The sequence below is a fragment of the Scyliorhinus torazame genome, chromosome 27, assembly GCF_047496885.1.
Source record: "Scyliorhinus torazame isolate Kashiwa2021f chromosome 27, sScyTor2.1, whole genome shotgun sequence".
In the NCBI taxonomy this organism is placed as follows: domain Eukaryota; kingdom Metazoa; phylum Chordata; class Chondrichthyes; order Carcharhiniformes; family Scyliorhinidae; genus Scyliorhinus; species Scyliorhinus torazame.
In genome coordinates this window covers 12,454,517-12,915,118 of record NC_092733.1, presented here as the reverse complement: position 1 = coordinate 12,915,118, position 460,602 = coordinate 12,454,517, and the positions used below count along the sequence as shown (strand labels likewise).

At 49.1% G+C, this 460,602-nt stretch overlaps 2 protein-coding genes across 2 annotated transcripts; both read left to right on the top strand.

Annotated features, from left to right (window-relative positions):
• Nucleotides 1-165,983: 165,983 nt before the first annotated feature.
• Nucleotides 165,984-460,387, top strand: LOC140403206 (complement C3-like). Its single transcript, XM_072490959.1, has 41 exons — nucleotides 165,984-166,157; nucleotides 171,861-172,050; nucleotides 194,970-195,132; nucleotides 201,813-201,883; nucleotides 226,786-226,880; nucleotides 235,169-235,251; nucleotides 246,777-246,864; nucleotides 246,941-247,043; nucleotides 247,442-247,562; nucleotides 249,412-249,527; nucleotides 249,626-249,772; nucleotides 257,674-257,886; nucleotides 265,687-265,890; nucleotides 271,499-271,663; nucleotides 285,077-285,206; nucleotides 285,691-285,762; nucleotides 289,979-290,176; nucleotides 307,155-307,263; nucleotides 333,165-333,250; nucleotides 342,812-342,951; nucleotides 347,127-347,339; nucleotides 355,895-355,946; nucleotides 364,517-364,603; nucleotides 373,645-373,848; nucleotides 380,130-380,205; nucleotides 387,944-388,103; nucleotides 390,292-390,387; nucleotides 391,821-391,968; nucleotides 393,730-393,911; nucleotides 401,170-401,328; nucleotides 406,271-406,330; nucleotides 422,126-422,216; nucleotides 427,385-427,436; nucleotides 432,601-432,688; nucleotides 437,287-437,376; nucleotides 438,898-439,003; nucleotides 439,525-439,614; nucleotides 441,247-441,333; nucleotides 443,412-443,495; nucleotides 454,979-455,114; nucleotides 459,925-460,387. The coding sequence occupies exons 1-41, from the start codon at nucleotides 166,087-166,089 to the stop codon at nucleotides 460,064-460,066; spliced, it is 4,968 nt and encodes a 1,655-aa protein (XP_072347060.1). The 5' UTR covers nucleotides 165,984-166,086; the 3' UTR covers nucleotides 460,067-460,387.
• LOC140403207 (ATP-dependent RNA helicase DDX19A-like) lies at nucleotides 223,156-224,318 on the top strand. The gene is made up of 2 exons (XM_072490960.1): nucleotides 223,156-223,663; nucleotides 223,754-224,318. Exons 1-2 carry the CDS (start codon nucleotides 223,156-223,158, stop codon nucleotides 224,230-224,232), a joined length of 987 nt encoding a protein of 328 aa, XP_072347061.1. The 3' UTR covers nucleotides 224,233-224,318.
• Nucleotides 460,388-460,602: the final 215 nt, after the last annotated feature.

The window sequence follows — 460,602 nt, the reverse complement described above, 5'->3', positions numbered from 1 at the left end:
TCGTCTCGTTTCGCCCTCTTTTACCCTCCTTTGTCTCGTTTTGCTCTCTTTCCCCCTCCTTCGTCTCGTTTTGCCCTCTTTCACCCACCTTCGTCTCGTTTCGCTCTCTTTCAACCTCCTTTGTCCCGTTTCGCTCTCTTTCACATACTTCGTCTCGTTTCGCTCTCTTTCACCCTCCGTAGCCTCATTTCGCACTCTTTCACCGTACTTCGCGTCTCGTTTCGCTCTCTTTCACCCTCCTTCGCCTCGTTTCGCTCTCTTTCACCCTCCTTCGTCTCGTTTCGCTCTCTTTCACCCTCCTTCGCCTCGTTTCGCTCTCTTTCACCCTCCTTTGTCTCGTTTTGCCCTCTTTCACCCTCCATCGTCTGGTTTCGCTCTCTTTAACCCTCCTTCGACTCGTTTCGCTCTCTTTCACCCTCCTTCGTCTCGTTTCGCTCTCTTTCACCCTCCTTTGCCTCGTTTCGCTCTCTTTCACCCTCCTTCCTCTTGTTTCGCTCTCTTTCACCTAACTTCGTCTCGTTTCGCTCTTTCACCCTCGTTCGTCTCGTTTCACTCTCTTTCACCCGCCTTCATCTCGTTCCACTCTCTTTAATCCTCCTTCGTCTCGTTTCGCTCTCTTTCACCCTCCTTCGCCTCGTTTCGCTCTCTTTCACCCTCCTTTGTCTCGTTTTGCCCTCTTTTACCCTCCTTCGTCTGGTTTCGCTCTCTTTCACCCTCTTTCGTCTCGTTTCGCCCTCTTTTACCCTCCTTTGCATCGTTTCGCTCTCTTTCACCCTCCTTCATCTCGTTTCGCTCTCTTTCACCCTCGTTCGTCTCGTTTCGCCCTCTTTCACCCTCCTTCGACTCGTTTCGCCCTCTTTCACCCTCCTTCGTCTAGTTTTGCGCTCTTTCTACCTCCTTCGTCTTGTTTCGCTCTCTTTCACCTAACTTCGTCTCGTTTCGCTCTTTCACCCTCGTTCGTCTCGTTTCACTCTCCTTCACCCGCCTTCATCTCGTTCCACTCTCTTTAATCCTCCTTCGTCTCGTTTCGCTCTCTTTCACTCTCCTTCGCCTCGTTTCGCTGTCTTTCACCCTCCTTTGTCTCGTTTTTGCCCTCTTTTACCCTCCTTCGTCTGGTTTCGCTCTCTTTCACCCTCTTTCGTCTCGTTTCGCCCTCTTTTACCCTCCTTTGCCTCGTTTCGCTCTTTTTAACCCTCCTTCGTCTCGTTTCGCCCTCTTTCACCCACCTTCGCCTCGTTTCACTCTTTTTCACCCTGCTTCGTCTCGTTTCGCTCTCTTTCACCCTCCTTCATCTCGTTTCGCTCTCTTTCACCATCCTTCGACTCGTTTCGCTCTCTTTCACCCTCCTTCGTTTCGTTTCGCTCTCTTTCACCCTCCTTCGCCTCGTTTCGCTCTCTTTCACCCTCCTTTGTCTCGTTTTGCCCTCTTTCACCCTCCTTCGTCTGGTTTCGCTCTCTTTCACCCTCCTTTGCCTCATTTCGCCCTCTTTTACCCTCCTTTGCCCCGTTTCACGCTCTTTCTCCCTGCTTCGTCTTGTTTCGCTCGCTTTCACCTAACTTAGTCCCGTTTCGCTCTCTTTCACCCTCGTTCGTATCGTTTCACTCTCTTTTACCGTCCTTCGTCTCGGTTCACTCTCTTTCACCCTCCTTCATCTCGTTTCACTCTCTTTAACCCTCCTTCGTCTCGGTTCACTCTCTTTAACCCTCCTTCGTCTTGTTTCACTCTCTTTTCCCCTCCTTCGTCTCGTTTCACTCTCTTTAACCCTCATTCACATCGTTTCACTCTCTTTAACCCGCCTTTGTCTCGTTCCACTCTCTTTAACCCTCCTTCGCCTCCTTTCACTCTCTGTAACCCTACTTCCTCTCGTTTCACTCTCTTTCACCCTCCTTCAACTCGTTTCGCTCTCTTTCACCCTCCTTCATCTTGTTTTGCTCTCTTTCACCCTCCTTCGACTCGTTTCGCTCTCTTTCACCCTCCTTCGTCTCGTTTCGCTCTCTTTCACCCTCCTTCGCCTCGTTTCGCTCTCTTTCACCCTCCTTCGTCTCGTTTCGCTCTCTTTCACCCTCCGTAGCCTCATTTCACACTCTTTCACCCTACTTCGTCTCGTTTCGCTCTCTTTCACCCTCCTTCGTCTCGCTTCGCTCTCTTTCACCTTCCTTCGTCTCGTTTCGCACTCTTTCACACTCCTTCGTCTCGTTTCGCTCTCTTTCACCCCCCCTTCATCTCGTTTCGCTCTCTTTCACCCTCCTTCGTCTCGTTTTGCTCTCACCCTCCTTCGACTCGTTTCGCTCTCTTTCACCCTCCTTCGTCTCGTTTCGCTCTCTTTCACCCTCCTTCGTCTCGTTTCGCTCTCTTTCACCCTCCTTTGTCTCGTTTTGCCCTCTTTCACCCTCCTTCGTCTGGTTTCGCTCTCTTTCACCCTCTTTCGTCTCGTTTCGCCCTCTTTTACCCTCCTTTGCCTCGTTTCGTTCTCTTTCACCCTCCTTCGTCTCGTTTTGCCCTCTTTCACCCTCCTTCGTCTGGTTTCGCTCTCTTTCACCCTCCTTCGTCTTGTTTCCCTCTCTGTAGCCCTCACTCGTCTCGTTTCCCTCTCTTTCGCCTCACTCATCTCGTTTCCCTCTCTTTCGCCCTCTCTCGTCTCGTTTCCCTCTCTGTAGCCCTCACTCGTCTCGTTTCCCTCTCTTTCGCCCTCCGTAGCCTCATTTCGCACTCTTTCACCCTACTTCGTCTCGTTTCGCTCTCTTTCACCCTCCGTAGCCTCATTTCGCACTCTTTCACCCTACTTCGTCTCGTTTCGCTCTCTTTCACCCTCCTTCGTCTCGTTTTGCCCTCTTTCACCCTCCTTCGTCTGGTTTCGCTCTCTTTCACCCTCCTTCGTCTTGTTTCCCTCTCTGTAGCCCTCACTCGTCTCGTTTCCCTCTCTTTCGCCTCACTCATCTCGTTTCCCTCTCTTTCGCCCTCTCTCGTCTCGTTTCCCTCTCTGTAGCCCCCACTCGTCTCGTTTCCCTCTCTTTCGCCCTCCGTAGCCTCATTTCGCACTCTTTCACCCTACTTCGTCTCGTTTCGCTCTCTTTCACCCTCCGTAGCCTCATTTCGCACTCTTTCACCCTACTTCGTCTCGTTTCGCTCTCTTTCACCCTCCTTCGTCTCGCTTCGCTCTCTTTCACCTTCCTACGTCTCGTTTCGCTCTCTTTCACCCTCCTTCGCCTCGTTTCGCTCTCTTTCACCCTCCTTTGTCTCGTTTTGCCCTCTTTCACCTCCTTCGTCTCGTTTCCCTCTCTTTCGCCCTCACTCATCTCGTTTCACTCTCTTTCACCCGCCTTCATCTCGTTCCACTCTCTTTAATCCTCCTTCGTCTCGTTTCGCTCTCTTTCACCCTCCTTCGCCTCGTTTCGCTCTCTTTCACCCTCCTTTGTCTCGTTTTGCCCTCTTTTACCCTCCTTCGTCTGGTTTCGCTCTCTTTCACCCTCTTTCGTCTCGTTTCGCCCTCTTTTACCCTCCTTTGCCTCGTTTCGCTCTCTTTAACCCTCCTTCGTCTCGTTTCGCCCTCTTTCACCCACCTTCGTCTCGTTTCACTCTTTTTCACCCTGCTTCGTCTCGTTTCGCTCTCTTTCACCCTCCTTCATCTCGTTTCGCTCTCTTTCACCCTCCTTCGTCTCGTTTCGCTCTCTTTCACCCTCCGTAGCCTCATTTCACACTCTTTCACCCTACTTCGTCTCGTTTCGCTCTCTTTCACCCTCCTTCGTCTCGCTTCGCTCTCTTTCACCTTCCTTCGTCTCGTTTCGCACTCTTTCACACTCCTTCGTCTCGTTTCGCTCTCTTTCACCCCCCCTTCATCTCGTTTCGCTCTCTTTCACCCTCCTTCGTCTCGTTTTGCTCTCACCCTCCTTCGACTCGTTTCGCTCTCTTTCACCCTCCTTCGTCTCGTTTCGCTCTCTTTCACCCTCCTTCGTCTCGTTTCGCTCTCTTTCACCCTCCTTTGTCTCGTTTTGCCCTCTTTCACCCTCCTTCGTCTGGTTTCGCTCTCTTTCACCCTCTTTCGTCTCGTTTCGCCCTCTTTTACCCTCCTTTGCCTCGTTTCGTTCTCTTTCACCCTCCTTCGTCTCGTTTTGCCCTCTTTCACCCTCCTTCGTCTGGTTTCGCTCTCTTTCACCCTCCTTCGTCTTGTTTCCCTCTCTGTAGCCCTCACTCGTCTCGTTTCCCTCTCTTTCGCCTCACTCATCTCGTTTCCCTCTCTTTCGCCCTCTCTCGTCTCGTTTCCCTCTCTGTAGCCCTCACTCGTCTCGTTTCCCTCTCTTTCGCCCTCCGTAGCCTCATTTCGCACTCTTTCACCCTACTTCGTCTCGTTTCGCTCTCTTTCACCCTCCGTAGCCTCATTTCGCACTCTTTCACCCTACTTCGTCTCGTTTCGCTCTCTTTCACCCTCCTTCGTCTCGCTTCGCTCTCTTTCACCTTCCTACGTCTCGTTTCGCACTCTTTCACACTCCTTCGTCTCGTTTCGCTCTCTTTCACCCCCCCTTCATCTCGTTTCGCTCACTTTCACCCTCCTTCGCCTCGTTTTGCTCTCACCCTCCTTCGACTCGTTTCGCTCTCTTTCACCCTCCATCGTCTCGTTTCACTCTCTTTAACCCTCCTTCGTCTCGTTTCACTCTCTTTCACCCTCCTTCATCTCGTTTCGCTCTCTTTCACCCTCCATCATCTCGTTTTGCTCTCTATCACCCTCCTTCGACTCGTTTCGCTCTCTTTCACCCTCCTTCGTCTCGTTTCGCTATCTTTCACCCTCCTTCGTCTCGTTTCGCTATCTTTCACCCTCCTTTGTCTCGTTTCGCTCTTTGTAGCCCTCACTCGTCTCGTTTCCCTCTCTTTCGCCCTCACTCATCTCGTTTCCCTCTCTTTCGCCCTCTCTCGTCTCGTTTCCCTCTCTGTAGCCCTCACTCGTCTCGTTTCCCTCTCTTTCGCCCTCCTTCGCCTCGTTTCGCTCTCTTTCACCCTCCTTTGTCTCGTTTCGTCCTCTTTCACCCTCCTTCGTCTGGTTTCGCTCTCTTTCACCCTCTTTCGTCTCGTTTCGCCCTCTTTTACCCTCCTTTGCCTCGTTTCGCTCTCTTTCACCCTCCTTCGTCTCGTTTCACTCTCTTTAACCCTCCTTCGTCTGGTTTCGCTCTCTTTCACCCTCTTTCGTCTCGTTTCGCCCTCTTTTACCCTCCTTTGCCTCGTTTCGCTCTCTTTAACCCTCCTTCGTCTCGTTTCGCCCTCTTTCACCCACCTTCGTCTCGTTTCACTCTTTTTCACCCTGCTTCGTCTCGTTTCGCTCTCTTTCACCCTCCTTCATCTCGTTTCGCTCTCTTTCACCCTCCTTCGTCTCGTTTCGCTCTCTTTCACCCTCCGTAGCCTCATTTCACACTCTTTCACCCTACTTCGTCTCGTTTCGCTCTCTTTCACCCTCCTTCGTCTCGCTTCGCTCTCTTTCACCTTCCTTCGTCTCGTTTCGCACTCTTTCACACTCCTTCGTCTCGTTTCGCTCTCTTTCACCCCCCCTTCATCTCGTTTCGCTCTCTTTCACCCTCCTTCGTCTCGTTTTGCTCTCACCCTCCTTCGACTCGTTTCGCTCTCTTTCACCCTCCTTCGTCTCGTTTCGCTCTCTTTCACCCTCCTTCGTCTCGTTTCGCTCTCTTTCACCCTCCTTTGTCTCGTTTTGCCCTCTTTCACCCTCCTTCGTCTGGTTTCGCTCTCTTTCACCCTCTTTCGTCTCGTTTCGCCCTCTTTTACCCTCCTTTGCCTCGTTTCGTTCTCTTTCACCCTCCTTCGTCTCGTTTTGCCCTCTTTCACCCTCCTTCGTCTGGTTTCGCTCTCTTTCACCCTCCTTCGTCTTGTTTCCCTCTCTGTAGCCCTCACTCGTCTCGTTTCCCTCTCTTTCGCCTCACTCATCTCGTTTCCCTCTCTTTCGCCCTCTCTCGTCTCGTTTCCCTCTCTGTAGCCCTCACTCGTCTCGTTTCCCTCTCTTTCGCCCTCCGTAGCCTCATTTCGCACTCTTTCACCCTACTTCGTCTCGTTTCGCTCTCTTTCACCCTCCGTAGCCTCATTTCGCACTCTTTCACCCTACTTCGTCTCGTTTCGCTCTCTTTCACCCTCCTTCGTCTCGCTTCGCCCTCTTTCACCTTCCTACGTCTCGTTTCGCACTCTTTCACACTCCTTCGTCTCGTTTCGCTCTCTTTCACCCCCCCTTCATCTCGTTTCGCTCACTTTCACCCTCCTTCGCCTCGTTTTGCTCTCACCCTCCTTCGACTCGTTTCGCTCTCTTTCACCCTCCTTCGTCTCGTTTCGCTATCTTTCACCCTCCTTCGTCTCGTTTCGCTATCTTTCACCCTCCTTTGTCTCGTTTCGCTCTTTGTAGCCCTCACTCGTCTCGTTTCCCTCTCTTTCGCCCTCACTCATCTCGTTTCCCTCTCTTTCGCCCTCTCTCGTCTCGTTTCCCTCTCTGTAGCCCTCACTCGTCTCGTTTCCCTCTCTTTCGCCCTCCTTCGCCTCGTTTCGCTCTCTTTCACCCTCCTTTGTCTCGTTTCGTCCTCTTTCACCCTCCTTCGTCTGGTTTCGCTCTCTTTCACCCTCTTTCGTCTCGTTTCGCCCTCTTTTACCCTCCTTTGCCTCATTTCGCTCTCTTTCACCCTCCTTCGTCTCGTTTCACTCTCTTTAACTCTCCTTCGTCTCGTTTCACTCTCTTTCACCCTCCTTCATCTCGTTTCGCTCTCTTTCACCCTCCATCATCTCGTTTTGCTCTCTATCACCCTCCTTCGACTCGTTTCGCTCTCTTTCACCCTCCTTCGTCTCGTTTCGCTATCTTTCACCCTCCTTCGTCTCGTTTCGCTATCTTTCACCCTCCTTTGTCTCGTTTTGCCCTCTTTCACCCTCCTTCGTCTGGTTTCGCTCACTTTCACCCTCTTTCGTCTCGTTTCGCCCTCTTTTACCCTCCTTTGCCTCGTTTTGCTCTCTTTCACCCTCCTTCATCTCGTTTCGCTCTCTTTCACCCTGCATCATCTCGTTTTGCTCTCTATCACCCTCCTTCGACTCGTTTCGCTCTCTTTCACCCTCCTTCGTCTTGTTTCGCTATCTTTCACCCTCCTTCGTCTCGTTTCGCTATCTTTCACCCTCCTTTGTCTCGTTTTGCCCTCTTTCACCCTCCTTCGTCTGGTTTCGCTCACTTTCACCCTCTTTCGTCTCGTTTCGCCCTCTTTTACCCTCCTTTGCCTCGTTTTGCTCTCTTTCACCCTCCTTCGTCTCATTTTGCCCTCTTTCACCCACCTTCGTCTCGTTTCGCTCTCTTTCAACCTCCTTTGTCCCGTTTCGCTCTCTTTCACCTACTTCGTCTCGTTTCGCTCTCTTTCACCCTCCGTAGCCTCATTTCGCACTCTTTCACCGTACTTCGCGTCTCGTTTCGCTCTCTTTCACCCTCCTTCGCCTCATTTCGCTCTCTTTCACCCTCCTTCGTCTCGTTTCGCTCTCTTTCACCCTCCTTCGCCTCATTTCGCTCTCTTTCACCCTCCTTTGTCTCGTTTTGCCCTCTTTCACCCTCCATCGTCTGGTTTCGCTCTCTTTCACCCTACTTCATCTCGTTTCACTCTCTTTAACCCTCCTTCGACTCGTTTCGCTCTCTTTCACCCTCCTTCGTCTCGTTTCGCTCTCTTTCACCCTCCTTTGCCTCGTTTCGCTCTCTTTCACCCTCCTTCGTCTCGTTTCGCTCTCTTTCACCCTCCTTTGTCTCGTTTTGCCCTCTTTCACCTCCTTCGTCTCGTTTCCCTCTCTTTCGCCCTCACTCATCTCGTTTCACTCTCTTTCACCCGCCTTCATCTCGTTCCACTCTCTTTAATCCTCCTTCGTCTCGTTTCGCTCTCTTTCACCCTCCTTCGCCTCGTTTCGCTCTCTTTCACCCTCCTTTGTCTCGTTTTGCCCTCTTTTACCCTCCTTCGTCTGGTTTCGCTCTCTTTCACCCTCTTTCGTCTCGTTTCGCCCTCTTTTACCCTCCTTTGCCTCGTTTCGCTCTCTTTAACCCTCCTTCGTCTCGTTTCGCCCTCTTTCACCCACCTTCGTCTCGTTTCACTCTTTTTCACCCTGCTTCGTCTCGTTTCGCTCTCTTTCACCCTCCTTCATCTCGTTTCGCTCTCTTTCACCATCCTTCAACTCTTTTCGCTCTCTTTCACCCTCCTTCGTTTCGTTTCGCTCTCTTTCACCCTCCTTCGCCTCGTTTCGCCCTCTTTTACCCTCCTTTGCCTCGTTTCGCATTCTTTCACCCTCCTTCATCTCGTTTTGCTCTCTTTCACCATCCTTCGACTCGTTTCGCTTTCTTTCACCCTCCTTCGTCTCGTTTCGTTCTCTTTCACCCTCCTTCGCCTCGTTTCGCTCTCTTTCACCCTCCTTCATCTCGTTTTGCTCTCTTTCACCCTCGTTCGTCTCGTTTCACTCTCTTTCACCGTCCTTCATCTCGTTTCACTCTCTTTCACCCTCCTTCATCTCGTTTCACTCTCTTTAACCCTCCTTCATCTCGGTTCACTCTCTTTAACCCTCCTTTGTCTTGTTTCACTCTCTTTTCCCCTCCTTCGTCTCGTTTCACTCTCTTTAACCCTCATTCACATCGTTTCACACCCTTTAACCCGCCTTCGTCTCGTTTCGCTCTCTTTCAACCTCCTTTGTCTCGTTTCGCTCTCTTTCACCCTCCGTAGCCTCATTTCGCACTCTTTCACCGTACTTCGCGTCTCGTTTCGCTCTCTTTCACCCTCCTTCGCCTCGTTTCGCTCTCTTTCACCCTCCTTCGTCTCGTTTCGCTCTCTTTCACCCTCCTTCGCCTCGTTTCGCTCTCTTTCACCCTCCTTTGTCTCGTTTTGCCCTCTTTCACCCTCCATCGTCTGGTTTCGCTCTCTTTCACCCTACTTCATCTCGTTTCACTCTCTTTAACCCTCCTTCGACTCGTTTCGCTCTCTTTCACCCTCCTTCGTCTCGTTTCGCTCTCTTTCACCCTCCTTTGCCTCGTTTCACTCTCTTTCACCCTCCTTCGTCTCGTTTCGCTCTCTTTCACCCTCCTTCGCCTCGTTTCGCTCTCTTTCACCCTCCTTTGTCTCGTTTTGCCCTCTTTCACCTCCTTCGTCTCGTTTCCCTCTCTTTCGCCCTCACTCATCTCGTTTCCCTCTCTTTCGCCCTCTCTCGTCTCGTTTCCCTCTCTGTAGCCCTCACTCGTCTCGTTTCCCTCTCTTTCGCCCTCACTCGTTTTGGTTCCCTCTCTGTAGCCCTCATTCGTCTCGTTTCCCTCTCTGTGGCCCTCGTTCGTCTCGTTTCGCCCTCTTTTACCCTCCTTCTCCTCGTTTCGCCCTCTTTCACGCTCCTTCGACTCGGTTCGCCCTCTTTCACCCTCCTTCGTCTCGCTTCGCTCTCTTTCACCACCCTTCGTCTTGTTTCGCTCTCTTTCACCCTCCTTCGTCTCGTTTTGCTCTCTTTCACCCTCCGTCGTCTCGTTTCGCTCTCTTTGAACCTCCTTTGTCCCGTTTCACTCTCTTTCACCTACTTGGTCTCGTTTCGCTCTATATCACCCTCCTTCGTTTCGTTTCGCCCTCTTTCACCCTCCTTTGTCTTGTTTTGCCCTCTTTCACCCTCCTTCGTCTCGTTTCGCTCTCTTTCACCCTCCTTCGCCTCGTTTCGCTCTCTTTCACCCTCCTTTGTCTCGTTTCGTCCTCTTTCACCCTCCTTCGTCTGGTTTCGCTCTCTTTCACCCTCTTTCATCTCGTTTCGCCCTCTTTTACACTCCTTTGCCTCGTTTCGCTCTCTTTCACCCTCCTTCGTCTCGTTTCACTCTCTTTCTCCCTCCTTCGTCTTGTTTCGCTCTCTTTCACCCTCTTTCGTCTCGTTTCGCCCTCTTTTACCCTCCTTTGCCTCGTTTTGCTCTCTTTCACCCTCCTTCGTCTCATTTTGCCCTCTTTCACCCACCTTCGTCTCGTTTCGCTCTCTTTCAACCTCCTTTGTCCCGTTTCGCTCTCTTTCACCTACTTCGTCTCGTTTCGCTCTCTTTCACCCTCCGTAGCCTCATTTCGCACTCTTTCACCGTACTTCGCGTCTCGTTTCACTCTCTTTCACCCTCCTTCGCCTCATTTCGCTCTCTTTCACCCTCCTTCGTCTCGTTTCGCTCTCTTTCACCCTCAGTCGTCTCATTTCGCTCTCTTTCACCCTCCTTTGTCTCGTTTTGCCCTCTTTCACCCTCCATCGTCTGGTTTCGCTCTCTTTCACCCTACTTCATCTCGTTTCACTCTCTTTAACCCTCCTTCGACTCGTTTCGCTCTCTTTCACCCTCCTTTGCCTCGTTTCGCATTCTTTCACCCTCCTTCATCTCGTTTTGCTCTCTTTCACCATCCTTCGACTCGTTTCGCTTTCTTTCACCCTCCTTCGTCTCGTTTTGCCCTCTTTCACCCTCCTTCGCCTCGTTTCGCCATCTTTTACCCTCCTTTGCCTCGTTTCGCATTCTTTCACCCTCCTTCATCTCGTTTTGCTCTCTTTCACCATCCTTCGACTCGTTTCGCTTTCTTTCACCCTCCTTCGTCTCGTTTCGTTCTCTTTCACCCTCCTTCGCCTCGTTTCGCTCTCTTTCACCCTCCTTCATCTCGTTTTGCTCTCTTTCACCCTCGTTCGTCTCGTTTCACTCTCTTTCACCGTCCTTCGTCTCGTTTCACTCTCTTTCACCCTCCTTCATCTCGTTTCACTCTCTTTAACCCTCCTTCATCTCGGTTCACTCTCTTTAACCCTCCTTTGTCTTGTTTCACTCTCTTTTCCCCTCCTTCGTCTCGTTTCACTCTCTTTAACCCTCATTCACATCGTTTCACACTCTTTAACCCGCCTTCGTCTCGTTTCGCTCTCTTTCAACCTCCTTTGTCTCGTTTCGCTCTCTTTCACCCTCCGTAGCCTCATTTCGCACTCTTTCACCGTACTTCGCGTCTCGTTTCGCTCTCTTTCACGCTCCTTCGCCTCGTTTCGCTCTCTTTCACCCTCCTTCGTCTCGTTTCGCTCTCTTTCACCCTCCTTCGCCTCGTTTCGCTCTCTTTCACCCTCCTTTGTCTCGTTTTGCCCTCTTTCACCCTCCATCGTCTGGTTTCGCTCTCTTTCACCCTACTTCATCTCGTTTCACTCTCTTTAACCCTCCTTCGACTCGTTTCGCTCTCTTTCACCCTCCTTCGTCTCGTTTCGCTCTCTTTCACCCTCCTTTGCCTCGTTTCACTCTCTTTCACCCTCCTTCGTCTCGTTTCGCTCTCTTTCACCCTCCTTCGCCTCGTTTCGCTCTCTTTCACCCTCCTTTGTCTCGTTTTGCCCTCTTTCACCTCCTTCGTCTCGTTTCCCTCTCTTTCGCCCTCACTCATCTCGTTTCCCTCTCTTTCGCCCTCTCTCGTCTCGTTTCCCTCTCTGAAGCCCTCACTCGTCTCGTTTCCCTCTCTTTCGCCCTCACTCGTTTTGGTTCCCTCTCTGTAGCCCTCATTCGTCTCGTTTCCCTCTCTGTGGCCCTCGTTCGTCTCGTTTCGCCCTCTTTTACCCTCCTTCGCCTCGTTTCGCCCTCTTTCACGCTCCTTCGACTCGGTTCGCTCTCTTTCACCCTCCTTCGTCTCGCTTCGCTCTCTTTCACCATCCTTCGTCTTGTTTCGCTCTCTTTCACCCTCCTTCGTCTCGTTTTGCTCTCTTTCACCCTCCGTCGTCTCGTTTCGCTCTCTTTGAACCTCCTTTGTCCCGTTTCACTCTCTTTCACCTACTTGGTCTCGTTTCGCTCTATATCACCCTCCTTCGTTTCGTTTCGCCCTCTTTCACCCTCCTTTGTCTTGTTTTGCCCTCTTTCACCCTCCTTCGTCTCGTTTCGCTCTCTTTCACCCTCCTTCGCCTCGTTTCGCTCTCTTTCACCCTCCTTTGTCTCGTTTCGTCCTCTTTCACCCTCCTTCGTCTGGTTTCGCTCTCTTTCACCCTCTTTCATCTCGTTTCGCCCTCTTTTACACTCCTTTGCCTCGTTTCGCTCTCTTTCACCCTCCTTCGTCTCGTTTCACTCTCTTTCTCCCTCCTTCGTCTTGTTTCGCTCTCTTTCACCCTCTTTCGTCTCGTTTCGCCCTCTTTTACCCTCCTTTGCCTCGTTTTGCTCTCTTTCACCCTCTTTCGTCTCGTTTTGCCCTCTTTCACCCACCTTCGTCTCGTTTCGCTCTCTTTCAACCTCCTTTGTCCCGTTTCGCTCTCTTTCACCTACTTCGTCTCGTTTCGCTCTCTTTCACCCTCCGTAGCCTCATTTCGCACTCTTTCACCGTACTTCGCGTCTCGTTTCGCTCTCTTTCACCCTCCTTCGCCTCATTTCGCTCTCTTTCACCCTCCTTCGTCTCGTTTCGCTCTCTTTCACCCTCATTCGTCTCATTTCGCTCTCTTTCACCCTCCTTTGTCTCGTTTTGCCCTCTTTCACCCTCCTTCGTCTGGTTTCGCTCTCTTTCACCCTCTTTCATCTCGTTTCGCCCTCTTTTACACTCCTTTGCCTCGTTTCGCTCTCTTTCACCCTCCTTCGTCTCGTTTCACTCTCTTTCTCCCTCCTTCGTCTTGTTTCGCTCTCTTTCACCCTCGTTCGTCTCGTTTCGCCCTCTTTTACCCTCCTTTGCCTCGTTTTGCTCTCTTTCACCCTCCTTCGTCTCATTTTGCCCTCTTTCACCCACCTTCGTCTCGTTTCGCTCTCTTTCAACCTCCTTTGTCCCGTTTCGCTCTCTTTCACCTACTTCGTCTCGTTTCGCTCTCTTTCACCCTCCGTAGCCTCATTTCGCACTCTTTCACCGTACTTCGCGTCTCGTTTCGCTCTCTTTCACCCTCCTTCGCCTCATTTCGCTCTCTTTCACCCTCCTTCGTCTCGTTTCGCTCTCTTTCACCCTCATTCGTCTCATTTCGCTCTCTTTCACCCTCCTTTGTCTCGTTTTGCCCTCTTTCACCCTCCATCGTCTGGTTTCGCTCTCTTTCACCCTACTTCATCTCGTTTCACTCTCTTTAACCCTCCTTCGACTCGTTTCGCTCTCTTTCACCCTCCTTCATCTCGTTTCGCTCTCTTTCACCCTCCTTTGCCTCGTTTCGCTCTCTTTCACCCTCCTTCGTCTCGTTTCGCTCTCTTTCACCCTCCTTCGCCTCGTTTCGCTCTCTTTCACCCTCCTTTGTCTCGTTTTGCCCTCTTTCACCTCCTTCGTCTCGTTTCCCTCTCTTTCGCCCTCACTCATCTCGTTTCACTCTCTTTCACCCGCCTTCATCTCGTTCCACTCTCTTTAATCCTCCTTCGTCTCGTTTCGCTCTCTTTCACCCTCCTTCGCCTCGTTTCGCTCTCTTTCACCCTCCTTTGTCTCGTTTTGCCCTCTTTTACCCTCCTTCGTCTGGTTTCGCTCTCTTTCACCCTCTTTCGTCTCGTTTCGCCCTCTTTTACCCTCCTTTGCCTCGTTTCGCTCTCTTTAACCCTCCTTCGTCTCGTTTCGCCCTCTTTCACCCACCTTCGTCTCGTTTCACTCTTTTTCACCCTGCTTCGTCTCGTTTCGCTCTCTTTCACCCTCCTTCATCTCGTTTCGCTCTCTTTCACCATCCTTCAACTCTTTTCGCTCTCTTTCACCCTCCTTCGTTTCGTTTCGCTCTCTTTCACCCTCCTTGGCCTCGTTTCGCCCTCTTTTACCCTCCTTTGCCTCGTTTCGCATTCTTTCACCCTCCTTCATCTCGTTTTGCTCTCTTTCACCATCCTTCGACTCGTTTCGCTTTCTTTCACCCTCCTTCGTCTCGTTTCGTTCTCTTTCACCCTCCTTCGCCTCGTTTCGCTCTCTTTCACCCTCCTTCATCTCGTTTTGCTCTCTTTCACCCTCGTTCGTCTCGTTTCACTCTCTTTCACCGTCCTTCGTCTCGTTTCACTCTCTTTCACCCTCCTTCATCTCGTTTCACTCTCTTTAACCCTCCTTCATCTCGGTTCACTCTCTTTAACCCTCCTTTGTCTTGTTTCACTCTCTTTTCCCCTCCTTCGTCTCGTTTCACTCTCTTTAACCCTCATTCACATCGTTTCACACTCTTTAACCCGCCTTCGTCTCGTTTCGCTCTCTTTCAACCTCCTTTGTCTCGTTTCGCTCTCTTTCACCCTCCGTAGCCTCATTTCGCACTCTTTCACCGTACTTCGCGTCTCGTTTCGCTCTCTTTCACCCTCCTTCGCCTCGTTTCGCTCTCTTTCACCCTCCTTCGTCTCGTTTCGCTCTCTTTCACCCTCCTTCGCCCCGTTTCGCTCTCTTTCACCCTCCTTTGTCTCGTTTTGCCCTCTTTCACCCTCCATCGTCTGGTTTCGCTCTCTTTCACCCTACTTCATCTCGTTTCACTCTCTTTAACCCTCCTTCGACTCGTTTCGCTCTCTTTCACCCTCCTTCGTCTCATTTCGCTCTCTTTCACCCTCCTTTGCCTCGTTTCGCTCTCTTTCACCCTCCTTCGTCTCGTTTCGCTCTCTTTCACCCTCCTTCGCCTCGTTTCGCTCTCTTTCACCCTCCTTCATCTCGTTTCGCTCTCTTTCACCATCCTTCAACTCTTTTCGCTCTCTTTCACCCTCCTTCGTTTCGTTTCGCTCTCTTTCACCCTCCTTGGCCTCGTTTCGCCCTCTTTTACCCTCCTTTGCCTCGTTTCGCATTCTTTCACCCTCCTTCATCTCGTTTTGCTCTCTTTCACCATCCTTCGACTCGTTTCGCTTTCTTTCACCCTCCTTCGTCTCGTTTCGTTCTCTTTCACCCTCCTTCGCCTCGTTTCGCTCTCTTTCACCCTCCTTCATCTCGTTTTGCTCTCTTTCACCCTCGTTCGTCTCGTTTCACTCTCTTTCACCGTCCTTCGTCTCGTTTCACTCTCTTTCACCCTCCTTCATCTCGTTTCACTCTCTTTAACCCTCCTTCATCTCGGTTCACTCTCTTTAACCCTCCTTTGTCTTGTTTCACTCTCTTTTCCCCTCCTTCGTCTCGTTTCACTCTCTTTAACCCTCATTCACATCGTTTCACACTCTTTAACCCGCCTTCGTCTCGTTTCGCTCTCTTTCAACCTCCTTTGTCTCGTTTCGCTCTCTTTCACCCTCCGTAGCCTCATTTCGCACTCTTTCACCGTACTTCGCGTCTCGTTTCGCTCTCTTTCACCCTCCTTCGCCTCGTTTCGCTCTCTTTCACCCTCCTTCGTCTCGTTTCGCTCTCTTTCACCCTCCTTCGCCCCGTTTCGCTCTCTTTCACCCTCCTTTGTCTCGTTTTGCCCTCTTTCACCCTCCATCGTCTGGTTTCGCTCTCTTTCACCCTACTTCATCTCGTTTCACTCTCTTTAACCCTCCTTCGACTCGTTTCGCTCTCTTTCACCCTCCTTCGTCTCATTTCGCTCTCTTTCACCCTCCTTTGCCTCGTTTCGCTCTCTTTCACCCTCCTTCGTCTCGTTTCGCTCTCTTTCACCCTCCTTCGCCTCGTTTCGCTCTCTTTCACCCTCCTTTGTCTCGTTTTGCCCTCTTTCACCTCCTTCGTCTCGTTTCCCTCTCTTTCGCCCTCTCTCGTCTTGTTTCCCTCTCTGTAGCCCTCACTCGTCTCGTTTCCCTCTCTTTCGCCCTCACTCGTCTTGGTTCCCTCTCTGTAGCCCTCATTCGTCTCGTTTCCCTCTCTGTGGCCCTCGTTCGTCTCGTTTCGCCCTCTTTTACCCTCCTTCGCCTCGTTTCGCCCTCTTTCACCCTCCTTCGACTCGGTTCGCTCTCTTTCACCCTCCTTCGTCTCGCTTCGCTCTCTTTCACCATCCTTGGTCTTGTTTCGCTCTCTTTCACCCTCCTTCGTCTCGTTTTGCTCTCTTTCACCCTCCGTCGTCTCGTTTCGCTCTCTTTGAACCTCCTTTGTCCCGTTTCACTCTCTTTCACCTACTTGGTCTCGTTTCGCTCTATATCACCCTCCTTCGTTTCGTTTCGCCCTCTTTCACCCTCCTTTGTCTTGTTTTGCCCTCTTTCACCCTCCTTCGTCTCGTTTCGCTCTCTTTCACCCTCCTTCGCCTCGTTTCGCTCTCTTTCACCCTCCTTTGTCTCGTTTCGTCCTCTTTCACCCTCCTTCGTCTGGTTTCGCTCTCTTTCACCCTCTTTCATCTCGTTTCGCCCTCTTTTACACTCCTTTGCCTCGTTTCGCTCTCTTTCACCCTCCTTCGTCTCGTTTCACTCTCTTTCTCCCTCCTTCGTCTTGTTTCGCTCTCTTTCACCCTCTTTCGTCTCGTTTCGCCCTCTTTTACCCTCCTTTGCCTCGTTTTGCTCTCTTTCACCCTCCTTCGTCTCATTTTGCCCTCTTTCACCCACCTTCGTCTCGTTTCGCTCTCTTTCAACCTCCTTTGTCCCGTTTCGCTCTCTTTCACCTACTTCGTCTCGTTTCGCTCTCTTTCACCCTCCGTAGCCTGATTTCGCACTCTTTCACCGTACTTCGCGTCTCGTTTCGCTCTCTTTCACCCTCCTTCGCCTCATTTCGCTCTCTTTCACCCTCCTTCGTCTCGTTTCGCTCTCTTTCACCCTCCTTCGCCTCATTTCGCTCTCTTTCACCCTCCTTTGTCTCGTTTTGCCCTCTTTCATCCTCCATCATCTGGTTTAGCTCTCTTTCACCCTACTTCATCTCGTTTCACTCTCTTTAACCCTCCTTCGACTCGTTTCGCTCTCTTTCACCCTCCTTCGTCTCGTTTCGCTCTCTTTCACCCTCCTTTGCCTCGTTTCGCTCTCTTTCACCCTCCTTCGTCTCGTTTCGCTCTCTTTCACCCTCCTTCGCCTCGTTTCGCTCTCTTTCACCCTCCTTTGTCTCGTTTTGCCCTCTTTCACCTCCTTCGTCTCGTTTCCCTCTCTTTCGCCCTCACTCATCTCGTTTCACTCTCTTTCACCCGCCTTCATCTCGTTCCACTCTCTTTAATCCTCCTTCGTCTCGTTTCGCTCTCTTTCACCCTCCTTCGCCTCGTTTCGCTCTCTTTCACCCTCCTTTGTCTCGTTTTGCCCTCTTTTACCCTCCTTCGTCTGGTTTCGCTCTCTTTCACCCTCTTTCGTCTCGTTTCGCCCTCTTTTACCCTCCTTTGCCTCGTTTCGCTCTTTTTAACCCTCCTTCGTCTCGTTTCGCCCTCTTTCACCCACCTTCGTCTCGTTTCACTCTTTTTCACCCTGCTTCGTCTCGTTTCGCTCTCTTTCACCCTCCTTCATCTCGTTTCGCTCTCTTTCACCATCCTTCAACTCTTTTCGCTCTCTTTCACCCTCCTTCGTTTCGTTTCGCTCTCTTTCACCCTCCTTCGCCTCGTTTCGCTCTCTTTCACCCTCCTTTGTCTCGTTTTGCACTCTTTCACCCTCCTTCGTCTGGTTTCGCTCTCTTACACCCTCCTTTGCCTCGTTTCGCCCACTTTTACCCTCCTTTGCCTCGTTTCACGCTCTTTCTCCCTGCTTCGTCTTGTTTCGCTCTCTTTCACCTAACTTGGTCCCGTTTCGCTCTCTTTCACCCTCGTTCGTCTCGTTTCACTGTCTTTTACCGTCCTTCGTCTCGTTTCACTCTCTTTCACCCTCCTTCATCTCGTTTCACTCTCTTTAACCCTCCTTCGTCTCGGTTCACTCTCTTTAACCCTCCTTCGTCTTGTTTCACTCTCTTTTCCCCTCCTTCATCTCGTTTCACTCTCTTTAACCCTCATTCACATCGTTTCACTCTCTTTAACCCGCCTTCGTCTCGTTCCACTCTCTTTAACCCTCCTTCGCCTCCTTTCACTCTCTTTAACCCTACTTCCTCTCGTTTAACTCTCTTTCACCCTCCTTCATCTCGTTTCGCTCTCTTTCACCCTCCTTCATCTTGTTTTGCTCTCTTTCACCCTCCTTCGACTCGTTTCGCTCTCTTTCACCCTCCTTCGTCTCGTTTCGCTCTCTTTCACCCTCCTTCGCCTCGTTTCGCTCTCTTTCACCCTCCTTCGTCTCGTTTCACTCTCTTTCACCCTCCGTAGCCTCATTTCGCTCTCTTTCACCCTACTTCGTCTCGTTTCGCTCTCTTTCACCCTCCTTCGTCTCGCTTCGCTCTCTTTCACCCTCCTTCGTCTCGCTTCGCTCTCTTTCACCTTCCTTCGTCTCGTTTCGCACTCTTTCACACTCCTTTGTCTTGTTTTGCCCTCTTTCACCCTCCTTCGTCTCGTTTCGCTCTCTTTCACCCTCCTTCGCCTCGTTTCGCTCTCTTTCACCCTCCTTTGTCTCGTTTCGTCCTCTTTCACCCTCCTTCGTCTGGTTTCGCTCTCTTTCACCCTCTTTCATCTCGTTTCGCCCTCTTTTACACTCCTTTGCCTCGTTTCGCTCTCTTTCACCCTCCTTCGTCTCGTTTCACTCTCTTTCTCCCTCCTTCGTCTTGTTTCGCTCTCTTTCACCCTCTTTCGTCTCGTTTCGCCCTCTTTTACCCTCCTTTGCCTCGTTTTGCTCTCTTTCACCCTCCTTCGTCTCATTTTGCCCTCTTTCACCCACCTTCGTCTCGTTTCGCTCTCTTTCAACCTCCTTTGTCCCGTTTCGCTCTCTTTCACCTACTTCGTCTCGTTTCGCTCTCTTTCACCCTCCGTAGCCTCATTTCGCACTCTTTCACCGTACTTCGCGTCTCGTTTCGCTCTCTTTCACCCTCCTTCGCCTCATTTCGCTCTCTTTCACCCTCCTTCGTCTCGTTTCGCTCTCTTTCACCCTCATTCGTCTCATTTCGCTCTCTTTCACCCTCCTTTGTCTCGTTTTGCCCTCTTTCACCCTCCATCGTCTGGTTTCGCTCTCTTTCACCCTACTTCATCTCGTTTCACTCTCTTTAACCCTCCTTCGACTCGTTTCGCTCTCTTTCACCCTCCTTCGCCTCGTTTCGCTCTCTTTCACCCTCCTTTGTCTCGTTTTGCCCTCTTTTACCCTCCTTCGTCTGGTTTCGCTCTCTTTCACCCTCTTTCGTCTCGTTTCGCCCTCTTTTACCCTCCTTTGCCTCGTTTCGCTCTCTTTAACCCTCCTTCGTCTCGTTTCGCCCTCTTTCACCCACCTTCGTCTCGTTTCACTCTTTTTCACCCTGCTTCGTCTCGTTTCGCTCTCTTTCACCCTCCTTCATCTCGTTTCGCTCTCTTTCACCATCCTTCAACTCTTTTCGCTCTCTTTCACCCTCCTTCGTTTCGTTTCGCTCTCTTTCACCCTCCTTCGCCTCGTTTCGCCCTCTTTTACCCTCCTTTGCCTCGTTTCGCATTCTTTCACCCTCCTTCATCTCGTTTTGCTCTCTTTCACCATCCTTCGACTCGTTTCGCTTTCTTTCACCCTCCTTCGTCTCGTTTCGTTCTCTTTCACCCTCCTTCGCCTCGTTTCGCTCTCTTTCACCCTCCTTCATCTCGTTTTGCTCTCTTTCACCCTCGTTCGTCTCGTTTCACTCTCTTTCACCGTCCTTCGTCTCGTTTCACTCTCTTTCACCCTCCTTCGTCTCGTTTCGCTCTCTTTCACCCTCCGTAGCCTCATTTCGCTCTCTTTCACCCTACTTCGTCTCGTTTCGCTCTCTTTCACCCTCCTTCGTCTCGCTTCGCTCTCTTTCACCCTCCTTCGTCTCATTTTGCCCTCTTTCACCCACCTTCGTCTCGTTTCGCTCTCTTTCAACCTCCTTTGTCCCGTTTCGCTCTCTTTCACCGACTTCGTCTCGTTTCGCTCTCTTTCACCCTCCGTAGCCTCATTTCGCACTCTTTCACCGTACTTCGCGTCTCGTTTCGCTCTCTTTCACCCTCCTTCGCCTCATTTCGCTCTCTTTCACCCTCCTTCGTCTCGTTTCGCTCTCTTTCACCCTCCTTCGCCTCATTTCGCTCTCTTTCACCCTCCTTTGTCTCGTTTTGCCCTCTTTCATCCTCCATCGTCTGGTTTAGCTCTCTTTCACCCTACTTCATCTCGTTTCACTCTCTTTAACCCTCCTTCGACTCGTTTCGCTCTCTTTCACCCTCCTTCGTCTCGTTTCGCTCTCTTTCACCCTCCTTCGTCTCGTTTCGCTCTCTTTCACCCTCCTTCGCCTCGTTTCGCTCTCTTTCACCCTCCTTTGTCTCGTTTTGCCCTCTTTTACCCTCCTTCGTCTGGTTTCGCTCTCTTTCACCCTCTTTCATCTCGTTTCGCCCTCTTTTACCCTCCTTTGCCTCGTTTCGCTCTCTTTAACCCTCCTTCGTCTCGTTTCGCCCTCTTTCACCCACCTTCGTCTCGTTTCACTCTTTTTCACCCTGCTTCGTCTCGTTTCGCTCTCTTTCACCCTCCTTCATCTCGTTTCGCTCTCTTTCACCATCCTTCAACTCTTTTCGCTCTCTTTCACCCTCCTTCGTTTCGTTTCGCTCTCTTTCACCCTCCTTCGCCTCGTTTCGCCCTCTTTTACCCTCCTTTGCCTCGTTTCGCATTCTTTCACCCTCCTTCATCTCGTTTTGCTCTCTTTCACCATCCTTCGACTCGTTTCGCTTTCTTTCACCCTCCTTCGTCTCGTTTCGTTCTCTTTCACCCTCCTTCGCCTCGTTTCGCTCTCTTTCACCCTCCTTCATCTCGTTTTGCTCTCTTTCACCCTCGTTCGTCTCGTTTCACTCTCTTTCACCGTCCTTCGTCTCGTTTCACTCTCTTTCACCCTCCTTCATCTCGTTTCACTCTCTTTAACCCTCCTTCATCTCGGTTCACTCTCTTTAACCCTCCTTTGTCTTGTTTCACTCTCTTTTCCCCTCCTTCGTCTCGTTTCACTCTCTTTAACCCTCATTCACATCGTTTCACACTCTTTAACCCGCCTTCGTCTCGTTTCGCTCTCTTTCAACCTCCTTTGTCTCGTTTCGCTCTCTTTCACCCTCCGTAGCCTCATTTCGCACTCTTTCACCGTACTTCGCGTCTCGTTTCGCTCTCTTTCACCCTCCTTCGCCTCGTTTCGCTCTCTTTCACCCTCCTTCGTCTCGTTTCGCTCTCTTTCACCCTCCTTCGCCTCGTTTCGCTCTCTTTCACCCTCCTTTGTCTCGTTTTGCCCTCTTTCACCCTCCATCGTCTCGTTTCCCTCTCTTTCGCCCTCACTCATCTCGTTTCCCTCTCTTTCGCCCTCTCTCGTCTCGTTTCCCTCTCTGTAGCCCTCACTCGTCTCGTTTCCCTCTCTTTCGCCCTCACTCGTCTTGGTTCCCTCTCTGTAGCCCTCATTCGTCTCGTTTCCCTCTCTGTGGCCCTCGTTCGTCTCGTTTCGCCCTCTTTTACCCTCCTTCGCCTCGTTTCGCCCTCTTTCACGCTCCTTCGACTCGGTTCGCTCTCTTTCACCCTCCTTCGTCTCGCTTCGCTCTCTTTCACCATCCTTCGTCTTGTTTCGCTCTCTTTCACCCTCCTTCGTCTCGTTTTGCTCTCTTTCACCCTCCGTCGTCTCGTTTCGCTCTCTTTGAACCTCCTTTGTCCCGTTTCACTCTCTTTCACCTACTTGGTCTCGTTTCGCTCTCAATCACCCTCCTTCGTTTCGTTTCGCCCTCTTTCACCCTCCTTTGTCTTGTTTTGCCCTCTTTCACCCTCCTTCGCCTCGTTTCGCTCTCTTTCACCCTCCTTTGTCTCGTTTCGTCCTCTTTCACCCTCCTTCGTCTGGTTTCGCTCTCTTTCACCCTCTTTCATCTCGTTTCGCCCTCTTTTACACTCCTTTGCCTCGTTTCGCTCTCTTTCACCCTCCTTCGTCTCGTTTCACTCTCTTTCTCCCTCCTTCGTCTTGTTTCGCTCTCTTTCACCCTCTTTCGTCTCGTTTCGCCCTCTTTTACCCTCCTTTGCCTCGTTTTGCTCTCTTTCACCCTCCTTCGTCTCATTTTGCCCTCTTTCACCCACCTTCGTCTCGTTTCGCTCTCTTTGAACCTCCTTTGTCCCGTTTCGCTCTCTTTCACCTACTTCGTCTCGTTTCGCTCTCTTTCACCCTCTCTCGTCTCGTTTCCCTCTCTGTAGCCCTCACTCGTCTCGTTTCCCTCTCTTTCGCCCTCACTCGTCTTGGTTCCCTCTCTGTAGCCCTCATTCGTCTCGTTTCCCTCTCTGTGGCCCTCGTTCGTCTCGTTTCGCCCTCTTTTACCCTCCTTCGCCTCGTTTCGTCCTCTTTCACCCTCCTTCGACTCGTTTCGCTCTCTTTCACCCTCCTTCGTCTCGCTTCGCTCTCTTTCACCATCCTTCGTCTTGTTTCGCTCTCTTTCACCCTCCTTCGTCTCGTTTTGCTCTCTTTCACCCTCCGTCGTCTCGTTTCGCTCTCTTTGAACCTCCTTTGTCCCGTTTCACTCTCTTTCACCTACTTGGTCTCGTTTCGAACTCACTCACCCTCCTTCTTTCGTTTCGCCCTCTTTCACCCTCCTTTGTCTTGTTTTGCCCTCTTTCACCCTCCTTCGTCTGGTTTCGCTCTCTTTCACCCTCTTTCGTCTCGTTTCGCCCTCTTTTACCCTCCTTTGCATCGTTTCGCTCTCTTTAACCCTCCTTCATCTCGTTTCGCTCTCTTTCACCCTCCTTCGTCTCGTTTCGCCCTCTTTCACCCTCCTTCGACTCGTTTCGCCCTCTTTCACCCTCCTTCGTCTCGTTTTGCGCTCTTTCTACCTCCTTCGTCTTGTTTCGCTCTCTTTCACCTAACTTCGTCTCGTTTCGCTCTTTCACCCTCGTTCGTCTCGTTTCACTCTCTTTCACCCGCCTTCATCTCGTTCCACTCTCTTTAATCCTCCTTCGTCTCGTTTCGCTCTCTTTCACCCTCCTTCGCCTCGTTTCGCTCTCTTTCACCCTCCTTTGTCTCGTTTTGCCCTCTTTTACCCTCCTTCGTCTGGTTTCGCTCTCTTTCACCCTCTTTCGTCTCGTTTCGCCCTCTTTTACCCTGCTTTGCCTCGTTTCGCTCTCTTTAACCCTCCTTCGTCTCGTTTCGCCCTCTTTCACCCACCTTCGTCTCGTTTCACTCTCTTTCACCCTGCTTCGTCTCGTTTCGCTCTCTTTCACCCTCCTTCATCTCGTTTCGCTCTCTTTCACCATCCTTCGACTCGTTTCGCTCTCTTTCACCCTCCTTCATCTCGTTTTGCTCTCTTTCACCCTCGTTCGTCTCGTTTCACTCTCTTTCACCGTCCTTCGTCTCGTTTCACTCTCTTTCACCCTCCTTCATCTCGTTTCACTCTCTTTAACCCTCCTTCATCTCGGTTCACTCTCTTTAACCCTCCTTTGTCTTGTTTCACTCTCTTTTCCCCTCCTTCGTCTCGTTTCACTCTCTTTAACCCTCATTCACATCGTTTCACACTCTTTAACCCGCCTTCGTCTCGTTTTGCTCTCTTTCACCCTCCTTCGACTCGTTTTGCTCTCTTTCACCCTCCTTTGTCTCGTTTCGCTCTCTTTCACCCTCCTTCGCCTCGTTTCGCTCTCTTTCACCCTCCTTTGTCTCGTTTCGTCCTCTTTCACCCTCCTTCGTCTGGTTTCGCTCTCTTTCACCCTCTTTCATCTCGTTTCGCCCTCTTTTACACTCCTTTGCCTCGTTTCGCTCTCTTTCACCCTCCTTCTTCTCGTTTCACTCTCTTTCTCCCTCCTTCGTCTTGTTTCGCTCTCTTTCACCCTCTTTCATCTCGTTTCGCCCTCTTTTACCCTCCTTTGTCTCGTTTTGCTCTCTTTCACCCTCCTTCGTCTCGTTTTGCCCTCTTTCACCCACCTTCGTCTCGTTTCGCTCTCTTTCAACCTCCTTTGTCCCGTTTCGCTCTCTTTCACCTACTTCGTCTCGTTTCGCTCTCTTTCACGCTCCGTAGCCTCATTTCGCAATCTTTCACCGTACTTCGCGTCTCGTTTCGCTCTCTTTCACCCTCCTTCGCCTCGTTTCGCTCTCTTTCACCCTCCTTCGTCTCGTTTCGCTCTCTTTCACCCTCCTTCGCCTCGTTTCGCTCTCTTTCACCCTCCTTTGTCTCGTTTTGCCCTCTTTCACCCTCCATCGTCTGGTTTCGCTCTCTTTCACCCTACTTCATCTCGTTTCACTCTCTTTAACCCTCCTTCGACTCGTTTCGCTCTCTTTCACCCTCCTTCGTCTCGTTTCGCTCTCTTTCACCCTCCTTTGCCTCGTTTCGCACTCTTTCACCCTCCTTCGTCTCGTTTCGCTCTCTTTCACCCTCCTTCGCCTCGTTTCGCTCTCTTTCACCCTCCTTTGTCTCGTTTTGCCCTCTTTCACCTCCTTCGTCTCGTTTTCCTCTCTTTCGCCCTCTCTCGTCTCGTTTCCCTCTCTGTAGCCCTCACTCGTCTCGTTTCCCTCTCTTTCGCCCTCACTCGTCTTGGTTCCCTCTCTGTAGCCCTCATTCGTCTCGTTTCCCTCTCTGTGGCCCTCGTTCGTCTCGTTTCGCCCTCTTTTACCCTCCTTCGCCTCGTTTCGTCCTCTTTCACCCTCCTTCGACTCGTTTCGCTCTCTTTCACCCTCCTTCGTCTCACTTCGCTCTCTTTCACCATCCTTCGTCTTGTTTCGCTCTCTTTCACCCTCCTTCGTCTCGTTTTGCTCTCTTTCACCCTCCGTCGTCTCGTTTCGCTCTCTTTGAACCTCCTTTGTCCCGTTTCACTCTCTTTCACCTACTTGGTCTCGTTTCGCTCTCAATCACCCTCCTTCTTTCGTTTCGCCCTCTTTCACCCTCCTTTGTCTTGTTTTGCCCTCTTTCACCCTCCTTCGTCTGGTTTCGCTCTCTTTCACCCTCTTTCGTCTCGTTTCGCCCTCTTTTACCCTCCTTTGCATCGTTTCGCTCTCTTTCACCCTCCTTCATCTCGTTTCGCTCTCTTTCACCCTCCTTCGTCTCGTTTCGCCCTCTTTCACCCTCCTTCGACTCGTTTCGCCCTCTTTCACCCTCCTTCGTCTCGTTTTGCGCTCTTTCTACCTCCTTCGTCTTGTTTCGCTCTCTTTCATCTAACTTCGTCTCGTTTCGCTCTTTCACCCTCGTTCGTCTCGTTTCACTCTCTTTCACCCGCCTTCATCTCGTTCCACTCTCTTTAATCCTCCTTCGTCTCGTTTCGCTCTCTTTCACCCTCCTTCGCCTCGTTTCGCTCTCTTTCACCCTCCTTTGTCTCGTTTTGCCCTCTTTTACCCTCCTTCGTCTGGTTTCGCTCTCTTTCACCCTCTTTCGTCTCGTTTCGCCCTCTTTTACCCTGCTTTGCCTCGTTTCGCTCTCTTTAACCCTCCTTCGTCTCGTTTCGCCCTCTTTCACCCACCTTCGTCTCGTTTTACTCTCTTTCACCCTGCTTCGTCTCGTTTCGCTCTCTTTCACCCTCCTTCGCCTCGTTTCGCTCTCTTTCACCCTCCTTTGTCTCGTTTTGCCCTCTTTCACCTCCTTCGTCTCGTTTTCCTCTCTTTCGCCCTCTCTCGTCTCGTTTCCCTCTCTGTAGCCCTCACTCGTCTCGTTTCCCTCTCTTTCGCCCTCACTTGTCTTGGTTCCCTCTCTGTAGCCCTCATTCGTCTCGTTTCCCTCTCTGTGGCCCTCGTTCGTCTCGTTTCGCCCTCTTTTACCCTCCTTCGCCTCGTTTCGTCCTCTTTCACCCTCCTTCGACTCGTTTCGCTCTCTTTCACCCTCCTTCGTCTCGCTTCGCTCTCTTTCACCATCCTTCGTCTTGTTTCGCTCTCTTTCACCCTCCTTCGTCTCGTTTTGCTCTCTTTCACCCTCCGTCGTCTCGTTTCGCTCTCTTTGAACCTCCTTTGTCCCGTTTCACTCTCTTTCACCTACTTGGTCTCGTTTCGCTCTCAATCACCCTCCTTCTTTCGTTTCGCCCTCTTTCACCCTCCTTTGTCTTGTTTTGCCCTCTTTCACCCTCCTTCGTCTGGTTTCGCTCTCTTTCACCCTCTTTCGTCTCGTTTCGCCCTCTTTTACCCTCCTTTGCATCGTTTCGCTCTCTTTCACCCTCCTTCATCTCGTTTCGCTCTCTTTCACCCTCCTTCGTCTCGTTTCGCCCTCTTTCACCCTCCTTCGACTCGTTTCGCCCTCTTTCACCCTCCTTCGTCTCGTTTTGCGCTCTTTCTACCTCCTTCGTCTTGTTTCGCTCTCTTTCATCTAACTTCGTCTCGTTTCGCTCTTTCACCCTCGTTCGTCTCGTTTCACTCTCTTTCACCCGCCTTCATCTCGTTCCACTCTCTTTAATCCTCCTTCGTCTCGTTTCGCTCTCTTTCACCCTCCTTCGCCTCGTTTCGCTCTCTTTCACCCTCCTTTGTCTCGTTTTGCCCTCTTTTACCCTCCTTCGTCTGGTTTCGCTCTCTTTCACCCTCTTTCGTCTCGTTTCGCCCTCTTTTACCCTGCTTTGCCTCGTTTCGCTCTCTTTAACCCTCCTTCGTCTCGTTTCGCCCTCTTTCACCCACCTTCGTCTCGTTTTAATCTCTTTCACCCTGCTTCGTCTCGTTTCGCTCTCTTTCACCCTCCTTCATCTCGTTTCGCTCTCTTTCACCATCCTTCGACTCGTTTTGCTCTCTTTCACCCTCCTTCGTTTCGTTTCGCGCTCTTTCACCCTCCTTCGCCTCGTTTCGCTCTCTTTCACCCTCCTTTGTCTCGTTTTGCCCTCTTTCACCCTCCTTCGTCTGGTTTCGCTCGCTTTCACCCTCCTTTGCCTCGTTTCGCCCTCTTTTACCCTCCTTTGCCTCGTTTCACGCTCTTTCTCCCTGCTTCGTCTTGTTTCGCTCTCTTTCACCTAACTTCGTCCCGTTTCGCTCTCTTTCACCCTCGTTCGTCTCGTTTCACTCTCTTTTACCGTCCTTCGTCTCGTTTCACTCTCTTTCACCCTCCTTCATCTCGTTTCACTCTCTTTAACCCTCCTTCGTCTCGGTTCACTCTCTTTAACCCTCCTTCGTCTTGTTTCACTCTCTTTACCCCTCCTTCGTCTCGTTTCACTCTCTTTCACCCTCCTTCATCTCGTTTCGCTCTCTTTAACCCTACTTCCTCTCGTTTCACTCTCTTTCACCCTCCTTCGTCTCGTTTCGCTCTCTTTCACCCTCCTTCGCCTCGTTTCGCTCTCTTTCACCCTCCTGCGTCTTGTTTCGCTCTCTTTCACCCTCCGTAGCCTCATTTCGCACTCTTTCACCCTACTTCGTCTCGTTTCGCTCTCTTTCACCCTTCTTCGTCTCGCTTCGCTCTCTTTCACCTTCCTTCGTCTCGTTTCGCACTCTTTCACACTCCTTCGTCTCGTTTCGCTCTCTTTCACCCCCCCTTCATCTCGTTTTGCTCTCTTTCACCCTCCTTCGTCTCGTTTTGCTCTCACCCTCCTTCGACTCGTTTCGCTCTCTTTCACCCTCCTTCGTCTCGTTTCGCTCTCTTTCACCCTCCTTCGCCTCGTTTCGCTCTGTTTCACCCTCCTTTGTCTCGTTTTGCCCTCTTTCACCCTCCTTCGTCTGGTTTCGCTCTCTTTCACCCTCTTTCGTCTCGTTTCGCCCTCTTTTACCCTCCTTTGCCTCGTTTCGTTCTCTTTCACCCTCCTTCGTCTCGTTTTGCCCTCTTTCACCCTCCTTCGTCTGGTTTTGCTCTCTTTCACCCTCCTTCGTCTCGTTTCGCTCTCTGTAGCCCTCACTCGTCTCGTTTCCCTCTCTTTCGCCCTCACTCATCTCGTTTCCCTCTCTTTCGCCCTCTCTCGTCTCGTTTCCCTCTCTGTAGCCCTCACTCGTCTCGTTTCCCTCTCTTTCGCCCTCCTTCGCCTCGTTTCGCTCTCTTTCACCCTCCTTTGTCTCGTTTCGTCCTCTTTCACCCTCCTTCGTCTGGTTTCGCTCTCTTTCACCCTCTTTCGTCTCGTTTCGCCCTCTTTTACCCTCCTTTGCCTCGTTTCGCTCTCTTTCACCCTCCTTCGTCTCGTTTCACTCTCTTTAACCCTCCTTCGTCTCGTTTCACTCTCTTTCACCCTCCTTCATCTCGTTTCGCTCTCTTTCACCCTCCATCATCTCGTTTTGCTCTCTTTCACCCTCCATCATCTCGTTTCGCCCTCTTTTACCCTCCTTTGCCTCGTTTTGCTCTCTTTCACCCTCCTTCGTCTCGTTTTGCCCTCTTTCACCCACCTTCGTCTCGTTTCGCTCTCTTTCAACCTCCTTTGTCCCGTTTCGCTCTCTTTCACCTACTTCGTCTCGTTTCGCTCTCAATCACCCTCCTTCGTCTCATTTCGCTCTCTTTCACCCTCCGTAGCCTCATTTCGCACTCTTTCACCGTACTTCGCGTCTCGTTTCACTCTCTTTCACCCTCCTTTGCCTCGTTTCGCTCTCTTTCACCCTCCTTCGTCTCGTTTCGCTCTCTTTCACCCTCCTTCGCCTCGTTTTGCTCTCTTTCACCCTCCTTTGTCTCGTTTTGCCCTCTTTCACCCTCCATCGTCTGGTTTCGCTCTCTTTCACCCTCCTTCATCTCGTTTCACTCTCTTTAACCCTCCTTCGACTCGTTTCGCTCTCTTTCACACTCCTTCGTCTCGTTTCGCTCTCTTTCACCCTCCTGCGCCTCGTTTCGCTCTCTTTCACCCTCCTTCGTCTCGTTTCGCTCTCTTTCACCCTCCTTCGCCTCGTTTCACTCTCTTTCACCCTCCTTTGTCTCGTTTTGCCCTCTTTCACCCTCTTTCGTCTCGTTTCACCCTCTTTTACCCTCCTTTGCCTCGTTTCGCATTCTTCCACCCTCCTTCATCTCGTTTCGCTCTCTTTCACCATCCTTCGACTCGTTTCGCTTTCTTTCACCCTCCTTCGTCTCGTTTCGTTCTCTTTCACCCTCCTTCGCCTCGTTTCGCTCTCTTTCACCCTCCTTCATCTCGTTTTGCTCTCTTTCACCCTCGTTCGTCTCGTTTCACTCTCTTTAACCCTCCTTTGTCTTGTTTCGCTCTCTTTTCCCCTCCTTCGTCTCGTTTCACTCTCTTTAACCCTCATTCACATCGTTTCACACTCTTTAACCCGCCTTCGTCTCGTTTTTCTCTCTTTCACCCTCCTTCGACTCGTTTTGCTCTCTTTCACCATCCTTTGTCTCGTTTCGCTCTCTTTCATCCTCCTTCGCCTCGTTCCGCTCTCTTTCACCCTCCTTTGTCTCGTTTCGTCCTCTTTCACCCTCCTTCGTCTGGTTTCGCTCTCTTTCACCCTCTTTCATCTCGTTTCGCCCTCTTTTACACTCCTTTGCCTCGTTTCGCTCTCTTTCACCCTCCTTCGTCTCGTTTCACTCTCTTTCTCCCTCCTTCGTCTTGTTTCGCTCTCTTTCACCCTCTTTCGTCTCGTTTCGCCCTCTTTAACCCTCCTTTGCCTCGTTTTGCTCTCTTTCACCCTCCTTCGTCTCGTTTTGCCCTCTTTCACCCACCTTCGTCTCGTTTCGCACTCTTTCAACCTCCTTTGTCCCGTTTCGCTCTCTTTCACCTACTTCGTCTCGTTTCGCTCTCTTTCACCCTCCGTAGCCTGATTTCGCACTCTTTCACCGTACTTCGCGTCTCGTTTCGCTCTCTTTCACCCTCCTTCGCCTCGTTTCGCTCTCTTTCACCCTCCTTCGTCTCGTTTCGCTCACTTTCACCCTCCTTCGCCTCGTTTCGCTCTCTTTCACCCTCCTTTGTCTCGTTTTGCCCTCTTTCACCCTCCATCGTCTGGTTTCGCTCTCTTTCACCCCACTTCATCTCGTTTCACTCTCTTTAACCCTCCTTCGACTCGTTTCGCTCTCTTTCACCCTCCTTCGTCTCGTTTCGCTCTCTTTCACCCTCCTTTGCCTCGTTTCGCTCTCTTTCACCCTCCTTCGTCTCGTTTCGCTCTCTTTCACCCTCCTTCGCCTCGTTTCGCTCTCTTTCACCCTCCTTTGTCTCGTTTTGTCCTCTTTCACCCTCTTTCGTCTCGTTTCGCCCTCTTTTACCCTCCTTTGCCTCGTTTCGCATTCTTTGACCCTCCTTCATCTCGTTTCGCTCTCTTTCACCATCCTTCGACTCGTTTCGCTTTCTTTCACCCTCCTTCGTCTCGTTTCGTTCTCTTTCACCCTCCTTCGCCTCGTTTCGCTCTCTTTCACCCTCCTTCATCTCGTTTTGCTCTCTTTCACCCTCCTTCATCTCGTTTTGCTCTCTTTCACCCTCGTTCGTCTCGTTTCACTCTCTTTCACCGTCCTTCGTCTCGTTTCACTCTCTTTCACCCTCCTTCATCTCGTTTCACTCTCTTTCACCCTCCTTCATCTGGGTTCACTCTCTTTAACCCTCCTTTGTCTTGTTTCACTCTCTTTTCCCCTACTTCGTCTCGTTTCACTCTCTTTAACCCTCATTCACATCGTTTCACACTCTTTAACCCGCCTTCGTCTCGTTTTGCTCTCTTTCGCCCTCCTTCGACTCGTTTTTCTCTCTTTCACCCTCCTTCGTCTCGTTTCGCTCTCTTGCACCCTCCTTCGCCTCGTTTCGCTCTCTATCACCCTCCTTTGTCTCGTTTCGTCCTCTTTCACCCTCCTTCGTCTGGTTTTGCTCTCTTTCACCCTCGTTCGTCTCGTTTCGCCCTCTTTTACCCTCCTTTGCCGCGTTTCGCTCTCTTTCACCCTCCTTCGTCTCGTTTCACTCTCTTTAACCCTCTTTCGTCTCGTTTCGCTCTCTTTCACCCTCCTTCATCTCGTTTCGCTCTCTTTCACCCTCCTTCATCTCGTTTTGCTCTCTTTCACCCTCCTTCGACTCGTTTCGCTCTCTTTCACCCTCCTTCATCTCGTTTCGCTATCTTTCACCCTCCTTTGTCTCGTTTTGCCCTCTTTCACCCTCCTTCGTCTGGTTTCGCTCACTTTCACCCTCTTTCGTCTCGTTTCGCCCTCTTTTACCCTCCTTTGCCTCGTTTCGCTCTCTTTCACCCTCCTTCGTCTCGTTTTGCCCTCTTTCACCCACCTTCGTCTCGTTTCGCTCTCTTTCAACCTCCTTTGTCCCGTTTCGCTCTCTTTCACCTACTTCGTCTCGTTTCGCTCTCAATCACCCTCCTTCGACTCATTTCGCTCTCTTTCACCCTCCGTAGCCTCATTTCGCACTCTTTCACCGTACTTCGAGTCTCGTTTCGCTCTCTTTCACCCTCCTTCGCCTCGTTTCGCTCTCTTTCACCCTCCTTCGTCTCGTTTCGCTCTCTTTCACCCTCCTTCGCCTCGTTTCGCTCTCTTTCACCCTCCTTTGTCTCGTTTTGCCCTCTTTCACCCTCCATCGTCTGGTTTCGCTCTCTTTCACTCTCTTTCGTCTCGTTTCGCCCTCTTTTACCCTCCTTTGCCTCGTTTTGCGCTCTTTCTCCCTCCTTCGTCTTGTTTTGCTCTCTTTCACCCTCCTTCGACTCGTTTCGCTCTCTTTCACCCTCCTTCGTCTCGTTTCGCTCTCTTTCACCCTCCTTCGCCTCGTTTCGCTCTCTTTCACCCTCCTTCGTCTCGTTTTGCTCTCTTTCACCCTCCGTAGCCTAATTTCGCACTCTTTCACCCTACTTCGTCTCGTTTCGCTCTCTTTCACCCTCCTTCGTCTTGCTTCGCTCTCTTTCACCTTCCTTCGTCTCGTTTCGCACTCTTTCACACTCCTTCGTCTCGTTTCGCTCTCTTTCACCCCCCCTTCATCTCGTTTTGCTCTCTTTCACCCTCCTTAGTCTCGTTTTGCTCTCACCCTCCTTCGACTCGTTTCGCTCTCTTTCACCCTCCTTCGTCTCATTTCGCTCTCTTTCACCCTCCTTCGCCTCGTTTCGCTCTGTTTCACCCTCCTTTGTCTCGTTTTGCCCTCTTTCACCCTCCTTCGTCTGGTTTCGCTCTCTTTCACCCTCTTTCGTCTCGTTTCGCCCTCTTTTACCCTCCTTTGCCTCGTTTCGTTCTCTTTCACCCTCCTTCGTCTCGTTTTGCCCTCTTTCACCCTCCTTCGTCTGGTTTTGCTCTCTTTCACCCTCCTTCGTCTCGTTTCGCTCTCTGTAGCCCTCACTCGTCTCGTTTCCCCCTCTTTCGCCCTCACTCATCTCGTTTCCCTCTCTTTCGCCCTCTCTCGTCTCGTTTCCCTCTCTGTAGCCCTCACTCGTCTCGTTTCCCTCTCTTTCGCCCTCCCTCGCCTCGTTTCGCTCTCTTTCACCTTCCTTTGTCTCGTTTTGTCCTCTTTCACCCTCCTTCGTCTGGTTTCGCTCTCTTTCACCCTCTTTCGTCTCGTTTCGCCCTCTTTTACCCTCCTTTGCCTCGTTTCGCTCTCTTTCACCCTCCTTCGTCTCGTTTCACTCTCTTTAACCCTCCTTCGTCTCGTTTCACTCTCTTTCACCCTCCTTCATCTCGTTTCGCTCTCTTTCACCCTCCATCATCTCGTTTTGCTCTCTTTCACCCTCCTTCGACTCGTTTCGCTCTCTTTCACCCTCCTTCGTCTCGTTTCGCTATCTTTCACCCTCCTTCGTCTCGTTTCGCTATCTTTCACCCTCCTTTGTCTCGTTTTGCCCTCTTTCACCCTCCTTCGTCTGGTTTCGCTCACTTTCACCCTCTTTCGTCTCGCTTCGCCCTCTTTTACCCTCCTTTGCCTCGTTTTGCTCTCTTTCACCCTCCTTCGTCTCGTTTTGCCCTCTTTCGCCCACCTTCGTCTCGTTTCGCTCTCTTTCAACCTCCTTTGTCCCGTTTCGCTCTCTTTCACCTACTTCGTCTCGTTTCGCTCTCAATCACCCTCCTTCGACTCATTTCGCTCTCTTTCACCCTCCGTAGCCTGATTTCGCACTCTTTCACCGTACTTCGCGTCTCGTTTCGCTCTCTTACACCCTCCTTCGCCTCGTTTCGCTCTCTTTCACCCTCCTTCGTCTCGTTTCGCTCTCTTTCACCCTCCTTCGCCTCGTTTCACTCTCTTTCACCCTCCTTTGTCTCGTTTTGCCCTCTTTCACCCTCCATCGTCTGGTTTCGCTCTCTTTCACTCTCTTTCGTCTCGTTTCGCCCTCTTTTACCCTCCTTTGCCTCGTTTCGCGCTCTTTCTCCCTCCTTCGTCTTGTTTTGCTCTCTTTCACCCTCCTTCGACTCGTTTCGCTCTCTTTCACCCTCCTTCGTCTCGTTTCGCTCCCTTTCACCCTCCTTCGCCTCGTTTCGCTCTCTTTCACCCTCCTTCGTCTCGTTTCGCTCTCTTTCACCCTCCGTAGCCTCATTTCGCACTCTTTCACCCTACTTCGTCTCGTTTCGCTCTCTTTCACCCTCCTTCGTCTCGCTTCGCTCTCTTTCACCCTCCTTCGTCTCGCTTCGCTCTCTTTCACCTTCCTTCGTCTCGTTTCGCACTCTTTCACACTCCTTCGTCTTGTTTCGCTCTCTTTCACCCCCCCTTCATCTCGTTTCGCTCTCTTTCACCCTCCTTCGTCTCGTTTTGCTCTCACCCTCCTTCGACTCGTTTCGCTCTCTTTCACCCTCCTTCGTCTCGTTTCGCTCTCTTTCGCCCTCTCTCGTCTCGTTTCCCTCTCTGTAGCCCTCACTCGTCTCGTTTCCCTCTCTTTCGCCCTCCTTCGCCTCGTTTCGCTCTCTTTCACCCTCCTTTGTCTCGTTTCGTCCTCTTTCACCCTCCTTTGTCTGGTTTCGCTCTCTTTCACCCTCATTCGTCTCGTTTCGCCCTCTTTTACCCTCCTTTGCCTCGTTTCGCTCTCTTTTACCCTCCTTCGTCTCGTTTCACTCTCTTTAACCCTCCTTCGTCTCGTTTCACTCTCTTTCACCCTCCTTCATCTCGTTTCGCTCTCTTTCACCCTCCATCATCTCGTTTTGCTCTCTTTCACCCTTCTTCGACTCGTTTCGCTCTCTTTCACCCTCCTTCGTCTCGTTTCGCTATCTTTCACCCTCCTTCGTCTCGTTTCGCTATCTTTCACCCTCCTTTGTCTCGTTTTGCCCTCTTTCACCCTCCTTCGTCTGGTTTCGCTCACTTTCACCCTCTTTCGTCTCGTTTCGCCCTCTTTTACCCTCCTTTGCCTCGTTTTGCTCTCTTTCACCCTCCTTCGTCTCGTTTTGCCCTCTTTCACCCACCTTCGTCTCGTTTCGCTCTCTTTCAACCTCCTTTGTCCCGTTTCGCTCTCTTTCACCTACTTCGTCTCGTTTCGCTCTCAATCACCCTCCTTCGTCTCATTTCGCTCTCTTTCACCCTCCGTAGCCTCATTTCGCACTCTTTCACCGTACTTCGCGTCTCGTTTCACTCTCTTTCACCCTCCTTTGCCTCGTTTCGCTGTCTTTCACCCTCCTTCGTCTCGTTTCGCTCTCTTTCACCCTCCTTCGTCTCGTTTTGCTCTCTTTCACCCTCCTTTGTCTCGTTTTGCCCTCTTTCACCCTCCATCGTCTGGTTTCGCTCTCTTTCACCCTCCTTCATCTCGTTTCACTCTCTTTAACCCTCCTTCGACTCGTTTCGCTCTCTTTCACACTCCTTCGTTTCGTTTCGCTCTCTTTCACCCTCCTGCGCCTCGTTTCGCTCTCTTTCACCCTCCTTCGTCTCGTTTCGCTCTCTTTCACCCTCCTTCGCCTCGTTTCGCTCTCTTTCACCCTCCTTTGTCTCGTTTTGCCCTCTTTCACCCTCTTTAGTCTCGTTTCGCCCTCTTTTACCCTCCTTTGCCTCGTTTCGCATTTTTTCACCCTCCTTCATCTCGTGTCGCTCTCTTTCACCATCCTTCGACTCGTTTCGCTTTCTTTCACCCTCCTTAGTCTCGTTTCGTTCTCTTTCACCCTCCTTCGCCTCGTTTCGCTCTCTTTCACCCTCCTTCATCTCGTTTCACTCTCTTTAACCCTCCTTCATCTCGGTTCACTCTCTTTAACCCTCCTTTGTCTTGTTTCACTCTCTTTTCCCCTCCTTCGTCTCGTTTCACTCTCTTTAACCCTCATTCACATCGTTTCACACTCTTTAACCCGCCTTCGTCTCGTTTTGCTCTCTTTCACCCTCCTTCGACTCGTTTTGCTCTCTTTCACCCTCCTTCATCTCGTTTCGCTCTCTTTCACCCTCCTTCGCCTCGTTTCGCTCTCTTTCACCCTCCTTTGTCTCGTTTCGTCCTCTTTCACCCTCCTTCGTCTGGTTTCGCTCTCTTTCACCCTCTTTCATCTCGTTTCGCCCTCTTTTGCACTCCTTTGCCTCGTTTCGCTCTCTTTCACCCTCCTTCGTCTCGTTTCACTCTCTTTCCCCCTCCTTCGTCTTGTTTCGCTCTCTTTCACCCTCTTTAGTCTCGTTTCGCCCTCTTTTACCCTCCTTTGCCTCGTTTTGCTCTCTTTCACCCTCCTTCGTCTCGTTTTGCCCTCTTTCACCCACCTTCGTCTCGTTTCGCTCTCTTTCAACCTCCTTTGTCCCGTTTCGCTCTCTTTCACCTACTTCGTCTCGTTTCGCTCTCTTTCACCCTCCGTAGCCTCATTTCGCACTCTTTCACCGTACTTCGCGTCTCGTTTCGCTCTCTTTCACCCTCCTTCGCCTCGTTTCGCTCTCTTTCACCCTCCTTCGTCTCGTTTCGCACTCTTTCACCCTCCTTCGCCTCGTTTCGCTCTCTTTCACCCTCCTTTGTCTCGTTTTGCCCTCTTTCACCCTCCATCGTCTGGTTTCGCTCTCTTTCACCCTACTTCATCTCGTTTCACTCTCTTTAACCCTCCTTCGACTCGTTTCGCTCTCTTTCACCCTCCTTCGTCTCGTTTCGCTCTCTTTCACCCTCCTTTGCCTCGTTTCGCTCACTTTCACCCTCCTTCGTCTCGTTTCGCTCTCTTTCAACCTCCTTCGACTCGTTTCGCTCTCTTTCACCCTCCTTTGTCTCGTTTTGCCCTCTTTCACCTCCTTCGTCTCGTTTTCCTCTCTTTCGCCCTCTCTCGTCTCGTTTCCCTCTCTGTAGCCCTCACTCGTCTCGTTTCCCTCCCTTTCGCCCTCACTCGTCTTGGTTCCCTCTCTGTAGCCCTCATTCGTCTCGTTTCCCTCTCTGTGGCCCTCGTTCGTCTCGTTTCGCCCTCTTTTACCCTCCTTCGCCTCGTTTCGTCCTCTTTCACCCTCCTTCGACTTGTTTCGCTCTCTTTCACCCTCCTTCGTCTCGCTTCGCTCTCTTTCACCATCCTTCGTCTTGTTTCGCTCTCTTTCACCCTCCTTCGTCTCGTTTTGCTCTCTTTCACCCTCCGTCGTCTCGTTTCGCTCTCTTTGAACCTCCTTTGTCCCGTTTCACTCTCTTTCACCTACTTGGTCTCGTTTCGCTCTCAATCACCCTCCTTCTTTCGTTTTGCCCTCTTTCACCCTCCTTTGTCTTGTTTTGCCCTCTTTCACCCTCCTTCGTCTGGTTTCGCTCTCTTTCACCCTCTTCCGTCTCGTTTCGCCCTCTTTTACCCTCCTTTGCATCGTTTCGCTCTCTTTCACCCTCCTTCATCTCGTTTCGCTCTCTTTCACCCTCCTTCGTCTCGTTTCGCCCTCTTTCACCCTCCTTCGACTCGTTTCGCCCTCTTTCACCCTCCTTCGTCTCGTTTTGCGCTCTTTCTACCTCCTTCGTCTTGTTTCGCTCTCTTTCACCTAACTTCGTCTCGTTTCGCTCTTTCACCCTCGTTCGTCTCGTTTCACTCTCTTTCACCCGCCTTCATCTCGTTCCACTCTCTTTAATCCTCCTTCGTCTCGTTTCGCTCTCTTTCACCCTCCTTCGCCTCGTTTCGCTCTCTTTCACCCTCCTTTGTCTCGTTTTGCCCTCTTTTACCCTCCTTCGTCTGGTTTCGCTCTCTTTCACCCTCTTTCGTCTCGTTTCGCCCTCTTTTACCCTGCTTTGCCTCGTTTCGCTCTCTTTAACCCTCCTTCGTCTCGTTTCGCCCTCTTTCACCCACCTTCGTCTCGTTTCACTCTCTTTCACCCTGCTTCGTCTCGTTTCGCTCTCTTTCACCCTCCTTCATCTCGTTTCGCTCTCTTTCACCATCCTTCGACTCGTTTCGCTCTCTTTCACCCTCCTTCATCTCGTTTTGCTCTCTTTCACCCTCGTTCGTCTCGTTTCACTCTCTTTCACCGTCCTTCGTCTCGTTTCACTCTCTTTCACCCTCCTTCATCTCGTTTCACTCTCTTTAACCCTCCTTCATCTCGGTTCACTCTCTTTAACCCTCCTTTGTCTTGTTTCACTCTCTTTTCCCCTCCTTCGTCTCGTTTCACTCTCTTTAACCCTCATTCACATCGTTTCACACTCTTTAACCCGCCTTCGTCTCGTTTTGCTCTCTTTCACCCTCCTTCGACTCGTTTTGCTCTCTTTCACCCTCCTTCGTCTCGTTTCGCTCTCTTTCACCCTCCTTCGCCTCGTTTCGCTCTCTTTCACCCTCCTTTGTCTCGTTTCGTCCTCTTTCACCCTCCTTCTTCTGGTTTCGCTCTCTTTCACCCTCTTTCATCTCGTTTCGCCCTCTTTTACACTCCTTTGCCTCGTTTCGCTCTCTTTCACCCTCCTTCGTCTCGTTTCACTCTCTTTCTCCCTCCTTCGTCTTGTTTCGCTCTCTTTCACCCTCTTTCATCTCGTTTCGCCCTCTTTTACCCTCCTTTGTCTCGTTTTGCTCTCTTTCACCCTCCTTCGTCTCGTTTTCCCCTCTTTCACCCACCTTCGTCTCGTTTCGCTCTTTTCAACCTCCTTTGTCCCGTTTCGCTCTCTTTCACCTACTTCGTCTCGTTTCGCTCTCTTTCACGCTCCGTAGCCTCATTTCGCACTCTTTCACCGTACTTCGCGTCTCGTTTCGCTCTCTTTCACCCTCCTTCGCCTCGTTTCGCTCTCTTTCACCCTCCTTCGTCTCGTTTCGCTCTCTTTCACCCTCCTTCGCCTCGTTTCGCTCTCTTTCACCCTCCTTTGTCTCGTTTTGCCCTCTTTCACCCTCCATCGTCTGGTTTCGCTCTCTTTCACCCTACTTCATCTCGTTTCACTCTCTTTAACCCTCCTTCAACTCGTTTCGCTCTCTTTCACCCTCCTTCGTCTCGTTTCGCTCTCTTTCACCCTCCTTTGCCTCGTTTCGCACTCTTTCACCCTCCTTCGTCTCGTTTCGCTCTTTCACCCTCCTTCGCCTCGTTTCGCTCTCTTTCACCCTCCTTTGTCTCGTTTTGCCCTCTTTCACCTCCTTCGTCTCGTTTTCCTCTCTTTCGCCCTCTCTCGTCTCGTTTCCCTCTCTGTAGCCCTCACTCGTCTCGTTTCCCTCTCTTTCGCCCTCACTCGTCTTGGTTCCCTCTCTGTAGCCCTCATTCGTCTCGTTTCCCTCTCTGTGGCCCTCGTTCGTCTCGTTTCGCCCTCTTTTACCCTCCTTCGCCTCGTTTCGTCCTCTTTCACCCTCCTTCGACTCGTTTCGCTCTCTTTCACCCTCCTTCGTCTCGCTTCGCTCTCTTTCACCATCCTTCGTCTTGTTTCGCTCTCTTTCACCCTCCTTCGTCTCGTTTTGCTCTCTTTCACCCTCCGTCGTCTCGCTTCGCTCTCTTTGAACCTCCTTTGTCCCGTTTCACTCTCTTTCACCTACTTGGTCTCGTTTCGCTCTCAATCACCCTCCTTCTTTCGTTTCGCCCTCTTTCACCCTCCTTTGTCTTGTTTTGCCCTCTTTCACCCTCCTTCGTCTGGTTTCGCTCTCTTTCACCCTCTTTCGTCTCGTTTCGCCCTCTTTTACCCTCCTTTGCATCGTTTCGCTCTCTTTCACCCTCCTTCATCTCGTTTCGCTCTCTTTCACCCTCCTTCGTCTCGTTTCGCCCTCTTTCACCCTCCTTCGACTCGTTTCGCCCTCTTTCACCCTCCTTCGTCTCGTTTTGCGCTCTTTCTACCTCCTTCGTCTTGTTTCGCTCTCTTTCATCTAACTTCGTCTCGTTTCGCTCTTTCACCCTCGTTCGTCTCGTTTCACTCTCTATCACCCGCCTTCATCTCGTTCCACTCTCTTTAATCCTCCTTCGTCTCGTTTCGCTCTCTTTCACCCTCCTTCGCCTCGTTTCGCTCTCTTTCACCCTCCTTTGTCTCGTTTTGCCCTCTTTTACCCTCCTTCGTCTGGTTTCGCTCTCTTTCACCCTCTTTCGTCTCGTTTCGCCCTCTTTTACCCTGCTTTGCCTCGTTTCGCTCTCTTTAACCCTCCTTCGTCTCGTTTCGCCCTCTTTCACCCACCTTCGTCTCGTTTTACTCTCTTTCACCCTGCTTCGTCTCGTTTCGCTCTCTTTCACCCTCCTTCATCTCGTTTCGCTCTCTTTCACCATCCTTCGACTCGTTTTGCTCTCTTTCACCCTCCTTCGTCCCGTTTCGCTCTCTTTCACCCTCGTTCGTCTCGTTTCACTCTCTTTTACCGTCCTTCGTCTCGTTTCACTCTCTTTCACCCTCCTTCATCTCGTTTCACTCTCTTTAACCCTCCTTCGTCTCGGTTCACTCTCTTTAACCCTCCTTCGTCTTGTTTCACTCTCTTTTCCCCTCCTTCGTCTCGTTTCACTCTCTTTAACCCTCATTCACATCGTTTCACTCTCTTTAACCCGCCTTCGTCTCGTTCCACTCTCTTTAACCCTCCTTCGCCTCCTTTCACTCTCTTTAACCCTACTTCCTCTCGTTTCACTCTCTTTCACCCTCCTTCATCTCGTTTCGCTCTCTTTAACCCTACTTCCTCTCGTTTCACTCTCTTTCACCCTCCTTCGTCTCGTTTCGCTCTCTTTCACCCTCCTTCGCCTCGTTTCGCTCTCTTTCACCCTCCTTCGTCTTGTTTCGCTCTCTTTCACCCTCCGTAGCCCCATTTCGCACTCTTTCACCCTCCTTCGTCTCGTTTCGCTCTCTTTCACCCTCCTTTGCCTCGTTTCGCACTCTTTCACCCTCCTTCGTCTCGTTTCGCTCTTTCACCCTCCTTCGCCTCGTTTCGCTCTCTTTCACCCTCCTTTGTCTCGTTTTGCCCTCTTTCACCTCCTTCGTCTCGTTTTCCTCTCTTTCGCCCTCTCTCGTCTCGTTTCCCTCTCTGTAGCCCTCACTCGTCTCGTTTCCCTCTCTTTCGCCCTCACTCGTCTTGGTTCCCTCTCTGTAGCCCTCATTCGTCTCGTTTCCCTCTCTGTGGCCCTCGTTCGTCTCGTTTCGCCCTCTTTTACCCTCCTTCGCCTCGTTTCGTCCTCTTTCACCCTCCTTCGACTCGTTTCGCTCTCTTTCACCCTCCTTCGTCTCGCTTCGCTCTCTTTCACCATCCTTCGTCTTGTTTCGCTCTCTTTCACCCTCCTTCGTCTCGTTTTGCTCTCTTTCACCCTCCGTCGTCTCGCTTCGCTCTCTTTGAACCTCCTTTGTCCCGTTTCACTCTCTTTCACCTACTTGGTCTCGTTTCGCTCTCAATCACCCTCCTTCTTTCGTTTCGCCCTCTTTCACCCTCCTTTGTCTTGTTTTGCCCTCTTTCACCCTCCTTCGTCTGGTTTCGCTCTCTTTCACCCTCTTTCGTCTCGTTTCGCCCTCTTTTACCCTCCTTTGCATCGTTTCGCTCTCTTTCACCCTCCTTCATCTCGTTTCGCTCTCTTTCACCCTCCTTCGTCTCGTTTCGCCCTCTTTCACCCTCCTTCGACTCGTTTCGCCCTCTTTCACCCTCCTTCGTCTCGTTTTGCGCTCTTTCTACCTCCTTCGTCTTGTTTCGCTCTCTTTCATCTAACTTCGTCTCGTTTCGCTCTTTCACCCTCGTTCGTCTCGTTTCACTCTCTTTCACCCGCCTTCATCTCGTTCCACTCTGTTTAATCCTCCTTCGTCTCGTTTCGCTCTCTTTCACCCTCCTTCGCCTCGTTTCGCTCTCTTTCACCCTCCTTTGTCTCGTTTTGCCCTCTTTTACCCTCCTTCGTCTGGTTTCGCTCTCTTTCACCCTCTTTCGTCTCGTTTCGCCCTCTTTTACCCTGCTTTGCCTCGTTTCGCTCTCTTTAACCCTCCTTCGTCTCGTTTCGCCCTCTTTCACCCACCTTCGTCTCGTTTTACTCTCTTTCACCCTGCTTCGTCTCGTTTCGCTCTCTTTCACCCTCCTTCATCTCGTTTCGCTCTCTTTCACCATCCTTCGACTCGTTTTGCTCTCTTTCACCCTCCTTCGTCCCGTTTCGCTCTCTTTCACCCTCGTTCGTCTCGTTTCACTCTCTTTTACCGTCCTTCGTCTCGTTTCACTCTCTTTCACCCTCCTTCATCTCGTTTCACTCTCTTTAACCCTCCTTCGTCTCGGTTCACTCTCTTTAACCCTCCTTCGTCTTGTTTCACTCTCTTTTCCCCTCCTTCGTCTCGTTTCACTCTCTTTAACCCTCATTCACATCGTTTCACTCTCTTTAACCCGCCTTCGTCTCGTTCCACTCTCTTTAACCCTCCTTCGCCTCCTTTCACTCTCTTTAACCCTACTTCCTCTCGTTTCACTCTCTTTCACCCTCCTTCATCTCGTTTCGCTCTCTTTAACCCTACTTCCTCTCGTTTCACTCTCTTTCATCCTCCTTCGTCTCGTTTCGCTCTCTTTCACCCTCCTTCGCCTCGTTTCGCTCTCTTTCACCCTCCTTCGTCTTGTTTCGCTCTCTTTCACCCTCCGTAGCCCCATTTCGCACTCTTTCTCCTACTTCGTCTCGTTTCGCTCTCTTTCACCCTTCTTCGTCTCGCTTCGCTCTCTTTCACCTTCCTTCGTCTCGTTTCGCACTCTTTCACACTCCTTCGTCTCGTTTCGCTCTCTTTCACCCCCCCTTCATCTCGTTTTGCTCTCTTTCACCCTCCTTCGTCTCGTTTTGCTCTCACCCTCCTTCGACTCGTTTCGCTCTCTTTCACCCTCCTTCGTCTCGTTTCGCTCTCTTTCACCCTCCTTCGCCTCGTTTCGCTCTGTTTCACCCTCCTTTGTCTCGTTTTGCCCTCTTTCACCCTCCTTCGTCTGGTTTCGCTCTCTTTCACCCTCTTTCGTCTCGTTTCGCCCTCTTTTACCCTCCTTTGCCTCGTTTCGTTCTCTTTCACCCTCCTTCGTCTCGTTTTGCCCTCTTTCACCCTCCTTCGTCTGGTTTTGCTCTCTTTCACCCTCCTTCGTCTTGTTTCGCTCTCTGTAGCCCTCACTCGTCTTGTTTCCCTCTCTTTCGCCCTCACTCATCTCGTTTCCCTCTCTTTCGCCCTCTCTCGTCTCGTTTCCCTCTCTGTAGCCCTCACTCGTCTCGTTTCCCTCTCTTTCGCCCTCCTTCGCCTCGTTTCGCTCTCTTTCACCCTCCTTTGTCTCGTTTCGTCCTCTTTCACCCTCCTTCGTCTGGTTTCGCTCTCTTTCACCCTCTTTCGTCTCGTTTCGCCCTCTTTTACCCTCCTTTGCCTCGTTTCGCTCTCTTTCACCCTCCTTCGTCTCGTTTCACTCTCTTTAACCTACCTTCGTCTCGTTTCACTCTCTTTCACCCTCCTTCATCTCGTTTCGCTCTCTTTCACCCTCCATCATCTCGTTTTGCTCTCTTTCACCCTCCTTCGACTCGTTTCGCTCTCTTTCACCCTCCTTCGTCTCGTTTCGCTATCTTTCACCCTCCTTCGTCTCGTTTCGCTATCTTTCACCCTCCTTTGTCTCGTTTTGCCCTCTTTCACCCTCCTTCGTCTGGTTTCGCTCACTTTCACCCTCTTTCGTCTCGTTTCGCCCTCTTTTACCCTCCTTTGCCTCGTTTTGCTCTCTTTCACCCTCCTTCGTCTCGTTTTGCCCTCTTTCACCCACCTTCGTCTCGTTTCGCTCTCTTTCAACCTCCTTTGTCCCGTTTCGCTCTCTTTCACCTACTTCGTCTCGTTTCGCTCTCAATCACCCTCCTTCGTCTCATTTCGCTCTCTTTCACCCTCCGTAGCCTCATTTCGCACTCTTTTACCGTACTTCGCGTCTCGTTTCACTCTCTTTCACCCTCCTTTGCCTCGTTTCGCTCTCTTTCACCCTCCTTCGTCTCGTTTCGCTCTCTTTCACCCTCCTTCGCCTCGTTTTGCTCTCTTTCACCCTCCTTTGTCTCGTTTTGCCCTCTTTCACCCTCCATCGTCTGGTTTCGCTCTCTTTCACCCTCCTTCATCTCGTTTCACTCTCTTTAACCCTCCTTCGACTCGTTTCGCTCTCTTTCACACTCCTTCGTCTCGTTTCGCTCTCTTTCACCCTCCTGCGCCTCGTTTCGCTCTCTTTCACCCTCCTTCGTCTCGTTTCGCTCTCTTTCACCCTCCTTCGCCTCGTTTCGCTCTCTTTCACCCTCCTTTGTCTCGTTTTGCCCTCTTTCACCCTCTTTCGTCTCGTTTCGCCCTCTTTTACCCTCCTTTGCCTCGTTTCGCATTCTTCCACCCTCCTTCATCTCGTTTCGCTCTCTTTCACCATCCTTCGACTCGTTTCGCTTTCTTTCACCCTCCTTCGTCTCGTTTCGTTCTCTTTCACACTCCTTCGCCTCGTTTCGCTCTCTTTCACCCTCCTTCATCTCGTTTTGCTCTCTTTCACCCTCGTTCGTCTCGTTTCACTCTCTTTCACCGTCCTTCGTCTCGTTTCACTCTCTTTCACCCTCCTTCATCTCGTTTCACTCTCTTTAACCCTCCTTCCTCTCGGTTCACTCTCTTTAACCCTCCTTTGTCTTGTTTCGCTCTCTTTTCCCCTCCTTCGTCTCGTTTCACTCTCTTTAACCCTCATTCACATCGTTTCACACTCTTTAACCCGCCTTCGTCTCGTTTTGCTCTCTTTCACCCTCCTTCGACTCGTTTTGCTCTCTTTCACCATCCTTTGTCTCGTTTCGCTCTCTTTCATCCTCCTTCGCCTCGTTCCGCTCTCTTTCACCCTCCTTTGTCTCGTTTCGTCCTCTTTCACCCTCCTTCGTCTGGTTTCGCTCTCTTTCACCCTCTTTCATCTCGTTTCGCCCTCTTTTACACTCTTTTGCCTCGTTTCGCTCTCTTTCACCCTCCTTCGTCTCGTTTCACTCTCTTTCTCCCTCCTTCGTCTTGTTTCGCTCTCTTTCACCCTCTTTCGTCTCGTTTCGCCCTCTTTAACCCTCCTTTGCCTCGTTTTGCTCTCTTTCACCCTCCTTCGTCTCGTTTTGCCCTCTTTCACCCACCTTCGTCTCGTTTCGCTCTCTTTCAACCTCCTTTGTCCCGTTTCGCTCTCTTTCACCTACTTCGTCTCGTTTCGCTCTCTTTCACCCTCCGTAGCCTCATTTCGCACTCTTTCACCGTACTTCGCGTCTCGTTTCGCTCTCTTTCACCCTCCTTCGCCTCGTTTCGCTCTCTTTCACCCTCCTTCGTCTCGTTTCGCTCACTTTCACCCTCCTTCGCCTCGTTTCGCTCTCTTTCACCCTCCTTTGTCTCGTTTTGCCCTCTTTCACCCTCCATCGTCTGGTTTCGCTCTCTTTCACCCCACTTCATCTCGTTTCACTCTCTTTAACCCTCCTTCGACTCGTTTCGCTCTCTTTCACCCTCCTTCGTCTCGTTTCGCTCTCTTTCGCCCTCCTTTGCCTCGTTTCGCTCTCTTTCACCCTCCTTCGTCTCGTTTCGCTCTCTTTCACCCTCCTTCGCCTCGTTTCGCTCTCTTTCACCCTCCTTTGTCTCGTTTTGCCCTCTTTCACCCTCTTTCGTCTCGTTTCGCCCTCTTTTACCCTCCTTTGCCTCGTTTCGCATTCTTTGACCCTCCTTCATCTCGTTTCGCTCTCTTTCACCATCCTTCGACTCGTTTCGCTTTCTTTCACCCTCCTTCGTCTCGTTTCGTTCTCTTTCACCCTCCTTCGCCTCGTTTCGCTCTCTTTCACCCTCCTTCATCTCGTTTTGCCCTCTTTCACCCTCCTTCATCTCGTTTTGCTCTCTTTCACCCTCGTTCGTCTCGTTTCACTCTCTTTCACCGTCCTTCGTCTCGTTTCACTCTCTTTCACCCTCCTTCATCTCGTTTCACTCTCTTTCACCCTCCTTCATCTGGGTTCACTCTCTTTAACCCTCCTTTGTCTTGTTTCACTCTCTTTTCCCCTCCTTCGTCTCGTTTCACTCTCTTTAACCCTCATTCACATCGTTTCACACTCTTTAACCCGCCTTCGTCTCGTTTTGCTCTCTTTCGCCCTCCTTCGACTCGTTTTTCTCTCTTTCACCCTCCTTCGTCTCGTTTCGCTCTCTTTCACCCTCCTTCGCCTCGTTTCGCTCTCTTTCACCCTCCTTTGTCTCGTTTCGTCCTCTTTCACCCTCCTTCGTCTGGTTTTGCTCTCTTTCACCCTCGTTCGTCTCGTTTCGCCCTCTTTTACCCTCCTTTGCCGCGTTTCGCTCTCTTTCACCCTCCTTCGTCTCGTTTCACTCTCTTTAACCCTCTTTCATCTCGTTTCACTCTCTTTCACCCTCCTTCATCTCGTTTCGCTCTCTTTCACCCTCCTTCATCTCGTTTTGCTCTCTTTCACCCTCCTTCGACTCGTTTCGCTCTCTTTCACCCTCCTTCATCTCGTTTAGCTATCTTTCACCCTCCTTTGTCTCGTTTTGCCCTCTTTCACCCTCCTTCGTCTGGTTTCGCTCACTTTCACCCTCTTTCGTCTCGTTTCGCCCTCTTTTACCCTCCTTTGCCTCGTTTCGCTCTCTTTCACCCTCCTTCGTCTCGTTTTGCCCTCTTTCACCCACCTTCGTCTCGTTTCGCTCTCTTTCAACCTCCTTTGTCCCGTTTCGCTCTCTTTCACCTACTTCGTCTCGTTTCGCTCTCAATCACCCTCCTTCGACTCATTTCGCTCTCTTTCACCCTCCGTAGCCTCATTTCGCACTCTTTCACCGTACTTCGCGTCTCGTTTCGCTCTCTTTCACCCTCCTTCGCCTCGTTTCGCTCTCTTTCACCCTCCTTCGTCTCGTTTCGCTCTCTTTCACCCTCCTTCGCCTCGTTTCGCTCTCTTTCACCCTCCTTTGTCTCGTTTTGCCCTCTTTCACCCTCCATCGTCTGGTTTCGCTCTCTTTCACTCTCTTTCGTCTCGTTTCGCCCTCTTTTACCCTCCTTTGCCTCGTTTCGCGCTCTTTCTCCCTCCTTCGTCTTGTTTTGCTCTCTTTCACCCTCCTTCGACTCGTTTCGCTCTCTTTCACCCTCCTTCGTCTCGTTTCGCTCTCTTTCACCCTCCTTCGCCTCGTTTCGCTCTCTTTCACCCTCCTTCGTCTCGTTTTGCTCTCTTTCACCCTCCGTAGCCTAATTTCGCACTCTTTCACCCTACTTCGTCTCGTTTCGCTCTCTTTCACCCTCCTTCGTCTCGCTTCGCTCTCTTTCACCTTCCTTCGCCTCGTTTCGCACTCTTTCACACTCCTTCGTCTCGTTTCGCTCTCTTTCACCCCCCCTTCATCTCGTTTTGCTCTCTTTCACCCTCCTTCGTCTCGTTTTGCTCTCACCCTCCTTCGACTCGTTTCGCTCTCTTTCACCCTCCTTCGTCTCATTTCGCTCTCTTTCACCCTCTTTCGTCTCGTTTCGCCCTCTTTTACCCTCCTTTGCCTCGTTTCGTTCTCTTTCACCCTCCTTCGTCTCGTTTTGCCCTCTTTCACCCTCCTTCGTCTGGTTTTGCTCTCTTTCACCCTCCTTCGTCTTGTTTCGCTCTCTGTAGCCCTCACTCGTCTCGTTTCCCTCTCTTTCGCCCTCACTCATCTCGTTTCCCTCTCTTTCGCCCTCTCTCGTCTCGTTTCCCTCTCTGTAGCCCTCACTCGTCTCGTTTCCCTCTCTTTCGCCCTCCTTCGCCTCGTTTCGCTCTCTTTCACCTTCCTTTGTCTCGTTTTTTCCTCTTTCACCCTCCTTCGTCTGGTTTCGCTCTCTTTCACCCTCTTTCGTCTCGTTTCGCCCTCTTTTACCCTCCTTTGCCTCGTTTCGCTCTCTTTCACCCTCCTTCGTCTCGTTTCACTCTCTTTAACCCTCCTTCGTCTCGTTTCACTCTCTTTCACCCTCCTTCATCTCGTTTCGCTCTCTTTCACCCTCCATCATCTCGTTTTGCTCTCTTTCACCCTCCTTCGACTCGTTTCGCTCTCTTTCACCCTCCTTCGTCTCGTTTCGCTATCTTTCACCCTCCTTCGTCTCGTTTCGCTATCTTTCACCCTCCTTTGTCTCGTTTTGCCCTCTTTCACCCTCCTTCGTCTGGTTTCGCTCACTTTCACCCTCTTTTGTCTCGTTTCGCCCTCTTTTACCCTCCTTTGCCTCGTTTTGCTCTCTTTCACCCTCCTTCGTCTCGTTTTGCCCTCTTTCGCCCACCTTCGTCTCGTTTCGCTCTCTTTCAACCTCCTTTGTCCCGTTTCACTCTCTTTCACCTACTTCGTCTCGTTTCGCTCTCAATCACCCTCCTTCGTCTCATTTCGCTCTCTTTCACCCTCCGTAGCCTCATTTTGCACTCTTTCACCGTACTTCGCGTCTCGTTTCACTCTCTTTCACCCTCCTTTGCCTCGTTTCGCTCTCTTTCACCCTCCTTCGTCTCGTTTCGCTCTCTTTCACCCTCCTTCGCCTCGTTTTGCTCTCTTTCACCCTCCTTTGTCTCGTTTTGCCCTCTTTCACCCTCCATCGTCTGGTTTCGCTCTCTTTCACCCTCCTTCATCTCGTTTCACTCTCTTTAACCCTCCTTCGACTCGTTTCGCTCTCTTTCACACTCCTTCGTCTCGTTTCGCTCTCTTTCACCCTCCTGCGCCTCGTTTCGCTCTCTTTCACCCTCCTTCGTCTCGTTTCGATCTCTTTCACCCTCCTTCGCCTCGTTTCGCTCTCTTTCACCCTCCTTTGTCTCGTTTTGCCCTCTTTCACCCTCTTTCGTCTCGTTTCGCCCTCTTTTACCCTCCTTTGCCTCGTTTCGCATTCTTCCACCCTCCTTCATCTCGTTTCGCTCTCTTTCACCATCCTTCGACTCGTTTCGCTTTCTTTCACCCTCCTTCGTCTCGTTTCGCCCTCTTTTACCCTCCTTTGCCTCGTTTCGCTCTCTTTCACCCTCCTTCGTCTCGTTTCACTCTCTTTAACCCTCCTTCGTCTCGTTTCACTCTCTTTCACCCTCCTTCATCTCGTTTCGCTCTCTTTCACCCTCCATCATCTCGTTTTGCTCTCTTTCACCCTCCTTCGACTCGTTTCGCTCTCTTTCACCCTCCTTCGTCTCGTTTCGCTATCTTTCACCCTCCTTCGTCTCGTTTCGCTATCTTTCACCCTCCTTTGTCTCGTTTTACCCTCTTTCACCCTCCTTCGTCTGGTTTCGCTCACTTTCACCCTCTTTCGTCTCGTTTCGCCCTCTTTTACCCTCCTTTGCCTCGTTTTGCCCTCTTTCACCCTCCTTCGTCTCGTTTTGCCCTCTTTCGCCCACCTTCGTCTCGTTTCGCTCTCTTTCACCCTCCTTCGTCTCGTTTCGCTCTCTTTCACCCTCCTTCGCCTCGTTTTGCTCTCTTTCACCCTCCTTTGTCTCGTTTTGCCCTCTTTCACCCTCCATCGTCTGGTTTCGCTCTCTTTCACCCTCCTTCATCTCGTTTCACTCTCTTTAACCCTCCTTCGACTCGTTTCGCTCTCTTTCACACTCCTTCGTCTCGTTTCGCTCTCTTTCACCCTCCTGCGCCTCGTTTCGCTCTCTTTCACCCTCCTTCGTCTCGTTTCGCTCTCTTTCACCCTCCTTCGCCTCGTTTCGCTCTCTTTCACCCTCCTTCGTCTCGTTTTGCCCTCTTTCACCTTCTTTCGTCTCGTTTCGCCCTCTTTTACCCTCCTTTGCCTCGTTTCGCATTCTTCCACCCTCCTTCATCTTGTTTCGCTCTCTTTCACCATCCTTCGACTCGTTTCGCTTTCTTTCACCCTCCTTCGTCTCGTTTCGTTCTCTTTCACCCTCCTTCGCCTCGTTTCGCTCTCTTTCACCCTCCTTCATCTCGTTTTGCTCTCTTTCACCCTCGTTCGTCTCGTTTCACTCTCTTTCACCGTCCTTCGTCTCGTTTCACTCTCTTTCACCCTCCTTCATCTCGTTTCACTCTCTTTAACCCTCCTTCATCTCGGTTCACTCTCTTTAACCCTCCTTTGTCTTGTTTCGCTCTCTTTTCCCCTCCTTCGTCTCGTTTCACTCTCTTTAACCCTCATTCACATCGTTTCACACTCTTTAACCCGCCTTCGTCTCGTTTCGCACTCTTTCACACTCCTTCGTCTCGTTTCGCTCTCTTTCACCCCCCCTTCATCTCGTTTTGCTCTCTTTCACCCTCCTTCGTCTCGTTTTGCTCTCACCCTCCTTCGACTCGTTTCGCTCTCTTTCACCCTCCTTCGTCTCGTTTCGCTCTCTTTCACCCTCCTTCGCCTCGTTTCGCTCTGTTTCACCCTCCTTTGTCTCGTTTTGCCCTCTTTCACCCTCCTTCGTCTGGTTTCGCTCTCTTTCACCCTCTTTCGTCTCGTTTCGCCCTCTTTTACCCTCCTTTGCCTCGTTTCGTTCTCTTTCACCCTCCTTCGTCTCGTTTTGCCCTCTTTCACCCTCCTTCGTCTGGTTTTGCTCTCTTTCACCCTCCTTCGTCTTGTTTCGCTCTCTGTAGCCCTCACTCGTCTCGTTTCCCTCTCTTTCGCCCTCACTCGTCTCGTTTCCCTCTCTTTCGCCCTCCTTCGCCTCGTTTCGCTCTCTTTCACCCTCCTTCGTCTCGTTTCACTCTCTTTAACCCTCCTTCGTCTCGTTTCACTCTCTTTCACCCTCCTTCGTCTCGTTTCGTCCTCTTTCACCCTCCTTCGTCTGGTTTCGCTCTCTTTCACCCTCGTTCGTCTCGTTTCGCCCTCTTTTACCCTCCTTTGCCGCGTTTCGCTCTCTTTCACCCTCCTTCGTCTCGTTTCACTCTCTTTAACCCTCCTTCGTCTCGTTTCACTCTCTTTCACCCTCCTTCATCTCGTTTCGCTCTCTTTCACCCTCCTTCATCTCGTTTTGCTCTCTTTCACCCTCCTTCGACTCGTTTCGCTCTCTTTCACCCTCCTTCGTCTCGTTTCGCTATCTTTCACCCTCCTTTGTCTCGTTTTGCCCTCTTTCACCCTCCTTCGTCTGGTTTCGCTCACTTTCACCCTCTTTCGTCTCGTTTCGCCCTCTTTTACCCTCCTTTGCCTCGTTTCGCTCTCTTTCACCCTCCTTCGTCTCGTTTTGCCCTCTTTCACCCACCTTCGTCTCGTTTCGCTCTCTTTCAACCTCCTTTGTCCCGTTTCGCTCTCTTTCACCTACTTCGTCTCGTTTCGCTCTCAATCACCCTCCTTCGTCTCATTTCGCTCTCTTTCACCCTCCGTAGCCTCATTTCGCACTCTTTCACCGTACTTCGCGTCTCGTTTCGCTCTCTTTCACCCTCCTTCGACTCGTTTCGCTCTCTTTCACCCTCCTTCATCTCGTTTCGCTATCTTTCACCCTCCTTCATCTCGTTTCGCTATCTTTCACCCTCCTTTGTCTCGTTTTGCCCTCTTTCACCCTCCTTCGTCTGGTTTCGCTCACTTTCACCCTCTTTCGTCTCGTTTCGCCCTCTTTTACCCTCCTTTGCCTCGTTTTGCTCTCTTTCACCCTCCTTCGTCTCGTTTTGCCCTCTTTCGCCCACCTTCGTCTCGTTTCGCTCTCTTTCAACCTCCTTTGTCCCGTTTCGCTCTCTTTCACCTACTTCGTCTCGTTTCGCTCTCAATCACCCTCCTTCGTCTCATTTCGCTCTCTTTCACCCTCCGTAGCCTCATTTCGCACTCTTTCACCCTCCTTCGCCTCGTTTTGCTCTCTTTCACCCTCCTTTGTCTCGTTTTGCCCTCTTTCACCCTCCATCGTCTGGTTTCGCTCTCTTTCACCCTCCTTCATCTCGTTTCACTCTCTTTAACCCTCCTTCGACTCGTTTCGCTCTCTTTCACACTCCTTCGTCTCGTTTCGCTCTCTTTCACCCTCCTGCGCCTCGTTTCGCTCTCTTTCACCCTCCTTCGTCTCGTTTCGCTCTCTTTCACCCTCCTTCGCCTCGTTTCGCTCTCTTTCACCCTCCTTCGTCTCGTTTTGCCCTCTTTCACCTTCTTTCGTCTCGTTTCGCCCTCTTTTACCCTCCTTTGCCTCGTTTCGCATTCTTCCACCCTCCTTCATCTCGTTTCGCTCTCTTTCACCATCCTTCGACTCGTTTCGCTTTCTTTCACCCTCCTTCGTCTCGTTTCGTTCTCTTTCACCCTCCTTCGCCTCGTTTCGCTCTCTTTCACCCTCCTTCATCTCGTTTTGCTCTCTTTCACCCTCGTTCGTCTCGTTTCACTCTCTTTCACCCTCCTTTGCCTCGTTTCGCTCTCTTTCACCCTCCTTCGTCTCGTTTCGCTCTCTTTCACCCTCCTTCGCCTCGTTTTGCTCTCTTTCACCCTCCTTTGTCTCGTTTTGCCCTCTTTCACCCTCCATCGTCTGGTTTCGCTCTCTTTCACCCTCCTTCATCTCGTTTCACTCTCTTTAACCCTCCTTCGACTCGTTTCGCTCTCTTTCACACTCCTTCGTCTCGTTTCGCTCTCTTTCACCCTCCTGCGCCTCGTTTCGCTCTCTTTCACCCTCCTTCGTCTCGTTTCGATCTCTTTCACCCTCCTTCGCCTCGTTTCGCTCTCTTTCACCCTCCTTTGTCTCGTTTTGCCCTCTTTCACCCTCTTTCGTCTCGTTTCGCCCTCTTTTACCCTCCTTTGCCTCGTTTCGCATTCTTCCACCCTCCTTCATCTCGTTTCGCTCTCTTTCACCATCCTTCGACTCGTTTCGCTTTCTTTCACCCTCCTTCGTCTCGTTTCGCCCTCTTTTACCCTCATTTGCCTCGTTTCGCTCTCTTTCACCCTCCTTCGTCTCGTTTCACTCTCTTTAACCCTCCTTCGTCTCGTTTCACTCTCTTTCACCCTCCTTCATCTCGTTTCGCTCTCTTTCACCCTCCATCATCTCGTTTTGCTCTCTTTCACCCTCCTTCGACTCGTTTCGCTCTCTTTCACCCTCCTTCGTCTCGTTTCGCTATCTTTCACCCTCCTTCGTCTCGTTTCGCTATCTTTCACCCTCCTTTGTCTCGTTTTACCCTCTTTCACCCTCCTTCGTCTGGTTTCGCTCACTTTCACCCTCTTTCGTCTCGTTTCGCCCTCTTTTACCCTCCTTTGCCTCGTTTTGCCCTCTTTCACCCTCCTTCGTCTCGTTTTGCCCTCTTTCGCCCACCTTCGTCTCGTTTCGCTCTCTTTCACCCTCCTTCGTCTCGTTTCGCTCTCTTTCACCCTCCTTCGCCTCGTTTTGCTCTCTTTCACCCTCCTTTGTCTCGTTTTGCCCTCTTTCACCCTCCATCGTCTGGTTTCGCTCTCTTTCACCCTCCTTCATCTCGTTTCACTCTCTTTAACCCTCCTTCGACTCGTTTCGCTCTCTTTCACACTCCTTCGTCTCGTTTCGCTCTCTTTCACCCTCCTGCGCCTCGTTTCGCTCTCTTTCACCCTCCTTCGTCTCGTTTCGCTCTCTTTCACCCTCCTTCGCCTCGTTTCGCTCTCTTTCACCCTCCTTCGTCTCGTTTTGCCCTCTTTCACCTTCTTTCGTCTCGTTTCGCCCTCTTTTACCCTCCTTTGCCTCGTTTCGCATTCTTCCACCCTCCTTCATCTCGTTTCGCTCTCTTTCACCATCCTTCGACTCGTTTCGCTTTCTTTCACCCTCCTTCGTCTCGTTTCGTTCTCTTTCACCCTCCTTCGCCTCGTTTCGCTCTCTTTCACCCTCCTTCATCTCGTTTTGCTCTCTTTCACCCTCGTTCGTCTCGTTTCACTCTCTTTCACCGTCCTTCGTCTCGTTTCACTCTCTTTCACCCTCCTTCATCTCGTTTCACTCTCTTTAACCCTCCTTCATCTCGGTTCACTCTCTTTAACCCTCCTTTGTCTTGTTTCGCTCTCTTTTCCCCTCCTTCGTCTCGTTTCACTCTCTTTAACCCTCATTCACATCGTTTCACACTCTTTAACCCGCCTTCGTCTCGTTTCGCACTCTTTCACACTCCTTCGTCTCGTTTCGCTCTCTTTCACCCCCCCTTCATCTCGTTTTGCTCTCTTTCACCCTCCTTCGTCTCGTTTTGCTCTCACCCTCCTTCGACTCGTTTCGCTCTCTTTCACCCTCCTTCGTCTCGTTTCGCTCTCTTTCACCCTCCTTCGCCTCGTTTCGCTCTGTTTCACCCTCCTTTGTCTCGTTTTGCCCTCTTTCACCCTCCTTCGTCTGGTTTCGCTCTCTTTCACCCTCTTTCGTCTCGTTTCGCCCTCTTTTACCCTCCTTTGCCTCGTTTCGTTCTCTTTCACCCTCCTTCGTCTCGTTTTGCCCTCTTTCACCCTCCTTCGTCTGGTTTTGCTCTCTTTCACCCTCCTTCGTCTTGTTTCGCTCTCTGTAACCCTCACTCGTCTCGTTTCCCTCTCTTTCGCCCTCACTCGTCTCGTTTCCCTCTCTTTCGCCCTCCTTCGCCTCGTTTCGCTCTCTTTCACCCTCCTTCGTCTCGTTTCACTCTCTTTAACCCTCCTTCGTCTCGTTTCACTCTCTTTCACCCTCCTTCGTCTCGTTTCGTCCTCTTTCACCCTCCTTCGTCTGGTTTCGCTCTCTTTCACCCTCGTTCGTCTCGTTTCGCCCTCTTTTACCCTCCTTTGCCGCGTTTCGCTCTCTTTCACCCTCCTTCGTCTCGTTTCACTCTCTTTAACCCTCCTTCGTCTCGTTTCACTCTCTTTCACCCTCCTTCATCTCGTTTCGCTCTCTTTCACCCTCCTTCATCTCGTTTTGCTCTCTTTCACCCTCCTTCGACTCGTTTCGCTCTCTTTCACCCTCCTTCGTCTCGTTTCGCTATCTTTCACCCTCCTTTGTCTCGTTTTGCCCTCTTTCACCCTCCTTCGTCTGGTTTCGCTCACTTTCACCCTCTTTCGTCTCGTTTCGCCCTCTTTTACCCTCCTTTGCCTCGTTTCGCTCTCTTTCACCCTCCTTCGTCTCGTTTTGCCCTCTTTCACCCACCTTCGTCTCGTTTCGCTCTCTTTCAACCTCCTTTGTCCCGTTTCGCTCTCTTTCACCTACTTCGTCTCGTTTCGCTCTCAATCACCCTCCTTCGTCTCATTTCGCTCTCTTTCACCCTCCGTAGCCTCATTTCGCACTCTTTCACCGTACTTCGCGTCTCGTTTCGCTCTCTTTCACCCTCCTTCGACTCGTTTCGCTCTCTTTCACCCTCCTTCGTCTCGTTTCGCTATCTTTCACCCTCCTTCGTCTCGTTTCGCTATCTTTCACCCTCCTTTGTCTCGTTTTGCCCTCTTTCACCCTCCTTCGTCTAGTTTCGCTCACTTTCACCCTCTTTCGTCTCGTTTCGCCCTCTTTTACCCTCCTTTGCCTCGTTTTGCTCTCTTTCACCCTCCTTCGTCTCGTTTTGCCCTCTTTCGCCCACCTTCGTCTCGTTTCGCTCTCTTTCAACCTCCTTTGTCCCGTTTCGCTCTCTTTCACCTACTTCGTCTCGTTTCGCTCTCAATCACCCTCCTTCGTCTCATTTCGCTCTCTTTCACCCTCCGTAGCCTCATTTCGCACTCTTTCACCCTCCTTCGCCTCGTTTTGCTCTCTTTCACCCTCCTTTGTCTCGTTTTGCCCTCTTTCACCCTCCATCGTCTGGTTTCGCTCTCTTTCACCCTCCTTCATCTCGTTTCACTCTCTTTAACCCTCCTTCGACTCGTTTCGCTCTCTTTCACACTCCTTCGTCTCGTTTCGCTCTCTTTCACCCTCCTGCGCCTCGTTTCGCTCTCTTTCACCCTCCTTCGCCTCGTTTCGCTCTCTTTCACCCTCCTTCGCCTCGTTTCGCTCTCTTTCACCCTCCTTCGTCTCGTTTTGCCCTCTTTCACCTTCTTTCGTCTCGTTTCGCCCTCTTTTACCCTCCTTTGCCTCGTTTCGCATTCTTCCACCCTCCTTCATCTCGTTTCGCTCTCTTTCACCATCCTTCGACTCGTTTCGCTTTCTTTCACCCTCCTTCGTCTCGTTTCGTTCTCTTTCACCCTCCTTCGCCTCGTTTCGCTCTCTTTCACCCTCCTTCATCTCGTTTTGCTCTCTTTCACCCTCGTTCGTCTCGTTTCACTCTCTTTCACCGTCCTTCGTCTCGTTTCACTCTCTTTCACCCTCCTTCATCTCGTTTCACTCTCTTTAACCCTCCTTCATCTCGGTTCACTCTCTTTAACCCTCCTTTGTCTTGTTTCGCTCTCTTTTCCCCTCCTTCGTCTCGTTTCACTCTCTTTAACCCTCATTCACATCGTTTCACACTCTTTAACCCGCCTTCGTCTCGTTTCGCACTCTTTCACACTCCTTCGTCTCGTTTCGCTCTCTTTCACCCCCCCTTCATCTCGTTTTGCTCTCTTTCACCCTCCTTCGTCTCGTTTTGCTCTCACCCTCCTTCGACTCGTTTCGCTCTCTTTCACCCTCCTTCGTCTCGTTTCGCTCTCTTTCACCCTCCTTCGCCTCGTTTCGCTCTGTTTCACCCTCCTTTGTCTCGTTTTGCCCTCTTTCACCCTCCTTCGTCTGGTTTCGCTCTCTTTCACCCTCTTTCGTCTCGTTTCGCCCTCTTTTACCCTCCTTTGCCTCGTTTCGTTCTCTTTCACCCTCCTTCGTCTCGTTTTGCCCTCTTTCACCCTCCTTCGTCTGGTTTTGCTCTCTTTCACCCTCCTTCGTCTTGTTTCGCTCTCTGTAGCCCTCACTCGTCTCGTTTCCCTCTCTTTCGCCCTCACTCGTCTCGTTTCCCTCTCTTTCGCCCTCCTTCGCCTCGTTTCGCTCTCTTTCACCCTCCTTCGTCTCGTTTCACTCTCTTTAACCCTCCTTCGTCTCGTTTCACTCTCTTTCACCCTCCTTCGTCTCGTTTCATCCTCTTTCACCCTCCTTCGTCTGGTTTCGCTCTCTTTCACCCTCGTTCGTCTCGTTTCGCCCTCTTTTACCCTCCTTTGCCGCGTTTCGCTCTCTTTCACCCTCTTTCGTCTCGTTTCACTCTCTTTAACCCTCCTTCGTCTCGTTTCACTCTCTTTCACCCTCCTTCATCTCGTTTCGCTCTCTTTCACCCTCCTTCATCTCGTTTTGCTCTCTTTCACCCTCCTTCGACTCGTTTCGCTCTCTTTCACCCTCCTTCGTCTCGTTTCGCTATCTTTCACCCTCCTTTGTCTCGTTTTGCCCTCTTTCACCCTCCTTCGTCTGGTTTCGCTCACTTTCACCCTCTTTCGTCTCGTTTCGCCCTCTTTTACCCTCCTTTGCCTCGTTTCGCTCTCTTTCACCCTCCTTCGTCTCGTTTTGCCCTCTTTCACCCACCTTCGTCTCGTTTCGCTCTCTTTCAACCTCCTTTGTCCCGTTTCGCTCTCTTTCACCTACTTCGTCTCGTTTCGCTCTCAATCACCCTCCTTCGTCTCATTTCGCTCTCTTTCACCCTCCGTAGCCTCATTTCGCACTCTTTCACCGTACTTCGCGTCTCGTTTCGCTCTCTTTCACCCTCCTTCGACTCGTTTCGCTCTCTTTCACCCTCCTTCGTCTCGTTTCGCTATCTTTCACCCTCCTTTGTCTCGTTTTGCCCTCTTTCACCCTCCTTCGTCTCGTTTCGCTCACTTTCACCCTCTTTCGTCTCGTTTCGCCCTCTTTTACCCTCCTTTGCCTCGTTTTGCTCTCTTTCACCCTCCTTCGTCTCGTTTTGCCCTCTTTCGCCCACCTTCGTCTCGTTTCGCTCTCTTTCAACCTCCTTTGTCCCGTTTCGCTCTCTTTCACCTACTTTGTCTCGTTTCGCTCTCAATCACCCTCCTTCGTCTCATTTCGCTCTCTTTCACCCTCCGTAGCCTCATTTCGCACTCTTTCACCGTACTTCGCGTCTCGTTTCACTCTCTTTCACCCTCCTTTGCCTCGTTTCGCTCTCTTTCACCCTCCTTCGTCTCGTTTCGCTCTCTTTCACCCTCCTTCGCCTCGTTTTGCTCTCTTTCACCCTCCTTTGTCTCGTTTTGCCCTCTTTCACCCTCCATCGTCTGGTTTCGCTCTCTTTCACCCTCCTTCATCTCGTTTCACTCTCTTTAACCCTCCTTCGACTCGTTTCGCTCTCTTTCACACTCCTTCATCTCGTTTCGCTCTCTTTCACCCTCCTGCGCCTCGTTTCGCTCTCTTTCACCCTCCTTCGTCATGTTTCGATCTCTTTCACCCTCCTTCGCCTCGTTTCGCTCTCTTTCACCCTCCTTTGTCTCGTTTTGCCCTCTTTCACCCTCTTTCGTCTCGTTTCGCCCTCTTTTACCCTCCTTTGCCTCGTTTCGCATTCTTCCACCCTCCTTCATCTCGTTTCGCTCTCTTTCACCATCCTTCGACTCGTTTCGCTTTCTTTCACCCTCCTTCGTCTCGTTTCGCCCTCTTTTACCCTCCTTTGCCTCGTTTCGCTCTCTTTCACCCTCCTTCGTCTCGTTTCACTCTCTTTAACCCTCCTTCGTCTCGTTTCACTCTCTTTCACCCTCCTTCATCTCGTTTCGCTCTCTTTCACCCTCCATCATCTCGTTTTGCTCTCTTTCACCCTCCTTCGACTCGTTTCGCTCTCTTTCACCCTCCTTCGTCTCGTTTCGCTATCTTTCACCCTCCTTCGTCTCGTTTCGCTATCTTTCACCCTCCTTTGTCTCGTTTTACCCTCTTTCACCCTCCTTCGTCTGGTTTCGCTCACTTTCACCCTCTTTCGTCTCGTTTCGCCCTCTTTTACCCTCCTTTGCCTCGTTTTGCCCTCTTTCACCCTCCTTCGTCTCGTTTTGCCCTCTTTCGCCCACCTTCGTCTCGTTTCGCTCTCTTTCACCCTCCTTCGTCTCGTTTCGCTCTCTTTCACCCTCCTTCGCCTCGTTTTGCTCTCTTTCACCCTCCTTTGTCTCGTTTTGCCCTCTTTCACCCTCCATCGTCTGGTTTCGCTCTCTTTCACCCTCCTTCATCTCGTTTCACTCTCTTTAACCCTCCTTCGACTCGTTTCGCTCTCTTTCACACTCCTTCGTCTCGTTTCACTCTCTTTCACCCTCCTGCGCCTCGTTTCGCTCTCTTTCACCCTCCTTCGTCTCGTTTCGCTCTCTTTCACCCTCCTTCGTCTCGTTTCGCTCTCTTTCACCCTCCTTCGCCTCGTTTCGCTCTCTTTCACCCTCCTTCGTCTCGTTTTGCCCTCTTTCACCTTCTTTCGTCTCGTTTCGCCCTCTTTTACCCTCCTTTGCCTCGTTTCGCATTCTTCCACCCTCCTTCATCTCGTTTCGCTCTCTTTCACCATCCTTCGACTCGTTTCGCTTTCTTTCACCCTCCTTCGTCTCGTTTCGTTCTCTTTCACCCTCCTTCGCCTCGTTTCGCTCTCTTTCACCCTCCTTCATCTCGTTTTGCTCTCTTTCACCCTCGTTCGTCTCGTTTCACTCTCTTTCACCGTCCTTCGTCTCGTTTCACTCTCTTTCACCCTCCTTCATCTCGTTTCACTCTCTTTAACCCTCCTTCATCTCGGTTCACTCTCTTTAACCCTCCTTTGTCTTGTTTCGCTCTCTTTTCCCCTCCTTCGTCTCGTTTCACTCTCTTTAACCCTCATTCACATCGTTTCACACTCTTTAACCCGCCTTCGTCTCGTTTCGCACTCTTTCACACTCCTTCGTCTCGTTTCGCTCTCTTTCACCCCCCCTTCATCTCGTTTTGCTCTCTTTCACCCTCCTTCGTCTTGTTTTGCTCTCACCCTCCTTCGACTCGTTTCGCTCTCTTTCACCCTCCTTCGTCTCGTTTCGCTCTCTTTCACCCTCCTTCGCCTCGTTTCGCTCTGTTTCACCCTCCTTTGTCTCGTTTTGCCCTCTTTCACCCTCCTTCGTCTGGTTTCGCTCTCTTTCACCCTCCTTTGTCTCGTTTTGCCCTCTTTCACCCTCCTTCGTCTGGTTTCGCTCTCTTTCACCCTCTTTCGTCTCGTTTCGCCCTCTTTTACCCTCCTTTGCCTCGTTTCGTTCTCTTTCACCCTCCTTCGTCTCGTTTTGCCCTCTTTCACCCTCCTTCGTCTGGTTTTGCTCTCTTTCACCCTCCTTCGTCTTGTTTCGCTCTCTGTAGCCCTCACTCGTCTCGTTTCCCTCTCTTTCGCCCTCACTCGTCTCGTTTCCCTCTCTTTCGCCCTCCTTCGCCTCGTTTCGCTCTCTTTCACCCTCCTTCGTCTCGTTTCACTCTCTTTAACCCTCATTCGTCTCGTTTCACTCTCTTTCACCCTCCTTCATCTCGTTTCGCTCTCTTTCACCCTCCATCATCTCGTTTTGCTCTCTTTCACCCTCCTTCGACTCGTTTCGCTCTCTTTCACCCTCCTTCGTCTCGTTTCGCTCTCTTTCACCCTCCTTCGCCTCGTTTCGCTCTCTTTCACCCTCCTTTGTCTCGTTTCGTCCTCTTTCACCCTCCTTCGTCTGGTTTCGCTCTCTTTCACCCTCGTTCGTCTCGTTTCGCCCTCTTTTACCCTCCTTTGCCGCGTTTCGCTCTCTTTCACCCTCCTTCGTCTCGTTTCACTCTCTTTAACCCTCCTTCGTCTCGTTTCACTCTCTTTCACCCTCCTTCATCTCGTTTCGCTCTCTTTCACCCTCCTTCATCTCGTTTTGCTCTCTTTCACCCTCCTTCGACTCGTTTCGCTCACTTTCACCCTCCTTCGTCTCGTTTCGCTATCTTTCACCCTCCTTTGTCTCGTTTTGCCCTCTTTCACCCTCCTTCGTCTGGTTTCGCTCACTTTCACCCTCTTTCGTCTCGTTTCGCCCTCTTTTACCCTCCTTTGCCTCGTTTCGCTCTCTTTCACCCTCCTTCGTCTCGTTTTGCCCTCTTTCACCCACCTTCGTCTCGTTTCGCTCTCTTTCAACCTCCTTTGTCCCGTTTCGCTCTCTTTCACCTACTTCGTCTCGTTTCGCTCTCAATCACCCTCCTTCGTCTCATTTCGCTCTCTTTCACCCTCCGTAGCCTCATTTCGCACTCTTTCACCGTACTTCGCGTCTCGTTTCGCTCTCTTTCACCCTCCTTCGCCTCGTTTCGCTCTCTTTCACCCTCCTTCGTCTCGTTTCGCTCTCTTTCACCCTCCTTCGCCTCGTTTCATCTCTTTCACCCTCCTTTGTCTCGTTTTGCCCTCTTTCACCCTCCATCGTCTGGTTTCGCTCTCTTTCACCCTCTTTCGTCTCGTTTCGCCCTCTTTTACCCTCCTTTGCCTCGTTTCGCGCTCTTTCTCCCTCCTTCGTCTTGTTTCGCTCTCTTTCACCTAACTTCGTCTCGTTTCGCTCTCTTTCACCCTCGTCCGTCTCATTTAACTCTCTTCCACCGTCCTTCGTCTCGTTTCACTCTCTTTCACCCTCCTTCATCTCGTTTCACTCTCTTTAACCCTCCTTCGTCTCAGTTCTCTCTCTTTAACCCTCCTTCGTCTTGTTTCACTCTCTTTTCCCCTCCTTCGTCTCGTTTCACTCTCTTTAACCCTCATTCACATCGTTTCACTCTCTTTAACCCGCCTTCATCTCGTTCCACTCTCTTTAACCCTCCTTCGTCTCGTTTCACTCTCTTTAACCCTCCTTTGTCTCGTTTCACTCTCTTTCACCCTCCTTCATCTCGTTGCGCTCTCTTTCACCCTCCTTCGTCTCGTTTTGCTCTCTTTCACCCTCCATCGTCTGGTTTCGCTCTCTTTCACCCTCTTTCGTCTCGTTTCGCCCTCTTTTACCCTCCTTTGCCTCGTTTCGCATTCTTTCACCGTCCTTCATCTCGTTTCGCTCTCTTTCACCATCCTTCGACTCGTTCCGCTTTCTTTCACCCTCCTTCGTCTCGTTTCGTTCTCTTTCACCCTCCTTCGCCTCGTTTCGCTCTCTTTCACCCTCCTTCATCTCATTTTGCTGTCTTTCACCCTCGTTCGTCTCGTTTCACTCTCTTTCACCGTCCTTCGTCTCGTTTCACTCTCTTTCACCCTCCTTCATCTCGTTTCACTCTCTTTAACCCTCCTTCATCTCGGTTCACTCTCTTTAACCCTCCTTTGTCTTGTTTCACTCTCTTTTCCCCTCCTTCGTCTCGTTTCACTCTCTTTAACCCTCATTCACATAGTTTCACACTCTTTAACCCGCCTTCGTCCCGTTTCGCTCTCTTTCACCCTCCTTCGCCTCGTTTCGCTCTCTTTCACCCTCCTTTGTCTCGTTTCGTCCTCTTTCACCCTCCTTCATCTGGTTTCGCTCTCTTTCACCCTCTTTCGTCTCGTTTCGCCCTCTTTTACCCTCCTTTGCCTCGTTTCGCTCTCTTTCACCCTCATTCGTCTCGTTTCACTCTCTTTAACCCTCCTTCGTCTCGTTTCACTCTCTTTCACCCTCCTTCATCTCGTTTCGCTCTCTTTCACCCTCCATCATCTCGTTTTGCTCTCTTTCACCCTCCTTCGACTCGTTTCGCTCTCACCCTCCTTCGTCTCGTTTCGCTATCTTTCACCCTCCTTCGTCTCGTTTCGCTATCTTTCACCCTCCTTTGTCTCGTTTTGCCCTCTTTCACCCTCCTTCGTCTGGTTTCGCTCACTTTCACCCTCTTTCGTCTCGTTTCGCCCTCTTTTACCCTCCTTTGCCTCGTTTTGCTCTCTTACACCCTCCTTCGTCTCGTTTTGCCCTCTTTCGCCCACCTTCGTCTCGTTTCGCTCTCTTTCAACCTCCTTTGTCCCGTTTCGCTCTCTTTCACCTACTTCGTCTCGTTTCGCTCTCAATCACCCTCCTTCGTCTCATTTCGCTCTCTTTCACCCTCCGTAGCCTCATTTCGCACTCTTTCACCCTACTTCGCGTCTCGTTTCGCTCTCTTTCACCCTCCTTCGCCTCGTTTCGCTCTCTTTCACCCTCCTTCGTCTCGTTTCGCTCTCTTTCACCCTCCTTCGCCTCGTTTCATCTCTTTCACCCTCCTTTGTCTCGTTTTGCCCTCTTTCACCCTCCATCGTCTGGTTTCGCTCTCTTTCACCCTCTTTCGTCTCGTTTCGCCCTCTTTTACCCTCCTTTGCCTCGTTTCGCGCTCTTTCTCCCTCCTTCGTCTTGTTTCGCTCTCTTTCACCTAACTTCGTCTCGTTTCGCTCTCTTTCACCCTCGTCCGTCTCATTTAACTCTCTTCCACCGTCCTTCGTCTCGTTTCACTCTCTTTCACCCTCCTTCATCTCGTTTCACTCTCTTTAAGCCTCCTTCGTCTCGGTTCTCTCTCTTTAACCCTCCTTCGTCTTGTTTCACTCTCTTTTCCCCTCCTTCGTCTCGTTTCACTCTCTTTAACCCTCATTCACATCGTTTCACTCTCTTTAACCCGCCTTCATCTCGTTCCACTCTCTTTAACCCTCCTTCGTCTCGTTTCACTCTCTTTAACCCTCCTTTGTCTCGTTTCACTCTCTTTCACCCTCCTTCATCTCGTTGCGCTCTCTTTCACCCTCCTTCGTCTCGTTTTGCTCTCTTTCACCCTCCATCGTCTGGTTTCACTCTCTTTCACCCTCCTTCATCTCGTTTCGTTCTCTTTCACCCTCCTTCGCCTCGTTTCGCTCTCTTTCACCCTCCTTCGCCTCGTTTCGCTCTCTTTCACCCTCCTTCATCTCATTTTGCTGTCTTTCACCCTCGTTCGTCTCGTTTCACTCTCTTTCACCGTCCTTCGTCTCGTTTCACTCTCTTTCACCCTCCTTCATCTCGTTTCACTCTCTTTAACCCTCCTTCATCTCGGTTCACTCTCTTTAACCCTCCTTTGTCTTGTTTCACTCTCTTTTCCCCTCCTTCGTCTCGTTTCACTCTCTTTAACCCTCATTCACATCGTTTCACACTCTTTAACCCGCCTTCGTCCCATTTCGCTCTCTTTCACCCTCCTTCGCCTCGTTTCGCTCTCTTTCACCCTCCTTTGTCTCGTTTCGTCCTCTTTCACCCTCCTTCGTCTGGTTTCGCTCTCTTTCACCCTCTTTCGTCTCGTTTCGCCCTCTTTTACCCTCCTTTGCCTCGTTTCGCTCTCTTTCACCCTCCTTCGTCTCGTTTCACTCTCTTTAACCCTCCTTCGTCTCGTTTCACTCTCTTTCACCCTCCTTCATCTCGTTTCGCTCTCTTTCACCCTCCATCATCTCGTTTTGCTCTCTTTCACCCTCCTTCGACTCGTTTCGCTCTCTTTCACCCTCCTTCGTCTCGTTTCGCTATCTTTCACCCTTCTTCGTCTCGTTTCGCTATCTTTCACCCTCCTTTGTCTCGTTTTGCCCTCTTTCACCCTCCTTCGTCTGGTTTTGCTCACTTTCACCCTCTTTCGTCTCGTTTCGCCCTCTTTTACCCTCCTTTGCCTCGTTTTGCTCTCTTTCACCCTCCTTCGTCTCGTTTTGCCCTCTTTCGCCCACCTTCGTCTCGTTTCGCTCTCTTTCAACCTCCTTTGTCCCGTTTCGCTCTCTTTCACCTACTTCGTCTCGTTTCGCTCTCAATCACCCTCCTTCGTCTCATTTCGCTCTCTTTCACCCTCCGTAGCCTCATTTCGCACTCTTTCACCGTACTTCGCGTCTCGTTTCACTCTCTTTCACCCTCCTTTGCCTCGTTTCGCTCTCTTTCACCCTCCTTCGTCTCGTTTCGCTCTCTTTCACCCTCCTTCGCCTCGTTTTGCTCTCTTTCACCCTCCTTTGCCTCGTTTCGCTCTCTTTCACCCTCCTTCATCTCGTTTCACTCTCTTTAACCCTCCTTCGACTCGTTTCGCTCTCTTTCACACTCCTTCGTCTCGTTTCGCTCTCTTTCACCCTCCTGCGCCTCGTTTCGCTCTCTTTCACCCTCCTTCGTCTCGTTTCGCTCTCTTTCACCCTCCTTCGCCTCGTTTCGCTCTCTTTCACCCTCCTTCGTCTCGTTTTGCCCTCTTTCACCCTCTTTCGTCTCGTTTCGCCCTCTTTTACCCTCCTTTGCCTCGTTTCGCATTCTTCCACCCTCCTTCGTCTCGTTTCGTTCTCTTTCACCCTCCTTCGCCTCGTTTCGCTCTCTTTCACCCTCCTTCATCTCGTTTTGCTCTCTTTCACCCTCGTTCGTCTCGTTTCACTCTCTTTAACCCTCATTCACATCGTTTCACACTCTTTAACCCGCCTTCGTCTCGTTTCGCACTCTTTCACACTCCTTCGTCTCGTTTCGCTCTCTTTCACCCCCCCTTCATCTCGTTTTGCTCTCTTTCACCCTCCTTCGTCTCGTTTTGCTCTCACCCTCCTTCGACTCGTTTCGCTCTCTTTCACCCTCCTTCGTCTCGTTTCGCTCTCTTTCACCCTCCTTCGCCTCGTTTCGCTCTGTTTCACCCTCCTTTGTCTCGTTTTGCCCTCTTTCACCCTCCTTCGTCTGGTTTCGCTCTCTTTCACCCTCTTTCGTCTCGTTTCGCCCTCTTTTACCCTCCTTTGCCTCGTTTCGTTCTCTTTCACCCTCCTTCGTCTCGTTTTGCCCTCTTTCACCCACCTTCGTCTGGTTTTGCTCTCTTTCACCCTCCTTCGTCTTGTTTCGCTCTCTGTAGCCCTCACTCGTCTCGTTTCCCTCTCTTTCGCCCTCACTCGTCTCGTTTCCCTCTCTTTCGCCCTCCTTCGCCTCGTTTCGCTCTCTTTCACCCTCCTTCGTCTCGTTTCACTCTCTTTAACCCTCCTTCGTCTCGTTTCACTCTCTTTCACCCTCCTTCGTCTCGTTTCATCCTCTTTCACCCTCCTTCGTCTGGTTTCGCTCTCTTTCACCCTCGTTCGTCTCGTTTTGCCCTCTTTTACCCTCCTTTGCCGCGTTTCGCTCTCTTTCACCCTCTTTCGTCTCGTTTCACTCTCTTTAACCCTCCTTCGTCTCGTTTCACTCTCTTTCACCCTCCTTCATCTCGTTTCGCTCTCTTTCACCCTCCTTCATCTCGTTTTGCTCTCTTTCACCCTCCTTCGACTCGTTTCGCTCTCTTTCACCCTCCTTCGTCTCGTTTCGCTATCTTTCACCCTCCTTTGTCTCGTTTTGCCCTCTTTCACCCTCCTTCGTCTGGTTTCGCTCACTTTCACCCTCTTTCGTCTCGTTTCGCCCTCTTTTACCCTCCTTTGCCTCGTTTCGCTCTCTTTCACCCTCCTTCGTCTCGTTTTGCCCTCTTTCACCCACCTTCGTCTCGTTTCGCTCTCTTTCAACCTCCTTTGTCCCGTTTCGCTCTCTTTCACCTCCTTCGTCTCGTTTCGCTCTCAATCACCCTCCTTCGTCTCATTTCGCTCTCTTTCACCCTCCGTAGCCTCATTTCGCACTCTTTCACCGTACTTCGCGTCTCGTTTCGCTCTCTTTCACCCTCCTTCGACTCGTTTCGCTCTCTTTCACCCTCCTTCGTCTCGTTTCGCTATCTTTCACCCTCCTTTGTCTCGTTTTGCCCTCTTTCACCCTCCTTCGTCTCGTTTCGCTCACTTTCACCCTCTTTCGTCTCGTTTCGCCCTCTTTTACCCTCCTTTGCCTCGTTTTGCTCTCTTTCACCCTCCTTCGTCTCGTTTTGCCCTCTTTCGCCCACCTTCGTCTCGTTTCGCTCTCTTTCAACCTCCTTTGTCCCGTTTCGCTCTCTTTCACCTACTTTGTCTCGTTTCGCTCTCAATCACCCTCCTTCGTCTCATTTCGCTCTCTTTCACCCTCCGTAGCCTCATTTCGCACTCTTTCACCGTACTTCGCGTCTCGTTTCACTCTCTTTCACCCTCCTTTGCCTCGTTTCGCTCTCTTTCACCCTCCTTCGTCTCGTTTCGCTCTCTTTCACCCTCCTTCGCCTCGTTTTGCTCTCTTTCACCCTCCTTTGTCTCGTTTTGCCCTCTTTCACCCTCCATCGTCTGGTTTCGCTCTCTTTCACCCTCCTTCATCTCGTTTCACTCTCTTTAACCCTCCTTCGACTCGTTTCGCTCTCTTTCACACTCCTTCGTCTCGTTTCGCTCTCTTTCACCCTCCTGCGCCTCGTTTCGCTCTCTTTCACCCTCCTTCGTCATGTTTCGATCTCTTTCACCCTCCTTCGCCTCGTTTCGCTCTCTTTCACCCTCCTTTGTCTCGTTTTGCCCTCTTTCACCCTCTTTCGTCTCGTTTCGCCCTCTTTTACCCTCCTTTGCCTCGTTTCGCATTCTTCCACCCTCCTTCATCTCGTTTCGCTCTCTTTCACCATCCTTCGACTCGTTTCGCTTTCTTTCACCCTCCTTCGTCTCGTTTCGCCCTCTTTTACCCTCCTTTGCCTCGTTTCGCTCTCTTTCACCCTCCTTCGTCTCGTTTCACTCTCTTTAACCCTCCTTCGTCTCGTTTCACTCTCTTTCACCCTCCTTCATCTCGTTTCGCTCTCTTTCACCCTCCATCATCTCGTTTTGCTCTCTTTCACCCTCCTTCGACTCGTTTCGCTCTCTTTCACCCTCCTTCGTCTCGTTTCGCTATCTTTCACCCTCCTTCGTCTCGTTTCGCTATCTTTCACCCTCCTTTGTCTCGTTTTACCCTCTTTCACCCTCCTCCGTCTGGTTTCGCTCACTTTCACCCTCTTTCGTCTCGTTTCGCCCTCTTTTACCCTCCTTTGCCTCGTTTTGCCCTCTTTCACCCTCCTTCGTCTCGTTTTGCCCTCTTTCGCCCACCTTCGTCTCGTTTCGCTCTCTTTCACCCTCCTTCGTCTCGTTTCGCTCTCTTTCACCCTCCTTCGCCTCGTTTTGCTCTCTTTCACCCTCCTTTGTCTCGTTTTGCCCTCTTTCACCCTCCATCGTCTGGTTTCGCTCTCTTTCACCCTCCTTCATCTCGTTTCACTCTCTTTAACCCTCCTTCGACTCGTTTCGCTCTCTTTCACACTCCTTCGTCTCGTTTCACTCTCTTTCACCCTCCTGCGCCTCGTTTCGCTCTCTTTCACCCTCCTTCGTCTCGTTTCGCTCTCTTTCACCCTCCTTCGTCTCGTTTCGCTCTCTTTCACCCTCCTTCGCCTCGTTTCGCTCTCTTTCACCCTCCTTCGTCTCGTTTTGCCCTCTTTCACCTTCTTTCGTCTCGTTTCGCCCTCTTTTACCCTCCTTTGCCTCGTTTCGCATTCTTCCACCCTCCTTCATCTCGTTTCGCTCTCTTTCACCATCCTTCGACTCGTTTCGCTTTCTTTCACCCTCCTTCGTCTCGTTTCGTTCTCTTTCACCCTCCTTCGCCTCGTTTCGCTCTCTTTCACCCTCCTTCATCTCGTTTTGCTCTCTTTCACCCTCGTTCGTCTCGTTTCACTCTCTTTCACCGTCCTTCGTCTCGTTTCGCTCTCTTTCACCCTCCTGCGCCTCGTTTCGCTCTCTTTCACCCTCCTTCGTCATGTTTCGATCTCTTTCACCCTCCTTCGCCTCGTTTCGCTCTCTTTCACCCTCCTTTGTCTCGTTTTGCCCTCTTTCACCCTCTTTCGTCTCGTTTCGCCCTCTTTTACCCTCCTTTGCCTCGTTTCGCATTCTTCCACCCTCCTTCATCTCGTTTCGCTCTCTTTCACCATCCTTCGACTCGTTTCGCTTTCTTTCACCCTCCTTCGTCTCGTTTCGCCCTCTTTTACCCTCCTTTGCCTCGTTTCGCTCTCTTTCACCCTCCTTCGTCTCGTTTCACTCTCTTTAACCCTCCTTCGTCTCGTTTCACTCTCTTTCACCCTCCTTCATCTCGTTTCGCTCTCTTTCACCCTCCATCATCTCGTTTTGCTCTCTTTCACCCTCCTTCGACTCGTTTCGCTCTCTTTCACCCTCCTTCGTCTCGTTTCGCTATCTTTCACCCTCCTTCGTCTCGTTTCGCTATCTTTCACCCTCCTTTGTCTCGTTTTACCCTCTTTCACCCTCCTCCGTCTGGTTTCGCTCACTTTCACCCTCTTTCGTCTCGTTTCGCCCTCTTTTACCCTCCTTTGCCTCGTTTTGCCCTCTTTCACCCTCCTTCGTCTCGTTTTGCCCTCTTTCGCCCACCTTCGTCTCGTTTCGCTCTCTTTCACCCTCCTTCGTCTCGTTTCGCTCTCTTTCACCCTCCTTCGCCTCGTTTTGCTCTCTTTCACCCTCCTTTGTCTCGTTTTGCCCTCTTTCACCCTCCATCGTCTGGTTTCGCTCTCTTTCACCCTCCTTCATCTCGTTTCACTCTCTTTAACCCTCCTTCGACTCGTTTCGCTCTCTTTCACACTCCTTCGTCTCGTTTCACTCTCTTTCACCCTCCTGCGCCTCGTTTCGCTCTCTTTCACCCTCCTTCGTCTCGTTTCGCTCTCTTTCACCCTCCTTCGTCTCGTTTCGCTCTCTTTCACCCTCCTTCGCCTCGTTTCGCTCTCTTTCACCCTCCTTCGTCTCGTTTTGCCCTCTTTCACCTTCTTTCGTCTCGTTTCGCCCTCTTTTACCCTCCTTTGCCTCGTTTCGCATTCTTCCACCCTCCTTCATCTCGTTTCGCTCTCTTTCACCATCCTTCGACTCGTTTCGCTTTCTTTCACCCTCCTTCGTCTCGTTTCGTTCTCTTTCACCCTCCTTCGCCTCGTTTCGCTCTCTTTCACCCTCCTTCATCTCGTTTTGCTCTCTTTCACCCTCGTTCGTCTCGTTTCACTCTCTTTCACCGTCCTTCGTCTCGTTTCACTCTCTTTCACCCTCCTTCATCTCGTTTCACTCTCTTTAACCCTCCTTCATCTCGGTTCACTCTCTTTAACCCTCCTTTGTCTTGTTTCGCTCTCTTTTCCCCTCCTTCGTCTCGTTTCACTCTCTTTAACCCTCATTCACATCGTTTCACACTCTTTAACCCGCCTTCGTCTCGTTTCGCACTCTTTCACACTCCTTCGTCTCGTTTCGCTCTCTTTCACCCCCCCTTCATCTCGTTTTGCTCTCTTTCACCCTCCTTCGTCTTGTTTTGCTCTCACCCTCCTTCGACTCGTTTCGCTCTCTTTCACCCTCCTTCGTCTCGTTTCGCTCTCTTTCACCCTCCTTCGCCTCGTTTCGCTCTGTTTCACCCTCCTTTGTCTCGTTTTGCCCTCTTTCACCCTCCTTCGTCTGGTTTCGCTCTCTTTCACCCTCCTTTGTCTCGTTTTGCCCTCTTTCACCCTCCTTCGTCTGGTTTCGCTCTCTTTCACCCTCTTTCGTCTCGTTTCGCCCTCTTTTACCCTCCTTTGCCTCGTTTCGTTCTCTTTCACCCTCCTTCGTCTCGTTTTGCCCTCTTTCACCCTCCTTCGTCTGGTTTTGCTCTCTTTCACCCTCCTTCGTCTTGTTTCGCTCTCTGTAGCCCTCACTCGTCTCGTTTCCCTCTCTTTCGCCCTCACTCGTCTCGTTTCCCTCTCTTTCGCCCTCCTTCGCCTCGTTTCGCTCTCTTTCACCCTCCTTCGTCTCGTTTCACTCTCTTTAACCCTCATTCGTCTCGTTTCACTCTCTTTCACCCTCCTTCATCTCGTTTCGCTCTCTTTCACCCTCCATCATCTCGTTTTGCTCTCTTTCACCCTCCTTCGACTCGTTTCGCTCTCTTTCACCCTCCTTCGTCTCGTTTCGCTCTCTTTCACCCTCCTTCGCCTCGTTTCGCTCTCTTTCACCCTCCTTTGTCTCGTTTCGTCCTCTTTCACCCTCCTTCGTCTGGTTTCGCTCTCTTTCACCCTCGTTCGTCTCGTTTCGCCCTCTTTTACCCTCCTTTGCCGCGTTTCGCTCTCTTTCACCCTCCTTCGTCTCGTTTCACTCTCTTTAACCCTCCTTCGTCTCGTTTCACTCTCTTTCACCCTCCTTCATCTCGTTTCGCTCTCTTTCACCCTCCTTCATCTCGTTTTGCTCTCTTTCACCCTCCTTCGACTCGTTTCGCTCACTTTCACCCTCCTTCGTCTCGTTTCGCTATCTTTCACCCTCCTTTGTCTCGTTTTGCCCTCTTTCACCCTCCTTCGTCTGGTTTCGCTCACTTTCACCCTCTTTCGTCTCGTTTCGCCCTCTTTTACCCTCCTTTGCCTCGTTTCGCTCTCTTTCACCCTCCTTCGTCTCGTTTTGCCCTCTTTCACCCACCTTCGTCTCGTTTCGCTCTCTTTCAACCTCCTTTGTCCCGTTTCGCTCTCTTTCACCTACTTCGTCTCGTTTCGCTCTCAATCACCCTCCTTCGTCTCATTTCGCTCTCTTTCACCCTCCGTAGCCTCATTTCGCACTCTTTCACCGTACTTCGCGTCTCGTTTCGCTCTCTTTCACCCTCCTTCGCCTCGTTTCGCTCTCTTTCACCCTCCTTCGTCTCGTTTCGCTCTCTTTCACCCTCCTTCGCCTCGTTTCATCTCTTTCACCCTCCTTTGTCTCGTTTTGCCCTCTTTCACCCTCTTTCGTCTCGTTTCGCCCTCTTTTACCCTCCTTTGCCTCGTTTCGCGCTCTTTCTCCCTCCTTCGTCTTGTTTCGCTCTCTTTCACCTAACTTCGTCTCGTTTCGCTCTCTTTCACCCTCGTCCGTCTCATTTAACTCTCTTCCACCGTCCTTCGTCTCGTTTCACTCTCTTTCACCCTCCTTCATCTCGTTTCACTCTCTTTAACCCTCCTTCGTCTCAGTTCTCTCTCTTTAACCCTCCTTCGTCTTGTTTCACTCTCTTTTCCCCTCCTTCGTCTCGTTTCACTCTCTTTAACCCTCATTCACATCGTTTCACTCTCTTTAACCCGCCTTCATCTCGTTCCACTCTCTTTAACCCTCCTTCGTCTCGTTTCACTCTCTTTAACCCTCCTTTGTCTCGTTTCACTCTCTTTCACCCTCCTTCATCTCGTTGCGCTCTCTTTCACCCTCCTTCGTCTCGTTTTGCTCTCTTTCACCCTCCATCGTCTGGTTTCGCTCTCTTTCACCCTCTTTCGTCTCGTTTCGCCCTCTTTTACCCTCCTTTGCCTCGTTTCGCATTCTTTCACCGTCCTTCATCTCGTTTCGCTCTCTTTCACCATCCTTCGACTCGTTCCGCTTTCTTTCACCCTCCTTCGTCTCGTTTCGTTCTCTTTCACCCTCCTTCGCCTCGTTTCGCTCTCTTTCACCCTCCTTCATCTCATTTTGCTGTCTTTCACCCTCGTTCATCTCGTTTCACTCTCTTTCACCGTCCTTCGTCTCGTTTCACTCTCTTTCACCCTCCTTCATCTCGTTTCACTCTCTTTAACCCTCCTTCATCTCGGTTCACTCTCTTTAACCCTCCTTTGTCTTGTTTCACTCTCTTTTCCCCTCCTTCGTCTCGTTTCACTCTCTTTAACCCTCATTCACATAGTTTCACACTCTTTAACCCGCCTTCGTCCCGTTTCGCTCTCTTTCACCCTCCTTCGCCTCGTTTCGCTCTCTTTCACCCTCCTTTGTCTCGTTTCGTCCTCTTTCACCCTCCTTCATCTGGTTTCGCTCTCTTTCACCCTCTTTCGTCTCGTTTCGCCCTCTTTTACCCTCCTTTGCCTCGTTTCGCTCTCTTTCACCCTCATTCGTCTCGTTTCACTCTCTTTAACCCTCCTTCGTCTCGTTTCACTCTCTTTCACCCTCCTTCATCTCGTTTCGCTCTCTTTCACCCTCCATCATCTCGTTTTGCTCTCTTTCACCCTCCTTCGACTCGTTTCGCTCTCACCCTCCTTCGTCTCGTTTCGCTATCTTTCACCCTCCTTCGTCTCGTTTCGCTATCTTTCACCCTCCTTTGTCTCGTTTTGCCCTCTTTCACCCTCCTTCGTCTGGTTTCGCTCACTTTCACCCTCTTTCGTCTCGTTTCGCCCTCTTTTACCCTCCTTTGCCTCGTTTTGCTCTCTTACACCCTCCATCGTCTCGTTTTGCCCTCTTTCGCCCACCTTCGTCTCGTTTCGCTCTCTTTCAACCTCCTTTGTCCCGTTTCGCTCTCTTTCACCTACTTCGTCTCGTTTCGCTCTCAATCACCCTCCTTCGTCTCATTTCGCTCTCTTTCACCCTCCGTAGCCTCATTTCGCACTCTTTCACCGTACTTCGCGTCTCGTTTCGCTCTCTTTCACCCTCCTTCGCCTCGTTTCGCTCTCTTTCACCCTCCTTCGTCTCGTTTCGCTCTCTTTCACCCTCCTTCGCCTCGTTTCATCTCTTTCACCCTCCTTTGTCTCGTTTTGCCCTCTTTCACCCTCCATCGTCTGGTTTCGCTCTCTTTCACCCTCTTTCGTCTCGTTTCGCCCTCTTTTACCCTCCTTTGCCTCGTTTCGCGCTCTTTCTCCCTCCTTCGTCTTGTTTCGCTCTCTTTCACCTAACTTCGTCTCGTTTCGCTCTCTTTCACCCTCGTCCGTCTCATTTAACTCTCTTCCACCGTCCTTCGTCTCGTTTCACTCTCTTTCACCCTCCTTCATCTCGTTTCACTCTCTTTAAGCCTCCTTCGTCTCGGTTCTCTCTCTTTAACCCTCCTTCGTCTTGTTTCACTCTCTTTTCCCCTCCTTCGTCTCGTTTCACTCTCTTTAACCCTCATTCACATCGTTTCACTCTCTTTAACCCGCCTTCATCTCGTTCCACTCTCTTTAACCCTCCTTCGTCTCGTTTCACTCTCTTTAACCCTCCTTTGTCTCGTTTCACTCTCTTTCACCCTCCTTCATCTCGTTGCGCTCTCTTTCACCCTCCTTCGTCTCGTTTTGCTCTCTTTCACCCTCCATCGTCTGGTTTCACTCTCTTTCACCCTCCTTCATCTCGTTTCGTTCTCTTTCACCCTCCTTCGCCTCGTTTCGCTCTCTTTCACCCTCCTTCGCCTCGTTTCGCTCTCTTTCACCCTCCTTCATCTCATTTTGCTGTCTTTCACCCTCGTTCGTCTCGTTTCACTCTCTTTCACCGTCCTTCGTCTCGTTTCACTCTCTTTCACCCTCCTTCATCTCGTTTCACTCTCTTTAACCCTCCTTCATCTCGGTTCACTCTCTTTAACCCTCCTTTGTCTTGTTTCACTCTCTTTTCCCCTCCTTCGTCTCGTTTCACTCTCTTTAACCCTCATTCACATCGTTTCACACTCTTTAACCCGCCTTCGTCCCATTTCGCTCTCTTTCACCCTCCTTCGCCTCGTTTCGCTCTCTTTCACCCTCCTTTGTCTCGTTTCGTCCTCTTTCACCCTCCTTCGTCTGGTTTCGCTCTCTTTCACCCTCTTTCGTCTCGTTTCGCCCTCTTTTACCCTCCTTTGCCTCGTTTCGCTCTCTTTCACCCTCCTTCGTCTCGTTTCACTCTCTTTAACCCTCCTTCGTCTCGTTTCACTCTCTTTCACCCTCCTTCATCTCGTTTCGCTCTCTTTCACCCTCCATCATCTCGTTTTGCTCTCTTTCACCCTCCTTCGACTCGTTTCGCTCTCTTTCACCCTCCTTCGTCTCGTTTCGCTATCTTTCACCCTTCTTCGTCTCGTTTCGCTATCTTTCACCCTCCTTTGTCTCGTTTTGCCCTCTTTCACCCTCCTTCGTCTGGTTTTGCTCACTTTCACCCTCTTTCGTCTCGTTTCGCCCTCTTTTACCCTCCTTTGCCTCGTTTTGCTCTCTTTCACCCTCCTTCGTCTCGTTTTGCCCTCTTTCGCCCACCTTCGTCTCGTTTCGCTCTCTTTCAACCTCCTTTGTCCCGTTTCGCTCTCTTTCACCTACTTCGTCTCGTTTCGCTCTCAATCACCCTCCTTCGTCTCATTTCGCTCTCTTTCACCCTCCGTAGCCTCATTTCGCACTCTTTCACCGTACTTCGCGTCTCGTTTCACTCTCTTTCACCCTCCTTTGCCTCGTTTCGCTCTCTTTCACCCTCCTTCGTCTCGTTTCGCTCTCTTTCACCCTCCTTCGCCTCGTTTTGCTCTCTTTCACCCTCCTTTGCCTCGTTTCGCTCTCTTTCACCCTCCTTCATCTCGTTTCACTCTCTTTAACCCTCCTTCGACTCGTTTCGCTCTCTTTCACACTCCTTCGTCTCGTTTCGCTCTCTTTCACCCTCCTGCGCCTCGTTTCGCTCTCTTTCACCCTCCTTCGTCTCGTTTCGCTCTCTTTCACCCTCCTTCGCCTCGTTTCGCTCTCTTTCACCCTCCTTCGTCTCGTTTTGCTCTCTTTCACCCTCGTTCGTCTCGTTTCACTCTCTTTCACCGTCCTTCGTCTCGTTTCACTCTCTTTCACCCTCCTTCATCTCGTTTCACTCTCTTTAACCCTCCTTCATCTCGGTTCACTCTCTTTAACCCTCCTTTGTCTTGTTTCGCTCTCTTTTCCCCTCCTTCGTCTCGTTTCACTCTCTTTAACCCTCATTCACATCGTTTCACACTCTTTAACCCGCCTTCGTCTCGTTTCGAACTCTTTCACACTCCTTCGTCTCGTTTCGCTCTCTTTCACCCCCCCTTCATCTCGTTTTGCTCTCTTTCACCCTCCTTCGTCTCGTTTTGCTCTCACCCTCCTTCGACTCGTTTCGCTCTCTTTCACCCTCCTTCGTCTCGTTTCGCTCTCTTTCACCCTCCTTCGCCTCGTTTCGCTCTGTTTCACCCTCCTTTGTCTCGTTTTGCCCTCTTTCACCCTCCTTCGTCTGGTTTCGCTCTCTTTCACCCTCTTTCGTCTCGTTTCGCCCTCTTTTACCCCCCTTTGCCTCGTTTCGTTCTCTTTCACCCTACTTCGTCTCGTTTTGCCCTCTTTCACCCTCCTTCGTCTGGTTTTGCTCTCTTTCACCCTCCTTCGTCTTGTTTCGCTCTCTGTAGCCCTCACTCGTCTCGTTTCCCTCTCTTTCGCCCTCACTCGTCTCGTTTCCCTCTCTTTCGCCCTCCTTCGCCTCGTTTCGCTCTCTTTCACCCTCCTTTGTCTCGTTTCTTCCTCTTTCACCCTCCTTCGTCTGGTTTCGCTCTCTTTCACCCTCTTTCGTCTCGTTTCGCCCTCTTTTACCCTCCTTTGCCTCGTTTCGCTCTCTTTCACCCTCCTTCATCTCGTTTCACTCTCTTTAACCCTCCTTCGTCTCGTTTCACTCTCTTTCACCCTCCTTCATCTCGTTTCGCTCTCTTTCACCCTCCATCATCTCGTTTTGCTCTCTTTCACCCTCCTTCGACTCGTTTCGCTCTCTTTCACCCTCCTTCGTCTCGTTTCGCTCTCTTTCACCCTCCTTCACCTCGTTTCGCTCTCTTTCACCCTCCTTTGTCTCGTTTCGTCCTCTTTCACCCTCCTTCGTCTGGTTTCGCTCTCTTTCACCCTCGTTCGTCTCGTTTCGCCCTCTTTTACCCTCCTTTGCCGCGTTTCGCTCTCTTTCACCCTCCTTCGTCTCGTTTCACTCTCTTTAACCCTCCTTCGTCTCGTTTCACTCTCTTTCACCCTCCTTCATCTCGTTTCGCTCTCTTTCACCCTCCTTCATCTCGTTTTGCTCTCTTTCACCCTCCTTCGACTCGTTTCGCTCTCTTTCACCCTCCTTCGTCTAGTTTCGCTATCTTTCACCCTCCTTTGTCTCGTTTTGCCCTCTTTCACCCTCCTTCGTCTGGTTTCGCTCACTTTCACCCTCTTTCGTCTCGTTTCGCCCTCTTTTACCCTCCTTTGCCTCGTTTCGCTCTCTTTCACCCTCCTTCGTCTCGTTTTGCCCTCTTTCACCCACCTTCGTCTCGTTTCGCTCTCTTTCAACCTCCTTTGTCCCGTTTCGCTCTCTTTCACCTACTTCGTCTCGTTTCGCTCTCAATCACCCTCCTTCGTCTCATTTCGCTCTCTTTCACCCTCCGTAGCCTCATTTCACACTCTTTCACCATCCTTCGCGTCTCGTTTTGCTCTCTTTCACCCTCCTTCGCCTCGTTTCGCTCTCTTTCACCCTCCTTCGTCTCGTTTCGCTCTCTTTCACCCTCCTTCGCCTCGTTTCATCTCTTTCACCCTCCTTTGTCTCGTTTTGCCCTCTTTCACCCTCCATCGTCTGGTTTCGCTCTCTTTCACCCTCTTTCGTCTCGTTTCGCCCTCTTTTACCCTCCTTTGCCTCGTTTCGCGCTCTTTCTCCCTCCTTCGTCTTGTTTCGCTCTCTTTCACCTAACTTCGTCTCATTTCGCTCTCTTTCACCCTCGTCCGTCTCATTTAACTCTCTTCCACCGTCCATCGTCTCGTTTCACTCTCTTTCACCCTCCTTCATCTCGTTTCACTCTCTTTAACCCTCCTTCGTCTCGGTTCTCTCTCTTTAACCCTCCTTCGTCTTGTTTCACTCTCTTTTCCCCTCCTTCGTCTCGTTTCACTCTCTTTAACCCTCATTCACATTGTTTCACTCTCTTTAACCCGCCTTCATCTCGTTCCACTCTCTTTAACCCTCCTTCGTCTCGTTTCACTCTCTTTAACCCTCCTTTGTCTCGTTTCACTCTCTTTCACCCTCCTTCATCTCGTTGCGCTCTCTTTCACCCTCCTTCGTCTCGTTTTGCTCTCTTTCACCCTCCATCGTCTGGTTTCGCTCTCTTTCACCCTCTTTCGTCTCGTTTCGCCCTCTTTTACCCTCCTTTGCCTCGTTTCGCATTCTTTCACCCTCCTTCATCTCGTTTCGCTCTCTTTCACCATCCTTCGACTCGTTTCGCTTTCTTTCACCCTCCTTCGTCTCGTTTCGTTCTCTTTCACCCTCCTTCGCCTCGTTTCGCTCTCTTTCACCCTCCTTCATCTCATTTTGCTGTCTTTCACCCTCGTTCGTCTCGTTTCACTCTCTTTCACCGTCCTTCGTGTCGTTTCACTCTCTTTCACCCTCCTTCATCTCGTTTCACTCTCTTTAACCCTCCTTCATCTCGGTTCACTCTCTTTAACCCTCCTTTGTCTTGTTTCACTCTCTTTTCCCCTCCTTCGTCTCGTTTCACTCTCTTTAACCCTCATTCACATCGTTTCACACTCTTTAACCAGCCTTCGTCTTGTTTTGCTCTCTTTCACCCTCCTTCGACTCGTTTTGCTCTCTTTCACCCTCCTTCGTCCCGTTTCGCTCTCTTTCACCCTCCTTCGCCTCGTTTCGCTCTCTTTCACCCTCCTTTGTCTCGTTTCGTCCTCTTTCACCCTCCTTCGTCTGGTTTCGCTCTCTTTCACCCTCTTTCGTCTCGTTTCGCCCTCTTTTACCCTCCTTTGCCTCGTTTCACTCTCTTTAACCCTCCTTCGTCTCATTTCACTCTCTTTCACCCTCCTTCATCTCGTTTCGCTCTCTTTCACCCTCCTTCATCTCGTTTTGCTCTCTTTCACTCTCCTTCGACTCGTTTCGCTCTCTTTCACCCTCCTTCGTCTCGTTTCGCTATCTTTCACCCTCCTTTGTCTCGTTTTGCCCTCTTTCACCCTCCTTCGTCTGGTTTCGCTCACTTTCACCCTCTTTCGTCTCGTTTCGCCCTCTTTTACCCTCCTTTGCCTCGTTTCGCTCTCTTTCACCCTCCTTCGTCTCGTTTCGCTCTCTTTCACCCTCCTTTGTCTCGTTTTGCCCTCTTTCACCCTCCATCGTCTGCTTTCGCTCTCTTTCACCCTCCTTCGTCTCGTTTCGCTCTCTTTCACCCTCCTGCGCCTCGTTTCGCTCTCTTTCACCCTCCTTCGTCTCGTTTCGCTCTCTTTCACCCTCCTTCGCCACGTTTCGCTCTCTTTCACCCTCCTTTGTCTCGTTTTGCCCTCTTTCACCCTCTTTCATCTCGTTTCGCCCTCTTTTACCCTCATTTGCCTCGTTTCGCATTCTTTCACCCTCCTTCATCTCGTTTCGCTCTCTTTCACCATCCTTCGACTCGTTTCGCTTTCTTTCACCTTCCTTCGTCTCGTTTCGTTCTCTTTCACCCTCCTTCGCCTCGTTTCGCTCTCTATCACCCTCCTTCATCTCGTTTTGCTCTCTTTCACCCTCCTTCGTCTCGTTTCACTCTCTTTCACCGTCCTTCGTCTCGTTTCACTCTCTTTCACCCTCCTTCATCTCGTTTCACACTCTTTAACCCGCCTTCGTCTCGTTTTGCTCTCTTTCACCCTCCTTCGACTCGTTTTGCTCTCTTTCACCCTCCTTCGTCTCGTTTCGCTCTCTTTCACCCTCCTTCACCTCGTTTCGCTCTCTTTCACCCTCCTTTGTCTCGTTTCGTCCTCTTTCACCCTCCTTCGTCTGGTTTCGCTCTCTTTCACCCTCTTTCGTCTCGTTTCGCCCTCTTTTACCCTCCTTTGCCTCGTTTCGCTCTCTTTCACCCTCCTTCGTCTCGTTTCACTCTCTTTCTCCCTCCTTCGTCTTGTTTCGCTCTCTTTCATCCTCTTTCGTCTCGTTTCGCCCTCTTTTACCCTCCTTTGCCTCGTTTTGCCCTCTTTCACCCACCTTCGTCTCGTTTCGCTCTCTTTCACCCTCCTTCATCTCGTTTCTCTCTCTTTCACCCTCCTTCGACTCGTTTACCTCTCTTTCACCCTCCTTCATCTCGTTTCTCTCTCTTTCACCCTCCTTCGACTCGTTTACCTCTCTTTCACCCTCCTTCATCTCGTTTCTCTCTCTTTCACCCTCCTTCGACTCGTTTCACTCTCTTTAACCCTCATTCACATCGTTTCACTCTCTTTAACCCGCCTTCATCTCGTTCCACTCTCTTTAAACCTCCTTCGTCTCGTTTCACTCTCTTTAACCCTCCTTCGACTCGTTTACCTCTCTTTCACCCTCCTTCATCTCGTTTCGCTCTCTTTCACCATTCTTCGTCTCGTTTCGCTCTCTTTCACCCTCCTTCGTCTCGTTTCGCGCTCTTTCTCCCTCCTTCGTCTCGATTTGCTCTCTTTACACCTAACTTCGTCTCGTTTCGCTCTCTTTACACCTAACTTCGTCTCGTTTCGCTCTCTTTCATCCTCGTTCATCTCAGTTCGCTCTCTTTCACCATCCTTTGTCTCGTTTCACTCTCTTTCATCCTCTTTCGTCTCGTTTTGCTCTCTTTCACCCTCCTTCGTCTCGTTTCACTCTCTTTCACCCTCCTTCGTCTCGTTCCACTCTCTTTAAGCCTCCTTCGTCTCTTTTCACTCTCTTTAACCCTCCTTCGTCTCGTTTCACTCACTTTAACCCTACTTAGTCTTGTTTCACTCTCTTTAACCCTCCTTCATCTCATTTCACTCTCTTTAACCCTCCTTCGTCTCGTTTCACTCTCTTTCATCCTCTTTCGTCTCGTTTTGCTCTCTTTCACCCTCCTTCGACTCGTTTAGCTCTCTTTCACCCTCCTTCGTCTCGTTTCGCTCTCTTTCACCCACCGTCGTCTCATTACGCTCTTTTTCACCCTCCGTCGCCTTGTTTTGCTCTCTTTAACGTACCTTTGTCTCGTTTCGCTCTCTTTCACACTCCTTCGTCTCGTTTCGCTCTCTTTCACCCTCCTCCATCTCGTTTCGCTCTCTTTCACCCTCCTTCGTCTCGTTTTGCTCTCTTTCACCCTCCTTCGTCTCGTTCCACTCTCTTTAAGCCTCCTTCGTCTCGTTTCACTCTCTTTAACCCTCCTTCATCTCGTTTCACTCTCTTTAACCGTCCTTCGTCTCGGTTCACTCTCTTTTACCCTCCTTCATCTCATTTCACTCTCTTTAACCCTCCTTCGTCTCGTTTCACTCTCTTTCACCCTCATTCGTCTCGTTTCTCTCTCTTTCACCCTCCTTCGACTCGTTTACCTCTCTTTCACCCTCCTTGATCTCGTTTCGCTCTCTTTCACCATTCTTCGTCTCGTTTCGCTCTCTTTCACCCTCCTTCGTCTCGTTTCGCGCTCTTTCTCCCTCCTTCGTCTCGATTTGCTCTCTTTACACCTAACTTCGTCTCGTTTCGCTCTCTTTACACCTAACTTCGTCTCGTTTCGTTCTCTTTCACCCTCGTTCATCTCAGTTCGCTCTCTTTCACCATCCTTTGTCTCGTTTCACTTTCATTCACTCTCCTTCATCTCGTTTCACTCTCTTTCACCCTCCTTCATCTTGTTTCACTCTCTTTCACCCTCCTTCGTCGTGTTTCACTCTCTTTCTCCCTCCTTCACCTTCATCTCGTTTCACACTCCTTAACCCTCCTTCGCCTCGTTTCACTCTCTTTAACCCCCCCCTTCGACTCGGATCATCGTCCTTAACCCTCCTTCGTCTCGTTTCGCTCTCTTTAACCCTCCTTCGTCTTGTTTCACTCTCTTTAACCCTCCTTCATCTCGTTTCACTCTCTTTAACCCTCATTCACCTCGTTTCACTCTCTTTAACCCGCCTTCATCTCATTTCACTCTCTTTAACCCGCCTTCATCTCATTTCACTCTCTTTCACCCTCCTTCGTCTTGTTTCATTCTCATTCTCCCTCCTTCGTCTCGTTTCACACTCTTTAACCCTCCTTCGCCTCGTTTCACTCTCTTTAACCCCCCCTTCGACTCGGTTCATCCTCTTTACCCCTCCTTCGTCTCGGTTTACTCTCTTTAACCCTCCTTCGTGTTGGTTCACTCTTTTCCCCTCCTTCGTCTCCTTTCACTCTCTTTAACCCTCCTTCGTCTCGTTTCACTCTCTTTAACCCGCCTTCGTCTCGTTCCACTCTCTTTAACCCTCCTTCGTCTCGTTTCACTCTCTTTAACCCTCCTTCGTCTCGTTTCACTCTCTTTAACCCTCCTTGGTCTCGGTTCACTCTCTTTAACCCTCCTTCGTCTCATTTCACTCTCTTTAACCCTTCTTCATCTCGTTTCACTCTCTTTCACCCTCATTCGTCTCGTTTTGCTCTCTTTCACCCTCCTTCGACTCGTTTAGCTCTCTTTCACCCTCCTTCATCTCGTTTCGCTCTCTTTCACCATTCTTCGTCTCGTTTCGCTCTATTTCACCCTCCTTCGTCTCGTTTCGCGCTATTTCTCCCTCCTTCGTCTCGATTCGCTCTCTTTCACCTAACTTCGTCTCGTTTCGCACTCTTTCACCCTCGTTCGTCTTGGTTCGCTCTCTTTCACCGTCCTTCGTCTCGTTTCACTTTCATTCACCCTCCTTCATCTCGTTTCACTCTCTTTCACCCTCCTTCATCTCGTTTCACTCTCTTTAACCCTCATTCACCTCGTTTCACTCTCTTTCACCCGCCTTCGTCTTGTTCCACTCTCTTTAACCCTCCTTCATCTCGTTTCACTCTCTTTAACCCTCCTTCGTCTCGTTTCACTCTCTTTAACCCTCCTTCGTCTCGTTTCACCCTCTTTAACCCTCCTTCGTCTCGTTTCACACTCTTTAACCCTCCTTCGTCTCGGTTCACTCTCTTTAACCCACCTTCGTATTGTTTCTCTCTCTTTAACCCACCTTCGTATAGTTTCACTCTCTTTAACCCTCCTTCGTCTCGTTTCATTCTCTTTGATCCTCATTCACCTCGCTTCGCTCTCTTGCACCCTCCTTCGTCTCGTTTCGCTCTCTTTCACCCTTCATCTAGTTTCGCTCTCTTTCACCCTCCTTTGTCTCGTTTCGCTCTCTTTCACCTACTTCGTCTCGTTTCGCTTTCAATCACCCTCCTTCGTCTCGTTTCGCTCTCTTTCACCCACCGTCATCTCGTTTCGCTCTCTTTCACCCTCCTTCGTTTCGCTTCGCTCTCTTTCACCCTCCATCGTCTTGTTTCGCTCTCTTACACACTCCTTTATCTCGTTTCGCTCTCTTTCACACTCTTTTCTCTCGTTTCACTCTCTTTCACATTCCTTCGTCTCGTTTCGCTCTCTTTCACCCACCTTCTTCTCGTTTCTCTCTCTTTCACCCTCCTTCGCCCCGTTACGCCCTATTTCACCCTCCTTCGCCTCGTTTCGCTCTCTTTCACCCTCCTTCGTCTCGTTTCGCTCTCTTTCACCCTCCTTCGTCTCGTTCCACTCTCTTTAAGCCGCCTTCGTCTCGTTTCACTCTCTTTAACCTTCCTTCGTCTCGTTTCACTCTCTTTAACCCTCCTTCGTCTCGTTTCACTCTCTTTAACCCTCCTTCATCTTGTTTCACTCTCTTGCACCCTTCTTCGTCTCGTTTCGCTCTCTTTCACCCTCTTTTGTCTCGTTTCGCTCTCTTTCACCGTCCTTCATCTCGTTACACTCTCATTCACCCTCCTTCATCTCGTTTCACTCTCTTTCACCCTCCTTCATCTTGTTTCACTCTCTTGCACCCTCCTTCGTCTCGTTTCGCTCTCTTTCACTAACTTTGTCTCGTTTCGCTCTCTTTCACCCTCCTTCGTCTCGTTTCGCTCTCTTTAACCCTCCTTCGTCTCGTTTCACTCTCTTTAACCCTCCTTGGTCTCGGTTCACTCTCTTTAACCCTCCTTCGTCTCATTTCACTCTCTTTAACCCTCCTTCATCTCGTTTCACTCTCTTTCACCCTCATTCGTCTCGTTTTGCTCTCTTTCACCCTCCTTCGACTCGTTTAGCTCTCTTTCACCCTCCTTCATCTCGTTTCGCTCTCTTTCACCATTCTTCGTCTCGTTTCGCTCTATTTCACCCTCCTTCGTCTCGTTTCGCGCTATTTCTCCCTCCTTCGTCTCGATTCGCTCTCTTTCACCTAACTTCGTCTCGTTTCGCTCTCTTTCACCCTCATTCGTCTCGTTTCACTTTCATTCACCCTCCTTCATCTCGTTTCACTCTCTTTCACCCTCCTTCATCTCGTTTCACTCTCTTTAACCCTCATTCACCTCGTTTCACTCTCTTTCACCCGCCTTCGTCTTGTTCCACTCTCTTTAACCCTCCTTCATCTCGTTTCACTCTCTTTAACCCTCCTTCGTCTCGTTTCACTCTCTTTAACCCTCCTTCGTCTCGTTTCACCCTCTTTAACCCTCCTTCGTCTCGTTTCACTCTCTTTAACCCTCCTTCGTCTCGGTTCACTCTCTTTAACCCACCTTCGCATTGTTTCTCTCTCTTTAACCCACCTTCGTATAGTTTCACTCTCTTTAACCCTCCTTCGTCTCGTTTCATTCTCTTTGACCCTCATTCACCTCGCTTCGCTCTCTTGCACCCTCCTTCGTCTCGTTTCGCTCTCTTTCACCCTTCATCTAGTTTCGCTCTCTTTCACCCTCCTTTGTCTCGTTTCGCTCTCTTTCACCTACTTCGTCTCGTTTCGCTTTCAATCACCCTCCTTCATCTCGTTTTGCTCTCTTTCACCCACCGTCGTCTCGTTTCGCTCTCTTTCACCCTCCTTCGTTTCGCTTCGCTCTCTTTCACCCTCCATCGTCTTGTTTCGCTCTCTTACACACTCCTTTATCTCGTTTCGCTCTCTTTCACACTCTTTTCTCTCGTTTCACTCTCTTTCACATTCCTTCGTCTCGTTTCGCTCTCTTTCACCCACCTTCTTCTCGTTTCTCTCTCTTTCACCCTCCTTCGCCCCGTTACGCCCTCTTTCACCCTCCTTCGCCTCGTTTCGCTCTCTTTCACCCTCCTTCGTCTCGTTTTGCTCTCTTTCACCCTCCTTCGTCTCGTTCCACTCTCTTTAAGCCGCCTTCGTCTCGTTTCACTCTCTTTAACCTTCCTTCGTCTCGTTTCACTCTCTTTAACCCTCCTTCGTCTCGTTTCACTCTCTTTAACCCTCCTTCATCTTGTTTCACTCTCTTGCACCCTTCTTCGTCTCGTTTCGCTCTCTTTCACCCTCTTTTGTCTCGTTTCGCTCTCTTTCACCGTCCTTCATCTCGTTACACTCTCATTCACCCTCCTTCATCTCGTTTCACTCTCTTTCACCCTCCTTCATCTTGTTTCACTCTCTTGCACCCTCCTTCGTCTCGTTTCGCTGTCTTTCACTAACTTTGTCTCGTTTCGCTCTCTTTCACCCTCGTTTGTCTCGTTTCGCTCTCTTTCACCGTCCTTCATCTCGTTACACTCTCATTCACCCTCCTTCATCTCGTTTCACTCTCTTTCACCCTCCTTCATCTTGTTTCACTCTCTTGCACCCTCCTTCGTCTCGTTTCGCTCTCTTTCACTAACTTTGTCTCGTTTCGCTCTCTTTCACCCTCCTTCGTCTCGTTTCGCTCTCTTTCACCTACTTCGTCTCGTTTCGCTCTCAATCACCCTCCTTCGTCTTGTTTCACTCTCTTTAACCCTCCTTCATCTCGTTTCACTCTCTTTAACCCTCATTCACCTTGTTTCACTCTCTTTAACCTGCCTTCGTCTCGTTCCACTCTCTTTAACCCTCCTTCATCACGTTTCTCTCTCTTTAACCCTCCTTCGTCTCGTTTCACTCTCTTTAACCCTCCTTCGTCTCGTTTCACTCTCTTCAACCCTCCTTCGTCTCATTTCACTCTCTTTAACCCTCCTTCGTCTCGTTTCAGTCTCTTTCACCCTCTTTCGTCTCGTTTTGCTCTCTTTCACGCTACTTCGCCTCGTTTAGCTCTCTTTCACCCTCCTTCATCTCGTTTCGCTCTCTTTCACCATTCTTCGTCTCGTTTCGCTCTCTTTCACCCTCCTTCGTCTCGTCTCGCTCTCTTTCACCCTCCTTCGTCTCGTTTCGCGCTCTTTCTCCCTCCTTTGTCTCGTTTCGCTCTCTTTCACCGTCCTTCATCTCGTTACACTCTCATTCACCCTCCTTCATCTCGTTTCACTCTCTTTCACCCTCCTTCATCTTGTTTCACTCTCTTTCACCCTCCTTCGTCGTGTTTCACTCTCTTTCTCCCTCCTTCGTCTCGTTTCACACTCTTTAACCCTCCTTCGCCTCGTTTCACTCTCTTTAACCCCCCCTTCGACTCGGTTCATCCTCTTTAGCCCTCCTTCGTCTCGGTTCACTCTCTTTAACCATCATTCACCTCGTTTCACTCTCTTTAACCCGCCTTCGTCTCGTTCCACTCTCTTTAACCCTCCTTCATCTCGTTTCACTCTCTTTAACCCTCCTTCGTCTCGTTTCAGTCTCTTTAACCCTCCTTCGTCTCGTTTCACTCTCTTTAACCCTCCTTCGTCTCGTTTCACTCTCTTTAACCCTCCTTCGTCTTGGGTCACTCTCTTTAACCCACCTTCGTATTGTTGCACTCTCTTTAACACACCTTCGTATAGTTTCACTCTCTTTAACCCTCCTTCGTCTCGTTTCACTCTCTTTAACCCTCATTCACCTCGTTTCGCTCTCTTGCACCCTCCTTCATCTCGTTTCGATCTCTTTCACCCTCCATATAGTTTCGCTCTCTTTCACCCTACTTTGTCTCGTTTCGCTCTCTTTAACCCTCCTTCATCTCGTTTCACTCTCTTTAACCCCCCCTTCGACTCGGTTCATCCTCTTTAACCCACCTTCGTCTCGGTTCACTCTCTTTAACCCTCATTCACCTCGTTTCACTCTCTTTAACCCGCCTTCGTCTCGTTCCACTCTCTTTAACCCTCGTTCATCTCGTTTCACTCTCTTTAACCCTCCTTCGTCTCGTTTCACTCTCTTTAACCCTCCTTCGTCTCGTTTCACTCTCTTTAACCCTCCTTCGTCTCGTTTCACTCTCTTTAAACCTCCTTCGTATTGTTTCACTCTCTTTAACACACCTTCGTATAGTTTCACTCTCTTTAACCCTCCTTCGTCTCGTTTCACTCTCTTTAACCCTCATTCGCCTCGTTTCGCTCTCTTGCACCCTCCTTCGTCTCGTTTCGATCTCTTTCACCCTCCATATAGTTTTGCTCTCTTTCACCCCCCTTCGTCTCGTTTCGCTCTCTTTCAACCACCTTCGTCTCATTACGCCCTCTTTTACCCTCCTTTGCCTCGTTTCGCCCTCTTTCACCCTCCTTCGTCTCGTTTCGCCCTCTTTAACCCTCCTTCGTCTCGTTTCGATCTCTTTCACCCTCCTTCATCTCGTTTCGCCCTCTTTCACCCTCCTTCGTCTCGTTTCGCCCTCTTTCACCCGCCTTCGTCTCGTTACACTCTCATTCACCCTCCTTCATCTCGTTTCACTCTCTTTCACCCTCCTTCATCTTGTTTCACTCTCTTTCACCCTCCTTCGTCGTGTTTCACTCTGTTTCTCCCTCCTTCGTCTCGTTTCACACTCTTTAACCCTCCTTCGCCTCGTTTCACTCTCTTTAACCCCCCCTTCGACTCGGTTCATCCTCTTTAGCCCTCCTTCGTCTCGGTTCACTCTCTTTAACCATCATTCACCTCGTTTCACTCTCTTTAACCCGCCTTCGTCTCGTTTCACACTCTTTAACCCTCCTTCGTCTCGTTTCAGTCTCTTTAACCCTCCTTCGTCTCGTTTCACTCTCTTTAACCCTCCTTCGTCTTGGGTCACTCTCTTTAACCCACCTTCGTATTGTTTCACTCTCTTTAACACACCTTCGTATAGTTTCACTCTCTTTAACCCTCCTTCGTCTCGTTTCACTCTCTTTAACCCTCATTCACCTCGTTTCGCTCTCTTGCCCCCTCCTTCGTCTCGTTTCGATCTCTTTCACCCTCCATATAGTTTCGCTCTCTTTAACCCTACTTTGTCTCGTTTCGCTCTCTTTAACCCTCATTCACCTCGTTTCACTCTCTTTAACCTGCCTTCGTCTCGTTCCACTCTCTTTAACCCTCGTTCATCTCGTTTCACTATCTTTAACCCACCTTCGTCTCGTTTCACTCTCTTTCACCCTCCTTCGTCTCGTTTCACCCTCTTTAACCCTCCTTCGTCTCGTTTCACTCTCTTTAACCCTCCTTCGTCTCGGTTCACTCTCTTTAACCCACCTTCGTATTGTTTCTCTCTCTTTAACCCACCTTCGTATAGTTTCACTCTCTTTAACCCTCCTTCGCCTCGTTTCACTCTCTTTAACCCCCCCTTCGACTCGGTTCATCCCCTTTACCCGTCCTTCGTCTCGGTTTACTCTCTTTAACCCTCCTTCGTGTTGGTTCACTCTTTTCCCCTCCTTCGTCTCGTTTCACCCTCTTTAACCCTCCTTCGTCTCGTTTCGCCCTCTTTCACCCGCCTTCGTCTCGTTTCACTCTCTTTCACCCTCCTTCGTCTCGTTTCGCTCTCTTTAACCCTCCTTCGTCTTGGGTCACTCTCTTTAACCCACCTTCGTATTGTTTCACTCTCTTTAACACACCTTCGTATAGTTTCACTCTCTTTAACCCTCCTTCGTCTCGTTTCACTCTCTTTAACCCTCATTCACCTCGTTTCACTCTCTTTAACCCTCCTTCGTCTCGTTTCGATCTCTTTAACCCTCCTTCATCTCGTTTCACTCTCTTTAACCCTCATTCACCTCGTTTCGCTCTCTTGCACCCTCCTTCGTCTCGTTTCGATCTCTTTCACCCTCCATATAGTTTCGCTCTCTTTAACCCTACTTTGTCTCGTTTCGCTCTCTTTAACCCTCCTTCATCTCGTTTCACTCTCTTTAACCCCCGCTTCGACTCGGTTCATCCTCTTTAACCCTCCTTCGTCTCGGTTCACTCTCTTTAACCCTCATTCACCTCGTTTCACTCTCTTTAACCTGCCTTCGTCTCGTTCCACTCTCTTTAACCCTCGTTCATCTCGTTTCACTCTCTTTAACCCACCTTCGTCTCGTTTCACTCTCTTTAACCCTCCTTCGTCTCGTTTCACTCTCTTTAACCCTCCTTCGTCTCGTTTCACTCTCTTTAACCCTCCTTCGTCTCGGTTCACTTTCTTTAACCCACCTTCGTATTGTTTCACTCTCTTTAACACACCTTCGTATAGTTTCACTCTCTTTAACCCTCCTTCGTCTCGTTTCACTCTCTTTAACCCTCATTCAACTCGTTTCGATCTCTTGCACCCTACTTCGTCTCGTTTCGATCTCTTTCACCCTCCATATAGTTTTGCTCTCTTTCACCCTCCTTCGCCTCGTTTCGCTCTCTTTCACCCTCCTTCGTCTCGTTTTGCCCTCTTTCACCCTCCTTCGTTTCGTTTCGCTCTCTTTCACCCTCTTTCGTCTCGTTTCGCCCTCTTTTACCCTCCTTTGCCTCGTTTCGCCCTCTTTCACCCTCCTTCGTCTCGTTTCGCCCTCTTTCACCCGCCTTCGTCCCGTTTCACTCTCTTTCACCCTCCTTCGTCTTGTTTCGATCTCTTTCACCTAACTTTGTCTCGTTTCGCTCTCTTTCACCCTCGTTTGTCATGTTTCGCTCTCTTTTACCGTCCTTCGCCTCGTTTCACTCTCATTCACCCTCCTTCATCTCGTTTCACTCTCTTTCACCCTCCTTCGTCGTGTTTCACTCTCTTTCTCCCTCCTTCGTCTCGTTTCATACTATTTAACCCTCCTTCGCCTCGTTTCGCTCTCTTTCATCATCCTTCGTCTCGCTCGGCTCTCTTTCACCCTCGCTCGACTCGTTTCGCTCTCTTACACCATTCTTCGTCTCGTTTCGCTCTCTTTCACCCTCCGTCGTCTCGTTTCGCTCTCTTTCACCCTCCTTCGTCTCGATTCGCTCTCTTTCACCCTCCTTCGTCTCGTTTCGCTCTCTTTCACCCTCCTTCGTCTCGTTTTGCCCTCTTTCACCCTCCTTCGATTCGTTTCGCTCTCTTTCACCCTCTTTCGTCTCGTTTCGCTCTCTTTTACCCTCCTTTGCCTCGTTTCGCCCTCTTTCACCCTCCTTCGTCTCGTTTCGCCCTCTTTCACCCGCCTTCGTCTCGTTTCACTCTCTTTCACCCACCTTCGTCTCGTTTCGCTCTCTTTCACCTAACTTCGTCTCGTTTCGCTCTCTTTCACCCTCGTTTGTCATGTTTCGCTCTCTTTTACCGTCCTTCGCCTCGTTTCACTCTCATTCACCCTCCTTCATCTCGTTTCACTCTCTTTAACCCCCCCTTCGACTCGGTTCATCCTCTTTAGCCCTCCTTCGTCTCGGTTCACTCTCTTTAACCATCATTCATCTCGTTTCACTCTCTTTAACCCGCCTTCGTCTCGTTCCACTCTCTTTCACCCTCCTTCATCTCGTTTCGCCCTCTTTCACCCTCCTTCGTCTCGTTTCGCCCTCTTTCACCCGCCTTCGTCTCGTTTCACTCTCTTTCACCCTCCTTCGTCTCGTTTCGCTCTCTTTAACCCTCCTTCGTCTTGGGTCACTCTCTTTAACCCACCTTCGTATTGTTTCACTCTCTTTAACACACCTTCGTATAGTTTCACTCTCTTTAACCCTCCTTCGTCTCGTTTCACTCTCTTTAACCCTCATTCACCTCGTTTCACTCTCTTTAACCCTCCTTCGTCTCGTTTCGATCTCTTTCACCCTCCTTCATCTCGTTTCGCCCTCTTTCACCCTCCTTCGTCTCGTTTCGCCCTCTTTCACCCGCCTTCGTCTCGTTACACTCTCATTCACCCTCCTTCATCTCGTTTCGCTCTCTTTCACCCTCCTTCGTCTCGATTCGCTCTCTTTCACCCTCCTTCGTCTCGTTTCGCTCTCTTTCACCCTCCTTCGTCTCGTTTTGCCCTCTTTCACCCTCCTTCGATTCGTTTCGCTCTCTTTCACCCTCTTTCGTCTCGTTTCGCTCTCTTTTACCCTCCTTTGCCTCGTTTCGCCCTCTTTCACCCTCCTTCGTCTCGTTTCGCCCTCTTTCACCCGCCTTCGTCTCGTTTCACTCTCTTTCACCCACCTTCGTCTCGTTTCGCTCTCTTTCACCTAACTTCGTCTCGTTTCGCTCTCTTTCACCCTCGTTTGTCATGTTTCGCTCTCTTTTACCGTCCTTCGCCTCGTTTCACTCTCATTCACCCTCCTTCATCTCGTTTCACTCTCTTTAACCCCCCCTTCGACTCGGTTCATCCTCTTTAGCCCTCCTTCGTCTCGGTTCACTCTCTTTAACCATCATTCACCTCGTTTCACTCTCTTTAACCCGCCTTCGTCTCGTTCCACTCTCTTTCACCCTCCTTCATCTCGTTTCGCCCTCTTTCACCCTCCTTCGTCTCGTTTCGCCCTCTTTCACCCGCCTTCGTCTCGTTTCACTCTCTTTCACCCTCCTTCGTCTCGTTTCGCTCTCTTTAACCCTCCTTCGTCTTGGGTCACTCTCTTTAACCCACCTTCGTATTGTTTCACTCTCTTTAACACACCTTCGTATAGTTTCACTCTCTTTAACCCTCCTTCGTCTCGTTTCACTCTCTTTAACCCTCATTCACCTCGTTTCACTCTCTTTAACCCTCCTTCGTCTCGTTTCGATCTCTTTCACCCTCCTTCATCTCGTTTCGCCCTCTTTCACCCTCCTTCGTCTCGTTTCGCCCTCTTTCACCCGCCTTCGTCTCGTTACACTCTCATTCACCCTCCTTCATCTCGTTTCACTCTCTTTCACCCTCCTTCATCTTGTTTCACTCTCTTTCACCCTCCTTCGTCGTGTTTCACTCTGTTTCTCCCTCCTTCGTCTCGTTTCACACTCTTTAACCCTCCTTCGCCTCGTTTCACTCTCTTTAACACACCTTCGTATAGTTTCACTCTCTTTAACCCTCCTTCGTCTTGTTTCACTCTCTTTAACCCTCATTCACCTCGTTTCGCTCTCTTGCACCCTCCTTCGTCTCGTTTCGATCTCTTTCACCCTCCATATAGTTTCGCTCTCTTTAACCCTACTTTGTCTCGTTTCGCTCTCTTTAACCCTCCTTCATCTCGTTTCACTCTCTTTAACCCCCGCTTCGACTCGGTTCATCCTCTTTAACCCTCCTTCGTCTCGGTTCACTCTCTTTAACCCTCATTCACCTCGTTTCACTCTCTTTAACCTGCCTTCGTCTCGTTCCACTCTCTTTAACCCTCGTTCATCTCGTTTCACTATCTTTAACCCACCTTCGTCTCGTTTCACTCTCTTTCACCCTCCTTCGTCTCGTTTCACCCTCTTTAACCCTCCTTCGTCTCGTTTCACTCTCTTTAACCCTCCTTCGTCTCGGTTCACTCTCTTTAACCCACCTTCGTATTGTTTCTCTCTCTTTAACCCACCTTCGTATAGTTTCACTCTCTTTAACCCTCCTTCGCCTCGTTTCACTCTCTTTAACCCCCCCTTCGACTCGGTTCATCCCCTTTACCCGTCCTTCGTCTCGGTTTACTCTCTTTAACCCTCCTTCGTGTTGGTTCACTCTTTTCCCCTCCTTCGTCTCGTTTCACCCTCTTTAACCCTCCTTCCTCTCGTTTCGCCCTCTTTCACCCGCCTTCGTCTCGTTTCACTCTCTTTCACCCTCCTTCGTCTCGTTTCCCTCTCTTTAACCCTCCTTCGTCTTGGGTCACTCTCTTTAACCCACCTTCGTATTGTTTCACTCTCTTTAACACACCTTCGTATAGTTTCACTCTCTTTAACCCTCCTTCGTCTCGTTTCACTCTCTTTAACCCTCATTCACCTCGTTTCGCTCTCTTGCACCCTCCTTCGTCTCGTTTCGATCTCTTTCACCCTCCATATAGTTTCGCTCTCTTTAACCCTACTTTGTCTCGTTTCGCTCTCTTTAACCCTCCTTCATCTCGTTTCACTCTCTTTAACCCCCGCTTCGACTCGGTTCATCCTCTTTAACCCTCCTTCGTCTCGGTTCACTCTCTTTAACCCTCATTCACCTCGTTTCACTCTCTTTAACCTGCCTTCGTCTCGTTCCACTCTCTTTAACCCTCGTTCATCTCGTTTCACTCTCTTTAACCCACCTTCGTCTCGTTTCACTCTCTTTAACCCTCCTTCATCTCGTTTCACTCTCTTTAACCCTCCTTCGTCTCGTTTCACTCTCTTTAACCCTCCTTCGTCTCGGTTCACTCTCTTTAACCCACCTTCGTATTGTTTCACTCTCTTTAACACACCTTCGTATAGTTTCACTCTCTTTAACCCTCCTTCGTCTCGTTTCACTCTCTTTAACCCTCATTCAACTCGTTTCGATCTCTTGCACCCTACTTCGTCTCGTTTCGATCTCTTTCACCCTCCATATAGTTTTGCTCTCTTTCACCCCCCTTCGTCTCGTTTCGCTCTCTTTCAACCACCTTCGTCTCATTACGCCCTCTTTCACCCTCCTTCGCCTCGTTTCGCTCTCTTTCACCCTCCTTCGTCTCGTTTTGCCCTCTTTCACCCTCCTTCGTTTCGTTTCGCTCTCTTTCACCCTCTTTCGTCTCGTTTCGCCCTCTTTTACCCTCCTTTGCCTCGTTTCGCCCTCTTTCACCCTCCTTCGTCTCGTTTCGCCCTCTTTCACCCGCCTTCGTCCCGTTTCACTCTCTTTCACCCTCCTTCGTCTTGTTTCGATCTCTTTCACCTAACTTTGTCTCGTTTCGCTCTCTTTCACCCTCGTTTGTCATGTTTCGCTCTCTTTTACCGTCCTTCGCCTCGTTTCACTCTCATTCACCCTCCTTCATCTCGTTTCACTCTCTTTCACCCTCCTTCGTCGTGTTTCACTCTCTTTCTCCCTCCTTCGTCTCGTTTCATACTATTTAACCCTCCTTCGCCTCGTTTCGCTCTCTTTCATCATCCTTCGTCTCGCTCGGCTCTCTTTCACCCTCGCTCGACTCGTTTCACTCTCTTACACCATTCTTCGTCTCGTTTCGCTCTCTTTCACCCTCCGTCGTCTCGTTTCGCTCTCTTTCACCCTCCTTCGTCTCGATTCGCTCTCTTTCACCCTCCTTCGTCTCGTTTCGCTCTCTTTCACCCTCCTTCGTCTCGTTTTGCCCTCTTTCACCCTCCTTCGATTCGTTTCGCTCTCTTTCACCCTCTTTCGTCTCGTTTCGCTCTCTTTTACCCTCCTTTGCCTCGTTTCGCCCTCTTTCACCCTCCTTCGTCTCGTTTCGCCCTCTTTCACCCGCCTTCGTCTCGTTTCACTCTCTTTCACCCTCCTTCGTCTCGTTTCGCTCTCTTTCACCTAACTTCGTCTCGTTTCGCTCTCTTTCACCCTCGTTTGTCATGTTTCGCTCTCTTTTACCGTCCTTCGCCTCGTTTCACTCTCATTCACCCTCCTTCATCTCGTTTCACTCTCTTTCACCCTCCTTCGTCGTGTTTCACTCTCTTTCTCCCTCCTTCGTCTCGTTTCACACTATTTAACCCTCCTTCGCCTCGTTTCGCTCTCTTTCATCCTCCTTCGTCTCGTTCGGCTCTCTTTCACCCTCGTTCGACTCGTTTCATTCTCTTACACCATTCTTCGTCTCGTTTCGCTCTCTTTCACCCTCCTTCGTCTCGTTTCGCTCTCTTTCACCCTCCTTTGTCTCGTTTCGCTCTCTTTCACCCTCCTTCACCTCGTTTCGCTCTCTTTCACCCTCCTTCGTCTCGTTTTGCCCTCTTTCACCCTCCTTCATTTCGTTTCGCTCTCTTTCACCCTCTTTCGTCTCGTTTCGCCCTCTTTTACCCTCCTTTGCCTCGTTTCGCCCTCTTTCACCCTCCTTCGTCTCGTTTCGCCCTCTTTCACCCGCCTTCGTCTCGTTTCACTCTCTTTCACCCTCCTTCGTCTCGTTTCGCTCTCTTTCACCTAACTTCGTCTCTTTTCGCTCTCTTTCACCTAACTTCGTCTCGTTTCGCTCTCTTTCACCCTCGTTTGTCATGTTTCGCTCTCTTTTACCGTCCTTCGTCTCGTTTCACTCTCATTCACCCTCCTTCATCTTGTTTCACTCTCTTTCACCCTCCTTCGTCGTGTTTCACTCTCTTCCTCCCTCCTTCGTCTCGTTTCGCTCTCTTACACCATTCTTCGTCTCGTTTCGCTCTCTTTCACCCTCCTTCGTCTCGTTTCGCTCTCTTTCACCCTCCTTCGTCTCGTTTCGCTCTCTTTCACCCTCCTTCGTCTCGTTTCGCGCTCGTTCTCTCTCCTTCGTCTCGTTTCGCTCTCTTTCACCTATCTTCGTCTTCTTTCGCTCTCTTTCACCCTCGTTCGTCTCGATTCACTCTCTTCCACCGTCCTTCATCTCGTTTCACTCTCTTTCACCCTCCTTCGTCTTGTTTCACTCTCTTTCACCCTCCTTCATTGTGTTTCACTCTCATTCTCCCTCCTTCGTCTCGTTTCACACTCTTTAACCCTCCTTCGCCTCGTTTCACTCTCTTTAACCCCCCCTTCGACTCGGTTCATCCCCTTTAACCGTCCTTCGTCTCGGTTTACTCTCTTTAACCCTCCTTCGTGTTGGTTCACTCGTTTCCCCTCCTTCGTCTCGTTTCACCCTCTTTAACCCTCCTTCGTCTCGTTTCACTCTCTTTAACCCTCCTTCGTCTCGGTTCACTCTCTTTAACCCACCTTCGTATTGTTTCTCTCTCTTTAACCCACCTTCGTATAGTTTCACTCTCTTTAACCCTCCTTCGCCTCGTTTCACTCTCTTTAACCCCCCCTTCGACTCGGTTCATCCCCTTTACCCGTCCTTCGTCTCGGTTTACTCTCTTTAACCCTCCTTCGTGTTGGTTCACTCTTTTCCCCTCCTTCGTCTCGTTTCACCCTCTTTAACCCTCCTTCGTCTCGTTTCGCCCTCTTTCACCCGCCTTCGTCTCGTTTCACTCTCTTTCACCCTCCTTCGTCTCGTTTCGCTCTCTTTAACCCTCCTTCGTCTTGGGTCACTCTCTTTAACCCACCTTCGTATTGTTTCACTCTCTTTAACACACCTTCGTATAGTTTCACTCTCTTTAACCCTCATTCACCTCGTTTCACTCTCTTTAACCCTCCTTCGTCTCGTTTCGATCTCTTTCACCCTCCTTCATCTCGTTTCGCCCTCTTTCACCCTCCTTCGTCTCGTTTCGCCCACTTTCACCCGCCTTCGTCTCGTTACACTCTCATTCACCCTCCTTCATCTCCTTTCACTCTCTTTCACCCTCCTTCATCTTGTTTCACTCTCTTTCACCCTCCTTCGTCGTGTTTCACTCTCTTTCTCCCTCCTTCGTCTCGTTTCACTCTCTTTAACCCCCCCTTCGACTCGGTTCATCCTCTTTAGCCCTCCTTCGTCTCGGTTCACTCTCTTTAACCATCATTCACCTCGTTTCACTCTCTTTAAAACGCCTTCGTCTCGTTCCACTCTCTTTAACCCTCCTTCATCTCGTTTCACTCTCTTTAACCCTCCTTCGTCTCGTTTCAGTCTCTTTAACCCTCCTTCGTCTCGTTTCACTCTCTTTAACCCTCCTTCGTCTTGGGTCACTCTCTTTAACCCACCTTCGTATTGTTTCACTCTCTTTAACACACCTTCGTATAGTTTCACTCTCTTTAACCCTCCTTCGTCTCGTTTCACTCTCTTTAACCCTCATTCACCTCGTTTCGCTCTCTTGCACCCTCCTTCGTCTCGTTTCGATCTCTTTCACCCTCCATATAGTTTCGCTCTCTTTAACCCTACTTTGTCTCGTTTCGCTCTCTTTAACCCTCCTTCATCTCGTTTCACTCTCTTTAACCCCCGCTTCGACTCGGTTCATCCTCTTTAACCCTCCTTCGTCTCGGTTCACTCTCTTTAACCCTCATTCACCTCGTTTCACTCTCTTTAACCTGCCTTCGTCTCGTTCCACTCTCTTTAACCCTCGTTCATCTCGTTTCACTCTCTTTAACCCACCTTCGTCTCGTTTCACTCTCTTTAACCCTCCTTCGTCTCGTTTCACTCTCTTTAACCCTCCTTCGTCTCGTTTCACTCTCTTTAACCCTCCTTCGTCTCGGTTCACTCTCTTTAACCCACCTTCGTATTGTTTCACTCTCTTTAACACACCTTCGTATAGTTTCACTCTCTTTAACCCTCCTTCGTCTCGTTTCACTCTCTTTAACCCTCATTCAACTCGTTTCGATCTCTTGCACCCTACTTCGTCTCGTTTCGATCTCTTTCACCCTCCATATAGTTTTGCTCTCTTTCACCCCCCTTCGTCTCGTTTCGCTCTCTTTCAACCACCTTCGTCTCATTACGCCCTCTTTCACCCTCCTTCGCCTCGTTTCGCTCTCTTTCACCCTCCTTCGTTTCGTTTTGCCCTCTTTCACCCTCCTTCGTTTCGTTTCGCTCTCTTTCACCCTCTTTCGTCTCGTTTCGCCCTCTTTTACCCTCCTTTGCCTCGTTTCGCCCTCTTTCACCCTCCTTCGTCTCGTTTCGCCCTCTTTCACCCGCCTTCGTCCCGTTTCACTCTCTTTCACCCTCCTTCATCTTGTTTCGATCTCTTTCACCTAACTTTGTCTCGTTTCGCTCTCTTTCACCCTCGTTTGTCATGTTTCGCTCTCTTTTACCGTCCTTCGCCTCGTTTCACTCTCATTCACCCTCCTTCATCTCGTTTCACTCTCTTTCACCCTCCTTCGTCTCGTTTCACACTATTTAACCCTCCTTCGCCTCGTTTCGCTTTCTTTAATCCTCCTTCGTCTCGCTCGGCTCTCTTTCACCCTCGCTCGACTCGTTTCGCTCTCTTACACCATTCTTCGTCTCGTTTCGCTCTCTTTCACCCTCCTTCGTCTCGTTTCGCTCTCTTTCACCCTCCTTCGTCTCGATTCGCTCTCTTTCACCCTCCTTCACCTCGTTTCGCTCTCTTTCACCCTCCTTCGTCTCGTTTTGCCCTCTTTCACCCTCCTTCGATTCGTTTCGCTCTCTTTCACCCTCTTTCGTCTCGTTTCGCCCTCTTTTACCCTCCTTTGCCTCGTTTCGCCCTCTTTCACCCTCCTTCGTCTCGTTTCGCCCTCTTTCACCCGCCTTCGTCTCGTTTCACTCTCTTTCACCCTCCTTCGTCTCGTTTCGCTCTCTTTCACCTAACTTCGTCTCGTTTCGCTCTCTTTCACCCTCGTTTGTCATGTTTCGCTCTCTTTTACCGTCCTTCGCCTCGTTTCACTCTCATTCACCCTCCTTCATCTCGTTTCACTCTCTTTCACCCTCCTTCGTCGTGTTTCACTCTCTTTCTCCCTCCTTCGTCTCGTTTCACACTATTTAACCCTCCTTCGCCTCGTTTCGCTCTCTTTCATCCTCCTTCGTCTCGTTCGGCTCTCTTTCACCCTCGTTCGACTCGTTTCGCTCTCTTACACCATTCTTCGTCTCGTTTCGCTCTCTTTCACCCTCCTTCGTCTCGTTTCGCTCTCTTTCACCCTCCTTTGTCTCGTTTCGCTCTCTTTCACCCTCCTTCACCTCGTTTCGCTCTCTTTCACCCTCCTTCGTCTCGTTTTGCCCTCTTTCACCCTCCTTCGTTTCGTTTCGCTCTCTTTCACCCTCTTTCGTCTCGTTTCGCCCTCTTTTACCCTCCTTTGCCTCGTTTCGCCCTCTTTCACCCTCCTTCGTCTCGTTTCGCCCTCTTTCACCCGCCTTCGTCTCGTTTCACTCTCTTTCACCTAACTTCGTCTCGTTTCGCTCTCTTTCACCTAACTTCGTCTCGTTTCGCTCTCTTTCACCCTCGTTTGTCATGTTTCGCTCTCTTTTACCGTCCTTCGTCTCGTTTCACTCTCATTCACCCTCCTTCATCTTGTTTCACTCTCTTTCACCCTCCTTCGTCGTGTTTCACTCTCTTTCTCCCTCCTTCGACTCGTTTCACACTATTTAACCCGCCTTCGCCTCGTTTCGCTCTCTTTCATCCTCCTTCATCTCGTTTTGCTCTCTTTCACCCTTGTTCAACTCGTTTCGCTCTCTTACACCATTCTTCGTCTCGTTTCGCTCTCTTTCACCCTCCTTCGTCTCGTTTCGCGCTCTTTCTCTCTCCTTCGTCTCGTTTCGCTCTCTTTCACCCTCCTTCGTCTCGTTTCGCTCTCTTTCACCCTCCTTCGTCTCGTTTCGCGCTCTTTCTCTCTCCTTCGTCTCGTTTCGCTCTCTTTCACCCTCCTTCGTCTCGTTTCGCTCTCTTTCACCCTCCTTCGTCTCGTTTCGCGCTCTTTCTCTCTCCTTCGTCTCGTTTCGCTCTCTTTCATCCTCCTTCGTCTCGTTTTGCTCTCTTTCACCCTCGTTCGACTCGTTTCGCTCTCTTACACCATTCTTCGTCTCGTTTCGCTCTCTTTCACCCTCCTTCGTCTCGTTTCGCTCTCTTTCACCCTTCTTCGTCTCGTTTCGCTCTCTTTCACCCTCCTTCGTCTCGTTTCGCACTCTTTCTCTCTCCTTCGTCTCGTTTCGCTCTCTTTCACCTATCTTCGTCTTCTTTCGCTCTCTTTCACCCTCGTTCGTCTCGATTCACTCTCTTTCACCGTCCTTCATCTCGTTTCACTCTCTTTCACCCTCCTTCGTCTTGTTTCACTCTCTTTCACCCTCCTTCGTTGTGTTTCACTCTCATTCTCCCTCCTTCGTCTCGTTTCACACTCTTTAACCCTCCTTCGCCTCGTTTCACTCTCTTTAACCCCCCCTTCGACTCGGTTCATCCTCTTTAGCCCTCCTTCGTCTCGGTTCACTCTCTTTAACCATCATTCACCTCGTTTCACTCTCTTTAACCCGCCTTCGTCTCGTTCCACTCTCTTTAACCCTCCTTCATCTCGTTTCACTCTCTTTAACCCTCCTTCGTCTCGTTTCAGTCTCTTTAACCCTCCTTCGTCTCGTTTCACTCTCTTTAACCCTCCTTCGTCTTGGGTCACTCTCTTTAACCCACCTTCGTATTGTTTCACTCTCTTTAACACACCTTCGTATAGTTTCACTCTCTTTAACCCTCCTTCGTCTCGTTTCACTCTCTTTCACCCTCCTTCGTCTCGTTTCGCTCTCTTGCACCCTCCTTCGTCTCGTTTCGATCTCTTTCACCCTCCATATAGTTTCGCTCTCTTTAACCCTACTTTGTCTCGTTTCGCTCTCTTTAACCCTCCTTCATCTCGTTTCACTCTCTTTAACCCCCGCTTCGACTCGGTTCATCCTCTTTAACCCTCCTTCGTCTCGGTTCACTCTCTTTAACCCTCATTCACCTCGTTTCACTCTCTTTAACCTGCCTTCGTCTCGTTCCACTCTCTTTAACCCTCGTTCATCTCGTTTCACTCTCTTTAACCCACCTTCGTCTCGTTTCACTCTCTTTAACCCTCCTTCGTCTCGTTTCACTCTCTTTAACCCTCCTTCGTCTCGTTTCACTCTCTTTAACCCTCCTTCGTCTCGGTTCACTCTCTTTAACCCACCTTCGTATTGTTTCACTCTCTTTAACACACCTTCGTATAGTTTCACTCTCTTTAACCCTCCTTCGTCTCGTTTCACTCTCTTTAACCCTCATTCAACTAGTTTCGATCTCTTGCACCCTACTTCGTCTCGTTTCGATCTCTTTCACCCTCCATATAGTTTTGCTCTCTTTCACCCCCCTTCGTCTCGTTTCGCTCTCTTTCAACCACCTTCGTCTCATTACGCCCTCTTTCACCCTCCTTCGCCTCGTTTCGCTCTCTTTCACCCTCCTTCGTCTCGTTTTGCCCTCTTTCACCCTCCTTCGTTTCGTTTCGCTCTCTTTCACCCTCTTTCGTCTCGTTTCGCCCTCTTTTACCCTCCTTTGCCTCGTTTCGCCCTCTTTCACCCTCCTTCGTCTCGTTTCGCCCTCTTTCACCCGCCTTCGTCCCGTTTCACTCTCTTTCACCCTCCTTCGTCTTGTTTCGATCTCTTTCACCTAACTTTGTCTCGTTTCGCTCTCTTTCACCCTCGCTTGTCATGTTTCGCTCTCTTTTACCGTCCTTCGCCTCGTTTCACTCTCATTCACCCTCCTTCATCTCGTTTCACTCTCTTTCACCCTCCTTCGTCTCGTTTCACACTATTTAACCCTCCTTCGCCTCGTTTCGCTTTCTTTAATCCTCCTTCGTCTCGCTCGGCTCTCTTTCACCCTCGCTCGACTCGTTTCGCTCTCTTACACCATTCTTCGTCTCGTTTCGCTCTCTTTCACCCTCCTTCGTCTCGTTTCGCTCTCTTTCACCCTCCTTCGTCTCGATTCGCTCTCTTTCACCCTCCTTCACCTCGTTTCGCTCTCTTTCACCCTCCTTCGTCTCGTTTTGCCCTCTTTCACCCTCCTTCGATTCGTTTCGCTCTCTTTCACCCTCTTTCGTCTCGTTTCGCCCTCTTTTACCCTCCTTTGCCTCGTTTCGCCCTCTTTCACCCTCCTTCGTCTCGTTTCGCCCTCTTTCACCCGCCTTCGTCTCGTTTCACTCTCTTTCACCCTCCTTCGTCTCGTTTCGCTCTCTTTCACCTAACTTCGTCTCGTTTCGCTCTCTTTCACCCTCGTTTGTCATGTTTCGCTCTCTTTTACCGTCCTTCGCCTCGTTTCACTCTCATTCACCCTCCTTCATCTCGTTTCACTCTCTTTCACCCTCCTTCGTCGTGTTTCACTCTCTTTCTCCCTCCTTCGTCTCGTTTCACACTATTTAACCCTCCTTCGCCTCGTTTCGCTCTCTTTCATCCTCCTTCGTCTCGTTCGGCTCTCTTTCACCCTCGTTCGACTCGTTTCGCTCTCTTACACCATTCTTCGTCTCGTTTCGCTCTCTTTCACCCTCCTTCGTCTCGTTTCGCTCTCTTTCACCCTCCTTTGTCTCGTTTCGCTCTCTTTCACCCTCCTTCACCTCGTTTCGCTCTCTTTCACCCTCCTTCGTCTCGTTTTGCCCTCTTTCACCCTCCTTCGTTTCGTTTCGCTCTCTTTCACCCTCTTTCGTCTCGTTTCGCCCTCTTTTACCCTCCTTTGCCTCGTTTCGCCCTCTTTCACCCTCCTTCGTCTCGTTTCGCCCTCTTTCACCCGCCTTCGTCTCGTTTCACTCTCTTTCACCTAACTTCGTCTCGTTTCGCTCTCTTTCACCTAACTTCGTCTCGTTTCGCTCTCTTTCACCCTCGTTTGTCATGTTTCGCTCTCTTTTACCGTCCTTCGTCTCGTTTCACTCTCATTCACCCTCCTTCATCTTGTTTCACTCTCTTTCACCCTCCTTCGTCGTGTTTCACTCTCTTTCTCCCTCCTTCGACTCGTTTCACACTATTTAACCCGCCTTCGCCTCGTTTCGCTCTCTTTCATCCTCCTTCATCTCGTTTTGCTCTCTTTCACCCTTGTTCAACTCGTTTCGCTCTCTTACACCATTCTTCGTCTCGTTTCGCTCTCTTTCACCCTCCTTCGTCTCGTTTCGCGCTCTTTCTCTCTCCTTCGTCTCGTTTCGCTCTCTTTCACCCTCCTTCGTCTCGTTTCGCTCTCTTTCACCCTGCTTCGTCTCGTTTCGCGCTCTTTCTCTCTCCTTCGTCTCGTTTCGCTCTCTTTCATCCTCCTTCGTCTCGTTTTGCTCTCTTTCACCCTCGTTCGACTCGTTTCGCTCTCTTACACCATTCTTCGTCTCGTTTCGCTCTCTTTCACCCTCCTTCGTCTCGTTTCGCTCTCTTTCACCCTTCTTCGTCTCGTTTCGCTCTCTTTCACCCTCCTTCGTCTCGTTTCGCACTCTTTCTCTCTCCTTCGTCTCGTTTCGCTCTCTTTCACCTATCTTCGTCTTCTTTCGCTCTCTTTCACCCTCGTTCGTCTCGATTCACTCTCTTTCACCGTCCTTCATCTCGTTTCACTCTCTTTCACCCTCCTTCGTCTTGTTTCACTCTCTTTCACCCTCCTTCGTTGTGTTTCACTCTCATTCTCCCTCCTTCGTCTCGTTTCGCTCTCTTTCACCTAACTTCGTCTCGTTTCGCTCTCTTTCACCCTCGTTTGTCATGTTTCGCTCTCTTTTACCGTCCTTCGCCTCGTTTCACTCTCATTCACCCTCCTTCATCTCGTTTCACTCTCTTTCACCCTCCTTCGTCGTGTTTCACTCTCTTTCTCCCTCCTTCGTCTCGTTTCACACTATTTAACCCTCCTTCGCCTCGTTTCGCTCTCTTTCATCCTCCTTCGTCTCGTTCGGCTCTCTTTCACCCTCGTTCGACTCGTTTCGCTCTCTTACACCATTCTTCGTCTCGTTTCGCTCTCTTTCACCCTCCTTCGTCTCGTTTCGCTCTCTTTCACCCTCCTTTGTCTCGTTTCGCTCTCTTTCACCCTCCTTCACCTCGTTTCGCTCTCTTTCACCCTCCTTCGTCTCGTTTTGCCCTCTTTCACCCTCCTTCGTTTCGTTTCGCTCTCTTTCACCCTCTTTCGTCTCGTTTCGCCCTCTTTTACCCTCCTTTGCCTCGTTTCGCCCTCTTTCACCCTCCTTCGTCTCGTTTCGCCCTCTTTCACCCGCCTTCGTCTCGTTTCACTCTCTTTCACCTAACTTCGTCTCGTTTCGCTCTCTTTCACCTAACTTCGTCTCGTTTCGCTCTCTTTCACCCTCGTTTGTCATGTTTCGCTCTCTTTTACCGTCCTTCGCCTCGTTTCACTCTCATTCACCCTCCTTCATCTCGTTTCACTCTCTTTCACCCTCCTTCGTCGTGTTTCACTCTCTTTCTCCCTCCTTCGTCTCGTTTCACACTATTTAACCCTCCTTCGCCTCGTTTCGCTCTCTTTCATCCTCCTTCGTCTCGTTCGGCTCTCTTTCACCCTCGTTCGACTCGTTTCGCTCTCTTACACCATTCTTCGTCTCGTTTCGCTCTCTTTCACCCTCCTTCGTCTCGTTTCGCTCTCTTTCACCCTCCTTTGTCTCGTTTCGCTCTCTTTCACCCTCCTTCACCTCGTTTCGCTCTCTTTCACCCTCCTTCGTCTCGTTTTGCCCTCTTTCACCCTCCTTCGTTTCGTTTCGCTCTCTTTCACCCTCTTTCGTCTCGTTTCGCCCTCTTTTACCCTCCTTTGCCTCGTTTCGCCCTCTTTCACCCTCCTTCGTCTCGTTTCGCCCTCTTTCACCCGCCTTCGTCTCGTTTCACTCTCTTTCACCTAACTTCGTCTCGTTTCGCTCTCTTTCACCTAACTTCGTCTCGTTTCGCTCTCTTTCACCCTCGTTTGTCATGTTTCGCTCTCTTTTACCGTCCTTCGTCTCGTTTCACTCTCATTCACCCTCCTTCATCTTGTTTCACTCTCTTTCACCCTCCTTCGTCGTGTTTCACTCTCTTTCTCCCTCCTTCGACTCGTTTCACACTATTTAACCCGCCTTCGCCTCGTTTCGCTCTCTTTCATCCTCCTTCATCTCGTTTTGCTCTCTTTCACCCTTGTTCAACTCGTTTCGCTCTCTTACACCATTCTTCGTCTCGTTTCGCTCTCTTTCACCCTCCTTCGTCTCGTTTCGCGCTCTTTCTCTCTCCTTCGTCTCGTTTCGCTCTCTTTCACCCTCCTTCGTCTCGTTTCGCTCTCTTTCACCCTCCTTCGTCTCGTTTCGCGCTCTTTCTCTCTCCTTCGTCTCGTTTCGCTCTCTTTCATCCTCCTTCGTCTCGTTTTGCTCTCTTTCACCCTCGTTCGACTCGTTTCGCTCTCTTACACCATTCTTCGTCTCGTTTCGCTCTCTTTCACCCTCCTTCGTCTCGTTTCGCTCTCTTTCACCCTTCTTCTTCTCGTTTCGCTCTCTTTCACCCTCCTTCGTCTCGTTTCGCACTCTTTCTCTCTCCTTCGTCTCGTTTCGCTCTCTTTCACCTATCTTCGTCTTCTTTCGCTCTCTTTCACCCTCGTTCGTCTCGATTCACTCTCTTTCACCGTCCTTCATCTCGTTTCACTCTCTTTCACCCTCCTTCGTCTTGTTTCACTCTCTTTCACCCTCCTTCGTTGTGTTTCACTCTCATTCTCCCTCCTTCGTCTCGTTTCACACTCTTTAACCCTCCTTCGCCTCGTTTCACTCTCTTTAACCCCCCCTTCGACTCGGTTCATCCTCTTTAGCCCTCCTTCGTCTCGGTTCACTCTCTTTAACCATCATTCACCTCGTTTCACTCTCTTTAACCCGCCTTCGTCTCGTTCCACTCTCTTTAACCCTCCTTCATCTCGTTTCACTCTCTTTAACCCTCCTTCGTCTCGTTTCAGTCTCTTTAACCCTCCTTCGTCTCGTTTCACTCTCTTTAACCCTCCTTCGTCTTGGGTCACTCTCTTTAACCCACCTTCGTATTGTTTCACTCTCTTTAACACACCTTCGTATAGTTTCACTCTCTTTAACCCTCCTTCGTCTCGTTTCACTCTCTTTAACCCTCATTCACCTCGTTTCGCTCTCTTGCACCCTCCTTCGTCTCGTTTCGATCTCTTTCACCCTCCATATAGTTTCGCTCTCTTTAACCCTACTTTGTCTCGTTTCGCTCTCTTTAACCCTCCTTCATCTCGTTTCACTCTCTTTAACCCCCGCTTCGACTCGGTTCATCCTCTTTAACCCTCCTTCGTCTCGGTTCACTCTCTTTAACCCTCATTCACCTCGTTTCACTCTCTTTAACCTGCCTTCGTCTCGTTCCACTCTCTTTAACCCTCGTTCATCTCGTTTCACTGTCTTTAACCCACCTTCGTCTCGTTTCACTCTCTTTAACCCTCCTTCGTCTCGTTTCACTCTCTTTAACCCTCCTTCGTCTCGTTTCACTCTCTTTAACCCTCCTTCGTCTCGGTTCACTCTCTTTAACCCACCTTCGTATTGTTTCACTCTCTTTAACACACCTTCGTATAGTTTCACTCTCTTTAACCCTCCTTCGTCTCGTTTCACTCTCTTTAACCCTCATTCAACTAGTTTCGATCTCTTGCACCCTACTTCGTCTCGTTTCGATCTCTTTCACCCTCCATATAGTTTTGCTCTCTTTCACCCCCCTTCATCTCGTTTCGCTCTCTTTCAACCACCTTCGTCTCATTACGCCCTCTTTCACCCTCCTTCGCCTCGTTTCGCTCTCTTTCACCCTCCTTCGTCTCGTTTTGCCCTCTTTCACCCTCCTTCGTTTCGTTTCGCTCTCTTTCACCCTCTTTCGTCTTGTTTCGCCCTCTTTTACCCTCCTTTGCCTCGTTTCGCCCTCTTTCACCCTCCTTCGTCTCGTTTCGCCCTCTTTCACCCGCCTTCGTCCCGTTTCACTCTCTTTCACCCTCCTTCGTCTTGTTTCGATCTCTTTCACCTAACTTTGTCTCGTTTCGCTCTCTTTCACCCTCGTTTGTCATGTTTCGCTCTCTTTTACCGTCCTTCGCCTCGTTTCACTCTCATTCACCCTCCTTCATCTCGTTTCACTCTCTTTCACCCTCCTTCGTCGTGTTTCACTCTCTTTCTCCCTCCTTCGTCTCGTTTCACACTATTTAACCCTCCTTCGTCTCGTTTCGCTCTCTTTCATCCTCCTTCGTCTCGCTCGGCTCTCTTTCACCCTCGCTCGACTCGTTTCGCTCTCTTACACCATTCTTCGTCTCGTTTCGCTCTCTTTCACCCTCCTTCGTCTCGTTTCGCTCTCTTTCACCCTCCTTCGTCTCGATTCGCTCTCTTTCACCCTCCTTCACCTCGTTTCGCTCTCTTTCACCCTCCTTCGTCTCGTTTTGCCCTCTTTCACCCTCCTTCGATTCGTTTCGCTCTCTTTCACCCTCTTTCGTCTCGTTTCGCCCTCTTTTACCCTCCTTTGCCTCGTTTCGCCCTCTTTCACCCTCCTTCGTCTCGTTTCGCCCTCTTTCACCCGCCTTCGTCTCGTTTCACTCTCTTTCACCCTCCTTCGTCTCGTTTCGCTCTCTTTCACCTAACTTCGTCTCGTTTCGCTCTCTTTCACCCTCGTTTGTCATGTTTCGCTCTCTTTTACCGTCCTTCGCCTCGTTTCACTCTCATTCACCCTCCTTCATCTCGTTTCACTCTCTTTCACCCTCCTTCGTCGTGTTTCACTCTCTTTCTCCCTCCTTCGTCTCGTTTCACACTATTTAACCCTCCTTCGCCTCGTTTCGCTCTCTTTCATCCTCCTTCGTCTCGTTCGGCTCTCTTTCACCCTCGTTCGACTCGTTTCGCTCTCTTACACCATTCTTCGTCTCGTTTCGCTCTCTTTCACCCTCCTTCGTCTCGTTTCGCGCTCTTTCTCTCTCCTTCGTCTCGTTTCGCTCTCTTTCACCCTCCTTCGTCTCGTTTCGCTCTCTTTCACCCTCCTTCGTCTCGTTTCGCGCTCTTTCTCTCTCCTTCGTCTCGTTTCGCTCTCTTTCATCCTCCTTCGTCTCGTTTTGCTCTCTTTCACCCTCGTTCGACTCGTTTCGCTCTCTTACACCATTCTTCGTCTCGTTTCGCTCTCTTTCACCCTCCTTCGTCTCGTTTCGCTCTCTTTCACCCTCCTTCGTCTCGTTTCGCTCTCTTTCACCCTCCTTCGTCTCGTTTCGCACTCTTTCTCTCTCCTTCGTCTCGTTTCGCTCTCTTTCACCTATCTTCGTCTTCTTTCGCTCTCTTTCACCCTCGTTCGTCTCGATTCACTCTCTTTCACCGTCCTTCATCTCGTTTCACTCTCTTTCACCCTCCTTCGTCTTGTTTCACTCTCTTTCACCCTCCTTCGTTGTGTTTCACTCTCATTCTCCCTCCTTCGTCTCGTTTCACACTCTTTAACCCTCCTTCGCCTCGTTTCACTCTCTTTAACCCCCCCTTCGACTCGGTTCATCCTCTTTAGCCCTCCTTCGTCTCGGTTCACTCTCTTTAACCATCATTCACCTCGTTTCACTCTCTTTAACCCGCCTTCGTCTCGTTCCACTCTCTTTAACCCTCCTTCGTCTCGTTTCACTCTCTTTAACCCTCCTTCGTCTCGTTTCAGTCTCTTTAACCCTCCTTCGTCTCGTTTCACTCTCTTTAACCCTCCTTCGTCTTGGGTCACTCTCTTTAACCCACCTTCGTATTGTTTCACTCTCTTTAACACACCTTCGTATAGTTTCACTCTCTTTAACCCTCCTTCGTCTCGTTTCACTCTCTTTAACCCTCATTCACCTCGTTTCGCTCTCTTGCACCCTCCTTCGTCTCGTTTCGATCTCTTTCACCCTCCATATAGTTTCGCTCTCTTTAACCCTACTTTGTCTCGTTTCGCTCTCTTTAACCCTCCTTCATCTCGTTTCACTCTCTTTAACCCCCGCTTCGACTCGGTTCATCCTCTTTAACCCTCCTTCGTCTCGGTTCACTCTCTTTAACCCTCATTCACCTCGTTTCACTCTCTTTAACCTGCCTTCGTCTCGTTCCACTCTCTTTAACCCTCGTTCATCTCGTTTCACTCTCTTTAACCCACCTTCGTCTCGTTTCACTCTCTTTAACCCTCCTTCGTCTCGTTTCACTCTCTTTAACCCTCCTTCGTCTCGTTTCACTCTCTTTAACCCTCCTTCGTCTCGGTTCACTCTCTTTAACCCACCTTCGTATTGTTTCACTCTCTTTAACACACCTTCGTATAGTTTCACTCTCTTTAACCCTCCTTCGTCTCGTTTCACTCTCTTTAACCCTCATTCAACTAGTTTCGATCTCTTGCACCCTACTTCGTCTCGTTTCGATCTCTTTCACCCTCCATATAGTTTTGCTCTCTTTCACCCCCCTTCGTCTCGTTTCGCTCTCTTTCAACCACCTTCGTCTCATTACGCCCTCTTTCACCCTCCTTCGCCTCGTTTCGCTCTCTTTCACCCTCCTTCGTCTCGTTTTGCCCTCTTTCACCCTCCTTCGTTTCGTTTCGCTCTCTTTCACCCTCTTTCGTCTCGTTTCGCCCTCTTTTACCCTCCTTTGCCTCGTTTCGCCCTCTTTCACCCTCCTTCGTCTCGTTTCGCCCTCTTTCACCCGCCTTCGTCCCGTTTCACTCTCTTTCACCCTCCTTCGTCTTGTTTCGATCTCTTTCACCTAACTTTGTCTCGTTTCGCTCTCTTTCACCCTCGTTTGTCATGTTTCGCTCTCTTTTACCGTCCTTCGCCTCGTTTCACTCTCATTCACCCTCCTTCATCTCGTTTCACTCTCTTTCACCCTCCTTCGTCGTGTTTCACTCTCTTTCTCCCTCCTTCGTCTCGTTTCACACTATTTAACCCTCCTTCGTCTCGTTTCGCTCTCTTTCATCCTCCTTCGTCTCGCTCGGCTCTCTTTCACCCTCGCTCGACTCGTTTCGCTCTCTTACACCATTCTTCGTCTCGTTTCGCTCTCTTTCACCCTCCTTCGTCTCGTTTCGCTCTCTTTCACCCTCCTTCGTCTCGATTCGCTCTCTTTCACCCTCCTTCACCTCGTTTCGCTCTCTTTCACCCTCCTTCGTCTCGTTTTGCCCTCTTTCACCCTCCTTCGATTCGTTTCGCTCTCTTTCACCCTCTTTCGTCTCGTTTCGCCCTCTTTTACCCTCCTTTGCCTCGTTTCGCCCTCTTTCACCCTCCTTCGTCTCGTTTCGCCCTCTTTCACCCGCCTTCGTCTCGTTTCACTCTCTTTCACCCTCCTTCGTCTCGTTTCGCTCTCTTTCACCCCCCCTTCGACTTGGTTCATCCTCTTTAACCCTCCTTCGTCTCGGTTCACTCTATTTAACCCTCCTTCGTCTCGCTTCACTCTCTTTAACCCTCCTTCGTCTCGTTTCACTCTCTTTAACCCGCCTTCGTCTCGTTCCACTCTCTTTAACCCTCCTTCGTCTCGTTTCACTCTCTTTAACCCTCCTTCGTCTCGTTTCACTCTCTTTAACCGCCCTTCGTCTCGGTTCACTCTCTTTAACCCGCCTTCGTCTCGTTTCACTCTCTTTAACCCTCCTTCGTATCGTTTTGCTCTCTTTCACCCTCCTTCGACTCGTTTAGCTGTCTTTCACCCTCCTTCATCTCGTTTCGCTCTCTTTCACCATTCATCGTCTCGTTTCGCTCTCTTTCACCCTCCTTTGTCTCGTTGCGCGCTCTTTCTCCCTCCTTCGTCTCGATTCGCTCTCTTTCACGCTCCTTCGTCTCGTTTCGCTCTCTTTCACCCTCCTTCGTCTCGTTTCGCGCTCTTTCTCTCTCCTTCGTCTCGTTTCGCTCTCTTTCACCTAACTTCGTCTTGTTTCGCTCTCTTTCACCCTCATTCGTCTCGTTTCACTCTCTTTCATCGTCCTTCGTCTCATTTCACTCTCTTTCACCCTCCTTCATCTCGTTTCGCTCTCTTTCACCATTCTTCGTCTCATTTCGCTCTCTTTCACCCTCCTTCGTCTCGTTTCGCTCTCTTTCACCCTCCTTCGTCTCGTTTTGCGCTCTTTCTCCCTCCTTCGTGTCGTTTCGCTCTCTTTCACCTAACTTCATCTCGTTTCGCTCTCTTTCACCCTCGTTTGTCTTGTTTCGCTCTCTTTCACCATCCTTCATCTCGTTACACTCTCATTCACCCTCCTTCATCTCGTTTCACTCTCTTTCACCCTCCTTCATCTTGTTTCACTCTCTTTCACCCTCCTTCGTCGTGTTTCACTCTCTTTCTCCCTCCTTCGTCTCGTTTCACACTCTTTAACCCTCCTTCGCCTCGTTTCACTCTCTTTAACCCCCCCTTCGACTCGGTTCATCCTCTTTAACCCTCCTTCGTCTCGGTTCACTCGCTTTAACCCTCATTCACCACGTTGCACTCTCTTTAACCCGCCTTCGTCTCGTTCCACTCTCTTTAACCCTCCTTCGTCTCGTTTCACTCTCTTTAACCCTCCTTCATCTCGTTTCATTCTCTTTAACACTCCTTCGTCTCGTTTCACTCTCTTTAACCCTCCTTCGTCTCGTTCCACTCTCTTTAACCCACCTTCGTATTGTTTCACTCTCTTTAACCCACCTTTGTATTGTTTCACTCTCTTTAACCCTCCTTCGTCTCGTTTCACCCTCTTTAACCCTCCTTCGTCTCGTTTCACTCTCTTTAACCCTCCTTCGTCTCGGTTCACTCTCTTTAACCCACCTTCGTATTGTTTCTCTCTCTTTAACCCACCTTCGTATAGTTTCACTCTCTTTAACCCTCCTTCGTCTCGTTTCATTCTCTTTAACCCTCATTCACCTCGCTTCGCTCTCTTGCACCCTCCTTCGTCTCGTTCGCTCTCTTTCACCCTTCATCTAGTTTCGCTCTCTTTCACCCTCCTTTGTCTCGTTTCGCTCTCTCTCACCTACTTCGTCTCGTTTCGCTTTCAATCACCCTCCTTCGTCTCGTTTCGCTCTCTTTCACCCACCGTCGTCTCGTTTCGCTCTCTTTCACCCTCCTTCGTTTCGCTTCGCTCTCTTTCACCCTCCATCGTCTTGTTTCGCTCTCTTACACACTCCTTTATCTCGTTTCACTCTCTTTCACACTCTTTTCTCTCGTTTCACTCTCTTTCACATTCCTTCGTCTCGTTTCGCTCTCTTTCACCCTCCTTCTTCTCGTTTCTCTCTCTTTCACCCTCCTTCGCCCCGTTACGCCCTCTTTCATCCTCCTTCGCCTCGTTTCGCTCTCTTTCACCCTCCTTCGTCTCGTTTTGCTCTCTTTCACCCTCCTTCGTCTCGTTCCACTCTCTTTAAGCCTCCTTCGTCTCGTTTCACTCTCTTTAACCCTCCTTCGTCTCGTTTCACTCTCTTTAACCCTCCTTCGTCTCGTTTCACTCTCTAACCCTCCTTCATCTTGTTTCACTCTCTTGCACCCTCCTTCGTCTCGTTTCGCTCTCTTTCACCTAACTTCATCTCGTTTCGCTCTCTTTCACCCTCTTTTGTCTCGTTTCGCTCTCTTTCACCGTCCTTCATCTCGTTACACTCTCATTCACCCTCCTTCATCTCGTTTCACTCTCTTTCACCCTCCTTCATCTTGTTTCACTCTCTTGCACCCTCCTTCGTCTCGTTTCGCTCTCTTTCACTAACTTTGTCTCGTTTCGCTCTCTTTCACCCTCCTTCGTCTCGTTTCGCTCTCTTTCACCTACTTCGTCTCGTTTCGCTCTCAATCACCCTCCTTCGTCTCGTTTCGCTCTCTTTCACCCACCGTCGTCTCATTTCGCTCTTTTTCACCCTCCGTCGTCTCGTTTCGCTCTCTTTCACCCTCCTCCATCTTGTTTCGCTCTCTTTCACCCTCCTTCGTCTCCTTTTGCTCTCTTTCACCCTCCTTCGTCTCGTTCCACTCTCTTTAAGACTCCTTCGTCTCTTTTCACTCTCTTTAACCCTCCTTCGTCTCGTTTCACTCTCTTTAACCCTCCTTAGTCTTGTTTCACTCTCTTTAACCCTCCTTCGTCTCATTTCACTCTCTTTAACCCTCCTTCGTCTCGTTTCACTCTCTTTCACCCTCTTTCGTCTCGTTTTGCTCTCTTTCACCCTCCTTCGACTCGTTTAGCTCTCTTTCACCCTCCTTCGTCTCGTTTCGCTCTCTTTCACCCACCGTCGTCTCATTTCGCTCTTTTTCACCCTCCGTCGCCTCGTTTTGCTCTCTTTAACCTACCTTTGTCTCGTTTCGCTCTCTTTCACACTCCTTCATCTCGTTTCGCTCTCTTTCACCCTCCTCCATCTCGTTTCGCTCTCTTTCACCCTCCTTCGTCTCGTTTTGCTCTCTTTCACCCTCCTTCGTCTCGTTCCACTCTGTTTAAGCCTCCTTCGTCTCGTTTCACTCTCTTTAACCCTCCTTCGTCTCGTTTCACTCTCTTTAACCCTCCTTCGTCTCGGTTCACTCTCTTTAACCCCCCTTCTCTCATTTCACTCTCTTTAACCCTCCTTCGTCTCGTTTCACTCTCTTTCACCCTCCTTCATCTTGTTTTGCGCTCTTTCTCCCTCCTTCGTCTCGATTTGCTCTCTTTACACCTAACTTCGTCTCGTTTCGCTCTCTTTCACCCTCGTTCATCTCAGTTCGCTCTCTTTCACCATCCTTCGTCTCGTTTCACTTTCATTCACTCTCCTTCATCTCTTTTCACTCTCTTTCACCCTCCGTCATCTTGTTTCACTCTCTTTCACCCTCCTTCGTCGTGTTTCACTCTCTTTCTCCCTCCTTCACCTTCATCTCGTTTCACACTCTTTAACCCTCCTTCGCCTCGTTTCACTCTCTTTAACCCCCCCTTCGACTCGGATCATCGTCTTTAACCCTCCTTTGTCCCGTTTCACTCTCTTTAACCCTCCTTCGTCTTGTTTCACTCTCTTTAACCCTCCTTCATCTCGTTTCACTCTCTTTAACCCTCATTCACCTCGTTTCACTCTCTTTAACCCGCCTTCATCTCATTTCACTCTCTTTAACCCGCCTTCATCTCATTTCACTCTCTTTCACCCTCCTTCGTCTTGTTTCATTCTCATTCCCCCTCCTTCGTCTCGTTTCACACTCTTTAACCCTCCTTCGCCTCGTTTCTCTCTCTTTAACCCCCCCTTCGACTTGGTTCATCCTCTTTAACCCTCCTTCGTCTCGGTTCACTCTATTTAACCCTCCTTCGTCTCGCTTCACTCTCTTTAACCCTCCTTCGTCTCGTTTCACTCTCTTTAACCCGCCTTCGTCTCGTTCCACTCTCTTTAACCCTCCTTCGTCTCGTTTCACTCTCTTTAACCCTCCTTCGTCTCGTTTCACTCTCTTTAACCGCCCTTCGTCTCGGTTCACTCTCTTTAACCCTCCTTCGTCTCATTTCACTCTCTTTAACCCTCCTTCGTATCGTTTTGCTCTCTTTCACCCTCCTTCATCTCGTTTCGCTCTCTTTCACCATTCATCGTCTCGTTTCGCTCTCTTTCACCCTCCTTTGTCTCGTTGCGCGCTCTTTCTCCCTCCTTCGTCTCGATTCGCTCTCTTTCACCCTCCTTCGTCTCGTTTCGCTCTCTTTCACCCTCCTTCGTCTCGTTTCGCGCTCTTTCTCTCTCCTTCGTCTCGTTTCGCTCTCTTTCACCTAACTTCGTCTTGTTTCACTCTCTTTCACCCTCATTCGTCTCGTTTCACTCTCTTTCATCGTCCTTCGTCTCATTTCACTCTCTTTCACCCTCCTTCATCTCGTTTCGCTCTCTTTCACCATTCTTCGTCTCATTTCGCTCTCTTTCACCCTCCTTCGTCTCGTTTCGCTCTCTTTCACCTACTTCGTCTCGTTTCGCTCTCAATCACCCTCTTTCGTCTCGTTTCGCTCTCTTTCACCCACCGTCGTCTCATTTCGCTCTTTTTCACCCTCCGTCGTCTCGTTTCGCTCTCTTTCACCCTCCTCCATCTCGTTTCGCTCTCTTTCACCCTCCTTCGTCTCCTTTTGCTCTCTTTCACCCTCCTTCGTCTCGTTCCACTCTCTTTAAGCCTCATTCGTCTCTTTTCACTCTCTTTGACCCTCCTTCGTCTCGTTTCACTCTCTGTAACCCTCCTTAGTCTTGTTTCACTCTCTTTAACCCTCCTTCGTCTCATTTCACTCTCTTTAACCCTCCTTCGTCTCGTTTCACTCTCTTTCACCCTCTTTCGTCTCGTTTTGCTCTCTTTCACCCTCCTTCGATTCGTTTAGCTCTCTTTCACCCTCCTTCGTCTTGTTTCGCTCTCTTTCACCCACCGTCGTCTCATTTCGCTCTTTTTCACCCTCCGACGCCTCGTTTTGCTCTCTTTAACCTACCTTTGTCTCGTTTCACTCTCTTTCACACTCCTTCGTCTCGTTTCGCTCTCTTTCACCCTCCTCCATCTCGTTTCGCTCTCTTTCACCCTCCTTCGTCTCGTTTTGCTCTCTTTCACCCTCCTTCGTCTCGTTCCACTCTCTTTAAGCCTCCTTCGTCTCGTTTCACTCTCTTTAACCCTCCTTCGTCTCGTTTCACTCTCTTTAACCCTCCTTCGTCTCGGTTCACTCTCTTTCACCCCCCTTCTCCCATTTCACTCTCTTTAACCCTCCTTCGTCTCGTTTCACTCTCTTTCACCCTCCTTCGACTCGTTTAGCTCTCTTTCACCCTCCTTCGTCTCGTTTCGCTCTCTTTAACCCTCCTTCGTCTCGTTTCACTCTCTTTAACCCTCCTTCGTCTCGGTTCACTCTCTTTAACCCCCCTTCTCTCATTTCACTCTCTTTAACCCTCCTTCGTCTCGTTTCACTCTCTTTAACCCTCCTTCGTCTCGGTTCACTCTCTTTAACCCCCCTTCTCTCATTTCACTCTCTTTAACCCTCCTTCGTCTCGTTTCACTCTCTTTCACCCTCCTTCATCTCGTTTCGCTCTCTTTCACCATTCTTCGTCTCGTTTCGCTCTCTTTCACCCTCCTTCGTCTTGTTTTGCGCTCTTTCTCCCTCCTTCGTCTCGATTTGCTCTCTTTACACCTAACTTCGTCTCGTTTCGCTCTCTTTCACCCTCGTTCATCTCAGTTAGCTCTCTTTCACCATCTTTCGTCTCGTTTCACTTTCATTCACTCTCCTTCATCTCTTTTCACTCTCTTTCACCCTCCTTCATCTTGTTTCACTCTCTTTCACCCTCCTTCGTCGTGTTTCACTCTCTTTCTCCCTCCTTCACCTTCATCTCGTTTCACACTCTTTAACCCTCCTTCGCCTCGTTTCACTCTCTTTAACCCCCCCTTCGACTCGGATCATCGTCTTTAACCCTCCTTTGTCCCGTTTCACTCTCTTTAACCCTCCTTCGTCTTGTTTCACTCTCTTTAACCCTCCTTCATCTCGTTTCACTCTCTTTAACCCTCATTCACCTCGTTTCACTCTCTTTAACCCGCCTTCATCTCATTTCACTCTCTTTAACCCGCCTTCATCTCATTTCACTCTCTTTCACCCTCCTTCGTCTTGTTTCATTCTCATTCCCCCTCCTTCGTCTCGTTTCACACTCTTTAACCCTCCTTCGCCTCGTTTCTCTCTCTTTAACCCCCCCTTCGACTTGGTTCATCCTCTTTAACCCTCCTTCGTCTCGGTTCACTCTATTTAACCCTCCTTCGTCTCGCTTCACTCTCTTTAACCCTCCTTCGTCTCGTTTCACTCTCTTTAACCCGCCTTCGTCTCGTTCCACTCTCTTTAACCCTCCTTCGTCTCGTTTCACTCTCTTTAACCCTCCTTCGTCTCGTTTCACTCTCTTTAACCGCCCTTCGTCTCGGTTCACTCTCTTTAACCCTCCTTCGTCTCATTTCACTCTCTTTAACCCTCCTTCGTATCGTTTTGCTCTCTTTCACCCTCCTTCATCTCGTTTCGCTCTCTTTCACCATTCATCGTCTCGTTTCGCTCTCTTTCACCCTCCTTTGTCTCGTTGCGCGCTCTTTCTCCCTCCTTCGTCTCGATTCGCTCTCTTTCACCCTCCTTCGTCTCGTTTCGCTCTCTTTCACCCTCCTTCGTCTCGTTTCGCGCTCTTTCTCTCTCCTTCGTCTCGTTTCGCTCTCTTTCACCTAACTTCGTCTTGTTTCACTCTCTTTCACCCTCATTCGTCTCGTTTCACTCTCTTTCATCGTCCTTCGTCTCATTTCACTCTCTTTCACCCTCCTTCATCTCGTTTCGCTCTCTTTCACCATTCTTCGTCTCATTTCGCTCTCTTTCACCCTCCTTCGTCTCGTTTCGCTCTCTTTCACCTACTTCGTCTCGTTTCGCTCTCAATCACCCTCCTTCGTCTCGTTTCGCTCTCTTTCACCCACCGTCGTCTCATTTCGCTCTTTTTCACCCTCCGTCGTCTCGTTTCGCTCTCTTTCACCCTCCTCCATCTCGTTTCGCTCTCTTTCACCCTCCTTCGTCTCCTTTTGCTCTCTTTCACCCTCCTTCGTCTCGTTCCACTCTCTTTAAGCCTCATTCGTCTCTTTTCACTCTCTTTGACCCTCCTTCGTCTCGTTTCACTCTCTGTAACCCTCCTTAGTCTTGTTTCACTCTCTTTAACCCTCCTTCGTCTCATTTCACTCTCTTTAACCCTCCTTCGTCTCGTTTCACTCTCTTTCACCCTCTTTCGTCTCGTTTTGCTCTCTTTCACCCTCCTTCGATTCGTTTAGCTCTCTTTCACCCTCCTTCGTCTTGTTTCGCTCTCTTTCACCCACCGTCGTCTCATTTCGCTCTTTTTCACCCTCCGACGCCTCGTTTTGCTCTCTTTAACCTACCTTTGTCTCGTTTCACTCTCTTTCACACTCCTTCGTCTCGTTTCGCTCTCTTTCACCCTCCTCCATCTCGTTTCGCTCTCTTTCACCCTCCTTCGTCTCGTTTTGCTCTCTTTCACCCTCCTTCGTCTCGTTCCACTCTCTTTAAGCCTCCTTCGTCTCGTTTCACTCTCTTTAACCCTCCTTCGTCTCGTTTCACTCTCTTTAACCCTCCTTCGTCTCGGTTCACTCTCTTTCACCCCCCTTCTCTCATTTCACTCTCTTTAACCCTCCTTCGTCTCGTTTCACTCTCTTTCACCCTCCTTCGACTCGTTTAGCTCTCTTTCACCCTCCTTCGTCTCGTTTCGCTCTCTTTAACCCTCCTTCGTCTCGTTTCACTCTCTTTAACCCTCCTTCGTCTCGGTTCACTCTCTTTAACCCCCCTTCTCTCATTTCACTCTCTTTAACCCTCCTTCGTCTCGTTTCACTCTCTTTCACCCTCCTTCATCTCGTTTCACACTCTTTAACCCTCCTTCGCCTCGTTTCACTCTCTTTAACCCCCCCTTCGACTCGGATCATCGTCTTTATCCCTCCTTCGTCTCGTTTCACTCTCTTTAACCCTCCTTCGTCTTGTTTCACTCTCTTTAACCCTCCTTCATCTCGTTTCACTCTCTTTAACCCTCATTCACCTCGTTTCACTCTCTTTAACCCGCCTTCATCTCATTTCACTCTCTTTAACCCGCCTTCATCTCATTTCACTCTCTTTCACCCTCCTTCGTCTTGTTTCATTCTCATTCCCCCTCCTTCGTCTCGTTTCACACTCTTTAACCCTCCTTCGCCTCGTTTCTCTCTCTTTAACCCCCCCTTCGACTTGGTTCATCCTCTTTAACCCTCCTTCGTCTCGGTTCACTCTATTTAACCCTCCTTCGTCTCGCTTCACTCTCTTTAACCCTCCTTCGTCTCGTTTCACTCTCTTTAACCCGCCTTCGTCTCGTTCCACTCTCTTTAACCCTCCTTCGTCTCGTTTCACTCTCTTTAACCCTCCTTCGTCTCGTTTCACTCTCTTTAACCGCCCTTCGTCTCGGTTCACTCTCTTTAACCCGCCTTCGTCTCGTTTCACTCTCTTTAACCCTCCTTCGTATCGTTTTGCTCTCTTTCACCCTCCTTCGACTCGTTTAGCTGTCTTTCACCCTCCTTCATCTCGTTTCGCTCTCTTTCACCATTCATCGTCTCGTTTCGCTCTCTTTCACCCTCCTTTGTCTCGTTGCGCGCTCTTTCTCCCTCCTTCGTCTCGATTCGCTCTCTTTCACCCTCCTTCGTCTCGTTTCGCTCTCTTTCACCCTCCTTCGTCTCGTTTCGCGCTCTTTCTCTCTCCTTCGTCTCGTTTCGCTCTCTTTCACCTAACTTCGTCTTGTTTCGCTCTCTTTCACCCTCATTCGTCTCGTTTCACTCTCTTTCATCGTCCTTCGTCTCATTTCACTCTCTTTCACCCTCCTTCATCTCGTTTCGCTCTCTTTCACCATTCTTCGTCTCATTTCGCTCTCTTTCACCCTCCTTCGTCTCGTTTCGCTCTCTTTCACCCTCCTTCGTCTCGTTTTGCGCTCTTTCTCCCTCCTTCGTGTCGTTTCGCTCTCTTTCACCTAACTTCATCTCGTTTCGCTCTCTTTCACCCTCGTTTGTCTTGTTTCGCTCTCTTTCACCATCCTTCATCTCGTTACACTCTCATTCACCCTCCTTCATCTCGTTTCACTCTCTTTCACCCTCCTTCATCTTGTTTCACTCTCTTTCACCCTCCTTCGTCGTGTTTCACTCTCTTTCTCCCTCCTTCGTCTCGTTTCACACTCTTTAACCCTCCTTCGCCTCGTTTCACTCTCTTTAACCCCCCCTTCGACTCGGTTCATCCTCTTTAACCCTCCTTCGTCTCGGTTCACTCGCTTTAACCCTCATTCACCACGTTGCACTCTCTTTAACCCGCCTTCGTCTCGTTCCACTCTCTTTAACCCTCCTTCGTCTCGTTTCACTCTCTTTAACCCTCCTTCATCTCGTTTCATTCTCTTTAACACTCCTTCGTCTCGTTTCACTCTCTTTAACCCTCCTTCGTCTCGTTCCACTCTCTTTAACCCACCTTCGTATTGTTTCACTCTCTTTAACCCACCTTTGTATTGTTTCACTCTCTTTAACCCTCCTTCGTCTCGTTTCACTCTCTTTACCCCTCATTCACCTCGTTTCGCTCTCTTGCACCCTCCTTCGTCTCGTTTCGCTCTCTTTCACCCTCCTTCATCTAGTTTCGCTCACTTTCACCCTCATCGTCTTGTTTCGCTCTCTTTCACCTACTTCGTCTCGTTTCGCTCTCTTTCACCCTCCTTCGTCTCGTTCCGCTCTCTTTAACCCTTCTTCGTCTCGTTTCACTCTCTTTAACACTCCTTCGTCTCGTTTCACTCTCCTTAACCCTCCTTCGTATTGTTTCACTCTCTTTAACCCACCTTCGTATTGTTTTACTCTCTTTAACCCTCCTTCGTCTCGTTTCACTCTCTTTAACCCTCATTCACCTCGTTTTGCTCTCTTGCACCCTCCTTCGTCTCGTTTCGCTCTCTTTCACTAACTTCGTCTCGTTTCGCTCTCTTTCACCCTCCTTCGTCTCGTTTTGCTCTCTTTCACCTACTTCGTCTCGTTTCGCTCTCAATCACCCTCCTTCGTCTCGTTTCGCTCTCTTTCACCCACCGTCGTCTCATTTCGCTCTTTTTCACCCTCCGTCGTCTCGTTTTGCCCTCTTTAACTTACCTTTGTCTCGTTTCGCTCTCTTTCACACTCCTTCGTCTCGTTTCGCTCTCTTTCACCCTCCTCCATCTCGTTTCGCTCTCTTTCACCCTCCTTCGTCTCGTTTTGCTCTCTTTCACCCTCCTTCGTCTCGTTCCACTCTCTTTAAGCCTCCTTCGTCTCGTTTCACTCTCTTTAACCCTCCTTCGTCTCGTTTCACTCTCTTTAACCCTCCTTAGTCTCGTTTCACTCTCTTTAACCCTCCTTCGTCTCATTTCACTCTCTTTAACCCTCCTTCGTCTCGTTTCACTCTCTTTCACCCTCCTTCGTCTCATTTTGCTCTCTTTCACCCTCCTTCGACTCGTTTAGCTCTCTTTCACCCTCCTTCGTCTCGTTTCGCTCTCTTTCACCCTCCATCTAGTTTCGCTCTCTTTCACCCTCCTTTGTCTCGTTTCGGTCTCTTTCACCTACTTCGTCTAATTTCGCTTTCAATCACCCTCCTTCGTCTCGTTTCGCTCTCTTTCACCCACCGTCGTCTCGTTTCGCTCTCTTTCACCCTGCTTCGTTTCGCTTCGCTCTCTTTCACCCTCCATCGTCTTGTTTCGCTCCCTTACACACTCCTTTGTTTCGTTTCGCTCTCTTTCACACTCTTTTCTCTCGTTTCACTCTCTTTCACATTCCTTCGTCTCGTTTCGCTCTCTTTCACCCTCCTTCTTCTCGTTTCTCTCTCTTTCACCCTCCTTCGCCCCGTTACGCCCTCTTTCATCCTCCTTCGCCTCGTTTCGCTCTCTTTCACCCTCCTTCGTCTCGTTTTGCTCTCTTTCACCCTCCTTCGTCTCGTTCCACTCTCTTTAAGCCTCCTTCGTCTCGTTTCACTGTCTTTAAGCCTCCTTCGTCTCGTTTCACTCTCTTTAACCCTCCTTCGTCTCGTTTCACTCTCTTTAACCCTCCTTCATCTTGTTTCACTCTCTTGCACCCTCCTTCGTCTCGTTTCGCTCTCTTTCACCTAACTTCATCTCGTTTCGCTCTCTTTCACCCTCTTTTGTCTCGTTTCGCTCTCTTGCACCGTCCTTCATCTCGTTACACTCTCATTCACCCTCCTTCATCTCGTTTCACTCTCTTTCACCCTCCTTCATCTTGTTTCACTCTCTTGCACCCTCCTTCGTCTCGTTTCGCTCTCTTTCACTAACTTTGTCTCGTTTCGCTCTCTTTCACCCTCCTTCGTCTCGTTTCGCTCTCTTTCACCTACTTCGTCTCGTTTCGCTCTCAATCACCCTCCTTCGTCTCGTTTCGCTCTCTTTCACACTCCTTCATCTCGTTTCGCTCTCTTTCACCCTCCTCCATCTCGTTTCGCTCTCTTTCACCCTCCTTCGTCTCGTTTTGCTCTCTTTCACCCTCCTTCGTCTCGTTCCACTCTCTTTAAGCCTCCTTCGTCTCGTTTCACTCTCTTTAACCCTCCTTCGTCTCGTTTCACTCTCTTTAACCCTCCTTCGTCTCGGTTCACTCTCTTTAACCCCCCTTCTCTCATTTCACTCTCTTTAACCCTCCTTCGTCTCGTTTCACTCTCTTTCACCCTCCTTCATCTCGTTTCGCTCTCTTTCACCCTCCTTCGTCTCGTTTCGCTCTCTTTCACCCTCCATCTAGTTTCGCTCTCTTTCACCCTCCTTTGTCTCGTTTCGGTCTCTTTCACCTACTTCGTCTAATTTCGCTTTCAATCACCCTCCTTCGTCTCGTTTCGCTCTCTTTCACCCACCGTCGTCTCGTTTCGCTCTCTTTCACCCTGCTTCGTTTCGCTTCGCTCTCTTTCACCCTCCATCGTCTTGTTTCGCTCCCTTACACACTCCTTTGTTTCGTTTCGCTCTCTTTCACACTCTTTTCTCTCGTTTCACTCTCTTTCACATTCCTTCGTCTCGTTTCGCTCTCTTTCACCCTCCTTCTTCTCGTTTCTCTCTCTTTCACCCTCCTTCGCCCCGTTACGCCCTCTTTCATCCTCCTTCGCCTCGTTTCGCTCTCTTTCACCCTCCTTCGTCTCGTTTTGCTCTCTTTCACCCTCCTTCGTCTCGTTCCACTCTCTTTAAGCCTCCTTCGTCTCGTTTCACTGTCTTTAACCCTCCTTCGTCTCGTTTCACTCTCTTTAACCCTCCTTCGTCTCGTTTCACTCTCTTTAACCCTCCTTCATCTTGTTTCACTCTCTTGCACCCTCCTTCGTCTCGTTTCGCTCTCTTTCACCTAACTTCATCTCGTTTCGCTCTCTTTCACCCTCTTTTGTCTCGTTTCGCTCTCTTGCACCGTCCTTCATCTCGTTACACTCTCATTCACCCTCCTTCATCTCGTTTCACTCTCTTTCACCCTCCTTCATCTTGTTTCACTCTCTTGCACCCTCCTTCGTCTCGTTTCGCTCTCTTTCACTAACTTTGTCTCGTTTCGCTCTCTTTCACCCTCCTTCGTCTCGTTTCGCTCTCTTTCACCTACTTCGTCTCGTTTCGCTCTCAATCACCCTCCTTCGTCTCGTTTCGCTCTCTTTCACACTCCTTCATCTCGTTTCGCTCTCTTTCACCCTCCTCCATCTCGTTTCGCTCTCTTTCACCCTCCTTCGTCTCGTTTTGCTCTCTTTCACCCTCCTTCGTCTCGTTCCACTCTCTTTAAGCCTCCTTCGTCTCGTTTCACTCTCTTTAACCCTCCTTCGTCTCGTTTCACTCTCTTTAACCCTCCTTCGTCTCGGTTCACTCTCTTTAACCCCCCTTCTCTCATTTCACTCTCTTTAACCCTCCTTCGTCTCGTTTCACTCTCTTTCACCCTCCTTCATCTCGTTTCGCTCTCTTTCACCATTCTTCGTCTCGTTTCGCTCTCTTTCACCCTCCTTCGTCTTGTTTTGCGCTCTTTCTCCCTCCTTCGTCTCGATTTGCTCTCTTTACACCTAACTTCGTCTCGTTTCGCTCTCTTTCACCCTCGTTCATCTCAGTTCGCTCTCTTTCACCATCTTTCGTCTCGTTTCACTTTCATTCACTCTCCTTCATCTCTTTTCACTCTCTTTCACCCTCCTTCATCTTGTTTCACTCTCTTTCACCCTCCTTCGTCGTGTTTCACTCTCTTTCTCCCTCCTTCACCTTCATCTCGTTTCACACTCTTTAACCCTCCTTCGCCTCGTTTCACTCTCTTTAACCCCCCCCTTCGACTCGGATCATCGTCTTTAACCCTCCTTTGTCCCGTTTCACTCTCTTTAACCCTCCTTCGTCTTGTTTCACTCTCTTTAACCCTCCTTCATCTCGTTTCACTCTCTTTAACCCTCATTCACCTCGTTTCACTCTCTTTAACCCGCCTTCATCTCATTTCACTCTCTTTAACCCGCCTTCATCTCATTTCACTCTCTTTCACCCTCCTTCGTCTTGTTTCATTCTCATTCCCCCTCCTTCGTCTCGTTTCACACTCTTTAACCCTCCTTCATCTCGTTTCATTCTCTTTAACACTCCTTCGTCTCGTTTCACTCTCTTTAACCCTCCTTCGTCTCGTTCCACTCTCTTTAACCCACCTTCGTATTGTTTCACTCTCTTTAACCCACCTTCGTATTGTTTCACTCTCTTTAACCCTCCTTCATCTCGTTTCACTCTCTTTACCCCTCATTCACCTCGTTTCGCTCTCTTGCACCCTCCTTCGTCTCGTTTCGCTCTCTTTCACCCTCCTTCATCTAGTTTCGCTCACTTTCACCCTCATCGTCTTGTTTCGCTCTCTTTCACCTACTTCGTCTCGTTTCGCTCTCTTTCACCCTCCTTCGTCTCGTTTCGCTCTCTTTAACCCTTCTTCGTCTCGTTTCACTCTCTTTAACACTCCTTCGTCTCGTTTCACTCTCCTTAACCCTCTTTCGTATTGTTTCACTCTCTTTAACCCACCTTCGTATTGTTTTACTCTCTTTAACCCTCCTTCGTCTCGTTTCACTCTCTTTAACCCTCATTCACCTCGTTTCGCTCTCTTGCACCCTCCTTCGTCTCGTTTCGCTCTCTTTCACTAACTTCGTCTCGTTTCGCTCTCTTTCACCCTCCTTCGTCTCGTTTTGCTCTCTTTCACCTACTTCGTCTCGTTTCGCTCTCAATCACCCTCCTTCGTCTCGTTTCGCTCTCTTTCACCCACCGTCGTCTCATTTCGCTCTTTTTCACCCTCCGTCGTCTCGTTTTGCCCTCTTTAACTTACCTTTGTCTCGTTTCGCTCTCTTTCACACTCCTTCGTCTCGTTTCGCTCTCTTTCACCCTCCTCCATCTCGTTTCGCTCTCTTTCACCCTCCTTCGTCTCGTTTTGCTCTCTTTCACCCTCCTTCGTCTCGTTCCACTCTCTTTAAGCCTCCTTCGTCTCGTTTCACTCTCTTTAACCCTCCTTCGTCTCGTTTCACTCTCTTTAACCCTCCTTAGTCTCGTTTCACTCTCTTTAACCCTCCTTCGTCTCATTTTACTCTCTTTAACCCTCCTTCGTCTCGTTTCACTCTCTTTCATCCTCCTTCGTCTCATTTTGCTCTCTTTCACCCTCCTTCGACTCGTTTAGCTCTCTTTCACCCTCCTTCGTCTCGTTTCGCTCTCTTTCACCCTCCATCTAGTTTCGCTCTCTTTCACCCTCCTTTGTCTCGTTTCGGTCTCTTTCACCTACTTCGTCTCATTTCGCTTTCAATCACCCTCCTTCGTCTCGTTTCGCTCTCTTTCACCCACCGTCGTCTCGTTTCGCTCTCTTTCACCCTGCTTCGTTTCGCTTCGCTCTCTTTCACCCTCCATCGTCTTGTTTCGCTCCCTTACACACTCCTTTGTTTCGTTTCGCTCTCTTTCACACTCTTTTCTCTCGTTTCACTCTCTTTCACATTCCTTCGTCTCGTTTCGCTCTCTGTCACCCTCCTTCTTCTCGTTTCTCTCTCTTTCACCCTCCTTCGCCCCGTTACGCCCTCTTTCATCCTCCTTCGCCTCGTTTCGCTCTCTTTCACCCTCCTTCGTCTCGTTTTGCTCTCTTTCACCCTCCTTCGTCTCGTTCCACTCTCTTTAAGCCTCCTTCGTCTCGTTTCACTCTCTTTAACCCTCCTTCGTCTCGTTTCACTCTCTTTAACCCTCCTTCGTCTCGTTTCACTCTCTTTAACCCTCCTTCATCTTGTTTCACTCTCTTGCACCCTCCTTCGTCTCGTTTCGCTCTCTTTCACCTAACTTCATCTCGTTTCGCTCTCTTTCACCCTCTTTTGTCTCGTTTCGCTCTCTTGCACCGTCCTTCATCTCGTTACACTCTCATTCACCCTCCTTCATCTCGTTTCACTCTCTTTCACCCTCCTTCATCTTGTTTCACTCTCTTGCACCCTCCTTCGTCTCGTTTCGCTCTCTTTCACTAACTTTGTCTCGTTTCGCTCTCTTTCACCCTCCTTCGTCTCGTTTCGCTCTCTTTCACCTACTTCGTCTCGTTTCGCTCTCAATCACCCTCCTTCGTCTCGTTTCGCTCTCTTTCACACTCCTTCATCTCGTTTCGCTCTCTTTCACCCTCCTCCATCTCGTTTCGCTCTCTTTCACCCTCCTTCGTCTCGTTTTGCTCTCTTTCACCCTCCTTCGTCTCGTTCCACTCTCTTTAAGCCTCCTTCGTCTCGTTTCACTCTCTTTAACCCTCCTTCGTCTCGTTTCACTCTCTTTAACCCTCCTTCGTCTCGGTTCACTCTCTTTAACCCCCCTTCTCTCATTTCACTCTCTTTAACCCTCCTTCGTCTCGTTTCACTCTCTTTCACCCTCCTTCATCTCGTTTCGCTCTCTTTCACCATTCTTCGTCTCGTTTCGCTCTCTTTCACCCTCCTTCGTCTTGTTTTGCGCTCTTTCTCCCTCCTTCGTCTCGATTTGCTCTCTTTACACCTAACTTCGTCTCGTTTCGCTCTCTTTCACCCTCGTTCATCTCAGTTAGCTCTCTTTCACCATCTTTCGTCTCGTTTCACTTTCATTCACTCTCCTTCATCTCTTTTCACTCTCTTTCACCCTCCTTCATCTTGTTTCACTCTCTTTCACCCTCCTTCGTCGTGTTTCACTCTCTTTCTCCCTCCTTCACCTTCATCTCGTTTCACACTCTTTAACCCTCCTTCGCCTCGTTTCACTCTCTTTAACCCCCCCTTCGACTCGGATCATCGTCTTTAACCCTCCTTTGTCCCGTTTCACTCTCTTTAACCCTCCTTCGTCTTGTTTCACTCTCTTTAACCCTCCTTCATCTCGTTTCACTCTCTTTAACCCTCATTCACCTCGTTTCACTCTCTTTAACCCGCCTTCATCTCATTTCACTCTCTTTAACCCGCCTTCATCTCATTTCACTCTCTTTCACCCTCCTTCGTCTTGTTTCATTCTCATTCCCCCTCCTTCGTCTCGTTTCACACTCTTTAACCCTCCTTCGCCTCGTTTCTCTCTCTTTAACCCCCCCTTCGACTTGGTTCATCCTCTTTAACCCTCCTTCGTCTCGGTTCACTCTATTTAACCCTCCTTCGTCTCGCTTCACTCTCTTTAACCCTCCTTCGTCTCGTTTCACTCTCTTTAACCCGCCTTCGTCTCGTTCCACTCTCTTTAACCCTCCTTCGTCTCGTTTCACTCTCTTTAACCCTCCTTCGTCTCGTTTCACTCTCTTTAACCGCCCTTCGTCTCGGTTCACTCTCTTTAACCCTCCTTCGTCTCATTTCACTCTCTTTAACCCTCCTTCGTATCGTTTTGCTCTCTTTCACCCTCCTTCATCTCGTTTCGCTCTCTTTCACCATTCATCGTCTCGTTTCGCTCTCTTTCACCCTCCTTTGTCTCGTTGCGCGCTCTTTCTCCCTCCTTCGTCTCGATTCGCTCTCTTTCACCCTCCTTCGTCTCGTTTCGCTCTCTTTCACCCTCCTTCGTCTCGTTTCGCGCTCTTTCTCTCTCCTTCGTCTCGTTTCGCTCTCTTTCACCTAACTTCGTCTTGTTTCACTCTCTTTCACCCTCATTCGTCTCGTTTCACTCTCTTTCATCGTCCTTCGTCTCATTTCACTCTCTTTCACCCTCCTTCATCTCGTTTCGCTCTCTTTCACCATTCTTCGTCTCATTTCGCTCTCTTTCACCCTCCTTCGTCTCGTTTCGCTCTCTTTCACCTACTTCGTCTCGTTTCGCTCTCAATCACCCTCCTTCGTCTCGTTTCGCTCTCTTTCACCCACCGTCGTCTCATTTCGCTCTTTTTCACCCTCCGTCGTCTCGTTTCGCTCTCTTTCACCCTCCTCCATCTCGTTTCGCTCTCTTTCACCCTCCTTCGTCTCCTTTTGCTCTCTTTCACCCTCCTTCGTCTCGTTCCACTCTCTTTAAGCCTCATTCGTCTCTTTTCACTCTCTTTAACCCTCCTTCGTCTCGTTTCACTCTCTGTAACCCTCCTTAGTCTTGTTTCACTCTCTTTAACCCTCCTTCGTCTCATTTCACTCTCTTTAACCCTCCTTCGTCTCGTTTCACTCTCTTTCACCCTCTTTCATCACGTTTTGCTCTCTTTCACCCTCCTTCGACTCGTTTAGCTCTCTTTCACCCTCCTTCGTCTCGTTTCGCTCTCTTTCACCCACCGTCGTCTCATTTCGCTCTTTTTCACCCTCCGACGCCTCGTTTTGCTCTCTTTAACCTACCTTTGTCTCGTTTCACTCTCTTTCACACTCCTTCGTCTCGTTTCGCTCTCTTTCACCCTCCTCCATCTCGTTTCGCTCTCTTTCACCCTCCTTCGTCTCGTTTTGCTCTCTTTCACCCTCCTTCGTCTCGTTCCACTCTCTTTAAGCCTCCTTCGTCTCGTTTCACTCTCTTTAACCCTCCTTCGTCTCGTTTCACTCTCTTTAACCCTCCTTCGTCTCGGTTCACTCTCTTTAACCCCCCTTCTCTCATTTCACTCTCTTTAACCCTCCTTCGTCTCGTTTCACTCTCTTTCACCCTCCTTCGACTCGTTTCGCTCTCTTTCACCCTCCTTCGTCTCGTTTCGCTCTTTTTAACCCTCCTTCGTCTCGTTTCACTCTCTTTAACCCTCCTTCGTCTCGGTTCACTCTCTTTAACCCTCCTTCATCTCGTTTCATTCTCTTTAACACTCCTTCGTCTCGTTTCACTCTCTTTAACCCTCCTTCGTCTCGTTCCACTCTCTTTAACCCACCTTCGTATTGTTTCACTCTCTTTAACCCACCTTCGTATTGTTTCACTCTCTTTAACCCTCCTTCGTCTCGTTTCACTCTCTTTACCCCTCATTCACCCCGTTTCGCTCTCTTGCACCCTCCTTCGTCTCGTTTCGCTCTCTTTCACCCTCCTTCATCTAGTTTCGCTCACTTTCACCCTCATCGTCTTGTTTCGCTCTCTTTCACCTACTTCGTCTCGTTTCGCTCTCTTTCACCCTCCTTCGTCTCGTTTCGCTCTCTTTAACCCTCCTTCGTCTCGTTTCACTCTCTTTAACCCTCATTCACCTCGTTTCGCTCTCTTGCACCCTCCTTCGTCTCGTTTCGCTCTCTTTCACTAACTTCGTCTCGTTTCGCTCTCTTTCACCCTCCTTCGTCTCGTTTTGCTCTCTTTCACCTACTTCGTCTCGTTTCGCTCTCAATCACCCTCCTGCGTCTCGTTTCGCTCTCTTTCACCCACCGTCGTCTCATTTCGCTCTTTTTCACCCTCCGTCGTCTCGTTTTGCCCTCTTTAACTTACCTTTGTCTCGTTTCGCTCTCTTTCACACTCCTTCGTCTCGTTTCGCTCTCTTTCACCCTCCTCCATCTCGTTTCGCTCTCTTTCACCCTCCTTCGTCTCGTTTTGCTCTCTTTCACCCTCCTTCGTCTCGTTCCACTCTCTTTAAGCCTCCTTCGTCTCGTTTCACTCTCTTTAACCCTCCTTCGTCTCGTTTCACTCTCTTTAACCCTCCTTAGTCTCGTTTCACTCTCTTTAACCCTCCTTCGTCTCATTTCACTCTCTTTAACCCTCCTTCGTCTCGTTTCACTCTCTTTCACCCTCCTTCGTCTCATTTTGCTCTCTTTCACCCTCCTTCGACTCGTTTAGCTCTCTTTCACCCTCCTTCGTCTCGTTTCGCTCTCTTTCACCCTCCATCTAGTTTCGCTCTCTTTCACCCTCCTTTGTCTCGTTTCGGTCTCTTTCACCTACTTCGTCTCATTTCGCTTTCAATCACCCTCCTTCGTCTCGTTTCGCTCTCTTTCACCCACCGTCGTCTCGTTTCGCTCTCTTTCACCCTGCTTCGTTTCGCTTCGCTCTCTTTCACCCTCCATCGTCTTGTTTCGCTCCCTTACACACTCCTTTGTTTCGTTTCGCTCTCTTTCACACTCTTTTCTCTCGTTTCACTCTCTTTCACATTCCTTCGTCTCGTTTCGCTCTCTTTCACCCTCCTTCTTCTCGTTTCTCTCTCTTTCACCCTCCTTCGCCCCGTTACGCCCTCTTTCATCCTCCTTCTCCTCGTTTCGCACTCTTTCACCCTCCTTCGTCTCGTTTTGCTCTCTTTCACCCTCCTTCGTCTCGTTCCACTCTCTTTAAGCCTCCTTCGTCTCGTTTCACTCTCTTTAACCCTCCTTCATCTCGTTTCACTCTCTTTAACCCTCCTTCGTCTCGTTTCACTCTCTTTAACCCTCCTTCATCTTGTTTCACTCTCTTGCACCCTCCTTCGTCTCGTTTCGCTCTCTTTCACCTAACTTCATCTCGTTTCGCTCTCTTTCACCCTCTTTTGTCTCGTTTCGCTCTCTTGCACCGTCCTTCATCTCGTTACACTCTCATTCACCCTCCTTCATCTCGTTTCGCTCTCTTTCACCCTCCTTCATCTTGTTTCACTCTCTTGCACCCTCCTTCGTCTCGTTTCGCTCTCTTTCACTAACTTTGTCTCGTTTCGCTCTCTTTCACCCTCCTTCGTCTTGTTTCGCTCTCTTTCACCTACTTCGTCTCGTTTCGCTCTCAATCACCCTCCTTCGTCTCGTTTCGCTCTCTTTCACCCACCGTCGTCTCATTTCGCTCTTTTTCACCCTCCGTCGTCTCGTTTCGCTCTCTTTCACCCTCCTCCATCTTGTTTCGCTCTCTTTCACCCTCCTTCGTCTCCTTTTGCTCTCTTTCACCCTCCTTCGTCTCGTTCCACTCTCTTTAAGACTCCTTCGTCTCTTTTCACTCTCTTTAACCCTCCTTCGTCTCGTTTCACTCTCTTTAACCCTCCTTAGTCTTGTTTCACTCTCTTTAACCCTCCTTCATCTCATTTCACTCTCTTTAACCCTCCTTCGTCTCGTTTCACTCTCTTTCACCCTCCTTCGTCTCGTTCCACTCTCTTTAAGACTCCTTCGTCTCTTTTCACTCTCTTTAACCCTCCTTCGTCTCGTTTCACTCTCTTTAACCCTCCTTAGTCTTGTTTCACTCTCTTTAACCCTCCTTCATCTCATTTCACTCTCTTTAACCCTCCTTCGTCACGTTTCACTCTCTTTCACCCTCTTTCGTCTCGTTTTGCTCTCTTTCACCCTCCTTCGACTCGTTTAGCTCTCTTTCACCCTCCTTCGTCTCGTTTCGCTCTCTTTCACCCACCGTCGTCTCATTTCGCTCTTTTTCACCCTCCGTCGCCTCGTTTTGCTCTCTTTAACCTACCTTTGTCTCGTTTCGCTCTCTTTCACACTCCTTCATCTCGTTTCGCTCTCTTTCACCCTCCTCCATCTCGTTTCGCTCTCTTTCACCCTCCTTCGTCTCGTTTTGCTCTCTTTCACCCTCCTTCGTCTCGTTCCACTCTCTTTAAGCCTCCTTCGTCTCGTTTCACTCTCTTTAACCCTCCTTCGTCTCGTTTCACTCTCTTTAACCCTCCTTCGTCTCGGTTCACTCTCTTTAACCCCCCTTCTCTCATTTCACTCTCTTTAACCCTCCTTCGTCTCGTTTCACTCTCTTTCACCCTCCTTCATCTCGTTTCGCTCTCTTTCACCATTCTTCGTCTCGTTTCGCTCTCTTTCACCCTCCTTCGTCTTGTTTTGCGCTCTTTCTCCCTCCTTCGTCTCGATTTGCTCTCTTTACACCTAACTTCGTCTCGTTTCGCTCTCTTTCACCCTCGTTCATCTCAGTTCGCTCTCTTTCACCATCCTTCGTCTCGTTTCACTTTCATATACTCTCCTTCATCTCTTTTCACTCTCTTTCACCCTCCTTCATCTTGTTTCACTCTCTTTCACCCTCCTGCGTCTCGTTTCGCTCTCTTTCACCCACCGTCGTCTCATTTCGCTCTTTTTCACCCTCCGTCGTCTCGTTTTGCCCTCTTTAACTTACCTTTGTCTCGTTTCGCTCTCTTTCACACTCCTTCGTCTCGTTTCGCTCTCTTTCACCCTCCTCCATCTCGTTTCGCTCTCTTTCACCCTCCTTCGTCTCGTTTTGCTCTCTTTCACCCTCCTTCGTCTCGTTCCACTCTCTTTAAGCCTCCTTCGTCTCGTTTCACTCTCTTTAACCCTCCTTCGTCTCGTTTCACTCTCTTTAACCCTCCTTAGTCTCGTTTCACTCTCTTTAACCCTCCTTCGTCTCATTTCACTCTCTTTAACCCTCCTTCGTCTCGTTTCACTCTCTTTCACCCTCCTTCGTCTCATTTTGCTCTCTTTCACCCTCCTTCGACTCGTTTAGCTCTCTTTCACCCTCCTTCGTCTCGTTTCGCTCTCTTTCACCCTCCATCTAGTTTCGCTCTCTTTCACCCTCCTTTGTCTCGTTTCGGTCTCTTTCACCTACTTCGTCTCATTTCGCTTTCAATCACCCTCCTTCGTCTCGTTTCGCTCTCTTTCACCCACCGTCGTCTCGTTTCGCTCTCTTTCACCCTGCTTCGTTTCGCTTCGCTCTCTTTCACCCTCCATCGTCTTGTTTCGCTCCCTTACACACTCCTTTGTTTCGTTTCGCTCTCTTTCACACTCTTTTCTCTCGTTTCACTCTCTTTCACATTCCTTCGTCTCGTTTCGCTCTCTTTCACCCTCCTTCTTCTCGTTTCTCTCTCTTTCACCCTCCTTCGCCCCGTTACGCCCTCTTTCATCCTCCTTCTCCTCGTTTCGCACTCTTTCACCCTCCTTCGTCTCGTTTTGCTCTCTTTCACCCTCCTTCGTCTCGTTCCACTCTCTTTAAGCCTCCTTCGTCTCGTTTCACTCTCTTTAACCCTCCTTCATCTCGTTTCACTCTCTTTAACCCTCCTTCGTCTCGTTTCACTCTCTTTAACCCTCCTTCATCTTGTTTCACTCTCTTGCACCCTCCTTCGTCTCGTTTCGCTCTCTTTCACCTAACTTCATCTCGTTTCGCTCTCTTTCACCCTCTTTTGTCTCGTTTCGCTCTCTTGCACCGTCCTTCATCTCGTTACACTCTCATTCACCCTCCTTCATCTCGTTTCGCTCTCTTTCACCCTCCTTCATCTTGTTTCACTCTCTTGCACCCTCCTTCGTCTCGTTTCGCTCTCTTTCACTAACTTTGTCTCGTTTCGCTCTCTTTCACCCTCCTTCGTCTTGTTTCGCTCTCTTTCACCTACTTCGTCTCGTTTCGCTCTCAATCACCCTCCTTCGTCTCGTTTCGCTCTCTTTCACCCACCGTCGTCTCATTTCGCTCTTTTTCACCCTCCGTCGTCTCGTTTCGCTCTCTTTCACCCTCCTCCATCTTGTTTCGCTCTCTTTCACCCTCCTTCGTCTCCTTTTGCTCTCTTTCACCCTCCTTCGTCTCGTTCCACTCTCTTTAAGACTCCTTCGTCTCTTTTCACTCTCTTTAACCCTCCTTCGTCTCGTTTCACTCTCTTTAACCCTCCTTAGTCTTGTTTCACTCTCTTTAACCCTCCTTCATCTCATTTCACTCTCTTTAACCCTCCTTCGTCTCGTTTCACTCTCTTTCACCCTCCTTCGTCTCGTTCCACTCTCTTTAAGACTCCTTCGTCTCTTTTCACTCTCTTTAACCCTCCTTCGTCTCGTTTCACTCTCTTTAACCCTCCTTAGTCTTGTTTCACTCTCTTTAACCCTCCTTCATCTCATTTCACTCTCTTTAACCCTCCTTCGTCACGTTTCACTCTCTTTCACCCTCTTTCGTCTCGTTTTGCTCTCTTTCACCCTCCTTCGACTCGTTTAGCTCTCTTTCACCCTCCTTCGTCTCGTTTCGCTCTCTTTCACCCACCGTCGTCTCATTTCGCTCTTTTTCACCCTCCGTCGCCTCGTTTTGCTCTCTTTAACCTACCTTTGTCTCGTTTCGCTCTCTTTCACACTCCTTCATCTCGTTTCGCTCTCTTTCACCCTCCTCCATCTCGTTTCGCTCTCTTTCACCCTCCTTCGTCTCGTTTTGCTCTCTTTCACCCTCCTTCGTCTCGTTCCACTCTCTTTAAGCCTCCTTCGTCTCGTTTCACTCTCTTTAACCCTCCTTCGTCTCGTTTCACTCTCTTTAACCCTCCTTCGTCTCGGTTCACTCTCTTTAACCCCCCTTCTCTCATTTCACTCTCTTTAACCCTCCTTCGTCTCGTTTCACTCTCTTTCACCCTCCTTCATCTCGTTTCGCTCTCTTTCACCATTCTTCGTCTCGTTTCGCTCTCTTTCACCCTCCTTCGTCTTGTTTTGCGCTCTTTCTCCCTCCTTCGTCTCGATTTGCTCTCTTTACACCTAACTTCGTCTCGTTTCGCTCTCTTTCACCCTCGTTCATCTCAGTTCGCTCTCTTTCACCATCCTTCGTCTCGTTTCACTTTCATATACTCTCCTTCATCTCTTTTCACTCTCTTTCACCCTCCTTCATCTTGTTTCACTCTCTTTCACCCTCCTTCGTCGTGTTTCACTCTCTTTCTCCCTCCTTCCCCTTCATCTCGTTTCACACTCTTTAACCCTCCTTCGCCTCGTTTCACTCTCTTTAACCCCCCCTTCGACTCGGATCATCGTCTTTAACCCTCCTTTGTCCCGTTTCACTCTCTTTAACCCTCCTTCGTCTTGTTTCACTCTCTTTAACCCTCCTTCATCTCGTTTCACTCTCTTTAACCCTCATTCACCTCGTTTCACTCTCTTTAACCCGCCTTCATCTCATTTCACTCTCTTTAACCCGCCTTCATCTCATTTCACTCTCTTTCACCCTCCTTCGTCTTGTTTCATTCTCATTCCCCCTCCTTCGTCTCGTTTCACACTCTTTAACCCTCCTTCGCCTCGTTTCTCTCTCTTTAACCCCCCCTTCGACTTGGTTCATCCTCTTTAACCCTCCTTCGTCTCGGTTCACTCTATTTAACCCTCCTTCGTCTCGCTTCACTCTCTTTAACCCTCCTTCGTCTCGTTTCACTCTCTTTAACCCGCCTTCGTCTCGTTCCACTCTCTTTAACCCTCCTTCGTCTCGTTTCACTCTCTTTAACCCTCCTTCGTCTCGTTTCACTCTCTTTAACCGCCCTTCGTCTCGGTTCACTCTCTTTAACCCTCCTTCGTCTCATTTCACTCTCTTTAACCCTCCTTCGTATCGTTTTGCTCTCTTTCACCCTCCTTCATCTCGTTTCGCTCTCTTTCACCATTCATCGTCTCGTTTCGCTCTCTTTCACCCTCCTTTGTCTCGTTGCGCGCTCTTTCTCCCTCCTTCGTCTCGATTCGCTCTCTTTCACCCTCCTTCGTCTCGTTTCGCTCTCTTTCACCCTCCTTCGTCTCGTTTCGCGCTCTTTCTCTCTCCTTCGTCTCGTTTCGCTCTCTTTCACCTAACTTCGTCTTGTTTCACTCTCTTTCACCCTCATTCGTCTCGTTTCACTCTCTTTCATCGTCCTTCGTCTCATTTCACTCTCTTTCACCCTCCTTCATCTCGTTTCGCTCTCTTTCACCATTCTTCGTCTCATTTCGCTCTCTTTCACCCTCCTTCGTCTCGTTTCGCTCTCTTTCACCTACTTCGTCTCGTTTCGCTCTCAATCACCCTCCTTCGTCTCGTTTCGCTCTCTTTCACCCACCGTCGTCTCATTTCGCTCTTTTTCACCCTCTGTCGTCTCGTTTCGCTCTCTTTCACCCTCCTCCATCTCGTTTCGCTCTCTTTCACCCTCCTTCGTCTCCTTTTGCTCTCTTTCACCCTCCTTCGTCTCGTTCCACTCTCTTTAAGCCTCATTCGTCTCTTTTCACTCTCTTTAACCCTCCTTCGTCTCGTTTCACTCTCTGTAACCCTCCTTAGTCTTGTTTCACTCTCTTTAACCCTCCTTCGTCTCATTTCACTCTCTTTAACCCTCCTTCGTCTCGTTTCACTCTCTTTCACCCTCTTTCGTCTCGTTTTGCTCTCTTTCACCCTCCTTCGACTCGTTTAGCTCTCTTTCACCCTCCTTCGTCTCGTTTCGCTCTCTTTCACCCACCGTCGTCTCATTTCGCTCTTTTTCACCCTCCGACGCCTCGTTTTGCTCTCTTTAACCTACCTTTGTCTCGTTTCACTCTCTTTCACACTCCTTCGTCTCGTTTCGCTCTCTTTCACCCTCCTCCATCTCGTTTCGCTCTATTTCACCCTCCTTCGTCTCGTTTTGCTCTCTTTCACCCTCCTTCGTTTCGTTCCACTCTCTTTAAGCCTCCTTCGTCTCGTTTCACTCTCTTTCACCCTCCTTCGTCTCGTTTCACTCTCTTTAACCCTCCTTCGTCTCGGTTCACTCTCTTTAACCCCCCTTCTCTCATTTCACTCTCTTTAACCCTCCTTCGTCTCGTTTCACTCTCTTTCACCCTCCTTCGACTCGTTTAGCTCTCTTTCACCCTCCTTCGTCTCGTTTCGCTCTCTTTAACCCTCCTTCGTCTCGTTTCACTCTCTTTAACCCTCCTTTGTCTCGGTTCACTCTCTTTAACCCCCCTTCTCTCATTTCACTCTCTTTAACCCTCCTTCGTCTCGTTTCACTCTCTTTCACCCTCCTTCATCTCGTTTCACACTCTTTAACCCTCCTTCGCCTCGTTTCACTCTCTTTAACCCCCCCTTCGACTCGGATCATCGTCTTTAACCCTCCTTCTTCTCGTTTCACTCTCTTTCACCCTCCTTCAAATCGTTTTGCTCTCTTTCACGCTCCTTCGACTCGTTTAGCTCTCTTTCACCCTCCTTCATCTCGTTTCGCTCTCTTTCACCATTCTTCGTCTCATTTCGCTCTCTTTCACCCTCCTTCGTCTCGTTTCGCTCTCTTTCACCCTCCTTCGTCTCGTTTTGCGCTCTTTCTCCCTCCTTCGTGTCGTTTCGCTCTCTTTCACCTAACTTCATCTCGTTTCGCTCTCTTTCACCCTCGTTTGTCTCGTTTCGCTCTCTTTCACCGTCCTTCATCTCGTTACACTCTCATTCACCCTCCTTCATCTCGTTTCACTCTCTTTCACCCTCCTTCATCTTGTTTCACTCTCTTGCACCCTCCTTCGTCTCGTTTCGCTCTCTTTCACTAACTTTGTCTCGTTTCGCTCTCTTTCACCCTCCTTCGTCTCGTTTTGCTCTCTTTCACCTACTTCGTCTCGTTTCGCTCTCAATCACCCTCCTTCGTCTCGTTTCGCTCTCTTTCACCCACCGTCGTCTCATTTCGCTCTTTTTCACCCTCCGTCGTCTCGTTTCGGTCTCTTTAACCTACCTTTGTCTCGTTTCGCTCTCTTTCACACTCCTTCGTCTCGTTTCGCTCTCTTTCACCCTCCTCCATCTAGTTTCGCTCTCTTTCACCCTCCTTCGTCTCCTTTTGCTCTCTTTCACCCTCCTTCGTCTCGTTCCACTCTCTTTAAGCCTCCTTCGTCTCGTTTCACTCTCTTTAACCCTCCTTCGTCTCGTTTCACTCTCTTTAACCCTCCTTAGTCTTGTTTCACTCTCTTTAACCCTCCTTCGTCTCATTTCACTCTCTTTAACCCTCCTTCGTCTCGTTTCACTCTCTTTCAACCTCTTTCGTCTCGTTTTGCTCTCTTTCACCCTCCTTCGACTCGTTTAGCTCTCTTTCACCCACCGTCGTCTCATTTCGCTCTTTTTCACCCTCCGTCGTCTCGTTTTGCTCTCTTTAACCTACCTTTGTCTCGTTTCGCTCTCTTTCACACTCCTTCGTCTCGTTTCGCTCTCTTTCACCCTCCTCCATCTCGTTTCGCTCTCTTTCACCCTCCTTCGTCTCGTTTTGCTCTCTTTCACCCTCCTTCGTCTCGTTCCACTCTCTTTAAGCCTCCTTCGTCTCGTTTCACTCTCTTTAACCCTCCTTCGTCTCGTTTCACTCTCTTTAACCCTCCTTCGTCTCGGTTCACTCTCTTTAACCCTCCTTCATCTCATTTCACTCTCTTTAACCCTCCTTCGTCTCGTTTCACTCTCTTTCACCCTCATTCGTCTCGTTTTGCTCTCTTTCACCCTCCTTCGACTCGTTTACCTCTCTTTCACCCTCCTTCATCTCGTTTCGCTCTCTTTCACCATTCTTCGTCTCGTTTCGCTCTCTTTCACCCTCCTTCGTCTCGTTTCGCGCTCTTTCTCCCTCCTTCGTCTCGATTCGCTCTCTTTCACCTAACTTCGTCTCGTTTCGCTCTCTTTCTCCCTCGTTCATCTCCGTTCGCTCTCTTTCACCATCCTTCGTCTCGTTTCACTTTCATTCACTCTCCTTCATCTCGTTTCACTCTCTTTCACCCTCCTTCATCTTGTTTCACTCTCTTTCACCCTCCTTCGTCGTGTTTCACTCTCTTTCTCCCTCCTTCACCTTCATCTCGTTTCACACTCTTTAACCCTCCTTCGCCTCGTTTCACTCTCTTTAACCCCCCCTTCGACTCGGATCATCGTCTTTAACCCTCCTTCGTCTCGTTTCACTCTCTTTAACCCTCCTTCGTCTTGTTTCACTCTCTTTAACCCTCATTCACCTCGTTTCACTCTCTTTAACCCGCCTTCATCTCATTTCACTCTCTTTCACCCTCCTTCGTCTTGTTTCACTCTCTTTCACCCTCCTTCGTCGTGTTTCATTCTCATTCTCCCTCCTTCGTCTCGTTTCACACTCTTTAACCCTCCTTCGCCTCGTTTCACTCTCTTTAACCCCCCCTTCGACTCGGTTCATCCTCTTTAACCCTCCTTCGTCTCGGTTCACTCTGTTTAACCCTCCTTCGTCTTGGTTCACTCTCTTTTCCCCTCCTTCGTCTCGCTTCACTCTCTTTAACCCTCCTTCGTCTCGTTTCACTCTCTTTAACCCTCCTTCGTCTCATTTCACTCTCTTTAACCCTCCTTCTTCTCGTTTCACTCTCTTTCACCCTCCTTCAAATCGTTTTGCTCTCTTTCACGCTCCTTCGACTCGTTTAGCTCTCTTTCACCCTCCTTCATCTCGTTTCGCTCTCTTTCACCATTCTTCGTCTCATTTCGCTCTCTTTCACCCTCCTTCGTCTCGTTTCGCTCTCTTTCACCCTCCTTCGTCTCGTTTTGCGCTCTTTCTCCCTCCTTCGTGTCGTTTCGCTCTCTTTCACCTAACTTCATCTCGTTTCGCTCTCTTTCACCCTCGTTTGTCTCGTTTCGCTCTCTTTCACCGTCCTTCATCTCGTTACACTCTCATTCACCCTCCTTCATCTCGTTTCACTCTCTTTCACCCTCCTTCATCTTGTTTCACTCTCTTGCACCCTCCTTCGTCTCGTTTCGCTCTCTTTCACTAACTTTGTCTCGTTTCGCTCTCTTTCACCCTCCTTCGTCTCGTTTTGCTCTCTTTCACCTACTTCGTCTCGTTTCGCTCTCAATCACCCTCCTTCGTCTCGTTTCGCTCTCTTTCACCCACCGTCGTCTCATTTCGCTCTTTTTCACCCTCCGTCGTCTCGTTTCGGTCTCTTTAACCTACCTTTGTCTCGTTTCGCTCTCTTTCACACTCCTTCGTCTCGTTTCGCTCTCTTTCACCCTCCTCCATCTAGTTTCGCTCTCTTTCACCCTCCTTCGTCTCCTTTTGCTCTCTTTCACCCTCCTTCGTCTCGTTCCACTCTCTTTAAGCCTCCTTCGTCTCGTTTCACTCTCTTTAACCCTCCTTCGTCTCGTTTCACTCTCTTTAACCCTCCTTAGTCTTGTTTCACTCTCTTTAACCCTCCTTCGTCTCATTTCACTCTCTTTAACCCTCCTTCGTCTCGTTTCACTCTCTTTCAACCTCTTTCGTCTCGTTTTGCTCTCTTTCACCCTCCTTCGACTCGTTTAGCTCTCTTTCACCCACCGTCGTCTCATTTCGCTCTTTTTCACCCTCCGTCGTCTCGTTTTGCTCTCTTTAACCTACCTTTGTCTCGTTTCGCTCTCTTTCACACTCCTTCGTCTCGTTTCGCTCTCTTTCACCCTCCTCCATCTCGTTTCGCTCTCTTTCACCCTCCTTCGTCTCGTTTTGCTCTCTTTCACCCTCCTTCGTCTCGTTCCACTCTCTTTAAGCCTCCTTCGTCTCGTTTCACTCTCTTTAACCCTCCTTCGTCTCGTTTCACTCTCTTTAACCCTCCTTCGTCTCGGTTCACTCTCTTTAACCCTCCTTCATCTCATTTCACTCTCTTTAACCCTCCTTCGTCTCGTTTCACTCTCTTTCACCCTCATTCGTCTCGTTTTGCTCTCTTTCACCCTCCTTCGACTCGTTTACCTCTCTTTCACCCTCCTTCATCTCGTTTCGCTCTCTTTCACCATTCTTCGTCTCGTTTCGCTCTCTTTCACCCTCCTTCGTCTCGTTTCGCGCTCTTTCTCCCTCCTCCGTCTCGATTCGCTCTCTTTCACCTAACTTCGTCTCGTTTCGCTCTCTTTCTCCCTCGTTCATCTCCGTTCGCTCTCTTTCACCATCCTTCGTCTCGTTTCACTTTCATTCACTCTCCTTCATCTCGTTTCACTCTCTTTCACCCTCCTTCATCTTGTTTCACTCTCTTTCACCCTCCTTCGTCGTGTTTCACTCTCTTTCTCCCTCCTTCACCTTCATCTCGTTTCACACTCTTTAACCCTCCTTCGCCTCGTTTCACTCTCTTTAACCCCCCCTTCGACTCGGATCATCGTCTTTAACCCTCCTTCGTCTCGTTTCACTCTCTTTAACCCTCCTTCGTCTTGTTTCACTCTCTTTAACCCTCATTCACCTCGTTTCACTCTCTTTAACCCGCCTTCATCTCATTTCACTCTCTTTCACCCTCCTTCGTCTTGTTTCACTCTCTTTCACCCACCTTCGTCGTGTTTCATTCTCATTCTCCCTCCTTCGTCTCGTTTCACACTCTTTAACCCTCCTTCGCCTCGTTTCACTCTCTTTAACCCCCCCTTCGACTCGGTTCATCCTCTTTAACCCTCCTTCGTCTCGGTTCACTCTGTTTAACCCTCCTTCGTCTTGGTTCACTCTCTTTTCCCCTCCTTCGTCTCGCTTCACTCTCTTTAACCCGCCTTCGTCTCGTTTTACTCTCTTTAACCCGCCTTTGTCTCGTTCCACTCTCTTTAACCCTCCTTCGTCTCGTTTCACTCTCTTTAACCCTCCTTCGTCTCGTTTCACTCTCTTTAACCACCCTTCGTCTCGGTTCACTCTCTTTAACCCTCCTTCGTCTCATTTCACTCTCTTTAACCCTCCTTCGTCTCGTTTCACTCTCTTTCACCCTCCGTCGTCTCGTATTGCTCTCTTTCACCCACCTTCGACTCGTTTAGCTCTCTTTCACCCTCCTTCATCTCGTTTCGCTCTCTTTCACCATTCTTCGTCTCGTTTCGCTCTCTTTCATCCTCCTTTGTCTCGTTGCGCGCACTTTCTCCCTCCTTCGTCTCGATTCGCTCTCTTTCACCCTCCTTCGTCTCGTTTCGCTCTCTTTCACCCTCCTTCGTCTCGTTTCGCGCTCTTTCTCTCTCCTTCGTCTCGTTTCGCTCTCTTTCACCTAACTTCGTCTTGTTTCGCTCTCTTTCACCCTCATTCGTCTCGTTTCACTCTCTTTCACCGTCCTTCGTCTCATTTCACTCTCTTTCACCCTCCTTCATCTCGTTTCACTCTCTTTCACCCTCATTCGTCTCGTTTCACTCTCTTTCACCGTCCTTCGTCTCATTTCACTCTCTTTCACCCTCCTTCATCTCGTTTCACTCTCTTTCACCCTCCTTCGTCTCGTTTCACACTCTTTAACCCTCCTTCGCCTTGTTTCACTCTCTTTAACCCCCCCTTCGACTCGGTTCATCCTCTTTAACCCTCCTTCGCCTCGGTTCACTCTCTTTAACCCTCCTTCGTCTTGGTTCACTCTCTTTTCCCCTCCTTCGTCTCGTTTCACTCTCTTTAACCCTCCTTCGTCTCGGTTCACTCTCTTTAACCCTCCTTCATCTCATTTCACTCTCTTTAACCCTCCTTCGTCTCGTTTCACTCTCTTTCACCCTCATTCGTCTCGTTTTGCTCTCTTTCACCCTCCTTCGACTCGTTTAGCTCTCTTTCACCCTCCTTCATCTCGTTTCGCTCTCTTTCACCATTCTTCATCTCGTTTCGCTCTCTTTCACCCTCCTTCGTCTCGTTTCGCGCTCTTTCTCCCTCCTTCGTCTCGATTCGCTCTCTTTCACCTAACTTCGTCTCGTTTCGCTCTGTTTCACCCTCGTTCATCTCAGTTCGCTCTCTTTCACCATCCTTCGTCTCGTTTCACTTTCATTCACTCTCCTTCATCTCGTTTCACTCTCTTTCACCCTCCTTCATCTTGTTTCACTCTCTTTCACCCTCCTTCGTCGTGTTTCACTCTCTTTCTCCCTCCTTCACCTTCATCTCGTTTCACACTCTTTAACCCCCCCTTCGACTCGGATCATCGCCTTTAACCCTCCTTCGTCTCGTTTCACTCTCTTTAACCCTCCTTCGTCTTGTTTCACTCTCTTTAACCCTCCTTCATCTCGTTTCACTCTCTTTAACCCTCATTCACCTCGTTTCACTCTCTTTAACCCGCCTTCATCTCATTTCACTCTCTTTCACCCTCCTTCGTCTTGTTTCACTCTCTTTCACCCTCCTTCGTCTTGTTTAACTCTCTTTCACCCTCCTTTGTCGTGTTTCACTCTCATTCTCCCTCCTTCGTCTCGTTTCACACTCTTTAACCCTCCTTCGCCTCGTTTCTCTCTCTTTAACCCCCCTTCGACTCGGTTCATCCTCTTTAACCCTCCTTCGTCTCGGTTCACTCTCTTTAACCCTCCTTCGTCTTGGTTCACTCTCTTTTCCCCTCCTACGTCTCGCTTCACTCTCTTTAACCCTCCTTCGTCTCGTTTCACTCTCTTTAACCCCCCTTCGTCTCGGTTCACTCTCTTTAAACTTCCTTCGTCTCATTTCACTCTCTTTAACCCTCCTTCGTCTCGTTTCACTCTCTTTCACCCTCATTCACCTCGTTTCACTCTCTTTAACCCTCATTCACCTCGTTTCACTCTCTTTAACCCTCATTCACCTCATTTCCCCTCTTTAACCCTCATTCACCTCTTTTTACTCTCTTTAACTCTCATTCACCTCGTTTCACTCTCTTTAACCCTCATTCAACTCGTTTCACTCTCTTTGACCCTCATTCACCTCGTTTCACTCTCTTGAACCCTCATTTGCCTCGTTTCACTCTCTTTAATGCTCATTCACCTCTTTTCACTCTCTTTAATATAACATAGAACATAGAACGATACTGCGCAGTACAGGCCCTTCGGCCCACGATGTTGCACCGAAACAAAAGCCATCTAACCTACACTATGCCATTATCATCCATATGTTTATCCAATAAACTTTTAAATGCCATCAATGTTGGTGAGTTCACTACTGTTGCAGGCAGCGCATTCCACGGCCTCACCACTCTTTGCGTAAAGAACCTACCTCTGACCTCTGTCCTATATCTATTCCCCCTCAGTTTAAAGCTATGTCCCCTCGTGCCAGCCATTTCCATCCCTGGGAAAAGGCTCTCACTGTCCACCCTATCTAACCCCCTGATCATTTTGTATGCCTCTATTAAGTCTCCTCTTAACCTTCTTCTCTCCAATGAAAACAACCTCAAGTCCATCAGCCTTTCCTCATAAGATTTTCCCTCCATACCAGGCAACAGCCTGGTAAATCTCCTCTGCACCCGCTCCAAAGCCTCCACGTCCTTCCTATAATGCGGTGACCAGAACTGTACGCAATACTCCAAATGCGGCCGTACAAGAATTCTGTACAGCTGCAACATGACCTCCCGACTCCGGAACTCAATCCCTCTACCAATAAAGGCCAACACTCCATAGGCCTTCTTCACAACCCTATCAACCTGGGTGGCAACTTTCAGGGATCTATGCACATGTACACCTAGATCCCTCTGCTCATCCACACTTCCAAGAACTTTACCATTAGGCAAATATTCCGCATTCCTGTTATTCCTTCCAAAGTGAATCACCTCACACTTCTCTACATTAAACTCCATTTGCCACCTCTCAGCCCAGCTCTGCAGCTTATCTATGTCCCTCTGTAACCTGCTACATCCTTCCACACTGTCGACAACACCACCGACTTTAGTGTCATCTGCAAATTTACTCACCCACCCTTCTGCGCCCTCCTCTAGGTCATTGATAAAAATGACAAACAGCAACGGCCCCAGAACAGATCCTTGTGGTGCGCCACTTGTAACTGAACTCCATTATGAACATTTCCCATCAACCACCACCCTCTGTCTTCTTTCAGCTAGCCAATTTCTGATCCACATCTCTGAATCACCCTCAATCCCCAGCCTTTGTATTTTCTGCAATAGCCTACCGTGGGGATCCTTATCAAATGCTTTACTGAAATCCATATACACCACATCAACTGCTCTACCCTCGTCTACCTGTTCAGTCACCTTCTCAAAGAACTCGATAAGGTTTGTGAGGCATGACCTACCCTTCGCAAAGCCATGCTGACTACCCCTGATCATATTATTCCTATCTAGATGATTATAAATCTTGTCTCTTATAATCCCCTCCAAGACTTTACCCACTACAGACGTGAGGCTCACCAGTCTATAGTTGCCGGGGTTGCCTCTACTCCCCTTTTTGAACAAAGAGACCACATTTGCTATCCTCCGGTCCTCTGGCACTATTCCTGTAGCCAATGATGACATAATAATCAAAGCCAAAGGCCCAGCAATCTCTTTCCTGGCCTCCGAGAGAATCCTAGGATAAATCCCATCAGGCCCCGGGGACTTATCTATTTTCAGCCTGTCCAGAATTGCCAACACCTCTTCCCTACGTACCCCAATGCCATCTATTCTAATAGCCTGGGTCTCAGCATTCTCCTCCACAACATTATCTTTTTCCTGAGTGAATACTGACGAAGAATATTCATTTAGTATCTCGCCTATCTCTTCAGACTCCACACACAACTTCCCATCCCTGTCCTTGACTGGCCCTACTCTTACCCTAGTCATTCGCTTATTCCTGACATACCTATAGAAAGCTTTTGGGTTTTCCTTGATCCTACCTGACAAATACTTCTCATGTCCCCTCCTTGCTCGTCTTAGCTCTCTCTTTAGATCCTTCCTCGTTACCTTGTAACTATCCATCGCCCCAACTGAAACTTCACACCTCATCTTCACATAGGCCTCCTTCTTCCTCTTAACAAAAGATTCCACTTCTTTGGTAAACCACGGTTCCCTCGCTCTATGCCTTCCTCCCTGCCTGACCGGTGCGTACTTATCAAGAACACGCAGTAGCTGATCCTTGAACAAGCTCCACTTATCCAGTGTGCCCAACACTTGCAGCCTACTTCTCCAACCTATCCCCCCCCAAGTCACGTCTAATGGCATCATAATTGCCCTTCCCCCAGCTATAACTCTTGCCCTGCGGTGTATACTTATCCCTTTCCATCACTAACGTAAACGTCACCGAATTGTGGTCACTGTCCCCAAAATGCTCTCCTACCTCCAAATCCAACACCTGGCCTGGTTCATTACCCAAAAACAAATCCAACGTGGCCTCGCCTCTTGTTGGCCTGTCAACATATTGTGTCAGGAAACCCTCCTGCACACATTGTACAAAAAATGACCCATCTAATGTACTCAAACTATATCTTTTCCAGTCAATATTTGGAAAGTTAAAGTCTCCCATAATAACTACCCTGTTACTTTCGCTCTTATCCAGGATCATCCTCGCCATCCTTTCCTCTACATCCCTAGAACTATTTGGAGGCCTAGAGAAAACTCCCAACAGGGTGACCTCTCCTTTCCTGTTTCTAACCTCAGCCCATACTACCTCGGAAGATGAGTCCCCATCTAGCATCCTCTCCGCCACCGTAATACTGCTCTTGACTAGCAGCGCCACACCTCCCCCTCTTTTGCCTCCTTCTCTGAGCTTACTAAAACACCTAAACCCTGGAACCTGCAACATCTATTCCTGTCCCTGCTCTATCCATGTCTCCGAAATGGCCACAACATCGAAGTCCCAGGTACCAACCCATGCTGCCAGTTCCCCTACCTTATTTCGTATACTCCTGGCATTGAAGTAGACACACTTCAAACCACCTACCTGAACACTGGCCCCCTCCTGCGACGTCAAATCTGTGCTCCTGACCTCTATACTCTCATTCTCCCGTACCCTAAAACTACAATCCAGGTTCCCATGCCCCTGCTGCATTAGTTTAACCCCCCCCCCCCAAAGAGCACTAACAAATCTCCCCCCCAGGATATTTGTGCCCCTCAGGTTCAGATGTAGACCATCCTGTCTGTAGAGGTCCCACCTTCCCCAGAAAGAGCCCCAGTTATCCAGAAATCTAAATCCCTCCCGCCTGCACCATCCCTGTAGCCACGTGTTTAATTGCTCTCTCTCTCTATCCCTCATCTCATTATCACGTGGCACGGGCAACAACCCAGAGATAACAACTCTGTTTGTTCTAGTTCTGAGCTTCCATCCTAGCTCCCTGAAAGCCTGCCTGACATCCTTGTCCCCTTTCCTACCTATGTCGTTTGTGCCAATGTGGACCACATTGCTCCCCCTCCCCCTTAAGGACCCGGAAAACACGATCCGAGACATCACGTACCCTTGCACCTGGGAGGCAACATACCAAACGTGAGTCTCTCTCGCTCCCACAAAATCTCCTATCTGTGCCCCTGACTATCGAGTCCCCAAATACTAATGCTCTGCTCCTCTTCCCCCCTTCCCCTCTGAGCAACAGGGACAGACTCCGTGCCAAAGGCCCGTACCCCATGGCTTTCCCCTGGTAAGTCCCCCCCCCCCCCCACAAGTATCCAAAGTGGTATACTTGTTTCTCAGGGGAACGACCGCAGGGGATCCCTGCACTGACTGCTTCTTCCCAGTCCCTCTTACAGTTACCCATCTATCTCCAATCTTTGGTGTAACTAATTCCCTGAAGCTGCTATCTATGACCCCCTCTGCCTCCCGAATGATCCGAAGTTCTTCCAACTCCAGAGGTCTTTAACCCTCATTCACCTCGTTTCACTCTCTTTAACCCTCATTCACCTCGTTTCACTCTCTTTAACTCTCTTTAACCCTCATTCACCTCGTTTCACTCTCTTTAACCCTCATTCATCTCGTCTCATTGTATTTCATTTCAGTGGAGAATCGAGCTCTCCACCAATAATTACGAGGTTATGTATCGCCCCGGCAAACTCAACGAACCTCCAGACATATGCCAGCGCACAGGTAAACCGACTCTGGGCCCTGCACGACAGCCTTTGTCACCCAGGAGTCACATGGTTGTACCACTTCATTAAGGCACAAAATCTGCCCTACTCCGTCGAGGAAGTAGGGACAATCACCAGGGGCTGCCAGGTCTGTGCGGAGTGCAAGCCGCACTTCTACCGGCCGGACCGCGCACGCCTGGTGAAGGCCTCCCACCCCTTTGAATGCCTCAGCATGGACTTCAAAGGCCCCCTCCCCTCCACCCACCGTCATTAAAGCCCTCAACACAATCTTCATTCTATTCGGTTTCCCCGCCTACATCCACAATGACAGGGGATCCTCATTCATAAGTGATGAGCTGCATCAGTTCCTGCTCAGCAGGGGTATTGCCTCCAGCAGAACGACAAGCTATAACCCCCGGGGAAACGGACAGGTTGAAAGGGAGACTGGGACGGTATGGAGGGCCGTCCAGCTGGCCCTACGGTCCAGAGACCTCCCAGCCTTGCGCTGGCAGGAGGTCCTCCCTGATGCACTCCACTCCATTCGCTCACTGCTGTGCGCCGCCACTAACAACACACCCCATGAACGTCTTTTTGCCTTCCCCAGGAAGTCCACATCCGGGGTGTTTCTCCCGACTTGGCTCGCAGCTCCGGGAACCATGCTTCTCCGTAAGCACATCCGACTCCACAAGGCGGACCCGTTGGTGGAGAGGGTGCACTTGCTCCATGCAAACCCCCAGTACGCCTACGTGACGTTCCCCGACAGCTGCCAGGATACTGTCTCCCTCAGGGACCTGTCACAAGCAGGTTCCACCCCCACACTCCCTCCGCCCCCGGCGCCAACCTCCCCTCCCCCGTCGCTCCCAATAGCACCCCCCAGGACCATCCGTCTCCCCCCCCTGCCCACGCCTGACGATGAAGAGGATTTCGGCACACTCCCGGAGTTACCATCGACCAGATCAGCACCAACATCGCCGACACCACTGCGTCGCTCCCAGAGGAACATCAAGGCCCCGCCCGGCTAAACCTCTGACCGGTCCACCGGACATCAAAGGACATTTGTTTGCTCAAATCTTGTAAATATTAACTCATTGTTGTGTATAGTTATCCACCACCCCCGCCGGACTCAATTTTTAACAGGGGGTGAATGTGGTAAACCAATGGTTGCACCTGTATTAGGTGATGTACGGTAGGACCTGTACTACAGGTTCGCCGGTAGTCCCTGCCTGCTGGCTCCGCCCAGGAGGTGGGGTATAACTATGCATGTCCTCCAGCCAGCAGCCATTTCGCCAGCTGCTGTGGGAGGCCACACATCTGATAGCAATAAAGCCTCAGTTGGATTCAACTATCATCTTTGTCCAATTGATCGTGCCTCAGACACTCAATTGTATCAAGCTGCTACAAAGTCAGTAAAAAAGAAAGAAACCAGACGGATCACCTGACACCGACCTAGGAACTGGAAACGACAATGGCAAAGTCCTCCTTATTAACATCTGGTGGGAGAACTGTCTCACAGGCTAGCCAAGCAACAGCCTGACACAGTCATACGCATAGAATCATACCGAAGAGATAACCTTTGGTATGTCCTGTCCCACCGGCAGGACAGACCCCGCAGAGGTGGCGGTATGGTACAGTGGTATACAACGGGAAGGAGTTGCCCTGGGAGTCCTCAACATTGACTCCAGACCCTACTGAAATTTCATTGTTTAAAGTCAAACGTGGGCAAGGAAACATTCTGCTGATTACCATGTACTGTCCACCGTCAGCTGATGAATCAGTGCTCCTCCATGTTGAACATTAATTGGAGGAAGCACTGAGGGTGGCAAAGGCACAGAATGTACTCTGGGTGGCGGACTTCAATGCCCATCACCAAGGGTGGCTCGGTAGCACCACAACTGAACGAGCTGGCCGAGTCCAAAAGGACATTGTTGTGGTGCTATACATACATGCGTATCTGTGTATAAATGTATATAACTGCAAATGTATAAAGCTGTTCATGTATTCACAGGTATGACCTCCTGCCAGTGGGTGGCACCAGACATGTATCAGGTGACTGAATGACTCGGCAGTTGGCACCTGGACGGATAGTAGGATGCTTGCACTCACAGTAGCTCTCTAGGAACTTAAATATCTTTCTTTGTACATAGGTCTGTTGGTTACCTGCCCACGTGTTTAATAATGAATAATTGTTTTGTTTGAACATCCATGTTTCGATGCGTATCTTCATGGTCAGGGGAGCCACAGAACACAACATTGTTAAAGTGGGCCTATGACAGGTGGTGAGGGAACCAACAAGGAAAAACATACTAGACTTCATCCTCTACAACCTGCCTGCTGCAGATGCATCTGTCCATGATGGTATCGGTTGGAGTGACTACTGCACAGTCTTTGTGGAGACAAAGTCCTGTCTTCACATTGAGATACCCTCCATTGTGTTGTGTAGCACTACCGTCATGCTAAATAGGTTACATTCAAAACAGATCTAGCAACTCGACTGGGCATCCATGAGGCACTGAGGGCCATCAGCAGCAGCAGAATTATACTGTAACCTCATGGCCTGGCATAGCCCCCACTGTACAATTACCACCAAGCCAGGGAATCAAACCCGGCTCAGTGAAGAGTGCAAGAGGGCATGCCAGGAGCAGCACCAGACATAGCTGTCAACCTCGGGAAACTACAACCACACGACTATATGTATGACAAACAACATAAGCATCAAGTACTAGAGCTATCCCACAACCAACAGATCAGATCTAAAGTCTGTAGTCCTTCCACATCCAGTCATGACAGGTGGTGAACAATTAAACAACTCACTGAACGAGGAGGCTCCACAAATATCCCCATCCTCAATGATGGAGGAGCCCAGTACATCTGTGCAAAAGGCAAAGCGGAAGTATTCACAATAATCTTCAGCCAGAAGTGCCGAGTGGATAGTCCTCAATACCGGGGCCCCACAAGGCTGCGTACATAACCCCTACTGTACTCCCTATACACACGACTGTGTGGCAAAATTTGGCTCCAACTCTATCTATAGGTTTGCTAATGACGTGACTCAGATCTTGAACAACGATGAATCAGAGTACAAGAGGGAGATAGAAAACCTAGTAGTGTGGTGTAGCAACAACAATCTCTCCCTCAATGTCAGCAAAACTAAAGAGCTGGTCATTGACTCCAGGAAGCAAAGCATTATACACACCCCTGCCTAGATCATTGGTGCCGAGGGACAGATGGTTGACAGCTTCAAATTCCTAGGTGTGCACTCATCAACAATCTCCTGCTCAACTCACGTCGACGCTATGACCAGGAAAGTACAACAGTGCCTATACTTCCTCAGGAAACAAGGAAATTCGGCATGTCCACATTGACTCTTACCAATTTCTACAGATGCACCATAGAAAGCATTCTATCTGGCTGCATCACAGCCTGGTATGGCAACTGTTCAGCTCAAGACTGTAACAAACTACAGCAAGTCGTGAACGCAGCCCAGTCTATCATGCAAACCTGCCTCCCATCCATTGACTCTGTCTACACCTCTCGCTGCCTTGGGAAAGCGGGCAGCATAACCAAAGAACCCTCCCACCCAGGTTATTCTCACTTCCAACTCCTTCCATCGGGCAGGAGATACAAAAGTCTGGGAACACGCACGAATAGGTTCAAAAACAGCTTCTTCCCCGTTGTTACCAGGCTCCTGCATGACCCTCTTATGGACTGAACTGATCTCTTAACACATCTTCTCAACTGAGCAGTACTTAATTCTGTATGTTGACCCGATGCCTGTGCCTATGTATTTACACTGTGCATTTATGTATATCCTATGTTTTCTATGTTTGGAAGAATTTGTTTGGACTTTAGGCAGAACAATACTTTTCACTGTACCTCGATACATGTGACAATAAATCAAAATCAAATTCAATATATTGGATATTCCATCTCGGTCTCCTACAGAGATTCCAAGCATCACAGATGCCAGTCTTCAGCCAATTCAATTCACCCCATGTGATATCAAGAAACGGCTGAGGCACTGGATGCTGCGAAGGCTATGGGCCCTGACAACATTCCGGCAAATGTACTAAAGATTTGTGATCCAGAACTTGCCGTGCCCCGAGCCAAGCTGTTCAAGTACAGCTACAACACTGGCATCTACCCAGCAATGTGGAAAATTGTCCAGCTCTGCTCATGTACACAAGAAACAGGACAAATCCAACCCAGCCAAGTTTTGCCCAATGATGATCTACTCTCAATCATCAGTGAAGTGATGCAAGGGTACATAAACAATGCTATCAGGCGGCACTTGCGTAGCAATAACCTCTGACGCTCCGTTTGGGCTCTGCTCGGGTCATTCAGCTCCTGACCTCAATACAGCCTTGGTTCAAACATGGACAAGAGAGCTGATCTGCAGAGTGAGGTGTGAACGACTTTCCTTGACATCAGGGCAGCATTTGATCGAGTATGGCATCAAGGAGCCCTTGCAAAACTGGAGTCAATGGGAATCATGGGGTCAACTCTCCATTAGTGATATCATACTTAGGGAAAAGGAAGATGGATGTGATTGGACTGGCTCCTTTCACCTTGGGAAAAATCCGCGCATGCGTGTTCTGGTCAAGTGTGCCCTGTGCACCACCCTTAGCTGCGTTAGGCTCAGCCCTGCGCATGAGGAAGTGGAGTTTGCCCAATGCAATGCTTCAATCCAGAGTCCTCCCTCTTTCTCAATGCCTAGCTCTTCCTCCCACTTCTCCCGTGTCTCGTCCAGCGGTGACCGTACCTCCTCTAGTAGTCGCCCGTACATGTCAGCGCAGTTACCGTTCCTATCGAAGGCACAGTAGCACAGTGGTTAGCACTGTTGCTTCACAGCGCCAGGATCCCAGGTTCAAAAATATCACAGATACATTCTGTGAACTCCTCCACAAGGCTGCCTTGACTGACCTGTTTGGCGCAATCAACATGTCGCTTAAAATCCCCGATGATAATTGCTGTTCCATTTTTACATGCATCGATTATTCTTTGTTTATTGACCACCCAACCGTGATGTTATTATTTGGTGGCCTATAGACGAAACTATCAGCGAACTGTTCTCCTTACTATTTCTAATTTCCACCCAAATAGTTCTCCATAGAACCTACATCATCTCTCACTACCACCCTGATGTTATCCTTAAATATCACAGCTACACCCGTCTGTCCTTCCGAATAATCTGATTGCCCTGGATATTAAACTCCCAGTCATGACCACCCTGCATCCATGTCTCTGTCATGGCCTTTCATGTAAATTATACTCATTCGCAATGATTTGTGCCGTCAATTAATTTACTTCTTTTCGAATGCTATGAGCATTCAGGCAAAGTGCCCTTATGCTAGTTTTTTTTAACTACCTTTTTGAATTCTAACATCTCCATTAATAACATCTCCTGAGCTCCTGTTTTTAACGTTTTTCATAACTTTCCTTGTAGTTGAACCCACCTCCCCACGTGCTAACTTGCTGCTTGGCTTCGCATTTACCATTAGGTAATTTGCTGTTCGCTAATTTGGACATTCTGAATTCTCCCTCTGTGTCATGTCTCCCGAACAGGTGCCGTAATGTGTCACTAGGAGCTTTTTATAGTAACTTCATTGCACTACCCATGGCCTCAGGCCTTTGCCAGAGGCCTGCCCCGCTATGCTCCGTCTTCGACCGGCCAAGTTCCCGATGGGCAGCACGGTAGCACAGTGGTTAGCACAGTTGCTTCACAGCTCCAGGATCTCAGGTTCAATTCCCAGCCGGGTGACTGTCTGTGCGGAGTCTGCACACCCTCCCCGTGTGTGCGTGGGTTTCCTCCGGGTGCTCCGGTTTCCTCCCACAGTCCAAAGATGTGCAGGTGAGGTGGATTGGCCATGCTAAATTGCCCTTAGTGTCCAGAAAAGATTTGGTGGGGTCACTGGGTTACAGGGATAGAGTGGAAGTGTGGGGTTAAATAGGGTGCTCTTTCCAAGGGCAGGTGCAGCCTCGATGGGGCGAATGCCCTGTAAATTCTACGGTAAAATTCTATGGAAACAAAAGCCGAGGGCCGGGGAGCCGCCCTGGGCTGTGATTGTGCGAATTTCAGGATAAAGGGGACTTCTGGTGGCAGCCATGAAGTGAGTGGTCGCACAGAGGGCAGCTCTGGCTCAAGGGCATGGATCTGATCTCTTTTGACCTGAAAGCGGGAGAATTTTGATGGGGATGTGTAGCAGGGCTGAAGGTTTGGAGGTGAAGTTCCCTCCGGGAGTGTCATATCTGCTGTTTATCAGACCCATAGATGTTTACCCGGCAGAAGAAGGTTAAAGACCTGGCCAAGGAATTGGAAGCGACTTGTGGCACAGCAACAATTGGAAAGATGGCGGCGAGGGAAGGGTTGTCGCACGTTGGAAAATCCCAGATGGAGTAGCTGATAGTGTTTATTGGAGATCAGTTCCGCCAACAAGGAAAGGAGATACCCGAAATCTGATCGACGGCCATCGAAGGAGAGGATGCTCCCCTGAAAGGCTACGCGCAGGGTTTGCAGATCCGGGAGATGGAGAGGGTGATGTCTGACCGCAGTGATTGGGCGGTTGCATTGGAGGTGGAGGTGGGGCTCCTGGGGGGCCTTTGCAAGTCATTAAGAGCAAAGGTAGAGGAGCAGGAGAACAGACCAGGAAGGCAGAACCTGCACATCGTTGGCCTGCTTGAAGGTGTGGAAGGCAAGAGATACGTCTCGAGGATGCTGGCGGGGCTGGTGGCGGAGGGGAGTGCTGGACAATACTCCTGAGGTGGATAGAGCGCAGAGGTCTCTAAGGCATGAGTGGGGGAGTCGCAGCGGGTGGTGATTGTGAGGCTCCACAAGTTTGTGGAGAAAGAGAAGACCTGTGGTCCGCCAGGGAGAGGAGGAGCTGCAAATGGGAGGGGCTCTTTATCGAGGCAGATCAAGTTTGGGGTGCTGTACCTGAAACTGTGGGTGTCTTTTGAAGGCTGGGTGTATGATTTTGAAACCCCAGAGGCAGCCAATAATTTTATCCGAGAGCATGAACTGGGGAAGAACTGAATTTTGATGGAAGGTGGAGGAGTTGGATAAACGGAGTTTGGAGGATGTGGGGCAGCACTTCTGGTAAGTGCACTGAGGAGTGCTAACACCTGGTGTGCCACTGATTGAGTTTGCCATGCCCATCTCATTGATAAGGCAGCTGGAGTCTGAGGGCTTCCAGAGGGGTCCCTGGGTGGGTCCCCAGATGACCAAAGGCCCTCTGAACATTTACACTGAGTGCTGAATTTGGTGCATTTGAGTGCCATAGTGAGAGTTTGGTGACTGAGGGAGTATAAGTGTTCATTTTTATCTGAAGTCTAGTCTTTCTTTTATTTAGTTAATTAACTTAAAAGTTGCTGTTTGGTTTAGAAGAAGGTGAATTTTCAATCAGCTTTAAACAAAGGTTCTACTTGTAGATACTTGCAGCCTGGAGCTTGTCAATTAGTTAATTGGATTAGGCCGCTTTTCAGAGGCTACATTCACAGTATAAAAGTGATCCACCTAGAGTACAGACTTTGTTTGCACTGAGTGCTGAATTTGGTGCATTTGAGTGCTATAGTGAGAGTTTGGTGACTGAGGGAGTTAGGTAAGGAGAGAGTAAGGTGCTCCTTTCATTTTGTTTCCTACATTTCCGCAAAGAGCGAGAAGGGAGCCAAGAGTTTACAGAGAGTGCAGCTGACTGGGAGCAGAGTCGGAGGGCGGAGGTCCAGTTGGTCCACAGGGCAGCAATATTCTGTAAGGTAAGAGGGGATGGAGGCTAGGCCAGTTGCATGCTCCTCCTGTAGGATGTGGGTGGTGAGGGATACTACCGGTGTCCCTGCTGACTATACCTGTGGGAAGTGCACCCAACTCCAGCTCCTCAGAGACCGTGTTAGGGAACTGGAGCTGGAGCTGGATGAACTTCGGATCATCCGGGAGGCAGAGGGGGTTATAGAGAAGAGTTACAGGGCGGTAACCACACCCAAGGTACAGGACAAGAGTAGCTAGGTTACAGTCAGGGGAAAGAAAACAAACAGACAGACAGTGCAGGGCTACCTCGTGGCCGTTCCCCTTCAAAACGAGTATACTGTTTTGGATGCTGTTGGGGAGGATGGGGAGGCCTACCGGGGGAAGGCCCGAGCGGCCAGGTCTCTGGCACTGAGTCTGGCTCTGGGGCTCAGTAGGGAAGGGGGGAGATTAGAAAAGCAATAGTCATCGGAGATTCAATGGTTAGGGGAATAGATAGGAGATTCTGTGGTCGCGAGCGAGACTCCCAGAAGGTATGTTGCCTACCGGATGCCAGGGCCAGGGATGTCTCGGATCATGTCTTCAGGATCCTTAAGGGGGAGGGGGTGCAGCCAGAAGTCGTGGTGCACATTGGTACCAACGACGTAGGTCAGAAAAGGGGTGTGGAGGTAATAAACGAGTTTAGGGAGTTAGGCTGGAAGTTAAAAGCCAGGACAGACAGAGTTGTCATCTCTGGTTTGTTGCTGGTGTCAGGTGATAGCGAGGCTAGGAATAGGGAGAGAGTGCAGTTGAACACGTGGCTGCAGGAATGGTGTAGGAGGGAGGGCTTCAGGTATTTGGATAATAGGAGCGCATTCTGGGGAAGGTGGGACCTGTACAAGCAGGACGGGTTGCATCTGAACCAGAGAGGCACCAATATCCTGGGAGGGAAGTTTTCTAGTACTCCTCGGGAGGGTTTAAACTAATTTGGCAGGGGAATGGGAACCGGATTTGTAGTCCAGCAACTAAGATAGCCAATATTCAGGACGCCAAAGCGTGTCGTGAGGCAATGGGGAAGGGAGCACTGACAAAGGAGAGTACTTGCAGGCACGGAGATGGGTTGAGGTGTGTATACTTCAACGCAAGAAGCATCAGGAATAAGGTGGGTGAACTTAAGGCATGGATCGGTACTCGGGACTATGATGTGGTGGCCATCACGGAAACTTGGATAGAAGAGGGGCAGAAGTGGTTGTTGGAGGTCCCTGGTTATAGATGTTTTAATAAGATTAGGGAGGGTGGTAAAAGAGGCGGGGGTGGCATTGTTAATTAGAGATAGTATAACAGCCGCAGAAAGGCAGTTCGAGGAGTATCTGCCTACTGAGGTAGTATGGGTTGAAGTCAGAAATAGGAAAGGAGCAGTCACCTTGTTGGGAGTTTTCTATAGGCCCCCCAATAGTAGCAGAGATGTGGAGGAACAGATTGGGAAACAGATTTTGGAAAGGTGCAGAAGAAATGGGTGACTTCAACTTCCCAAACATTGAGTGGAAACTCTTTAGATCAAATAGTTTGGATGGGGTGGTGTTTGTGCAGTGTGTCCAGGAAGCTTTTCTAACACAGTATGTAGATTGTCCGACCAGAGGGGAGGCCATATTGGATTTGGTACTTGGTAATGAACCAGGGCAAGTGATAGATTTGTTAGTGGGGGAGCATTTTGGAGATAGTGACCACAATTCTGTGACTTTCACTTTAGTAATGGAGAGGGATAGGTGCGTGCAACAGGGCAAGGTTTACAATTGGGGGAAGGGTAAATACGATGTTGTCAGACAAGAATTGAAGTGCATAAGTTGGGAACATAGGCTGTCAGGGAAGGACACAAGTGAAATGTGGAACTTGTTCAAGGAACAGGTACTACGTGTCCTTGATATGCATGTTCCTGTCAGGCAGGGAAGAGATGGTCGAGTGAGGGAACCATGGTTGACAAGAGAGGTTGAATGTCTTGTTAAGAGGAAAAAGGAGACTTATGTAAGGCTGAGGAAACAAGGCTCAGACAGGGCATTGGAGGGATACAAGATAGCCAGGAGGGAACTGAAGAAAGGGATTAGGAGAGCATGAACAATCTTTGGTGAGTAGGATCAAGGAAAACCCCAAGGCCTTTTACACATGTGAGAAATATGAGAATGACTAGAGCGAGAGTAGGTCCGATCAAGGACAGTAGCGGGAGATTGTGCATTGAGTCTGAAGAGAGAGGAGAGGTCTTGAACGAGTATTTTTCTTCAGTATTTACAAATGAGAGGGGCCATATTGTTGGAGAGGACAGTGTGAAACAGACTGGTAAGCTTGAGGAAATACTTGTTAGGAAGGAAGGTGTATTGGGCATTTTGAAAAACTTGAGGATATACAAGTCCCCCGGGCCTGACGGGATATATCCAAGGATTCTATGGGAAGCAAGAGATGAAATTGCAGAGCCGTTGGCAATGATCGTTTCGTCCTCGCTGTCAACAGGGGTGGTACCAGGGGATTGGAGAGTGGCGAATGTCGTGCCCCTGTTGAAAAAAGGGAAAAGGAATAACCCTGGGAATTACAGGCCAGTTAGTCTTACTTCGGTGGTAGGCAAAGTAATGGAAAGGGTACTGAGGGATAGGATTTCTGAGCATCTGGAAAGACACAGCTTGATTTGGGATAGTCAGCACGGAAGCCTTACAAGTCTTATTGAATTCTTTGAGAAGGTGACCAAGCATGTGGATGAAGGTAAAGCAGTGGATGTAGTGTACATGGATTTTAGTAAGGCATTTGATAAGGTTCCCCATGGTAGGCTTCTGCAGAAAGTAAGGAGGCATGGGATAGTTGGAAATTTGGCCAGTTGGATAACGAACTGGCTAACCGATAGAAGTCAGAGAGTGGTGGTGGATGGAAAATATTCAGCCTGGATCCCAGTTACCAGTGGCGTACCACAGGGATCAGCTCTGGGTCCTCTGCTGTTTGTGATTTTCATTAATGACTTGGATGAGGGAGTTGAAGGGCGGGTCAGTAAATTTGCAGACGATACGAAGATTGGTGGAGTTGTGGATAGTGAGGAGGGCTGTTGTCGGCTGCAAAGAGACATAGATAGGATGCAGAGCTGGGCTGAGAAGTGGCAGATGGAGTTTAACCCTGAAAAGTGTGAGGTGGTCCATTTTGGAAGGACAAATATGAATGCGGAATACAGGGTTAACGGTAGGGTTCTTGGCAATGTGGAGGAGTAGAGAGATGTTGGGGTCTATGTTCATACATCTTTGAAAGTTGCCACTCAAGTGGATAGAGCTGTAAAGAAGGCCTATGGTGTGTTAGCGTTCATTTACAGAGGGATTGAATTTAAGAGCCGTGAGGTGATGATGCAGCTGTACAAAACCTTGGTCAGGCCACATTTGGAGTACTGTGTACAGTTCTGGTCGCCTCATTTTAGGAAAGATGTGGAATCTTTGGAAAAGGTGCAAAGGAGATTTACCAGGATGTTGCCTGGAATGGAGACTAGGTCTTAGGAGGAAATGTTGAGGGTGCTAGGCCTTTTCTCATTAGAACGGAGAAGGATGAGGGGCGACTTGATAGAGGTTTATAAGCTGATCAGGCGAATAGATAGACAGTCAGAGACTTTTCCCCCGGGTGGAACAAACCATTACAAGGGGACATAAATTTAAGGTGAATGGTGGAAGATATAGGGGGGATGTCAGAGGTAGTTTCTTTACCCAGAGAGTAGTGGGGGCATGGAATGCATTGCCTGTGGAAGTAGTTGAGTCGGAAACATTAGGGACCTTCAAGCAGCTATTGGATAGGTACATGGATCACGGTAGAATGATATAGTGTAGATTAGTTTGTTCTTAAGGGCAGCACGGTAGCATTGTGGATAGCACAATTGCTTCACAGCTCCAGGGTCCCAGGTTCGATTCCAGCTTGGGTCACTGTCTGTGCGGAGTCTGCACATTCTCCCCTTGTGTGCATGGGTTTCCTCCGGGTGCTCCGGTTTCCTCCCACAGTCCAAAGATGTGCAGGTTAGGTGGATTGGCCATGATAAATTGCCCTTCCTGTCCAAAATTGCCCTTAGTGTTGGGTGGGGTTGTTGGGTTATGGGGATAGGGTGGAGGTGTTGACCTTGTGTAGGGTGCTCTTTCCAAGAGCCGGTGCAGACTCAGTGCGGAAGGATGTTACAAGTTACAGAGGGACATAGATAAGCTGCAGCGCTGGGCTGAGAGGTGGCAAATGGAGTTTAATGCAGAAAAGTGTGAGGTGATTCATTTTAGAAGGAATAACAGGAAGACTGAGTACTGGGCTAACGGTAAGATTCTTGGCAATGTGGATGAGCAGAGAGATCTCAGTGTCCATGTACATAGATCCCTGAAAGTTGCCACCCAGGTTGAGAGGGTTGTTAAGAAGGCGTACGGTGTGTTAGCTTTTATTGGTAGAGGGATTGAGTTTAGGAGCCATGAGGTCATGTTGCAGCTGTACAAAACTCTGGTGCGGCCGCATTTGGAGTATTGCGTGCAATTCTGGTCACCGCATTATAGGAAGGATGTGGAAGCATTGGAAAGGGTGCAGAGGAAATTTACCAGAATGTTGCCTGGTATGGAGGGAAGATCTTATGAGGAAAGGCTGAGGGACTTGAGGCTGTTTTCATTAGAGAGAAGGTTAAGAGGTGACTTAATTGAGGCATACAAGATGATCAGAGGATTGGATAGGGTGGACAGTGAGAGCCTTTTTCCTCGGATGGTGATGTCTAGCACGAGGGGACATAGCTTTAAATTGAGGGGAGATAGATATAAGACAGATGTCAGAGGTAGGTTCTTTACTCAGAGAGTAGTAAGGGCGTGGAATGCCCTGCCTGCAACAGTAGTGGACTCGCCACACTAAGGGCATTCAAATGGTCATTGGATAGACATATGGACGATAAGGGAATAGTGGAGATGGGCTTTAGAGGTGTTTCACAGCTCGGCGCAACATCGAGGGCCGAAGGGCCTGTACTGCGCTGTAATGTTCTATGTTCTATGAAGGGCCTGTTCTGTGCTGTATTTTTCTATGTTCTATGTCCTGCAACAGAATGTGAAGTCACCAGAGTGAACAGCCAGGAGCCTGTAAACAGCACCAAAACGGTGTGTTCAAAACACCCACTGCAGAGACGGAGTCTGAGCCAGGTAACCCCGATCCCAAGCGGGACACCCCGAATCCATGGACCTGTCACAAAGTTGCTTCCCTCTACTCCCACTGGTCCAGGCAGCCACACCCAGCAAGTGCGACAATTTTGAAGAGTTTCTAAAAGTTTCTGTATCTTCTCGCTCCCCCTCAGCAGCCATGGCTCCCTCGCCCTGTCTGTAAATACTTGCACCAATTTGTGCCCCCGTGGCTTCCGTCTTGGAGGGGACGGAGAATCGCGGAAGGATGGAGCATACTGTATCCAACCCGCTAATGATATTTAAGTCCATGCAAATGACAGGGGCAGGTTTAGCACACTGGGCTAAATAGCTGGCTTGTAATGCAGAACAAGGCAGCAGCGTGGGTTCAATTCCCGTACCAGCCTCCCCGAACAGGCGTCAGAATGTGGCGACTAGGGGCTTTTCACAGTGACGTCATTGAAGCCTACTTGTGACAATACGTGATTATTAATTATTATTAATATAATGGGCCCGCCAGTGCTGGGTGCAAACTTCAATTTCTCCACCAGCGAGGGTCTGGAGCATGACGCCGGAATCGGCTTTTGGCACAAATCTTGATTTTTCAATTACGCCCGATTCTCCGCCCGATCGCCATTCTCACTTCCGGCGCCGCGAAAAGGAGAATGCCGCTGATGTGTTAGGCAGGTAGGTTCGACGCAGGGAAGCTAGAAACAGACGTCTAACACTGGAGAAGATCCAACACTGTTTTATTCAACGATAGAACTGATATACATATTCAGCTGTGGGTCGACACTATACTGAACTGACTGGAGACCTTTTAGTAGCCTGACCAGACTTACGAGCTACCGCATGGTGTTTGCACTGTGCTAGCTCGTGGACTCTGATTGTCTCAGTGGCTGGGTCCGAGAGAGCGGGAAACCTAGTGCCCACTGGCTTTATAGTGGTAGTGTCCTGTCTGGTGATTGGCTGCACTGTGTTGTGTGCTTACTGGTCATCCTGTGTCTCAATCACTGCCTGTCTGCATCTCATTATGTACATGAGTGGATATTATGACATCTCCCCCCCTTTTTTTTCCAGATAAATAAATACTAAGGTGTGCGTGTGTATATATATATATATATATATATATATATATATATATGACTGACTATATACAAAAGATGTCTAAATGAAAGTATATACATAGGAAGGTGTCGATAGTGCAGATACATGGCAAACAAAATAATATTTACAGAGGTTAAATCGATGAAGTCACGAAATGTACAAAAGTTCAGTCTGCAGAATCAGTCTTTGTGGTGGCCGATGAATTCTTGTCGATCGCTGCAGAAGTGGATCAGGAGCCGCCTGCACGTGGATAGGCGGGATCGTTGCCATCACGGTGGTCGCATGGGGGCCGGCAGGATTGCTGGTAGATCGGTGGCCTTGTGGCAGGGTACATCCGGAGGAACCATCGTAGGCGGCGGGGCACTTCGGTCAGGTAGCGGGCGTGGAACTCTTCGCAGTGTCCGTCAGTTGCACCGTAGCAGGGACCCATCTGCCATGCGACAAGGAATGAACTTGGGGCCACTTGTTTGAGCACAACAGCTGTGGCTGACCAGCCGCAGTCAAGCAACTGGACACGAACATGATCAGTTGGGGCCAGCTCGGGTAGATCCGTGGCATGAGCATCGTATGTGGCCTTCTGTTGGGCCTGTGGCTGCTGCATTTTCTGTAAGACCGTGAGGTGGTCAAGGTCTGGAACTGTGGTCCTCAGAGTGCGATTCATGAGCATCTGCGCTGGAGACAACCCAGTGGACAGTGGGGTTGCCCTGTATGCCAGCATCGGCAGGTTGAAGTCGGAGCCTGAGTCTGCAGCTTTGCACAGCAACCGCTTTACAATATGGACCCCTTTCTCGGCCTTCCCGTTTGACTGCGGGTAGTTGGGACTGGAGGTTACGTGACTGAAGTTGTAGGACTGTGCAAAATCAGACCATTCCTGGCTGTAAAAGCAAGGACCGTTGTCGCTCATTACCGTGAGAGGAATCCCATGCCTGGCAAATGTTACCTTCTTCGACATGAGGTCGGACAGTTTCACCACTTCTGGGTAACTGAAGAAGTAGTCGACCAGGAGTACACGCCCTGGTCACGCCCCTGGGCGTGGAAAAGGCCGACACCTACTTTGGACCACAATCTCGTGCTGTTGCAGCGTTTCCTTGGGTTGAGCTGGTTGAAACTTCTGACAGGTAGGGCAGTTGAGGACTGTGTCGGCAATGTCCTGGCTGATGCCCGGCCAGTAGACCACCTCCCGAGCTCTGCGTCGGTGTTTCTCGACCCCAAGGTGAACCTCATGGAGTTGGCCCAGCACCATAGCCCGCATGCTCTGAGGAATTACGATCCTGTCAAGTTTCAGAAGGATTCCCTCCACCACCGTCAGGTCGTCTTTTACGTTAAAGAACTGGGGACATTGTCCCTTCTGCCAGCCATTGGTAAGGTGCTGCATCACATGCTGCAGCAGAGGATCCTTGGCTGTCTCCTCATGAATTTGGACCACCCGTTCGTCAGAGGCTGGAAGGTTGGTGGCACACGACTGCACTAGCGCTTCTATGTGGCAGATGAAGTCACTTTGTTCACACGGTGTGGTAATGGACCTGGATAGGGCACCTGCAACGATCAGCTCTGTGCCTGGTGTGTAGACAAGTTAGAAGTCATAGTGGCGTAGCTTGAGAAGAATTTGCTGTAACCGAGGTGTCATGTCATTTAAATCCGTTTGGATTATACGGACTCGAGGCTTGTGGTCCGTTTCTACCGTGGAGGCATACGCCACTGGAGCCCAGGACGAGGAGTCATCTTGCTGAAGAAGCACCGGCCCAATGCCGTCCTGACTTGCATCAGTCGATATCTTGGTTTCCTTGGTTGGGTCGAAGAACGCTAGAACAGGGGCTGTGGTGAGCTTTGCTTTCAGCTCACGCCATTCCTCTTCATGCGTGGGCAGCCACTGGAATTCCGTCGACTTCTTGACGAGATGGCGGAAGGCCGTGGCGTGGGATGCCATATTGGGAATGAATTTCCTGAGGAAGTTGACCATGACCGCCTTCTTGTCCTCCGGGGTCTTCATGGCGTTGATCGCCGAGACCTTGTCGGCATCTGGTTGCATGCCCTGCTGCGAGATGTGGTCACCCAGGGACTTAATATCCGATTGACCAAATGAGCACTTGGCTCTGTTGAGCTGGAGACCATTGTTCATGAATTCTCTGGAATACCTTCTTGAGGCGAGCGATGTGTTCCTGGGGCGTTGTGGACCAGATAATTACGTCGTCAACGTATACTCGCACACCCTCGATGCTCTCCATCATCTGCTCCATGATGCAGTGAAATACTTTGGAGGCAGATATGATCCCAAAAGGCATCCGGTTGTGACAGTAGCGACCGAACAAGGTGTTCAACGTGCACAGCTTGTGACTGGATGCGTCCAGCTGTATTTGCCAAAAATTCTTGGAGGCGTCCAGCTTAGTAAAGAATTTGGCATGAGCCATCTCACTGGTCAACTCTTCACGTTTTGGTATCGGGTAATGCTCCCGCATGATGTTGCGGTTTAGATCCTTTGGGTCAATACAAATACGAAGCTCCCCTGACGGCTTCTTTACACAGACCATGGAGCTGACCCAGTCTGTTGGTTCTGTGACCTTCGAAATGATGCCCTGGTCTTGGAGGTCCTGTAATTGCTTCTTCAGACGATCCTTGAGGGGTGCCTGCACCCGGCGTGGTGCATGAATTACAGGGGTGGCGTTCGGCTTGAGCAGGATTTTATATTGGTATGGGAGCGTGCCCATCCCATCGAATACGCTGTGGTACTGCGTGATAATGTCATCTATGTCGGCTTGCAAGTTTCCATCAGGCGAGGCCGTCGCCGGTGATGATGACATGGTGTGGACTCGCTGAACCAGGTTCAGGAGCTTGCAGGTTCGAGCACCGAGCAGGGACGCTCTGTCAGGCCCGACGATTTCAAACCGCAGCGTTGCCTTGATCGCCTTGTTGGATACCCCGAGTTGACAGGAGCCACTGGCAGCTATGGCATTGCCATTGTAGTCAAGGAGCTGGCAGGCCGGTGGAAGAATGCTTGGTCTGGCGCGGATGGTGTCGAGGTCGGATTTTGAGATGTGGTTCGCTGATGCTCCGGTGTCCAGTTTAAATCGGATGCGAGCCTTGTTAACTGTGAGGACAGCACACCATTCGTCGTCAGGATCCACACTGAGGATCGAGAGGCGTTTCGCCGTTGTGGTGAAAGGCAGCACATGTGTAGTTGTGGGAATGAGGGGTTCCTTTTCATGGGACACTGGCATCAGTTTTGGGACAGGGGGGACCTATACCGTTGGGATGGTCTCCACCTGAACCGAGCTGGGACCAGTGTTCTGGCGAAAAGAGTAAATAGGGTGGTCAATAGGACTTTAAACTAAAGATTGGGGGGGAAGGGAAAGTCAGGGAACCAAGAGGTGAAGTAATCAGTGGGAAGCGTAGTTGCTTAGGAATACAAAAAAGCACAAAACGACAGAACACAGGAGAGGTTACAATAGTCCCCATCCCACAAAATATGACACAGTGTATGGAAAGGCTCAGTAAACCAAGGTCCACCACACTAAGAAAACAAAAAGGGACGGTCAATAGAGAATTAAAGGTGCTATATTTAAATGCGCGCAGTGTACGGAACAAGGTAGATGAGCTTGTGGCCCAGATTGTGACTGGCAGGTATGATGTGGTAGGCATCACAGAGACATGGTTGCAGGGGGTTCATGACTGGCATTTAAACATCCAGGGTTTCACAACCTATCGAAAAGACAGAGAGGTGGGCAGAGGGGTCGGGGTTGCCTTGTTAATTAGGAATGAAATTAAATCAATAGCATTAAACGACATGGGGTCGGATGATGTGGAGCCTGTGTGGGTAGAGTTGAGGAACCACAAAGGCAAAAAAACCATAATGGGAGTTATGTACAGGCCTCCTAACAGTGGTCAGGACCAGGGGCACAAGATGCACCACAAAATAGAAAGTGCATGTCAGAAAGGCAAGGTCACAGTGATCATGGGGGACTTTAATATGCAGGTGGACTGGGTAAATAATACTGCCAGTGGACCCAAGGAAAGAGAATTCATTGAATGTTTACAGGAGGGCTTTTTGGAACAGCTTGTGATGGAGCCCACGAGGGAACAGGCCATTCTGGACTTAGTGTTATGTAATGAGCCAGACTTGATTAAAGATCTTAAAGTAAGGGAGCACTTAGGAGGCAGTGATCATAATGTGGTCAAATTCAATCTCCAATTTGAAAGAAAGAAGGTAGAATCAGATGTAAAGGTGTTACAGTTAAATAAAGGTAACTACAGGGGCATGAGGGAGGAACTGACGAAAATCGACTGGGAGCAGACCCTAGTGGGAAAGACAGTAGAACAGCAATGGCAGGAGTTTCTGGGAGTAATTGAGGACACAGTACAGAGGTTCATCCCAAAGAAAAGAAAGGTTATCAGAGGGGGGATTAGGCAGCCATGGCTGACAAAGGAAGTTAGGGAATGCATCAAAGCAAAAGAGAAAGCCTATAATGTGGCAAAGAGTAGTGGGAAGTCAGAAGATTGGGAAGGCTACAAAAACAAACAGAGGATAACAAAGAGAGAGATAAGGAAAGAGGATCAAATTTGAAGGTAGGCTAGCCAGTAACATTAGGAATGGTAGTAAAAGTTTCTTTAAATACATTAAGAACAAACGGGAGGCAAAAGTTGACATTGGGCCGCTCCAAAATGACGCTGGTAATTTTGTGATGGGAGACATGGAAATAGCCGAGGAACTGAATAAGTACTTTGCGTCAGTCTTCACAGTAGAAGACATGAGTAATATCCCAACAATTCCGGAGAGTCAGGGGACAGAGTTGAATATGGTAGCCATCACAAAGGAGAAAGTGCTAGAGAAACTAAGAGGTCTAAAAATTGACAAATCTCCGGGCCCAGATGGGCTACATCCTAGAGTTCTAAAGGAGATAGCTGAAGAAATAGTGGAGGCGTTGGTGATGATGTTTCAACAGTCACTGGATTCAGGGAAAGTACCAGAGGATTGGAAAATCGCTGTTGTAACCCCCCTGTTCAAGAAGGGAACAAGGAAAAAGATGGAAAATTATAGGCCAATTAGCCTGACCTCGGTTGTTGGCAAGATTCTAGAATCCATTGCTAAGGATGAGATTTCTAAATTCTTGGAAGTGCAGGGTCGGATTAGGACAAGTCAGCATGGATTTAGTAAGGGCAGGTCGTGCCTGACAAACCTGTTAGAGTTCTTTGAAGAGATAACAAATAGGTTAGGCCAAGGAGAGCCAATGGATGTTATCTATCTTGACTTCCAAAAGGCCTTTGATAAGGTGCCTCACGGGAGACTGCTGAGTAAAGTAAGGGCCCATGGTATTCGAGGCAAGGTACTAACATGGATTGACGATTGGCTGTCAGGCAGAAGGCAGAGAGTTGGGATAAAAGGTTCTTTTTCGGAATGGCAACCGGTGACGAGTGGTGGCCCGCAGGGTTCAGTGTTGGGACCACAGCTGTTCTCTTTATATATTAACGATCTAGATAACGGGACTGAGGGCATTCTGTCAAAGTTTGCCGATGATACGAAGATAGGTGGAGGGGCAGGTAGTATGGAGGAGGTGGGGAGGCTTCAGAAAGATTTAGACAGTTTAGGAGAGTGGTCCAAGAAATGGCTGATGAAATTCAACGTGGGCAAGTGCGAGGTCTTGCACTTTGGAAAAAAGAATAGAGGCATGGACTATTTTCTAAACGGTGACAAAATTCATAATGCTGAAATGCAAAGGGACTTGGGAGTCCTAGTCCAGGATTCTCTAAAGGTAAACTTGCAGGTTGAGTCCGTAATTAAGAAAGCAAATGCAATGTTGTCATTCATCTCAAGAGGCTTGGAATATAAAAGCAGGGTTGTACTTCTGAAGCTTTATAAAGCATTAGTTAGGCCCCATTTAGAATACTGTGAGCAATTTTGGGCCCCACACCTCAGGAAGGACATACTGGCACTGGAGCGGGTCCAGCGGAGATTCACACGGATGATCCCAGGAATGGTAGGCCTAACATACGATGAACGTCTGAGGATCCTGGGATTATATTCATTGGAGTTTAGGAGGTTGAGGGGAGATCTAATAGAAACTTACAAGATAATGAATGGCTTAGATAGGGTGGACGTAGGGAAGTTGTTTCCATTAGCAGGGGAGACTAGGACCCGGGGGCACAGCCTTAGAATAAAAAGGAGTCACTTTAGAACAGAGATGAGGAGAAATTTCTTCAGCCAGAGAGTGGTGGGTCTGTGGAATTCATTGCCACAGAGGGCGGTGGAGGCCGGGACGTTGAGTGTCTTTAAGACAGAAGTTGATAAATTCTTGATTTCTCGAGGAATTAAGGGCTATGGAGAGAGAGCGGGTAAATGGAGTTGAAATCAGCCATGATTGAATGGTGGAGTGGACTCGATGGGCCGAATGGCCTTACTTCCACTCCTATGTCTTATGGTCTTATGGTCTTATAGTTATGATGCCCACCCAGTATGGGGACTTGAGGCACTCAGCATCAGGGTCCATTGGGCTGCCGGGATCGGAGTCTGGCATGCCTTGTTGTATTGAGCGGACAATCCTGCGCCACAGCTGGGACCGCTGGCTGCTGAGCGGTGGAGCAGATCTGCAAAGGGCTGCATAGTGGCCAAGCTTACAACACTGTAGACACCGGCACCCTTTTGCCGGACATTGCCGCTTTAAATGGGCAGAGCCACAATTCGGACACGTCATGACGCCGACGTCAGCGCGTTCCATGCGCCATCGCACATGTGCAGTGCGGTCGGTCGATGCACGCATCTGCGCAGTCGGGTTGTCGGGCTCGTCGTCCACTCGGTCATGGCGCGCATGCGCAGGATCCGGGAAAAGCGCGCAAAACGGCCACTCTCCTCGATGCTCAGGCCCTGCATTTGTGCAATGGCCTGCACCCGTTCCGCCTCGTGGGAGGCCAGCTTTGCAGTTTCTGCCGCCCTGATGTGGGAGTAACGATTCTTAGCATGCTCATGGACAACGCACAGCTTGATAGAGACAGAGAGAGTCAACTGTTTGACTTTCAGGAGCTGCTGCCGAAGGGAGTCGGAGTGGACCCCGAAAACGATCTGATTCCGAATCATGGAATCAGCCGTCGAGTCATAGTTACATGACTGCGCTGGGATGCGGAGATGGGTCACGAAGGACTGAAATGGTTTATCCTTACCCTGAAGCCTCTGCTGGAAAACGTACGGTTCAAAGCTCTCATTCACCTCAATGTCGCAGTGGCTGTCAAACTTCAGCAGGACTGTTTTGAATTTTGTTTTGTCTTCGCCGTCAGCGAACGTAAGGGAGTTGTAGATGTGGATGGCGTGGTCCCTCGTGGTGGAGAGAAATAGCGCGATCTTCCTGGCATCCGATGCTGCTTCGAGGTCGGAGGCCTCGATGTACCAGAGGAACTTTTGCTTGAAGATTTTCCAATTGACGCCGAGGTTGCTGGAGATGCAGAGCTGCGGAGGAGGCTGGATGTTTTCCATTTCACCGGATGACTGCTTGCTGGTCAATGCTGATTCACTCGAGGTAGGTCCGTAAAGATCAGTATCACTCTGGTACCATGATGTGTTAGGCAGGTAGGTTCGATGTGGACTGCACTCGATGCAGGGAAGCTAGAAATAGACGTCTAACACTGGAGAAGATCCAACACTGTTTTATTCAACGATAGAACTGATATACATATGCAGCTGTGGGCCGACACTATACTGAACTGACTGGAGACCTTTTAGTAGCCTGCCCAGTAGCATGGTGTTTGCACTTGCTAGCTCATGGACTCTGATTGTCTCAGTGGCTGGGACCCGAGAGAGCGGGAAACCTAGTGCCCTCTGGCTTTATAGAGATAGTGTCCTGTCTCGTGATTGGGTGCACTGTGTTGTGTGCTTACTGGTCATCCTGTGTCTCAATCACTGCCTGTCTGCATCTCATTACATACATGAGTGGATATTATGACAGCCGCCTTTGCTTTCTAAGACGAGATCCCTTAAAGTGGCTGCCCCTTTAATTTGCCCCTCAGTTCATTTGATTTAGTTTAATTGGTTATTTGATTTATTCAAAAATAGGAATAATGTAGCAGGGATAATTTACAGGTAAAAAATCATGCAGGCAATGGTGAGCTCATTGGTGTCATGGCTCTCGATTAGAGTTAACATGGTCAGTCATGAACTCTCTGGCTGCACTCCATTTGTAAAATGTTTGTATTTCTTATCATAGGTTGCCAAGGTTAAACTCTAAATCCCAGGCAAAAAGCCATCAAATGTCAGGAACTGTCTGCAGTTCCTGGATTTTCACCAGACTATTGAGTTTAAATTAACTCTTAATTAAATAGTATGGACAGCGGATATTTGTATCGCTTTTAAGAGCAAACAGCAGTCCAAATTTCCCAATTGTTAAAAATTAATAGATCGTACTGGGTTTTTATATAAGCCGATAAAATTATTTGGAAAGTTTGTCCCAGTGAAGCAGTCTGCCATGATGAGGAAGACTTCTCTGTTACTTGCTGTGTTGGCCTTTATTCCGGCGCTGTCCCAATGTGATCCACTGTAAGTATGAGGGAAGAGTTCTGGTTTCTCTTGAAATACATTTTGTTTTCTAGACAGCTTCCTGATGTGTGATCCTGAAAGAGTGGGGGATGTTTCCTTATTTCTTGTTAATCACTCATTTGAGTTGGGTTTTCAGTTCATTATAAAAGATCCAATTGTTTGTCAGATAGCTTTTTAGAGAACATTGTGTTTTGCTGAAAGGAAGGATATCAAGGCTTTGGAGAGTATATCAGGTTACATAGGAAATGTGGCATAGAAGCAGACCATTTGGTTCAACTAGTTTATGCTCAACTCGAACCTCCTCTGCTTTTTCCTCACCTAAACTTATCATTCTAATCTTCCATGCCCTTTTCCCTAATATGCTTGTCCAACTTCCCCTTGAATGCATCTATATTATTTATTTCAACCACTCCTTGTGGTAGCGAATTCCAGATTCTTACCACCCTTTGTTAAACACATTCCTTCTCAGTTCCCTGTTGGATTTCCAGGTGACCACCTTATTGACGGCCTCTCGTTGCACTCTACTGACAAAAAGAAACATTCTCTGTCACAAGAAAAAACATTCTCTGTGCACTCTAAATCCGTTCATTATTTTAACCAACTCTGATGCTTCGCCTCTCTGCCTTATTTTTTAAGAAAAATGTTACCTGGTCTGTGGGTATCATCATTGTAAATCTTCCCTGCATTCTTTCCAGTTCCTCTAAATCCTTCTCCTTCTTTGTAATTTAGTTATCAGAGCTACATTCAGGTGGTTTGACCAAAGTTTGATGCAAGTTTCGCATGATTTTATTCCTTTTCTGTTTTATCCCTTTGGAAATAAATTGGTTTATTTTCTGAGTTTGTTAACCTGTGCTGTGACATTGAGTGATCGATCGATTTGTACTCCCGGACCCCTTTGTTCCTCTATTTGTCAAGGCACCGTGGGCTAGTGCGCTGTCAATTCCAGTTCCACTTGACCCGGAGTCGCACTGTGTTGACCCGGTAGCACAGTGGTTAGCACAATTGCTTCACAGCTCCAGGGTCCCAGGTTTGATTCCGGCTTGGGCCACTGTCTGTGGGGAGTCTGCACATCCTCCCCGTGTGTGCGTGGGTTTCCTCCGGGTGCTCCGGTTTCCTCCCACAGTCCAAAGATGTGCGGGTTAGGTGGATTGGCGACGCTAAATTGCCCTTAGTGTCCAAAATTGCCCTTAGTGTTGGGTGGGGTTACTGGGTTATGGGGATAGGGTGGAGGTGTTGACCTTGGGTCGGGTGCTCTTTCCAAGAGCCGGTGCAGACTCGATGGGCCGAATGGCCTCCTTCTGCACTGTAAATTCTATGAAGTGAAATTAGATATTATTTTAAAATACCTGAGGAACTTGTCTGAGCCCAATAAACTGCAGTTATCAGGGACGGGATTCTCCCCTACCCGGCGGGGCGGGAGTCCCCGCTAGATGGAGTGGCGGGAACCACTCTGGCGCCGGCTGCCCCAATGGTGCGGATTTCTCAGCCCCTTTAGGGGCCAAGCCCTCACCATGAGGGGCTAGGTGCCCGCCAGAGTGGTTGGCGCACTGTCGGTCGGCGGGAAAGGCCTTTGGCGCCACGCCAGCCGGGGCCGAAAGGACTTCGCCGGTCGGCGGAGGTCCGCGCATGCGCAGGAGCGTCAGTGGCTGCTGACGTCATCCCCGCGCATGCGCAGGGAGGGTGTCTCTTCCGCATCGGCTATGGTGAAGATTGTGTGTGCCGAGGCGGAGGGAAAAGAGTGCCCCCACAGCACAGGCCCGCCCGCGGATCGGTGGGCCCCGATTGCGGGCCAGGCCACCGTGGGGGCACCCCCCGGGGTCAGATCACCCCGCGACCCCCCAGGACCCCGGAGCCGCCCGCGGCTGCCTAGTCCTGCCGGGAAGAGAGGTGGTTTGATTCTCGCCGGCGGGACAGGCATCCCAGTAGCGGGTCATCGGCCCATCGCGGGCCGGAGAATCGCCGTTTCCCGCCCTTGCCGAATACCCGGTGCCGGAGATTCACGCCAGCCCCCCGCGGTTCTCCGACCCGGTAGTCTTTCAGGAGTTCAAGCTTTCGCTTTAATGCTTCCTCCTTCTAAGCTTAGACCATAGAATTTACAGTGCAGAAGGAGGCCATTCAGCCCATCGAGTCTGCACTGGCTCTTGCAAACAGCACCATACCAATGCCCACACCCCCACCATATCCCCATAACCCAGTAACCCCTCCCAATAGTAAGGGCAATTTTGGACACTAAGGGCAATTTTAGCATGGCCAATCCACCTAACCTGCACATCTTTGGACTGTGGGAGGAAACCGGAGCACCCGGAGGAAACCCACGCAGACACGGGGAGAACGTGCAGACTCCGCACAGACAGGGTCCCAAGCCGGGAATCGAACCTGGGACCCTGGAGCTGTGAAGCAATTATGCTAACCACTATGCTACCGTACTGCCCTGGAAACACCCAAAGCGAGAATCATACCCCTAGACCAATGAGCTCCTCTAGCCTGAGAGGGTTTTCTCTGGCAAGGATGGCTACTTTCTTTTTAGATACATTTCAACTATATAGTAAAGATGATCCAGGTACTCACTGGTTTTAGAATAATAAAGCAACCCTTTACTTCAGGAGAAAGAGAGAGCGAGTTTTCCTTCATGAAGGGTTTTAATAGAACAAAATAAGGAAAGACTGTTTCCAGTTGTAGAAGGTAACCAGAGGACACAGATGTAATTGTCAAATAAGTCGGAGTCAAGGTAAGGAAACCTTTTTATAAATGTACTGGAATACTTTCTGAAGAGTAGTGAAAGCTGATTCAATAGTATTTTTAAGAGAATTGAATAAATACTTAAAGGGAAAAGAGCTGGGTGGTGGGACTAATTGGAGAGCTCTTTCATAGATCTGGCACATAGATCTTGCAGATAGATCTTAGTTTCCTTCTGTGCTACATTATTCTGTGATGGTGTTCTTTTAATTTAGTCACCAAACACAAACAGGACTTGCTTTCTTGGTCATTGTATCTGCAGAACATAGGGAGCAGCCTCAAACTTGAAAAGTTTTCTCTTAGATGACAACTATGGAAAAGTATTAACTCCTCTAATGGCATTCTACTCTTGGAGAGGCTCAAGAACTATTGTCTTCGCAAACTAGCATCAACATTCAATTTCATTATTTTGTCTAAGGAGAGGAGAGGAGCTAATTGACAAGTTCCTCCCTGAATGTTTCGCTATTCAGCGCTCGCTGTAGCGACTGGTTTCCTTGGTGACGGCTGCTGCTGGAAGATGGAGGGCCCCGCGCAGAGGCCCCGCGCTCTCATCCCCCCCCCCCCCCACACACTCTGCAGAGCATGCGTGTGATCCTTCACGCAATCTCGCATCAAGGTGCCAGTACAACCCTTTATTGGGATGTTAAAATTACGCCGAGGATCGACTACACAATAACACACATAATACACAATAACACACATCTACATCACCGAAGGAAAGTACAGCATTGAAAATTGTATGGTGTGATGTGATGCAATTTTAAAATGTTTGGTAGTTAGGAAGGGAGCCTTTTGTTCTATTGTGCTCTCTGGGAATCAGGAACCAATCCTTAATAATTTCAAAACTTAATTTGGTAATTTAAATCCTGCTGCATTGTTCTCTGTGCAGTATTACAGAATTTTTCATTATCAGATTTACTGAATGTTTGAAACTTAATTTGAAAACACCCACTCATGATGTACATCGATGTAACAGATTCGCATTTTCCATTCGTGTTTTAGATTTGTACTTCAGATTGGTGAGCATTTTTTCTTTGAAATTAAAATACTGATTTTCTAGCCAAAATACTGATTTTTAGTATCTAGAATAATGATTGCTGATGGAAAAGGCTGGTCGCTCTGTTGATAGCTGCCCCTCTCTGTCTAAATGTGAATGGGGCAACTGCAGCCCTCGGACATATCCCACACACCGTACTTAAGGAGAGTAATATAACCGAGAGGAGGAGTATTTAGGTTTTGTGTTGGCGGGTGGGGGGATTGGGCTCTTTGTAATAATTCAGTTCAGGGTGCTCCAGTTATCACTGCTTCCTGTGCAATTTAAGCTCCAGGAAGCTGTAGTAGTGACCCTGGGTTACAACACAAAGGAAGAGGGATTGGCAGCGGCCTCCTTTTCCTCCATTCACACCTCCTTTTCATTGAAGCTTGAACCACTGCTGAAGTCCACAAGGCTGCTGGAGTTTTGAACTCGAGGATATGAAAAGGTACCCTTTTAACTGCCCAACAGCCTCTCCAGCCGTTTCAGTGTCTGTCCCACTGGGAATTTGTGGTGGGCTACTCCTTGGCAGGAAGAATCCTTCTGAAGCCTTTTTGTACGGAATGAAATTCATTACAGCCTCCTGGGTTCCAACGGTGATGGAATGATAGGTGGCATTCATGACCCACTGGGACATCGCTGTTGGGAGGTTGATCCAGGCCTGAATGTTCACTGAAATTACAAATTGGTCTGAAAGGAAAGCAGCTGAACACGGGGCAAGTTGTTCAATCTGCACATAATCCCACACTGAAGATGGTGTCTCTGTCCCATCCTGGAGTGGGGCATATGATCAGGATTGCTTTTAGATCCAAGCACGTATTGGGTTAACTGAATTTTTCAAAACAGATCCATAGACATTTGTTGGGTAAGGGTGTCAAGGGTATGAAAAACAGTTTGGAAAATGGTGTTGAGGTAACGGTCAACCATGATCTAATTTAATGGCAGAACAGGATCATGGGACTGAACCATCGCCTGCTCCAATTCCTATTTCATGTACTCTCTCAACTCTTGCACATGTCTTTAACAGCAATGCTTTTCAGCTGAGAGGGAATCCTGTTACTGGGGCTTCAAAGTGAAAGTGCCAAATATTAATTTAGCAAGCAAGATTGTTGTTACAGTGTAGAACATTGTTCCAATTTAACAAACTTATTTACATCTGCCTAATGGAGGTAATGGTGATTCCTTCTCCATAACGGATAGAGGACCAATTATATATGAGTTTGGGAAATATAACTAATCTGTCCACGAAATTGATCCTAAAGTCAACACAGTCCATTGTTGCTGGAGCACCTTAATCATTGCTGTTGACAAAATAAGAACATAAGAACTAGGAGCAGGAGTAGGCCATCTGGCCCCTCGAGCCTGCTCCGCCATTCAATGAGATCATGGCTGATCTTTTGTGGACTCAGCTCCACTTTCCGGCCCGAACACATAGAACATAGAACATAGAATGATACAGCGCAGTACAGGCCCTTCGGCCCACGATGTTGCACCGACATGGGAAGTCAAAAAACAAAAGCCATCTAACCTACACTATGCCATTATCATCCATATGCTTATCCAATAAACTTTTAAATGCCCTCAATGTTGGCGAGTTCACTACTGTTGCAGGTAGGGCATTCCAAGGCCTCACCACTCTTTGCGTAAAGAACCTACCTCTGACCTCTGTCCTATATCTATTACCCCTCAGTTTAAGGCTATGTCCCCTCGTGCTAGCCATTTCCATCCGCGGACCCTTAATCCCTTTACTCCACCATAACCCTTAATCCCTTTACTCCTCAAAAAAACTATCTATCTTTATCTTAAAAACATGTAATGAAAGGAGCGTCTACTGCTTCACTGGGCAAGGAGTTCCATAGATTCACAACCCTTTGGGTGAAGAGGTTCCTCCTAAACTCAGTCCTAAAATGGTATTTGTTTACTTATTCTGACAGATACCTACTGACTGCTCCAAATATTTTACGAGTTGATGAGATGGAAAATGTCGTTGTGGAAGCCCACAATATCAACGCGGACATAAACGTTGACATTCGTTTACAATTTTACCCTAAGACTAGCGACATAATATATTCGACTCGTGGAATTATACCGTCAAATGTTGGATTCCTATCTATGCCTATTAAGGTAAGTAAACTGAAAAATGAATTACTTAAAGAAGTTTACACAATTATTTAGCATCTCTCCAAAGTAGAAGGCTTTATTTAGAATTATCTGAGAAACACTAGTCAAGATTTTGTTGTTAACATGATCTACTCTGAAGATCTTCACCTCGGAGCCTCCAACTTCATAGTCTCCTAACCCTGACCGTGATATATGACTGGTCTCCCATGGTGTGCGATTGGCGCGATCTATTTTTATTTTGTGTAACGTGGCAGTCTTTAAAAGTGACTGTGCATTTCTTTTATTTTCCGGACAGAGTGGAATCATCTCTCGTGGTTTCCCTGCCTTCCTTCCAAATAAGTGTCTTATTTGGAAGTGTCTCATTTCCTGTCCTTTTGCTAGCCTCCACTTCCTCGTCAGTTCGTCTAGTGGCGCCAGTCTGTGTCCTGCGTAGAAGTCCCCGACCGTCAATGTGCCCCCGTCCCGCCTCCATCTTTTGAAGGTGGTATCTAGCATGGCTGCGGGGAATCTGTGATTGCCGCAGATGGGGGCCATGGGGGTCATTTTGGTTATCCCGAAGTGTTGTCTGAGCTGGGTCCATGTTATCAGCGTGGCCGCTACCACTGGGCTTGTTGGGTACCTTGTTGAGGGGGATGGGAGTGCTGCTGTAGCCAGGGCCCGGAGGGTCGTTCCTTTACAGGATTGTAGCCACCTAAAATGGCTGATTCCCTATTAATCTGGCCAAAACCCGATATAGAACATAGAACAATACAGCGCAGTACAGGCCCTTCGGCCCACGATGTTGCACCGAAACAAAAGCCATCTAACCTACACTATGCCATTATCATCCATATGTTTATCCAATAAACTTTTAAATGCCCTCAATGTTGGCGAGTTCACTACTGTAGCAGGTAGGGCATTCCACGGCCTCACTACTCTTTGCGTAAAGAACCTACCTCTGACCTCTGTCCTATATCTATTACCCCTCAGTTTAAAGTTATGTCCCCTCGTGCCAGCCATATCCATCCGCGGGATAAGGCTCTCACTGTCCACCCTATCCAACCCCCTGATCATTTTGTATGCCTCTATCAAGTCTCCTCTTAACCTTCTTCTCTCCAACGAAAACAACCTCAAGTCCATCAGCCTTTCCTCATAAGATTTTCCCTCCATACCAGGCAACATCCTGGTAAATCTCCTCTGCACCCGCTCCAAAGCCTCCACGTCCTTCCTATAATGCGGTGACCAGAACTGTACGCAATACTCCAAATGCGGCCGTACAAGAATTCTGTACAGCTGCAACATGACCTCCCGACTCCGGAACTCAATCCCTCTACCAATAAAGGCCAACACTACATAGGCCTTCTTCACAACCCTATCAACCTGGGTGGCAACTTTCAGGGATCTATGTACATGGACACCTAGATCCCTCTGCTCATCCACACTTTCAAGAACTTTACCAATAGCCAAATATTCCGCATTCCTGTTATTCCTTCCAAAGTGAATCACCTCACACTTCTCTACATTAAACTCCATTTGCCACCTCTCAGCCCAGCTCTGCAGCTTATCTATATCCCTCTGTAACCTGCTACATCCTTCCACACTATCGACAACACCACCGACTTTAGTATCGTCTGCAAATTTACTCACCCACCCTTCTGCGCCTTCCTCTAGGTCATTGATAAAAATGACAAACAGCAACGGCCCCAGAACAGATCCTTGTGGTACTCCACTTGTGACTGTACTCCATTCTGAACATTTCCCATCAACCACCACCCTCTGTCTTCTTTCAGCTAGCCAATTTCTGATCCACATCTCTAAATCACCCTCAATCCCCAGCCTCCGTATTTTTTGCAATAGCCTACCGTGGGGAACCTTATCAAACGCTTTGCTGAAATCCATATACACCACATCAACTGCTCTACCCTCGTCTACCTGTTCAGTCACCTTCTCAAAGAACTCAATAAGGTTTGTGAGGCATGACCTACCCTTCACAAAGCCATGCTGACTATCCCTGATCATATTATTCCTATCTAGATGATTATAAATCTTGTCCCTTATAATCCCCTCCAAGACTTTACCCACTACAGACGTGAGGCTCACCGGTCTATAGTTGCCGGGGTTGTCTCTGCTCCCCTTTTTGAACAAAGGGACCACATTTGCTGTCCTCCAGTCCTCTGGCACTATTCCTGTAGCCAATGATGACATAAAAATCAAAGCCAAAGGTCCAGCAATCTCTTCCCTGGCCTCCCTGGCTAACCGAAAAGGCTGATGGGAAAAGCAGCCAACAGGACACAAACGGACAGCTGCAGACAGAATAGCGTATTCGGCTCTGGGGAAGTCGGCCCAGATCGATACTCAAGACTATTAGCAGCACATCAACCCAGACATCTGCAGTTTAATCGGCTATCCCCGGGAACAATTGCAACATATTAGCAATTGAATGCCGGGCCAGACCTCTCGGCGCCTGCAGTGGCCAAAACAAAGACAGGTGAACGACCACCCCCCGATCGAGGAATCGCCCCATTATTGGAGCATATCGAACCCAGTGATTGGGAACAAGTCCAATCACTTGGGACTCAGGGTCAAGGGCCGCCCCGAGAGGCGGGAAGCCCCTGGGCCCTATAAATTGAGGGGCCAAGTTCAGATCTCTCTCTCTCTCCCTTCTTCGCCTGCTCGCAACCTTCGCAAGAACATCGACCAGAAACTGTAAGTCTGACTCCAGCGATCGCTACCCGATAGAGATTCCTAGCCATCGACCCATATCAGCCTTTTGAATCCCGCAGCCCAGATCCAATTCGATAAACCGTTCGTTTCCCTGACCTGGTGGGCCATCCCCAAAAGCTAAGTATTGGCCAGTAGTGGTAGGTAGTGATTTAGAAAGTAGGATTATTGTGTAAGTATTGATTGCTGTACATAATAAATGACCGTTGATTTCAATCTTACTAAGCGGTGTGCTGACTTATTAATCATAACTCGAGCTTGAACCACGTGGCGGTATCAGAAAGATACCTGGCGACTCGTGAGCAAAGGTGACATAATCAGAGCTAATAAAACTAAGGCTAAAAGAGCAACAAGATACATTCCAATGAGTAATAAAAATTTTAAGGGGAGGTTCACTGTCCATGGCTAACTAAAAAAGTTTAAAGATAGTATCAAACTTAAAGAAAAAGTTAATATTGTGCAAAGATGGATGGCAAGTAAGAAGATTGGACAGAATATAAAGAACAGCAAAGAATGGCAAAAAGATTAATAAGGAGGGAAAAATTTGAGTCCGAGAGAAAGCTAGCTGGAAAGACAAAAAGATAGTAAGAGTTTCCATAGATGTTTAAAAATAAGAGTTAACAAAGTGAGCGTTGGTCCAATAGAAAGTGAGTCTCGGGAGTTAACAATGGAAAATAAGGAGATGGAAGATGATTAGGTATTTTGCATCCGCCTTCATTATTGAGGATACAAGTAATACCCCCAAAAATGCTGTAAATCAGGAAACAGACTGGAGGGAGGAACTCGGGAAAATTACAATCACCAGGGAAGTGGTATTGAGCAAATTGTTGGGGCTGCTGGTTGACAAATCCCTGGGTCCTGATGGACTTCAGCCTAGGGTCTTGAAGGAAGTGGCTAGAGAGTTGATGCATTGGTTTTAATTTTTCAAAATTCTCTTGATTTGGGGAAAATTCCATTAGGTTGGAAAATAGCAAATAAACTCCTTTAATCAAAAACAGAGAGAGACAGAAAGCCTGTAATTATAGGCCAGCTAGCCGGATATCTGTCATAGGGAAAATGTTAGAAACTATTGTTAAAGATGTTATAGCTGAGCAATTCGAAAAATTCAAAACAATTCAACAGTGTTCGCATGGTTTTGTGAAAGTTGGAGTGCTTTGAAGTCATCTGTGCTGTGGATAAAGGGGAACCGGTAGATTTACTTACCAGAACACACGAACAAGGAGCAGTAGGCCATTCGACCCCTCAAGATTGCTGATCTGCATCCCGCCTAACCCCAATAACCTGTTACTCCCTTCCTTACCAAGAATCGATTCACCTCTGCCTTAAAAATATTCAACACAAATGCTTCCAACAGCTTATCAGAAAGAGTTCCAAAGGCCTAGAACCATCCAAGTGAAAATTAGACCTCATCTCCGTTTTAAATGGGGGATCCCTTGGGCACGATCCACCGGAAAAGTTTCTTTGTGTCATTTGTGGCGGGTTTTACTGCAAGCATCCTGCCAGCTCTGTCGGCGGGTTCCCACCACTATCTAAACACACTTAGGGCACAATCTTTAAAAATGGGAACCATGTCCCATAGCCGCATGTTTCCTGGCGCTACAACACTTTCTAACCTAACTCCGGTTAGATACGGGCCTCAGCAGCGAACCCATGGCCGAGGCCGCACTTAGTCCCATTTCCTGCACTGAGGGGCCCCGCTCACCGAAACCCCTCAGTGCAGGGTGGGATCGGTGCAACATTTTCCCCCCCTCACCCACCCAGGGCAACCTCCCTGCCCGATCACCACCATGCAAAAAATGCCAGGTGACACTGTCAGGGTGCCAGGTTGGCACTGCCAAGGTGCCAGGCTGGCAGTGATAGAGTACCACCCTGCCCTGAGGGCATGCACCAGGGGGCCTCCAATCCCCTGGGAGATCCCCAAGAGTCTGACAGTTTCACCTGGGTGCCAGTCTGACACTGCCAATGTGCCCAGGTGATGCTGCCAGATGGCAAGGGCACTGCCAAGGTGCCAGGCTAGCATTTTTTGGGGAGGCCAGCACTGAATTGCACTCGCTCAAAGTCTCCAAGGCAAAGGGGACAGATCCCAATGCCTTGGTTACCTCAGGGAACTGCATAGTAAAGTGAGATTAGCTGTCCTGCTCTCATATGCAGATTTGCCAAAAAGTGATTCCGCCCACAATGGGCGGGCGTCACATCATGACGTCTCACAATATCGCATTTAGAGCTCACGTGTAGAAGATTGTAGTTTAGTCGGGCAGTATGGTCGGCACGGGCTTGGAGGGCCGAAGGGCCTGTTCCTGTGCTGTACATTTCTTTGTTCTTTGTTCTTTGTTCTTTGAGATGTGATGAGCCGGGTTGATCCCGGGAGCGGTTTCTCCAGTCACTTACCGCCCACATTTCGCCACAGTGCGCTACTTTTCAGGGTGCAGCGTGGCCGGAACATCGCGTCTATTGTCACTTTTTTGGGCTGTGGGGAGTTTCTCACCTGATTAGCCTATACTTAGCGGGCGCGATTTAATGGCCGCGAGAGCGCGACATTGTTGTTAGATAGCAGGAGTGACCGGAAACGAGAACCGCGCCAGGTGCCGATCTGTTCGCAATCTAACCGGCCCGCTCCCCTTGGCAAAATCTGGATCTCACCTTAGTATGGTGAGAAACCAATAATCACCACTTAAGCCCAATCACAGGATCCCTACAGTGCAGGATGGGGTCATTCGGCCTATCGAGTCTGCACTGACCTTTCCAATGAGCACTCCGCCCATTTATGAGTGTCTCCTTCACGCTTTCCCCGTAATCCCATAACCTAACCTGCATATCCCTGGACATTAAGGGGCAATTTAAGGGAAGGTTGGGGGGATTGAAGGGTGGGGGCTCTGGCAGGGGGAACTGAAAGTACATCTTTGGACTGTGGGAGGAAACAGGAGAACCCGGAGGAAACCCACGCAGACACGGGAGAACGTACAAACTCCACACAGACAGTCACCCGAGGCTGGAATTGAACGCAGGTCCCTAGCGCTGTGAGGCAACAGTGCGAACCACTGTACCACCGTTCCGCCCTTCTCCATACAATTAACGGGAGCAATGCCCAAACAAACAACCTCCTCAGCAAGTGATCACGTGGGCGCCGATTAGTACCCATTTTTAAATACGTAAAACTGGCGGAGGAGCTGCTTCAGGGACCTGAGAACTTGAGTAGCCATCTTCGCTCACAGGCGGGGAAACTGGGGTTTCTGGCCCAGTGCTCGAAGGGACTTGGGAAGCAACTGGGAGGGAAAACCTTGGTCCGATGGGCTGGCAGGGAGGGTGGGCGGCACAGAGCAGGAAGGTTGGCCGACCGTGGTTTCGGCTGCGTGGGGGGTGTCTAATCGCCTGCGGGTGCACCATGCTAACCCCTGGAACGTGTACACCCATTCTGGCGGGCAAGCCTAGCTGTCTGTCTGCCCCACCAACCACCCATAACTCCCACTGACCGCGGAGGCCCTTGACAGTCGCAATTAAGTGATCACCTCACATTTCCCAAGTGGATTCCCGTGGGTAGACATGTAGCATGCGGGGGTTATCGTCAAGCATCTCAATCAGCTGGGTGGGGAGGAGCAACGTGGGGGACTGGATGGGTACGGGTGGAAGACATTGCTAGTTGTCAGTTTCTCATCCTCTCCCAACTCCTTACAGATATTGAACAGTATGGACAATATTTTGGATCCCGCGAAACATGCCCCAGTAGTGCTGCTGGCAGGCCAGGCGGCCAGATGCCGGCGAAGGCAGCGTCAACAGCATCGACAGAGACTTGAGGCAGAGGCCCATATGCTGGGCCCTGCCCCATACCCTGAGTGCCCGGCAGCCCATCAAGCTAGGGAGGGACCCAGAGGGGGAGGCCGTTGATTGGCCAAGATGTACAAGTGTTGCTGGTCCTGTGAACAGATGACGGACAGCGTGTGCCGCAGGAGTCTCCACCTCAACAAGGGGACGGTGCCGCACCTGTGCCATGTCTTTGCGAACTTGGCACCACGTGGAGGAGCAGAGTACCCGCTCCCGGTGCCCTTCAAGGTCAATGCAGCCCTTAACATTTACGCCTCAGGATCATTCCAGGGCTCAAGCGGGGATTTGTGTGGCTTGCCACAAGTGTATCCGTGAGGTCTTGGGTGCCCTATTTGCCCAGGCAGTGAACCCCATGAAGTTTGACATGGATCAGGCCCAAAAGGATGCCCCGGCAGCAGGATTCTCCGCCGTTGACGAGATGCCCCATGTCCGGGGGCGAATAGATGACACGCATGCCAACTCACCGGGCCGTCTGGGAGCGCCCTGCATCAACATTAAAGGGTTCCACTCCCTGGCATTCAACTCGTGTGCGGCCACCAAATGAGAATCATGCATGTATGTGCACACTTCCCAGGGAGTGTGCACGACAGCTACATCCTGGGGCAGTCGGACATCCCTGGCCTCTTCGAGGACTACCTCAGGATGGCCAGTTGACTCTTGGGAGATAAGAGGTACCCCACTGAGGACCTGGCTAATGAAACCAATACGGAGGCCAGTGACTGATGCGGAGACCTGATACAACAAGGCCCATTTGATCACCTGAGCTGTCATTGAACAGTGCATCGGACGGGATTGCACATGGACAATACCCCACCCACCCAAGTGAGGACACCCCGCTATGGGGTTTCTGAGTGCCCCCTTTTCATGTCTTCCCATGCCCCTTTCGGGCCCCCCTTCCAAAGCCCGCCACCCTTCAACCCCCCCCAACCTTCCAGAGGCCTCTTGATAACCACCCAGCACCATCCCAACCTTCATATCCGCCCTCCACTCTCCTTTCATCAGCATTGCACCCCACAGGCCCTGACATTTGGCAGTGCCATCCTGTAACATGGCATTGTCACCCTGGCAGTACTGCTACTGGCTTTGTGGTGCCAACTGGGCAGATGGGCAGTGCCAAGTTGCCCACATTCCAAAGGGAGGGTGCCACGCTGCACTACCCAGGAGCCTCTGATGGCCTGGGCGACTCCCCGGATGCCGTTCCATCTGGTCCAGGTTATGTGGAATAGTACTGAACAGCGCCCGGCTGGGGACTCCCTGCGGAGGCCATTAGATGCGAGGAGGCCGGTACATCCCGGGTGAGTAGGCCTTAGTAGGTTTAAAACCTACTTAAGCAAGTGTGGCTTGGCCCCGCCCATTGTTGCGGAATTCCGGTCGTGCCGCCTCGTGGGACTTGGGTAGATTCCACAAGACGTAGTATCTGCCGGGAAGCCTGCGGAAGGCCTCACCCAGCATCTACCGGCCATGTCGCGGCCGGTAGATCGCATCCCTTGTTTTAAAACAGTGATATTAGATAAGGCTGTTGTGGATAATAAAAGCTCATGGCCTGGGGGTAACATACTGGCATGGATAGAAGATTGCATAGCTAACAGGGAAACAGAGATTTGGAGTAAATGGTTCTTTTTCTGGTGGTGGAATGTAATGAATGGTGTGCCACAGGGACTGAAAATCTTTTTGCTAAATTTGCTGAAGACACAAAAATAAGAAGGAAAATAAATTGTGTCGAGGATAAAAAAGGCTACAAAAGGATATAGATAGGTTAAGAGTGAGCAAAGATCTAGAAAATGGAGTATAAGGTGGAAAAATGTGTAATTGTCCATTTACCAGAAAGAATAAAACAGTATATTATCTATACAATGAGAGATTGCACCACTCTGGGATCTGGGTGTCCTAGGGCAGCTAGGAAGCTGATAGAATGTTATTGTGAGGGATATTGCCAAAATTCCACCAACACATCTTATGCCCCAGCAGGGGCCTCAACATTCTTGACCACTTCCACACAAGCATCAAGTGCGCCTCCTGATCCATCCCCCGACCACACTTCAGAAAACCGGACTTAACCAGGGGATTCACTCCCTACTGCAGACCAGGTCTGAGGCGTTCAAGACAGGCAACGCTGACCTACAGAAGAAATCTAGGTATGACCTCCACAAAGCCATCAGGGATGCCAAGAGACAATACCAGACTAAGCTAGAGTCACAGACTAATGACACAGGCTCTCGGCGGTTGTGGCAACATAATGGGCTACAAAGCAAAGCCGAGTAGAATCTCCGGCAACTGCACACCCATCCTCGATGAACTCAATGCATTCTATACTCTTTTCGAGCAGGAAACCAACAAACCATTGTCAACTGCCCAAGCAGCCTCGGACACACCCATATCTACCGTCACAGCCTCCAAAGTCAGATCGGCCCTACACTCATCCCTGGAGCATCTCAACAACAAGGACTCCTATGTCAGAATCCTACTCATTGACTGCAGCTCCACCTTCAACTCCGCAATCCCAGCCAAGCTCATATGAAAACTCCAAACCTAGGATTTGGCTCCTTCCTCTGTAATTGAATCCTTGATTTCCTGACTCATAGACCACAATCAGAAAAGATAAACAACAACGCTTCCTCCACGATAGTCCTCAATACCGGGCCTTGCAAGGCGCGTACTTAGCCCCCTAGTATACACACAATTCACACATGACTGTGTGGCAAAATTTGGCTCCAAATGGCACGACCGTAGTGGGTTGGATCTCGAACATCGATGAATCAGGGTACAGGAGGGAGTGAGAGACCCTAGTGGCATGGTGTAACAACAACAATCTCTCCCTCAATGTCAGCAAAACTAAGGAGCTGGTCATTGTCTTAGGAAGCAAAATATCGTACACACCTCTGTCTGCATCAATGGTGCTGAGGTGGAGATGCTTGACAGCTTCAAATTTCTAGGCGTGCATCAACAACAATCTGTCGTGGTTCACCCACGTCGACACTACCACCAAGAACGCACAACCGCACCTATACTTCCTCAGGAAACTAAGGAAATTTGGCATGTCCACATAGACTCTTACCAATTTTTACAGCTGCACCATAGAAAACATCCTACCTGGCTGCACCACAGCCTGGTATGGCAACTGCTCGGCCCAAGACCGTAAGAAACTACAGAGTTGTGAAAACAGCCCAGTCCATCACCTGCCTCCTGCCTCCCATCCATTGACGCTGTCTACATCTCCTGCTGCCTTGGGAAAGCAAGCAGCATAATCAAAGATCCCTCCCACACGGGTTATTCTCTCTTCAAACCTCTTCCATCAGGTAAAATCCTGAGAACACGCACTAACAAATTCAAAAACAGTTTTTTCCCCGCAGTTACCAGACTCCAGAATGACCCTCTTATTCACTGAACTGATCTCTCCACGCATCTTCTCTACTGAGTAGTACTACACTCCGGATGATTCACTGATGCCTATGCCTATGCCTATGTATTTACATGTGTGTGTATCGTATGTCCTATGTATGGAACAATCTGTCTGGACTGTGCGCAGAACAATACTTTTCTCTGTACCCCAGTAAATCCGCAAAAAAAATCCAAATTGATTACAAAGGTAGGAACGTTATGCTTCAGTTGTACAGGGCATTGGTCAGACTGCATCTGGAGTACTATGTACAGTCTTGGTCTCTTTATTTAGGGAAATATGTAAATACATTAGACGCAGTCTAGAGAATATTGAGTAGACAAATACCATGAATCAGCAGGTTATCTTTTGAGGAAAGGTGAACAGGTTAGGCTTATATCCATTGCAGTTTGGAAGAGTAAGAGGCAAATTGATTGAAACCTTTGAGATCCTGAGGAGGACCCTCGACAGGTGAATAAGGAGAGGATGCTTCCTCTTGTGGGAGAATCTAGAATTGGGCTCACTGTTTGAAAATAATGGGTCGCCCATTTAAGGTAGAGATGAGGAGAATGTTTTTAATTAAATGATATTGAGGGCAGGCAGGAAGGTGGGGATTAAGATTACAATCAGATCAGCGATGATCTTAATGCATGGTGGATGAGGCTTAAAGGTCTCAGTGGCCGACTCATGCTCCTTTTAAAAAAAAATGTATTTTATTACAAACATGCACCAGGTTACAGCCAATAAACAATCCGGGAAACGTACTTCCCAACAATCAACCTATACGGACTGTACAGATTTTCCCCCTTTTTCACCCTCCGCCCACCCCCCCCGCGGCGAACAATTCCTCAAACACGGTCACAAACATCCCCATCTTTTCTCAAACTCCCCTGCTGGAGCCCCTTAACTCTTACTTTATCTCCTCTAACCGCAGGAAGTCGTACAGGTCACCCAACCAAGTCGCTACCCCCCGGCTGCGATGCCGACCGCGACTCTCGCAAAATTTGCTGCCGTGCAATCAGAGAGGCGAACGCCACAACATCAGCCTTCCTCCTCTCCATGAGCTCCGGCTTCCCTGAAACCCCAAATATCACCACCAAAGTGTCCACCTGCTTCTCCACTATCCTGGCTAAGACCGCGAACACTCCCGCCCAGAATCTTCCCAATTTTTCACAACCCCAAAGCATGTGCGCGAGATTCGCTGGCCCACGCCCACACCTCTAGCACTCATCTGCTACCCCCTGAAAGAACCCACTCATTCACGCCCGAGTCAGATGCACCCTGTGCACCACCTTAAACTGTATCAGGCTCATCCTTGCACAAGAGGAGGTCCCGTTTATCCTTCGCAGTGCTGCATTCCATACTTCCCAATTGATCTCCCCTCCTAACTCCGTTTCCAATTTCTCCTTGATCTTCCCCACCCGCTCGCCTCCCTGCTCCCCCAGCCACTTGCATATATCCCCAATTCTTCCCTCCCCTTCCACATCCGGAAGCAGCAGGGTAAATCTCGGCAACCTAGGAAACCTCCTCCAGACCTTTCGCACAAAGTCCCTAACCGGCAGATACCTGAACTCACTCCCCCTCGGCAGCTCTACAGTCTCCCCTAGCTCCTCCAGACTGGCGAACCCTTCCTCCAAATACAGATCCCTCACCTTGACCAGCGCCACTTCCCTCCACCTCCTGTATACACGATCCATCTCCCCCGGCTCAAACCCATGATTTCTGCACAGCGGCGTTAGCACCAACATCCCTTCCACCCGAAAACGCCTCCTTAACTGATTCCATATCGTCACCACAGACTGCACCACCAGGCATCCTGAATACCTACTCGGAGCCATTGGCAATGCTCCGTCACCATAGCCCTCAAACTAGACCCCTGAGAAGATTCCTCCTCCATCCTAATCCACTCAATCCCTTCTCCTTCCCACCACCGCCGCACCTTGTCCACATTCGCTGCCCAATAATAATGAAGCAAGTTCGGCAACCACCCCCTGTTGCTTCTGTAGCAGGGTCCTCCCCACCCTCGGCACCTTCCCCGCCCAAACAAAGTCGAAATGATCGTGTCCACTTTCCGAAAAAAGGCCTTTGGTATAAAGATCGGGAGAGCCTGAAAGATAAACAAGAACCTCAGCAGAATATTCATTTTCACCACTTGGACCCACCCCGCCAATGTTAAGCGCAGTGTATCCCACCTCCTAATATCCTCCCTGGCCTCCTCCACCGCTTCATTAAGTTCCACTTATGGAGCCCCATCCATTCCCTCGCTACCTGAATCCCCAAATACCTAAACCTATCCTTCGTTACCGTAGATGGCATCCCCCCTAAATTAGCCCGCTGCCCCAGCTTATTCGCCAGGAATACCTCGCTTTTCCTTTCATTCAATTTGTATCCCGGGAACCCTCCAAACCTCCCCAGCAGGCCCATAACCCTTCCCACACTTTCCAATGGATCCAAAACATTGAGCAAGAGGTCATCGGCATAGAGCGACACCCTATGCTCCCTCTGTCCCCTCATAATCCCCGTCACTCCGTTGACCCCCTGAGAGCCATCGCCAACGGCTCTATGGCCAGTATAAACAGTAAAGGCGACAGCGGGCACCCCTGCGCCGTACCCCTGTGTAAGTCAAAGCTTCGTCATTTGTTCTCACCCTCGCCCTTGATGGCACATACAGCAGCCGCACCCATGCCACAAATCTCGGCCCAAACCCAAACCCTTTGGGATAGGTCAGGACGACCCGTAGTCGCAGCAAAGGTTAGGGGACAGCCGATCGAGCTTCTGTGGGACACAGGAGGGTCCCGCACCACCTTAAATTCCTCCACCCTTGGTAAGGACACGTGGCCTTACAACGGACAGCTGCAGACAGAATAGCGTATTTGGCTCTGGGGAAGTCGGCCCAGATTGATACCTACGACTATTAGCAGCACATCAACACAGACATCTGCAGTTTAATCGGCTATCCCCGGGAACAATTGCAACATATTAGCAATTGAATGCTGATCCAGACCTCTCGGCGCCTGCAGTGGCCGAAACAAAGACAGGTGAACGCCCACCCCCCGATCAAGGAATCGCCCCGTTATTGGAGCATATCGAACCCAGTGATTGGGAACAAGTCCACTCACTTGGGACTCGGGTTCAAGGGCCGCCCCGAGAGGCGGGAAGCCCCTGGGCCCTATAAATTGAGGGACCAAGTTCAGATCTCTCTCTCTCTCCCTTCTTCTCCTGCTCGCAACCTTCGCAAGAACATCGACCAGAAACTGTAAGTTTGACTCCAGCGATCGCTACCCGATAGAGACTCCTAGCCATCGACCTTTATCAGCCTTTGAATCCCACGGGCACAGGACCAATTTGGAAAAAACATTTGTTTCCCTGACCTGGTGGGCCATTCCTAAAGTTAAGTATTGGCCAGTAGTGGTAGGTTTTGATATAGATGGTAGGATTATTGTGTAAGCATTTATTGCTGTACATAATAAATGATCATTGATTTCAATCTTACTAAGCGGTGTGCTGAGTTATTAATCATAACTCGAGCTTGAACCACGTGGCGGTATCCGAAAGATACCTGGCGACTCGTGAGCAAAGGTGACATAATCAGAACTAATAAAACTAAGGCTAAAAAGAGCAACAGGATGCCTCCTCCATTTGTACCCAATCTGTGTCAGGTTTTTGTACCCATCCTCTCACTTTTTCTGCCGTTGCTGCTCAGTGGTAGTATTGTAGGTTTGGTAAGGCCAAGCCCCCTTTGATTTTCCTTCTTTGCAGTGTCTGTTTTGGGATTCTCGGGTTCTTACCCCCCCCACACAAACGCCATGATTAAACTGTCTACATTTTGGAAAAATGCCTTGGGGCTGAAGATCAGAATGGATCTAAACAGGAAGAGAAACCCCCCCAAAAAAGCCGTGATTTTGTGGCTGTGCGGGAGAGTCTTTGCTGCGGCTGCTCCGTTCCTCTGATGTGATTCTAAATCACCCTATTCTTTTCCTCATTCCCCCAGTTTCTTTCTGAAGGCTTAAATCTTACTAGTTAAGGATGTAGACTGTCGGTCTCATTGTTTATCAATGATCAAGATGCTCCATCGCCTGGGCAGCATGGTGGTGCAGTGGGTTAGCCCTGTTGCCTCACGGCGCCGAGGTCCCAGGTTCGATCCCGGCTCTGGGTCACTGTCTGTGTGGAGTTTGCACATTCTCCCCGTGTTTGCGTGGGTTTCACCTCCACAACCCAAAGATGTGCAGGCTAGGTAGATTGGCCACGTTAAATTGCCCCTTAATTGGAAATGCCCCTTAATAAAAAAAATGAATTGACCATGCAGACGCTGCGACAACGAATGAACGGACATCGTGCGACAGTCACCAGGCAGGAATGTTCCCTTCCAGTCGGGGAGCACTTCAGCAGTCAAGGGCATTCAGCCTCTGATCTCCGGGTAAGCGTTCTCCAAGGCGGCCTTCAGGACGCGCGACAACGCAGAATCGCCGAGCAGAAGCTGATAGCCAAGTTCCGCACACATGAGTGCGGCCTCAACCGGGACCTGGGATTCATGTCGCATTACATTCATCCCCCACCATCTGGCCTGCGAAATCCTACCAACTGTCCTGGCTTGACACAATTCACACCTCTTTAACCTGGGGTTACCCCATCTCTGGATCTGTAAAGATTTAATCACTGGCTAATGCTCGCATTCCAAGCATTGTCGGGCATCTTTGAATCTGTCTATATATATGTTTCTGGAACAGACCTCTTCATTCACCTGAGGAAGGAGCAGTGCTCCGAAAGCTAGTGACATCGAAACAAACCTGTTGGACTTTAACCTGGTGTTGTAAAACTTCTTACTGTGCTCACCCCAGTCCAACGCCGGCATCTCCACATCATGACTTCTGGAACCTGCAGAGCAAAAGCTTTTAAGCTGAAGTGTGAGGGGTAACATCTGAATCATGCTGAGATGTTCCCCTTCAGAAAAACCTGGGTCATTCAGTATGCTGATTGGGGTCAGATTGAAGCACAACACTTTTGTCATGATTGTGGATGAGACCTCCAATTATTTGGATGATCTGGCTGGGGACAAATAATTTCTTGTTTAAAGTAGACCAAGTTTGAGATTCCAGTTATTTACTCAGAGATTAAAACCACAAGTTTTTACAGATTATGATCAAACAAAATAAACTATTCAAAGTCCGAAAAACAAAACCGTTTATAATATCAATCTCCCAATATTTAGAATCAACATGAGGTGCATGTGACTTAACAAGCAAACTGTCTAACACCCACACTACGCATCAAATTGCAAATATGACCAAGATAGCCCATAAATTGCTCAGCAAGCCACCCAAACGTCAGTGCTCACTGTGAGTTACACTGCCTTGTTAAAACTATCTTCACTTTTGAAGATATAACCTTGAAATTCCCTCCAACGGTTGCTTCAACTCAAGCTGCTTCAATGACTACTCACTTTCCAGGGTTTTAATCTTGTCCCCTAAGAGAGGCCAAAATCGAGAAACACGCCGGCCGCCGATCGGCTTGCGATCTAACTGGCCCATTGGCAAGATGAGGACCTTGGCTTGGCGAGAAACTAATAATCACCAATTAAAGCCAATCTCCGTACCATTAACAGGAATTACCCCCTATCTAACCCCTTCCCCAGCAAGTGGATACGCGGGCGCCGGTTAGTACACCAGTGTAGAAATTGTGAGGCTGGCAGAATGGCTGCAGAGTGGATCCGAGGAGGTGTGTAGCCAACTTCGATCCTAGGCAGTGAGCCAGGGGGCACTGGGGTTGCTGGCTCAGTGATCTGCAGGTGGGGAGGGAGTGTGGGGGGGCGGAGAACATAAGGGGTGGTAGAGACCCCAGGGGGATGGTCGGGGGGGGGGGTGTCGAAGCCATCAGAGGGAGGGGGGGCATCCCTGGGATGGGGGGGTGGAGCCCCAGCACCCGTAGGTCTGCCATGCCATCCCCTGGATCGTCTCTTTCCATAATGATGGCAGCGCCAACTCCTGGGCATAACTCTAGCTTTTTATTCACTTTGCTCTGGCGGCCTGCAGCATGGAATCACTGATCTTCTGCTGCATTTTCAGTTCTCCAGTGCTTCTGAACGATCGCTGCTTGAAGCCTGTCAAATGCAGCACGTTTACTGCTTGGAGTCTCTTTCTTCGCGCCTCAACCCAGTGGTTTCTCTCTGTTATGGTTCCGCCTGGTGGCCTGCCAATGGTCTCTTCAACTGGTTGTCTGCTCCCAGGGGGCTCTTTCCTCGGTTCTCCCTGTCCCCTATCCGTGGGTTCCCTCTCTTTCACTGTGCCCGCTTCCTATCCTGGGAATCCTCTGTGTTACGCACCCATTCCTGCATCCCATGATTGGGTCTTTGTACCGGCTTTTTCCCCATAGAATTGCACTGGACACATGTTCCTGGCACAAAGATCTCACAATGCTGAACTGTGCACTTGCAGCCCACTTCCAATTTATGCATGTGAGGACATTTATCAGGCATGTCAGAATTTGTAGTTCCTAACCTCCACTCTGAAATCAGTAAGTTCATATTTCTTGACAGTGTTGTGAAAGTATTGCAGAATGACATTTTCCTCATGGCCAGCAACCAAGACTGTTTATCGACGAAAGCGTTACATTTTCTGGTAATCAAAATCACAGAACCTTTACAGTGCAGGAAGAGTCCATTTGGCGTATTGAATCTGCTCTGGCTCTCTGAAAGAGCATTCTACCTAGTTCCACTCCCCTGCCTTATCCCAGTAACCTTGCACGTTCTTTCTTTTTAGACAGCAATCCAATTCTCTTTTGAATAGCTCGATCTAACCAGCCTCCACCATGCTCTCAGGAAGTGCGTTCCAGATTCCAACAACCTTCTGCGTGAAAAAAGCTTTCCTTACTCCTCTTTTACTCCTTTCACTAATTATTTTAAATCTGTGCCCTCTAGTTCTTGATACTCCCTTGACTGCGAACACTATTTACCCTGTTCATACCCCAGGATTATGAACATGTCTGTCAAGTTTTCTCTCAGCCTTCATATTTCCGCCAAGGAAAGCCATCCCAACCTCTCTAATCTATCCTTATAGCTACAATTCTTTATCCCTGAATCATTCTTGTGAAACTTCTGTACTCTCTCTGATGCCTTCACATCCTTCCTCAAGTGTGGCACTCAAAACTTGACACAGGACACCAGATGAAGCCTAACTAGTGCCTTATACAAGTTCAACATGACCTCCTGTACACAACGCCAATATTAATAAACATTAATAGTATATGCTTTATTAACTGCACTCTCACCATGCCCTTCAATCTTCCATAACCTGTGTACATAACCACCGAGGTCCCGCTGTTCCTTCACCTCATTTAGAGAGTCTGGGGGCGGGATTCTCCGAGGCTCCATGCCAAAATCGCACTCGGCCCGGAGGCGGAGAATGGGGCATCAGACCCGTGATCGGGTCCAGTGCCTTCCGTGGACCGGAGAATTGGTGCCATGCGTGCGCGCGTGGTCAATTCGGCGCCGGTTGGGGGCCATTGAAAGAGGACCCCGCGGCGATTCTCAGCTGGCAGCTGGCCGAGTTCCTGCCGGCGTGGAACTTGGAGTGGCGGCTACGGACACAGTCCACGGCCGCCCTGGTTGGGTGGGGGGTGGGGGGGTGGGATCGCCACCAGTGGGGGGGCTTCCAGTACGGCCTGGGTTCCGGTCAGGGGCTACTGATCGGTGGGCGGGCGCGATCTGGGGGGGGGGGGGGCCCTATATTGTTGAGGCCGGCTTGCTGTGTGGGTCCGCCATGTTGCGCGCGGCCGCCAGGCGCATGGGCGGACCCGTGGCCAGAATTGCAGGGCCCCTTTTCGGCAGCCAGATCTCGTGGAGCACTCCGGGACCCTGCAAGCCCCCTTCAAAACGAAGGAGAAAGTCCAGAGTAATTTGCACCCGTTTTCCCGCGGGCGTGGGGACATAGCCCCATTTTCAGAGAATTCCGCACTATTTTGGGGCCTAGTTTGGGTGCTCTTTCAGAGGGCTGGTGCAGTCTCAATAGGCTGAATAGCCTCCTGCACTGGGATTTTATGGCAGCATTCTATTCCATTCTGTAAGTCTTATGTACATAACGTTTCCCCCATTGCACCTGTCGTTCTTTGACACGTACAAATTTTGAGGGTCAAGTATTGATACCGACTTGATCAATTTCAAATGCAGAAAGCTTCATTCAAATGCTTTAACAAACCCTTTCTGGTTTGTTTTCCAAACATTTAGGAGCTGAACAACCTTGGGTTATGCATCTGCTCGTAGCCTTGAGCTGTGATCCTGCCAGGTTTCACAGGATCATTGAGGGGTCACCTTATTTGCATGGTGCTGGCAGATTCTGTCACATAAAAGGTTGACAAGGAACTTCTTTAGTTATTAGGGACCTGATTTTTTTTCCCTTCTCGACTTCTGGCAGGAGTCTGATATTGACATCCTGACTTCACGTATATTGAACCATGTAATCATTTTTTAAAAATTAATTCATGGCAAATTACTGGTAAGATCAATATTTATCACCTTATTTTTTGCAAAAATATACTTTCATTTGTAAAATATCTGAAAGAACATTAAAAACATTTCAAAATGGCCACTCACTAGCCAGCTGAATGGCCTCTTTCTGCACTAAGGATTCTATGGAAATGTTGCCAAAGGTAATTTAAGTTGACTACCTAGATCAAGTTGCATTCTGTGGTTCTTCAATACAATTGTGATGCATATAATATTCACTGCATACATTCAATGTAAGTCATACAGCCCAAGGAGGTTCTATACAATTCCCAGCCTCTCAGTTCACTATGGCTGAAATGTCTTAGAGAATGACCTTGTCCCTCTGCGCCTCTGCAGCGGCTGCTTCCTGTTTTAGTACATCTCTCAGTATCCCCGGACTTTAGAATGTACCAATCCGCAACACTGGAAGATCAACAAATTTCGAGCAGACCAAAGAGCGTCTTTCATCAAGTCCTCAAGCAACAGCTGATGTTTGTCTTGGTGTACATTCCTGGGAACAGCCCTTGGAGCACAAAGTCCTGCATCACTGAACTGCTCGTGATGAACATCAACAAAAATCTCCTTATCTCTCTCTCCAGATCTTCTTTGCAAAAGCACATTTTACGAGGAGGTGGACAACCGTCTCTTCCCCACGACAGTCACCTCGAGGGCTCTGTGCAGATGGGGAGAGACTCCCGGCTTGTAGGATTGATCAGAGGGGGAGGGCCTTTTTCACCACCATCCAAGCTAGGCCTTGGTGCTTTGGTTTGAAAGTTCTGATGATGAGCCGTTCTGCCAAATGACCTTGACAGTCTGCACAGTGAACCAGCTGACAGGATCCACCATCTCCTTTTTCCTGAAAGGCTTCTGGACATATGTGCAGACCACTGTCTGATGGACTTGTGGTATAAAGTGTTTCTCTGCGTAGATGTGTCTATGAGGGACATGTGGTACAGCACGGTCCAACTACTTTGAATGTTCTGTGGCAGCGTTGCCAGACCCATCCTTCGCAACGCTGGGGGCAGGTAGAACCCCAGCACATAGTGACACTGGGTGTTTGCGCAATGAGGATCTAAGCACAGCTTGCTGCAGCCATGCACAAAGGTGGCCATCAGGATCAGGGCGAAGTTGGGCATGTTTTTTTCCCCTTTTATCTAAACTTTTGTACATTGTGTTCCTTCGAACGCGGACCGTTTTTGACCCCCAGATGAAGTGGAAAATGGCTCTGGAAACCGCCACAGCTCAGGAGTGAGGAATGGGAAAGATCTGCAGCAACGCTGAGCGTGTCTTGCACCTGATGATCTGCTTCTTTACCACGGAGAGGAAGCATCACTCTCACATACCCAGTTTCTCGTCATTATACCTGCTTGCCCCTTCCAGTTTCTTACGCATGCCCTGGTCCCTTATCATCCTTCCCCAATCATCCTTAACTGAATGGCATGCTTGGCCAGTTCAGAGAGCAGTTGTGAGCCAACTTCATTGTTGTGGATCTGAAATCACATATCGGTCAGACATTTATAGTACATAGAACATCGAAGATACAGTGCAGAAGGAGGCCATTCGGTCCATCGAGTCTGCACCGACCCACGTAAGCCCTCATTTCCACCCTACCCCCGTAATCCAATAACCCCTCCGAACCTTTTTGGTCACTAAGGGCAATTTAGTATAGCCAATCCACCTAACCTGAACATCTTTGGACTGTGGGAGGAAACCGGAGCACGCGGAGGAAACCCACGCACACACGGGGAGAACATGCAAACTCCGCATAGTGACCCAGCGGGGAACCGAACCTGGTACCCTGGTGCTGTGAAGCCACAGTGCTATCCACATGTGCTACCATGCTGCCCTAAACGCCCTAATATGTGGCAGAGTTCCTTCCCAAAAGAACATTTGTGATTCTCGAGTTTTTACAACAATCTGACAGTTTCACGGTCACCATTACTGATGCCAGATTTTTTATTCAACGTTTATTTTATTAACTGAACTTAAATTCCCCAGTGCTTTGTGTCATGTGAGAGTACCTTTAAGAAATGGGTGTTTACTACTGCTGTAATGTCAGAGTGTGGGTGGAGCTGGGCTAGCTATCAATTTTTAACTTTTGTTTTTGAGCAGGCTGCAGGGTGTGTTTTAGTTTTGTTTTCAATGTTGGAGCTGAAGCCAGACAGAGCAGGTGAACTGTTGACCTCTCTGCCATGAAAAGACTATCTATTGATCATTTGGTGAATTCAGAATTATAAATGTTCTCCGTAGTGAATGTAAACCTAATGTGCTTCTGTTAAAAGGTGTTTCTTTTGTCTGGATGTTGTTTAGGAAGTTATTAAGGATTACTTAGTGTTGTATTCTTTAGGGGTTGTATTTGAATTAATGGTTGCTAAGATGTTCACTGTATGTTTTAAAAAGGTTAACTTGAGTTCATAGAATAAACATTGTTTTGCTTTCAAAAATACTTTTCAATTTCTGCTGTACCACACCTGTAGAGTGGGCCGTGTGTTCCCCACACCACAATCTATTAAAAGTTGTGGGTCAGGTGAACTTCATGATACACTTTGGGGTTCTTTAAACCCTGACCCATAACAAATTGGGGGCTTGAGGGGGATAAAAGTCTATCTATTGGATTGGCTTAGTGAACCTAAAGACAATGAGGGGTGGTTGTTTTTCAGGTGTTGTATTCTGGTTTAAGTGGGGAGTGTGTGGTGGACAATGGCTCTTTTAGAGGCTCTGAAGTTTTAGTGTGTGGAGACGGTCACACACAGTACCTTACGGACAGAGACTAAAAACAGGCTTTTAGAGTTGGCAAAAACATTGCAGTTAACATTACCTGACAAAATATGAAAAGATGAGGTAATTATGGCGGTGGCTACGCATTTAAAATTGCCTGAGATACAGTCTGACTCATTGGAAATGGCAAAAATTCAGTTACAAATGAAACAAATGGAACATGAGAAAGAATTAAAGCAGCTTGAATACGAAAGAGATAGAGAGGAAAAAGAGAAAGAAGAAAGGGAAACAGAAAGAATAGCCCTAGCAGAACAAAAAGAAAGAGAATGGGAAATGCAGATCAGGGAAAAAGATAAAGAGAGAGAGTTTGAACTTCAGAAAATGGCCATGAAACATGACAGTCAGTTAAAATTGGCAGGCGTAAAGGGAAACGTACAGTTGGATGATAGTGAGAAAGAGAGTCAAAATCGAAGGTTTGGTGGGAATTTAAATATGTCCAAGCATTGCCAAGGTTTGACGAGAAGGAGGTCGAAGCCTTTTTCATTTCATTTGAGAAGGTGGCTAAACAAATGAAATGGTCACAGGCCATGTGGGTATTACTGATTCAAACAAAGCTGATGTTCTGTGTTTCTGTGATGGGTCTCTTTAGATTGTTTCTGTGGGGGGTTTCTTTTGGGGGTCTTTGTGGGTGGGTTTTCTGTGGGAGTTCTCTTTATTCAAGGTGTCTCTGTGGGGGGGGGGGTCTCTTTCTCTAGAGGTCTCTCGGAGGCGTCAGGTCACCCCCATACTGGGGGATGGGGGTACCCAGAAAATCCGGGGGTGGGGGGCTGAATTGAAATGGAGTAGGGGCGGGGGTGGGGGGGGGGGGAGGGTGGCCCGCTGCTATCAGGCCGAAAATGGTAGCCGGATGGCAGGATTTCCAACAGAAACCCTCGCAGTCCTCGTTATGCATACATTTTCATGACTAAGGATTGGAAAGAAGTTATCTCCTGGCAATTTTATTGGCATCACCTCATCCACATCATTGACCAGACCATAACTGAGCTAACTATATCACACCCAATGGAAAACAGAGTCAACAAACCAGTGGCTCAACTGCCAGCCAGTCAGATATTTTCTACCATCAACAAAGCTGATGTGAGGGTTGTGATGGCATGCCTATTAAATACCTGAATAGTTGAAGTTCCAGCACTTCTTCCCACCCAGGTCAAAGCACCTTGCTTGATTCATGACCCCAATACCTTGGATTGTGGTTGCTGTGTGTGGTGGTATGTATTAGGGGTAATACGGTACACCATGAATGCCGAGGAGCAATTGGAGGACAGATGCTGGGTCCCGATTGGATCTGCCGCCTACTGGGCTCCACCCAGATAGGCGGGGTATAAGAACCCGTTTTACTCCCCGCAGCTGCATTCTGTGACTGAGCTGCTGGGGAACAAGTCTGAACAAGTCTGCTCAATAAAGCCTCGATTGAAGTTCTTTACGTCTCGCCTCGTGTGTGATCGATGGTGCTACACTGTGTAACTTGCCTGCATTACAGCAGCTCAGCAAGCTTGACATTGTCTCCATCCTATACCAACAAAGAAGAACAGAAGCTGGAATGTCTCTCGAGGGCCATGACCTGGAAACATTGTGCAGGGAATGACCTCTGAGCTAGAGTGGGAGACCAGAGGACTATCTGAAATTAGGCCTCATTATACTGCTCACTGGTGAAGACTTAAGGAATTTCGAAGGCCAACGAGGGATATTAAAGGGGTTGCTCGGTGCAATATGACCAGTTACATAATAGCTATACCTATTTTAATTGATATTTCTTAATATGCTTCTTTCCAGATACCCAGAGACAGAATTCCAAATGTATCCAGATTGCCCCAGTATGCACAGTTGGAAGCAACATCAACAGCGTTTCAGTTGGAGAGAATCATCCTTATTTCATATCAAATGGGACACATATTTATCCAGACTGATAAACCAATCTATACACCATCTCAAACTGGTAACTATAGCTGCAAATTTTCTGATATATCTCCAATACACAAGTAAAGAACAGTGCTGAATGTGTCAGGTGCAAATAGGAGGTTGAAGAGGCCATAGCTTATCAAGTTGAGAGACGTTAGGAACGGAAAATGGAACTCTCATTTCAGGGATAACAGTGTCTGCATTAAACACACTGAAGCCAAACATTGAAACACTTCTTCGTGCAAGAGGCGGTGGAAATTTGGCACTCGCTTCCGCAAATAGCAATTATGAAATTCAAAATTGAGATTGGTAGAATTTTATAATGCATATACTCACACATGTGCCCTCGAACACACACTCACACACGCACACACATCCATTCTCACACATACCATGCACTCTCTCCCACATACAATCGATCTCACACACATGCACTCTCACATACATGCACTCTCACGCTCACACACATGCGCGCACTTTCCCACGCACATGCATACACACACATATGCACTCACGCACATCATGCGCACACACACACTCTGGGCATGATTTACCGTCTATGACCCCCGGGAATCGGAGGGGACACGGACGGTAGACCCCGCAAGAGGCGTCTTCGACGGTCGTTTGCCTCAAGATATCTCGTTAGATCTGCAATGGGCAGGACCCAGACTTGCAGAGTTAACTCTGCCGGCTCCAGATCGAATCGGACGGGTGTCATTTACCATGGCACAGTTCACCCTATCAGGGCACTGCCAGGCTGGCAGGTGGCATTTTGCCCACGCTGGTAATCGGGCCTGGGGGGTTCCGTGCCTGTATGAGGTGGGGTAAATGATCCACTTAATGAGGCCCCACAGGCGGCATGCTGCAAATGAAGGCTCGCCAACGATTCGCCAGAACCGCACTCGCCAGCCCCTGGCTAACGGGGTTGAGCAGCACTTGCACAGCGGACCACACTCAGCTCGCAGCCAAGGAGCCAAGACGCTTGGCCCTGAGGTTTGGAGACGCGGACCTGGGGAGGATCCTCATTGCAGTCGAGACCAAGAAGGATGTCCTGTTCCCCCGACAGTCCCGGAGGGTGAACCACCAGTGCCGCCATGGCAGCGGCCGTCAGCTTGGGAAGCGTGATCAGGAGGACTTACCTCTGGTGCCACAAGAAGGTCAATGACCTACACTGGGTGAGTTGTCATCACCGCACCCTCCCCCCCCACCACCACGCGGGCAGCCTGCATGTACACCTTCATCCTCCCTTCAACCCTCCAGCCCCTCCTCCCAACCCTTCTGAAGGCACCAACACCATGGTGCAAACATTGGGGAGCCGCCAGGGCTGGCACAGCAAATGACGCAGGGCAGCCGGTACCCCCTCCCAATGGATGTGAGCGAGCACTCAGCAGACAGACAGGATTGGATTGGATTTGTTTATTGTCACGTGTACCGAGGTACAGTGAAAAGTATTTCTCTGCGAGCAGCTCAAACAGATCATTCTGAACATGAAAAGAAAAGGAAATAAAAGAAAATACATAAAAGAAAATACATAATAGGGCAACACAAGCTATACAATGTAACTACATAAGCACCGGCATCGGGTGAAGCATACAGGGGTGTAGAGTTAATGATGTGACTCCATAAGAGGGTCATTTAGGAGTCTGGTAATAGTGGGGAAGAAGCTGTTTTTGAGTCTGTTCGTGCGTGTTCTCAGACTTCTGTATCTCCTGCCCGATGGAAGAAGTTGGAAGAGTGAGTAAGCCGGGTCAGACTATGGCATACATTGAGGAGCACCAGCGTTCATCTCTCTGTGGGTTATCATCACCGCCAGACCTCAACAGTGACCCCGCTGACAGTGCCGACCAGCCCCAGCAGCCTGGATTGATGCACAACAGATCCTGGGAGGGTGGGAAATGCGGATGGGTGGGGGATGGTAGCGATGATGGGCCAGGCCACGTCCTATGTGAAGCGGGCGAGTATGAGGGCCACCCTGGCCCTCCAGGCTTGCCGGACACTTGCCGCTGCTGCCTGTCCTGCAGCCTCTGGCTGGTCCTCCATTTTCTCCCCAGGATCTCGTCGTCCAACTCCTCCTCCTCATCATCCTTGTCGTTGCTCTCCTCCTCCGTGTTCCTCATCCCCCACCTCCAGCTCATTTCCCCACTGCTGTGCCATGTTTTGGTGGACACAGCAGACCACCACAAAGCTGGCGATCCTCTGTGGGGTGTACTGCAGAGCACCACCAGAGCGGTCGAGGCATCGGAAGCGCATTGTAAGCAGTCCAGTGCACCGCTCAATGGCAGCCCGGTGGCGACATGGGGCTCATTGTACTGGGTCTCCCCTTCTGTCTCCGGCCTACATAGTGGCGTCATTAGTCAGCTCCTCAATGGGTACCCCTTATCCCCCAAGAGCCAAACACCCATCCTGGGGTGGTCCTCAAAGAGGCCAGGAATGTCTGACTGCCCCAGGATTTAGCTGTGTGTACACTCCCTGGAAAGTGTGTACACACGTGCATGATCTGCATCTGGTGGACGCACACGAGCTGGATGTTTAGAGAGTGTAACCCTGTCCCGTTGATGTAGTGCACTGCCAGCTGGCCTGGTGTGTGTGCACACCATGACATGTGTGCATTCCATCAGCCCCTGGACCTGGGCCATACCGCCAATGGCGGAGAATCCTGTTGCCCTGGCATTTGGTTGGGCTTGGTCCTTGTCAAAGTTGATGAAATAATACTCAGAATCATCTTTATTCGTGTCACAAGTATGCTTACATTAACACTGCAATGAAGTTACTGTGAAAATCCCGAGTCGCCACATTCCAGCGCCTGTTCGGATACACGGAGAGAGAATTCAGAATGGCCAATTCACCTAAAAAGCACGTATTTCGGGACTTGTAGGAGGAAACCGGAGCATCCGGAGGAAACCCACGCAGACATGGGGAGAACGTGCAGACTCCGCACAGACAGTGACCCAAGCCGGGAATCGAACCTGGGACCCTGGCGCTGTGAAGCAACAGTGCTAACCACTATGCTACCGTTTCTCCCTAACCGAGGCTCAGGTTTCTCTCCCTTGTCTCTACTGGCTTTTTGGCTGTTTTTTTTCCACCCTGCTCGACAGTGCAGGGGTTAGACTGGGGTGAATTACATTACTTTTGGTCTTTGTTGGGGTTAAAAGGCCGTAGTCAAAATCCTTAGACGAGAGCCGCCTTTCGTGCAGCTGCTCAGCCCATAACCACCACCGGAAGTCACTTTTGACCTTATCATGAAAAGAAGCTAATTGCTGAAGCAGCTGAAGATGGTTGGGCCAAAGACACTTCCCTGAGGAACTCCTGCAATGATATCCGAGAACTGAGATGACTGACCTCCAACCAGTGGAGCGTTTTGTCCCCCTTCCCATTGAGTCGCACTTGGTCAAACGTAGCCTTGATGTCAAGGGCGTGGGAGAAACTTTGGGGAGTGGGACGTGTAGTATAATAGGTGAAATAAATTTGAGCTTTTCTTACAGTCATCGCTTCTGTGTGGTTGCTCGCCTGGAACTTTACACTGGCGACGAGGGTAAAGTGGAGTTCCAGAAGACGCCACTTCCTCTGGATTAGGCCCATCTCGATTAGGCCTCAGGAGGCCTCCATCCAGCCTGCGAGTGTGCCACTAATCAGAAAGTTAGTGGCGTTCAATGCCGAGATGGGTGACTGGACCCAATATAGCAAACGGATGCACTTTCATTTGGCTCAACATTGTACGCAATGAAAGACAAACACGACCCTCCTTACAGTCTGCAGGGCAGACACCTACTGTATCATTAAGAGTTTAACTTTACCGGATTCGCACGTCACTTGCCAATTTGCGGAGTTAGTTTCCTTGGTAAGCAACCATTTTGATCTAAGCTGCCACTGATAGTCCGCCGTAGTCTGTACACCCTGGAAGAGCCTGTGACCGACTTTGGACATTTAAGAAAACTGGCCGAGTTCTGCGAAACCTTATTCGAGGCGCTCAGAGACCAGTTGCTCTCTGGCATCTGCGATGCGGCAACCCAAGAATGCTTGCTGGGGGAAACGCTTTAAAGCAGGCAACTGGAATATCCTTGTCCCAAAGTGCGATGCCCAGGAGCTTTGCGGAATGGCCACCGTCAGTATAGGGTGCCCAGCTGGACAAGGAGCCCCCTCTCCCCGTGCAGAAGTTCAGGACTCCCTGTCATTTGGGACGCACTCCTCGAGGCCAGGACCAGCTTCAGCATTTTCCCGGCGAGAGACGCCGGCACTCCCGATGCTGGAGACACCCGACCTGCAGGATGTACGCATTGGAATCTGGAGGAGCCGGCAGAACAGACACTAGCGGGGATCCCGCCTCCCGCTACACCCCCGATGACTGTCCTAGGGGACCGGCCCATTTCGTGGAAGACCAGGCGGACGGTGCCCACCACCTCTATTGTGTCGCGGCACCACAGGTGGCACCAAGCCTGGTCACGGTTTGAATCAATGGGTTCCCTGTCCTGATGGAGCTCAATACCGTGGCCGTGGTCTCAGTAATCAGCCGCCACACTTCTGATCAAGCCCGTTCGGGCATTGACGGCTTGGGATTGCACGGCTGGCAACATGCACAGGGGAGCCCATGGAGATCGCGGGCACCTCAGAAGTCCCTGTGCAATACAGGACACATTTAGCAAACCTACCATTGGTGGTAGTGAAAAGTTTGAGCTCCAGTTTATTGAGGCAAGATTGGCTGAAGTGCCTCCGGCTGGATTGGCAACAGGTGTGCCGCATGTAGCCCAATGGTCGGATGCGGTGTTGTCACGCTTTACGGGCATCTTTCAAGACGGACTGGGTAACATCTGAGAGGCCTCCGACAAGTTTATTCCAAAGTTCACGAAAGTATTGGCCCCACTGCATCTGTTAATATAAAAAGGCCAATGATGGGTTTGGAACCTGCCACCACAGATGGCTTTCGATGGGGTGCAGCTGCGACTATCACCTTCGCATCCGCTGACTGATTTTGACCCGTCCAAGCCCTTGTTGTGAACATGCGATGCCTTGCCTTCCGGCATCGGGGCTGTTCTGGCACACCGAATGGATGATGGAACGGCCCATTGCATTTGCTTCACCAATGCTGGCGGCAAAACTATGCATAAATCGAAAAGGAAGGTTTGGCGTTGGTCTTCGGGGTGAAGTGATTCCACCGGCATACATTTATGGCTTACACGGACTACAAGCCCTGATGGAGTTTTTCAGGAGGATAGGCCAATCCCCCCCAATGGCGACCACCCGCTTCTGATGACATATGAATGGCACATCGTCCAGGAACAAAGATTCTGTAAGCGGACACCCTCAGTCGACTCCCGTTGCCCACCAGCGCACCGACGCTTGCCACATCACACAAGGTAATTGATTTATGTACTTCTTGCCATTTACGACGGCCCAGGTACAGGCATGGACACGGAAGGACCCATTGTTGGCGCGGGACTGCCACATATTGTTGTACAGGGCCCAGCATCATGCTCTCACGGTGGATCTGCGCACGTTAATCACAAAGGTGGCCGAACTCAGTGTGGTGGATAGCATCCTGCAGTGGGGCTCCCGGGTGGTCGTGTCCAAGCGAGGCCAGGGAAATCCTAAAAGACCTCCACAGCGGACACCTGGGAGTCTCCAAAATTAAGATGTTGATCAGGAGTTATGTATGGTGGCCTGGAATAGACACAGATATCAAGACTTTAACTAAAACAATGTATTCGCTGCCAAGATACAAGAAGCTACCCCCCTAAAGCTCCACTCCACCCACGGGAGAGGCCGGGCCAACAATAGTGCCACATGCACCTGGATTTCACAGGGCCTTTTCAAGGAGCCATATATCCAATTATTATGGGCGCCCATTTGAATTGGATGGACGTTGCGGGTCAATGCTGAGCAGCTCAGACAAACCTTTAGCATTATCGCGTGCATGGGCTTCCAGGAGTGTTGGTATCGGACAACAGCACAGCTTGTACGCATGCGGAATTCACCAACTTTCTGAAGCGAAACAGGATCCATCATGTGCGGACTGCACCTTACCACCCGTCATCCAACGGGTTGGCCAAACGGGCTGAACAGACATTTAAGCTCGGCATGCGATAACAGACCTCCAGTTCCCCGGAGAACCATTACCTTTTCTGTTACCAGATCACATACCACGCCACCATTGGCGTGACATCCTCGGAATTGTTAATGGGTCATTGGCTGCGCAGAAGGTTGAGCTTCGCCCTGTCAGACGTCGGGGAAAAGGTCCGCGGTTGGCAGGAACAGGCTGAAGCACAAAGATCAACAACAAATTTGTGGCAGGTGACGCGGTCTATGTCTACGAGACCCTTCAGAGAGTAGGAGGTGGAGCACAATAGGTAAAATAAATTTGAGTTGTTCTTAAAGTCATTGCTTCCATGCTTGCCTGGAACGTTACAGACTGCAATTGGCAGGGTTAGATTTGTTCTGCTTTTTGTGTACAGGGCCGACCTGGGCAATTTCCCACATTGACGATTCTAATTTAAATAACCGACAAAGGATGAGTTCAAATCAAAATGACGAAGGGGGCAACGTGTTCGCACTGCCCGTGCTTGGAGCCGGCACTGTGTTGGCAGGAAACTCAGCCTTATTTATTATGTGATTTGATTTTGTTTTAATGTATAGTCTTTTATAACATATAAGTAAAAGTGTGTGCAAGTTTATTATGAAAGCAGAAATAGTAATGTGGATTAATTGTTGTTTTCTTTTCTCTAGTTCTTTACCGTTTGCTCACTGTGAACAATGAACTAAAACCCATCAAAAGAACCATTATTGTTGATTTTGTGGTAATGTATTTTTATAGTTTTTACATTTCTATAATAATTCAACCAAAATAAGATTTTGGGTCATGTGTAATGCAGTATATTTGGACCTTCCCAGTACCTCAATTTGCAAAGTGCATTCCAGGGTGGAGCTGAGCCAAATAGGTTTCTATTTCAATCCCTGGACAGTGCTGAATTACCTACTCTCAACTAGAATCACAATTGTTGTGCTCTGTGTTGTGGCCATTGTAAAGATGTACACTGAACATCTAGTTCTTTACCAGTATGATAGTTTATTGACAAAATTACCATGTGGAAAGATAACTAACAATAATACAAACGGTAAGGAATGAGCAAATTTTCTTGGAGCTACTTCTCATGCGACTGGCCTCTAGTATGACTTACTACCAACTGCTGGATCTCTGATGTCACATGGTTGATTCTATCGCCACCTGCTGGTCGGAGGTCATATAGATAACTATATACATTAATAGATAACTATATACATTACTGTGCATATGCATATCACCACCTGCCCCTTCCTTTGGAAGTGTTAACATTTACAAATGTAACTATGCTTCACCAAACATAATATGCATAACAATTTGAAACATGTAACATATACAAATATAACTGTGCTCCACCAAACATGTATGCATAATTTCATGCATGTAACTACACAGTTCACTCCAAGTTCAGTCTCTCAGGTTTACAACGTAATCTGGTTGATCTCCTAAGCAATGGCTGAATAGGCATCGTGTTCCACCTTCATTTATTGTTGGTGTTCCTGCTTGTTCTGTATTTATTGCTGCGGATGTTTCTTTGAGTGCAGGCTCTGATTGGTGGTCTGTATCCTCTTCAAGTGAGTCGATTACAAACCAACTCTTCTGTTGGGCTCAATATGAAAGGATGTTGAACTTTCAACAGCGCTCTTCGGTTTCTCCTCAGTGATGATGAAAAACGAATGTGGACCTGCCTTGACCATCCGTTTCCATTAGCATACTCCAGTTTAACCTTGTCACCTGGATACACTGGCTGGAGCTTCCTTGTGGACCTACTGTAGAACCCTTTCTGCCTCGTTTTCTGAAGAAGCAGTTTCCGCTCCAGTCCTCGATCTACAAGGTGAATCATAATGGAAAGCAGGGTCGTTCCTAGCTGCAGATTCATCAGCAGTTGCGCTGGTGACAGCCCATTGGCAAGTGGTGCAGAATGACAGCTTAAAAGTGGCAGATACATGTATTCCTGGCTGTCAAAGGCTTTTTTCAGCAGCTGTTTAACAATGTGCATGCACTTTTCTGCTTTCCCGTTTGACTGAGGATATAAAGGACTTGAAGTAATGTGCTTTAAGTCATAATGAGAGGCGAACTCAGTACACTAATAGTTTTTGAAGCAGGGACCATTGTCAGTCATAACAGTGTTTGATATCCCATGCCAGGCAGAAATCTCCTTAGCATGTTGGACAACACACCGAGCAGTCGGGCTCGCTAGCTGTGTTACCTCCGGATAATTAGAGAAGTAGTCAATGCCTAAAAGGTACTCTTTTCCATTGAAAAAGATCCATGCCCACCTTCTGCCAAGGAGTTGTACCCAATTATTATTTTTTTTCAAATTAAGGGGTAATTTAGCGTGGCCAATCCACCTAACATGCACATCTTTGGGTTGTGGGGGTGAAACCCATGCAGACATGGGGAGAATGTGCAAACACCACACAGACAGTTACCCAGGGCCTGGATCGAACCCTGGTCCTCAGTGCCATAGGCAACAATGCTAACTACTGGGCCACCGTGACGCCGTTGCCAAGGAGTTGTGATGATTTCACCCATGTGCATCGGCTCTTTGCTCTGCCTGCACTGGAACTTCTGACAAGTGTCACAGTTATCAACCATGACTGCAATGTCTTGGGTGATGCCTTGCCAATAAACTGTATCCCTGGCCCTGCGCTTGCACTTTTCAATACCCAGGTGCCCTTCATGGATCAGAATGAGTGGCCTCGCGGAATGTGTAATCACAGTCCTGCGCTGTCTCAGTAGAAATCCATTCGCCTCACTCAACTCTGCCCTCACATTGTAATAACCCGAACAGGCTATCCCTCGCCGAGATACTTTATTACTTTCTGTATGACTCTGTCCTTGGCTGCTTCTTACTTGATTAGACGCAACTGATCATCAGAGACTGGAAGAGATGCAGTGACGAGATTAACATGGACTTGCACATTCTCATCAACCAGGGAATCTCTTTAATGCCTGTGACTGAAGAAAGCGTGTCAGCGACAATGAGATGCTTGCCTGGTGGCGATTAGGTCAAAATCGTAGCGCTGGAGCTTCATCATTATGCGCTGTATCTTCGGAGACATTTCGCTCAAATTCTTCTGTACAATTGAGGCGAGTGGCATGTGGAAGTTGGCCAAACCACTTGATTAACCCAAGGCATTCTTTTTTAATTTGCGCATACCTGCGCTCAGTCTCTGACATTGATCTGGATGCATATGACACAGACAGCCAGCTGGCTTCTGCATTCTACTGCAATAACACCGCTCCCAGGCCATTGTTAGATGCATCGGTTGAAATTTTGGTCTTTTTCGCAGGGTCAAAAAACTTTACAACTGGTGCTGTAGTCAAGGAGATTTGTAACACTTGCCATTCCTGCTCATGTCTGGGGGACCATTGGAACATTGTGCCCTTTTACAAAATATATCTATTTTTTGTGGTGTTGGGTGCTCTGGTGCACAGATGAGCCAACACAGTTGTATGTGGTACAACTCTATTTTATTTTAACTCTTATAATACAGTTCGTTCTGGATACTCTGCACGTGCTGTCTCCCTGAGTGTGTTTGGTAGCAGATCTGTCCTGGTCCTCCTCTGCAGCTAATACTGACCACCGGGGGTCATGTCTGTGCTTTTATATCTTTCTGTCATTGGTTGTGGTGTTGTGTGTTCTGATTTGTCTGTTGGAGTGTCTATCATGATGTGTGTGTTTGAATATCATGACATCCCCCTTTTTTACAAAGATATGTGCCTACGTGGTTATAAATATAATTGTGTCGTGAGTGCATCGAAGAGTGTGTGTGTGTGTTGTGTACAGCGTGTGTATATGACGTAACTATTTACATGGGGCGATGTCGGGTGCGTCACACTAACAAGGTTGTACCATAACAAAACATGGATGCGAGAGAGAAAAAAAAACTTGAACAGTGGTCCGGTCAGACGATATCTGGAACAATAAACAACTACTGGTTATAATACAGAAGTGTTTGACTTTTTGAACGTATGAACAGCGTTATAAGTCCAGTCTAATGGGTGACCGCCTCAAGAATGGGCTGGTCCTCAAGCCGGTTCAGCTGTGGAGATTTGTGGTCACACTGGTTCACCTTGGACTGTTGGAGGTGATGCTGTTGCCGAAGTCTCTACTTTACCATTTGTTGTACTTCGTGCAGTGCTTGGTTTTTTCATTCGTGCAAATATAACATTCAACATCTTTGTTAGTGTTGCCTTGGCTGTGGTTTGGTTCTGGTGGCGATGGAAGGGGCATGATCCGTGGCATCTCCACGAAGTCATCCTTGGGAACCAGTGGAGGATCCGGCGTGTGCGTACGGTTCAGTTGCGAGCGTGGAAGGCGGCGCAAAGCTCGCTGATTGCGCCTACGCACCAATCCATCCGCCCTGCATGCCAGGAACAAGGTGGAGTCTTTTTCCTTTTTATGTTTGTGGTGGACGGCATCTTGTAGCCGATGGGTCGTTGCCATCGAAGTAGCACCATCACTAATATCATGCAAGGCGATGACTGTGCCAGATGTGGAAGTTGGCCGAGACCGTGCACGCTGGTTCCGGCCACCTGCTGTGCCGGAAGGGCGACTCCGCAGAGAAACGTCGAAGCATGTCGCCTTGGAGAGAGAATTGTTGCTCGCATCAATGTCTGGCGATGGCGCGAATTGGTGTGTCCATCTTGGACCGCCGGTGCTGGTTGCCACTGCCGACCCAGTGGGACTGCCACGCGATCCATTCCCTGTCGCCGTGGCATCCGCCGTCACCCTGAGCGTGCCATCACCGAGGCCGCGACACCGCCCGTCCGGAGCAAGGTCTGGCGTGCGCGAATCAGAGTCGGTGCTTGGCTGCTCCCCATCTGGAGTCCGGTCTGCCTTCCGTCGATGCCCCCCGTCCGGAGTCCCAACAGGTTCATTGGAGGCAGCCGAGATTCCCTGAAGCTGCACTTCTGGAGTCGGAACATGCAGGAATGCACCAACCAGTGGAGAGGCTCGAGCCATCGAGGGTGGAAGCGGTGCGCCGCCACCGCAGTCGTCAGTGGTCCCACCGTGATCGTCGAGTGCCTCGGTACGCACTAGGCGAGGTCTGTCACCTTGCACCTTTTGCATGGGAAGTGCGATGCTGTCGTCACTCGTCTCACATCCCGTGGATAGATCCTCGTTAGCAGCTTGCTGTTCACTAGGGTTGGGTAAATTGTCAGAGTTTTCATCTGGTGGTGCACACCATGTCGGTGGACTGTCATTGTCTTGCCGTTGTCCTTCATTTGGGCTTTTCTTCTTTGGAATTTTAAATCTTCCCCCAGACATTGCAGAACCTTGTTTATTATCCCCAAATTCTCCCATATGTATGGTCTCGAATATAGGATCCAATGTTTCTATCGACATTGTACTATTTTCCAAAGAACATTCCGTTTCACTTTTCTTCTCAGGTACCTCATATGTATCTTTGTCTAATGTACATGCCTTCATGGTCTCTGGGTCTGATTTTGCTGGGACTGGCATGGTCACAGTCTCTCTTTTACTGTTCTCAATTGCCCACATTATACTCCCCATACATAACTGCTTAATCACTGGGGTTAGTGTGGTACAATGGATAATCGGGTCGACCTTATCTGCATCTTCACCATTAGTGGAAAGCACACTTGGTTCACTTGAAACTGCTGTGGGTTTTAAATTCGTTATCTGGCTACTCGATGTCAGTGTCCTCAGGATTCTTGCTCCAATGTTCTGCTCATTTATCAGTGGAGTGTGTATAGGTTCAATGCAATTAATGTTCCCCTCAAGGTTTGAAGAGTCATTACTGACTAACTGCTGGTCTTCGAAGTTGGGACTTTGCGGCGTTGTGTTGAAGGGAGACATTTGTCCCTGCTGTAGATATGATTCAGGTTGTGTTATCTCCATTAACTGAAGATCAATGTCTTGTCCATTTTTTCGATCCGTACTAAAACACTGGCAATTCTCAGTCTGCTCCTTGCAAGTTAAACATTCAATTAATTTCTTTAGCAAATCCTCAGCATCCTTCTGTGGCCGTGCAGCATTATTCATCTCTGTTCGGCTATAATGATCCTGAAGGTCAGCGCATAAACCTTTTTTCTTTGGGCTTGGACGAGGCGATTCCTTTGGCTTGTCTTCAGTTGGGCTTGAACAGTCTTCAGCGCTGTGCCCTTCATTGTAGCATGAGAGACTGTCATGGTCATGCTGCTGTGTAGTGGAGCATGGTAGGCTGTTATAGCCTTCTTGCTGTTCACGTGAACATGGCAGACTTGCATCGTCTGCCGCTGGTTGGTCAGGAGAGGTTGCTAGACCCTCATGGTCGTGTTCCTGCAAGGACTGCACTCTGGAGTCTTGCGTTGCTTCTATCGTGGAGGCTGTCCACGAGCTCCCTGTGGAGGCTTGTGACTCTGGAGTCACTTCTTGTTCATGCAAGGACTGCGCTCTGGAGTCTTGCGTTGCTTCTATCGTGGAGGCTGTCCACGAGCTCTCTGTGGAGGCTTGTGACACTGGAGTCACTTCTTGTTCGTGCAAGGACTGCGCTCTGGAGTCTTGCGTTTCTGCAATTGTGGAGTCTGTCCACGAGCTTGCTGTGGAGGCTTGTGACACTGGAGTCACTTCTGGTTCATGCGAGGACTGCGCTCTGGAGTCTTGCATGTCTTCTTTCATAGACTCGGGAACGTTGAGCGGGACGTGGACCACGCTCTGTGTGGCAGCAGGGCGCTCTCCGTGTGCTTGCAGCGCTCCCTGTCTGTTAATATCAGGCTGCAGCATCATCCGGTACTGATAAGTTGGGACGTCATATCTGCTGGATTGAAGATCCTCAAATCCAAAAAATGAATCCGCATCTGCGTCGGATTCAATGTGGGGGCCGCCAATGTGCAACACGAAAGGTTCGTCCGAGTCATAGTCGTATAGGACCACGGAGCTATCATTGGGCTCGCGAGGTCTGGAAACACTGTAAAGATCATCATCGAAGTATTCGAGGTCGGAATCATCGGCTTGTGCGTAGGTAACTGCTTGTCGGAGGGTTCTTCGGAGGTCAAATTCATCTCCTGGGTCAATTTGCGGCAATGTGCTGTCATTCCAGGTGAGGGAAGGTTTACAGCTTTAACAGATTTTTGTTTTTTTGATTTGGGACGTTTCCCTTTTAAATTGGATTTGGGACGTTTCCCCTTTAAATTGGTGCAGTCTGGGGCCTCTGTCATCCTGACGCTCGGTATGTAGCACGTAGGAAGCGACTGCGCATGCTCAGATCGCTGTTCCTTTACCGATGGCCGTTTTCTTGACTGCGCATGTGCAGCATCTCGCGCATGCGCAAACGATACTTCCGGTTCTGCGCACTGCTCGCGCAACTGTGCTAGCGTGATACCTTTAGCAAGATGGCCGCCGACCTCGACCCAGCCCTCTCTCAGGCCCGGGATTTCGGCCTCTGGGAATTCGGGCTCCGGGATCCCAGCCACGAGGTGAGTACTGCAGCTTTTCTTACCTTTACTTGCCGATTGAATTGCGTTTTCTTCACAGTACTTGGAGAATTTGTCCAGGACTGCCTGGTAATCGTACCTTTGCTGCCTCCTGAAGAACCTGAACCTTGTGAATATTTCTCTTGCCCTTGCACCGGCGATGGTGAGGAGAAATTCAATTTTTTCGCTGTCATCCAGGTCTTGGAGTTCAGCTGCCACCAGGAACAATTCGAACCATTGCCGGAATCGCCGCCAGTTTTCGCGGAGATCGCTGTAGCACTGGAGTGGCTGCGGAACCGGGAGCTCTATCATTTTGCCTGGGCACTGCTGGTTGTCTCTGTACACTGAGGTATGCCGGCAGGTATCGATCCACTCCTGTACCATGTGGTGTTGGGTGCTCTGGTGCACAGATGAGCCAACACAGTTGTATGTGGTACAACTCTATTTTATTTTAACTCTTATAATACAGTTCGTTCTGGATACTCTGCACGTGCTGTCTCCCTGAGTGTGTTTGGTAGCAGATCTGTCCTGGTCCTCCTCTGCAGCTAATACTGACCACCAGGGGTCGTGTCTGTGCTTTTATATCTTTCTGTCATTGGTTGTGGTGTTGTGTGTTCTGATTTGTCTGTTGGTGTGTCTATCATGATGTGTGTGTTTGAATATCATGACATTTTTATTCTCCTTTTTCACATTTTCTCCCACATTTACACCCATCAACAATAAACAATAATCAGCAACAGATATGTTAATCCCCATAACAATAACAACGATCCCATTCTCCCACCAACCCCCAAACATCAGCCCACATGTTTACATAAACAAATGACAAAAAGGAATCAGGGATTACCCATAGTCACCCTTAATATACACAGCCCCCCCCCCCCCCCCCCCGCAACGCTCACACACATCCTCTACTCCTTCAAAAAATCGGCTCATCCTCACCCTCATGAGGTGCACTCTCTATACCACCTTCAGCTGTATCAGCCCCAACCTCGCACATGAGGTGGAGGCATTCACTCTCCGGAGCACCTCACATCAGACCCCCTCCTCTATAACCTCTCCCAGCTCTTCCTCCCACTTTGCTTTGATCCCTTCCAGTGGTGCCTTATCCTCTTCCAAAATAGCTCCGTACACCGCTGACACTGCCCCCTTCTCCAGTCCCCTTGCCGTCAGCACCTCCTCCAGCAATGTGGAGGCCGGTTCCTCTGAGAAGCTCTGTATCTCCTTCCTGGCAAAATCCCAAACCCGCATGTACCTAAACACGTCTCCCTGCTCCAGCCCATACTTCGCTTCCAGCTCTCTCAATCCTGCAAACCGACCCCGAAGAAACAAATCTTTTAGCGTCTTAATCCCCTTCTCTTCCCATTTCCGAAAACTTCCATCCCACCTCCCTGGCTCAAATCTGTGGTTCCCCCGAATCGGCATTTCCCTTGACCCTAAACCCAACCCGAAGTGTTGGCGAAACTGCCTCCAGATTTTCAATGAAGCTATTATTACCGGACTCCCTGAGTATTTCCCCGGAGCTATCGGGAGCGGCGCTGTTGCTAGTGCTTTCAGCCCCAAACCCCTGCACAAACTCTCCTCCATTCTGACCCACTGGGAATCAACCCCTCTGACCCAGCTCCGCACCTTCTCCACATTCGCCGCCGTAGTACAACAGGTTCGGGAGCAGCACCTTTCTCACTCTGGCCACCTTCCCTCCCCATATGAACGAGGTAATCCTTCCCTCAATCTCCTTGAAAAAAGACTTTGGCAGGAAAATCGGTAGGCATCGAAAAATAAACAGGAATCGCGGCAACGCATTCATTTTAACCGCCTGTACCCGACCCGCCAGTGACAGAGGAAGGCCATCCCACCTTGCCAGATTGGCTTTCACTCTCCCCACCAAACTAGTGATGTTGTACCTGCGAAGCCGCCCCCACTCCCAGGCAACCTGCACCCCCAGATACCTAAAATTAGTCCCTGCTCTACGGAATGGCAGCCCCCCCACCCCCGGCCGAGACACCACAAAGTACTCACTCTTGTCCAGGTTCAGCTTGTACCCCGAGAAAGACCCAAATACCCGCAGTAGCTCCAATATTCCTCCTATCGACGCACTCGGTTCCGACACATACAGCAGCAAGTCGTCGGCATATAAGGACACCCTATGCTCTATCCCCCCACCCCCGCACTATTCCTTTCCATGCTCCCGAACTTCTCAATGCGATGGCCAACGGCTCAATCGCAAGTGCAAACAGCAGGGGGGACATAGGACATCCCTGTCTCGTCCCACGGTGGAGAGAGAACTATCTCGAACTGATATTATTTGTGCGGACACTCGCCTTTGGCTCCTTATATAATAGCTTTACCCAGTTCACAAACCTTGGTCCAATCCCAAACCCTCCAGCACTGCCATCAGGTACCCCCATTCGACCCGATCAAATGCCTTCTCAGCGTCCAATGCCACAACTACCTCTGTTTCCTTCCCTTCCGCCGGTGCCATAGCAACGTTCAAAACCCTCCTAATGTTCGAAAACAGCTGCCTCCCTTTCACGAACCCCGTGTAATCCTCCCCTATCACCTTCGGGAGGCACTCCTCCAGCCTACCTGCCAGTACCTTCGCCAACACTTTTACGTCCACATTCAGAAGTGATATGGGCCGATATGACCCACATTCCGTCGGATCCTTATCTTTTTTTAGCAACAGTGAAATCGATGCCTGCCCCAAGGTTTGCGGAACACCCCCTTCCCTATCGCCTCCTCCAACATCCCCACCATCAGGGGCGCCAACCTATCCTTAAATTTTTTATAATATTCCACCGGAAACCCATCCGACCCTGCCACCTTCCCCGACTGCATCCTCCCAATCGTATCCTTTATCTCCTGCTCCACTATTGCTCCTTTTAATGTAGCCCTTTCCCCCTCCCCTAGCCTCGGGTACTCCAACCCATCTAGAAATCCCTGCATCTCATGGTCTCCCCCGGGTGGCTCTGACTTGTACAACCTCTCAGAAAACGCCTCAAAAACCTTGTTAATCAGCACTGGAGCCACCACCAACTTCCCTGCCCTATCCCTCCCCTGAAGAATTTCCCTTGCCGCTGCCTCCCTCCGGAGCTGACTTGCTAACATACGCCTTAGCTCCATGTTCATAAACTGCACCCCTTGCTCGTCTCAGTTGGTGCACCGCCTTCCTGGTGGACAGTTGGTCAAAGCTCGCCTGTAGTTCCTTCCTCTTTTCCAGCATCGCTGGGTCCCCATCTTCTGCATACCTCCAATCTACCTACAACATCTCATCTATTACTCTCTGCCGCTCCAACCTCTCCTCTTTATCCACCCTGGCCTGAAACGAAATTACCTCAGCCCTTACCACCGCCTTTAGGGCCTCCCAGACGACTGCCTTCGACACCTCACCCGTACAATTGAAACCTACATATTCCTTAATTTCCTTTTCAATTTTCTCACAGAACACTTGGTTCCCCAAAAGCCCCACATCCAGTTTCCACCCCGGTCTCTGCGCTGCCCCCTTCTCTAGCACCATATCCACCCAATGTGGAGCGTGATCTGACACTGCAATTGCAGAGTATTCCGACTCCTTGACTCCAGCCAGCAAAGCCTTTCCCACCACAAAAAAGTCGATCCGCGAGTATACCTTATGGACCGCTGAGAAAAACGAATACTCCCATTCCCTTGGGTGCAGGAACCTCCAAGGGTCCACCCCTCCCATTTCCACCATTAGCCCAGCCAGCGACTTCGCCCCCCCTGATGGGACCAGCGAGCGCGGCCGTGATCTGTCCAACCTTGGCTCCTGCACCAGGTTCCAGTCCCCCCCACAATCAGCTCATGAGTGTCCAAGTCGGGAATGGCCCCAAATACCTTCCTCGCGAATCCCACATCGTCCCAATTGGGACCGTATACACTTAACAGCGCCACTAATCTCCCCTCCAGCGCCCCTGCCACAATCACATATCTACACCCCTGATCTGCCACCACCTTCTCCATCTGGAAGCGTACCCTTTTGCTGACCAACACCGCTACCCCTCGAGCCCTTCCATCAAATCCGGAGTGAAACACTCACCTGGTTCTTCACCCTCAAGTGAGTTTCCTGCAGCATTGCTACATCGGCTTTCAAACTTTTAAGATGCGCAAGTACTCTTGACCTCTTGACCGGACCTCCAACCCTCTCACGTTCCACGTGACTATCCTTACTGGGGGTCTCTCACCCCCCCCACCTTTCTTATCCACCATCACCATACCAACGGGCCCTGCCTGACTCGCCCCTGTCCATTGTTAACATCGAACCCCTTCCCCCCCCCCCTCCCAAGATCCCCCCCTACAAAAACATCCCCCAACATCCCTCCCTTCCCCCCTCTCTTGCTCGCCTCGTAGGCCCATTGAACAGGCTCCAACGTCCGCAGCCCTCCTCTCACCTCACCCCCGTTCACAAGCTGACTTTAGTTAGCGAGCACGGGTGGCTCCCCCCGCCAAGACATCTCGCCCCCTTCCACCCAGTCCCAGAGAAGGAAACACCAAAACAAACCCAACAATCCAACCCCTACAATTCACTAATATAACATTTAACCGTCGCAACACAGAACGCCATTAACTTGAACTCTGTAACAATGCAAAGAGAAGTAAATTGAAATACAAATCAGTAAAAAGAAAGTTGTAACATTTATACATTTTCCAGCCGCTGAAACACAGTCCACAGTCTCTCTTCCAGTTCCGCTCTTCACGTCTGCCCCAAGCCTTCTGCCCTCACCAACGCCTCAGCCGCCTCCGCTGTCTCAAAATAAAAGTCTTTGGCGTTAATGTTACTCTCAACTTTGCCGGGTACACCACACCAAATCGCACCCCCTTCTTGTAGAAAGCCGCCTTCACTCGCCCAAACGCCGCTCATCTTTTTGTCAACTCCACCGTCCAGTCCTGGTAGATCCGAACCGCAGTACCATCCCACAGCACCTCACGCTTCTGCTTCGCCCAGCTTAATACCTTCTCCTTCATGCAAAACTTATTGAAGCAGATAATTACTGCCCTTGGCGGCTCGTTCACTTTGGGCTTCGACCATAATGACCGATGAGCTCGGTCTAGCTCGTACAGGGTGGGGCTCTCACCCTCCCCCATCAGCTCCGCCAACTTCTTAGCAAAGTATTGCGTTGGCCTTGGGCCCTCTGTTCCTTCGGGCAAGCCCACAATTCTCAAATTGTGCCGCCTTGAGTGGTTTTCCAAGTCTTCCAGCTTTGCTCGGAGCCCTCTGTTAACCTCCACCACCCTCCGCAGCTCGTCCCCCATCGAGGTGACCTGGTCGCTGTGTCATGACACGGCCTCCTCCACTTCCTTCATCTTCTCGCCCTGCTCTCTCACCTCGGTCGATGTCTTTGCCACCTCCACTCTCATCGGGCCGATTGCCTCCTCCACCAATGACTTAAACGCGACCGCTGTCTCCTTCCTCAAAAACTATGTCTCACAAACTGTTTTTCCAGCTCCACCGCCATCACCTCAGTCTTCTTCTCCACCTTCCTCACCTTTCTCCACCGTAAGTAGTGCGGCCCCGCCTTGCAGTTCGGCGTCCGCCATCCTGTCAACACTTTTGCTTTTGTTCGTCTTCTCCTTCAGCGGCGAACCCGCGTTTCCTCCTTTCTTCGGCGCTGCTCTTCGCATAATTTAGCGGCTTATTGTTTTTTATCTTTTTTCTTTTCTCCTCTCTCCCCCTTCACCCTCCTGTCCTTCATCAATCTGACTTATTCTTTTTCTGAAAAAAAAAGGGGAGAGAAAAAAAAACTTTTACCAAACTTTCTTAAATCTTCTTTCTTTCTCCTCTACATTCACCCTGACCTCCTGACCTCCCCTGGGACCAGGCTTCAGCCTTCTTTCTTGCTCCTAGGTGGGAGCCATCCGACATGGTGCACCCTCCCTACCTAGTGCCCTGGCCTCGGGCCTGCCGCCTCGGCCTCCTCGTAGCTCCGCCCCCGCTGCTCTGACCTCGACACCGCGCTGGGCCCAGCGTCCCAGCCCCCGTCGCCCGACACTCGCGTGGGGTTCTTCGCCGGTTTTTAAACTGGCCCCGCTGGCTGCTCGTGACGGCCCCAAAGGCCGACGATAGTCGGGGAGTGCGTGAAGACTCGAGGATTTCCCCGAAATCGGCGCGAATTGCGGCCACCGGCGGGAGCTCTTGTTGCTGCGGCCGCCCTGCTCGCCCACGCCACCGGAAGTCCGGAACACTGTGTCCTTTTTGATTGTATCTTGGAGGTGAGAGGTTTTAGATGCCAGGTTGGGAATGAATTTTCCAACAAAGTTGATCATCCCTAACATTCATAGGATGCCTTTTTTATCTGTGGGACATGGCATCGGCAAAACAGCCTTTATCTTCTCTTGATCCGGCTGCACACCTTATACAGAGCGACTATCCCCCAAGAAGGTGATGCTGTCAAGGCAAGGGGACAGCTGTTAACTAAAAGGTGTTAACTAGGGTTCCTCTTAGAGTGAAGGGTAAGGCTTGTAGAAGGAGGGAACCTGCATGACTCGGGATATTGAGGCCATGGTCAAAAGGAAGAAGGAGGCATATGACATGCATAGGCAGCTGGGATCAAGTGGATCCCTTGAAGAGTATCGGGCTTGTTGGAGTAGAGTTAAGAGAGAAATCAGAAGGGCAAAAATGGGACATGAGATTGTCTTGGCAGATCAGGCAAAGGAAAATCCAAAGAGCTTTTACAGATACATAAAGCGTAAAAGGGTGAAAGGGTGACAAGGGAGAGGGTAGGGCCTCTTAAGGATAAACAAGGTCATCTATGTGCAGATCCACAAGGGATGGGAGAGGTCCTATATTAATATTTCTTGTCAGTATTTACTGATGAATGTGAAGGAATTTGGGGGAATAAAACGTGATGTCTTGAGGAGTGTACATATTACAGAGAAGGAAGTGCTAGAGGTATTAAAGCGCATCAAGATAGATAAATCCCCGGGACCTGATGATGAAATGTATCCCAGGATGTTGTGGGAGGCTAGGGAGGAAATTGCCGGTCCCCTAGCTGAGATATTTAAATCATCAACAGCGACAGGGGAGGTGCCTGAAGATTGGAAGATAGCAAATGTTGTTTAAGAAGGGCTGTAGGGATTAGCCTGGGAACTTCAGACCGGTTAGCCTTACTTCTGTAGTGGGTAAATTGTTAGAAGATATTCTGAGGGACAGGATCTACAGGCGTTTCGACAGGCAAGGGCTAATAAGGAAAAGTCAGCATGGCTTTGTAAGGGGAAAGTCTTTTGAAAGGGTAACCAAGAAGGTAGATGCGGGCAGTGCAGTCGACGTTGCCTACATGGACTTTAGCAAGGTCTTTGACAAGGCACCGCATGGTAGGTTGTTGTAAAAGGTTAAATCTCACGGAATCCAGGGTGAGGTAGCCAATTGGATACAAAATTGGCTTGGTGACCGAAGCCAAAGGGTGGTTGCGGAGGGTGGTTGTTCAAACTGGAGGCCTGTGACCAGCGGTGTACTTCAGAGATCGGTGCTGGGTCCACTGTTATTTGTTACATAGATTAATGATTTGGATGAGAATGTAGGAGACATGGTTAGTAGGTTTGCAGATGACACCACGATTGGTGGCATAGTGGATAGTGAAGAAGGTTGTATAAGATTGCAACAGGATCTTGACCAATTGGGCCAGTGGGCCGATGAATGGCAGATGGAGTTTAATTTGGATAATTGTGAGGTGATGCATTTTGGTAGATCAAATCAGGGCAGGACCTACTCAGTTAATGGTAGGGAGTTGGGGAGAGTTACAGAACAAAGAGATCTAGGGGTACAGGTTGCTAGCTCCTTGAAGGTGGAGTTGCAGGTGGACAGAGGTGAAGAAGGCATTCCACATGCTAGGTTTTATTGGTCAGAATATTGAATCCAGGAAGTCTTGTTGAAGTTGTACAAGACATTAGTAAGACCACACATGGAATACTGTGTTCACCCTATTGTAGGAAGGATATTGTTAAACTAGAAAGGGTGCAGAAGAGATTTACGAGGATGCTACCAGGACTTGATGGTCTGAGCTATGAGAGGCTGGATAGGCTGGGGCTTTTTTCCCTGGAGCGTAGGAGGTTTAGGGGTGATCTTATAGAGGTCTATAAAATAATGAGGGGCATAGATAAGGTAGAGAGTCAACATCTTTTCCGAAAGGTAGAGGAGTCTAGGACTAGAGGGCATAGGTTTAAGGGGAGAGATACAAAAGAGACCAGAGGGGAAATTTCTTCACACAGAGGGTGGTGAGCATCTGGAATGGGTTGCCAGAGGAAATGGTAGAGGCGGGTACAATTTTCTCCTTTAGAAAACAGTTAGACAGTTACATGGGCAGGGTGGGTATAGAGGGATATGGCCAAATGCGGGCAAGTGGGACTAGCCGAGTGATAGAAACTGGGCGGCATGGACCAGCTGGACCGAATGGTCTGTTTCCATGCTGTAAACATCTATGACTCTGTCAATCCCAATTTGACACTTTGCTTTGTTAAGCTTTAGGCTATTCTTCTTTATACTCTTCAAGACCCTGAGAAGCCTTTTGTCATGCTTGTTGCGTGTGGACCCTCAAATAATTATGTCATCCACATAGACCCGGACGTTGGTAACCCTTAAACTATGTGCTCCATGGCACAATGGATAATTTCTGAAGCAGAAATTATTCCAAATGGCATCCGAAGGAAACAATAGCGCCCAAAGGGTGTGTTAAATGTGCATCGCTTTATGCTCGCTTTGTCCAGTTTGAGTTGCCAAAAGCCTTGTGGCGTGTCCAACTTGCTGAAACATGTCGCTCCATGCATCTCCCATGTTATTTCCTCCCTCTTCGGAATCGGGTTGTGCTCTGTCTTGATGTTAAGGTTCAGGTCTTTGGGGTCCATGCATATTCGTAGGTCATCATTCTTCTTCTGGATGCACACCATAGAGTTAACCCAGTCTGTAGATTCCTCTATGCGTTTGATGACTCCTCAGCCGTTTTTCTGTCTAACTCAACCTTCAATTTGTCCTTCAATGGAGCTGGTACACGTCTCGGAGCGTGTATGACTGGCTTCGTATGCTCCTTCAATTGCGGTACATAAAAGGCAGAGTGCTAAAGCCTTGAAATATCTCCGGAAAGTCCTTGTGATGGATTCTACGGATGCATGTTGGCGGGGTACCATGCTTTCTGCATTGTAAATCCGCTTAACAAACCCAAGCGCTTCACACACTTTTACACCTATGAGAGATTCGCACTCTGTCTGTACTCTGGAAAACTTAATCACACAAGTTCTGTCTTTTACAGTTACTGTGAGCTCACATGCCCCTAATGTTGGGATCTCATTACCACTTCATCGACAAACTATTTTCGGTTTAGTTTTCAGCCCTTTTAAAGCTGACAAAGTGATAAAGTTGTCCTTTGCTACTGTGTCGAGCTTGCATTTGATTAGTGTGCCATTAACCATCAGCAGAATCATCCATCTGTCTTCTATGGTATTCGCATCCTCATCACTATGATGCTGGCATTTTCCGCCATATTGGCGCCAAAATGTTTCAGATTGAGCTCAGCGAGGGACTGGAGCATGGCGTTGGAATCGGTGTCAGACGCAAAACGGGCGTCCTCTGGGCAGAGTGCACCCTTGCAGTGCCAGCCTGGAACCCTGGCAGTGTAACCTGGGTGTCAGGCTGGCACTACCAAGGTGCCCAGTTGGCACTGCCAGAGGCTAGCCTTACCATGCTGTCAAGCTGGCATTTTGTGTGTGGTGGTGGTTGGGCGTGGGTAGTTGCCCTGCGTGGGTGAGGGTGGGAAAATGTCACCCTGATCCCACCCTGCACTGAGGGGTCGGTGAGCGGGGCTCCTCAGTGCAGGAAATGGCTCTCAGTGTGGCCTCACGTTCCCTACTGAGGCCCAGTATCTAACCAGAGTCAGGTTAGAAAGTGTTGTAGCGCCAGGAAAAATGCGGCTATGGGACAGAGTTCCCATTTTTAAAAATTGCGCCTTAAGTGTGGTGGTGGTGATAGTGGTGGGAAGCCGCCGACAGAACCTGCCACAAATGGCACTGAGTAACTTTTCATTAGATCGGGCCCAAGGTGTATTCCATTTAAAATGGAGATGAAGTCAAACTTTTCACTCGGTTCTAAGCCTTTGGAACTCTTCCTGATAAGCTGTTGGAAGCAAAATCTGAATATTTTTAAGGCAGAGGTGGATCGATTCCTGGTAAGCAAGAGAGTAACAGGTTATCGGGATTTAACGGGATGCAGATTTGAGATTTGTGTTGGATCAGTCCTGATTTTATTAAATTAAGTGGAGCAAGTTTGAGGGGCCGAATGGCCTACTGCTCCTTGTTCGTGTGTTCTGGAAAGTACATCTACCGGTTCCCCTTTATCCGCAGCACCTGTGACTTTTTCAAAGCACTTCAACTTTTAACAAAACCTCTGTTGAATTGCGGTGAATTTTTCTGAGTGCTCAGCTATCACATATTTAACAATAGTTTCTAACATTTTCCCCATGAGGCTAACTGGACAGTAGTTACCTGCTTTATCTCCCTCTCTCTTTGAATAAAGGAGTTGGGCGAGATTCTCTGTTCTCCGAAGCCAATTTCATAATCGGTGATCGGGTAAGGAATCCCATTTATGACGAAATCAAGGGCGGCACCTGTTTGATGCAGGTTTTGTATGCTCCGCCCCTTCATAACGGCGACATCGTGGCACGCGCTGCAGGCATTTGGGACAGCCTCAGTACGTCACCTGAAGGCCCTCCCCTGATGCTCTAAACCTGATGGGCCGAGTTCACGACGGCGTGGGTCACTTCTGGTCCCCGCCTTGCAGGAACCCGGCGTGGCGGCTGCGAACTGTATCCAGCACCGCCACAGTTGGGCGGGAGCCGTGCTGCTGGCTGAGGGGGAGCTTCCGCGAGGGCTCGGGTGACTGATTGGGGGTGGGTGGCCAGGGGGTGTTCAGGCGGACACTGTCTGGCAGGTTGGGTCCACACACAGCTGGAGCTATGTGTCAAAGCGCGACCACTTCACTGGTGATTGTAATTTTCCCGAGTTCCTCCCTCCAGTCTTTTTCCTGATTTACAGCATTTTCTGGGATGTTACTTGTATCCTCAATAATGAAGGCGGATGTAATATACTTAATCATCTTCCATCTCCTTATTTTCCATTGTTAACTCCCCAGACTCACTTTTTATAGGACTAATGCTCACTTTGTTAACTCTTCTTTTTAAAAAATCTATAGAAACTCTTACTATCTGTTTTTATCTTTCTAGCTAGTTTTCTCTCGGACTCTAATTTTTTCCTCCTTGTTATTCTTTTTGTCATTCTTTGCTGTTCTTTATATTCTGTTAAATCTTCTGACTTGCGACCCATCTTTACATAATTATATGCTTTATCTTTAAGTTTGATACTATCTTTAAATTTTTAGTGAGCCACGGATGGTGGCACCTCCTCTTAGAATTTTTCTTTCTCGTTGAAATGTATCTATTCTGCATAGTCTGAAATGTACCCTTAAATGCATGCCACTGAACCTCTGTTGACCTATTCTCGAACTTCATTTGCCAGTTCACTTCAGCTAATTTTGCTTTCATGTCCTCAGAAAGCCATTATGTAAGTTTAAAATACTAACCTTGGATGCACTGTTATCTCGGGGCTGGTTTAGCACAGGGCTAAATAGCTGGTTTTTAAAGCAGACCAAGCAGACCAAGCAGGCCAAGCAGCGCGGGTTCAATTCCCGTACCAGCCTCCCTGAACAGGTGCGGGAATGTGGCGACTCGGGGCTTTTCACAGTAACTTCATTTGAAGCCTACTTGTGACAATAAGCAATTTTCATTTCATTTCCCTCAAACCGAATATAAAAATCAATTTTTCAGGAAAAAGACATTTTGTTGAAGCTTTTCATTTTTCTGTCATCAGAACAATCATGAGAATGCCAAGAATGATCCTGATGAGTGTAAGACAAAAAGCTTCGACAAAATGCTGTTTTTCCAGCACTGTTGCTTCACAGCGCCAAGGACCTGGGTTCGATTCCCGGCTTGGGTCACTGTCTGTGTGGAGTGTTCACGTTCTCCCCGTGCCTGCGTGGGCTTCCGCCGGGTGCTCCGGTTTCCTCCCACAAGTCCCGAAAGACGTTATTGTGAGGTGAATTGGGCATTCTGAATTCTCCATCAGTGTACTCGAACAGGAGCCGGAATGTGGTGACTAGGGGCTTTACACAGTAACTTCATTGCAGTGTTATTGTAAGTCTACTTGTTAAAGTAATAAAGATTATTATTATCTGCTCTTTGGCCCACCAAACCTTCCCAGGTTTTATCCCTTACCCCACTATTTAGTGTAGAACCCTATCTACTTTCCTACTTCCGTGGTCGGCTGGAGCTCGAGCCTCAGCAAGGTTCAATTGTAGATTGTTTGAACGGTACGCCTCCACTTTCCCCAATTTTGGGACCTTGCTCTACAAACCACCTCTCTCTCACCAGTCCCTGAGCCACACATTCATTTCTCTAATCTTATTTGTCCTATGCCAATTTGCACATGACTCGGGTAATAATCCTTAAATTATTACCTTTGGGGTTCTGCTTAATTTGGCACCTCGCTCTTCATACTGACTATGCAGAACTTTCTTCCTCATCCTGCCTATGTTGTTGGTACTTCCATGGACCACAACCACTGGATCCACCCTTTCCTTTAAGTTCCTTTCCATCCCTTGCAGATGCCCCGAATCCTGGCACCAGGCAGGTAACACAGGTTTCTGGACTCTCGCTCTTTGCCACAGAGAAAAGTGGTAGCAGAGGATGGTCGCTGTGCAAATGTAAAGGGTTGAAAGATACAACTTTTCCAGAAAAAAAAAAAATTCAGTGTCAACCAAGGAGTGAATGAGAAGGAAAAAAAAAATGTGACTGAACCTAGGATCAGGATGGCTGGATATGACTATCCGCCATTGTTTTCTGAAATGGGATCGTACGACCAATGGAGAAGTGCAGTAGTTATGTGGACTAAGGTCACTTCCTCGGGAAAGAGGAAACAAGGAATGGCATTGGCTCTTTCTCTACCTTCTGAGAGTAAAATCCAAAGCAAAGTGGTTTCTGAACTGGAATTGGAACAATTAGACTCAGAAGAGGGTCTGGAGACTCTATTACGTTTTATGGATAAGATTTATCGAAAGGATGGCTTATTAAGTGCGTATGAAGCCTGGTCAGAATTTGACAGAGGATATCTCTATTGAGAAACGAGACACCAGGCGGGATAGGGGACATAGTTTATCAAGGTCTCAGAATATGGGCAAGACTATGAATGCTACTAGGAGTAGAAGTCTACATACACGTGAGATTTTATGGCCTCCAATAAATTAGATGAAAAAGTTAGCAAAGATGCCAAACAGCATAGTTGGAGTGAATTTGGGATATACACGGAAGTACCAGATAGGGGACAAAGAGCTCTATCCCGCAGATGGATTTGCACGGAAAAGGTTCTTCCGGATGGAACTTATAAGGCAAAGGCCAGGTTTGTGGCAAGGGGATTTGAAGAAAACTTAGAAGATCAGGATTTAAGGGTAGATTCACCTACGGCAGGAAAGGTTATTTTAAAGATCTTCTTGGCTCTTTTAGCCACAAAGGCAGGGGAATGCAAATCTGCAGATATCATAGAATTTACAATGCAGAAGGCGACCATTCGGTCCATCGAGTCTGCAGCGGCTCTTGGAAAGAGCACCCTACCCAAGATCAACACCTCCACCCTATCCCCATGACCCAGTAACCCCACCCAACACTAAGGGCAATTTTGAAAACTAAAGGCAATTTATCATGACCAATCCACGTAACCTGCACATCTTTGGACTGTGGGAGGAAACCGGAGCACCCGGAGGAAACCCACGCAGACACGGGGAGGATGTGCAGACTCCGCACAGACAGTGACCCAAGCCGGAACCGAACCTGGGACCGTGGAGCTGTGAAGCAATTGTGCTATCCACAATGCTACCGTGCTGCCCTTAGCTGCCTTTTTGCAGGGGCATCAACTTCAGAGAGACATTTTTCCCCGTCCTCCTAAAGAAGCAGCCAACACAGAAGTGGTACTCTGGAGGTTGAACAAATGTGTATATGGATTAAATGATGCATCTAGAGTCTGGTATTTTTCGGTAAGGTCAGTTTTGTTAAAGTTAGGCTGTTGCCAGTTGAAAGCAGATCCGGCAATGTTTTACTGGCACCATAAGATAAATCTTTCTGGCATCTTTATGATGCATGTCGATGATTTTTTTGTGGGGTGGGACGAGTGATTTCGAAGCTGTTGTAATCTCTGTGTTGAGGAAAGAATTCAGGGTTGGAAGTTCGGCTTCCGGTGCATTTAAATATATTGGACTGGAAATCGAACAGACTAAGTTAGGGGCAACTTTACGTCAGCAATCTTATTTGGACAGCATCAGCCCAACAGCAATTAGTCATGGTCAGGTTTCACAAAAAGACTCAGTGGTTTCAAAGATGGAAAAAGAGCACCTGCGAAGAGCGCCTGGAGAACTGAATTGGTCAGGTAGACAGACTAGACCGGACGTTAGTTTTGATGTCTTAGAGTTGAGTACAAAATGAATGATCCCAAAGTGGAAGACATAATGAGAGCAAATAAAAGACGGCTGCGTTCGCGTTCGCAATGCTGTGTCGTACAGACCCAAAGCAGCAATACACGCAGTGTCTCTGCCTGTGCCCCACGTATGAGCTGGCCTTGCAAACGGGGCAAGTGATCGAGCAGATGGGCGTGTACTGTGCGGACATTCGCGTTGGCTACGCCGTTCGTGGCAACCGCATTAGGCGTGGCTCCCAGGTAGAGGAACAAATAGTAATCGCCACGCCAGGGACCGTACTGGATTGGTGCTTCAAGCTGGGTCAGGTGGATGTGAAGAGAATCCGGGTGTTCATGCTGGACGAGGCAGATGTCATGATCGTCACCCAGGGCTACCTCGACCAGAGCTACCGCATTCACAGGATGCTGCCCAAGGACTGCCAGATGCTTCTGTTCTCGGCCACATTCGAGGATCCGTTACTCAGGTTTGCGAAGAAGATCGTCCCCGAGCCCAACATGATCAAACTGCGCCGGGAGCAGCTAACTCTGGACAACATCAAGCAGTACTTTGTCATGTGTAACCAGAAGGAAGATAAACATAGAACATAGAACGATACAGCGCAGTACAGGCCCTTCGACCCACGATGTTGCACCGAAACAAAAGCCATCTAACCTACACTATAGATAGATCAGGCCCTCACCAACATCTACACTGCCATCACCATTGCCCAAGCCATCATGTTCTGCCAGACCCGGAGGACAGCCCAGTGGCTTTCAATAAAGCTAACGCACGACGGGCACCGCGTGGCACTTCTGACTGGCGATCTGATGGTCGAGCAGAGGGCATCCATCATCCAACGTTTCCGAGATGGCAAGGAAATGGTCCTGGTTACCACCAATGTCTGTGCCAGTGGCATCGATGTGGAGCAGGTGTCGATCGTGGTGAACTTTGACCTGCCATTGACCCGCGACAAAGAACCAGGCTGCGAGACATATCTCCACAGAATCGGCTGGACAGGACGTTTTGGGAAGCAAGGGCTGGCGGTCAACATGGTGGATGGGTGCAAGAGCCTGGACATCCTGCACAGGGTTCAGGACCATTTCAACCGCAAGATCCAACAGCTGGACTCGAAGGACCTTGAACAGATTGAACGCATTGCATACTGAGTGGCATCCCGCTTGTGTGAGGGAAAGGGTGCACAGTCGGAGAGAATTTCCTGCCCTGCATAATCTATCATTTGAAAGGGGCCCAGGCGGAGCCTCATTGAAATTTGAACTCGCTGGAAGGATTGCATCTTGCTTGCACACTGGAAGATATCCTGGCCTCCCCTTGACCCTCCACGAGGTGGAGAGAGGAAGTTCAGATCACCGCAGTTTCCTTCTGTGCCCCACACACCTTCACCCCCTCTTTTTGATTTGATCGGAAACCAAATTTATTGATTTTATTATTCTTCGGGATGTTGCTTGTATCTTGTGACCGAGAGCTTGTGTAATAAAATGTCCAGAGAGCAAAACAAAATTTAAAAAAATAATGAGAGCGAATAAAGCTTTGGTCAAACTAAAAATGCAGGAGTGTGTTTTGAGGTTCCCGGTTTTAGGTGATCTTAGGCACTTGAAACTCAGTTCATAGTGCTGTGTCCTATGCAAAGTTACGTAATGGGGTTTCAAATGCAAGAGGTTTTATAATTTTCCTTTTTGGAAATAATGGTAAATGTTGCCCTCTTGTGTGGGAAACAAAGAAAATAAGGAGAGTGGTCAAAAGCACTTTGGCTGCTGAGACTTTAAGCCTTGTAGAGGCAGTGGATATAGCATTTTATATATCTCAGATATTGACAGACATTTTGGGATTAGGGGATTTGGGTAACATACCCATTGAGTGTCACATTGACAATAAATTCCTGTGGGAAAATGTGCAATCTACAAAAAGTGTCAATGAGAAAAGGCTAAGGATAGACATCGCAAGTTTGAAGCAGGTGTTGGACAGTGGGAGAAACAAAAATTAAATGGGTCGACAGTAGCTATCAATTATCCGACTGTTTAACAAAAAGAGGGGCTCGTTCACAGAAACTTTTGAATATTGTTAATCAAGGGCGCCTGTTTCTGTGACTGTTTGCTTTTTTTTTCCTTTCAAAAAAAAAAGAAGGGGGGGGGGAAATTGCGTGTGTTTCTGAGTTTCTTGAAATTTTGTTTTCATCAAATTATTTTTTTTCTCCAGGGAAGGGGAGACAGTTAAGGAATGGGTTAAGAAACATTCCAATTTGATGTCTCATTGATCCAATAATTGACACTGATATGTAAAAAGGCTACAGGTGGTCTTTGGAGCATGTGATGTGATGATAGAGTTTGGTGCTGAGTGTGTTCAAGGAAAAATAAGGGGAAAGGAGCAGGTCTCTTGACTTTTTACTCAACAGCAGCTGGAGGCTAACAAAGCCTATTGAATGATTTCAGAGGCTGGGTCCCTACCAGCCTCAGCTGCAGCCACATTTTCCTATCCCTGACTACCCTCCAAATCAGAAGACCCTGCCTAAGAGGTGCGACCGCCACCTGGTACAGTGTTCAGGTAACTCTCGCCTTCCGTTATCTGTTGCAGTGTCCGCAGCTCAGCCTCCAACTCAATGACTGTGAGCCAAAACTCCTCAAGTCGCAGACACTTAACTGCAGATGTGCTTGCCCTGGATTACACTGGTATCCAGGAGCTCCTACTTGCTGCAGCCATGATAAATCACCTGTCCTCCCATACTAGTTTTATTTTGAAATTTATTTTCTGTTATATATTTATTAATCTTCTCGCAAATTACTATTTTAAACCTTAGGAATAGAATAAAACTTGACCACAGACACTCACCAGCAGCTTGATTCTTCCACTGGAGCAATGCAAGAACCAATTCCTGCAGCGTGGGAAAATTAGAAAAAGGGAAGCAGTACATTCTTCCGCCTTCACTGAAACCCCTCAGTACACCAAACTCTCACACTCCGTTGAGTTGTCAAATTCAATGTGACATTGAACGCACATAAGGGGATGTCAGGACAATCACGAGGTAGATTTGAAGGATCATGTTGAAGGAGGAGGCAGAGGTTGAGATGGTGAGCGGTTTAGAGAGGGAATTCAGGAGCTTAGCAACTGAAGGTGCGACCACCATTGGTGGCATGACGGAAGTAGGGGATGTGTAAGAGACTCGAATAAGAGAACAGAATTGGAAGAACGCAGAGACCTCAGAGGGTCCGAGGGCTGTAATTGATACCTGCTGTTTAATTATGAGTATGGATATTTGGTCGGACACATTCTGGCAATGCTCCAAGCCCCTGATGCCAGTGAACATCTTGCTGTTCAGGTGGTTCAGGGGAGTAAGCTTCCATAGCCGTAGTAAGTGACTGTAGCTTCCGTCCGTCCATCCATCATTGTTGCTTGTTACTCCCTCAACGAACTATAAAACAATTACTCAAACATCGTCTTCTTTCAGAGAACCATGTTTTCTTAAGCAACTAAAAGTTAAATTATGATGAGCCAGCACTCATGAACATTAATTTTACTTGGCTGTACAATCTATTTCAGTAATTGTATTCTGTGTCTTCAAGAAACAAACATATTGATGATTTTGAAAATTAAGTTTTGTTAAAATAAATGTATGCAATGTTTTGGAATTCCACCTGCTGCTATAATTTTCAATCATTTTGTTTTAGCCAGGACAGAATTTTGTTCACAACAAGTCTTTCTTTCAGAATCCACACGACGTTATTGTGAAGAGGGATGAAGTATTTGCCAAAGATAATACTGGCATGACTGGAAGTACCTTTAAAGTACCCGAGATTGTAAAGTAAGTGCCAAAACATGAAGTAAAATTGGAACTTGCTGCCAAAGCATTGTGGAGAAACATTTCTCTCATTGACTTGGCAGTTCCCGAACCTTTTCACAACAGTGCCTCATACAAAATACATTGAATGATGCAGTCGGTTGTCACATTGGGAATGAAAATTCTGCCGTAACTAATTTTAATAGCACTCTAGATGTGAGCAAATAACAATCATCCTGATCATCATACGTAGCTCCTTCCAAGGATGAGTACTAGTGGGAATTTTACAATCATTAGGCGGGATTTTCTGACCCCCCCGGGTGCGTTGTGTTTTCTGGCAGTGCAGGCGGCTCGCCTTTGGCGGGATTTTCCAGTCCCACCAACATATACGGTGTTTTGCGCGGCTCACCAGTCCTGCTGCTGCGGAATCTGCCACAGGAGATCAATGATGGGACCAGAAGATTCCACTGGCGGGAGGGGCCAGGAAGTCACACCCATTGTATTTTTGCTTTGGCATTTGGGTTAAGTTGTCCTGGAGATTGATGTGATGAAATATCTTTTTTCTCTCAAGTGTTTCTGGTGTTTAAAATTATAGAAAGTTGTGGCACACTTCATTCTGTGTATTATGAAGGCTGCAGTACAAATCAATTTGATCAATTGACAGTTTAGTCTAAAATATTTGGTTTTCTCTTTGAACAAATTCACTCAATTGGATTGGATTAGTTTATTGTCACGTGTACCGAAGTACAGTAAAAATATTGTTTTGTGTACAGTTCAGACAGATCATTCCTTACATGAAAAGAAAATACATAGGGCAAACATAAAATATACAATGTAAATATAGACACAGACATTGAGTGAAGCATACAGGAGTGTAGTACTAGGTAGAGAAGATGTGTGAAGAGATCAGAGCAGTCCATAAGAGGGTCTTTTAGGAGTCTGGTAACAGTGAGGAAGAAGCTGTTCTTGAATCTGTTCGTGCATGTTCTCAGACTTTTGTATTTCATTGTTAAAAATTCATTTACAGGATGTGGGCATCACTGATTGGGGCTCATTCTGGGGTCGGTGGGACCTCTACAAACGGGACGGTCTACACCTGGACCAGAAGGGTACCAATATCCTCGGGGGGAAATTTGCTAATGCTCTTTGGGAGGGTTTCAACTAGTTCAGCAGGGGATTGGGAACCTGAATTGTAGCTCCAGTATACAGGAGGTTGAGAGTAGTGAGGTCATGAGTAAGGTTTTAAAGTTGCAGGAGTGTGCAGGCAGGAAGGTGGTTTAAAGTGTGTCTTCTTCAATGCCAGGAGTATCCGGAATAAGGTGGGTGAACTTGCGGCATAGGTTGGTACATGGGACTTTGATGTTGTAGCCATTTCGGAGACATGGATAGAGCAGGGACAGGAATGGTTGTTGCAGGTGCCGGGGTTTAGATATTTCAGTAAGCTCAGGGAAGGTGGTAAAAGAGGGGGAAGGGGTGGCATTGTTAGTCAAGGACAGTATTACGGTGGCAGAAAGGACATTTGATGAGGACTCGTCTATTGAGGTAGAATGGGCTGAGGTTAAAAACAGGAAAGGAGAGGTCACCCTGTTCGGGGTTTTCTATAGGCCTCTGAAAAGTTCCAGAGATGTAGAGGAAAGGATTGCAAAGATGCTTCTGGATAGGAGCGAAAGCAACAGGGTAGTTGTTATGGGGGACTTTAACTTTCCAAATATTGACTGGAAACGCTATAGTTCGAGTACTTTAGATAGGTCCGTTTTTGTCCAATGTGTGCAGGAGGGTTTCCTGACACAGTATGTAGATAGGCCAGCGAGAGGCGAGGCCATTTTGGATTTGGTACTGGGTAATGAACCAGGACAGGTGTTAGATTTGGAGGTAGGTGAGCACTTTGGTGATAGTGACCACAATTCGATTACGCTTACTTTAATGATGGAAAGGGATAGGTATATACCGCAGGGCAAGAGTTATATCTGAGGGAAAGGCAATTATGATGCGATGAGGCAAGACTTAGGATGCATCGGATGGAGTGGAAAACTGCAGGGGATGGGCACAATGGAAATGTGGAGCTTGTTCAAGGAACAGCTACTGCGTGTCCTTGATAAGTATGTACCTGTCAGGCAGGGAGGAAGTGGTCGAGCAAGGGAACCGCGGTTTACTAAAGCAGTCGAAACACTTGTCAAGAGGAAGAAGGAGGCTTATGTAAAGATGAGACATGAAGGTTCAGTTAGGGCGCTCGAGAGTTACAAGTTAGCTAGGAAGGACCTAAAGAGGGAGCTAAGAAGAGCCAGGAGGGGACATGATAAGTCTTTGGCAGGTAGGATCAAGGATAACCCCAAAGCTTTCTATAGATATGTCAGGAATAAAAGAATGACTAGGGTAAGAGTAGGGCCAGTCAAGGACAGTCGTGGGAAGTTGTGCTTGGAGTCCGAGGAGATAGGAGAGGTGCTAAATGAATATTTTTCGTCAGTATTCACACAGGAAAAAGACAATGTTGTCGAGGAGAATACTGAGATTCAGGCTACTAGACTAGAAGGACTTGAGGTTCATAAGGAGGAGGTGTTAGCAATTCTGGAAAGTGTGAAAATAGATAAGTCACTGGGCCGGATGGGATTTATCCTAGGATTCTCTGGGAAGCTAGGGAGGAGATTGCTGAGCTTTTGGCCTTGATCTTTAAGTCATCTTTGTCTACAGGAATAGTGCCAGAAGACTGGAGGATAGAAAATGTTGTCCCCTTGTTCAAGAAGGGGAGTAGAGATAATCCCGGTAACTATAGACCAGTGAGACTTACTTCTGTTGTGGGAAAAATCTTGGAAAGGTGAATAAGAGATGGGATGTATAATCATCTGGAAAGGAATAATTTGATTAGAGATAGTCAACACGGTTTTGTGAAGGGTAGGTCGTGCCTCACAAACCTTATAGAGTTCTTTGAGAAGGTGACCAAACAGGTGGATGAGGGTAAAGCAGTTGATGTGGTGTATATGGATTTCAGTAAAGCATTTAATAAGGTTCCCCATGGTAGGCTACTGCAGAAAATACAGAGGCATGGGATTCAGGGTGATTTAGCAGTTTGGATCCGAAATTGGCTAGCTGGAAGAAGACAAAGGGTGGTGATTGATGGGAAATGTTCAGACTGGAGTCCAGTTACTAGTGGTGTACCACAAGGATCTGTTTTGGGGCCACTGCTATTTGTCATTTTTATAAATGACCTGGAGGAGGGCGTAGAAGGATGGGTGAGTAAATTTGCAGATGACACTAAAGTCGGTGGAGTTGTGGACAGTGCGGAAGGATGTTACAAGTTACAGAGGGACATGGATAAGCTGCAGCACTGGGCTGAGAGGTGGCAAATGGAGTTTAATGTTGCAAAGTGTGAGGTGATTCATTTTGGAAGGAATAACAGGAAGACAGAGTACTGGGCTAATGGTAAGATTTTTGGCAGTGTGAATGAGCAGAGAGATCTCGGTGTCCATGTACATAGATCCCTGAAAGCTGCCACCCATGTTGAGAGGCGTATGGTGTGTTAGCTTTTATTGGTAGAGGGATTGAGTTTCGGAGCCATGAAGTCATGTTGCAGCTGTACAAAACTCTGGGGCGGCCGCATTTGGAGTATTGCGTGCAATTCTGGTCGCCGCATTATAGGAAGGATGTGGAAGCATTGGAAAGGGTGCAGAGGAGATTTACCAGAATGTTGCCTGGTATGGAGGGAAGATTTTATGAGGAAAGGCTGAGGGACTTGAGGCTGTTTTCATTAGAGAGAAGAAGGTTAAGAGGTGACTTAATTGAGACATACAAGATGATCAGAGGATTGGATAGGGTGGACAGTGAGAGCCTTTTTCCTCGGATGGTGATGTCTAGCACGAGGGGACGTAGCTTTAAATTGAGGGGAGATAGATATAGGACAGATGTCAGAGGTAGGTTCTTTACTCAGAGAGTAGTAAGGGCGTGGAATGCCCTGCCTGCAACAGTAGTGGACTCGCCAACACTCAGGGCATTCAAATGGTCGGCGCAACATCGAGGGCCGAAGGGCCTGTACTACGCTGTAATGTTCTATGTTCTATGATTAGGCCAGCATTTATTGCCCATCCCTCGTTGCCCTTCAGAAGGTGGTGGTGAGTTGCCTTCTTGAACCAATTGCAGTCCTTGAGGTATATGTGCACACACTGTGTTGTTAGGGAGGGAGTTCCAGGATGTTGCCCCAGCGACAGTGAAGGAGTGGTGATATATTTTGAAGTCAGGGGTAGAGTGACTTGGAGGGGAACCTCCAGGTGGTGGGGTTCCCAGGTATCTGCTGCTCTTGTCCTTCTAGATGGTAGTGGCCATGGGTTCGGAATGTGCTGTCTAAGGAGCGTTGGTGAGTTACTGCAGTGCATCTTGTAGATGGGACACACGGCTGCCGCTGTTCGTCGGTGGTGGAAGGTTTAAATGTTTGTGGAAGGGGGAGCAATCAAGCGGGCTGCTTTGTCCTGGATAGTCATATCATAGTATCATAGAATTTACAGTGCAGAAGGAGGCCATTCGGCCCATCGAGTCTGCACCAGCTCTTGGAAAGAGCACCCTACTTAAGCCCACACCTCCACCCTATCCCCGTAACCCAGTAACCCCACCTCACCTTTTTGAACACTAAGGGCAATCCACCTAACCTGCACATCTTTGGACTGTGGGAGGAAACTGGAGCACCCGGAGGAAACCCACGCACACACGGGGAGAACGTAGAGATTCCGCACAGACAGTGACCCAAGCCGGGAATCGAACCTGAGATCCTGGAGCTGTGAGCAACCATTAATTCAAATACAACCCCCAAAGAATACAACACTAAGTAATACTTACGCTGTCCTTTTAACATCCATAAGACTTAAACAAAACCTTTAAACAGAAGCGCATCAGGTTAAAGTCACTACTGAGAGCAGTTATTAGTTTTAAATCACCAAAGGATTGATTTACTCTTTTTAGACAATAGAGAGAGAGAGAGTAATACCCCTTCTGGCTGTGACTGCAGCTATCCAGCTCTGAAATCGAAACTAAAACACATCCTGCAGCAAACAGCCTAAAACGAAAGTAAAAAGCTGACAGACAGCCCAGCTCCACCCACACTCTGACATAACTGATAAACACCCATTTCTTAAAAGTACATTTCTTAAATACCCATTTCTCAAAGGTACTCTCATATGACATGACTTTGAGGGATTCAGCGATGGTAATGCCATTGAATCTCAAGGGGCGGTGGTTAGATCCTCTCTTGTAGGAGATGGTCATTGCCTGCCACTGGTTCTGCCCGATGGAAGAAGCTGGAAGAATGAATAAGCTGGGTGTGATGGGTCTTTGATTATGCTGTCCACTTTCCCAAGGCAGCTGGAGGTGTAGACTGAGTCAATGGATGGGAGGCTGGTTTGTGTGATGGGCTGGGCGGTGTTCACGACTCTCTGAAGTTTCTTACAGTCTTGGGCTGAGCAGTTGCCATACCAGGCTGTGATGCAGCCAGACAGGATGCTTTCTATGGTGCATCTGTCAAAATTGGTAAGAGTCAATGGGGAGATGCTGAATTTTCTTCGTTTCCTGAGGAAATAAAGGCACTGTTGTGCTTTCATAGTCGTAGCGTCGACATGGGTGGACCAGGACAGATCGTTGATGATGTTCACACCAAGGAATTTGAAGCTGTTAATCATCTCCACCTCGGCCCCATTGATGCAGACAGGGGTGTGTACGATACTTTGCTTCCTGAAGTCAATGACCAGCTCCTTAGTTTTGCTGACATTTAGAGAGAGATTGTTGTCGTTACACCATACCACTAGGTTCTCTATCTCCCTCTTCTACTCTGACTCATCGTTGTTCGCGATCCAACCCACTCCGGTCGTGTCATCAACAAACATGTACATGTAGTTGCAGCCATATTTTGCCACACATCCGTGCGTGTATAGAGAGTATAGTCGGGGGCAAAGTACGCAGCCTTGCGGGGCCCCCGGTATTGAGGACTATCGTGGAGGAAGCGTTATTGTTTACCCTTACTGATTGTGGTCTACGGGTCAGAAAGTCGAAGATCCATTTGCAGAAAGGGAAGCCAAGGCCTAGATTTTCGAATTTTGATATGAGCTTGGCTTTGATTGTGGTGTTGAAAACGAAGCTGTAGTCAATGAATAGGAGTCTGCCATAGGAGTCATTGTTGGCGAGATACTTCAGGGATGAGTGCAGAGATAGCGTCTGCTGTGGACTGGTTGTGGTAGTATGCGAATTACAGTGGATCAAGGCATTTGGGGAATATGGAGTTGATGTGTTTCATGGCCAACTTCTTGAAGCACTTCATTATGACCGATGTCAAGGCCACTGGATGATAGTTGTTGAGGCACATTGCCTGGTTCTCCTTTGGCACCAGTATGATGGTGGTCTTCTTGAAGCAGGTGGGTATCTCGCTGGTGGAGGTTGCTCAGAAAGTTCAGGCGGTTTTCTTACAGTCACACAACGATAACAACAAGCATCGTGGTCCTCTGTAGTTATTAGCATCCATATGGATGATATCACCACATGTGTAGCAAAGTATTTGGGCATGATGTGTGACAAATACATAATTTACTGAAATATCATACAGTATTTTTCAGAGATAGTTTGCTGGAGCCATTATGTCCCACGTAGCTGTCCACGATTAAGGTAACAGTTCCAAATCAGGAAAATTCACATCTAAGTGTTACTGCAAGTTAATTATAACTCAGTGCATGATGGGCTGGAAGAGATTTAAAGTACTGACTCTGGAATTGCCGAAACATGAATTTGAAGTATATCATACTTAAAAGTATGGAAATAATTAGTTCAGAATTGCGCAAACGGTCTTAAGATATCTTTGAAATTGGATTTTTATGTAATCAGAGTGGAGAACATGAGTTCAGAGATGGTTAATAATGAGAATGTATGAGAGGATGAAAGAATGAGTCTGAGAGGCAGCAGTGAGAGGATTAAAATTGGGTCTGAGAGAGAGCAGCGCAAGAGCAGAGAGAGGATACAACAGAAAGTCAGAGGGGGCAGCATCTGGATAGAAGAGTGGATCTGAGAGGAGAATGTGAGAAGATAAATGAGCAAATCTGAGAGGCAGCAGTGCGAGAAGATAAAAGTGAGTTTGAGAGGGTGCAGTGCAAGTACAGCGCGAGGGTAGAGGAGCGAGTCTGAGAGGCAGCGAGTCGACAAGATTGGTGAGAGGCTAAAAATGTGAGTCTGAAAGTGAGCAGGGTGAGAGTGGTAAGATTAAAATACATGAGTCTTGTCATGATATACATCAGCATATCATGGTGCAATCACACACACACTGACACACTGATGGACATACAGTAGGACCAACCAGCATACACAACACCGCAGCCAATCACCAGTGAGAGCACACGCACTATAAAGACTGGGGACAGGAGAGTTCCCGCACATTCTAGCAGCAGCCAGCTCAGAGCACAAAGCTCACAGCCTGCCTCTCAGACATTCACCATGTGCTGAGTGCCTCACCTAGATAGTGATAGGGCAGGGTCCACAGATAAGCTGGTCATGCACGTACGCAAACTTACAGTCTATTATTACAGTTGAGTAATTAATAAAATAGAGTTACACCACCTCCAGCCGTGTTGACTGTTTGTAGACCAGAACAGCCAACACAAGTCTGAGATGGAGCAGTGTGAGAGTAGCGAGAGGATTTAAGAGTTAGCCTCAGAGGGAGCAGTATGAGATAGGGGCCAGAATCTTCTGGTCATTCATGCTGGTGGGATGTTCCAGTCCGGCCGATGGCGCACCTCTGCCATTGATTTCCCAGAGGCAAGGCGTGCATTCAATGGGCAACCCCATTGGTAACGGTAGGATCAGAAAATCTTGTTGCCGGCCAATGGCGGGTCGAATCTAGCACGGCAAAATACGCAGTGGGTAGCGTAGATAATCCCGCTCATTATGTGGATTCACAGCTGACCAACTGTGTTAAATCGCAGGAAATATCTCAACCTCTGGTGTGCTACTGAGTCGTATCTTGATCTAATATCTGTGCATTATTTGGAATTTTTCTCAGTGTTTAAGGTTGAAAAGAATTGCGAGATATCCCTAATACAAAATGTTCCTTGTTTCCATTTACAGTTATGTTTTTTTTCAATAATTGAAAGCACCTTGTTGATTTGGAATTTTTTTGTCCCGTGTGGCCTTAAGCTTGAAACAAAAACTAAGGACAGTTCATTTTGTCTTGGGAATTATGGGGAATATATTTTGATTAAACACATTTACAATTGTAATTATTGGAAGATTTGACATCTGTGTAACGTATCAAGAAAGAATTTAAAATAAAATTACTTGATTGATATATTTTCCAGTATTGGAATCTGGAAGATTGCTGCAAGTTACAAGGAGGCCAGTCATATAAATTACACAACTGAATTCGAGGTCAAGGAATATGGTGAGGAAATTTAAATGGTGTAATAGTCTATTATTTCTCTGTCCTAAATGATTTATTAAAATAGATATTGAAGGCAAAGCATTTCTCAGCATAGTTATAAATTAACTGAAAGGCTACGGTTTGGAAAATCTGGCTCAACTACTTTTGTTCTTCAGGGCTGGACAGCTGGTTTGTGACGCGGAGCGAGGTCAGCAGCACGGGTTTAATTTCCGTACTGGCTGAGGTTATTCATGAAGGTCCCGCTTTCAACCTTGCTCCTCGCCTGAGGTGTGGTGATCCTCAGGTTAAATCGTCACCAGTCATCTTTCCCCCTCAACGGGGAAAGCAGCCTATGGTCATCTGGGATGATGGCGATCTTACTATTTCCTTAGTGTAGAATATTTTAGAGTATGGTGTTAAGTTGATTTGTATTGATATTAAGATCAATATGTCAGCTGAAAGTACTTGAATCTGTTATTAATTTGTTAGTGGCTCTCTTCCTCCGCATGATTCTGCTCACATGTCAGGTGGAATTCAATGCCTTCTCCCGTGGTGAGTTTGATGGTAGGGAGGCGGGATGCCATTAATCAGGTTAAAGTGGATCCTGCTGCCTCATCATTTTCATCCCAATTAAGTCTGTCACAGGACGGCCCTTGGCTTCTCTATTCCTGCTCCGCCACCAATTGAGGCCCTTAATTAATACCAACGTAAGGCCCTCATCCTGCTGCAGCTGGTATTAACCAAGTGAAAGATGAGGAACTTGCATGCAAGGAGCATGATGAGCAAATCTGTGTGGGGATGTTAACGGGCTGTCGGGAGCCCTCACTCAAAGGCATGTTTAATGCTGCACTGACCTTTGTGGCCACTGGGAGCAGATGTGATGTGTTCACAGTAACATGCCATAGGTGTCGCAATGTCTTCCTGCTGATCTGTAGCTGTCTGTGGCATATCTGTCCGTCAGCCCATGGAAGGACCAATGACTCCACAGTGCCCATCGCTGGCCTCCCCTTCTGACTCCTCCTCAGCCTAATTGGTGGCTGAGTCTTCAGGGTGCGTGGCGGCCCCCTGCACAGGTGGTGCTGCCTCCAGCCTGCGTTTGTCTTGTTGCTGTTTTGGGCATGTGTCCACCTCAGCTGCCACAAGCAGAGCAAGGGCTGCCTCCGCGGGCTGCACACCAGCAAACATCTTTGTATCTGGAAGGAATTGGAGAAGGAGAGAGACTGACAATCAGTTAGAGCTTCCATCCCAGGACCCTAAAATACCGCTTCCCCCACCCTGAGCATGACTGTCCCGTCTTCTCTCAGAGTGCCGTCTAGCGAGCCAGTTGTGGCAAATCTCACTCTGCACACTCACTCCTGGCCAGATCAGGAACCCCGAGACCCCAGATCTCTGCCATCAACATTAGTATATACTCTCTGCAGAAGGAGGACATTCAGCCCATTGAGTCTGCACAGCCCTCTGAGAGAGCACCCTACTGAGGCCCAATTCCCCACCCTATCCCCGTAACCCCACCTATCATTTGGGCACTATTTAGCATGGCCAATCCACCTTCTCGCACAACCATACTGATGCCTCTGTCACTTCCTTCCACAGTGGGGGCTGACCCCACGGACCATTTGCCCATCTCTCCAGACATATCACCCCCCCACACCTACCCCATCCTAATTACTGCAAGGCATACACGGCAGTACTCTTTTATCGATCTTTGTTGACTTGTGCATAAGGAGAGCAACCCAGTGGGGTTCACTGCATTGCTCTGTCTGAGTCCAGCGAAGCAGAAACAGTTCTCGCTTTTTCAACCAATAGATTTACAGGTTGCACTCTAATCCTTCATTTGCATGTCAGAAACACCAATCATATCACAGTGAAACTTTCATATTAAACCTTCACAAAGGAACAGGATATTATAAATTCCACACACCCTCACTCCCTGTGGTACTCACCCGCCCTCCGGCTGTGGACACGTCCTCGGAGCTTTGACCCGTCCCCTGGGTATCCGAATGTTGTGTGTGTAGTGTTGCCTCCCGCAGTTTTCAAGCACGTTGTCCAGCCATCTTGGTGTGATTGGGATGCTAAGTAATGACACATGACTCGCCCACCCACGAGAATCCACTTGGCATGTGTGAAGTGCTGATTTAACCACGATTGTCAATTCTCTATTAGCAATAGCCTTCAGCCGCGCAGCCAGAGTCCTCAGTAGTCAGTGGGGATTATGGGTGGACGTTGGGGCAGATGGGCAGGGACAGGGTTGCTCCGTAATGGGTACACGCGATCCAGGGGTTGGAATGATGATGCCGCAAGCGGTTACCCCTCGGTTGCTGCACACCTGCCAACCCCGCTCCCCCACCCCTCCATGATGGCCCCCCTCTGCGGAGGGTCCCCCAAACCCCCACTGAGCTCTGGGGTGGCAAGCCCAGCATCCCCGGGCCCTTTGTCTGTGAGCAAAGGTGGCTACTCACCTCCTCGGCTCCCCACGGAAGCCCTTCCGCCAGGTTCACGTTTTTCGAAAGGAGCACTAATCAGCATCAGCCAGCGTGACCATTTGCTGGGGAGGCTGCTGAATGACGGGGCCCATTGGAGTAGGGGCTGTTTAGCACAGGGCTAAATCGCTGGCTTTGAAAGCAGACCAAGGCAGGCCAGCAGCACGGTTCAATTCCCGTAACAGCCTCCCCGAACAGGCGCCGGAATGTGGTGACTAGGGGCTTTTCACAGTAACTTCATTTGAAGCCTACTTGTGACAATAAGCGATTTTCATTTCATTTTCATTTCATTTCATATGGCCGTTGGATATTCCCGTACCAGCCTCCCCGAACAGGCGCCGGAATGTGGTGACTAGGGGCTTTTCACAGTAACTTCATTTGAAGCCGACTTGAACAATAAGCGATTTTCATTTCATTCCATTCATATGGGGAGGCTCTCATTAATTGTATGAAAATGGGGCTTAAGTGGTAATAATTGGTTTCTCGTCACGCTACGGCGAGATCCTGATTTCGCCTACAGGTGCAGGCCGGTTACATCGCAAACTGTTTGGAGACTGGTACGGATCTCATTTTTGGCCTCTCCCGCTGTTGACCGGCCTCGTTACATTTGAGCGGGAGCGCAAAAAGGCCGGAGAATTGCGCCCAATATCTCCTGCTGGACTATAATATCTGCGTCATCAATTCCCTTTGTAAACACAGAGACAAATTATACATTCAAAACCCTTCGCACAACGTCTGTATCGACACACACGTCTCCTTCTTCAACCCTGATAAGTCCCACTTTTTCCTTAACTACCCGTTTACCGTTAATATTTTGGTATAACATCTTTGGGGTTTCTTTAGCTTGACTTGCTAATCTTCTTTCATACCTTCTCTTTGATTTCTATATTTTCTGTTTGACTTTGTCCCTACACTTCCTATATTTGCTTCATTCTTTGTGCCTATCATAAGCTTTCTTTCTCTGTTCGATCTTCCCCTGTATTACTCTAAACAACCAGGGTGATGTGTTGGGTGCTCTGGATCCGTGGAACACATACAGGCCACCATAACGTAAAATAGTGCAACACTATTTTATTAAGCTAGAAACTGTTGAACATACTTTCACTGTGGGTTAACAAGATGTTAGATTAAACTAAAGACCTATGCCTGTCCTAACCAGTCTATGCACTCAGCACATGGTGAAGATCTGTGCTGGAAACTGTAAGCTCTGTCCTTCTGAGAGGCTGCATCCCGAATGGGCGGGAACTCTGATGCCCTCTGTCTTTATAGTGAGTGTGCTCTAACTGGTGATTGGCTGCGGTGTTGTGTGTGTTGATTGGTCTTGCTGTGTGTCCATCAGTGTGTGTGTCTGCACCATGATATACTGGTGTATATTATGACATCCCACCTTTTATTAAAAAATGTATGTGTGTGGCAATAAATAATGTATGGTGAGAATGTTCCTAACTACGTGTGGGGTGCGAAGACATATTTACAGGACTACGTACATGAGAACTAAGCTATTTACATGGAAGGTGCCTGGTGCAGAGAAGCAGTATGCAACAAGAGTAACGAGATCAACACTGTATACAAACCAGGGAAACGATCAAACAAAGCAATGAAACAATTCAGAGAGTCCATAAATTCGAAAAGTTCATAAATTTAGTCTCTGAGGTGGGCGATGAGTTCTGGTTGACCGCCTCAAGGGTGGGTCGAGAGCCGCCGGTTATGGAGTGGGCTGGACTGCGTCAATGTCAGGGGGAGGCAGAGTGACAGGGAGCTCTGCAAGGTCCGTGGCAGGGTCAGCAGGAGGGCGAGGCGACACTGGAGGATCATGTGGCGAGCGTGGAACGAGACGACGGGAGCGTCGATTGCGGCGCAGAATAGAGCCATCCGGTAGACGAACCTGGAACGAGCGGGGGGCCACCTGCCGAAGGGCAACAGCGGTTGCAGACCAGCCCCCATCCGGAAGATGGACGCGGACGTTGTCATCTGAAGCCAGAGCAGGGAGATCAGCTGCAAGGGAGTCATGAGCCGCCCTGTGCTGTGCACGAGACAGCTGCATCCGGCAAAGGACCGGAACGTGGTCGAGGTCTGGGACATGGATGGACGGCACTGTCGTCCTCAGGGTGCGACTCATGAGTATTTGGGCTGGTGACAGGCCAGTGGACTGTGGAGCGGAACGATAGGCCAGCAAGGCAAGGTAGAAGTCAGACCCAGCATCGGCAGCCTTGTATAGGAGCCGTTTGACGATATGTACTCCTTTCTCTGCTTTGCCGTTCGATTGGGGATACAGGGGACTGGACGTCACATGGGCAAAATTGTCCCGCCTGGCAAAGTTGGACCATTCTTGGCTTGTGAAGCAGGGGCCATTGTCCGACATAACCATGAGAGGGATGCCGTGTCGAGCAAAGGTTTCTTTACATGCACGAATGACTGCAGATGAGGTGAGGTCATGCAACCGTATCACCTCCGGGTAATTTGAAAAGTAGTCCATGGTCAGGATATAGTCTCTACCCAGCGCGTGGAACAGGTTGATGCCCACCTTGGTCCATGGTGACATGACCAACTCATGGGGCGGCAAGGTCTCATGTGGTTGGGCCAGCTGGAAGCGCTGACAATTGGGGCAGTTGAGCACTGTGTTGGCTATGTCCTCATTAATGCCGGACCAGTACACCGCCTCTCAGGCCCGTCGGCAGCACTTTTCCACGCCAAGGCGGGATATCACAGGCATCGGTCCACAGGTGCATCAGGGCCGTCACCGACGCCTTGTACGCCATCGCGGACAGGTACATTCAATTCCCCGAGGACCGAGCACAGCAGGAAGCACGGGCACGTGGATTCGCCAAGGTGGCCGGGATACCGATGGTCCAGGGTGTCATCGATGGTGTGCACGTCCCCATGCGCCCGCCTGCAGACAGCAGGGACGTGTTCATGAACAGGAAGGGCGCGTACTCCATAAACATTCAGGTGGTGTGCAACCCCCACATGAAGATCATGCACGTGTGTGCAAAGTACCCCGGCAGTGTGCATGACGCCTACATTCTGGCACAGTCGTTCATCCCCGCTATGTTTGATGGATGCCCGCCCCCCCCCCCCCGGCTGAGGGGCTGGTTGCTGGGCGACAAGGGCTATCCATTGAGGTCATGGCTGCTGACGCCAATACGGAAGCCTCACACCAACGCGGAGAGCCTATACAACGAGGCCCATGCAGCAACCAGGGGTGTGGTGGAGCGGTGCTTCGGGCTGCTGAAGATGTGATTCAGATGCCTGGACCGATCAGGAGGGGCCCTGCAGTACCGGCCTGACAGGGTCGGTCGCATGGTTGTGGTCTGCTGTGCGCTGCACAACATTGCCATGCAGAGGGGAGATGCACTGGTGGAGGAGCCGGAGGGAGGACCCGACGGCACCGGAGCCAACGCAAACGAGGGGGATGGGGAAGAGGAGGATGCGGAGGATGAAGATAATGGGGCGCATCAGGGTGGGGGGAGGGGCGCAGGACGCAGACACTGCCCGGCTGCTCGTTACGCCCAGGAGGCTGCGCGACGGCACCGCCGCGGACAGCACCGCTGAACACTGCCACTTGCACCGTCACTCCTGTACACGGGCCCCACACAGCACCCCCCCCCCCCCCCGCCCCCGCACCGTGTTCACGGCAACAATTCCACATCACCTTACCACTGTGGCACTACGGGATTGCACAACGTTGATGATTGGGTAAGCGGGTGTGATCAGTGCCATGTTGAATGATGACAGCCCGCTCTGCGATGAGCTGTGTGCTCAGATTCGCCAGCCGAGGTCTGACTCATGGCTATAGCTGAACCATGCACTCCGGTGGTCACAGCCTTCCTGACGGATATTTCACCACATGCCCGTGGGGTGGCTGGCGTCGGTGTACCGAGGACAACGGTGTCCGATTATGGGGTGGCGGGGGGGGGGGGGGGGGGGGGGGGGTTGGGGGGGGATGGGTCACCACATCCGGAACAGACCTTGAACGGCTCGTATACCACTACGCCAATCGGGCACCCTCCCGAGCCCCCTGGCACCGGACATAGCACACAGTCTTACAAGTCAAATTTAACCGTGCGGTTATTCGTGTGGTGAACATAGGTGCCCTACCTACTACAACTAGACTGTGCCCTGCACCCGTGCTGACTTCTTACGTGCCCAACAACTTTGCCTTACGGGCCCTGCCACTACGTCTAGGTGTGTTCCCAGATGGTACAGCAGGAGTGGAGGTGGACTGCTGTGAATCACGCCCTTCGACATGGCTCCCCTTCGGCGCACGTTTCCTGGGGCGGCCTGGCTTCGATGGCCCAGGCTGCTCTGTGGGCGTGCTGGATGGCGTGGTGCCACCCTGACCTGCCCGCTCCCCACCAGATGCGCCAGGGACGGAACGCGGGGAGGCCGAGTGTACCGGGACGTCCCTTGGTGGAGCCACCGGGACGGCCCCAGAACCTCCTCCTCCCTCGGGGAGCCCAGTGGCCCCCGGGCCTCACTGTGGGACGGAGATGCGCTCGGAGACATGCCCCGTCACACCCCCGACACCTGGCACTGCCAGTCCTGGAGGCCTGCAGCGGTATCGACCACGTTCCGAATATTCGCCAAGACGGGGCCCAGGGAGTGCCACATTACTGCCAAGGTCTGTGCGATCTCGACCTGTGAATGCACGACGCCATCCATCACGTGCACCAAGCGGCCAATGCTCTCCGCGACCGACTGCTGGGACTGAGCCATCGCTTGCTGGGACCGGGCCATGGCATGGTGAGACTCAGCCAGGGCCCGGAGAGCGGTGGCAATGTCGTGTTGGCTCTGGCGCATGGCTACCTGTGAGAGGGCAGCCCGCTCCTGGGCCATGGATGACGCGTGCACGTGAAGCCCAACGCCTTGCAGAACCTGACCCATGGCCAAAACCCCTTCACCCATTGCCTCCACCGCGGACGCCACCCGTGCGGTGTCGGCCTGGGTGGCTGCGATGAGCGGCACCACTCCCTGCTCCTGGACGCGGATAGACTCCTCCAGCTGCGTGTGCACGCCCTGGAAGATGGCCCTCATCCCGTTACTCAGTCCCTGGGTGTCCATACACATCGGTTGTCCGGGTGGGTCAATTACATCCAGAAACCCGGGAACCGTCTGGGTGGCAGCTGGTTGCTGGGCCTGGGCTGCCCTCCGACCGCCCAGCCCCTCGGCTGCTCCAAACTCTACCTGCTGTACCGGCTCAGCTGTGGGGTGCGCACCAGACCGTGACCCGGGAGCCTCATCACTTATCTGCCCAACCGAGGTGAGTGTCTCTGCGATGGTGAACGGTGTGGGAGACAGCAGTGCCGCAAGCTCGAGGTCATCATCCGTCAAGATGTCTGGTGTGTATTGGTCCCCCTCATTGCCCGGCGCAAGCTCCATGCGGGCCATGTCGTCTTGAGTTCGATCCAGCGGGTGTGTGGCGGTGATGTGTGCTTCGGCATACCTGTCCACCCTGTGCCCCTGACTAATGTCTGTCCCGGTGGTCTCAGAGTCCCGGTCCTGTGTCTCAGACTGAGAGGTCTGCCCTCCTGTCCGACCGACTGCCAACCTCCGGCGTGCGTCCCTGGTGGCCGTTGCCGTGGGTGGCGTTGCGCTGCTTCCTGGGCGAGACGTCCCTGAAGGATCGGCGGATGGCCCTGGGGAACATAAAAGATTCGGGGTTCGTTAGACACGGTGGCCCGGGTGTATGGTGGTGGTGGGCGCACAGTGTGAGGGGGGATGGGATCTGGGGTGCAGTGGCCAGAGTGTGAGGGGGGATGGGATCTGGGGTGCAGTGGCCAGAGTGTGAGGGGGGCGATGACGGGTTGGGGGTGGGGAGGACATGTAGTGTTCTCTCACTTGCTTCTGCGCCTCCGACCTGACATGGCGCGACCTCCCGGGTGGCGGATCCCCCAGTGAGGTCCAGGGCCCTCTGCTCGTGAACGGTTAGGGGGTGCAGGACCGGAGAACCCCCTCCGGTTCTCATGCGCTCCCGCTGGTTATGCGCTGTCTTGTCCTGGGGGGGGGGGGGTGGGGGGGGTTGGATAAAGGATCACCATTAGGTGGGTATCATGATGGCATGCAAATATTGACAACATTGTTGCTGGTTCAGGAGACAGCACGCCATGGGTTCGCTCCAGGGGGGTCCCGGGGCTCATGTGGGTCGAGTAGGTAGTTGGGCACCGTGACCCCCCCAAACCCCCGACCCCCCCAACATCGCCCCTGATGCCCCAGTCCCCCCCAACACTCCCAACGCCACCCCCCCCTAACCCCACTTCCCCCCCTTCCCCCCCCCCCTCCTCCCTCCGTGCCGGGGGAGGGGAGCCAGGGGGCACCTTCATGGCTCTTACCCTGGCAGCCCGGGTGAGGTCGTGCAGCTTCTTGCGGCACTGCTCCCCCGTCCGGGGGGTCTGCCCCACAGCACTGACTGCAGTGCCCACCTCCCACAGCCGCGCCTCTCCGCGCTGGATGGCTGGTGATGCCCACGTCTTGGGCAGAGGGTGTCCCTTCTCCGCTACACCTCATCCACCAGGGTGTCCAGGTCCGTATCCCGGAACCTCGGTGCGGCTCTTCGGGGCTCAGCCATCTCCTCTGTTCTCCTCCGGGTCCTCTGTGCGCGGTTCACGCAATTTATGACGCAGCGCTGCGTCATTCGGGCGTCGCACGGTGACGACGCGGCCTTCGCGGAACGCACCCCCGAGGTTCTCGCGGCCCCGATCCTAGCCCTTTTTCGGGACCTGAATCGGACGGGATCGGGGCCGTTCCGCGCCGTCGTGAACCTCGACGGCGTTCACGACGGCGCGGCCACTTCGGCGTGAGAGTGGAGAATCGCGCCCTAGGTCTAGAATTGCATCTCCTCTCGTTGGGTTTGTGACTAATTGGTTGAAAACATTTTCCTGGACACATCATGATTTTTTCTCTCCCAGTTCCCCATATATTGTTTGAATCCCAGTTTATATTGGGATAATTAACGTCTCCTGTTCTTATTGCCCTCATGTTCTTACAGGCAGATATTTGCCTACATTTTTGATCTTCTATCGCCCTTTCACTGTTTTGGGGTCTGCAATATACTCGCAGTAGTGTGACTGCCACGTTTCTATTTCTAAGTTCAACCCATAAAGCCTTGTTTGTTGACCCATTTAGTACAGGATCCCTCCTCACAATTGGAATTGATTCCTTACCCATCAGTACTACTCCCCCTCTTGTTTTATCTCCCACATATCCTGCCTGAGAACTCTGTAGGGAGGGATATTGAGATGCCAATTCTGCCGCTCCTTTAGCCAGGTTTCTGTTATAGCAACAACATCCTGTTGCATTTGTACCTGTGCCCTTAACTTGTCTATTTTGTTTGTAACACTCCTTGCATTGAAGTATAAACAGTTCAACCCCACCATTTTCCCTTGCTGGAGACTTTTTGAACTGTATTTCTCCTGAAATTCCAAGTCTATCACGACATCTAACTCATTGCTAATGTTCTACCTCCATTTGCCTGATCTGATTTTGACTTATCTGATCCTACTCTTGGAGGCCCATCCCCCTGCCACACTAGTTTAAATACTCCCCAACTGAACTAACGAAAGCCCCTGCAAGGACATGGGTTCCAGCTCTGCCCAGGTGCAACCCGTCCGCTTTGTACAAGTCCCTCCTGCCCCAGAACCGGTCCCAGTGCTTCAGGAATCTGAAACCCGCCCGGCTACACCATCTCTCCAGCCACACATTCATCGGATCTATCCTCCTATTCTTGCTCTCTCTTGCACATGGAACTGGAAGCAATCATGATGTTACTACATTTGAGGTCCTGCATTTTAGTTTATCTCCTAACCTCTTGTACTCAGCTTGCAGGTCCTCATCACTTAGTTTACCTATGTCATTGGTACCAATGTGGACCATGACCATGGACTGTTCACCTTTCCACCCCAGAATTCCCTGCAGCCCCTGTATGATACCCTGGACCCCGGCACCAGTGAGGCAACATACCATCTTTGATTTGTGTTTGCGGCCACAGAAGTGTCTGTCTGTGCCCCTAACTATTGAATTCCCTATTAATATAGACCTGCCATTCATTTTTCTCCTTCTCATCTGAGCAGCAGAGCCACCCATAGTGCTGTGAACTTGGCTGCTGTTGCTTTCCCCTGACAGATCATCCCCCCAACAGTATTCAAAGCGATATGTCTGTTTGAGAGGGGATGACCACAGGGGGCTCTTGTACTACCCTCCTGTGTCTTTTATTGTTCCTGATGGTCACCCATTCCCTTTCTGCCTGTGCGATCCGCATGCTATTCATGACTTCCTCAGCATCGCGGATGCTCCACAGTGAGTCCAGTCACAGCTCCAGCTCTGAAATCCGGTGAGCTGGAAGCTGCATTTGGTCACACCTTCTGCACACATGGTCACCAGGGTCGCCAGAAGCATCCCTCATTTCCCACATTGTGCAGGAGGGGCATATCATTTTCTTCATTATGGATAATGGTGGTTGAATACTTTAAAGGACTTTTGCTTGATTTGGATACAGGGACTGAACTATTTCGCCCTTCAAGCCTGTTCTGTCATTCAATTTAATCATGGCTGATCTGTAATTTGTTTATACTACCCGATTGTGCGGTCTCATGGATGACTTTGTGATTATGCAATTAATTTTAATGGTGATCTGCAAGCTAACTCGTGCAATGTCAAACATATTTGGTCACTATTTCCAGATTGCATCAACTCCTTTTTGACAAACTAGGCAACTATTCAGGGAGGCTTGAGGTGAAGCTCTATTGATTTCTATCATATTCTATAAGATATTACACAAGGCCTGCATACTTAGACAGATCCTTTCGAACTGGCAGAAAAAGTTCAGAAGAACTTTCTTCTTCGTCTGGCCAACATTTCTTTCTCAAGGGACATCAAAAACGCTATCTGGCCATTCAGTTCATTGCTGTGGCACCTTGATGTTTGTAAGACAGGCAATTATAAGACCACAAGACGTAGGAACAGAAGTAGGCCTTTTGGCCCATTGAACCTGCTCTGCCATTCAATGAGGTCATGACTGATCTGATGTGATATGCTTTTAAATGTTGTTTTAACTTGGTTTGTTTTTGTTAGTGCTGCCGAGCTTTGAAGTTACCCTGGAGTTGGAAAAGCAATTTTTCTACGTTGATGATATCAAATTGGATGTTTCGATCACTGCAAGGTCGGTATATTTATCTATCAGAGAAATCTGGAGCGTTTGTTTCGATGCCATTTTAACTGTTTTATCTCATTTTTAGATTCACATTTGGAAAACCTGTTCACGGTCGTGCATTTGTTCTGTTTGGAATAATGAAGGATGGTGCAAAGTTAAGCATTCCATCATCACTTCAATCAGTAGCTGTAAGTAAAGAGCAAAATATTGCTGAATTTTGGAATACTAACATGTTCATATAGTTTGGTGAGTGGAATATCTTGGTAGTATTTTAAATTAGCTAAGTGAGAAAGTAATTGCTTTCTTTGTGGGGAAACACTTCAATGGTGAATGGTAGTTCTTTATAATTGTTAGTAACTGTTTATTTTGTGTGACTGAGTTATTTAATTTTTTGAACTATGAATAGTATATAATCGGGGATTAGAACGTCAATCACTTTGTGCGTTAAATATTCAGTGCCGATTGGACTTCTCCATAGGGATGGAGAGTGCATAGCAGAACAATGGAAAACATTGAATAATGTATTCAGATTCGGGTCTTGCACTTGTTGGAGGACTGTTTTGTGCTCTAAACTATTTAATTTCAGATTACAGATGGAGAAGGAGCTGTTTCCCTGACAAGTAAAGCTTTGAAAAACAGCTTTCCAAACATTCAGGAACTTGTGGGGTGTTCAATCTACATTACTGCTAGCGTTATAACACATACAGGTGTGTAAATATCGTGCATCTTATTACGGTTAAATAACAATCTCTTGTACATACACTGAAAGGTTGTAAAAATGATTGACTTATCCCATTGGTATTTATGTTTACAAGTATATTGAATCCGCTTGGCTGCCATAATGAGAACATAACAAATAGGAACTGGAGTAGGCCATTCGGCCCTTGGAGTCAGCTCCTCCATTCAAGAGTAATATGACTGATGTCGACATCACTTCCATCCTGTCCTATTCCTATATTCCTCCATTATCCCAGTAACAAAATATCTATTGATCCATTTTTGAATATACTGAAAATACACAGGTCTCTGCTGTTGAGAAATCCAAACATCCACAACCTTTTGAGTGAAGAAATGTATCCTCTTCTCAGATGAGCGACCCCTCTTCTTGATTCTCCAGCCAGGGAAAATTGTCTTCCTTGTCTACCCTACTGAGACCCTAAAGAATTTTATATGTTTCAATGAGAGATCACCTTTCATTTCTTTAAGCAGGAGGGAAAGGAAACAGGACACACTCAATTTCTGCTCATTGGACAATCCTCTTTTGTAAAGGGTAGCTTTTCCACTTTTTGACACCTTTTAAATCTGTACAATCTTGGAATTGGTGAAAAAAGTGCAAAAGATTGGGGAAATTTAAACTCTAGTGAGTTGTACTCATAAGCACCCACAGTTGTGTTATCTACCAACCTTTGTTGAAAATTAAGTTCACCTGGATCAGGCTGTGGCAAAACGCATCACATCCTGAGGTCCAAATGGTGAGATTCTGATGATTGTATTGCATTTCAGAGTGAGCTAATTTCTTAGGCATTTAAGCAGAAGTAGGCATGTTTAAAAAGGTTTTATTAATTCGTTCTTGGGATGTCAGCAATGCTGGCGGGACTAGTATTTATTGTCTATCCCGAATTGCCATCGAGAAGGTGGTGGTGAGCTGCCTTGAACTACTTCAGTCCTTGTGATGTTTGTGTACCCACAATATTTGACTGTTCGGCAGTAGTTTTGCTACAACTCAGTTGCTTGTTAGTTTCAAAGGCATTTAAGAAGTCAACCACAATGCTGAGGATCTCGTATCATATGTCAGCCAGGCCGGCTAAGGATGGCAGGTTTCTTCCTCTGAACGCGATTAGTGGATCAGATTGGTTTTTATAACAATCTGTGTTTTTTATAACAATCTAATAGTTTCATGATCATTATTAATGAGACTAACATTTTATTTAAGATTTATTAATTAATTGATTTTCAATCTTCCCAGTTGTCAAGGTGAATTTGAACTATTGTGTCTTGAGAACTTTTACTCATGGGCTACTTGTCAATTACCACTGCGCTACTGTCCCCAGTAAAAATTTTAACATTTTATTACAATAAAAAAATGTTGAACTTATTAAGAAACTGGTCTGTGTACACTAACAAATCTTTTAAATAGTTCAATATAAGGGCCGGCCCAGTGGCTCAGTGGTTAGCACTGCTGCCTCACGGCGCTGAGGACCCGGGTTCGATCCCGGCCCCGGGTCACTGTCCGTGTGGAGTTTGCACATTCTCCCTGTGTCTACATGGGTTTCGCCCCCACAACCCAAAGATGTGCAGGGGAGGGGGATTGGCCGTGCTAAATTGCCCCTTAATCGAAAAAATAAATAAATAATTGGGTACTCTAAATTTACAGAGAAATAAAATAAAATAAATAGTTCAATACAGGTTCTTTCAGTAATTTCTGAGAAACAGCAATGGCTGCTCTTAAATTGTGTCATGTTTTATTAAGCCCGCGGCAGAAATATTTCACTTCTGAAATTTGGTAAAATGCCAAATATAATTTTTTTATTTCTATTTTGTTGCTTTATGATACAGGTAGTGACATGGTCGAAGCAGAAAAATCAGGAATAAAAATAGTCACCACGCCATACACCATATTATTCACGAAGACCTCCAAGTATTACAAGCCTGGAATGCCATTTAGTCTCATGGTACAGATATCTCTTTACTTTGTCTTTTCTGTAACTATGTATCTTTGCTATGTGAGGAATAGGATAAAGATTGTTTTTTCTGTTCCTTCTCATCTGAGGTTTATGTAACGAATCCTGATGGTTCACCAGCCAATGAAGTCCCTGTCATAGCCAATAACGTAGACAGCCATTCGAGAACTGCGGCTGACGGTACTGCCAGGCTGACAATCAATACAGGTGGACAACAACAAAATCTACCAATAAAAGTGAGCGCATTTAATATTGATTCATAGAATAATACAAAACAGAAGAGGCCTTCCGGCCCATCGTGGCTTTACCAGCTCTTTGAAAGAACCATCCAATTGTTCCACACATCCTACTTTTCCCCCTCGCCCTACACATTATTTATCTTCACATATATATCTGAAAGCCCTATTGAATGTCATGATTGGGCACGATCTACCGGCCATGCGCACCCCATTCGGACAGGCACGATGTCGGGAGGGCTTCTTCCATTATCTATCCAGCTCGCCAAGCCTCGCGAGATTTTAAAATGTTTCTTTAATCAATGTTTTAGCATTATACAAAATTACAAACCCCCCTACTTACTCCCTCCTTGTTTATACCCTCCTCCCACCCCTCTTTACCCACCCCCCAAACAGCTAACAGTGAGCATCTCTCTGAAATACTATATAAACGGCCACCATCTCTGGTAAAACCCTTCAATTGGTCCCCTCACGGTGTATTTGACCTTCTCGAGGTGCAAAAACTCCATTAAATCCCCTAGCCATGCTATAGCACACGCTGATGTTGCTAGCCTCCAGCCCAATAGGATCCGCCTCCACGCCACCAACAAGACTCGTGCAAGGACATCAGCCCCTGCACCCGTCCACAGCTCTGGCACATTCGAAACACCAAAGACAGCCACCAAAGGACAGGGTTACAGGTCAAGATTTAGGATCGCCGACATGGTATTAAAAAAGGACCTCCAGACATCCACCAACGTGGAATATATGTGTGTGGTGTGCAGGCCCTCTCAAACAGCACTCATACCTATCCTTCAACCTCGCAGAAAAAGTCTCATGCCTCTCGGGATCTAATGGGATCTCGTGAGACGTCGTGATCGGGATTAGTATTTGGCAAATCTACATATTAGAGTGAGTAGCTAGGCTCACTCTAAAATGCAGCTCGCCTGATCTACCCCAGGCACTGGGATCTGACCCCTTCGCCTTGGAGACCTTAGACGCGCGCTGTTCAGCACTGGTCCCCACAAACGGGGACCTGTCGGGAGGGCACTTGGTGGGGGACGGGGGGATGGTCTCCCAAGGGAGCGGAAGTCCTCTGGTGGTTGCCATTTGGGCAGGGTGGTTCCGCGGCACTGCTGGTCCCACCAGGGCACCTTGACACTGCCAGCCTGGCATTCTGGCAATAAACCTGGGTGCCAGACTGGCATAATAAGACCAAAGGTCATAGGAGCAGAATTAGGCCATTCGGTCCATCGAGTCTGCTCCTTCAATCATGACTGATATATTTTTCAGCCCCATTCCCTGCCTTCTCTCCATCACTCCTGATCCCCTTATTTATAAAGAACCTGGGAGGGATTCTCTCCTACCCGGCGGGGCGGGGGTCCCGGCGGGATGGAGTGGCGTGAACCACACCGGCGTCGGGTCCCCCCAAAGGTGCGGATTTCTCCGCACCTTTAGGGCCCAAACCCTCACCTTTAGGGGCTAGGCCTGCGCCAGAGTGGTTGCCGTCCCACCGGCTGGCGTGGAAGGCCTTTGGCGCCACGCCAGCCGGAGCCGAAGGGACTTCGCCGGCCGGTGGAAGTCCGCGCATGCGCAGGGGTGGGGTCACCTACGCGTTGGCCATCACGGAGACCTACACGGCCGACGCGTAGTAAAAGAGTGCCCCCACGGCACAGGCCCGCCCGCGGATCGGTGGGCCCCGATCGGGGGACAAGCCACCATGCTATACAACACTCTGGTGCGGCCGCATTTGGAGTATTGCGTGCAATTCTGGTCGCCGCATTATAGGAAGGATGTGGAAGCATTGGAAAGGGTGCAGAGGAGATTTACCAGAATGTTGCCTGGTATGGAGGGAAGATCTTATGAGGAAAGGCTGAGGGACTTGAGGCTGTTTTCGTTAGAGAGAAGAAGGTTAAGAGGTGATTTAATTGAGGCATACAAGATGATCAGAGGATTGGATAGGGTGGACAGTGAGAGCCTTTTTCCTCGGATGGTGATGTCTAGCACGAGGGGACATAGCTTTAAACTGAGGGGAGATAGATATAGGACAGATGTCAGAGGTAGGTTCTTTACTCAGAGAGTAGTAAGGGTGTGGAATGCCCTGCCTGCAACAGTAGTGGACTCGCCAACGCTAAGGACATTCAAATGGTCATTGGATAGACATATGGACAATAAGGGAATAGTGTAGATGGGCTTTAGAGTGATTTCACAGGTCAGCGCAACATCGAGGGCCGAAGGGCCTGTACTGCGCTGTAATGTTCTATGTTCTATGAGGGCACCCCCCGAGGCCAGATCGCCCCGTGCCGACCCAGGACCCCGGAGCCCGCTCGCGCCACCTGGTCCCGCCGGTAAGGGAGGTGGTTTAATTCACGCAGGCGGGACCGGCATTACAGCAGCGGGACTTCGGCCCATCGCGGGCTGGAGAATTGCCGGGGTGTGGCCCGCTGACCGGCGCGGCGTGATTCTCGCCCCCGCCGAATCTCCAGTGCCGGAGAATTCAGCGGCCGGCGGGGGCGGGATTCACCCCCCCCCCCCCCCCCCCCCCCGGCGATTCTCTGACCTGGCGGGGGGTCGGAAAATCCCGTCCCCTGTCTATCTCCGTCTTAAAGATACTCAGTGATTTGGCTTCTGGCTCCCCTTCCAATCAACTCTGGCCAGCTCCTCACTCATGTCTTTGTAGTTACCCTTATTCAATTGTAAAACGGTTACACCTGATTCCAGCTTCTCCCTCTCAAACTGCAGGGTGATCACTGCCCCCTTAGGGCTCCTTCATCTTAATTTCCCTGATCAAGTCTACCTCATTACACATCGCCAAGTCCAGAATTGCCTGTTCCCTAATGGGCTCTACCGCAAGCTGCTCCAAAAAAACATCTAGTAGACATTCCACAAATTCCTTTTCTTGGGATCCACTAAAAACCTGATTTTGCCAGTCCACCTGCATATTGAAGTCCCCCATGATTATTGTAACACTGCCTTTCTTATATGTCTTTTCTATCTCCTGATTTTATTTTCTGCCTGTACATAACTCCACCAGGGTCTTTTTCCTTTGCGATTCCTCAACTCTACCCACACAAATTCTACGCCTTCCAACCCTATATCGCTTTTTGCCATTGATTAAGTTATTTTCTTACTAACAATACAACCACTCCCTTTGTCCATCTGTCTGTCCTTTCGATAAGACACATATCCTTGAATATTTAGATCCCAACCCTGACCTCTTTCATCACCAAGTATGGCTCAGTTGTACCACCACAGACTGAGCTGGCCAGGTCCGAAAAAATATAGCTGCTAGACTGGGACTAGTTGGCAGTTGGTGAGGGAACCAACAAGAGGGAAAAACATACTTGACCTCATCATCACTAATGCATCTGTCCTTGGCAGTATCGGTAGAAGTGACCACCGCACAGTCCTTGTGGAGACAAAACCCCGTGTTCACTTTGAAGATACCCTCCATCGTGTTGTGTGGCACTACCACCGTGCTAAATGGGATATACTTTGAACAGATCAAGCACCTCATTCATGAGGCATGGTGGGCCATCACCATCATTATTCAACCACAATCTGCAACCTCATGGCCTGGCATACCTGGATGCTACCAGGACCTGATGGTCTGAGTTACAAGGAGAGGCTGGATAGGCTGGGACTTTTTTCCCTGGAGCGTAGGAGGCTTAGGGGTGATCTTATAGAGGTCTATAAAATAATGAGGAACATAGATAAGGTAGTGAACATCTTTTCCTAAAGGTAGACGAGTCTAGATCTAGAGGGCAGAGGTTTCAGGTGAGAGGGGAGAGATACAAAAGAGACCGGAGGGGAAATGTTTTCACACAGAGGGTGGTGAGCATCTGGACCGACCTGCCAGAAGCAGTGGTAGAGGCAATTTTTTCCTTTAAAAAAACAGTTAGACAGTTACATGGGCAGGGTGGGTATAGAGGGATATGGGCCAAATGTGGGCAAGTGGGATTAGCTTAGTGATAGAAACTGGGCGGCATGGACAAGCTGGGCCGAAGGGCCTGTTTCCATGCTGTAAACATCTATGTCCCCCACTCCTCCATTACCACCAAGCCACGGGACAGCACTAGTTCAATGAAGAGCGCAGGAGAGCATGCCAGGAGCAACATCAGGCGCACTGAAAAACGAGGTGTCAACCTGTTAAGTTGCAACACAGGAGTACTTGTGAGCCAAATAGCATAAGCAGCAAATAATAGAGAGATAAACAATTCGCAAGGGGCTGGTTTAGCACTGTGGACTAAACGGCTGGCTTGTAATGCAGAACAAGGCAGCAGCGCGGGTTCAATTCCCGTACCAGCCTCCCCGAACAGGCGCCGGAATGTGGCGACTAGGGGCTTTTCACAGTAACTTAATTGAAGCCTACTTGTGACAATGCATCATATCTAAACTCTGCAGTCCAGCCACATCCAGCCGTGAATGGTGATGGAGGAGGAGGCTCCCCAAATATCCCCATCCTCAATGATGGAGGAGCCCAGCACATCTGTGCAAAAGACAAGGCTGAGACATTCGCAACAATCTTCAGCCAGAATGCCGAATGGTTGATCCATGTCAGTCTCCTCTGGAGGTCCCCAGCACCACAGATGTCAGTCTTCAGCCAATACAGTTCACTCCACATGATATCAAGAAACAGCTCAAGGCACTGGATACTGCAAAGGCTATGGGCCCTGACAATATTCCAGCAAAAGTACTGAAGGCTTGTGCTCCAGAACTAGCCAAGTTGATCCAGTACAGCTACATCACTGGCATCTACCTGGCAATGTGGTAAATTACCCGAGTGTGTCCTGTACAAGAAACAGGCCAAATCCAACCCAGCCAATTACCGCGCGATCAGTCTACTCTCCATCATCAGCAAAGTGATGGAAGGAGTCATCAACGGCACTTACTCAGCAATAACCTGCTCACGGATGCTCAGTTTGGGTACCATCAGGGTCACTCAACTCCTGACTTTATTACTGCCTTGGTTCAAACATGGGAAAAAGAGCTGAACCACAGAGGTGAGGTGAGAGTGACTGCCCTTGACATCAAGGCAGCATTTGACCAAATATGACATCAAGGAGACCGAGCAAAACTGGAGTCAATGGGAATCAGGGAGGGGAACACTCCGCGGGGCCGGAGAATGGGATGTCAGGCCTGCGATCGGGTCCGATGCCTTCCCGCGATTCTCCGCAGACCGGAGAATCAGCGCAAGTCCTGCGCATGTGGTTGATGCGGGGCCGGTCGGGGGCCATTGAAAGAGGTCCGCGCAGTGATTCTCAGCCGGAAGCTGGCCGAGTTCCCGCCGGCGTGGTTCACTCATGGTTCCGCAGCCGCCCTGGTCGGGGGCGGGGAGATCTGTCACCGAGGGAGGGGGGGGGGGGCTCCAGGACAGCTAGGCTTGTGATCGGGGGCCACCTATCAGCGGGAGCGTGTGATCTAGGGGGGACCTATGTTGTTGGGACCGGCTTGCTGTTTGGGTCCGGCATGTTGCGCGGTGCGGCCCCGCATCCGGAAGTGGAGGGCCCCGTATTGGCAGCCGGAGCTGCGTGGATTACTCTGGTGCCCTGCAAGCCCCCTTCAAGACGGAGAATCACTTTGGACTTTCTCCACGAAAGTTCAGAGAGAATCACAACCGTTTTCTCGCGGGGTGGGGCCATAGCCCTATTTTCAGAGAATTCAGCCCCATGTCTATGTGATGCCCACAACATGGTACCCGCCAATTTCAATATGCGCAACAAACTAATTTACATTGTTTCATGTACTGCATGCATTTTGTTACAACACCCTGGCTGGGATTCTTCGACCCCCCGCCGGGTTGGAGAATCCCCGGGGGGATGCGCAAATCCCGCCGCGCCGCCGGCTGCCCTATACTCCGGCACTGTTTTTCGGGCGGCGGCGGGATTCCCACCACACTGGTCGGGGGCCGTTGACAGCGGCCCCTCCCCCGGGCGATTATCTGGGCCCCGATGGGCCGAGTGGCCGTCCAGTTTTGGCCAGTGCCGCCGGCGTGAATTACTCACCTCACACACGGTGGGACCTGGCAGTTAAGTGTGCGGGGGCGGTCCGGGGGGGGGGGCGGGGGGAGGGGAGCGGGAGGATCCAACCCCCATGGTGGCCTGGCCCGCGATCGGGGCCTACTGATCCTGCGGGCGGGCTGTTTCAGTGGAAGCCTTCTTTCCTCCGTGCCGGGCCCCAGTCGGACTCCGCCATATTGCCCGGGGGCCGGTGCGGAGAACGGAACCCCCGTGCATGTGCGGAAATATGCCGGCCGGTCTGTGCATGCGCGAACTCGCGCTGACCCTTCACGCCGGCTGGAGCGGCACCAAACACTCCGGCGTCAAACTAGCCCCCGAAAACTTGGAGAATTCTGACTTTTGGGGGCGGGAGACGCTGGAGTGGTTGGCGCCGGTTTTCCCGCTAGCTGTTCCCTTTTTTGCTGTGTCTGAAGTCAAATTCCCTGCCACTTTCTATATTCTGTTCTATTCGGTGTTCTGGAACTTTACTAACCTCTCCTAAGCCCTCAGCCCCTTTAACTCATTTAAAGTCATTAACCTGCATTCTCACCCTCCCCTTCAACTTTGATTTTCTAATTTTCCATGCAACTGAACACTCTCCCCCACTCTTTAGTTTAAAAATCCCTATCTACTGGCAAATAGGTGAGATGAGGCTTTGGGGAGTCCGGGTGTCAAGCGTGGGTGTTGAGAGATTGGGACGCCATATAAAAACGGGATCCTGATCTCCTCACGCACAGACGTGTTCTGGGGGAGGGGCGTTCCCTGCTAAGGTCCCAGATTGCTACAAAGTCGTTCAACAACGTGGTCTTCATTGGCACTGAGTGCCAGTAAACGCCTGGCTAAATGCACTCGACACGGGATTCTGTTCAAATTGGCTAGATCGAGTCCATTGAATCTGTATCCAGCAGTCTTACAGGAGATGCATTCTATGGACGGGATTTTCAATCCCTTCCTGCTGACAGGTTCTTTCGGTCCCACCATAGGCAACCTTCTGAGGTAGGTTCCCCAGTGGCAGGGCGGGCGAGCTATACAAAACACAATAGACTTCGGCAGGTTTGGAAGATCCGTGGGTGGGCTAGAAAATCCCAGGTCATATTAGAACCACTCAAAGCAGAATAGAAGGGCCTCCTGTTGCCTCTGGTACCTTCATCAATTACCTTAAATCTATGATGTGGTGATGCCGGCGTTGGACTGGGGTGAGCACAGTAAGAAGTCTGACAACACCAGGTTAAAGACCAACAGGTCCTGAGGGAGGAGCAGCGCTCCGAAAGCTAGTGTTTGAAACAAACCTGTTGGACTTTAAACTGGTGTTGTAAGACTTCTTACTTCAATCTATGTTCTCGGGTTACCAACCCTACCGCCAATGGGAACAATTCTTCATTACTTACTCTATCAAAACCCTACTTATTTTGAATCCATCGAATAAATTTCCCCTTAATCTTATTTGTTCGAAGGAGAATATTCAAAGTTTTGTTGCAGTTGCACCATGAACAGTTTAAATGTGGATTTACTTTGAAGACTTCAGCCACATTGTATAATATTGATCATGTGTCACAAATGCACATGGTCTCCGTACTCTTTCCTTAAACATAGCATTTATTTTGTTCCTTTTAAGAAGGGAGGGAATTCCAGAATTTTTACCTTGGCAGCGAAGGCTTGGTCAGCAAAGGGGAGTGATTCAATTCGGGGATATGAGGAGGCAAAATCTGGAGGAACGCAGAAATCCAAGACAGTAACCTACTTCCTGCTGATTTTAAATTTGACATCAGAAATTAACATCACTCTCATAAATGTTTGCTACTTTTTCAATGTGACTAACTGACTTGTGAAGCAGTGTTACTTTACAAATACAGTGTAAGGTTGGTATTTACTCAATGGTGTCAGTTTAAGTTTCTTGTTGTGTTTTATATTTTCCATTTGTAGGTTGAAACAAATGTTGCCAGCATTTTAAAATCTCAGCAGGCCTCTGCAAGTATGGTGGCACAACCGTATAAGACACAGGATGGTTCAAGCAACTACTTGCACATTGGCATTCAACAAACGGAACTAAGTCCAGGAAATAATTTGATAGTTAATCTCAATCTACGAAATGACAATGTAGGAATCCAGAACCAGATACAGTATTTTACCTGCCTGGTAAGTTCTCTGTATGCCAATTATGTCTTACTGTTTTGACATTTATAAAGAGCCAGTTCAAGAGGTGATTATGAACTACTGCGGCCATTCTGTCCATTTAGTTATGTCCACTTCTCACTCGTGCATTTTACAAACTTTACTGAATTCCTTAAGCTAACTTGAATTTTCCTTCCCTGAATGTAAAAGCTTGTGTATCCTTAAGCACCAGTATGTCTTCCTAATGCAGTTCTTCTCAAAGATAAGCAATGTTTTGTGAGGGCCACGAAGAATCCAGCACGAGTTTTAACGACACAAAGTAATAACATTGTTGCGCAGGACGTTGTCCCCTGCATCTTATGCACCTCTAGCCATTTAGACTGGGCGTCAATTAATAGAAGGAACATGGATCCTTGAAAAGGGCCTGCGAAATCTGCATGCAAGCGTGCCCAAGGCCGCCCTGGCCATTCCCAGTGATGTAGGGGAGCGGCCGGCGGATGCTTCTGATGCTCCTGGCAAATGGAGCTGTTTTGGGCCACCTTCTCAATGTCGGTGTCGAGGCCTGGCCATCAGGCATAACTCCGGGCCAACATTTTAATTTTGGTCACACCTGGATGCCCATTGTGCAAGTCTGTTAGTATCAGCTCCTGGCCTTTTCCCGGGACAATCACACGCGTCCCCCACAAGAGGATGCCGTCTTCCACGCTGAATTCTGGCAGCTTGGAGGAAAATGCCCGCAACTCGCCTGGGAGCTGTCTATGCTGCCCACCATACAGGACTATGTGCCAAACCTTTGACAGGACTGGCTCCGTCTGGGTCCACTCACGGATCTGTGATGCCGTGACAGGCAAGGTGTCCATAAAATTTAGGGTTGCAACCACCTCACCGGTCGTGGGGGTCAACATGGGGCCGGTCGATAAAGGCAATCGGCTCAGTGCGTCGGCATTTGCTATCTGCGTACCTGGTTTGTGCTCCAGAGAATACTCGTATGCAGCAAGCAACAAAGCCCAGCGCTGGATCCGTGCGGAAGCAATGGGCAGTATTGGCTTATCCTCCCTGAAAAGTCCCAGCAGAGGCTTATGATCAGTCACGATAGTGAAGTGGCGGCCATACACGTACTGGTGGAAGCGTTTCACCGCAAAAACCACTGCCAGGCCCTCCTTCTCGATCTGTGCGTACTTTTTCTCCGCTGCAGTCAATGTGCGGGAGGCGAAAGCTATCGGAAACTCGGCCTCGTTCTCCATCTTGTGGGACAGGACGGTCCCAATACCATACGGGGATGCATCACATGTGACGAGCAAAGGCTTTCCAGGATCATAGTGGGTTAGTAACCAAGACGACGACAATTGTTGCTTTACCCGCTGGAAAGCGGTTTCTTGCGGCTGACCCCAAACCCAGGTGTGATTTTTCTTTAGCAGAAGGTGCAAAGGGGCCAGCGTAGTTGCCAGATTGGGGAGGAACTTCCCGTAATCGTTTACGAGACCGAGAAAAGAACGAAGATGCGAAGTGTCAGTCGGGGCGGGGGCCTGTTGAATCGCACGCACCTTCTCTGCGACGGGGTGCAAACCTCCGCGGTCCACCCGATAACCTAGGTAGACTACTTCCTTTGCCTGAAATACACATTTTGTGCGACGTAAACGGACTCCAGCCTCCGAAAGGCGTCTAAGGACAGCCTCCAGATTTTCCAAATGTTCCTGCTCCGACGTCCCTGTAATCAAAACGTCATCTAAGTAGACAGCAACACGTGGTAAACCTCTCAAAATGCCCTCCACAACACGTTGAAAAATTGCGCAGGCAGAGGATACTCCAAAGGGCAACCGTCCAGGAGGCAGGGTCCAGCTACTGCAGGTAGGTGTGACTCATATCTAATTTTGTGAACGAGAGTCCACCTGCAAGCTTCGCGTAGAGATCCTCTATGCAAGGCATTGGATATCGGTCGAGTCGGGAAGCCGTATTCACTGTAGGTTTATAGTCACCACACAAGCGACTGTGGCATCTGGCTTCATTACAGGTACAATTGGTGCTGCCCAGTCACCAAAACGGACGGGCCTGATAATACCCAAACTCTCCAAACGAGTGAGCTCCCCTTCTACCTTCTCGAGCAAGGCGTAAGGCACCGGGCGCGCCCGGAAATAGCACGGCGTGGCTCCTGGTTCGACTTGGATACGGGCTACAGCCCCTTTTATTTTCCCCAAACCAGGCTGGAATACATCTGGGTATCGTCCTAGCACCTCAGTCAACCCTTCAGAAACTGTTTGGAGGATGTGCTGCCATTGCAACCGCAAATGGCGCAACCAGTCCCGACCCAACAGGCTGGGCCCATGGCCGCGCACCACGATAAGTGGGAAACGCCCCTCCTGGCGTCCATAAACAACAGGGGTCATTGTAGTTCCTGCAATGTCCAGTGGTTCCCCCGTGTAGGTCGCCAACCTGGCCTGTGAGTCGGTTAATGTAAGGGGCTGTATACCCTGCTTGATGCGGTCGAATGTCTTCTGGTCGATCACGGAGACCGCTGGCGCCAGTGTCCAACTCCATCTCAAGCGGGTGGCCATTGACCCGTACTGTCACCTTAATGGGGGCCACATGGGGAGCTGCCACACAATGCAACTGCAGGCAGTCGTCCTCCATCTCCATGTCCTCAGGAGTAGTCGCCGCAGGTTCATCCATATGGAAGGTACGGCCCCTGGGCTGGTCCCAGTTACGGCACCTGGGCTGGTCCCAGTTTCGGTTGGAACGACGGCGCCTCTGGCGCCCCCAGGACCGCCGTCCGCGACGGGGTCGGCGCCTACAAGTCTGACACGGACATGGCTCCTCATCCATTGGTTCTGGAGAAGGTTCCCTTCGGGGAGGAATGTCCGACGGCCACTGGTGTCGGTCCGGACGTTGCCTCACCCAAGGTACCGCAGGAGTGCGGGGGGAAGTGCATGCCCCAAGGCATGCACTTCCATTCCCTGTAGCTCCTGCACTCCTCGTTCTGTGCTCTCTCGGGACAATACTATTTGAATGGCCTGTTGAAAAGTCAATGTTGGCTCAGCTAACAACGTTCTCTGGGTGGCCGCATTGTTAATACCGCAAACCAAACGGTCGCGTAACATTTCTGACAAGGTCTCACCACAGTCACAGTACTCCGCAATCCTGCGTAGTCTGGATAGAAAATCGGCAAGGGATTCTCCAGGGGTCCTCTCAGTGGTATTAAACTGGTAACGCTGGACTATCGTGGACGGGGTTGGGTTAACATGTTGCCCCACTATATTCACAAGTTCATCAAACGTTTTGGTGTCCGGCGCAGCTGGGTACGTAAGGCTCCTAATCACCCCAAACGTATGTGGGCCGCAGGCGGTGAGCAATATGACCACCTGGCACTCGTTTTCGGTGATATTGTTTGCCCGGAAATAGTAACGCATCCGTTGTGTGTACTGGTTCCAGCTTTCCAGCGCAGCATCAAAAACATCCAAACGTCCGTACAGAGGCATGGTATAATTGAAAACAACTTCCAACCTGTATCCAACAAAAATCCAGGGAGGTGGCTTCAGCAGTGTAGACAGCTATTCACTTTAACCTTCGTCGCCAGTTTTGTGAGGGCCACGAAGAATCCAGCACGAGTTTTAAGGATACAAAGTAATAACATTTATTTACAATAACATATATATATATATATATATATATATTATATATCACATATATATATATATAAAACAGTAGCAGTAACTTCCCTTGCTACACACTCCTTCCTGCTGGTTCCTGAACTGGCCAGCTTTATTTATACTAGGAGTTTACTAATGGTTTCTCCGCCCCCCTCATTGGGGAAGCTCATACTCCCACAGGATTGTGGGATTGTCATTAGTCCCCGGCCAATGGTAAGTAGGCAGGTTATAACACAATGTTCCCCACATTCGAACCCATCCACCAGTATCGGCGACATGGTAGCACAGTGGTAAGCACTGTTGCTTCACAGCACCTGGATTCGATTCCCACTTGGGTCACTGTCTGTGCAGAGTCTGCACGTTCTCCCCTGCTCTGCGTGGGTTTCCTCTGGGTGTTCCAGTTCCCTCTCTTAAGTCCCGAAAGATGTGCTTGTTAGGTGAATTAGACATTCTGAATTGTCCCTTAGTGTATCTGAACAGGCGCCGTAGTGTGGCGACTTGGGGATTTTCACAGCAACTTCATTGCAGCGTTAATGTAAGCCTACTTGTGACACTAATAAAATGTATTATTACTGAAATAGGCATTAGCGACCCTGATAATCGTGTGGAATGAATTACTGCTCTGATGCTAGGGACTGGTACTACCTTCCAAGAGGTCTATGCTCCGTGGCCAAAGCCCCTGCCTGAGTCAGGCGGTGGATCTATTTTCTCTGCAAGTTGGGATCTGCGTTGCCATCACGGGACTCAACTGAGCAGAGTGTGCATAGTGCATTGGAACTTGGCAACATAGCAGAAGAAGTACCTCTTTAGCCTGCTTCATCATTGAATAAGATTAGAAATGATCTGTAACCTAACTTCATTCACTCACCATGGCACCAAAACCCTTTGTACACTTACCTGGCAAATTAAATCTCAGATTGAAAATAATTAATAGAAATCCCATCTACTGCTTTTTACAGGAGAGTGTTATACTTGTTGTGCTCTTTCCCTTTTCCACAAAATAATCGGGGGAGTCTCAGGTACACAACGATTGTTTATTGACCAAATTGTTGGGAGAGCCCAGCTTCCTAGATAGGCCTCTGTAGCTGACTCTGCCAGCATATAGAATAAGGTGACATTTATACAGACTATGGGGCGCATATGACCGGAGCTAGGCTCAGTAAATTTTTCGGGGCAGAGGATAGGTGTGGGAGATGCTCGAGAAGCCCAGCAAACCACACCCACATGTTTTGGTCATGCCCGGCATTGCAGGGGTTCTGGGTGGGGGTGGCAAAGGTGCTTTCGAAAGTGGTGGGGGTCCGGGTCGAGCCAGGCTGGGGGTTGGCTATATTTGGGGTTGCAGAAGAGCCGGGAGTGCAGGAGGCGAAAGAGGCTGATGTCTTGGCCTTTGCGTCCATAGTAGCCCGGCGAAGGATATTGCTTATGTGGAAGGAAGCCAAACCCCCCGACGTGGAGGCCTGGATAAATGACATGGCAGGATTTATAAAACTAGAACGGATAAAGTTCGCACTAAGGGGTTCGGCTCAAGGGTTCACCAGGCGGTGGCAACCGTTCATTGACTACCTCGCAGAACGATAAAGGAAATGGGAAGGCAACAGCAGCAACCCAGGGGGGAGGGGGGGGGAGGGCTCGGGCAGGTCCTCAGGGGTGTTTTTGTATAGATATTTGTACTTGGTTATGTATATTGGATTGTTTGATTTTATCTCTGGAGAGTTATTATTTTTGTTATGGCAGTTGCCATTTAGTTTATATATTATTTATTTATTTGTTAAAACGGTCACTGTTACATATATTGTTTTATTGTTGTAAAAAGGTAAACCTTTGTATTGTTTTGTTTGACCGAAAAATTTGAATAAAATATATTTAAAAAAAAAAAATTTATACAGACTATGGTTACGTACATTACGTATGTAAGGACATTGTTTACATCATGTCTGTATTAAATTTTACATTAAACAAGTTATGCGCACCCAGGCAGAAGGAGTGATATCTACCCTTAAGTTTTTAAACTTCCTACTTTGTGCCAGACCTGATAGATGTGTTTGGTCCTTCGGTCGAGTTAGAAAAACGTTTGTTAACATTCTTTTTTGAAAATATTTTTATTGGACTTTTAACGTTTGATGTCAAAAATTATAGAACAACATAAATCTAACACATGTATCAAAAATTACAACAACAGTAACAGAAATATTGAAATGTCATTATTTACCTCTGTGTATTTAAAACATACTGAGAAAAAAATTGGGGTGGAATTTTCCGTGCCAGAAACTTAAATGTTGACACCGGGACTGAATCGGTGGTTTTCTGGGACAGCAAAATTGGCGCGGTTCCCATGGACTGTTCATTGTCTCGCACTGGTGCCGTGTCGGACTGATTCCGATGAATGTTGGTGTCTGATTCACCGAAGTCAGGATTGACACTTGAGAGGCTGACAAGTTGCAGCCGCATATAAGCACTCCACTCCCCATACACACTCATCTCAGCCAAGAAGCTGATAGCAAGGAGAGCAACACCCCGATTCAGGGATGCTGAGCTGGAGACCCTAATCAACACAGGAGAGATCCTTCACCCCGGGATGGGGATGCGGTTGCCACCTGCCGCTGTGCCCTGGGTCAGGTGGGAGAGGTTGTGAGCTACGTGGGCAACACCTACAGCAGTGCAGAAAAAAACTGCACAACCTCAGGGTGGCCATGGTGAGTTAGCAGCACTGTGCCCCTGGCACCAGCCCCGCCCCACGCACCTGTAACCGCAGCCCCCACCTCATCTGGGGGAGATGACCAAACCCCCACCTTGAACCTACTGCTAGCAGCCATACCGGCCACCAGGGCTGGGAGACCTAGCTCGAAAGGCCACCAACTACCCACCGAGACAAAGGGATCTCGCCTCACGCTGCACTGGAAAAGCATCTCGGCGTGGCGCAGCGTGGCCGGAAGATCCCGCTCCCAAGATCCACCTGGCTTGCAGCGCCTCGTGAGATTCAACGCATTCTCGTGAGACTTTGCATGGATAATCCTGCCCACAATGGGCGGGATGGGTTTTTGGCATATCTGCATATTGGAACGAGGCAGTAACCCTTACTCTAATGTGAGATTATCGAGGTTCCTGAGGCTTTAGCATTCAATCCCTTTGCCTCGGGCAAGTGTAGTTTGGTGCTAGTCTCCACAAACAGGGATCAGATGAACGGCACTCGTAAAGGTCTCCAAGGGGATCGCAGGCCCCCATATTCATCCCCTTTGGGCAGGGTGGTGCTCTGGCAATGCTGGTGCCACCTATGTACCCTGGCGGTGCCCGCCTGACACCCGGATGCCAGCCTGGCAGTGCCGAGATGCCCAGGTGGCACTCCAAGCTGGAAGGGGCACTGCCACGGGGCCAGGTTGTCACAGCCAAGGTGCCAAGCTGGCATCTTTTGCCTGTGAGTGCGTTTGGGCCGGGTTGCCCACCATGGGTGTTGGGGGTGCAGGGAACCCTCCCATGTTGCATTCAGGCTGGAAGTCGGGGATTTTTATTGTGGGCCTTGGAGATCGGGAGGCCATTTTTAAATGGCGTTCCGACCTCTCACTACAACGGGGAATTTCGGCAAGCAGATTTCCTCGTTGTAAAAAACGGGCTATGTGTTGCCTTGACCACACGTTCCCAGTTAAGACCCCTTATTCAAAGTGAATAGCATTGAAATGCCACGTGCTTCACAGCACCATGAGTGCCGGGAAACACATGGCTAAACACGCTCGCCAAGGGACTTTGTTTTCTTTTGGGAATATCCCTTAGTCTCGCACAGGAGTTCGAACATTCTGCAAGGAGTGCAATACCACCTTCTACCCATATTTTAACTACTGTCATCCTTTTTAAAATGTGATCTGCCTTTGAGCTGCTCAAAAATGTAGCTACATGCCGAAGTAGACCTGTCTGTCCTCAGTTCCTAACTGTAACCTGTATTATTCTTGAATACACATTTAGATAGTTTTTAATTTAATAATAAAATTATGCTCATGGCTTTCATTCAGATGTTTCCTGATAAGTGCACTGTTCACTTCCTCATTTATTTCACATAGTGAGATCATTGAAATCTGTCAAAAGTCCTTTCGTCCACATATGCATCCATAGATTTACAAAATGATTTACTCTACTTTAACCTCCTTTTGTCGCTGAATTAATTTCTCTTTTTTTTTGTCCCTTCTATCAGTTGATAAGCAGAGGAACGATAGTGTCAGTTAAACGACAGGCGAGGGAGTTGGGTCAAATCGTGGTGAACATGCTCATTCCAATCACCCCTAATCTAATTCCATCGTTCAGACTGCTGGTTTATTACCATTTGACAAAGGGATCGAAAATTGAAATGGTTGCTGATTCCATATGGGTTGATGTGAAAGACACGTGCATGGGAACAGTGAGTATTTCTGTTTTGTTTGAGGTGGAACCTGTGCAACATTTAAAATCTAATTCCAGTGTTAAGAGGTTGAATGAAGAAAGGAGGCAGAAAGTAGGAAACCATAAGCTAATTAGTCTAATATCTGTCATTGGGAAAATTATAGAATCCATTATCATGCAAGTAGCAGTAGAACATTTGGTCAATTATAATACTATCAGGCAGAAGCAACATCATTTTTTGAAAAGAAAATCACGTTTGTCAGATTTAATGGAGTTCTTTGAGATTGCTACACGCAGGGTGGATATCGTGAATTTGGATTTACAAAATGCATTCAATATTTTTAAAAATTCATTTCTTATGGGATGCGGGTGTCACTGGCCAGGCCAGCATTTGAAGCCCATACCTAATTGCCCTTGAAGATGATGGTGAACCACTGCAGACCATGTGGTGTATGTAGGTAGTCCACAGTGCTGTTAGGGAGGGGGTTCCAGGGACAGTGAAGGAACGGCAATATTTTTCCAAGTCAGGATTGTGTGTGACTTGGAGAGGATCTTAAAGGTAGTGGTGTTCCCATGTATCTGCTGCCCTTGTCCTTCTAGGTGGTTGTGGGTTTGGAAGGTGCTGCCTATGGAGCCTTGATATGTTCCTGCATTACATTGTGTAGATGGTGCACACTGCTGCTACTGTGCGTCAGTGGTGCAGACAGTGAATGTTTGTGGAAGGGGTGCTAATCAAACGAGTTGCTTTGTCCTGGATGGTGTCAAGCTTCCAGGCAAGTGGGGAGTATTCCATCACACTCCTGACGTTCATAGAATTTACAGTGCAGAAGGAGGCCATTCAGCCCATCGAGTCTGCACCGGCTCTTGGAAAGAGCACCCTATCCAAGGTCAGCACCTCCACTCTATCCCCATAACCCAGTAACCCCACCCAACACTAAGGGCAATTTTGGACACTAAGGGCAATTTATCATGGCCAATCCACCTAACCTACACATCTTTGGACTGTGGGAGGAAACCGGAGCACCCGGAGGAAACCCACGCACACACGGGGAGGATGTGCAGACTCTGCACAGACAGTGAACCAAGCCGGAATTGAACCTGGGACCCTGGAGCTGTGAAGCAATTGTGCTATCCACAATGCTACCGTGCTGCCCTGTGCTTTGTAGGTGGTGGACAGGCTTTGGGGAGTCAGGAGGTGAGTTACTCGCGATAGGATTCCTAGCCTCTGACCTGCTGTTGCAGTCATAGTATTTATGCAGCTCGTCCAGTTCAGTTTGTGGTCAATGGTAACCCCCAGGATGTTGATAGTGGGAGATTCAGTGAATGTCAATGGGCGATGGTTTGATTCTCCCTTGTAGGCAATGGTCATTGTCTAGCACATGTGTGACACAAATGGTGCTTGCCACTTGTTAGCCCAAGCCTGGATGTTGTCCAGGTCTTGCTGCACATCGTGCAATCATCAGTGAAAATCCCCGCATTATGTTGGAAGGAAGGTCATTGATGAAGCAGTTGAAGATGATTGAGCCTAGGAAACTACCCTGAGGAACTCCTGCAGTGATGTCCTGGGAGTGAGATGACTGTCCTCCACCTCAACCATCTTTCTTTGTGCTAGCTATGACTCCAACCAGTGGAGAGTTTCCCCCTAATTCCCATTGACTCCAGTTTTTCTAGGGCTCCTTGATGGCATACTCGGTCAAATGCTGCCTTGATGTCTCACCTCACCTCTGGCGATCAGCTCTTTTGTCCATGTCTGAATCAAGGTTGTAATGAGATCAGGTGTGATCCTGATGGTACCCAAACTAAGAGGCAATGAGCAGGTTATTACTAAGTAAGTGCTGCTTGATAGCACTGTTGGTGACAATTTTCATCATTTTGCTGATGATTAAGAATAGACTGATTGGACAGCAATTGACTGGGTTGGATTTGTCCTGCTTTTTGTGTCCAAGACATACCTGGGCAATTGATTAATATTAATTGATGTTAATTAATTATTCTTGAGGGGTTATGGGAGAAAGCAGGAGAATGGGGAGCAGAAACATATCAGCCATGATTGAATGGCGGAGCAGACTCAATGGGCCGAGTGGCCTAATTCTGCTCCTGTGTCTTATCATCTTATGGCAATTTTCATATTGCCAGGCAGATATGGTGACACTTGAAAGGTATCCACATAAGATAAAACCTCATGGTGTTGGGGGTTATATATTAGAATTGTTGGAGGATTGGGTAACTAACAATCCAGGGATGTGCAGGTTAGGATATGGGATTACGGGGATAGGGCGAGATGAACCTTTGTAAATGGGCGGAGTGCTCATTCGAAGGGTCGGTGCAGACATGGTGGGTCAAATGGCCTCCTTCTGCACTGTAGGGATTCTGTGATTCTATGACCAAAAGGAGGCATATCAGATGATAGATTATTTATTTATTGATTCATTGATTTATTGATGTGTTTAGGTACTGATTCAGAGGCTGTATGGAGGATCTGTGGCGTTTTATGAGGAAAAAAAATCAGAGATGCCCCTCACCGGTCCGGACCGGTGAGAGGCTAGCAGCCGTGCTATGTAAAACTCCCGGCCCCCACAAAATAAATGGCCGGAGAATGGCCAGGTCCGTGGCCATGCATGCGCAATGAAGCTACTGTGAAAAGCCTCTAGTTTCCACACTCCGGCGCCAGTTCAGGTACACAGAGGGAGAATTCAGAATGTCCAATTCACCTAACAAGCACATCTTTCGTGTCCACCATTCAATGCGATCATGGCTAATCTCCTCTCGGCCTCAATGTCCCGGCACCAGGGTTTCCTCCGGGTGCTCCGGTTTCCTCCCACAGTCCAAAGATGTGCAGGTTAGGTGGGTTGGCCATGATAAATTGCCCTTTGTGTCCAAAATTGCCCTTAGTGTTGGGTGGGGTTACTGGGTTATGGGGATAGGGTGGAGGTGTTGACCTTGGGTAGGGTGCTCTTTCCAAGAGCCGGTGCAGACTTGATGGGCCGTATGGCCTCCTTCTGCACTGTAAATTCTATGAATCCACTGTACTCTGGGGTAGTCAACTCCACAGATACAAGACCCTTTGAGAGAAGTAATTCCTCCTCACCTCTGTTTTAAATCTTCTACCCCTTATCCGAAAACTATGGCCTCTCCTTCAAGATTGCCCCACAAGAGGAAGCGTCCTCTCTATGACTTCTTTGGCAATGCCTTTTATCATCTCATATAGGATCTCTTATTTTGTCTTCTAATGAGAGACGATTGTCTGGTTGATTGGAAGTGTTGAAAATAAAACTTTATTTCTAATTATTCACTTTAATTCACTTGCATACGAACTAAAACAAAACTTAGAAACACAATATCCAAACTACATGAATTGATCAAGTATATGGCAAAGGAAATCATTAATCAATCATAAAAGCAAAAAAACAAAATAACTTTTAAAATAAACAAATTGGATGATTCATGAATTCAGAAAGGCAGGAACTCAGGAGGCCGGCCTCGGCCATGAGGTCTTACTTTAAGGGAATCCTTATCAATGGTCTAATCCCTCATTTACTCTCACTGGTTTCTAATTCTCAGCTGAGACCTCCTGATTTGTTAAAACCAGGTGTCTGTTACTTAGAGGATGATTTATTAATCAAACATTGGCCATTACTTAAGATTGACTGCTATCCATCAAAAATCATTCAGTGTCTACGTGCACCTCCTCATGAGAATAGGTTTCTCACATCACTGCTGACCATAGACCTTAGTTGATACATTCTTATTGCTAAATGCACTGAAATACAATACTCTATTCATTATATGAAACATTCGTTGAAACAATGTCTGAATTTCTACAGACAAGACCTTAAAGTTCAATAATTAATTCATCATCTGAAACAATAACTATTTTTTCAGTCATGGCATTTGGAATAATTCCACCTTTTTAGCTATGTACTCAATCAGTACCTAAAAACATCAATAAATCAATGAATCAATAAATAAATAATCTATCATCTGATATGCCTCCTTTTGGTCATAGAATCACAGAATCCCTACAGTGCAGAAGGAGGCCATTTGACCCACCATGTCTGCACCGACCCTTCGAATGAGCACTCCGTCCATTTACAAAGGTTCATCTCGCCCTATCCCCGTAATCCCATATCCTAACCTGCACATCCCTGGACAGTAAGGGGCAATTTAGCATGACCAATTCACCTAACCTGGACATCTTTCGACTATGGGAGGAAACCGGAGCACCCGGAGGAAACCCACACAGACACGGCGAGAACGTACAAACTCCACACATTCACCCGAGGCCAGAATTGAACCTGGGTCCCTGGTGCTGTGAGGCAACGGTGCTAACCACTATGTCAACTTGGTGACGCTACAACACAGGACTTTTTGCATGCCAAACAGTGAAACCAGCATTCAAGAGACAGGATATGCTGATCTGCACTCTGCAGTCCTGCCACATCCTGTTGTGAATAGTAGTGGACAATTAAACAACCAATTGGAGGATGAGGCTCCACAGCTTCATAAATACCAGTCTTCAGTCAATTTGATTCACTGCATATGATATCAAGAAACAACCCAAGGCACTGGATAATGCAAAGGCTATGGGCCCTGACAACATTTCAACAATAGTAATTAAGATTTGTTCTCTAGAACTAGCTGCAGCCCTAGCCAGTAAATAACCAGCTCCAACAAGAGTGAATCTAATCACCTTGTCCTGACATTCAACGGCAATATTCTGCCGTTACCATTGACCTGAAACCGAACTGGACCAGCCACACAAACACTGTGGCTACAAGAGCAGGTCAGAGGCTCGGAATTTTGCGGCAAGCAACCCACCTCCTGACCCCCCAAAGTCTATGCACCACCCACAAAGCACAAATCAGGAGTGCGATGGAACACCCTCCACTCGCCTGGACCAGCGCAGCTCCAACAACGCTCAAGAAACCAAAACCACCCAGACAAAGCAGACCATTTGACTGGCCCCCATCCATCACCTTCAACATCCACTCACTCCATCACCAATTTCTAAGATGCACTGCAGGAACTCATCCATGCTCCTCCAAAAGCACCCTCCAAATCCGTGACCCCCACCACCCTGAAGGACAAGCGCAACAGACGCATGGGAACACCACCACCTGCAATCAGCCTCCCCAAGCCATACCCCACGTTGACTTGGAACTACATTGCTGCTCCGTCAGTGTCACCCGGGCCAAAATCGCAGAACTCCCTCCCCAACACATTTTTCTAAATTCAAGAGAGTAGAGGCCTAAACTCCTCAATCTCCTATCAAAAAAAAGGGAGTGATAAAATTGGATTTGTGCCCATGTGTGGATGAGTGCGCATGCGCAGAAGGGTATCAGCGACCATCTTGTGTGGCCATTAGTTGGCAGGAGACACAATGTATGATTAAATACTTGAAGGGAAGACTTAACAGGGCCGTCATGTTAGAACAGGAGGGGTGGGGCTAATTGGATTACTCTTTCAGCTGAACGAGGCTGAATGGTCTCCTGTGCTGTTTCATTCTTTGATTCTATAATTTTGGTATTCCAATTCTAATTTTACAGCAGTCAGCAGTGATGTGTTGCACTATTGGAAAGTAATTCAGAATTTGTTGCTATTTCAGACTAACATAAATTTCTCCACAGCTGATCGTGTCCGCTGCAAATAAGCACGATGAAAATAAAATTTACAAACCTGGCAAGCAATTTCAACTGAAGCTCACAGGCGATTCCGGGGCAACGGTTGGTCTAGTTGCTGTGGATAAAGCGGTGTTCGTATTGAATAAGAAAAATAAATTAACGCAGAGCAAGGCAAGTAATTCCCATTGTTTGTCTAAGTATTTACATTTAGAAATTAATCATTAATCTGGCGATAGAGCCATTGGCAATGGCTTTCAGGGGGTCGGCAGAGTGGCGGGAGATAATGAGGGGACAGAGGGAGCATCGGGTGTCGCTCTATGCCGATGACCTCTGGCTGTATGTTTCGGATCCGTTGGAGAGTATGGGAAGGATTATGGGCCTGTTGGGAGGTTTGGAGGGTTCTCAGGGTACAAGCTGAATGTAGGGAAAAGCGAGGTATTCCCGGTGAATGAGCTAATTTAGGGTAGATGCCATTTACGGTAGCGAGAGATAGGTTTAGGTATTTGGGGATTCAGGTAGCGAGGGAATAGACGGGGCTCCACAAGTGGAACTTAACGAAGCTGGTGGAGGAGGCTAGGAAGGATCTTGAGAGGTGGGATACACTGCACTTAATGTTGGCAGTGAGGGTCCAAGTGGTGAAAATGAATATTCTGCCAAGGTTTTTGTTTATCTTTCAAGCTCTCCATAAGACCATAAGACCATAAGACATAGGAGCGGAAGTAAGGCCATTCGGCCCATCGAGTCCACTCCACCATTCAATCATGGCTGATTTCAACTCCATTTACCCGCTCTCTCTCCATAGCCCTGAATTCCTCGAGAAATCAAGAATTTATCAACTTCTGTCTTAAAGACACTCAACGTCCCGGCCTCCACTGCCCTCTGTGGCAATGAATTCCACAGACCCACCACTCTCTGGCTGAAGAAATGTCTCCTCATCTCTGTTATAAAGTGACTCCCTTTTATTCTAAGGCTGTGCCCCGGGTCCTAGTCTCCCCTGCTAATGGAAACAACTTCCCTACGTCCACCCTATCTAAGCCATTCATTATCTTGTAAGTTTCTATTAGATCTCCCCTCAACCTCCTAAACTCCAATGACTATAATCCCAGGATCCTTAGACGTTCACCGTATGTTAGGCCTACCATTCCTGGGATCATCCGTGTGAATCCCCGCTGGACCCACTCCAGTGCCAGTATGTCCTTCCTGAGGTGTGGGGCCCAAAATTGCTCACAGTATTCTAAATGGGGCCTAACTAATGCTTTATAAAGCTTCAGAAGTACATCCCTGCTTTTATATTCCAAGTACGAAGTCTTACAACACCAGGTTAAAGTCCAACAGGTTTGTTTCGATGTCACTAGCTTTCGGAGCGCTGCTCCTTCCTCAGGTGAATGAAGAGGTATGTTCCAGAAACATGTATATAGACAAATTCAAAGATGCCAAACAATGCTTGGAATGCGACCATTAGCAGGTGATTAAATCTTGCCAGATCCAGAGATGGGGTAACCTCAGGTTAAAGAGGTGTGAATTGTGTCAAGCCAGGACAGTTGGTAGGATTTTGCAGGCCAGATGGTGGGGGATGAATGTAATGCAACATGAATCCCAGGTCCCGGTTGAGGCCGCACTCATGTGCGCCGAACTTGTCTATAAGTTTCTGCTCGGCGATTCTGCGTTGTCGCGCGTCCTGAAGGCCGCCTTGGAGAACGCTTACCCGGAGATCAGAGGCTGAATGCCCTTGACTGCTGAAGTGTTCCCCGACTGGAAGGGAACATTCCTGCCTGGTGATTGTCGCGCGATGTCCGTTCATTCGTTGTCGCAGCGTCTGCATGGTCTCCCCAATCTCGCAGCAGACCAGCTGCGGAACACCGCCAAACAGATGAGACAACAATACTATGCCACCTATATGCACACCAAGAACAGAAAGCTTGAGAAACTTGGCATCACCACCAGCAGCAACCAAGCCACCCCCGGTACCACAATAGAAAACAATACAGGGAAATCTATTGTCAACTTGTCAGACTACACCCTTCAACCAGACGAAATCGGAGTCCTCAGCAGAGGGCTCAATTTCTGCACCACCACCAAAATGGACCCCATCAGTCTCGTGGCAGACGCGGAGGAATTCATCAGGCGAATGAGGCTCCGGGAATTCTTCCACAGACCCCAAGAGGCCAACAGCGAACCCAAGCAGACTATCAATGAACCGGAACAGCAGAGATCTGCGGTGTGGAAACCGAAGAGGAAAGAGTCGAATTGGACCCCTCCGGAAGGCCGCAGCCCTAGACTCGACATGTATGCTCAAGCCAGCAGGAGTCGCGTCAATGCTAGATTCATCAGTCGCATTCACAAGACAGCCCCGAACGTCGCCCAAGTACAACGCAATGCCATCCGCGCTCTCGAGACCAACTGCAGCATCGTCATCAAACCAGCAGACAAAGGAGGGGCCACCGTCATACTGAACAGAACGGACTACTGCAAAGAAGTATACCGACAACTGAACAACCAAGAACACTACAGACAGTTACCCGCAGATCCGACCAAGGAACACATCCGCCAACTTAACAGACTGATCAAGACCTTGGATCCAGATCTTCAGAGCACCCTACGTGCTCTCATCCCACGTACTCCCCGCATTGGAGATCTCTACTGCCTCCCGAAAATACATAAGGCCAACACACCAGGCCACCCTATCGTTTCAGGCAATGGGACCCTGTGTGAGAACCTCTCTGGCTACATCGAGGGCATCTTGAAACCCATCATACAAGGTACGCCCAGCTTCTGTCGCGACACGACGGACTTCCTACAGAAACTCAGCACCCATGGACCAATTGAACCAGGAACATTCCTCGTCACAATGGACATCTCGGCACTCTACACCAGCATCCCCCATGACGACGGCATTGCTGCAACAGCCTCAGTACTCAACACCGACAACTGCCAATCTCCAGGCGCAATTCTGCACCTCATCCGCTTCATTCTGGATCACAACGTCTTCACCTTCGACAACAAGTTCTTCATCCAGACGCACGGAACAGCCATGGGGACCAAATTCGCACCCTAATACGCCAACATCTTCATGCACAAGTTTGAACAGGACCTACCCACTGCACAGGACCTTCAACCGACGTTATACACCAGATACATCAATGACATTTTTTTCCTTTGGACCCACGGCGAAGAATCACTGAAACGACTACACGATGACATTAATAAGTTCCATCCAACCATCAGACTCACCATGGACTACTCTCCAAAATCAGTTGCATTCTTGGACACACTCGTCTCCATCAAGGACGGTCACCTCAGCACTTTGCTTTACCGCAAACCCACGGATAAACTCATGATGTTCCACTTCTCCAGTTTCCACCCTAAACACATTAAAGAAGCCATCCCCTATGGACAAGCGCTCCGTATACACAGGATCTGCTCAGACGAGGAGGAGCATAACAGACATCTACAGACGTTGAAAGATGCCCTCGTACGAACGGGATATGGCACTCGACTCATCGATCGACAGTTCCAACGCGCCACAGCGAAAAACCGCACCGACCTCCTCAGAAGACAAACATGGGACACAACCGACAGAATACCCTTCGTCGTCCAGTACTTCCCCGGAGCGGACAAACTACGTCATCTTCTTCACAGCCTTCAACACGTCATTGATGAAGACGAACATCTTGCCAAGGTCATCCCCACACCCCCACTACTTGCCTTCAAACAACCGCGCAACCTCAAACGAACCATTGTTTACAGCAAACTACCCAGTCTTCAGAATAGTGACCACGACACCACACAACCCTGCCATGGCAATCTCTGCAAGACGTGCCAGATCATTGACATGGATACCACGATTACACGTGAGAACACCACCCACCAGGTACGCGGTACATACTCGTGTGACTCGGCCAACGTTGTCTACCTCATACGCTGCAGGAAAGGATGTCCCGAAGCGTGGTACATTGGCGAGACCATGCAGACGCTGCGACAACGAATGAACGGACATCGCACAACAATCACCAGGCAGGAATGTTCCCTTCCAGTCGGGGAACACTTCAGCAGTCGAGGGCATTCAGCCTCTGATCTCCGGGTAAGCGTTCTCCAAGGCGGCCTTCAGGACGCGCGACAACGCAGAATCGCCGAGCAGAAACTTACAGCCAAGTTCCGCACACATGAGTGCGGCCTTAACCGGGACCTGGGATTCATGTCGCATTACATTCATCCCCCAACCTCTGGCCTGTGAAATCCTACCAACTGTCCTGGCTTGACACAATTCACACCTCTTTAACCTGAGGTTACCCCATCTCTGGATCTGTAAAGATTTAATCACCTGCTAATGGTCGCATTCCAAGCATTGTTTGGCATCTTTGAATTTGTCTATATATGTGTGTCTGGAACATACCTCTTCATTCACCTGAGGAAGGAGCAGCGCTCCAAAAGCTAGTGACCTCGAAACAAACCTGTTGGACTTTAACCTGGTGTTGTAAGACTTCGTACTGTGCTCACCACAGTCCAACGCCGGCATCTCCACATCATTTATATTCCAAGCCTCTTGAGATAAATGACAACATTGCATTTGCTTTCTTAATTACGGACTCAACCTGCAAGTTTACCTTTAGAGAATCCTGGACTAGGACTCCCAAGTCCCTTTGCACTTCAGTATTATGAATTTTGTCACCGTTTAGAAAATAGTCCACGCCTCTATTCTTTTTTCCAAAGTGCAAGACCTCGCACTTGCCCACGTTGAATTTCATCAGCCATTTCTTGGACCACTCTCCTAAACTGTCTAAATCTTTCTGCAGCCTCCCCACCTCCTCCATACTACCTGCCCCTCCACCTATCTTTGTATCATCGGCAAACTTAGCCAGAATGCCCCCAGTCCCGTCATCTAGATCGTTAATATATAAAGAGAATAGCTGTGGCCCCAACACTGAACCTTGCGGGACACCACTCGTCACTGGTTGCCATTCCAAAAAATAACCTTTTATCCCAACTCTCTGCCTTCTGCCTGACAGCCAATCGTCAATCCATGTTAGTACCTTGCCTCGAATACCATGGGCCCTTATTTTACTCAGCAGTCTCCCGTGAGGCACCTTATCAAAGGCCTTTTGGAAGTCAAGATAGATAACATCCATTGGCTCTCCTTGGTCTAACCTATTTGTTATCTCTTCAAAGAACTCTAACAGGTTTGTCAGGCACGACCTCCCCTTACTAAATCCATGCTGACTTGTCCTAATCCGACCCTGCACTTCCAAGAATTTAGAAATCTCATCCTTAACAATGGATTCTAGAATCTTGCCAACAACCGAGGTTAGGCTAATTGGCCTATAATTTTCCATCTTTTTCCTTGTTCCCTTCTTCAACAGGGGGGTTACAACAGCGATTTTCCAATCCTCTGGGACTTTCCCTGACTCCAGTGACTTTTGAAAGATCATAACTAACGCCTCCACTATTTCTTCAGCTATCTCCTTTAGAACTCTAGGATGTAGCCCATCTGGGCCCGGAGATTTATCAATTTTAAGACCTCTTAGTTTCCTGAGCACTCTCCCGATCTTTATACCAAATGCCTTTTGTCGGAAAGTGGACACGATCATTTCTGACTTTGTTTGGGCGGGGAAGGTGCTGAGGGTGGGGAGGACCCTGCTCCTGAGGCAGTGGCAGCAGGGGGAGGTGGCGTTGTCGAACTTGCTTCATTATTATTGGGCGGTGAATGTGGACAAGTTGCGGCAGAGATGGGAAGGAGAAGGGGTAGAATGGGTTAGGATGGAGGAGGAATCTTGTAAGGGGTCTAGTTTGAGGGCTATGGTGACAGCAGCATTGCCAATGGCTCCGAGTAGGTATTCAGGGAGCCCAATGGTGCAGTTCACGGTGAAGAGATGGAATCAGCTGAGGAGGCGTTTTCGGGTGGAAGGGATGTCGGTGCTACCACCGCTGTGCGAGAATCATGAGTTTGAGCCGGGGGAGATGGATCGTGTATACAGGAGGTGGAGGGAAGTGGCGCTGGTCAAGGTGAGGGATCTGTATTTGGAGGAAGGGTTCGCCAGTCTGGAGGAGCTAGGGGAGAATGTAGAGCTGCCGAGGGGGAGTGAGTTCAGGTATCTGCAGGTTAGGGACTTTGCGCGAAAGGTCTGGAAGGGGTTCCCTAGGTTGCCTAGGTTGCTGGAACGACTGCTGCTCCCAGATGTGGAAGGGGAGGGAAGAATTGGGGATATATATAAGTGGCTGGGGGAGCAGGGAGGCGAGCAGGTGGTGAAGATCAAAGAGAAATCGGAAGCGGAGTTGGTAGGGGAGATCAATTGGGGAGCATGGAAGGGTAAACGGGACCTCCTCATGTTCAAGGTTAAGCCTGATACAGTTTAAGGTGGTGCACAGGGTGCATATGATTTGGGTGAGAATGAGTGGGTTCTTTCGGGGGTAGCAGATGAGTGTGGGAGTGTGAGCGGAGGCTAGCATTCACACGCACACGTTTTGGGGTTGCGAAAAATTGGGAAGATTCTGGGCGGGCGTGTTCGCGGTCTTAGCCAGGAGGAGGTGGATCCGGACCCTTTGGTGGCGATATTTGGGGTCTCAGAGAAGCCGGAGTTCAAGGAGAGGAGGAAGGCCGATGTCTTGGCCTTCACCTCTCTGATTGCACGGCAGCCAATTTTGCTGGAGTGGCGGTCGGCATCGCCACTGGGGGTAGCGGCTTGGTTGGGTGACCTGTACTACTTCCTGCAATTCGAGACGATGAAGTATGAGTTAAGGGGGGTTTAAGGAAAGGTGGGGGATGTTGTGACCGTGTTTGAGGGGCTGTTCGCCACGGGGGAGAGGGAGTGAAAAATATGTACAGACTGTAGAGTTGATTGTAGGGGTGTTTGTTCGCTTTAACCTGTTTTGATACATGTTTGTAATAAAATACATTTTTTAAAAAAAATCATTAATAAAGGATAAAACCATCCATTTGTGAAGTTTCTTTAAAGTTTAGTTTAAAGAATGCTCTTACTCATTGGTTTGAACAAAAGTGGCCAGCAATTGGCCTGATGTGTACATAGGTAGTTATGAGATCTGGGCAAGAATAGTGAGCAGCAAGAGCAAACAAGAGAATTGGAGGTATTGGGCAGGTAGGATTTTGAGGGTTAGGTATGGGGAAAGGCAGAATAAGAGTGACCTTTCTAGTTGCTGCAACAGTTTGGTGAAAAAACGTGAGGGAAAAAAGCCAAGATCTACTGTAATTTGTTTTAGTTCGTACTAAACAGATGAATGCGATGGCTCTGCTGCAGGTGCAGAGTTTAATGAAGGATTGGATTCTCCGCTGTCGGGGTGCTCCGTTTTGCCGGCAGCCCGGGCCCCGGGTTTCCTGACGGCGTGAGTCTGCCCCAAAAAACCCCATTGACCAGCCGGCGAAACGGTGCACCCTGCCGGAGTGCTGAACCAGAAGTCTGGCGCGGTGGGACAGAGAATCCAGCCCATTGAGTTTGAGAGACTCAGGAGAGAATGGCAAGTTCCATTACTTCCACCAACCCTTGGGAATGTGCCACTGTTTAAAATATGCAGTTTTTTAGTGCCTGTTCATCAAGGAAGAAGCAGAGAAACACTATTGAGCTAAGAATAATTGTGGATTCGCTTCCCATGTGTTAAAAGTCATTGCAAGTATGACTGTTTTTCACTGACATTCAGGAAGCTTTCTTATGCATAGTATTTCTGTACAGGTACTACAATATATTGGAAATTCATGTTGGATTTCTTACTTTGCATGATTGAAATTTTGGAAGGAAAGGCAACAGAGATCTTTGTGACATAAGATGTATTTGATTCCTGGAATGTGGGTGTCGCTGGCAAGGCTGGCAATTTGCTGCCAATCCTAATTGCCCATGAACTGAGTGTTTTGCTCAGCCATGTCAGCGGGCAGTTAAGAGTCTATCACATTGCTGTGGGCCCTGAGTCAGAAGTAGACCAGGCCAAATTAGAATTTTCTTGCCTCAAGGGCATTAGCCAACCAGATCACAATCATAATCAATGTAGCGCACAAAGACTCCGTGAGACGAATAGAGTGAAGTCGATGAGGCTTTATTAAGCGTGTCTGTTCCCCAGCAGCCCGATAGTAAACTGGCCTGCGGGGGAAGGCACCGGCTTCTTATACTTCGCCTTCAGGGCGGAGCATGAGGTCAACGGCCAACCAGGACCCGGGATCTGTCAGCCAATGACATTAGGGCTTCCAGTCCCACATGACCCCCAATACATACTACCACGTTCACCCCTTGTCAAAAATGAACCCGGCGGGGTGATGCTTCGTATGGTGGTGAGGGTTTACAGGGCTGGTCCTGGGAGGATAGAACAGTTACATGGTAGTACAGTATTGGACAGTATCGTCCTGTTGCAACTATTTACAGAGGGTATAGGAAAAACAAAATGTTCATTGGACAGTCCATCTTTGTTTTACATCGACGCCACGAGTCGGTCGGGCGGTCTGGTCGTCCGTGTCGATCGCCTCGGCCCCGGCGGTGGTGGTGGTGCTTGTACCAGCGTTGTCGCCTCCGGGAGCCGCACGGTTTCAGCTGTCGGTGCAAAGGGGAGGGGGACTGATCCTCCTGGGAAGGGGGCGGTCGCGGGGTGCGGCGGTTGCAGGAAGGGGGGCGGTTGGGTTGATGGTGTCGGGGGGGTGTGCGTGGTGCCGGCGGGCGCCAGATCCCGCAGGGAGACCGTGTCCTGTCGGCCGTCGGGGTACTCCACGTAGGCGTACTGGGGGTTTGCGTGGAGGAGGTGAACCCTTTCGACCAACGGGTCCGCCTTATGTGCCCGCACGTGCTTTCGGAGCAGGATGGGTCCTGGGGCCGCCAGCCAGGTCGGCAGCGACGTTCCAGAGGAGGACCTCCTAGGGAAGACAAGGAGACGCTCGTGAGGCGTTTGATTAGTGCTTGTACATAATAACGACCGGATGGAATGGAGAGCGTCCGGGAGGACCTCCTGCCACCGTGAAACTGGGAGATCCCTGGACCGTAGGGCCAGTAGGACGGCCTTCCAGACCGTGCCGTTCTCCCTTTCTACTTGCCTGTTCCCCCGGGGGTTGTAGCTGGTCGTCCTGCTTGAAGCTATGCCCTTGCTGAGCAGGAACTGGCGCAGCTCGTCACTCATGAAAGAGGACCCCCTGTCGCTGTGGACGTATGCGGGGTAACCGAACAGCGTGAAGATGCTGTTCAGGGCTTTAATGACTGTGGCCGCGGTCATGTCGGAGCAGGGAATGGCAAAAGGGAAGCGGGAGTATTCGTCCACTACATTAAGGAAATACGCGTTGCGGTCGGTGGAGGGGAGGGGCCCTTTGAAATCGAGACTGAGGCGTTCAAAGGGGCGGGAAGCCTTAATCAGGTGCGCTCCATCTGGCCTGAAAAAATGCGGTTTGCATTCTGCGCAGATGTGGCAGTCCCTTGTGACTGTACGGACCTCCTCTAAGGAGTATGGGAGATTGCGGGACTTGATGAAGTGGTAAAACCGAGTGACCCCCGGGTGGCAGAGGTCCTCGTGGAGGGCTTGGAGGCGGTCAATTTGTGCGTTGGCACATGTGCCGCGGTATAGGGCATCGGACGGCTCGTTCAGCTTTCCGGGCCGGTACAAGATCTCATAGTTGAAGGTGGAGAGTTCGATCCTCCACCGCAAGATCTTGTCGTTCTTGATCTTGCCCCGCTGTGCATTATCGAACATGAAGGCTGCCGACCGTTGGTCAGTGAGGAGAGTGAATCTCCTGCCGGCCAGGTAATGCCTCCAATGTCGCACAGCTTGCACTATGGCTTGGGCTTCCTTTTCCACTGAGGAGTGGCGGATTTCTGAGGCGTGGAGGGTTCAGGAGAAGAAGGCCACGGGTCTGCCCGCTTGGTTAAGGGTAGCCGCTAGAGCTACGTCAGAGGCGTCGCTCTCGACCTGGAAGGGGAGGGACTCGTCGATGGCGCGCATCGTGGCCTTTGCGATGACCGCTTTGATGCGGCTGAAGGCCTGGCAAGCCTCTGTCGACAGAGGGAAAGTCGTGGTCTGTATTAGGGGGCGGGCCTTGTCTGCGTACTGGGGGACCCACTGGGCGTAGTACGAAAAGAACCCCAGGCAGCGTTTCAGGGCTTTTGGGCAGTGCGGGAGGGGAAATACCATGAGTGCGCGCATACGTTCGGGGTCGGGGCCTATTATCCCATTGCGCACTATGTAGCCCAGAATGGCTAGCCGATCGGTGCTAAAAACGCACTTGTCCTCGTTGTACGTGAGGTTCAAGGCTTTGGCGGTCTGGAGGAATTTTTGGAGGTTGGCGTCGTGGTCCTGCTGATCGTGGCCGCAGATGGTTACATTGTCGAGGTACGGGAACGTGGCCCGTAACCCATGTTGATCAACCATTCGGTCCATCTCCCGTTGGAAGACCGAGACCCCGTTTGTGACGCCAAAAGGGACCCGTAGGAAATGGTATAATCGCCCGTCTGCCTCGAAGGCTGTGTACTTGCGGTCACTTGGGCGGATGGGGAGCTGATGGTAGGCGGACTTGAGGTCCACGGTGGAGAAGACTTTATACTGGGCAATCCGATTGACCATGTCGGATATGCGGGGGAGAGGGTACGCGTCTAGTTGTGTGTACCTGTTGATGGTCTGGCTATAGTCAATGACCATCCTTTGTTTCTCCCCTGTCTTCACTACTACCACCTGCGCTCTCCAGGGACTATTGCTGGCCTGGATTATGCCCTCCTTTAGTAGCCGCTGGACTTCGGAGCGAATGAAGGTCCGGTCCTGGGCGCTGTATCGTCTGCTCCTAGTGGCGACGGGTTTGCAATCCGGGGTGAGGTTCGCAAACAAGGACGGGGGTTGCACCTTGAGGGTGGCGAGGCCGCAGATAGTGAGTGGGGGTATGGGGCCGCCGAATTTAAACGTAAGGCTCTGTAGGTTACATTGAAAATCTAAGCCCAGCAAGGTGGGGGCACAGAGTTGGGGAAGGACGTTAAGTTTGTAGTTTTTGAATTCCCTCCCCTGTACCGTTAGGGTAACTATGCAGAATCCCTGGATCTGTACGGAGTGGGATCCTGCAGCTAGGCAAATCTTTTGTGCGCTGGGGTAGGTAGTTAAGGAACAGCGTCTTACCGTGTCGGGATGTATAAAACTTTCCATGCTCCCGGAGTTGACGAGGCATGGCGTCTCGTGGCCGTTAATTAGGACCGTTGTCGTCGTCGCCTGGAGAGTCTGGGGCCGAGCCTGATCGAGCGTAACCGAAGCGAGCTGTGGTTGTAGTAGTGGGGTGGGGTCCGTTGTTGCCGTCCAAGATGGCGTCGGGGATGGACAAAATGGCCAACCCCATACATCGCACGTGGCTGAGGGGTCACAAGATGGCGTCGGGGGTGGACAAAATGGCCGCCCCCATGCGTCGTACAGGTCGGGGGCGGTCCAAGTTGGCGGCGCCCCTCCTCCACTCGTGGTGGTCGGGACCCAAAATGGCGGCGTCTGCGGGTCGCACATGGTGTGCTGGGGGGTCTGGGGAGCGCTAGGACCGCGCGGAGTTCCTGCACTGCGAGCGCCAGGGCCGCGGGCGCTAGGACCGCGCGGCGTTCCTTCACTGTGAGCGCCAGGGTCGCGGGCGCTAGGACCGCGCGGAGCTCCCTCGCCGGGGACAGCGGTGGTCGGGGCCCAGGTCGGCGGCGCCAGTGGGTCAGTCGTGGGGCCGCGAGCGCTGGGACCGTGCGGAGCTCCCTCGCCGGGGACAGCGGTGGTCGGGGTCCAGGTAGGTTGCGCCGGTGGGTCAGGCATGGGGCGCGGGACGGGGGTGAGGGCCCAGGTCGGCGGCGCCGGCGGGTCAGTCGTGGGGCCGCGAGCGCTGGGACCGTGCGGAGCTCCCTCGCCGGGGACAGCGGTGGTCGGGGTCCAGGTAGGTTGCGCCGGCGGGTCAGGCGTGGGGCGCGGGACGGGGGTGAGGGTGGCGTTAGGGATGCGAAAAAAAACCTCCTCTCCGTGGAGAGTGTTGGCCGGCACCCAAATCGGGAGCGCCGGCGGCGGGTCGTACATGGACTGCGGGGAGGGGGGTTGGGGAGCGTAGGTGGCGTGCAGGGCTCCCAGTTCTCCCGGGACCGCGGTGGTCGGGACCCAAAATGGCGGCGTCTGCGGGTCGCACATGGCGTGCTGGGGGGGTTTGGGAGGCATAGACTGCCTGTAGGGCTCCCTGTGGCCCCGGGATGGCGGCAACCTCGCGGGATCGGCACACCACCGCATAGTGGCCCTTTTTCCCGCAGCTTTTGCAGATGGCTGTCGGGGGTGCTTCGCCTGGCCGCAGAAATAACAGCGGGCGCCCCCGGTGCGACTCGGCGTTTGGACTGCGCAAGCCTGTGGGGTGTCCGGGGGGGGGTAGGGGGTTTGCCGCGACGGGTACGTACGGGGCCCAATGGCCTGGCGCGCGGTCGGGGCCGTAGGCGCGGGTATTACGCGCGGCTACGTCCAGCGAGGCTGCCAGGGCCCGTGCCTCTGAGAGTCCTAGCGACTCTTTTTCTAGAAGTCTTTGGCGGATTTGGGAGGATTGCATACCTGCCACAAAAGCGTCGCGCATTAACATGTCCGTATGTCCGTTTGCATTCACCGACGGGCAGCTGCAGGCTCTTCCCAAAATCAGCAGCGCGGCGTAGAACTCGTCCATCGAGCGTAGATTTGGTTAACTGGGCGAACGTAGAGACTTCTCAGTGCTGTGAACGCCGTCTGGAAATCGTCGGTGTCTTCAATGAGGGTGAAAATCTCCGTGCTCACCCTCGAGTGCAGGACCTGCAGTTTTTGTTCGTCTGAGACTCGGCCTGTGGTCGATCTGATGTAGGCCTCGAAGCAAGTCTGCCAGTGTTTGAAGGCTGCTGCCGCTCTCACTGCGTGGGGGCTGATCCTCAGGCATTCTGGAATGATCCTGAGCTCCATAGTCCTTTTTAGGCACGCTTAATAAATTGTAGCGCACAAAGACTCCGTGAGACGAATAGAGTGAAGTCGATGAGGCTTTATTAAGCGTGTCTGTTCCCCCAGCAGCCCGATAGTAAACTGGCCTGCGGGGGAAGGCACCGGCTTCTTATACTTCGCCTTCAGGGCGGAGCATGAGGTCAACGGCCAACCAGGACCCGGGATCTGTCAGCCAATGACATTAGGGCTTCCAGTCCCACATGACCCCCAATACATACTACCACAATCAACAACAGTTTTATGGTTATTGTTACTGAGACCAGATTTCAATGCCAGATTTCATGAATTGAATTGAATTGCCAAGAGCTGTCTTAGTGGGATTTGAACCATGTCCCCAGAGCATTAGGCTGGATTAATAGTCTAGTGCCATAAAGGTTACCAAACTGCTTTGTCGCAGTTTTTGAGGTCGTGATGACATGGACAACCCCCATAACCTCTCTCAAGACACTGTGTAGAATCTACCAGCAGAGTAAAGCCAACACCTTATGTGCTTATTTAAAATTTCCAGCATCCACTGGACTTTGCCCTCATTGAGGAAATGACAACAGGTGGATACAGGTTAGCTGGTGATATTTCTGCTCCACCACTAACGTACCAGCCAGGGATAATGAGGTTGATATGGCATCACTTTATTAACTTGGTTAGTAATGCATTTGTGTGCACCCCATGTAGATCTGGAGCGTTGTGGAGAAGAGTGACATTGGCTGCACGCCTGGAAGTGGCAGCGATGTCTTTGGCGTTTTCTCAGATGCAGGACTAACATTTGTAACAAGCACTGACATCAAGACTGCTACAAGGACAGGTACCGTTTCCTGGAAGCATTCAAGATAATAAACTAACATCGGTAACTTCACGGAAAGGGGTCTGGCAATGGTTGAGTTCTATTTGCAGTGATAACTTGAATAAATAATGGTTTAATGCAGGGTCCTTGAATTGTGCTGAAATCTAGTCCAGCTTGATGATACATATCTGCATAGCACTGATTCCACCTCAATTCTAATTTAAATCTCCCCCAATTACCAGTACCTCCAATAATCATCTTTCCAAAAATTGTTACTTTCACTATTTAAAATCCCCACTTCAGCCACGCTTGCTGCCCGAGTTCCATCATTCGCGGTATTTTGCTGCTGATAAATTCTCTTAATTCGCTGGAATAATCTGTACAATGAGGACATTAGGAGCATGCAGTTGTGTTTGCAAAATTTATACTGTGCATCAAGATTGTTTGAAACTGCAGGCCTGTAACTCATATTTTAACATGCGTCTATTTCAATTGTCAATTGCAGAGCTGAAATGCAAACAGCCAATGAAACGTAAACGTCGTTCAACGAAACTCATGGACGTTAAGGCAACCAAATGTATGTGTTTCTGATTTAAGAAATCGGGCATTGCAATTAATCACATTTGTAAGGGTCATTTTGATGGGAGTTAAATGTTCATCTGATGTATCGGTATAACCAACTGGTGACAGCCCTTCTTCTCTGTGAAAACATGAAATCTGTGATAAATGGTTGCTGCTGAGTTTACTTTTATCAATTTAATGTGCATGGCACCTGCATTTCCACTGTGTCCAGATCTCAGTGGGACAAACATACTGTGGATGGAAACTTTGCAGGGACTGAGCATAGTTTTTGTAAATTTACCTCCCTGTTTTCCTGCATCACTTCCTACAAAAATCAGTGATCGACTCATGGTTCTTTGCTTAAATCTTGCGAATAACCAGCGTGCAACAACCATGAGCACCTGTGCTCCAACAATGAAACACCCAAATTTCTAGATTAAGTGCCTGACACTCACTGATCTTACAAACCTGATAAAAAAAACCACAATCAAGGATTGCCAGATATCATCATAGAACATAGAACATAGAACAATACAGCGCAGTACAGGCCCTTCGGCCCACGATGTTGCACCGAAACAAAAGCCATCTAACCTACACTATGCCATTATCATCCATATGTTTAACTCATGTAAACTCATGCTGCAGACCAAACTCGGGGCGGAGGTTTTAGGCGAGAAAAGCAGCGTGCAGCACTAATATTGAGGGAGACATGACATTAGCCAGTTTTTCTTGCCATATTGTCCAGCACTTAGAAGAAAAATATCCTGGAGGCGTATCCTATGCCATCATGCTGGCAGGGCAGGCCTGAAGGATCCAGACATTGCCCTTTTAACCAATCTCCGGTTAAAACAAAACCCCCTCACAGACACGGTGACCCTCCCACATGCACTTGGGGACCCCACCACGGATATGACAAACCCCCTCCCCCCACACACAGGAGTGGGTGAGAGGAGGGCCTCGAGAGAGACAGTCAGAAGCACCTGGAGAGGGAGGATGGCCCTGTTAGTCTGCAACACATAGAGGACTGGAGCACGGTTTTGAACAAGAGTGATGGGAGTTGGGTGAGTGATGAGTTTGGTGAAAAAAAAATGAAATGGAAACGAAAATCGCTTATTGTCACAAGTAGGCTTCAAATTAAGTTACTGTGAAAAGTCCCTAGTCGCCACATTCCGGCGCCTGTTCGGGGAGGCTGGTACGGGAATTGAACCCGCGCTGATGGCCTTGTTCTGCTTTACAAGCCAGCTGTTTAGCTCACAATGCTAAACCAGCCCCTGAAGAGGGAAAAGAAGTGTCCCTTTGTTCTTCCCAACTTTTTCACCTGTAGGAATTGGTTCTTACTCTATTGCAGGGTAAGAGGCTAGCTGCTTTACAAGTCTTCTGTCCACTTCTAGAAGGGTCTCACTTCCTGACCTGTGTCCAGGTCGAGGTTTTTATACTAAACGTCTGTGCGTGTTAAGGGGGAAGCCCTGCCCCCTTTCCCGGGGAAGTTCGTATTCCGCGGAGGCCACGGGGAAACCGGATAGTGCAAACCCCGCAACCTCCGAGGGGATCGTAACACCCCTCCGCTCCACAAGTCCGGAGAAACATCCATGTCTATTGGCTACAGCGAGGGGCTCCTGGTACACTTGAGGACGGCATTCAGGCCGTGGGGCATTTACCGCACAAGGGACCGGCGTTTTTGCAAGGAGCATCTGGATTGGACCAGTGTGGCAGGTGCGGACGTGGTAGGCGGCAATCTTCGTCTGTTGTTGGACGTCCATATCAGAATCCAAAAAGTCCGCATCAGGCATCTCAGCCTCCTGGACTTCGATTGCTGGTGGAGTTGGCAGTGACGGCAGCGGCAACGTCGGAATATGTGAGACCGTTTTGCCAGGGATTGGTTCCAGGATGTACGGCGGATGTCGTCCACGTGGAAATTCTACGCTGTCTTCTGCCCTCAAAATAAGGGACTGGCCCAGTCTGGGCTACTACCAAACCCAGTGTTCAAGTGGCACCCGTGCCAAAATCGCGGATGTAAACTGCACCCCGGGGGCGAAAGAATGCAGTGGGGCGAGCCTCCCTGCATCTGATTTGAACCAGTCCTGGCTGCGGTGGATTTTTTCCCAGTGTCTGGGATGACCAACCTCGCCGTGTCTGGAGTGAGTGGCTTGGTGGCTATAGTTTTGAGGAGGGCAGTCGTTTCTTCACCTCAAAGAACACTTCCTGTTGTGACGGTGTCCATTCCCAAGGATGGTCCTTCTTCAATAAACAGTGGAGAGTACCCGATATCAACAAGAAGGGGTTCCACTCCCTCATTGTGCAGATCCTTTGCTTTCACAAAAAAGTCACTGCTGGACTCCCCATGAGCCTGGGTGGCCATATAAAAGTGGAAACGGCGGACGATAATCAGGGTTTTGAGTTAAAGTGGTCCCCAACCAAGGTCACCAATTCAGCGAAAGACCATGAATCTGGCACAACCGGGTGGGTCAGGCTCTTTGATTCTGTAGGTAAACCCACCAACAGCCATCAGTAAGGCCACAGTTTGCCGCTCGTCTCTGACAATGCATTTGTTCGGAAATGAATTAGGAGCAAGAGAAAGAGTAGGGCAACTCAAGGACAATGGAGGGAAGTGATGCGTGGTACAACAGGAAGTGGGTGAAATCCTTAAGGAATATTCTGTATCGATGTTCACCAGGGAGAAGGACATGATGGTTGTTGAAGTCAGGGATAGGTGTGTAAACGCTCTTGAGAACGTCAATATATCAAAGGAGGAAGTGTTGAGTATTCTAAAGTTCATTCAGGTGGACAAGTCCCCGGGGCCAGATGGGATCTATACCAGGTTGCTGCAGGAGGCAAGGGGAGAAATAGCTGGTGCCTTAACAGATAACTTCACATCCTCTTTGACCATAGGTGATATTCCAGAGGACTGGAGAATAGCCAATGTTATTCCCTTGTTTCTGAAAGGAAGCAGGGATAATCCAGCAAATTATGGGTTGGTGAGTCTGATATCCGTGGTGGGGAGGCTTTTGGAAAAGATAGTGAGGGACAGGATATATGCACATTTGGAGGAAAATGGACTAGTTAGTGACAGGCAGCACGGTTTTGTACGGGGAAGGTCATGTCTCACCAACTTTACTGACTTTTTTGAAGAGGTTACAAAGAAAATTGATGAGGGGAAAGCTATGGATGTAATTTATATGGGCTTCAGTAAGGCATTTAACAAGGTCCCACATGGCAGAGCGGTACAAAAACTAAATTCACATGAGATTCGGGATGGACTGGTTACATGGATACAGAACTGGCTTGGTTATAGAAGGCAGAGGGTAGCAGTGGAAGGGTGTTTTTCCGAATGGAGGTCTGTAGCTAGTGGTAGTCCGCAGGGATCAGTGCTGGTACCTCTATTGTTTGTAGTATATATAAATGATCTGGAGGAAAATGTGGGTGATCTGATAAGTAAGTTTGCAGATGACAAAGATTGGCGGAGTTGTTGATAGTGCCGAGGATTGTCAGAAGATACAACAGGATACAGATAGACTTGATACGTGGGCACGGAAATGGCAGATGGAGTTTAATACGGACAAATGCGAGGTGATGCATTTTGGAATATTTAAATCAAGTGTGCTCTCGAAATTCAAGTTTCTCTTACTAAATATTAGAAAGTAACTTTTACACTAGGACAATTGTTCATGTTTTCCCCACCAAAATAATGATAGCCACAGTCGTAGGTTAAGAGGTTGACTATTTAGGGCTGATATGAAGAGACATTTCTTCACTCAACGGGTTGTGAATCTTTGGAATTCTCTAATGCTTTGAATGGCTCAGTCATTGATCATATGTCAGACAGAACAATGGATTTTTGAATTAACGGTGAAGAGGAACATCGAGTTTTGGTAGAAGATCAATATGATCACATTGAAAGCTAGAGCAGGCTTGAAGGGCTGAATGGCCGACACCTGTCCCGATTTGTTTTGTCTTTATGCTGTTAAATCATGAATGACAAAGCTCCATTTTACATTTTACTGCCCCTGATATTATCATTGAGATGTAGTATGCACATAAACTTAATTGCGTGTTGAAAATAAAAGTGTGGTTTTTTAATGATTCATACAAAAGCCCTGAGCTGTTAAACATCTCCGGAAAATGATTTCCACATTTCTTTGAAACGTTTTTTTCAAAGGCATATTTAACTCCCTTTTCTTTGGTATTTTTATATTTAATTTTCCTATTTGATTCATCATATCTTTTTATTTTAGTCAGTCAGTACAAATCCAAAATTCAGCTGAGATGTTGCCGTGTTGGAATGATGCCTAACTCCATGGGATTTTCATGTACCAAGAGAGCAAGGAATATACGACTTGGCGAAGAGTGTAAAGCCGCCTTCCTTGATTGTTGCAACCATCTCCAAGAATTTAAGGATCAACGCAGAAAAACTGAACTAACTTTAGCGAGAAGTAAGCATCAATTATTTCTCTCCTTGGTAACCCAAATTAAATGTCATAGTTATTTTAAAAATGTTCTTTATTGTTTTTTTTATACGGTATATTTACAGATGTACACATAGAGAAACCAAAAAGAGATAACAAAAATACTTCACAACTAAAAAACCAAGGGGTGGGAAAATAAAAACTGGGGAAGTGTACACACAGAAATGAAAATGAAATGAAATGAAAATCGCTTATTGTCACAAGTAGGCTTCAAATGAAGTTACTGTGAAAAGCCCCTAGTCGCCACATTCCGGCGCCTGTTCAGGGAGGCCGGTACAGGAATTGAACCGTGCTGCAGGCCTGCCTTGGTCTGCTTTCAAAGCCAGTTATTTGGCCCAGTGTGCTACACCAGCCCCTAGAAGCAATGGAAAGACAATTACGTTAAAGGTGTCATTGTCCGAGAGGGATGGCTTTCTCCCCCCCTTTTCTGTGTTTTTTAAAAAATAAGGTACATACAGAACAGGCAAACCAAACCAAAACTGGGTGAGCGGGGCGCCTCCCTGATGTTACTTGCTTCTCCCGGTCGGTTTTCGCTGTTGTGTGTTTGCCTCCATCTCGGTCGTCTGTCGCTCCTTCCTCCTGTACTTTCTTACTCTCTGTTGCCCTCCTGTGTTCGTTGTGGTCATTGTCGTTTCCTATGCTCTCCTTCCAGTTTATGTTCCCTCGTCTTTCCTCCCCTCTGGCTCCCTTCTATTATTCTCTGATGCCCGATCAATTGTATAAAGACTAGAGTTGGATACAACTGAGGCTTTATTGCTCTCAGATGTGTGGCCTCCCACAGCAGCTGGCGAAATGGCTGCTGAATGGAGGACACGCATATTTATACTCCGCCTACTGGGCGGAGCCAGCAGGCAGGGACTACCGGCGAACCTGTAGTAAGGTCCTACCTTACATCACCTAATAAAGGTGTAACAGTGGTTTACCCCGTTCACCCCCTGTTAAAATTGAGTCCGGCGGGGATGGTGGAGAACTATATACAGCAATGAATCTATATTTACAGTATTTGAGCAGAAAAAAAAAGTAATTTGAAGTCCGGTGCCAGTTAGAGGTTTAACCGGTCCGGTGCCTTGATGTTCCGCTGGGAGCAACATAGTGGTGGCGGCGATGTCGATGCTGGCCCGATGTTCGGTGACTCTGGGAGCGTGCCGAAATCCTCTTCATCCTCGGGCGTGGGCAGGGGAAGGATGGATGGTCCTGGTGGGGTTAATGCTGGGAGCGCCGGGGGAGGGGAGGGTGGCGCCAGGCCGGAGGGGTGTGTCTGTGTGAGGAACCTGTTGGTGCCCGGCCCCTGAGGGAGACAGTATCCAGGCAGCTGTCGGGGAACGCCACGTAGGCATACTGGGGGTTTGCATGGAGCAATTGCACCCTCTCCACCAACGAGTCCGCCTTGTGGTTTTGGACGTGCCTGCAGAGCAGGACTGGTCCTGGAGCTGCGAGCCAAGTCGGGAGCGACACCCTGGATGTGGACTTCCTGGGGAAGGCAAAAAAATGTTCATGGGGTGTGTTGTTAATGGCGGTGCACAGCAGTGAGCGAGTGGAGTGGAGTGCATCAGGGAGGACCTCGTGCCAGCGAGAGGCTGGGAGGTTCCTGGACCGTAGGGCCAGCTGGACGGCCCTCCATACTGTCCCGTTCACCCTCTCTCCTTGCCCATTTCCCTGGGGGTTATAGCTGGTCGTCCTGCTGGAGGTGATACCCCTGCTGAGCAGGAACTGACGCTGCTCATCGCTCATGAATGAGGATCCCCTGTCACTGTGGATGTAGGCGGGGAAACCGAACAGAGTTAAGATAGTGTTTAGGGCTTTGATGACAATGTCAGACGTCATATCGGGGCATGGAATGGTGAAGGGGAATCTGGAGGACTCATCGACCACACTGAGAATATACGTGTTTCGGTCGGTGGAGGGGAGGGGCCCTTTGAAAACCACGCTGAGGCGTTCAAAGCGGCGGGAGGCCTTCACCAGGCACGCACGGTCCGGTCGGTAGAAGTGCGGCTTGCCCTCCGCACAGGCCTGGCAGTCCCTGGTGATTGTCCATACTTCCTCGACGGAGTAGGGCAGATTGTGAGCCTTGACAAATTGGTACAACCGTGTGACTCCTGGGTGACAAAGGCTGTCGTGCAGGGTCCGGAGTCGGCCTCAATGTGCACTGGCACATGTACCTCGGGATAGGGCATCTGGGGGCTCGTTGCGTTTGCCAGGGCGATACAAAATCTCGTAATTACAGGTGGAGAGCTCGATCCTCCACCTCAAGATTTTATCGTTTTTGATCTTTCCCCGCTGTGTGTTATTGAACATGAAGGCTACCGACCATTGGTCAGTGAGGAGGGTGAATCTCCTGCCGGCCAGGTAATGCCTCCCATGCCGCACAGCCTCAACAATTGCTTGGGCCTCTTTTTCGACGGATGAGTGCCGAATTTCTGAGGCACGAAGTATGGGGGAGAAGAATGCCACGGGTCTGCCTGCCTGATTGAGGGTGGCGGCTGGGGCGACGTCCGATGCGTCGCTCTCCATTTGAAAGGGCAGTGTCTCGTCTACTGCGTGCATCCCGGCCTTGGTGATATCGGCTCTGATACGGGCGAAGGCCTGTTGGGCCTCGGCCGCCAGGGGAAAGTGTGTGGACTGTATGAGTGGGCGGGCCTTGTCCACATAGTTTGGGACCCACTGGGCTTGGTATGAGAAGAACCACAGGCAGCGTTTAGAGGGCCTTGGGGCAGTGGGGAAGGGGAAGCTCCATGAGGGGGCGCATGCGGTCGGGATCGGGCCCCAGAACTCCGTTCTGGACCACATAGCCAAGTATGGCTAAGCGGGTCGTGCTAAACACGTACTTCTCCTTGTTGTAGGTGAGGTTGAGGAGAGTGGCGGTGTGGAGAAATTTTGGCAAGGTTGGCATTGTGGTCCTGCTGGTCATGGCCGCAGATGGTGACGTTGTCTAGGTAAGGGAAGGTGGCCCGAAAACTGTACCGGTCGACCATTCGGTCCATCTCCCTTTGGAAGACCATGACCCCGTTAGTGACGCCGAAGGGAACCCTGAGGAAGTGATAGAGCCGACCGTCCGCCTCGAAAGCAATGTATGGACGGTCCGATTTACGAATGGGGAGCTGATGGTAGGCGGATATGAGGTCTACCATTGAGAAGACCCAGTACTGTGCAATCTGATTGACCATATTAGATATGCGTGGGAAGGGGTACGCGTTGAGCTGCATGTACCAATTGATGGTCTGGCTGTAGTCCACGACCATTCTGTGTTTCTCCCCAGTTTTATCAACTAACACTTGGGATCTCCAGGGGCTGTTACTGGCTTCGATGATGCCTTCCCGAAGCAGCCGCTGGACCTCGGACCTGATGAAGGTCCTGCCCTGGGTGCTGTACCGTCTGCTCCTGGTGGTGATGGGTTTGCAATCCGGGGTTAGATTTGCGAAGAGAGAAGGCGGATCGACCTTTAGGGTCGCGTGGCCGCACAAAGCGAGAAGTCCAGGCCTAGTAGGAGAGCAGCACAGAGGTTAGGGAGGACGTAGAGGTGGAAGCCGCTGAATTTACGCCCTGGACCGTGAGTGTGACCGTACATTACCCCCGGATCACGACGGAATGGGATCCGGAGGCCATGGAGATTCTTTGGTTGGTTGGGTGTACCGCGAGGGAGCAGCACCTTACTGTATCCTGGTATATGAAGCTTTCGGTGCTCCCAGAGTCCAGCAGGCAAGAGGTCACGTGGCTGTTGATTTTCACGCTGGTCGATGCGGTGGCCAGGTTGTGCGGACGAGACTGGTTGATCGTCACTGAGGCGAGTCGTGGTCGGTCGTCGCTGGCATCGGATGCTGGGGAGCCTGGGGGGGCCCAGGTCCTGGAATGCTGTCGGTGTCCATGCCCCGTGGGGGAGACAAGATGGCGGCGCCTGAAGATCCTGCGGGGGACAAAATGGCGACGCCCATGGGACACACGTGGACTGAGGGGGAGAAGATGGCGGCGCCCACTGGCCGCGCATGGTCTGGGGAGATTAAGGTGGCGGCGCCCATTGTGTGTAGACTAGGGGGATGGGGGCGATAGCGGCGACCGCGCGGGCCTGGCATACCGCGGTGAAGTGCCCCTTTTTGCCGCAAGCCTTGCAAAGGGCCACTTGGACCGGGCAGCGTTGGCGAGGATGTTTCTGCTGGCCGCAGAAGGAACATCTGCGGCCCGGGGTGCGCTGGCTGGTGCGTGGCGCAGGCGCTGGGTAAGGCCCCGCTGGGGCGGCCGTTTATGGGGTCCATGATGCGTAGGAGGGGTGGGCCGTGCGGCTGGGGCTGTAGGCCTGACTGTTGCGCGAGGTGACCGTCTTAGAGAGCGCTAGCTTCTTTGTCTCAGCTAGATCGAGCATGGCCCCTACTAACAGTCTTTGACGTATGTGGTCCGACCCAATCCCCGTAATGAACGCGTCCCGCATAAGGAGGTTCGAATGTTCAGTGGCCGTAACGGCCTGACAGTCACAGTCCCGGACTAGTGGGATTAGGGCCCGCCAGAAGTCTTCTATGGACCCACCAGGGAGTTGAGAGCGAGTGGCGAGTGCGTGCCTGGCGAAGAGCGTGTTCGTCTTCTGTGCGTAGTTTTCTTTGAGAAGCGTCATGGCGTTGGCATAGTTCGTGGCGTCCTGGATCAGCGGAAACACGTTGGAGCTCAACCTTGAGTACAGGATCTGTAGCTTCTGAGCCTCCGGAACAGGTCTGGGCGCCGAGTTGATGTACGCCTCGAAGCAGGCTAGCCAGTGATTAAAGTCCTTTTTGGTGTCGCTTGATTGCGGATCCAGCTGCAGGCGATCTGGCTTGATACGGAGGTCCATCTTCTGGAAAATCTTAGAGCAATAAATTGATGCACGATCAATTGAACAAAGACTAGAGTTGGATACAACTGAGGCTTTATTGCTCTCAGATGTGTGGCCTCCCACAGCAGCTGGCGAAATGGCTGCTGAATGGAGAACACGCATATTTATACTCCGCCTACTGGGCGGAGCCAGCAGGCAGGTCCTACCTTACATCACCTAATAAAGGTGTAACAGTGGTTTACCACATTCTCTGCCCCTTCTTCCCTGTCCCCTGCTTCCTCCCCTTCCCTGCCCCCACCCCCCCTCACCCTTTCCCCTCCTCTCTCTCGCTGCAGCTCCCATTTCTTTTCAGCTGTGTTTGGCTATCCCCTCTTGCACTGTTTCCCCCCCCCCCATTCCCCATCCCCCCTGGGTCTTTCCTCCCTTCCCTCTCTTTTCTCATGTCTTGGCTATATTCCCCTGGCTCTTGGCTACTTGATTATTTATTTGTTTGTTCATTGGCCACAAACAGATCCCGAAACATTTGGGTGAATGGCTCCCATGTTCTGAGGAAGCCACCTTCCGACCCGCGGATGGCGAATTTGATTTTCTCCATTTGGAGAGATTCCGACAGGTCAGATAGCCAGTCTGCAGCTTTGGGTGGTGCTGCTGACCGCCAGCTGAGCAGGACTCTACGGCGGGTGATCAGGGAGGCAAAGGCAAGGGCGTTCTCCCTCCTCCCCATGAAGAGATCTGGTTGGTCTGATACCCCGAAGACCGTGACTTTCGGGCACGCCTCCACCCTCATCGCCACCACTTTGGACATTGCCTCGAAGAAGGCTGTCCAGTACCCCACCAGTCTGGGGCAAGACCAGAACATGTGGGCGTGGTTGGCTGGGTTCACATCTGTCTTCCACCTCCGTGAAGAACCTACTCATTCAGGTTCTTGTTAAGTGGGCTATATGTACCACCTTTAGTTGCGTCACGTTGCGTTTTGCTCACATGGAGGTGGAGTTGACCCTACGTAGTGTTTCGCTCCAGAGTCCCCACCCTATTTCGAGCCCCAGGTCTTTTTCCTCCTTGCTGCGTCCTCTTTGCTGCGTCCAGTACAGTGTCAGTCCTCTCTACCAGTTGTTCGTACATGTCGCTGCAGTTTCCTCTACGAGAATGTTTGTGTCCAATAATTCCTTTAGTAGTGTCTGTCGCGGTGGTCGTGGGTACGTCCTTGTCTCCTTCCGGAGGAAGTTTATAAGCTGCAGGGATCTGAGCTTGTTGCCCTTAGCTAGTTGGAATCTCTCTGTCAGTTCGTCCAGTGTTGTGACCCTGCCATCGGTGTATAGGTCTCTGACTGTCAGTGTCCCCCCCGCCCTGTCTCCACCTTTTAAAGAAGCGTCAGTGAGCGCTGGCACAAACCTATGGTTGTTGCAGATGGGGGCTTTGTCGGACATTTTGGTCAGACCGAATTATTGCTGTAATTGGTTCCAGGTCTGGAGGGTGGCTGCCACCACTGGGCTTCTGGAGTGTTTTTTGGGTGGGGTTGGGAGTGCCGCCGTGCGAGGGCCCAGAGCGAGGTTCCACTGCAGGAGACCCCCTCCGCACGTACCCAGTCAGCTTCTGGCTCCTTAAGCCATCCCATTACTTTTTCTGCTGTCGCCGCCCAGTGGTAGTATTGTAGGCCCTCCCCTGGATTCTGCAGGACCTTCTTTTGGATCCTTGCATTCTTCCCCCCCATACAAACGCCATGATTAACTTGTCCAGTGAGTTGATAAAGGCCTTGGGGATATAGATCTAAGCAGGAAGACCTGTGCAGCACGTTCATTTTGATCGTCTGCACTCTCCCCGCGAGGGAGAGTGGGAGTGTGTTGCAGCTTTGCAGGTCCCTTTTGACTTCCTCTGTCAGGCTGGTCAGGTTCCAGTTGTGGATCCCCGTCCAGTCGTGAGCGATTTGGATCCCCAGGTAGTGGAATTTGTGTTGGGCTTGTTTTAATGGCAGCCCCCCCCCCCAGCGCTGCCCCTCCCCCTTGCGGGTTCACCGGGAAGATCTCATGTGGAATTTGTAGGCCGAAAAGGCAAAAAACTCTTTCAGGAGAGTGATGATTCTTTCCATGCTGCTTTATGGGTCTGAGATGTAGAGCAGATCATCTGCCAAGAGCGAGACTCTGCTCTCTGCCTCCCCATGGATCCGCCTCCAGTTCTTTGCTGTTCTGAGAGCGATCGGTAGTGGTTTGATGGCGAGGGCGAACAGCAGTGAGGACAGCGGGCATCCCTGCCTGGTGCCTCTGTGCAGCTGGAATTACTGGGAGCTGGTGTTGTTTGTCCGTACGCTCGCTACGGGAGCGTTGTATAGGAGCTTCACCCAGCAGGTGAGCCCTGATCCGAGCCCGAACCGCTCCAGTACCTCCATAAGGCACTTCCACTCGACTCTGTCGAAGGCCTTTTCTGCGTCCAGGGAAACGACCACCTCTGGTGTTCTCTCCCCGGATGGGGTTATGATCCCATTCAGCATGTGCCTGATGTTCGATGTTAGCTGTCTACCTTTAACAAAGCCCGTCTGGTCCTCTGCGACCACCTCTGGAACGCACTTCACCAGTCTTTTATCTAGGATCTTGGCCAGCATTTTGGCACCTACGTTTACATAGAACATAGAACATAGAAAATACAGCACAGAACAGGCCCTTCGGCCCACGATGTTGTGCCGAACCTTTGTCCTAGATTAATCATAGATTATCATTGAATTTACAGTGCAGAAGGAGGCCATTCGGCCCTTTGAGTCTGCACCAGCTCTTGGAAAGAGCACCCTACCCAAACTCAACACCTCCACCCAACACCAAGGGCAATTTGGACATTAAGGGCAATTTATCATTGGCCAATTCACCTAACCCGCACATCTTTGGACTGTGGGAGGAAACCGGAGCACCCAGAGGAAACCCACGCAGACACGGGAGGACGTGCAGACTCCGCACAGACAATGACCCAAGCCGGAATCGAACCTGGGACCATGGATCTGTGAAACAATTGTGCTACCCACAATGCTAACGTGCTGCCCTTAAGAACAAATAAATCTACACTATATAATTTTCCCGTAATCCATGTACCTATCCAACAGCTGCTTGAAGGTCCCTAATGTTTCCGACTCAACTACTTCCACAGGCAGTGCATTCCATGCCCCCACTACTCTCTGGGTAAAGAACCTACCTCTGATATCCCTCCTATATCTTCCACCTTTCACCTTAAATTTATGTCCCCTTGTAATGGTGTATTCCACCCGGGGAAAAAGTCTCTGACTGTCTACTCTATCTATTCCCCTGATCATCTTATAAACCTCTATCAAGTCGCCCCTCATCCTTCTCCGCTCTAATGAGAAAAGGCCTAGCACCCTCAACCTTTCCTCGTAAGACCTACTCTCCATTCCAGGCAACATCCTGGTAAATCTTCTTTGCACCTTTTCCAGAGCTTCCTCATCCTTCCTAAAATGAGGCGACCAGAACTGTACACAGTACTCCAAATGTGGCCTTAGCAGTGAGATGGGTCTGTGTGGCCCGCATTCAGTTGGGTCTTTGTCTTTTTTAGGTATTAGCGAGATTGAGGCCTGTGCTAGTGTAGGTGGCAGTGTGCCCCTAGCCAGCGAGTCTGTGAACATCTCCCGCAGGTGCGGGGCCAGGCTGTCGCAAATTCTTTGTAGAAATCTTCCGGGAACCCATCCGGTGCCTGTACCGGCTGTTTAGCACAGGGCTAAATCGCTGGCTTTGAAAGCAGACCAAGGCAGGCCAGCATATACACAGTAATAAACAACTACGAAACAGAACACCTGGAGGCCTTTTTCATCGTGGCCAGAGACTTCAACAAGTCCAACCTCGAGTGTACTGCCAAAATTCCACCAGCACATCTCCTGGCCCACCAGGGGCGACAACACTCTTGACCACTGCTACTTAAAAATCAAGGGCGCCTACCGTTCCATCCCCCGACCGCACTTTGGGAAATCAGACCATAAGACGGTGCTCCTTCTCCCGGCATACAAGCAGAAACTCAAGCGGGAGAATCCAGCTAAGAAGGTTGTGCAGTGCTGGTCCGAGGAGACAGAAGAGCTCTTACGTGACTGCTTAGAGACAGTGGACTGGTCCATATTTAAGAACTCAGCGACCAACTTAAATGAGTATGCCACCACCGTCACAGACTTCATCAGCAAATGTGTGGACGACTGCGTGCCAAAGAAAGCAGTACGTGCGTTCCCCAACCGGAAACCATGGCTCAATCGTGAGATTGACTCCCTACTGAAGGACAGATCTGAGGCGTTCAAGTCAGACGACGCTGACCTGTACAAGAAATCCAGGTACGACCTCCGCAAAGCCATCCGGAATGCCAAGAGAGAATATCAAACCAAGCTAGAGTCACAGACAGACTCTCGGCGGTTGTGGCAAGGACGAAACAACATAACGGGCTACAAAGCGAAGCCGAACAGTATCTCTGGCAGCAGCGCACCCCTCCCCGATGAACTTAATGCATTCTATGCTCGGTTCGAGCAGGTAACCAACAATCCGCTGTCGAGTGCCCCAGCAGTCCATAATTCACCCATACCCACCATCACAGCTTTGGAAGTCAGATTGGCCTTCCTGAAAGTGAACCCTCGGAAGGCGACGGGCCCGGACGGGATCCCTGGTTGTGCACTCAGAGCCTGCACGGACCAGCTGGCAGAGGTATTCGCGGACATCTTTAACCTGCCCCTACTCCACTCCGAGGTCCCCACCTGCTTCAAGAAGACCACCATCATACCGGTACCAAAGAAGAACCAACTTAAATTGAGGCAAACATGCCTCAATGACTACCGACCAGTGGCCCTGACTTCAGTCGTAATGAAGTGCTTCGAGAGGTTGATCATGAAGCGCATCACCTCCATACTCCCAGAACGCCTTGATCCACTGCAATTCGCATACCGCTGCAACCGGTCCACATCAGACACCATTTCCCTGGCCCTACACTCATCCCTAGAGCATCTCGAAAACATGGACTCCTACATTAGACTCCAATTTATTGACTACAGCTCTGCCTTCAACACCATAATCCCAGCCAAGTTCATATCAAAGCTCCAAAACCTAGGACTTGGCTCCCCACTCTGCAACTGGATCCTCGATTTTCTGACCAACAGACTACAATCAGTAAGAATGAACAACAACACCTCCTCCACAATAGTCCTCAACACCGGCGCCCCGCAAGGCTGCGTACTTAGCCACTACTCTACTCCCTGTACACACATGACTGCGTGGCAAAACTTGGTTCTAACTCCATCTACAAGTTTGCTGACGATACGACCATAGTGGGCCGGATCTCGAATAACCACGAGTCCGAATACAGGAGGGAGATAGAGAACCTAGTGGAGCGGTGTAGCGACAACAATCTCTCCCTCAATGCCAGCAAAACTAAAGAGCTGATAATTGACGTCAGGAAGCAAAGTACTGTACACACCCCTGTCAGCATCAACGGGGCCGTGGTGGAGATGGTTAGCAGTTTCAAATTCCTAGGGGTGCACATCTCTAAAAATCTGTCCTGGTCCACCCACGTCGACACTACCACCAAGAAAGCACAACAGCGCCTATACTTCCTCAGGAAACTAAGAAAATTCGGCATGTCCACATTAACCCTTACCAACCTTTACAGATGCACCATAGAAAGCATCCTATCGGGCTGCAACACAGCCTGGTGTGGCAACTGCTCGGCCCAGGACCGCAAGAAACTTCAGAGAGTCGTGAACACTGCCCAGTCCATCACACGAACCTGCCTCCCATCCATTGACTCCATCTACACCTCCCGCTGCTTGGGGAAAGCGGGCAGCATAATCAAAGATCCCTCCCACCCAGCTTACTCACGCTTCCAACTTCTTCCATCGGGCAGGAGATACAGAAGTCTGAGAACACGCACGAACAGACTCAAAAACAGCTTCTTCCCCACTATCACCAGACTCCTAAATGACCCTCTTATGGACTGACCTCATTAACACTACACCCTGTATGCTTCACCCGATGCCAGTGCTTATGTAGTTACATTATATGTTGTGTTGCCCTATTATGTATTTTCTTTTATTCCCTTTTCTTCTCATGTAGTTAATGATCTGTTGAGCTGCTCGCAGAAAAATACTTTTCACTGTACCTCGGTACACGTGACAATAAACAAATCCAATCCAATCCAATCCAGCAGCACGGTTCAATTCCCGTAACAGCCTCCCCGAACAGGCGCCGGAATGTGGCGACGAGGGGCTTTTCACAGTGACTTAATTTGAAGCCTACTTGTGACAATAAGCGATTTTCATTTTTTCATTTCACCTTCCCCGCCTGCATGGAGCTAATACTCTCCATGATCTCTCCCAGTTCTAGTGGTGCTTCCAGGCCCCATTTTATGTCCCCCCCCCCCCCCTCCCCCCCCCCAACTGGCATGTCCAGTCCGTCGAGGAACCACTTCATCCCTGAGTCCCCTGCTGGGGGCTCTGAGGTGCACAGCCCTTGGTAGAAGGCCCCAAAGCTTTTGTTGACCTTTTCTGGGTCTGTTTCAAATGTGCCTCTGTTGTCTCTAATTTGCGCAATCTCTCTAGTGGCTGCCTGCTTTCTCAGCTAGTGTGCCAGCAGGCGGCTGGCTTTGTCTCCGTGTTCGTATCGGGTCTCACATGCCTAGCGGAGTTGGTGCACTGCTTTCCTTGTGGAGCGCAGGTCAAAGTCCATTTGTAGCTTTTTCTTCTCCGCCAGCAGCTGTACGGTTGGTCCTCGGAATATTTACGGTCTGCCTACAGTATGGAATCGACCAACTGCTGCCTAGCCGTTCTTTCCTCCCTATCTCTTCGCGCTTTGAAGACGATAATTTCTCTTCTGATCACGGCCTTTCGCGCCTCCCAGAGCGTGGAGGGTGAGATGTCCCCGTTTTGGCTGTTTTCCGTATACGCCGCTATGGCCTGTGATACCCTTTCGCTGAAAGCCGTGTCGGCTAGTAGAGCAATGTCCAACCTCGATGCGGGGCATTGGGCCCTGCCTGTCTCCAACCTCACATCAATGTAATGTGGAGCGTGGTTGGAGATTACGATTGCGGAGTCTTCTGCTTTGACCAATCCTGGAAGCACCGATTTCCCCACCACAAAGAAGTCAATCCTGGTATATACGTTGTGCACTGAGGAGAAGAAGGAGAACTCTTTCTCCACTGGTGGGTGAACCTCCAAGGGTCCTGTGCTGTACATTTCTTTGTTCTTTGTTGTTGGTCCACCGCCCCCATCTGTTCCATAAACCGACCGAGTTCCTTCGCTATGTTTGAGGTATTCCCTATTTTGGGATTTGACCTGTCTGTCCGTGGGTCCTGTACACAGTTAAAGTCTCCCTCCCCCCCCATTATCAGTTGATGCGCCGCTACGTCGCGGATTTCCGCCATGGTTTTTTAAATTAATTTTGTGTCGTCCCAGTTGGGAGCGTAAATGTTAACAAGCCCTATCGGTGCCCCGTCTAGGGCACCTCGCTGATCATGATGTACCGCCCCCTGAATCCGTAACCATCTTCCTCATCTTAAACATCGTCCTCTTATGAAAATGAATGAAATGAAAATCGCTTATTGTCACACGTAGGCTTCAATGAAGTTTCTGTGAAAAGCCCCTAGTCACCACATTCCGGCGCCTGTTCGGAGAGGCTGTTACGGGAATTGAACCGTGCTGCTGGTCTGCTTTCAAAGCCAGCGATTTAGCCCTGTGTTGATCAGTATTGCCACCCCCTGGCCTGCGTCCTGTAACAGGAATGGTAGGTCTGTCCACCTAGCCTTTCTTTACTCGCTGCCAGCCCTGCTCTCTCAGGTGTGTCTCCCGGAGGGAGATTATGTCAGCTTTCATGTTTCTTAGGTGGGTGAAGACTCTGGATCTTTTGACTGGGCCGTTGACACCCCAGGTGACTATCCTGGTGGGGTTTTGTTGTCGTCCTCCCGGCTCCTGTGGGATTAACCATATTTACCTGGTGGATGTGCCCCTGCACTCAAGGGTTTCCCTTTGTTAGGGGGCTGTCCGAGATGGCCACTGTCACTGCTCTCCCCATGCGGTCGGGTCCCTGTGCTCTGGGGTTTCCCTTTGTCCAGGGGGCACCCAACATGGCTGCCTACAGTGCATCCACCATGTGGATCTGCCCCTGCACTCTGGGGTCTCCTATTCCCCAGAGACCGTACTGGGTGGTTACTTGCAGTGCTTCTTTGCTCCGGACCCCTGGTTGCGGCCCTTTGTAGCCATATTGCCGCTCTTGCTTTGGCCCTATTATTACCCCCTCCCTCTGTCCCCCCCCCCCCCACGCCCCAGTCCTCCCCTTACCCTCCTTTCCCATGCTTCCCCTCCTTTGTCCCGCTTCCCCCAGCTCCGATCTCCCTTTGTTCCCCAGTCCTTGTTGTGTGTTCCCCACCTCCGTGCCTGGCGCTGTCGCCCCCGTCAGGCCTTGCTCTGTTGCATAGTCCCGGCGCTAGCTTTCCCGAGTGTGCAGTAACCCCCTCCCGGGAGTTTCTGTCTCATTTCTCCCTCGCCCCTCTCTGTCCTTCTGCCCGTTCATCCCCCGTCTTACCGGGTACTCCTCTCGCTTGCTACGTCACTTTCCCTCCTCCGCTGCTCTCGTTCTCTCGAATGAGGTCACAATCTCCCATGTGACCCGGTCACTCAGGTGCTGGCTTGCTCAGGGTGTGTTTGGCGGTGGGGATGCGGTGGAGAGGTATTTCCTCTGCTAACCACTTGTGCTAGCGTGCTGCCCAAGTGCTGTGAAGGTGGAGAAAAATCTTCCCGTGCGGAGGAGAGTTGTTTGGGTAGAGTTTTTTAGTGCGTGTTTGGGCAAACAGGAAACATCATAATGGCTGCTTGGTCTACTCTTTGCACCAAATTCAGTTCCTCTGACTGCAATACATCTGAATGTGCAGTGGTGCACATATAAATGTCCAGTGTAATACTGCCCATTTCAGTGCGATCATCCAAGATGAACTTTCAGCCCAGGTGATTAAATTGTGAGGCCAGAATAACTTCAAAGCCAAGCAAAATATTTCAAAAATATAAACAAGTGACAAAGAGTTGGAAGCCATAGAAAAATTAGTTGAGCCTAAGTAATGTTAGTTTTAGAAATGTAAGTATTCCATTTCACTCCTGATTTACATACTTACATAGAAGATAGGAGCAGGAGGAGGCCTTTTGGCCCTTCGAGCCTGCTCCGCCATTTATCACGATCATGGCTGATCATCCAACTCAATAGCCTAATCCTGCTTTCTCCCCATTGCCATTGATCCCATTCTCCCCAAGTGCTATATCCAGCCGCCTCTTGAATATATTCAATGTTTTAGCATCAACTACTTCCTGTGGTAATGAATTCCACAGGCTCACCACTCTTTGTGTGAAGAAATGTCTCCTCATCTCTGTCCAAAATGGTTTACCCTGAATCCTCAGGCTGTGACCCCTGGTTCTGGACACACCCAGCATTGGTAACATCTTCCCTGCATCTACCCTGTCTAGTCCTGTTAGAATTTTATACGTCTCTGTGAGATCCTCCCCTCATTCTTCTGAAATCCAGCGAGAACAATCCCAACCTAGTCAATCTCTCCTCACATGACTGTCCCGCCATCCCTGGAATCAGTCTGGTAAACCTTCGCTGCAGTGCCTCGAGAGCAAGAACATACTTCCTCAGAGAAGGAGACCAAAACTGCCCACAATACTCCAGGTGTGGCCTCACCAAGGCCCTGTACAATTGCAGCAACACAACCCTGCTTCTATACTCGAAACCTCTTGCAATGAAGGCCAACATACCATTAGCCTTCTTTACCGCCTGCTGCACCTGCATGTTTACCTTCAGCGACTGGTGCACAATGACACCCAGGTCCCGCACACTCCCCTCTCCCAATTTACAACCATTCAGGTAGTAATCTGCCTTCCTGTTTTTGCTTCCAAAGTGAATAACTCACGCTTATCCAAATTATACTGCATCTGCCATTGATTTGCCCACTCGCCCAACCTGTCCAGATCATGCTGTAGGATCACTGCATCCTCGTCACAGTTCACCCGCCCACCCAACTTGTTATCATCTGCAAACTTTGAGATGTTACATTTTGTTCCCTCAACCAAATCATTTATATATATTGTGATACCTAGTGGCACCCCACTAGATACTACTTGCTAATTTGAAAACATCCCATTAATTTCTACTCTTTGTTTTCTCTCTGCCAACCAGTTTTCTATCCACCTCAATACATTTCCCCCAATCCCATATGTTTTAATTTTGCACAATAATCTCTTATTGGGATTTTGTCAAACGCCTTCTGAAAGTCCAAATATACCACATCGACTGGTTCCCCCTTGTCAATTGTACTGGTTACATCTTCAAAGAATGCCAACAGATTTGTCAAGCATGATTTTCCCTTCATAAATCCATACGGACTGACTGATCCTGCCACTGCTTTCTAAATGTTCTGCTATAAAGTCCTTGATAATAGATTCAAGAATTTTGAACCCTCTGCAGCTGTTAGGCTTACTGGTCTGTAATTCCCTGCTTTATCTCTATCTTCTTCCCTTATTACAAGCATCTCTAATTCCGTGTTTAATGCCATTCCCAACATCACCACTGCACTTTGGGGGTCTGTATATGACACCCACGAATGTTTTTTGCCCCTTGGTATTTCTCAACTCTGCCCATGCAGACTCCACATTGTCAGAGCTAATGGGCTGGATTCTCCCCTACCCGGCGGGCGGGGGGTCCCGGCGGGATGGAGTGGCGGGAACCACTCCGGCGTCGGGCCGCCCCAAAGGTGCGGAAGTCTCCGCACCTTTAGGGGCCAAGCCCTCACCTTGAGGGGCTAGGCCCGTGCCGGAGTGGTTTCCGCTCCGCCGGCTGGCGGGAAAGGCCTTTGGCACCATGCCATCCGGGGCCGAAAGGTCGTCGCCGGGCGACGCATGTGCGGGAGCGTCAGCGCCTGCTGACGTCATCCCCGCGCATGCGCAGGGGAGGGGGTCTCTTCCGCCTCCGCCATAAAGACCATGGCGAAGGCAGAAGAAAATGAGTGCCATCATGGCACAGGCCCGCCCAGGGATCGGTGGGCCCCGATCGCGGGCCAGGTCACCGTGGGGGCACCCCCCGGGGCCAGATCGCCCCACGCCCCCCCCCCCCCAACCCAGGACCCCGGAGCCTGCCCGCACCGCCTTGCCCCGCCGTTCAAAAGGTGGTTTAATCCACGCCGGCGGGAGAGGGTTGACAGTGGCGGGACTTCGGCCCATTGCGGGCCGGAGAATCGCCGGGGGTGGGCCCGCCGACCGGCGCGGTGCGATTCCCGCCCCCGCCGAATCTCTGGTGGCGGAGAATTTGGGACACGGCGGGTGCGGGATTCACGCCAGCCCCCGGCGATTCTCCGACCCGATGGGGGGTCGGAGAATCGCGCTCCTGATCCTTTCTCACTGTTGTGTTAATTTCCTCTATAACCAGCAGTGACACACCAACTCCTTTTCTTTTATGCCTGTCCTTCCTAAATACTGGAAACCCTGGGACATTCAGTTCCCACCCCTGGTCACTCCGTAACCCCAATTATATCATACCCGTTTCTATCTATCTCAATCTCTTGTTCATGGCTTTGGGATGACACGCAGTTAGTTATCCGTGGCAGAATTCCCAAACTCTCCTAACTTGCACTTGTAACCACTGTATTTATGTGACAAATCCAGTTGAGGTTTTGGTCAATGGTGACCTTCAAGGTACCGGTGGTGGGTTAAACAGGGTTTTCTCAGAAACTCTGACATGGCAAGCCCACTTCTTCATAGAACCCTACAGTGCAGAAGGGGGCATTTGGTCCAACAGGTCTGTACTGACAATCGAAAGAGCACTCTACCTTGGCCCACTCCCTCATCTTATCCCCGTTACCCCGTGCATGGATCATGGCCTACCTAACCTTCAAATCTTTGGACTGTGGGAGGAGGAAATCAGAGCACCCGGGGGAAACCCACATAGACACGGGGAGAATTTTCAAACTCCACACAGGCAGTCAGCCAAAGCCGAATCAAAGCTGGGTCCCTGGCGCCATGAGGCCGCAATGCTAACACTGTGCCACCGTGCTGCCTTTTAAAGTACAGCTGTGAATTATACTGTATCATTTTTACAATTGGAATGGAAAATGTGAACCAGTATCTTACTAATTACCATTTACTCTCTTCTTCAGGTGATGATGATGATTTCTATTCTCCCTACGAGGATATTATATCCAGGAGTGACTTTCCAGAAAGCTGGCTGTGGCTACTGAAGACTCTGCCCACAAATCCCGGAGAAGGGTACAAATTATTATTGTGCATTTGTAAGAATGTGTAGTATTTGCACTGCTTCTTATGACTGAATACATAAAATTGTCACTCAGTAGTATTCTTTCAATCCAAAGTGTTAGGATCCTATTGGTGTCACTATTGGACAGACAGATTCCACTGGCTTAAAGGATCATAACTTTTACTTTTTTTTAGAAATTGTGGAGGAACACAGGTACAGGACGGCAAATTAATTTTTAGCAAGAAGAAAAAAACAACGATTAAACACGGAAAGTTGGATTATAATACAATACCAATTTACTTCCCCCTTAGCTTCACAAATGTATTACTCCCCCCTTAGCTTCACAAATGTATTACTCCCCCCTTAGCTTCACAAATGTATCAAGTTTTTGAAGGTAACGACCCACTCTGAAACCAAATGGCTGATGCCATTCAACTAATTTTCTGTGGTTCTTTCCTCAAATTCCCCCCAAGGATTGTCACATCAGTGTTTCCAAACTCCACAACTCATAAAGTCACTCTTTAAATCTTCTTTCAAACGATGCTATCCATCAGTTGTTGCATTCAGAATTCACTCCGCGTGCCCTGGAAGTGACCAAGGACAGAGCGGTCACCAACGTGGAGGCTGGGGACGCTACAAAGGTGAGGAACCACCGGGCCACCCGGGGGACCTGTCAAACGTGAGTTGTTGTTGCCTTACTGACTGACCCCCTCCCTCCCACTGATCACATGTCCATTCTCCCGCAGGTCCTCCAGCCGACGACGTCTGCCATCCTGGGCGGCATCCTCTCTAGCCTCTGAGGAGACCACCTTGGAGGAAAGCTTCGAGGATTCCACTGTAATAGTCATGGCACAGCAGTCATCCCCATCCTCCACCAGCGCAGATACTCACACCTCAGTGGGAAATGTTAGTGGTCAGGCTTCGAGGGCACAATGTGGTGAGCACCACACTGCTGCTGATGGTGGAGGCAGGAACCACTCAGGTCAAACAGTGGTCGGAGGGCTGCTGGATGTCAAGGCCCAGCTGGATTCCAGACTGATGCTGAGCCTGTGGAACAGGGTTACTCGAAGCAGTTGGAGACAATCGAGCAGGTCCATAGCCGCTTGGAGGAGTCACAGAGGCTATGGGCACAGGAGATGGCACCAGCAATGCGTGGCACTGAGGCCAATACTGCTGGGATGACGACCACACATTGAGCGAAGGTGACCAAGGCTTCGCTCAGTGGGTGATGGTAATGGCTCAGGGTCTTGGCAGAATGTCCGACTCACTGGGGGATGTGACCCAGTACCAGGCTGACCTTGATGAGGTTCTGCGGGACATGTCCCGCTCTCAGATGGGAATGGCCGAGGCGCTGCAGAGCTTTTCCCAGTCACTGAGGAGCATCGCCGAGGGCGTCGACAGAATCGTGCGGACCATGGGGACCAAGGCTAGCAAAGCAGGGACACCCGGGGCTCGTCCGGGAGGAGGGGGTGCCGAGTGCCAACCTGAACTTGTCCCATGGAGTGGGGATAGTGGCCATCAGCTCCCCCGAGTTCCATCCCACTAATGAGGACACAGCTCGAGATCAGCACACGGGACACGGAAGCACGGCTGTACATGTGTCCCCATCAAGTGCACCAGGGCCCTCCGGCCCCAGAGGACGCCCGCCAGGTGCATCGAAGGCAAGCAGGTGGCTGTCTCCACCTCTGAAGTGCACCCTGGGAGACACCTAGATGTAGTGGTGGAACTAGGAAGGCCAAATACATTGAGGGTCACTGTGGGCAGTGGAGCTGTGTCCCATCCCCTGGGTGAACAGATGTTAGCTGCTGCGTGTGTGGTGTTGCTTCCTGCAGTGATCAGGCATTAAGGTGTGATTGAGATGCTAGTTCAATGACTCTCACATGCTTCGTGGCCCACCCACCCACAGGAATCCACTTGGGTTGTGTGCAGTGCTCACTTAACCACGATTGCCATTCCCTATCAGTAATAGCCCCAAGCCGCACGGCCAGAGGCCTCGGCAGTCGGTGAGGGTTATGGGTGGCCGTTAGGACAGACGGACAGGGACAAGGGTTGCCCCAGGAAGAGTACACACGATCCAGAAAAATACTGGAGATGCTGGAAATCTGAATCAAATATCAAATGCTGAGGTCAGGCAGCATTTATGGAGCGGGAATCGAGTTGATGCTTCAGGTGTGTCTCCTGTTATCAGAACTGGGAAAGTAAGAAATGTAATAAGTTTTTCGCAAGTGAAACAATGAAAAATGGAAAACAAAAGAGAAGGGCTTTGATAGTTTAGAGGGCAGGAGAGGTCAAATGAGAAAAAGGTTTCATTGTCAGAACTCAAATGGATTGGCAATGGGACAAGTGAAGAACACAGAGGGAAAAAGAAACCAGTAAGATGAGGTCCTGTTCTTTGAGCTTGCGTTGAGCTGCTCTTTGTGCTAGGCGATTAGGTACGCAAGAGATGGTAGGATGTGGGATGAGGGTGGGGGACGGGGATCACAGACCTTGGATTTGGTGGTGTGTGTGGATTGGACAGGGGCAGGTGTGGCGGGTGGTGCTTACCTTGCTATCTTTAACAGCTAGGCTATTTAAAGGGAGTGGTGTGGGGAGTTGGACTGTGACTTGTTGGGTCCATCAGAGTGGCTCAATGAGTCTAGGTTGGTTGGGAGGGGAACAGCGTTAATAGAGGTGTAGTGATCTCTGTATATGTAAATACATGAAGTGTTAATGTGCAGTCAGTACAGTCAGATGATCACTAGAGGGCAGCACTAATGAGACGTGTATAAACAGCCACAATCTGTTTTCCCACTCTGGATGTGTTGTGACTACAGTCAAGAAGTTTAGCAAGATCAGAGTGTAGAGTATAAGTATCATTGTTCATCTAAATATACCTTGTCTAATTAGAACTAGTATAAGTATTGAATAAAAGAACTCACGACTAATTTGAACAATTACTCAATAAATTAATTTGTTATCAACTGGACGACTTCGAGTATTCATCACCTAAGTTAAGCTCAACTTGGCAGGAACAAATGAGTAACAAATATTACTCCGAAGTAATATAACATGGTACCAGGATAAAAGCTTTAAGCAAATAATACTCGATAGCTTAGGTAGAGAAAAGAATGTTCCAGTACCAACTGTTTGACTGTGGAAGACTTTGCAGCAAACGGATCCTGAAAACAAATCAATTCGATGGACCACGTTCAAGCTCCACAGCAGCTGAAAACCTCTGGTAACTTAAATTTAAGTTGGAAGTTGTTTAAACAACAATTCTAGATATCAAACAATATCTAGAAGCGCATGATTTAAATACTGCCTCTGAAGCCAGAAGAATAACACTGCTACTGTCAATGGCAGGTCAGAAAGCTATAGAGATAGAGAATTCATTTATATTTACCGAAGGCGAAGACAAAAGCAAATTTGGTGTGATTATCGTGAAGTCTGAGGACCACTGCTAGATGCAGACTGATGACATACTGAAGCGTTTCAGGTTTCATAAAAGGTAACAGACAAACGGCGAATCGATCGCAGACCCTGTCACCGATTTAAAACTGCGAGCACAAACATGTAATCTTTCTGATTTGCATGATTCTTTAATAAGGGTTCAAATTGTTCACAGACTTTGTAATGAAAGTTTGAGAGAAGCATTACTGAGACAAAACGATCTAACGCTCAAAATCGTGATCGTAAAATGTATTTTGCATGAGCAAAGCTGAAATCAATATTTGGAGTTTTATCACTGGGAAAAGGGCACGAAAGTCCACCCCAATGTTGAGAGTGTTAAAATGGTGTCGCAGGCAGCAAAGAAGCCCGTTCAGGATGGCAGCTATCTTGCGCGCCACACACTCCAGCTTGAGACATGCACAGTTCATACAAAGATGCGGGGCTCAAGAGAAGAGGTCTGCGCTTGCGCGAACGTGCATCATGCATCAGAGAGATGACGTCATGACGTGCTACCGATATGGTAACGCCCACTTAAAGGGGAAGTGCCCTGCACAAGGAAAACGATGTTTAAAATGCTCAACCACTTTGCATCTCAATGCAAGTCCACAACGACTTTTCACAATCCAACTATGAAGCAACAACAAATCAATGCTCGTGGCATTGATAAGATGGAACATAAAGAATCCAAGAAAGATTTTACGGAAGATGAAGATTTATTCTCCTCAGAAAATACTTTCTTTGTGGGAATAATAAATGCAGAAGATGAACTGAAAGGTGAATTTCAATCAACAATGAAGGCTCATCAGCAAATAAATCAAGTTGATTACAACAGTGAGTGGACCACAATAGTGCTAGTCAATGATGTACTGATACTCTTCAAACTTAGTAAGAAGTTTTACAACACCAGGTTAAAGTCCAACAGGTTTGTTTCGATGTCACTACCTTTCAGAGCGCTGCTCCTTCCTCAGGTGAATGAAGAGGTATGTTCCAGAAACATATATATAAAGACAGATTCAAAGATGCCAGACAATGCTTGGAATGCGAACATTAGCAGATGATTAAATCTTTACAGATCCAGAGATGGGGTAACCCCAGGTTAAAGAGGTGTGAATTGTGTCAAGACAGGACAGTTGGTAGGATTTTGCAGGCCAGATGGTAGGGGATGAATGTAATGCGACATGAATCCCAGGTCCCGGTTGAGGCCACACTCATGTGTGCGGAACTTGGCTATAAGCTTCTGCTCGGCGATTCTGCATTGTCGCGGGTCCTGAAGGCCGCCTTGGAGACCGCTTACCCGTAGATCAGAGGCTGAATGCCCTTGACTGCTGAAGTGTTCCCCGACTGGAAGGGAACATTCCTGCCTGGTGATTGTCGCACGATGTCCGTTCATTCGTTGTCGCAGCGTCTGCATGGTCTCGCCAATGTACCACACTTCGGGACATCCTTTCCTGCAGCGTATGAGGTAGACGTTGGCCGAGTTCATAGAATCATAGAATCATAGAAGTTTACGGCATGGAAACAGGCCCTTCGGCCCAACCAGTCCATGCCGCCCAGTTTTTACCATTAAGCTAGTCCCAGTTGCCCGCACTTGGCCCATAACCCTCTATACCCATCTTACCCATGTAACTATCTAAATGTTTTTTAAAAGACACAATTGTACCCGCCTCTACTACTACCTCTGGCAGCCCATTCCAGACACTCACTACCCTCTGAGTGAAGAAATTGCCCCTCTGGGCCCTTCTGAATCTCTCCCCTCTCACCTTAAACCTATGCCCTCTAGTTTTAGACTCCCCTACCTTTGGGAAAAGATGTTGACTATCTAGCTTATCTATGCCCCTCATTATTTTATAGACCTCTATAAGATCACCCCTAAGCCTCCTACGCTCCAAGGAAAAAAGTCCCAGTCTATCCAGCCTCTCCTTATAACTCAAACCATCAAGTCCCGGCAACATCCTAGTAAATCTTTTCTGCACTCTTTCCAGTTTAATAATATCCTTCCTATAATAGGGTGACCAGAACTGCACACAGTATTCCAAGTGTGGCCGTACCAATGTCTTGTACAACTTCAACAAGACGTCCCAACTCCTGTATTCAATGTTCTGACCAATGAAACCAAGCATGCCGAATGCCTTCTTCACCACCCTGTCCACCTGCGACTCCACCTTCAAGGAGCTATGAACCTGTACTCCTAGATCTCTTTGTTCTATAACTCTCCCCAACGCCATACCATTAACTGAGTAGGTCCAGGCCTGATTCGATCTGCCAAAATGCATCACCTCACATTTATCTAAATTAAATCTAAATTCGATCTGCCAAAATGCATCACCTCACATTTATCTAAATTAAACTATGTGTAGAAGATTGTAGTTTAGTCGGGCAGTATGGTCGGCGCGGGCTTGGAGGGCCGAAGGGCCTGTTCCTGTGCTGTACATTTCTTTGTTCTTTGTTCTTTGTAAACTCCATCTGCCATTCGTCGGCCCACTGGCCTAATTGATCAAGATCCCGTTGCAATCCTAGATATGTAGCGCGTACCTGGTGGGTGGTGTTCTCACGTGTAATGGTGGTATCCATGTCGATGATCTGCCACGTCCTGTGATTGCCATGGCAGGGTTGTATGATGTCGTGGTCACTGTTCTGAAGGCTGGGTAGTTTACTGCAAACAATGGTTTGTTTGAGGTTGCGCGGTTGTTTGAAGGCAAGTAGTGGGGGTGTGGGGATGACCTTGGCAAGATGTTCATCTTCATCGATGACGTGTTGAAGGCTGTGAAGAAGATGTCGTAGTTTCTCCGCTCCGGGAAAGTACTGGACGACGGAGGGTATTCTGTCGGTTGTGTCCCATGTTTGTCTTCTGAGGAGGTCGGTGCGTTTTTTTGCTGTGGCACGTTGGAACTGTCGATCGATGAGTCGAGCGCCATATCCCGTTCGTACGAGGGCATCTTTCAACGTCTGTAGATGTCTGTTACGCTCCTCCTCTTCTGAGCATATCCTGTGTATACGGTGAGCTAGGGGATGGCTTCTTTAATGTGTTTAGGGTGGAAGCTGGAGAAGTGGAGCATCGTGAGGTTATCCGTGGGTTTGCGGTAAAGCGAAGTGCTGAGGTGACCGTCCTTGATGGAGACAAGTGTGTCCAAGAATGCAACTGATTTTGGAAAAGTACAGCACAGGAACAGTAAGAAAAGTACAGCACAGGAACAGGCCCTTCAGACGAGGACGGCACAGGCCCGCCCGCGGATCGGTGGGCCCTGATCGCGGGCCAGGCCACCGTGGGGGCACCTCCCGGGGCCAGATCGCCCCGCGCCCCCCCCAGGACCCCGGAGTCCGCCCGCGCCGTCTTGTTCCGCCATTCGAAAGGTGGTTGACAGCGGCGGGACTTCAGCCCATCGCGGACCGGAGAATCGCTGGGGGATTTCCGCCGACCGGAGCGGCACGATTCCCGCCCCCGCCGAATCTCCGGTTGCGGAAAATTCGGGACATGCCGGGGGCGGGGTCGGAGAATCGCACCCATGGATAGAGCAGGGACAGGAATGGTTGTTGCAGGTGCCGGTGTTTAGATATTTCAGTAAACTCAGGGAAGGTGGTAAAAGAGGGGGAGGGGTGGCATTGTTAGTCAAAGACAGTATTACGGTGGCAGAAAGGACATTTGATGAGGACTCATCTACTGAGGTAGTATGGGCTGAGGTTAGAAACAGGAAAGGAGAGGTCACCCTGTTAGGGGTTTTCCATAGGCCTCCGAAAAGTTCCAGAAATGTAGAGGAAAGGATTGCAAAGATGCTTCTGGATAGGAGTGAAAGCAACAGGGTAGTTGTTATGGGGGACTTTAACTTTCCAAATATTGACTGGAAACGCTATAGTTCGAATACTTTAGATGGGTCCGTTTTTGTCCAATGTGTGCAGGAGGGTTTCCTGACACAGTATGTAGATAGGCCAACGAGAGGCAAGGCCATATTGGATTTGGTACTGGGTAATGAACCAGGACAGGTGTTAGATTTGGAGGTAGGTGAGCACTTTGGTGATAGTGACCACAATTCGATTAAGTTTACTTTAATGATGCAAAGGGATAGGTGTATATCGCAGGGCAAGAGTTATATCTGGGGGAAAGGCAATAATGATGCGATGAGGCAAGACTTAGGATGCATCGGATGGAGAGGAAAACAGCAGGGGATGGGCACAGTGGAAATGTGGAGCTTGTTCAAGGAACAGCTACTGCATGTCCTTGATAGGTATGTACCTGTCAGGCAGGGAGGAAGTGGTCGAGCAAGGGAACCGTGGTTTACTAAAGCAGTCGAAACACTTGTCAAGAGGAAGAAGGAGGCTTATGTAAAGATGAGACATGAAGGTTCAGTTAGGGAGTTATTGAGTTACAAGTTAGCTAGGAAGGACCTAAAGAGAGAGCTAAGAAGAGTCAGGAGGGGACATGAGAAGTCTTTGGCAGGTAGGATCAAGGATAACCCTAAAGCTTTCGATAGATATGTCAGGAGTAAACGAATGACTAGGGTAAGAGTAGGGCCAGTCAAGGACAGTAGTGGGAAGTTGTGCATAGAGTCCGAGGAGATAGGAGAGGTGCGAAATGAATATTTTTCGTCAGTATTCACACAGGAAAAAGACAATGTTGTCGAGGAATGAAAATTGCTTATTGTCACGAGTAGGCTTGAATGAAGTAACTGTGAAAAGCCCCTAGTTGCCACATTCCGGCGCCTGTCGGGGAGGCTGGTATGGGAATCGAACCGTGCTGCTGGCCTGCCTTGGTCTGCTTTCAAAGCCAGCGATTTAGCCCAGTGTGCTAAACCAGCCCCTGAGAATACTGAGATTCAGGCTACTAGACTAGAAGGGCTTGAGGTTCATGAGAAGATGTGAGCAATTCTGGAAAGTGTGAAAATAGATAAGTCCCCTGAGCCGGATGGCATTTATCCTAGGATTCTCTGGGAAGCAAGGGAGGCGATTGCTGAGCCTTTGGCTTTGATTTTTAAGTCATCTTTGTCGACAGGAATAGTCCCAGAAGACTGGAGGATAGCAAATGTTGTCCCCTTGTTCAAGAAGGGGAGTAGAGACAACCTCGGTAACTATAGACCAGTGAGCCTTACTTCTGTTGTGGGCAAAATCTTGGAAAGGTTTATAAGAGATAGGATGTATTATCATCTAGAAAGGAATAATTTGATTAGAGATAGTCAACACGGTTTTGTGAAGGGTAGGTCGTGCCTCACAAACCTTATGGAGTTCTTTGAGAAGGTGACCAAACAGGTGGATGAGGATAAAGCAGTTGATGTGGTGTATATGAATTTCAGTAAAGCGTTTGATAAGGTTCCCCACGGTCGGCTACTGCAGAAAATACGGAGGCATGGGATTCAGGGTGATTTAGCAGTTCGGTGGAGTTGTAGACAGTGTGGAAGGATGTTACAGAGGGACATAGATAAGCTGCAGCGCTGGGCTGAGAGGTGGCAAATGGAGTTTAATGCAGAAAAGTGTGAGGTGATTCATTTTGGAAGGAATAACAGGAAGACAGAGTGCTGGGCGAATGGTAAAATTTTTGGCAGTTTGGAGGAGCAGAGAGATCTTGGTTAATTTGCAGACGATACGAAGATTGGTGGAGTTGTGGATAGTAAGGAGGGCTGTTGTCGGCTGCAAAGAGACATAGATAGGATGCAGAGCTGGGCTGAGAAGTGGCAGATGGAGTTTAACCCTGAAAAGTGTGAGGTTGTCCATTTTGGAAGGACAAATATGAATGCGGAATACAGGGTTAACGGTAGAGTTCTTGGCAATGTGGAGGAGCAGAGAGATCTTGGGGTCTATGTTCATACATCTTTGAAAGTTGCCACTCAAGTGGATAGAGCTGTGAAGAAGGCCTATGGTGTGCTCGCGTTCATTAACAGAGAGATTGAATTTAAGAGCCGTGAGGTGATGATGCAGCTGTACAAAACTTTGGTAAGGCCACATTTGGAGTACTGTGTACAGTTCTGGTCGCCTCATTTTAGGAAGGATGTGGAAGCTTTGGAAAAGGTGCAAAGAAGATTTACCAGGATGTTGCCTGGAATGGAGAGTAGGTCTTACGAGGAAAGGTTGAGGGTGCTAGGCCTTTTCTCATTAGAACGGAGAAGGATGAGGGGCGACTTGATAGAGGTTTATAAGATGATCAAGGGAATAGATAGAGTAGACAGTCAGAGACTTTTTCCCCGGGTGGAACAAACCATTACAAGGGGACATAAATTTAAGGTGAAAGGTGGAAGATATAGGAGGGATATCAGAGGTAGGTTCTTTACCCAGAGAGTAGTGGGGGCATGGAATGCACTGCCTGTGGAAGTAGTTGAGTCGGAAACATTAGGGACCTTCAAGCAGCTATTGGATAGGTACATGGATTACGGTTAAATGATATAGTGTAGATTTATTTGTTCTCAAGGGCAGCACGGTAGCATTGTGGATAGCACAATTGCTTCACAGCTCCAGGGTCCCAGGTTCGATTCCGGCTTGGGTCACTGTCTGTGCGGAGTCTGCACGTCCTCCCCGTGTCTGCGTGGGTTTCCTCCGGGTGCTCCGGTTTCCTCCCACAATCCAAAGATGTGCGGGTTAGGTGAATTGGCCAATGATAAATTGCCCTTAATGTCCAAATTGCCCTAGGTGTTGGGTGGAGGTGTTGAGTTTGGGTGGGGTGCTCTTTCCGGGGGCCGGTGCAGACTCGGGGGGCCGAATGGCCTCCTTCTGCACTGTAAATTCAATGATAATCTATGATTAATCTAGGACAAAGGTTCGGCACAACATCGTGGGCCGAAGGGCCTGTTCTGTGCTGTATTTTCTATGTTCTATGTTCTATGGTGTCCATGTACATAGATCCCTGAAAGTTGCCACCCAGGTTGAGAGGGTTGTTAAGAAGGCGTACGGTGTGTTAGCTTTTATTGGTAGAGGGATTGAGTTTCGGAGCCATGAGGTCATGTTGCAGCTGTACAAAACTCTGGTGCGGCCGCATTTGGAGTATTGCGTGCAATTCTGGTCGCCGCATTATAGGAAGGATGTGGAAGCATTGGAAAGGGTGCAGAGGAGATGTACCAGAATGTTGCCTGGTATGGAGGGAAGATCGTATGAGGAAAGGCTGAGGAACTTGAGGCTGTTTTCGTTAGAGAGGAGAAGGTTAAGAGGTGACTTAATTGAGGCATACAAGATGATCAGAGGATTGGATAGGGTGGACAGTGAGAGCCTTTTTCCTCGGATGGTGATGTCCAGCACGAGGGGACATAGCTTTAAATTGAGGGGAGATAGATATAAGACAGATGTCAGAGGTAGATTCTTTACTCAGAGAGTAGTAAGTGTGTGGAATGCCCTGCCTGCAACAGTAGTAGACTCGCCAACACTAAGGGCATTCAAATGGTCATTGGATAGACATATGGACGATAAGGGAATAGTGTAGATGGGCTTTAGAGTGGTTTCACAGGTTGGCGCAACATTGAGGGCCGAAGGGCCTGTACTGCGCTGTAATGTTCTATGTTCTATGTTCCACGGGACTGGGGCGGTGTCCAGGCACCGACCACCATTACGGTGGCCATCTTTCTGCGCACCGACTGACCACCCACCTCAGCCCCTGGCTCTACACAGTGACACCGGCCATATGGGGTGCACACCCCCGCACCCCACTACACACCGCCCCGCCATGCCCCAAATTCCCTACCCAACTGGCCTCCACCCACCGGCGGACCACGCCCACAGCAGCCCACTGTGAGGGCAGTGCCAGCCAAAGATATCCCTGGGCGTTCGGGCCAGAGGCTGCCATGCTGCTGACCACCGATGGAAGACGGGTGAGGGTGTGGGGCGGGGACACATGCGGGGTGAGAGGTACATGCGGGGACAGAGCCTGCACTGCCAATTGGGACCACAGTGTAGCCCGTTGAACCCGTTGGGCACGGGGAGTATGCACCATGCTAACATGTTGGCCTTTCACCCTCTACAGACAATGGCTTTTGGAGTTCCACCAGCATTGGTGGCCACCCTAGTGGTCGCCGCAGTTCTGCGGGATGCCCTGCAGCCATATGAGCGGGAGCCGCCTGAAGATGAGGTGGAAGCTGCAGCAGCAGTGGAGCGGGCAGCATCAGAGCGAGCAGCAGTGGAGCGGGCAGCATCAGAGCGAGCAGCAGTGGAGCGGGCAGCATCAGAGCGAGCAGCAGAGGGGCAGGTGGCAGCCGGCCAGGCTGGAGAGCTGGCTGCCCAACAGGCCGAGGAGGGGGCTGCGCCAAGGAGGCGCTGCATGAGGCCAAGTGTGTGCTGGTAGAGCCTGACATTTGAGGACCTACCGAACCGGGCATGCTGTCGAAGACTCCGGCTGAGCAGAGAGACAGTGTGGCACATTACCAGATATGGGGTTGGACACCCTCTCCTGGTGACCATCGAGGTGACGGTCGCCCTGAACTTCTACGTCAAGGGGTCCTTCAAGGCAGCGAGTGGGGACTTGTCCGGGATCTCACAGGCCTCAGTGCACAGGTACACCCGGATCGTACATTCCCTACGGGCACCTGCGGATTCAGGCTGCTCTACAGAAACCGAAAGGGGTACCACTCAATGAGCGTCTAACTGGTCTGTGTCCATCAGCTGCGCATCGTGCACCTCTGAGCCCGATAGCAGTGTGCACGACGCCTTCATCCTGGCACACTCGGAGAACACTGACATGTGCTTCGGCCTCTTGAAGATGCGGTTCAGGTGCCTGGACCGCACTTGAGCGGCCCCCCAGTATGATGCTGAGAGGGTCGCCGACATCGTGACGGCATAGAACATAGAACAATACAGCGCAGTACAGGCCCTTCGGCCCACGATGTTGCACCGAAACAAAAGCCATCTAACCTACACTATGCCATTATCATCCATATGTTTATCCAATAAACTTTTAAATGCCCTCAATGTTGGCGAGTTCACTACTGTAGCAGGTAGGGCATTCCACGGCCTCACTACTCTTTGCGTAAAGAACCTACCTCTGACCTCTGTCCTATATCTATTACCCCTCAGTTTAAAGTTATGTCCCCTCGTGCCAGCCATATCCATCCGCGGGAGAAGGCTCTCACTGTCCACCCTATCCAACCCCCTGATCATTTTGTATGCCTCTATTAAGTCTCCTCTTAGCCTTCTTCTCTCCAACGAAAACAACCTCAAGTCCGTCAGCCTTTCCTCATAAGATTTTCCCTCCATACCAGGCAACATCCTGGTAAATCTCCTCTGCACCCGCTCCAAAGCCTCCACGTCCTTCCTATAATGCGGTGACCAGAACTGTACGCAATACTCCAAATGCGGCCGGACCAGAGTTCTGTACAGCTGCAACATGACCTCTCGACTCCGGAACTCAATCCCTCTACCAATAAAGGCCAACACTCCATAGGCCTTCTTCACAACCCTATCAACCTGGGTGGCAACTTTCAGGGATCTATGTACATGGACACCTAGATCCCTCTGCTCAGCCACACTTTCAAGAACTTTACCATTAGCCAAATATTCCGCATTCCTGTTATTCCTTCCAAAGTGAATCACCTCACACTTCTCTACATTAAACTCCATTTGCCACCTCTCAGCCCAGCTCTGCAGCTTATCTATATCCCTCTGTAACCTGCTACATCCTTCCACACTATCGACAACACCACCGACTTTAGTATCATCTGCAAATTTACTCACCCACCCTTCTGTGCATTCCTCTAGGTCATTGATAAAAATGACAAACAGCAACGGCCCCAGAACAGATCCTTGTGGTACTCCACTTGTGACTGTACTCCATTCTGAACATTTCCCATCAACCACCACCCTCTGTCTTCTTTCAGCTAGCCAATTTCTGATCCACATCTCTAAATCACCCTCAATCCCCAGCCTCCGTATTTTTTGCAATAGCCTACCGTGGGGAACCTTATCAAACGCTTTGCTGAAATCCATATACACCACATCAACTGCTCTACCCTCGTCTACCTGTTCAGTCACCTTCTCAAAGAACTCAATAAGGTTTGTGAGGCATAACCTACCCTTCACAAAGCCATGCTGACTATCCCTGATCATATCATTCCTATCTAGATGATTATAAATCTTGTCCCTTATAATCCCCTCCAAGACTTTACCCACTACAGACGTGAGGCTCACCGGTCTATAGTTGCCGGGGTTGTCTCTGCTCCCCTTTTTGAACAAAGGGACCACATTTGCTGTCCTCCAGTCCTCTGGCACTATTCCTGTAGCCAATGATGACATAAAAATCAAAGCCAAAGGTCCAGCAATCTCTTCCCTGGCCTCCCATATAATCCTAGGATAAATCCCATCAGGTCCCGGGGACTTATCTATTTTCAGCCTGTCCAGAATTGCCAACACCTCTTCCCTACGTACCTCAATGCCATCTATTCTATTAGCCTGGGACTCAGCATTCTCCTCCACAACATTATCTTTTTCCTGAGTGAATACTGACGAAAAATATTCATTTAGTATCTCGCCTATCTCTTCAGACTCCACACACAATTTCCCATCCCTGTCCTTGACTGGTCCTACTCTTTCCCTAGTCATTCGCTTATTCCTGACATACCTATAGAAAGCTTTTGGGTTTTCCTTGATCCTTCCTGCCAAATACTTCTCATGTCCCCTCCTTGCTCGTCTTAGCTCTCTCTTTAGATCCTTCCTCGCTACCTTGTAACTATCCATCGCCCCAACCGAAACTTCACACTTCATCTTCACATAGGCCTCCTTCTTCCTCTTAACAAGAGATTCCACTTCCCTGGTAAACCACGGTTCCCTCGCTCGACGCCTTCCTCCCTGTCTGACCGGTACATACTTATCAAGAACACGCAGTAGCTGATCCTTGAACAAGCCCCACTTATCCAGTGTGCCCAACACTTGCAGCCTACTTCTCCACCTTATCCCCCCCAAGTCACGTCTAATGGCATCATAATTGCCCTTCCCCCAGCTATAACTCTTGCCCTGCGGTGTATACTTATCCCTTTCCATCATTAACGTAAACGTCACCGAATTGTGGTCACTGTCCCCAAAGTGCTCTCCTACCTCCAAATCCAACACCTGGCCTGGTTCATTACCCAAAACCAAATCCAACGTGGCCTCGCCTCTTGTTGGCCTGTCAACATATTGTTTCAGGAAACCCTCCTGCACACACTGTACAAAAAACGACCCATCTATTGTACTCGAACTATATCTTTTCCAGTCAATATTTGGAAAGTTAAAGTCTCCCATAATAACTACCCTGTTACTTTCGCTCATATCCAGAATCATCTTCGCCATCCTTTCCTCTACATCCCTAGAACTATTTGGAGGCCTATAAAAAACTCCCAACAGGGTGACCTCTCCTTTCCTGTTTCTAACTTCAGCCAATACTACCTCGGAAGAAGAGTCCCCATCTAGCATCCTCTCCGCCACCGTAATACTGCTCTTGACTAGCAGCGCCACACCTCCCCCTCTTTTGCCTCCTTCTCTGAGCTTACTAAAACACCTAAACCCCGGAACCTGCAACATCCATTCCTGTCCCTGCTCTATCCATGTCTCCGAAATGGCCACAACATCGAAGTCCCAGGTACCAACCCACGCTGCCAGTTCCCCTACCTTGTTTCGTATACTCCTGGCATTGAAGTAGACACACTTCAAACCACCTACCTGAACGCTGGCACCCTCCTGCGACGTCAAATCTGTGCTCCTGACCTCTATACTCTCATTCTCCCTTACCCTAAAACTACAATCCAGGTTCCCATGCCCCTGCTGCATTAGTTTAAACCCCCCCAAAGAGCACTAACAAATCTCCCCCCCAGGATATTTGTGCCCCTCAGGTTCAGATGTAGACCATCCTGTCTGTAGAGGTCCCACCTTCCCCAGAAAGAGCCCCAGTTATCCAAAAATCTGAAACCCTCCCGCCTGCACCATCCCTGTAGCCACGTGTTTAAATGCTCTCTCTCCCTATTCCTCATCTCACTATCACGTGGCACGGGCAACAACCCAGAGATAACAACTCTGTTTGTTCTAGTTCTGAGCTTCCATCCTAGCTCCCTGAAAGCCTGCCTGACATCCTTGTCCCCTTTCCTACCTATGTCGTTGGTGCCAATGTGGACCACGACTTGGGGCTGCTCCCCCTCCCCCCTAAGGACCCGGAAAACACGATCCGAGACATCACGTACCCTTGCACCTGGGAGGCAACATACCAAACGTGAGTCTCTCACGCTCCCACAAAATCTCCTATCTGTACCCCTGACTATAGAGTCCCCAATTACTAATGCTCTGCTCCTCTCCCCCCTTCCCTTCTGAGCAACAGGGACAGACTCCGTGCCAGAGGCCCGTACCCCATGGCTTACCCCTGGTAAGTCGTCCCCCCCACAAGTATCCAAAGCGGTATACTTGTTTCTCAGGGGAACGACCGCAGGGGATCCCTGCACTGACTGTTTTTTCCCAGTCCCTCTTACAGTTACCCACCTATCTCCAATCTTTGGTGTAACTAATTCCCTGAAGCTGCTATCTATGACCCCTTCTGCCTCCCGAATGATCCGAAGTTCTTCCAACTCCAGCTCCAGTTCCCTAACTCGGTCTTGGAGGAGCTGGAGATGGCAGCACTTCCTGCAGGTAAAATCAGCAGGGACACTAACTGCATCCCTCACCTCAAACATCCTGCAGGAGGAACATTGTACTCCCTTCCCTGCCATTCCTCCAACTTTCTACCAAGATCTGGCTAACAACTAAATTAAATTTTTATAAAAAATAATAATAATATAATAAAAATATGGTACTTACCTCAGACCAATGGGTTTTATTATTAGGTTAGAGGAGGAGGACGGGTGGGAGACACTACACGTGTAGTGTCTCGGGTTTCCTCTCCACCAGAATTTATTGGTGAGGGTCTTCCCAGACGTCCGCGGGTCGACTTCCTGATCCCGCCTAAAAAACTAATTTAAAGAAAAGAGAAAAAGTCTCAGCTCCTGCTGAAACTGACTCACCACTCACCAGCTGCTCTCACGCCGCCGAAATCGACTGGCCTGCCCCTGCAAAGAGAAGTGCTTTTAAAGGTTGACTTACCTCCCAGCACCCTCCTTCCGCAATGCTCCCGCTGAAACTGACTAACCAGCTGCTCTCACGCCACCGAAATCGACTGGCCTGCCCCTGCAAAGAGAAGTGCTTTTAAAGGTTGACTTACCTCCCAGCACCCTCCTTCCGCAATGCTCCCGCTGAAACTGACTAACCAGCTGCTCTCACGCCACCGAAATCGACTGGGCTGCCCCTGCAAAGAGAAGTGCTTTTAAAGGTTGACTTACCTCCCAGCACCCTCCTTCCGCAATGCTCCCGCTGAAACTGACTAACCAGCTGCTCTCACGCCACCGAAATCGACTGGCCTGCCCCTGCAAAGAGAAGTGCTTTTAAAGGTTGACTTACCTCCCAGCACCCTCCTTCCGCAATGCTCCCGCTGAAACTGACTAACCAGCTGCTCTCACGCCACCGAAATCGACTGGCCTGCCCCTGCAAAGAGAAGTGCTTTTAAAGGTTGACTTACCTCCCAGCACCCTCCTTCCGCAATGCTCCCGCTGAAACTGACTAACCAGCTGCTCTCACGCCACCGAAATCGACTGGCCTGCCCCTGCAAAGAGAAGTGCTTTTAAAGGTTGACTTACCTCCCAGCACCCTCCTTCCGCAATGCTCCCGCTGAAACTGACTAACCAGCTGCTCTCACGCCACCGAAATCGACTGGCCTGCCCCTGCAAAGAGAAGTGCTTTTAAAGGTTGACTTACCTCCCAGCACCCTCCTTCCGCAATGCTCCCGCTGAAACTGACTAACCAGCTGCTCTCACGCCACCGAAATCGACTGGCCTGCCCCTGCAAAGAGAAGTGCTTTTAAAGGTTGACTTACCTCCCAGCACCCTCCTTCCGCAATGCTCCCGCTGAAACTGACTAACCAGCTGCTCTCACGCCACCGAAATCGACTGGCCTGCCCCTGCAAAGAGAAGTGCTTTTAAAGGTTGACTTACCTCCCAGCACCCTCCTTCCGCAATGCCCCCGCTGAAACTGACTAACCAGCTGCTCTCACGCCACCGAGAGACTGACTAACCAGCTGCACCCTTCACAACATCACGCAGCAGAGGGGCAATGTGCTGGAGGAGGAGGGTGAGGAGGAATGGTAGGCCTTGTCCGACGAGGAGGAAGCGGGAAGGGGACGACGAATAGGACATCAAGCATGGGAAGCAGCTTGACTTGCGCGCCGGGGCCAATGTGCACGGACGCTCTGATCGCCTCCAGGTTCACCAACTAGGAGGGGGGATTGGAGGGAGAGCTGGCCAGGGGCACAGACACCACATCCCAACTCCACACCCCCTCACTTTCCATTCAGGGCCCCATCACCTCGGGGTGTCCGATGGCCCCCGGGCTACTCAATGGGACGGGGGGGGGGGGGGGGGGTGAGCGTAGCCATCCCCTGAGATTCCCCTGTCACCTGGCGGTGCCAGTCCTGGAGGCCCGCTCTGGTGTCGGTCAGGGTCCATAAGACCATAAGACATAGGAGCAGAATTAGGCCACTCGGCCCATCGAGTCTGCTCCTCCATTCAATCATGGCTGATATTTTTCTCATCCCCATTCTTCTGCCTTCTCCCCATAAACCCTGATCCCTTTTTTAATCAAGAACCTATCTATCTCTGACTTATGGTCACTCTGTCTTAAAGACACTCGGCCTGTAGGGCAGCCAGCTCTCCAGCCTGGGTGGCTGCTACCTGCCCCTCTGCTGCCCACTCCGCTGCATGCTCACGGCCATGGCGCACAGGGGGTGGACCATCTCCGTCTGGGACTGCACCACATCACGCTGCGACTGTGCCACCACCCTCTGGGTCTGTGTCACATCGGGCAGTGACTGCGCCATCTCCCTCTGGGACTGGGCCACCTCCCTCTGGGAGCCGGGGCAATGTCCAGGTGGCTCTGGCACATGACTGCCTGTGAGAGGGCAGCCCTGTCCTGGGCCTTGGCCACTGCCTGCACAGAATGCCCCAGGCCTTGGACACACTGACCCATATCCGACACCATCGCCCCCCCCCCCCCCACCCCCATTGTGTCCACCGCGGACGCCACCCGTGCGACCTGGGAGGCACGCATGGCCAGCGCCACCTCCTGCTCCTGCAGATGGGTGTACTCCTCCTGCTTCGCCTGCAGGTGCTGGATGTTCGCTGACATTCCCTCATGTGACCCTCTGACTGCATCTGCATTGTGGTTGCGACTAAACGTTCCAGAAGCCCGGGACCTGTCTGCATGGCAGCTAGTTCCTGGGGCCAGCCCGCCCTCTGACCGCCTGGTTCCTTGGGTGCTCCTACCTGCTGTACTGGACCAGCTGTGAGGTGTGCACCAGATAGTGTCCCAGGAGCCTCTTCACGAAAGTGCCCAATCGAGGTGAGTGTCTCTGGGCTGGTGGAGGGCGTTGGAGACAGCTGTGACGGACAAATCCGTGTCCTCCTGCGACCCGAGCCACGGGGTTTCGGGTAGAGGGCTGGTGTTCTGGCTGCTTGCCCCGTCAGCGCTCGGCTGTTCGGGGGCACCGGCTCCGGCACCGGCTGGGGACAGGGGACACCGGATGGACCCACATCTCCAGCAAGAGACAAGACGACATGTATGATTAGACCATGGGCTTGGGGGGGGTGGAATCGGGTGGGGGGGTGGGCACGGAGGGGTGGGGGGGTTGGTGGTGTCGGCTGAGGGTGGTGTGGGGGTGAGGGTAGTGTGGGGATGGGGGGTGCGGGAGTAAGGGGGGATCTCGACCCATGTGTATGGGGAACCGCAACTCAGGCGGCGTCCCTTACCTCTGGGCGCTGGCCATGCTCAGGGCCCTCTGCTCGGCCGCTTCCGGAAGTTGTGCGCAGCTTCTCCTGGGGGAGGGGGGGTGGTGGGTAAACAAATACAACAAAACTTTTAGACAGTCCAACTCATGCAGCCCAGGGGGTGGGCAGCTGGTGGCCTCAGTGACCAGGGCACCCGGCCATGGCGGCTGGCATAGGTGCTGGCACGTGGGGCAGGGTGGGGATTCAGCATCCCGGGAGGGGGAGGGGATTAGTCCCAGGGGCACGGTGCTGCCAACTCACTCCAGCCGCCCTGAGGAGGTTGTGCTGTTTTCTCCTGCACTGGATGCCGGTCTGGACGATGTCGCCCACGGAGCTGACTGCCTCTGCCATCTGCGCTCAGGCAGGGTGAACGGCGGCATCTGCCGGCCTTCATCCCGGGCCTGGGTATAGGGTCATCCACCTCCCCTCCACTGCATCCAGGAGGATCTCCAGCTCAGCATCTGAACCATGACGCTGCTGTCCTTCCAGCCATCTTGCTGGCTGGGCCGCTGTGAGTGTGGGGGAGGATCGTTTATGTGCGACTGCAGCTTGTCAGCCTCCTGAGTGTCAGTCCGGCATTGTTTTTAGTGGAATTGATTGTGTTCCATGTGGCACCGATGCTAGCCCATTTGTGGTATCGGAATCGATGCAAGCGTGGTGCCAATTTTTCTACCATAAAATTCCGCACATTCTCCGCTGATGTCAACACTTAGTCTCAGAAAGGGAGAACCCAGACCCATATCTTTTATATTCTTTTGTATGAAATGTTGAAATTTAATAAATATAATTTCCAAAAAACAGGAGTTGCATCTCCTGTGCGAGCATGTACAGGTGCCACAGGGACGGACCAGTTTGTTGGGAGTGGATCAGGTTGTTGTGACGGGACAGCATCATTTGGGACACAAGGGGAAGTTTGTTTGGTGATGGCATCATTCTGGAAGTGTTGGAATGGCTGAGCATGATCCTTTGGAAACAGTTGCTAATGGGCGGAAGGTGAGTGGAGCCTCTTGTAGTTGTGGGAGGGGGAGGAAGGGGTGAAAGCAGAAGTAGGTGAACACAGTCAAGGACCCTGTAAACCATGGTTAGGGTGGGTGGGGGAGGAGGTGAAGGAAAGGAAAGGCATATTGGAAACACAAGTATGTAATGTTGCATTCTCAGAATAGATGCTGTGGAGATGGAGAAACTCGGAGAGTGGAATAGAGTCTTTATCGGAAGCAGTGTCTGGAGTAGTTGAAATTGTTGATAGCCTACTCTCAGAAATGGAGGCGAAGATGTTGAGGCAGTGGAAGAAAAAGACAGAGATGAATCATGTGCAGGTATTGGAAAGGTGGAAATTTGAAGCAAAGTCTCAGATTTTTCAGTTCAGGGTGAGGGCAGGAAAAGGCACCGTTACAGACCTGGTGTGACAGTGACCAGTTGATACAGGACTGGTGTGACAGTGACCAGTTGTTACAGACCTGGTGTGACAGTGACCAGTTGATACAGGTCTGGTGTGACAGTGACCAGTTGTTACAGACCTGGTGTGACAGTGACCAGTTGTTACAGACCTGGTGTGACAGTGACCAGTTGTTACAGGCCTGGTGTGACAGTGACCCGTTGTTACAGGTCTGGTGTGACAGTGACCAGTTGTTACAGGTCTGGTGTGACAGTGACCAGTTGTTACAGACCTGGTGTGACAGTGACCAGTTGTTACAGACCTGGTGTGACAGTGACCAGTTGTTACAGACCTGGTGTGACAGTGACCAGTTGTTACATGTCTGGTGTGACAGTGACCCGTTGTTACAGACCTGGTGTGACAGTGACCAGTTGATACAGGTCTGGTGTGACAGTGACCAGTTGTTACAGGTCTGGTGTGGCAGTGACCAGTTGATACAGGTCTGGTGTGACAGTGACCAGTTGTTACAGACCTGGTGTGACAGTGACCAGTTGATACAGGTCTGGTGTGACAGTGACCAGTTGATACAGACCTGGTGTGACAGTGACCAGTTGTTACAGGTCTGGTGTGGCAGTGACCAGTTGATACAGACCTGGTGTGACAGTGACCAGTTGTTACAGACCTGGTGTGACAGTGACCAGTTGATACAGGTCTGGTGTGGCAGTGACCAGTTGATACAGACCTGGTGTGACAGTGATCAGTTGATACAGGTCTGGTGTGACAGTGACCAGTTGATACAGGTCTGGTGTGACAGTGACCAGTTGTTACAGACCTGGTGTGACAGTGACCAGTTGTTACAGACCTGGTGTGACAGTGACCAGTTGTTACAGACCTGGTGTGACAGTGACCAGTTGTTACAGACCTGGTGTGACAGTGACCAGTTGATACAGGTCTGGTGTGACAGTGACCAGTTGTTACAGGTCTGGTGTGACAGTGACCAGTTGTTACAGACCTGGTGTGACAGTGACCAGTTGTTACAGGTCTGGTGTGACAGTGACCAGTTGTTACAGGTCTGGTGTGACAGTGACCAGTTGTTACAGACCTGGTGTGACAGTGACCAGTTGATACAGGTCTGGTGTGACAGTGACCAGTTGTTACAGGTCTGGTGTGACAGTGACCAGTTGATACAGGTCTGGTGTGACAGTGACCAGTTGTTACAGGTCTGGTGTGACAGTGACCAGTTGTTACAGGTCTGGTGTGACAGTGACCAGATGATACAGACCTGGTGTGACAGTGACCAGTTGATACAGGTCTGGTGTGACAGTGACCAGTTGATACAGGTCTGGTGTGACAGTGACCAGTTGATACAGGTCTGGTGTGACAGTGACCAGTTGATACAGGTCTGGTGTGACAGTGACCAGATGATACAGACCTGGTGTGACAGTGACCAGTTGATACAGACCTGGTGTGACAGTGATCAGTTGATACAGGTCTGGTGTGACAGTGACCAGTTGATACAGGTCTGGTGTGACAGTGACCAGTTGTTACAGGTCTGGTGTGACAGTGACCAGTTGTTACAGGTCTGGTGTGACAGTGACCAGTTGTTACAGGTCTGGTGTGACAGTGACCAGTTGATACTGGCCTGGTGTGACAGTGACCAGTTGATACAGACCTGGTGTGACAGTGACCAGTTGTTACAGGTCTGGTGTGACAGTGACCAGTTGATACAGGTCTGGTGTGACAGTGACCAGTTGTTACAGGTCTGGTGTGACAGTGACCAGTTGTTACAGGTCTGGTGTGACAGTGACCAGTTGTTACAGGTCTGGTGTGACAGTGACCAGTTGATACTGGCCTGGTGTGACAGTGACCAGTTGATACAGACCTGGTGTGACAGTGACCAGTTGTTACAGGTCTGGTGTGACAGTGACCAGTTGATACAGGTCTGGTGTGACAGTGACCAGTTGTTACAGGTCTGGTGTGACAGTGACCAGTTGATACTGGCCTGGTGTGACAGTGACCAGTTGATACAGACCTGGTGTGACAGTGACCAGTTGTTACAGGTCTGGTGTGACAGTGACCAGTTGATACAGGTCTGGTGTGACAGTGACCAGTTGTTACAGGTCTGGTGTGACAGTGACCAGTTGATACAGGTCTGGTGTGACAGTGACCAGTTGTTACAGGTCTGGTGTGACAGTGACCAGTTGATACAGGTCTGGTGTGACAGTGACCAGTTGATACAGGTCTGGTGTGACAGTGACCAGTTGATACAGGTCTGGTGTGACAGTGACCAGTTGTTACAGGTCTGGTGTGACAGTGACTAGTTGTTACAGGTCTGGTGTGACAGTGACCAGTTGTTACAGACCTGGTGTGACAGTGACCAGTTGTTACAGACCTGGTGTGACAGTGACCAGTTGTTACAGGTCTGGTGTGACAGTGACCAGATGATACAGACCTGGTGTGACAGTGACCAGATGATACAGACCTGGTGTGACAGTGACCAGTTGTTACAGGTCTGGTGTGACAGTGATCAGATGATACAGACCTGGTGTGACAGTGACCAGTAAATACAGGTCTGGTGTGACAGTGACCAGATGATACAGACCTGGTGTGACAGTGACCAGATGATACAGACCTGGTGTGACAGTGACCAGTTGTTACAGGTCTGGTGTGACAGTGATCAGATGATACAGACCTGGTGTGACAGTGATCAGTTGATACAGGCCTGGTGTGACAGCGACCAGTTGTTACAGACCTGGTGTGACAGTGATCAGTTGATACAGGCCTGGTGTGACAGCGACCAGTTGTTACAGACCTGGTGTGACAGTGATCAGTTGATACAGGCCTGGTGTGACAGTGATCAGTTGATACAGGCCTGGTGTGACAGTGACCAGATGATACAGGCCTGGTGTGACAGCGACCAGTTGTTACAGACCTGGTGTGACAGTGATCAGTTGATACAGGCCTGGTGTGACAGTGACCAGATGATACAGGTCTGGTGTGACAGTGACCAGATGATACAGACCTGGTGTGACAGTGACCAGATGATACAGACCTGGTGTGACAGTGACCAGTTGTTACAGGTCTGGTGTGACAGTGATCAGTTGATACAGGCCTGGTGTGACAGTGACCAGATGATACAGGCCTGGTGTGACAGTGACCAGATGATACAGACCTGGTGTGACAGTGACCAGTTGTTACAGGTCTGGTGTGACAGTGATCAGTTGATACAGGCCTGGTGTGACAGCGACCAGTTGTTACAGACCTGGTGTGACAGTGACCAGTTGTTACAGACCTGGTGTGACAGTGACCAGTTGTTACAGACCTGGTGTGACAGTGACCAGATGATACAGGCCTGGTGTGACAGTGACCAGTTGTTACAGGTCTGGTGTGACAGTGATCAGTTGATACAGGCCTGGTGTGACAGCGACCAGTTGTTACAGACCTGGTGTGACAGTGACCAGTTGTTACAGGTCTGGTGTGACAGTGATCAGTTGATACAGGCCTGGTGTGACAGTGACCAGTTGTTACAGACCTGGTGTGACAGCGACCAGTTGTTACAGGTCTGGTGTGACAGTGATCAGTTGATACAGGCCTGGTGTGACAGTGACCAGTTGTTACAGGTCTGGTGTGACAGTGACCAGTTGATACAGGTCTGGTGTGACAGTGACCAGTTGATACAGGCCTGGTGTGACAGTGACCAGTTGTTACAGGTCTGGTGTGACAGTGACCAGTTGATACAGGCCTGGTGTGACAGTGACCAGTTGTTACAGGTCTGGTGTGACAGTGACCAGTTGATACAGGTCTGGTGTGACAGTGACCAGTTGATACAGGTCTGGTGTGACAGTGACCAGTTGTTACAGACCTGGTGTGACAGTGACCAGTTGATAGTTTTTTGTGATATTGTTTGAGGGATTGGCCAGGACACTCCAAGAACTCTCCTGCTCTTCCCTGAAATAGGGGCAGGGATTCTTCAAAGCGCGGCTAAGTGTTGCCGCCGGCGTAAGCACCGGGCCACTTGGCCCAGCGATTCCATGGCCACAGTGGCCAGCATGGCGGCGGAGTGCTCTGCGCAGCTCCGACTGCCGGTACGCGGCCCTGCACTTCCGGCCACGGGGCCGCGCATGTGCGCAGCGGCTGCTTCTGCGCCGGCCCCGCGCGACATGACGGACCCACACAATGTGCCGCCGCGTAGAAGGTAGCCCCCCCCCCGGCCAGGTCATGCGCGAACGCTGATCGGTGGCCCCCGAGGAGAGGAAGCTGCTGGTTAACTTAGCGAGTTGGTTTGTTGGCTCGTGTATGGTTTAGAATAGCGGCAACAGGTTCAATTTCCATTCCAGCTGAGGTATACTGCCAAGAAAAACAACACAGCACGAAGCATCAGCAGACTCAGCAAGGACTTGCCGTTAGGGAGAACACTCATTACCTACCCATACCCAGCACTACTGTGGTTATTCTATGTATCCAGTTAACATTTTACAAACACACAATAAACATCTTATCAGTTACCAACACAAATAGGCCCCCCCCCCGCAAAGATACAGTACTCTATAGGTAACCCTTAATAACTTTCCTAACAACATCCATAAGCCAAACACCCTTTTTTCCTAAAAAACAGTAGGTTTGTATTCCTTACAGAAAACAGGTATTACTTTGAAGCTATCAAGTGGTCTGGAGACATTCTTTAGCATGCAGAAAGAGACACCAAAAATACACCTTCTTTGTTTAAATGCAGCTCCCAACTCAAAACAAAATCAAAAAACTCACAGCCGCAAAGCAGCTTCCAGCTCAAAACAAAAGTAAAAGACAGAATCACAGCCCAGCTCCACCCACACAGTGACATCACTGCAGCCATTTGCTAAAACACACTTTTCTTAAAGGGGCACTCACATGACAGCGTGGCGACTAGGGGCTTTTCACAGTAACGCAATTGCAGTGTTAATGTAAGCCTACTTGTGACAATAAAGATTATTATATTAAATGGGTCTATTTAGCACAGGGCTAAATCGCTGGCTTTGAAAGCAGACCAAGGCAGGCCAGCAGGACGGTTCAATTCCCGTTACAGCCTCCTCGAACAGGCGCCGGAATGTGGTGACTAGGGGCTTTTCACAGTAAATTCATTGAAGCCTGCTTGTGACAATAAGCGATTTTCATTTTCATTTCATTTCATTTCATTTCAAATGGTTTGTATAATCTTGAATATAGGTTAATAGGTGACAGTCAAACAAAGGGTCGCAACAGTTCAGTAGTTGATTTCACAAATAAATGACAGTTATAGTCAAGGTGTTCACAGCGTTGGTCAAGAAGTATTCAATGGAAATATATTTTTCTTTTTCTTAATCAGCGTTGTCACAAAGGAGGTATCTGGTTATCTTAAAGACTCAATTACTACTTGGGAAATACAAGCCGTCAGTGTGTCATCACAGAAAGGTAAGTAATTTTCAGATTAGTCATTTTTGAAAAGTGCCTTTGTACAATGCGACTTGTTGTAAGCTTGTCGTAGTCATGTGACCTCTGTTGTGATCCCTCTTGTCTAAAGACTTGAGAGCAGAAGCCATTTGATCCACCCCTTGGAACATGGGGTGGAATTCTCCCATTTTGACTAAGTGCCATGGGTGGGTAAGTACCATGGTGAGGGTGGGACACGGCCGGTGGGGGTGGGAACACGTCCGGTGGGAAAACATGCCACATCGTCCTGTCCCAACCTCATTAATAATACATCCGGGCATTTCCACCGTATTTAGTGGCGGGGAAGGCCTGGATGGCACGTAGTCCACCTAGTGCCCGGCTGCCATATTGAAAAGGTATCCAACGTCACTGGCCCAGTATTGAAGAAAGATGGTGGATCTCCTGAAAATTAAGGTAGATCATTCTCTGGGAGTCTCCGTTAGCTGACAGCAAAATCGTGCAACGCGATTGGACGGAGAATCGGTACCGACGCCAAAATCGCGTCGAGTGCCCACTGGTCGCCAAATCACAATTCTCCACCACCTCGACAGTGGCATCAATGCAGTCCGGATCAGCCTGACCCGGTAATTCCCCATGGCCTCCTCATATTCCGCCTCCGTATGGCGGTTCACTTGTGCTTTTAAAAACCGTCAAACCGGCGTACCCCTGGAGCGTACCCCTGACAAGGGCAGCACCAGCCAATGGTACCCCTGCAGCAGGGACGGGCACCAGGGCCAAGGCCCCCAAAGTGCCAGGCAATGCTGGAGCCAGGGGTGTGGAGATTGGTGGACATGCAGGAGTGGAGCCCGCAGTGCCAACTGGTGCCATGTAGCCCAGGAGACCTGGTTGGGCATGCGGGTATGCACCATGCTAACTTGTTGGCCTTTCACCCCCGCAGACACTGGATATTGGAATTCAGCAATGGTGGCCTTCCTGCTAGCCCTGGGGGATGTCCGGTGGCATACGAGCTGGCGCTACACGAGAGGAGGAAGCTGCAGCAGCGGAGCGTGCAGTAGCAGAACAGGTGGCAGCCGCCCAGATAGAGAGCCAGCCGCCCAACAGGCCGAGGAGGAGGAGGTGCCAAGAAGGCACCACATGAGGCCTCGTGTGTACTGACAGTGCCCATCATTTGATAACCTGCTGGACCTGGCATGCCAAAGACAGTGCGACATATCTGCCAGATCACAGCACACCTGGCACCGTGGGGGTTTGGGGGAGGATACCCTCTCCTGGTGACCGTCAAGGTGACGGTCACCCTGAACTTTTACGCCCTTCCAGGCACCAAATGGGATCTGTCCGGAATCTCAGGTGGCTCAGTACAACCACTTCAATGTGGACCAGATCCACCAGGATGCCCAGGCAGTGGGGTTCACCGGCATCGCCGGGATGCCTCGGGTCCAGGGGATGTTCGACGAGATGCTTGTCACCCTATAAGCACCTGCAGATGACAGGCCACTCGACACAAACTAAAAGGGGTTCCACTTGATTAACGTACAGCTGATATGTGACCATCAGCTGCGCATCATACACATCTGCGCCCGATACACGGGCAGTGTGCTCTATGCCTTCTTCCTGGCACATTCGACGATTCCCTACCATGTCGGGATGCCCCCCCGGCTGGGGGGCTGGGTCCGGAGTGACAGGGGTTAATAATATTATTGTCACAAGTAGGCTTACATTAATCCTAACCCTACATTAACACCGCAATGAAGTTACTGTGAAAATTGCCATCATTCATGTCCAAGGTCTGCCTTGGCCCCATGTCCTGCCCATCCACCCCTCCCCCCGCTTCCTACTCGCTAGACGAGACCTAGCATTCCTCCTCCTCTAGCATGCCGCCCCTCTACTGCGCGATGTAGTGGAGGACACAGCCACGATGCGGGCAACCCAAACTGGAGAGTCCCTGCAGAGTGGTGAAGGCACCCGAGCAACAACTTCAAGAGGCCGAAGCACCGCTCGATCAAGCTCTTAGTCGCAGCATTGGCTTCACTGTAGTGGGTCTCGGTGTCGGTCTGTGGCCTCTGGATAGGTGTCATCAGCTACGACTTCGGTGGATAAAAATGGGTGACACGGTAGCACAGTGGTTAATATTGTTGTTTCACAGCGCCAGGGTCCTAGGTTCAATCCCGGCTTGGGTCACTATCTGTGCGGAGTCTGCACATTCTCCACATGTCTGCGTGGGTTTCCTCGCTCCCACAAGCCTGAAAGACGTGCTTGTTATGTAATTTGGACATTCTGAATTCTCCCTGTGTACCCAAACAGGTGCCGGAATGTGGTGACTAGGGGCTTTTCACGGTAACTTCATTGGTGTTAATTGAAGTCTACCTGTGACAATAAAGATTATTCTTCTCATTATTATCTTTGGACAGTGGGAGGAAACCGGAGCATCCGGAGGAAACCTACGCAGACACGGGGAGAAGGTGCAAACTCCACACAGGCAGTCAGCCGAGGCCAGAATTGAACCTGGGACCCTAATTTGGAGCTGTGAGGCAGCAGTGCTAACCACTGTGCCACTATACCACCCTAGAACAAGAATTAAAATTAATTCTAACGTTATGCATTTCGGGATGACAACACCAGTGTTGAGGTGCTATGATGTTAATGATGAGGTCACCCTGAAGTGTGATGCCAGTAAGACAGGAGCACCCCTCATGCAGCAAAAACAACCAGTTGCATTTGCATTCATATTAACGTAAAATGAACAATGTTCTGCTCTGATTGAGAAAGAATGCCTGGGCACTGTCTTTACTTGTGAGCATTTTAATCAGCACCTATTTGAAAGAGACAAAGTGATGGGTAAGGTCTGACCACATGCCGCTTCATAGCATCTTTTTCAAACACCCGACGCACCGCGAGGTCCACAACACCAGGCCAAGGTGGTAGAAACCATCCGAGTCCCAACCCCCCCTACCCCCCTCCACATTGCAAATCGGCTCCGACCCACCGCCCCTCCCACACTGCACAGCAGCCCCTTCCCTCACCTCACAGCAGCTCCCAACCCCCGGATTGCGTGTGTGCCCCCCTCACCCCAACCTGCTCCCCCCCCTCCCCACCCCAGGATCCCTCCACCCCAGGACCCACGTGTGGTAGTTTGTGTAGAGGTATTACGGTACAATGCTGGAACACCATTGGTAGATATTGTATGTTTCCTATTGGTCAAGGTGTATGGTAGCTCTGCCCTGCAAGGCGGGGTATAAGAGCCCGTGCCGCCCCAGCAGCCTTCATTCTGTACCTGAGCTGCTGTGGGAAACATCTAGCTTATTAAAGCCTTCAGTTGGATTACAACCTCACTTTAGTGGTCATTGATCGTGCATCAATTTAATAAGCTAGATTTAAATGGATGGAGCTCCGAATCAAGCCGGAGTGTCTGCTACTCAGCCCTCATGGGGCGAACTCAGCGGTAATCTTCAAGCACTGGCTGGCGTGGTTTAAAGGATATCTCGGAACGGCCGAAAACACACCCACGGGAGAACAGAAAATGCAAGTCCTGCACTCGAGGGTGAGCCTGGAAATTTACACCCTCATCGAGGACGTGGAAGACTTCGATGCAGCAATAGAGCTGCTAAAAGGACATTATATTAGCCCAGTAAACCAGGTCTACGCCCGGCATCTGCTAGCTACGAGGCGACAAATCCCTGGGGAATCGCTGGAAGAATTCTACCGTGCGCTCCTGGTGTTGGGGAGAAACTGCAGCTGCCCGCAAGTTTCGCGAGCGACCACACAGAACTCTTGATCTGGGATGCTTTCGTGGCAGGTATGCTGTCCTCCCAAATCCACCAGCGATTGCTCGAAAAAGACACCCTAAGCCTCAAGGAGACACGGGCCCTTGCAGGTTCCCTGGATGTGGCCTCCAGAAACACCCGCGCTTACATTCCCGACCGCGCATCCACCTGCAAGGGATGCGGTAAAAAGGGCCACTTCGTGGTGGTATGCCAGGCCCATGCGGTCGCCGCGGTCTCCGGCGGCGAATGCGGACTGCCACCACAAACCTCTCCACGGTCCCCGTGCGGCCAGCGGACGCCGCCATCTTCCTACTCCAGGGCCACATGCGGCCCCAGGGCGCCGCCATCTTGTCCTGCGGACGCCACGTTCGATAGACGGACGCCGCCTTTTTGTCCACCCCCAGCCATGTGCGACCAATGGGAGCCGCCATCTTGGATGGACTCCCAGGACCCCAGCTCGGCTGACCACACACCGCCCGAAGAGAACATTCAATTGCTGAGATTAGCCTCGGTGACCCTGGATCAGTCCCGGCCTCGAACACTCTCAACTGCTACAACAACAGTACTAATCAACGGGCACGAGATGTCCTACTTAATCGACTCTGGGAGCATGGAGAGCTTCATACACCCCGACACGGTATGGCGCTGTTCTCTCCTCGTCCACCCCGTTAATCAAAAAATCTCCCTTGCCTCCAGTTCCCACTCAGTAGAGATAAAGGGGTTTTGTGTAGCAAACCTCACAGTCCTGGGAAGGGAGTTTAGAAATTACCGGCTTTACGTCCTTCCCCACCTCTGCGCGGCCACACTCCTAGGTTTAGACTTCCAGTGTAATCTCCAAAGTCTAACTTTCAAATTCGGCGGCCCTATACCCCTCCCCCTCACTGTCTGCGGCCTCGCGACCCTCAAGGTCGATCCGCCTTCCCTGTTTGCGAACCTCACCACGGATTGCTAACCCATCGCCACCAGGAGCAGACGGTACAGTGCCCAGGATCGGGTCTTTATTAGGTCAGAGGTCCAAAGGCTACTGAGGGAAGGAGTCATTGAAGCTAGCAACAGTCCCTGGAGAGCTCAAGTAGTGGTGATAAAGACCGGGGAGAAGCATAGGATGGTCATCGACTACAGTCAGACCATCAACAGGTTTACGCAGCTGGACGCGTACCCTCTCCCCCGCATATCCGACCTGGTAAACAGGATCGCGCATTGCAAGGTCTTCTCCACGGTGGATCTTAAGTCCGCGTACCACCAGCTCCCCATCCACACTAGTGACCGCAAATACACTGCCTTCGAGGCAGACGGGTGGCTCTGTCACTTCTTAAGGATTCCCTTCAGTGTCAGCGCGAGATGGACCGAATGGTTGACCGGTACGGTTTACGGGCAACATTCCCGTATCTCGATAATGTCACCATCTGCTGCCACGACCAGCAGGACCACGACACGAACCTCCGAAAATTCCTCCAGACCGCAAAGATCCTTAACCTTACATACAACAAGGATAAATGCATGTTTAGCACCGACCGCCTCGCCATCCTCGGCTACGTAGTGCAAAATGGAGTTATAGGCCCCGGCCCTGAACGCATGCGTCCCCTTATGGAGTTCCCCCTCCCTCACTGCTCCAAGGCCCTGAAGCACTGCCTTTTTTCTTACTATGCCCAGTGGGTCCCCAACTATGCAGACAAGGCCCGTCCCCTGATCCAATCCACAGCTTTTCCCCTGTCGATAGAGGCCCACCAGGCCTTCAGCCACATCAAAGCAGACATTGCAAAGGCCACGATGCACGCCATCGACGAGTCCCTCCCCTTCTAGGTCGAGAGCGACGCGTCTGACGTAGCTCTGGCGGCCACCCTCAACCAAGCTGGCAGACCCGTGACCTTCTTCTCACGTACCCTCCATGCTTCCGAAATCCGCCACTCCTCAGTCGAAAAGGAGGCTCAGGTCATAGTAGAAGCTGTGCGACATTGGAGGCATTACCTGGCCGGCGGGAGATTCACTCTCCTCACTGACCAATGGTCGGTTGCTTTCATGTTCGATAATGCACAGCGGGGCAAGATAAAAAACGATAAGATCTTGCGGTGGAAGATCGAACTCTCCACCTACAACTACAAGATCTTGTATCGTCCCAGGAAGCTAAACAAACCTCCTGATGCCCTGTCCCGAGGCACATGCGCCTCCGCACAAGTGGACTGCCTCCGAGCTCTCCACGAGGACCTCTGCCACCCGGGGGTCACTCGCTTTTTCTACTTTATCAAGACCCGCAACCTGCCCTACTCCATCGAGGAGGTCAGGACAGCCACCAGGGACTGCCAAATCTGCGCGGAGTGCAAACCGCACTTCTACCGACCAGAGAAACTGCACCTGATAAAGGCTTCTCGTCCCTTTGAACGCCTCAGCATGGACTTCAAAGGCCCCCTCTCCTCCACCGACCGCAACACGTACTTCCTGAACGTGATTGTGAGTACTCCCGGTTCCCATTCGCCATCCCCTGCCCAGACATAACCGCACCACCGTAATCAAGGCCCTCCATAGCATCTTTGTACTGTCCGGGTTCCCCGCTTACATACACAGTGATAGGGGGTCCTCCTTTATGAGCGACGAACTGCGTCAATTCCTGCTCAGCAAGGGCATCGCCTCGAGCAGGACGACCAGTTACAACCCCCGGGGTAACGGGCAGGTAGAGAGGGAGAACGGAACGGTCTGGAAGACCGTCCTACTGGCCCTCCGGTCGAGGAATCTCCCAGTCTCCCGCTGGCAGGAAGTCCTCCCGGATGCCCTCCACTCCATCCGATCACTGCTTTGTACCAGAACCAACCAGACACCTCACGAACGTCTCCTTGTCTTCCCCAGGAAGTCCTCCTCTGGGACCTCGCTCCCGACCTGGCTGCAGCACCCGGACCCATCCTGCTCCGAAAACTCGTGCGGGCGCACAAGCCGGACCCGATGGTCGAGAGGGTCCATCTTCTCCACGCTAACCCCCAGTATGCCTACGTGGCGTACCCCGACGGCCGACAAGATACGGTCTCCCTATGAGACCTAGCGCCCGCTGGAGCCCCATGCACACCCAGCCACCAGTCCCACCCTCCATCCCACCAGTGCACCTTACAGGAGGATCGGTCCTTCCGCCGGCCCCGTCTAGGCCCCCCCATCCACTGACGCACCCCGCAGACGCTCCCTTCCCAGGTCTACCGTTTTCCGCACAGTGCCGCCTAGGGGTGTCGAAGCTGCCACAGAGATCAAGGTCACGCTCCCGGAGTGACAGACGCCCAAGCCTCCACCAGAGTCATCACCGAAGCTTCGACGATCACAGAGGACGATCAGGGCCCCCGATCGACTGATTGCTTCACTTTAAAGTGTATAGTTAATTATGAATCATAAATTGTAAATAGTAAATAGAATTGTAAATAGTTACAAAACGCTGTACGGAGGTATTACAGTACCTCCATAACTATAATTTCTACCACATTACCATGTTGTAATATCAGGCCACCACCCCCGCCGGACTCTTTTTTTAACAGGGGGTGAATGTGGTAGTCTGTGTAGAGGTATTACGGTACCTGGTAATGCTGGAATACCATTGGTAGATATTGTATGTTATCTCACAATCACTCCCACATGCCCACAGTGAGGCTAGAAATAGGATAGTGCAGCTAAACACGTGGCTAAACTGGTGGTGTAGAGGGAGGGTTTCAGATTTCTGGACCATTGGAATATTTTCCGGAGCAGGTGGGACCTGTACAAGAGGACAGGTTTCATCTAAACTGGAGTAGCACTGATATCCTGGCTGGGAGGTTTGCGAGAGTCACTTGGGAGGATTTAAACTAGTATAGCAGGGGGGTGGGAACCAGAGCGTTAGCTTCGAAGGTGTAACAACTGAAATAGGGAACAAAAACAAGAGAACAATATCACCGTCAGGCAGAGCAAAAAAGGTGACAAGTGTGAGAAGGGAGGTGGTCAATGCAGGACTGAGGGTGTTGGACCTAAATGCGCGCAGTATACGGAACAAGGTAAATGAGCTTGTTGCACACATTGAGATTGGACGGTACGATGTTGTGGGCATCACAGAGACGTGGCTGCAAGGGCATCAGGGCTGGGATCTAAATATACAAGGAAAAGTGTCCCATCGAAAGGACAGGCAGATGGGCAAAGGGGGCAGAGTTGCATTGTTTGTAAGGAATGAAGTTAAATCGATAACAAGAAGCGATATAGGATCAGAAGGCATAGAATGTCTGTGGGTTGAGTTGAAGAATTGCAAAGGTTAAAAGACCCTGATGGGCGTTATGTACAGGCCTCCTAGCAGTAGTCAGGATGTGGGGCAGAAAATAAATCAGGAGATAGAAACGGCATGTAAAAAAGGTAATATTACAATAATCATGGGGGACTTCAATATGCAGGTGGACTGGGAAAATCAGGTTTGTAGTGGATCCCAAGAAAAGGAATTTGTGACAGAGCATACTAGGAAACCGGCAATTCTGGATTTGGTGATGTGTAATGAGGCAGACTTGATTCGGGAACTTAAGGTGAAGGAACCCTTAGGGAGAAGTGACCACAATATGTTAGAATTTACCCTGCAGTTTGAGAGGGAGAAGCTGGAGTCAGATGTAACAGTATTACAATTAAATACGGGTAACTACAAAGACACGAGGGAGGAGCTGGCCAGAGTTAATTTGAAAAGGAACCGAGCAGGGAAGACAGTGGAACAACAATGGCAGGGGTTTTGGGGGTTATTTGGGAGGCACAACAGAAATTCATCCCAAGGAGGGGGAAACACACTAAGGGGAGGACGAGCCATCCATGGTTGACGAGGGAAGTCAAGGACAGCATAAAAGCAATAGAAAAAGCATACAAAGTAGCGAAGATTAGTGGGAAGCCAGTGGATTGGGAAGCCTTTAAAAGCGAACAGAGGACAACTAAAAAAGCAGTAATGGGGGAGAAGATGAAGCATGAGTGCAAGCTGGCTAGTAATATAAAAGAAGACAGGAAGAGTTTTTTTCAATATATAAAAGGTAAGAGAGAAGCAAAAATAGACAGTGGACCACTGGAAAACGTGGCTGGAGAAGTAATAATAGGAAACAAAGAAAAGGCAGAGGAACTGAATAGTTACTTTGCATCAGTCTTCACGGTGGAAGACACCAGTGGGATGCCAGAGCTCCAGGAGAATCAGGGGGCACAGGTGAGTGTAGTAGCCATCACTAAGGAGAAGGTTCTGGGAAAACTGAAAGGTCTGAAAGTGGTAATCACCTGGACCGGATGGGCTACACCCCAGGGTCCTAAAAGAGATAGCTGAGGAGATTGTGGAGGCAATGGTGTTGATCATTCAGGAATCACTGGAGGCAGGAAGGGTCCCAGAGGACTGGAAAGTGGATAATGTAACACCACTGTTTAAGAAGGGAGGGAGGCAGAAGACAGGAAATTATAAACTGGTCAGCCTGACTTCGGTCATTGGTAAGATTTTAGAGTCCATTATTAAAGATGAGATTGTGGATTACTTGGAAGTGCATGGTAAAATAGGACTGAGTCAGCACGGCTTTGTCAAAGGGAGGTCATGTCTGACAAATCTGTTAGAGTTCTTTGAGGAAGTAACAAGGAAGTTCGACAAAGGAGAACCAGTGGACGTGATGTATTTAGATTTCCAGAAGGTCTTTGACAAGGTGCCGTATAGCAGACTGTTAAATAAGTTGAGAGCCCATGGTGTTAAGGGTGATCTGGTTGGATTGTGGAGCCGACTCGAGCATCCGAATGACTACTCCTACTCCTTATGTTCCTATGTACAAAGTTTTAAATTAAAATTGTGACGCCTTTTCCTAATTATGATGGTACCTTCCTGCAGGAATATGTGTTGCTCAGCCTTATGACCTCGTAGTGCAGAAGGATTTTTTCATTGACCTTCGACTTCCATATTCTGTCATCCGCAATGAACAAGTGGAAATTCGAGCAATCCTGTACAATTACGAGGAAGATCCAATTAAAGTAAGTTTGGCAATGTCTTTATCTCATCAGAAAATATATGCCAGTCTTTCGAGGAATGCAGACAGTGCTGGTAATGTGAGCTACCTGCTTGAGCACAAGTGGGTGACTTCAGACGGCAGCTAAAAGTTAATTATGTTGCGAGGATCTGCAGTCACAAACAGGCCAGACAGCGTAAGTATGGATGTCAGTTTCTGTCCCTATCTTAGTGAACCAGATTGATTTTTATAATGATCTGTTAATTTCATGGTTTTTCATTCCAAATTTAATTAATTGAATTTAAATTGTCCAGCTGCTGCGTTTTGAAATCATGGGCGAGGTTTCCTGGTCTCCCAACTGTGTTTTTCTTGGTGGCAGAAGGCAGCCCGTCGTTGACTGGCGGTGGCAAGATCTTCTGGTCTCACCGCGGTCAATCAGATTTCCCATTGAATCCACCTCTCCATTAATGGATGATGATTATAGTGGATGGTGTTAAAGGCTGGAGAGTGGTTAATAAAGACAGTAAAGGAGGATGTAACATCCTGACAGTCGCAGAGAATGTTCCTGGTCACTTTCATTCGGGTTTTCTGGTCCTGTAGGAGGGTAAAACAGCTGATTGGAATGGTTCAAACCTGATATCGTGAGAAACAAGAGTATAGATTTTGGAAGACAATGGCCAGGCTTTTCCAGACCCAGTGGCGTTTTTTCTGTGGCGATGGTGGCTCAGAGTGGCCACTGGTGGGATTAACTGTTCCCGCTGAAGTCAATAGTCAATTACACTGCTCACAGACTGCACTGCCAGTGAACCCGCTGCGAAGGGGGCGGGTTCACATTCAGCAGGACCAGAAGATCCCACCGGCAGGAAGGACTGGACAATCCCACCCAATATGTTCAAAGAGAGATTGCAGGTGGTAGGCTGCAGGAAAAGATTGATAGGGTGTTGCCCCTATTGAGAAATTAATGCGACCCAAGGTAAACAAGGTACATTTCTCAGGGCCACAAACCTTGGTTGCAATTGGAGACTATTAACTTTTCAAAAAAATCTTTCTATTCACCATATTTTCAACATTTTCACCAAATAAACAGAAAAACAAAAAACAAAAAAACAACAAAACAGCGCCCCCCCCCCCCCCACCCCCCGAATTTATAACCTAAAACACTGACTCGCAGTTTAAAAAAAAAACAACAAACAAAACCCCCCTTGGCTTTCAACGGCAACCAACTCCTGAAGGTTCGTGATAAGCTGATAAGCACCTTAATTGTACAACCCCCTCCTTCGCAACCCCCCCCCCCCAACTCAAACCTCACTTTCTCCAGAGTGAAAAATTCCAGCAGGTTCCCTTGCCACACCGGAGAAGCTGAGCCCCACCCCACCAGGACCCGCCCACGAGCAATCACTGAGGTGAAGGCTAAAACATCAGCCCCCGCATTTCCTGCAATTCATAGAATTTACAGTGCAGAAGGAGGCCATTCGGCCCATCGAGTCTGCACCGGCTCTTGGAAAGAGCACCCTACCGAAGCCCACACCTCCACCCTATCCCCATAATCCAGTAACCCCACCCAACACGAAGGGCAATTTTGGACACTAAGGGCAATTTATCATGGCCAATCCACCTAACCTGCACATCTTTGGGCTGTGGGAGGAAACCGGAGCACCCGGAGGAAACCCATGCACACGCGGGGAGGACGTGCAGCCCACCCCCTCCTCTCTCCCCCACCCGACTGGGTCAGCGAGCGCTTGGGACATGTCCACCTTTGGTTCCAACATTATGTCCAATTTCCCCCCACTACTATCAACTCATGGGTGTCCAGATCCGGGATGGCACCCAGCACCCTCTTCACAAACCCTACATCACCCCAGTTGGGCCCATATACACTCGCCAGCACCACAAACCTCCCCTCTAATGCCCTCATCACAATCACGCACCTGCCCCCTTTGTCTGCCACCATTTTCCCCACCTGAAACCTCACCTTCCTGCCCACCAACTACGCCCCGAGCCCGACTAGCAACCCAGAATGGAACACCTGACTCACCCAGCCCTTCCTGAGCCTCACCTGATCCTTTACCCTGAGGTGGGTCTGCAGCATCGCCACATCAGCCTTTAGGCTCTATAAATGCGCAAATACCCTCTATCTCTTCATCAGTCCCCCCAATCCCCTTATGTTCCACGTTAGTATTCTGACCGAGGATTTCTTATCCCCCTCCGACCCGCCTATCCTCCATCATCATAACCCGGGCGCTGCTCACTGGGCCTGACCCAACCTGTCCTTTTGTTGCCGTCGAACCCCTCCCCCCCTTCCCTGAGTCCAATACCAAACCCCAGTCCCATCTCTCATTTTAACCCCAGTCTTTCAGCCTTCACAAACGCCTCCACCATCTCAAAGTAGAAGTCCTTCGCGTTATAGGTCACCCTCAGATTCGCCAGGTAGACCGCTCTGAACCTCACGCCATTTCTATAGAGTGTCACCTTCACCCGACCAAACGGAGCCTGCCTTCTCGCCAGCTCCACTGTTAACTCCTTCTCCCTCACCTCACGCCTTTGATTCGACCAACTTAGGACCTTCTCCTTAACGTAGTATTTATGAAAACAAATTATGACCGCCATTGGCAGTTCATTTGTCTTTGGCTTGGGGTTGAGTGACCGATGAGCCCTGTCCAGTTCATGCCGGGAGGGTTCTTGCATCTCCGCCAGCATCTTTGTGGAGTAATCAGTCGACCTCCACCAGCTCCTACATTGCTCCCATCATCTCTTCATGCATCACCTCCATATGCTTGGCAAACTGCTTTTCGAACACCCCAGCCATCACCTCAGACATCTTCTCTACTGAGAAGGGCACGGCCCCACCCAGCGACCCAGCCTCCACCATCTTTCCTGCAGCCGGGCTGATCCGTTCGCTCGACGGCGAACTTCCGCTCACCCCCTTTTTCCCGACGGCTTGGCAAACTGCAGTTCGTCTTTTTATCCACAACATAACTTCTTAATAAAAGTAAAATGAAAATAATCTAGCACCATGGACATCTTTGTAGTGGGTTTAACACTGAGAAATGAAAGTCGGGTCTCGGTGAGAAAACAGCAGGCCGACAGTTAGAAACTTCAGGGCTGTTTGCAGTTTACAAAGGCCAATTTTCAAGATATGCTAACTTTTATTAAAAGGTAGCAAATCTCTTATTGCACTGGTAACAATGTGATGCCACTGCTGACTGATTTGTTATGTTGTAGGTGTTACATAAGCGGCTTCCTTGTGGTGCACTTGACAAAGGAAGGTTCAGACGTGGAGATAACTTCAACACGTTTATTAAACTATTTACACTTCTATTACCCGGGTTCGACACTACTGCTAATCCTATTATAGCTACCCAGACTGACTAGCCAGCTGCTGCAATCCACGTGGTGGGTGTAATATTGAATCAACCCTGTGTCTGTATTCACTGACTGTCTCCACTGGAAAGAGGCAGATCATGTGTGTGGTGTCCTTTCTATATGGGTTGGTGTAATCCCCCCCGTGGTCGTGTCACCTCCTTGTGTATCGTGAATGTCTATTGGTCATGTCCTATCTACTTGATCTATTGGTTGAGTGTGTATGTGTGATATTTCTGGTGCTCCCTCTAGTGTCGAGCCAGCCTACATGTATTTATATTGATGCACATCACCACACTGACCATAACAAATTTCTGTGGATTTGCTTCATTGACAAATTTTGACAGGAGGGGAAGTTAATTGCTGCCACTCTCAGCTGCTACACTGCTCAGATGCTTCAGGTCTTGGTTGTTGTTTTACTCCTTTTAAAAAACTCATAAGTTGTTGCAGGAAATCCTGGTCACACAGCATGCGCTTCAAGCTGCTGAGGCCTCTGCTTCGCTTAGCAGCAGGCTTCTGTGGCCATTACAATTAGTTTCCGACCCCAGTTCTGGGATCGCGTTTTGCCTTCCACACCGTGCATTATTCTATTGCTGAGATGATGCTGTGTGAATGTAACAGAGTAATTTTATACACATGCAGTCAATTACAGTTCAATTGTACAAGGAATATTGCCAAGGAAAATAGTATTCACAACCTCCAGTTGCAAATCAGAAGAGGTGCATTGAAGCAAATGAGTTGGGAGTTTTGCATCTATAATAATGTAGATGTTTTATAGATTCTGCACATAAATAATTCCACCGTTTAATATTATTTTGTAATATGTATTTTAAATTCTAGGTGCGTGTGGAATTTCCATACAATGAAAACCTTTGCAGCAGAGCAAAACAGACACAGAGATTCAGACAACAAGTTACTGTCCCTGGAAAAGGATCCGTTGCTGTGCCTTATGTCATAGTCCCATTGATAATCGGAGAAATAGATATTGAAGTCAAAGCCTCAGTCTATGACAAACTTGTGACTGATGGTGTGAGGAAACCTCTTCTGGTGGTAGTAAGTATGAAATTTCTGGATGTTCTTGATGTTATTTATAGAATCAGTGAATCCCTACAGTGAAGATTGAGTCTTTACCGACCCTCCGAAAGAGCACCCTACCTACACCCATTCCTTGACCCTATCCCCACCTATCCTTTCGGACACTAAAGGGCAATTTAGCATGGCCAATCCATCTAACCTGTACATCTTTGCACTTAATGATCATTCTCATTTACTGATCATTCAATGTTTACAATGCTGAGGGAAGTTATTCAGCACATCAAATCTATGCTGGTTGCAAGAATGTTTTGGCTAGTCCCACTTCCCTGCACTTTCTCTGTAGCCTTGCATATTATTTTCTTTCAGTTGCCTCTCCAATTCCTTTTTGAAAGCAATTTTTGAGTCTGTCTTCACTGTACTCTTGCTATTTTTATACCAAGCCAGTTGGTGAAGTACAAAACGACATAGACACAAATACTTTTCTTGATATTTTTTCATACGTCTGCCTCCAAACTACCAACCCGTTATACTTTTCAAAAACGTAATAGTCGATAAAATAAACTTGTAAACAATTATAGTGACAGCCCTCAATAATATAAGTTAGTAAATAATTAAACAGCTGCTTAGAGACAGTTTCATTCTTACCTTATACTCTTTTCGAAACAGAAAATAATCCAAGGGTGAAACTAATTAACTAAATAAATTAAAGTGTTGACCCCTTAAAGGGGAATTGTAACAATGGACAAAATCGATAATTTAACATTTAAAATAAAATGCACTTCTGGGGGCTAATGATGCCCCAGTCCCTGTGGTGTCCCCGTCATGGCAACCAACCCGTTATACGCACCTGTGAAATTAACCGACTGGCCTTCTCCCCATGCTCGTGAATCCCCCCTCGTAACCACAACTGGCCAACCACTTTTCCCATCGAAATCAGGTCGAGCTCCAAATGGAACTTCTTCCTCTGTTCAACAACCCGTTCTTTGGGATGGTCGAATACTGCCGGTCTACTGCCAGAATGGCCTCTACCAACCGTTTTCTCTCCGTATTTCCCATCTTCTCCCTGTTCACCTGAATTGAGCTCAGCTCCCCAACCCTACCCCAAATACCGCCTTTCACTCCTCCCAGAAAGTGGAGGGTGATATCTCCTCATTTTTATTGAATTCCACGTATGTTTCTATCACCGTGACTATCCTCTCACACGCCCTCTTATCTGCCAACAGTTCCACATCCAACCTCCACAGAGGCTCCTGGGCGCAACCCTTCTCGAAATACAAATCCATGCAGTGCAGCGCATGGTCCGATAAAACAGTCACCGTGTATTCCGATCCTACCACCGCTGGGAGCAGTGCCTCACCCATAATAAAAAGTCAATGCCGGAGTAGATGCGGTACATATGCGAGAAAAAGGGGAACGCCTTCCATCTCAAATGCCTAAACCTTCACAGGTCCACACCACCCATCTGGTCCGTGAGCCCCAGCAACTCCTTCGCCACCCCCGATATCTTCAGGGATTTGGAGTACGACCTATCCAACCTGGGGTCAAGCACAGAGTTAAAATCCCCCAGCCAACACCTTTGATGAAAAATATATTTAACTCCAAACACAGTCAGATACAAACAAAATAAAGCACCTCAAAATACACAAGTTACACAAAGTTTTTAAATTTTTCCCCCTGACCGCACCCCCCTCCCACTCCCTCCCCACTGGCGACAAACAAGTCTTCAAACATGGACAGAAATAATCTCCACCGTGCGTAAAATCCCTCTTCTGACCATCTTAACTTTTACCAAACTAAAAATCTCCTCCAAATCCCCTAACATCGGCACGGCCACCGGCGGCACTGCCGACCCCCTGTGGCACTGCCGACCTCCAGCTCAACAAGATCCAACGCCGGCCAATCAGAGAGGCGAAGGCCACGAAAGCGGCCCCCTTCCCCTCCATCAGCTCCAGCAAGTCCAACACCCCAAAAATCGTCACCAAAGGGCACAGCGCCATCTTGACCTCCTCTATCCTTGACAGAGTCTTACACACCATAGATACCCCGAGTTTCCCTTCCCTCCACTCATTCGGAACCAACAACTTTTCAATCAGCATATACACCGGTAACTGTGGAAACGAGGGTGACTCCTTTCGTACAAAGTCCCTCACCTGCAAATAACTAAACTCACTCCCCCTCGGCAACTCAAACGTGTCCTGCAATTCCTGCAACCCTATAAACTTACCATCAGCGAGCAAGTCTCTTACCTGCTCTATCCCTTCCCCACACCATATATCACATCCATCTGCCCTGGTATAAATCTGTTCCCACATATAATAATCCCCATTGTCACAAGTAGGCTTACATTAACACTGCAATGAAGTTACTGTGAAAAGCCCCTAGTCGCCACACTCCGGCGCTTATTTGGGTACACAGAGGGAGAGTTCAGAATGTCCAAATTACCTAACAGCACATTGTTGACACCACCACCAGACTGCTAGTATACCTCCCTGGAGAAAACAGGAGCAGAGCCATCGCCAAGGCCCTCACACTCGTAAGAGTGCAAGAGGCCTCCTCCACCTGCATCCACTCTGACCCCCTTTCTCCTCACCATCATCTCACCTTCTAGGCATTTGCCACCCATTCATAATGCGACACGCTTTGGAGCACCAGCAGCACCCCCCCCCCCCCCCCCCACCCCCACCCCACACCTTCCCAACGGACCTACTAACCCTCAGAATCTTGCCGGCACACACAAACTCAGAGATCAATTTACCGAACCTCCGGAAAAATGCCTTTGGAATGAATATTGGTAGCGATTGAAAAATAAATAAAAATCTTGGCAGCATATTCATTTTCACGCCCTGTACCTCTCCCCAATGATAGCAGCAGGGTGTCCCACCTCTTCAGTTCCCTTTTAGCCCCCGTCTACCAGCCCAGTCGGATTCCACTTGTGTGTCGTTGCCCAGTCATGAGCCACCTAAATTATCAAATACCAAAACACATTGAATGGCAAGGCCCCCAGGACCACACTTCTCCCCTGGAAATTCACTGGGAAAAAAAACTCACTTTTTCCAACATTTAATTTATACCCTGAAAATGCCCAAATTTCCCCAACAAGTCCATAATTCTACCCATACTCCCCAGTAGATACTCAAATAATCAATTGACGGAGTACAATGGCATCCTGTGCTCTCTACGCCCCCCCCCCCCCCGCCCCCACAATCCCCTGCCAGTCATTTGAATTCTGCAGCGCAATCACCAAAGGTTCAATGACCAACACGAACAACAACAGACACGTAGAAAAATTTAAAAAATAGGAGCAGGAGAAGGCCATTCGGCCCTTCAGGCCCGCCCCGCCCCGCCATTCATTATGATCATGGCTGATCATCCAACTCAAAAGCCTAATTCCGCTTTCCCCCATATCCCTTGATCCTCTTCACCCTAAGTGCTACATCTAACTGCTTCTTGAAGCCATTCAATGTTTTGGACTCAATTACTTTCTGTGGTAATAAATTCCACAGGCACACTACTCTTTGGGTGAAGTAATTTCTCCTCATCTCTGTCCTAAATGGTCTACTCTGTATCCTCAGACTGTGCACTCTGGTTCTTGACACACCCAATATCGGGAACATCCATCCTGCATCTACCCTGTCCAGTCCTATAATTCTCTATGAGATCCCCCTCATTCTTCTGACCTCCAGCGAATACAATCCGAACTGACTCAATCTCTCCTCGTAAGTCACTCCTGCCATCCCAGGAATCAGTCTGGTAAACCTTCGCTGCACTCCCTCTGTAGCAAGAACATCCTTCCTCAGATAAGGGGACCAAAACGCTACACAATGTTCCTTTGGTGTGGCCTCACCAAAGATCTGTATAAGTGCAGCAAGACATCCCTGCTACTGTACTCGAATGCTCGCGCAATGAAGGCCAACATACCATTTGCCTTCTTTACCACCTGCTACACCTGCATGCTCACCTTCAGTGACTGGTGTCCCCTCTCTTAATTTATGGTCATTCAGATAATAGTCTGCCTTCTTGTGGATGACCTCGCATTTATCCAAATTATGCTGCATCTGCCATTCGTTTGCCCACTCACTCAACTTGTCCAAATCACACTGAAGTATCTCTGCATCCTCCTCACAGCTCACCCTCCCACCCAACTTGATGTCATCGGCAAATTTGGAAATGTGACACTTCGTTCCCTCATCTAAATCATTAATATATATTGTGAATAGCTGGGGTCCCAGCACCGATCCTTGCGGTACCCCACTAGTCATCGCCTGCCAATTTGAAAAAGACCAGTTAATTTCCACTCTTTGCTTCCTGCCTGCCAACCAGTTTTCTCTCCATCTCAATATACTACCCCCAATTTCATGGCTGGGATTCTCCGACCCCCCCGCCAGGTCTTTCTTTCTCATGTTCCATTTGTTTAATTTGCAACTGAATTTGTGCCATTTCCAATGAGTCAAACTGTATCTCAGGCAACTTTAAATGCTGAGCCACCACCATAATTACCTCATCTTTTCGCATTTTGTCAGGTAATGTTAACTGCAATGTTTTTGCCAAATCTAACAGTCTGCTTTTAGTCTCTGTCCATAAGGTACTGCGTGTGACCATCTCCACCCCCAAAAACTTCAGAGCCTCTGAAAGAGCCATTGTCAACAACACACACCCTACTTAAACTAAAATACCACACCTGAAAAGCAACCACAATATGCTCACCCCTCACTGTATTTAAGTTCACTAAGCCAATCCAATAGATAGACTTTTATCCCGGCCGAGCCCCCAATTTGTTATGGGCCAGGGTTTAGAGAACCCCAAAGTGTATCATGGAGTTCACCTGACCCACAACTTTTAATAGATTGTGGTATGGGGAGCACACGGCCCACTCCACAGGTGTGGTACAGCAGAAATGGAAAAGTATTTTTTAAAGCAAAACAATGTTTATTCTATGAACTCAAGTTAACCTTTTTAAAACATAGTGAACATCTTAGCAACCATTAATTCAAATACAACCCCCAAAGAATACAACACTAAGTAATCCTTAATATCTTCCCAAATAACATCCAGAAGACTTAAAACACCTTTTACCAGAAGCATGTCAGGTTAAAGTCACGACTGTTATTAGTTTTAAATCACCAGGATCGATTTACAGTCTTTAGATTACAGAGAGAGATTCATACACCTTCTGGCTGTGACTGCAGCTATCCAGCTCTGAAAACGAAACTAATACACACCCTGCAGCCTGCTCAAAAACAAAAGTAAAAAACTGACAGACAGCCCAGCTCCACCCACTTTCTGACATCACTGCAGTAATAAACACCCATTTCTTAAAGGTAATCTCAATACAGATATTTATGTACACATCCATTTATAAACACCCATTTCTTAAAGGTACTCTCACATGACACTGTCCTATTCCACCCATCCTAAGGGGTAATTTAGCATGGCCAATCCATCTAACATGCACATCTTTGGATTGTTGGAGGAAACCAGAGCACCCGGAGGAAACCCACACAGGGAAGGAAATCGGTCATCCTTATCTGGTCTGGCCTACATATGACTCCAGACCCACAGCAATGTGGTTGACTATTAAATGCCTTCAGGATTGGGCAATAAATGCTGACCCAGCCAGTGGCATCCACATCCCAGGAAAAAATCAAAAAAACACAGAGAGAATATGCAAACCCGAGGTCGGAATCGAACCCGGATCCCTGGCGCTATGAGGCAACAGTGCTAACCTGTCCATTGAAGGATCACTGACTTTTTTAAATTTAGAGTACCCAATTTTTTTTTTCAAATTAAGGGACAATTAAGTGTGACCAATCCACCTGCCTTGCACATCTTTTGCGTTATGGGGGTGCGACTCATTGAACCCGGGTTTTCAGCGCTGTGAGGCAGCAGTGCTCATGGCTGCGCCACCATGACACGTCGCTAGACTCCCCTTCTGGCCCCCGCAGCCTGATGTATGGCCAGGGCTGCAGGTGGGTGGCAGGCCCCTGCACATGTGGTGATCCCTCCGGCCTGCGTTGGCCTTGTTGTCTTCTTCAGCATCTGACCGCCTCGGCTGCGACAAGCACAATGACGGCGGCCTCTGCGGGATCGATACCAGCACTTCTGTATCTGGACGGAATTGGAGAAGGGGTGAGACAGAAAAAAAATTAGGGCTTCCATTCCCGCGACCCTCATATCTCCCAAGTCTACCCACCCTTACCGTGATTGTCTTGCCTTCTCTCAGAGGGCCATCCAGTGAGCCAGTTGTGCTGGCAAACTTTACTCTGAGAACCCACTCCTGGCCAGATCAGGAACCCCAAGACCTCTACCAGAAACATTGCGGAGGTTGTGCTCACCTGTCCTCTGCTCATCCAGACACTTCCCCTTTAGCCTCGAGAGAACCCTCAGTGGTGAAGCCCTGTTCCCAGCGTTTGAGTTTTGGGAGCTGCCTCTCTGGTGCTGACGCTCTTAAAGTTCAGGCCTGCTGTTTCCTGAGCACTGGGTTCCCTTGGGCTGCGTGCTGGTGAATGGAAAGGGCTCACCTCCTCACTTCCCCATGGTAGCCATTGTGTCAGATTTATAATAAGGGTCCGAGAACTAATGTCTGTGGCAAACCACTGGACACAATCCTCCAATGACATTTTGACATAGGGACTGAGGACGTACTTGAGGTTTTGGCAGGCTTAAAGGTGGCCAAATTGTCAGGTCCAGATGAGTTGTGTCCCAGGCTGCTGCGGGAGGCAAGGCAGGAAATTACAGGGGGCTCTGACTCAAACTTTTAATTTCTTTCTGGCCACCGGGTAGGTGCCAGAGGACTGCAGGACAGCGTATGTGGTTCTACTTTTCAAGAAGGTTGGTAACGATTAGCCAGGGAATTACAGACCAGTGAGTCTCACATCGGTGGTAGGGAAAATATTGGAGAAAAGTCTGAAGATTAAAATCAATCTGCACTTGGAGACGCAAGATTTGATCAGGGATAGTCAGCGTGGCTTTATCAGAGGGAGCTTATGCCTCACAATTTGATTTAACTTTTTGAGGAGGTGACCAGATGTGTAGATGAGGGTAGGGCAGTTGATATAGTTTTGATGGATTCAGCAAAGTCTTTGACAAGGTCCCAGATGGGAGGCTGATTAAGGTAAAAACATATGAGATCCAGGGTAACGTGTCAAGTTGGAGCCAAAATCAGCTTAATGATAGGAGACAGAGAGTGGTGATCGAAGACTGTTTGTGTCACTGGGGGACTGTGTCCAGTGGTGCATCACAGGCATCATCTAGGTCCCTTATTGTTTGTGATATATACAGAAACAATATAGAAGAAAATGTGGGATGGATGATCAGTTTACAGATGACATGAATATTGGTCGGGTGGTTCCAGTGAAGAAGAAGATCTTGGGTTAGAGGAGGATATAAACGGATTGGTCAGATGGGCAGATCAGTATCAGATGGAATTTAACCCTTAAACGTGTGAGGTGATGCACTGTGGACAAGTAATACAACAAGGGATTATTCAATGAATGCGATGACTCTAGGAATCTCAGAGGTGCTTGTCCACAGATCCCGGAATCGGGCAGGGCAGGTTAATAGGGTAGTTAAGAAGGCATACGGAACACTTGCCTTTATCAGTCGTCTCATAGATTATCAGAGCAGGAAGGTTTTGTTGAAGCTGTACAGGACTTTGGTTAAGCCACAGCTGAAGTACTGTGTTCAGTTCTCTTCAATGCACTGTAGGAAGGATGTGATTGCACTAGAGAGAGTGCAGAGGAGATTCACCAGGATGTTGCTGGGGATGGAGCAGTATAGCTATGAAGAGAGGCTGGGTAAGCTTAGGTTGTATTCTTTGGAGCAGAGAAGGCTGAGAGGGGACCTGATTAGGGTGTATAAGATTGAGGGGCATGGACAAGGTGGATACAAAGCAGTTGTTCTCCTTGGTTGAAGAATCAATTACAAGGGGGCATAGTTTTAAGGTGCAAGGTTGAGAGGGGATTTGAGGAAAATATTTTTCACCCAGAGAGTGGTAGGAATCTGGAATGCACTGCCTGGGAGGGTGGATAAGACAGGATTTGGAAAGTATTTGGATGAGCATTTGAAATGTCATAACATTCAAGTGCTGGGAAGTGGGATTGGTGTCGATTAGAATATTTTTTGGGCGGTGCAGTCTAGATGAGCCGAAGTGCCTCTTCTAGACTCTACGATTCTCTGATTATAGACTCCAATTTCTCAATTGGAATTGAATTTCTGAAACAGAATCTTGGGTTGCTTTGAATCTGAAAATATTTTTGTAACACACCTGCATCACAAGACACAGTGGCTGACATTGTTTAAAAATCATCGTGAATTACAAGTTAATTTTGGGGAAACGGAGTGGAAAATTGGACATAAATATCTAGTTGCTTTATGGATCTGTTAGTTACAACTAAATATAGGGTGTGGACCATATTCAGGACAAATGATTATACTACTGGTGCAAGGAATGTTGGGGGAAATTGTCTTGTCAAGAATGTGTTAACATGGAGTGTCCATTGTAGTTTAAGCAGAAATATTAGACCCAGAAGAAACCAGACTCTCTCCTACTCATTTTATTCTGTTTTTTCTTATAGCCAGAAGGGAAGAAAATCGATCGTGTGAAAACGTACAATTTGGATCCCAAAGGTTAGTTCCCTTTTCACCATTAACATTCTTAGCACAAGTGGTTGTCAAAATATCATTAATGTTATTGCTGGAAAGAGAAACATGTTGCTGAAGCTTTCCACCTTGCACTCATCAGGACAAATGCAAGAATGCCAAATGTTTTTTTCAGAAAATATTTTATTGAGGCATTTATAATTTTAACAATTTTAACCACCAGGTATCAAAAGAAACAAAACAAAATAAACAACACACCCACCCAATAACAAATCCCAGCCAACATGGCTTACACAAACAGGACCTTCTTCCCCAGCCCCTCCTTTCCACTGGCCTTCCTAACGCTACTCAGTCCCCCATGCCTCCCTCCCCTGCTGACAGCTTAATTTTTCAAGGCGAACTTGAGTTTCCTGATTCTGAGAAACTCCGCCATGTCGCTAACCCATACCCTCGACTTCAGGGACTCCGAGTCCCTCCATCCTAGTAGGAACTGTCTCTGGGCCACCAGGGAGGCAAAGGCCAGAACTTCGGCCTCTCTCACCCCCTGGGCTCCCGGATCTTCCGACAAGCCAAAGATCGCCACCTCTGGACTCGGTACAACCCTTACTTTTAATACCTCTGACATGATGTCAGCAAACCCCTGCCAGAAACCCCTCTGCCTCGGATATGCCCAAAACATATGGACATGGTTCACAGGGCCCCCTGTGAAGTAATGGGTTAAGAGTTAAGTAATAAGACCATAAGACCATAAGACATAGGAGTGGAAGTAAGGCCATTCGGCCCATCGAGTCCACTCCACCATTCAATCATGGCTGATTTCAACTCCATTTACCCGCTCCCTCTCCATAGCCCTTAATTCCTCGAGAAATCAAGAATTTTTCAACTTCTGTCTTAAAGACACTCAACGTCCCGGCCTCCACCGCCCTCTGTGGCAATGAATTCCACAGACCCACCACTCTCTGGCTGAAGACATTTCTCCTCATCTCTGTTCTAAAATGACTCCCTTTTATTCTAAGGCTGTGCCCCCGGGTCCTAGTCTCCCCTGCTAATGGAAACAACTTCCCTACGTCCACCCTATCTAAGCCATTCATTACCTTGTAAGTTTCTATTAGATCGCCCCTCAACCTCCTAAACTCCAATGAATATAATCCCAGGATCCTCAGACATTCATCGTATGTTAGGCCGACCATTCCTGGGATCATCCGTGTGAATCTCCGCTGGACCCACTCCAGTGCCAGTATGTCCTTCCTGAGGTGTGGGGCCCAAAATTGCTCACAGTATTCTAAATGGGCCTAACTAATGCTTTGTAAAGCTTCAGAAGTACATCCCTGCTTTTATATTCCAAGCCTCTTGAGATAAATGACAACATTGCATTTGCTTTCTTAATTACGGACTCAACCTGCACGTTTACCTTTAGAGAATCCTGGACTAGGACTCCCAAGTCCCTTTGCACTTCAGCATTATGAATTTTGTCACCGTTTAGAAAATAGTCCATGCCTCTATTCTTTTTTCCAAAGTGCAAGACCTCGCACCTGCCCACGTTGAATTTCACCAGCCATTTCTTGGACCACTCTCCTAAACTGTCGAAATCTTTCTGCAGCCTCCCCACCTCCTCCACACTACCTGCCCCTCCACCTATCTTTGTATCATCGGCAAACTTAGCCAGAATGCCCCCAGTCCCATGATCTAGATCGTTAATATATAAAGAGAACAGCTGTGGCCCCAACACTGAACCCTGCGGGACACCACTCGTCACCGGTTGCCATTCCAAAAAATAACCTTTTATCCCAACTCTCTGCCTTCTGCCTGACAGCCAATCGTCAATCCATGTTAGTACCTTGCCTCGAATACCATGGGCCCTTATTTTACTCAGCAGTCTCCCGTGAGGCACCTTATCAAAGGCCTTTTGGAAGTCAAGATAGATAACATCCATTGGCTCTCCTTGGTCTAACCTATTTGTTATCTCTTCAAAGAACTCTAACAGGTTTGTCAGGCACGACCTCCCCTTACTAACTCCATGCTGACTTGTCCTAATCCGACCCTGCACTTCCAAGAATTTAGAAATCTCATCCTTAACAATGGATTCTAGAATCTTGTCAACAACCGAGGTTAGGCTAATTGGCCTATAATTTTCCATCCTTTTCCTTGTTCCCTTCTTGAACAGGGGGGTTACAATAGCGATTTTCCAATCCTCTTGGACTTTCCCTGACTCCAGTGACTTTTGAAAGATCATAACTAATGCCTCCACTATTTCTTCAGCTATCTCCTTTAGAACTCTAGGATGTAGCCCATCTGGGCCCGGAGGTTTATCAATTTTAAGACCTCTTAGTTTCTCTAGCACTTTCTCCTTTGTGATGGCTACCATATTCAACTCTGTCCCCTGACTCTCCTGAATTGTTGGGATATTACTCATGTCTTCTACTGTGAAGACTGACGCAAAGTACTTATGTAGTTCCTCAGCTGTTTCCTTGTCTCCCATCACAAGATTACCTGCATCATTTTGGAGCGGCCCAATGTCTAATTTTGCCTCCCGTTTGTTTTTAATGTATTTAAAGAAACTTTTACTATCATTCCTAATGTTACTCGCTAGCCTACCTTCATAATTGATCCTCTCTTTCCTTATTTCTCTCTTTGTTATCCTCTGTTTGTTTTGTGGCCTTCCCAATCTTCTGACTTCCCACTACTCTTTGCCACATTATAGGCTTTCTCTTTTGCTTTGATGCATTCCCTAACTTCCTTTGTCAGCCATGGTTGCCTAATCCCCCCTCTGATAACCTTTCTTTTCTTTGGGGTGAACCTCTATACTGTGTCCTCAATTACTACCAGAAACTCCTGCCATTGCTGTTCTACTGTCTTTCCCACTAGGCTCTGCTCCTAGTCTATTTTCGTCAGTTCCTCCCTCATGCCCCTGTAGTTACCTTTATTTAACTGTAACAACTTTACATCTGATTCTAACTTCTTTCTTTCAAATTGGAGATTGAATTCTACCATATTATGATCACTGCCTCCTAAGTGTTCCCTTACTTTAAGATCTTTAATCAAGTCTGGCTCATTACATAACACTAAGTCCAGAATGGCCTGTCCCCTCGTGGGCTCCATCACAAGCTGTTCCAAAAAGCCCTCCTGTAAACATTCAATGAATTCCCTTTCCTTGGGTCCACTGGCAGCATTATTTACCCAGTCCACCTGCATATTGAAGTCTCACATGATCACTGTGACCTTGCTTTTCTGACATGCACTTTCTATTTCGTGGTGCATTTTTGCCCCTGGTCCTGACCACTGTTCGGAGGCCTGTACATACTCCCATTATGTTTTTTTTGCCTTTGTGGTTCCTCAACTCTACCCACACAGACTCCACATCATCTGACCCTATGTTGTTTAGTGCTATTGATTTAATTCCATTCCTAATTAACAAGGCAACCCCGCCCCCTCTGCCCACCTCTCTGTCTTTTCGATAGGTTGTGAATCCCTGGATGTTTAAATGCCAGTCCTGAACCCCCTGCAACCACATCTCTGTAATGCCTACCACATCATACCTGCCAGTCACAATCTAGGCCACAAGCTCATCTACCTTGTTCCATACACTGCGCACATTTAAATATAGCACCTTTAATTCTCTTGACCATCCCTTTTTGTTTTCTTAGTGTGGTGGACCTTGGTTTACTGAGCCTTTCCATACACTGTCATATTTTGTGGGATGGGGACTATCGTAACCTCTCCTGAGTTCTGTCTTTTCGTGCTTTTTTGTATTCCTAAGCAGCTACGCTTCCCACTGATTACTTCACCTCTTGGTTCCCTGACATTCCCTTCCCCCCCCAATCTCTAGTTTAAAGTCCTATTGACCACCCTATTTACTCTTTTCGCCAGAACACTGGTCCCAGCTCGGTTCAGGTGGAGACCATCCCAATGGTATAGGTCCCCCCTGTCCCAAAACTGATGCCAGTGTCCCATGAAAAGGAACCCCTCTTTCCCACACCACTCTTTCAGCCACGTGTTAACTTCCCTTATTCTTGCCTCCCTATGCCAATTTGCACGTGGCTCGGGCAGTAATCCTTGAGGACCTGTTTTTTAATTTGAATCCTAGCTCTTTATAATCTCTAAACAGGTCCTCTTTTCTCGACTTGCCTATGTTGTTGGTACCAACATGGACCACAACAACTGGATCCTCCCCCTCCCTCTCCAGTATCCTTTCAAGCCGGTCAGAGATGTCCCGCACCCTAGAACCGGGCAAGCAACATACCATGCGGGACTCTTTAACCTGCTCACAAAGGATACTATCTATCCCCCTGATAATAGAATCCCCTACAACTACAACTTGCCTATTTACTCCCTCTCCTTGAATGGCCTGCTGAACCATGGTGCCTTGGTCAGCTGACTCATCATTCATGCACCCCTGTTCGCCATCCACACAGGGAGCAAGTGCCTCATACCTGTTGGACAGGGTCAAGGGCTGAGGCTCCTGAGTTCCTGACTGCTGGTTCCCTTTACCTGCCTGACTTGCAGTCACACCCTGCTGTCCCTGGCTACTGGCAGGATTTAAACTACTTACTCTGACAGGTGTGACTGCCTCCTGAAACACAGTGTCCAGGTAAGTCTCCCCCTCCCGGATGTGCCTCAGTGTTTGAAGCTCAGACTCCAGCTCATCAACTCTGAGCCGGAGCTCTTCGAGCAGCCAACACTTACTGCAGATGTGGTCGCTGCAGCTCGCAATGGGATATGCCAGCTCCCGCATCAAGCAGCTCAACACATCACCTGACCAACCATCACTAATTAATTAATTAGTTTAATTTAAGTTTACGAGTTTAGCTGTGTTTTTTTTTAATTTGGGGCAGATTTGCTATCAACCAATCAGATCACAGCTTCCCTCTGATGTCACTTTTGGAAAAAAAACTGGAAAACAGGAAGTTACCGTTAGGTTTTTATACTCACAGAGACTGCTCCTCCTCCTCCTCTGAACAGCTCCTGAAATTAGGCCCAAAGAAAGAGAGAGAACAAAACAGTCGGGAAAAGCACCTTCTCCCACTCTTCACCGAATTACCTCACTGCACCAAATTACCAAATTCTCACTCTGTCTGTGTCTCACTCATTCAGGCTGTGTCTCCTTGACCAGCACAACGCTTACTAAGTGCGCTTTCTGTCTGTCTTTTATACAGACTTTAGGATGACTCACACTACTTAAACTTCAAAGAGAAGAATACAATGTGTACCTTTGTGCCCCTAAACAGGCCTCAGGTGACTGCCAGATAACTGCCTCTCAGCAATTAGGGTGGGGGCAGCTTCAGCCAATCAGACACTAATCTATACTGCACTTTTAACTGAAAAACAACAGAATTAGATTTATCACTTACCTTTCCTGGTTACCTCACTGCACCAAATTACCAAATTCTCACTCTGTCTATGTCTCACTCACTCAGGCTGTGTCTCCTTGACCAGCGCAATGCGGATGACCCTATACCCCGGCCCGGGAGGAAGGGCAGCAGGCCCCGCAGTTCGCCGTGCCTGGCCGCAGGTGGCAGAGGTTTACAAGCCAGCTATTTAGCTGTGCTAAACCAGTCCCTATAATGGTGCTAATGGTGGTTGTAATGGTGGTAACAGGTGTTTTTTGTGAACAAATATATACAGCGTGTGCCCTAGCCCCTATAATTAAGCTGTGCCCTGCACCCGTGCCAACTTAACTGGTGTCTAACTTTCATGCCTTACGGGCCCTAATGTTACGCCTAGATGATTCCCCAGAAGGTACAGCAGGAGTGGAGGCGGCCTGCTGTAGGTCCCCATTGACGCGTGTCTCCTGGGGCGACCTCGCCTGGATGGGCCCGGCTGCCAGTCGGGTGTCCCGGGTGGCGTGGTGCCGTGCTATTATGCCCGCTGCCCACCTGATGCTGTCAACTCACCCTGGCCAACCTGAGGAGGTTGTTTGGTTTCTTCCTGCACTGCATGCTCCGGAGGGCATTGCCCATGGCGCTGACTGCCTCTGCCACCTGCGCCCAGGCACGGCGAACTGCGGGGCCTGCTGACCTGCCTCCCGGGCCGGGGTATAGGGTCATCCGCATCTTCTCCACCGCGTCCAGAAGGGTCTCCACTCAGCGTCCCTGAACCATGGCTCTCCTCTCCTTGCAGCCATCGTGTTGGCTAAGACAGTGTGTGTGGAGTGGGGAAGGATCGTTTAAACGCGGCTGCGGCGCCTCATGATTGCCAATCATGGACCTTGCGAATCCGGCACCATTTTACATGGAATTGATTGTGTTCCACATGGGCGCCGGTGCTAACCCATTAATAGTAGCTGAATCGGTGCAGGTGTTGTGCCGGTCTTTCTGTTGTAAATTCCACACATGCTCCACTGGCATCAAAACTTCGCCTCAGAAATGGCGAATCAAGCCCATTACCTTTCTCAGAAGAATGAACAGGCAGCACAGAACCGATGAAGGGTTTCATGAAAAGCTGTGTATCAGAGACATGCGCTTCAAAAAAATTGCATTAATGAGGGGAGGCCACCTACTGCACAATGAGCTGCAAACGTAGTCATCTTCCCACACAGCTCTGCCTGTGGCTTTATTATAAGCAGCCACAGGAATTATACAGAAATAGACAGGGTGCAGTGACTTATGTAGTTTACAGGAGTGCTGAGGAATTGCAAGCCAGCAATGAGAAAGATATGTCCAGTTTTAGGAGCTTACTGGCTTTCCAAAAGCCAAATGTGTTACCACATTGTCCTTGGAGACCAATGTGCAAATCCAGCCCAGGCTGGTTGGATGAGTGGAATTCTCTCCTTTGCTGACTGATTGGAAATGCAATGAATTAACTTTGTAATGGCTGTGGGGTTCTGTACAATATTGACTGTAATCTGGTCCAAATGGATACTGAATAGCGTACTGTAATCTGAAGATGAGTAGAGCTTTGAAATAGAAGGTCTACTTTGAAGAAGTGCTTTGCTGTTATTGGTTGAGGAACTTTCTTTGGGCAGAGTAGAAACTGGGCGAAATTCTCCGTAATCGGCGCGATGTCCGCCGACCGGCGCCAAAAACAGCGCAAATCAGTCCGGCATCGCACCGCCCCAAAGGTGCGGAATCCTCCGCATCCTGAGCGGCCGAGCCCTCACCTTGAGGGGCTCGGCCCGCGCCAGACTGATTTCCACCCCGCCAGCTAGCGCGGAAATGACATTGCCGGGTGGCGCATGCACGGGAGCGTTAGCAGCCGCTCATTGCATCCCCGCGCATGCGCAGTGGAGGGGGTCTCTTCCACCTCCGCCATGGTGGAGACCATGGCGAAGGCGGAAGGAAAAGAGTGCCCCCACGGCACAGGCCTGCCCACGGATCGGTGGGCCTCGATCGCGGGCCAGGCCACCGTGGGGGCACCCCCCGGGGCCAGATCGCCCCGCGCCCCCCCCAGGACCTCGGAGCCCGCCCGCACCGCCTTGTCCCGCCGGTAATGTAGGTGGTTTAATCTACTCCAGCGGGACAGGCATTCTAGCAGCGGGACTTTGGCCCATCCGGACCAGAGAATCGCCGGGGGGGGGACCCCGCCAACCAGCGCGGCGCGATTCCCGCACCCGCCGAATATCCGGTGCCGGAGAATTCAGCAACCGGCGGGGGCGGGATTCACGCCAGCCCCCGGCGATTCTCCGACCCAGCGGGGGGTCGGAGAATCTCGACCCTGTTGCTGTGCACATTCCAGCAGTGTTATGTGAAACATAAGAAAACAGAACAAGCGAACGTTTACAAGTCAGATATTCTATGATGGTAGGAAGAAATAATTATATAACATTTAAAGTACAGAAACAGGCCACTTAGCTTATGGATTAAGGTAAATGGCCATTTAGCTTAACTAGCCCATGCTGGTATTTGTGCTCCACTTATGTCTCCTCCAATCCTTTTTCAATGCACTCTGTCAGGATAATCTTCTGTATCTTTCTCCCTCATGTACTTGTCCAGCTTTCCCTTACATGCAGCCAAGCTATTTGCCTCAGCTTTACCTTTAAGCAGTGAGATCCACTCTCTGGGGAAAGAAGTTTATTCTAAATTCCTTGTTGAATTTTCTGTCTTATATTTACAGCCCCTAGCTTTGGTCTCCCGCACAAACAGGGACAACTTTACCCTGTCAGATTTCCATCAGCTCACCTTCAGACTTCTAGAGAAAGGAATTCCAGCCTGCTCAATCTTTCCTGATGGGTCTACCCTCTCAGTTCTGATATCATCCTTGTCAATCTGAGGTTCTATACCAGTTTAATGTAACTTCTCTGCTTATCAGATTTATCCCTCTGGGAAAGTTTATGAGAAACAACGGCAACTTCTTCACGTCGCACTTCTAACCATGAAATTCTAATTTGTACTGTGCAGGGAAATTAAGACTTGAATAGAAAGTTCAGTCAGCTTGAGTTTATCTTAATAGAGTTATATCAGAACCTTGAAATTCCATTGGTGAAAGCATGGGAAGATTTAAAATACTGAAATCTCTCGTAAACTCCAGGAGGGTTGAATATTGTGGTCATGGAGAGGACAAATAAGAGAATACAAACCCAAACCAATTGTTGTTGAGAAAAATCAAGGATCTTATTAAAATATCCTATTTATATAAATCAATATATTCTTTCTTTAATTTAGGTAAAGAACAAAAGGTTAAGATTGACGTTGATATCCCAGATGACATCATTCCAAATACAGAACCACTATCATTCATCAGTGTTCAAGGTACATTGATTGGGGTGAGGGATCTCTAGTCCAAGTCACCCAAGGCAGTTTCCTTGTAGAGACTGCAGGGCGAGCACATTGTTCCACCTGGCTTCTGCAAATGTCAATATTCAAAACGACAGATCATGAGCCTTCCAGCTTTACTTTGGCTATCAATGCTTGATAGAAATCCAGAAGGTAAGGGGTAATAACTACCGATGCTGTAATAATCTGCTTATTTTATCTCCTTGGAATGTGAGACAGAAAGCAGCTCATTGTTCTTTCCTCCTCTTTGCGGTACCTTCCATTGATTACATTTTCTTCTCAATGTCAGTAAGTAATGGGTGAAAATTATTTTGTGTTGGACCTCTTCAAGTCATAATCACAGACCTTTACAGCACAGAAGATGGTCATTTTATTCTTTATTCGTTCGTGGGATGTGAACGTCGCAGGCTGTGCCAGCATTTATTGTCCATCCCTAATGAGGGGGGACAGTTAAGTCAACCATATCTTTGAGGGTCTGGAGTCACATGTAGGCCAGGCCAGGTAAGAATGGCAGATTTCCTTCTCTAAAGGTGAATCAGATGGGTTTTTCCGACAATCGTTTCATGGTCATCATTAGACATTTTTAATTCCAGATTTTTTATTGAATTCAAATTTCACTATCTGCCGTAAAGGGATTTGAACCTGGATTCCCAGGGCATTACTCTGGGTCTCTGGTTTACTGGTCCAGTGACAATACCACTCAGCCACCGCCTCCCCCATTGGTTCCTTCTCACTGTGCTTATTTTATTGCCTCAGTTTGCAAGACATTTTTTAGTCTTAAAAATGAATCTTTTCAGGATGTAACTATTGAGATTGAAAAGATGGCTGGAAAAGTTTTTTTCTGGAGAAAAATTGGCTAAAACTATGGTATGTTGTGAACATGCCCTCAATTTGTAAACTGACTAATCTTGGGTATTGCTGTAAAAGACATCATGTCAAAGTTCCCATCTTGCACACGTTGGGAGATTCACAAGAATACCACATGTAAAGGAAACAACAGTTTATACTTGATGGAAAAGAGTTGGCTGATTGGTTGGCAAATGAACTCAATAAATACCACAGAGAGCTCTGCTTTTTGCACACAGAAAGAACATGGGCGGGATTCTCCGACCCCCCGCCGGATCGGCGAATCGCCGGGGGGGGGGGGGGGGGGGGGGGGGCGTGGACCCCACAGCTCCGACGCCGGCTGCCGAATTCTCCGGCGCCGTTTTTTTGGCGGGGGCGGGGATCACGTCGCGCCGGTCGGGGGCAGTGGCCCCCCCCGGCGATTCTCCGGGCCCCGATGGGCCAAGCAGCCGCCCGTTTTCGGCCGGTCCCGCCGGCGTGAAATGGACAGGGTCGATACCGGCGGGACCTGGCTCCGAGGGCGGCCTGCGGAGTCCTCGCGGGGGGGGGGGGGGTGGGCGCGCGGGGGGATCCGGCCCCGGGTTGGGCGGGGGTCCCCACGGTGGCCTGGCCCGCGATCGGTGCCCACCAATCTGCGGGCGGGCATGTGCCGTGCCGGCCTGTGTAATGCTCCGCCATGGCCGGCGCGGAAAAGAAACCCCCTGCGCACGCGCAGGGATCACATCAGCGGTTCCGTGCATGCGCCAACTCACGCCGGTCAGCGGAGGCCCTTCGGCGACAGTTGGCGTGGTGCTTACGACTCCAGCGCCGGCCTAGCCCCCAGAAGTGAGGAGAATTCCGCAGCTTCCAGGCGGCCCAACGCCGGAGTGGTTCACGCCATTCTTTGGCGCCGGTACGGCCCGCACCGCCGGTTTGGGGAGAATCCCACCCTATTCCCCAGGGCTGTGCCTTGACCAATCAGAGTCAACTTGTCTGATGTGAATTTACACAAAGCTTATCAGTTAACTGTCAGTCATCAGTTAACAGGTGCATTCCCCATGGCAACATCTCTACCCAAAGTTCTATACAACTCCAACATGACCTCCCTACTTTTGCAATCTGTTCCTTGATTGATAAACACGCGCCTTTTTCACCACCCGATTAACCTGCCCTTCTGCCTTCAGAGATCTATGGACAAACATGCCAATGTCATTGGTAAGATTTAGAATCCGTTATTAAAGATGAGACCGCGGAATACTTGGAAGTGCATGGTAAAATAGGACTGAGTCAGCACAGCTTCGACAAGGGGAGGTCCTGTCTGACAAATCTTTGAGAAGGTAACAAGGAAGTGAGACAAAGGAGAACCAGTGGATGTGATTTATTTTGATTTCCAGACGGGCTTTGACAAGGTGCCGCGTAGGAAACTGTTAAATAAGTTAAGAGCCCATGGTGTTAAGGGTAAGATCCGGCATGGATAGAGGATTGGCTGACTGGTAGAAGGCAGAGAGTGGGGATAAAGGGGTCTTTTTCAGGATGGCCGGCGGTGGCTAGTGGTGTGCCTCAGGGGTCGGTGCTGGGACCAAAACTTTTCACAATATACATTAATGATCTTGGAAAAGGAACTGAAGGCACTGTAGCTACGTTTACAGATGATATAAAGATCTGTAGAAGGCCAGGTAGCATTGAGGAAGCAGGCGGGCTGCAGAAGGACTTGGACAGGCTCGGAGAGTGGGCAAAGAAGTGGCAGATGGAATATAATGTGGAAAAGTGTGAGGTTTTGCACTTTGGAAGGAGAAATGGAGGCATAGACTATTTTCTAAATGGGAGATGCTTAGGAAAGCAAAAGCACAAAGGGACTTGGGAGTGTTTGTTCACGATTCTCTTAGGGTTAACGTGCAGGTTCAGTTGGCAGTTAGGAAGGCAAATGCAATGTTAGCATTCATGTCGAGGGGGCTAGAATACAAGGCCAGGGATCTACTGAGGCTGTATAAGGCCCCTCTGGTCAGACCCCATTCGGAGTGTTGTGAATAGTTTTGGGCCCCGAGTCTAAGGAAGGATGTGCTGGCCTTGGAAAGGGCCCAGAAGAGGTTCACAAGAATGATCCCTGGAATGAAGAACTTGTTGTATGAGGAACGGTTGAGGACTCTGGGTCTGTACTCGATGGAGTTTAGAAGGATGAGGCGGGATCTTATTGAAACTCATAGGATACTGCGAGGCCTGGATAGAGTGGACGTGGAGAGGATGTTTCCACTTGTAGGAAAAATTAGAAGCAGAGCACACCATCTCAGACTAAAGGGACGATCCCTTTAAAACAGAAATGAGGAGGAATTGCTTCAGCCAGAGTGTAGTGAAACTGTGGAACTCTTTGCCGCAAAAGGCTGTGGAGGCCAAATCACTGAGTGTCTTTAAGATAGAGATAGATAGGTTTTTGATCAATAAGGGGATCAGGAGTTATGGGGAGAAGGCAGGAGAATGGGGATGAGAAAAATGTCAGCTATGATTGAATGGCGGAGCAGACTCGATGGGCCGAGTGGCCTAATTCAGCTCCTATGGCTTATGGTCTGTAGTTCCCTGGCTTATCTCTGCAAACTTTCTTAAGTTGTGAGACCATATTAGCTGTTTTCCAGTCCTTTGGAACCTCCTCCGAGACCAGAGAGGAATTAAAAATCTGGGTCAGAGTCCCTGCAATCTCCTCCCTCGCTTCCCACAGCATCCTGGGACACAATTTAACTGGACCTGGAGATTTGCCCACTTTTAAGCCTGCCAACACGTCCGATACCTTGTCACTCCCTATGACTATTTGCTCAAGAACCTCACAGTCTCTCTCACTGAGTTCTAAATCTGCCTCCTCATTCTCTTGGGTGAAGGCAGATATGAAGTATTCGTTCAACACCTTACCAATGTCCTCTGGCTCCACCCACAGATTTCCCCGTTGGTTCCTAATAGGCCCTACTCTTCCCTGTTTATCGGGTTCCCATTGATATACTTACAGGATATCTTGGGATTTTCCCTACTTTTACCAGCCAGATCTTTCTCATATCCCCTCTTTGCCCTCCTAATTGCTTTCTTAAGCTCCACTTTTTATACTCCGCGAATGCCTCCATTCATTTGCTCCCCTTGTACTTGCTGAAAGCCTCTCTTTTCCTTCTCATCGTATCTTGAATGTCTCTGGTCATCCATGATTCTCTGGGCTAGTTACCCATTCCCATTACCCTAGAGGGAACATGTTGGGCCCTCCCCATTTCCTTTTTGAATGCCCACATAGCTCTTCTGTAGATTTCCCCACAAGTAACTCTTTCCAGTCTACCTTGGCCAGATCTTGCCTTATTTTATTAACATTCGCTCTCCCCCATTCCACAAGCTTTTTTTGGCAACTTGTCCATAACCAACTTAAATTGCACCATGTTATGATCGCTATCACTAAAATGCTCCCCCACCAACAAATCAACCACCTGTCCGGCTTCATTCCCCAGAATTAGGTTCAGCACTGCACAGTCCCTTGTTGGACATTCTATATATTGAGCTAAAAAGTTCTCCTGCGTACATTTTAAGAACTCCACTCCAGTTAATCCCTTTACACGGTGACTATCCCAATTAATGTTGGGAAAGTTGAAATCACCTAATATAATTACACCAAAGAACAAAGAACAAAGAAATGTACAGCACAGGAACAGGCCCTTCGGCCCTCCAAGCCCGTGCCGACCATGCTGCCCGACTAAACTACAATCTTCTACACTTCCTGGGTCCGTATCCTTCTATTCCCATCCTATTCATATATTTGTCAAGATGCCCCTTAAATGTCCCTATCGTCCCTGCATCCACTACCTCCTCCGGTAGCGAGTTCCAGGCACCCACTACCCTCTGCGTAAAAAACTTGCCTCGTACATCTACTCTAAACCTTGCCCCTCTCACCTTAAACCTATGCCCCCTAGTAATTGACCCCTCTACCCTGGGGAAAAGCCTCTGACTATCCACTCTGTCTATGCCCCTCATAATTTTGTATACCTCTATCAGGTCTCCCCTCAACCTCCTTCGTTCCAGTGAGAACAAACCGAGTTTACTCAATCGCTCCTCATAGCTAATGCCCTCCATACCAGGCAACATACTGGTAAATCTCTTCTGCACCCTCTCTAAAGCCTCCACATCCTTCTGGTAGTGTGGTGACCAGAATTGAACACTATACTCCAAGTGTGGCCTAACTAAGGTTCTATACAGCTGCAACATGACTTGCCAATTCTTATACTCAATGCCCCGGCCAATGAAGGCAAGCATGCCGTATGCCTTCTTGACTACCTTCTCCACCTGTGTTGCCCCTTTCAATGACCTGTGGACCTGTACTCCTAGATCTCTTTGACTTTCAATACTCTTGAGGGTTCTACCATTCACTGTATATTCCCTACCTGCATTAGACCTTCCAAAATGCATTACCTCACATTTGTCCGGATTAAACTCCATCTGCCATCTCTCCGCCCAAGTCTCCAGACAATCTAAATCCTGCTGTATCCTCCGACAGTCCTCATCGCTATCCGCAATTCCACCAACCTTTGTGTCATCTGCAAACTTACTAATCAGACCAGTTACATTTTCCTCCAAATCATTTATATATACTACAAAGAGCAACGGTCCCAGCACTGATCCCTGTGGAACACCACTGGTCACAGCCCTCCAATTAGAAAAGCATCCCTCCATTGCTACTCTCTGCCTTCTATGACCTAGCCAGTTCTGTATCCACCTTGCCAGCTCACCCCTGATCCCGTGTGACTTCACCTTTTGTACTAGTCTACCATGAGGGACCTTGTCAAAGGCCTTACTGAAGTCCATATAGACAACATCTACTGCCCTACCTGCATCAATCATCTTAGTGGCCTCCTCGAAAAACTCTATCAAGTTAGTGAGACACGACCTCCCCTTCACAAAACCGTGCTGCCTCTCACTAATACGTCCATTTGCTTCCAAATGGGAGTAGATCCTGTCTCGAAGAATTCTCTCCAGTAATTTCCCTACCACTGAAGTAAGGCTCACCGGCCTGTAGTTCCTGGGATTATCCTTGCTACCCTTCTTAAACAGAGGAACAACATTTCCATTATTATTTTTACACACCTCTATGAATTACGTACATATTTGCTCCTCAATTCCTGTTGACTGCCTGGGAGCCTACAGCAATATGGCCGTCCGGCTTTTGTTCCTAAGCTCTACCCACAAAGCTTCATTTGATGTCACCTCCAAGATATCATCTCTCCTGACCTGAATAACACACTCCTTAACTAATAATGCAATGCCTCCTCCTCTTTAACTCCCTCCTCTGATTTGTCTGAAGATTCTACATCCTGCGATGTTGATCGGCCAATCATGCCCCTCCCTCAGCCACATCTCCGTGATGGCTACTGTATCACAATTCCACGTGTCAATTCTCGTCCTTAACTCATCCGTGTTACCTGCAGCACGGTAGCACAATGTGTAGCACTGTTGCTTCACAGCTCCAGTGACCTAGGTTCGATTCCCGGCTTGGTCACTGTCAGTGTGGAGTCTGCACATTCTCCCCGTGTCTACGTGGGTTTCCGCCGGGTGCTCCGGTTTCCTCCCAGAAGTCTCGAAAGACATGCTGTTAGGTAATTTGGACATTCTGAATTCTCCCTCTGTGTACCTGAACAGGTGCCAGAATGTGGCGACTAGGAGCTTTTCACAGTAACTTCATTGTTAATGTAAGCCTACTTATGACAATAAAGATAGTGTACTCCTGTATTCAAATAGAGACCATCCAGCCGTATCTTACTCATTTGAAACTTACTACTTCTGTATTCCCTCTGAATTGATTGCTTTTCTGTGTTATCCAGTGTCTCTATTCTGCTAACAGTCTTCTTCCCCATCTCCTGTCAAATTAGTTTGAACTCCTCCCAACAGCACTAGCAAACCCACCAGCAACGATGTTAGGCCCGCTCTGGTTCAGATGCAGAACATCCCGCTTGTACAGATCCCACCTTCCACAGAAAGAGTCCCAGTGGTGCAGGAATCTAAAACCCTCTCTCCTGCACCAAATCTTAGGCTACGCATTTATCTGCGCTACTCTCCTATTTCTTTCATTGCTAGCACGTGGCACTGGGGGCAATCCAGAGATTACAACCAAAGAGGTCCTCCATTTTAGCCTACCTAACTCCCTGAATTCTTGATGCAAGACCTCATCCCTGTTACTACCTATGTCATTGGTATGAACGTGTACCGTGACCTCTGCCTTATCATCCTCACCCTTCAGAATGCCCGTGCCCATCCAGAAACATCTTTGACACTGGCACCAAGGAGGCAACATACCATCCTGGAGTCTCTTTCACTTGCTCCTGACTACAGAGTCCCCCATAACGTTTGCTCTTCTGCACTTTGACCCTCCTTGCTTAACAACAGTGTCAGCCATGGTGCCACTGCTCTGGCTGCTGCTGTTGTTTTTCCCTTTAGGCCACCCCCCCAACAGTATCCAAAACAGCAGTCACCCATCTATCTGCCTGCATCTTGGGTGTGATCATTTCTCTAAATCGCCTGTCTATGGCGCTTTCTGCCACCTGCATGCTCCTAAGTGCATCCAACTGCTGGTCCAACCGATCCATGCAGTCTGTGAGGAGCTGCAATTGGGTACACTTCCTGCAGGTGTAGTTGTCTGGAATGCTGGAAGCATCATGGATCTCCCACATTTCACAGGTGAAGCACTTTACCCCACCAACTGACATTTCAGGGACTAATTAATTAATTAGAAATAAATACTTACTAAATTAAGTTACAATAGCTATATGTGCCCAACGCTAGATTTCTGCTACAAATATTAGATGATAAATGCATCAATCCCTACCCTCCAGTTTCGTTACCTCTCAACTTAGTTAATTTTCCTTAGATTTTCAATTTTTTTCAAATTTAGCAGAGAGTTCCTACCAGCCAATTTTACTGTGATGACACTTTTTCAGCTTTTTTCGAATTCAGTGGAATGACCGATACTCACTGAGGTAAGTTACTTTATAAGTTACTCTGCCCTTCAAGACTGCTCACTGGAGACTAGGCCACAAATCCCCGAGGTAAGTTACTTTATATTTACTGCTCTGCCCTTCGAGACTGCTCACTGGAGACTAGGCCACAAATCCCCGAGGTAAGTTACTTTATACTCACCGCTCCACCCTCCAAAACTGCTCCCTGGCGACTAGCTGTCATCCAAAGACACAAACAGGAGAAAAATAAGATTAAGACTAAAACATGGAAAGAAAATTAAACAATGGGGGAAGAGATGAAATTGTTGAGCTCGGTGCTGAGTGCAGAAGGATGAAAAGCTCTAATCGAAAGATGAGGTGCTGATTTTTGACCCCAAAAATAAAATGCTGGAATAGCTCAGCAGGTCTGGCAGCATCAGCTGGGAGAGAAAAGAACTAACGTTTCAAGGCCAGATGACCCTTTGTCAAAGCTAAAGACAGAGAAAGTAGGAAATATTTATACTGTGGAGTGAGAATGAAAGATGAGTCATAGCCACAGAAACCCAGGGAAACCCAGTGCTAATAGCCACAGACACAAAGGGAAAGAGTGTTAATGGCAGTCACCAGAGAGAACAAAAGGTGTGAAATTGCAGAGTAACTAACATCAGAGGGTAAACTGTGACAGATGTAGATGTCGGGGGAGGGGATGGGGGAAGCAAAGGGGAGACAGGGTAACACAGTTGGATAAGATGGGGGGGTGAATATATATAAAGAAAGACAAGAGAGAAAGAAATGGTAAAAAACAGTTAAAATGAAATTGGATGAAAACAAATGTGTCGAGGTGGGATAGAGCTGATCATCTGAAGTTGTTGAATTCGATGTTGAGACCGGAAGGCTGTAGCGTGCCTAACCGGAAGATGGGATGTTGTTCCTCCAGTTTGCATTGAGCTTCACTGGAACATTGTAGCAGGCCAAGGACAGACATGTGGGCATGGGAGCAGGATCTTGTGTTGAAATGGCAAGCATTTGACCTTCCTCTATGTACTCTTTTCACCCTTCCTCATATTGCCTACTTAGAACCTCGTGGATTTCTAACACTTTCAGTTCTGATCAAAGTTCACCAATCTGAAACATTATCTGTTTGTTTTTTTAACCAATTTTGTAATATATCCAGCATCTTTTCTTTTAAATTTCACGCATCTGAATATTTTGCTTTGTACTTACGAATGTATTTTGTTACCGAAACAGGAGACATTTTAGCCCAAACAATTGAAAATACTATTGATGGAGCAAAACTGAAACATCTAATTAGAGCACCTGGTGGCTGTGGAGAGCAGAATATGGCATCAATAACCCCAGTTGTGATTGTCACCAACTTTCTGGACAAAACTCAGCAATGGGAAAATGTTGGACTGAATCGTAGAAATACTGCACTGAATAACATTCAACAAGGTACACATCCCTAATTTTATATCCAAGATTGTTAAGATAAGGAGCATCATCTCCGCCCCGCCACCGGCGGGATTCTCCGTTACACCGGCCGGTCAATGGGGTTTCCCATTGTGGGGCAGCCCCGCGCCGTCGGGGAAACCCCCGGGCACCGGCAAAACGGAGCACCAGCCGGCAGAGAATTGCGCCCCATGTTTTTGGAATTTGAATTTGCTGCATATTGAGACTTGAAGCATATTGCGACTATCACTGGTGGTATAGCATAGACAAGTTCAGGCTAGCGGCTGTATTTTACAATGCTAATGTTGTGGGCTATAGATTGCAATATGATGATACTTTAAAATCACATGGCGTCCTTGTCTCATAATGTAGAGATTCTAAAATATTTTTGCAGAACCTCCTGTTGTGTTATGCTGCTTCGGATAACACAGGCTGCTACTTGATGCAGTCTTAACTAAAAGATGCTCTAGACTCTGAAATGAGTTCAACGTGTTTATTGAACTATTAACACAGTTCTCAAATGAGTTTGACTTTGCTAATCTAACTGTAGTAACTCAGTCTAACTGTACCAGCTTGCTCTAAGCCACGTGCTGGGGTGTGATGCTGCGGATCAACCCTGTCTAACTCTCTAGATGTCTGTCTGTGGAAAGAGGCAGGGTGTGAGTGCCTCATCCCTTTTATAGTGTTTATGGCGTGCCCCCTTGTGGTGATGCCACCTTTGAGTGTCCTGATTGCCCATTGGTTGTGCCCTATTCTGAGTGTTCATTGGTTGCATGTTTGCATATCATGACACCTCCCTTGTTTGGAGATTCATGATCCTTGCTCTTGGAAAATAAATAATTATGGGCGGCACGGTAGCACAGTGGTTAGCACTGTTGCTTCACAGCTCCAGAATCCCAGGTTCGATTCTCGGCTTAGATCACTGTCTGTGTGGAGTCTGGACGTTCTCCCTGTGTCTGTGTGGGTTTCCTCCGGGTGCTCCGGTTTTCTCTCACAAGTCCCGAAAGACATGCTGTTGGGTAATTTGGACATTCTGAATTCTCCCTCTGTGTACCCGAACAGCCGTCGGAATGTGGCGACTAGGGGCTTATCACAATAACTTCATTGCAGTGTTAATGTACTTGGGACAATAAAGATTATTATTCATATTTGTAGTTCCTGGGAAAACAGCAGAGTTCAATTTTATTGGTTTTATTAAATGTGTTATATTTGGGAGTAATATATGTTACTCATTTATTTATGCTGGGTTAAACTTAACTTTGATGATGAATACTCGAAGTCGTCCAGTGATAACAAATAATTTATTGACTAACTAACCAATTTACTGGTGAGTTTGATTCTTCAATACTTTTACTCGTGGTCAAATTAAACAAGATAGAATTAGATTAATTATGAATATTATACCATACTGTACACTGTGAGCTTACTATACCTCTGTTCTTTATCTACAACACAACCGAAGAGAGAGGGAAAACAGATTGAGCTTGTTTATATACTCCCTGTTAGTGTTGCCCTCGAGCGATCATCCGACTGCACTGAAGAGAAAATGCTGGAAATTCCCAACAGGTCTGGCAGCATCTGTAGGAAGAGAAAAGAGCTAAAAATAAAGACAAAAAAGCTTTGACAAAGGGTCATCTGGAATTGAAACGTTAGCTCTTTTCTCTCCCTATAGATGCTGCCAGACCAGCTGAGATTTTCCAGCATTTTCTCTTTGGTTTCAGATTTCAGCATCCGCAGTAATTTGCTTTTATCTGACTGTACTGACTGCATATTAACCCTTCATGTATTTACATATGCAGAGATCACTACAAAAATGGGGAAATAATTGAGAGAAATTCAAAATGCCATTATATAGGCTAGAATTCACACACTGAGTTTTGAAACTGATGTGGTAATGTTGCAAGAGACCCATCTGAGGGTGAAGGACCAGATGAGGCTGAGGAAGAGTTGGGTGAGCCAGGTGTTTCATTCTAGATTTGACCGTAGGGTGGGGGAAGGTGGCGATTCTGGTGGACAAGCGGTGAGGTTACAGATGGAGAGGGTGGTGGCGGATCAAGGGGACAGATACGTGATTGTAACGGGTGCATTGGAGGTGATTGAGGAATATGTGGGGTTCAATTGTACGGGGCAGGTCTCACCATTGGTGGTTTGGGAGGCTCTGAAGGCAGACGTGTGGGGGAAGTGATTTTGTTTTAAGGATGGGGAGGCGAGAGCGGAATGCCAATGGTTGAAAGAAGAGATTTGGGGGTGAACGGGGGGTGAACGGGAGGTGCGCTGGGGACTGGGACTCGGATCTCCTGGCAAATAGGATGGAGTTACAGGCTTGGTTCGACTTGAGGTCCTCAGGGAAAGTGGTGCATCAGCTGAGAAGGACGAAGTGGGCAGTCTATGAATACTGGGAGAAGGCAGGTTGAATGTCGGCAGGTCCGCTCCGTAGAGAAGCTGCAACGAGAAAGATAGTTCAAGTTCGGGATAGGACAGGTGAGTTTGTGCACTGGGGCGGATTAACAAGGTGTTTGAGGGGGTTTTATAGGGACTTTTATAAGTTGAAGCTGCCAGAGGATGAGTGGGAGATGAGGGAGTTTTTGGGTGGTTAGATTGCCCTCGGTTGGGTGAAATGGAGAAGGCGGGGCTGGAGGATCTGGTAGGGGGGGACAAAGTGAAAGCGGCAATTGGGAAGATGCAAATGGGTAGGTAGCAGGGCCGGATGGGTTCCCGGTGGAATTTTACAAGACGTTTAAGGATAACCTAGCGACGTTGCTGGTGGAAATGTTCAAATGATGGTTCGGGGGTTTTTGCCGAAAGTGATTAGACAGGCCTCCATCCTGTTGCTGTTAAAGAAGGTAAGGACCTGGTAGAGTGGGCATCGTATAGGCCCATACACCTGCTGAATGCGGACGCCAAGATGTTCGCAAAGGTGCTGGCATTAAGGTTGGAGGTGTGCCTTCCAAGGGTGATTGAGGAAGATCAGACAGGGTTTCTATAAGGGCAGACAGTTGTCATAGAATGAGGCGGCTGCTGAATGTGATTTCTCTTTGGCAGAGGGAAGCGAGTTGAAGATGGTGATGGTATTAGATACGTAGAGGCCTTTGATTGAGTTGAGTGGAGTTATCTGATTGCGCTGTTGGAGAAGTTTGGGATTGGGCCTACGTTTGTGGGTGAAATTACGTACAAGGAGCCGATGGCGAGCGTGCACAACAATTATATGAATTCAGGGTATTTTTCATTGAATCGGGGAACTAGGAAGAGCCCTTGGCTGTGAAAAGCCCCTAGTCGCCACACTCCAGCGCCTGTTTGGATATACTGACGGAGAATTCAGAATGTCCAATTCACCTAACAAACACGTATCCTATTCATGTATTTGTCAAGACGCCCCTGAAACATGACTATCGTACCTGCTTCCACCACCTCTTCTGGCTCCACTTGGAATATAGTGTTCAATTCTGGTCGTCTATCATGTGAGAGTACCTTTCAGAAATGGGGGTTTATAAAATAGCTGTAGTAGATGTACTCCATCTGCCATCTCTCCGCCCAAGTCTCCAACCGATCTATATCCTGCCGTATCCTCTGACAGTCATTACGATCCGCAATTCCACCAACCTTTGTGTCATCCGCAAACTTGCTAATCATACCAGTTACACTTTCCTCCAAATCATTTAGTTACATTTACTACAAATGGCAAAGGTCCCAGCACTGATTGCTACGGAACACCACGAGTCGCAGCGCTCCATTCAGAAATGTACCCTTCCACTGCTACTCTCTGTCTTCTATGACGAAGCCAGTTCTGTATCCATCTGCCAGCTCACCTCTGATCCCGTGTGACTTCACCTTTTGTACCTGTCTCCCATAAGGGACCTTGTCAAAGGCCTTACTAAAGCCCATGTAGACAATATCCACTGCCCCACCTTCATCAATCATCTTTGTCACTTCCTTGAAAAACTCGATCGGGTTAGTGAGACGCGACCTTGCCTTCTCAATACCATTCTGTCACTCGCTAATACGTCCACTCACTTCCAAATGGGAGTAAATCCTGTCTTGAAGAATTCTCCCCAATAATTTCCCTCCCACTGGCATAAGGCTCACCAGCCTGTAATTGCCTTGATTAGCAAAGAACAATACAGCACAGGAACAGGCCCTTCGGCCCTCCAAGCCTGCGCCGTACACGTGTCCTATCTAGACCAACCGCCTGTGTCCCTCTATACCCCGTCTGTTCATGTGTCTATCCAGATAAGTCTTAAAGGTCGCTGACGTATCTGCCTCAACCACCTCACTTGGCAGTGCATTCCGGGCCACCACCACCCTCTGTGTAAAAAGCTTCCCCCGCACATCTCCACTGAACATTTCACCCCTCACCTTGAACTTGTGCCCCCCTGTAATTGTCATTTCCACCCTGAGAAAAAGTCTCCAACTGTTCACCCTATCTATACTCCTAATAACTTTATAAACTTCTATCATGTCGCCCCTCATCCTCCGTCTCTCGAGGGAGAACAATCCCAGTTTATTCAATCTCTCCTCATAGCTAATACCCTCCATACCAGACAACATCCTGGTAAACCTTTTCTGTACTCTCTCCAAAGCCTCCACGTCCTTCTGGTAGTGCGGTGACCAGAATTGGACACAGTATTCCAAATGTGGCCTAACCAACGTTCTACATAACTGTAACATAATTTTCGAGCTTTTATTCTCGGTACCCCGCCCTATGAAGGCAAGCATGTCTTATGCTTTCTTTACCACCATTTCCACCTGTGCTGCCACTTTTAAGGATCTGTAGATCTGCACACCCCCCGATCTCTGTGTGTCTATGCTCCTGATGGTTCTGCCATTTATTTTATAGCTCCCACCTGAATTGGATCTACCAAAATGCATCACCTTGCATTTGTCCTGGTTAAATTCCATCTGCCATTTCTCTGCCCAATTTTGCAGCCTATCTATATCCTGTTGCATTCTCTGACAATCTCCATCACTCTCCGCAACTCCTGCAATCTTAGTATCATCTGATTCACCTGATGAAAGAGCTGCGCTCCGAAAGCTAGTGATTCGAATCAAACCTGTTGGACTTTAACTGGTGTTGTAAGACTTCTTACTGTTACCTGTTATACTTCTCGTATTGAAGCAGATGCATTTCAGACCACCAGTCCCACTGTGTTAAGCAAATCTCCCTGCCTGCTCTTCCTCTGAGTCTTACTGGCCATTTGCTCTAGTTCCCCCTTAGTTATTTCACCATCTGACCTATTGCTCCAGTTCCCACCCCCGCCACACTCATTTAAACCCTTCCTTGTGACACCAGCAAACCTCACAGCCAGGATATTTATGCCACTCCAGTTTAGATGCAACCTATTCTCCTTGTACAGGTCCCACCTGCCCTGGGAAACTCCCAATGGTCCAGGTATCTGAAACCCTCCTTCCTACACCAGCTGTTTAGCCAAGTGTTTAGCTGCACTATCTTCCTATTTCTATCCTCGTTGGCACGTGGCACAGGGAGTAATCCCGAGATTGTAACCTGGGAAGTCCTGTCTTTTAACTTTCTACCTAACGTGCTGAAATCCTGCTGCAAGGTTAGTACCAGTGTGTAGCATGACCTCTGCCTGTTCACCCTCCCCCTTCTGAATGCCCCCTCCCCGTTCAGAGACATCCTGGACCCTGGCACCAGGGAGGCAACATACTGTCCTGGAGTCTCTATCACGTCCACAGAAGCGCCTATCTGTGCCCCTGACTATAGAGTCCCCTATAACTATGACTCTTCTGCATTTTGACCCTCCCTGATGAACATCAGAGCCAGCCGTGGTGCCAGTGTTCAGGCTGCTGCTGTTGTTTTCCCCTGATGGGCTATCCCCCCCAACAGTATCCAAAACGGTATACTTGTTACAAAATGCACTTGCAAGACATGGAGGGGAATTCAGGTAACAAAGGCATAGCAGAGGAGAGACCTGTGCTGGTCATAACCTGACAACAAGGAGAAAAGAATATGCAAGTCCAAAGTTAAATTCTGAGGCCCTATGATTGGGTGAAATCGGCTCATAGACAGAATGGGGTTAACTTAAAGCATTTAAGAACTGAATGTAGGAGACGATATGAAATGGGATTGGATCAAGGAACCATTTGCGCACCTTGACCCTGGCTTTGATCAGTCAACATTTTCTGCAAGCTCCCAGATTTCTTTCTGTTTTCTCTGATACTGTATTCTGTGATCAGATCACTGATTTTCCCAGTTTGTTATGATTTTCATTTAGGATTTCCAGTGTTTGTCGATCTTTGTTTTGTAATTTGATTTGTTTTCCACTCAGGTTATGTTCAGCAATTGGCATATCGTAAACCGGATAACTCGTACGCAGCATTCATGAGTCGACCATCTAGCACGTGGTATGTTAGCAAATTAAATGTTTCCTTTCTCTCTTTTCCTGGTAATATTGTTTTGACATACATTATAGAATCTTGTTTCTGTGAAATGACTTAGGATGTTTTATTATGTTTCATGTGTGTGATGAATGCAAGAAATTGTCCAGTAATGTTATTGAAATGCATACAGACTGTATATCTGCTAGGACTGTGATGAAAAATGAGGTTATCAGTGTTCTGCTAATAAATATTAAAAGCTCTCTTACCTGTTTGCTAATAGCTAGCTAATGTCATGTATTATGATCCAGATCAGATCCCAACAGCGGCTAGGATACTAGACAGAAACCCCAATATTTAATTTTAATTTTGTAAGACTGTAAGGAAATGATACCTCTCTCCAGGAGTGATTTAAAAAAAAAATAGGGATATGATAGATTGAAACAAACTTTATTAAGAACACAGTAGTGAAATATCTTTAACATCACACCAGAAAATAACTTAGCATTAAACGATGCTAAGTGATACAGCGAATACTGTAACTCTCAACTGACATCTTTATTCCCACTCAAACAAAATGAAAACCATCTCAGTTCTCAATCCACAGTTAGCTCTCACGAATTCCTGCTTAACAGAGATGTTCTTAGCCAAAAATAGATCTTTTGACGCTGGTTTAAAGAAAAGATCTGCAGCGGGATTCTCTGAAGCTCTATTTGGCTCTATTTAACTGGTTTCAGCTTACACTCTTCTGAACTGCTTGAAAAGAAACTGTTAATCTATCTACAGACATACCTTTTAAACTGAACTGAAATGCTTGACTTCTGTTCACATCTCCAACGAACACTGCTTTTCTGCAAAATGCCTGATATATTAGCTCCTCCCAGCAATTACATCATTTTACCAAGCTGAAATCTAATTAACCCCACAGGGACTCCCCTTAATCCAAACAACATTCCATCAGCCCATGCTTTTTGTGATACTTTAATTGCACCTCTGGCTCCAAAACGTGGTTGTCTTTCAAACTAAGATTTATTTTAAAAACATGACAGCAGTCACACACACTAACTCAGACTCTTAACCTTTACTGCACCAAATACCTATAATACAGTATGTCTGAAATTCCTACATTCATCACAAATGTTGTACCAGTTTGAGCCTGGCTAAACAAACCAAGGCAAACCTTGCAACAACATAAGAACTAGGGGGCAGGAGTAGGCCATCTGGCCCCTCGAGCCTGCTCCACCATTCAATAACAGCATGGCTCATCTTTTTGTGAACTCCGCTCCACTTACCTGCCCACTCATCATAACCTTTAGTTCCTTTACTGTTCAAAAACCTTTCTATCTTTGCCTTAAAAGCATTCAACGAGGTCGCCTCAACTGCTTCACCAGGCAAGGAATTCCACAGATTTGCAACCCTTTGGGTGAAGAAGTTCCTCCTCAACTCAGTCCTAAATCTGCACCCCTTTATTTTGAGGCTGTGCTCCCTATTTCTAGTTTCACTCGCCAGTGAAAACAACCTCCCTTCATAATTTTATATGATTTTTTAAGATCCCCCTCATTCTTCTGAATTCCTACAGTATAGTCCCAGTCTACTCAGTCTCTCCTCATAAGCCAATCCTCTCAACTCTGGAATAGACTGAGTGAGTCTCCTCTGCACCTCCTTTGGTGCCAGTACATCCTTTATCAAGTAAGGAGGCCAATACTGTACATAGTACTCCAGTTGTGCCTCACCAGCACCCTATCCAGCTGCAACATAACCTTCCTGTTTTTAAACTCCATCCCTCCAGCAGTGAAGGACAAAATTCCATTTGCCTTCCTAATTACCTGCTGCACCTGCAAACCAGCTTTTTGCGATTCATGCACAAGGACACCCAGGTCCCTCTGCACAGCAGCATGCTGCAATTTTTTACCATATAAATAAGTCAATTTTGCTGTTATCCTTACCAAAATGGATGACCTCACAATTACCAATATTGTACTCGATCTGCCAGACCCTTGACCACTCACTTAAACGATCTATATACCTCTGCAGACTTTCAGTGTCTTCTGCACACTTTGCTCTACCACTCATCTTAGTGTCATCTGCGATCTTTGACACATTACACTTGGTCCCCAACTCCAAATCCTCTATGTAAATTGCAAACAATTGCAGATCCAAAAATGATTCCTGAAGCATACCACTAACCACTGATCACCAACCAGAAAAACACCCATTTATCCCCACTCTTTGTTTTCTGTTTGTCAACCAATCCTCTATCCATGCTAATACATTACCTGTAATGCCGTGCACCTTTGTGCAACAGCCTTTTGTGCGGCACCTTGTTGAATGCCTTCTGGAAATCCAGATACACCACATCCACCAGTTCCCCATTGTCCACCGCACTCGTAATGCCCTCAAAGAATTCCAATAAAGTAGTTCAACATGACCTGCCCTGCCTTTCATGAACCGAATGCTGTGTCTGCCCAATGGGACAATTTCTTTCCAGATGTCCCACTATTTCTTCCTTGATTCAAGCATTTTCCCCACTGCAGGTTAAGCTAACCGGCCTATAGTTACCCGCCTTTTGTCTACCTCCTTTTTTAAACAGTGGCATCACATTTGCTGTTTTTCAATCTGCCAGAAATGCCCCAGAGTCCAGCAAATTACCACAAGCGCATTTGCTATTTCTCCCGCCATCTCTTTTAGTACCCTGCGATGCATTCCAGGAGACCTGTCTACCTTCAGCACTATTAGCTTGTCCAACACTGCCTCCTTAATGATAATCATTGTTTTTAAATCCTCACCTGGCCTACTTGCCATCAATTATTGGCATGTTATTTGTGTCTTCCACTGTGATGACCGACACAAAATAGCTGTTCAGTGCCTCGGCCATTTCCCCATTTCCCATGATTAAATCCCCCTTCTCATCTTCTAAAGGACCAATGTTTACCTTGGCCACTTTCGTTTCATATATTTGTGGAAACTTTTGCTATCTGTTTTTATATTCTGAGCTAGTTTACTCTTATTATCTCTCAATTTGCTTTATAGTTTTTTGCTGGCTTTCTGTTGACGTTTAAAGATTTCCCAATCCTCCAGTTTCCGCTAATCTTTGCCACTTTCTATGCATTTTCTTTCAATTTGATATCTTTCTTTATTTCCTTAGATATCCATGGCTGATTAACCCTTTTCCTACTGTCCTTCCTTTTTATTGGTGTCTACCTTTGCTGGAAAATGGCTTTAAAAGTCCTCCACTGTTCCACAATCGGCCCATCAAAATGTACTTGCTCCCAGTTACCTTAGTCAACTCGTCCCTCATTCCATTTCAGTCCTTTTTTAAGCACAAGACACTGGTATTGAATTTTACCTTCTCACCCTCCTTCTGTATTTTAAATTCAACCATACTGTGATCGCTCCTTCCAAGAGGATCCCTAACTAAGAGATAATTAATTATTCCTGTCTCATTACACACACCAGATCTAGGGCAGCTTGCTCCCTCATAGGTTACATTACATACTTTTTGAGGAAACTGTCATGGATACTTGAACTCCTCCACAAAGCTGGTTTGACCTGTAGATTCCAATCCCCCATGGCAATTGCCGTATCAGTTTTACATGCATCAGTTATTTCTTTAGTTATTGCCCGCCCGACAATGATGTTATTATTCTGTGGCCTATAGACCAATCCTACCAGCGAGCTTTTCTCCTTGCTGTTCCTAATTTCCACTCAAATGGATTCAACCTTTTTCTCCATTGAACCTATGTCATCTCTCACTATTGCCCTAATGTCATCCTTAAATATCAGAGCTACACCACCTCCCTTACCTTCCCACCTGTCCTTCCAAATAGTCTGATAACTCTGAATATTTAAATGCCAGTTTCAACCCTACATCAATTCACACGTGGCTCGGGTAGTAATCGTGAAGTTATAACCTTTGAGGACCTGTTCTTTAATTTAATCCAAGTGCTGATACTCTCCCAACAGGTCCTCTTTCCTAGTTTTGCCTCTACTGTTTACATAGAACAGTACAACACAGAATAGGCCCTTCGGCCCTCAATGTTATGCCGAGCATTGTCCTAAACCAAGATCAAGCTATCCCGCTCCCTGTCATTCTGGTGTGCTCCATGTGCCTATCCAATAACCGCTTGAAAGTTCCTAAAGTGTCCGACTCCACTATCACAGCAGGCAGTCCATTCCACACCCTAACCACTCTCTGAGTAAAGAACCTAACTCGGACATCCCTCCTATATCTCCCACCCTGAATCTTATAGTTATACCCCCTTGTAACAGCTACATCCACCCGAGGAAATAGTCTGAGTGTCCACTATCTATCCCCCTCATTATCTTTATAAACCTCTATTAAGTCGCCTCTCATTCTCCTCCACTCCAAAGAGAAAAGCCCTAGCTCCCTCAACCTTTCCTCATAAGACCTACCCTCCAAACCAGGCAGCATCCTGGTAAATCTCCTTTGCACCCTTTCCAATGCTTCCACATCCTTCCTATAATGAGGTGACCAGAACTGCACACAATACTCCAAATGTGGTCTCACCAGGGTCATGTATAGTTACAGCATAATCCCGCGGCTCTTAAACTCAAGCCCCCTGTTAATAAACGCTAACACACTATAAGCCTTCTTCACGGCTCTACCCACTTGAGTGGCAACCTTCAGAGATCTGTGGACATGAACCCCAATATCTCTCTGTTCCTTCACATTCCTCAGAACCCTGCCGTTGACCCTGTAATCCGCATTCAAATTTGTCCTACCAAAATGAATCACCTCGCACTTATCAGGGTTAAACTCCATCTGCCATTTTTCGGCCCAGCTCTGCATCCTGTCAATGTCTCTTTGCAGCCTACAGCAGCCCTCCACCTCATCCACTACTCCACCAATCTTGGTGTCATCAGCAAATTTACTGACCAACCCTTCAGCCCCCTCCTCCAAGTCATTGATAAAAATCACAAATAGCAGAGGACCCAGCACTGATCCCTGTGGTACACCGCTGGAAACCGGTCTCCAGTCTGAAAATCTTCCATCCACCACCACCCTCTGTCTTCTATGTGATAGCCAGTTATTTATCCAATTGGCCAAATTTCCCTCTATCCCACACCTCCTTACTTTCTTCATGAGCCGATCATGGGGAACCTTATCAAACGCCTTAATAAAATCCATGTATACGGCATCAACTGCTCGACCTTCATCTACACACTTAGTTACCTCCTCAAAGAATTCAATCAAATTTGTGAGGCAAGAACTACCCTTCACAAATCCGTGTTGACTATCCCAGATTAAGCTGCATCTTTCCAAATGGTCATAAATCCTATCCTTCAGGACCTTTTCCATTATCTTACCGACCACCAAAGTAAGACTAACTGACCTATAATTACCAGGGTCATTCTTATTCCCTTTCTTGAACAGAGGAACATCATTCGCCACTCTCCAGTCCTCTGGCACTATCCCCGTGGACAGCGAGGACCCAAAGATCAAAGCCAAAGGCTCTGCAATCTAATCCCTTGCCTCCCAAAGAATCCTTGGATATATCCCATCTGGCCCAGGGAACTTGTCGACCCTCAGGTTTTTCAAAATTGCTAATCCATCCTTCCTCAGAACATCTACCTCCTCTAGCCTACCCACTTGAATCACACTCTCATCCTCAAAACTGGCCCCTCTCCTTTGTGAACACTGAAGAAAAGTATTCATTCAACGCCTCTCCGCTTTCTTCTGATTCCATGCACAAGTTCCCACTACTGTCCTTGACCAGCCCTACCCTCACCCTGGTCATTCTTTTATTTCTCACATAAGAGTAAAAAGCTTTGGGGTTTTCCTTGATCCGACCCGCCAAGGACTTCTCATGCCCTCTAGCTCTCCTAAGCCCTTTTTCAGCTCATTCCTTGCTACCTTGTAACCCTCAAGCGACCCTACTGAACCTTGTCTTCTCATCCTTACATACTCTTCCTTTTTCCTCTTGACAAGACATTCAACCTCTTTTGTGAACCATGGTTCCCTCACACGGCCATTTCCTCCCTGCCTGACGGGGACATGCCTATCAAGGACACGCAGTATTTGTTCCTTGAACAAGCTCCACTTTTCATTTGTGCCTTTCTCTGACAGTTTCTGTTCCCATCTTATGCTTCCTAATTCTTGCCTAATCGCATCATAATTACCCCATCCCCAATTATAAACCTTGCCCTGCGGTATGGCCCTATCCCCCTCCATTGCAATTGTCCCAACATAGACCACAACAACTGGATCCTCCCTCTCCCATCTAATATGCTTTCAAGCCAGTCAGAGATGTCCCTCACCCTGGCTCCTGGCTGGCAGCATACCTTGCTGGACTCTCATTCCTGCTTACAAAGGATGCTTTGAACAAAAGGCAAAGGAATGCTGTGTGCTTTGAGTGCAGCTGGTGTAGCTGATGGGAGGGACCAGGTCTGTCTGGAAAAAATACATTGCCTGTAAGACTTGCAGATGAACAGAAGGTTTTCAACTTGGTTCTAATAAAAACAAGGTTTCTCTCTCCAAGGACTGTGCACCACGTAAAACCTGGTTCTTAACTTTATACTTAAGCGGTATTTGAAATGTATGGGTTTGCTTTATTGGAATGGAGAAGCAAGTTTCAGGAATCAAGTTAAGATGTTGTACCTGTTTACTTTAAAGCTATTTCTTTGTTGCTAATATTCCTAATTCTCTGTTCAAATTAAAGTCTGTTTTAATGTGGGCAACACGGTGGCACTGTGGTTAGCACTTCTACCTTATAGCGCAAGGGACCCGGGTTTGATTCCGGCCATGGGTGACTGTCTGTGTGGAGTTTGCACGTTCTCCCTGTGACTGCATGGATTTCATCCGGGTGCTCCAGGTTTCCTCCCACAGCCCAAAGATGTGCAGGTTAGGTGGATTGGCTATGCTAAATTACTTCCTTGTGTCCAAAAGGTTATGTGGGTTTACTGGGTTACAGGGATAGGGTGGGGCATTGGTCTAGGTCGGGTGCTCTTTCAAAGGTTCAGTGTAGACTCGATGGGCCAAATGGCCTCTTTCTGCACTGTAGTGATTCTAAAAGCTGGCTGCTGGTCAGGATTATCACTCCTGTTGGTAGTAACAGTTCTTCACAATTTTACCAAATGCAAGCAGTTGACTTCTAGTCCGGGCTCTTAACCAAAATTGGGGTTCTGGACTGGATCCATAACAGGTGGGAAACAAATACAAGTTGTTCTGTTCCTGCTCCTGCCTTCGGGCTAATGAGTCTGGTATCAAAAATTTAATTATGTACTACTCGGAGAATAGGATGCACAAAATCCATGAAAATCTCCCATGCAATATGAAGGAGCATTCTCTTTCGATACATGCCTCTCTACTATGATACAACATCTCGTATTTTAATAGCAGCTTTAATATAATTATACCTCCCAAGATGCTTTGCAGGAGTGATTACCAAACGGAATCTGTCACCAAGCAACGTAAGGAGATATTAGGACAGGTGTCCACAAGCTTGGTCCAAGAAGTAGGTTTAAAGGAACATCTTCAAGGAGATTGATGTCAAGAGGCGAAGGGGTTTAGGGAGAGAGTTTCATAAACCTTCAGTGTGTGCCAAATATGATTTCCATAAAGATAAATGATTTAGATCAAATAGTCTTTTTGATTTCAACATCTGTGCACATTGAATCATTAATTGCAGTGGTGTTGAAAAGTTTAATTGTGTAAAGTTTCTTTAGATTAATTTACCTCATAAAATCTGTTCCTTACACAATATTCTTTTAAAAATGGGTTTAAATTGGATTTATTTCCTTGTAGGTTGACTGCTTACGTGCTGAAAGTGTTTGCGATGTCGTACAATTTGATCACAATTCAAGCAGATATTCTCTGTGGAGCTGCAAAGTGGTTGATTTTAAATAAACAGAAACCTGATGGTCATTTCCAAGAGGACGCTCCTGTAATGAGCACTGTGATGATTGTACGCAAGATGTTTCTTCTTTCTCGTGTTCAGTGCAGATGGTTATAATAAAGAAATAAAGCAATTGATTTGTGAAAATGTTATAGGACAGAATGAGGCCATTCAGTCCATCGTGCCTATGCTAGCTCTTTGACAGAAATATCCAGTTTGCCTCAGTCCCGTGCTGCTTCCCCAGATTTTTGCCCTTAAAGTGTTCCTCCAGCTCTCTGCAGTTATTTTGAACCTTCTTGTACCACTTCTTCAGATCACAGCTTGCTGCATTAAATGCAACATTGGGCGGGATTCTCCATCCCGCTGCACCAGATCTCTGGGGCGGGATTCTCCCGCAATCGGCAGGGCGGGCCGAACCGGCGCCAAGGAGTGGCGTGAACCACTCCGGCGTCGGGCCGTCCGGACGGTAGGGAATCCTCCGCACTTCTGGGGGCTAGGGCGGCGCTGGAGCGGTTGGCACTGCGCCAACTGGCACCGAAGGGCCTCCGCTGGCCGGCACGAGTTGGCGGATGCGCAGGAGCGCCAGCGTGTTCTGCTGCATGCGCAGGGGGTTTCTTCTGCGCCGGCCATCTCGGAGCTTTACAGAGGTCGGCGCGGAGGGAAAGGGTACCCCCACGGCACAGGCCCGCCTGCAGATCGGTGGGCCCCGATCGCGGGCCAGGGCACCGTGGGCCCCCCCGGGGCTGGATCCCCCCGCGCTCCCCTGAGGACTCTGCAAGCCGCCCTCAAAGTCAGGTCCCGCCGGTATGGACCTTGTCTAATCCACACCGGCGGGACTGGATGAAAACGGACAGCCGCTCGGCCCATCGGTGCCCGGAGAATCGTCTGGAGGGGGCCATTGCCAACGGCCCCTGACCAGCGTGGCGCGCCCAAAAACTGGCGCCGAAGAATTCGGCAGCTGGCGTCGGAGCGGTGGGGTGGGATTCACATCACCCCCCCCCCCACCCCCCCCCCGGCGATTCTCCGACCCAGCGGGGGGGTCAGAGAATCCCGCCACTGATATGGCGCCCCCCCGGGATTCTCTGTTTTGCCAGCTGGCCAATGGGGTTGCCCTTTGTGGGCAACCCCATGCCATCGGGAAATCTCTGGGTTTTCCAGTGCAACGGAGAATCTCAACAGCGGAGAATCCCGCCCATTGTCTCTGGTTTATATGTGAATTTCTTTATTCAGAATCCTCTCCCACTGGGATCACGTTCTCCTCTATTTACACTATCAGAGCTCTTCACGATTTTGAACATCTTGATCAAATCTTCCCTTCGCCTTCTCCTTTAGCCTTTTTTATTTGTTCAAATGCCTTCTTGACCGATATCTCAGTCACTCTTACAACCTGCATTCATCCTTCAGTTGTTTCGCTCCTTTGCTCTTCACTATTGTGAATGTTCTTTCAACCACCGTGTCACTGTTCTCTGGACCAAACCTCCAAATCCTTCTGTTTTCAAAGCTCTTTACGTAACATTCCTCTTCCCACTCCAAATCCATCTTCACGTTCTTCACTTTTCTTTGGTGTCTGTTCTGTGCCCCTCGACGTGGGAAAGCATTCTGCTATATTTTTCGAGTTGTTGGGAAACTTGTTCCTTTCACCTTTTCCATGAGCTTCTTCAAAATTGATCAACTTAACTAAATGTTAAGGCTTTTGGTTTTAAAATTGTTGTTTTAAAAAGTTCACATCTAAGTTGTATTCACACAACATTCCTGATGTTCCAACATTGTCAGATTGTTCCTTCAGATGAATTCGAGGCTTTGAGATTTTAATTATGACCTGAATTATCGGATATTTTTGCCCCAATTTTCCCTGAGTGTTTTTTCATACCTTTTATTGTTTTCGTAAATCTTTGCCAAACAATTAACTCCAGAAATGAAATCAGCAGTTTAATTCCTCCTTCAGGTACCATACCTTAAGATTTCCATTGGATGGGTCCACAATTATACCTGGCAAAGTACTACAGTGGTTTGCCATATACAGCGTGGCTGACCTGGAAGCTCTTCTGCCATCAGGTGAATTTGAAGGTGTACAGGCTGATAAACAACCTATGTGTCCATGTTATGGATGCACCTTCCATGGCCATCAAATCCTGAAGTGGCACACTCCCACTGTGCCACAAGCCGTCCTGCAGCAGTTTAACTACTCCTATTTGCTTTGAGTCAGAATGTGGGAATGTGCCTGAAGGAAATGCTTCATTTTTTTTGTATGTTTCAGGGAGGAGTCCATGGGTCAGAAAGCGACACATCACTGACTGCATTTGTGCTCATCGCGATGCTTGAGGCTAAATATATTTGTTCAATTTACATCGAGGTAATGGAGCCCCTTTTTTAAGAGTAATGTGATGCAATATTTTGGTTCAGATGATTTTGTTAAAGCTTTCTTGAATTTGTTATGGGCCAGGGTTTAGAAACTCCAAAGTATGTTATGGAGTTCACTGACCTATAACTTTTTGTTGAATTTGGCTAGGATGAACAGAAGGGCCTTCCCTTCAGGTGTGATGCAACAGTCTTCCTAGACACTTTAATCAAAATATGCTTTATTCTAAGAACTTAGTTAACATTTATATATAACCAAACAGCAAGAATGTTTATCAATTACAAAATAAAGATACCCCACACAGCTACAGTAATCTATGTATAACACTTAGTGAATTCCCCCTTAACTGTTCCAATTCAAAGGCATGACCCAGCACTCTGCATTCTCACTTGAATAAGACTGGCTTTTCCTGAGATTCTGACCCCTTCTCACCATGTGAAAGTGAAACCAAAACAGCTCACAGAGCCACAGCCCAGCTCCACCACAACAATGACATCACTGAAGCCATGTGATAAGACAAAGCCTTTCCCATAACAAAATTACCTCCAATTGTCTCCCATCTCATCTAAAAGACCTGACTCTTGTTTTCCATACATATCAATCAGAAAAGGGAATCTCGTATATTTGGCAATTATTCAGGATGTAAGTTTGGAAGTGATCGACAGCAGACTACCCGACAAAATCATTGACGTCATTGATAATCATGATCCTGTCTGTTGTCATTTTTACTCGGGTCCCAGATGTCCTGATTCCCTTGCTGTAGCATTGTCACCCACCCAGTTCAACAACTTTATGACCAAAAATCTTTATTGCGAAGGACAAAGATGTGGATTCTGATGGTTAACGCATGGAAGCTACTCAAAATTGAAAGAGAATTTGGAGACAAGGCACGGAAATATAAGGAGGATAGAGCAGGGGAGAGAAATCAGTAGCTACAGGGGAATGGGGGAAGTAAGATGTTCGAGGTTAGAGGTCTGGAGTGATCAGAGAAAGGAGTGCGATCAGTGGATGTGGATTGATTATAGGATCATGGTGAAACTGGAAGCTGGCTCATTGATAATGATTCGGGTGCAAAGAATATCAGTCTCAGTTAATTCAATTTAGATCAGAAGGAGCAGTCCTGCAATATCTGGTGGCACCAGACTGTTCAGCATAAGTGGTTGTACGTTGTTGTTGAAGAGACTTTTAAAATAAAATGTCCTTACTTAGCATGGGCACAGTGCATTATGAAGACATAACCGGTAGATTTATGTTCCATTATGTGCCAAATTGTTATGAGCAAAGTGAAGAAACAAAACAGGTACACCTGAGTTTACATATTCAAGAAATATTACTGCTGTGAATGTTTTCTCAATACACAAGTTGATAACAGTTGATAAATTGTCATTCTAAAATCTCTTAATTTAATTATTATTCATTAATTTCAGAATTATGATATCAGTATCAGAAAAGCAGCAGACTATGTGCAAAATAGGATTGGTAATCTGAAGAGAACATACTCGGTGACAATAGCAACTTATGCTCTATCACTATTGAGAATAAACAAACTGGACAACCTGATGAAATTTGCTTCCGGTAAGTCCGCATTTTCTCTGTCGTTAGAATTTTCCTACTGACATTCTGTCCATCTCTGCACACCCAGCGACTGTCACAGTAAATGAAATTGTTAATCCTGTAAAAGGACATCGAATCCTCACCACCTTAGTGAAATGGTTAGTTAATAAAAACCAAGGTGGGGACAATTCTGGCTTGAACCCTGAAATCAGAACTTGAGCTAGTTTGAAAATTCCGAATTCACTGCACTCATGAGGTAGCGAACATTTCCCTTTATCTAATCAATAATAATAATCGCTTATTGTCACACGTAGGCTTCAATGAAGTTACTGTGAAAAGCCCTTAGTTGCCACATTTCGGCGCCTGTTCGGGGAGGCTGGTACGGGAATTGAACCCGCGCTGCTGACATCGTTCTGCATTACAAGCCAGCTGTTTAGCCCACTGTGCTAAACCAGCCCCTTGAATTAACGTTGAGGAGGTGAAGTTGTTTTTGCTCACAGTGCGAAAGGAGCTTACAACAAATTACATTGTGCCCAGTTTCTGCTCCATTGAATCAGAGCTGATTAGTGATGAGCATGTTTGCCACTGCTCCTGAAAAATAGCTTTCAGCCCCATCTCCTTCATGTTGGTGCAGCATTGTTTGCTGGGCACCCAGTATAGTTCATCTGATGAGAGGTGGTTCTTTAGTCAGTGACTGGGCCTCCACCCATCAGATGAGTTCAAGCCGCAGTGATAATTGCAGTTATAATAATAATATTTATTAGTGTCACAAGTAGGCTTACACAAACACAACAATGAAGTTACTATGAAAATCCCCTCGTTGCCACACTCCTTCGCCTGTTCGGCGATACAGAGGGAGAATTCAGAATGTCCAATTCACCTAACAAGCACGCCTTTCGGGACTTGTGGGAGGAAACCGGAGCACCCGGAGGAAACCCACGCAGACACGTGGAGAACGTGCTGACTCCACACAGACAGTGACCCAAGCCGGGAGTCGAACCTGGGACCCTGGTGCTGTGAAGTAACAGTGCTAACCACTGTGCTACCTTGCCACCACCGCTACCATTCCATAATGGAGACATGAGGACAAAATGGCGAGTCTCTTGAGAGCATCACCAGGATGTCAACAACCAGTAGCCTCAGTCTTGATGCTGTTGTAGGTCTAGGGAGCCTGAATTTGTGTGCAACATCCCTGCTGATGGGAGAAGCCTTCATTGGGAATTGTTAATGATAAGGAATATGACATTTTGGCAGTTGTGGGTCTAACGAGGATCAGCAACGTTAGATGCTGAGAATGAAGGCAGAATAATTATCCTTCGACGTTCATTGCTTTGGAATATGACTTAATAGAAATCTTGGAATGTGATGCTGGGGTATTTCAGTGAGGAAACTCAGATAGTTTTGTGATTAAATATATTGGCTAGAAGAGTGCAGAAAAAAATAATTTTAAACATGAAAATTCAACATTTGTTATCCAATAAATGTTTTATTCCTAATTTTTAAAAGCTCCAAAAGCAGGAGGAGCTTTGATTTTTCTGGTTCCATTACTTCTTACTCACAGAATAATTCATCAGGAGCATCATTACCGATTGAATTCCCATTGAATCTCCCTGACAATGCATTTTATAATTGGCAATGTGCCTCTCTGTCAGAACTGGATGAATTTGCTTCAAAGGATTTCCTTTTTGTTGGAGCTAGAGCACACAGGACCATACGCCAATTTATTTGAAAGGGGCAGCACACTTGCTATCAATGATCTTCATTTTAACTTATTATTTTCAGAGACCCTTTTAGGGGAATCGTACTGGGCAGAAGCTGGAAATGTCAACTCGTTGTACACAATTGAAGCCACAGGATATGCCCTTCTGGCTCTTGTGCAGTTTGAGAATTTTGACCAAGCTGGTAAAGCAGTTAAATGGCTGTCACAAAGAAGCGAATATGGAGGAGGCTACAGCTCCACACAGGTTGCATTGTTCTACTTTACATTTGTATTGAATTCATTTTTTTGAAAATAAGAGATCATTTTAGCCGAGATCTTTAAGATTGGAGGAGGTTTAAGTCTTTCCTTCTTATTGATGTCAAACAGGAATTCACCACTTCCCAAAGAGAAAGGCTTGTGCTGGTATACAAGTTGAGCTAGTCTCTCAAATTTCATAGAACAATACTTCGGAGGTTCATTAGTGAATATGTTAGTGCACACGACCTGATGGACATGAACAAATAGTTAATTGTGATTTAGTGCTTTATAACTTATGTCTATTAATGGAGTAGTGAATCAGAAGGCCTGGAGAATCTCTGAAAGGGATGAAGGGGCAGATTTTATGCTGTTGCGAAATAGTGGGTGGACTTCCCCGCACCATGAAGGTATGCTCTTGATCCTCATTGGCGTTCCCTCCTCAGGCTCACTTAATTGGTTTTGTCAAATTTCTTGAGGATCTCTTTGAAGAGAGCATGGTGACTGATTGATTTTGGCAAACTATGGAGGTCTGTAATTCACCACAGCCAGTGGCTTCTGAGCTGTCATAAAAGGATGCAAAATAATAGCTTGTGCAGTTCATTTACTCTTGACACACTCCATCCGCGGTCAGCAATGTTGGATGCCAAGGCCAGACATTCTTTTGTCCAGGAAAGCTGTGGTACAAATGGCAGAAACTGGAATGAATGACCTTTTTCCACCATTTGCAAAGCATTAGAAAATTCTTTCTCATATTTGAGTAGCTATAATTCTACACAACCAGCACATTGACGGGAAATTCGGGAAATGGTGTGGATCAAATGAGAGTCAGCAAAGCTTCCCCTTACAATCAGCTGATCAGCATGATCTCACTCTAATGTAATCCCAGCGGAATGTTAGACCAGGATCTTTCAAATGTACTTAAACCATTGTATTCAAATTCTATTCTAAAATGTAAAAGTAAATTACTGCGGATGCTGGGACCTGAACCAAAAGCAGAAAATACTGGGGTAATCTCGGCATCTGTGTAGAGAGAAGGGAGCTAACGTTTCGAGTCTGGGTGACTCTTTGTCACAGAGATTGCCCGGTATTTTCACTTTTATTTTTCTATCCCAAAAAAGATGGCATTTTTGATATGTCAGAGCTTCTGCAGTGATCTACTGACGAGCAACATGATTTAGAAATTCGTCACCTAAATATTTGTAAAATAAACTGAACCAATACTCAGTATTCAACAACGAAACAAAATATAAAACACTGATTATTTAAACAAGAAAATTTATTGGTTTTGTTCATCTCGAACGGTTTTGCACATAGAACATAGAACGTAGAACATAGAAAATACAGCACAGAACAGGCCCTTCGGCCCACGATGTTGTGCCGAACCTTTGTCCGAGATTAATCATAGATTATCATTGAATTTACAGTGCAGAAGGAGGCCATTCGGCCCCCTGAGTCTGCACCGGCTCTTGGAAAGAGCACCCGACCCAAACTCACACCTCCACCCAACGCCAAGGGCAATTTTGGACACTAAGGGCAATTTATCATGGCCAATCCACCTACCCTGCACATCTTTGGACTGTGGGAGGAAACCGGAGCACCCGGAGGAAACCCACGCAGACACGGGGAGGACGTGCAGACTCCGCACAGACAGTGACCCAAGCCGGAATCGAACCTGGGACCGTGGAGCTGTGAAGCAATTGTGCTATCCACAATGCTACCGTGCTGCCCTTAAGAACAAATAAATCTACACTGTATAATTTTACCGTAATCCATGTACCTGTCCAATAGCTGCTTGAAGGTCCCTAATGTTTCCGACTCAACTACTTCCACAGGCAGTGCATTCCATGCCCCCACTACTCTCTGGGTAAAGAACCTACCTCTGATATCCCTCCTATATCTTCCACCTTTCACCTTAAATTTATGTCCCCTTGTAATGGTTTGTTCCACCCGGGGAAAAAGTCTCTGACTGTCTACTCTATCTATTCCCCTGATCATCTTATAAACCTCTATCAAGTCGCCCCTCATCCTTCTCCGTTCTAATGAGAAAAGGCCTAGCACCCTCAACCTTTCCTCGTAAGACCTACTCTCCATTCCAGGTAACATCCTGGTAAATCTTCTTTGCACCTTTTCCAAAGCTTCCACATCCTTCCTAAAATGAGGTGACCAGAACTGTACACAGTACTCCAAATGTGGCCTTACCAAAGTTTTGTACAGCTGCATCATCACCTCACAGCTCTTAAATTCAATCCCTCTGTTAATGAACGCGAGCACACCATAGGCCTTCTTCACAGCTCTATCCACTTGAGTGGCAACTTTCAAAGCTGTATGAACATAGACCCCAAGATCTTTCTGCTCCTCCACATTGCCAAGAACTCTACCGTTAACCCTGTATTCCGCATTCATATTTGTCCTTCCAAAATGGACAACCTCACACTTTTCAGGGTTAAACTCCATCTGCCACTTCTCAGCCCAGCTCTGCATCCTATCTATGTCTCTTTGCAGCCAACAACAGCCCTCCTTACTATCCACAACTCTACCAATCTTTGTATCGTCTGCAAATTTACTGATCCACCCTTCAACTCCCTCATCCAAGTCATTAATGAAAATCACAAACAGCAGAGTACCCAGAACTGATCCCTGCGGTACGCCACTGGTAACTGGGATCCAGGCTGAATATTTGCCATCCACCACCACTCCCTGACTTCTATCGGTTAGCCAGTTCGTTATCCAACTGGCCAAATTTCCCACTATCCCATGCCTCCTTACTTTCTGCAGAAGCCTACCATGGGGAACCTTATCAAATGCCTTACTAAAATCCATGTACACTACATCCACTGCTTTACCTTCATCCACATGCTTGGTCACCTCCTCAAAGAATTCAATAAAATTTGTAAGGCAAGACCTACCCCTCACAAATCCGTGCTGACTATCCCTAATCAAGCAGTGTCTTTCCAGATGTTCAGAAATCCTATCCTTCAGTACCCTTTCCATTACTTTGCCTACCACCGAAGTAAGACTAACTGGCCTGTAATTCCCAGGGTTATCCCCAGTCCCTTTTTTGAACAGGGGCACGACATTCGCCACTCTCCAATCCCCTGGTACCACCCCTGTTGACAGTGAGGACGAAAAGATCATTGCCAACGGCTCTGCAATTTCATCTCTTGCTTCCCATAGAATCCTTGGATATATCCCGTCAGGCCCGGGGGACTTGTCTATCCTCAAGTTTTTCAAAATGCCCAACACATCTTCCTTCCTAACAAGTATTTCCTCTAGCTTACCAGTCTGTTTCACACTGTCCTCTCCAACAATATCGCCCCTCTCATTTGTAAATACAGAGGAAAAGTACTCGTTCAAGACCTCTCCTATCTCTTCAGACTCAATACACAATCTCCCGCTACTGTCCTTGATCGGACCTACCCTCGCTCTAGTCATTCTCATATTTCTCACATATGTGTAAAAGGCCTTGGGGTTTTCATTGATCCTACCCGCCAAAGATTGTTCATGCCCTCTCTTAGCTCTCCTAATCCCTTTCTTCAGTTCCCTCCTGGCTATCTTGTATCCCTCCAATGCCCTGTCTGAGCCTTGTTTCCTCAGCCTTACATAAGTCTCCTTTTTCCTCTTAACAAGACATTCAACCTCTCTTGTCAACCATGGTTCCCTCACTCGACCATCTCTTCCCTGCCTGACAGGGACATACATATCAAGGACACGTAGTACCTGTTCCTTGAACAAGTTCCACATTTCACTTGTGTCCTTCCCTGACAGCCTATGTTCCCAACTTATGCACTTCAATTCTTGTCTGACAACATCGTATTTACCCTTCCCCCAATTGTAAACCTTGCCCTGTTGCACGCACCTATCCCTCTCCATTACTAAAGTGAAAGTCACAGAATTGTGGTCACTATCTCCAAAATGCTCCCCCACGAACAAATCTATCACTTGCCCTGGTTCATTACCAAGTACTAAATCCAATATTGCCCCTCCTCTGGTCGGACAATCTACACACTGTGTTAGAAGAGCTTCCTGGACACACTGCACAAACACCACCCCATCCAAACTATTTGATCTAAAGAGTTTCCACTCAATATTTGGGAAGTTAAAGTGACCCATGACTACTACCCTGTGACTTCTGCACCGTTCCAAAATCTGTTTACCAATCTGTTCCTCCACATCTCTGCTACTATTGGGGGGCCTATAGAAAACTCCTAACAAGGTGACTGCTCCTTCCCTATTTCTGACTTCAACCCATACTACCTCATTAGGGTGATATTCCTCGAACTGCCTTTCTGCAGCTGTTATACTATCTCTAATTAACAATGCCACCCCTTCACCTCTTTTACCACCCTCCCTAATCTTATTGAAACACCTATAACCAGGGACCTCCAACAACCATTTCTGCCCCTCTTCTATCCAAGTTTCCGTGATGGCCACCACATCGTAGTCCCAAGTACCGATCCATGCCTTAAGTTCACCCACCTTATTCCTGATGCTTCTTGCGTTGAAGTATACACACTTCAACCCATCTCCGTGCCTGCAAGTACTCTCCTTTGTCAGTGTTCCCTTCCCCACTGCCTCATTACACGCGTTGGCGTCCTGAATATCGGCTACCTTAGTTGCTGGACTGCAAATCCGGTTCCCATTCCCCTGCCAAATTAGTTTAAACCCTCCCGAGGAGTACTAGAAAACCTCCCTCCCAGGATATTGGTGCCCCTTTGGTTCAGATGCAACCTGTCCTGCTTGTACAGGTCCCACCTTCCCCAGAATGCGCTCCAATTATCCAAATACCTGAAGCCCTCCCTCCTACACCATTCCTGCAGCCACGTGTTCAACTGCACTCTCTCCCTATTCCTAGCCTCGCAATCACGTGGCACCGGCAACAAACCAGAGATGACAACTCTGTCTGTCCTGGCTTTTAACTTCCAGCCTAACTCCCTAAACTTGTTTATTACCTCCACACCCCTTTTCCTACCTATGTCGTTGGTACCAATGTGCACCACGACTTCTGGCTGCACCCCCTCCCCCTTAAGGATCCTGACGACACGATCCGAGACATCCCTGGCCCTGGCACCCGGGAGGCAACATACCTTCCGGGAGTCTCGTTCGCGACCACAGAATCTCCTATCTATTCCCCTAACCATTGAATCTCCTACAACTATTGCTTTTCGATTCTCCCCCCTTCCCTTCTGAGCCCCAGAGCCAGACTCAGTGCCAGAGACCTGGCCGCTAAGGCCTTCCCCCGGTAGGTCATCCCCCCCAACAGCATCCAAAATGGTATACTTGTTTTGAAGGGGAACGGCCACGAGGGATCCCTGCACTGTCTGCCTGTTTGTTTTTTCCCCCCTGACTGTAACCCAGCTATTCTTGTCCTGTACCTTGGGTGTGGTTACCTCCCTGTAACTCTTCTCAATCACCCCCTCTGCCTCCCGGATGATCCGAAGTTCATCCATCTTCAGCTCCAGTTCTCTAACACGGTCTTTGAGGAGCTGAAGTTGGATGCACTCCCCGCAGGTATAGTCAGCGGGGACACCGGTGGTATCCCTCACCACCCACATCCTACAGGAGGAGCATGCAACTGGCCTAGCCTCCATCCCCTCTTACCTGACAATATAGCTGCCCTGTGGACTAACTAGATCTCCGCCCTCCGACTCTGCTCCCAGTCAGCTACACTTTCTGTAAACTCCTGGCTCTCTTCTCACTCTTTGCGGAAATGTCGGAAACAAAATGAAAGGAGCACCTTACTCCCTCCTCACCTAACTCTCTCAGTCACCAAACTCTTACGATAGCACTCAAATGCACCAAATTCAGCACTCCCTCAGTCACCAAACTCTTACTATAGCACTCAAAATGCACCAAATTCAGCACTCAGTGCAAACCTTATGCACTGAGTGCACATCTTATGAAAACTGGTTGGAATAGCTTATAAGTGTCCTTCCAACCAAATTGATGATGGGCGGTATTCCCCGTTCCAGAGACTAATTTCTCTCGCCCATGGAGAGTCAGGACTGTGTCCTGCTGGTGCTAGGAGTGTCGGCGAGGTAGAATTCTCAAACCTTTAGTGTGTAAAATAATGCACAGCGGAGAACATGCCAGTTTCCCAGCACTTACTGGTATCAGGCCACCAGCGTCCAGAGACAGGCCCCCTCCTTCCCACAATGCAAATGTTGATCTCTTCTGCTGACAAGGGGAGAACCTCCACCCCTCATCAAGGAGGAACATCCTCATCCTCCTTCTCCACCCCCTCTGCCACACACATCATGCATGTGTGAGTGTAACCTGCCCCCCTCACTGTTTTCTGCAGTTAGAAAAGAGCAGTTACAATAGCAGAAGTGAAAGCACTTAGCTGCTTTGAAGTGGCCAGCAGCTGTCAATCAGAACTAGAATGTTTATAACCATTGCAGTTAGAGTCAATGAAGAGTACTTTAGATGCATTCAAGCGTAAATGGAAAGATAAATATACAAACCTCATGACAGCTGTGTTTGAACCATTAATCTGTCAATGAAAGGGTAGTTACAGATGCTGCACTGTGAATTGAATAAATACTGGCATATCATAGGATCTCAGGGTATTTCAAGCCTTTCAAGTGTTGTGGCAGTTACTGCATGCACTAATATGCAGATTTGCAAAAAAACGAACCCGCCTATTTAATCGGCCATGCTGCGCCATGGCGAGATACTTTTCCGTCGCATCATGGACGGAGGATCGTGCCCTAAATTCCATTTGTGTTTAAATTAACTGTTCAGGAATTTAAAGCTCAGTATCCTTTTCCCCTGTATGCCAGGATCTGACACCAGAATGTCATTGCTGTCTTCATAGAATCTCTACAGTGCAGAAAAACGTCATTTGGCCCATTGAGTCTGCACTGACCCTTCGAATGAGAACCCCACCCAGGCCCACATCCCACCTCCGCAACTCCACCTAACCGTTGGACACTAAGGGGCAATTTATCATGGCCAATCCACCTAACCTGCACATCTTTGGACTGTGGGAAGAAACCGAAGCAGCCGGAGGAAACCCACTCAGGCATAGAGAGAACATGCAAACTCCACACTGAAGGAGGGTAGAATCAAATCCAAGTCCCTGGCACTGTGAGGCAGCAGCGCTAAGCGCTGTGCCACAGTGCCGCCGCTAGAATCTACAATTTTTCTACCATTTTGTGATTATTCTCCAAGAACAAAACAAGAAATTAGTCATTTATTCTTATTTCTGGAGCAAGCAAGCAAGTCTGAATTATGTTTAACCATGATTCTTTTTTCCACTCCCCCAGGCGACCATGGTTGCTTTGCAAGGTCTAGCTAATTACCAGGCTGGTGCTCCTCCAATTGAAGAAATTGACTTGGATGTTGTTGTAACCATTCCTGGCAGACGAAAACCTATTAAATGGAGTTTTGACTTGTCAAATAGATACGTAGCAAAATCAACAAGGGTTAGTTATGACTTAAGTTTTAAAATTAACTTTTCAACTTTTCTTTTTGATATCTCCAAACTATGTTCACTTCCTGGTTCTTCTTCCTATTATTTTTGACCAGAAATAGTGTCATTCTCCAAATGATGGATGGGATTCTCCAATCCTGGGGCTAAGTGTTGACGCCGTCGTAAACGGTGAGGCGCTTTATGATGGCATCACCTGGCCCCTAGGATCAGCGCTCCTGCACCTCACAGGGGGCCAGCACGGCACTGGAGCGCCTCACGCAGCTCCAGCTACCGATACGGGCACCAGCACGGCCGGCGCGAGTTCACGCATGCACGTGGGTTGCCTTCTCCGCACCGGCCCAGTGGCCACTGTAGGGCTCCGCCATGTTGTCTCTGGGCCGGCGCGGAGGGACATAGACCCCCCCCCCCCGGAGTCGGATCCCACCTCTCCCACATCAGGACACAGCATGACGCTGAGGTCCCGCCGGGTAGGACCACATGTGGACGGTGCCGGCGGGCATTCGGCCCGTCGAGCGTGGAGAATCGCAGGGGTCATCACAGCATCGTCAGACTTGCGTCGGAGCGGCGTCGCGCGATTCGTGTCCCCCCCCCCCACCCCGGTGATTCACCAACCCGCCCGATCTGCATCATCTGTGGCTGTTTCTCAATACAATTTTCCTGTGTTACCAATCGAAGTGAATTAACTTTGCATTACATAGAGCAGAACCTTCAGTACAGAAATGGGTCTTGCAAAAGAGCTGCCCGTGTGTATTCTTGTTTCCTGGGGGTCTTTACCCAGTTCACTTCATCAACTTATATTAGATTCATATTTTTAACAGCTATGATGCTTAAATCCTATTGTTCTCCATAATCTTAATAATTTCAGTGTTGGCTGTTTCAGAGAGTAATTGTTTTATTGTGTAACCTTGAGGAATTTCAGTGGCATTTGAGAGAATTCCAAATTTTAGCCACACCACAGTCTGGTGACATACCACGAGCGGGATTTCCGGTCTCCGACACCTAAAGCGTGTTTGGTGATTGGCCGGAGAATTTGGTGCCGCTTTTGCGATGCTCCGCCCCCTCCAAAACAGCGTACTCTAGGAGCACGCCGCCTGCACGGCCTCAGGACGTTACCGAGGTCCTCACCCCGAGGTCCTCACTCCAACGGCATGGGTCACTCATGCTATTTTTTTCCGGGAACACGGCATGGCGGCTGCGGACTGAGTCCAGCGCCGCCACAGTTGGGGGAGAGCCGATCCACGGGCAACGGGATCCTTTAGCATGGGCTGGCGGCACTGGTGGGGGGTGAACCAAGGATGGCGAGCCTGGCCAAAGGGGGCCACTGTTTGGCAGGCTGGATCCCCGCGCGGCCGTGCCTTGTTGCAGGGCGCGGCCGCTTCAGGCCATCGCCATGCGTACGTGCGGCGATGGAGTCGGCAATTCTCCGGCCGTATTGGCAGCTAGAGCCGGGTGCTTTACGCTGCGTGCCTGTTAGCCCCCCCATCAGACGGAGGATTGGTGGCCGTTTTGCGCCGATTTTACGGTCGGAAAACGCCACCGTTCCCACGCCGCCGTCAGGACATAGTCTCCAAATCGGAGAATCCAACCCCAGATTTCACTCTATGGCAAGGAGATTCTTCACAGAGCCTCTCTCATACATCTCCAGGGAGCAGACATGGCAGTATTTGAACTCAACTCTCTAGATTGTTAATTCATGCCTCTGGATTCCTAGTAGAACAAAGCTACCAGAGCAAAATACAAGATGCTGAAAATCAGAAATACAAACCAGACGTGCTGGAAATGCTCAATATATTTGGCAACATCTGTGGACAAAGAAAGTCTGTCTTTTCCTCTGTTTAGGGCATTATAAAAATAATGGGCGGGACTCTCTACGCTTTACGAGGCCCCCCCCCGGCGATTCTCCGCCTGGGATGGGCCGAGGGGCTACCCAAAAAAGCCGGAGTCCCGCCGCCGCCGTTCACATCTATCCGGCGGGACCTCGGTGTCCATCCTGTCGGGGGCGGCCTGGTGGGGGGGGGACGAGGGGTCCAACCCCAGGGGGGGGCCCCATCGTGGCCTGGCCCGGGATTGGGACCTAACGATCGGCGGGCCGGCCTCTCCTGGTGGGGGCCTCTATTACTCCGCGCCGGCCTGTCAGGGCCGGGCTGGAGCTGAGAAATGGAAGATAATGGGAGCGATTCTCCAGAAAGATTTCTCAGTGTGGTAGCGAGTGGAAACTGCCGCGGGCTTCCCGGTAGGCCGGCAGCGCTATTCAATGTTAATTGGTCCACTTAACGATGGTTCTTCGCCGCAAATAAAGGCTCACCAACTTATTTGCCAGGACCGTGTTTTCCAGTCCGCCCCCCCCTTGCGAACAAGGTCAAGCAGCACTTAAACAGCCCTTGCTCAGCCAGCCCCGCCCATCCTGCAGCCAAGGCACCAAGAAGTCTGGCCCCAAGATTCGGGAATGTAGAGCTGGGGAGGCTCCTCGATGCGGTTGAGGCCAGGGGGGATGTCCTAATCCCCCGAGGGTCCCGGAGAATGAGCTACAGGGCAGACAGTGCCTAGGACAAGGTAGCGGCTGCCGTGAGCTTGGGGAGTGTGACCAGGAAGACGCCTCCAGTGTTGGAAGAAGGTCAATAACCCACACCGGGCAGCACAGGTGAGTTGACACCACCGCCCCTCCCCGAGACCTTTCCCCCCCATGTGAGCATCCACTCCCCCACCTCTCCATGCGGCCCCCAACACCACCTTCACCTGCCCTCCCACTTCAAACCACCCCCTCCACCCCTACCTTCACCCCCCACCACCCCCACCACTGTGAACCACTTGTGTGGCTAACGCAGGAGAAGCTTTCCCACAATCGCCGGGACAGGGGTCAGATTTGCAGAGAAGTGCCGGATATATGACTCATCACCACTTTCAAGGAATGGCCCTGGAGGTGACGAAGGTGGCCGCGAACAGAGTGGTCACTATTGCGGAGGGCGGTGCACGGCACAGAGGTGAGGCTGCACCCGGAGGACCTGTCACACGTGAGTTATTGGCATGCTGACTGACCCATTCCTCCCTCTGACCACAAGTCCATTCTCCCGCAGGTCCTTCCATGAAACCGCCTCGGAGGATTCCGAGGATATCACGTTCGATGCATCACAGCTGTCATCCCCACCCTCCACCAGCGCAGATATACACAACTGGGTGGGAAATGTTGGTGAAAAGGCTTCTGGGGCACAGTCTGGTGAGCATCCCACAGTTGTTAACTTACATCAGGTGGAGGCAGGAAGCCCAGATGAGACACAATTTGAGGGCTGCTAGATCCCAGGTCCCAACTGGGTCCCAACCAGATGCTGAGCTTATGGAAAAGGGGTACCTGGAGCTGATGGAGACCTTAGGAGCATCTCGGACATTCAGACAGAGATGTCAGCAACACTCCAGCAGGTCCATAGCAAATTGGAGGAGTCCCATAGTCTACTGGTGCAGGAGAGGTCGCTGGCAATGTGTGGCACCGAGGCCAACACTGCGAGGGTGGCGACCGCAGTGGGGAGCCTGTTGCACAACGTCAGTGGAGGTGTTCAAGCGTGGCACAGTCGGTGATGGCCATGGCTGAGGGCCTTGGCAGAATGTCTGACTCACTGGGGGATGTGACCCAGGACCAGACTGACCTTGATGAGGTTCTGCGGGACATGTCCCGCTCTCAGATGGGAATGGCCGAGGCACTGCAAAGCATGGCCCAATCACTGAGGAGCATCGTCAAGGGCGTCAACATCATTGTGCTGATGTTGGGGAGCCGCCAGGGCTGGCAGAGTGGGGCAGCAACATCAGGAGAGCATGACATCTGTGACTCATTAAAAACCCTTGAGCACAACCAGTATGACGCCTGTCACTTTCTTCCGCAATGCGGCCAGACCTCCGAACCCTTGGCCCATCTCTCCAGGCATCTCCCCCTTCCTGGGAATACCACGTGTAGGTAATGGGTGTGAGCAAGCACTCAGCAGATCGGCAGGGTCAGACTAGGGCTCAGATCTCTGTGGGATATCATCAACCCCTGCCCTGGATAGTGGGATGGTGGGGGGCACACAGTCCCACAGTTCCATCACCCTGAAGTGATGTTACACAGACCTTGCAAGCGTGGGAAATGGGGGTGGGGTTGTGGTGTTGCCTCCTGCAGTGTTCAGGCAGTGTCCAGGCATCACGGTCTGATTGGGATGCTAGGCAATGATTCCCACATGTTACATAGCGCGCCCACCCACGGGAATCCACTTGGGTTGTGAAGAGCTCACTTAACCACGATTGCCAATTCCAAATGTTGTCCCTGGAACGGGTACACATGATCCAGCGGTTGGCATGGTGGTGCTGAATGGGGTACACCCAGCGCCTCCCCACCCTTGCATGGCAGCCCACACCTATGGAGGCCCCACCCTCCCGAGGGTCCCCAAGCCCCCGCCGAGCTCTGGAGCGGCAAGCCCAGCACCCCCTGGCTATTTGCCTGTGAGAAAAGATGGCTACTCACATCCTCGGCTCCCTGGATGAATCACATGCGTTCACCTTATTGGGTGGAGCCATGCAACACTTAAGAAGCTGAACGCAGAAGGCAAAGCAGTTTGGTTGTTTGTCACCCTGACTTTAGACTGGATATCAATCCCCTCATACACTAGTGAGATAGTGTGCATTATGCATAAGATGTGTTGCAGCAATTAACTGAAGTAAACAGCCACCGGTGAGATGAATGAGAGTAACAGGAACCATTGTCACTCTCAATCCTGAGGACAACAAATGAAAATCATCGGACAGCTATTCTATTTTTTATTTTTCTAATTTGGTGGACTATAACAAAACAATGCCATTCTCACATCGTGAATCCAAGCTGTTAAGCTCTTTAACGTGCAGTCTTTTTCTGGGTTTTTGTTTAATTAGCAAGATGTAAGGTAAATGGCTAATCAACATTTTCCATGCTTCAGATGAGCGGCCTTGATAATGTGGTGATAACTGCGACTGGGAAAGGACAAGGAACAATGAAGGTGAGTGTTGGCTTCAAGTACTTATTGTTTTGGAGTACAAGAATTTAGTCTTTCATCCCTTGAATCGTTGCAGATGATGTATTAAATTGTGTCATTGTAACACCGTTAACCACCCAGGGTAAAATGTCCCAGCAGAACTACATTTGATACAGATGAAAGCCAATTGGCCAACTGATCCATACCAATTTTTATGCCCCACACAGTCTCTCCCAACTCTAATCAGGATATTCTTTCTCCCGCTTGTGGTTCTGGTGATATGTATTAAGGGTAATACGGTACACCATGAATGCCGAGGAGCCATTGGAGGACAGATGCTGGATCCCGATTGGATCCGCCGCCTACTGGGCTCCACCCAGATAGGCGGGGTATAAGAACCTGGGTTAATCCCCGCAGCTGCATTCTGTGACTGAGCTGCTGGGGAACGAGTCTGAACACGTCTGCTCAATAAAGCCTCGATTGAAGTTCTTTACGTCTCGCCTCGTGTGTGATCGATGGTGCTACAATTTATTGAGCAGACTTAAAAAGGAATATGGAGCTCCGGATCGCCCCGGAGTGCCTGCGAATCGGCCCCCGAGCAGCTAACGCAACATCGGCGTTTAAGCACTGGCGGGCGTGCTTTGAGGGATACCCCCGGCAGACCAACAGAAGACCAGAAGATGCAGGTCCTGCATTCCAGGGTGAGTCCCGAAATCTACTCACTCATCGAGGACGCGGAAGAATTCCCAGCGGCGCTCAACTTGCTGAAGGAGATCTACATTAAGCCCGTCAACCAGGTCTACGCACACTACCAGCTCGCAACGAGATGACAAATCCCCGGGGAATCGCTAGACGATTTTTTCAATGCTCTAACGATCCTGGGACGAAACTGCAACTGCCCAGCGGTTACGGCGAACAAACATACAGACCTCCTGATCAGAGACGCTTACGTAGCAGGTTTGGCATCGTCGCAAATTCGCCAGAGACTTTTAGAGAAAGACTCTCTCGGACTCACAGAGGCACGGGCCCTTGCAGCCTCCCTCGACGTGGCCTCCCAAAATGCCCGCGCCTATGCCCCCGACCGCGCTGCAGCCCCTTGGGCTCCGTGGACCCCTGCCGTGACCGACCCCCCGGCAACCCCCACCCCTCCACAAGCGTGCGCAGCCAGAATCCCAGACCACCCGGGGGGGCCCCGCTGCTATTTATGCGGGCAGCCAAAACACCCCCGCCAGCGCTACCCAGCCCGCTCGGCCACCTGCAAAAGCTGCGGTAAAAAGGGGCACTATGCAGCGGTGTGCCAGTCCTGTGGGGTCACCACTATCTTTGGGGAACAAATGGGACCATGGGCTCAATCCCCCCAGCGACCCACGGGCGGCCAATGGGCGCCGCCATTTTGGACCCCGGACACCACGAGGGCGGGACGGGCGCCGCCATCTTCCTACCCACGGGCCGCGTGCGATCCATGGGAGCGGCCATTTTGTCCACCCCCGGCCGCGTGCGATCCATGGACGCCGCCATCTTGGCTGACAGGCAAGGACCCCAGCTTGGGCGGCTCCACACTGCCTGAAGACAACGATCGGATACACCAACCACGTTTGGCATCGGTGACCCTCGACCAGTCACGGCCCCGGACGCTCCAGACGACAACGACAAAGGTGCTGGTGAACGGGCACGAGACGCGTGTCTGATCGACTCGGGGAGCACGGAGAGTTTTATTCACCCGGACACGGTAAGATGCTGTTCCCTTGTAATGTGGCCAAGCACTCAAAAAACTTTCCTGGCGGCGGGGTCCCACTCCGTTGAAATCAAAGGGTTCTGCATCGCAAACCTAACGGTGCAGGGGAGAGAGTTCAAAAATGACCAGCTGTATGTCCTTCCCCACCTCTGCGCTCCCACCCTCCTGGGGTTGGACTTCCAATGCAACCTCCAGAGCTTAACATTTAAATTTGGCGGCCCTATACCCCCACTCACTATCTGCGGCCTCGCGACACTCAAGGTCGAACCGCCCTCCTTGTTTGAGAACCTCACCCCGGATTACAAACCCGTCGCCACTAGGGGCAGATGGTACAGCACCCAGGACCGGACGTTTATCAGGTCCGAAGTCCAGCGGCTGCTGAAGGAAGGCATCATCCAGGCCAGCAATAGTCCCTGGAGAGCCCAGGTGGTAGTAGTGAAGACAGGGGAGAAGCAAAGGATGGTCGTAGACTACAGTCAGACCATCAATAGGTACACGCAGCTAGATGCGTACCCTCTTCCCCGCATGTCCAACATGGTCAATCGGATTGCACAGTACAAGGTCTTCTCCACCGTGGACCTTAAGTCCGCCGACCACCAGCTCCCCATTCGCCCTGGTGACCGGAAGTAGACTGCCTTCGAAGCAGACGGGCGGCTATACCACTTCTTAAAGGTTCCATTCGGCGTCACGAACGGAATCTCGATCTTCCAACGGGAGATGGACCGAATGGTCGACAAGCACGGTTTACGGGCCACGTTCTCGTACCTCGACAACGTCACCATCTGCGGCCACGACCAGCAGGACCACGACGCCAACCTCCAAAAATTCCTCCAGACCGCTAACGCCCTCAACCTCACCTACAACGAGGGAAAATGCGTGTTTAGCACCAACCGTCTAGCCACCCTTGGCTACGTCGTGCGTAATGGAGTGATAGGCCCCGACCCCGAACGCATGCGCCCCCTCATGGAGTTCCCTCTCCCCCACTGTACCAAAGCCCTGAAACGCTGCCTGGGCTTCTTTTCCTATTACGCCCAGTGGGTCCCCCAGTACGCAGACAAGGCCCGCCCACTAATCCAGTCCACTACTTTTCCCCTGTCGACAGAGGCCCGCCAGGCCTTCAGCCGCATCAAAGCGGATATCGCAAAGGCCACGATGCACGCCATCGACGAGTCCCTCCCCTTCCAAGTCGAGAGCGACGCGTCCGACGTAGCTCTGGCGGACACGCTCAACCAAACGGGCAGACCCGTGGCCTTTTTCTCCAGGACCCTACACGCTTCAGAAATTCGCCACTCCTCAGTAGAAAAGGAGGCCCAAGCCAAAGTGGAAGCTGTGCGACATTGGAAGCATTACCTGGCAGGTAGGAGATTCACTCTCCTCACTGACCAACGGTCGGTAGCCTTCATGTTCGATAGTGCACAGCGGGGCAAGATAAAAAACGACAAGATCCTGCGGTGGAGGATCGAACTCTCCACCTACAATTATGAGATCTTGTACCGTCCGGGAAAGCTGAACGAGCCGTCCGATGCCCTATCTCATGGCACATGTGCCAACGCACAAGTGGACCGTCTCCCAGCCCTCCACGAGGACCTCTGCCACCTGGGGGTCACTCGTTTCTACCACTTCATAAAGGCCCGCAACCTCCCGTACTCCGTCGAGGACGTCCGAAGTCACCAGGAACTGCCAAATCTGCGCAGAATGCAAACCGCATTTTTTCAGGCCAGATAGAGCGCACCTGATAAAGGCTTCCCGTCCCTTTGAATGCCTCAGTTTGGACTTCAAAGGCCCCCTCCCCTCCACCGATCGCAACACGTACCTTCTTAACGTCGTTGACGAATACTCCCACTTCCCCTTCGCCATTCCCTGCCCCGACATGACCGCGGCCACGGTCATTAAAGCCCTCGGCACCATCTTTACCCTGTTCGGTTTCCCCGCCTACATCCATAGCGAGAGGGGGTCCTCCTTCATGAGTGACGAGCTGCGTCAATTCCTGCTCAGTAAGGGCATAGCCTCGAGCAGGACGACCAGCTACAACCCCCGGGGGAACGGGCAGGGAGAGAGGGAGAACGGAACGGTCTGGAAGACCGTCCTACTGGCCCTACGGCCTAGGAGTCTCCCAACGTCCCGCTGGCAGGAAGTCCTCCCGGGTGCCCTTCATTCTATCCGGTCCCTGCTGTGCACCACCACGAACCAAACGCCTCACGAGCGCCTCCTTGTCTTCCCTAGGAAGTCCGCTTCTGGAACGTCACTTCCGACCTGGCTGGCAGCCCCGGGACCCATCCTGCTCCGGAAACGTGTGCGGGCGCACAAATCAGACCCACTGGTGGAGAAGGTACACCTACTCCACGCAAACCCGCAGTACGCCTACGTGGCGTACCCAGACGGCCGACAGGACGCGGTCTCTCTGCGGGACCTGGCGCCCGCCGGAGCTCCCCACCCCCCCAACAAAAATCACCTCCCCCTCACTCCCGCCGGTGCACCCCACAGCCACCCCCTTCCCGGGGGGAATCAGTTCTCCTCCCAGGCCCATCCAGGGGTGAGGAAACAGAGGGGGACAGCGCGATGCTCCCAGAGTCGACCGGACCCGAGCCAGCACCACCACCACCCGGGCTGAGACGATCGGAAAGGGCGACAAGAGCACCATCTCGACTCATCGAATCGACTTAAGATGTATATAATTCAGTGGCCCAGTAAAGCGGCATTGTTGTAAATAGTTCACGCTGCAAATGGGGTAAAATGTGAATAATTTGGGGGCCCAGTAAAAGCGGCATGATTGTATATAGTTCAATGGTTAAGGCACCGACCCTGTAAACCCCTACCACCATACCACCCACCACCCCGCCGGGTTCTTTTTTAACAAGGGGAGAATGTGGTGGTATGTATTAAGGGTAATACGGTACACCATGAATGCCCAGGAGCCATTGGAGGACAGATGCTGGATCCCGATTGGATCCGCCGCCTACTGGGCTCCACCCAGATAGGCGGGGTATAAGAACCTGGGTTAATCCCCGCAGCTGCATTCTGTGACTGAGCTGCTGGGGAACGAGTCTGAACAAGTCTGCTCAATAAAGCCTCGATTGAAGTTCTTTACGTCTCGCCTCGTGTGTGATCGATGGTGCTACAGTGGTTATCCAGCTTCCCATTATTATTCCTTGTGGTGGTGAATTCTGCAATCTAACCACCCTCTGAGAAAACAACTTTAATCTGAATTCCTATTTAGGTTTATCAATGTCTATTAGATTCAGGGCCCCTATGTTTTGTCCCTTCCACAGTGGAAATGTCTTCGCCACATCTATTCTGTCAGACCGTTGCAGAATTTTAAACAGTTCTGTCAGATCACTCCTCGGCATTCTCTTTTCCAGAGTAAAGGGCCTCACCTTTTCATTTTTTCTTGATAGTATAGTCTCTTGGTTCCAGTGTCATTTTTGTGAATCTGTGCTGTAAATGATGCATAATATTGTGTAACTCATTTAATTATTTTAAAGATTTTTATCAAGTCGTAAGGGAGAATTCAGAATGTCCAATTCACCTAACAGCACATCTTTCGGGACTTGCGAGAGGAAACCAGAGCACCCGGAGGAACCCCACGCAGACACGGGGAGAACGTGCAGACTCCGCACAGACAGTGGCCCAAGCCGGGAATCGAACCTGGGACTCTGGTGTTGTGAAGCCACAGTGCTAACCACTGTGCTACCGTGCTGCCCTTTAACTAAAATGAAGACATAATCAGACAGCATAGAATCTGTGCATGATGGTATTATCGTGACTCACGTCATGTGTTTCCTTTTCTTCTGGTTTCCAGATTTTAACTCCAAAAATAATGTTTCATTTACATCTACAGTCCAAGAGTCCTTTTTGTTACTTGTAAGCATAGTTCAATTTTCAAGCCCACTTTCCAAATTCACATGTGGTAAATTCACATCTCGATGTAACACAAAGAGCAAAGCAAAATTACAGCACAGGAACAGGCCCTTCGGCCCTCCCAGCCTGCGCCGATCCAGATCCTTTATCTAAACCTGTCTTCTATTTTCACAAACAAAAAGTAATTTTTGTACATTGTCATATCATTTCTTCCCTCGTCAAAATCTCTTTTTGGTGTTTTAAGAATGTTAATATGCATCTTATATTCACTCAAAATGGTTTCCTTTTCTTCCTTCGTTTTTTAAACTTTTTATGATCTTGCCGTTTCCCCCAGTCCCATTTCAAACAAATTCTTGTAAATTCTGTTTGATCCATGTCAATCACTTCTTCTGGAGTTTCATAATTAGTTCCAACCCTTCAATTTGTACAAATATGAACTATCCAGTTCTCAGCAGATTTTGAATGGTCTTTGGCAAAATGTTTGTCGTGTTATTCACCCTGGGGTAACAGAGACTGCAACTGGATGCAGTTGTACTTGAAAGTAGATTCCAAACTGTGATGTTAGTTCAATATGCTTTATTGAACTTCTTAAGCAGTGCACACAGTTTGCTGTGGGTTTGACACGCTACTAATCTAAGCGTGCTTGCTGTAACTAACTAGACCTGACTAGCTCTGAGCCACGTGTAGAAGGTGCTAACTGATATATACACCCTGACTGTCACTACAGTTGTCACCAGTGGAAAGAGGCAGAGTGTTGATGCCTCGTGTGTTTTATAGTGGGAGACCACCCTCTAGTGTTCTGCCTGGTGATTGGTTGTGTTCTGTCCTGTGTGTTGATTGGCTGTACTGGGTGTCTGTCACTGCCTGTCTGTATCTCATTATGTGCATGAGTGCATATCGTGATACTGTTCAATTGGTTTTCTTACAATTACTACTTCTTGTGTAGTATTGCTGACCAGCAATTTTAAATCAGTGCCTCTGGTCATTGAACCAAAAAGATCATTTTCTAATTTCAGTCCTTCTTGTTGACAAGTCGTAATTTCCAGTTTTGCAGGCACTTAGTTGTTTTCTTATTGTCCACATTAACTTTGATACATCAGTAATATCACTTGGATCAGAGCTTTGATTGGTTGGATCACTCCTTGACAATGATTTTTTATTCACAGGAACAACTTTAGAATTGTGACGTTCCTTACCGCCATCGTCTCCTCCATTTTCTCCAGTTTGCTTCCAAGCTCAAGAATCCCATTGTCCTTTTCACAACAAAGTTCTAGTAGTTTGTTAGTTTGCTTTCTAATTCCGCGTTCAGCCAATTATTCTGATTTACCAGCAACTCCTTTTCCTGTTCATGGCATTTTTCACGATACTTCATAGAAATTTCCAATGCTTAAAGTTCATCAAGTTTTAACTGAAGATCAACCTCTGCTAAGTTTGCTTTTACAAGTTTATCATTTAGATATTTCAAGTCCTCAGTCAAGTGTTCCTCTTTCGCAACATTTTCTGGAATACAATTAATAGCATCAACTACAATCAGTGATTGATCTGCTTCTGTATCTCCCAAAACTTTAATTTGTTTAGCTATTAAGTTGGACAAATAAGGGAATACATCTCCCTTTGAAACAAAACATATAGAACCTCCAATAGCCTGACTTCCTTCACCAGTATGCAAATAATTATCTACACTACCTTGAGCCCAATCCCGATTTCTCATTGATCCTGAGGGAGCACATTTCACCTGTACCACTGCTACAGTTTTACAGCTATTTATTTTTATTGTGTAACTTTTTAGACTATCACAACTGGTCTCCATTTAGTTGTCAACAACTTGTTGATTGTGTCCCACTTTGTTACGGAAACACTTCAGCCATTGAATGTCACTTTCACACTCAGCACGTTACCTTCTGAGCTGAGGTAAAGCTTTCTGACCATTCCCATAAGAACATAAGACCAAACGACATAGGAGCAGAATTAGGCCACTCAGTCCATCGAGTCGTCTTCGCCATTCAATCATGGCTGATATTTTTATCATCCCCATTCTCCTGCCTTTTCTCCATAACCCCTGATCCCCATATTAATCAAGAACCTATCTATCTCTGTTTTAAAGACACTCAGTGATTTGGTCTCCACAGCCTTCTGCAGCAAAGAGTTCCACAGATTCACCACCCTCTGGCTGAAGAAATTCCTCCTCATCTCTGTTTTAAAGGATCGTCCCTTTAGTCTGAGATTGTGTCCTCTGCTTCTAGTTTTTCCTACAAGTGGAAACATCCTCTCCACGTCCACTCTATCCAGGCCTCGCAGTATCCTGTAAGCTTCAATAAGATCCCCCTCATTCTTCTAAACACCAAGGACAGACCCAGAGCCCTCAACCGTTCCTCATACGACAAGCTCTTCATTCCAGGGATCATTCTTGTGAACCTCCTCTGGACCCTTTCTAAGGCCAACACATCCTTCCTTAGATTTGGGGCCCAAAACTACTCACAATACTCCAAATGGGGTCTGACCAGAGCCTTATGCAGTTTCAGAAGTAGATCCCTGGTCTTGTATTCTAGCCCTCTCGACACGAATGCTAACATTGCATTTGCCTTCCTAACTGCCAACTGAACCTGCACGTTAACCTTAAGAGAATCGTGAACAAGGACTCCTAAGTCCCTTTGTGCTTCTGATTTCCTAAGCATTTCCCCATTTACAATAGTCTATGCCTCCATTTCTCCTTCCAAAGTGCGTAACCTCACATTTTCCACATTATATTCCATCTGCCACTTCTTTGCCCACTCTCCTAGCCTGTCCAAGTCCTTCTGCAGCCTGCCTGCTTCCTCAATACTACCTGCCCCTCTACAGATCTTTGTATCATCTGCAAACTTACAAACCATGCCTTCAGTTCCTTCCTCCAGATCATTAATGTATATTGTGAAAAGTTGTGGTCCCAGCATAGACCCCTGAGGCACACCACTAGTCACCGACTGCCATCCTGAAAAAGACCCCTTTAACCCCACTCTCTGCCTTCTGCCAGTCAGCCAATCCTCTATCCATGCCAGGATCTTACCCTTAACACCATGGGCTCTTAACTTATTTAACAGTCTCCTACGCGGCATCTTGCCAAAGGTGGAAATCTAAATAAATCACGTCCACTGGTTCTCCTTTGTCTAACTTCCTTGTTACTTCCTCAAAGAACTCTAACAGATTTGTCAGACATGACCTCCCCTTGATGTAGCCGTGCTGACTCTGCCCTATTCTATCATGCACTTCCAAGTACTCAGCGATCTCATTTTTAATAATGGACTCTAAAATCCTACCAATGACCGAAGTCAGGCTAACCGGCCTATAATTTCCCGTCTTCTACCTCCCTCCCTTTGTAAACAGTGGTTTTATATTACCACTTTCCAGTCCTCTGGGACATTTCCTGCCTCCGGTGATTCCTGAAAGATCATCACCAATGCCTTCACAATCTCCTCAGCTATCTCTTTTAGAACCCTGGGGTGTAGTCCATCCGGTCCAGGTGATTTATCCACCTTCAGACCTTTCAGTTTCCCCAGAACCTTCTCCTTAGTAATGGTCACTGCACTCACCTCTGCCCCCTGGTTCTCCTGGAGCTCTGGCATCCCACTGGTGTCTTCCACCATGAAGACTGATGCAAAGTAACTATTCAGTTCATCTGCCATTTCTTTGTTTCCTATTATTACTTCTCCAGCCACATTTTCCAGTGGTCCAATGTCTATTTTTGCCTCTGTCTTACCTTTTATATATTGAAAAAAACTCACCCTATCTTCCTTTAAATTACTAGCTAGCTTCTACTCATACTTAATTTTCTCCCCCCGATTGCTTTTTTAGTTGTCCTCTGCTTGTTTTTAAAAGCTTCCCAATCCTCGCCACTTTCTATGATTTTTCTTTAGCTTTTATGCTGCCCTTGACTTGCCTCATCAGCCATGGATGCCTTGTCCTTCCCTTAGCATATTTCTTCCTCCTTGGGATGAATTTCTGTTGTGCCTCCCAAATAAACCCCCAAAACCCCTGCCATTGCTGGTCCACTGTCTTCCCTGCTGGGCTCTTTTTCCAATCAACTCTGGCCAGCTCTTCCCTCATGTCTTTGTAGTTACCCTTATTTAATTGTAAAACCGTTACATCTGATTGCAGCTTCTCCCTCTCAAACTGCAGGGTAAATTCTAACATATTGTGGTCACTTCTCCCTAAGGGTTCCTTCACTTTAAGTTTCCTATTCAAGTCTGCCTCATTACACATCACTAAATCCAGAATTGCCTGATCCCTAGTAGGCTCTGTCACAAGCTGCTCCAAAATACCATGTCTTAGACATTTCACAAATTCCTTTTCTAGGGATCCACGACCAACCTGATTTTCCCAGTCCACCTGCATATTGAAGTCCCCCATGATTATTGTAATATTGCCTTTTTTACATGCCTTTTCTATCTCCTGATTTTCTGCCCCACCTCCTGACTACTGCTACTGTATATAACTTCTATCTGGATCTTTTTCCCTTTGTGATTCCTCAACTCTACCCACAGAGATTCTATGCCTTCTGATCCTATATCGCTTCTTGCTATCGATTTAACTTCATTCCTTACGAACAATGCAACCCCACCCCCTTTACCCATCTGCCTGTCCTTTCGATAGGACACATATCCTTGTATATTTAGATCCCAACCCTGATCCCCTTGCAGCCACGTCTCTGTGATGCCCACACCATCGTACTAGCCAATTTCAATGTGCGCAACAAGCTCATTTACCTTGTTCCGTATACTGCGCGCATTTAGGTACAACACCCTCAGTCCTGCATTGACCACCTCCCTTCTCACACTTGTCAACTTTTTTGCTCTGCCTGACGGTGATGTTGTTCTTTTAGTTTGGTTCCCCTTCAGTTATTACACCTTCTAAGCTCACATTCTGGTTCCCACCCCTCCTGCCATAGTAGTTTAAATTCTCCCCGAGTGAATTTAGCAAACCTCCGAGCCAGGATATCAGTGCCCCTCCAGTTTAGATGCAACCCGTCCTTCTTGTACAGGTCCCACCTGGCCCGGAAGAGTTCCCAATGGTTCAAAAATCTGAAACCCTCCCTCCTACACCACCAGTTTAACCATGTGTTCAGCTGCACTATCCTATTTCTAGCCTCATTGGCATGTGGCACAGGGAGTAATTCTGCAATTACAACCCTAGAGGTCCTGCTTTTTAGCTTACTAACTAGCTCCCTGAACTCCTTCTGCAGGACCTCATCACTCTTCCTGCCTATGTCGTTAGTACCTTTGTGTACTACGACCTCTGGCTGTTCACCCTTCCCCGACAGGATGGACTCTTTTTGTTTTCCCCCAACTATTTCATTTCTTCCTTGACTATTTGTTTTGCCTTCTACTTCCGACCTTCTGTCCCTCTCGGGTTTAAACGGATAACAGAAAAAATGTTTGCTTCTATGGGCGAGTTGGCAATCATCAGCTAGCTTTGCTGCCTGCTGAGCAGTTTTAACGATTTGTTCTTCCACACTAGTTCCATTAACCAAAGAAAATGAATCTTTAAATTCCTTGAAAAGATTCACCTTCCTAAGGGCTTCATTTGTTACCTATACAATTAACGTCCATATCCAATGGTCTAAATGATTTTGCTTTACCTTCTCAAATTTAATACAGCTTTGGCCAGGCTGTTTCCTTGTGTTTTGAAATTCATGCCTGTACTCTTCAGAAGCACTAAGGATAGCTTTCTTTACTGCATCAAACTCCACAGATACCTCTCCTGACAATAATGCATACACCTTTTTAGCGCTACCTACTTTGCAAAAATAATGTCCAATTTCTTTTGGATAGACATTTCATCTGTTTAGCTACCTTTCAAAGGAAATAAGGAATGTTTGAACATCCTTTTCCTCAAATTTTGGAAGAGCCTGTATAAATTTAAACATTTCCTCACCAGGTTTTCATCTAGAAATATGTCCTTCCTCTCGTGTCTCTATTTTAATCACCACCTTTTTAAGCTGAAATTCTCCGTCTCTTTTTTCTCTTTCCGCCAATGCTAACTTCTCCATTTCCAATTCCCTTTCCTGTCTTCTTTCTTTCTCCTATTGCATTTCTATTTCTTTTTCTGCTTCTAATTCCTTCATTTGTGTTTGAATTTTTATTCTCTCATCTTTTGGAGAACTTGGTCTCTCAGGCATCCCTTGCCATTTTAAATGCTTAGCTATACTTGCAATTGTATCAGCTTTCCTTGACACCTGCAGGCAATTCCAACTTCAATTTATTTGCCAATTCAGTTAACGGACTCTCGGTTACTTTCTGTTATTACAACACCCTGGGCTAGTGCACGGTCAATTCCAGCCCCACTTCACCCCGAGTCGTAACACAGTTGAAATTAACTCTTAGTTTTAAAATACCCGAGGTCTTTGGTCTTTGGCCACCCAATAACCACAGTCACCAGGTTTGTAAATCTAAACACAATCAACTTTTATAAATAACAATAACTATAATTAAATAGGCAGCAAATACAACTGGTTAATTATTATCTAATTTCTGACCTGCCCCCCCCCCCCCGATACGTTGCCCCACCCACCCTCTACATACACACAAGACAGACAAACACAGAGGGGGAAAAGGGGTGTAAAACTAATAATAAAAGTGAAAGAATAAAAATCTCAGTTTCAGATGAACACCTTCCAGCTAGATCTTTCTTCAGTCTAGGCCTCCAATTGGATGTCTTTGCTTTCAGACCCCACTTTTGTGAAGTGTTCTTCCTGGATGGGAAGGTCCACGATCAGAACCCTGGCTCAAAAGAACGTAACTTTCAAAGCTTTTTAGAAAATGTTAATGAACAAAGCTACATAAACTGCCAAATAACTAATGAAACATTTTAACAATGGGAGACAAGTTTTTATTAAATATGAAAAGTTTGACTACAACACAATACTCCTTCATTCCCACTTTATTCACAAATGTACACGTATGCTAAGGATAATAAAGATTACGAAATACAGTTTATGCTATCAGGTTTTCAATAAAGACACAATCCTTGCAAACCAACAGAGTAACTGTGGTCGGACACCCCTCACTCACTTCATTGAAATTAATTAGATTTCTTCTCAAATTCCCCCCACTTGTCGCAAACTCCACACTCAAAAAACTATGCTTTAAAATCTTCTTACAAGCAATATTTTTCCTCAGCAGATTTCAGTGAGGATCCACCCACTGGATTTCCAACTACTTTCAGTATTCCTTTGTCCTGAGTTGCCACGTGCATTCAAACTTTCACACAATCTTTCAGCCACCCCACCAATCGTTTCACATGCTGTAGGAATATATCACAAACCTTATGGTTACTTCAGTTCTCAGTTTTCTCACTTTAACCAAGTGTACTTCACCAAGTGTACTTTTCAGCCCCGCCCTTAAAATCAATGAACAGTATCCTGTTCCAATTCCAGTTCCTCTGTTCCTTGAATTTCGGTTTCATGTAATTCCTTTCTTCGTCCCATGGTTTCCAGAACTAACTATCCTTTAGGCTCTGGGAATTCATTTCTTGTCTACTCAATTGTTCTGCTTTTAACAGAGCTGAGAGACCTGGGGCGGGATTCACCCCGACCCGGCGGGGCAGGGGGTCCCGGTGGGACGGAGTGGCGTGAACCACTCCGGCGTCAGGCCGTCCCAAGGGTGCCGATTCTTCCGCGCCTTCAGGGGCTAGGCCCGTCCCGGAGTGGTTGGCGCCCCGCCGGCCGGCGGGATAGGGGCTTGGCGCCACGCCAACCGGCTCCGAAGGGCCTTCACCGGCCGGCGCGAGTCAGCGCATGCGCGGGAGCACCGGCGCGTGCTGGCGTCATCCCCACGCACGCGCAGAGGGATTTGCTTCCGCACAGGGATTGGCGGAGGACCATGGAGGATAGAGTGCCCCCACGGCACAGGCCCGCCCGTGGATCGGTGGGCCCCGATCGCGGGCCAGGCCACCGTGAGGGCACCTCCTGGGGCTAGATTCCCCCCGCACCCCCCAAGAACCCTGGAGCCCGCCCGTGCCGCCAGGTCCCGCCGGTAAGTGACCTACTCCAATTTACGCCAGCGGAACCGGCAACAGACGGGCGGGGCTTCGGCCCATCGTGGGCCGGAGATTTCGGGCAGCCCCGGCGCACATTGAGTCATGCCAGACCCCGCCATTCTCCGAGGCGGGCGGCGCGACTCAAGCCGGGCCGGTTTTTGGGGGCGGGAGAATTAGGAGGACTGCGGGAGCGGGATTCACACCGACCCCCAGCGATTCTCCCACCCAGCAGGGGGGCCGGAGAATCCCGCCCCTGTTATCTCTCCTGGTGCTGCAGTGATCTGCACATCTGCATGTATACAAGGGGTTAATATAAATACAAGAGGGAGCACTAGAGATGTATAAATAGAGAGACGAAAGTCAGGATCAGGGGCGGGATTCTCCCCTACCCGGCGGGGCGAGCCGTACCGGTGCCGAGGAGTAGCGTGAACCACTTCGGCGTCGGGCCGCCCGGAAGGTGCGGAATCCTCCGCACCTTCAGGGGCTAGGACGCCGCCGGCGGGGCTTGCGCTGTGCAAGCTGGCGCGTAAGGGCTTGGCGCCGCGCCAACTGGCGCCGAAGGGTCCCCGCGGACCAGCGTGATTTGCCGCATGCACGGGAGCCCAGCGTCATCCCAGCGCATGCGCAGGGGGGTTCTTCTCTGCGCCAGCCATGGCGGGGTTGACAGCAGCCGGCGCGGAGGGAAAGAGTGCCGCCACGGCACAGGCCCGCCCGCAGATCGGTGGGCCTCAATCGTGGGCCAGGCCACCGTGGGGGTACCTCCCGGGGCCAGACCCCCCCCCCCGGAGGACTCCGCAGGCCGCCTGCAAAGCCAGGTCCCGCCGGTACGTACCTGGTTTGATTTACGCCCATCGCGGGCCGGGGAATCGCCGGGGGTGGCGCGGCCAGCAGCCGCTGACCGGCGGGGCGCGATTCCCGCCACCACCAATACCATGGCGCCGGAGAATTCGGCAGCCGGCGGCGGGGCGGGATTCACGCCGCCCCCCGGCGATTCTCCGAGCCGGCAGGGGGTCGGAGAATCTCGCCCCAGCTCTCTTCACAGGAACTGCAGCTAGTGACCAGACACAGACAGACAGCTCAGATGTAACGTCGAGTATAAGCTCTGGAGAGAGAAAGAACTTCCTCAATAAAGCATTTCAACTGCTTCAACTGGAAGACTATGAGCTTTATTCGGACATAAGAAATAATATAGATGCCTAGAGCCTTCCGCTGTGGGCAGAGTTAAACTAAACTCAAAAAAGTATTTTTCCTCGAAAGGTGGCCTCTAGGTGCTCTGGTGATGCTGGGTAAGGAAGCTTTTATTGACCATCCTAACTGAGTAGGTTGCAGTGACTGACCTTTCTGAACCACTGCAGTACACCATGTGCTGTATATCCCAAGATTTTGTGACAAAGGAGGAAAGGTAGAGCTTGCAAAAGACACTGACCCAAATCTTCTGGTCAGTGACCATGTTGGGGGCAGTGCAGCAACCCCTGACATTTTCTGTGCACTGACAGATCTGCCCATTTTCAGAGAGTACATCCGATCGCAGAAGAAGCAGAAATGGGCCAGCACATCCTCTTCAGGGTAAGTCCAGCGAGCATAGGAGAGTCAAAGAAAGGAGAGGACTTGCCCCCTGTTTGTGGCACTCGCTGCCATGTTCAGGTATATTACAGCTTCCAAGTCTTAATGAATGAGTGTGGGTTAATGAACGGATGAGTGAGTGGATTGGGTGAGTGATTGTCAGGGGGACAGTTAGTTGCTTTGGGGTTAACCAAGTTGGGGTGCGATGGTTGGGTCATGTGGGAGTCAGGTTGGGTGGGTATTCGGGCCATGGAGCGCTGGTGGGAGAGAGAGAGAGTCTAGTCGGATTGGGAAGCTTGGCTCCGTTGTGGTGTTCAGTTCAGTTCTGCTGGCTAATTACGGAGTTTGACCAGGTTTTAACCAACACAACATTTGCCAGGTAATTATCTGGGTAAGTTCTGTGGGCCTGACCAAGTTTCTGACGCGGATCTCAGTTCGATGACATTTGCTGAGGGCCCCAGGCAGCATGAATTATCCCATTGTAAGTTTAAACTTCCCATTCAATGTGAGTGATCAAGGACTTCCGCAGGGTCCCCACAGGCAACGTGAACCTCTCAGTCCAGATTTGAATGGTCTGGCTGGTTTGGCTTATTTTTATATTTTAGATGTCCTGCTTTTGATAAATGACCACTATTTGTGCTTTTACTATACAGGTTCTGACTAGTTATCATGCTCTGCTGGAAAAGCATGCCGGAAAATGCCAGAATTTGAATTTAGAAGTGACTGTGGAAGAGGTGCCTCAAGGTGAGCCATGCACAAACCATCCCGAGACCATTATTTCTCTTAACTAATACACAACCCACTCTGAGATGCAGCTCGCGGCAAACATCATTCTTACATTTTTTGACTTGCAGTAAGAGTTATGATGGGATAATTTTGCTTGCTCAGCAGTGAAACGAAGTGACAGGACCCAGTCAATGCACTGGCAATATAGCTGTTTATATACAATGTAAATGTTGCCACAGTCCCAGAGGGCCGTAGGGACTTGCATGAACAACCTCAGTTGGTACGGGAATGGAACCCATGCTGTTGGCGTGCTCTGCATCACAAACCAGCAGTCCAGTCACTGGGCTAACCCACCCGCTAGTGCCAATAATTTGACCTATAAAATACTGGATTGTATTAAAGGCCCAGTGGTTCAGTAATATCCCCTTGAGACGGAAATCTGCTGTCCTCACCTGGTCTGGTCTATATGTATGAGTCTAAACTGAAAGCACTATGGTTGCATCTGAATTGACCTCTGAAAGAACTCTGGGCCTAGTACGCCACTAGTTTGATGGCAATTGAGAATGAGTAACAGGAACGGGGATATGAGAAATGCCAGGAATGAATAGGAAAATGTGTGATACTCCTGCCTGGGTCACATGGGCAAGTCAGCCATCCATGAAAACAGCTGTATTAAAATAATTGCAGGGCAAGAAATGAGCCCAAGTGTACTGATTGGACTTAACCTCCCATTTCCATTGGGATGAGGCAGTTAAAACTCCCTTATTGGACTCATCTTTTATGAAGTGCAATTATCCCAGCATCAGTGAACATTTTAAAAAATAAATTTAGAGTTCCCAATTATTTTTTTCCAATTAAGGGGCAATTTAGTGTGGCCAATCCACCTACCCTGCACACCTTTGGACTCCCCGCAGACACTGGAAGAATGTGCAAACTCCACACAGACAGTGATCGGGGGCCGGGATCGGACCCGGGTCCTCGGCGCCGTAGGCAGCAGCGCTAACCACTGCATCACTGTGCCGCCCAACAGTGAACATTTTTAAAAGAGGTTGAGGAACCTCTATGACAGAGAGGGGTTTGACTGTGGATATGTGGGAAGGACGGAAAAATCATGATTTGTGAGATTCACAGAAACAAGAACTGGGATATGCCGTCGATAAATATGGGGCATGGTTCTCCCAAAAGGGATCAAAGACCTCTAATGAGCCCACTTCGCAGTGTGTTCCCTGGCACGCGCAGTGCCGAGAAACACATGGCTACTCAACGGGACTCACGTTGAATTAGGGGCCAGAACGGGGAATCGCTCGGCCTAGGCCGCAGTGGGATGTGTTTTTACAGTAGGGAGCTCCCCTCGACAGAACTCCCCATCTGTAGTGAGAGATCAGCCCGCCATTTCTAATTGACACTCCAAACTTAGAGGCCCCCAAAACAATCTTCAACCTCCGCCAGGCCTGAACGCGATATGGGAGGGTCCCCAGCTCCCCGCACCTCCCCACCACCCATCCGGGCAACCTCGGCCCAATTGCACACATGCAAAAAGTGCCAGCTTGGCGCCTTGGCAGGTTACCACTGCCAGGGTACCCAGGTGGCACCAGCAGTGTAAAGGCCTTCCGAACATCCCCTGGGAGACCCCCACAAGTGTAGTTCCATCTGGTCCCTATTTGTGGAGACCAGTACCAAACAGCAGTCACCCGAGGTCTCCGAGGCAAAGGGGTTGAATGCCAAAGCCTCAGGTACCTCAGGAATCTGCACATTAGAGTGAGGCTCACTGCCTCGGTCGATGCAGATTTGCTAAACAGTTATCCCGCCTATCGTGGGCGGGATTCACATCACAACATCTCGTGAGATTGCGTTGAATCTTGCGAGGGGTTACGACGCGATAGATCCCAGGAGCGGGGTCTCCAGGCTTTCAACGGCCATGCTGCACCGCGGTGAGCTGCTTCTCCGGCACAGCGTGGCCGTAGGAATCATAGAATCATAGAATCATAGAAGTTTACAGCATGGAAACAGGCCCTTCGGCCCAACCAGTCCATGCCGCCCAGTTTTTACCATTAAGCTAGTCCCAGTTGCCCGCACTTGGCCCATAACCCTCTATACCCATCTTACCCATGTAACTATCTAAATGCTTTTTAAAAGACACAATTGTATCCGCCTCTACTACTACCTCTGGCAGCCCATTCCAGACACTCACTACCCTCTGAGTGAAGAAATTGCCCCTCTGGGCCCTTCTGAATCTCTCCCCTCTCACCTTAAACCTATGCCCTCTAGTTTTAGACTCCTCTACCTTTGGGAAAAGATGTTGACTATCTAGCTTATCTATGCCCCTCATTATTTTATAGATTGCGCCCATGCGCAAATATTTAGCCACAAAATAAATTCTTCACATGTATGAGAGCTAAGCAATCTTTCAATGAAAAACAGATTTCATCTCAGATAATGTTTTGATAAATAGTTATAAAGCCATGTCATTACGGCACCAAAGGAGGACAATCAGGCTATCGAGTCTCAGCTAGCTGTCTGTTGAGTAATTTATCAGTGCCTTTCCCCCTCTCTATCCAAGTTTATTTTCTTCAAGGCCTGTCCAATTTCCTTTCGAAATTATTCATTTCCTCCACTTCAACCGGGCGTGTTTCTCCGTTTCTGAGACTGTGGGTTTCCCATCCCACCGCACCAGATTTCTGGTGCAGCCCGCCATTGGGATTCTCCATTTCGCTGGCTGGTCAATTGGGTTTCCCATTGTGGGGGAGACCCACGGCGTCGGGAAACCCCCGGGCTGCTGGCAAAATGGAGAATCTCAACCGTGGAGAATTCAGCCCTAAATGTTGATGCCAACGCAGAATTCGTGGACTTTCCTGACAGAAAAACTGGCGCCACACCTGGTCCAATTCCGCTACTACTAAGTGGCTAGCTCCGGCACCACGTGGATCACATCGATTCTGATTAGAAACGGTGCCGGATTCGAGAGTTTTGCGATTCACACTCAGGAGGCTGACAATCTGCAGCCGCACATACACACTTCATTCCCCACACACACCATCCCAGCCAACAAGATAGCAACGAGGACAGCAGCCCCGAGGTTTACAGATGCCGAGCTGGAGACCCTCTTGGACGCGGTGGAGGAGCGGACGATGACCCTGTACCCCAGCCCGGGAAGGAAGCTGCCAACTGCTGCCATTCGCCGTGTATGGGCACAGGTGGCAGAGACCATGAGCACGTGGGCAACAGCGTCTGGACGGGGCAGCAGTGTCGCAAAAAACTTCACGACCTTCTCAGGGCAGCACTGTGCCCCTGGCAGTAACCCGTGTCCCACACACCCGTAACTCTACCCCCCACCAGGAGGACAGCCGAACCCCCACGCTATACCACATGCCGGTACCCATATCAGCCACCATGGCCGGATGTCCTGGGCACTGAGGCCGCCAGTGGTCCACTCCCTGGGCTGCATGCGTCAGACTGTCTAACACAGTCGTTTTCTGTTACTACCCCCCCCCCCTCCCCCTGACGTCAAATCATGGATCTTGTGTCTTGCAGGACCTGCTGGGGATGGGGCGGGTCCATCTGGCATCCACGCCCTCAGCAGGAGCCACAGCCAGAGCCACCCCCATGAGCCGAGCACTGACGAGGAGAGCAGCTTGGACACCAGCCCTCCTCCCGACACTCAGGAGACCTTGGAGCTTGGGCGGAGGATGACAGTGATTTTCCGTCACATCTATCTTCAACACCCTCCACCATCCCAGAGATACTCACCTCAGCTGGGCACTTTAGTGAAGGCTTCTGGGACACTATCTGGTGCGCACCACACAGCAGATCCGGTACAGCAGGTGGAAGTAGGAACAATCGAGGGGGCGGACGGTCGGAGGGCAGGCCGACCCCAGGGACTAGCTGCTGTCCAGACGGGTCTCAAGCTTCTGGAACAAACAGTCCCATCCATAGTGGAGAAGCAGTCGTAGAGCCAAGGACTAGATGAGGCGTTGTCGGCAAGCATCCAGCACCTGCAGCTGCTGTTGGAGGGGTCCAACCACTTGTAGCAGCAGGAAGTGGTGCCAACAATGCGTGCCACCCAGACCAATACCGTACTAGTGGCCCCCGCGGTGGAGGCAAAGAGAGTTATGGATCAGCATGTCCAAGGCCTGGGGCATTGTGCGCCTCACTCTAATGTGCAGATTTGCTAAAACGTGATTCTGCCCATTGTCGACGAAATTCCTCTGGCAACGTCTCGCAAGATTACGTTGAATTTTGTGAGTTGTGAGTCGGGTAGATCCCAGGAGTGGGCCATGCTGTGCCGCATGCGGTGAGCTACTTTTCTGGCGTTGCTTGGCTGGAAGATCGTGCCCTGTAGCGGTGGGGAACTCAGCGACAGAGCCGGCGGGAAACTCCCTGAAAAAACCGCCACAAATGAACTCAAAAATTGTTCTGGAGAATCGCACCATATATTTACTGTATTGCGTAGTATTGTTTAAGGGGTAATTGGAAGCTATTTTCGGGTGTCATAAAGAGTTTAATATTGTGTTGGTAATAAAGTTTTGTTTTAAAATACCAAATCCCTATTCGTCACTGCAACTGTTCCTGGAACGAAGTGTTCTTTCCGCACAGTCTCACAACATAAATCAAAATACTGGGGTTTCAGCCCAGTATCCTATCCACTGTTGGGGTCTGGTCTGGATCGTAATACTCCTGACTGGCACCTTGTAGAGATTGGAAAGACTTTGGCCGGGATTCTCCGGTATCCGGCGGGCGGGCCGTACCAGTGCTGAGGAGTGGCGTGAATCACTCCGGCGTCGGGCTGCCCGGAAGGTGCGGAATCCTCTGCACCTTCAGGGGCTAGGCCGGCACCGGCGGGGTTGGTGCCGCGCCAACCGACGCAGAAGGGCCTCCGTCGCCCGGCGGGAGTTGGCGCACGCCAAAACAGGCATTTATTCCTGAATCAACACCCGAGAACTGCTGATCTGCACATTCATGTCATTGCTATTTGTGGGACCTCATTGGACCCACACTGGCTGTTAAGATTCCGACATTACACCAGAGATATACTTCAAAAGTGCTTCATTGATTATAAGAAGGGACTTAGGTCATGAAAGGAGCAATATAATTACAATTTAATTTTCCTTTATCATCCATATTTGAATGTATAATTGTGAATTAAATGCTCACAATGTCAATAACTAGCCTTGTTTTGCATTCTACAGCTTTACGACCCCAAGATGCTCAGAATTCTCTGATGATAAACATCTGCACACGGTAAGAAGTTTATATTTCAAGCGTTTGGAGTTACATTTCTAATTTGATATTATTGAGGAAATTGATTTAACAGTTTCTGGGAGATGTTCGTCCATAACTTCCTGGTTCCCAGTGTCGTATTTAGGGAGTGCTCCAATGATGCGCTGGAGAATCCCTCTCGGAAGTTCCCATGTAAATGTATACGTGACAATTGCTTATTTTCTCTGGACAATTACACTGGGCTGGGAACCATCGGACAGAAGCGATTTAAATCGCTCGCTTCGGATGGTTCTGGCAGTTTAACTCTGATACTTGCTCTAAAAGAGTTAGAGGAAAATAAATCACTTCTAACTCCAGAGTAACTATTTAAATAACCCTGACCCAGCCTTACATGGGAATCCCCCCCCCCCCCCCCCCCCCGAGGCACACGACCCACCCCTAACCCGAACCGTCCTCCGCACCCTTCCTTTCTAGCCCTTCCACCTCCTCTGCTCCGAAACCCCTTACCTCCTCCGATCCCACCCCACCTCCCCGTTGTCTGAACCGCTTAACCTGTTAATTGTCCCTTTGAACGTCTCCTTTAGGGTAAGCTCCAGTAAGACGCCTTACAACACCAGGTTAAAGTCCAACAGGTTTGTTTCGAATCACTAGCTTTCGGAGCACAGCTCCTTCCTCAGGTGAATGTTCACCTCATTCAATAATTGACACTACTATGTAAAGGGGTTGCAGTTGGCACTTGGGGTGGTATGGTTACAGAGTTTTTGTAATGAGTGTGTTCAAGGAAAATAAAAGTGTCTTGGGAAAGGAGCAGAGCTCTTTACTCAACAGCAGCCACAAGCTAACAGTGGTAGCAGACGGTTGCTGTGCAAAAGTAAAGGTTTGAAAGATTCAACTTTTCCAGAAGAATTTTTTTTTTCCCCCATCAACCAAGGAGCGAGTAAGAAGAAAAAAAAAATCTGTGGCTGAACCTAGACTAAAGATATTAGGATATGACTATCCTCCATTATTTTCTGAAAGGGTGGAGAAGCGAAGTAGTTACATAGACTAAAGTAACTGCCTTGGGAAAGAGGAAACAAGGTATGGCATTGGCTCTTTCTCTACCTTACGAGAGTAAAATCCAAAGCAAAGTGGTTTCTGAACTGGAATTGGAACAGTTAGACTCAGAAGAAGGTCTGGAGACTCTATTGCATAGGATAAGATTTGTCAAAAGAATGACTTATTAACTCCTGTCTCACCTAGCCTCGGTGAGGATGTTTGGACGACAGTTTGGAATATCAACATGGGTTAGTCCGTCAAGGATATTACTATTATCCTTAGGCCAACGCCTCCACCCTATCCCTGTTATCCCAATTTAGCATGGCCAATCCACCAGACCACATCTGTGCGAGGAAATCAGAGCACCTAGAGGAAACCCACGCAGACACAGGAGAAAATGCAAACTCCACACAGAGACGCGAGGCCGGAATTGAATCCGGGTCCCGGCGATGTGAGGTAGCAGTGCCAACCACTATGCCACTGTGCCTCCCTTCTGAGGAAGTTACCAGATGTGACTAACACACATATGTGAAACCTGGAATTAATATTGGTTCAGTCCTTTCATATTGTCAACTGATTTATTTCTGATAAAACCAACAGTAAGTAATCAATTCAGAATATCCAATAGGGAGTGAACTCTCCCCCTGGCGCCATCACCTTGGCACATGGACTTCTTTGTCACTAAGATTGAGGTTATCCATGAAGATAGCTCCACTAATTTCCTTCCTTCTTGCTCATCAAGACAATCCTCTCACTGCCCTAACCCTGACCTTTTTCTAGTTTCTCTTATCATGGCGTCTCCACGTTCACCTTGTCTGTTAGATCCACCTTCTGCACCCCCTTGTGCCAATCGCATGATCCTCGGACTGTCCAGCTTGCATTTGCGGTTCCCATGCCAGCCAACATTGTAAATGGTTCCCTCTTCTCAGATACTATCGCCCTCATTCTCACAACCTTCAAATCAATCACCCGTAACACATCCTTACAAACCCCCACCCTCACCTCTAAATTGTCTTTCCTGTCAAGTTGCAATCACCTATGAAATCTTGGTCTGCATTGGCTGAAACTCCATGTTTGAAATTCTGCACTCAGCATTCCAATTATCCCAGAACACTGGAAAGATCTGAACCAAAGTCACAGCTGGGATCCTTACTGCCAATCCTCCGTTGCTTTTCTTGAACTTCTGCAGTCTGTATGGTGTAGACCCACTGTGCTATTAGCTAACTTGTTCCAGGATTTTGACCCATTGGCAGTTAAGGTATGGCATTATATTCTAGATTGGGATAGCACGTAACTTGGGACCTCGTAGTTCCTGCTGCCCTTTTTCTGTCAGCTGGAAGAGGTCGTGGGTTTGTCAGCTGCTGTTGAAAGCTGGTACGTGGTGCTACCATTGTGTGCCGTTGGTGGAATGAGTGAATGTTTAAGATGGTGGGTGGGGTCCAATCAAGCAGGCTGTTATTTTTTCAGATGTTGATGAGCTCCTTGAGTCTTTTTGGAGCTGTGGTCATCCAAGCAAGCGGAGAATATTCCACCACATTTCTGATTTGTGCCTTGTCGATGGTGGACAGTGTTTGGGGAGTCAGGTGGTGAGCAACTTGCCACTGAATTCCCAGCCCAAGCCTACTGTTCCAACCACAGTATTTATATGGCTGATCCAGTTACATTTCTGGTTCATGGTAACCCCCAGAAAGCTGATGGCAGTGATACAATAATGGTAATTATTTAAAAATTAATTAATGTGAAGTGCACTAACTAGCTAGGCCAGCATTCATTGTCCATTCATAATTACCCTTTAGAAGGTGGTGCTGAACTGTATACTTGAATCTTGGTAATCCATCTGGTGGAAGTACACCCATAGCGCTGTTTGTGAGGGAATTCTAGGAGTTTGACCCAGCAGTAGTGAAGGAATAGTGAGTTATTTTTGAGTCAGGATGATGAGTGACTTGGAGGGGAACTTCCAGGTGTTGGTGTTCCCATGTACCCTCTACTCTAGTCCTTCTAGATGATAGTGATCGTGGGTTTGGAAGGTCCTATTTAAGGAGCCTTGGTGAGTTCCTGCAGTGCAACTTGTAGATAGTACTTACTGCTGCGACTGTAGAGGGGAGTGAATGTCTGTGTGAGGGATGTCAATAAAGTGGACTGCTTTGTCCTGGATGGTGTGAAGCTACTTGAGTGTTGTTGGAGCTGCACTGATCCAGGCAAGTGGAGAGTATTCCATCACACTCCTGACTTGTAGATTGTGGACAGGCTTTGGGTGTCAGGAGGTGAGTTACTCGCTGTAGGATTCCTACCCTCTGTTCAGCTCTTGTAGCCACAGTATTTATATGGCTGGGCCAGTTCTGTGTCTGGCCAATGGTAACCCCCAGGGGAATTCAGTGATGCTGGTACCATTGGATGTCAAGGGGAAATGGTTCAATTCTCTCTTGTTGGTGATGGGCATTGTCTAAGTAACACAAATGTTACTTGCCATTTGACCACAAAAGGAAGGTGGTTAAAATATCTTTTGTCCCCAAGCTAATCTAACTGAAACCTGTGTCTCCCCATGGAATTAGCGAGCAAGACTCTCTTCACTACGTGCCATCATCTCCAGTTCTCTCTGCTCTACTCCAGTCTCAGCTTGCTTGTTTGATGTCAACAGGGTGATATTATCTGTTTTGATTTCCCGCAAAATGATCTTTTGACCTCACCTGCTTTTACCCCATTTTTACCTCCAAAAGGAAGTGAATTTTCCAGCAGTTTATTCGGTGAAAATACAAAATAAGATTATGGAATCGTACAACTTTATTAAGGAAATACTGTTGCCAATAAATCATGAGCGGGTTTCTCCGTTGCCCGACGCTGATATCATAATCGGCAATAGGGCAGCGAATCCATTCCGATGCCCAAATTGAAGCCGGCGCCGGTTTGATGCAGGCCAGCTGCTCCTCCTGTTATGGGCCAGGGTTCAGAGACCCCAAAGTGTATCATGGAATTCATCTGATCTACAACTTTTAATAGATTGTGGTTATGGGGAGCACATGGGCCTACTTTACAGGTGTGGTGCAACAGAGAGCTACAGTACTTTTAAATTAAAACAATGTTTATTTATGAAACCAGTTAACACTTTATAAACCCATAGTAAACATCTTAACAACTATCAACACCAATAAATCCCCCAAAGAATACAGTACTCTGTAAGTAACTCTTAATCTTTCCTTGCAACATCCATAAGACAACAAAAAAACATTTTTACATAAAGACATCAGGTTTAACTTCTCTACAGAAACAGGTATTATTTTTAAATCACCAAAGTATCTGGAGACAGTCTTTAGATTGCAGAGAGAGAGACTAATACACCTTCTTGCTGTGACTGCATCTATCCAGCTCTCAAAACGAAACTAAAACACATCCTGTAGCAGACAGCCCAAAGCGAAAGTAAAAGCAGACAGCGAGCCCAGCTCCACCCACACTCTGACATCACTGGAGCCATCTAATGAACACCCATTTCTTAAAGGTACACCCACTACAGCTATTTTATAAACACCCATTTCTTAAAGGTACTCTCACATAACACCCCCCCACAGAAGTGGCGCAATTGCATTGCGCAACGCATGCCATTGGAACACCGTTGGTGCATCACCGGAAGGCCCTTCCGTGATGTTCTTCTCCCGATGGGCCGAATTTCCGACCGCGTGGTTGGCGTGTGGTCTGAGCGGTCGCGTACCCGGCGTGGTGGCTGCGGACTATGACCAGCTGGCTGGTGGGGGGGGGGGGATTCCGCGAGGTGGGGGGCTGGTGGGAGGTAGCCAGGGGATGGTCTGTAGGGTCATGGGGTCAGGTGCCATGTTGTACAGCGCGACCGCTGCAGGTCGTCACCATGCGCGGCTACGGAGCTGGCCATTAGCTGGCTGTTTTCGGCGCAGGAGCTGGGAGTTTCACTCGGCACCACTGCTAGCCCGTCACCGGTCCTGGAATCAGTGATGGTTTGGCGCCGATTTTGTCTTTGTAAAACACACGCGAATTCTCCTTTTCGGCTGGCACTTAGCCGCTGTTTCTAAGGTCCAGAATGAATAATATTCCACATCTGCATATGTCTCTCACTCAGGGCTCAAAAAGCCCAATGATTGTAGTACATTTTCCTAATTAATTTGTAATACCTTGCTCCTTTTAGGTACCTTGGTGATTCTGATTCCTCAATGATCATTGTAGATATTACCATGCTGACAGGATTTTCTCCAGATACACAAGATCTGGATTTGGTAAGACATCTTTATTATTTAATAAGAACAGCTTACATTTATATCAGAACCAAGGTCACGTCAAAAGTTAAAATGAAAGATGCTTCATCTAAAAGCAGGGTTTGAGCTGTGTTAATGGCACAAATAGAGATAAAACCTCTGATCTAGCAGCTATTACTAGTAGCAAATTGAACAATGTCGTCAACTAGATTTTCCAGGATGGTTGAGTTGTAAAAAAATTAGGCAAAATGGGAAAACAGGTAGGATAACCCTGAATGAGGTTAACAAAGAATGAGAACAAGGCAGTAGTGTGAAAAGATCTTAGTGCAGAACATTGGGTTTGCGAATTGGTGCATATGGATCGAGCTGCAAAATAATATATAGAAAGTAGTGGGAGTAGCTACAGCCGCCCGAACAGGTAACGTAATAAGCATAACGACTTCAGTTTTCATGTAATCTGGGCAAATCAGATTGGCAATTGGAGCTTGGAGGATAAATTCATGGAGTGCATTTGGGAAGTGAATGGGGAAAGTGTGAAATCTACTGTGGTAGGAAGGAAGGAATAGAAGAATATCTTTTTAAAAATGACAGACTGGTAAGTGTTGGGAGTCCGAGGGATTTGGATACTTTGTACGTGAACCACTGAGTAATAACATGCAGTTAGAATGAGAAATTAGGAAGGAAAATGAAATCTTGACCTGTATTGCAAGGAGGTTGAAGTATGTGCACAAGAAAGTTTTGCAGTGAAACCAAAGGAATTATCGTGCATTGTTACCAAAGGAAGTATTGTGTACAGTTACCAAAGGAAGTATCGTGTACAGTTACCAAAGGAAGTATTGTGCACAGTTACCAAAGGAAGTATCGTGTACAGTTACCAAAGGAAGTATCGTGCACAGTTACCAAAGGAAGTATTGTGTACAGTTACCAAAGGAAGTAATGTGTCCAGTTCAGGGGCGGGATTCTCCCAACGGGAGTCTAAGTGCCGACGCCGGCGTCGGCGCCCGTTCCCAGACCCCTATTCTCCGCCCTCCATGGGGCTAATAGGGGTGTCGCGCGATTTACGGGGGCGGGGCCTTGGCGTGGCATCAGAGACCCGGCGCCGTGTAAAAGACGAGGCGCCTTGGGACCCGCGCATGCGCAGTTGGGCCGGCGCCAACTAGCGCATGCGCAGTGACGCCGGTGCCAACCGGCGCATGCGCGGTAAGCTAGCGGAGCGCTCCGGCCCCTCAGCAACATGGCGCCGGGGTTCTGGGGCCGGTCACGCAAGGAAGGGGGGGGACAGGTCGGCCGATCGGGGCCCACCGATCCGCGGACGGGCCTGTGCCGTGGGGGCACTCTTTCCCTTCCGCCTTCGCCACGGTCTCCACCATGGCGGAGGCGGAAGAGACTCCCTCCACTGCGCATGCGCGGGAATGCCGTCAGCGGCCGCTAACGCTCCCGCGCATGCGCTGCCCGGAGATGTCATTTCCGCGCCAGCTGGCCGGGCAACAAAGGCCTTTTACACGAGCTGGCGGGGCGGAAATTCTTCCGGCGCGGGCCTAGCCCCTTAAGGTTGGGGCTCGGCCCCCCAAAATGCGGAGCATTCCGCACCTTTGGGGCGGCGCGATGCCCGACTGATTTGCGCCATTTTGTGCGCCAGTCGGCGGACATCGCGCTGATACCGGAGAATTTCGCCCCAGGTCTCTTTAACGAAGGAAGGAAATATTTGTCTTGAAGTGTAACAAAGGTTTATGAGATTGATTCCTGAGATGAAAAACTGTCCTATGAGGAGAGAGTGAGTAGAATGGTCCATTTTCTCTGGAGAATAATAATAATCTTTATTAGTGTCACAAGTAAACTTACATTAGCACTGCAATGAAGTTACTGTGAAAATCCCAGAGTCATCACACTCCAGCGCCTGTTCAGGTACGCAGGGGGAGAATTCAGAATGTCTAATTCACCTAACAGCACGGGCTGGGCTCTGTTATCGGCACGATGTCCGCCGACTGGGGCCCAAAATGGCGCAAATCAGTCGGACATCGCGCCGCCCCAAAGGTGCGGAATGCTCCGCATCTTTGGGGGCCGAGCCCCAACCTTGAGGGGCTAGGCCAGCGCCGGACGAATTTCCGCCCCGCCAGCTGACGCGGAAATGACATCTCCGGGCGGCGTATGCGCGGGAGCGTTAGCGGCCGCTGACGGCATTCCCGCGCATGCGCAGTGGAGGGAGTCTCTTCCGCCTCCGCCATGGTGGAGACCAAGGCGAAGGCGGAAGGGAAAGAGTGCCCCCACGGCACAGGCCCGCCCGCGGATCGGTGGGCCCCGATCGCGGGCCAGGCCACCTTGGAGGCACCCCCCAGGGCCAGATCGCCCTGCGCCCCCCCGCCCCAGGACCCCGGAGCCCGCTCGCGCTGCCTTGTCCCGCCAGTAAGGTATGTGGTTTAATCTACGCCAGCGGGACAGGCATTTTAGCGGCGGTACTTCGGCCCATCCGGGCCGGAGAATGGCGGGGGGGGGCCCGCCAACCAGCACGGAGCGATTCCCGCCCCCGCCGAATATCCGGTGCCGGAGAATTCGGCAACCGGCGGGGGCGGGATTCACGCCAGCCCCCGGCGATTCTCCAACCCGGAGGGGGGTCGGAGAATCTCGCCCCACATCTTTCAGAACTTGGAAGTGGAAACCTGAGCACCCGGAGGAAACCCACGCAGACACTGAGAGAAGGTGCAGAATTCGCACTGACAGTGACTCAAGCCGGGAATCGAACCTGGGACCCTGCCGCTGTGAAGTAACTGTGCTAATCACTGTGCTACCATACCATGAAGAATGAGAGACGATCGCATTGAAATGTATAATGTTCTTCGAGGGCGTGACAGGCTAAATGCTGTGAGGCTGTTTCCCCAATTGGAAAATGAGGGAGCATAGGAACATTCGGCCTATTGAGCCTGTTCCACCATTCAGTAAGATCATAGTTGATCTTGCTGAAGTTTCAACTCCACTTTCCTTCTGCCCCTCCATAGTCTCAGAATAAGTGTTTGGCTGTTGAGATGACTGAGATGAGAAGACATTTCTTTACTCTGATGATTGTGAATATTTGGAATTCTCTACCCATACAACTGGGGATGCTTAGTCATTGAGAAGATTCAAACGAGCTGTATAGATTTTTGGCCATGTAGTGGAAGACGAGTGCAGGCCATTTAAGCCTGTCGAGCCATTCAATTAGTTCATGGTTGAGCTTCTACTTCAAGTCTGGCTCCTCACACCAATTCCCTTATCCCTCGGATGAATTTTTAAAAATCCCTTAATTACCAGCGCACACGAAAATGTTGGCAGATAAGAATGGTGTTGGTTGTTGTCGGAATGTACATTTGAGTGTGGCAGCCAGTGTACGACAGGGAAACCATTTTCAGTTATGACTGAACCCAGTTTGAGTATTCCGTTGGAGGTCACTGATCATTAAGAATTTTTATGCCCTCTTTAGAGGTCGGAGACCCTGCCTCATTGGATAAGTGAATATTAACAATGAAATTAGCAATTTTCTGTCATAGGAGTGACTATTAATCCAGTCTCGTTAGAAGAAGTATTCATGTGATGCAGAGAACGTGAAATACATAAGAAATGTAAATATTGTTCTTCTCTCAATTGCCCTCAGAGACCATAGGTGGGATTCTCCGAGCCTGCGCCGGGTCGGAGAATCGCCGGGGAAGGGGGTGCGAATCCCACCACACCACATCCGCGATTCTTCAGCAACCGGAGAATCGGCGGCAATTGCGACGGTGCAGTTGCCGCGGTGCCGGTCGGGGCCGTTGAAAGCGCCCCCTGCGGCGATTCTGCGCGCTCGACGGGCTGAGTCCTGCCAAGGCCGTTCGCGTATGGTCCTACCCGACGGGATCTCGGCGTTCTGCTGGGGGGGCGGGAGGAGCTGACTCCAGGGGGGGGCCTCCACGGTGGCCAGGCCCGCGATCGGGGGCAACTGATCGGCGGGCGCCCTAATTCTGGGGGGGGGCCCTATGTTCCTCCGCGCCAGGGCCCTGTAGGGCTCCGCCATGCTGCCCGTGGGCCGGCGCGGAGACGGCCGTGGCGCGCATACGTGGACCCGCGCCGGCCGTGGTACGCCTGCACAAACCCGTGCCAGCCATGTAGGACTGGCTTTTGGCTCCGGAGCAGCGCACAGCACTCCGGCTCCATTCTAACCCTCGAGGAAGGGGAGAATCACTGGGCCTGGAGGCCCGTTGACGCCGGCGTTGCTTGCGCCGGTTTTGGCGCTGGCGAATCCCGGCCAATGTTGGTGCTGTTCTCCCCTCACTTTCACTTCACACAGACGCTCTTCTCCTTCTCATTAGCTTCCCCCTTCCCCACCCCTCAATCCACACTGTCCTCGAACCCCAGTTCTTGCTGCTTTCATCATTCCTCTCACTCCTTTAGTTCAGACTGGTGTTCCTTTCAGGAATCCTCCCAGCTAATATTGTGCAAACCAAATTCTACTGGTGTGAATGAATCTGCAATTGGTTTGATATTTCAGGCATGATGCTGAATTTCTGCACCTGTCTGAAACCATCTGACCAAACTATGTGTAATCATATATCCTCTTGGTGTATGTATGAGCAAATCATAACTTGATAACATTCAGCCCGATTTATTTCCAGCTGAACAACGAAGTGGACGGTTACATATCAAGATATGAACTAGACAAGGCATTATCAGCCAAAGGGTCACTGATCATTTATTTGGATTCGGTAAGAGACAAACTATATTCTGAGCATTGTAAGATAGAAGAAAGACGGAGGCAGGTTTTCACTCCTGGGCCTGGCAAGCAGAGATGGGAGAATTCCTAGCTTTGTGAATCTGGCCTTTAAAAATGTCTGCCCAGACTTTCTCTATACCGTTTCTGGAGGTATTTCCAGGCCAGGGGGCTGGTGGATGACCTGGCGAGAAATGAGGAGGCTGCCGCCTATGGAGGAAACGGGAGGCGGAAGGCCTATCTCGGGGCTCTGGCACTGTGCCCAAAAGTTTTTAAAAAATGAAAGTATAAAAGATTTGTCCAACCTTTTGTTATGGGCGAGGTATTTTCAGAACCCCAAAATGTATCATGGAGTTCAGCCAACCTCCCCCTTTAATGGATTGTTGCTTTTGAAGCACCTGGCTTGTTCCCCAGGTGTGATATTACAATTATGGACACGTGGTTTTTAGCACAAAACAATGTTTATTCTATGAACTTAACTTAATGTTTATTCTGTGAACACCCCTTCCTTCAAAGATAACCCCGAAAATAATACAACACTACATTAGCCCTCAAAATGTTCCTTCAAACATCCAAAAGGCTTCAAACCTTCAAAACAGTCACACACCAGGTCACAGAATACATATATTTTCTGTTGGATGGCAGAGATATATCAGCTTGGTTGACTTCAGCTCCAGCAGCTTGCTTTTCTTCCTGCAGCTCTCTGGAAACACACAGACGCACCCAAGCTGCTTTTTCAAACTGAAACCAAAAGCAGAAGTGAGCTCAGCTCCCCCGGCCCCCCCCCCCCCCCCCCGTGACATCACTTCAGTAATATGATCAGATTCATCTGTTAAAGGTACATTTCTTCAGCATCCAATTGTTAAAGGCACTCTCACATGACACTTTACCCAGCACATGCTCTCCATGACAATCATGCACCTCATGCCCCCCACCTTCCCCTATGGCCCTTTATATCCCCATGACTTCCTGTGCCCTTCTACTCACCCCAATGCCCCCTCATATTCCCAAGCTGACCTGTGCCCCTCTACCACCATGTACCTTGATAACCCATGCCAACTTAATCCAATTCATGGCAACCTATCCGTCACTCACCACAATTTTCCCTTAACCTCTCCATGACAGCTCACCTAGTATGTAACAACCCTGAGAAGCCGTTTTGGCAGAAAATAAAGTCAATTGGTGCCATTTTCGCTAAACTAGGGACCCTCACCATCATAGTGAGAATTCTAATATAGGTTTCAGAATTTTAAAAGTATTTTGCTGAGATTGGAATTTATTTTGGACTGCGTTAATAATTATTTCTAAATGGTGTTTACTTGCGTATTTCAATCATGCCTGCATTATGTGAAGTTTGGTTTGTCTTTAGCATCTCTGAAACAATCCCTTGTTGAATATCATCGGATGAATTATATTCCCAATAGGGCTGCACTACTGTTTTCACATATGCAGAATAACCCTTTTGGCTCATCTTTAATTGAATGAGTTCTGATTTTCTCGTCTAAATTACTAACAGGTTTCACATACAGAAGACACTTGCTTGGGATTTAAAGTACATCAGTTCTTCAAAGTTGGACTTATCCAACCAGCGTCTGTCAAGGTTTATGAATATTACGATACAGGTGAGCACTTGTAAGGCTGTCGTGCTGACTTTGTTTGACATCTCGTGAGTGGAGACTAAAGTCATAAGAAAAAGTTACTTGAAAAAAATGCCATGAGGGAAATAAGAGATTGACACAGGATGGTTATGAAAATGATGGATATTAAAAGTTTTTAAAAATAACGTTCAGTTGTAAAACTTAAAATATTTATTGACCTGACAACATAAAACTTAGGTAATTGCTCAAAACGGGAAGGATACCAAGGTCAGGTATCTTAAATGTGTTCATTGCCATGAATACTTTATCTGAATTTGGTAATTATTTTCTATTTATTGTTCGGGAACTTTGATACAATTGCTTGGCAGATAGTAATTTATGGGCTGACATTACAAGATTTTCAATTGTCCTGAATTAAAAAGTTACGGCATTTTCTAGGTAGTCAGTTTTCAGTGTTTTAATAAATTGTAATAAATTTAAATGAAAATAATTGTTTGTATATCTATCCATACTATATTCATGTAATTTTTGTTATCTACATGCAGAGAACAGTTGTACTAAATTCTACAATGTCAATGCAAACAGTGGTATGCTTAGTAAAATCTGTGAAGGTGATGTTTGCAGATGTGCAGAAGGTAGGATTCAGTTATAAGTTTTATATGGGAACTTTTTTTATTTGATGCACTGTACTATTTCTCCAATGGGATGAAGTTTGATTTAATAATGAATTGATCTGCATATACCAATGTCTGACTTGTTATCAACACAAACTTGACCTAAATCAGGTCAATAACACAGAGAATCCATACCAATTCAATAATTTTGTCTCAGTATATATTTAATGATGGTAGAAAATCTAAAGAGATGATCTGCAATCTTCTTCCAGAGGACACAATCTCAGACTAAAGGTACGAGCCTTTAAAACAGAGATGAGGAGAAATATCTTCAGCCAGAGGGTGGTGAATCTGTGGAACTCTTTGCCGCAGAAGGTTGTGGAGGCCAAATCACTGAGTGTCTTTAAGACAGAGATAGATAGGTTCTGGATTAATAAGGGGATCAAGGGTTATGGGGAGAAGGCAGGAGAATGGGGATGAGAAATATATCAGCCATGATTGAATGGCGGAGCAGACTCGATGGGCCGAGTGGCCTCATTCTGCTCCTATGTTTTATGGTCTAATTAGAGGTAAAGAAACTGAAGCATAAAATATTTAAGGTGCTTGACAGGATAAAAGCTGTGATGGTGTTCACCCTATCTGGGAAGTCCATTACAGGTCCATAGCAAATCTATAACAGTCATAATCTCCGAATAACGGGTCAACCATTTACTGCTGCGATGAGAAGACATTTCTTCACTCGAGGTTGGAATTCTCTCTTGAATTATTGTGGATGCTCCGACAGTGAGTCCATTCAAGAGGTCGATACATTTTAAATACAAAGGAATTCACGAGTTATACAGATACAACTTGGCAACCATGATCTTTTTGAATGGTAGAATCAATTCAAAGGGCCGAAAAGCCTACTTCTACTGCTGTTTCTCTTGTTCTAATGTATCAACAACAGCTTTATCAAGGATGAAGGGATGGAAACATATAATTTATAATAAAATAAAATGAGAGGAAAGTTTTGAGGAATGAGAGACAACAATAAGATATTGAATCAGCAAAAACAGAAACCCTCCAAAGAAGCAAAGATTATGACATTCTCAGATGATTTGGATGACGAAGAATAAAATTTGAAATCGTAATTAAAGCAACAAGCAGATAAACCCAAGTGCATTATTTGTATAACAGTTAGGAGTACTTTACTGTTAATGACAGCTCATTAAACAAAGAGGGAAGAAAGTTAACCATTCAGAATCTTTCATTCATTTTAATGAACTACCTGAAAACCTTGAACTGGAACACAGTGTGGTGAGTGGCCACGTATGGCTATGTAAGGCTGTTGTATATATGTTCTACAGTTCTATTATTACTGTTATCTCTACTGTTGTATATACTTATTGTTATTGCTGTCCTGTTATTGGTTGTTGCTGTTGTACTGTTGGAATGTTATTATTGGTGCTGCTGCTGGCTCCGCCTGTGGCTCCGCCCAGCTGTGGAGGTATATAGCCTGTTGACCTGGGTCAGCCCTGCAGTGCGGGAGGAGCTACAGGTCGGCACATATTTAGCTTATTAAAGCATCAGTTCACTGCTTCTCAGCGTCTCGTCTGAATTGATGTCTATCACACAGATATTTGACAAAGTATTTTTTTCTTTTTGCCTGTATAGGAAGTTGTATAACAGTTAAAATGCCTGAACTACGTGTCCAAGTTGATCAACGTGAGGAAAAAGCATGTGACCCTCAAACAGATTATGGTAAATGCATCATTCAGCTGTTTTGCAAATCTGATCAGTCTATTCGACTGATCCCTGAAAGTACATGGTCCAGGCCACACCATTTATCATTGTATCTGTAATAGTCATCATTGGTAGTGTTGATTGATACATATTATTTGTGTCAATGAAATGTCAGATCATTGGAAACATGTTTAGGATTTGGAATGTTCAAACCTAATGCGAATGATTCTTATCAACTTCTTGCGGGGCAGAAATGTTATTCTCGTTCCTTCTCTTTCACCACTTCGAGATACCACATCCAAACCCAAGCATATGAGCATCTCTGCATTTGTCTGAGTATCGGAAAATGTCAGTTCTCATTTGTTTCAAAGGAAATATGCTTTTCCTCCTTATTGGGAAATAATTGACATTTCAACTGTGCCTCTCACAGGACAGCTGAAATTGGCAAACGTGTGGTGGGTGAGTGGTCGCAGTGCTGCTGCTTATACTTTGGTACAGGCTAATGTTATCATGTTAGAAGTCAAACTTATAATTTTGGAAGTCAGGGGTGCAATTCACCAGAAAAATGTCAAAGTTCAGTTTCAGGCACGTTTGGCGGGGTGTTTCATGACGGCTGCAATGCCAAGATTGAGACCGCTATTCAACGGCATTTTACTATTTCTTTGGGCCGCAGGCAGTTTCTCTCCATCAAGGCCACACTTTAAAGGCTTTCCGGCACTGGAGACCTGGGCTCGCCAGCAGGACTGGCTCCTCACAGATCGGGGCACCATTTTGAGAGGCTGCCCTGATTGCTACACCCCCCACTTTCAGGACCCCCACATCACACCCCTCCAATATTTCTGCAACCTCTCCCCACCCCCCCTCATGGACATGGCCCCCCAGGCTCCGAACTTTGGCACTACCAACCGGACACCTTGGCACTGCCAGCCGGTGCCAAGGTACCAGCGTACTGCCTCGGTACTACCCTGCCCTGTCCCTGGCCACCCACGGAGCCCCCACTGATTTTGGACAGCTGCACGGTCCCTGAAAATGGCTCAGTGCCAACCAGGCTCCCCAACAATGCCAAGGTACCTTGGTGTCAGAGTACCACCCTACCCTATCCCTGACCACCCTGCTGGGCTCTAATGGCCTGATACCTCCCAAGGTGCCACAGCAAGTTGGGTGATTTGCACTAGTTTTCCCACCCAGCGCGAAGACTAATTTGCCCCTTCCCATAATTCACCGGGGCAGGCACGTCGAGGTGGGGAAATCGCACCTCAGATATAATTTTTCCCACATAATTAGGGCTGCCACCCTTCCAGCTTGTCTGAGAGACTCCCATAAATGAGGATTGATCTCCTGGACGCTACTGTGTGCAATCCATGTGGAAAATTTGTAAAGTTAATTACAGTGATGCCACTTATCCATGGATTGTAATAAATGTACAGTGTTGAAACATGTCTCTCAGATGTGAGATGTCAAAAGCTCAGTCTGACTTGTAATTTACCCGAAATGCTTTAGAGTAATCTGCCTCTTACCTAAGGAGGCAATAAATATTACTCTCTGATTGTCCATACCTAAGTTTGCCAAACTTAGAGCAAAGGCTTTAGGACACACACGTGGTTAGTGGTGAAGCCAGTGCTTCCCAAACCCTTCCTGTTGTGGCCCTATTTTAATGCTGCCAACTTCTTGTGACCCTCAGATTGAAAATTTGGGACATAAAATTAAGTGGGGCCAGGGTGGGTAAATTATTTCACTCCAGTGGTTGAACGGTGGAGGGCTCCAGTTGTTGAGCAGAGTGACAGGACTTGATGAAAAGTCAGGTTTTCTACTAAAAAATGAAGCAAATACCGACGTAATCGTGTTTGGACCGATAGAGCAGTTAATTAGGTTACACCCAGCACCAAGAGACAAACACATTTTAAGGGGCCAGGGAGCTGTCTGGAATCAGTGGGAGCTGCGTGCTCGTGACCTCAAAAGTTCCGACAGAGTTGGGAAACTTTGGGTTAAGTATTGTGACCCTGCTGGACATTTATGAGCAGAGCTTCAGCTTATACAGTGAAAGTAATAAACAACATTTAACACATTTCTTTTTCAATCCATTTGATCCCTTTTAGTTTACAAAGTATTATTTCAAAAGAAGAAAATTATAGACAGTTACATCTACTACGAAATGAAAATCCTGTCTGTGATAAAACAAGGTAGGTTAACTTCACGTTCTTGAACCTGACCAAAAAGAAAAAAATAATGTTAATGCACATTAACATTACGTCGAACCGAAAACATTAATCTTGGGTAGTATTAACGCTGTATGGTCCATCAAACCACTTAGTCCACAGTCTGCATCCATACCATAACTGTTGAGATGGAAAATTGAATGGGAACTGTTGACATACAGCAACTCACATTTGTATAGCACTTTTAGCTCAGTGAAACCTCCCAAAGTGCTTTACAGGATAACGATTAGACAAAATTTGACGGATGATTCTCTAGATATGACTAGATAATAAGACAGGACCAAGTAATAATCTCACTCAGCTGACAGTGGTGGAAAGGTGTTGGAGGGACAAATGGTGTGAGAAGCTGGCTCAAAGGCTGAACACGTCAAGAAGGCTGAAGAAGGATAATACATCACTGCTACAACCATAAAAGATGTCATTTGTGACTTTGAGGGCCATTTCCATGCTTTGCAAGGAAAGATGGACATGGGTTTGGGTGGCATCCATACATTTGAGTGCTTTGGTTAGGTAAGGGAAATAGAGTGGTAGTTTGCAAGGATGGAGATGTCAGGGTGGTTGGTGAGATGAAGGCAGGTTGGTAAGGCATGGGGAACAGCATTAGAGGAGAGGGGACCATTAACAATATCAGCTATTATTGGGAACAGGAGGGGAAGTTGTGAGGTCAGCAGTTTAATGGAAATGCGAATAATGTGGTACAGCAGAATTATCTGGCAAAGAAAAAGCTCAGAGCTGATGTTAGGCAGAATAGAGGTTAATATCTGGAATAGTGGAGGCACAGACTCTATAGTTATTCAAAACACAATTGAAATATACAATTGAGATGAGTTGACTGTTCCACAGAACGGTCTGTACTTTTTTTCCACTCGCTCCTGGCACCTGAGACTGCTTGAAAAGGCCGACAGTTGATTCCATCCTCAATTGTCTGAGAGTGAAACACATTCAGTTTTAACTTTCAAAAAGGGAGCTGGACAATTATCTAACGAGAAAAGATTGGCAGGCTGCAAAGAAACAACACGAGTGGGACCAACTGAATTTCTCTTTACAGAGAAGTGGCACAGATATGATGGGCCGAATGGCCAACTTACTGTAACTATTCTATGACTTTATGAGAAGCCATCCAGAGTGTAGGGGGCATATTCGTTTCTGTAGGACTTGGGAATCCTGCCAAGCTAGACCAAAGACCATCAGTGAAAACTTGCCTGACTTTGATAACAGAATAAAACAGTCCCTCATGATGAAACACAATATTTTGAATGATCAAAACTAATTTAAGATTGGGAAAAATGTAACATGAACAAATACAACTTCATAGATTAGATTTTACTGTTCCCTTTATGTGTCTTTGGAACAGCTTGATTTTTAAAAAATTGATTTTTAAAATATATGTCAGATAAATAAATTAAAAGTGTGAATGAAGAAAGGTTCGAAGGACGCTTTTCAAGATAACAGGAGACAATATGGAGAAAGTTCTGGAATATAGGGACAAGGTAGCTTGTCGAGGAAATAATTCTTGTTTCAGTGATGTACGCACTTCCCAGTTATACTGGTTCCTAATATAATTGGAAAACATAATTCCATTCATATCGCTGAAGGGAACTTTGCAGACAGCATTAATTCCAATAATTGTATGTTGGGGAAGAATGAGTCTGAAGTTGGTCTGTGCCTTAAACAGGTTTATTTCAGCCAAGAGAACCGGGGATGGGCGGAGGGGGAAGGGTGGGGGGGGGGGGGGGTGGGGGTGAGGGGTGGGCAGGGGACCCATGGGAGCCAGGGGACCACAGGGAGCAGACAGGAAAGGAAGGAGGGGCAGGCCGGTAAGCAATCGACAGAGAACCAGGGGACCTAGGACAAGACCACAGAAAAGGAATGCCAAATATATTCTATTGCAACACAATTTCACCATCTCTTGTTCACTAGAGTGGTTGGAATCTGTTACAAATAGTTATTGGGCCCATTGGAAAGTAGTCCATGCTTTCAGGGATTGATTATCTGGTCACGTGTATTTTGGAATTTTTTTAAAGTGCTTGCAGGCTTAGGTTCTGTTGAGCCTTTTGAGTGGTGCATTTGGCAGAATCTCCCATGGAAAATCGAGAGCCCCTCAGGGATGTGACTGAGGGTGGAGACATCGTTACAGAAGATGTGCAATTTTCATTTCATTTCAATGACGGTGTTGCCCAGTAGAGAGTTGCTGGTATGGCTACACCATTACCATATACACTCAATTTTGAAGTGCTGATGTACATTTGCACAAAACACTACTTTATGTAACAAGCACGACTGTTAACCATTAACTGAGAAAGTAAGCACTCAAAATGATGAATGCGCTTGCACTTTCTTTTATTTTGATTTTATCTACAAGCATGCAAAGAGAAGTGTTAAAGTACTTTTATTCAACACTATTTGAGGCGAATGTAGGTGGAGGCCGCACGTTGGGTGTCCTGCTACAGTCTTTGTTTTTTGGGTCTTCATGCCTGGTCTTGGGCTACTTTTTGGATGAGCTGGAGTCCGAAGGAGTCATTGGAATGTCGAAGTTCCAGAAGAAAGATAAGGGAAGGAAGGGGGCGAGCGAACGTCCACCGGCGACTATTGCTGTCGGTCCAGCCGGAGGAAAGATGCTGATTCGTCGGGTGGGGCTGCTCCCATTACGGTTGAGACTCTGACTGAGGTGTATTTGGGGAGTTTGAAAGGCTGTTCACCAAACATTTATAGGTGCTTTGAAGGGAGATGATGGCTTTGCTCAAAGAGTGGGTGGAGGAGGCTTTTGCCCCGATAAAGGTTACATTAACGAAGACTTAGGTCGAGATAGGCGAGCAAGAAGAGAAGTTAAAGAGGGTGGAGGAGGCAGTCGCAACACGGAGACCAGTCCGCCTCAATGGGCGAGGAACTGAGGAAGGTGGGCAGAGGTCAATATGGGGCTGAGAGCCAAAGTGGAGGACCTGGAGAACAGGTCGAAGAGACAGAATTTGAAAAGATCGTGGGTCTGCCAAGGGGGTGGAGGGGCCGAGGCCAACCGAGTATTTTGCGAATATGTTCACAAACTTGATGGGGGAGGGGAAGAGGCCTCCCTCTATGATCTGTACATCAGTCACTCCGGCCGAAACCGAGAACAAATGAGCCAAAAAGGGTGGTCAGAGTCTGTTCCAACAGTTACCACGTGAAGGAGATGGTTCTGAGCGAGGCGAAGCAGAAGCAGGGTGCAAAGTGGTAAGGCGTTGGTATACGTGTGCACCAAGATCTTATGACAGAGGGAAGGAAATTCGAGGTGGTGGTGGCATAATATGCGGAGAAGGCATTTGATCGGGTGGAGTGGAGTTATCTGATTGCTGTGTTGGAGAAGTTTGGAATTGGGCCGAAGTTTATGGCATAGGTGCAGTTGCTGTAAAAGGAGCCAATGGCGAGCGTGCGTATGAATAATATGAATTCAGGATATTTTTCTTTGCACTGGGGAACGAGGCAGGATGCCCATGTCCCCTCTTCTGTTTGCGTTGGTGATAGAGCCTTTGGCCATTGCGCTGAGGGGCTCGGAGTTGTGGAAAGGGATAGTGAGGGGGTGAGGTGGAACGTAGGGTGTCCTTGTCCATGATAACGTGGTTCATTTTTATATATTGAGGAGCCGGACTCCTCGGTGGGGACATAATGGGTTTGCTTCAATGATTTGGGATATTTTCAGGATATATGCTCAATTTGGGAAAAAGTGAATAATTTGTCATTTTCCAGGGGTGGGGGATTGCCATTCCATTTGGAGGCATCCCACCTCACCTGGGTGGGGGTGCAGGTGGCCCGGGACTGCGGAGGTCTTCGGAATTTGAATTTCTCTAGCTTGATGGGGAAGATGAAGGTTGATTTGTCGAGATGGGATAATGTTCCTGTTATTTGTGGGCTGGGTACAGGTGGTGAAGATGAACATTCTACCGTGATTTTTGTTCTTTTTTCAGTGCCTGCCGAACCTTTTGCCAAGGCAGTTTTCAAGGGGCGAAGGTGGCCAGGATAAGGAAGGTGGTACTGCAGAGGGGATGGCAGTCGGGGGGTGGGGGGGGGCGGGGGGGGGGGGGCTGATCGGGAGGGGGGGTTAGGCCTCTTGAATCTGATTTACTATTTTTGGGCAGCAAATGAGAGAAGGTTCTAGGATGGAATAGGGAGGCAGGGGCTTTGTGTTCAGGATGGAGGTGGGCTTTTGTCGCTGTGGTGATGTGCATCAATGTAAATGCATGTAGGCTAGCTAGACACCAGAGGGAGCACCAGTGACATCACACACACTCAACCAATTGATCAAGTAGATAGGACATGACCAATAGACATTCACAATACAAAAGGAGGTGACACGACCACAGGGAGGCATTACACCAACCCATATATAAAGGACACCACACACATGATCTGCCTCTTTCCAGTGGAGACAGTCAGTGAGTGGAGACACACGGTTGATTCAATATTAGACCCACCACGTGGATTGCAGCAACTGGTTAGTCAGTCTGGGTAGCTCTATTAGGAGTAGCAGTAGTGTCGAACCCGAGTAATGGAAGTGTAAATAGTTTAATAACCGTGTTGAAGTTATCTCCACGTCTGAACCTTCCTTTGTCAAGTGCACCACAAGGAAGCCGCTTATGTTACACCTACAACATAACAAATCATGATACCAGGAGTGAACTGTTTCAATCCATATAGCCATACCTCAGCGTACAGTGACAACCAGCAACAATACCCAGGCAAGATGTTCGAGATCCGGGTTCCGCAGCAGCTCCAGTGCCACGGCGATCTCCGCGAAAACTGGCGGGCATTCCGGCAAAAGTTTGAAATCTTCCTGCTGGCAGCCGAACTAGAAGACCTGGCCGATGCTGAAAGGACTGAGCTTCTCCTCACCATCGCCGATGCCAAAGCAGAAGAAATCTTTGAAAAATTCAAGTTCTCCAAACAGCAAAACAGGAGCGACTTCCAGGCAGTCCTAGACAAATTCGGCAAATACTGTGAGGAAAACACACTCAAACCAGCAAGAACAGGTAAGCGAAGCGCCAGTACTCACCACGAGGCCGAGATCCCAGAGGAGAGAACAGTTTTGATCGGCAGCCATCTTTCTAAAGGGTCTGCACTTGCGCAGTTGCGCGAGAAGAGCGCAGAACGGGAAGGTCCGTTTGCGCATGCGCAAGACGCCGCGCATGGACAATCACGAAAACAGCCATCGGTAAAGGAACAGCGATCTGCGCATGCGCAATTGCTTCCTACGCGCTACGTCACATGCGTCAGGACGTCAGAGGCCCCGGACCACACCCATTTAAAGGGGAAACGTCTCAAATCAAAAAAAAAAATCTTTTAAAGCCGTAAAACAACCTTCCTTCACCTGGAATGACGGCACAATGCCTCAAATTGAACCAGGGAATGAAATTAACCTCCGAAGAACCCTGCAACAAGCAGGTACCTACGCCCAAACCGATGATTCCGACCTTGAATACTTCGATACCGACCGTTACATTTTCTCTGGACCTCGCGAGCCCAATGCCAGCTCCGACGCAAACAGTGATGATATGGTCCTAGAAGACTACGACTCGGACAAATCTTTCACCTTGGGAAGCTACCCCAGTACCAAATCCGAACCGCAACTAGACGTGTTGCACATTGGCGACCCCCGATTTGAATCCGATGTAGACGCGGATTCGTTCTTCGGATTTGAGGATCGTCAGCCCAGCAGATATGACATCCCAACTCGTGAGTGCAGGACGATGCTGCAGCCTGAAACCAAGAGGCAGAGAGCGGTACAAGCCCACAGAGAGCGGCCTGCTGCCACACAGAGCGTGGTCCACGCACCTCTCAGGGTTCCCGACTCTACGAAAGAAGACACGCAAGACTCCACACCACAGTCTTTACACGAACAAGAAGTGACTCCAGTGTCACAAGCCTCCACAGCGAGCTCGTGGACAGACTCCACGATAGAAACAACGCAAGATTCTGACGCGCAGTCCTTGCAGGAACAAGACCATGAGGGTCTAGCAACCTCCTCTGACCAACTAGCAGCAGATGATGCAAGTCTGCCATGCTCAAGTAAACAGCAAGAAGACTATGACAGTCTACCATGCTCCAGTGCACAGCAGGACGACCATGACGGTCTATCATTCTACAGTGAAGAACAACAGCAAGACAATGACAGTCCACCTACATTGTTTGCACCACCAGATGAAGACTCTGACAATTTACCCAACCCAAGTGAACAACAAGAAGCTACTGAGGATCTACCCATGGTATGTGAGACGATTGACGACAGCATCCCACTTCCCATGCAAGATGTGCAAAGTGAAAGACCTCAGCTAGTGTGTACAGAGGCACTCAACGATCACTGTGAGACCGCTGGTGACTCCGGTGACACCATGATACTTCCACCCTCATTCGCTCGAACCTCTCCACAAGTCAATGCATTCCTGCATGTTCCGATTCCAGACGTGCAGCTTCAAGAAATCTCAGCAGACTCCTGTGAACATGCTAAGACTCCAGATGGGGAGCATCAACAAACCAACACTGACTCATTTAAAACAGACCAGACTCCAGATGGGGAGCAATCAAACACCGACTCTGATTCACGTAAGCCAGACTTTACTCCAGACAGGGAGTGCCAGAACCTCAGTGATGGCACGCTCAGGGTGACAGCAGATGCCACAACGACAGGAGATGGATCACTTAACAATTACACTGGGTCAGTAATAATAAGCAGTGGCTAGAGTCCAAGAGGAATACACCAATATTCACCACAGCTATATCCACACATTTTTTCCACACCAGAAGTGCAGCCAATGACAGCTCATGCTGGACAAACCCAGTATTCAGGCATGCAGCAGCCAGCAGTCTATGCAGCATATTCTCAAACAGGCCAGCACTACGGATTGCCCACTAATGGAATCAAGACCGAAGGAGGAATACCGCAAGCACAACCTGCACTACAGACTGGATGCCTTAGTTATAGCCCAGGATTTGCTGCACCCCAGCCTGGCCAGATGGCATATTCCTATCAGATGCAAGGTTCTAGTTTCGCACCATCAACAGGTATTTATGCGAGCAGCAATTCTGTTTCCAATTCGACAAGCTTCAATGGTTCTCAGCAGGATCACCCTTCCTACACAGCATGTGGCCAGAACCAGTATGTACAGTCTTATCCAACTTCAACATATGGCACATCCATGACCTCGAATGATACTGTTGATGGTACCTCTTCAACGTCAACACCTTATCAGCTACAAGATGTCATCCGACAGAACCATCACAAACATCGAAAAAAGAAAGGGACTCCAAATCAGACAGCGAAGTGATTTGACCACTTCTTGGTTCCTGTGGCACAGGGACGTTGATGGCGTTCATAACCAAGAGAGACATTTGACCATGATGATTGATGATTTCTGAACTCACATGAATGATTTGGACTTATTGTTTAATCACTGTTCCCATGACTTGTATATACCTTACCTTATCTACCTGTTCTTTGTTCAATTTTCTTGAAGTGTACAGAAAATATGAACATATAAAAAAGGGGGATGTGGTGATGTGCATCAATGTAAATGCATGTAGGCTAGCTAGACACCAGAGGGAGTACCAGTGACATCACACACACACACACTCAACCAATAGATCAATTAAATAGGACACGACCAATAGACATTCATGATACACAAGGAGGTGACACGACCACGGGGGGGAATTACACCAACCCACATATAAAGGACACCACACACATGATCTGCCTCTTTCCAGTGGAGACAGTCAGTGAGTGGAGACACAGGGTTGATTCAATATTAGACCCACCACGTGGATTGCAGCAACTGATTGGTCAGTCTGCGTAGCTATAGTATTATTAGCAGTAGTGTCGAACCCGAGTAATGGAAGTGTAAATAGTTTAATAAACGTGTTGAAGTTATCTCCATGTTTGAACCTTCCTTTGTCAAATGCACCACAAGGAAGCCGCTTATGTTACACCGAGAACATAACAAATCAGTCGCGGGTCGAGGTTGCGGGGGCTGGTAACAGTGCCGCTCCCGTTGGCTCCAGGGAAGTATTGTGTGAGTCCAGTGGTGGTGGCCATTGATGATTTGGAGGCAGTTACGGCAGCATTTTAGGTTGAGAGGGGTGGGTGGGGGGGATGCCGAACAGGGGAAATCACAGATTTGAGCCGGGGAGGATGGATGCGAGGTTCTCGGGATGGGAGGAGAGAGGGATCAGTGAGATGAAGGATTTGTTTCTGAGAGGGTGGTTTGCAATCTTGGAGGAACTGAATGAGAAGTTTGGGTTGGCTCAGGAGGAGAGTTTCCGGTGTGTGCAGTATTTTGTGAGGAAGGTCTTCCCGTCCTTCCCGATAGCGCCTGTCTCTTGTTGGAGGGGATGCGGTCAGCAGGGAGGGTCATCGCAGCGATTTGTGGGAGGGTTTTTGGAGGAGGATAAGGTGTCCATAGAGGGTGATAAGGCTACGTGAGAGGAGGAGTTGGGGCGGCATTGGAGGAGGAATTGTGTGAGGTGCTGCAGAGGGTGAATGCGTCGATTTTGTGTGTGAGGCTGGGCTGATACAGCTGAAGGTGGTGTACTGGGCGCACCTGACAAAGCCAAGGATGAGTCGCTGTTTGAGAAGGTGGAGGATATATGTGAACGATGTGGGAGGGGCCCTGCAAACCATGTGCATATGTTCTGGTCCTGCCCAAAGCTGGAAATGTTTTGGGGGGCAGTATATAGCACCATGTTCAGAGTTTAGCACGTAGATGTAGAGCCCGGTCGCCTGGAAGCCATATTTGGGATGTCGGATGGGCCGAAGTTGCAGAAGAAGGGGGGGGGGGCAGATTTCTTCGCATTCACCTCATTGATTGCTCGCAGGCGGGTCTTGTTGGGGTGGAGGTCAGCTTCACTACCTCGGTGTAGCGGGTGGGGCCTGTGGTTCTCAGCCCTGGAGAAGATGAAATTTGCCCTCAGGGGGGGTGAGTGATGGGTTCCACAAAAGCTGGCGTTTGTTCATTCTGCATTTTGGAGAGTTGGTTACTGTTGGCTGTTGAGGAGGTGGGGAAGGGGAGGTGGGGAGCTTTGGGGTTTAATGTGTTGGCTGAGTTTATTGTTGGTGTGAAATATAAAAAGTTGAAAACTTGGAATAAAAATACTTTAAAAAATATAGATTAAAAGTTGTGTTGTTCCCCTTAGAAAAGAGAAGGTAGGGGAGTACTGATAGTGTTCAAAATCGTGAGTTTTCATTTAATAATTATAAATACCATTAGCCACATCTGGATTGGCAATTAAGCACATGAAGCAAATGCATCTGAAAATACTGAATCCGCTTCAGCGGCTAAGTGCCAATTCGAACGGATAGTTCGCGGGAGGTCTACGACCAAAAATCAGCGCCAACCCCTCATCGATTCTGGGACCGTGAGGGGCTAGCAGCGGCACTGGGTGAAACTCCCAGCTCACGTACTGAAAACGGCCAGAGAATGGCCGGGTCCCTGGCCGCACAGGCACACGGCTGACGACCTGCAGCAGACGCGCCGTGTGACATGGTGCCGGCCGTGCGCGGACCCAACCCACCATCCACAACCCCGCAGGCCACCCCCTGGCCACCCCACACCAGTCTCCCCAGCCCTCGCAGAAGCCCCCCCCCCGACCGAGTGTGGCGGCGCTGGATACAGTTCGCAGTCGCCACGTCGGGTTCCCGACCACTGAGACCACACATGTCCCGCGCCATCGGGAACTCAGCCCATTGGGGGCGGAGCATCGTGGGATCGCCTGCCAATGAAGTGCCAACGCCGATGCAACGGCGCGCGACGCGATTATGCCATTTCTGAGGGGGCGGAGCTTGGCTGACCAGCGTCAAACCGGCGCTGGCCCCGATTGGGTGTCAGAGTCGATTCTCCGCCCGATCTCCGATTCCAATATCGGCGGAACCTGGCTCTACGGGCGGCCTGTAGAGTCCTCGGGGGGAGATCTGGCCCCGGGGGGTGCCCCCACGGTGGCCTGGCCCGTGATCGGGGCCCACCACAGGAAGGCCTGTGCCGTGGGGGCACTCTTTCCCTCTGCGCCGGCTGCTGTCAACCTCCGCCATGGCCGGCGTGGAGAAGAACCCCCCCCTGCGCATGCACTGGGATTACGCCAGCCAACGCTGGCGCTCCCATGCATGCGCCAACTTGCGCCGGCCGGCGGAGGCCCTTCGGCGCTGGTTGGTGCAGCACCAAGCCCTTCCACGCCGGCTGGCGTGGCACCATTCCCGCCGGCGCCGTCCTAGCCCCCAAGGGTGTGGAGGATTCCGCACCTTCCGGGCGGCCCGACGCCGGAGTGGTTCATGCACTCTTCGGCACCGGTACGGCTCGCCCCGCCGGGTAGGGGAGAATTCCGCCCAAGGTGTATGGCAAAAGAACCAACGGTAACATGTGAATAAACTGTTTTACGCCGTGATTAAGATCTTGAATGCACTGTCTGAGAATCTGGAGGCTGATTTTACCATGGTTTTGAAAAGAGAATTGAGCAATCACATAAGAGAAAAAAATTGTACGGCTACAGGAAAATGGCAGGGCAATTAGACTAGATGAGTTGCTCTTGTGGGGAGCTGGCGTGGACACAACAGGGAGAATGGTCTCCTTCTGCTCTGTATGCATTCTATGACTCTTTCACTTAATGGCAAGTATCCAGTAAGTAGTTTTCATTTAATAATTATAAATACCATTAGCCACATCTGGAGTTCGGATTAAACACATCGGGCGAGATTCTCCGACCCCCCACCAGGTCGGAGAATCGCCGGGGGCTAGCGTGAATCCCGCCCCCGCCAGTTGCCGAAGTCTCCGGCACCGGATATTCGGCGGGGGCGGGAATCGTGTCGCGCCGGTTGGCGGGCCCCCGCGTGATTCCCGCCGCTAAAATGCCTGTCCCGCCGGCGTAAATTAAACCACCTACCTTACCGGCGGGACAAGGCGGCGCGGGTGGGCTCCGGGGTCCTGAGGGGGGTGCGGGGCAATCTGGCCCCGGGGTGTGCCCCTACGGTGGCCTGGCCCGCGATCGGGGCCCACCGATCCGCGGGCGGGCCTGTGCCGTGGGGGCACTCTTTCCCTTCCGCCTCCGCCACGGTGGAGACAGAAGAGACTCCCTCCACTGCGCATGCGCGGGAATGGCGTCAGCGGCCGCTGACGCTCCCGCGCATGCGCCGCCCGGAGATGTCATTTCCGCGCCAGCTGGCGGGGCACCAAAGGCCTTTTCCGCCAGCTGGCGGGGCGGAAATTCGTCCGGCGCCGACCTAGCTCCTTAAGGTTGGGGCTCGGCCCCCAAAGATGCGGAGCATTCCGCACCTTTGGGGTGGCGCGATGCCCATCCGATTTGCGCCGTTTTGGGCGCCAGTCGGCGGACATCGCGCCGTTTCCGGAGAATTTCGCCCATGAAGTTAATGCATCTGAAACTACTGAATTGTGATCATTAAGAATAATTTTTCTTCCACCTGTGCATTTTGTATTTAGGAAGCGATGACGTTCTGGAACAACAGGTTAGAGAACTGATAACTCGTGCCAACTGTGAAGGAACACGTAACATGGACTTGGATATGCACTATTTAATAATGGGTCAGGGATCAGATTTGTGGGTTGTCGATAAAAGGTAAGCCGTAAATTCCGAGCTAATTTTCCTCATTGTATAATTTTCAGCATTTTCCCACAATTGGCATTTTACTGATAATCTGTTTAATTGCATCATGACATTGTATTCTAAAGAAACTGTCTTTCTATAATTCTTTGGGAGATGGAAAGTAGAGTGTGCAGATGAAGAACAATGTAAAACATTCAGCACCAGATCTTGTGGTGAGCTGCACAGTGGAGGAGTTCATTGCTGACTGTTTTTAAGATTGTAATCTTACCTTTTCCATTGACTGGGTGGAGTGGAAACTTCCTCTCCCCGCTGCAGTGTGGTTCCAACAATGAGGTGAGGGGCCTAATGAGGCATTCAATTCCAACAAACTTTGCTTCCTTTGATGTCATGAGTTGAACACATATCCCTGCAGATCCAGACGTGCAGGTGTGGTGGCCATTTGGCCCATCGAGTCTGCACCAACCCACTTAAGCTCTTACTTCCACCCTATCCCCGTAATCCAATAACCTCTCCTAAACTTTTTGGACACTAAGGGCAATTTAGCATGGCCAAGCCACCTAACCTGCACGTCTTTGGACTGTAGGAGGAAGCCGGATCACCCGGAGGAAACCCACGCAGACATGGGAACAACGTGCAGACTCCACACAGACAGTCACCCGAGGCCGGAATCGAACCTGGGACCCTGGCGCTGTGAAGCCACAGTGCTATCCACTTGTGCTACATGAATAATGTACTGGAAGTTTTAGTGAGGAGCTGAAGGAAATTAGTATTAGTTGAGAAATGATTTTGGGGAAGTTAATGGGATTGAAGGCAGATAAATCTCTAAAGCCTGTTAATCTTCATCCCAGAGTACATAAGGAAGTGGCCCGATAAATAGTAGCTTCATTGGTGGTCACTTTCCAAAATTCTTTGGACTCTGGAAAGGTTTGTTCGGTTTGGAGGGTAGCGAATGTAACCCTGCTATTCAAAAGGGACAGTACGAAGTCTTACAACACCAGGTTAAAGTCCAACAGGTTTGTTTCGATGTCACTAGCTTTCGGAGCGCTGCTCCTTCCTCAGGTGATTCACCTGAGGAAGGAGCAGCGCTCCGAAAGCTAGTGACATCGAAACAAACCTGTTGGACTTTAACCTGGTGTTGTAAGACTTCGTACTGTGCTCACCCCAGTCCAACGCCGGCATCTCCACATCATTCAAAAGGGGGGTAGAGAGAAAACAGGGAACCTAATGAACCTAACGTTGATAGTCGGGAGATTGCTGGACTCCATTATCAAGGATTTCATAGCGCAGCATTTGAAAATCAGTGGTATAATCAGACAAAGTCAGCGTGGATTTACAAAAGGCAAATCATGCTTGACAAATCTACTAGAATTCTTTGAAGAAGTAACTATTAGAGTTAACCAGAGAGAACCAGTGGATGTGGTTTATTTAGATTTTAAGAAGTCTTTCAATAAGGTCTCACATAGCAGATTACTATGAAATGTTAAAGCACAAAGGATTGCAGGCAGTGCCTTGAGATGGATAGAAAGTTAGTTAGCAGACAGGAAGCAAAAAGTTGGTCTTTTTCTTTTTTTTTAAGGGGCAATTTAGTGTGGCCAATCCACCTACATTGTACATCTTTGGGTTGTGGGGGCGAAACCCATGAAGACACAGGGAGAATGTGCAAACTCCACACAGACAGTGACCCAGAGCCGGGATCGAACCTGGGACCTCTGCGCCGTGAGGCAGTAATGCTCCCACTGCGCCACCGTGCTGCCCTATAAATGGGTCTGTTTCTGATTGGCAGGCAGTGACTACTGGGGTACTGCAGGGATCTGTACCAGGATCCCAACTGTTCGCATTATATATGTACATATATTTTTTTTAAAACATTTTCATTGATCATTTAATATAGAATCCCTACAATACAGAAGGAGGCCATTCAGCCTAATGGGCCTGTATCGACCCTACGAAAGAGCACCCCTCCTAGGCCCAATCGCCTGCCCAGTCCCCTCAGCCCCACTTAACCTTTGGACACTAAGGGGCAATTTAGCATGGCAAATTCACTTAACCTGCACATCTTTGGACTGTGGGAGGAAACCGAAGCACCCAAAGAAAACTCAGTATAGGGAGAAAGTGCAAACTCTGCACAGACAGTCACCCATGGTAGAAATTGAACCCGGGTCCCTGGCGCTGTGAGGCATTTTATATCAAAAATTACTGAAACAAAACCAATCCCTGTATCAAAAATTACAACAAGAACAGCAACCTCAGTAACAGAAATATAATATAATTTATTTACACAGTTCCATCAGTCATAACATAGGTTATAAATAAATAAATTCCCCCATTGTACAAGACATACCCGAAATGTCATCAAAATTTACACTTGTGCTAAAACATATTAAAATTGTGGTCTGTTTACATTGTTGTAACCAGCAAAAATACAGTCAAAGGTACCCCAATGTAACCTGAGGCGATGGATATTCACTGCGTACAGCACCCCAGGATGAAACAAAAAAGATGAGATTTAGTACGGCAATTTTGCTGCAGTTTGCGAGCAGCCAGGCCCCCGTTCTATTGTGAAAATTTTGCTTTCTCCTTGCTGTGATGTGGATGCGATCTCCTCCCCTCCCTGCTCCTCCTCCCCCGTCTGGTTATTCCATGCCCCCCCCCCCCCCGCCCCACCGTTGTCCCCGACCCCTCTCCTCCACCCTCTGGCAGTCCCTTGCTGTCAGTCCCCCTTCGTCCTTTCTCCACGCTTTGTAGGCAGCATTTATTTTCATCAGACAAATCTAGTCTGCAGATGCGGGCTGCAACAGACATATCGTCAAGTTTGTAGTGGTGCCTGAGCTGGTTCCATGTCCTTCATGTGGCTCCTACCACCGGGATCCTTGAGTACTTGGCTAGTGGGATAGGGAGTGCGGTAGTGGTAGTGCCTGGAGGGACGTCCCAGTACAGGAGGCCTCCTCCATCTGCACCCATTCTGCCTCCAGCTCCGTCAATCACTCCTGCATCCTCTGTGCATTCGCTGCCCAGTAAAAGAATAGGAAGTTCGGCAGAGCCCTCTTTGTAGGGTTTTACAAATCCTAGGGTCTTTCCAGCCCATACGAAGGCCATGATCAGCTTATCCACCCTGGTGAAAAAGGATCTGGGGATGAAGATTGGGAGCCAATCTGAATAAGAAGAGGAACCTTGGCAGCATGTTAATTTTTATTGTCTACACCCTTCACACCAGGGCAGACTGAGTGAGTGCGTATATTCATGGCAGCTGCAGTATAATGTGGATAAATGTGACGTTATCTGATTCGGTAACAAAATTAGGAAAGCAGATTATTATTTGAATGGGTGTAAATTGAGAGAGGTGACTACTCAACGAGACCTTGCTGTCCTCGTGCATCAGCAGGCTGTAAAGAAGGCAAATGGTATGTTGGCCTTCATAGCAAGAGGATTTGAGTATCGGAGTAGAGATGTTTTACTGCAATTGTATAGGGTGTTGGTGAGGCCACACCTGGAGTATTGTGTGCAGTTTTGGTGTCCTTATCTGAGGAAGGATGGTCTTGCTATGGAGGGAATGCAGTGAAGGTTTACCAGGCTGATTCCTGGGATGGCGGGACTGTCATATCGGAAGAGACTAAGTCGGTTACGATTATATTCATTGGGATTTAGAAGAGTGAGAGAGGATCTCATAGAAACTTATAAAATCCTAATGGATTAGACAGGTTAGATATAGCTCTTGGGGCAAAAGGGATCAAGGGATATGGGGGGGAAGGCTGGATCAGGTTATTGAACTTGATGATCAACCGTGATCATAATGAATGGCAGAGCAGGCTCTAAGGGCTGAATGGCCTCCTCCTGCTTCTATATTCGATATATGTTTCTGTGTACTTTTTTTTTTAAACCAGAGAAACAGGCTCCAAATTTTGGAAATTTTCCTGATAGCTTTAGAGAACGATTCAGCCATGCCAGGAGCAATGGGTGAATTCCAGGAGGGCCCCAGATCTGGCCCCGCACCGGGCTGATGGGAGTCACCCGACTCGCTATGCCCACTGTGATCTGGATCACGCCTTCACTGGGCATGATCCAGATAATGAGATTTGACTCATTTAAATACCCTGATGCAGTATTCGCCCGACGCCCGAGAGTCAATGGCCATGCCTGTGAGACTTCAACCGGGCACCGTTTGCACTGGCTTCCACAAACATGGACCAGGTGTGATGGTACCTCTGGGGTTGCCTGCCAGGTGGGTGGCCAGGCAGAGCCAGGGTGCCTAAGTGCCAGGTTAGCACTGCCAGGGTCAGACCTTGCAGGCCATTGCCCATGAGAGGTAGGGAGAAGGGGAGGATTGAGGGACCAAGTAATTTTGGGGGGTTGAAGGGGGGGAGGTGGTTCCAGAAAGCAGGGGCGGGGGGTGGGGGATGTAGACATCGGGGCACCTATCAAAATGGCACCCCAACCTGAGAGAAGTCGGTACTGCTGCGAGATCAGCTATCCAGTGCAGGAAAAAGGCTCGATGGGGAGAAACGCCTCGAAAAAAACCTGCAAAGTGCCGGTGAATAGCGGGATGAATCCTGATGCTGCAGCCTCCAAGAAACATCCTGCTAAACGTGCCCGAAAGCGGACTTAGATTTCTTTTCACTGAATTGTGTCCTTAATCTCTGATATTATCCTCGCAAATCTTTTCCTTGTACCTTCTCCAGTGCCTTAATATCCTTTTACATGGTTAATCAAATATCACAAAGAAACAGCCATTAGCTATCATAAGTTCTTTCTAATTTAGACGGTACTCATAACCAGTGTGCCTGTGTGATTGTGTCCTCATTTTCATTGGCTGTCTGAATTTCAGGTTGAGCTATCAGATTGGAGGCGGAACCTGGATTGAACGTTGGCCAAAAGGAGATGAATGTCAAGACCGTCGTTATAGGATCCTCTGTCAGGACCTAGAGGAATTTTCCGAAGCCCTGATGGTTAATGGCTGTGGAGCTTAATTTTTGTTTCCTCAATGATGGTGGTAAAATATTATTTGAATCATGTCATCTAAATTAAATAAAGCTTTCTGATCAGATACCAAATGACAAGAAAATACATAGTGACATTGCTGATTTAAAACCTGATTTAAAACCCTGATTTAGAAGGTAGTTCTTATGTGTTATAGCAATGACTCGAAAGCACACACATATTGAATTTCAAAGGTAGTCAGAGAGATGTCTTTTTTGACCATTCTGTGCAGCATTTCCTTTACCTTCACTTTATGATAATGTTCTGTATAGTGATGTGAATACTATCAATAAAAACATGTCAAAAAACGGTTTAACTCGTATGAAATTTTAGTACCAGCCAATCTCAATACAGGATGTGTTCTATTTTTCTGATACTTCTTTCGATCACCAAATCACAAACACTTTGTATTCTTTTTACATGTACCAGATATATTTCCTGCACTTCTCTGTATTTTCTAATTATTTCAACACATCCCCCTACCCCTTTCGTACATGGACATAAAGGGCGGGATTCTCCGTTAGCC

Coding starts and splice junctions, on each gene's coding strand:
- LOC140403206 (XM_072490959.1), top strand. CDS start 166,087: ATGATGAGGAAGACTTCTCTGTTACTTGCTGTGTTGGCCTTTATTCCG. Junction 265,891..271,498: donor AAGACACGTGCATGGGAACA/GTGAGTATTTCT, acceptor ATTTCTCCACAG/CTGATCGTGTCCGCTGCAAA. Junction 427,437..432,600: donor ATGATAAACATCTGCACACG/GTAAGAAGTTTA, acceptor TGCTCCTTTTAG/GTACCTTGGTGATTCTGATT.
- LOC140403207 (XM_072490960.1), top strand. CDS start 223,156: ATGCTGTGTCGTACAGACCCAAAGCAGCAATACACGCAGTGTCTCTGC. Junction 223,664..223,753: donor TAACCAGAAGGAAGATAAAC/ATAGAACATAGA, acceptor CACTATAGATAG/ATCAGGCCCTCACCAACATC.